The 533,531-nt window shown below is 38.2% G+C and overlaps 38 protein-coding genes and 1 long non-coding RNA gene across 67 annotated transcripts; 18 read left to right on the plus strand and 21 right to left on the minus strand.

The window, feature by feature from the left end:
* Positions 1 to 13,081: 13,081 nt before the first annotated feature.
* LOC122400249 (broad-complex core protein isoforms 1/2/3/4/5-like) lies at positions 13,082 to 15,121 on the minus strand. Its single transcript, XM_043401603.1, has 2 exons — positions 15,115 to 15,121; positions 13,082 to 13,467 (listed from the first exon to the last, which is right to left on the minus strand). The coding sequence occupies exons 1-2, from the start codon at positions 15,119 to 15,121 to the stop codon at positions 13,082 to 13,084; spliced, it is 393 nt and encodes a 130-aa protein (XP_043257538.1).
* A 1,926-nt stretch (positions 15,122 to 17,047) lies between these two features.
* On the minus strand, positions 17,048 to 55,302 carry LOC122400286 (protein tramtrack, alpha isoform). Its single transcript, XM_043401664.1, has 6 exons — positions 54,598 to 55,302; positions 34,818 to 35,017; positions 34,429 to 34,620; positions 31,584 to 32,169; positions 29,419 to 29,478; positions 17,048 to 18,032 (listed from the first exon to the last, which is right to left on the minus strand). The coding sequence occupies exons 2-6, from the start codon at positions 35,001 to 35,003 to the stop codon at positions 17,362 to 17,364; spliced, it is 1,695 nt and encodes a 564-aa protein (XP_043257599.1). The 5' UTR covers positions 35,004 to 35,017; positions 54,598 to 55,302; the 3' UTR covers positions 17,048 to 17,361.
* Positions 55,303 to 121,835: 66,533 nt separating this feature from the next.
* On the minus strand, positions 121,836 to 186,146 carry LOC122400105. The gene is made up of 7 exons (XM_043401346.1): positions 185,403 to 186,146; positions 179,393 to 179,492; positions 177,154 to 177,316; positions 133,522 to 133,710; positions 123,490 to 123,679; positions 122,986 to 123,278; positions 121,836 to 122,384 (listed from the first exon to the last, which is right to left on the minus strand). The coding sequence occupies exons 1-7, from the start codon at positions 185,641 to 185,643 to the stop codon at positions 121,836 to 121,838; spliced, it is 1,725 nt and encodes a 574-aa protein (XP_043257281.1). The 5' UTR covers positions 185,644 to 186,146.
* On the plus strand, positions 179,750 to 183,060 carry LOC122400106. The gene is made up of 2 exons (XM_043401347.1): positions 179,750 to 180,290; positions 182,031 to 183,060. The coding sequence occupies exons 1-2, from the start codon at positions 179,916 to 179,918 to the stop codon at positions 182,259 to 182,261; spliced, it is 606 nt and encodes a 201-aa protein (XP_043257282.1). The 5' UTR covers positions 179,750 to 179,915; the 3' UTR covers positions 182,262 to 183,060.
* Positions 186,147 to 200,334: 14,188 nt separating the features above from the next.
* Positions 200,335 to 219,752, minus strand: LOC122400103. Its single transcript, XM_043401345.1, has 15 exons — positions 219,617 to 219,752; positions 218,877 to 219,010; positions 218,493 to 218,740; positions 218,048 to 218,173; positions 216,850 to 217,048; positions 215,263 to 215,472; positions 213,787 to 214,030; positions 212,994 to 213,268; positions 212,595 to 212,922; positions 211,916 to 212,386; positions 210,246 to 210,376; positions 203,681 to 203,832; positions 203,310 to 203,569; positions 202,298 to 202,631; positions 200,335 to 200,451 (listed from the first exon to the last, which is right to left on the minus strand). Exons 1-14 carry the CDS (start codon positions 219,750 to 219,752, stop codon positions 202,348 to 202,350), a joined length of 3,198 nt encoding a protein of 1,065 aa, XP_043257280.1. The 3' UTR covers positions 200,335 to 200,451; positions 202,298 to 202,347.
* Positions 219,753 to 222,501: 2,749 nt separating this feature from the next.
* Positions 222,502 to 224,566, minus strand: LOC122400107. The gene is made up of 5 exons (XR_006259336.1): positions 223,916 to 224,566; positions 223,700 to 223,835; positions 223,382 to 223,405; positions 223,025 to 223,075; positions 222,502 to 222,949 (listed from the first exon to the last, which is right to left on the minus strand). It is a non-coding gene; the product is annotated as an uncharacterized LOC122400107 (long non-coding RNA).
* Positions 224,567 to 224,881: 315 nt separating this feature from the next.
* Positions 224,882 to 226,631, plus strand: LOC122400111 (LDLR chaperone boca). The gene is made up of 5 exons (XM_043401355.1): positions 224,882 to 225,304; positions 225,410 to 225,484; positions 225,542 to 225,702; positions 225,908 to 226,046; positions 226,117 to 226,631. The coding sequence occupies exons 1-5, from the start codon at positions 225,152 to 225,154 to the stop codon at positions 226,192 to 226,194; spliced, it is 606 nt and encodes a 201-aa protein (XP_043257290.1). The 5' UTR covers positions 224,882 to 225,151; the 3' UTR covers positions 226,195 to 226,631.
* A 945-nt stretch (positions 226,632 to 227,576) lies between these two features.
* On the plus strand, positions 227,577 to 234,514 carry LOC122400112 (2-amino-3-ketobutyrate coenzyme A ligase, mitochondrial). 3 transcript variants are annotated; one of them, XM_043401356.1, is made up of 9 exons: positions 227,577 to 227,841; positions 227,949 to 228,136; positions 228,450 to 228,966; positions 232,025 to 232,149; positions 232,231 to 232,517; positions 232,876 to 233,082; positions 233,465 to 233,657; positions 233,922 to 234,099; positions 234,214 to 234,514. In XM_043401356.1, exons 1-9 carry the CDS (start codon positions 227,667 to 227,669, stop codon positions 234,369 to 234,371), a joined length of 2,028 nt encoding a protein of 675 aa, XP_043257291.1. In that variant the 5' UTR covers positions 227,577 to 227,666; the 3' UTR covers positions 234,372 to 234,514. The 3 variants fall into 3 exon arrangements, with proteins under 3 accessions (XP_043257291.1, XP_043257292.1, XP_043257293.1); XM_043401358.1 differs by lacking the exons at positions 227,577 to 227,841; positions 227,949 to 228,136; positions 228,450 to 228,966 and adding an exon at positions 231,608 to 231,862 and having other exon boundaries at positions 231,944 to 232,149; XM_043401357.1 differs by lacking the exons at positions 232,025 to 232,149; positions 232,231 to 232,517; positions 232,876 to 233,082; ... (1 more) ...; positions 233,922 to 234,099; positions 234,214 to 234,514 and adding an exon at positions 229,687 to 230,830 and having other exon boundaries at positions 228,450 to 229,615.
* On the minus strand, positions 232,948 to 236,917 carry LOC122400114 (ATPase ASNA1 homolog). 4 transcript variants are annotated; one of them, XM_043401360.1, is made up of 7 exons: positions 236,601 to 236,917; positions 236,321 to 236,529; positions 236,138 to 236,240; positions 235,486 to 235,648; positions 234,828 to 235,133; positions 234,521 to 234,746; positions 232,948 to 233,075 (listed from the first exon to the last, which is right to left on the minus strand). In XM_043401360.1, exons 1-6 carry the CDS (start codon positions 236,720 to 236,722, stop codon positions 234,627 to 234,629), a joined length of 1,023 nt encoding a protein of 340 aa, XP_043257295.1. In that variant the 5' UTR covers positions 236,723 to 236,917; the 3' UTR covers positions 232,948 to 233,075; positions 234,521 to 234,626. The 4 variants fall into 4 exon arrangements, with proteins under 4 accessions (XP_043257295.1, XP_043257296.1, XP_043257294.1 ...); XM_043401361.1 differs by lacking the exon at positions 232,948 to 233,075 and adding an exon at positions 233,146 to 233,646; XM_043401359.1 differs by lacking the exon at positions 232,948 to 233,075 and adding an exon at positions 233,147 to 233,662.
* A 343-nt stretch (positions 236,918 to 237,260) lies between these two features.
* LOC122400271 (mitogen-activated protein kinase p38b-like) lies at positions 237,261 to 243,839 on the plus strand. Of its 3 annotated transcripts, none has more exons than XM_043401636.1 (10): positions 237,261 to 237,546; positions 237,962 to 238,091; positions 238,320 to 238,378; positions 239,154 to 239,295; positions 239,373 to 239,535; positions 239,626 to 239,697; positions 240,609 to 240,688; positions 241,101 to 241,179; positions 242,839 to 243,012; positions 243,083 to 243,839. In XM_043401636.1, exons 1-10 carry the CDS (start codon positions 237,443 to 237,445, stop codon positions 243,160 to 243,162), a joined length of 1,083 nt encoding a protein of 360 aa, XP_043257571.1. In that variant the 5' UTR covers positions 237,261 to 237,442; the 3' UTR covers positions 243,163 to 243,839. The 3 variants fall into 3 exon arrangements, with proteins under 3 accessions (XP_043257571.1, XP_043257570.1, XP_043257572.1); XM_043401635.1 differs by lacking the exon at positions 240,609 to 240,688 and adding an exon at positions 240,127 to 240,206 and having other exon boundaries at positions 237,262 to 237,546; XM_043401637.1 differs by lacking the exon at positions 240,609 to 240,688 and adding an exon at positions 240,127 to 240,206 and having other exon boundaries at positions 237,263 to 237,546; positions 237,967 to 238,091.
* Positions 243,840 to 244,211: 372 nt separating this feature from the next.
* LOC122400250 lies at positions 244,212 to 246,567 on the plus strand. Its single transcript, XM_043401604.1, has 5 exons — positions 244,212 to 244,605; positions 244,792 to 244,937; positions 245,536 to 245,799; positions 245,834 to 245,964; positions 246,250 to 246,567. Exons 1-5 carry the CDS (start codon positions 244,261 to 244,263, stop codon positions 246,465 to 246,467), a joined length of 1,104 nt encoding a protein of 367 aa, XP_043257539.1. The 5' UTR covers positions 244,212 to 244,260; the 3' UTR covers positions 246,468 to 246,567.
* A 459-nt stretch (positions 246,568 to 247,026) lies between these two features.
* LOC122400131 lies at positions 247,027 to 250,900 on the plus strand. The gene is made up of 5 exons (XM_043401396.1): positions 247,027 to 247,413; positions 247,679 to 248,136; positions 248,322 to 248,570; positions 248,835 to 249,884; positions 249,988 to 250,900. Coding segments are annotated over exons 1-5 (2,613 nt in total). The 5' UTR covers positions 247,027 to 247,411; the 3' UTR covers positions 250,842 to 250,900.
* A 183-nt stretch (positions 250,901 to 251,083) lies between these two features.
* Positions 251,084 to 256,232, minus strand: LOC122400067 (trimeric intracellular cation channel type 1B.1). Its single transcript, XM_043401272.1, has 8 exons — positions 255,950 to 256,232; positions 253,962 to 254,118; positions 253,677 to 253,772; positions 253,513 to 253,601; positions 253,342 to 253,429; positions 253,158 to 253,278; positions 252,855 to 253,013; positions 251,084 to 252,730 (listed from the first exon to the last, which is right to left on the minus strand). Exons 1-7 carry the CDS (start codon positions 256,068 to 256,070, stop codon positions 252,858 to 252,860), a joined length of 828 nt encoding a protein of 275 aa, XP_043257207.1. The 5' UTR covers positions 256,071 to 256,232; the 3' UTR covers positions 251,084 to 252,730; positions 252,855 to 252,857.
* A 1,119-nt stretch (positions 256,233 to 257,351) lies between these two features.
* LOC122400155 (endoplasmic reticulum metallopeptidase 1-like) lies at positions 257,352 to 265,738 on the plus strand. The gene is made up of 14 exons (XM_043401449.1): positions 257,352 to 258,118; positions 258,194 to 258,740; positions 258,834 to 258,961; positions 259,051 to 259,182; positions 259,262 to 259,382; positions 259,477 to 259,782; positions 260,346 to 260,575; positions 260,698 to 260,878; positions 261,016 to 261,200; positions 261,284 to 261,439; positions 261,519 to 261,724; positions 262,442 to 262,554; positions 262,624 to 262,799; positions 263,214 to 265,738. Exons 1-14 carry the CDS (start codon positions 258,116 to 258,118, stop codon positions 263,376 to 263,378), a joined length of 2,649 nt encoding a protein of 882 aa, XP_043257384.1. The 5' UTR covers positions 257,352 to 258,115; the 3' UTR covers positions 263,379 to 265,738.
* A 6,861-nt stretch (positions 265,739 to 272,599) lies between these two features.
* Positions 272,600 to 290,805, plus strand: LOC122400116. Of its 6 annotated transcripts, none has more exons than XM_043401365.1 (9): positions 274,252 to 275,088; positions 282,688 to 283,162; positions 285,132 to 285,354; positions 286,669 to 286,805; positions 287,667 to 287,891; positions 287,978 to 288,160; positions 288,284 to 288,400; positions 288,472 to 288,673; positions 290,289 to 290,805. In XM_043401365.1, the coding sequence occupies exons 2-9, from the start codon at positions 283,034 to 283,036 to the stop codon at positions 290,357 to 290,359; spliced, it is 1,287 nt and encodes a 428-aa protein (XP_043257300.1). In that variant the 5' UTR covers positions 274,252 to 275,088; positions 282,688 to 283,033; the 3' UTR covers positions 290,360 to 290,805. The 6 variants fall into 6 exon arrangements, with proteins under 6 accessions (XP_043257305.1, XP_043257300.1, XP_043257301.1 ...); XM_043401366.1 differs by having other exon boundaries at positions 274,252 to 274,990; XM_043401367.1 differs by having other exon boundaries at positions 274,252 to 274,856.
* A 12,812-nt stretch (positions 290,806 to 303,617) lies between these two features.
* Positions 303,618 to 305,483, plus strand: LOC122400251. The gene is made up of 3 exons (XM_043401605.1): positions 303,618 to 303,838; positions 304,903 to 305,079; positions 305,321 to 305,483. The coding sequence occupies exons 1-3, from the start codon at positions 303,618 to 303,620 to the stop codon at positions 305,481 to 305,483; spliced, it is 561 nt and encodes a 186-aa protein (XP_043257540.1).
* A 2,428-nt stretch (positions 305,484 to 307,911) lies between these two features.
* On the minus strand, positions 307,912 to 310,452 carry LOC122400110 (E3 ubiquitin-protein ligase RING1). 3 transcript variants are annotated; one of them, XM_043401353.1, is made up of 4 exons: positions 310,200 to 310,452; positions 309,228 to 309,663; positions 308,850 to 309,152; positions 307,912 to 308,772 (listed from the first exon to the last, which is right to left on the minus strand). In XM_043401353.1, exons 1-4 carry the CDS (start codon positions 310,440 to 310,442, stop codon positions 308,555 to 308,557), a joined length of 1,200 nt encoding a protein of 399 aa, XP_043257288.1. In that variant the 5' UTR covers positions 310,443 to 310,452; the 3' UTR covers positions 307,912 to 308,554. The 3 variants fall into 3 exon arrangements, with proteins under 3 accessions (XP_043257288.1, XP_043257289.1, XP_043257287.1); XM_043401354.1 differs by having other exon boundaries at positions 308,850 to 309,066; positions 309,184 to 309,663; XM_043401352.1 differs by having other exon boundaries at positions 308,850 to 309,663.
* Positions 310,453 to 311,726: 1,274 nt separating this feature from the next.
* LOC122400074 (coiled-coil domain-containing protein 137) lies at positions 311,727 to 314,169 on the plus strand. 4 transcript variants are annotated; one of them, XM_043401283.1, is made up of 5 exons: positions 311,753 to 311,834; positions 312,204 to 312,324; positions 312,393 to 313,032; positions 313,110 to 313,320; positions 314,044 to 314,169. In XM_043401283.1, the coding sequence occupies exons 2-4, from the start codon at positions 312,248 to 312,250 to the stop codon at positions 313,317 to 313,319; spliced, it is 927 nt and encodes a 308-aa protein (XP_043257218.1). In that variant the 5' UTR covers positions 311,753 to 311,834; positions 312,204 to 312,247; the 3' UTR covers position 313,320; positions 314,044 to 314,169. The 4 variants fall into 4 exon arrangements, with proteins under 4 accessions (XP_043257220.1, XP_043257221.1, XP_043257222.1 ...); XM_043401285.1 differs by having other exon boundaries at positions 311,727 to 312,324; positions 313,119 to 313,320; XM_043401286.1 differs by having other exon boundaries at positions 311,727 to 312,324; positions 313,122 to 313,320.
* Positions 313,344 to 314,884, minus strand: LOC122400075 (BLOC-1-related complex subunit 5). The gene is made up of 2 exons (XM_043401288.1): positions 314,292 to 314,884; positions 313,344 to 314,212 (listed from the first exon to the last, which is right to left on the minus strand). The coding sequence occupies exons 1-2, from the start codon at positions 314,603 to 314,605 to the stop codon at positions 313,717 to 313,719; spliced, it is 810 nt and encodes a 269-aa protein (XP_043257223.1). The 5' UTR covers positions 314,606 to 314,884; the 3' UTR covers positions 313,344 to 313,716.
* A 1,837-nt stretch (positions 314,885 to 316,721) lies between these two features.
* Positions 316,722 to 330,911, minus strand: LOC122400134 (muscarinic acetylcholine receptor DM1). 2 transcript variants are annotated; one of them, XM_043401404.1, is made up of 8 exons: positions 330,792 to 330,911; positions 327,850 to 328,096; positions 326,673 to 326,816; positions 324,411 to 325,872; positions 323,293 to 323,572; positions 323,098 to 323,188; positions 322,685 to 323,026; positions 316,722 to 322,296 (listed from the first exon to the last, which is right to left on the minus strand). In XM_043401404.1, exons 4-8 carry the CDS (start codon positions 324,877 to 324,879, stop codon positions 321,670 to 321,672), a joined length of 1,809 nt encoding a protein of 602 aa, XP_043257339.1. In that variant the 5' UTR covers positions 324,880 to 325,872; positions 326,673 to 326,816; positions 327,850 to 328,096; positions 330,792 to 330,911; the 3' UTR covers positions 316,722 to 321,669. The 2 variants fall into 2 exon arrangements, with proteins under 2 accessions (XP_043257339.1, XP_043257338.1); XM_043401403.1 differs by having other exon boundaries at positions 323,098 to 323,215.
* A 3,446-nt stretch (positions 330,912 to 334,357) lies between these two features.
* On the plus strand, positions 334,358 to 336,074 carry LOC122400253 (rRNA methyltransferase 3, mitochondrial). The gene is made up of 4 exons (XM_043401606.1): positions 334,358 to 334,796; positions 334,882 to 335,120; positions 335,188 to 335,340; positions 335,509 to 336,074. Exons 1-4 carry the CDS (start codon positions 334,456 to 334,458, stop codon positions 336,072 to 336,074), a joined length of 1,299 nt encoding a protein of 432 aa, XP_043257541.1. The 5' UTR covers positions 334,358 to 334,455.
* LOC122400139 (MAM and LDL-receptor class A domain-containing protein 1-like) lies at positions 335,889 to 339,892 on the minus strand. The gene is made up of 11 exons (XM_043401419.1): positions 339,495 to 339,892; positions 339,187 to 339,384; positions 338,764 to 339,121; positions 338,481 to 338,657; positions 337,975 to 338,401; positions 337,515 to 337,859; positions 337,107 to 337,328; positions 336,525 to 336,913; positions 336,284 to 336,449; positions 336,173 to 336,214; positions 335,889 to 336,028 (listed from the first exon to the last, which is right to left on the minus strand). Exons 1-10 carry the CDS (start codon positions 339,890 to 339,892, stop codon positions 336,174 to 336,176), a joined length of 2,721 nt encoding a protein of 906 aa, XP_043257354.1. The 3' UTR covers positions 335,889 to 336,028; position 336,173.
* A 267-nt stretch (positions 339,893 to 340,159) lies between these two features.
* On the minus strand, positions 340,160 to 343,836 carry LOC122400254 (serine/threonine-protein kinase Nek5-like). Its single transcript, XM_043401607.1, has 7 exons — positions 343,680 to 343,836; positions 343,526 to 343,619; positions 342,066 to 342,233; positions 341,828 to 341,988; positions 340,967 to 341,123; positions 340,611 to 340,881; positions 340,160 to 340,434 (listed from the first exon to the last, which is right to left on the minus strand). The coding sequence occupies exons 1-7, from the start codon at positions 343,736 to 343,738 to the stop codon at positions 340,160 to 340,162; spliced, it is 1,185 nt and encodes a 394-aa protein (XP_043257542.1). The 5' UTR covers positions 343,739 to 343,836.
* A 756-nt stretch (positions 343,837 to 344,592) lies between these two features.
* Positions 344,593 to 349,385, minus strand: LOC122400289 (OTU domain-containing protein 5-A). Of its 3 annotated transcripts, none has more exons than XM_043401667.1 (12): positions 348,891 to 349,385; positions 348,698 to 348,790; positions 348,277 to 348,368; positions 347,984 to 348,117; positions 347,676 to 347,812; positions 347,424 to 347,579; positions 347,191 to 347,347; positions 346,889 to 347,100; positions 346,704 to 346,823; positions 346,241 to 346,396; positions 345,989 to 346,175; positions 344,593 to 345,841 (listed from the first exon to the last, which is right to left on the minus strand). In XM_043401667.1, exons 1-12 carry the CDS (start codon positions 349,026 to 349,028, stop codon positions 345,696 to 345,698), a joined length of 1,728 nt encoding a protein of 575 aa, XP_043257602.1. In that variant the 5' UTR covers positions 349,029 to 349,385; the 3' UTR covers positions 344,593 to 345,695. The 3 variants fall into 3 exon arrangements, with proteins under 3 accessions (XP_043257602.1, XP_043257601.1, XP_043257603.1); XM_043401666.1 differs by having other exon boundaries at positions 347,676 to 347,818; XM_043401668.1 differs by lacking the exon at positions 346,241 to 346,396 and having other exon boundaries at positions 347,676 to 347,818.
* An 885-nt stretch (positions 349,386 to 350,270) lies between these two features.
* LOC122400121 lies at positions 350,271 to 359,011 on the plus strand. Its single transcript, XM_043401380.1, has 5 exons — positions 350,271 to 350,499; positions 350,690 to 353,373; positions 353,444 to 353,517; positions 353,668 to 353,825; positions 358,905 to 359,011. Exons 1-4 carry the CDS (start codon positions 350,415 to 350,417, stop codon positions 353,783 to 353,785), a joined length of 2,961 nt encoding a protein of 986 aa, XP_043257315.1. The 5' UTR covers positions 350,271 to 350,414; the 3' UTR covers positions 353,786 to 353,825; positions 358,905 to 359,011.
* LOC122400123 lies at positions 354,183 to 356,139 on the minus strand. The gene is made up of 4 exons (XM_043401382.1): positions 356,043 to 356,139; positions 355,337 to 355,822; positions 354,564 to 355,233; positions 354,183 to 354,465 (listed from the first exon to the last, which is right to left on the minus strand). The coding sequence occupies exons 2-4, from the start codon at positions 355,806 to 355,808 to the stop codon at positions 354,255 to 354,257; spliced, it is 1,353 nt and encodes a 450-aa protein (XP_043257317.1). The 5' UTR covers positions 355,809 to 355,822; positions 356,043 to 356,139; the 3' UTR covers positions 354,183 to 354,254.
* LOC122400122 (glutamate receptor ionotropic, kainate 2-like) lies at positions 356,537 to 361,564 on the minus strand. The gene is made up of 11 exons (XM_043401381.1): positions 361,496 to 361,564; positions 360,749 to 361,044; positions 360,550 to 360,663; positions 359,896 to 359,969; positions 359,611 to 359,787; positions 358,909 to 359,135; positions 358,723 to 358,832; positions 358,416 to 358,609; positions 358,228 to 358,333; positions 357,504 to 357,693; positions 356,537 to 357,150 (listed from the first exon to the last, which is right to left on the minus strand). The coding sequence occupies exons 3-11, from the start codon at positions 360,623 to 360,625 to the stop codon at positions 356,664 to 356,666; spliced, it is 1,641 nt and encodes a 546-aa protein (XP_043257316.1). The 5' UTR covers positions 360,626 to 360,663; positions 360,749 to 361,044; positions 361,496 to 361,564; the 3' UTR covers positions 356,537 to 356,663.
* A 276-nt stretch (positions 361,565 to 361,840) lies between these two features.
* LOC122400129 lies at positions 361,841 to 364,641 on the plus strand. The gene is made up of 6 exons (XM_043401392.1): positions 361,841 to 361,955; positions 362,063 to 362,221; positions 362,384 to 362,484; positions 362,648 to 363,631; positions 363,732 to 363,857; positions 363,991 to 364,641. Exons 2-6 carry the CDS (start codon positions 362,120 to 362,122, stop codon positions 364,277 to 364,279), a joined length of 1,602 nt encoding a protein of 533 aa, XP_043257327.1. The 5' UTR covers positions 361,841 to 361,955; positions 362,063 to 362,119; the 3' UTR covers positions 364,280 to 364,641.
* Positions 364,642 to 365,665: 1,024 nt separating this feature from the next.
* On the plus strand, positions 365,666 to 368,092 carry LOC122400255 (iduronate 2-sulfatase). Its single transcript, XM_043401608.1, has 8 exons — positions 365,666 to 365,957; positions 366,038 to 366,215; positions 366,276 to 366,406; positions 366,497 to 366,668; positions 366,748 to 366,897; positions 366,960 to 367,097; positions 367,226 to 367,599; positions 367,748 to 368,092. Exons 1-8 carry the CDS (start codon positions 365,772 to 365,774, stop codon positions 368,090 to 368,092), a joined length of 1,674 nt encoding a protein of 557 aa, XP_043257543.1. The 5' UTR covers positions 365,666 to 365,771.
* On the minus strand, positions 367,550 to 380,532 carry LOC122400128 (transcriptional regulator ATRX-like). Of its 3 annotated transcripts, none has more exons than XM_043401391.1 (20): positions 380,316 to 380,532; positions 377,634 to 380,171; positions 374,539 to 374,831; positions 374,321 to 374,424; positions 374,083 to 374,228; positions 373,777 to 374,010; positions 373,273 to 373,489; positions 372,766 to 373,181; positions 372,303 to 372,601; positions 371,914 to 372,208; positions 371,473 to 371,744; positions 371,106 to 371,262; positions 370,667 to 371,014; positions 370,300 to 370,600; positions 370,026 to 370,223; positions 369,808 to 369,927; positions 369,577 to 369,747; positions 368,423 to 368,515; positions 367,746 to 367,910; positions 367,550 to 367,603 (listed from the first exon to the last, which is right to left on the minus strand). In XM_043401391.1, exons 1-18 carry the CDS (start codon positions 380,330 to 380,332, stop codon positions 368,468 to 368,470), a joined length of 6,174 nt encoding a protein of 2,057 aa, XP_043257326.1. In that variant the 5' UTR covers positions 380,333 to 380,532; the 3' UTR covers positions 367,550 to 367,603; positions 367,746 to 367,910; positions 368,423 to 368,467. The 3 variants fall into 3 exon arrangements, with proteins under 3 accessions (XP_043257326.1, XP_043257324.1, XP_043257325.1); XM_043401389.1 differs by having other exon boundaries at positions 377,634 to 380,183; XM_043401390.1 differs by lacking the exon at positions 367,550 to 367,603 and having other exon boundaries at positions 367,741 to 367,910; positions 377,634 to 380,183.
* A 782-nt stretch (positions 380,533 to 381,314) lies between these two features.
* Positions 381,315 to 384,613, minus strand: LOC122400143. The gene is made up of 3 exons (XM_043401424.1): positions 384,026 to 384,613; positions 382,565 to 383,486; positions 381,315 to 382,493 (listed from the first exon to the last, which is right to left on the minus strand). The coding sequence occupies exons 1-3, from the start codon at positions 384,143 to 384,145 to the stop codon at positions 381,448 to 381,450; spliced, it is 2,088 nt and encodes a 695-aa protein (XP_043257359.1). The 5' UTR covers positions 384,146 to 384,613; the 3' UTR covers positions 381,315 to 381,447.
* Positions 384,614 to 384,959: 346 nt separating this feature from the next.
* Positions 384,960 to 387,094, minus strand: LOC122400164 (LIRP-like). The gene is made up of 3 exons (XM_043401478.1): positions 386,989 to 387,094; positions 385,256 to 385,472; positions 384,960 to 385,126 (listed from the first exon to the last, which is right to left on the minus strand). Exons 2-3 carry the CDS (start codon positions 385,470 to 385,472, stop codon positions 384,960 to 384,962), a joined length of 384 nt encoding a protein of 127 aa, XP_043257413.1. The 5' UTR covers positions 386,989 to 387,094.
* Positions 387,095 to 389,042: 1,948 nt separating this feature from the next.
* Positions 389,043 to 394,606, minus strand: LOC122400147 (protein O-mannosyl-transferase Tmtc3-like). Of its 3 annotated transcripts, none has more exons than XM_043401436.1 (13): positions 393,900 to 394,606; positions 393,127 to 393,263; positions 392,885 to 392,966; positions 392,577 to 392,661; positions 392,341 to 392,456; positions 392,076 to 392,248; positions 391,725 to 391,980; positions 391,504 to 391,640; positions 391,091 to 391,403; positions 390,714 to 391,004; positions 390,464 to 390,646; positions 390,104 to 390,388; positions 389,043 to 390,020 (listed from the first exon to the last, which is right to left on the minus strand). In XM_043401436.1, exons 1-13 carry the CDS (start codon positions 394,089 to 394,091, stop codon positions 389,271 to 389,273), a joined length of 3,000 nt encoding a protein of 999 aa, XP_043257371.1. In that variant the 5' UTR covers positions 394,092 to 394,606; the 3' UTR covers positions 389,043 to 389,270. The 3 variants fall into 3 exon arrangements, with proteins under 3 accessions (XP_043257371.1, XP_043257370.1, XP_043257372.1); XM_043401435.1 differs by having other exon boundaries at positions 391,492 to 391,640; positions 392,562 to 392,661; XM_043401437.1 differs by lacking the exon at positions 393,127 to 393,263 and having other exon boundaries at positions 391,492 to 391,640; positions 392,562 to 392,661; positions 393,900 to 394,074.
* Positions 394,607 to 395,221: 615 nt separating this feature from the next.
* On the plus strand, positions 395,222 to 401,336 carry LOC122400149 (neurotactin). 2 transcript variants are annotated; one of them, XM_043401440.1, is made up of 7 exons: positions 395,222 to 395,439; positions 395,920 to 396,018; positions 397,153 to 397,374; positions 398,405 to 398,599; positions 399,013 to 399,226; positions 399,311 to 399,806; positions 399,916 to 401,336. In XM_043401440.1, exons 3-7 carry the CDS (start codon positions 397,162 to 397,164, stop codon positions 400,970 to 400,972), a joined length of 2,175 nt encoding a protein of 724 aa, XP_043257375.1. In that variant the 5' UTR covers positions 395,222 to 395,439; positions 395,920 to 396,018; positions 397,153 to 397,161; the 3' UTR covers positions 400,973 to 401,336. The 2 variants fall into 2 exon arrangements, with proteins under 2 accessions (XP_043257375.1, XP_043257374.1); XM_043401439.1 differs by lacking the exon at positions 395,920 to 396,018.
* Positions 401,337 to 404,118: 2,782 nt separating this feature from the next.
* LOC122400130 lies at positions 404,119 to 409,234 on the plus strand. 3 transcript variants are annotated; one of them, XM_043401394.1, is made up of 10 exons: positions 404,119 to 404,212; positions 404,934 to 405,226; positions 405,305 to 405,508; positions 405,612 to 406,169; positions 406,236 to 406,411; positions 406,491 to 406,569; positions 406,673 to 406,999; positions 407,091 to 407,596; positions 407,858 to 408,090; positions 408,594 to 409,234. In XM_043401394.1, exons 2-10 carry the CDS (start codon positions 405,020 to 405,022, stop codon positions 408,878 to 408,880), a joined length of 2,577 nt encoding a protein of 858 aa, XP_043257329.1. In that variant the 5' UTR covers positions 404,119 to 404,212; positions 404,934 to 405,019; the 3' UTR covers positions 408,881 to 409,234. The 3 variants fall into 3 exon arrangements, with proteins under 3 accessions (XP_043257329.1, XP_043257328.1, XP_043257330.1); XM_043401393.1 differs by lacking the exon at positions 404,119 to 404,212 and adding an exon at positions 404,681 to 404,811; XM_043401395.1 differs by lacking the exons at positions 404,119 to 404,212; positions 405,612 to 406,169 and adding an exon at positions 404,681 to 404,811.
* Positions 409,235 to 410,009: 775 nt separating this feature from the next.
* Positions 410,010 to 411,741, minus strand: LOC122400151 (mannose-1-phosphate guanyltransferase alpha-A). The gene is made up of 5 exons (XM_043401446.1): positions 411,607 to 411,741; positions 410,890 to 411,466; positions 410,545 to 410,821; positions 410,211 to 410,475; positions 410,010 to 410,140 (listed from the first exon to the last, which is right to left on the minus strand). Exons 1-5 carry the CDS (start codon positions 411,647 to 411,649, stop codon positions 410,040 to 410,042), a joined length of 1,263 nt encoding a protein of 420 aa, XP_043257381.1. The 5' UTR covers positions 411,650 to 411,741; the 3' UTR covers positions 410,010 to 410,039.
* Positions 411,742 to 412,811: 1,070 nt separating this feature from the next.
* On the minus strand, positions 412,812 to 418,463 carry LOC122400089 (congested-like trachea protein). Of its 2 annotated transcripts, XM_043401319.1 has the most exons (6): positions 418,246 to 418,380; positions 417,667 to 417,757; positions 417,078 to 417,192; positions 416,378 to 416,692; positions 413,219 to 413,392; positions 412,812 to 413,137 (listed from the first exon to the last, which is right to left on the minus strand). In XM_043401319.1, the coding sequence occupies exons 3-6, from the start codon at positions 417,175 to 417,177 to the stop codon at positions 412,950 to 412,952; spliced, it is 777 nt and encodes a 258-aa protein (XP_043257254.1). In that variant the 5' UTR covers positions 417,178 to 417,192; positions 417,667 to 417,757; positions 418,246 to 418,380; the 3' UTR covers positions 412,812 to 412,949. The 2 variants fall into 2 exon arrangements, with proteins under 2 accessions (XP_043257254.1, XP_043257253.1); XM_043401318.1 differs by lacking the exon at positions 417,667 to 417,757 and having other exon boundaries at positions 418,246 to 418,463.
* Positions 413,463 to 416,064, plus strand: LOC122400088 (carboxypeptidase N subunit 2-like). The gene is made up of 6 exons (XM_043401317.1): positions 413,463 to 413,752; positions 413,966 to 414,097; positions 414,154 to 414,291; positions 414,373 to 415,184; positions 415,248 to 415,797; positions 415,888 to 416,064. Exons 1-6 carry the CDS (start codon positions 413,714 to 413,716, stop codon positions 416,062 to 416,064), a joined length of 1,848 nt encoding a protein of 615 aa, XP_043257252.1. The 5' UTR covers positions 413,463 to 413,713.
* A 14,538-nt stretch (positions 418,464 to 433,001) lies between the features above and the next one.
* LOC122400172 (ras-specific guanine nucleotide-releasing factor 1-like) lies at positions 433,002 to 497,103 on the plus strand. Its single transcript, XM_043401485.1, has 26 exons — positions 433,002 to 433,072; positions 445,319 to 445,511; positions 446,900 to 447,030; positions 447,843 to 447,959; positions 477,616 to 477,722; positions 478,275 to 478,422; positions 479,602 to 479,852; positions 480,121 to 480,350; positions 480,921 to 481,114; positions 481,320 to 481,445; positions 481,529 to 481,631; positions 484,533 to 484,784; positions 485,456 to 485,616; positions 487,024 to 487,409; positions 487,480 to 487,580; positions 488,007 to 488,117; positions 488,506 to 488,715; positions 489,041 to 489,220; positions 490,107 to 490,429; positions 490,726 to 490,853; positions 491,788 to 491,808; positions 494,116 to 494,494; positions 495,149 to 495,246; positions 495,377 to 495,659; positions 496,023 to 496,220; positions 496,568 to 497,103. The coding sequence occupies exons 2-26, from the start codon at positions 445,484 to 445,486 to the stop codon at positions 496,784 to 496,786; spliced, it is 4,485 nt and encodes a 1,494-aa protein (XP_043257420.1). The 5' UTR covers positions 433,002 to 433,072; positions 445,319 to 445,483; the 3' UTR covers positions 496,787 to 497,103.
* Positions 497,104 to 533,531: the final 36,428 nt, after the last annotated feature.

Raw genomic sequence — 533,531 nt, forward strand, 5'->3', positions numbered from 1 at the left:
GGCGTGACGCGTCGGCTTATAACTCCAACGAGCCGTCGACAATAATTATAAATTATCTTTAAGAAAAAAGGAAAAAAAAAAAAAAAAAAAAACCCCGCGGCTTCGCGAGATCGCGTAATTTCATTAACGCATTAACAAAGAGCGAAATTAATAGTAACATATATAAAAAGAAGAAAAAAAAAAAAGAAGAAACGAACGTCAAAACAAATAAAAAGAAAATACTCGAATAAACCTCTACTAATATATAATTTGCAGTTAAATATTCATTCAATTTATATTAATTTCATTAATAATTTATTATTCTCATAATATAGCGCCGACCGCGGATCGGAGGGCGAATATATATTCCGCAATTAATATTTGGCCATTTTTACAGTAGTCACAAATCAATTTCTTTGAATAAACCTACTAGTTTAAATATTATCAATATCAGTTCTTTCTCCAGTCCTGACTACTATAAAATTGTGTTCGTTACTCTCTATCTCTCTCTCTCTCTCTCACTCTGCCTTTTTCTCCCTCTTTCGTAATTTAAAGCTTCGTTCTTCTTCGTTTCCTCTTTCCAACCGAACAAAGAAACACCACACTCTTTCCCGACATCGTTCCTTTTATCCCCCACTCATTTCTTTATTTGCATAATAATGTTCGGCGTCGGGCGTACTTTCGAAATGCTAAATAAAAATCTGCTAAACGATCTCTTTCTCTCTCTCTCTCTCTCTTTCTCTCCCTCTCTATCTTTCTCTCTCTCTCTCTCTGTCAATCCTTTTCCTATCGATCGAAACAACGTTCGCGGAGAAAATCCTCTTCGAAAATACGAGCGACGCGGATCACTTGAAACGGAATATAACCTAATTTAAATTATCATAGCCTATCTAACGATGCACAAGTGTGTTTTTGAGTCGACTTGCTCCGTGTTCGTCGATAAATATCGTATCGAGCTGCTCGTGTCAGTCCTGTGTGTGTGTTGTACGCTCTGCGGCGTGTGCGTGTGTACGTGTGTCTGTGTATGCCTGGCTGAGTTCACCGTTTGTACAATGACGCACAGTGTGTGCTATCCCCGGTACGCTGTAAAATATATATCGTATGTGTCGTCTATGTGTGCTCTGCGAATTACTTTGCGAATCGATCTTCTACGAATGTCGACGCACGACGGGACCTAGTCTGTCTATATGTTTATCGTTTCGGGGACCTTCGAAGTCTTCCTGACGCGCGCCATTTTGTTCGACAGTGGTCCTGGTTTTAGCGTCCCGGAATTTTCCCCGCTTAGAATGATCGGAAATTGGGACCTCTCGGAGCTTTCCACGCGATCGAGTGAGAATTTTTTAGCAACAGACGAAACACGTGTCCCTCCTTTTGAACTTGATAAAAAAAGGGGACACACGTTCCAAGACATTTCGTGCAACGTCCTAAAGCGAGGACCACTGCGTTATATCGCAAGCTGCTGGTAAGTTGCCACAAGAAACGGGAGTTTTATCGGTTGGTAACGGATCAGACACGCCTAGTCGCTTCTGTTTGTTAGCTTGGACCGGTCGCGCGTATTCCCTCTGTGCCAACTCGCCAGTAACGCGCGATACTTTTCCCTGGGACGCGACGCGAACGAAAAGCCTGAACGGAAAAAAGGATCTCGCGATCGTCAGGAAGTCCTCGCGTGGTTGCTTATCAAAGTTCTACTAAAATATAGGTATATGCTATGTAGTCGGTTATATGCATTATATGGCTATTATCGTTTAGTATATAAGTAACCTGTCAGTGTTAATGGACCGTGTTTCCTCTTCTATCGCCCCTTGCCCCTTTTCGAACACGTTTTAATTCGCGACGCGGTTTCCGTCGCGTTGACAAACTCTTCGCCGTGAAACGGACGTAGTCTTGGTAACGCGCGCGCGAGCGCGGCAGAAAAAAGAAAATTGAAAAGCCGCGAAGAAAGTATAGACGGCGTGTGGTTACGTACGCGCGGAGAGGCGGCGAAGAATGGAAGTGTATGGAAATGAACGCGCCAAGGCCAAATCGTGTCGAGGGTTGAAACGCGCCTTCCTTCCTCTGCTGTTCTCACGCTTGAGTATTTCTGACGGACTTTCAGTGACAACGACGGTACGAAACAGAACGATCGGTGGTGGAAACGGACGAATTAGAAAGTAAAAAGAAAAAAAAATTATACGTAAAGAAACGAAAACACGAACGAGCGGTTATCACGCACGGCGATGAGGAAGGTGTATAGATAGATCATTCGATAATAGTAAACAGAGATGCAAGTGCAGGTCAGAGTTCCCCGGAGAATGTATCCCGTAAAATCGGTATCGTTTCCTTGTTAAACGTTATAGTACGAACAGAACTTTTTGTACTATAAGGGCTGGGAAAAAAAATCGATCGATCGCGCACATTTCCCCTAACGTGGTCCAGTGAAACATCCCTGTGCATCTCGTTCGTACGTTAATAATAGCGATAGTAATAATAAAAAATAATAATAAGATAAGGTACTTTACGTAAAGCCCGGTATATACCAATAAATGAATATGTGTCTGTGTGCAAGGTACCCCGCTAAAGCATTTAATATGGAATGAATATATTAAGATAAAATATATATGTATATATTATATTATATTATATCAATGTGTACGTCCTTTCCCGCGATCCGTCGCGAAACGACAACCATAATCGTCACGGAGGAACCGTCGGGTTTCCCTCCGGCGCCGCGGCTCTACCCTGACTTCTTTTGACCTAACTTTTTGTAACTTTTTTGTTATTTACTTTTTACAAGCGCGTCGCCGCGTCACCGATCGTTGTCGATCCGCGACGGACAGAGGTTCCCCATTTTGCTTCTCCCGCGCGTACTTTTCAGCCCCGTTTCATCCGAAATTCGCCCCCCTCCCCCACCCACCCTCCCGTACCCCCCATCGAACATCGAAACAATTAAAAATTCTCGAGTCTTCTGTTAATCAATATTCGTTTTACAGTCTTTTCGAAACGTTTCGGACGTTTCCGCCTAAAGTTAGTTGGACGATGGTGTCTCCGACACCTGGAAGTATTCGTTTCCTTTCATTTCCTTTCTTTCGTCGAAATACGTAAATCTAACTACCGTGTATAGCCTGCGGTTAAGCCGTGTGTCCTATCGATACGCGACTGGATCGACCGGACGCGTCTCGTACGCGATTCGACTCGAGAGGACGTGTTTCGTGCGAACAAAAATCGTGGCTGCAAGATATTCGACGATTCGCGATCCCTCGACGCGACGACGATCACGGACGAGCAACATTTTCATCCGTACGATGATCCCCAACGACGTACAAACGACAAGCTTTCGCCCGTTACTCCGTTCGACGGAAATCTCGATTCGACATCGAACAAAAATTTCCGCCGAACGAATCTTGTTCGTCGACTACGAGACTGGGCCGGAAAGTCTTCGTGGAAATAAATTTACGTGCTACAAGAAGAATTTTGAAAAAGTAAAACAAAACGTGACACGTGTTATGACAACGGAGACAGACGAACGTGTTACTTTCCATAACACGTGTGGGTCAAGGCTGAATTTTTTGTTAAAATTTTAGATTAAGCTCTCGATGAGAATATTTGAGAGTATTTTTTGTACAATTATATCAATTTGGTATTTCGATTCAACGAGGAGCAAAAGGAAACGTAGTAAAATGTATCCAGAACTCGATCGAATAAATTAGAAATTACACGTAACGAGGGAAATGAATTTCCAAAAGAACTTGCTTTCCATCCTCGTATCGTTCGAACGAAATGTTGCTCGTTTTGCTTCGCACACGAAGGACATTTGTCTCGCGAATGATCCTCGAAACTCTGGGATCAGGTAAGGACAGTCGAATCGTCGAGAGTCGTATAGTCTTCGTCGGCAAGTATCGCGTAAAGACCGAGAGAACGACGGTATAAAAGTAGACGAAAATAACTATACCCTAGATGTTTTCCCCCCTCGAAGAACGCAAATTGCGCGGGACCCGAAGAGACATCGCGTTGGATCGGTAGAGAGTTTCGTCGGTCGCGAGACGCGTCGAGGGTGACGCTTGAACCGATGGAAACCGAACGTTCGTGACGTCGAAGCAACGAGCAGGCCTCGACCGAAGGGACACGTCCGGAAGATCGGTTGATTCCTACAGACTTCAGCCGACGCGGGGATCGAGGAACGTCCTCGATCCGTCGTACGAGGATATACAAGAAACCCCTTTTGTTCGTGGAGAATCGCCTGTGGCGGACGAGCCCCGTTCGTCTCGCTGTTTTTCTCTTTTTTAGCGCACGATTCGCGATTAATCTCATTTTGTATCGCTTAGTCCTAACAATTGATAACATTAGTCCGGCTGTAAAGACCGAAGAGGCCGAATCGTTAAACGTCGGAACACGATGAAAATATACAGATTCGGAAACGTAGCGTGACGAAAGATCCGAGACAGATCTTGGAATAAAAATCACCACGTGTCCGTGAAATTCTTCGTCTGGAAGCACTGATTTCGTTTTCTCTAAGCCAGTCCCTTTCGATTTCCAGGATCGCTTCTTTCTTCGCTACGGACGTGCACGTTTTTTTTCTCGCTCCTTCGTCGACGGAATGAGATTCTCGTCGCGAACAGCATGCTCCACGCTTCGCGTCGGTTATTTCTACTATACTTTCGGCATCTCGTCGACCATAATCTCCCCTCTCCACCCACCCCCGCCCCTCGCCCCTCGTTTCACGACAGGGAATAAAAACTATCAAACGCGAGAATTCTCGTTACTGCAACTGGTCCCATGGTATCGCAAAAAACGTCAACAGAGTGAATCGTGGAACCAACGAACGAACGCGAGGCGTCTCGCCGCTGTCGCGACGCAACCGAATTCTAATAACTAACAGTAACAACAATATTCCGTTATCCGCGCGGCCATCGACACACGGGGCCTGTGTCGTGATTGGGACAACGAGAAACGCAAAACGTGTCGCGGGCCGCGTAACGCGCGTCGGGCACGTCGAAAAATTGGAAAGAAAATGAGAAGAACTCAGCGCGATCCGTCCCTCGAGCGGCCATTGCTGTCGACGAAGTCGGTCGTTCTCGTCCCTCCAGAGCCCGTCCCCCGTCCGTCGTCCATTGGCACCGTTTTCTTTTTTTTTTTGTTTGTTTTACTTTGTTTTTTTTTCCGTTTTCGTTATTTATTTTTTATTTTTTTTTTATTTTCATTCTTGTCTACTAAGCTCGTTTCACAGTGTTCCTCGGCACGGTGCGAGCGTAACGCGACGATAACCGGCTCTATTTCTGTCTACGATGGTAGATGCTCTTGTGATTGTTCAGGCTGTTCAGCGTCCTGAACACCTTGTGGCAGAGTGCGCAGACCGCGCTGTTCAGGGGCTGGAAGTGCTGCTGCTCTTTGTGCCGTTTGAGGGTGAGCTTCGTGGAAAGGGTTTTACCGCAAACGTCGCAGGTATAGCAAACGCCCGGGGGTAGCAAGCTGCCGTGCAACGGGTGCGACAATCTCATCGCGAGGATCGCGGACGGTGGACCTGCTGCACCGCCACCGACTGAATTGGTTGTTTTTTTTTTTTTTTTAATTTTTTTTTTATACGGAAAGCGAAAGGAGACGACCGCACGGTTATCGTTACGTGAAAGTGAAACGCGGCCGGTAGAGGTTAGGCGGAAACGAAAGAGCAAGAAAGTGACGCGTATACGAACGAGTTAGATGAATGAGAGAGTTTTAAAGCAGCGAGAAATATAGAGACATAAGCAATGAAAGAAATAAAAGAATACAAAATAGTAACCAAGAGTTTAGGAAATTATGTGAAAGACAGAGAGAAAGTGAGAGAGAGAGAGAGAGAGAGAGAGAGAGAAAGAGAGAGAGACCAAGCACCAATATGTCCGTTATAAATATCGACACCCAATTAAAAAGAAAAGATATTTTCCGTTACGAACCAATATTTGTGGCGTAGGAGGAGGCACACGGAGAGCCACGTGTGTGGATGGACCCCCAGCGCAAATCCGTGTTCGTGAAGGTAGCGGGTAGGTACACACAGAACAATGACGAACCAGAGCCGAACGTATAGCCGAGCGAGCGGGACCGGGAACAAACAAGAACAAAGATACGACTGCCATTAATATCACTGGACAAGATTAGTGTACGCTGGTGGTATTCTTCGATGCGCAGGGCCAGGGGTTGTATGATGTGATACTCGGGTTGGGGGTGGGGGCATTAATGGTCGGTAAACGGGGAACTGGTGGGCGTTCGTACAAGGGGGGGAAAATCAAGGAAGACAGCGAAGGAAACGAAAGGGTTCGACGGAGAGGGTGTAAAAATAGGTTGATAAGGAGATACATGCGTCGATAGGCCGCCGATCGCCGCCATGGTGGCAGCCATTCTCCGGGATCGTTTCAACCCCCGGAGCTCGAAATTCTTTTTTTCTATTTTTTTTTATTTCATTATTTCGATTTGTTTAATCGTTTCGATCGCAGAGAGAAAGGTGGCTCGGGGCTCTGGTTTGTCATTGACCATAGGTAACGCAACGATCGGCGATCGTCGCCACCGGAAGTCCGGGATTCTCTACGAATCTCGAGGTATGGTTATCGATGCACGCGCGTGCGCGTTCCAGCGCGGCCCTGAGCCGTGACTGAGTCGAGGTCTCCGCTGCATTCTCCGAATTTCTTCCTTTCCTGTGTGTTAACGCGTTCGCTACCACCATTCGGTACTCGTCGGGTCGACATCGAATCGAATACTGTCTATCGAAGGTATCGATACCAGTTCGATACCTCGCGCTCGGTACTCGTCGGATCGATATCGGAATCGATAGTTATCGATGTCAGCTAATTATCGTGTCGAATCGAAAGCATCGATACCTGTTCAGTACCTCACAAAACTACTTACTAATAAAACTACGACCTGGGAGATAGTTATATTATTTTTATTTAAATTTATTCGTACAAGTATTTACCACGAAAATGAATAAATTTGTTTTACTAATACTTCGTGAATGGAAAAATTTGTTGATTTTAGAATATAAGACTTGATGACCAGTGAATAGCTTCATGATTGTGTAAACTTGACATCAGAAACTTGTAACGAGTCAGACTGGCCATTGTATGGCATGGGGCTAAGATTTGAAACGAGTATTGAAACTCTCATCGAAGGATCAAACAGGTATCGATACATTCGTACGAGTATCAATTGATAAAGTATCGTAAGTGGTACTTGAAATTTGATACATATCAATACTTTGGTATCGAATCGATCGAATATTATCGATAGTATCGATATCGATCCGATCGCTACCATACGATTGGAAAACCGTCTGCCACAGACCACGCCTACGTTTCTAATAATCTTATTCGTTGCAGTGCATGCTTTCGATTAGGTACAAATAAAATATATATTTAACACGTTCAGTGCCAGACAAAACTTGTTTTTAACCTGATTAGCAAGAATCCTATTTCGATTTATTTATTTTGTTTAACATTTTATTTTGAGAACTAATGCTTCTTAGCTGTTCAATGACAGTTCTGATATTCAATTTTGGGCGACGCGTGGTAGCGAATGTGTTAAACGCTCGACAAAATCTGGGAATGCAATGGAAGCCCCGAGGCGTCGCGCAATATGTTCAACAATGGATAAAAGATCTATAATACTCTACTCGTACCTTAAAATACTAATAAAGGAACGCGTGGATTTCAATACGATCCATCATTTTTACCGTATTTTTTAAACTGTTGTAATAATCGATGCCCAGGAATCGAATTGGATTTTATATACATAATGCCTGAAGAAGCCATGGACTTGGTAAATTTAGCGTTAAAAAAAAGGATTAGTAGCATGATGTCGAGAATGAATTAGTCAACAAGTGAAGATTTTCGTTGCGAACGTTCCCATAGAAGCGACACACAGTGTTCGAAAACGGCGATTTAGACGCGAGAAACTCCAATTTTTAAGTTTCTAAATCCTTGAGGATCTTCATTCGAAGCATTATTTATCCCTAGAAATTGTTTAAATAGGTTAATTTTTACGCGGAAACTCAACGTTTCTATTTTTCTTGGAAATATTGATATTACAATGATTTCATTCAGTAGTACATATATGAATCTTGCACAGGAAGGTACACATTTTATTTTAGAATAAAAACAATTGATCAAAAGTTTATTACAATTTTAAATGCAGGCTATCAAAGAGAACCAATTTTAGTATTTATCGTTGTTTGAATTTTGAATCATTAAAATCCTTCAATCCGATCGGAAGTTATGATTTTTTAAACATATGCATGCAGGGAAACATTTCTGACCACACAGTATATTTTCGGTAAAGAATTTTTTTCTCAAAGGTGCGTAGGATTTCGAGGTTATGTCTATTGACCAAAAATGATTGCAATCGACCCCCGCAACCAAAAATAATTTTTTCAGAATGATTTAAAATTTTTGTTTTTCAGGGTAACCAGACAGTTATGATCAGACATTATATTTTCGGTAAGGAATTTTTTTCTCGAAACTGCGTAGGAATTCGGGGGTATGCCCATTGACCAAGAATGATTGTATTTGACCCCCACAACCAAAAATAATTTTTTCAGAATGATTTAAAATTTTTGTTTTTCAGGATAACCAGACAGTTATGATCAGACATTATATTTTCGGTAAGGAATTTTTTTCTCGAAACTGCGTAGGAATTCGGGGGTATGTCCATTGACCAAGAATGATTGTATTTGACCCCCGCAACCAAAAATAATTTTTTCAGAATGATTTAAAATGTTACAATTTAATTTTTTAATAATTCTCGATTTCTTAAATATTCTTGATTTTCATCTTATTTTGGCCCCTAGAATCTCTCATTAAAATCTATCTCAGAGGTGGTCGAACACCCTGTTATATGGGTGACGTAGCAACCAAATTGTTCAGGTGAAATATTAGTTTTCGCGTCTAACATCACCCTTTTCGAACACTGTGCGTCGACGAGGAGAAAGCGAGAGCGGTTGTCGCTTTCGTCGAACCTGACCCGTTGAACACGAAAGCTCTCCGGGTTTCTCTCGTCCTAGGCCGCGAAAGAGCTTCCGTTCCGTGGGATAAAAAGAAAAGAGAGGCGACCGGCGCGGGCGTGTGTCCTCGGGGCTTGCGAATATAACGGCGCGGCGCGACGCGACGCATTCTCGATGGTGGCTGGCCTGACCCTCGGCCGCTGTCAAGCGTGAACTCGCACCCATTGACTCTGGGGATGAACACGAGAGGGACGAGGAGGCATCTCGGGCAAATATACGTGTCACGGGGTCTGGGGCTTACGTGCTATACGGTGGGGTACGCGTGTATGTGGGTCGACCGGAAGCGCACGCAGGGCAACGAGGTGTAACGCAGCAAAAGAGAACAAAACGGAACGGAACGGAAAAAGAAAATACAAAACTACCTCCAACCAGAAGGTTGCGTAATCAGCTCGCGAAGGTTAACGAGCGTGCACCGACGTTGCCCGCGCGTACACCTTTCTCCGATCCACGCTGCCGGCCATAAGCGGAGGAAGAGGTAACCCGTACGGTTATGAGACAGGGTAGAAATATGGGACATCAAGGTTTTCTACTATCGACCAAATTAACTGTACCAAAACTTCGTTTATTCCCTAAATATATATTATTAACGCGATGATACCTTACGGGCCGGTATCATTATCGTGAAACGGCGTGTTCTCGCTTTCGAAACAGAAATGTCGAAGTTGAAACGATATCCGTGTAAGAACAGTGAGAGTTCCTCAAGAGAAAATAAAAACAGACGTATACCAGAACGCAGGTTCCTCTATTTGAGATACACACTGCGTGCCATAACTATAAAATCACCCAAGAACTTTCAATTTTATGTATATTCTTGTTGAAATTCGAAGAAACGGAATATACCATATTTGAGATTATATTTATTTTTAAAAAACGAACTACAGAAAACTGGTTTCTTACTGTTTCATAACTATAGAACCAAGCATTCTAGAACAAGCAGTTTTATTTTGCCTAGTGTGATAATATTAATTTGGTTAATAATGCCACGTGGAAGTTATTTAAGTGAGCAAGAAAAAGGCAAAATTTTAGCTTTTCGCGAAAGTAATGTGAAAATACCTGAAATTGTACATAGACTTAATCTATCTCACAATGTTGTGATGAATTTTTTTGAAAATCCCAATTAATATGGGCAAAATAAAAAAGGGGGACCAAAAAAGTAGCTTTCTCTCAGATCTCAACGTTTAATACTTAACACAGTGAGCAATTCTAGTAAAACAATTACTGAAATTAAGTCGAAACTTCAATTAAATGTGTCTCATTCGACGATACATCGAATTATCACAAGTAGTTCTTACATAAGAAGACAAAATTTTATTAAAACTCCTTGACTATTAAGTCGGGACAAAGAAGCTACACGAGAGTTAAAAATTGAAAATTTCAGAGTGGTTTTATAGTTACGACACGCGGTGTATGTAAGGAACAACAAAACATAGATTAAACATAGTAGAATCGTCGCAAATTTTCTAAATTGATATGTTCTGTTAGGTCCAGGCTATTCATTCTCATACATTATATTTGTTATGAGTTTCTCTAAAGAATACAGTGAGTATTTCATGTTCCTACCTCTTCCTCTATCAGGACATCAGTAACATCGGGGAAAAAATCGTACACTGATCTTCCTGGAGTGATTTTAAAGGAACCGTCTACTTTCACGCGCCCGTGTCGAATTTCCTCAAAGATCATTTCACGCAAGGAAGAACGAGAAAGCGAAAATTAAATACGATTGATAAATCTTTTGGAAGTCGTTTGAATTTCAAACACTTTTAACGTGAAAGCACTTTTGTTCTTTCGTGCTCTTCCTATTGCAAGAATATCTCAAAACGAGTTCGTCTCAGGGACACGAAAGCGCACGATTTAACTTTCGAAATCGCTCCCAGGAATCGACATTTATACATACGACTTTCTTTTTTAAAGTTACAATATCCCTGACAATGGAAACGTTTCCAAACATTTTTAATACTTATAACCGGCAATATATGTGAAAAGTAAGGGGGTGGTGGGGGTGGAAGGGGCCGCTCTCTCTCAGCGTGCAAAAAGAAAAAAAACATTTTATTCATAAATAATAATAATAATAAATCATAGTAATAATATTGGTATAATAATGACAATAGTAATCGTAAAATGGACAAATCCATCGTCGATAATTTTGAGAACCCGATTAATAATAATACCGAAACGGGGGAACAAGGATACGATATGCACCATTGGACGTACGCTAACCCCGAAAAAACCGATAACGAAAAAAAAAAAAAAATAATAAAAAGGAACAATGATAGAGATTAAAAAAAAAAAAAAAAAATATATACGTATATACGCTTGCGAATACAATGTATAATGTGATTGCGTTCGTATCGATAAATTCCAATATAAAAGAGACATTCTTATTTACACGAAATACGTACACACCGCGCGTTCTACGCCGTTTATTCTCGATCGGACTTTTTTTTTTTTTTTTTTATTTACATTCTACGTGCAGACAAACGTCCTACTCGCATCGAAGTCGGTGTTTTTTTTATTGTTTCGCGCGAGCGTAGAGGTGTTCGAAGACGGCGCACGGCGTTTATCACAATTTCGCATCTCGATATAGTAATTTAGTCGTCGAAACGTCGAAAATCATCGATTGCTCGCTCGAGAGTGTACCGAACATCGTAGAAATAAACAGAGGATGAGTAACGAAAGATACGAGGGAACGTGTTCCCGCGTCGAACCGGTCGTAATCGATCGCGCTGAATGTAACTAATTTTGCAATCGACGTTGATTGTCACGGGCGAAAATTGTTCTCGCGGTTGTACGAAAATTCTGAAATCGTTTCGATCACGCATTGCACCATTTCCCGCGAGAATCAGGATCGAGAGGTTTCCGTTGGTCGCGTCTTTGGGGCGGCAACGCGCGTTTTAAGTACCCCTAAGCGCGTATGTACCTCGAGCTCGAGAGAAAGGTTCGGAAACAGGACGAGAAAAGATCCCTCGTGTTGCACGGTTTAGGAAACGGAGAGCACCGCGAGACGTTAACTTAGATACATTAACTTATACTTTACTTTAAGGTTTGTACTGCGACTATCCTCGTGACACCCGATAAACCACCCATCCGTAAATTAAGTAATACAAAAATAACAAGTTTTCCTATTTCTCGGACAGAATTAAATAAAAAAAACGTCTTCTAAGTAAGTTCAGCCGCGAGTGGAAGTACCGATGCTTCGGCTCGACTATTTACATACAATGCAACGTATATACAGACCGAGTCGTAAATTCGTGACGCGCGCTGGACCGGCTGGACTCCCGTGATTCGAAACGGGACGAGAATCGAGAGCAACGAAATTGACCGATGTTTTCGGAATAAATTATTTTCCACGCGGACAGGAATCCAATAGGTGTTGGGTCGTTAATTAAGTACAGGTTCTCGTCTTATTTCGAGCGATGAAATCTACCCGAGCCCAATTTGCATCGCGAATTTACGACCCGCTTCTCTATATGTATATATATTTCTCTCTTTATAACCTTAGTAGAAAAATTAAATTTCCAGCGCAGACTCGGAGCGCCTCGTTTGTTTCATTTTTTTTTCTTTAAATACGAGATTTGTCTGCTCGAACGGAGACTCCTTCACAGTATCACATAGCGTTTCCCGCGATTCGAATTCGAACACGCCTCTTTCTCCGGGTGTGGTATCGAAAAGTAACTGGACACTCATCGCGGAATCGATTATCAACGAAGATTCCGCGAAGAGGGTATTCTCGATGCCGCCTCGTAAATGCTAGAGAACGCATGGAAAAACCGACAACCACGCGTGACGTCTACATAACCCAACGATACTGCCGAGAAACCAACGTTTGAATCGACCATCGGCGTTACAAAGGAGATTCTTTAACGACTCGTCGATCACGTGTACATTAAACGATTAAAAAATGGTTCGCCAACCAACGCTGTAACTCTGAACGGAAACGGACAACGAACGCGTGGAACACCGGCATCGTTCTCGATCCCTAGATCTCAGATCCATCCGGAGACACACACGCGTGAAATCGTTCTACGGAAACTGGTCGCGCGTTCCACAGAGTCGAGGACGCGGAGGTCCCGCGAAATCTAATCAAGATTCCAACGGACGTTCCGTCTATCCCAATCTCGATTGTTGATGATGTTGTTGATCCTGGTGCTGTTGTTGCTGCTGCTGTTGTTGCTGCTGCTGCTGCTGCTGCTGTTGTTGCTGAGAGCTTACTCTCTCGGAATGTTCTCTCTGCTCTCTCTCCCGTTCTCGCATCTGTTCCATCTCCTTGCGTTGCTGCTCGTTCTTGCTGTGTTGCCGATGATAGATGCTCTTGTGGTTCCGGAGGCTGTTCAGGCTCGAGTAAACCCGCTTGCAGATGTTACAGATCGGTTCCTTGCTGGGCCTGGTGTGCACGTTCTGTATGTGCCGCCTCAACCGCGTTAAGGAGGTCAGGATTTTGTTGCAAGGCTCGCATCGAAACTCATCGGACGCGCCGCTGCCAGCCAACTGACCTGGCGGCAGAACCAGACACAGGGGTTACTTTTGGTTTGTTTCTGCTCGAAACTGTCAGATTCGGACGCGTGGGTCCGGGCACGCACGGGAAAACTCGTTTCTAGAGTCCTCTCTCTAGTCACGTGCATCGCGTGTACCGTGACACGTGGTCATTTACTTTATCCATTCTCAACACCACCATCTACCACCTTTTTTTATTTTTTTATCCGAGAGAGAGAAATATTCGTGCGCCCTTCTCGCTTAGTTCGCGCACAACGTTGCACCGTCACCCGACCAAGCCGTGCTCAAACTGTCTTTGTCTTTTGCATCTTCATCGTATCGCCCATTCTAGTTTCCGCTTTTTCTTTACGCGCGCGTGCTATTCGACGGGAAACCCCAGTCTTCCGCCAGCCATCGTGTCCGCGCCATTGTCATCGTTCCGTTTCTCGATCGTCTCACCGTCTCTAAAACTGATTCGCTTTGTCTCTCTTTTTTTTATAAATTACTTTGTTCCATGATGAAACTCAACGATCGCGAGCATAGCGAGAGAACTTTGCGAAATTGAAATTTATGTAAAATTAACTATACGACAGATCGATTTATCGTTGCAACGATAACACTGGTCGACTGTGTTCTTCTAAATAGATCGAAAGAATTTAATTGCCTCAAGAGCGGGCCGAGGAATTTAATAAGGTAGTTCGAAGAAGGCCATCGGCATTTTGATACAACAAAGTATTGTTCGTGGATGGAGATACTGTAGTTCGAATCGGGAATCCATTTATCGCGATACGATGACAATGGCGACGACCGTTTGGCAGAAGAATTCCTCCGATTCGAAAGGCAGCGGCGTGCAGAAGTACCTTTACTTTTCACGATTCATCGTTGTGCTCTTTTTGTTTTTTTGTTTTTTTAGCGCATTACGATAGTAGAGTGCAAGCAATTCCAAGATTCCAGTGAACGATCGTGAGCGATGACGTTAGTGTTTTCAGAGCACCAGAGATGGATCCATGTCGATGCGTATTATTTACAGCAAGACAGAGCAGAGTAGATTCTTGTAGGTATACGTGTGTGGATATATATATATGTAAATATATATATAAATATATGTATATACAAGAGTGTGATATAATTGGTCTAACGGAATGATGCGATGAAGCGAACGGTTGATTTGTTGGTTTTATTTTACGATCGCGAAATTGCCTATCAGGGATCTGAGAGTTCCACGGTTCCGCGGGTTTGGCGTTTAACAGCGAAACAACAGATTTCCTTACTTCAGAAACGTATTTTTATTTTCTCATTCGGCTCTAACGACAAACACGGTACACGCTAGTAACAGTTACGCTCGATCCTTGTCGATTCGACGATGCTGGATCGCGAAGAACGAGACATGAAAACGAGGGACGGACGGAACGATACGAGAAACGAGAGACGCGAGGTCCGTACACGAAAAATTATTTTCAAAGGTTCGCAGATACATGGGTCACGGTCCAATCTAACGATAAATTAGACGCGTCGTTGGTGCGAATAAGCACACCCGAGATATTCACCTCGAAACGGTGACCAAAGCTACTTCGATACTCGTTCGATCTTCAAACTTTGTTAAAAATTTATTCAAATTGAATGAAACGATCGAGCTACAACTAAACAATTCCTTGGTAAATACTTACTTCGCATCGCTTCTTCGTAAACCGAATATAAAACGCAAAGTTCAATTTTTATCGTATCTTAATGTATCTTAAGTTTTATTAATTATTTTCAAATATAACTAACGATACAAATATACAGAGAAAATGAAGAAGATGCAGAGTAGGTACCTATTTGAAAAGTTTCTCGATTACGATTTACGGTGCTTTCGGTGATTACACAGCTTTCTTTAATTAATTAATTTTTATTTTTATTTGACGCAAAATAATATAAAAATTGTTAATCAAAATTAATGTTAACAGTGTGAATGATCCATAAACTTGTTTCCAAGGATTTATGTACTTTTAAATATCATTTTTCGTTTCTAAGTCGCCGTTCTCGAACACTGTGCGACGCGTCTGTTCGTTACTCACTGTTTCTACTTCTATGTCCAACTCGAATCTATCAAACGCGTACCCATATATCTTGAAAAAATGTTATTCTTTCCTTTCGACAAAGACTAATCGAATACCGTGTCTTGTAATCGCTAATAAACTTTTAGAAATTTTAGATGATCGACGTTTGGCCAGCTTTTCGAGGCAAATATCGCGCTACGCGGAGATGGCCGTTCCTCCATCGATTGTTCGCAGAGCTGGCGATCAACGGAGGAAGGAATGACTACAAAGTCGACTTTATCGTGGGTGAAGTACCCTCGGTTAACCCTCGAGGGTGGATGAGGAAGAGCACAATCGTACCGAACGAGACAGATATCGATTTCGCCGCGGACTTGGCACGAGACTGGTTCAGATGGCGGAACACATTTATTTCCGAACATATTATACAGTCGTACCCCGAACTTGCGTGCTAATTGGCTCCGGAATAGCCAACGCGAGTCGAGAAAGGGACCCGAATATACAAAGAAATGAAAATAAAAAAAATTCAGGACTCGTTTTCCACTCTTCGGTAAAGGCGAGGGAGATAAAGATTAGCGTACGGTTATATTTATAATTCTAAAATATGTAAAACGAAGCACGCGAGCACGAAACGTGTATCGCTGCTAGAAACGACATAAGTGAGAAACAGGGTACGACTGTATATGTTAACGCTGTATTAGATTAGCTTTTTCCCCGTTCATTAGTAAACGCGATGAGGGAGGTGAAGTTTAGCGTACGGTTATATTAATAATTATAAGATACGCAAAATCTGAAGAAACGTCGCTGCTATGGAAACTGGGATACACGCGTTCTTCTCTTTTCAATTTTCGTAATTTTTATTCGAGTTAATTGCTTCGTTCTTCCTTAACGTATACTACGATCGTCGAAGAAAAATTCTAAAAAGAAAACGAAACCATATAAATAGTCAACACTAAATTGTAGGTACGTATTTTTATTGAAATTCGTCTTTTTTAAAATCATTATACATATTTGTCGTTACATTGATCGAATTCAACATAAATTGGTAACAAGTAAGTTCTGCAACTTTAAGTATGAAGCGTTATCTTCGAACAACGTAACAAGAAATCAAAACGATTCGGTGCGTTCGAACGAGTTGGATAATTACTGAACACTGGTCAACAACAAATGCAGGGTGTTGGATCACCTTTGGGAAAAATTGTAATGGGAGATTCTTGGTGGCAAAATAAGACGGAAATCAAGAATACCAATTCGTTGATCGAGGCTTCGTTAAAAAGTTATTAACGGTTAAAGTTCCGTCTGTAGAATGGTAATGCGATAGTGGCGCACGCAACTTTAAACGTTAATAACTTTTCAACGAAGCCTCGATCAACAAATTGGTATTCTTGATTTTCGTCTTATTTTGCCCCCAAGAATCTCCCATTACAATTCTTCCCAGAAGTGGCCACCATGCATGTACTCTTCGTTCGAGTAGACAATCCTCTGCGACTCTAATACTAATGTCTCCGATACAGAATGTAAAACCGAAAGTTCTGTCTTTTCCCGTAACGCGATGGAAACGACGCGGGGGTACGACTGTACAACAGAACCGTGGGGGAACGTCCGCGCGAAACTTAAGCTAACGCGAGTCATTAAACTCTCTTTGGCGTGTGTAACGAGGTAACGCTTCGTCGCGATCCGAGGACTAGGAAGGAATGGCCGTCTGGCGGACGAGCTCGAACGGAATCGGAATCTGTGCCTGGTGAACATCCACGCGAGCGCTTGAAACTCCTGATTTCAGCCTGAACGCGTCCCCTGGGCGGTCGATGTGTTCTCGATTTCGAGACGCGAGACGGGACCACCGACGCAATTCGGTCAGTAAACCGCGTGGAAGGTCGTTCAATACGTGACCTCGCACTGTTCCTCGTGCTCCTTGCGGTCCTTCCTCGCGTGGTACTGGCTCTTGTGGCTGACGAGGCTGTTCCTGGACTTGTAACTCCTGCCGCACTGGTCGCACGACAGTGACTGCGGCACGTAGAAGTGCGTGTCCGCCAGGTGCCTCTGAAGGGACCAGGCTCGCGAGAACGTCTTCTGGCAGAAGCTGCAGTACGTGGCGCTGTTCGATCGGTTCGCGGAGCTCTTGTGGTCCGCGTCGCGATACTTGGACGCTGTCTGCAGGTTACCGTTCTGCGCGAGCCATCGTAGATCGGCGAACGGGCCGGTCTCGGTGGTCCTCGCTTGCTGTTGCTGTCTGTTGCCGATCTGCTGGCGAATCTGATGGTGGGCGGTCGACAGCGGATCCGCCTGCAGATCGATCTGCTCCGAGAGCAGACAGGACTCGAGCTCGTCGATCTTCGGCGACAGAGGCTCCGACTTGAGCACGATCTGCATCTGATCGTTAATGTCGTCTAAGAGATCGATAATGGGCAGTTCCTGGTGCTGCTGGTGGCCATGCTGCGCCACCTCGCACTGACTAGTTCCTGTACTTTGGCCCGATTCGCCGGTTTCCCGTTGACCGTCTCCGTTGGTAGCGGACTGCCAACCCCCGTCCTCCTCGGCGACCTCCCGGTCTGCAACCAAAGAGGAGGGGGCTGAGTCCAACCGAGAATCGCGCGAATTAATAACCGCGTCGCGATTTTACTCGTCTTTTCCGGGCGTTCTGTCGTCGTCCCGGCGCGTCGAATGGCTCGCAGGCGGCCACGACGACCGGGATGGGGTCGAAAACGAGGTGGAAAAGAGAGAAAAGAACAGAGAATCGAGAGAAACGCGAGCCGCTTTCCGGCTAAACGGGCACCGGTATGTTGTTAATCGTCCGCGAGAGGTTCAGGAAGGGTGAGAGAGAGAGAGAGGAGGATCTCGAAAGGTGGATGGGGCTAGGGGAGCTGAGCAAGGTAGGGCGTGCGTACATTCATCGTCTCATAAAAGCGAGTATAACGTCCGCGAGGATGAGATGTCGATACAACGAGAGAGCGGCAGTAGTAATGGGAGTATAAGAGCAAGAGCAACAGCGGGAACGTAACGGCGATGCTTCTTCTTTGCGGGATTTTACCCAGCCGGTTACCCTAGCAACGGAACCCCCTACGAGCAACGTTTCTTCCCCCGATTTTCCGTGGTGCCTTGCTGCTTGGCCAGGAACAAGGGGGGGGGGTAGAGAGGGGGGATATATACGTAGGATGCGTATTATTCTTAATAACCCCCGTATGCCGTTGCGCTGTATTATGACTGATGTTGACTCTAAGCGCGGAGAGCCACGGCGATCGATAACTCGACTACCGCCGTGACTACGAAACCAACGACGAAGGGAGGGCCAACGGGGTTGCAAAGAGTCGAGGGCCGGAGGGATCGGCGGGGAGAGAAAAATCTAAGTAGCTTCCGGATTGGTTACGCGAGTCTTACCAACTTTTTGAAAGAGTTACGCGAACGGTGGTGGGGACGAGCCAAGACAGGGGGTTGCGAAGCAAGGAGGACGAGTGGAACAACTACCCTCCCTTCGGCCCTCCCAGGCCCTCTTTCCCTCCGATATGCGGTTGCGCGTTTCGCGAAATCACCGCGATTACAGGATTCGAGTCTTCTCGAACCTTCTACACTCCCAGCCAAAAAGATACACTCGCTTCCAACGGAAATATCTCTCATTGCGTGCAACCCTAAATAATTAGTCGCTTCTGTCGGGCAATTCCCTTCTTGCGGGTGCGTATTTTCGTTGTCAGCCACGAAAGCTTTCGTCGTTCTATGTAATTCAATGTAATTAAATTCTTCTATATAATTGATATAACTCAAATGCATGATTTACAATACAGCCCAACTTCGATAACTTGAAAACCTCTGTAAGTCGAAACAACATTTACTTCAACCCGAATTATCTGCCACATGCGTTATATGCATTATTTGATCTCTATAACTTGAATTTAGAATCCTTGAACCTCTATAAATCGAACTTTTATCATGGCTACCTAACTGGGAACAAAATAACGCTGGGAAACGTAAGATGATGTTTTATAGAAAAGTGTAATGACATTGAAAACAATATATTTTCTGCTTTAGTTATCGTTGAAAATGCCATTGATCAGCAATCTATTAACCCTTAAAATTGGGCCCGCTGCGGCCCTCCTCAAGTTTAAACTAATAATTATTTAATATATGTCAATGTAACTATTTGAAAATCTTTGCAATTCTCCATTAGTTCATTATTTTTTAAATGCTTGAAAGGAAAGTTACTTTACATTTACCAATTTGGTAAAACTTAACATTAAATAAAATAATTCAGTTTAGATCGATGGGTCCACTTAAGGGTTAAATCTTTAACACTGTTGAATTTCCTAACCGTCTCACGATGTTACAAAAATCATTTCCAGTGACCACTGTACATGTCTAAAGTTTCTTCCCTGTTTTCTACGAACTCATGGTGTTTATTAAACAAAGATAAGAGTACGTCGCGAGGGCGAACTGCTTGTTACTCTCGCCTTTCTTCCGCGGGTGAACCGCCCAGTTTAAAACCCGATTTCAGAACATCTTCGCGTTACGAATAAAGACTAAATATTCTACAGTGAAATAGTGTTGTTTAATTCAATCATACAACCCATAGCCCTACAATTCCAATAAACACAAAGTAAAATTACGGGACTCTTTTAGTAATAATCAGTAATAGCAGCCTTTCGTCTGTAATAGAACTTGCTTATGATTATGATTATGTTCTGCATATGTAAAATAAAAAATTGAACTTTAACTATCATACAAAGCCTCCGTAAGTCTCCTCTTGAGAACCTCTCTTGGTCGAAGACTTCGATAACTCGAAGATTCTGGCTCTTCCCCCGAGATCGAATCATCGAAGTTCGACTGTACGGATATTCCTCTTCGAGACGTTTCAAGCGCGTAAAAAGAAATGGAAATAAAAGCGTACCGCGATGGAAAACGTTAGTTTCGTCGCGTATCCGTAACACGACGCGGGACCGCGAAGGGTTAATCGCAGAACAAGCGAGGAGAGCCTAGCAGAGTATAGCGCGAAACTAAAGTGTCTCGATGAATTAAGTACCGGCGCAACCGACTAGACCTTCACCTTGTCTCTCGACATAAACAGCCTTTATCGATTTCCGATTGCTACGCGCAAAATCCCGCGATAACGCGGAACGCGCGCGTAAGGAAAATTCGCGTCGCTCCGCGGGAACGGACGACGATCGTCGATGCGTTTTCTTTCTTTTTTTTCCTGTTTATTTCCCCCCCTTGTCCACGGATCCGTACGCAACGCGCTCGAATTTGTGCAAACGACGCACAGTCTTCGGAATCGATTGGGCGGGGAGGAAACGCGCCGCGGTCGTTCGGGACGCCAGGCACTAACTCCTGCCGCTCGCGTTACGCACACGGTGCGCCTCCAGATGAAATGTAAATATATTTTCGTGCGAATTTTTCGAGCTAATTTTAACCGATAAATGTTGCGTCGACTGATTTCTTTATTGTCTTCGAGATAGGAGAGTCTTAACGCGCTCGTTGCGGAACACCAGATATACAGTAACGGACAAAAGTTTCGGGCGGCCTCGTTATCGCCGAATAACGGACACCAGGCAGGGGTATTAAATTTTTATTAGGAGGGCAACCACGTTCGACTAAGTTTCGTCGTATCGCGCGAAAGAATAAAATATATATTCGTAGAAAGATACCGGAAAGTATTGCATGAAAAAAAAATACAGATCGAATCGTGACAGCGAACGACTATGGAACGAAAGTATAAACGCCCCTGTCTCCCTCGCACGTTCTTGCTCTCTCTCTTGCTCTACAGCCCCTCCCTGGCTCCTTCCTAGCCCCACGCCCCCCTCCGTCCCCCTCTGCAGTCGGTTCTCTCTGTCTGACGCCCGCGCTCACTGTTGCGCAGTTTTCGAGGTCACCTCAAGTTCATCATCGATAATAGCGCAAGCAAGGCGAAAACAAGCAGCTAGACCTGGGCGTCCCCGATAAGTACACATACTACAGATAAAAAATTCCGTCGGATTTGGTTCAGAACGAACTTTCGTTTGGCCTTGGCAGGCGCCGCGTCCGCGCCCGCGCCCGCACCCGCGCCCGCGACCTACGAAAGTAAATTGCCAGCCGCGCGGATCGTCGGCTACCGAAACGAACCAACGACAAAACCGTCGGAGAAGAGACTGGTAGGGTCGCGGGACGAAGAAAAAAAATTGAGAGAGAGAGAGAGAGAGAGGAGAGATGAGTAAGTATCGAGTAAATAGACGTATGCACAAGGAGAAGACTCATGGACGTCGTGTAAGCAAGAGGCAGAAGAGAGCTCCGGGGGCACTTGCACACAGACAAACGTATGCACACGCCATCGAAATCGCCAACGACGACAGATGGCAGCATGAATTCCGCGTTTCGCAAACAGGCCATTAGCAAACGGGTTACGCAACTCTGCGAATTTCTTTACCTCGACTAGTCGCGCGAGCCCCGATATATATATATATATTGGATCGGCCAAAACGATAAGACGCTCGATATTCGTCAATGTTTCCTGTTAGAAAACGATCCATATGTTTTGCACACCCCGCCAGCGTTTAAACTTTCGAGTAGAGAAACGAACTTACGGTTACAGAGTCGAGGAAGAAAGAGTAACATTTTTCCTGTTATAAAACGATCCATACATTTTGTCTCCCCGCGTATCGAGCGTTAAAACTTTCGAGTAGAGAATTTACGGTTACGGAGTCGAAGAAGAAAGGGTAAACAGTTTTTCGTAAGAAAAATATAGGAGATCGCGCGTAACGGTTGGACAGGGCTGGAAGTGGAAACGGCGAGTAATGAACAGACGCTACGCGCTCGGACGCGCCAAGTATAATCATATTTGAAATTTTATTTCACATTCCAATATGTTCGTGCCGTGTTCTGTACTACAACTTAAGGCGACATTTTAAACATATAATGGAGTTTACGAAAAACAGTAAACCTCTTCTCGTTCGACAACTCCCTATCCTTTGGCAAAGTTGTTATATCGTTGATGCAAAACTCGTTTGATTTTTTATTAAAATGTAGTTAAACGCTTTTCGTTAAAACGTTTGACATTTTTAAATTGTTTGCCCACTTGTAAACCTGGAGGCTGTTGTATTTTATTTTGTTGAGAATAAGCATTGCATGCATGTATTTTCAATGAAAATTTGTATCCATTGGTGCAGTCCCCTTGCAAAGTTCAGTACTGTCCGAGGACACTCGTTTATTGCACCCCTTGAGCGTCTTTTTTTCCAGGCGTCAAGCTCAGTTTGCAGAAAACCGTCAAAGAACAGCATTTTCGTTTTGTAAAACTACATTAATTAAACTCTGTTGTGTTTATTTAGCAAATAAATAATCAACATATTCCTTGTAAGGCCAGGTTTTCTTATATGCTAACAAAAATATTGGTGCGATTAGGCTCAAGTACAATCAAGAAAATTTGTATGAATCGTTGATGTTGGTATGTTTAAAATTTCATAAATCTTCCGAACTGACAAATTTTATTTGTTTTTTATTAACACGTTGGCTGCCAGACCAAACCCCTCAAATTGGCCACGAAAACAAAACTTTGTTTTCAGACAACTGAAAACTACCATAACTCATCATTTGTTATTGACCTTATTTTTACAAGCTCGTTAAAATTGAAGAGTCCTATTTAGATTTATTTTTTTTTAACATCTAATCTTGACAATTAATTGTTTTAGTTCTTTAGTGAAAAATCGTGTCAGCCATATGTGGGTGACGTGGCAGTCAATGTGTTGAATTATACATTTTATCAATTTCGGAATATCGAACAGAGCTTATGGGACGACCTAATAATTTACCACGAAGAATCGAGAGCACGCGTTCGTTAAAAATTACCAAATTACTTTGTCGCGTATCGTCGAGAGGGGTCGGATCGTTCGAGAGAAGAATATCGATCGCGCGGTCGTTGCAGCGTCCCAAGAATCGAGAGGAAACGCGGGATCGATTCTCGAACGGGACGCGAAACTGGACCGCGCGAAGCCGTGGAGCGCTTTCGTCGTAGGAATTCGGCCAGCCATTAAAAAGAGCACGCCGGAGTAAAAACGAGAAGAAGAGTTACAGTAGACGTTGGTGTACGTTACGCGCGCGCGTATGTGTGTGCGTTATAGGCGGCAGGGAACGTCCCGTGAAATAAATATTTGCTCGATGCGCTGCAACGGTGCCCTCCGATACAAAGAGAAAGAGGATAAAGTGCTCGACGACTCCGGGAGGAGCTCGCCACCCGCTATTTTTATGCAGCCGGGTTTTACAACAGGTCACCACCGCGGGTGCAGTCGTTTGACGGGAAAAAGAGGTGAAACGCGGAGGGGGGACGGGGGGTGTAGAGGAAAAATAATAACGACGAGTAAGAGAAGGAAAAAGGGAATCGTCGAGAGAGAGAGAGAAAGCGTGCGCGCGGGGGAGGAGGGTTTATTCGTACGCGCGGCGCGTATCGGTTTTTGCAAAGCAATTTTCGGTGCTCGGCCGTGGAAACGGAGCTAAGAATATCTAGGCCCGGGCAAAAAGAATTTTCTCCTCTCTTTGCGATAATGACATCGAAACCGGCCGCGAACCGCCTGGCATAGACACGAGCGCGCGGAGAGAAAGGGGGCCGGAATGAATAGATTTAAAATTAGACCGCGATAAACGCATCTTTCTCCCGAGTGTGTCGGCTCTATGCGAAACTTCTCTCTCTTGGGCACGCTCAATAAACAACGAGGAGGCCGCGAGACCGCCGCTTGTCTCCGCGTCGCGGAAAGAATACGCGTAAAACGTCGACACGGTGCGCAAAACCACCCAAAATGCGGGGCAAATTATACCTAAATAGGACGGTTCCCTCGTAGGGGTCCGTGACTCGAATAGTTCGATAAAGAATCGGGGAAAAATTAACGATAAAGTAAATGCAAGCGAAGAAAAAAAAACAAAAGAATCGTTCGATTATTTTAATTTCAAATGTCGACCGCGTTACGGGGAGAAAAATAACAATTCCGAGTGCAAAAGGTTAACTTAATCGATCGTATAATTCCCATTGTTTGGAACCTCTGGCCCATCTATAAAACCGCGTATCGAGTAGCAATAAAAAACTTTGCGAATCGACAGAGTCCCACGGTCGTGCCAGGGATCCTCCTCTCTTTTTCGCGAAATCGATCGTTCCGAGGCGATTAACGAGTTCTTTTTTTTTACGGTTCTTCTGTATTCGATTTTCAAACCAATCGATCTTCCCCCGTTAAGAACCGTCCGGCGAGTTCGTTTTATATTTCACAAGGATCTCAATCTTCTTTTCGCGATAAAAGCAAGCATTATCGCCGGACATTACCAAAGAATTACTGGAAAGTACATATACGCGAGATTATTTGTCCCTCGTTAAGCGTCCTTGTCGGACAGTATTTGCTAATTATCGAAGACATCCATTCCAGGAGAACGCTCTCCATGAATTGCTAATAAACAGTAGTATTCGCCGTTCTGAATTTCTTTCGCGATGTTTAAAAACGAAAGCAATTTTCCAAATTGAAATTTCAGAATTTTACAGGGTCCGCGGTGAAATATCAATTGTTATGCAAGGATTGGACATCGTTGGAGGCGATAAAGATTTTCCAAATTAAAATTTTAGAATTTTACAGGGTTCACGATGAGAAATCAATTGTCTTGCATCGTTGGTGGCGGAAAAGTGGTGAGAGAGAGGGAAAGAGAGACGAATAGAAATGTTGTAAGAGAAAAATGTTGGGCAAATCCCGTTGGCGAGGTCGAAAATTTTTCGACGTCGCAACGAATCCGCCTAGAAACGCGCAGACTGTGGAGCATATGCTCGCAGCCGGCTGCTGGAATAAAAAGATCTTAACGGAGCGGGCAGAAGTGGCGTACGAACAAAGAAGCTCCGCGCGTTTAAGTCTGATCGCGCGACAAGTGGTCGTACGTTGTACTTTCTATCTGGCACGATTGTTTTTTACGTAACCACAGCCATTACGAATTAAAGACGATTAAAGAACGCGCGGTGCTGCGAGAGAACGATCCAACGACGCGAATAAAATTTCACTTTATCGGGCCCGATGATAACGCGCTTTCTAAATTTGATCTACGTAACTTTTAGACCTTGCTCTTTTCTTTCGATACGCCCGATAAGAATCGACGCGCCACTACCACTATTATCGACCATAATATTGTAATCCACGAAACGTACGACTCGACGTATCCGCATTGGCCGAAACTCTCTCGATTCGCCTAACCTTCTTGCGCGTATAATTGAATCGTTTTTTACACAAGGTCGCGCCAACAATTATTACCAGTGCAAAAATTTCGCGTATCCGTAATTTCGAAAGCAAAAATCACTGTCTTTTGAACACATTGTCTCGAGGAAGCCTCTTAACCCTTTGTAATTAAAGAAACGAGTTTGTGATTTTTAAAAAATTTCTCATTGTCGTTTAGTCGTGCTGGGGGAAAAAAAATGATTGGAGAGTTTTGCAAAGACCGACGACCCTGCAACTGTCTCGCGTTCGACGTTTGAAACGTTGCCAAAAAGTCACGGGCGTTGCAATTGGCCGCGCAGGAAGCGAAAAATGCCTGTCGCGAGTATCCACAGGGCGCGGCGCGCGACACCCCGGCGATAAGCGAAGGTCTTACCAGGAAAAAAAATTGCGAAAAACAAACACCTCGGTCGGAGCAAATGACCGATTAGAGATCGGCACCGTGGTCGATGGAATTTTTAAACGGTTCGAAATTTTCGAACCGAGAGCGAATAATGCGCCGTTATCGTTTTTAACGGCCCGTCCAAACAACCGTCTATTTTTGCGTCGCGAAAACGCCGCAACGTCCTCTGCCCGTTCGCTGCGTTTTCTTCTTTCTCGCGACCAGATAAACCGGAGAAGAGAACCGACAACAAAAGTCGACCTTCGAAACTATTGAAATTCGAAGATAATTCAACCAAATCAAAAAATTTATTAACGCGATATAATACGTTTATTGTTTGTTCTTTGAACATAATTTTCGAATAATCGACGTTTCGCTGTATATACATATATTTAGTGGTACCGCGCGTCGAATTTTTCTTCGACGCTTGAATTTGTATTTTAATTCAGACGATAACGAAAAGGAAAAAAAAAAGTTGTTTGTCTTTTATTTGTTGCTCGAGATCGTTATCTAGATAAGAATTTTGGCCATCTGCGGGTAGAGGTCGCGAGAAAATACGACGGTCGAGACGGTACGGGTCGAACGACGAGCCGCGTATAATTTAATGTGTCTAATGATTCGCAACGCGCCGCGGGAACGTGAGTGGCGTACCAAGGTCGTCGTATTTTTAGTTAGGCCAATGTTTAGCTGGCCACGTTCGACGGAGATAGAGGGACCTTGAAATTCGCGGATAACATCTGCGGCCTTATCGACGGCCCCTGATAACTTTTTCAGTACTAACCTAGTATAAGCCAGCCGTTCAAATATTAATCGAGAAAACGACGAGAGGCCACACCTGAATTTACTCAACGACGCTGCTGGTGCTGCTGCTGGTGATGGTTGCTGGTGATGCTAGGCGCTGTCAGGACGCGTTTATATTAAAGGCCTTCTCTTTTCGCCCAGGATCGCGTCGAAAACAATGTCGGGAATATTACGGAGGCCGAAGTTTCGCGCGAAATCGCGAAACCAGCTCGCCGAACCGCGGTTAAAAATTCAAACGAATCCCCTGGTGGAACGTAACGAATGTATAAAATATGTACGCTGGTAATATCGTGGAAAATACGCGACAGCGGGTACGCGATCCTCCTCTCCTCTTCGGCGAAGAAACAAAAAAAAAAAATATTATATTTGCCAAAAGTTGGGCAAACTTTATTTCACCGGATCCCTCGATAAATTCTAATAAAATTTTACCAACGATGGTATTCGTCGACTGGTGAGTGATTTCTAAGCATGGAAACTGAGAACACCTTCCATTCTGTCTGTAGAGACCGAATGTTGAAATCTGTACCGATAATAATCGTGTTTACAGCTAACGCCCCCCACCCTGCGCTGCGAGAGCAGACATTTCGCGGTTGCGCGAATTAAATAATCGTCAATAAGTCAAGATATACACCGTAGCAACGTCGTTGCCGTATGGTATCCGCGTCAGGGTCAAATGTCGCTCGAACGTAACGCATTAAGGAGCGTGACAAACTTGGGCCTGACCTATCACATCCTCTTTCGTAATTGAAAACGAGCAAGCTGCAAAGTGGTGCCTCGTAACGAAACATTTCGCGATTATAATTACGTACAATTACGGTGTGCACTGTAAACTTTCGAATTAAGTAGATAACGTTAACGTCTGCAAAGTACATACAATAAAAAGTAACGTAGTAACATACGTTGATACATACTTGCTATACGTATGCCTATACAGAGAGCGTTTGGTCGAAAACTTTACGTCCAAATTTTAAATACGAAACTCTCTCGGTTCTCTGATCTTCAAGGTTATTTGAAGGTCAACTTCCATTTTCTCCCACGAAGAAAATGAAAAGACTTTCGTATCAAATTCGTTCTATCAACATTTACATTGCTAGCCTTTAGAACTTTTCTACGACGGTATTCCCAGCATCCTCGATGCGCCGTCTTAACTTTAGAAACGTTGAACGAATAAAAGATACGCAAGTCGATCGACGCTACACCTTGAAACCGAGCAAAAGTTTTATATTTAATATTCGTTACGTAATCGATATTTCGATGCAAAAGTTTTTAAACGGTCCGCTCTGTATATAAATGTGTATAGTCGTAAATACGAGTCCGGTAAGCAATGTCATAATGTTGTCCTATCGGCGATATCGCGGCAGCGTCGTGTATATTCCGTTACCAAACGTTAATGGGACAACAACACTGATACAAAAAAATACTTCAACGACGAATTGGACAATACGAGCACGGCACGTATAAATACACATATGCATATGGTCGACGAGCGATCGTCGATCGACGCTCGACGCGGTTTCGCGTATACTCGAAAAGCGTCAAGTGTTAATAAATCGGCGACAATTTTACCCGAGAATTCTAGGTGTACACAAAGAAAACAGTCTGTCGCTGCATCCGTTACTTGTCGACTTCTTCTGTCCCTTTTTGTTCTTTTTTTTTTTTGTTCGGGCGTGGGGGGAGGCTGGGGTCGGGGGGAGAGAAATTCTCGTTTCCCTTAGATCACGGGTAGAGATTACAGCGGATATTTTGTACAGTGATTCCAAACTGATGGTTTCATCGATCGTTTTTCTGCCAATTAGAATGATCGCAGCGAACTCGACGGCCGATCGACGGGAACGTATCTGCCGAACGCTCGATTTTTAACGGTTCCCGTGGACACCGGGCGCGTGTCTCGAATCGACCGTACATTCGTTTCGAACGGCTATTCTTATCCTTCGAAGAGCGAAAACCTCGAAAATTCGGGGTAAGAAAAGAAAGGAACGTCCGCGCGATCGGCAGATAAATTCCTTCGAACGACGGGAATTCGTTGGTAAACGCGAAACGTAATGACATCATGAAATGCGAATGCAGGCGAATTTGTAAATGGTAAACCAAATAAGGAATGATGATATCGATGATTTTTTTAACGCATGCCAATTAGAAGAAGTTTTAATCGTCCAAGCAGACAGTAGTGCTCTTTCACCGCAACCAAATAAATAAATTATATATATATGTATATATGTGTATATAAATATATATATAATGAAAAAAAAAAGAAATATTTATTCTTGTAATTCGTGATTTGTTAGTTTGATATAACTGCACAAGTCTTTTTTAGTTACTTTTATTAGAGCGAACCGCTACACCGCAGACGATTGCGGCCACGATGTATCGACTGTCGGTGGAAAATAATGGAATAGCATAGAGTGCGCCCTTGGCAAAATCAAGAGAACAAAGGATCGAATCGATCGGATATCACCTCCCGTTAACATCGTTCGACTACGGATCAATCGTCAAAAAGCATACGACGCGAGCGCTCGAGCATCGATTCTAATGATTTTACAGGGCAGAGCTGATTGTAAATATTCTTACCTTGCGAGGTTCCTGCCAAGTCCGGTGGTTGCAACCCGTGGCCCAATCCTGGAAATTTCACTATCGTTACACGTAGTAACGAACGTTCTACCGCGACGTGGGATCGAACGACGGCCTGTACGCAACTTCGCAATTACCAGAGAACCCGAGCAGAACAATCTTTCTAATCGTCTTCGATCCGTTTATTAACACGTTTCGCTATCAACGACGCAGATCGTACATGATCAACCCCGTCGACGTACGATTTAATTGCAAATCTTTTTTCAAACGTATACTATTTCATTTTGTTTAAATTTGATCGTACAAGGAATGATAAAAAGGATAGATCTGTTTTTAAATGGATAATGTGTTGATTTTAATTTATAAGACTCGAAAGTACTATTTAATTTTGTTTAAATTTGTTCTTACAAGGAATGATAAAAAAGGATGGATTTATTATACGAATACCTCATGAATGGAAAAATGTGTTGATTTTAATACATAAAACTTGATGACGAGTTCATGATTGCCAAAGTTGACATCAATAATTTGTATGAGCAAAGGGTTAAACTTGCAACGAGCAGATCAAAAGGAAAAACTTTACCCTCGAATGCACGAATAAAATGGGCAGCTAATATGGAATCGTTGTACAATTGATAAAGGAACGTCAGTCGAGTGTCCATTAGAGAAAATAAAGCATATTTTTTTTCACAGTGTATAAAAATTGTTCGAAAATAATCGAAAGGATTAAATACTTTAACCGTAGAATTAGGTGTTTCAAGAGTGATTCGATGAAAGAAAAGGGTAGAGTCTCGATGATCGCAATCGGTGTCTCGTTTAATTCGATCCCTGGTTGTACCCTTATTTGCTGCTGGATACCAGGTCATATTCTGAATTTAATTCTGTATTTAGAATATCTATATTTCTGTAACGTCGTCATCTTGGTATCGATTATCAAAATGAATAATAAAAGAAAGCATCATTCGGTATTCTTAAAGGAATATATAGAACAATGGGGGAAAAATACCGCGACTAAATCAGGTGGAATAGAAGCGATCGGAATGATGACAGAATATTGGAAATTGAGCAGACTTTTTTTAAACCGAACACGTTCAACGAACAGATATATTTCCTTTCGTTTCTAGTACTCTAAATTCTGTGTACAGTGGGTTAATTATGCGCGAAAAACTATGTAAAAAATCGAAAACGAGGATAACAATTTTGTTAAATACCGCTTTGATTTCCGTATAATTGAATTTAGGTATATCTCCACCATCATGGTTTCTACTTATGGTAATATCCAAGTCTTACTCCATTGCACGCATACATCATGAATCGTTGACCCTTTATGGGCCGAATTTTTATCTCAAATATAAACTTGCAAAGCATTTACGTTAATATTTCAGGTTGTTACCAACCGTCATCAATATTGTTATTGGTTATCTCAAAGGCATTACATAATTAATACGTATACTGCCTGTCGAAAATGTCCTTATGACTTTGTGAAATTTGAAGAAACGGAATATACCATATATTTGAGATTACGTCAGCAACCTATGTTTTATTAGAAACAGTTGAATTATATTTATTCTAAATAAATTAACTACAAGACACTGATTCGTTGTTGTTTCATAATTATAGAACCAAGCATTTGAATGTTGTTTTCTGTCGATACTTCGTCAGTTTTGTTTTGTCTGGTGTGTTAGAAGTGTGATAATATTAATTTTGTTAATAACGCCACGTGTAAGTTATTTAAGCGAGCAAGAAAAAAATGCAAAATTTAACCTTTTCACGAAAGTAATAATAATAGACTTAATCCTTTTCATAATGTTGCGATGAATTGTTTTTTTAAATCCCGGATCAATACGGGCAAATAGAGGGTTAAAGTCGATCTCTTGTAAACGGACTCTTCATTTTCGATATTCTTTCGCGAACAATCACCAGAATTACCAAGATTTCTAAATTGAAAAAGGTTTCTAATCGCGCAATAGGTTATTTCACTTTACGAAGTTCGGTTGAATCGTTGACCCGAATGTCTCGAGTCTCATTGCCCATAGACAGATAAGAGAAAAGAGCACCGAGAGTTCGTGTTACCGTTGTACCTGAGACAATCGAGACTCCGTTGAAACGATAAAAATTGGTCAATGCGTACAGGCCTACGTGCAAGCGGAATTTAGTTGGCGTACCTGACAACGGCATGTGGTCCGTGGAGAGCGCCGCCATACTGAAATTATAGCCCCCAGGCGTCGGCGGGAAGATTTTCGACTCTGACGAAAAATTCAGCGTGGACGTGTGTTCGGACTCGACCTCGTGCTCGTTACTGCTCGCAGACGCTGGTGGTCGGTCCGACGCAGCCGCTGCAGAATCCGACGAGTCCTCGTTGTTGCCTCCGTTTCCGCCGTTACCACCTGTCAGCTCCAACGGCTCGCACTTAATGTTGTCCTCCAGAGGGCTGGCCTCCTCGTGCACGCCGTTACCCTCGACCTTGCTCGAAAGATGGTTGTTCTTCACCATCGAGAAGTCCGTGGGCGTCGCGTCGTTGTTGTTCAACGGCGGCGACAGCAGCCTCGTCTTCCTGGTGGGCTCCTCGTGCGGATCCGGCGTTCGTCTTTCGTTCTTACGTATCGGCGGCCTGCGTATCAATTGCTGCACGGTGGGTGGTATCGGGGTCACTGGCGTGGGCGGGGAACCACCTCGGAGAAAGCTTTCGTCCAATTTCTCGTGGAAAGGAAGATGATTGCCACCGGCGGCCAACGCGCGGACGTGGGACAGCTGAAGAGAAACAATTGCAATTGCAACAGAGGCACAAAACCATCGGTCGAATGCCGCTTAATCGACGACCAGGAGCGTGTGCCCGCTGTCTCGTCTTCCGGGACGTTCCAGTTAACGGGAAAAGCGGAAAAGGGGAAAGGATCGGACGAATCATCGGGCAGACAAATTCGACACCGATTTTCAGAATCGTGATCGACATAGAGGATGTTTGACTACCTCTGGGAACAATTTTAACGGGCGATACCAATTTGTTGGTTTTAAAATATTTCAATGGACGATTCTAGAGGCCAAAATAAGACAAAAATCAAGAATGCCAATTTGTTCATTGAGGCTTTGTTAAAAAGATATTAACACACTATCGCGCGCACGTAGCTGTTCGCAGATCGCCGTTGTACAAGCGGTACTTTAAGCATTAATAACTTTTTAACAAAGCCTCAATGAACAAATTGGTATTCATGATTTTCGTTTTATTTTGGGCTCTAGAATCTCCCATTAATATTTTTCCCCGACCATAATCGGATCAAGTCATGAACAATCGAATTTTTGCATCACATGGACATCTCATTTTTCCCAACGATGACCCAATAATAAACTAGGTAACGAATCAATAATTTTCCAATAATATTAGATCGTCTCATATGTTCGTGTCGAGTTTTCTACTACAACTTGAGGGGGAAGACTACATGTAAAATGGTAAAACGAGTAGTGCTATTCGACAATTTTTTTACAGCATTAGGGTTTGATGAAACTTTTCGCCACTTTTCTTCAAGATAGAAATATTTTTTTTAAATGTTATTCCTTGTATCGTCGCTACAAAACTTGTTCGATTTTTTATTAAAATGTAGTTCAACGTTTGAGAGAATTTCAAGCGACACTTTCACGTTCAATCGTCATGAAAAAGATAAATAAAAAGACAAATATAAACCATTGACTTAATACACTATTAACTTTACTCTCTCGGTAAAACAAGCATGACTGTACAAACTTCTCTTATCGTCAAGGCGAAGTACTATGACCGTGGGCGAAGCTTATTGCCCAAAATTCTACAACGCGACAGGATGCTTTTTCTGATCTAATTCAATAATTCACGTTGTTTGCTCTTTAAATTAATTTCTAACGAAACACGTATCAGTATTTTCGTCCAAACACGAAAGCGGGACAATTTTTGATCGAATTAAGTATTAACCGCGATAGAAATAACGTTGAAAATGTGTTCAAAGGCAGACAGATCGACGCTATTTTGTTATTCCATAGGTTCATGGTTGGGTCAGAGACTAAATGGGATTGTGACATAAACCATACACCCTCACAGACTCCGAGTCACGTAGCTATCAGGTATCGTAGGATTGATTGTTTAGATTAGGCTTGGTTGTGTTGAGAGAAGCAAACAGCTCGGCGTTACATCGCCTAGAGAACCAAGATATTGTTTCGAAGAGCATTTTTAACGATGAGACGACTACGTTCCCAGAATTCGAAAGACCTCTCCGATCGGAATCGTGCCACCAATGAAATTACATAATTCATAAAGCTGCGAAACTTCGTGTAAAATTACAGACATTAATTCCCGTTTTGTCCAAGTTTCGCTGACTGGCCGAGCAAACATCGCCATAGTCGCGCCTAACAATAAAATGCGATAGATCCCGACTTTAGAGTATTTCAAATCAAATCTTTAACAATGAGCATAACAATCTTATCAGCAGACACACGATGACGAAATAAAATAATTTTGCTCAATCTCGCGACAAGAGTGTAATAAATAATCAAAAATTAGATCAGTTCGGTGATTCATTGTTCGATAACTATAATGTAATTGACTTTTTCAATCAAGAAACTATCATGGAAATTTTCTATAGATTCGTTAAAAAAAACAAACTATTGATCGACTAGCGGAAAATGGATCCGCGAACGATTACGATTGTTCGGCTCACTATTTGTAACATGGTCGGTTATCTTTGTTTGCTTGACCTATGGCAATTATGGATCGAAATCAAGATGGATATACATTGTGCAGCGAGATAAGGTGGTACTTTAGTCGAAAGTCACGTCTCTGTCAGAGATAACATGCAAAGCATAATCAATTTGCGGGTTGGCTGGCGTAGTTAGAATTTTTCAATTTTTCGAAACCAGGTGCTCCTTTCAAGCAGGGCTTGTAGCAACTTTAGGTCCTCGAAACGGTTACCAAGAATTTTTATTTCGAGAACTGGATCGAAACGTTTCCAAGCTCTGCTCGCGAGGTTGAAGGGTAAAAGTCGAGCTCACCTCGTCCCTGTCCGTTTGGTCCGCCTGTTGCGTGAGCCCCGATACCCTGAGGACCTCTGCGGTCTTCAGGAAACTGCTAAGGGAACGCTGATGCACGTTCACTTCCCCGTGATAGATGAACTCCACCAAAGCGTGCAAGTCGCTGAACGCTACGTCCTGAAGTACTATCACCGGGTGTTTGCACGGTGTGCTCTGCAAAAGGGGAAGGTTGGCGGGAAAGAGAAGAAGGGACATTTTCTCGGATTAGTTAAACATTGACGTTGCGCTCGACGATGCATCGAGTCGCGGTTAAGGCAGGGATATGAAAAAAAAAAGAAGAAACAAACAAAAAGAAACGAAAATAAAGGGGGGGGGGGGATAGGAAACGGACGGAGCCGCGTGTATCTTACCTTGAGCAATTCTCTAAAGTAGGGACTGCAGGCGGAAAGTACGACGCGATGCGCTTTGAGGCTCTTGCCATCGCAGGCCAATGTGACGTCCACGAAATCCTCATCGTCCCTCAAGTTTTCAAACGCCGACGTTATACTGCTTTGGTAATTGTTCCATCGCAGGCAAAAGTGTTGCGTATCTACCATCGTTGTCTATTCACCTATAATCAGAAATAATATGTGCGCTATTTAAACCGACGCAAGACTTATCTTATCGCTTAATAAAACATTATGCCCCGCTACGAGTCAATTAAGGTTCGATAGACTGGCTCGGATCGGTTCGAACGTTCGCGGGCACCCGAAGGGACCGGAACACGAGATCGTCGAGTTGCAATTTCTAGTCGCGCGGTGAACCTCGTCGATAAACGTTCCGAAAACCCGATAATGATCGATGAAAAAACATTTCGAAACGAAGAGCGCTGTTGCAAATCGATAAAAAAGAAGAAAATGATCCAATAAACAACGAAATTATATAACGATTCGATGTGTCGACCGGTATTTAACCAGCGCGCGTTACCCGTAGGTGTGGCGTTAGAACAGATGTCGATTCGTTTTTGTTCACGTTCTCTCTGTACCCGCGAAAAAATAACTTATATAACGAATTAATACGCAGATTCGGTTCGGCTGCGGTTCGAACCGGACCGAAGGTGTCGCGCGCGGAACATATGTCGTTAATTCCGACGGAATAAAAATACGGTGGCGCAAAACGACACTTCTGAGTCGGCGGTATTTTTACGTGGCATCGAATCGTGGGCCGCGGGGATCCTTCGAGGAATCTTCGCCGTGGGCAGCCAAAGAACCGCGACGCCCGCGCCGGGGTACAACCGTTACGAACGAAAATCGGCTACGGGACGCAGAGTTCTCTCGCGAGCTCACGAAGAATAAAAATTGAAGAGTGCATGGCGTAAAAATAGTCGCCGAGGAATTACATACACTACTTTTTATTTGCACCATACGAGAAAATTAGGTCGCCAGGCTGGAGCGAAGCCAGAACGTACGATTAAATAATTCTCTCCGCCACTTATAAAAGCGCAGGCATTAAATGTATGCTGATAGTGTTATCTTAGCAAAATGATAAAAAAAAAAAAGAGGAAAGATCTTAAAACAAATTTACAGTGCTCGCCTGGCTACGCGTCCGTATGTGTTGGTATTGCTATGACAAAAGCTTCGATGTAGAGAATGGAATTAATGATCGTCGATTGTATAGTTTCTTTTTTTTTTTTGTCTTTTTTATAACGCGTTTATTTACGATAACAAGCACCACAGACACCGTGTACACTATTTTATAACGTTTCCGTTGATAATCGTCGTATCGCTGATTCGTAAGGTATTTTTACGCTCGTATATTTTTCAGGCCCGTCCGCCGCGAAGAAAATAGTCATTAACGCAACGCGATCCGCGACACAAGAGACCAAACACGCAACGGTCATTTCGGTAAATATATTTACTTCAACATTTTGGTTACGTGCGAACGATTATCGTGTGGCCACTGTTAGCGACGTACGAGGAGGAAAAAAAGAAATTTCTTTCTCGATACTCGTTTATCATAAGCCGGCGGTGCGATTCGGAAACTGTTTTCAGACTCTTTTTTAACTTGGCTATCGCGCACTGCTAAATTTATATGTGACCAATTCGCGATAAGTTTCGCAGTCTCGTGAAAATTCTGACCAGCGAAACGCTTTCATAATAGTACACGTTCAAACTATCCACTGTTTCTAACCGTTTCCAATCGTCCGCTCCCCCTTTTCAAAATTAATTCGCCCCCCCTCTCCCCCCGACGTCAAACGCGTGATTATCCAAAACAGGGTATCCATATTACACGAATGCAACATCGAACCCTTTCCTTCTTATTCCACCGATGCTTTTCTTCGCGAACCTTCCAGATCCGCGTCAAGTATTATTTAAAAATTTCGTAACACCAAATTGCACGCATTTTTATCGAAACGATTACATTCAAATGCACCGTTTCTCTCAATTGCTGAATCACTAACGATAAAGAAAATTCAGCGTTAAAAAGCGCTATATTTTTAACCAGACGAATTTTTTACTTTCTCCAAACGTTAATGGTAACTAATTTTCGCGAATTAATTCCGGGGCGTAATTTATACTAGACACGCTCCTAGGACGTTAAAATTGTGTATTTGTCATATTATTGTTTACATCCGTATGCTGCGTGTCAGCGTGGCCCCATAAGAAACCCGAATAACACAAAAGTCAACTTTATTTACCATGCACGATCCTAAGCGAGCGTGAACACGATAGTCGAACGAACGGGGAAAAAAGGTACACGGCGAATCCGTCTTTCGATTTGTCTCTGTCTCGCGAAAGAGAGTCGCAGTGCGGGGAAATACGCGGATGATTATTTCGTGCACGCGTTTCGAAAATGGAGAATGACAGAGAAAGAGAGAGAGTGTGTGTGTGTGTGTGACCGGTCTGACCACTGATTACCTTTTCCTTTGCGATCGCGGCTAAATGGCTGTTTACGATATTTGCGTAATTTCTAAGGCACATTCACCACCACACTATCCAGAGAGGAATCACAGTTGGAAAAATGCGGATGCGTTATCGCGAAAGCACACCTATCACTCGTCATGCCGCGTAAGCTAATGACCGTAACAATGAACTGAATCGAAACTGGTTTACGTTTTATCTCCACAACGCCACCTCGCAAAAAAGTGCGCACTTCACAAGTTCGCGAACGAGTCCCCTACATTCGACCAGTAGTGCTTCGTGCCGGAAAGTCATTCTCGATCGCGGAATATCTGCAAGCTGGTCGTGTACGACCAACGATGATGGTACGAGACGCGGCAGAAACGATTCAGCAGGAAGGAAATCCGCGTGCGGTTTGATCGCGTGACCGACGTTTACGCGTACGCGCGAGGGAGAAAACCGTAAAGGTGTCCAGAGGGAGCGTGTAAGGCAGATAAAGCGCGTTTGTTTCCCGCTTTCCGTGGACACGGGGGCACGGGGGCACGGGGGCACCGGGGCACCGGGACTCGCGATTCGTCGACTCCGGCCAACAAGGATCACATGTCGCGAGCGGGGACCCAAGGCGCCGCGCGAAGCAGTTGGAAAAACCGGAAACGCACTACGACCAGAGCAGTCCACCGGTGGCCTCTTTCTCCGTCACATACCGTGCGAACTAACCCCCGAAACGTCACGTCACGACTGTGCAGCTGTGCCTTCGTCGACGACGCGGGCGTACGTCGCGGCGAGGCAGCACGAAAACGTACGAAAAGCCGGCGATCGCCGGTACGACGAGAGAGAACGACCGAGAACGACCGAGAGGAGAGAGAAGCCGGTTCGAGGGGAAGACGGAGCGTCGTAGGGAGAGAGAGAGAGATAGAACGAGACGTACCACGGGGACGCAGCAGACGAACGCGAGGAGTCTGGCCGCGAGGGAGGCAGCAAGCGGGAGGGAAAAAAGCGAGCGAGAGAACGAAGACGGGACAGAGAAAGCGAATAAGTAGATTTCGACAAGGATCGAGAAGAACGGGGCAGCCGCGCGCGGCCGTCTCGAATTTTCACAATTTTTTTCAGATCCGACGAGAGCTTTTCCTCCCAGCACCTGTCAGACCGCTCACGTGCGTTTCGTTCCTTCTATCCCTCCAACCCCTAAAGCCTCCGCCACCATCGCCCCCACCCAGCCCTGCCCCCGCCTTCTACCCCCTCTAACGGCGTGCGCGAGAGAAAGAGAGAAAAAGACGATACAACGCCCAAGCGAGCGCGCACGGGAGAGTGGAGCTTTCTTTGAATCCTCTTTGTCGCGGTTCCCGCGAAATACGGAAGCATCGGTTCCCGGCCAGCGAGAGGAGACCCGTACGCGCGGGAATTTCAAACCGCGCTTGGTCGCACGCACACACGCACGCACGAGCTACCCACCTAGCCACGTGTTCGTTCTGTTCGGGATGCGAGCAGCCACCGTGACGCAAATTGCCGCGCGCTCCACGCTCCACACTCTCCGGAATGCGAAGGATCTCTCTCGACCGGCCTGTTTAGCGCACTCGGACACCACCACCGCACCACCACCACCACCACCACCATCGACCACCACCACCACCACCAACGCCGCCGCCGCCGTCGCCACACCACCGAAGCGCGAGAGTTTATCTCCTCGCGTGGACACGACGGGATCGCGTTAGCGGAGCGGACACACCAGTCAGCCAGTCAGCCAGCCAGCCGTTGACACGTCGTGGAACAAAGTCACTGTCACGGCGGCGCAACACGTTCCGAGCGCATAAGAGAGGGGGGAGAGAGGTGGAGCCCTCGCTCCAGGCGAGGGTGGCAAACGAGAGAGAGAAAGAGAGAGGGGGGGAAGACAAAAAAGGTGTGCGTAACGTAAGGTAACGTAACCGTGTCGCGTCGCGACGTGTCACGACGACACCACGAGAGCCACGAGAAGCGCCGAGAGTACGGGCTGCAGCTCTCGAGCCTGGATAGGACTAGCACGGTACACGCGGGGGGGGGGGGAGATCGGCGACCGCCGTTATTCTTTATCGGAGCATGAGACATCTGTCGTAATAAGTGCGGACTAAAAAATAGTGCGTACGCAGGGAGAGAGGAGAGTGAGAGAGAAGAACGGAGAAAAGAGAGTCGATGGTGGGGAAGAGCTTTATGCCTGTGGCCGCATCGGCCGTGGCCTCCCCTTTCACCCCACCTCACTCTTTGCTTCTCCTCGCGCCCTCTTCCCGAATCCCTCTCCCTCCCACTCCACCTCCCCCCTCCGTACGCCCTCCGCGAAACCGTTTCCATCTCTTTCTCGCGCCCTCGTCGAGGCCCACCCCGCTTCATCCGTTGGCCCGCGAGACGAAAATGCACAAAGCTAACGACTTCCAATTAAAAGCGCTGGACTCGGGAATTTTTAAGGCGACGAGTCGCGTCACGGACAACGCGTGCCCCGATCCCGATGACGGTACCACCGGGGATTATCGCGCGCGGATAGGCCGCGCAACGCTTCTCGAGTATATCCGGTTCGGTTTAGATACCGTTTCGCTTTTTCGTCGACGGTTAGCCAGAAGCTACTACTTGTCCAACAGCGGCGTGAACGCGTTACACCGTTCCCAGGAGCCTCGAGGAAACGGTACAGGGGCCACGGAACGTCTAATTACTAGATCAAGGGAAGATATAGGTGGAACACCCTTATAGAGATTCGATCTTTTAAAGAATTAAATTTTAATCGATCTTCGAATTAGACGGATCACTCGAGGTGCACGTGACGTTGTATCGCATCTTTGGGTTTTCTGCCATGTTCCCTCGGCGAGCCATTAATTTTTCAGCCCGTAGCCTCGATTCTGCAAACACGGAGGTGTACGGGAAGCGGCGCGAAGCATCCTGAATATACACGTTCAAGGGCAACTGACTCATAAGAGTCACCGTGGCGTGTTCCATAGGAAACGGTGGCCAAGGTATTCGTCCATCGATAGCCAGGGGTGGGGAATAAAAAGGCCGTCGCGTTTGTTTCTGTCTCAATGGCGTACCGTTGAATGAGAATAGCGACGTAGACAACGATGTCGAACGCGCCTGGTGGTTCGTTTCTAGATCATTTGATCGCTAATCGGCGCACGGGCCCAGAGATATATTGAAAAAGCAGTCTTGCAAGCTTCCTTTTCCTGCGTGTCTCGCTACTTTATCAACAATTTATCAATTGATATTTGCAGATTCGCTCCTTTTAGACTTGTTAATTAACGAGAGAAAAGTTTTCTTTGATATTTACCCGAATGGCGTAACTGTATTTCCCGTTGATATTGAATTTCAAAGCAGTACTTTAAATTAATGATCGTAAGTCGGATAAAATTTTTATTCGCGTAAGATAAGGATCAACTATCGTCAAACGATGAAAAAGGGAAAGGAATAAACAGACGCGAATAAATGATTTACCCCATACGAGGATTAGGCTTCCAACGCAGCCTTACTTTCCGAAAACTCCGTTTACCCTGTGAAATGCAATGTTTCGTCCACGCGTGTTGTCTTCATTTTTAATACAGCAAATACAGACGTTAAGTAAATAGAGGAAAAATAAAAAAATTTACGGTTTTCGCGCTGCACAGTTGGTCTAACGGGGTAAAAATGGAGTGCGAACCGTGTGATTCATCGCGCAAACACTCGATTTTTCTGTTTTCAGACTCGGTTGCGCCCGCGAAGCGATAAACGTTTTATTTAGAAATATTTTGCCGCTGAATTAATTCCGACATAAAAGGATTAATTCCTGTACGCGATGTTTTTTTTCTCTCTCTCTCTCTCTCTCTCTCTCTCTCCTACCCCTACCACGACGAGTCAACGATCGCGAACGCATCAGGGTATTTTCACCGGGAACGTTATTTCGCACCTATCGTCCCGTTGGCGGGTCGCGTGACGGCGATTGCTCGACCCAAGGTCAACGGAAACGTTCCTCCGTCGAGGACTCGGACGTCCAAAGAAATCTCCCAAGACCCAGGATTAGGATTGCTCGGCGGGAAACGTTTCTAGGCGATCTAGACGAAGTATAGGTGCCACAGCCCTCAGCTTCGGCTCCTAGGAATCCAATCAATAAATATTACAATGGAACCCCTAGAGAAGTAGGGGAGCATCCTCCTCTCGCCCTCGAGTCCCTCCGTCACCGCGCCACGTCCTCTTTCTCTCTCCCGGTGCTCCTCCGGCTGTCGCGTCGGTGGAAAAAGGATCTGTCCTACGTCGCGCTCTTGCAGTCGTCGCGTTCCTCGTCCTTCCACGCCTCTCGTCCGCGAAACTCTTCTTCTTTCTCTCTTGCTCACTTTTTTCCATCGCTTTACCCTACTCCTTTTACCCTACTGCAGCCCCTCCGCCTTTCTCGCCCCGTTCCACGGTCTCCCTTGTTCCCTTGCCCTTCCTAAACCCGCGCCAACCCTCCTCCCCTACTCAACGCGCGCGCACACACGCACACGCACACTCACACACGCACACGTACACACGCATACGTACACACACACGCACACGTGCAACCCACAGCCCACACCTCTTCGTCCCTCTCATCCAGCGGCGTTTACATTTTACTTTTCTAGTAGCGAATTAAAACCGCGTTCATGCGCAGCCCGCGGAAGGGCGTAATGATTTTTTGAGGGGCGAATCGAGTGGGGTCGCCTACAGCACCGTCGGAGGGGGTAGTAGCTGCGGGCGCGAGCTTAGCAGGAGCAGGACGGCAGAAGGGATCGCGAGACAGGCCGACTGTCGAATAGATGGATGGAAGCTAGACTCTGCCCGAGAGGAGGGGAATAACCAGATGAATAGAGAAAGAGAACCCGGTCCGTGATAAAATAGCAACGATCATGGGAATTCGACTCCTGTCTGTCAGAAATTTCGGCGACGGGGCGCCGGCCGGTATCTAGCGGCGCAGACAGAAAGGGATCCTTGGACAACCCTGCCCTACGAGCTACAGACAGCCTCCGGAGTCCTTTCGTACGCGAAAAGAAACGCCACCCTTAACTACCAACTAAACGTGCAAACGTTTTAGGATACAATGTTTTCTGAAAATGTGATACCCATTGGTAATAATTATTTTGTTTTACCACGTCACAGGACTTTGAACTGTGAAACCAGAAAGAAACGAATTGGAAATGTAGTCTAGAAAGAAAGAAATGGACTCTCATTTGAAGTCGAGACGAAGGACAAAAATTTGGGTAGGACCTGTGAATATTAACGAGGTCCTAGACCAGGCTGGACCCGACATACTGTTACGAGACAACGTATTTTATCGTTTCTATAACTCACAGGCAAGGGATGACACTGTACCATCGAAAATATTTCAATGAATTACCGATTGCTTAAGGGTTCCTGCGAACGCACGTGGAGTTTTTACACACACGATATGAGCGTGTAGTATACGCGGAAGGCAGGGGTTTGACCTGAGAAAAAACCCTAAATCGAATTACGTAAAGCAGTCCAGAATTTATAGAATTCGATTCCCGTCGATCGGCGAGAAACAAATCGTAGGATAAGGAGAACGATGTGACACGATTTACAGCAAAGTTGCAGATGTTTCGATCGATCTTGGTCCGTCGCGGCTGCGTACAGTTTCGCAGCTCCACCTGCGTTTAGATTAGATCTACGCGATACGTCTCGATCCTCGTTTTCGCGATTCGCGAGGCGCATGCGAGCCGAGTTACAAAAATGATTATTCCGTTTGGAGAAATTTCGAGTTGTACAATTTACGATTGTCTGAAATCAAAGTTTTGGCCTCGCATAGAATTTTATGGCAGTTGATGTGTTAAATCGCGGGGCAGAGCGTCGTTCCCACGCTTTCCTCGCGATCTATATTTTCTAAACGGGTCGAGAGCCATCGGGACTCCCCGAGATACGGGTCCTCTCGACGCGTTAGCCGAAACTACGGGAACGGAGGATCGGAAAAACTCCGATATCATCGAAAATACCTTTAAAACAAAAGTTGGACGAAGAATGGAACAACGTAAACGCGGATTATTTGAAGAGTATAATTGGAAACATGCCTCGATGCGTAAAAATGAATAAAATTACGTCTGGTCTCGCCATTTTAGAAATAAGAAGAAAGTGAAAAATCGTAGGTGATGTAAACTAACTCGAAATATTCACACAGTGACAAGATTAACAAATACGTAATTACTTGCAATCCAAGACTTTGATTTCTTAGTATCGTGTAAGTTGGTCAATTGTTCGTTCAAAATTTGCTTTTACAGAATTGAGAACATTAGTTTCGTTTCTATTATCGTCAATGAACGTTTAAATTGGCTCGAATGTGTGGTATCATCTATAAAACGTATGCTTTTTAATTTTTCATAGCAGCCTGTAGTATTTTCGTATCCCGAAGGTCTAAATTAGATTTGTAATTGTCCCGACGTTTCGACCTTGTTTCGGGTCCACTTCGTGAACAATTTAAATTGAGGTTAAAGCAACCGCGAATATGTATATATACATATGCATGGATTGTTTTAGCTATTTTTATGGATAATATAAAACGTAAAGTAGTCGATCGATTAAAGAGGTTATAAAAAATGGAAACTGCAAGTTTGTTTCAACCTTTGTAATTTATTGGCCATTTTCGAGTTTGTGCTATCCGGGACAAATTCGACGCTCGTACTAGTTTATTTTCATTTCATTGAAATAAAATTAACTCCGACAATCCATGTACACGCGGCCGGTTTGACCTGAATCTGAACTGTTGGCGAAGCGAATCTGAAACAGGACCGAAACGTCGAGACAATTGCAAATGTAATTTAGATCTTCGAAATACGAAAGCATACGCGTTGCTCTGAAATTCCAAAGAATATTTTCGAAAAATCTACAGTCAGACATTTAAAGGAAGTATTATTTAAACATTTCTATTTGTAACGAGTGTCGCAAGGAAATGCTATAATTCTGTAAATAAACGTAAGTTGTTCTCCATATAACCCATAAACACACTGCGTTTCGTCTATAATCGAAAGATTCAAAGTTGTGATCGTTTTCGTTGGAAACCCCGTCAGATTCCTTAATTATTATCATCGTTGTCAGCTGTGGAAGGTGGCAAATGGCGTGATTTTGCGCCACAGTGTATAGAAACTAGATTCGAAGGGAATAAATTGAACCGCGAGAGAGGAGACGTTGCGTGGAGCGTTCGAATGGGACGCGACGCTGTGCTCCTGTCCGCCTAGCAATAGACGTGGACTACTTGCATCGGCGGCTAGTGCGTGTCTAGTCCTATAGAGTCTTGTTCCACTGCAACTATCGCTGTACTCGTACTACTGCAGCCGGCGTCGCGTCTCTTCTTCACGCTACTACTCGAACGACGCGTCCGAGCGCGTGCTTTCGCGAATCGAATTCTTAACGCGTTCAGCGCCGGGGGAAAAACGATAAAAAAGCTTGTAACGTACGATGAAAGAATTTCTCCGACGCGTAGCACGGTAACATCTCCATTATTCGAGCCACCAGGCGGTCACGACCGTTCGATTAATGCGATTCCTTTATGCCTACGGTGAAATAAATTTATCCTTTCTTTTACCGTTCCGTTAACACTATTCCCACCTGCGTCAGCATTCAGCAATTTATTATTTATTTTATTCTTTTCTTTTCTTTATTCTTAATTGTTGAATCTTCCTTGGTTGTCCACGCGTTAATATATTTCGATGAAAGTAACCGTGCCTTTTAACACGTTGAGCGCCACGCGTAATTCTAAGACAATCCCGTTCAGGCCACGCAATTTCGGAAATTAGCAGTCCATCTTACAAGTTGTGACAAAGAAAACATTCCACCGAGCAGAATTGCAAGAAGATCCAAAAAAGAACACAAACTCCAAAGAAAATCGGGAAAAGTCTCTGAAGTTCGAAAGTACTGTAAATTATGTTATGACAAAAATGTAAGAAAAGATGGTAGAGAGATGGCAAGGAGAAAGACCAAGCGTGTTGTAACATTTTGTAATACTTGTGAAGGAGAACCATTTTTATGTTTGCCATGTTACAATGAATCCCATTAATCCTGTAATGATACCAAATTAAGTAAATTTTCTGTAATTCCGTAATAGTGTAAATTTTATAGTTCTCATGTTACACGCTGTCAGCCACCGATGGGTGACGCGGCCTAAACGGAAAGTCTAGTGTCAGCCACCGATGGCTGACATGGCGCTCAACGTGTTAATGTATGAAAAGTGTTAACGAAGAGTAGTGTTCTGATAGTTCTAGCGGACTGATCTTTTCTTTATTCTTAATTGTTGAATCTTTCTTGGTTGTCAACGCGTTCATATTTCGATGAAAGTAATTGTGTCTTTTGATGTATGATAAGTGTTAACGAAGAGTAGTGTTCTGTTACTGCCCGAGAGTGAGTATTGTTCATTGGCTAAGCATCGATGATATCGTTTTGGCTGCGAGTGTATAGCCATGATATGTCTATTTCAGGGAAGGACGGGATAGTGAATCGGTAAAAATCCGTGGTTCGAACCGTTTTACTTTTCCCAGCGTGTCCCCGAGTCTCGCGCCGACCCAGTTTTCCATCGGTACTCGCGCGATTAATTGAGACACGATGATCCGCCGAATATATTTGCGTCGAATATACGTATTCTCCGACCTAAAAATACGGAAAATAGGTCGCGGCGGCTGTATTTTTAATTGCGCTGCAGACATCCACGTAGACGGGTGCATCTGTCACCGGCTGCCCGCGATCGGGACGTACGAAACCGCGCGGGTTCGATTACGATCTGCCAAAAACGCTGGATCAAACCGCGAATCTAGGTGGGGGGAAAAAAGTCGAGACTCCCAAGGTTTCCAGAACCAAGAAATTTCACTCTCGAATCTGCTCGGTGACCAGCTGCGCGAACAAAAATGACACGACGTCGTAGCGTTTCCTTAAAATATTTTTCCTCGATTCATTTTTTCACTTTATCAGACATTGTTTGCATCCAAGTACAAAGACTAGGTGTACGTATAAAACCGCGGTAGAAATGGCGTTAAGATATCTGATGCTCTTATCAGCTGCACAAAAAAAGTGACACGAAGTCGAAGCATTTCCCTAGAATATTTTTCCTCGATTCATTTCTTCACTTTATAAACAATTGCATCCAATTACAAAGGTGTAAAAAAGGCCTAGGTATATGTATAAAACCGTGGTAGAAATGGTGTTAAGAAATCTGAAGCTCTGATGAACTGCACAATAAAAATGACACGAAGTCGAAGCGTTTCCTTAAAATATTTTTCCTCGATTCATCTTTTCACTTTATAAACAATTGCATCCAAGTACAAAGGTGTAAAAAAGAGTAGGTATACGTATAAAATCGCGATAGAAATGACGTCTGAGGCTCTAAACGAGTTTACAAACGAAACGTAAACCTGTGTAAAATTTTGAATTCGATATTCAGAAATAACGTTTGCCCTGGCGATCTGCAAATGGAGCGCGGGGCTCGAGTTGGCGAAACGCAGACGGCCGTAGACATGGGCCAACGAGCGAGGCGACATTTTTTTCAGCCGTACGGTGGTTGTGGGTGCGAGCATATGCACGCGTGCACATGTGCATGTGCATGTGCGTGACACACGACGAGAAACAAAGAAGCGACGAAAGAACCGCGCGACCGCTCGCTCGCATAAATACCAGAGGCCGACTCACGCCTCTAGCGATGAGATCGAGTACATAACGCTGCAGTTCGTAAGAAATTCCAAAATAGCGGTTACTATAGTGAGAGAAAAAAATTTAAGCAGGTAACGAGACGGAGATCGCGAGAAAAAGCATAGATCGACAAGACGGATCGATCCGAAAAGGAACGAAATAATGGTCGCGTAGAAAGTTTGCAAAGTTGGAAATTCTGGTAATTAGATACGGAGAAAGTAAAATTTGTTCGGAATTTACGCGTACGATAATGTGGCATATTATGGGAGCGACCGAGGACACGCGTTGGATTTAATTGACTCACGTAGTTCGGAACAGGTAATGGAATGGCTAACGATTTTAAATATAAAGAGGACTCGAGGTGTAAACAGCCAATATATGCGACGCTACGCTGTTTTACAAAATACTACGTTTATTTTCTTGCTCTTTATATCGTGGCTGAACTCCTCAAATTGTGTTTTGCCCGTTTAATACCCTGGTTCGTGTGTCGACGTAGGTATGAATTGGTCCGTTCGCGGGACGCGATTCGTCATAATCAGCTGTGTCAGTCGAATTTTAAGGAGCGCGAAAACCCCGGCCCATTGTTTCTCTCTAATTCGGCGGCGGTCGGTTGCAATACGCCGTGGATACTGTTACCTTAACGATATGCGCGCGCTACTAATTAATCGGGATTCCATGCGACATCCGGCCGCCTTTACGCGGAAAGAATTTCTACCGGCAGAACGTGGAACCTTGACGCCTCCTCGTTCGCCAAACATCGTGACAGCGTGTCGCTTACACGGCAATTCGGAGGAAAAATTATTCGACGGTTTGAACGGTACCAAATGTAACCTTGAATAAATCAAATTGAAAACACAAATGACGCGAATTTGAAAAGAATGCAGTTGAAGTTCTTGAAATGTGCGTTCCTTTATTAGTATCTTAAGAAATAGTGTTGAGAAAATTTGTGCAGTACTACCTGAGGAGTCTCGAGCTCAGTTATTCAGAAAACCATCAAAGAACAGCGTTTTCGTTTTGTAAAGCTACGTTAATTAAATACGTACTTAGGTCGAGACTCCGTCGTATTTACTTAGCAAATAAATATTCAAAAAATAGGAATTTGTAGAACAGACATGCATGTTCGTTGCAATTTTCGAGCGATAATAACGTTTGAACATTTTTGCAGATTCAGCTTTCTCCGTCCTTGGACGGCTCTGTAATACACTCGGATATTTTTCGCGTTTATATTTTGGCGCGCGCACGTTTCAGATACGCATTCTGTTTAGTCTAAGCACCCTATGTAAATATTTTTCGATCGCCGCGGGGCAGTCCCAAGTATTTCCAGAACCGATACCGAAACCGACCACGCCGTCGACAAATCGCTGTCTAAAACCTATCGAATATCAATTTTTCTACGTATTTGTTCGAAACGTTGCACATGCTTTTACTGGAGCGTTCGAATACCGTTCTGGGAAGCGTTTCGATCAATAATATTCAGGTTAACAATGCCATCCGACGCGAGACGTTATGTTTGTCAGGCCACGATTTCGAAAGTGAATTCCATCGTATTCTTTAATATAATAATAGTAATATAAAAATCAGATTCTACGGCTGGAAAATTTTTTAAAACTGTTTTAGAGAATGTGCAAATAATAAAAGTATTAATTTGACTGTTAAAGCACTGTAGGCGAAGTGTGTTCGAGAAGGAATCATCGGCGCCTCGATAAGAGCCCGAAAGCGAGCTGGTTTCGAGTCCGGGGCACAAAGCTCGTTCTTTGCCAGATCAACGCGTACATTCAAATGCATGCATATTCGCGAACGACGTCTCGCCAGTGCTTCTCATAATGGGCAGTGTTTCTCTGTAACACGCGCTCGCTAGGAGACTGGCCGGAGCCTGGCGATGAATTTCAATGAACGTCCACGCGAAATGCATATTTGCCTAGCAGCGGGCAGACCCGATCGCGATAAGATACCGGCCGCGACGCGGCGAGATCGCGTTTCGACGATCGGAGGCGATCGCGAATTTTCAATACCGAGCCGCGCGGTTGAACGGCACGACGATCGCAGAAGGAAACCGAGGCCAAACGCAAAAATCACGAAACTGCGCGCCATTTCGTATTCGCCAATAATCGAAACGATCCACGGGCGACGATCGTAAATCACGAGCCAAAGGCCAGTCGTGTTAAATCCTCGCCGAGGTTACTCTAACATCCGTCTCGCCTAAATAACGTATTCAAGCCGGGGCTCTAATTTCACAGATAACGCGGACGTCGCGTAATCTAGTTGCTAGGCGTCTAATCTAATCGGTCGATTCGGATTATGTGCATGCATACCTGCGGCGCAGACCGAAAAATCCGACCGAATAGAATCGACGACGAAACGAACGAGCGAGCGTGACTCGTCGAACGCTTCGCGACAACCGGCTGCCGCTCATTAAATTTAATTAGGCCCCCCTTTATTTTTAAAAACGCCGCTTAACTGGGTCGATCCTGTCCTGGAAGCTCGTTCTCTTTCGGCCCCGCAGCCACGACCATTTCTTTGCTAATTCCGCCATCGACCAATTGGAATTTTACCAAGGAAACGATCCTCGCTTCCATTCGGACTCTTTTCGCGCGCTGAACGATAGATTTACGGAAACCGCCATTTTCGTACGAAATTCACGCTCCGTGTAATCGTGTAACACGTTACGAGCAACTTGCCGTTTCTTGCCGCATATATCGATTCGTGGAATCGATTTGAAAGTTTCGAGCACTCGTTAGTGCGAATAATAATAAATTTATATCGAGACTCGACGATAGTAGATAAATGTACACGTGTCGTTGATTAGACCGAAACTATCGTTCCTTCGAGCGTAACAATTTTGCTTATTGGTATCTCTGTTTCAAGCCACTCTTTTCGACGAGAGAACATAAAATTGGCCATTTGGTTTAATACTGTTTCTACCAAATACGTCGAATGACATTTTTATATACCATGCAATTTTTATGCTTCAATCAACTGTCATTTATACTTAGTATTAATCTACATTATTTTTAAATGTTCTTTGCAATCTCATTACATATGCAACAAAACAGATTGTTGCACGTTACTGAAGGAAAAAAAAGGACCAGGTTAAAAGTTTCTTTATCCGAATCTCCGTTACCCAAGTACTCCATCATCGGAACACTGCGTTATTTGAACGTTTTATTATACGAACATAACACGTCCTTGTAGAATATCTCACCTCCTATCGAAACATTCGTCATACTTTAGCACGAAACTGACAAAGTATTCGGATAAGTACTCCTAATTTCGACATTAACTCGATTCAACAGAGTCCATTTCATTTCTATCTTTGTCTTCAATACCGAGATTACAAATTCCATCTCTAGGTTATAAAGTGATACGTAGATGGGAAATTTTTATTCTCAAAACGCTACAGAATGCACGTAATATGCAAAAATATAAAAACCAGTACTCTAAAAAGCTTCCATTTCATTAGTTCTATTAATAAAAATATAAGCTTTGTCCTCAATACCGAAATTACAAATTCCATCTTTCGGTTATAAAGTGATACGTAGACTTGGGACTTTTATGCATTTATGGGAAATTTTTATTCTCAAAAAGCTACAGAATGCACGTAATATGCAAAAATATAAAAACCAGTACTCTAAAAAGCTTCCATTTCATTAGTTCTATTAATAAAAATATAAGCTTTGTCCTCAATACCGAAATTACAAATTCCATCTTTCGGTTATAAAGTGATACGTAGACTGGGGACTTTTATGCATTTATGGGAAATTTTTATTCTCAAAAAGCTACAGAATGCACGTAATATGCAAAAATATAAAAACCAGTACTCTAAAAAGCTTCCATTTCATTAGTTCTGTTAATAAAAATATAAGTTTTGTCCTCAATACCAAAATTACAAATTCCATCTTTCGGTTATAAAGTGATATGGGGACTTTTATGCATTTATGGGATATTTTTATTCTCAAAAAGCTACAGAATGCACTTAATATGCAAAAATATAAGAAACGAGTACTCTAAAAAGCTTCCATTTCATTAGTTCTATTAATAAAAATATAAGCTTTGTCTTCAATACCGAAATTACAAATTCCATCTTTCGGTTATAAAGTGATATGTAGACTGGGGGACTTTTATGCGTTTATGGGAAATTTTTATTCTCAAAAAGCTACAGAATGCACTTCATATGCAAAAATATAAGAAATGCGTACTCTACAAAGCTTCTAGCTAATTCTATTAATAAAATAATAAGTTTAATATGCACCCTTCTTTACAAAGTTTTCGAAATGTACAATAGTTAACCCATTAATATAAAAGGAAACTACTAGCAGAACTGTTGGACTTCGGTACGTCTATTACGGTGTTCGAATAATTTTTCTACGTAAATGATAGCGGAAGTAGCGAATCTTGGAGATTTCTGGGCACAGAAAAATGCAAAGTTACGTAACGTGATGGAGTAATTGCGAGTTTTCGACGGTCAGACACGCGTTTAAAAAGACTGCGAGACGGCGGACGCGACGGGCCTTCCGCGACACGCAGTTCCTGCGGAACTCGAAGAAAGGAAACGGGAGGGCGGAGAAGAGAATGGGAGAAATAACGGGTGCGAGAAGCAGTGCCCTCCGCCGTTCAAGGAGAACAAACCGTTATCGGAGGATGTATACCCCTTTCCAGGTGCAGGTGCCAAGCGGGAAGACCGAGAACGCGTTAATGCCAGAGATCGGCTGGAAATTCGACGACATTGTAATTTCATCCCGTACGAATCGGGCTTCGAGACACCTGTTCCGCGCGCAGATTCTCGCCGTTGCGTTGCCTGAAAAAAAATTTCCAGCCACGTTCGTCCCCCGTCGATGTGAATCTAACCCTTCGCGGTCGCGCGGAGAGATTCGGAATTAAATTAACGGATAAAAAATTGGTTATTTCAACCCCCATAATTTTCAATCGGGTTTACGTCCGCTGGGCGGTTCGACCGGAACAAGATACGAGTCCAGCTCGAACGGGAAAAACGAACCGACAGATTCCAAAATATTTATTCGCGAGCGATCGAGATTCTTTCCTGCCTCGATCGTCCTGACGCGAAACGAAAACGAGGCCAATTGGAATTTGCAGCGCGGTGGAGGGGGAGGGGGGCTGGCGAAAATATCGCGGCGCATTTTGCAACGACGACAGATTGCTTTCTCCACGTGTTATTGTTTTACGAAAACACGAACCGCGCCGCGGCGCACACGATCGCGCGCGAGCACGACGAAAGTGTATCGTTAGATGTCGAAACGACGCGATCGAAGTGGTTCCACGGTAAACGAACCGTTTCGCCAACTCATCGAACCGCGGGTTGCTTAAAAATGGCACCTCGATCGTGCAAAAATCCGTCGACGCTCGTTGAAAAGGCGGGTTTTCGTCGACGAGAGTGCGACGTCGAATCTCTCGGTTTTGCGTCGCACGAGCTTGCACACACTGGTGCTCGCGCGTACGCGAGGTACGTGTGTATGCAGGCAGGAGCACCTGGGCATCTATGCGTCATTGTGGACGATAAAAAAAAAAAAGTCGTAAGGCTGCCATAACGCAAGGAGAACGTCGACAAAACAGTGGCCCCGACTAGTAAAGCTGGTTTGTCTTTTCCCTCTTTTCTACGGTCGTTCACGGTGTTGCCCGATAGAGATCATCGACGCTCCAAAGCGTTCTTTTTCCCCCAAAATCCGGCCGCGATTTTAACGATATTTACGCAACCGCCCGGGACGACATCTTTATTCTCGCGTTTAAGTCATCCACGGCTTCGCGAGTGCTATTGTTCCGCGAACCGCGAGGAACTATTGTTTCCCTACCGTATTATACCTTCGTTACGTTTCCAATTTGCTAACTCTGCTCGACGATCGCCGAGAACGCAACGAAAGGTAAACAAAATGAATAAAAAAAAAAATCCGCGTATCCTTCTAGCGAGGACAGAATCAACGGCTTCGTAGGCGAGCGTCGAAGCCTCAAGGCTCCTGGGATCTCGCTTCCAAACTCACGTTCAAGGATCGGCTTTGTACAGAGGAATTTTTATTGGCCGCAGCGCTGCGTCTGACGCGCGCATAATATACGCGCGCAGGCGGTCGAGTGAATTTTTTTGAGAAGTCACGCGCGCGCCAGCCAGCCACACACACACACACACACAAAGAGAGAAAGAGAGAAAGAGAGAGAGAGAGAGAGGCTTTTTATTTTTTACCGTTGCTTCCCCCTCGCTTTTCCTTCTTCTTTATCCGGGCGTTCGGTATCGCGAGATCTATTTATACCTAGTCGGACGGTGTTTTCAACTTGCAGCGGCATCGTGTAACAAACGCCGCGTCCATCGTAAAAATAAGGGATCTGCACGGATACGTTGCACGTCCCGCGGCAAGAGAGGGGGAGAGGATTCGCGAAACGGGCGAAGTGACGCGGCACGTAGGGTAAAAACGACGCTGTAGGTTCCTCGGTGCGAAGGAAAAGAGGAATCGTAAAGTCGGATCGGCACCGGTGACCTTGGCGAGTAACAGGCGATTTCCTCGTACGGCTATTTTCGTCGGTTTTTCCTAATTCGACGGTGCAAATACAAGCCCGTGAAAAAACAAACGATCGCCCCGGCGCGATCGCCAGCGACCAGAGAGGCTGGGTTTAATTGAATCTCGTCGGGGCGGGAGGCGGGCGAGGGACGGGGGTTCTCTCTGTCTCTGTTTCTCCGGGGCAGCGAGAGCACGTCGGGTTTTACGAGACGCGAATTTTTGGTGAATGAACCAGGGGGGGCGAAGCGAAAAAAAAAAAGGAGAGAAGGGAAAAACGTGACGACGAGCGGGGGTGTGTGAAAGAGAGACGGACGACCGAGGGAAAAAGCGAGAGGAGGCGCGGAGCGCTTGGTACGCAGGAGCGACTAGGAAAAACCGGGCAAAAAACACGGAGAAAACGAGAGTGAACGAGGAAAGCCAGGGTCGAGCTTAACCGTACGTGGAACGTACACACGGTACTCGTAACACGCGGCCCGGAGCGATGCGCGGCGCGCGACAAAAGGATCGGAACGCTCGCTCGCTCTCACAGAGAGATTACGTCATTTCCAGCCAGCCTCTAACGTCTGGCATTACGTTCGTCTAGCGGTCGTCTAGCCGGCTCGGCGTGGCGCGGCTATCCCTGTTCGGACTAACACACTAACTATCGGGGCCGGTTACGCGTTTCTCTGCTACCTTTCGCGCGTAGCTACTCTAGCGCGACGCGTCTCGACTAGGTGCCACCAGACCAAACGCACACACCGAGATGATGCGGTGGCGCGGCGCGTCGCGGCGTGGCCGTGTGGAGGCCGTGCGTATGCGTCGCGTCGCGTCGCGCCGCGCCACGAATAAATGCACACGTAGTCGCGTCGCGTCGACAGGCGATAGCAAGCGAGATCGCGCGCGGTGTGCGTGCACGCTTAGCTAGCGCGACACCACACGACACAGCATACGACGCGGCGGCCGACACACACGTTTCGTTTCGTTTCGTTTCATCTCTCTTTCTCTCGCGGGTTGCTCTCGCCGCTGCCCGCGGGACGCAGACGATCGGTCGTTTCCTTTCTGCCACGCATATACACACGACGCGCTCTCCCGCTCCTCCTTTCTCTCTTACGGGCGTCCCGCGCGCGTACTCTCTGTCGGCGGTCTCTCGCTTTCGAAGCCGACAGAGACGGGCGGCCGAAGGCCACCGCTGTCAGCTGTGAACGTACCTTGATCGTCGAGCGCGAAGTAAAGTGTGGGGCTCCTTTGCCCGGTGTCCTTGTCGTCGGTGCTAAACCCACCGTTTGAGACTGTCGGATGCGACGACGATCGCGAGCAAGCCTTCTTTCCTTGTCCTCCGCGACTCCGGGCGGCCGGCTCCTCGTCGATTCGTCGGTCTGACCTATGCTCGCTCGACCGTCTCTCCTCCGAGCCGTCGATGAAACGCACAGAGACAGCAGACCGGGAAGCGTATGGATTTACTCGAGTTTCCTTAAGCCACGCAATCGTTTCTCGCGGTCTCGTGCGTTCCGGAGGGTCCCGAGGACTCTCGTGGGTCCATCCTCGTGAGAAACGACGCACGATGCACGAATTCTCGACGTACAAAGAACAATCGGATCCACCGAAGGTGTAACACTTCCTTCCGCGATCGCAACAATCCCTTGTTCCTTTTCCTTCGTAACCACGTTTATTCGACGCGAATGCGCGTACAGTTACGGTCACACTGTTATACCCCCGTTAGGCCTTTTCTCGCTGCTTTGCACTGCGTTTCTTCGAGCCCTCGGTTACGGGGGGGTTGTCACTCGCGCCTCCGAGGACGAAGAGGACGAAGAAGATACGCGTAAACGGAAATGGATCCTCTGCGTAACGTGGCCGGCGATGATTCCCATACGTTTCGACGGTGCTCGGCTTCACACGGTCGCTGTTCTTCCTTGTTCCGTCCTCGCGGCGACGAACAGAATCGAGGCGCGAAAAAGTAAAAAAATAAAGAAAACGACGCACGCGATACGCACTCCCGTGTGTCTTGTCTCCCGATGGCGCAGAGGACACGAACGCGAGAAACGTTATCGGCGATCGACGATCGAGGGGGGGATCGCACGATCGAAGTTTCTTGAAACGATCTAAAACGTTTGATCTCGCGTCGATGAGTAAGAAGGATCCCGCGTCAAAGTATCCGGTATTATCTTGCGGGACGACACCATCGAGCGAAGGACCAGCTCCCTGCCGCTTCTTTGGGACACACCGGGGGACTACCTAGTCGTAGAGTGATTGGGAACGCGACTGGCCAAAGCACTTGATTCGCGCGCGGTTCGGTTTGCCCGTTGCTGCGCCTCTCCCGTGCAGTTTTTTCGGCGGTCCCGTGGTATGCGTGCATGCGCGTGCATGTATGCGTGCGCCCGCCCGCGCGCTCCTCTGTGTCCGTGCGTGCGTGTCCCTCGGACTTTTTCTCTGTCTCTCCTGCCTCCACGCTCTTCCTCTCCCTCTCTCCCTCTCTCGCTCTCGTTGCTTTTACACACCACCGTGTTTCTCTCCCTGCACGCGTTTACACACCGGCTTAGCTCCCGCTCGGCCGTGTGTGTTGTCCGTCGTCGCGTCGTCCACACGGCTCAATTTCCTCCTCGTGTTGGTGCGCACGGGGCCTCCTCTACGCGCGCGTCTCTTCGCCTCCGTGTCTGCGTATTTACGCGTCCTCCGTTCGCCGCGATCGCGTATATGCGTGTCGTATACGTCTTCGTCTTCGTCTTCGTCTACGTCTACGTCTTCGTCTACGTCTTCGTCGTCGTGGTCGTGGTCGTCGTTGGTCGTCGTTGGTCGTCGTCGTCGGCGTCGTCGCGTAGTCGTCCTCCCGATCCGCTCCTCGGTTCTGCGTGCGTGCGCGGCCTGGGTAGGCAAGGGTATAGTTACCGAAATGTTAACCTCGTGGAACCACTTTTTATTGAGTGTCGCAAAATTCATAGGAACCTCGCGGAAGGAGGAGAGGGGCAACGGCCCCCGCTCTCTCGCTCTATCTCCGTCCGTCTCACGATTCTCTCCACGCTGGCGGGGTTAACGCGTGAGAGGGGCGGCAACCCCCACCTATCCTCTCGCTCCTGCCCCACGACACCCCTCCGTACGCTCGACTACCCTCCTCCTCCACGCCACCTCCTCCTCCTCCTCCGCCACCTCCTTCTCCTCCTCCTGCTACGAGCAGCCTGGTCCTCGCCAATTCTTTGGCCCCACCACTTCCTCGCTAGTGCTCCCCCAACCCTCCCTTTTCCTCCCTCTCTCTCCCTCCCGCCCTCTCCCCGTCCTGCCATCCTCCACGGCCGTCCCGCTCCTCGTTCCTTCCCCTCGACCGTCTCTGCTATCCACGGTTCGTCTGCCCTCCCGCTCTGCCACCTCGTCACTGCGTTTCTCTCTTCGTCACCCCACACCCCGAACCTCGACCCCTGGCCCTCCTTTCTACGTCTCCTTCTCGCAACCGCCTTTCGCGTGCTCTTCCCTCTGTACTCGCTCCACGCGCTCTGCCTGCACCCTTCCTAACCCTCTCGCTGTTCCGTTCCGTTCCATTCCGTTCCGTCCTCATCCTCCCTTACCCCCTTACCCTTCGTACTCCTCGTTGCACACCCTTCTCTCTAACTTCCTTCTCTTTTCGTCCAACGTGCTCGCTCGCTCGCACCCTTCCTTCTTTCCGTGCCTCCGCGCACCACCTCAGACCGTACACCATGCCATTTAGCCGTGCATAGCCGAACTTGTGTACAGTTAGCTGCGCATCAAATAGTCGTGTCGATCTTCCTGCCGGCCGGCCGGCCGGCGACTCGTGGATCTCGCGATGCCCGACGATCCACGATCTATCTTCCTTCCTATCCTTTTTGATCCTTCTTAAAAATACTTTTCAGATTCTCAGCCAAACCAAATAGCAACTTCCTAAAATCAATTAGTCAATGTGGAACAAACAACAAGTGTAACGCCCAACACTTTCTCCAAACACAGAAGACATTGTCGCGTCGAATCGGACAAGCGTTTCCGCCGATCGATCATTTTCACAGACGCGTATTATTCGTTTGTAATTTCGCTGCATCTGTGTAAACGAGTTGCAAGGTGCTTGCCATTGCCTGGCTCCGCGTGCGTGTCTCCAGATTAGACTAGAATCGCGTCCTTCGTCGAGTCGATCGTTCGTGGTCGACGATTCGCGATCTAATTGCGCTATTGATCGTAAGAACGCGACGAAGTATTCGATATTTCGTACGCCTTGGAATTACGCGGGTTCCGATTATCTGCCACGAGGACGCGCGAGCGTCAAACGGTTCCAAGAAAACTGTACTAAACCAGATCGACGTCGACCTCGATTACAAGCTCGTTTACAGATACAGCGAGGTCAACGAAGATAGCTGCTTTTAAAATACTAATGCAACGATCGAGTCGCGGGTCGATCGACAAAAATTAACCGCGAAACCGAGTTCCTGCATCTTCGCGCAACGTTGTCGACAAATACACCGAGAATGCGGAAAATATCCGAAAAAAAAACCAGGAAGTAACCATCCTTGTTTTCTCGAGAACATAAGAACGATTAATGAATAATTAAATTTGTATTAGCAGCGAAACATTGTATACCTGAAATTTTAAGGATAAACATTTGTTTATCTTGCACTCGATTTTCTTCAGATAAGAGTTTCGAGAGCGAGCGAGAAACAATGCGAAGATAAGTTAATGACATAACGGAAGGCAGGAATCGTGACATTACGCGAGACAGTATTACACCGTGTAATTATTCTTATCGGATTGGTTACCAGGGGACTCGCAACAACGTTGATCCTCGTTTAGCCGCCAACCATCGTGGTTCGAGCGTGTTTGCGTTCCGAGGCTGAGAAGCTCACGGGAGCACGCGTCGTATTTTCGCAAACCCGAATGAAGACGTTCCCTAATGTCGTGGTCTCTTTGTCCTCCGGAGCGTCGACGGAATCGCTGGCAGGTGTTCCACGCGAGCCCACCGACTATCTCGAGTTTCGTTTATGTGTCGATCCGCCTTCGAACGCCGCGTCCAGTCGAGTCCCAGGGCCAATTAATATCTTGCGGGTCATTAGCGAACTCCCGTTCGTTCGCCCTTAATTGACCGTCTTCTTCGATCAGCCCGTACTTTGCTGCGAGCACGTACTTGCGAATCTAATTGGCGGGTAAGACGCGTTCGACCGACTCGAGGTCGGGTGTTACGTGTACACCCGTTCGCGAAAAGTGCCTTCCCTTTTTCGTCGTATCGCCGCCTCGCATCGACCATCCACGCTGTCGTTCATAAACTCTTCGACAACCGACATCTTCTTGTCCCGTGAATAGCTAATCTGATCGTTTCACCTCGACCCTTACTTCACTATTTTATTACATTTACTCGAGACATTTTAATATAAATATGCAAAGTAAACACTCGCTTCCTATCTTCCCATGTTTATATAACCACGTGTAACCAAATCATTTTTTTTATTTTAACTTTATAGTCCGGATTAGGTTGGGGTTTTTATTGGTACATTTTTATCGCGGCAACGATTTAACGATTTACCGACGGTGCGCTTTCGCGTGGACTCTGGTAGATTACGACACTTTCTTGCATCACCTGCGTGCATCGACAGCATTGAATCTTTCGAGCTCGTTACGCCGTCGATCGGCGTTTTCCGCGTATCGAAGACGTCGAGGAATGCGGTGATTCGTCGGTGCTCGCGTACATGCGACCTGAAAAAGAATACGGCGCGTCGTCGATAAAAAGTTACCTCTGCATCGGGTAGATATGTATGCCATTTCTAAAAATACCATTTCTGAAATAGCGTTTTCGCGCGCGTGCACGCAAGTACACGCACGCAGGAATCGCGCGGCGCGGACCCCGGTATATATTTCGTGTCGCAGAACAATCGACGTGGTTCGCGAGCTCGCGCGAATTTATCGCGACGACGCGCATAATGCATCGACCGATCCGAAGGAACAACAATCTACGCGCGAACCTTCGGCAAAGCCAGCCATTTCCTAACTACCGAACACGCCGAGTCATCGAATTATTCCCACTACGAAACGGATATTTCGGTAAGAAAACGTTCGTTCTTTCTGCAGACCTAGTTTCCTCGTACGCGTTTGCTAAATTGCAAATTGTTTCGACAATTTGAAACGTTGCAAATTTTTCGTCGAACGCGAATTTTCAGTGACGAAACACTGTGACCGATTATAGACGATAATTATCAAACGCAACATATGGAATATCGATCACTGTCTTCGCTTAAAACATTTTTAAACAACCGTCGATGGTACAGGGATAGATTTCGACTAAACTAAAATGATTTTCCAAGAGAATAATTTTATTAGTCAATCGCCACACAGTGCATCGTCGAAATGTGCACGTCTAGCGTTTAGTTCGCAGTAGGATTTCGTCAGGTCTGTTGCGTTATCGCGAGAAACTGTCGTCGAAGTACGTACACGGTGAGTCAGAGAATTATTGGCACAGATATTGTATGTTTGAAAAATAAAGCAAACGACATCGCGAATCGAAATGTTTGAATTACCCATTGCTTTAAACGTTGCAGATTTAGGATCTTGGTTTACATCTATTTATAAAAGTCCTGCCTTTAATGGAACTCGATTTCGGTACAAAATCTATCCGATACAAATTTAATTCCCGTCTTTTCAACGATATAACGATTTTAGCGAGAGACTAACTGGGAATTGTTGGTCTCGAGATCTTCAGCTTTTTACGAAAGAGCGTCGTCGAGCTTCCCCCGTCCGAGAAACCGGCATTTCAGCCCGAGTACCGATGGATGTAATGGAACGTGTAATACAAAGTGTAATGCAAGCAATTCATACACCCGGACGTGTTACATGCAATGATCGTCGAACGTTTCGCGGCAATCCATCCTCGGCCAGTTTTTTTACTGGGAACGTACAACCATTCGCGGATCCCGTCTGGACACGTTTATTGCAACTTTGCCTCGCGTGGGCGTCTGACTGAACGGGTGGAGCGAAATTATTGATTTTAACGAGAAAAATATGTGTTGGCGTCGGTGCATTTTTCAGCAAACTCTATTTTTCGAAACGCGTATGCTTTTGCGTACGTTTTCGAGACACGGATTAAACAATAAATGCAAAGATCATCCCAGCACGAATGGGCATAAGAGAACGCTGAAACCCGAGGATCAAAAGAACCGAATTCCCAGTACGATGACTCCTAATCTGCAACTCTCTTCCACGTTCCTTATCGACTTTCGACCGCGTGCACGAATCTTCGCAGCCATCGATTTTTCTTGCGGTCTCGACAAAGTAAATCGAGCCGGATCCCTGGCCGCGACGAGTTCTCGAACGCCTTCTGCCCGTTCTCGTATTACCTCTGACCGAAATTCGCTGGACAAAAAAGAATTACAACATCCAGCGAGAATCCCGAATTCGGTTCGTACGATTCACCGCCCGAAACCCTGGAAACGAGTCTTTTATTTATTTATTTGTCTAGACGGGAAGAACCCATTAACCCCTTGTCGTACAACGACATACCTTACTCGTTATAAATTCTTTACGTCGAGTTTCACTATTACTACGCTTGCACGTGTATCGAAATCAACGTATTTTTAATAATTTCATAATTTTTTATTCTAGTTTAGCTGTATGAATTTGTAAAAAAGGGCACTGCCCGTTGAAATGTATTGTTCAATAAAAATAATAAAACAAATATCAAAGGTCATATTTCGTGTTCAACAATTATTCAACCCTTTGTATGTACCATCTAGATATTTAAGAAATCACTTTCTAATTTACTCTGAAAGTTACCGCACATCGTTTGGATCTCAGAATTGTGTAAATAGAATGATAAAATTAATTTATTTTGTTACATTCACTAAATCCACATCTGTAGTTCCTTACATATTACATCTTTGTACTAAAGGGTTAATACCCGTTAATAAACGAATAATAAATAATAAATAACAAAAACAAATCTGTCTCCTTTCTCGATATCGCATCTACGATCAAACTTAAACAAAATGAAATGTACGTTTGAAAAATTACTTTTAATTAAATCGTGGACGTCGTGGGATTTATTAATCTTACGCTGGATTCCATGCGTCAACGATATCGTTTATAACGAGACGAGGAAAGTTAATGTAGTCGCTGAGAAGATTAGTATTCTTTAAACATTAGTCGCTAGAAGTCGTCTATCATCGCGACGGTGTAGAATTAAACCTATCGCTTTCCTGTGTACAAGCATATTTATAGCGTGACTAACGCGCGTGCAAGATAAGATTATAAATTCACACTCGCCGAGATCTCGGTTGCCTAATGTCCCCTGTCGCGGTTAGAGCAAATTATTTTTATTATTTCCCAAAACGATCGTTCCTCCTTTGTCTATCGATTCCTTTCAAATGAAAATAAATGAAAGTCGGATGTTCTTTAGATTATCTCAATGGCGTGCATACTCTTCCTCTAAATGACAATAGGTTACAAAAAAAATTCATTTTTCATCATACTGTAACAGAGTTCCTGTATTTTTCGATTCCTTTAAAGTATCTTTATATCATGACTGTGAAGAAGACAGCTATTTGTGTCAATTATTGTAAATTTTCAATGTGCAATTTCTATTTCGAGTTAAACTATTTAAATCACACTTCCATCGAATGAGTAAAAAAAGTATGCAATAAAGTTTCATAGTGCCTGTACTGTAAAATTAAACACGACAGAAACTTCATACACTGTCGTTATTGAAATTATCAAGCAAAATAATGATATACTAATCTTATAGAAATTTCGTCCTGTATAATAACGAGCCCAGATGTGGTTTACGTAGTTCGTTAAATCCTGTATCGAACTTTACTCCAAAAATTATTCCCGGATGAACGATCCTTGACCTGACTCATCCGATCGGTCGAGCGAAACAAACTTCGTATCGTTTCGCGCGAGCAAAAACGACCGTTTTCCCAACGCGAATCAATTCTAAATTATAACCACTTCGGCATCGCGTTATATCCTGTCCAGTAAATAAATCTCCCCCGAACAGTATGACGGAACAGCCAGAGAATTCGTAGCTGAGGAACCGCGGCGTTGGTACGGTCAGAAAACTGGTTCCTGTTAGACCGTTCCCCCTTACTTTCTCGTCTTTTCGCTTTTCTCCTCGTCGATGATTCTTTCGCACGAAAAAAAAAGAAAACCAAGACTCGGAAGAAACATCGAGGTACGAGTTAATCGCTGAGAAAGAACAGAAGCGACTCGGTTTCGCCCAGAATCGCGTGTCTCTACGGGGCCCAACGGGCCCTACGAACATTCCACGCTCGCTGCATCCTAGATGTGCATCCCGGAGGCGTCCTTGAACGTCGACCGTCTATTCCACGAGCTTATTCGCGAAGGCCCCGCGTCTCGTTGGGCCAGGACGCCGCGGTTCTTCGCACGGGCCGCGCTAGCGGATTGGGCAGGATGGCTTCCTGCGAGTTTGCTAGTCGACAGAGGGCCATGAACCCCGAACAGGTTGCCCCCTTGGACGTTCACCTCCTGTGCCGCCTCGACACCCGTCCCTCTGGCCCTTGTTCTTGCTCTATCTCGCTCGGAAGGGTCCGTTCGCCTCGTACCCCCTCCCTTTCGCCCCTTCTCACTCTTTCTCTCTCACTCGCTGCTCCTCTACCACCATTTTTCTGGTCAGCTTCAAAAGCTAGCCACCCTGGCCCCAGGGACCTGCGATCCCCCTCCTGCCCGTCGTTCGGGCCCCTCTCTCTCTCTCTCTCTCTCTGCACGAGAGGACTCGCACGTTTCGCTTCTTACTGAATCCACGCTATATTCACGCCACTTTGCCGCTGTTAGATAATCTCTCGTGTTAAAAATCTCACACTGGGCCCTCGGGGCCTGCGCAAAAATTCCTCTCCCGTTCAGAAGTGGCCGCGCTACGATTCGGATTCCGGTCGGGGGCCTCTCTTCGCACGGTCATTCTCTCTTTTCCTTTGACTGCCATATTTTTTTTTTCTCTCTCTCTCTTCCTTCGCTCCCGTTTCCGTGTTTTCGTTTTTCTGTTTACAGTAAAGCCTCGTTAATGCGGATTAATTTCGGCGGAGTGGTGGGGGAGGGGGGTGTCAACCGGATTAAGAGATGATCCGAATTAGCGGAGCGAAAGATGGCTTTGGATTTTTCAAATACCGAATAACCGAAATATTACTTTCCCTCCTATCGGGACTCAATCAGCTGTCGCGCCCGACAGCGACGATCGTTCGATGTTCGCATTTTTTTATCAATTTTCTTTACAAAAAAAACTGATTGTTTTACTCCGCGTGCTACCTTTTCATCCCCCGGAGCGTATGATAGATTTAATTTAAGTACGGCAATCAATATTTCGTTTATATTGTTACCGTATTCTTTTTTTTTTCCACGACGGGGGGAGGGGGATAAATCGCTCGTTTCCATCGCAGCCCGGAGTGGCGCGTAATGACGCGAATTTGCATCCGCGCCCTTTTCACCAGCGGAATCGAGATGATAGTATGTGCCGGGTAATTGTGGAAATTAATTGGCTAGCGTCGGGCATTTTCGGGTGTCTAGCGATCGTTGACGAGCGGAAAGACAAACGTGTCACGTTTTCTTTATTCCCGTGGACGATCGTTCGGGATGCAACGTTTTCGAAATCGTTTGCTATGCTCACAGGCTGTGAATCGGCTGAAAACGTTCTCCTCCATTTGTCAATGTTGACACTCTATTTATAATCCAATAAAACTGACAGCAACATCGTGGATAATTAGCGATCCACCGTCGTAGAGTTTTTCTAATCGTACGATAGGGGATGCAAAGACAAATTCAGAACGCATGTTGCGCTCGGTATAATTCAACAATATTCATGCTATAGATTGGTCATATTTTATGTATGATAGTTATACCACAGGTGGGTAGCATACGACCCGCGGGCCATTTGTGACACGTGAGGTGTTTTCTCATGGACCGTCGCTCATTTGAGAATAGTGTTACGTATCGTCGTGCTGTCGATGACAATTGCTTCGACGATAGTTCGTATCGATTTAAATACAAAGAAATTCACCAGAAATTTTGATCCTCTTGGGGACACTGTTGCAAAATCGCCAAAAAGTAAAAGCTTTTCTAGGCGATATAGCAATGTCAATTTTGCGACAGTCTTCGAGAGATCAGTAGAACCCTGTGAGGATGATTGGCTGCGCTATCGCGAGTGACCGGTTACGGGCGATTTGTAGCTTGCTCGTGTTTCCCGTCGATGTATCTCGCGTCTAACGTTACCACGATCGATCGCACGCGACCGCCATTCATCCGTGAACCAGTCGGCTGATCTACGACCGCGTGGTGGTTGTTCGATCGATTTAAATCGACTGTTGCTGTCCCGAGTCACAGTGCTCGACTTGAGGGGGTCTTCTACTGTAAAACGCGTTTTTCTATGTCCTCTTTGCTATTTTTTTTTATAAAGTAACTATGCAACTTCCTGCACCGGCGTTTCACACATATATTTATTATATCGGTAATATTCAAAAATTTTTACAACGAGAAATAGTCAAGCGGCAGTACAAAGCAGAGAATAATTGATAATTAAAAACATGGCAGCATCGAACAAGAGACTTTCGAGACGTAGTTAATTTTACGTGACGTTTCCGTATCGAACGTTTAACAAACAGCAACGAGTCTGCCAGCGATATACTAGAAAAATTCACGCAACAAAGTGTCAAAGGACTCGGAAGGGAAAGAAAGGCGAAACGTTGAACAGTCGATTTGAGTTCCCCGGTCGATTCGTGAACGAGGGAACTATTTTTAATATCGATACGCATAAGCGCTCGGGCGAAAAGGGCTCGTCCCAAATACACGAACCAGGTTCAGTGACCGGCTACTTCCCTGAATGGCCAAGGGTCAGGAAGCAAGAAGTTGTTGGACCAAGCGGATCGAGGCGAAGCGACAGCGACAGCGACAGCGACAGTGACAGTGACAGTGACAGTGACAGTTACAGTGATGCATCGTTCGACGGAACCGCAATTGCCAAATCCGACGAGCCGGTAATAAAGCTTTTAAAATGGCGACAACCGAGGTCCAGTTCCAGTTCCTTGAACGCCTATTTCGTCATTGAACGTTTCGCCATTCTCCTCTAAGTGACGACGTTGCACCCACTACCGTGCCGCGACTTCTATCGTAACGTCTGTGTGTACGTGTGTGTGCAGTCGCGCGCATAATCGCATAAAAATAATTTATATCGCTTGGCCGTGATACGTATTCCTTTTGTAACGTCCTATCCGTGTAGCCAGCGAAGCCGCGACATAGTCAGCGTAATTGAAGCTCTAGGAAAGGCGCGCGCGATTGCCTAAGAGTTCTATGTGCATATTTAGACGAGTCGTTGCATTCTAGTTCAGCGGTTCCCAAACTATTTCACTAGTCCTTCAGTCCACGTACGATTTAATTCCAAATAATTTGTTTTACGAATACCTTGTGAACGCAAAAATGATTTTTAGCCTCAACAAGATTGTCTCAAAGAACTTGTCAACATTATACTAAAATAATATGAATATCGTGGAATTTACCTACTATCAAATATCACGATTGCTATATAATTTATTTATCCAATTGCAAGCATCGACAAGCTCAAAATTTGCGAATCCAAACTTGGAAATAATCTTCTATTTATCCTTCGCGACACTTGATCGAGACATTGCACACTTTTCAGATATTTTACAAGTCGAAAGTCCTTTCTCAAACAGGAATTTGTGCTACTATACAAATGGATGCTATTTAAATGAGTAGAATCTTGCTGTGTATCCTACGAAAAACTGGTTTGCACCGTTTCCAGCTGCAGGATCTCTTCTGCATCTAGCCTAGAACTTGCTCTCTCGCGGTGCATCGTAATTTCGCGTCAGCAGCCCTGACGGACTGTAGGTCTTCCCGAAATCAGGAACATGTGCAACGATCCTGCATTGCATAAATGCATGCTGCGTGCACCTGGGTTTCGACGGTGCTCATGCAAAATTCAGGAAACCGCAGGGAAGAAAAAAAGAGACACGGTATCGATTATCTCGTGCAATCAGCCGCGTTCGCAGTTGTCCAGGAACGTCTCGGGAGGAGAGAACACGGTTTCATTAAGTATCGAGGCTCCGGGCGGGATTAGAACGGGTTTGGATTAGAGTTAGAAATCAATACTTGGGTCCAGAACGCAGTCGGAACGGGAACTGGAACTTTTCGAACAGCTCAGCGGACTTGGCGTTACACCGATGAATCCAGAAACGCTCGACAAACTTTTCTAATAGAAATAGAAACTTTAGATATTTGGGGCTCCAATTTCCGTCTGCTGAACACTGGGCTTCGAGACCCTGAAGACGCCAACTAGATTCGTTGTACCTTTGTTTACGTTCATTATTCGTCGCGAATTCGATCAAAGAAATCTTTCCAAACTATTTTATCCATTCGATCCGATGTTACTATATCCTTATCCTTCAAAATTTTCATTACGAAGTAATTTTTTAGCGACGACTTGGTGTTAGGTTCATTTCTTCTAATGTGGTTATATTTTGTGGTAGGTGTTGATTTCTTTTAGATATTTCAGGGTATTTTCCATATGTTTCTGTGACATCAAGGTTATAGGTGATGTTATCTTGTATTTTTGTCTTTGAATGTTGTATCTTCTGCATTCATATAGTAAATGGTTGGTCGTTATGATTTTGTTGCATAGGTTACAGGTTGGTGGTTGAGTTTACAGTGTCCTGTTCGTAGCCTTGTCATGATTATTTGGTCTTTCCTCTTCACATTATTCGAGGGTAATGGTTGACAATAATCTTGTGTTATTTCGTGCCATTTTGTTTTTGTGGACCAGATCCATAATGTGTTCCATTCTTGTTTCGTGGCGTGATTTATTGCAACAGCAAGGTCTTGATATGAGATTTGCCTTGGAGTTCTATTCCATGGGAGCAGTGAAGTAACTTTCTTATTTTTGTAAAGTCCTTAACACTTTCAGAACTATATTTTTCAAACGTGATTCTCTTTCATTCGAGTTTTGACACCTTCGAAGCACCGTTTGCTCGCGTTAGGTGTTGCCATGGTCGAATTCACCGAGATGCATCGCGATGGCACGCAGACATATCGAAGAGACAGTCCTTCGACGCGAGAAAGCAGGAAACGCTGCTGACGTTTCTGCAATTTTACCGGGAGGGGGGAAGAGAAATAAAGAGGATACCGGGACCCTAATTCACCACGCGGCTCCCAATTACACGCGTGTGCATTCTAACGCATAATGAAGAACCGGAAGCGTCTTCCCCTCCTGGCTCGTGATTCCAGCGAATTTTTGTGCGCACGATGGACGAGCTCGGTCGCTTTGGCCGCACACGTTCGAGCTAATAAATGAAATTTCACCGGCGTAACGAGCGCCGGATGTTCGATCAGCTTAAGCGCCCCTGATATTAGGACTATGCAAATGTTTTCATCGTTTGCACGTACCCGATTTCTGTTCGAACATTTCATTCTTCTACGTTAGTTTTCGTATAGTAAAAAGCATTTCTATTCGAGCAATCGCTTCTTTAACTCTTAAGTGGATTATTAGTGCTGCTGTGGCTCATATATAATAACTAACTGTTTAATATAAACTTGTCTTCTTTCGTGGAAGGAACTTCTCTTGACTTTTTTCGATTCATTTTGCAAAAATTCGATTTTAACCTCTTAGACCAATTGTGTATGAACTGAGCAATGTTTGTTTACATTCGTCATTAGCTGGAAATATTATTAATACGATGGTTGCCCTTACAGTTCGAATACTTTTGTGACCTACTATATGCTATTTTTAACTATATGCAGTTACATGAAAATACAGTTTTTCTTTTAATTTGGTGTGAGATCCAAATTAGCCCCCATGATTTCAGCCCCTTTCGATGGTCTGAGAAAAAAATATTTCCTATCGAAGTTAATCAGTATTCAACCGACAAGAAATTGCAGTTGCTTAAATTTAAGCACAAATTAATTTTCGATCAAAAATTAAGACCACTATTATAATTTAAAATGAAACTAGGTATTTTCAACTTCATAGTATTGTCACGTATTTTTAACCTCCTACTATATGCTATTAAATCTAATAAAGACTTCTATTCTCACATATTCCCCATATTTACAACAAAATATTTACTATACTGTACGATTTGTGCCAATTCAAGGGTTAAACTCTGATCGAAGCACCCAAAGCGAACCATCCATGGCGCCGCTGTATATTTAGTTTCCTCGTCTACTATCGGTTGTTAAATTCAAGACGAAACGTTTAGTATCTCGCGAACGATAACCCAAAAACCGGGGACCGTTAGTTTCGGCTCCTCGTCGCATCTACGACTACTTTTTACACCGTAAAAATAGCGAGCGCGTCTCTGCGGGCCCCGTTTCAGCGATTTCATAACCAGTCTTGCGTCATCCTGCTTCGGGGAATGTTCATGCTTATCCGACGAATGTTTGGCTGATTGTGTTGCTCGACTAGTTGCTTTGTAGTGCATGAGCTCGTGCTTAATGCCGTGTGCATTCGACCAATCGCGCGCAATATGCCCGATACGCACTTGCAGATACTTCCATCGCCGCTTTCAAGGTGCACACAGCCGTAGGACTTTTTGCACCTTCGTGAATAAACTACAGGGCAGCCGTCACCTGGCCGACTAAACCAGCCGAGAGAGCCCCGATCGAACAGGGCCGGAGAAGTCGTTCTACCTGCTTCGATCCACCCTAGGATCTTTATTATAGACTGTCGCGCGCGATGCGTTTATAGCATGCACGGGGGTGATCTCTATTTCGCGAGAAATCTATTTCAAAACGTTCGAACGATCGCTCCGCCGGAGCTGTTAATAAAAATAATGAGAGGAGTTAATTTTCGAAAGTTCCTTCCCGCGACCCCGTTGGGGCGTCCGGGTCCATCGGCAAAAGTAGATCGGACGTTTGTTCCACGGCACGCGATCAACGCACGCACGGTCTCAGATTAAATCGTAAAACGAGGTGTTAAAATTCCCCGTCGTTCGACATTGCTACTGGTTTTTCTCGCGACTCGATTTCCAATGTCACTGGTTCCGGAGCGGATGAATCGACGGTGAAATGAAAACACCAAAACAAAACAAAACAGAAAAAAAAAACGAGAGGAATGCACCGATGGAAAGCGAACATCGTGTCACGGTATAAGTTAATCGGCCAAATCGCGTACAGCTTGTTAAATTCGCAGAACGGTGAAAATCTGGCTTCTATATCGCGCATAAAAATCGATGTTCACGGTTAAGCGTTTTATATTTGTTTCACGGCCGGCGCTTTTAATCCGGTCAAGTTTTTCGTGGCCGTGTTTTTATTTTCGCGTTGGTTGGGGTTTATCTTCGTTTCCCTCGCCCCCCCTGCCCCTCGCGCCCGTTGATCGACGGCCGAACGGGTCGGTGAAAACGTTTCCCAGCGTGGACGAATCTCGTGCCGAAGTCGATCGCGAATCGATCGTCGACGACGAGCGCGCGTACCCGCGATTACGTGTGATTGAACGGTGCGTGGGAACCCCTCTTCCCGGACGTAAGTGACTGCATAATGGCCGATTATTATGCGCATCCTTGCAAATTTCGTCAGAAACGTTTGTTGAACGTGCCCGTAACGGCGTATCGCGGACGGCCTACGCGCGGCGCAAACAGACTGACGGATACATTTCGGCTTAATAATACGATGCGGTAGATGTAAGATAGTTATAATTAGGTGTGTACCCGGTCTAGCAACCGCGCGTCGTTACCCATGTGAACTTCCTTTTTCCCAGTTTTCGGCAGTTGCCGGGACCGGTCAACTATTTCCCCGCTCTGCTGACCGTTTTCTGCCGCACGGCTGCCGTGCATCCACACCGAATCAAATTACGAGGGCGGATTTGACAAGTTTCCCCCGGAACGACTATCGAAAGGAAACAAAATTTCACCGATAGGCCGATTTTGGACCATGCTGGCGACGAAAAATTTCATCAGAAATTTGGAATACACTATTATTTATCCGGGGAGCGATGGTGAAGCTATTAAAAATAAACGTAAACTTTGAAATATTGCCGACTGTAATATTCACTAAATACTTTGATATTTTCTTGTTTGCAAGGTGATTTATCAGAAAATTAATTATTTTAAATAGTGGAAGGTATTTTCTTCGTAATTTAGTGTCAAGTATATCATAGAAATGATACAATTTGGTTACGTAAGGGTAAGAATTGTCAACCATGCACCGACATTATGTTCACAATAAGGTGGAATGTTTAGATGCAGAAATTTTTCGACTAAATTAAAAAATTTCAAATGGTTCTAAAAAAATTATTTTTAGTTGCAGGGGTTAATTGTAATCAGTTTTGGTCAGTAGATATACCCCCGAAATCCTACGCAGTATCGAGAAAAAAATTCGAGTAGATGCAATTTTTCGGCGAAATTAAAAAATTTCAAATGGTTCTAAAAAAATTATTTTTGGTTGTGGGGGTCAATTGCAATCATTTTTTGTGAATACACATACCCTCGAAATCCTACGCAGTTTTGAGAAAAAAATTCCTCAACGAAAATATAATGTCTGATCAGAAATGATCTATTGCATGCGCAACTTTGATACATCATAACTTCTGAACGGATTGGAGGATTTTAATGTTTCAAAATGCAAACAACGCGTATTTTAATGGACAATATGTAGACATTATAAAAATATTTGAAAAATTTTTCCTTAACCCCGTAAAGTGACAAACCCCCATAAAAATGGTCCAATTTTCAAACAGCCATAATTCCTACAATAGTGAATATATTTGAATGAAATTTTTTTCTGAAGTAGTGCCCATGGGTACCTACAAAAAAGTATTAGACAACATTTCCGTACAGCGTCAAACAAATTGATTAAAAATGAAAAACAAATCATTATGAAAAACCGGCAGGGGGTTGCGTAAATTTTTCGACGGAAAAACAAAATTTCAAATCATTCTAAAAAAATTATTTTTGGCTGCGGGAGTTAAGTACAATCATTTTTGGTGAATAGACATACCCTCGAATTCCTACGCAGTTTCGAAAAAAAAATTTCTAAATGCAGAAATTTTTCGACGAAATTAAAAAATTTCAAAGGGTTCTAAAAAAATTATTTTTAGCTAGGAGGGTCAATTACAATCATTTTTGGTCAATAGACGTACCCTCGAAATCCAAACTATTTTCGAGAAAAAAATTCCTTACCGAAAATATGATGTGAGGCCAGAAATGATGCCTCGAAATTTAATTCATAGCTTTAAAATATTATAACTCCCGAACGGATTGGAGGATTTTAATGTTTCAAAATGCAAACTACGCGTATTTTGGTGCAGAATATGTAGACATTCCAATAATATTCGAAACATTCTTCCTTAACCCCGTAAAGTGACAAAAACCCCATAAAAATGGTCCAATTTTCAAACGGCCATAACTCCTATAGTAGTGAATATATTTCAATGAAATTGTAGGGGGAAGTAGTGCTATTGGGCATCTACAAAAAAGTGATAAACAACTTTTCCATAGCGCGTCAAACAAATTTATTAAAAATCAAAAACGAATTTCTAAGAAAAATCGACATTTTTCGTCGAAAATGAAAAGTTTGCAATCGTTCTGAAAAAATTATTTTTGGTTGCAGAGTTCAATTAGAATCATTTTCGGTGAATAGACATACCCCCGAAATCCTACGCACTTTCGAGAAAAAAAATTCTTCACCGAAAATACATATTATATTATTAGGTAAGAATAAAAATATATTAGAAAGTATTATTCGACATACGTATGTAGAGTTGGTGCAGAGGTTGTTGCCTGTTGGAAACTAGTATGTGAATCTACAATAGAAAATACGGACTATATCACCTTCAAGTATCCAAGTATCATCTGCGCATTTAAATAAAATTAAATTACAAACGTTCGTCCATGTATTTAACATTTTATCGTCTGAAATAACTCTGTCGCTTTGAATTCTGTTATCCTTACGCAACCAGCCTGAGAAATCCGATCGTGATTATGTAAAAGACTGATCCACTCGAGTTCTTGAATCGAAAATCTTCTTGTGTATTCTACCAATCAATTCCTACGCACTCTTCGCTTACAGCCCGATACTATGGTCTAAACATTCGTTCGATTCCGCCCCTTCTGTTTCAAACATTTGTCATTAACACTCACAATAGCTACACAATTCGCAGTACAGAAATATCTCCCGCAGCTACGCTCGGATAATAAAAAAATTGAAAGGAATAAACCTTATTGTACGAGGGTCGTTCGACGAGTAAAAAACGAACGACTTTCTATGTATAATTTTCGAAAACCTCCAGATCGGTACAAAGTAATCGCAGCCAGGAGTAATCTGTGAACACCCAACGAGAAAATTAGAAAGTGTGCAAAATATTTGAGTGAAAATTATTAATAAATAAAAACAATATGGTGAAAGTATTAAATAAAGATTTCTTTTGAGATTTATCACGTAAAAAGTACAATTGCTAACAGAAAGAGTTAATCACTCGTTACGACTCCGATCAACGAAACTGCATATACTAATTACTTATGTAATTGTGTAAAATGCATTATTAAGTCCGCCCTATATACACAGCGGAATAAATAAGACAAATAAAACGAGAATTAAATATTAATAATAGCTGCACAATGAAGAAAAGAAAGAAGAAATGGCGGGTAGTTAGAATCGTTATCGGATAATTGCGAGTATTGAAAATTCACGAACCAGGTAAATGCAAGAAAATTTGGTAATAATGAGAAGGAACGGTTCAGAAGGACATATCAAATTTGTTGGATTAATTGCTTGTTTTGCCTCGAACAAATCGTACTGTGCGAAAATAACGAAGATTTTTCTAAATTAATGAATCGAACTGTATGTACATTTTAGACAGATTACCTACGAAGTTAGGTTCTTCGACGACGATTCTAGGTTTCTTTGTAGTTTTGGTTAACCACTTCAGGCCAGACTGATGCTAAACTGCTTTGTGACAGAGGTTATAAGAATCGAGACCAACTCTTGTGGCGTACTAATGCGAACTAAAACTCAATCACGATCGTCCACGAGCCTGGCTCGTGATGTTTACGTTTGGGCCGACTTTCTGTTCGCGAGTCTGGCTCGTGACATTCATGTTTGGGCCAAAATCTTCGTCACGAGTCGGACTCGTTAAAGTACGGGAAGGGGTTAACTCGTAACCGATATCTGACCAGTCGATGTTAGAATAAATTGCCATATCGATAAACATTATCTGAAAATTAAATAGAAATTTGATCATTTTCATCCTTAATGTAACGTGGAGTTCATTAACATTCAAAGTACTGTTATCGTATTCTGCTAAATTAACAAATTGATAACAGTAATCGAGATTCTAAACTTGATGTACATTCTTGGTACATTCTATTGCGAGCGTAGAAGTATTTCTATTACAATATCGTCCTCGTCATATATAATAGCGAGACTCAGCTGCTCTACAGTGAAGCTTAATCCATTATGATCGGTCAGAAAATATTGCTCTGCTCAAGTCACTTTACTTTCTACTGTTTTCAGACCGTCTATTAAAACAAAATATGCCTCTCGATAGATATTGTTAAAAAATTCTGTTTCCACCACAGATTATCGTACCTACTTAAAATCGTTATTGTTACGACAGAAATAAATATTACAAAATGCGCGATACTTTCTCCAGCAAGGTAATACTAAATATTTTTATAACTTCTCGGAGCAAAAGGAGGAAAAAGTTCGTCTCTGCGTAGAGTCTGTAAAGAAGGTTCGGTTCAACTAAAAAGAGTTGGTTTCGGGATGAAGGTTTTATCCGCATGTATAAAGGAAAGAATAATGGCGAGTGAGCGGATATGAGCAGATAAGAGATTGAAATAGTAAGGTGTAGCATACGAGAAGGAACTAGAAAATTTTGACGAAGCAAAAGGCGAGAATAGACGAAAGAAATTCAGCTTTTGCAGAGTAAGAGTAATTATAAAGACCGTTGGAAACGTAAATAACGATGAAGACCGTTGGATCATCAGGTTATTATTACGTTCCTCGAAGTAATAATTTAATCAAGTGCAGACAAATTAAGTTAGTAATAATCTAGAACGTTGTTACTTTGGATTATTAATTCGTGTAGTGAAACATGCCCACATATTCATTGCCATTTCTATTATAAAATTTTATTTACTAACCGTATCAATCTCAACTTGATACTTTGATTATTTATGTACAATTTATTTATTTCTGAGATTCCATATAACGCGGTACGAATTCATTCAATTGTATTATTTCTGAGTTTCTTATAGCGCGGTTTCCATATAACAAAGTAAAAATTAATCTGATTTGTCTTATTGCTGTGCTTCTCATAACGCGGTTTCCACAGAACGCGTTTCCTGATTTCAATTAATTCTGATTTTCTTACAAAACGGTTTCCATATAACGCAATACGAATTAATCGCGTTATCGCGATTCGTCTAGTCGAATCGTACCGATGTGGACTGCGTTTGGGGCGAACCCGCCATCTTGTTTGGCGCGACGCTCGGTCGTTCCGTTCGCGGACCGATCAGCGTCGAGGATGAGGGCAGTTTCTAAGGAGGCTCGGTCCGGAAACTCTAGGACCGGAAGCCGAGGGTATTTTAGGCGTACCCGGTATCGCAATTAAATTCGCGACGCGATACACGGCCGAAGGGAAACGCGTCGGTCAAGGTAAACAGGGGCGTTTTATTATTTGCGCGGCTACTTTGTTTGCGAAAATTACGTATTCGCGCGACGATCATTGTGCCTCGGTTACGTAGACCCCCGGAGGGTGGTGTGGGGGGTTGGAGCGCGGAGGTAGGGGGCGAGAGAAGGCGGGGTTACGGGGCAAGAGATGAGGCCGGGCTGCGGTGCTGGTGGGTGGTTGCGCGCGAGATCTCTGTTATTTTAACGTTTTTGCGAGGTCGAATGGACAGGTACCGGCGCTAACCGATTCGTTTGCTGGCACAACGTTATAGTTTTGTTCGAGTGGGGCCGTAGATGGGAAACCTGGAGGGGGGTGGGTTCGTGTGGGATGGGGTGGTCCGGGGGCAGGTCGAAGTGTTATTAATGCTGGTACGCGCGGCGGGAGGCAAACAAAAATAATTAATATTTATCATTCACGATTTCCGCGTGCACGTCCAATCGGAACGCAATATTCCCTCGAGCGGACGCGCTAATGCAAACGCGCCCGCGGTACCATCGAAAATTTCGTTCCCGTAGACCGTCCGCGCTAATTCGATAATGCTGATCACGCTCGACGGCGGATGGCTTGCGCATTTATTTCGACGCTCGCCCCTCTTTTTTGATAAAATTGCAAAAATATAATGCGCCCGGCTCGTCGATAACGCGGCCGCGCCACCCGCCGAAACGAGATACAGATCCGCCGCGCCTACCGCGTCTCCTCCCCTGCACGCTCCGCTGATCCCATAATCACCCGCCGGTTTAAGCGATTGGCTTTTCGAAAAATTAAAAAAAAAATGAACTTCTCTTTCTCTCTCTCTGGTGCTTGGATTTCGTTGGACAGTCACGTCTCTTAATTTTTACGGGCGTTGCACGAGCTGTTCAACGTCCCTCTCTTCCGGTCGTTCCTTAACTCTTTGAGAGTTGAGTTGTAAGCTAACTCAGAAATTTCATTGCAAAATACGTTGCTTGTAACTGAAATATTTTGAGCAGCAGTGAATGGTTGTGTGAGAATCCACATATGCCTTCATAGCACATGGTGAACGATTTTACCGAACACATCTCCATGTTCATAGCGCTCGAAAGGTTAATATTGCCGCTAAAACAAAGTCTCCGTTGTTGGAAACAGCAGCTATCAAAAAAATTACGGCTTTCCAACGAGATTATAGTGGAACCATACGAGCTGTCGAACGACTCTCTGTTCCGATGATTCCTTAACCCTTTGAGCGCTGGGTCGTGGGCTAACTCTGAAATTTCATTGCAAAATACGTTGCTTGTAACTGAAATAATTTGAGCAGCAGTGAATGGTTGTGTGAGGACCCACATATACGTTCATAGTACATTTTACCGAACATATCTATGTATTTATAGCGCTCAAAAGGTTAATCTTGCCGCTAAAACAAAGTTTAAAAAATAATTACCTCCTTCCAAACGAGATTATAATTGAACCATACGTCGAACGACCCTCTGTTCCAGGTGGTTCCCCAACCTTTCGAGCTCCGAATCTAGCTAAAACGAAGTCTCGGTCGTCGAGGACACTGTCCATCGAAAAAATTACCGCATTCCAGACCATACTGTAGCCTCGATAGGGGGAGAAACTGCAATTAGTACCGGCTAGAGTTTACAAGGTGGTCCGTCGCCGGTGCAGAACATACGGGTGCGAGTTTCGGGACCCCCTCCTCGCCACCCTTTCTCCTCGACTGCTCGTTCGTTTCGCGGAGACGGGCGCAAAATATATTTCACAAAGCATAGATACGAATCGGCGAAACGACGTGCGGCAGTCTGATTCCCAAAGCTTGTGGGAGAGTGCGAGCGGGCAGGATGCAACGAAACAATCGTGTCCGCAGGAAGAATGGAAAAAATTTTTAGCTGGTTCACGGGGCCGTGACCGCGCCCGGCCAAAATTCAGCTCCGCAGGACGCCGTTGCTAACGTTTCTCGTTAATATTTCCAATTCCCCCGCGAACGATGCTCGGCTCGTCTGCGTCTTGACCGCGTTTCGACGGCTCTGCACACTGTCCGACCCGAAACGTTCGCGAAACAACATCGAGACCGCATCTTCCGCGAATTTCGCGCCGACGGGGCGGACGAGATTAGGAGAGGACCTGCGTTTTCTCGTAACGCGAGTGGCCTATTTTTAACGGGGGCCTCGGCGTAAACTTTCGCCGCGCCAACTTTTCCGCTGCAACCGGCCCGCTCTAATAATACGCTAGCGGTGCAAGTAACATCGTCCGTTACTATTTTTTCGCTCCCTCGCGGACCGAGCATCGAGAACCCGTTAAATTCGACGCCGGTTTACAACACCGCCGCGGTCCTCGGCTATTTCTTTCGCGGAATCAAACATTCCCGATGCAAAGTTTGGCCGTTTCATGCGCGGACCGGTGCCCCCGGGTCTCACGTGCACGCAAACTCACGCACGAGGAACGGCTACACGCGCGCTATAGTCACGCACGCTGCAGGGAGTTTGGCCCTAGAAAGATTAAGGCCGTTGCACCGGAACCCTCGAAACACTCGACTTACACGATCACGCTACCTACTCGCTACTGGTTCAAGGCATGAGCCAACGTTCGATTCCTTGCTGCTCCATTTTATCACCGTCTTTCGATAATTAACGCGCTGTCTAACATATTTTTTCATATTTCGTTGTATCTACTCCATTCAACTATTTTACACAGCTTAGGAGCATGATTAAAAATTTTCCATGAAAATTGATAATTATTTGTGTAAGAAGAATATGTTTGTTTGCAATTCTAATTCTAAAAAAACTATAGAATGCACTTCATATGCAGAAATATAAGAAATACTTAATTTAAGATATAAATTATATTTAGGGGTTGATGTTAGTTTTTTAGTGGGAAGACACACCTCTTATAATAATAAGTATTTATAGAGGGTAAGTATTGTAATGTGACGATTTCAAATAACTCATAAATTATTTATTGTATCGTATAAAAAGGTATATAGTAAGGTCATCGGTTTTATCAAGATATGAAGGACACTTTTAATTTTTTAAATGGAATAGTATTCTCGAATTTATATAAAAAAGTATTATACCAAATGGAGCCTGAAAAAAAATAGTTACCGAGATACTAGCAAAAATAAATTATCTTGTATTAGAAAATGTCACGTGTAATCAACATGACTGTTAGCACAACGTAGTAAAGCAACTTTGTTTGCAACTTCTCATTCATACAGTTTGTAAAAAAAAAGTTATTGAAGCTTATCCTCAACAGTTGAGACAGCCCTCTGCAAAGCCACCATTTCGTTAATTCTATTAATAAAAATACGCAGTTCAGTTGTAATACAACAAAATGTAAAGGGGAGTCTTTGTTTTGTAAACTCTGGGCGAGATGGTCCACTTTTTTTTCAAGTATCATTATATGATAAATATGATACAAAATATTTGTGAAACTAAATACGTACACAATTATAATACTGGACTGCGGAGCTGTATGCAAACTAATATTTTTGTTAATAGAATTAACGAAATAGAAGCTTTGTATAGGGTTATCTCAACTCCTAATAATAATTTTTGTCTTACGTATTTTTTGTATTCTTGAACATTGAGGGGGTCTTCTAGTGTAAAACGCGTTTCGTTTGTTTTCTTATAAAGAACCTATGCAACTTCTTGCATCTGCGTTTTTTGTATTTGTCACTGTCTCGACAATATTTTCAAATTTTTACAACGAGAAATAGTCAAAATTGGTGGTAGATACGAAATATTATATTTAGGGATTGAGACAATCCTCTACAAAGCTCCCATTTCATTAATTCAGTCTATCGATAATGGCGAAGCAAATACGTCTACTCTGTTCGTGAAAAATGGATTAGGATACCGATTTGATTCGACTCCTCGCCGTTCGATACAATTTCGTGCAGAACGAAAAAGGATTAAGTGGTATCGAGGCGGTATTTATCTCCGTCGCGAGGACGAAACGCAAACAGCGCAATTGAGATTCCCGTGCGTGTTTCCCGGGTGGATCGGTGGACCAGCGTCGCTTCTAAGTGGCTAAGTCAAGTGAAGTGAAGCGAACACCGAAGGACGAGGGCAATGCACCAGAGTCGATGCACGCGGGGCGGGTCTCTCGCGGGCAGGTGGTCCTCGGCTCAAAGAACTTTTGTCGGGGCGTTGATCTTGCCGAGCACGGGCTAACAGAGTCTCTCTCTTGGGAAAGACACCTCTACGCGAGGATGTTGGCGCGAGTACCGACGACAGTTTCCCTTTTTTTTACGAGCCAAAGGGAAGGAAGAAAGGAAGGAACGGGCTGCTTTCAAATATTCTCGGCGCGCGGGCCCCGTCGTCAAAATCGGCCGATTTTCGCATGAAATTCGAAAGCGTGCAGCGCGGCTCGCCGGTCCCCGGAAGGCCCTCGGTTCCCGGAGGGGCCGTTTTATCGAAAGTTGCACACGCTGGCGGGGAGAAGCATCTTACGGATACGCGTCTTGTGCAACGATGTTACGCCTTCTCCTCTCGGGACGCCATAGAACCAGTCACGGCGAAACCATCGGGTCCGCGTAACGAGGTATTTGGCGTATTTACATTTCGTGAATCCTGTTCGAACGAGAATTTCGATTCCCGACGGTGGTTTCGGAACGTTGTTGTTGTTCTGGCCCGATGGCGGGTCGTCGATCCGCGAGAAGAATGCAAAGTCGGTTGAAAAGCTCGTGGTTCTCAGGAGGAACCGGGTACCCCGTCGAAGCCGAGGAAGGCGCAGAGGACGAGGCCAAGGGCTTCGTGCTAGCCGTAGTACACGGAGCGGGCATCGTATTGCATGCACGACTCGCTGCTAGTAAGCCGAGACGATTGCACGGAAGGGAAGAAAAAGAAGACGACGTCGACGCGGAGCCGTGGAGAGCGGATGGAAGCGGAACGCGGCGCGGAGGGGCGAGGCAACGCTGCCGAAAACCGACTAGCGATTGCATTAAATAGAAGAAGCACGATGATTCTTCGAGCCGGCCGCCACGAGGAACGTCTGAGCTCCTCGTGGACGAGCAAAGGGCGCGCGGGGCCAGGGGCTAACGGCGAACAGGGTCGCGAGGGACGCACGGGGGCCATCGGGAGGATGAAAACGGAGGCGGCGGCGGAGGCGGAGGAGGAGGAGGAGACCGTGCAAAACGGCTGCTCGAGGGGAGTGGGGGGGCCTCTAGAAATTAGGTTGTTGCACCGTGCCACGGGTGGGAGAAGCCCAAGGCCCTTGTTACCTTCCCCTACGTGAATTTAGGCCGTTGCACTTTTCGGCCCCGGTATGGTGGGGGGCCCAAATAGGAGGAATGCGCTTGGTGGGGCACCGAGGCGCAACGACGAGCCACAGAGGGATAGCGCATTTAGGTGCAGCCTCGGACTCGGTAGAGGGGACTCTAGCAAAGAGACAGGGCCGCATCTGGCTTGCAATTTTTTTACACGGCCCGATTTCTTACCGAGCCTCGCTCTCCTTTCTTCCCAGCGAGCCGCTTTTCCCTCGAAATTCTTCCAACCACCACTATTACGTCCAACAAACCAAACCCGTACAGAGACTTTTATAATATCGTGTCGTAGACCATTAGAAAATATTCATTACCAACATAAATAAAATTATGTTGGCCTTAACCCTTAAGTGGACTCTCTATCTCGACTGAATTATTTTACTTAATGTTGATCTTTACCAAATTGGTAAATGAAAATCAACTTAAAAGCATTTAAAAAATAATGAACTAATGGAGGATTACATTTACATATATTATACCATATTAGTTTAAACTTGTGGAGGCCCCAATAATCCATTTAAGGGTTAAGGGGGCAGACTCGTGTAAAATGGTAAAACGAGAAATGATATTTGACGATTTTCCTACAGCATAAGGGTTTGATGAGACTTTTGGCCACTTTCCACATATGTTCTTTGACATTTCAAGATACACGAATTTTTTTTTCGTTACGTTTTATCGACTTTGGATGAAATAATAAATGTTACTCCTTATGTGTAGTCTAGCATTTGTTTCCTTTGATCTAGAATAAAAAATCCAACGATATTTTGTTCATCATAGTACTACACGTAGTATGAACTAACATCCTTCATAATAAGAATTATTTAACTAATATAAACTACGTTTATTCCATAATTAAATTAGAAGTTTATTGCAAGAATCATTTTTTTGTGTTCAGACCCGTGTATCTTCGACAATTTTGCATTTTTTAAGGAGGATTTTAGTTTTATTAGGGTTTTAGATTTTAAGATTGGCGTTCCTAGGTCTGTCTTGGGTTTTTTCAATTGTAAGACAAGGAAAAACATAAAAATGGACGTCGTTTCGACACTCGTGTGACCCTGGTCTTAACTAACATAACTTCACAGGCTTTATTAAATACGTTTGTTTCGATAGAAATTACATGGTAAAATGGAGAATCAAAAAAGTTATTGAACTTTGACTGGGATGTTCTGATTTCCACCCGTTTCTTTCACTAAAAAATTAAAAATCACCTGGATTTATTTTGAAAGCAAAGGTATTATACAGTTACTCAAAAAATGAGTCAAGATCATAAAACAAAACGGTGCATAGTTGGTTCAATACAGTTGTACAATAAACAAAATATTGTGTTTTGAATTCACGTACAAGATTTGAAACAAATTTTCCGAATAACCTAATAGTTTCGAAGCTTTCGTTTAAATCCAAGTGTCTCGAGAATAGCACATTTATGACAAATATTTGTCGAAAAGAGACGCTTTTTCTCTGGAAAAGACTAAATCGTACTAAATTTCGTAGGTCCAAGAGTTAACGTTTAAGAATTTACACGATTCAGCAAAGTTTCCCAGCAATCTTGATAGAATCGAGAGCAGGGTGATTCTTCATGCAAAAACAAATCGAAAATGTTGAATAAACTGTTTGTGTACGACCTTCCATTATCGAGGAAAATAACTTTCAAGGTTTGTCAGGTAAGCACGCACTTGACTATTTCTAATACAGCAACTTTGACTCCGTGTATAGTAACATGGAAGGCGTTTTCTGACTTTGTCGTTTCATATTTAAGACGACATTAAAAGAATATTTCACTCACAGGAATGGGAAAATAATATAAACGAACGATTCTTTTAAAAGTTTTCGAACCTGCAATCTTATTCTTCGTGACCGGGGCTAGAAATTCCGGGGGTAAGTTGTTCCGACGATTATATTTTAAAGATGGAAAAACATAGCGTTGTACTTTCAATTATTATATAAGTTCTGTCGTTATATATCAAATAACATTTAAGAACATGTTGTAATAGTATTTATTAGAATATTTGAATATATAAATAAAATATATTTGTAAACATTGCCACATATGTCAATTAGGGGCCAATTATTCCCAGGACTCAGGTCATGTTGTCACCGTAACAACTTACCCTAAATGTATCTTTTACAAATGTAAAAATAATCCCTGTTGCGTTGTAGCATGCGACATATAAACGGAAAACGGAAAGAGGCATTAATCCGTGTTGCAAAAAGATCGAATTGTTAGTTAGTTGAAAATTTTAAATAATATGAAACGAATTACAAGACAAAGGATTGGTCGCCCGAGGGGATCCGAAAGAAATAGCCCACGAATAATTTCCGATCATGTTGTTTCTCCGACATATATGTATATTTGTGTTAGTCCGAAATTAATAAACTAACCTTATTAATAAAATTGTGTTTTACTTCATTAGAGAATGAAACGTCTCATTAGAATATAACACTTATTTCTTAGTAACAACTTACACCAGAGTGACGACAATTTTCTCCACGATGGGGTAAGAAGTTCCGTTTCGACCAACCACAAAAAAATATTCTATGAACACCTTATTGCAATCTATTAAATTTGAGCTGAAAATCTTAAAATATACTAAATTTAACAATAAATTAGTCAGGTGTGAAGAAAGTAACAACGTTATTTCCTTCGAGCCCCAATCTCCCCTACGTTCGATAAAATAATTTGTAATTAAATCGTACGTCGACGGGGTTGAGGATACGATCGCAGATGAATCTAATGCCGCTTAAAGGAGAAAGCCTTTGAACAGCAGCAGCGGCAGCAGGAGTAGCAAACGGGGCCCGGGCCGAAGAAACGTAGCCCGGGGAACAACTTGCATTTAGGCCGTTGCACCTAAGGTGGGGTTTGCCCACGCCGTTCCCCCGATACCCACCGATCGTCCAAGTGGGTATAAGTTATATACCTACATGTCTATTCCTGAAGAAAGCGGGTAAGTGGACCTAGCAACTAGAGGGGAGTGCTCGGTGAAGGCTGGGTAGCTGCATTACGTGGATGAAAGGGTAGGGGTGAGAGGAGGGCCCAGGGCCCAGGCCGAGCAGCGGCTTAAAAGTTAAAGCTGTAGAGAAGGTGATCGCGGGCTCTGCGATCGTGGTGGTAGAGGCTGTGTTCGGCCACGACGACGTCGTATTGGTGTAGAAGCCGTTGCACTTGGAGCCCCTCCGTCTCGGTCCCTCGCATCGGCGCGGGCGGTTAGAGGGACGAGGAACGGGGCACCGATGCATTTTGGGACTATTTGCCAGCGTCCAACCGACGCGACTGTACGAGCTGCACCGCGAAGGGGGGATCGTCGATGCTGGGAAAGGATAGCGATAGGCGGTCGGGGGCCTCTGTTCCTACGTAGCTTGCACCTCCGTGCAACTTTGTCGTGCGACCGTTTCAAATCCTCCAAGGGCAACGCTAATAAATGTACAAGTTCAGTTTCTTGGAAGCCTTCGGGTGTTACGACCCGACACGCAACGGTATTGAATTATCAGGTCCTGTCCGGGAATTATGGCCCGCCCGGAGCCACGTTCCCGTAACGCTCCAAGTCTCTTTCGTTTCTCCCTCGAACCCTACTTTTTCTCTCGAAATTTCCAGTACCTCTGATCCACCGAACGAAATTTATAAATCTTAAGCAATAGGTTGATCTTCGGGGGAAGTAAACGAAAAGATATTTCACGGGACAGCTTGTACGCAGCTTTCGCGATGGGTTCGATGCAATTCGAGGCGCGCTGGTCCCCGTCGCTAGGTTGGGGACTGATCGTCAGAGGGAAAGGAGGTTCGAGTGCATGGGGCCGTGGCAACCAGAGGAAGATACCTAGCAACGCTCTTGGTGGGGAGAAATTTTGGTGGGCGGGGGCGCGAGCGAGCCCGGGGGGAAAGCCTAGCATGCATTTTAGGTGCACGGCGAGGCCCGGTCGGCGGGGAGTGGGCCCAACGAGACGAAAGAAAGGAGCCTGGACCGATGGTGGGGGGTACGTAGGGTTCACGGGAGGTTTTCGACTTCTTTGGCCGCAAGAACGCCAACTAGTTTCCTCAGTGGTTCGCAAATTTTTCTCCAGCGACGTTTTGCCGCGACGTGCGTTTGCTAGACGCGTCGCGTCGCGGTTTCACGTCCCCCATGCTATTTTCAATTTGTTTCGAACGGGACACGAGGCTCGAACGTATCCCCGTACGAACGATCGTCGCTCGGTTGCGCAACCTTCGTCAAAGAGAAAGTTTCGCGTATCATTTTCACGAGCGTCCCTCTTACGGTTTCGCGAGTTCTATCGCAAGGTCGATTTCTCCTCCGCGATGGGAGACGATCGTTTTCTCAAACGAACCGGCTGGCTCCGGCCGCGCAATAAAGCAGAATCGAAGGTGTTGTCAGACAAGCTGTTCCAATGTTCCCCGTCACTCGATACGCATAACCCCTGTCCTGTAGGTACTGCACGATAAACCAGCGACGGTTACGCGATTTTCGTGAAGCTGTCGGCGCAGCTGTCGGCGTCACGCTTCGAGAACGTGTCGCCAAAGAAGATGGAGAAGGAGGGAAGCAAATTCTTTTCGTATCTCTTACCGCACTCCGTAAAACCCACGGACGCTCGTCGGGACGCGGCCAACTCCAATCTCGTCGCTTCCTATTATCCTCGACAATTTTTTCGACGCTTTGCAACCGCGTGCAAAACGGTAACTAGATCTCTAAAACGATTACAGGCGTGAACGAACGTCGTAAAGCGACGATTAAACTGCATCTGTACCATTCTTTTTAAACGAAAGTACGTAATCTTTGTTGCATTATTTCATATAGGTATCTTAACGCTGGAACAATCGACAATTGTGGTGTATTTTGAACATTTTGAACCACTTCCGGTAGTTCTAGCGTTAATGTATCGCTTAATGTATAATGCAATGGAAATAAGTGTTTGCTCGTTCTTTTATAGAAAATCATAGTAAATTTGTAAAAATCCAGTGGAGTATACTTTTTACAATTTTTATTAGAAATTACGACTCATTTTGAACCACTTCTGGTAGTTCTACCGTTAATGTACGAGTCTTACGAGTGACGGAGATTTAATATATGTCGATATTTATATTTACATGTATTATATTTCTAAATTTTGTATTATTTTAATATTTCCCAGTTTGTTTCAGTTGTATAAGTTTGTGAAAAGGGCATTGCCCGTCAAAATGTATTATTTCAATAATAATAATAAAACTCGACAGATGTATGTTCACAGGGTGTCCCTCGGACCATAGACGATCGATTTGTTCGATCGACAATGCGACTATTTATTCATTTGACGGACAAACACTCTTTATGAAGAAGTGTAGGAATAAAAAGTAGCACGATTACATAGAAACTTACACAGGAGGATACATTATTACATCAGTTTTATTAGAAATTACGAATTGGTCATTTTGACTGCTTTGGCAGTTCTAGTGTTGACAAGAAAATATTACGTAACATTAACGTACGATAGTTTAATTATTGTTTTAGTAAATATGGAATATATTGTAGTATACTAATTTTGACAATCTATGTTTCGTACTAGTCTTCTGTTTCCTATAATAGAGCACTTCTTAACTACCTTGTTATGGCAGGGGATAGCGGTATATTTTGCTCCGTCATCTTTACTTAATTATTTTAATAAACATTGAATATATTATAGTATACTTTTGTCAATTTTGATAATCAATGTTTCATATTAATCTTCTGTTTCATATAATAGGACACTTCTTTACACTAGGTTTACGGATACTCGAGTATATATTTGTTGTAATTCGCTGCGTTGACAGTTACATTAAAATGCGCTTTTTCTTCTAATTAGGGTATATATTCCTATCATTACATCAATTAAATTCAACATAAATTGCTAAGAAATAAATTTTATGAGTTGTAATTTAGGTTTAAGATCCGAATGCGTAAAATTGACGAGTTCCGCAAAGCTAGTGTTGACTACCTTGTTATGGCAAGGGACATCTGTATATTTTAATTCGATTTCTGTCTATTTTACGCGCAAGTTCGCAACACGTGAACAGTTGCTCGCCGCCATGCTGGCCGACGGTGACGGCGGTGGCGCGAAAAAAATGGCGAATTTCGATCCTTCGACGGCGCGCGTATTTGCATAAAATATGTAACTATTCGCGGCTCGGTGAATTTAAAATAGGAACCGCGACGCGTTGACTATCGATGCGAAATCGTCGCATCGGCATTTTCGAAAATCATGCGCATCGAATATTTCCGTTCCCAACGGCGGATTTATTGCCTCGCGCCTCCGGGACGAAGAGTCCCCGATAAAGTGACACGAGAAGACCCGCTTGCTGGTAAGCTAATTGCCGCACACACGCTACCGACGACGAACGTGCACGAGCCCGAAAACCAGCCTTTACTTACACGCGAGCCAGGCGTTATCCGCGATTCGGACGCGGATATAATTCAAGATAACCAGCCGTTGAAGAGCTATAAAATCGCTACGCTGGAGGGGGAAAGGTCGCTTCGTGGCCGCTCTGGTCGTCGATACAATACAGTTTGCAAGCTTCTCGTTACTACCAAACCAGTCAAAATTACCCACTCGTAATTTCTAATAAAAATTGTAAAAAGTATCCTGAAATGTTTGCAAAACCTTGATTTTCTATACAAGGATGAGTAAATATTCATTCCCAATGTATTATACATTTCTTCATTTATCGTTAAAATCAACTTACGTTAACTATGAATCGAACGAGCGCGCCTGGTAGAAAAAAGACAGGTGGGAAGGGATCGAGAACGAGATTCTGCATTAATCAACGAACAATGCAAATAATCAATGGAAATAAAATTCCTAAATAGGAGTTAGTTTTAGAGTCGAACGAGAATCCTCTAATTAGAGTGCCGTTCCCGGGTCCCGGGTACGTCCGGGATAGCTATCGGAAGCTATCGCGAATGACTTTGACGCACGACAGAAACGTTTCTAACGAGAGCATCGAACGGAGCAATTACGGTTGGCACTCCGGGTATCGGGGCGAGTGTGGGAAAAGTGCTCTTTTCGAGGGTGGATAAAGCGTGAGGTGGGGGGGGGGGCCCTTAACTTTGCAAAATCCTTTCGAGCCTCGATGACAGCCGGGACGGGTTCGATCCCGGGGCAAGGAATCGAGCTCTTCGATAAATATCCACCGCGCCCGCTGAGTGATAGACAAACTTCTGTCCCCCTGCTTTTTCCTTTTGTCTGGCCTTCGAAAGGGCGGGTTTCTCATTTCCTCTGTCCGGTATCCCCGACGTCCGCGTTGCTCTTACGCTCGTCTCCCCGTTCTATCGACCGACTTGTTCGATTGTACGTCGCTACTCGAGCTCGTTGTATCGTCGACCTACCCCCCGCAGCTTCCACCCCGTTCGGTCGGCTTTGCTCGGAGAACCGATACCGACGTAGGTGTTCCGTTTCCAGCTCGAGCCACAAGTGGGGTGCACCTTGTTGCTCGCCGTCTCTTGTCTACCGGCGAACAATGCTGGCGCAGATACCGTTGGAATAATAATGCGTTGCTTAACGACGCGACGCCTTCTTCTCTTCTCGGCGCTAAGCGTTCCCAGTCTTCGGATTAGAGACCTCCGGAGACTCGACGAGCCGCCTAAACGTTAACCGAGTGCAGATCGATGGATAACGCCTCTAAACAGATTACTTCGCGCGCGTGATTTAACGTCGCACCCGGCGCGCGACTCCTGGCAAAATTTTTTCGCAAATGATCGAAGCGCCCGTTGCGGGCTGGCACGATCAAACGGTGCATCATCGTCCAAAAGATTGACGCATTTTAAATTTTAGTGCGGCTGTTGCACGGTTGATTGGCGCCGATCGTCTAAAAGATTGACGCACTCGCTGTGGACTGGCGCGATCAAACGGTGCATCATCGTTTAAAACAGTGTTTCTCAAACTTTTTGACAAAGGAACGCTTTCTTGTTGGACCAAGGACACCGATATTAATCACTTTTTTTTTTATGTAATTTACAGTCCGAAACATTATTTCTATAAGAAATTTACAAGAAAAAGTTGTACAAATCTGATGTGTCAAACAGAAAAGGTGATACTTTTTCATGCACGAGACTTGAGAAGCCAATTTGTTTTCATCCATGGCACATCGAAACTAATTAATGTACAATGCATAATAGGTAGTATTTGTGATAAGTAGACTGCGGATCTTTATGCAAATTCATATTTTTATTAATGGAATTAATTAAATGGGAGCTTTGTAGAGGGTTCACTCGATCTTACTTTAAGTACTTGTTATATTTTTGCATATTAAGTGCATTCTGCAGTTTTTTGAGAATTCAAATTTCCCATAAATGCATAAATATCTGCCAGTGTAGTGATAAGAATGCAATTTTTTAAAGAGACGTCCGACCAAAAGATTCGCAAAGAAACCCTAATTTTGTTAATACCCTGGATTAAAAGGTTCTTTTAATGAGAATAAAATCGAGAAGCCACCGCGTCGAGATCGCGGTTTGAGAAACGCTGATCTAAAAGATTAACATACGCTCGTTACGGACCGGCTCGATCGAGCGAACGGTACATCACGTTGGAGAAAAAGATTCAGCGCGGCGATTAATAAATTACGTCTACTTCTGGTAATATACAAATAATCGCGTAGATTAATACCTACTTTCTTTCGCTGATAAATATACCTTAAAATAATCTTTGAAACGTTTCACCCTTAAGTGGACTCTCGATCACGACTGAATTATTTCACTTAATGTTGATATTTACCAAATTGGTAAATGGAAATCACCTTTCCTTTAAAGCATTTAAAAAGTAATGAACCAATGAATTTTCAAATCATTACATTGACATGTATTAAAAATTTGTTGGTTTAAACTTGCCCCAATAATCCACTTAAGGGTTGAATTCGAGGTTCGATTCACGTGTCTGACAGGTTCTAAATTCTTTACAACTTTCGGGTTAACTGAGTTTCGTGTCGGAAATCAAAGTGTCCCTATACGAATTTCGTCTACTTCTAGAAATATACAAATAATCGCGTAAAGTACTGATAAATATATCTCAAAATAACGTTTGAAACGTTTAAAGTCTTAACGAATTGTGGCTCAACCCCACGACGAGTCTGACTGGTTCTAAATTCTTTACAACTTTCGCAATGACTACGTTTCGTGTCGCAAATTATGGTGCACCTATACAAGTTTCATCTACTTCACAATAATACACAAATAATCGCGTAAACTAATACTGATAAATATATCTTGAAATGATCTTTGAAATGTTTAAATTCTTTACGAATCGAGGTTCAACCCCAAGAGTCTGACTGGTTCTATTCTATGACTATATTTCGTGTCGCAAATCATGATGTGCCTATACAAATTTCGTCTCCTTTTCGTAATATACAAATAATCATGTAAATTAATACTGATAAATATATGTGAAAATAATCTTTGAAATGTTTAAATTCTTTACGAATCGAGGTTGAACCCTAAGAGTCTGGCTGGTTCTATTCTCTGACTATATTTTGTGTTGCAAATCATCATGTGCCTATACAAATTTAGTCTACTTCTCGTAATATACAAATAATCATGTAAATTAATACTGATAAATATATGTGAAAATAATCTTTGAAATGTTTAAATTCTTTACGAATCGAGGTTGAACCCTAAGAGTCTGACTGGTTCTATTCTATGACTATATTTCGTGTCGCAAATCATGGTGTCCCTATACAAATTTCGTGTACTTTAATACTGATAAATATATCTTAAAATAGTCTTTAAAACGTTTAAATTCGAGGTGCAACCCCCCACGACGAGTCTGACTGGTTCAAAATTCTTCGGAACTTTCGCAATGACTGCGTTTCGTGTCGCAAATCATGGTGTCCCTATACAAATTTCGTCGACCGTCTGGTCTGAATGCCGACGAAAGGTACGGTCCTGCGGCAAGACACCCCGTAGATTCATCGTAGACTATAGCTCAGGTAATACGGCAAGTTTCTTCCCTTTATCTCTCTCCCATCGACTTTTGCGTTCGGTGTTCTCTCTCCGTATCCCCTCGCGGCCGCTCCCTAGCCCAGGAACGCGAGTACAGACTCCTTGGTAAGGAGGCCATATTTCATAAGACTCGCTGCTTTCCTCCGGCTGCTTTCCTTTCCTCCTTCCTTCTTCGCCGCCTCCTCCAGCCGCTGGTGTTCCAGCTCCTCCGGTTCTTCTTTCCCTTTCCTTTTTCCTCTTTCGATGGTCGAACGGCCGAGAGCCACCGGAGCCCCGTGCCGCTGTCAGAGTTTCTAGCAACGCTTGCGCGACCCATTCCCATCTCGTTTTCCCCATCCAATCCCATGGCCCCTGCCAAGCTCAGTACTGCCAGCCGCCGATGTAATGTTTCTTTTATTGATTTTGCGGCGACCCGCGGAAATTATACGGCCCATGGATGTATGCACGCCCTAGCTCGTCTCGTCTCGTCTCGTCTCGTCTCGTCTCGACTCGTCTCGTATCCTCTCCTCTGGGCTCTGGATGCCCGGTTGACTGACTGCTGGCTCGGCAAACCCGCCATCATCCCTGACAACGATAACGATAACCTCGCCTCCCGAACGCTTCTTCTGCTACGCCCCTTCGCGTGCTTCCGGTATGCCGAGACCCGCGTGGGTACCCGTGGCCTCGAGGATTCAGAACAGACGTCATGGAAATTATAAGCTTTCTCCTCCGCGTGGATCCACCGTTCTCCCTCGAGCTCCTTCGAAAGATCAGTTTAGGAGAACCGGCTCTCGCGTGCCGCGAAACTCTTACAATACCGTCCACCGAACATCTAGTACCCACAGTACCACCACATCAAATATTCCTTTATTTCCAACAAGACCAGTTGAATGCAATTGAAATTATATTCCAAATGCAATTACATTCATTCCTCTGTTTCTAACCAATTTAGAAGTATGGCCTGAAACTCCAAATTTATAACCCTGTTGCACCAACGTTCGACATCCGGATCCTCGATATCTCTTCAAATATTCGTTTCTTTCTAACAAGCTTTAGATAAGTGTATTGCAATTGAAATTATATTCCAAATACAATTAAATTCATTCCTCTGTTTCTAACCAATTTAGAAGTATGGCCTGAACGTCCTGAATTTACAACCCTGTTGCACCAACAACACGTTTGATATCTTTTTAAATATTCGTTTCTTTCTAACAAGCTTTAGACATGTCGATTGCAATTGAAATTATATCCTATTTCAAAAAATATCTATGGATAAAAATGGATACAATTAAATTCATTTCTCTATTTCTGACCAATTCAAAAGTACAGCCTGAACATCTTGAATCTACAACCCTGTTGCACCAACGACGTGCTCGATATCTTTTCAGATATTCGTTTCTTTCTAACAAATTTTAGACAATCTCGAATGCAATTGAAATTATATTCCATTAAAAAAATATTTATGCATAAAAACGAATACGATTACATTCAGTACCACATTTTTTCTATTTCCAAACAGTCTAAAAGTACAGCCTGAACACCTTGAATTTACAACGACTTGACATTCGGTCTGCTGGAAAATGAGATCCGTGGACCTAGTCGAACGACCAAAGGGATTACGATCGACTATTTTCACGAGCCAAAGAGTAAAATTAGATTCTTTACCGATCACTGGGCGTCCCTATAAGCATCTCAGATATAATTTACATCGGGAACTTTTGTTTGCGTAAATTCGATTATATCCTTCGACGATTTGTTTGCGAACGAGGGAGCAAATACGTCTCCTTCCGGTGATCGACGTTGCGCGTCGACGTCGATAGGTCAAGGACGCTCTCACGGTTCTCGAGGTCAGGTCGACAAATCACCCTTTCCGGACCGAACATCCGTAGAAGCGAGGATAGGGAGAGCGGATCCAACGCCCTTCGAGTTTCCTCGCCCATGGCCGCCTCCCTTTGACCCCGAAAAAAAAAAAGAAAATACAAATGGCGCGACCGATCCGGGCGCAGCCACCCTCCGTCGTTCGCCTCATCGGCCACAAAATTACGTGACTCGCCTACAATGCTCGGATAAACCTTCGAAACATATGCTGGAAACGATCGGTGTGTCCCGAGGGCGACGACGCTTCTGCGTGGGAGGTGGAAAACGCTGATGGACGGCCGGCGTTTTAACCCTCTCGTCGGCGAAGAGTTCGATGGACCAGACTTGATTTCGCTTTAATTAATTGAAACGAATTTATCGAACCGATCGCTTACACGAATTGGCGGCGGCAACAATCAGTGATTTTTCGGTCGGTGGGCTCGTGTCCCTTGAACCGACGCGGATACATAGAATATCGATGAAACGCGACTGTTTTCAGGCCCAGCGCATCATTGTTGTTTTTATCGCGGCGCGAAACCAGTTACGCGAAACGCCATTCTTCTGTATCGAACTGTGAATACACGCGTGAACGTTGCTCGACGGCCGTTCATTTCGAGAGAATTGGTCAGATTAAGAGCCAGCTTGATTGCTAATTGTCTGCTAACGACGCACGGACGGACGTCGCCCGATCAATCGTTCCGGGGGATGTAAATACATCCCCCGGTTTGTAAGACCTCTGTCGTTTCCCGCAGGACGCCAATCTCCCAGCTGCGAACGTTTCGAACATCGAACGTGTTTCTCGTTGACAAATTATCCGGGTCATCGATCGGTTTCAACCAGGCTTCGAAAAAGTTTTGAAACTTTGAAGTATAAGTGACACGAGCTGAGAAAACAGTGAAATTTCGTGAATAATAACTCTACAACGATATCGAGAAAAGGATTTTTAAGTTTATACTGACCTTACGTTATACTAAGTCGATAAGATTCGGACATACATACAGAATTCGAGATAATATTTCATAAATTGCGTTTAAGTCTAATTAGAATTGAGTTCACTAATACTTTAATATTGGCAAAAGGAAAGTCGAAGAACTTTTATTTTAACTCTTAGGCTTAATGGCAAACTACATGAAGATTGTTCTGTATGTTCAAACAAAAATATTAAGGGCAGAAGATGCCAAACTAATTATTTTTGCGACACGAGGAACTATAAAATGTAGTTTTTACATATAATTTAAACATATTATTGTATTACACGTAACTAAAGTTTAAAAAAGAGTTAATAAATTTTGTTTTTCCTTCGTAATCTTGCATATTATAATCCCGACCAGCATGGCGTCCAAGTATAAACTTAATACGACCGCAAAGAGTTAAAGCTTTGGTTTTTTAAATGCTGTAAAACGATTTTCTCGGTGATGTTTCTCCAAGCACCGTGTCAAATCGTTTAAAATTCCTCAACTTTGGTACCGTGCACGCGGTTTGGACAATTTTTTTTTAACTTTTATGAACGAGACATTAAACATTACAGTCTCCGCTTTAGGTCTGTCTTTTTTAATGGAGCGATTTATTTTCGCGGAATCACGAGCGTTTGAAACGAACCCTGTATTTTGAATCTGCCACGAGAATTGTATGGTTCAGCTCGCGCAACTATTAATTACTATATATTTTCAATTATTACTAGTATTTAAGGCTAATTTTTCAAAAGGTTAAACCTACAGAGTGTTACCAAACTGGTATAGAGTATAGAGTGACATTTTTTTGTGCGAAGTTTCATTTTCGAATAAATTGATGTTGAATACTTGACTGTATTATAAACTAATCCTCGTTGCATTTGAGTTTATAAACAGTGCCAGTATCGTGGCTCGTTATCATACCTCATTCAGACATTTAAAAATGCATTTGAACATTCAAATACCTTGAAAAACGTTCATGAAAGTGTAATACGTACGATACAATTATTTTGGCAAAAAAAACAAATATTTTCAACAATTTTTGTATTTATTAAAAACTTCTTGATCGAACAGTAATTTAATTTCAATGTTTATCCTTCAAAATCTCAGCTAAACAATAGAAACAGCAATTCGAAGGACATAGTATTTATTTTGGCAAAAGAAAGAAACATTTACAAAAATTTTTGAATTTATAACTTTCAGCAATTCGAATGACATAGTGATACTTTATCATCATTCTACCTTCATCATTCACACGTAAACGTAAGTAAGTGAAATCATATGCAAGTGTACAGGTACTCTACGAACATTTAACATTGGTTTATTCGAAAAAGAAACTCTCCCCGTACGAAAAATGTCGCTCCAAATTTTCGACTTATTTTTCCCCCGTAGATTCACCCACTTTTCGCTCGTATCGTCAGTCCTGTAACGCCCCGTGCGTCCTAACAGTTTTCGAGGCCATCCAGAACGAATCGGCAATTATTTTTGTAATAGTATCGGTCTCGAGAGACAAACGCGCACGCGAGCCTTCTTTTTCGAATTCCAACGAGCCGCGAATGCAAAATGCAACGGAAGCGATCGCTCGTTCGTCCAACAACGAAAGGGTTAATAGAAAAGCAACTAGATAATCGACTGGACGGCGGACAGGTTGTCGAAGAGGGGTGTGGGAGGAGGGAAAGGTGAGAGGTCGGTCGACCACGTGTATCGGTGCGTGATGGTACCGGCGTCGCGTCGGTGCTCCGGAGCGTACGTGACTCTCGTTTTCGCCGGGTGTCGTATAGAAAGCGAAAACGGGTTTCCTACCTACATTTTCGCCCATTCACGCGGAGAGCCCGAGAACGAGGCTGGAGGGTGGCCACCGAGGGGCGCGGGGGAGGAGGCGCCTGCCAACGAACGAGGGGAGGGGTAGGGTAGGCGAAAAAAAAAGGAGAAAAAAAGAAACGGAAAAAAAAGGAAAAGTAAAACGACGAAGGAGGAAGGAAAAAGCACGGTAGAAAGGGGGAAAAAGCAGGACGCTCGTGGTACAGGCAGCGACGCGGCGAAAAAGGGTGTTTTGCGGCGAACGGCGGGAAAAGGAGGGAGAGGAGAAAAAAAAAATAGAGAGAGAGATAGACGAAAGAGAGCGTACGGTGAACCGTGCACGCTAATAGCTACGCGTACGGAGGTTCGTGCGTAGGTTACGTTTGCAAACGGATACGCGTACGCTCGGGGACGGGGGGGCGAGCGACGCGCGAGGGGGATCGCGAAAAAGGGTGTAGTTTCGTCGCGGATGGTTCGCGGGGTGGAAACGGGACGGTGGAAGAAAGAGGGAAGTAGAGCGGCGAGCGGCGGAAAAGAGAGAAGGGCAAAGAGGGGCAAAGAGAACGTAAAAGAGAGAAAGAGGGAAGTTGAACGCGGGGTAAAAAGGGTGACCAGGGGGTCGGAGCGAGCGGGAGCGGGATGGGTTCGTTGCCAGGGATGAAGTACGTAGGTATTGATCTATTTAAAGCCTAGAGTTCCAAACGAGGTCCTTATTAAAAAGCGGAATGAAACAAGGGGCGCTTCGTTCCCCGCCGTGGCCGCGACCCTCGCTCCGTCCTGTTCCCGCCCGAGCGGGCACGCCTTTTAGCTTCTTTCTCTTGCTTTCTTGCCGCGTTCGCCTCGCTCGGTGTGGCTCTAGGGTTCGTCAACGAGGGAGAGAAAAAGTTGCGTACCCAGACGTTAGGTGGGCTCTTCGGGCCGATCTCTCTCTCTCTCTCTTTCGGCCGAGAGCCCGAACCCACCCACGAGTCGAGGACCTTCGTGGCTCTCCCTTCGTTATAAAAAAAAAAAGAAGAAGAAGAAGAAAAAAAGGAAAATAGAAACCATCGTCGCAAAAAGTCTCGGCTCGATCGGGGCCCAGGAAAAATCGTGGATCGCGGTCGTCGTCGGGCGATCGAGGCTGCATCGGGCGAGGCGCGTGTCGGTTGTCCTTGAACCGAGCGAAGGAAAGGGTCGGGCATAAAATTCAGGACTTTAAAGCATTTTAGTATCGATCCTACCGTTTTTAGTACTAGACGCGAAACTCCCTCATCGGCGGTCGGCTGGTGGGGATGTACCTGGACCGCGATGGTGGGAGACTCAACATCCCTCTGGCAGCCAGCCCCTGTCGCGGGTTGGCTTGCCATCGCGGAGAGAGCGATGCGTAGTTACACTGGCTGGTATATAAGTGTGTAAATGCATAATAAAACTCGCGCGCCGAGCATCGGAGGGACTGTAATTCCTGCGCCCCTGATTTTACTAAAGCGGCAAAAAACATGCATTTCCATTTGACGCGTTTCAAACCCCTCCCTCCCCCTCCCGTACGCCCGCCGTTCGCCCCCCGATCCAGCCCCGGCGTTCGTCGCGTAATTCGATGAATTTCGTTTATAAATTAACACGACCATTTATAATAATTAGTCGCGTTACCGTACGAAAGTATATACCTATCGTTATTTTCCCGTAGCAACGAAATGCATTTCATAATTATCCCGACAGTTAAACAAACACGAAGTAGAGCTCTTTCTGTTCCCTATGATCATTGTGTCCCCACCTCGCTCTCGCCCCCCTCCTACCCCTCCCCCTCGTCGCTCCACCCCTTGTCTGCTGTCGGCCGTCGGGCTTGTCGTAAATGTTCGATTAATAAATTAAACGAAGGAAAACGACTATCAATTGCGCTCGGCCGGTATCGACGCAATATTTGCGCGATAAACGGCAGCCAGATGTATATCGGCGCACCGGGTATCTGAAATATCCAGTTAATTCGTTGTGTTCGTCAAACGGTTCACCGGATCCGATTTACACCGGCAACGGGATATCTTCCGCGCTCTAACGAGGTTTAAAACCAACGCTGTGTCGCTAAAAAAAAAAAGACTCGCGGGGGGGGGCTTGGTCAGCGAAAGCTTCCGAGCGTCCTTCTTAAATTATTCAAACGATAACGCTCTAACCCTTAAGCGGACTCTCAATCTCTGATTTATTTCACTTAACGTTGATTTTTAGCAAATTTGTAAATGGAAATCACCTTTTTTTTAACCTTCCACCGTATAGTAGACTTTTTCACTCATTTTTGTTTTTAAAGCGATAAAAGTAGATGAAACAATAGTTTAGAATTATTATTTTTGCAGCTTTTGAAAACCAAATAAAAAATATTCACAGAAAACTATTAAAATAACACAAACGTATATATAGTCTCTTACACTCTTGTATACGTTTGTATTATTTTTATAATTTTTTCTGAATATTTTTTATTTCGTAGTACTATGACATTTTTAGAATAAAATTTTTCGGGGAACTTGAAGAAACATCTTGTTTCATAATTACATTTTCTTTTTAGCCCAATTACTTCAAGACAAAATAAAGAATTAAGTAAAGAGGAAATTCACCGCAAATTCTGAAGACTCTTGTATACATTTGTGTTATAAAAGTATACTATTCCGTTAAGGGTTAAACATAATGGAGGATTACATAAATTTTCAAATAACTACATTTACATATATTAAACAGTTATTAGTTTAATCTTGTCCCAAGAATCCACTCAAGGGTTAATATCTAACGTATCTTTTATCGGAAATATCGAGATCTCGACGTTTCAGACGAGACCTCGATACTATCTTGTCAATCAATAATTCCATGAATTTCGAAAATTTTCGGGTTCCCCAAAGTTCAAGGAGTTTAATTGAACAGGAATATAAGAAATACATGGTATGTAATTAACTGTACAATATTTTATTTAGAATGTACACGTAAAAGTGCTAATTTTTAATGATTCAGTCAGGGATAAGGAGAAGACCAGCTATAAATGGTAAACGATGATACTCTCATTGTACATTCGAGATTGTCGATATTCTCGATCAACAAGATACTTTCGAGGCCTTTCGAGACCCCGTACACCCCTAATGAAAATATATCGCAACGTTGCACCTCTAATATATTAACTGAATTTGCAAAAGGGATGAAACGAACTTTAGTTGCGTTGGATAGACGGGGTTGCAGCCGAGCATAGAACAACCCCGTGGTAAACGCGTCGCAGGATGTTGACAAGCGACCGACCCGTGGACTTAGCCGGAGTCGATGACACGGTCGGACAAGATTTTCGCGCGTTTCTTTACGCGATTGGATACACGCACGTCGCACGCAACCCTTCCCGATATCGTAAGCAGTGCGCCGCGTTTCCACCCTTACGTTCTTGCACGCGCCGCTGATCGTTGCGTTCTCCCCTGGCCTGGATTTTTCTATTAATAGCGGAACCTCGAGCTTTCCTTTCCTGCGTGCACGAAGGAGACCGTGCGTTTCGACGGGGACGCTCGCCTAGGGGGAGAAAAAAATCCCGGGATCGAACCACTTTCAGGAAGAAAAAAATATTTTCTAAGTCACGTCTCGGTCCCGTGCACCGTTTCCCATGGAAACGTCCAAGCTTCCTTCGCGTTTCCTTTTCGCGAAACGAAACAGATTCTCGACTATTTAAACTTTGTAGTCCAGCAACGTCTTAACAATTAAGACGGTTTGGAGGTATTCAAACATTTGCGTTTGACTCTATTGAAAAATACTCCTCCAACGTTGTGAAAATTTACCAAAAGTTATATGTATATGTTCTCCTAATGTGAAAACTGTGTTGAAAATATTACTTTTTCTGTCACAACACGTAGAAATGAAGTTGTAATAGGTAATAATGAAAATGACTTGGCAAAATATCTCACCTAATAATAAAATATAGTTGATATGACATGATACTAAATGAAAATCTCAATTAGTTTGGCCACTTTGAGCAGGGTCACTTCCGACCCACAGAGTGAACATGGACAGATTTCTGTTTTCAAGTAGCTGACGATGTAAGTACATTTAATTTGTGAAATTTTGTGAATATTGAAGAAGCTCGTGGTTCAAGATGGGGGAAAGGATGGCTCGATAGAAGCGCTAGAGTCATTTTGGAACGAAAGTGGCTGTCTTCGCGAGATACTGAGCAAGAACAGCGCGGCGTGGCGTTCCGGCAAATTAGTCAGGGAAACGTTGGAAAAAAACGTGTTACCCGAGGCTTCCACGGTTGGAAAGGACACCGAAGGGGTGGCACACGCAAGCGACCACGTTGCCAAGGGTAGCTAAGAGGTCTCGACTCGTTCAACTCGCGCCGCGCGTGCATCTATATTCGTCGGTTGCTCATATCGCCGCGGTTTTTCCCTCTAGCGTTCGCTAAAGACACGCGTCGTGACGCGCAGTGGGCCAAACGAGCGTTACAACTGAATAAAAACAACCAAACGAGCGCCCCCGGGAATCGTAAAATGTCGATAGAATAATTCTTTTGTCGTCGCTATCTTTTTTGCTATTCTTACAAATTTGTCTTCTGAATATGCAATTGACACGGACAAGAAATTTCTATTATCGTATCCGTGATGTTACGTGTCAGTTTACATAAAGGCTTTTCAAGGGTTAACGAAAACTGTCGTAATCGAGCAATTGGTCTGTTAGAAATATACCGAAGACCGATTGTAACTGAAGTTCTGGGGTGAGTCAGGACAAACACAGAAGACACCCTCCTGTCCTTCCTACTCCGTGGTCCTCATCAGTCCTTGTTCTTAAGATTACCTAAACATAGTTTCTTTGTAGAAACATACCTGCAACTAAAGAATAGCATAATTAATATAATAAGTATAGGAAGAAAAACGAACAAGTATCGAGCAATGTGATTCTTTACAAATAAAATTGTCATTGTCGAAATATTATCAAAATAGAATTAAAGGATAGTGCGATAGGTCTACGAATGCCAAAGCATAATAAAGCAAAATAAAGATAGAAGTGGGTAAACCTGGCGATAAGTAGAAATAGAAAATATTTTCATTTAATATTATACACATTATATTTTTGTACTTTTGTATTTTTGTATTTAATTATTTTTGTTTTTTATAGAAATGCTAAAGAAATACGTTATGTTGTATTATGTAATGTAAGACAAATGTAAAACCGGATAAGTGGTGTAAAAGTACCGAATGTAAAGTTACTAACCGGATAAATAAAAAACTGAAACTAAAACTTTGTAGAAATATAAGCAATTTAAAATTGTGATCGTACAAAATAGTATACAAATGAGAAGAATAGGACAAGAGGGCGAGGAGAAAGAACGTGTATCAAATAGTACAATAAATTAACGAATGCCAAAGTAAATTATAAGATAGAGATAGGAAAACTTAGCAATAAGTAGGAATGAGAAATATTTTTTATAATACGCTTATACACAAGTTTATAGAAATGTTGAAATGTTTGTTATACAATGTAAGAAAAATGTAAACCTGACGAGTGATGTGAAAGTCTTGTATGTAAGCTAAAACTAGAACTTTGTAGAAACAATCAGTCCCAAAGACAGTTGATAGCTGGAAGACCCAACGCTCGTTCGCTCTTCGGGCTACACTCACCCCTGGATCATAAATCTATCAAAGAAACGATCAGCTTCGGGAAATTCTAAATTCTAAATTATATGAGTCAGCTGTTAGAATAATCGATAACGCTTCACTGTAATTCCTCTGACAATGTAAACCAACATTACCTAACATCTAATTATGTAATTGATAATCCGTATAGCTATCGTTTAATTGTAAAACGGAGCTCCATACGCTAAGTCGTTGTTTCAGTATTTCTATATTAACCCCTTGCCATACAATGACGTGTTTGACTCGTCACGAGTTCTTGATGTCAAGTTTCACAATTATGAGACCTCTCACTCGTCATCGAGTCTTATAAATTAAAATTAACACATTTTTACATTCACTAGACTATTTTTTTCGTGACCATTCCTTCTACGAACAAATTTAAATATATTTGTTTGAAAAATTATTTGGAATTAAATCGTGAGTCAAGGAGTTAACAAAGTTATAAATAAAAATAATGGTGTTCTGGCCCTCAACACCAGCGAATTAAGTTGTAAGCTAAATTTCAGGAGCGATCAACTGCGTTTGATTGGATTGGAATATAATTGGATAAAAATGGTAGTTGGCGTAGGATTGATGTCTAATAAATATGCGTGTACGTGGTCCCGTGGACGTTTTCACATTCACGAGTCTATTTTTTTTTCGTGACCATTTCTTGTACGAACAAATTTAAACAAAATCAAATAGTGTGTGTTTGAGAAATGATTTGTAATTAAATCGTAAGTCAAGGGGTTAATAAAGTTCTAAGTAAAAATAATGGCGTTGGGCTCTGCCAATGATCCTTAACACCATCGAATTAAGTTGTAAGCTAGATTTCATGGGCGATCAAGTGCGTTTGATTGGGTTGCAATATAATTGGATAAAAATGGTAGTGGCCGTAGGATTGATTTCTAATAAATAACCGTGGTCCCGTGTACGTTGTATAGGCGCGAGGCGATAACGGCTGAAGGCGTTTTGTCTATTTCCGTGATTATGACGCGCGGCTGGCGACACTCGAACCCCTGTTTTCTAGATGGTCGTGCGGCGTGGCGTGGCGTGGCGTGGCGCGGCACGGCGCGAGGTATGCGTGCACTATATTTACGCACGCAGGGAGGAAAATTATGCGCGCGGGGTGGAAAAGAGAAGGGCAGCTCTCGGCATCTCCGGTGTGCTCATGCATAATTCAATCAGAGTTAGACTAGAAACGTCAATACAGCTCGCAGATTATTTCTTTTCCCGGGCTGCTGCGCTCTCCCGCCTAGTCTTGTTCTTTCTCTTTCTCTCCGGCGCTTTCCACCCTCGCCCCGTCCCCGTCCCCGTCCCCGTCCCCATCCCCGTACCCTGCTCTCCTGTCCGTAGAGAAGAGGAGCAAAACCGAGAGGGGAAAAGAGATTTCTCCTTCTGGCGCCTATCCCGCCCCCGCGCCGTCACCGGCCCGTCGCCCGCGCCACACCTCGCCCCTGCCCGAACCCTCCTCCATCCCCACCGCTCTTCTTTTATATTTTAATCAACTAATTCTGCGCAATGCGTACATTTATTGCGCCCTTTCGGTCGTCGGTATCCGCCTACCCCTTCCCGCTTAACAGCAGCCCCACGGCCCTCCTCCACCCTCGCCGCGCACCCTTCGCCGCCACCCCGCGGTATACCATCCCGCGTTTTAATTGCAAATCTCACCTCGTCCGCTGATTCGATGGGATTTTTTCGCTGCCGGCCAATGAGAACGATCACGACCGATGCCGGCTTTTGGCAAAGTCAATTTTTTGCCGCTCTTCTTTCCCTCCCTCTCGACACGCTGGTTATACCACCGTATCCACTCCCCCTCCTCCCACACCCCTCTCGATCATACCTGACTCGCCTATCGCCAGGAAAAACACATCGTTGTTTCTCTTTATATATTTCCCCCGTTCGCCCGAACCGGCGCACCGCCACCCTCCGCTCACCTCTCTGCCACCCCCCCCCCCCCTCCCCCCCGTCGCCCCCCCGAGCCGATTCGTAATATTGTTAATTAAATGTCGTAACTCCGCTCTTTGTGTTTCGCAGGACGTAATGATATTAATTATCCACCGCGACTCGTTCGTTCGTTCGAACGAGTTCCGATGCGTAACGCCGTTATTAATCGGACATTAATAATAAATAGCCATCGGCGGACGGACGGACCAACGGACGCCAATATACTTGGCTATACTTACGGGGCTCTTCGTCGTCGTCGACGTCGTCGTCGTTTCTCTCCTCGAGAGAGCAGAGAGCGTCTCTACCCTCGCGGAGAGAAATCCTGGCTGCGGGGAGGGAAAAAATATTGCATTACCTTCTACGCTAATAGTTTCCTTTGACGGCCCATCAGCGTCTGCCTTTAATCTAGGCGGCCACAAAGGAACTCATCCTTCACCCTCTCTCGCTCTCGACGCGTGGAGGCGCGTACGCGCGTGCACCCGTGATCGAAAAAACCGAGGAGGAGAGACCCTACCCCGTCCGGTGGAAGAAAGAAAAGTCGTGCGAGGGACGACGGGAGAGAGGAGTCGGGCGAGAATTATCGCGGAGGTCGTCCTCGGTTGCTGACGAATGGAGCCGCGTGGGACGAAAAGGGGTAACGGGTACCCGAACAAGACACGACGAGGACCGCGATCCGTGAGCCAGAGAGAGAGAGCCACCACCGTTTTTTAAACGCGAAACTCGCTACGGCACCGCGAACCTCTGTGTTTTACACAGTCGAGGGTATGTTCTCCTCTTTTTCGCGAGCCCTGCCCCCCGTTCCACGCTCTCATTCAATAGTACCACCCTCCTTTTACCCTCCCCCGTGGTATCTCTCTTTTTCTAACCGACTCACGCGGTGTCTTTCCACCGGATCGTTCTCTCCCTCGCTCTCAAACTATCTCGTCCTCCCCCTCGTGATACGATTTCACCCTCTTGCTTTGCCTTGCCTTCCTTGGCTCGCCTTGGCTCGGCTCGCCTTGCCATGCCTGTGCCTTGGCTCGCCTTCCCTCGGGCACCGGGATCCCTCCCACCCACCCTCGGCAACGACTACCTTTGCCTTCGGCTAAAGAGGGAAATGAAAGCGAAACGGTTCAGCGGTGCTCTCACCCGATCTTCGCGTCTCCCTCTGGCTCTCTTTCGGTCTCTCACGCGGGTACGCGTCCTTCTTCTTCCACCCTCGCGTTTCGCTCGTCTCTTCCTTCCTCTCCCTCTGGCTCGCCGCGACTCGCTTCAGCCCTCCCTTTTCTTTCCTACCGTGTGTCAGCCCTCCTCGTGCCACCCTTCTAATTTTTCCACCTCTTTCGCTAAAATTAAAATCAATAGTAGCACCACGTGCCCGGGGACCCTGCCAGGAACATCACCACCCTCATCAGCCCCTACAGCCCATGAAAAGTAACCCGGAATAGTTGTCGTGCCGATACAATTTCTGATTTCCACCGTTCGCGGACCCGATTGCTCTTGCCCCCTTTTGCTTTTCACTTTCGCGTCCCGTTCGCATTCCTTTCGACGGTACTTTGCCAACCGGATTGCTCATCGTTGCGGTTTACGCGCCAACGTTATCCTACGTGCGATCCAACCGATGGCGAGCCGTCTCGATTCGGGAAACGGCGCCGCGACGCGATCACGGAAGGATAATCGGCGTACCTGTTGTTCCCGCGCAACGACGACCCGTTCGTTAAATCGAACCGTTTTCCGTGGTCACGCTCGGTGATCCGATTTGTTAGTCAAATTATTCCTCTCGACCGAGAGTGTTCTCTATTCGATACCAACGACCTCGTTCTCCTTCGCCCATAGCTCCATAGCAAACCTTCTCCTTCGTTCTTTACTTATTAAGAAATATATTACAGTCCATCGATAATTTATTTCAGATTTTTATGTTTTCAAATATTTTCAGATATGTTCAGAGTGTTCTCTATACAATCGCAATGAGCTCTTTCTACTTGGTCCCATAGGATACCTTCCTCTTCGTCCCACTTTTATTAAAAAAAATATTATAGTCCATCGATAATTAATTTCATATTTTTATGTTTTCAAATATTTTCAGATATGTTCAGAGTGTTCTCCATTCCCTTTTCCCTTTGTCTCTTACTTATTAAGAAAAATATTATAGTCCATCTATAATTAATTTCGTATTTTTATGTTTTCAAATATCTTCAGATACGTTGAACAGAGAAATTAAAACGATAGATACTCGAAATTTATAATGTAATGGAAATAAGTGTTTATTAATCCTCTTATAGAAAATGGCAGTAAATCTTTAAAACTTTACTGTTGAACTATTGCAACTCAACTGTGGTCTTTTTAAAGGCTAAATCTCTACTTTCATGTCCCTAGATCGAATTTCTTTCAAAAGTTTTTTACATTCAGTTTGCGAGGAAACGTAAGTAGTTTTGTTTTAAAAAAAATGTTTCAAATTCAAACGAGCCCCAGGAATTTTAAAAATTTGCTACGTATCTGAGATTAAAATAGAAAATAGAGAGTTCGTGTTTTAAACTGACCCCGTGAAGATTATTGTAGGGCTTCCTTTCGCGCTGTTGGAATAATTAAAACTGTATGCAATCTAACGTTGAATATAAATTAAGAGAACCCAGAGACACAGGATCCTTCCGAAAATGAGTAGATAAATATTTCATTTACGCGATAATGCAATGTTTTTTTTCTAGAATGTAAATTAAACGGATTAAAACTATTTCTATGAATTTTAATGGGCCAAACGCGTTGAAAAGCAATGGGATTATATTCAAATAAAATTGATAGCAACGTTGGCTCACTCTCGTACAGTTTAAAAACGCCGAATTTATTGAATATATATATACATATATATCCTTCGATAAACCGTCGAGAGAAAACTATTGACGCCAATGGTGTGTATTTTGATTCGATGCAATTTAACCTCCCGTAGGCAACCTGGCTCGCCGAAGGCACACCAAAAATTTCCATTTCTCCTGGACTGACCTCCGTGTTTCTATTTTTATCGAGTAAACTTTTAACCCTTAAGTAGGCTCTCAGTCTCAACTGAATTATTTTACTTAATGTTGATTTTTACCAAATTGGTAAATGGAAATCAACCTTCATTTAAAGCATTTAATACGTAATGAACTAATGGAGGATTACATAAATTTTCAAATAATTACATTGTCATGTATTAAATAGACAGACTTAAACAAATCTCAAATATAAAGAATAGATCCAAAGGAAGGATTGCTAAACAGCAACGTACAGATACTGAAGAAGCTCTGGAAACATCGTATTATTCTGCTGGAAGTTTTTAAAAGAGATATGTAATGGTTACAGCAATAGAAAGCTTCTCTAAACTTTAAACGCGTTTTTCTCGAAAACTTGTTTTCGTTTCATTTTGCAGTGATTGGAAGAAAACAGAGGTTCAGATTGACATGAAATTTTGTTTACCTACGTAAAAAATGTTCCTTTATGCACTGAACCACAGTATGAACCTCTAAAATCTTTTAACTTCCAGAAAAAGAATTTATAAGACAAGTTTTCTAACGAAGAGAAATCACCGCAAAATAAAACTAATTCGTATTTGTTTAAGTACTCGCCACATGGTTGCTTGACAAAATTGTGCAATAACAAATTTTTATTCGTACACATTTTAATCTACCAAAACATCGTGTAAAAGGGAAATTATTTATTCCTAACAGTCTTCTTTTACTAAGCCCTTATAATAAGGCTCAATACATTCGTCTACACTTTAAGCTACCAAAACATCGTGTAGAAGGGAAATTATTACACCAAACCATTCTTTTTTATGGCTCGATCTGATTGCCTGGTCCCCTTAAGGGAAGAAAAGAGTCGACTCGGTGCCGTATGAAATTTAATCGAAGCGCGAACCCGTCACCGTGGCCGAGATTCGAAAGACACCTGATCGGAATCGAACAAAACCATCCCCGTTTCACCATCCCCTCCTCGTCGATCCCCTTGTTTACAAACAGGACACACAAGGTCGGGGATCTTGAGGGAACGGAATGACTGTCGTTCAGCGGCTGCCCTCTCCGCCCCTCGGCCAAATTCCTTCGCCACGGTCGTCGGTAGAAGGGTGCAGCCTGTTCGCCGGATGTGTCGACCGGGGGTGGGTTTTCCGATACGTAACCGCCGACGGTGGCATCGGTGGCAACCCCATCGTTCGTCGGCTGTCCTCTCGCAGCTTCTTATCCGATATCGTACCGTTCCCTCTCCTCGTCTTCGTGCTCGTAAACATATGTACGCCCGAGCGCCACGCACACACGCACCGCCAGGGACACCTACGTGCATCTACACGCTCGCACACACGCACACACAGACACGGGGGACACATACACCGGCACGTGGGAAGGATGATGAAAGCGTGCTCGGCCACCTGTATGCTTTAACCGTGGATCGAACCTTACCTGTTACTCGTCCGGCGCGGCGAGGTAGTCGGCCCGAGGCCCTCGACCGGGGGATTTCCGTTTCCGGTTAAAGACATCGCTAACCCCGATTATTCTCTCCTCCGCGGATCCATTTTCCCGCCTCTCGCGACACAGACCCCGGAATGGACAATGGTCTAGCGACGTTGCAAAACTTTAACGCTCTTTCCACCCCCGGGCTTATGATGCTTATCTATTCCCCCAGAAAACTGACTTCTCGTACCTTTGGGAAGCAATTTTTATTCGAAGCTATTTCATCGACACGGGTCTCTCGGTGTCGCCAATGTTGCGAGTTCAACGTGGCAAAATTTAAAAGGCTAGCAAATTAGAAATAAAGTATTTAAAAAATGTTCTTAGTTGATTATGAATCTAAATTATATTTCGATTGGCAGCGATGCAAATTTTGTCACTGGGGTGACTTCAATGTGGCAAAATTTAGAAGGCCACCGAAATAGAAATAAAGTATTTAAAAAATGTATATATAAAATTACCAGCTTGTATGTGCAAAAAATAATATTTCTTGGCCAGTGCACCAATTTTCTCTTTACTTTCAGACAAATTATATGTAAAAATATGAATAATGCTTTGCTTGCCAACGATTAAAATTTTGTCACTGGGATGATTTCAATGTGGCAAAATTTAGAAGCTTACCGAAATAGAAATAAAGCATTTAATCCTGAAGATTATTGGGGCCGCAGCAGCCCTCCACTAGTTTAAACTAATAATTATTTAATATATGCCAATATAATTGTTTGGAAATTTATGTAATCCTCCATTTGTTCGTTATTTATTAAATGCTTTTGAGGAAAGTTTACCAATTTGGTAAAAATCCACATTAAGTAAAATAATTCAGTTGAAATTTGGAATCCACTTAGGGGTTAGAAAATGTTTTGAGTAATATATACACGACTAAATATATAAAATTACCGACTCATATGTACACCAAATAATCAATATTTCTTGGCCAGTGCAATAATTTTCTCTTCACTTCGGGACAAATTATACGTAAAATTATGAATTATATATCGATCGACAGCAATTAAAATTTTGCTAGACCATATTAGACAGTTCCGGATGGTATTTGCGCCGGCCCGCGTAAAATAACGCGCGGAAGTTTGTTTGGTCGCGTTCTTCTTGCGTTTCTAATCAACGTAATTAACCGGCGACGAGACCGGCCGTTCGCCAGAACTCGTCACGGGGCGTCCCAATCGACTACGATAATGTGTTTAGCAAATAATATGTCCGTTTTGCTATCATTGTCTGGTCCTGCTGGTAATGGCCGCGCTTAATTAGCAAAACCAATTAAAATAATTAACGTAAACTCTAATTTCCCAGTGGGTATAAATTGGCCGGTCGTCGATGCATTAAAACGGCCACGAAAGGGTACATCGGGAGTCGCGGGCACATCGATATTATTGAAAATAAATATTCCTCTATCGACGAATTTATTCGCGTTTGGCCCCGTTCGCGGAGCGAAAAGCAACCTTCGCTCTTTATTTCTCTATTTTTTTTTCCTCTCGTTTCTTTTTTTTTTCGTTTTTTTTTTTACACCGTTTTTCCACCCGTCCATTTTTCAATCATCTCTCCCCGGTGGTACTTTCTCTGTCGCGCATCGATCAAAATTCAGCTGACCGGATTAATCGATTCTAGCATCGCGGCATCCGTCCCAATTACTTCGTTTCGGTCGACGGCCGTCGCCTGGTCCCAGGACGAAGGACGCCGCGTCGATTAACGACGCTCCGGCCGTGTCCCGCGGAGCGTCGCGTCGCCTCGACGAGGACGGATCGAGCTGTCAAAAGCCATTCTCCACGGCGGGTGCAGCGCGTTGGTTGTCGTCGCGAGGCTGAGCAGCGACGGTAACCGGTGTTCATACTTTTCACCAGGCTGAATCGTTCCAAACGGCACCCTCACGGCCACCACCGCCACCCCCTGTGGCAACCCTGTGCCCATGCACATCTCCTCTTACGGCTCCTCTACCGCCCCCGTGTCCCGACGACCTCCCTCTCGCTCCTTCCTTTTCTCTTTCGCTCTCTTCTCCTGTATTCCGGGATGCGAGCGTTCCGCCCCCACCAGCTCGCTCCCCACAATGCGATGGTGGTATTGATTTAAAAGTACATTCGTGTTTTCATAATGCCGTATCTGTACCGACGCTCAAGCGCACCCTCTTCTCTACCGCCCCCGCCGTCCCCCGAAACGCTCGGCAGGTTCTCCGATTCGCTTCCACCCTCTGCTCTCGGTGGTCGTTTCTCTCTCTCACTCGCTCCTCTCTCTCTCTCTCTCTCTCTCCGTCCCTGCCGTTCTCACCCTTAACCTGCTCTTCAGCCTCGCTCTCTTGTCACCCACGCGTAGGTATGACGCTACCGCCCTTCGCCGCCCCCTCTCTTTTTCCCTTCTATTTTCGTATCTCCGCCGGTCGGCTTCTTTCCGTCCTCGTCCTTCCAACGGCGTTAAATTCGCGTTAATCGCCGCGGCCCGATAATTCGATTCCACCGGTAAAAATAATTGGCCAAGAGCGCGGTGCCGCGCGTCGGTGGGCAGTCCCGGTTCGCTCCATTCGCGGATGGTGGGACGTCGCGTCGCGTCGCGTCGTGTCGCGTCGGCCGACGAACTCGCGACGAGCCGCTCGTTAGCCCCAGAATCATACTGCTTCCTTTTATTACGGTGTCCTTGTCCTTCCTTTTCCCTTTCTTCACCTATCTTAGGTCAACAATCACGCTCACGACTATCCGTGACATCTGGAAATCCGACGAAACGATACTCTTGCAAAAATTCGCCTCAAATCTTCAACCACTATCACTGTACAGCAGGGTGGACCTTATTTTGCAATTTTCGAATTTTTTTTGGGGCTCACATTTTGCATAGGCTATTTTTTCATTTAGTGACACAATTTCAGAGGGTGTCCCAAAGAGAATTCGAAAATTGAGAAATAAGGTCTACTCTATTGTACAGGCCCAAGAGTGTGTATAGGTGTCACCAGGTGTAATTCGGTAACTTCTTTATCTGTTGCATCGACAAATAATGTATAGAAATATGAGTGTAAGGATGACTGTTGCGTTACATTTAAGTGTCCTCTAGTCTGTAAAGAGATACAGTTAACACGTGGTAAGTAAGGTCGTCTATTATGTGTACGAAAGTCGTAATAAATTAAATGAAAACTTATCACATACAGGTTTGTGTTACTAATTCATGATTCCCTACTGTCTACGAATCTGAAAATCTGATGAAACAATACTGTTGCAAAATTTCGAAACAAATCTTTAACTACTATCACTGTATAGGTTCCTACTGTAAAGTGAGTGATGCCACCACATGTAATGCTTATCTGTTGCATCGACAAATCATGTATAGAAATATGAGTAACATTAGTACATTCAATAAACACGTGATAAGTGAGATCGTCTATTATGTGCACTAAATTCCTAATAAATTAAATGTAAAACTTATCACATACTAGTTTTGCAAAGCTAGCAGAATCCACGCCGAAAAACTTATTTTTCAATCGAATTTCTGCAAGATCCCTTTAAGGGGGGAGACTCATGTGAAATGGTAAAACGAGAAGTGATATTTGATCGCTATTATGAACTAAAATCCTCTTTAAAATGTGCAAAACTGTCGAAGATACGCTGCTCTCACACAAAAAAATGATTCTTACAATAAATTTCTAATTTAATTATGCAATGAACATAGTTTAGATAATTATTATTACAAAGTATGGTAGTTCATACTACACGTAGTACTATTATGAACAAAATGGAGTAACGGAGTAACATTTATAATTTCATCCAAAGTCGATAAAACGTAACGAAACAAAAAAATATTTCTATCTTGAGGCGTTAAAGAATATATGTAGAGAGTGGCGAAAAGTTTCATCAAACCTTTATGCTATAAAAAAATCGTCAAATATCGCTTCTCGTTTTACCATTTTACATGAGTCTCCCCCATTAAGAGATTGTTACATGTGTTTCATTTCGATAGAAATTCTCGGAAGTAGAACCTTGTTTACACCGTGAATGCATGCTTGTTTACCCCGTATCGTTTTCCACGCAAAAATATTGAGGCACGAGCATCGAATACCTTCTAAGAAAATTTCATACTGCGCGTAACAAACTTACTTTGTTCCATCAGATGTTCAAACGTTTCACCATCAGCGCTTAAACGCTTAATTACTCGCTTCTTCGAATTTTTCATTACATTCCGGAGGCAGCATACTCGTGCTCAATTAATTTTAATTCTACCTTTTATGTTACCGATTTAAACTAAAGGCAGCGAGTACGCTTTACCTTTTAATAAACCTCGCAAGAAAAGATCGAGCCGATTCAAATCGAGCGAACGTGGCAGCCAAAGTGTGCCAAACCACTTTATTCGATACGTTACCGTTATCTACATATTGTGTCTTAATTGGGGCGTTACGAGCTGCCCGATAGCCCTGTTGGACCTTTCTTCAAAGACATAGTCTTTTAGCAACCTTTTGTCTCGATCGACGACACTGAAGTCAAGATTAAAACCTCGTGGTCAGAAACTACGTGTATTTATTTGTACCAGAGAAATTAAAACGATAGAAAAGAAAATGTATAATACAATGGAAATAAGCGTTTGTTCATTCTCTTATAGAAAATTACGGTAAATTTTCAAAAATCCAGTCGTGTAAATTTGTAACAATTTTTATTAGAAATTACAAATCATTTTGAACCACTTCAGTTCTAGTGTCAACAATCTAATAAAATATTTAACCTATCGAACGAAAAGGGGCTTGGACCAAAACGATGAAACTTAGTCAGATAAAATATTAAATAAGAATACACGAGTATAGTTAAAAGTCTATAGGTGATTGTTTCACGAATATTTTCTTTTGGCCTGCTCGATAAAATAAAGTTACTCGTTTAAGATTATTATTTTCTGTCAAGCATCAAGATCGTTTGTTAATAAAGCTATTCCATCAAATTTCACGGTTTTAAATATTGCCTCGAATAGTTATAGAAAATCTTCTTTTGGCCTGCTCGATAAAGTAAAGTTACTCGTTTAAGATTATTATTTTCTGTCAAGCATCAAGATCGTTTGCTAATAAAGCTATTTTCCATCAAATTTCACGGTTTGAAATATTGCCTAGTCGTGATAGAAACCCCGTCACGAAGATGACCTAATATTTACGGCAAAAAGCGAGCGTGACTGTAATGTTTAAGAGTAACGTGAAGAATAATGCATACGTCTGAACAGCTGAACAGCGGCTGGGAGTGTGCGTGTTTGTACGTCCGAGGGTGAGTGTCCTTAAGAATGGTCAATGCGCTGCAAGAAGGGTGCAAGTTGTTCCAGAGGGTTTAAACGAAAGACTAGGAGAATAGGGAGCCGGTACGAGTGCATAGATTTGTAGAGAGCACGTAGTAATGGAGGTTTTCGTTGGCCCTAGCCTCTGTGCCTAACGAACAATGCGTGCCTGCATCCAGCTTCTCGAGGAGTCGTCTTAGCGAAAACGAAATCGCAAAGAGGCAAGGAATTTAGCGCGAGGGCCCTGAACGGGGTTACAATAAAACCGTCGAGAACTCGCGTCGAACAGGTATACACAGTGTTTCGAGGGTTTAACCGACGGTCTCTCTCGCTCTCTGGACGGAGCACCTGCCCGGTTTTTGCAATCGTCTTTAATAAACAGTAATTATGGTCGAGCAAACGTTCGTTCGGGTGACGTGCGTGCCTCTACGGGCCGTTCCCCTCCTCACGTTCACTCTTTGCTTCGCGTCTTTCACGGCGTAATAGGCTTTGCCTTGGAAAAATTATCGAATAAAAGCCCGCTGTTCATGCTTTGTCGCCCGACGATTTCACTATCCTCCGAATCTTCGTGGCATCTTTTTGCCTTTCAAACGCTCGTAAGAGTCCGCTGCAAGGAGACCACGGTCAACGATATTAAAAAATATATTTCCAGCAACGGGAATTAATCAAACACAAGCACTATTCACACCCATGATTCACAGGTTCGCTTGGTCCTTCCGACGCGAATCCTAAGTGTCCTTTCGAACGTTTCACACGAAGTCTCTGGGTACGTCTTTCGATTACCCTTCTTTAGACAACACTGACTCTTAGATCTCTTCAAAATCAAGACCCTTCGATGAGGCCCTACCAGGCATACCTCTTTGCGCTGCTTATAAACATTCCCAACGTAAATTATTCGATGGTCCTTAAGCAGGGCTATTTCTCTAAATATACAAAACTCGTAGCGCCTAACAGTTTTGTAACTTAATCCTAAACAGATGTTTCTTATAAATTCTGTCGACCATAAGTTACACGTTAGTCGTTGTCATCGTATACTTGTTTTTAATCGCAATTTTTTCGTTGCAAACATTTGCACCTATCGTTTTTTGTAATTTTATAATATTTCAACGCTTGTTTTCAAACTATGTATAAGCGTATAATCATCTTTCTACTTTATTTCATAAATGATTTCGATAGGATCCAAGTCGGGAATATACATGTGCTTGGTAGCATTGTCCAAGATAAAACTAACAATTACTTGGTAAATTCGATTTTGTTACGGTCTCTTCTATCGTCCAAAAAATTATGTTTTATAGGAGATCGATTAAATTTGTCCATTACTTTAAACGATACGAAATCGAGACAACAGCTACAATAGCGAATAAATATTTATAATTACGTTTTCCAATGGCGACGTCGTCATAAAATCGATACCTGACGTGTGTCGATTTTAGTTAAACTTGTACAAAACGGTTCCTGAATAGATTGAAGGACGAAAGAAAAGTACATTCCTACAATTATTGATGCAACTTGGAAACGTTTCTGCTAATTACAACCAGCAGCGAATGATTCTTTGTCTTTTAGTTACAGCCAGTTCTGGACATTTTCTTTTCGCTTCTTCGAATAAGAAATCTGACGATATGCAATGGAAAATATAAGGCGTAAGCGATAAAATGTTTTACCGGTTTCGAGCGATGATTTTTGCGATACGTGGACAAGAAGTGTCTCGAAAAAGGTGCTCTTTTTCTCATATTTTAGACAATAATACACTGTTCTTCGAAAAAGACACAGAAAATTGAGCCTATTAATGGAAGGTTTCGAAACCGGAGTTGATAAAATTGATCTCTCACGCACGTGAAACATCGACAACACTTGTCCATCCCACTTTCGAACGATAATAAAGAGCGTTAGCGTGGCTCGTGCGTTTCGTTTTGTGTTCCGATAATCGACGTTCTACTGCATTTAATTTCGTAAATTGTACTCCGGTTCGACGTACGGAAAACAGGGGGAAAAAAGAAGTCCTCCCTTTCAAAATCCCGCCCGGGTCGATCGCGGTAATAGTACAGAGCCAGTGTTTGGCGGCTCCACCCACGCGAGATCGTAAAGGGTTGCCCGGTAGTTGGGCATTGGCGAATCCGGAATAGCGGAAAAATGGTGGGGATATATATTAGCGGTTTTTACTATTGATTACCGAATTAAAAACGCGCATGTATAATTCAGCGATATTTCGCGTTTACTCGGGTTCGCCGTTGGCACCGCCAGTCTCGCGCCCTTATTTTCCACCACCCCCTCGAACTCTATACCGATCGAGCCATCCCTCGGACACCTCTTTCCAGATGGCGCGTCGCGTCGAGGTCGATTCAACCCCTAAAAAAGAAATCGATGGTTCTCACGGGCTCTGGGGGGTGTGTACCCTCTGTGATCAAGCTCGAAACGATACTAATCGAGCCGCCTTACCGACACGGTACATTATCCACCGTGGTTAATCGCAAACGAACTTTCCGTCGGAGTTGTCAAACCAAAGAGGAGTACACCTTTCAACCAATGTATCTTTTCGACCAATTTTTATGGGGGTTTTCCCACTTTATGGGGTTAACGAACAACATATCGAACATTGTTAGAATTTCAAAACTTTCTTCATCAAAATACGCGTTATTTGCCGTTTCAAACTTTAAAATCCTCCAATCCGGTCAGGAGTTATGGCGTTTTAAAGATACGCATGGAATTTCCTGGGAATCCAGACATTGGTATCATTGTATCTTCGGTAAAGAATTTTTTTCTCGAAACTGCGTAGGATTTCGTGGGTATGTCTATTCATCAAGAATGATTGTAATTGAGCTCTGCAAGCAAAAATAATTTTTTCAAAATGATTGGCAATTTTTTAATTTCGCCGAAAAGTATCAGCACCTAATGAAATTTTTTCTGGAAACTACGTAGGATTTTGGGGATATGTCTATTCACCAAAAATGATTGTAATTGACTCCTACAATCGAAAATAATTTTTTCAGAACGATTTGAAATGTTTTAATTTCGTCGACAAATTTCACATTTTCTCGAATTTTTTTCTCAAAAGTGGATAGGATTTCGAGGGTATGTCTATTCACCAAAAATGGTTGTAATTAACCCATGCAATCAAAAATAATTTTTTCAAAACGATTTGAAATTTTTTTTTCGCCGAAAAATTTAGATTTTTAGTAATTTTGTTTGACGATCCATAGAAAAGTTGTCTAATACTGTTTTGTAGGTACCTATGAGCTCTACTTCAGAAAAAAGTTTCATTAAAATATATTCACTATTGTAGGAGTTATGGCTGTCTGAAAACTGGACCATTTTTATTTAGTTTTTCTCACTTTACGGGGTCAAGGAACAAGTTTTTCAATATTGTTAGAATTTCTAGATATTCCTCATTAAAATACGCCTTATTTGCCGTTTGAAACATTAAAATCCTCCAATCCGTTCGGGAGTTATAACATTTTAAAGATATGAATTAAATTTCGAGGCACCATTTCTGGTCTCACATCATCTTTTCGGTAAAGAATTTTTTTCTCGAAAATGCGCAGTATTTCGGGGGTATGTCTATTCACCAAAAATGATTGTAATTGACCCCCGCAACCGAAAATAATTTTTTCAGAACGATTTGAAATTTTTTTTCCGTCGCAAAATTTCACATTTTCTCGAATTTTTTTCTCGAAAGTGGATAAAATTTCGGGGTTACGACTATTCACAAAAAATGATTCTAATTGACCCCTGCAACCGAAAATAATTTTTCCAGAACGATTTTAAATTTTTTTTTCGCCGAAAAGTTTCAGGACCTACCTGTAGGTTACGAAATAATTTCGATCTCCCCCTTTTTGGCGAAAAATTTAAAGCAAGAAGTTCCTTTTTGTAATCAATTGAATTTTCATCAGACATTTTATATGGATTTTGTACGTTCTATATGGCATTAATTTCTTCAACCCATTATAGTAACAATGTTATTATTGAAAAATTTATCAGTATCGATATTTACTCTAATTATGTATTTTTGTTATTGGTCGCGTCGCCGGTCACCGGTGACCCCCACGGCAGCCAACGTGTTAATTTTCACAGGGGTAGGGGACTCACGATCACTCACAGCTCGTGTCCAATGGTTTATTTTGCAAAATAAATTGACATATACAACGTGGTACCTTAGCGAAAATGAATGTCCACCACGCGTTCCTTCTAAAATGAGTCGCGCGTGTGCTTCGAGCGTACAACTATGCAGCGCGATGGGCAACGTTGCCTCGTTCGGCCTGTGTGATTCATCACGATTTTCCCCTAGGCGGGGCTGTGCTGGAGGAGATAAACGAAGAGTGGGAGAGGGGGGGTGTCATGCCGGAAGATAGCCGAAGGTGAGTGAACGTAATCGGTGCGAATCGAAAGCTCAATATTCATCCGAGCCCCAAGTTTAAACTGACTTGCTCTCTGTCCACCATTCGCTTAACAACTACGATTCGAATTTAATTGATCATATGGAACGGTTGTGTGCCGGGATCCCCGTCGGGGGATCCGCGTCTCGCTTAATCGTTAATCGAGTCTTTGACGAGTCTCTACGAGTAATTATCTCTAAAGTGTCCTTACGAGCTCGTGACGCGCGTTGCGATAGAATACCAGAGCGTGTTGCGTCAAAGAACCAGAGATAGAATCTCCACTTACAAACTGTAACGCGGCCTCTCGCGTCGAACTCGAATCGCCTGAACTCGGATCACGTTCATCCATTTTTAATAATAACGTTCTGCTTCTCGTTACGTTCAGACTATTGAAGATCGACGGGTAGGTCGGACTAAATGGTCGCGCGATCGACCGCTACGCGATCAGCTACTTGTGTGAGAGTTATTTTCTAGAAATACGCGAGACATTCAGGTGTTATATAAAATTTATGCTTGCCCACAGTTAGACCTCTAACACCATTGACAGCCACACGAGAATCGCTATACCTGGAAACTAGACTTACCCGTTAGCGGTGTAAAAGCGGGGAAGGGGGAAATGAATAATCGATTCTGCCCCGGGGTATCGAGATTACGGCTAACTTCTTACGTATGGGTGTGCTTAATTCCTAGACGCGCTATAGTCTATCATCTTACGCCGACGATCCGCCATTACATTTTCGATGAGTTACGCGAAACGTGGAACCGCGGTCCGGAAACGGTGACGAGTTTCGTTCGTTTCCGGAACGCGGCCGGAAGGATCTGGGATCCTCCCCAGACTTGGGCACATTTTATTTTCGAATAACGAACGAGAATTTTTAGATTCGCAAACGATAAATCTAGATCAATTTTAATGCACAAAATTATGATTCAAGAATGAGAAATTATACGTTTATACATTTAGTAAAATACTCAATAGTGGTTTTCATGCTCACAATATGGAAACATTCACAAATTAAAACAAGTTATATAGAGTAATTTATATTAAAGAAAAACTTTATAAATCGAGTGATTAAGATAATAGAAAATAAAGGATCTACTAATTATTAAATAGTTAATGTTATACAGGATAAGGCACGAACTAGTCCCCACGGTCATAGTGTAGCAGGTCGTTGAATTCGTCTATAATACTATGGAGTTAGAAATACCTAGTTCCATTTAAAAATATAACAGTGACCTCAATTTTGTATCGAAAATCAATTTGTTTTTAAATTCAAGCAACTGCAATTTCTTGTCGATTAAATACTGATTAACGTTCGATAAAAAGCATTTATTTGTCAGACCATCGAAAGGGGTTGAAAAATTGTGAGGAACTGATTCGTGTCTCACCTTGTATATTTTGATCACTTTATAGATGTGTTTTGGCATTGATGCAGTTATCGTTTTGACAATCGATATTATTTTTGCCAAATAAACAAGAACTCGATTTGTCGTAGAGTAAATCGAAAGGGGTGTGTTATCGAACCGATTAAGACCCTTCGTTGTTCGCAAAATCTAATATCGTGAACATTTCCAGCCCCTAATGTCACCATATTATCTGTACTGGGGGTATAGTTTACGAATGAAACGTAAACGGAAGTCGGAAGCTTTTATTCGTTATTTGAAAATAAAATTTGACAAACTCTGAATCGTCGCGAGAACGCGAACCTGGTCCACGTCCCGTGGATTCGCACGCAAATAGCACCGTATCAATAACAAACGTTCGCACTAATCAACGGAAGCGTATAAAATCTGGAATATTGGTAACGCAGCATCTGCTCGAAACGTACAAGTAATAAATAAGATCATCAAGAGTATAGTCGTTCGGCATACGTTCGTCGAGTTGCTCTCGAGAAACCTTAAGGAACTATTTTGGCACTAGAATCCACTTTGGTAGCGTTAATTTAAAGCCTCTGTGTGTACGTATGTGTGCGTGTGTGTGTGTGCGCGCGCGCGTGTACGTGTACGTGTGCGTGTTCGACTTAATCGAGTCGCGAGTCCCGCGTTTAACGTATGGTTTATGGATACTGTATACCTAGTTTACTGGTTCTGATTATCTCTGAAGTGAAATCTTAGATCGAGAAGTTTCAGGCGTACAGAACCTGCTAAAACGACCGTGGCCCTCGATGTTTCGAACTGATCCACGAAATGTTATCTGGACTCCGCGATCGTTCGAACGATCGACAGCCACGATCCGTGTCTTAAATTCTACCGGTCTGGACACTTAGTAGCGTTTTTCAATTACGATGCTTAATTATCTGCTATTTCGTACCTACGGTCTAGGACAATAGAAAATTCTTAGTAAATCTGATTCGTTTTGTAAAACTGTGTCGATCGAGCGGAACCTGTCGCCACGATTACAAAATTCGGCATACGTGTCCGCGCTAAAGACGTACGCGCTAAAAAGATTACGAATTCGCTCGAAGACGCTTTACGATCGGCGTGTTCGGAGAAATTTCTTCGAACGAACCGAATTTACCATATCGGGTGCACTGTTTCATCTCGTACGTGGAAAAACTACGCGAGGAAATCTCAGTTCTCCCTGCGAACGTTCCGTCGAGGAAAGAGCCTGCAGCCTTTGACGCAGAAGGTGACGGTGCAAACAGGACAGAGGGGGAAAAAAAATATAACACTCGTTCGTACGGAGCGTCACAAATTGCATGGTCAAACTCGAAAAGGGATGGGACCATCCTTCTTTTTTTTCGAACAGTGTCATTTATTTTTGCAACACTCTGTATTCGTCTCCCGTGTACGAAACGGGCTTCACCGGTTCAGTTTTCAGATGCAAATCGCGCAGGTCGCTGGCAACCAGGACGGCTTTGTTTTCAACGATATTCAGCGTTACAACGAATCGGCCACCATTGTGCGGACTCCCTTTCCCTGAAACCTCGCGTTCAAAATATCTGATCGACCGTAACGCTTCGACCCATACTATCGACTTTCCGTCGACTGGCTTGGACGATTATATTTAAAAATAACTAATTTGTAATCGAGTGTGTTGGTTTAATCAAAATTCTGGTTAAAATCGATAATATTTCCATTGTAAATGCGAGAAAGTTCATCGCTACTAGGGAAATCAGCTTTGGAACCAGTACGAGGCAATACTCGAGGCAAAATGTTTCTATTTAATTCGTGTCTTGTCTCGTTTTAATCAGGAAAATACCCAAATATATTAAACAGAATTTTGAAAATGAAAAATAAAAAGGTTTTGCCTTTTTCCACGTTGTTGATTGGAGACCTCAACCAGATTCTCGGTGCTTGTGTGCCTTTGATGTGTGATGACCCACAGTGTTCGAAAACGGCGATTTAGACGCGAAAAAGGATATTTCAAGTGCATAACGATTATTAACACTGATGACATCAATTTTGCTCAATAATTTTTATATTATTTTATGTTAAATGAAAATTAAATTATTTAATTAAAGAAAAAAACGAAATGTATTTATTACGAAAGTTTCACTGCTGCATAACATTTTGAATTCTATAATGTATGTAAATAATGAAGAAATAATAAGAATAAGATTCGCTAACTTTAAAGTTATATTATTAAAAAAGTAGTAAAAAGTAGCAGTCGTGATGGAATTTTTTAAAACGTACGATAACTGCATACTAAAATTGGTTCTTTTTGATTACCTGTATTTAAAATTATAATAAATTTTAATGAATTGTTTTTATTCTAAAATAAAATGTGTATCTTCCTGTGCAAGATTCATACAGTACAAAATGAAATCATTGCAATATCATTATTTCCTAGAAGGAGAGATATGAACTGCAAAAACTGATTTCCAAGAAGAATAGAAACGTCGAGTTCCGGAGTAAAAATTAACCGATTTAAACAATCTCAAGGATTTACAAACTTAATGACACCCAAAGTAGAATGATTGGAGACAGTCAACAATTTGACTTTTTGACGTCTAAATCGTCGTTTTCGAACACCCTTTCGATGATTGCATCCCTTCGATCTCGAAGAAAGCACATAGATCGTCAAGCACGACAGATGGTAAAGAAATAATCTTCGATCTGGCGTTTGGCTTTGTTCCTACTTCGATTGCTTTTCTGTTCCGGTTATCTAACCAGTCTCGATGTTTCCCTGCGGGTTTTTCTCGCGAAACGGTCCCTCTTGGCAAACAGACGCGGACTCGCGTGTCGTTTCGCGCGATATTCGAGCACTGGTTGCGGTCTAAGCTTGCACACAGAGCCACGAACGCGGAATCCGCGGCGCCGCGTCAAGTTCGTTAGCCGACAATTGTTCTCCGCGGTTCGTGTATCCTCGCTTTGGTAAATTTGCCGTGGCGTGAGAACGAACAGAGGAGGAACGGAGAGGGAGCGCGAGAGTTAAGGGCTGGGAACTGCGGAGAGTCATTAGGATATATTGTCAAATCCGACGCTTTGAAACACGCTTTCCACCGGATACGACCAACTTGCCCTTGGTCACCTTCTGCCTCCCGAATCGATCCGGCCCGCCATTCTCTCCCTCGATCGTTCCATTCTGGACAAACCCGAGCCATTTTCTTCTTCTTATCTTTCCTTTTCATCCCCCATTCTTCGAGCGAGGCTGCAACGCCGACGACGCACAGCGTGGCGAAATACATTTAGTTGCATTAAATACTCGAATAATACGACTCAACTATCCAAAGACGAGGATAGTTGAACCGATTTCAACTATTTATGAACGGAGACGTTGTCATTTTAATAGAAAAAAAATTACCCTAAATATCTTGAGAAATATTGAACTTACAAAAACATGTTTCGAAAAAAGTTGTGTCATTTTTTTACTGAGAATATGATTCCGAAATAAAAAATATGGGTTTATGGTGAGAAAAGTCAACATGACTTAAGTGGATTATTGGGGCTGCAACGGTCCTCCGAAAGTTTAAAATATATAATCCTCAAAGTTGAAACATTAAGTAAAAAAATTCAGTCGAGGTTGAGAGTCCAGTTAAGGGTTAAATCGTCTTCGACACCCTGTCTGCGATAATAACGTTAGTATTACTTTTTCGATCCCGCACAAAAAATCTGCAGAAACCAAATAGACTTCTTTTATATCAAAAGATCAATTCCAAATTCAAAGTCCGTGTTACGAAATGTCGCAGCGTATCAATTTTCGTAAAAATCAAATATTTCGTTAGCTTTTGCACGCCGTGCGACGTCGACGGATGAAAATGGCCGTTCCGCCCCCTCGTCGCGTAAGTTCCCCGAAATGGGTCGCGAGACGCGCGAAACGGCGTTGATGAGATATCTACAATGAGTTCGGGCTGCGCGTTTAAATAAAAACCGTTCCCCACCGGTTGCATTCATTTTGATTTCGCTCCGTGCGGGCAAATCCGAGGAACCGCGATTCCCCGATGAGTTTGTCGATAATCGGCACGCGCAAAGCGACCCTGTCCGGCCAGGGCCGGCGAGGCGACCCTCGATGCTCGATTCGATCGTTCGATGTCGTGCTATCACCTGAGACGGAACACGATGGGACGACTGGCCGTACCCATTAACTCTCTTTTTCCTCGATGGGACTCACTTCGTTCTGCAGAAGCTCGAACTTCGGGCTCAGTCCCGGAAGTATGCTCTTGGTGCTGGTCTTGATCTGACTGTAAATGTCCAACGACTTCTTCCGGTCCAGTTCCAGGCTCTCCTCGATCAGTCGCGGCGGGATGCTTCCGCTACGCTTGTGACTGGGCACGAACGCGCTACCTTCCGGTTTCTGATCCTTCGGTCTGTCGCCTTTGTGCTCCGGCGTAAGGGTCCCGTTGCCCAGCTTTCGCTGCTGTTCCTGGAACGTGTCTTCCTGTACGTCGTCCTTCAGCAACGCCCCGGTTATCACGGGCTTGTTGCTCGCCTCCGATTTCCCAAACTCGTTGCTCACCGCCTTCTGTTCCGTCGTCTCCAGCTTATTGGGGGTGGCGCCGTTCGCTTGGAGGTTGGGGTTCGACCGTACCGTCTCCGTCGAGATGCTCGCGTCCGTCGAGTCCTGCTGGTCCATCGATCCCCCGGATCCCTGCGACGCGTCCAGGTTGTTCTGCTTCTCCGCCATCGACGGCTGAAACAATTTACGGTAACATGAAACGAGAAAGAAAGATGAAAGAATCGAGTTTTACGTTTCGACGTTGTTCAACTTCTTCGAGGATACTGGCTCGCGCAGTCAGGGACAAAAGTAAGTGGATGAAAAAGGATATAGGATTTTATTGCATGTATATTGGAGTAAATATCGATACTGATAAATTTTTCAATGATACCATTGTTACTATAATGGTTTGAAGAAATTGATGTCAAATAGAACATATAAAAATAATTTTATCAATATTGCGATGAGTTTGATTGATCAGTATGTCACCACTTTTCTACTACGATTCTTTGCTTCTATTCTTCCTAGCTGCTTTGAATTTTTCTTGCAGCATACTTTGAAAAATTGCCTTACATTTCGAGAATTTTTCTGTATGTGAACGCTTAGTATTTAAGTTATTTTGAATATCACTAGAGTCAAATTTTCCAACGATGTCACATCGTCAGAAAATTGTTGGACGTCGCAGGTGAATGCCAATTTGTATTTATTAGGAACAAAATAATTTTGTCCTGAAGAAGTTATAGCTTTCGAGATCTCGTTTGGTCGCAGAGAGCGTAACGTATGTGTGTTTACTTACGCTTTCATCAGCGTCCTTCTCGATGCTGGACGTTTTCGAGACGTTCAAGAGCGTCTTCTCGGTGTCCGGCGACTTATCGAACTCCACCCATTTCGAGCCACCCTCGAGTTTCCGGGACAGCGTATCGGACTCGTAATTACCACCGTACATCGGATACCCCAGATGGCCCGCATCGTACTCTAGTTGATTTCCATAACGATAGCTGGGATTAACCGAGCCTTGGCTAGAGATCGAGAGATCCGACTGCGACAGTCCCGTGTTTGTGCTCCCGAATAGCCTCGTGTTCTCGAAACCTGCATACCGTCAAACACACAGTTTCAGCCAAACATTACCTGCGACCCGACGAAACAGAGCCTGCGATTTCTTCGACGCGTCCTTTGGTTAATTTCGTTCGAAAAGTACAGCCAAAAGCAAAAATGAAAAGACGATAATTTTCTAAAAAACGGTGTTTCAGAAGTAGCAGCTTCTGACCCAATGTTTCTAGGGTTAAAATTGTTTCTGTACCCGGCGATCGATCCTCTGGAATTTCTTCTCTGTGAACCAGGGCCTGTTGATCGGTGACGCCAGCAGTCATGTCGTCGGAGGATCCTTTGTTAGCCTCCGTGTCGTCGTTCTGGTAGCTGGGCTGCACCTCCACCACGAACGAGCATCCGTTGTCTTGGTACTTGCGAGTTTTAGTATCCTCCATCGTCACCTGAAACACGAAACGACCAGAGTTCGTTAACTTCTTTCCAAAAATATCGCACACGATGAAAGGGGTAGGTAAATTACAATGTGAATAAGTGAAACTTTTATCTCTATCTACCGCCTCTTACTAACCTCGATATTTATAAAAATCTTTCTGACTGCGTTCTAAACATTTTAAATAGTTATCTAAATTGCGATTTTAATCTATTCCATATATGTTGGTCTGATTAAAATAACACCATTCAATTCTCTTTGCGTCAATCAGCTTCACAGACTGAAATTGCCACTGCTGAGTTTTTTACTGAAACCTTTAATTTTCATAATGCATTACGGATAAATCCAGTAACAATAATTACGAATGGGTCATTTTGACCACTTCGGTAGTTCTAATGTTAATGTATCGCTCGTCACCCTCAAAAGAAATAACGAGTTTTACAAAGTGTAATTGTATTATATTTCTAAATTTAGTATTATTTTAATATTTTCTATTCTGCTTTAACTATATAAGTTTGTAAAAAAGGCAATGTCCGTTAAAATGTATTATTTCAATAATAATAATAATAATAAAACTCGACAGATATATATACAATATGACTATTTATTTGACAAGTAAACACCCTTTATGAAAAAATGAAAAAATAAAAAGGAGCACAATTACATATATATAGTAGGATACATTGTTCTATATCGTAAGTATGCAAAAAGGGACTACGAAGTTACTGCTTATAACTAAATAAACTAACTAAAGCCTTAAAACTATGCAAGGACGAATTGAAAAGGTTCAAGTGCTATTACCTAATTAAAATAATCAAACGACAATATGAGAAATGTTTGTATCTGCGAAGGGTTAAGATTCCTCGCGAGGTTGGGGAGGCCAAAGCAGTCCAACGCCCGGCGACAGCGAACAAACCGCCACGCTTCATCGAAACTGGGAAATTAATTTCCACCCTATGGATTTCCTGACCGATGTTTCTAGTTTACCCGTAACCAACCCCCACCGCGGGCGTGTATAAATGCGACCACGATGGAAGTTGCTCGACTCGACGGACCGCAGAATTAGTTCTCGCTATTGTCCCTTACCTTCCCCATTCTCCCGTTTCGAGGAACTGAAAACCAAACAAATTCTATTCTATTACCAAACAGTTAGATATTAGTACTTCTCTATTACCTATTACTTTCATTATTTGGCTTTTCATTCTCAAAATTAACTTCGTCTCTTCGGTCCAGTGAAAACTCGATAATTACTGTACTTTTCAGCTATTTTTCGTCTCAAACTTTATGATATATACAGGGTGAGGCATTTTAAACAGGTCACCTGAATAACTCGCTTGTTTTTGAAGATAGGAGAAAATGCATTAGACCAAACTTATTTGGTATCGGGGGGCTCATAATCTGGTATTACCAATTTTTTTGTAGGTGGAGGCGTCAAGGAGATATGAAGGTCAACTTTGTTTTTTTAAATGGAACAGTATATTTTATTACTTACATTCTGATAGAGTGTTTCAAGGCGAATACAATGACCTATTATTAAGGTCATTCAAGGTCACCCAAAGTCAACTGCAATAGAAAATAAATTGTGTCAAAGCACTCTTCGAACACTTGGATACTTTGATACTGCTATTACAAGTGTTCAAAATGGCGACCTTGAACATGGATACATAGTCTAAATCGTTGCAATACTGATGACACTGCCTGGCAAATTTCATTTGTATCTATTACAGAGCAAGCTCTTCTTATACGTTCTTGCATGTCAAGTTTGGTAGTTGGTTTTTCGCGGTACACTTCTGCCTTTAATTTTCCCCCACAAATAAAAATCGAGAGGTGTCAGGTCTGGGGATCGTGCCGGCCATTTGTTACTTCCTGATCGACCTACCCAAGAATCTCCAAATTTTCTATTTAGAAATTCTGTAACATTGCGTGCTGAATGAGCAGGGCATCCGTCTTGCTGGAACCACATGGATTGTCGTATGTCCAGTGAAGTGTCTTCTAACAATTCTGGCAAAACGTCTTCTAAGATTCTCAGGTACTTACTACTATTTAGCGTGCCATCAATAAAATATGGACCAATTATTTTATTATGAAGAAGACCGCACCAGACGTTTACAGACCAAGGTCTCTGTTTGTCGACTTCTCTCAACCATCGTGGATTATCTACCGACCAGTAGTGCATGTTGTGACGGTTAATTGCTCCATGGTTTGTAAATGTGGCCTCATCGGTAAATAACAATTTACTCAAGAACATTTCATCGTCTTGTAGTTTTTGTAAGCCCCATTCACAAAATTGTAAACGTTTTGTATAATCATTTTCAGTTAATTGTTGATGAAGTGATATGTGGAACGGATGAAATTTGTTAATGTGTAATATTCGTAAAATACTTCGTTGACTGATGCCACTTTCGCGTTCCAGTTGTCTTGTACTAACATGTGGATCTTGTATTACAGCTGCTACAATATTTATCGAGTTTCCATCATCAGTTGCTCGTTTGGCAAGATTACGTGTTTTGTTATCCACAGTTCCAGTTTCTTGGAACTTTTTTATAATGTTTGTAAAGACAGAAAGTGAAGGTCTATTATTACGATCGGGAAATCTTTCACTATACACACGTACCGCTTCCCTCATAATTCTATGACATTCACCATAAATAAGAACCATTTCTACTTTCTCTGCTATCGTGTAACGCATTTTAGAAAACTAAACACTTAGACTGAATAAATGTTACGAAGCTGTGCTCTAGTCGGTAGTAAAATTACCAATAATGTTTGAGGATACGGATAAGCGTACAATGTGATTGAATGTTTGTTTATCTTTTGTGACCCGTGTCACGCAATACACACACGTGATACACAAGTATTCGAAATGTACTCTGACACAATTTATTTTCTATTGCAGTTGACTTTGGGTGACCTTGAATGACCTTAATAATAGGTCATTGTATTCGCCTTGAAACACTCTATCAGAATGTAAGTAATAAAATATACTGTTCCATTTAAAAAAACAAAGTTGACCTTCATATCTCCTTGACGCCTCCACCTACAAAAAAATTGGTAATACCAGATTATGAGCCCCCCGATACCAAATAAGTTTGGTCTAATGCATTTTCTCCTATCTTCAAAAACAAGCGAGTTATTCAGGTGACCTGTTTAAAATGCCTCACCCTGTATATTTACATATATTCCTCGCGATGTTTGAAAAAAAGCTGACATATCTATATTAGGTTGGCTTTCATTATTTGGCTTCCCATTCCCAAAATTAACTTCGTCTCTCCGGCCCAGCGAAATTCTACTCGATAATTGCTCTACTTTCCAGCTATTTTTCGTCTCGACCTTTACGACATGTGTATATATATGTACAAGATTTGTATTAAATATTTGTGCCGCGCTGCAGTTTAGTCGAATATTAATTTATATGCAAAAGGGTTGAAGGTGTTTCGTTCATGAGAAAATGGGTAATCATGATTGTGAAGAACAGACGTGATTCTTATATAATATTAATTTGTGTAAAAAGATTGTGTGCTTGGTGTGTTTTAAATTCGTTTATATAATTCTATCGTTTGTACATTTGTTCCAAATACGAATTCTCTTTGTTACATGCGATGGAAATACCTGTCGTAAGATTATGTACGTAAAAGCATGGTTCAGTGGATGCATTTTTTTGACGGGGTTGTTCGAAAAAGAGAGTCGATTCGTCGTTGGGGCAAAGAGGATCGTTCGAGAACGTCTCCGTCCATCCTCGTCGGAAAGAGGAGGAAACGACGAGGGTAAAACGACGGTGGCTTCTATTTCTCGGTTCCTCGAAGAAACTGTATCCCCGAGGCGTCGTATAAACGCGGCCCGAGTATGGCAGTTTTTCACCAGCCGTCGCAAAGTGCCGACTCTGGTCGGAAATCGGAGGCGATCGCGTCGATTCTTCCACGGATCGAGAAACGAATGGTTCGCAGGAGACATTTCCCTGGGTCGCGCGACGCTCCAAGTGTCGGTGTGCCGAGATAAGCAGAAGAGAACGCACACGTAGGGGGTGGAAGTGTTCGAGGACGCGCGAAAAAGGAAAATGGGACAGCACCGCCATTCGTTCCACTTTAGAGATCTCGCTCGACGTCTCAGGTAGGAAACTCCCGGTGGCCGTTTTCGAAAAGTCGCTGAGAGACAGTCCATAATTCTGGAACTTTGTTCGCCATCATGATCGACCGCCGTCCATGCAACTATGCTATAGGCGAATATGATTCCGAAATAAAAAATATGGGTTTATGGTAAGAAAAAACAAGATGAAATAATCTTGAAAACGATCACGTGTTAAAACATTAGCAGTGCCATTTGACTCCCCAATCGAAACACTAAAGGGCACATATCAGTTTGTTTCTTTTAACTCTGAAGTGGATTATTAGTTTGCAAGTTTAAAATATATAATCCTCCATTAGTTCATTGTTTTTTAAATTCTTTAAAATTGATTTCCATTTACCAATTTGATAAGAATCAACATCAAGTAAAATAATTCAATCGAGATTGAGAGTCCACTTAAGCGTTAGTATTACTAACTGTCGATCCCTTGCAAAAATCTGCAAAAACTAAAATTATTAATTGTTTCTCAATATTTGCAAACTTTCTATCTCGTTGTTTGCCACGTTTAACGCAAAATATCCCAACCAATCTTTCTTTCTCCAGCCGAATCATTTATTTACGCGATCGACGCTGCAAACACGCCCGTACGCTCGCGATCGATAATTGCACGGATGCCATTTTAAACAATCAAGAGCCGACCCATCAATCACCATCGTTCCCCGATAACAAACTACTCACCCTGGCTATTAGTTTGCATCGCTCGGAATTGTTGTTTACGATGGTAGAACGTTCTGACAATTTAATACTTTCACGCGTGTTTATGTCGCGGGGAACGTTCCCGCGTGACGGCAAATAATTAAACGCATTGATATTCCGTGTCTACGACCGTTTAGGGTCGTCGGTGTTTGCAACGGCACAGAATTAGAAAGTGTTGCGTCGCGGGTACAGCGTCGAGGATATTGTACCTTATTACCATATTACACGTATAAATATGTTTGCCTATCGAGATCAGAGAGGGAACGCTTCGCTGAGAATTTAATCTTCCGCGTAATAAATTAATCGATGCATAATAGGGTGCGAGATTACCGATCACGCGTTACTGATCCCGGATGCTCTACTAAACGGATGACGCGTTCTCCGTACCCCGTTCTTGTTGCTATTTATACAGTTTGCTAGTTAATAACCTATTACAATCAACATTTCTCTAACTTCCGATCAACACGAAGAAACTCGGGAATCGTAAAATGGAATTTCTTTTTTTCTTTTTACCTTGACTTTACCATCGTGGTTATTCTTTATATCTGTCGTAAAATGGGCGCGTTCGATAACGAAAACGAGGAATAAAGTTGAGAAACGTTTGTTCAATATTAACTAGTTCACGTTTTTTATTTGTGCGTTGAAATTCCCGGAGGGGGCCGCGCACGCATCGTATCGCCGAAACGTCGATTGATTAATTAAACCATCGAACGAGAATCTGCTGTTTCCCATTAATCGTACTAGTTTATAAACTGGATTCAATTAGCGAAATTCGGCAATATTCCAGGCCAAGCGATCGAACGCGGTTGCTGAAAAGGTTTCGATGATCGCTATTGAAACTTTAAACGATAAAAATATGGTGGGTTTATTTGGGGGGAGACTCAAATAACGGATCAGAGGATATATTTTTACAAGGCTCTTACATCTCGAGAATGCTGAGAAAAAGCCAGCAGGAGCTAATAGTTGGTACCAGTGGCTAGACAAAACAAAACTGCTTGGTTCTATAATTATTCTTTTTAAATAAATATAATTCAACTGTTTCTAAAGAAACATAGATTGCTAATCTCAAATATGGTATATTCTGTTTCTTAAAATTTGAGCAAGAATATATATAAAATTGAAAATTTTTGGGTGATTCTATAGTTAGGACACGCAGTGTATTACATCTTGTGTACTAGAGGGGTTTTCTTCTCGTTAATAAATGAATGGTAATAACGTGAAATGCGCTGATTCCGCGTTAGTTTCGTCGAGAGCAAGGAAAACACTCGGAACAGCGACAGGTTAATTTCTCCGTTTTATCTGTTTCGACGGCAAAGCAAGCGTCGCGACGCCTACGGTAGAAAGCGCGGCGTTGGATGGCCTTCAACGAAGCGCACTTCATTCGAAAGAAGCACTCGTGGCCCCGATAGTGTGAATATTTCTCGAATTCTGAGGGTATTCCACGCGACCAAGGGTGAACACCGCGACTTGGCGTCGGGCCAGGTATTACGTCCAAGCATCCCGAGCATCCACCCCTTCAACTCCGTCCCGTTCCTTGTCTCATTTCCGTCTCTTCTCCTCTTGGGCGAGCGTAACGCACGGTTTTTGCATTCCGTTACGAGGAAAGTGGCCCGCGACACTTGTCCTGCCCGGGACCCGACTACGAGAAGGCATCTTCTCGATCTATTTACCTACCCTGCTTGGAATTTCCCGCCACCCTTCGTATTTCCTCAACGTTTCGCTGCGGCAGCCAATTCTCTCAAACTATCGCTGGTTCTCGATCTATGACGCAACGCGTTACAGAGAGTCTCAAACCATTACAACGCTCGTTTACTTATTAATTCTTTAACGATAAAAAAAAGTAACGAAAGTAACTTTGTAATTATTGCACGGTACAAGTATCGAATTATGAAGAAATAAAATTTGAAATAAATGTACATTCGTTAGGAAATAGTGAATAGAAATTAAATAGGCGATTTTCTAAATGCTTGCAAACGTTGCGTTTAAAAATCTTTTCCCAAAAATGTTGTAATAATAACTGGAATATTCACTGCTCCCAATTGTTGGAGTTAATGCATTTCTATGCTCCCATAGGGACGTTTAGATTCTCCCATTTCTTCCTGATGTCGATAGATCCACTCAATCGTCTCTGTCTGATCGCAAACTCTTATTCTACTTGGATTTCTTTATAAGGACTATTGCACCTTTCAGAAACTGTGTATTTAAACTTTCTCAACAGTTTGTCCTTATATTGTTTACCCATTTGGCGTTAAAATTACCTTATTTTGACTATCATGTTCTACTATTTTGTATACTAATGGGGCTTCTTATTTATCGAATGAATAAAAATAAATAAAATAAAATAATACGTATATTATTAGGTATTGAAAAAAGTTCATGGAGATTTATACATGGGGCTCATTATACACTTATTGAATAAATAAGTAAATAGTGATAGTCAGATAAGATACAGGAGTTGGACGAAATATAATAAATAATAATATATTTAGACGTACAGTTCAAAGGTCGAGCCTCGTGTTTCTTGACTGGCGTTCGTAACTTTGAGAAAAGGGGTTGGAAATCTCCCAGTTTCGACACCTATGCAGGTGTTTAACCTACTTTGGTTCCCAGTTATTTCCGAAGAATTATTTCAATGAAATTTTGTCGAGATCCGTTCGCGAGGAAGGAAGGTGTATTCGGAGCGGTAATTCGGCGGATTTCGAGAATCCCTGGCAAGATGAGTTTCCACGGATAAGCCTCGACCGGTAAGTAGGACGATAGGCGGAGGCGAAATTGCCTGGTAACCTTCGACCTTACAGGGCCGTACGAGCACCGATAATTGCGAACCTGTTATCCTTGTCAAAGGGGGAGCCAATGGATGACCCAGCTGCGCAAATCTCCGGGCATCGTGGATCGATTTCGCGTTGTCGAATGCCACGAACAAAGGGAGATATTAATCCGACGCAGCGGCTAATCTATTTCACCCGCGGACGCGCGGCAGAAAATACGAAAAGGAACCAGAAGGGTCCGCGCGAACCACGAACGCCAATCGTGACGACCCTTAAGAGAGGCCAGACCTAACAAGAACAGAGAAATCTCGATGGAAACGAAACCGTCGCGCCGTGCACAGCGAACCGATTAATTAGTCACCCGTCGACTTTTCTCGACCCGATTCTCGTCGATTCGACGACCTTTCAGCACCTGTTGCGCCTTTATTGTACTCGGCATGCCGATTATTCCGACGTCACGCCGACAAGAAATCAAACTTCCGCTCGATTCGACGCACCCCGTGATTCGAAAATTCCTGGCAACGAGGACGATCGACGGACGTTCGGTTCTCGCTCAGCGATTCAGAATTAAGGGGCCTTTCTACCTTGTGGGATTAAAAAAATCGATATTTTTTTTTTTGCATTTTCCTTTAGTATGATGTCTCGAAAATATATCTACCAAATATTAAATTGAAATTTGAAAAACTAACGAAGTTATAACCTGCTGAAATGTACCGCGCGCAGGTATAACAACTGGACGTGAAACTTTAAAGCTGTTTTTCTCGAAACTACATTTTTCGGCACTGCGTGCGTGATAACTAAAAAACTATTCAAGATATCAACATCAAATTTATACAGTATCTTCAGAACTGGTCTCCCTATAGCATGAACTAGGATAATTGCGATATATGCAATACTTTTTCTTTTATTAACAAAAAAGCAACCAAATATATGAAAATATTCAGTATTTTTTCGTAAAATAGCTGCCATTTTGCCATTTTTTGTTTTTTTGAAAAGATCCTAGTTCATGCTATAACCACACTCATCTATATTAAGAATATCGTTGGTTTTAGGATTTCGAATAACTTGTTCGCAAGATATCACGTACGCAGTCGGGTGCCGTTCGTAAAAACTGTTGTTTGATGATCAACAAAAACAGCGTAATCAATAGATATTATGCGTTGCAAAAATTCGTAAATATAGCTAAATATATAATAAATGTATCTACAAAATCCGGAATTAATCGCTCTTTAATAACCCGCAAAAAAAAATCACAAAGAAACACGTATTTTTCATGCCTACAAGGTAGAATGGCCCCTTAAGGGGACCAGGCAGTCAGAAAATCGATTTTTCATTAATTTTTTTGTTTCGAAAGTAATACCATTCAGAACTATTAAAAGTAGGACATATTAATAATTGTGGGAGTTATAATCATATAATAATATAAGCAGACCGATTAACTTCAAATTTGGAGAGAATATTTAGCAGACAAAATAAAATAAATAAATTTTTCCTGTGGATGTTTGCTCGTAAATGCTTCCTTCAAGAGATACTTACTACTATAATGAATGTAACTGTTAATAAATGTAAATTAACCGTGTATAACGCGTTAGAGATCGAACGTTGATGAGTCGAACTATTATATTTGGTAAAAACTTCCGTCGTAGCCCTCGTTAACGTCGTATGGTTCTCTTTCCAAATTTTTAGGAAATATCAAATGGTACCATTGTCGACCGTGGCTAGAGTTTGAAGCTTTATAAAACGTCAGTCTTCTCCAACCTAATTAATGGCTCTTTTTTTACCTTCACCGCGACGTGACTCCGCCTTCTATGCAGAATAATCGACATTTCAGTTATTACGCGAGTGACGAAACGCTCCGTACCCGTCTACCCCTTCTTCCAATTTCACGGATCGCTAATGAAACGGGCTTCCAATTATCGACAAATCTCATTTAATTGGTTCCGCGGAAGCACGCCTCTTGTACGTCAACAAAGTCGAGGCTCGAATCCTTGACGAACACTCGAGTCAATCGAGTCCTAGTTGACGCTTACTCTAACGACTCCTCGACGCGTGTTTTCTAGTATTGTTTCGTGTAGAATTTTAATTTGAAAATTCGTGAAAAAACTGCTGGTCTTGTTGGGTGGTAGAAGTAACAGGGAAAAGGGTCGTTTCACGCAAAATTTGACACTCTTTGCATGTTCAAACGTATTTCAAAACTTAATTGAAAACTTATTGAAAAAAGTGTTCGATTTCGAAAAGTAAGCAGGAAAATGATTGGTAATATACTCACTGCCCGTTCCTCGGATTCCACGATAAGCTGGTTGTTCTTGAGGGTGAGAGTGATGATGTTCCCATTGGCGTTCTTGCTAGTATGATTCCCTGGTGGAGTATACTCCATCGGGACCGCGTTGGCTACGTTCGCTTCTTCCATGACCTCGGTCTCGCAAATGTACCTGGGTCCATCGAGGCCGTTCACCAGCTGAAACCAGAAAGAAAGAAGAGAATCGATTGCTTCTTTCACTGGTGCCTCGACTTCATCTATGACTAATAATAACAAAACCGTCGTTTCTTGGACGATCAATGATAGATTGTAGATCTATGTTAAAAAACATTCGCTTTCTTCTATTAAATATATTTGTGTAATTTGGATTTTTTTATTAAGGGGGGAAACCACTGTGACGACTGAAAATAAAAGCAATTTTCAAGAATTTTTTGGGGGTAACTCTGAAACTTTTTTTAGTAAATGTTTAATATTTTCGAAAGTACATCTGTTGAACTGCTTCTTGCAAAAATTTTGTATAAAAATATTAATTATTATAGCATGTCCTATTTGCGTCGATACGCGTCCGCCTGTGGTCCAATTTTAATATCGAGGACCTTTGTTATTTGCAATAATCCTGAATAGCTATCGTCAAATTGGATTACAGTTAAATAAGATGCCAGTTGGAGCACTTTAGCTGTGCATCGGTACATTTTATTCGCACCACTCATCGCTCTAGACTAAATACTCTTGATTCACATAGCTATCTCGATCAAAACACTTCCCACTCGTACGAAACCTTCATCACAGTAGAAATAATAAAACAATTTCAAATGAATGTCCCGTAGTGAAGAGCAGTCAGTTTCAAGCGTTACGTATATTACATTTTCTACGCCTACTAAATCTTCTGTAACCTTGTCATTTTTGCGAATTTTACTTTAATATTTTGTAAGCATTGAAAAGAGCTAAAAAAAATTTCGATTTTTTTAGTCCGTCACAGTGGTTTTCTCCCTTAAAAGAATACACGTTTCGAGTCGCGAAGGGTTGAAGCACCCAGGGACCGATTTCCTGGCGACGAGATGTGCACCCAGTGGCCCCGAATATTTAGTCGGGACGCAACAGAGTGCGTTTCTGCTTTCGAACGAGTCGAGAACGATTCCCTCGCCGGTCCTCCGGCGCGAGAACTTTTCTCCGTCTCGTTGGCGAGAGGAAAAGTGGGTCAATGTCTGCGAGAGATCCAATCTATGCCCGAGGAAACGGTTGCTACCGTGCGCGATGGATGGTGCACGCGCGCGCGCCGCGATCTCGCGTATCACCGGGGCTCGAAATTCCCGGGGGAGATGCTGAATAACGGAAGAGGAGAGTTATCTGTCAAGGAAATTGACAGCGAAACGGAAGAGGCCGCGCCTCGTTCCAAAGTTCGTTTCCTCCGGGGCAATTCCCAATGCAGAAATTCATCCCTTTCTCGCGTAGCTGCGCGCAAATCAACCGGAAACGCGTGAAAGCCGTGAAACCCCCATCGAACGGTTCGCGTTTTATTCGTTCGACGCGCAGATGATGGCCGTCGCGGTCGACGAGTGACGCGGCAACTACGATACCCGATAAGAACGGAGATAAACGAAGAATGAAATGTCAGAAAACACGCGAGACGACTTTGTCGCGTTATCGGCGAATCGAAGGTAACGCCAAAGCAACGTTATCTTGCCTAATCTTTACGCAAAGGACAGTCGCGTTAGACTTTGTTACGTGCATTGTCAAGATTGCTAAATTTTAGCGAAATTTTAAAAAGTAAATTTACCGTAAATTGGACCATAAATCGTTTGAGGAAGAAAATTGTTCCCAATGTAGGTACTTCCCTTAATTGATTTGTTTAAAGTTGAACCGATGAAGACTTGAAACAAGTAAATACTATATAAACCATGCAACTTTTTTGTACAAAATTTTTTCGTGCAACGCATATTTTGGAAGTTATAAAGCCGCACAAGCAGCGTGGATCACCCTAAATGTTCATCTGAAAGAATATCCTCGATTCTGCTTTTCTATTTCTGATCAGTTTTATCTAATTCATGAATTCAACGTGCTCTGGAGAATTGCAATTTATGTGAACAATGCTATAGAGTTTTAAGACTCTGTTCAACATATCGGACGACGTAAAAGGTTTCAACCCCAGAGTATCCTTATGGGATCCAATCTACTCCAATCTATCTTCTACAATTTAATCTTTAATTTTTCTAGTTTCATTTAGCCAAGTATCGTGCTAAGGATGAAAGCCCCTCGGTGGATTTCCATCAATTTAATGTTACAATTAGTATATGCTGTATAGCTGCGAGAGCTCGTGTACCGTAAGAGAAAAAGAGTACCAATTACGTTCGTAATGAACTAATCTCTGGAATGCTTTCATATGCAAATACTACCACTGTGTAGATCTTTTCATGGGCTTACCTCGTTTATTCAAATTTAAACTAAACTCGATCTCGTTAGCGCGGTTTAATCTAATAATCTAATATTAATTCACTCCCTCCGCATAATTTGATTTGTATACATATTTCTCCTCCTTTTCTTGATTTGCTTTATATGTATAACTTTACATAAAAATGTCGACAGACATTTATTTAAATTCTCGCTTGAAATCACTTTCAAACTTCTAACCGTATTTCCTCGACGCCATAAATTGCCAAAAAACAATGCACGATATATTGTTATTTTTGTAAATTTCTTTAGCTTTCCTTTCGCGGAGTTAATCGATTCGAGAGCTACCGTATTTTTATTTTCGTTTCCGGTGGCATAAACCTTTTTCCAGACACCTCCAAGACGAAAGATGCATTTTTTTACGTTCGCCAGCAGTCTGGAAGGCCGCCATTGTCTCCGCGGTCGTCGCACGGAGGTGGCTGCGACCCCGTTCTCAACCCTCTCGATCGAAGGCCTGATTGGTTCATTGCCTCCTCCGCTTCTCGATGATCGTCTCTCACCGATTTAGAAAGGGTGAACGCGGGGGCACGTTCGCGAGCGTTCATTAAAGGAGCGACATCGAGAGGAAAATAATTTCCGGCTTTCTCGGTCCGCTCTTAACGACTCCTTTATTCCGATTACGACGTCCACGGGCACCGAAAGCTGCGACCAACACCACTGCACGAAACACGAAACACCAAACGATACAACAACTCGATCGGGGACATTTTAAAACGAAATACGACGCAACTATTCTCGAAAGACAGCTCTTTCTACTCAAATAATTTATATGCACGGTATTCGTCGAAAGAGAACTCGTTGATGCATCGATCCTATGGAAACAATGTCGTGTTTTATGAAAGACTAGTTCAGTTTCAATGCTGCTTTATTTCAGGTGCTCAGAATCCCATATCAGATTCTTTTACATCGATTTTTCCATTTTCCATTTTTTTTATTCTCACTTCCATTCTCATTCTTCCACTTCGCCCAGCTCTCCTGTTCCTCTTTCCTTTTATTTCCTTTGAAAGAATAGTTCAGAATTTCAGAATGTTTTTATTCGGTGCTCGGATACATTATATTTTGTTCCTTTACACCACTTATCCGGTTTTTATATTGTTCTCATTTTACTTTCTTTATTTTACTTTTTACTTGGTCGCAAATGGCCTCGAAAACTTGCATTTCATCGATGGAATAGCAGACCAACATAAATATTTAGAAATATTTTAAAATCAAATTTGAAAGACAGCACACAGAAATTAAGTCTTTCGGTCAATTACTATTTTCAGCAAGATAACGCTCCCCATCCACAAGACTCGTTTAATGAAAGTTCTGGAAGCTCGACAATCGAGCATATATGACAAGAATTGAAACATCGTTTGCAAAAATATAAAATTACAAAAAATGCTTTACAAGAAGAATGGCAAAAAATGGAGGGAAATGTAATAAATAATTCAATTGAATCTATGCCCAGGCGATTTCAACTAACTATTAATAATAACCGATACCCCATAAAACAAAATTCTGTATGGATACTTTTTTCTCGCTGATTTTCTTACATCCTTCGTCATTTGAGATTTGTCTGTTGTATTTTTATTTAAGTTATAACAAAATTCATACTATTTGAAAGCTGAGTTAATTTCCTGGCTGCTTATGTGCTTTTCATGGCGAACTAGCCTTCTATAATCAAAGTGTTGCGGTGTATAGATACTTCTTTCGGTAGCTGTATGCTACTAATTGTAAGATTTTATCCTTTGAGCAAATGCAAAAAAAGATCGAATTTTTTGGCAATTTACAATGGAAGACCCTCTTGAGCGTATCGCTGGTGTACGAAAGGCATTAGATTCATTGAGATATCCAAATGGTTAGAAAGAGAGTGGATGGAGCGTATTCCATCGATTGCAATACCACGGATAGAATCGTTCAATACGTTCCGCGTTTCTGCTGTCCGGAACACTATTGTCGGGTCAAAATCAATCGGCCGCTCAAGGCCATCAAAGCTTTTATCCCCTACTATAGCGTTTACTCACTCGACCGTTCTATGTAAGCACGTTCTTACGCGTTACCTACACTAATACTCTAGGCACATATATTGCGCGTTAAATTGCCAAAGCATTTACCGTCCCGTGCAGGCTGAGCCTCTCCACCGACCAATCGAACGCGAGCCAGAGAGATTCACGGTGCACAGTGATCGATTACGATTATCTGATCCCGGCAGGATCGACGCGGGGTCCCGATCTCGCGAAGATCGGGATGAGGACGAAAGGGAATCCCTCGTTACAAGTAATCGCTGCCTTCCTAATTACCCGAATCGAAACCATCTGTCGGTCGACGCGACGTTTAGCTTACCAAAAGTTACCTCTGTTATGAGCCAGATACGCACCGGTAATTACCTTCTGCAACAGAGTAACCAACCGGTCATTTGCACCGCGAATTTTACCTACAATTTTAGTTACGCGCATCTGCGCTTCGAAAAGGAAATCTGAAAATCTAGAGAGTTTGTATACAAAACATTGAACGCAGTTACGAGTTATTATCTTTAGGAGCTGAGACAATCCTTTGCAAAGGTCCCATTTTGTTAATTTTATTAATAACAATATGAATTTGCATAAAGATCCGCAGTCTATTTGTAATACTTCCAATGTTACTTGATACTAAAACTATATTTAACGTTACAATAATGTTATATTTATTTGTACCAAAGGGATAAAAACCACAGTTTATTCGTTCTCGTATGGAAAACGACGGTAAATTTGCAAGCATTCGAGTAAATTTTTTACAATTTACAAAGCATTCAAACGAGAAGTGATCTATGCTGGTAATAAACAGTATCAAAATATATCCGAACTAAGGAATGACAAAATTTAATAAGAAGTATGAACAATGGACTAATAGAAATTCTTGGAAATAAGGAATATCCTACGCGTTGCTAAATTATTGTTACAACTTAATTCAATTGTATTCTCAGCTCAATATTTGTATGATTTGTTTAAGAAGAATACCCTTATACAGGGTGTTCGGCCACCCCTGGGAAAAATTTTAATGGGAGATTCTGAAGGCCGAAATAAGACGAAGATCAAGAATATCAATTTGTTTATTGAGGCTTCATTAAAATGTTAATAAAAAATTAAATATAAAAGTTTGAAATCATTCACGGAAAAATTATATTCGATTGCGGGGGTCAATTACAATCATTTTTTGTAAATAGACTTACCCCCGAATTCCTATCCACTTTCGAGAAAAAAATTGAAACAGGTGTGAAATTTTTCGACAAAATTAAAACATTTCAAATCGTTCTAAAAAAATTACTTTTAGTTGTAGGGGTCAATTACAATCATTTTTGGTCAATACTCATACCCTCGAAATCCTAACCATTTTCGAGAAAAAAATTCCTTACCCAGGAACAAATTTCAGGCCAGAAAAGTCACTCAAACATTTCGTACGTGTCTTTAAAACGTCATAACTTCTGAACGGATTGGAGGATTTTAATGTTTCAAAAGGCAAACAACGCGTATTTTAATGGAGAATATGTAGGAATTCTAAAAATATTGGAAAAATTGTTTCTTAATCCCGTAAAGTTAAAAAAAACCCATAAAAATGGTCCAATTTTCAAACGGGCATAACTCTTACAGTAGTGAATATATTTCAACGAAACTTTTTTCTGAAGTAGAGCTCATCGATAGTTACAAAAAACTATTAGAGAACTTTTCTGTAGGGCATCAAACAAAATTACTAAAAATCAAAAACGAATTTTTAAGAAAAATCGCCAAAAAAAAAAATTTCAAATCGTTCTGGAAAAATTATTTCCGGTTACCTTATTCCGGTTACTAATACTTTCGAGAAAAAAATTCTTTACCGAAAATATACCGTGTGGCAGGAAATGTTTCTATAACTTTTTAACGAAGCCTCAATCAACAAATTAGTATCCTTGATTTTCGTCTTATTTTGGTCTCTAGAATCTCCCATTAAAAATTTTCCCAGGGGTAGCCGAACACCCTATATAGCTTTCAGTAATTTTTCCTTTTTCTAGTGGATACAATTTATCCTTATCCAGAATATCGTTTCTTAACAGAATTTCAAATACAGTACACTTTGCTTTTCATTATTTTAACAGCAACATATAAAAATTGCAAATTTTATTGTGATTTTATAGTTATGATACGTGAGGAAATTACTGGTGAAAATAATTAAGAATGTCGAACGGAGGTTTTCTATAATGTTTAGAGGAATTATTTTCGAGCACCGGTTTAAAATGGTTCGGAATCGATTTGATCGCGGTAGCGTCCTCCGGAGTCCGATCGCTTCCTCGCTCCGAAGCTGATCCGGACTCGAGCGGATTTACCCAGAGCGACTAGTTGTTTCCGACGCTCACCGTTCCAGAATCTATGCAAAAAAGATTCCCGATGATGGCCCGGACATCGTTACTAAGCCGTCGCTACGCCGGTGTGAGCGATCTAACAGAAAAGGAACGGAGAAACGCACCGTAGGAGCAATGCCCCTTGGGTCAGGGTCAGTACCCTTTGGCACAAGCCACTCGAACCAGAGCCACGCACGTACACGCACACGCACACGCACACACAGCCAGGCTGGATCGCTCGCGCGTCTGCGCACTCACACCTGCACGACCCACAGTGGGCCAAACCGCGAATCTAGCTGGAAAAATGGCGGAACTTCGAAGCTCTTGGGACCAAGAAATCTCAACTTTACTCCATACTTGACGACCAATCGATTTTAAACTCTGCTTTATCGAACCTAAAAAGTTGCCCAATACTTCGCTTAGCGCGTCAGTATTTACATTTTTCGATCTTTTTCTAATTTCACCCTATAATTTTCGATCGTTCATCACAAACATGAAATCCTACGTGCACTGTCGAGGAATTAGCGCGCCTGGTTTCCTATTCCGCTGGAAACAAATAACAGTTCCGACGAGTTATTCGGTATTCCAGAGCTACGAATATAATATCCCTACTCATCGTTCCCCCGTTTTAGACTCGGTAGTGGAATTTCGCGAAAAGTTGGCTCGTTTCGCTGGACAAGGCGATGGCCGCCGCCTCCTCGTCGAGGACCAAAGTCGTTACGTTCCACTTAGAGACGGTCGAGCGGCTCCGTGCGATCTTGTTATGCAAAGAAGTGCTTAGGTTTCGTTTCTTTTTCGGCCAGCTGTAGCCGAGACGCGATCTGAAATTGTAATCGTAACGCAAGTCGGAACGTATTACCGTTTCCCGCGGTCCCTTTGACGTTGTCGTTCCCTCGATCGTGATTCAGAGACCGACTAGACGCGAGCAGGTACACCTGAATAGACTCTTGTTAGACAACCTTGGCCCGACCGGTCTAGGAATTCGCGTCTAGCATGCGTCTAGCCAAGCCGAGCGTGACTAACGACTATCGCTCTTTCTATCGTTCTTCTCGAGGTCGCGCGCCAGCGAAACCACTTCCTATTCGCACGATACGCGCCTCGTATTTCTTCACGGTTTCCTTTTCATTCAGGAATCCACCAGGCATCGGGCAAACAACGTCGCCTAATGGAGATTATTTTCTAACACCGGCCGGTTAATACCTTTTATTCGCCGAGCATACTATTCTATTATAGCCACCGTCGCGACTCTAATTACGAACAATTAATTATCATTCTGTTTCGAACAATTAATTTTATCCGACGGATTTCTACAGCGGCGTATAAACTTTCCTATGTTCGTTAAAATTAAATCCGTAAATCCAATTAGCGGAGTCGGTCGCTTAACGCGGATCGATATTGTTTATTTGTTGGAAATTATCGGGGAAAAAGTTACATCATACGTATACTTATTCGCGGCGAGGATAATTAAATAAATTACTTAGATCGCGTGTGTTCGTGCTTGTTGCATATAATTATTAATTAGTCTGCATAAGCGTGATATCGTGGTCGACCTTAAATCGAGTTCTTGAAACAATCTACAATAAAAGATACGTGAAAATTCTTATCGAGCCTGTATGTGCAGAATTTATTTAGCGTTTGCAATTAATAATACGCCAACTTGTTAAATTTAAATAAGTAAGATCCTTGTATCGAACTTTCAGTTTTGTTAACATATAAGACGAAGAAGAAAGGGAATCATTGTATGTTTAGAAAAAAGATTGAATCGAATATCCTCCAGGTAGATTTCGAAAATCGATCGATTGTCTTCAGAGCATCGACGAAACATGTACGCGAATCGATATCGAGAATGCGTTTATCGCGTTGAACCGTTTCTCGTCCAATTATCCGACGCCGCGTTTGCGTTCCCAATTAATTATTATCGGAACGACAATTACGGGTACGCGCAACCTGCAATTTAATACAGCTCGACACCTATTACATAATTACGATTTAAATCTAATTCCGGTATCGTAGAATACACAACCCGACTGTGTGCCACCGACCAGCTCTACGAATCGATAACTATTTGGTACCAATTAAAACAGAGACGAAGAATTCCCGGCAAACCGCACATAGAAATATGTAAATTAACATGCTGGGACCTGGCCTTCTGCCTCTATCTGGTCCACCCAATATTCGTTTCTTAAAATCGAATTATTAAATCTGTCTAAACATTTCCAAAGATTCGATCTGACGATCGGGGGTCTCGGTTTACCGTTGAACGATAAAACTCTTTTTACCAGATTAACCCATTTGCATCATTAAGCGGAATAATCCGCACACAATAACGGTTGCTTATCATCAAGAGAGGAATATTCAAAGACTATAAAGAAGATAAACAAAATTGGAGAGGAAAATTATTGAATAATATTGTACAAACCAAAAGACTAGAGAGACTTCATCTACCAATAGCTCAATAGTGAAATATACTGGTTGCTAAATAAAAAATGGTATTTAAACAATTCACTGTATGTAAATCAGTGAATAAAATAATTTAATTAATTGAATGTTATAAGTGGATTTATCGCTCCAAACTTGGATCTATCGACATCAGGGAGAAATGTGAGTGAGTATAAAATAATTTAAATAATTGAATGTTATGAATCTATCGCTCCAAACCTGGATCTATCGACATCAGGGAGAAATGTGCATGAGAATAAAATAATCTAATTAATTGAATGTTATAAATGGATCTATCGCTACAAACCTGAATTTATCGACTTCAGGGATAAATTTGCGTGAGTATAAAATAATTTAAATAATTGAATGTTATGAATCTATCGCTCCAAACCTGAATCTATCGACATCAGGGAGAAATGTGCATGAGAATAAAATAATCTAATTAATTGAATGTTATAAGTGGATCTATCACTCCAAACTTGGATCTATCGACATCAGGGAGAAATGTGAGTGAGTATAAAATAATTTAAATAATTGAATGTTATTGATCTATCGCTCAAAATCTGAATCTATCGACCTCAGAGAGAAATGTACATGAGAATAAAATAATTTAATTAATTGAATGTTATAAGTGGATCTATCACTCCAAACTTGGATCTATCGACATCAGGGAGAAATGTGAGTGAGTATAAAATAATTTAAATAATTGAATGTTATGAATCTATCGCTCCAAACCTGGATCTATCGACATCAGGGAGAAATGTACATGAGAATAAAATAATCTAATTAATTGAATGGTATAAGTGGATCTATGGCTCTAAACTTGGATCTATCGATATCAGGGAGAAATGTGAGTGAGTATAAAATAATTTAAATAATTGAATGTTATGAATCTATCGCTCCAAACCGGAATCTATCGACATCAGGGAGAAATGTGCATGAGAATAAAATAATCTAATTAATTGAATGTTATAAATGGATCTATCGCTCCAAACCTGAATTTATCGACTTCAGGGATAAATTTGCGTGAGTATAAAATAATTTAAATAATTGAATGTTATGAATCTGTCGCTCCAAACCGGAATCTATCGACATCAGGGAGAAATGTGCATGAGAATAAAATAATCTAATTAATTGAATGTTATAAATGGATCTATCGCTCCAAACCTGAATTTATCGACTTCAGGGATAAATTTGCGTGAGTATAAAATAATTTAAATAATTGAATGTTATGAATCTGTCGCTCCAAACCTGAATCTATCGACTTCAGGGATAAATGTACATGTAAATAAATGAATAAAATAATATAATTAATGGAATGTTACAAATGTAAGCGTTCGAAATACTTTCGTGGTTGAGCGTATGCGGAAACGTTTCGAAATCGTCGATCTTGTCGCGGGGAATCGAGGACGCGAGAATCGTCCTCCGCGATGAATCGGTCCCATCCCATCTTCGTTAGAGTACTCGAGTCGAAAAAAGAGCATAGTCAAGCGATTCGCGTTCCGATTTCTCGGTGGTCGTTCGCCTTCCCCATAAAAGGTTCGGCTAAGATCGTTCCCCGGGCCCCACGGGCCCCCCCGGCCCGTTCATCTGCCCCCTCCATCACGACGTGCGGACGTACCGTCAAGAAAAGGATACCACGTAGACGAGTTTTGGCCAGCCGGTGTCCCATATACCGGGCCTTTCACCTTTGGCGCGAATCGTCGACTCGCGCGAGCCATGCCACGATCTCTTGGGGCCTTCGACTGCGCGATTTTTTGCCAGCATGCTCGCAAGGAGAAATTGCCCAGCCGGAAATCGCACGACCAGGCTTCTTCTTTCTCTCTCTCGCGCGTCGAATTTGCACCTCCACGCCGTGGACGATTCTTCGCGTTCGACAATACAAACATTCCTCTCGTACGAATCGAGTATCGAGAGTGAACACAACTTCATTTTTAAACGAACATCTCGCGTTGGCTACGGATCGATCATCGCGCGGTAAATTCGACTTCGAGAGGAGAAGAAAGGCGAGGCCGGGCCACGTTTCCAGGATTCAAACTCGCCCGGCCATTTCTGTCCGGTCGAATTCCGGGGAATCGAAGCGTCGCTCTTCGCCCCGTCGCCATTTCTTTTTAAATGCCCATCGCGCCAGACCACCCAGGATATATTTCGCGACGTTCAACAGAACCGCGGGTTCGCGGAATAAAAATAGTCCAACAACGGAGTTTCGATGGATGAATGAAGCCACGCGATAAACACGATCGCCGTAAACTGTAAACACCGTGCTCGATGAGTATTCGGAAATCCTGCGGTTTCGCGTTACGCAACCGATCGATCCATCGATCGTTTGTCGCGCGTCACTCTCGGTAAACGTTCAATCGATGCTGATACCCGAGCGTGAAAGTAATTCCGCGAAATTGTTTCTCGTTTGTACCTCGATGCACAATAGCGACAATTTTTTGGGGGCATCAAGCAGTCAGAAAATCGATTTTAATTTTATTTTTTATTTTCGAAACTAATACTATTCAAATATTAAATGCCAAAGTTTCATGACGTTGTGGTGGAAAATAAGGATTTGGGAGATAAAAATATCAAGCATCGGAAGTCAATACTTCGCGATTATATTTTTAAAGTAATCTTACATATTTATGAAGACTGGAACAACGAAAAGCTACTTGAGCGATGTATTGGTAGCTATACACAGAATGCAAAGGAAAGTTTTAATAATTTAATCTGGAAAATTGCTCCAAGAATATTATTCAGTGGGGCAGAAATTGTTGAAATTGCTTATTTATCGATATTATTACAATTTTTGCAAAATTTGTATACATTTTAAGCTACCAAAACATCGCGTCAAAACCTTCATGCAGTTTTCCGATCTTTTTAGAACGCAATTCAATTATTAGTTCGTAACATTACATCGAAAGCAGAGATTTTCGGGGATCGAGTAATTAACACTCGTAGTAAGTTCGTTCCGAAACGGCGAACAAAATTCAGCAAATTGAAGAATCCGAGTCGTCTTGGCGGTGGCTTTCGAGCAGCTCGTTGCGCGGGTCGAGTTTTTCAGCCGAGTCGAATGAGAATTATTTGCAACGGACGTTAGCCGGGGTCTGTGACCAGCGGTCAACGACGAGGATTAGACTCAAGGCCGAATTAGAGCGAGCGTGTGGCCCATCCGTCCAGCCTTCGAACGAAAACCAAGACTATCCAACCGTTCTTGTTCGTTTAAAAAGCGATACTTTTCATGCAGCGATCTATTGTTTCCAATTGAATAAATAAATCGCTTTTCCCTCGTCCTTTCTCCGCTAGGTGCTCGTACCTTTTTCATAAAACGCGCTTGTTCGCGCTGGAAAAATCAACAATTGGTTTCAGTTTCGAACAATACGGGCCGACCATAAAATACGCTCTCGTTGGTTTCGTGATTTTCGCGTTGCACGGCGTCCAATTATGGCCTTAACGGACCTTTCGATGTCGTGTACACATGCTGGTAAAACGAGTAAGTGTAAAATTGGTATTTGTCGGCCGCGAATAAAATTTCCTCGGATTCCGGGGTGAGGTTAAATAATTTCGTTGCACGCCTCGTCGTGAATCTATTCATAGGACAAGTGGTTTCCGAGTACGCAGACACGCCTCGAGGTTGTCGATGCTAGTTCAAGGCTAACAGATTTCAAGCGGAAGTCTGGCACCCGGTGTGTTTAGAATACATTACGAACTAACGTGCTCGAAGTCGTTTTATTCTTGGAATCGTTTCAATCGTAACGAACGATGTACAAATAATAATATTTTTAATTTAGTTGGCGTTTTCTAAGGTCCGTCCCGACGACTCGCGCGGTAACATAGGTTAGTGACACCGTGAAGGTCGTGCCTAGCACGGCCAGACCAGGCTCTGAGTCAAACAGAGAAGCCGGAGGAGGAATTGAGTCATAGATCGTGACGCGATCTAATGGCGTTTACGCCAGCCGTTTAAAAATATGCACCCAGTCACTCCATAATCATGCGTCCGCTTAAAACTGCGACTGCAGCCAACGCTGACGTCTTTTTATATCAATCAACAAGCGACTGCTACGTTTCTTCGTACGTCTACGACCCTCTTTGTTTCAACGTTCTTCTAGATAGCCACTGATAACGTTACCGTTACTGTCACCAGTCAACGACATTCAATTTCACGCAAACGAATCGTGTGTAATTTTGATCGTTGTTGAGCGTAAATCCTAGCATTTTGCTTGAATTCGTAATAATTTAAATTATATTTATTGTACATTGAAATTAGAAATTTTTTGAGGTTCAGAGCCACGTATCTTGGACAATTTTGCATCTTTTAAGGAGGATTTTATATTATTATGAACAAAATGTTGTTCGATTTTTTATTCATTATTTCATCCAAAGTCGATAAAACGTAACGAAAACTAAATATTTCTATCTTGAAACGTTAAAGAATGTATGTGGAAAGTGGCGAAAAGTTTCACCAAACACTTACGCTGTAAAAAAATTGTCGAATATCGCTTCTCGTTTCGCCATTTTACATGAGTCTCTCCCCTCAAGTGGAATTTTCCACTGTTCGGTCAAATTCGTTGCACGATGCTTCGTGGGATACCTTTTGCAATTCTAGAATCCGTCGAAAATTCTCGCCTCGAAATTCTATTTAATTGGCCCGCGTATCGAGAGTATCAAACGTTTAGCCGATCAAACGTTCGCGTGATTTCGCGAGGTTCGTAAATTCGGTGACCCGGATTCGCTCGATCGCCGCAATTTCTCGCGCGCTTGATATTGTCTGTCCCCGACAATGATTCAATTGTATCCGGAGACAAAATAGATCGTATGCTCGAGCGCTGTACAAAGCGTCCCCGTTGCAATCGGGGGAAAAGCTGGTGGATTCTAAATACGGTGATTTATTCATTTTTTGTTTATTCGTGCGTCGAAGAGCGTTATCGGGCGTCGCGACTAAAACCGCGTTTCCGGTTTTCGCAGAAATGGCGGAGGTCGTGCAAAGTGGCCGCAAGATTAGACGCGGTCCGATTGCTTAGTCTACGAACGAGTGTTTACGTTGCGCCGATGGAGAGCCTCGTACACTGCACATGGCTACCGACTCTCTAACCATGAACGACCACCTCCCGATACATCATTCTGCTTTCGAATTTCTCCACTCCTAACGGTGTTCGCGGCCCACGAGAACCGACTCGTTGCCAGAATCTCAGCAAATATTTTGATCCGTCTAAAAAATACCTCTCGAATCGCTGAATACAGAAAACGACGAGGGCGAACCATTCCTGTAAATATTTATTTCACTTCGCATTTTCAACTTACAGTTGCTCCCAAAAATATTCGAAAACGACTCAAATCGAAATAAATCTTGAAAATATTGTGGCAATAAGTATGGTGAAGTGTCTACTATCGATTGATATCGCACACTCGAGAGTTAAACCGCAGTTGGTTGCTATTTAGACTGCAAAATGACAAATATTGTCAGAAATTGCACAAATTTTCTGGCCAATCTAATATTTTGTAATATGTATATCTTTTGAAAGACTTTCAGTCGAGTATTTCTGATTTGTAAAGCAAGCTTCACGTTTAGAACGAAGATGCAAATGGGTTAAGTTGTTGCATCTGGGAGGACTTGGAAACTGTTATAATCTATCGATAGTTAATCCCAAAAGTATTCGAACACTACCTTTTGATTTTAAAGTGCTGTCATTTATTACTCTTTAAAATTATATCATATACACTATTGTAACATAAATAAGATAGAATCATGTTCAATAATTGCGTAACAAAAGTATTCGGGCACCTTGGATTTCTATACGCGAACCTCCTCGTTGCCAAGTTCATTTATATTTTGTATGTGACTGGACAATATTTTGGTTACCCATCAGTTTGGAATTTTCAACGAAAGCGTAAACACCACGTATTAATAATGGGATGTGGATGAAGAAATACTAATTTTGACGAACGTAAATTAGTCATATTTCATAGAGAAAAAAGCCCCTCCGCAATTACAGAGAATCTATGGGGTGAACTTGATTCTCCACAATCCGCAGTAAGACAGAATTAATAACAAGATCACTAGAAGAGAAAAAATAAATAATTTCAAATATGCTCAAAAGACTGAAATACAAGATCCAGCAAAATGGGCAGCTAACCAAAAATAATTAATATTGCATTTATTCCATTCGATATGTACAAAAACAGTTTTTTTCATAAATGTCCGAATAATTTTGTTATGCAATAATTGAACATGATTTCTACTTATTTATGTTACATGAAATGATAATGCATAATTTTAAAGAGTAATAAATGACGTTCAGAGTCTAATCTAGAAATATTCTATACTGAAAAATGTTAGTCCCTCAAATTCCATACGTACGTTCCTAGATCGAACCACCAAAAAGAAACGAACGTTTGTTCGGAACGAGCGAAAGAACGACCGATTCGTCCGCTAACGACGAGCTAAATCGTAGAAAATGGTTATATTCCAGAGGAATAGAAGATCGTAGGAAGTACGTGGGTGGATGTGTACACATGTATGCCGTGTCTATCGCGCGCGCATTAGCAGGCTCGTAGAAAGTCGCCGCTCCCTTCCAAAGTGCTAGACACTCAAGGATAAGGATCCTTATTTAACGACTGGCTTTTTCGCCAGCGCCGTTAGAGGTCGTAGACGGTCAAACAAGCTTTAGAGGACACTTACAATTAGACAAAAACGCTGTAAACGCCAAGGTTACACGGACGAGGATCCTTCCTATGACGATTCTAAATTGCGCGTGCAAAGAAATCGAAATCAACGACAAACGACGAATTTAGAATGTGCAAAATATACGTAGACGTATATTTTTCGAATGCTCCAATGAAAAGGACAAATTTCTGTTCGATTTTCCTAACTTTATATTTTCTTATGGAAACGTGCATTCTTGCAAACGTACGCGACCTAATCAGATTACGTTTCGTCCAGCTCTGGTCGCAGGCGACAGGAGAAACCCGAGACTTCTCTGCTTGTAATTTCTAATCGGAATCACGAGCGCGTCATCGCCAATTAAATAATTGACCTGTCGTTAAAACGCGCTCGAGGTGGGGCGGCGAGCAGCCAATCCTATCGCGTCAGCAAACGTCGGACGTATTAATATAATTAGCAACGCGGTAACAACGCGAAGGCGGGCCTTTGCTAATATTTTCAAGCGACTTGACGAGAGATTTTGTTCCCCCTTCGAACAACACCACAATCTAATATTTTTCGAGATTAATCAGCAGCTCCTCTCTGCGCGCGAGAGGATGCACTCCATTTTTACGCGTTCGAAATTTTGTTTTTAATCTTCGAGACGACGGGAAGTCCTATTGCAGCGTGCATTCTAACCGAGACTCGGTAACATTTTAATCAAGTAAAATCTCCTATAAAAACGAAAGTTTTGCCCCGACTAATCTCATCAAGTTTCCAAGGTATTGGAAAGACGCTGGGCCGTTTCCAATCAAAGGAGCATCGAAGATCTCGTTCGTTTTCTCGCGTCGCTAGGAAGACGAGCCGCTGGTTTCGCTAACGTAGTTCATGGTAATAGGCTGGCAGAAAAGAGAATCAAGGCCGTCTCGGGAGGAAATAATCTTGATTGACTAGAATGAGTCGGCAGCCTTAACTTTTGCTTTCTAATGGTAGGGTCGCAGACGGTCGCTCGGAGCTAGGCTCGTTAGAACGATCAAGGTTCCTTATTATTCCGGCTCGGTTGCGCAACTTTGCCGTAACGTTCGCTCTCACACCGGTTCTCGGCATTACGTAACTATCTAAGCGAGAACCTAAGCGAACGCGACTCCGCAATAGCAAACTTTGAATGCCAATTCGTTTCTTCCTTTTCTATACGAGGCTCGTACGCTACCTCGAAATACCCGGCTTTACCGTGAAAAAGTGATTCACGGTCGCGAAATGTAGCGAACAAACGCAACATGACTAACACAACCAAATCCAATTAATTAATAGTAGCCTACAATAATGGATCTTTGGGTCTTACTTACAGAACTAAGATTACTTTACTGCACACTGGTTAGGCCAATTTTGAAGGACCACGTTGCAAATTTTTACGCTTGGCTGCTTAGACATTCTCATAATTACGATTATGTTCTAGCCAAATGAAATTTGACCACGCTTCAACACCGCGGAATAGTAGCTGACTTACTCTTTGTTAACAGGGTACTTAACCCTTTGCACTCCGAATTATATTTCAATTTTGTTGCCAGCAGCTCCCAAACGATTTTAAGTGTTTTATTTGAAATTTACGTTAGCTAAAAAATAGAACAATTTGAACGAATAGAGGGGCAAACAAATTCAATTAAATATCTTTTTGAAATGTATGAAATGTTTAGATTTATTTATTTATTTTTTAGAATTATTTCACACAGAACGCCATCAAACACTTCATGGCTTCTATAACCCTTTAATCGCTTGTTCTTTCAAACGAATACTGCTTGATCGATGTTTTTAACCATTCAATTCTATCATTTAAATTTTTCTATACTTGGCCTCTCCTTGTAATTATTCACAGTCAATCTCACCACATTCAATTTTGTATTTCTGTTTAGTTTTGTTGTATAACTATCTGCTATGCTTGTATCTCTTTCTGTATTAATGGGTATTTAATCCCGTGAATAAATAAATAAATAAATATCCTGACCGCTGTGGTATGGCTGGCGACACTAAAACTATGATGTTAAAATATCTTCTAAGCGAATTATCTTTTGCTACAAGTAGTTTTGTCGAAACGAGCGACGAATTGCACCGATCGACGCATCGTTATTCGTTTAGATCACGCATGACCTCGAAGACCAATTTATGTCACCGTTTCGCGAAATAATGGCACCTTCAAAGTGGCAAGTAGCACCATCTTCCTGAAACCAGTCATTGGTTCTAACTGTACCATCTAAAAACGTCTAAAAATACTCGGTTATCATCATTCGATATCTTTAGTCGCTAACAGAAAATGCATCGCTCGTTTTTAAATAAATAAGGACCAACGATATCGCCTTCGCCAAACAGTGATTCTTTCGATGCTGTTGAATCTTTTGCAAATTTCCTTATTTACGAAACCAATTAACCAAAAATCTGCCTCGTCGCTAAAGATAACGTTTCTCGACCATAAATCTCGCGTAAAGCACGAAACGTTACATCGATCATATAACGATTAAACGACAAACAATACAAAATAGAAATTCTTCGAAATGACAATCTATTGCCAAATTTTTATTGTCTCGTTAAAAATTCGAATAAATGACGGGCAATTTCTGTTAATTTTTATATAGTTATTTTATAGAATTGTTAATAATCTATTTGCTTCACGAACTTTGTGGGAGGATCCAAATAACCAAATTACGTGCCATTAAATGATTCCACGGATTTTAAGTGCTATTACTTAATATTCGAAAAATGAAGAACTACGATAACCCATGTTTTTTAATTCCAAGCAAATCATTTATAATTAATAGACTGCGGATGTTTATGCATTTATGGGAAATTTTAATCCTCAAAAAACTACAGAATGCATTTAATATGCAAAAATATAAGAAATACTTAAAGTAAGATACGAATTATTATATTTAGGGGTTGAGACAGCCCTCTGCGAAGCTTCCGTTCATTAATTTTATTAATAAAAATGTGAATTTGCATAAAGATTCGCAGTCTAATAATTAAAAACAGTGACAAGCTGTAGCTCGGTGTTTCTAGGATGTACACGAGCTGCTTTCGCGAGGTTTCGTCGGGATTTTTACATGCAAATTTGGAAAATGTAACGTGGCGCAGCAACTAGACGACACAGAGAAACAAAGGCCCTCGGTTCAGGCCTGGCTTTGAATTTTAAAACGCGGAGAAACGTCCGGCCGACCGGTTTGCAGTCAGAAATAAAGAGGTAAACAAACGGACGGAAATAGCGGGCCAGGCTGTTCCCATTACCATTATTGCGAGAACGTAATTATTCATTTGGACGTTTCAAAGGCCGACTTATCGTCCCGCGCGAAACTAAAATCGCCGATTAAAATCGAATTTAATCAGCGCGCGAGCGTGTTTCGTGCTAATTACTATCGCCGCGGAGTTCGACCGCGATCCGCAATAAACTTGCACGCCTCGTCGAACCAGATGCTGGCCACTTTGTCTTCGAACCATTCTCTGTCATCGTGATACAAGAATAATTATTCCTATAATAAATTTGGAGGGCCTAAACCGTATGCACGGTTGGTGTAATAAATTATTTCTATTTTTATCTGAATGCCTGATAATGCATTTTTCACACAAACACGATATCGCTTTACACAACCTGTGATATACTTCTCAACATAAGTTAAAAAACACGTTGTATAGTCCGGGCCACGATATAGCGAGGTCATGAACTCGAGTAGGTGTCAAAGTTTACACGTTTCAGCTCCCGAAACAAATGAATTGATAGAAATACGAGCAGCTAAGGGCCTTAGACCATAGTCAGGGCTAATACTTGTAACTTGTAATACGAGTATTTACTTGTATTGTACTTTAGTAGATTTTAAACTGGAATATCCCTGATTTGGTCGCCCTATTATCTTTATCAAACAAACATTATTGAAAGGGTTGAACACAGATTTTTACAACTAACTTCTAGATATTCGGAAACTTCTATGGCAGCGATAGATCATTAATATTTATCAACCTAATGTAAATATTTGGCCGCTTGAAAATCGTCAAGACACCATAGGATTATATATCAAGAATTCTACGTTATATGGAAAGTTTAACTGCATTAATCGTCAAATAATCAATGCCAATAAGTTCTGCGAACATATAAACTTCTTATCCTCTTACACCTCATTCAGAAATTAGATAATACAGCAAGATTAACACAACTTACATGAATTTTCTATGTGGTATAACTAAGTGTGGCGTCTGTTATGTTTACGTTTAATTGCAATTTGTTATGTAGTTTATGTGATTTTATAATCACATATATTTTATACTTACGACTCTCTATCTTTGTATACAAGAGGATTTGTACCCGTGAATAATAATAAAAACTATCCCGCGAATTTACTCGAAAGAATTCGAGCATCGACTCGACTCTACGTCAGGGAATCGCCAAGACTCGTCCTTTCGTTGATCTTGGCCGACTTGTAAGGTACGTTGCCGTCTGGCAAGACGGTTCTATTCCGGTTCTAACTGGCGTTGGTATTAGAAACGCGTCGATCGAGGCCGTCGCGCGAACTTGACCAAATTTTCTGGCCGTGTTCGCCAGAGACGAAGGACGTTTAATGGTCCCGCAGCCAACGACCGCGGTTTTCGAGGTCCTTTTCTAATGCCATTTCATCGCCAACGCTTCCGCGAATCTCGATGAAAATAATTGTAGAAAGAATCGTTGAGAAAAAAGTAGAAGTCGATCGAGAAAATTTCGAAGCTGATTTTAAGTGCAAATTTAATAATGCATTCTTTCACGCTAAAAATAGTTTCGATAGAGTTTATTTGATCATCGAACGAAGCTATCGACGGTACGAAAACTGGGCTCAGTCTCGTGGCTGTTCATTACCAAGGTTCGAACCGAGACAATGACCTCGGCTCCAGAACAGCCAAGGTTCTCCGGTGGCTTGGCCGGGACACGAATGCTTTTCTCGTACCCACTCAACCGCCATTATCGTCTAACCTAAATTCCAACGGGAACTCGGGATATTGTGGGACGTGCCTTTGACGTATTTGCGATCGCTGAGCTATTTATTTCCCCGACGAAACCGACGCGACGCGACGTTAAGTTGCACGCGCATAAGAGAAACACTCGTTGAAAATGGCGAGAAACCACGCGAGGAACGCTCCCCGTCGAGCAGCTTCCTTATTCGTCCAAGGGCCACGGAATTTCGGGTGGAAAGAAGCAATCGCAAATTGCTAGCATTACGACGCGTTGGGGAAGGTCGAAAAAAGTCAAAGGGAACACGGTGATGGAAACAGGTAGAAAGAGTTTTGACACTAGAACTAGCAAAACGGTTCAAAATGATTTGTAATTTCTGACAAAAATTGTAAAAAATTTACTCGACTGGATTTTTGCAAATTTACCGTAGTTCTTTTTATGAGAAAATGAATAAACATTTATTTCCATTGCGTTATACGTTTCTTCAAATATCTATCATTTTAATTTCTTAAAATTTATATTAGATCGTCCCGTAAGTTTTGTTCGATGTTCTAAAATTGATAGTAATTTAATAGAAAAGAAACAAAATTTGTCAGTTCGGAGCATTTTTGAAATTTTAAACTAACATCAAGAATGCATAAAAATTAAAAATAAATAGATATTGTGTAAAAACTTGAAGTTTGAACCAAACTGTTTGTACTAAAACTTTGAGTTTAGAAACATAAAATTTGCTTCAGTACTTATTTTTGTAACCTTGCTGAAATTCACAAATCCTATCCAGATTTATTTATAAAACCGAACCTTCTAAGAAATAAAATACAACAATCTTATTAGTGTGTAAATAATTTGAAAATGTTAACGTTTTAATGAAAAGCGTTGAACTACGTTTCAATAAGAAAATCAAACAAGTTTTTTTATCAACGATATAACAGCTTTGTCAAAGGAAAGAGATGTATTGTTTCTCATAAAATTTCATTACATGTTTAAAATATTGCTACAAGTCGTAATACAAAACATATAGGACGACCTAATAATAAAGAAATCTTGTATTAAAACATAAAACAATGGGTTCTGATGAATGGACTCGTTCGATAAAATCTAGCGGGGGCATAAATAATTAAACCACGACCTTATGCTAAAATAAAATAAATCGCGGAGGATCCACGAAGTGTCCTTTTTTCTTACTCTCCGAGCAATGTATCAAATCGCGATCCTGGTATCTCGTAGGCCTCCGAGACGTAACCATAGTCTCCGCTAGAGACGAACTAAGTTTTCTCTCAGTGGGCCACCATAAACCAGTCGCCCGTTATGCGAGTTCGCGTTTCGCCGTATACCGTTAGTACAGGAATAGTGTAGTGGCCGAGTATTATGCCCACGTTTCTCGTATAATACCCGAAAGCAATCTGCGTCGGAGAGGTCACCGAGACAAAGACCAAAGATGGCCCGGCGCGATACTCAGCCGCCAGCTTTGCACCGTCCACGCCATTATTATCCTACTCCCAGCTCGAGTCTCCGATTCCTACCTCGACAAACTGTTGTTAACCCCCCTTTAATATCGGCCATCCCCTTGACGTCTTCCTTATTGTCTTCTGTCCGGTCCACCCACTCCCCTAATCGCCGACTTCCTCCGCGGATAGAAAATCTTCAGAAAATAGAGCAAAGTTCGTATCGCTCGAACCATCTAGCCTGTAAGTTCGTTCCAACCCCCGGGCTCGAATTTGTCGTTTCAGTTTGCGACTAACGAGTCGCGTGGAAAAGTTTCTTCGACCTACGCTACAGAAATTTATGCTAGAATTCGATCAAATGATACAGTGTGTTAGCAAACTGGCGGTACGAGCGGAAAGGGGGCGAATCTAAATGAAAAAATAAGTCAAAATGTGGAGTGACTGAACTGTGATTTAATGTTTCCAAAAATTTTCGTCGAATAGTAGTTTTAGTTCAATGTTTATTCCATAGAATTTTAACCGAGCAATGAGAATATTTTTCGCAATTCGAATGACAGAGTGATATCTTTCGTCATTCAGACATAAACGTAAGTGAGATCGTATACAAATGTACACATACTCTACGAACACTTAATATTAATTTATTTATAAATGAAATCTCGCACGAAACAATGTCACTCCACATTTTTAACTTATTTTTTCATGTAGATTCACCCACTTTCCACTTGTACCACCAGTTCGATAACACTTTGCAGAAGAACCAGCATCTTGGCTCGTAACGTTGTCGAATTCGGTATAATCTAAATCGTGGTTAATCGAGCGCCGAGTAAACCGAAATACCAAGTATTATTATTTAGCGTAAAACTTGTAGCACGTAGGTACAAGTAGAACACTTGTAGCCTCTTCTGGAGTAGCGTCCCCTGGGGATGATGTACACTTGCTCCAATGTACCCACCACACCTGAAAACACCTATGGTTTCAGTTTCATTTTCTTGATCGTACCGGTGAATAAAAATGTCTATTCGATCAAAAGTAAACCAATCAAGTAGATAAATAAATACGTATATTTCAAGTATAATAAATTTAGTTTATACACCACAAAATGATTTAACATTATCATACGAATATTGTATTTCAGTGTCAATACTTGCTCGTAGTGAGATGAGATCGATGTTACTTCTATGAACGACGAACTAAAACTGGGGAATACTGTCCTTATACAAATTTCGTCATTGCTCCTATCACCGTATTACTATTTCTGTTTACCAAGCGTTGAGCGCTCGAGTTTGTTTACATTCAATATACTCTAGTAACGATGGTTGGGAAATGATTTTCTCGTACCAGTACCAGATGTTTATAAAATGAAGGAATATTTCATAGAAAATCGTAGTATTTTTGTAGAAATTTTGTCCACTGTATATGTGCGGAATCCCAATATAAAATTGCCTGTGTTCTTTTTAAAAAATGACAATACTGCAAACCTAGATCGGAATAACCCCGAACGAAAATTTGATTAAGTAGAAATTTCGTCCGCTGCATTAACCCAATTGACATAACGAACGCATCGCCTATCCGGGTTGACGCGTTCATGGAAAGAGAATAAGAATCGTATCGTCGAACTATAATGAGCGGCACTCGCTGTATCCGCTACTAGATTTATTTCGGGCCGCTTTTATTATAAAGGTCAAGCGAATTCGCTCAGGGCGAATCGGCGAATCTCTCGGCCGTGTTTCCTCGAAACGCCGCCTCCCATAAATGTTACATGAGTGCCCAAAGCAGCTGACATTAATAATTTAAGTCTCACGGCGAAAGGAACGCGGACGCGCTCGTTTGAAGCGCCGTGAATGAAGCCGCTCGCGTTCGCGCGCTCCTCGGACCATCGCGAGAGCTCTGCCCTCCTTATATTCTCGCGACAAATTATTTCAACCCCTCCCCTCCCACGCTTCATCCCCCACGGACGGTCGGAATTAAATTTCGACGACCCTTAGCGATACCTGACCCAAGTTTCGTATTCCGCAGCATGCAAATGAACTCGTTTCCAGGAATCTTCGCGACTCTCCGCCGCTCGAAATACATATTGGGTCGAGTCGTAAATAATTGCCGTCTTTTCCTACCAATTTTGCTTCTCTTTCGTCGGAGTCACGGAACAACTTACACGCGAGGAAAGAACAACACTTTCGTACACCGATTTAAGATGGTATTGTTGTTTAAACTGTCATAGACCTCTTTTGTGATTTTTTTTTAATGATAGGGATTTTGCAGATATATTTATTCGTCTTATAAGTGTGTACAGTATTTTTTTCATTTAAAAATATTAAAAATTGTGGGAGTTATAATTTCCTGTTTAAATGCGTTTTTTTTTAAACTGTCTTCTGTGATATTTCATGATTTTTCAGAACGATTAATTTCTAATTTGCAGAGAATATTCAGCAGACACGCCTTCATCGCTGGAACTACAGATTTTTAAAAATATTAAGTTTTACTACTTTTTTTTTAATATGCTAATGACAGAAGATTAAAATTCCTTTATTTATCGAGATTTTAACTTCTCTCCAGTTCCTGCTATAATTACACCCTTCCTAATGAAGGTACTTTAGCTCTCTTTGTTTCAGATTAGGCCAGTGAAGTACCCTTTTCAGAAGACCCATTAAACAAGAAGTTGTAACTCCCATAATATTTAATATTTCTTGATGAAAAAAATACTGAGCATGCTCGTAAGATGAGTAAATATATCTGCAGAATCTCAGTACAAAACAGCTTAACTAGCATTGAAAACAAAATCACAAAATGAACCTAGTTAGCAATAGCCCCTTAACCGTAACTTTTTTTAGAAATATACACGTGTTTATGAAAACATCCATTCGAAAATGTTTTGACTTGGAATTACTTTACAACCGAAATCATTTTTCCTGAGAGAAATATTGTTAAATTGAATGTATTGACGGCGTATGGATATTTTTGTCGGTAACTACAGTTCAAAGAAACGCGTTGAAACGTCTTCATCGACGGATGTGTCGCAGTTCCGAAGCATCGCGACGCTGTTTGCACGACGACGGTCACTGAAATAATATTGACATAGTACCAGAGCGACTGTACAGAGACTTCCTTGTGGCTCGTAGTCGAGATAAGCTATCATAGTCTGGAACGCACGGGTAAACAAGCAGCCTTATCGTGTCCGTGACTGCTACGTCACCCGATAACCAGACCGCGCGCGCCATTTCGTGCTAAAAACCTAAATCCGCCAGCGAATAGTTCGTGGATCCGTTAGGTTTCCAGCATCCCGGAGCGGGCGGTGTGCGGATCGATACCAAACAAGTTCCCCATTTCCCGCTAGAGAAATAATTTACAGCGCAACGCGGTTTATAGTACACGTTATTCGTTCGCGTACGGTGTGTGGGGCATTTATGACGTTTCTTATTGTTATATAAAAATGATTAAAACGACACGCGGGGCACCGATGCGTGCAAAAACGCTTTGCAGAATTTCAAACGGGATATATTCCAATAATTGATTCGATTCGGTTCTTAAACTGTATAATATTACCCATAATACTGGCCGATCAAACGTTAATTATTTGCGCCGAAACGTTAATGCTACATCGATGTCGATGCCTCGATTATGCAATGGTGCGAAAATTTTCATTGGTCTATTATTAGGTATTTGTAAATTCGATATACCGTTACTAATTAATTGGTATTTGCCAGCAAATAATATCCAGCGCAGAAAGATCCGATTTAGAATAGAAAGCTGCGATAAACGTGTGCGGAATATCACCCGTACGATTCATAGAATCGTTAAAGGTTCGCGATCCGCTCGATTCTCGCGATCGTGTCTCTTTAACCGTGCGTTAGAGTGTTACTGATCGAGACGGTGTACGCGTCTAATTCGCGCGCGAGTCGCCAGGAGCGCGTGAAATGGGAATCGCGATGAGGCACCGGGAGGACCGCAATAAAACACGAGAGGGCTATAATCAGGATTGCACGAGGATAGCTAACCTCCTCCGACTCCTCGCGACTCCTCCGGAGCGGTAGAACGTGCGGCGAGGAACTTTTTCTCCCCCTTTCCCTCGGCTCCGTCAGTGTTGTAGGCCAATGGCCCCCTTCGACCAGGCAGATTTCTTCCCTCTCTCGTCTCCATTCTATGCGCTTCCTCCTTTCTCTTCCTCCCCTGCGGAGAGGACTTTTTGTCTTGGGCCAGGTTTCGTGCCACCGCTGCACGACCGCGCTGCATTTCCGTCATGCACGCTTCGTGAATCCCGTCGAAACAGCGTGATTTCCTTGGGCCTCTTTTTCCCTTCCCCGGCGCCCCCCGTCCCACCTCGCCGCCCCTCGACGCTCCACGATGCTCCGCGTGCCGCCGAAAAGGCATTGACTCCTGCGGAGTGGATCGCGGGACCGAACGAATCGCGATCTAAAGGGCCCCTCGATAGAAGCGTCGACGAACTCGACAATAGATCGCAACCGTCTTCGTAAATCATCGATTTTCCACTCGAAATTCACCATTTCGCAGACCATAGCCATCATTTTGATAATCGAATCCGCCCTTTTGTAAATTAATCACCTCGTCGATTAGTGGAAAACGAGCTAGATCGAATATTAACCCCTTGCACTCGGAGACTTTTCTTCGACCACCTACTCAAACACACTTTCTTACGAAATAGATAGTAAATATCCAAGCAAAGTACATTCTCTCAATATTTTGTTATATATGTATAATCACTTTAAAACAATAATGTCGTTGTATTCCCTTAGAGGGGGGCATACTACTCAAATATTTGAATACTCGAAATTTGAAAGTACCTAATACAGGTTAAGTTACATAATTTTAAGATTTTAACGAATCTTACTAATATAAAAATTTATGGAACGTTATTTAAGTTTAAATATCTATACGAAAGACCGTTTAGGAGTATCGCCTTTATCGCGTTCGATTCGCGAGTTAGCAAAAGGTTCCTCCGGCGATCGTTACTGCCTCGCGATGAGAAGCGGAGGAAGAGAATCGGCGAGTCGAGCGTCGCGTTGCTCGTCGCTCCAGGGAATCATAATTTTCACGAGATCGCGCGACGAGATAGGCGAAACGCATGCGATGGTTATCGCGGGTCCCTTGTCAAAGAAAAAAGGAAAGGGCGAACGGAAGGATTTCTCGTTCCTCGACATCGACGATGCGAACGGCAGCAACATCACCGGCATTACCAGCCCTCGTCCACTCGGATCTCTCCTCCTCGACTCCCCTCCAACGGTCGTCCATCCGTCTCCGTCCGACTCGTTCTATCGTGGCTCTCATCCCTTCGTTTTGGGCCGAGCAAAGAAGTTGTCTCTTGGTTCCCAAGTCGAGTTATGCCTACAAGAGAGGGAACAACTACCGCGAAATAACCGACTATCCGAAAGGGCCGACGGTAAATAACTATAATTTCTTTTGGTGCTGGCCACGGGTACACCGAGGGTTGAGTAGGTTGGCCAACACGCGCACGACGCGACGGATAGAAGCGAGAGGGGGATCGAAGAAGCGGGCATCCGCGTCGAACGGCGCAAGAAGAGGAGGAAGAAAGGAAGGAAGAAACGGGCCGAAAGTAGACGGAGAGGAGAAGAAGAGCGGTTAGGTCCGCGAGGCTGACCAGAAGAACCAGGAGGACGATTGGAGGGGATGAAAGCGGGCCCAACCGAGTGCAACGACCCCTTCCGTTAGGTCAGCTACCCCACGGACCAAGCAACGCGACCGGACCGGACCGGACCGGACCAACGGACGGACGGGTGGTCGGACGGACATACGGATGGACAGATGTACAGACGAATGGACAGTCCCGATGGACGAACTTGGGGAATCGTGTAATCGTGCATCGAGAGCAACCAACACGCGCTCAACAGAAAACGCCGCGACGCAACGTCACGCGTCACGATCCTCTTCCGATTACACTCATCTTCGTTTAAACTATTCGCTATTTAATTACTATCTCGAACTACACAGCTGTGGACAAAATTTAGTGGACAGGTAAGGAAAATAGATATACTATAACTATCATGCACTTACGTTTTATATATTGTACAACTTTATGGGGCATAGATCATTTAGCGAATAATTGAAATTAATATTTACAAGTATACTTAACGAAAACGTTGGTTGATTGTCGAGGGACAAAAATTAGTGAACACTTGTTCAAGAGGTTATTACAACGCGAAAAATATATAGAAGCGCGAAGTATCCACAAACCATTTGGTTGACGTGTAAGTTTTGCACGAAACAAATTATTTGTAAGGAAACAGCAGAATGTCAGTAAGAAAAAAATTTTCAAATCAAATTCGTAATTTGGTTATAGCGAATTGACCAAATAAGTTAAGTTACTGTATAGTAGCAAAAAAGTATAATTTTTCTGAAAGTGCAGTCAACAAAGTTTATAAAAAAGATTTACTACATAGTACCGTCGAAAATTTAAGAAAATTACTCGTAAATATCGACAAAACCCAAGAATCTCAGCGCGAAATATCATTGAAATGTTAAAATTATGTGGGTCATTGAAAATAGTATGACGAAAGTTGCAGGAAACGAGGTTAAGATACTATGAATCCAAACGTAAGCTGCACATTAACAACATCAATACGAGGAAACGTTTAGCTTTTGCTAAAAAATATATAAACATACCAGTATCATTCTAAAGAAAAATAATATGGAGCCATGAAAAGAAATTTAAACTGTGGCAACTAAAAAAGAAGCATCATGTATGGAGAAGAAGAAATGAAGCATACAAAATGCTGTTTTTGGAGGGTCATTAATGTTGTGGGGGTGTTTCTCGTGAAATGAAGTTGGCAATGTGGTACAAATTGACGGGATAATGAATGCAAGCAAGTATATTGAAATAATAAAGGAAAATATGGAAGAGGCAGTTGGAAAAATGAGATTCAAAGAAGAATTCATTTTGCAATAGGATAACGACACAAAGCCCAGCCATTCCGATAAATAAATTTCTGTAAATATTTACGATTGGCATTGGAAAATATTCATAAAAATTCCATTGAAAGTCTGATAAATAGAATTTCACGATGTTTAAAAGTAATTATTCCAACAAAGGATGGTCATACTACATATTGATTTTATATTCTTGCATATTTTATTACCTGTCCATTTATATTTATTCCTCGGCAAGCAACCAACATTTTCGTTAAATATATCCTATTTCAACACAAATGTAAATTTTAATTTCAATTTTATGTTAAACAATCTACGTACCATAAAGATATATAATACATAAAACTTGAACTCATAATAGTAAATACTAGTTTAGATAAATTTAATTTATACTCATTTCCTTCACCTGTCCACTTCATTCTCTAAGAACACTATAATTTTCTGCAAAATAGAAAAGATAAATCAAAAATCATAGTGCTCTTAGAGAAATTTCGTCCTCTGTATATGTCATATTTCAATTATTTGCAAAATATTCTAAAATAGAAGGATATCTCGTAGACGTAAGTCCCATTTCCATGGAAGCACGTACTTCTAACCAACAGTAAACCTCCCTTCAGCATGTACATATGTAGCGTAAGCTAGCACTTTCAGGGAGCGTTGTTAAAGCTTTCGAGGCAATGTATGCAAATCTGAGAGATCAAGATTCATTACATCGTTCTATAGGTAGCTTTACACGAAACAATGCCGGTGATCCGAACGCAACGATTTGGAAAGGACTAATAATTGTTAAAAATTATTTAGCGTGGTATCGTTTTGTCGCAGAGCGTAGACGGATCGAGTTGGTCGGGGAACGTGTGGCCCGCTTTTAATTTTAGAGTTTCACGACGCGGAGGCACCGGTGGATCTTCCCTGTCGACTTTCCAGTCGAAAGTGTAACTGGAAAACTCGTTTCGCTTTTGCGAACGAGTACCGTTCCGAAAGTACACATCAGCGGCGAGCCCCGATGGAGGTGGCTGGTATCGAGTTTCCACGAATCCATGTTTTAAGATCGAAATGGAATTTCGGCGCGCGAGTAGAACAAAGAGACCGACGAGAGTCTCCGGCAGCCGATGCACTTATTGGTTTTCACTCGACAGAAGTCAGAGTCACAAAGCTCGCCTATGATATTGGAAACGAAGGAGAAACCTACCGAGAAGAGGAAATACAATAACAGAGTCGCGACGAGCACGTGGTATGTATCGGGAAACGCGACTCCGACACGATCTAAGGATCGATCGCGTCGCATTTGCCTACGCTTCGAGAACCAAATGAAGTCGATCTTTTGGGCATACAACTTTCAATCGAAACGAAATGAAAACTAGAAAAAATAATCTCGTGCTTCTTATTCTTCTTCATTTTATTATTTAATATTATTTAATCCTTAAGTGGATTATTGGGGCAAGTTTAAACTAATAATTATTTAATATATGTCAATGTAATTATTTGAAATATATGAGTGTTGATTTCCATTTACCAGATTTTAGGGTGTCATTGGAAAGATCTGTATTTCCGGTTTGCCGTTCGAACAAAACGCGTCGAGAACGGATTCACCTAAATTCGCGGTCAAGGGCAACGCTCGCATCGAATCATCAACCGTTTCCATGGGATTTTGTATTCTAATTACGCGGAACGAACAATGAGCGAACCGTATGGAATTTTGCCGCGCCTCGCATAAATTTCCTCGCGAATCACGACGACATATTGGCGCGTGCTTTGAAAGATGCAAGGCCGCGCATGCCACTTTCCTCCCGACAACATGGACGCGAGCGAGCGTGTCGTGTTATTTAACCAATTCGCACGCCGAGAATAGTTTTTAGAGATCCAAAATAATCCATAATTGTTTAATCAATAACTCTTATACGAATTGATTAACGCCAATATTCATATTCACTGCTCCCACAAGGACGTTTAGATTCTCACATTTCTTCCTGATGTCGATAAATCCACTCAATCGTCTCTGTCTGATCGCAAACTCTTATTCTACTTGGATTTCTTTATGGGGACTATTACACCGTTCAGAAACTGTGTATTTAAACTTTTTCAACATTTTGTCCTTATGTTGTTTACCCATTTAGCGCTAAAATTACCTTTGTAACCTTATTTTTACTATCATGTTCTACAATTTTTAATAAATCGTAGTAAAAAACTCTGTCGAATTTATAGAATTACCTAATAGAATCCTTGCTTATCCTACCGTTAAAATTACACACTCGTGTGTTAAGAGCATTTTTTTCAGACGAGCTCGACGAACAACCATCTATCTACATTGTTCTTTATTATAATAAAGCTGTTATCTAGAAATTATGCAACAGCCTTTATTAATCTCGCGAGTTCATTACAGCTTCGTTCATCAGCCGGTGTCCGTCAGGGTTGAGACATTATCGGAAAAGGTGTCAGCAGTCAGCTACAAATGCGACAGCGACGTTTCCGTGATCGCTGGCTGCACGCTCCGAAATGGCGATGCATCGATGCATCGAAAAGAAAGGCGAGGGGAACGGTACGAGCGCGAGCGTGTCGATTCCTACGGGGAATACCCGCCCTTTCGACGTAACTCTCGCCGCTCGACGCACGCCATGTTAAATCCTTTTAATATCAACGCGGCCGTGTAAACAGGTGTACCGAACGGCAACTCGAGCGAGTTGCATCCTTCCGAGAGAGACCAGTGCAACCTGCACCGGCAATGTGCACGCCAATTTGCACGGTTCTACCATGTGCAACGTTTCAACTCGCGCGACTAACCGCCGGGCTCCATCGTGTTCTAGCAGCGTGAGAATTTAATTCGGATACAACCGATACAAATTTCGACAAAAATACTATGTACATGTACTCGCAACATCGGTGAACACAGTGGACGAAATTTCTATAAGAGCACTATGATTTTTAATAATCAGGCTTACGGTTTTATTCTTTCTTTAATTGTGATTCGAGATTCAACTTTTTTTATCATTTTTTATTAGCGAGATGAGATCGTATGATGAAGTAAAAATGAGAAATACTTACTCTTCTTATAGAAATTTCGACATTGCCTCTATCAGCATATTTGTTTACATTTATTGCACCTCAGTAATGATGCAGTGGATGGCGAAAGATTACCTCGTACCAGTACAAAATATTTGTAAAATAATGGAATATTTTACAGAAAATCATAGCGTTATATAGAAATTTTGTCCAATAAAATTGCCCAAGGTTTTCTTTTTAAAAAGTGACAATGCCTAAATACTGGGAACTTGGATCGGAATAACCCCGAACGAGAAAACAATATTTCTTCAGATCGCGTTTCTCTAACGTTTTTTGCTGCACAGTTGCAACGAGTGGGAGCTATGAAAAGAGAGATAGAGTGGCAAAATGGTGGGAGGTAGCCCGATGGCAAGACGCCAGATAAGAGAGCTCGTCGGATGAAAAAGTTATAAATAAGCGTTGCGTTAGACGACGTGTTGGTTGCTATTGCAAACATAGAGTCACGGATCTCTCGACACCGATCACTCCCCAATTAACGCTTCTTCTATCTACCGGGATTCTCGAGTGTCTTGCTCGCATTTGGTAATCAAATCGAGCGTTCAGTGATTGCTTTCGCCGAGAATCCAAATTGATATGCCTCCCACAATTTGATTCGCGTTTCGAGCGAACGACCTAAACGAGAGAGCTAAGCGAATCTGAAAATTCGACCATTCTCCGATGGAATACGATTACAATCTGTTATTTTTCATTTCTAAATCAATTTAGAAAAAATACGACTACATCCTCTATCATTTTGATCAATCGAAACAGTGTTTTAAAAGTTCTTATTTCTATCCTCTCCGTTCCGAGAACTTTTTAATCCACCCTCATAGCAACGAGCCGAGAACACGATGCTGCAGTTTTATTTCTGGGGAAGTTTATGCGGTGCTCGGGGATTTTAATAATAGGCAGCGCTACTATGGGCGGGGTCGAGCTAAATAGTGCAGTCCGCTGTACACGAAGCACACGCTTCTCGCTCGAAATAGCGGTCCGCGAAACGCGGCCGATGCAGCGTTATCGCCGATTAAACACACGCCTGCAATCCTCGTCACTGATAATGGAATTGCGTTTCAACGTAACGTGGAAAGTTTTCGGTTAGCCAGACAAGTTGACGCAGATTTCTGCCACTTTGGAATCGTGACAATATTTTCGATTTAGGCTCCGTCCCGATAACGCCCGTCACCTATCGAATATAACCGTACCGTTTACTTTTTCGCCTTCTCGAAATAGAACCGATTCGATAATCCCATTTCAGCCGGCGATAAACAAGCGAAACTAAAGAAACTCGCTGCTGCCAGTGGATAAAACTTTTACCCGACTGCCATTTGCACGATGCGTGGATTCTCGTTGCACGGGGCCGGACGGGAACCCGAGTATTCTGCAAACGCTCCGAGCAATTTAAAATACCGACGAAACAATAATAAAAACGAGTAACCAGTCACGGTGATTCGCAAACGGAAATAACTTTCCAGCATTCGATCCAAAAACAGTTACCGCGAATTCTATATTCGTCGCGGTGGAACGTTCGCCTATCGATCGCGATCGATTCCCGCTCTTTCCAAATATTTCTCGTACCGAAATACCATATGTCAATTCGCCAGAATGTTCAAACGTCTGACGCAGAAATTGCAATTGGAGCCTCCCGTAAAAAATATTTTCTAACAGCGTTGATGAAAAATTGCTCGTTACGATAGAGAGATAAAGAAAATTCTCGAAATTTCTTTCGCGTGGTTGGAACCTATCAAAGTTGAAAACTGAGATTCGATTGGTAGCTATCGAAGATAATCGATGCCAAGAGTCGAAGTCAGAGTCGAAGACGAAGTTCCCTAGCAGGGACTAAGCGGACCGAACGAGTGGTTCAAGCGGGGACAAAAGGGGGAGGGGAGGGGGCAAGAAACTGTCGGTGGGCGGCGTGGCAGCGGGCGACGAAGACTGCCCGGGCTCGCGAGGGGCAAGAGGGGGCCAATGACGGCAGTATAGGGGCAATGGAGGGCAACGCACCCAGTCAGCCTTGGCATGAATTGAGTCTAGCAATGCGAAAGTAAGGTTAGCAGGCGCATTAGCGCCGCGTCCAGCTAGTTCTCCCCGCTTGCAACCAAGTGCATCTCTCCCGGCCCCGGCCCCGGCCCCGGCCCCAGTCCCGGCCCCAGCCACGATCCGGCCCGGCCCGGCCGCCACGTTTCTCCTCTGTAGGATTTTATCTCTCACTGGGCTGTCGAATGGCCGCGTTCTTCGGGCCCCGCGGTTCTCCATATCGACGCCACACAGTGTCCCCAACAACGAACAAAACCAACAAAATTGAAATCTACGTTTCCCAAATTCCTACGTCCTCAAATACCGAAAAAGAAACGTACGTTTCAATGGTATCCATCAATTTCAGCAACGATTACCGTGCAAACGTGTTCCATACACATCTGTGCACTTAAATTCGTTCTATTAGAATCGAAGAAATCGTGCCTTATATTTCTGAAACTGGAGCTAAATTTCCTATTTCGGTATATGCAAATGAACGAGACGAAAGACTTATTTGTGAAAAATATAATTGTAAAAAGCAAACTGTAAATAATCTATGTCGATATATTGTGTATTGACCGACTGGTTTTCGAAAGTGGGGAAATCAGCCTTGCGATTCGTCGCAGATCGAGCGTATTGTAAATTTCCCCGAATGCGGGTCATGGAGACTCGGATTGCATAGGAAAGGATTCGAGGCTGGAGCATCGATGGGATCGGTATCGATACTATCGAGGATACCGAACGAAAGTGTTCGATAAGAAGTATCGATTCGGATCGAGAGCTTAATGCTTCTCGATGCTACGGTATCGATCCCATCGCTAACCCTCGCTAGTCGTCGAGGAGGACGCAAAGGTCGAGATTCGCGACGAGCCGGTGCAGGCGATCAGCGCGAGCGTCGGAAAAAGAGGCATGCTAGAGGCGTGCAACGGTTGGGGGGAGGAGGAGGAGGGAGGGTTCGGTAAGAGGGGGCGTAAAACGTCAGGCTTAGAGAGAGGCGACGGAACAGAGAAAGAGGAAACCGTAGAGGGAGATAAGAGGAGAGAAAGAGAGACAGAAGGAACGAGAACCGCGGTGGAAAAGAGACGCGACTATAGGTGGTGAGGGAACCAGTCGGTAGGAGTGGGGGCGACGCGGCGCTTTTGAAAAAACCGCAAAGCTTTAAGAAGGCGCGCGCCAACCCCCCACCCTCGAGTACTACGCGAGCAACTAGCGGTCGACATAGACAAGCCTCGCGCGTACTATTGCTGGAAAATAGTTGCATCGTCGTGGCCGAGGTTCGCGGCGGAAAATCGATGGAAGTGCGGCCGATCGGGCCGGTTTTTTTAAACTCTGCGAGATCGCGTCCGGGAAATGCGACTGAAAAAAGTAATCGCGAGGATCTCCCACGCGTCGGAGCGCGGATCGACGCGACGAGCAAACACTCGACGCCTCGTCCGGAAAATTTACTATTTACCGGCAAAGCGACGCCCCGTCGAGCTGGAATTTCGACGGTACAACGACGAACGGAACCGAGGACATTCGATTAAACCCGATCGAAAGTGGCGATCGAAAAGGGCTCCACGACTGCGGATCGGATTTCGTGAAAATTCGATTACCGTCTCCGGAATCGGCCACGCGTCATTGGCGTCCCGAAAACGCGGGGGAAGTCATACCCGGTGGCCAACCACCAGGAGGAAATTGAATTGGACGTATCACAGCCGGATCCTCTCGTCGATCTTCGCGACGTATCGCTTCGGAAAAATTACTACTGGCACCAACGACGGATAAACTGTGTTCGGTGACAAAGTGCGCGTCGGCGATCATGCCACTTCCTCGATACCGTAATTCGTAATTCATCGCGCGAATATCTTCCACATAGGTCTTTACGTAAATACTAGCAAAAATTCTTAATAATTATGCATATCCGATTGCTCTCAAGTTGGCAAGCAACCACAAAATTTCAAAGGAACTATGGACGCTTTATATTATAACGATTTATCAGGCAGCCATCGCTCACGATGAAATTTTCAGAGTATCGATCTCGATAGAAGTATTTACAAGTCCGACAGAACCGTATGATTTATCGCGAAACCCTCGTCTCTGTCCTATTACAATTTTAGGGGTTGAAAGGAATGGCACGCCCTGTCGACGGGTAATTTATAACTCGCACAAATTCTTTTTTATCGAATTCTTTTATCAATGGTTTTCTTTTATAAATCTACCACTCAGGTTATTAGCAACTAACATGTAACTTAAATTTCCAAGACGGGTTTTATCGATGGATCAAAACTGTCTGGCATTTTTAGATTTTTCTAGTAACGAATATACAATAAATATTATTCAACGATAAAATTCAGAAATTAGAAGGTCTTCTAAGGTTCTTTTATCTGCCTTTAAATTAGTAAAAGAATGAATGAGAAACAAAAGAATATTAATTATCATACACGAAAGAGGAATTTCCTTACGATTATTGTACTTGACGTTATTTAGTTTCCAAGACTATATTTTCTCTGGCACGATGAGCGGAAAAATATTCATGTATATGCTTTTGACGAGGACATTACAGCGTATGAAGAATAAACGATCGTCCAATAAAATCACCCTTTTTCTACGAGCCATTCCTTCAACATTATTATTCGACCCTTTCGATCAGGTCATCCCGTAAATCGTGATACATGCATTATTTTCTATCAGCCTCGAATATTTATCGCGTACGCGTAATAAACGCTCCCCGGTATCGACTCACGCGGAAATTTATTTATTTATTCATTTATACTGGGATATAGCCATTAATATGTACATAAAATACATTTGCAAGAAAATAAATACGATACGTTCTATCTGGTAAAATTGCAGCGAATTACTATATTTAAAAATTGAGAAAATTCGGTTAGAAACCCGAAGCTCGTTCTTGACTTCCTCGAAAAAGGAAACACAAACAAGGAAGACAAACGAAGACACGGTGGCAATGTACCACGATATCAAAGTGAGCATCGGTGCTTCGTAATAGTGATGAAACGTGTGATTATGTGATTGTTGCAAGCATTACGTTATAGTTTTCAGCAAAAGGGATATACGTTCTTTCGAGTTGTTAAGGTGTTATCGAACGGAATTATATGTATATCGAAAGGTACATTTTATAATCACTAAAATTTTATTTCATCTTGCTTAAATGTATACCCCATATGTTATGTCACGATCGCCACACGCGAATCCCATAAAGAATCGATGTTATTACCTATAATGGCTGCATGTCCTCAGTCGCAACGCGTTTTCCTCAATAACGTCTGGCGACGAGGAAGCGAGAAATTTTTGATTTCTAATCCGCAAGCATTCTGGGCCATTGTGACCCAGACGTCGTGCCGCGTCTTCCATCTTCTCCGGAATTCAATCCGTTTGGAGCATCGTTTCAAGCTCGGGGGCTTCAATTTCCTTCCACATACGAGAAATCGTTCCGTCTAGAGCGGTGTTGCAATAAACAAGTCGAAAAGCGCCGTGATCCTCGCCAGTCGGTATTCTTTATCCAGAATCCTCGAGCTTCCCAGGGTAGCGAACCGTGTCCTCGCATCGTTTGCGAGATTAAAGTGCAGTCCCGAACACCTACCGACCTGAACCCCTCCTCTACGGCACTCCATGTGCCGTGCACGTCCAGGAGATCTAATCTTTTATCGCGGCACGTCCTGAAATCTCGATAATCGCGTCGTTTCCGACGCTGAAACACCGAACGACTCGCCCTGTCGTCCAACGTCTCGCGGCAATTTTCACATCGAACAGACTACTACGAAACTACGTTAACTATATTGATTCTATTCGTCAAGAAATTATGAACAATTTGTACTCTTCGCGATCAATCCCTCGTTGTACAGTTCTAGATTAAAATCAACACGTTTTTACATTCATGAAGTACTCGTGAAACAAATCTATTCTTATTCGTGACCATTGCACGAACAAATTTAATCATTAACGACATGTTTTCGACGGAAGTCTGTCGACCGATATTAAAAGTAACCAAAAAAATATCTTTTCCGATAAATAGTTCTCAACACCTTGACATTTTTAAATGGTATTATTAGCAGTCCGTCGTCGAGGATCTATTCTCGTGTCAATTTTTTAACAGCGGACGCGGAAAGGTGAAAAACAATTCGGGGTGCATCGAGATATAAAGCGTTTCATCGTTTACCGTGATTTGCATTTAGAGCGCGATTGACGTAAACGTCCGTCGAGTAATGAATTTTTCAATTGTGTCTATTAATAATGACCCCCTTTCGGTGGCGAATGAACCGCGTTTCGAGTAATGTTAGCCGGTAACGGCGACAAGAGGGTAAAAGGAGTTGAAATAAAGTCGATCAGATAAAAGGGGATCGAGTCGAGTACATAGACGGACGACGCGATATGTGCACATAGGATTCCCGTATGCTTCGTGAAAACGTTGTACAGGGTGATTCGTTGATGGTGGTACAATCGGGAAATTCATTGACGAAATAAATATTTATCGAAGCGTTTCACGCGTTTGTCCAAGTTTGCGTGCGATCGAATGGGATCTCGTCTAACCTCGAACCGCAAGTTTCGGATTACAAAAAAATAAGCACCGACTAGATAATGAGCGTACAAGCTGGTTACTTGGTAACTCGAGCACTTGGCTGGTGCAGAGGACCGGGAAAAGGGTGGGTGCAGCCCTAGCCATCTGGCGCTCATTGTCCGCGATCCTGTGTGTCATTCGTCGCGATGCACTTGCCGCAAAGCGTCGCGTCGCGTCGCGTCGGTTCGTTTCGCTGTTCCCGAATGCCGCACGTTACGAAACCTGCGCTTGCGGTCGCAGCCCCGTTTTCTGCCAGTCGTTTGCCCCTTTGGTACGCCGCACGCTGGCCAAATTCGTCCAATTCATGGTCGTAACATTAAAAAACTCAATTTCTACGTCAAATTCGGCATTTATATTTACTAATACGGTAGACTTTCGTAGGAATTTTATGTATTTTACTTTTTATTAACAAATTGTATTATCACATTATCCATGGTTGAGTTTACTAAAAATCAAAAACAAATTTAAAAAAAAAAATCGAGAAGGGGTGCGGAAAATCGGTGAAATTAAAAAATTTCAAAACAATTTGGAAAAATTATTTTTAGTTTCAGGGGTTAACTACAATAATTTTTGGTGAATAGACATACCCTCGAAATCCTACGTACTTCCGAGAAAAAAATTCAAGAGTTGGACAAATTTTTCGGCGAAATTAAGAAATTTCAAATCGTACTAAAAAAATTATTTTTAATTGCAGGGTTCAATTATAATCACTTTTGATGAATAGACATAACTCCGAATTCCTACGCTCTTTCGAGAAAAAAATTCTTTACCGAAAATACAATGTCTGATCCTGAAATTCCGATTCCTCTGAAAGAGGTGTGTTTATACCTCGTCTATGATTATATTCCTCGTTTTTATCACTTCATATGTTGGTATAGTCCAATTATCCGGTATATTTGATGTTCTGGCATCGCCCCAGACCCGAGTATGCCGTATAGTCGGGATTTTACTGTGCGTTGGTATAAAAACAACACGAATACACACCGCAGCCCTAAAGAACAAACAAAGTCTACTTGTCCATTTTTCATTCAACTGATACATAGGTATAAAATTATCGTTTTAAACGCGGATATGTATTTTTTACGTGAAAGTTTAAATAAGAAGAGAAATGAAAACAGTTGTATCGAAGGTACAGAAAGATATCGCGTTGTGGTTTCGACCATGGAATCGCCGATTTTTCCCCGCAGTCGCGATAACGCGTTCGTACTTCCAAACGCGATGGCGGGTTTGTTCGACTCGGCGGGCTTAGGAAGAGCAAATTCTGATCGTTTAGCGAACGAGCGCCAAGTGGCGGAGCAAATATTGGCACGGACCGTACCGACAAAGAGACTTCGACGAAGACTTGCTCGGCCGACCAGTTAAGATCACAGAAATCGCGGCCAACTGCTCCGACGTTGCAGCCGGGCACCCTTATGCCCTACGGGTTTCTGTTGGGCGGGCAAACGGTGGCAAAAGGGGCGTACAAAGTACCTTCGCTCTGCCGCTTCAACTTTTGCGGTCCGGTGGCGGTCGCATAGAAACGAACTTGTCCTTTCGTTCCACCTTTACAACCCTCTTCATTTTTTTTCAGATAAAAACTTTAGTCTTTTTTACACCACCGCAAACGAATTATTCATCCAAACTTTTAACCTCCCCTTCGAGATACTGCCCCCTTTCCTAACTACTCGTTCTTTTCCTACCTTTCCCTGTTTTCGAAGACTTCTAGCGTTGCTTAATTTTCACGTAACACCACAATTTCGCTTCCTGGATTCGTGTTTAATTTCTCGTCAAGATCAATATTTAGACATTTTAGAAGTTGGAAGTTCCTAATTAGAGCTTCTTAACTCGCGGATAGTCTCGATTCGGGATCCGCGCTTGGTCGAAGCTATTCGGATCGTCTCGGAGGAGAAAAGACACGGAGCGTGGGTATGAATGTTTGAAACCGTGGGAGGAAAGGTGGGAGGCGTCGCGAGTATGAAAAGTCGTCGTAAAAGGGCGGAACGCGGTCGTAAAGTTGAATTCGCGCCGGGTGTTCATCGACGCGCGAGGTCTGTGCCTGCGAGTAGAGTCGAGTCAAGTCGTTTGACCTACATTGTTCGGCTTCGAGTCGATCAGGGCTTGAAAACTGTTGCAATATATTGTATATGTGAGTCATGATCCACCAAGGTCCGCTTGGAACGTAAAAAACACAGAGTTATGGCATTTTCCATCGCCAGACATCGGCTTCCGACGATTTCACGTCCCCCAAAATTCAACTTTCTTTTCCGATCCCTAATATTGTATCATAACTATACATTAGTATCATAGTATTTTCGTTCCTTTTCGGTATAATCAACACTGGTAAAAATAATATACTGTCAAAGTATATTATTAAAGGATCTAGTGTGTAAAAAGAAATTGCCCCATTGCAAGTTTAAGAAAATACACATATGGATGAAATAGATCTCTTTAATGCTAGAATTACCGACAATTAGAATGTACATATTTACTGTACCATAGAAATTAAAACGATAGCTTCTCGAAGAAATGTTTAACACAATAGAAATAAATGTTAGAAAACCACGGTTTGGAAAAATTCAGTGGAGTATACTTTTTGCAATTTTTATTAGAAATTACGAATCATTTTGAATCATCCAACAAGTCTTACGAGTGGCGGAGGTATAATTTATATTTACATGTATTATATTTCTAAATTTTGTATTATTCTAATATTTTCTATTTTGTTTTAGCTATGTAAGTTTGTAAAAAGGGCATTGCTCATTAAAATGTATTATTTCAATAATAATGTTATTCAATTTCCCACGTATTTAAGATCTATTTTGATAAATGTTACCCTGGATAGAGACTCGCAATCCTTGCTTTCGGATAGTTTCTTGTTACTGTACAACGACTACTTTTCCAAATACGTCGGCCCGAAACTAACGAGGAGGGTGTTGGGCCACGAACGGAGAACGAACAAAGGGGAAAAAAGATAATGGACAATCCCCGCGAATCGGTTGTCCGACGGATGGGAGCGACACACAGCAACAATGCAGCCATACACTGTTTTTCCATTATACGGCATTAACCGCCTCCACGGACCTCCCTTTCCTTCTAACAGCTTTTCCAATAACAACGATAGAACTCCAAATCGAATAGAATAAAATGGAAAGTACAAATATAAACGATACTCGTTGCTTCAAAAGTTGTTTGAATTTCAACAAGAATCTCTATAATAAATTTCAACGCGTTCAATGACCGTCTGTCTCGTCACAATCACTAGTAAACCTAGAGAATACAAACGTCATGGAACTCGAACGAGCGAACAACAAGAAATATGGCGACGTGAAATCGTTTTCCCGGATTTTGTCCTTTTCTTTTGGACCAGCTCGATCGATGGTTGAGAGGCGCGAGAACTATTCTTACGGACACCTCGGGATCCCTTCCGGTTTCTACCTATTATTCCGGATGAATGCGCGCGGGGAACGGGCACACGATTATGCCAAAAGTTTGCAACGGCCACGCAATTATCCTCGATTTAGCCTGCGGCCTGGTATCTCGAAGAAAACACTCGCTCGAGAAAGGAAGCATAGGTCGTCGGTCAGAGTAAATCCCTCTCCGGGGCCGGGATCTCGGCATTCTGTGCATTCTTCGGCATTACGAAAGCCATGATACTTTAAGCGCGCGTCGACGAGACGAATCTAGCCTCGCATTCATTTGCCGAGTTCCGCGCTTGGCTACAGCCCTTCCGAGTTCAGAGACCATCGATCTTTCCGAAAACTATGGTCTCCAAGAGCAACGCAAAACTTGGTCGACTGTTCTTTGACCACATCACGCCTCCACACATACCTTCACGACTAGAAAATTGTCACCTTTTCAGAAGAACTTTTATAGCTTCTGGAATAACTGTAAATCATGCTGATAAAGTAATATGCGATCTACGAACATAATATGTACACGTGTAGACAGACGCGTGACATCTATTGTCTCGGGACTAACGCACTTACCTCGTACGTATGTATATAAAGGGTGTTACAGAACTGGTGGTACAAGTGGAAAGTGGGTAAATCTAGATGACAAAATAAGAAGAAAATGTGAATAAAACATCCTTTTGTCTGCAGGATGAAGGATATGTGTTATTCGAATTGTTGTTCCGATTGCTTAGCTTAGATACTAGGGGATAAACATTGAAGTAATGAAGCTACATTTTGATCGAGAAGTTTAAGCCATGACGTTGGTACCGTCTATGAATTGAAACACAACGAAGACTAGCAACACAGTCAAGTGTACGCTTACTCTACGAATCATTAACATCGATTTATTTGGAAATAAAGCTTATTCTTTAATGTAGATTCACCCACTTTCCGTTTGTACCATCAGTTATACCCTGTATATGTATATGAAAGCGAAAAGCGAAAGCCATTGTAACGAAACGACGTAGACAATAGTTGTTTTCCTAAAATAGTACCAAATTAACAGATACTTGTTGATACCTATGATACAATTTGGTATAGAGTAAAAAATTATAAAGTGGCGTAACGGACGCGCGTTTTATTGCAAAAGCACGTCGAGAAGAATGGGCGCAGAGTCAGAGACCAAGTTGAACCGAGATCCGTGACAACTGGGGCGCGAGAATTTCGTTTTCCACGCTCGAGAGGGTGGCTCGGTTTTCGAGCCGGGCGAACGTTTTATTTATGCACGATGCCCAGTCAAACTTAGCATCGTAGGCCACCGAATTATCGACGGGAAATCGATTTCCGAACTCGTCAGGGACACTCGTCGTCCATGCCATGTGTGCAGCGACCTAAACCCTGACGATGACGATCCATCGCGACGCGCGCTCTCGTCTCCCGTTTATCCCCCTCCGACAAGGGGGGAGAAAAAACCTCGTTAATCGTCCGCGTTTCAGATAACGGAAAATGTACTCACGTTTTGCGCGGAGAGAATTCTCGTGGCCGACTGAATGGTCGTGCTTCCCGAGTGGGGCCGATGACGCAAGGATTCGGCCGTATTGTCTCGAGAGCAGACACTCCTGTACCAGGGCAATCCACTCGAGCTGTCTCGTCTGTTCCGATATTTCCTCCACACGTGTCTGCGAAACAGAACAAAACGCGTTTTTCAATACTCGATAAACGATCCCTCCCGTTGAAAACCCGACGATCTTTAATCCGCTGGCTCCGTTTCACGGGCACCGAGCGTTTCGGGAACAAATCTTTTTTCCATCGGCCGTAAAAAGTTGAAAAAAACAGTCGCGATCCCAAGTAGCCGAGCATTTTTACAATTTTCTCCGGGCAGATTTATGAAACCGATCGCCCCGCGATCGCGACGCCACAGTTTCTGCAATAACGTGGGATTACTTGGCTTAGCATCGGTTACCGCGAAAATTTCCGAGCTCCCAGCGGCGCACGGACGCGTAGAACACGGGGGCTATCGGTTTTTATCGCGGAGGCCGGAGTTAATTTCTCGGGATCAAAGGATCGCGCGAAATCAGAATTTTACGAGGCCGTATCCGGAAAGTAAGTTTCGTTTGCGAATGCAACCGCTGCAACGTTGCAATCCCAATTATGCGTACGCCTGCTGATACTGTATATTGCCAAGCCACGCGTGCTGAAACAATCAGTTGCGTGCTTTTGAACTAAACCTAATAGTTGAAGAGTTCTACGCTTGAAACTTTACTGAATCATGTTCCTGTTAACCTTTTGAGTGCTGTGAACACATATATGGGCATTCACTCAAATTATTTCAGTTACAATCAACATATTAGCCCACGACTCAGCGCTCAAAGGGTTAATCGATACATTTTCCGCCGACAAAAGCCTCTGTTTGAGTCGCGAACGTTTCAACGTGTCTCTGTTTCGCGAGAAGGAAGAAAATTCGAGACTCCGCGATGGAAATTTCAAGCTGGACGATGGAAACCGAAATCCTTGGTGGGTTTTAGTCCCTCGTTAACGTCGGGGGAGGCGAAGCAAGGGGCGAGCCAGGATTTAGCCGTCGATACGACGCGGGGGGATGAGAGATTACGATCAGCGGGGAACAATCGATCACGTCACGAATATCCGGCGAGAGTGGGCGTTATGGCAGCAAGTAAGTTCGACAGTGATCGAGTCGCGCTCGTCGCGCTGCCTGACTTATTGTTACCCTTTAATTGCTCCATTAATCAACGTCGAAGCTTTCGCTTTCGCGAGCCGACCGCCGCGCTTTTCGTCCTCCTCGCTGTTGTAACGCGACTGTTACTGTACCGTTAACTTATTCGCTGACTTAACGGTCTCTCGTGCTGCTCTTTCCACGGTTGCAAACGAATCTCGTTTCTGCGCTTTAACGCGCTCGAATTACTGCAATTCACCGGAGGCGAACGTTATGTTTTTAGACAATCGAGAACTACGGTCAGGCACCACATTGGGTGAACTCCTGTTTGTGATAGAAAACAATGCAGCAAGTCAAGAATTTTTAATGAAAACGTTAATACCATACTTTGAAGCATTGTAACAAACTTTTCTACAGAATTCTACAGAATTTTTTTAAGGTTTCAGCCATGGAACTTTTGGAATGGTCACCACAAAGTCCATATTTGAATCCTGTTAAAAACCTATGAACCTTATTGAATAAAGAAATATCAAGTACCAGCAGAATGGACAAAAGTTCGTTTTTCACCGGTTACAACATTCATGGGAATGTATAACGTAAAAAGTATTCCAAAACATTTAGAAACAGTCATTAAGACTAAATGAGGAAATAAAAATATTAAAAGAACGTAAATAGAGTAAAATATAGAAAAAATAAAAATTTCCACACAATTCTGTCCACACTGTTCTGTTTCTCTCGGGCTTGTAAATATTCCCATTCAAAATAAACTACTTTATTTCATAAAAAGGCGTACGAAATATCTTTGTAAACGTGTAAACTATATCAAAGAATTAAATAAGTGGCAATTAATTAAAAAAAAATCTTGGCTTACTGCATTTTTTTCTAGCGCAAACGAGAGTTCACTCAGTTTTCAAAAGTTTCCGCTGTTTCAATATTTTATAATATTATTCGCCTGGCTAAGAGAAAAAAAAAAATTCTCACGGTAATGAGACGCGAGCGGTTTGTTTAAAGCGGAGGCAAAAGCAAAAGTTTCCGACAGCTTTTGAGGCGCACGGGGCAAAGAAACAGTATGCATATATCTTACCTAACGCCGAAGGCAATTCCCAGCGCAACGATCAGAGGCAACAGCGTCGAGATGCACGCAAGGAATACTGTCTGTATATCTGAGAAACCAGCGAGTATACCTGTAAAACACCAACATTTTAATTTCAAAATGTCTTAATTATTACACGGGACATTTACACATTTAATTGACTGGACTCGTAGGACCAGGAAATAAATTATTCGACCAGTGTCTAATAAACAAATAAACGGGTTTCGTGGCCACTCCGATTTTGCAAGTCGAAATATACGAGCAACGCGACGCGAACGTGCGTTTTTCATTCGCGTTGAACCGATTTCGACGACAGCTGCCAGGGACCGCAAGATGACATCCGTTTAAAAGTAATGGACGAAGTTGCAATTTCTGGTTTGAAACGCTTCGTTTTCGCTGACGAACGAATCGATGAAAAGTTTCAGGTTACACAATTTCCAAGACCCGCGTCGACGATGCATCGAGGCGCATCGAAATCTACGATAAGCAGACGGGCCCGAGCAACGGGCGCAAAATGAACGAGTGTCGCGCGGGGGAGTCGAAATGGATCGACTGTCATTTCCGGAAGCTGATCCCGCTTTACAGGAAATCGTCGTGCCTATGGAAGAGGGACTCGAGGCATTATCTCGACAACGAGCGCAGATACCGCGCGTACAGGTATATTCGCGACAACCTGGCTATACCGGGGGTGAGTTTGATCGAGATCCTGCTGAGGATTCGCGAGATGCGCAGGCTCTACGTGCTGGAGCTGAAAAAGCTGCTGGAGGCCGAGTCTAGCGGCGACCATCGCGCGAACACGTACCCATGGTTTTACGATTTGCATCGATTTCTCTATCCGTACCTGGACTACGAGGAGGCGGTCGAGCTGCACGTACGTATCGATAAATTCGTTACGCCATTAGCAACGACAGTGCTCGACGGTTTTGCCAATAATAACATCGCTGTAGCTTCTCGTTAGGCAGACTACCCATCGGGGACGATTTATGAAACGCGTTTGATACTACGATTACCACGGCGCCTCCGATAATCCAACGCGGGCGAAACTGATGTCGTTGTTTTTAATGGAACGCTCCGACTCGGGCGAAACCGGAAAGCCGGTCGAGCTAACGGGCGACATTTTTTTGTTCTACTTCAATTTTTTCGTCCTAGTTCGCGGCTCGCGAACTGCGCTCGCAAAACTGCTCGAACGGTTACGTTTAGAACATCCAAGCAATTAATTATGCATGTTAAACAGAAGCATTTTATGCAGTTGCGGGCAGAATTAAGTGGACAGGTAATGGGAATAAGTATAAATTAAATTTAACTAAAGCAGTATAACTACAGTAGAGGTACGATTATACGGCATCCGGTTATTAATGTTACGCATTATATTTCACACAAACAAAGAAGTCGCTGGCGCATGCATCCAGCAGTGACATCAATACCAAACAGTTGACGAATAAACAAGAAATTTCATATATTTTATTTTTTATTAATATATTGCACTACTACATTACCCATGGTTGTGTTTATTACAAATGAAAAACAAATTTTAAAGAAAAATCGAAAGGGGTAGGTGCAGAAATTAAAAAATTTCAAATCGTTCTGAAAAAATTATTTTTGTTTGAAGGGGTCAATTACAATCATTTTTGGTGAATAGACATACCCCTGATATCCTACGCACTTTCGAGAAAAAAATTCTTTACCGAAAATCCGATGTCTGATCCTGAAATTCCGATTTCCCTGTTTCATGCGTATGTTTAAGAGATCATAACTCCTTTACGGATTGAAGGATTTTAATGTTTCAGAATGCAAACAACGCGTATTTTGGTGAAGAATATATAGAAATTCTAACAATGTTTGAAAAGTTGTTCCTTGACCCCGTAAAGTTACCTAACTCCCTTAAAAATGATCCAATTCCTCGTTTTTATCGCTTCAGATGTAGGTATAGTCCAATTATCCGCCATATTTGATTTTCCAGCACAGCCCCATTTTACTGTATTCTGCACTTCAGTTTTATACAATAAAGTTTTGTACAATAAAACTTAAGTTCATAATAGTTACAGCACGTTGATTAATTCATACCTATTTTTCGTACCTGTCCACTTAATTTTGTCCGCAACTGTATATCCTGAAACTACATAAAATATAACTGCGTCTCTTACTGTTAGCCTGTGCTTTTTCAAGATGTAGTTTTATACTCCAGTTTAAATATTACTACGTAAAAGCTACTTAGATAGCTAAAGCTGCTATCCAGTGACATTTGTCGCAATGAAAATCCACAGGACGTGGGTCAAACAATCTGTGAGCTAGAAGAAACGGACGGAGAAGATGGCCGTCGGAATCCTTCAGATCGTCGGTGCCTCGACGGTTCTATCAAATGTTTTTCACTAACCCGACGAGCTTTCGGCGCCCTGGGTTCGACTAGTTCCCCGACCGTTTCAATGCCAGAGGTCGATACTCGTCCTCGAACTTGTCCTCGATCCTGCAGCAGGATTACTCGCCCAACAAAACAGCTGGACGACGATTTATCGGTAACGATATAACGAGATTGATCGTTGCAGAGGCATAAATCGAGCAGTAACGAGTCGATTGAATCGATACCGCAATTTCATCCACGCGTAATTAAATCGTCCCGTTGCAGCGTAAGAAGCATCATGAATTTGTAATCTGTGGATTGCATAGCGCGTCGTCGAACAGTGACTCTTTCGAGACCGATTCGGATAACTATGACGCGTTCTCGACGACCGTCACGCGTCTCTTGAGGAAATTGGACAGACCGTTCGCGATCAAAGCGCAAAGGAAAATTCAGAAGATCTTGTCGATCTTCCTGGCCGAATCGAACGTAACTATCAGAAACTTTCGATCGAGTTATTTATGATCGCATCGATACCGTGTTATTTTTAGACCGAGAAGAATCGAACGATTTGAAATCTGCGGACGCGTGTGCTCGACAAAATCTTCACGCCATCTTTTATTTTTCAAATGAATATTTCTCGTGTACAAGCACGTTTAATTGGTAAGTGTGAATTGAAAAAAAAAGAACATTAAACCGAGGTGAGAATCGAAATTCACACTGTATAAATGTATACGAAACGGTTAAATAATTCCGTGGGTTCCGAGCTGAGAATGTTTCGCTCGATTCCTCAGATTACCAACGTCGGAGCGTCCAACTATTCTCGAACTGTGCCACGCGGGAATGTTTAAAAGAAGCCGATGGCCGATCGCGAGTTTCTACCGTCGTTGAAAATGCTTCGATCGGAAACTGAATTTCGTCGTACATCGCGGTTGTAGCGCGCGGGTGGTATCGATCCGACTTTGGTAGACCGCAGCGTTGCGATTAGTATTCCGCCTGTGTTGCAGTCGGACAAGGACAACGATGGTAAGATTTGCTCTGATAACGGATTATCCTCGGATCGAGACGTACGCCAGACCTTTCTTCTATACGTTGAAACCGTATCGCGCGATAGGAGTCACGGAAATGTTTGTTAATAGAATAGAAAACTAGAACTCTAACTACACTGGCTTTTAAAATCTAATATTTTCAAGATTGTTGTTTCCTAACAGTTGTTTTCCGTATCGAGTACAATTTTATTAACTAGTCTGTACTAGTCGCGCAAAATGCCACGATAAGACGTTACGACAGTATGGAAAATACCGCTAGTAACTAAGGGTAGAAACAGGAGTCTCGCGCAAACTTGGAATAGCAGACGACGGAGCTTAAAACTTCTTGAATCTCCAATATCCAGCGAAAACTTCCCGGGGATCGTCGCGAACGAGGACACAACGCCGTGGAAGATATTTTTCCAATAGGAAAACACGACGGTGTAATAAATTCAGGGAACGGGATGCTAGGGGCATAAGTGGAAATCCACGTACAGGTACACGGATTAAACAACGTTTAGGCCAATTCGAAAAATCCTCCCGTTGCTCGATGAAACGAGATTCGAACGCTCCGCGGAGTGTGGTTCGACCTTCGAACGGGACCAACGGGAACACGGAGGTCGTCGACATTTTTCCGAATGAAAAATTGTCGAGTGGAAAGAATAACGCCGAGGGGGGAAAAAACTGAACAGCGCCGATTGGAGTTTCGCGCGGCGTTCGGTTAATTCAATGGAAACGCTTTCGAACGAACAAAACGACTTCGTCGCGTTGCGTCGCGTCGCGTCGACGAAAGCTGGATCGAAGTCCCGACGAGTGCCGCGCCCTCTGTGACCTACAACCCTGCTACATATTGGAAACGCAATTTGTATCGAAAGGGCATCGAAGCTGCCTCGACTCTTCGACGAGATACGCCGAAAAAGGAGAAAGGACGATGGGAACACTCGATAAGAATGACGTGAGACGTTTCCGAACGATACGCAGCGCCATCTTGAAAATGTTCCGAAAATAGATCGTTTAGAACCAGGGTGGTTAAAAAACTATTACGAACCTATGAGTCGAACTGTGTATATCGATTTAAGTTGTTGGATCTCGAATAGGCAGTTCTCGGAAACTGTTTTGATCTATGTAGGATTAGAAATTTTTCGACGAAATTTAAAAATTTCAAATCATTTTGGAAAAATTATTTTTGGTTGCAGGGGTCAATTACAATCATTTTTGGTGAATACACATACCCCCGAAATCCTACGCACTTTCGAGAAAAAAATTCATTACCGTAAATTTCATGTCTGACCATACCGTTGATATGTTTCACTGAAATTTCAAGAGTATCTTTAAAAAATCATAACTCCTGAACGGATTGAAGGATTTTAATGTTTCAAACGGCAAACAACGCGTATTTTGGCGAAGAATATGTAGAAATTCCAAAAATATTCAAAAAGTTGATACTTGACCCGGAAAATGAGAAAAACCCCATAAAACTGGTCCAATTTTCAAACGGCCATAACTCTTACAATAGTGAATGGATTTCAATGAAACTTTTTTCTGCAGTAGAGCTCATAGGTACCTACAAAAAAGTATTAAACAACTGTTCCATGCAGCGCCAACCAAAGTAATTAAAAATGAAAAACGAATTTTTAAGAATAATCGACAGGGGGTAGGTGCCTGCGAAAAAAAATTTTTTCAAATCATTCTCAAAAAATTATTTCTAGCTGTGGAGGTCAATTACAATCATGTTTGGTAAGTAAACATACCCCCGAAATCCTACGCATTTTTGAGAAAAAAATTCAGTAAGGGGACAAATTTTTCGGCGAAATTAGAAAATTTCAAATCGTTCTGAAAAAATTATTTTCGGTTGCGGGGGTCAATTACAATCATTTTTGGTGAATAGACACACATCCAAATTCCTACGAACTTTCGAGAAAAAAATTCAGTAAGGGGACAAATTTTTCGGCGAAATTAAAAAATTTCGAATCGTTCTGAAAAAATTATTTTCGGTTGCGGGGGTCAATTACAATCATTTTTGGTGAATAGACACACATCCGAATTCCTACGAACTTTCGAGAAAAAATTCAGTAAGGGGACAAATTTTTCGGCGAAATTAAAAAATTTCAAATCGTTCTAAAAAAATTATTTTCCGGCGTGGAGGTCAATTACAATCATTTTTGGTCATTACATATACCTCAGAAATTCTACGCAGTTTCGAGAAAAAAATTCATTACCGAAAGTACAATGTCTGACCCTGAAATTCCGATTCCCCTGAAATGTCACGTGTATGATAAAGAAATCATAACTCCTGAATGGATTGAAGGATGTTAATGTTTCAAAATGGTCGCTAATTTTAGTGAAGAATATTTCGAAGTTAGACCATATTTAATGATTTTATATTCCCAATTTTCAGTTTAATTCTTGAGTGTGCGATATCAATTGATACTTTCAAGCAGATTTTCAAGATTTATTTTAATTTCTTTATGCAATTCCTTCGTAATTATCCCAGATACAGTACTTTAAAGTAAAATTTAGGTAGTGTCCGAATACTTTTAGGAGCAACTATAAGTGGAAAATGTAAACTATGGTTGTACGAGTGTGTCAGGTTGGTCTAAAACAAATGGTACAAGTAAGCAGCCCTCTTGTTACTCACTGTGATCGAGCTCGTCATGTTCCACGAGGTTCCCGGTCGTGTTATAGACTTGATGGTCGGGTTTGGCGGTGCTGGTGACCGCATCTCCAGCCGTTACCGTCGTGGACGGATTAGTCGGGATCGCTGTGCCGGCGCTAATCGCGGCTGCGACCACCGCGCTAGGTGGCGACGAGGATATCGTCGATACGAGATTCATCGTGCCGGTCGGGGTCTCGACCTTCGTCGCATTCAGCTCTGTCATCGTCGTTTCCCTACGCTCGCATATCGCCTCTTGCAACCTCGTTATTGCACGAAATTCCACGGACCGGGACTAGTCCCTGTTCATCGATCCGATCGGCTGGCTCCGTCGTGTCGGCGAGACACGATCCGCAACGTTCCGATTCGCAATTACGATTCAATTTAGACTTACGCCGCACCGATTAGGCCCGTTTGAAATCGCGTTTCTCGCAAAGGCCACGGGGATATCACGGTACGCGTTTCTCATCTCTCACCGAATTCGACGCGTCAAAGACGGTCAATTCGATCCACCGATACCCAATCGGACAGCCAACGTACAAATCTCGCCCACCGGACACACCTTCGCCACGACGAACGTTCCCCCTTGTCTTGTCCTGTTCGCGGGTGACCCGTGGGCAAGATTTACCGGTCGTTTCCCGAGGGACAATCTCGGTTCGTTTTCCGTATCGCGTTCCGTCAGAGAAACGATACAGACTCCCAGGCAGAGACGAACGAATCATTCACAGTTGCTGGGTTCAGGCTGCCGGCGGTTTCTGACCCACGCCGCGGCAGCGGAGCGGTTTTCGCGAGTGGATTAAGCGAAGAAATTCCTACGAGGGGATAGAGAACCTCGTTTACCGTTTCTCGGTTCAATTTCACAGGCGCAGACGATGATCCTGTTGGTGTTCGTTACCCACTGAGCGAGCGTCGCTCATTCTCGCTACTGCGCTCCCGGGAGAATCGTTTCTGTAACAGAAAAAGGAACCCCCCGTTACTGGATTGTCCGTGTAATTTCATTTCCCGCCCAAGGTACCACCATTTTTAGCGACATTATTCCCGATGCGTCAGCCTTTTAAAACCGCCGTCTAACCAAAAACTATTAATAACGCTACTTCGTTTAGAAATTTCAAAACGTTTAGTCTGCGATATTGTACTAATAATATGCGACAACTCCTGCACACGCTTAAAATATAGTTATTATTAACCCCTTCACAACCATGAGGCTACTCACTCGTCATCAAGTCTTACACGTTAAAATCAACACATTGTTACATTCACGAGGTAATCGTAAAAGAAATCTATTCTTTTTCGTGGCCATTCTTTCTACGAACAAATTTAAATGAAGTTAAATAGTATACGTTTAAAAAATTATTTGAAATGAAGTTGTATGTCAAGGGGTTAACACGTACCGTACCACGTGTACCATAAATGGTTCACGCAGACATATTTATTTAATACCCTGAAAACGTACATTTTATGACAAATTTAATTCTGTAAAATATATTTCCACCAAAAGAATGAGGCATTATAAAAAATGCAGTATAGAGCAAAGCATACGTTTAATTGTTACACAGAGTGTGGCACGTAACCGTAGCTACGATTTTTAAATATAAAAAGTGGCAAAGAAAATTCTTTTATTATACAAAGTTAAAGTCATTTATACATATTGTAACTCGTGTCAAGAGGAATTCAACGACCTGGTACACCATGACCTTCGGATGACCTTGTACTTCAGAAATTTGTTTACAATTTGCTGCTCTATCGTTGAGCTTCCGTCTTCCTTTTCGGTGCTATTTTCCATCGAAAATAACCCAATTATCAATATTTCACTAACGAGTTGTTGCTCGTCACTGTTCTGAACACACGCAGACGGCGAATCTGCCGTTTGACGATACAGCGATTAACCTAAGGATAGGACTGATTTCCCGATTTGCACGGACCGTCCATCGGCGATGCGTGCGACACTAATTAGTAATAGATCTAGTTCGATTTCGGAGCACCTACGAACAACCAATTTCGGAATAGACAGTCCCGTGCCACCTCCCAACAACGGTTTGCAGCCCGGCGCGTGCTCGATAATTAAACTTGGCTGTTAGTTAGCGCGGCATTGTTCGGCTAACAGTTTTCCGGGCACAGAGTAATTATTCATAAGCGCAAGTTCGTAACGAACGTGTACTGCACGCGTACTGGGAGGCGGGCTTGAAAATCTGGCCCCGGTGACCCCGCCGGTTTAAATTATCCACCAACGTTCCTTTCCGTTCCGTCCTCCTTTCCGTTAGTCTAAGTCAATTATTAAATTAAAAATAAGTCAAAGATACATGTTATTTTAACCCACCAACAACGGAGCATTTTTATTAAAATACCACGGTTGATTTTAATGACACAGGTCCCCTTCAACGTGTGTATTTTTGTAATTAATTATTTTACTGAAATTTTGAGGAGCTATATGTGGATAATATTGGAACTTTTTTTCTTGTGCTATCAGAGAAATTACTAGAAAAACACACACTTGTCGTGAAACGAGAATACTTGTTTCCCAATAGGTAATGCATATTTATTCTGACTTGCATCGACAATTCTGGAACCAATTGCAAGTAAGTCCGAAGTACGATGAAAGAACGATCGCAGAAAGGATTTGGGTCGATTCAACGAGCAAAGAAATGTTACATTTTTAAAAAATAATGATCCAGCTTGTGTAGCAAACGTAGCGGTAGGAAATAAAGAAAACCGTGGAAACAGCGAAAGGTCGATAGTGGAGTGTAAACGTTCCAACGCTGGAAGCGCGCGTTTACGTTCAACTATTAATTAGTTCCCCGGGAGGCCAATTACTAGTTGAAATCATTTCTCGAGCCATGGAACGCGCGGTCGTGCCTCAGAAGGAAAATAGCATTCGAAATGGCGTTACTTCCCGAGTGGTCAGCACTGGTTCGTAATATGGCAAACGAGGTCGATCGAATCGGACTTCGCGGACCAATGGAAGCTTAAAAGTCGTGAAAAACCTTCTTCGCGACGCGTCGTTTCACTCGACGATTATGCTGGAACGTTGTTAACTCGAACCATCGACAGTTTCAATTAGAATTCGCATTAACTACGTCTACTTAAATTTTCTTTGATATTGGCGATCGTGACGAGTGGTGGACAATTAAACATTGTTAAATTTAACCCTTTGAGACTTCTCTTCCACCATCCTCCACTGACTCAAACACACTTTCTTACGAATAGTATAACACGATAGTAAATACTCCAAACAAACACGTCTTCTTTTTTTAATTTTTCGCTTATGTATTTTATTGTAAGGCTATTTGTCTTATTTTGACCTCCAGAATCTCCCACCGAAAATTTTTCCCAGGGATAGTCGAACACAAAATTCTATGTCAGATATCCTTTCAAAAGGTACAACCAAGTGTCTTGAAATGATATTTAAAATTGTACAATATTCTCAACACATTATACCTATATTCTCTGTACCTTTGTTTACTTATCGTAGCTCTATGTACTCGTATCATAAAAGGTGCTCTAAGAGCGCAATGTATTAAAATATGTATGAATGAAAAATGAAAATTAGATTTTTGCCCCGAAGTTCCCCTCTATTCAAGGTATTGTGCATTGAAATTGCAACTGCGGTCGCCTCGAGGACGGTCGGTCGTCGTCGAAGGATAAATCCACCCTGAGCCGCGGCTGACGTCGTATAATGAGCTCGAACGAACTCGACGCTACGGTAACGTAACAAGCGACACACTCAAAATTATTAATCGGATTGAAAAGCGATCCAGCGAGTTTCGACGGAACGCGTCGCTGATGGTGGTTCTTTCTCGAGGGCGGAACACGCCCGGAACGCGGCAGCCCGTTATTTTATTAGAGCTAGGAAAGTTCGCCGATTCAACGGGAACAAGAGAGTAACGGTGATTACGCGGCTCTCGTGCTCCTTTGCAACCTGTTTTACCGCCATCTCTCATTTACGTCGCGGAAATTCCCGGCTGTGTCCAACGAGCGTGACGTATCCGACTCGGAGAGACATCCCCCAGGCAACATCTACTCCCATCGCGCTCGTATCGTATAACGATCATCCGCGATGCTCGAGTGTTCCTCCTGACTCGCTCAAACTCTAACGAGAAACCATCGATGCACAGCTGGCTGGTCGGACGTAAATTTAAACGACGATATCCACGGCAGAATTTCGATTATTCTTTGGCACGACATTGCCAATTCTCTATTTCACGGATCAATGACGCCCAAAATATTCGCCCGGTCGACGAACGCAGCGAAACAAAGATTCTACGAGTTACCGCGTCCGCGTAATCAACGAAACGCCACCCAACTCGCAATCAGAGCCGCAGAGAACATGGCTCTGCTCGTGAGCCGTGATTTTAATGAAAATTTACATTCTTCCCAGTGCCTATATTACCCGGAATATCTGTCAGACCCTCGTACGTTCGTGGATCTTCGCGAGAACATTGCCTCCATTCGACTGGCTCGTCTACAATTAGGCGCGTACCATCGACGTAAATTCTTTGGTCGAACTGGTTTTTTTTTTTACGAACCTCCCACGGGATTACTGTCAGCGTTCTGGTTAATTAAACTTGAGAAATAATTAATAACATTTAACGTTCAGAAATGTAAAAATATGTTTGCACGTCGTTGTAAATGTTGTTCGAATTGAACAAGAATTTTTATGATAAATTTTAATAATTCCAACGCGTTAAGAGACACTACCAAAAACATTGTCAAGTCTGCGGCGATCGAAAGTTGGAAAAGTTTATGGATGTTAAGCCATGCGATCGCGTATAAGCGGATACAAAGTGTGCTTCGAAACCGATTCTTTCGACCTAGGCGTGGCTCCTCCGTTATGGTTTTCGTAATCGTTACGCAACTTGGCGAAGGATCGCGGCGGTGATTTGCATAATCGAACTCGGCTGTTCAGTCTCCCGAGTTACTAACTGCTGCGCCAGCTAAACGCAATTGCGGCATCTGCGGCGTTAATAAGAAACTTTCTTGACATTAATTCCGTTAGGTTCGTTAAACAGGCGCCGTGGCAGCCGCCTTACGTGGCTCTTCGTTTTAATGGTTCGGTCAAAAATGGCCGTCGGCCACGACAGTGGCGGGGGAATCGAAAGATAAGCCTGAAAAATGGCCAGTTTTGGCACTCGCTTAAAAATATTGAGTCGTCCCATGCGTTCGTATCCAGTTTTCTACTACAACTTAAAGCAATATATTAAACATATAATGGCATTTTATGAAGTGTAGTAAACCTCTTCTCGTTCGACAACTCCCTATCCTTTGGCAAAGTTATTATATCGTTCATACAAAATTTCTTGAATTTTGTATTCAAATCTGGTTCAACGCTTTTCATTAAAATGTTTACAAATTGTTTACCCACTAATAAACCTGGAAATTGTTGTATTTTATCTCTTATAAGGCTCGGTTTTATTACATGCTAACAAAAATATTCATGCAATCAGGCTCAAGCACGATCAAAATACATAGTTGAATTGTTTTCTATTGTATTATAAATTTTATCCTCGTCAATTTCAGAATATCGAACGACTCGAACTTATGGAACGATCTAATAAAAATATCTTACCCGCGTATCTTACAAAATCAGGGCACAATAACAGTTCAATCGTTAAAAGAATTGTTAAACTTCCTACTGAATTCATTATGCTTTGAAATTGTTTTCCTACGATATATTTTGCAGAAAATCATAGTGTTCTTAGAGAATTAAGTGGGCAGGTAAAGGAAATCAGTATACATTAAATTTAATAATTGAAATTAATTGAAAATGTTGGTTAGTTGCCGAGGGACAAAAATAAGTGAAAATATAAAATCGATATGTAGTATGACCACCCTCTGCTGGAACGATTGTTTTTAAACATCGTGGAATTCTATTTATCAGACTTTCAATGGAATTTTTATCAATATTTTCAAATGCCAATCGTAAATATCTAAAGCAATTTATTTATCGAAATGGCCGGACTTTTTGTCGGCCATTCCAATAATTTAATATTGGAATCATTAAAAATTTGCTTGTTTTACTTTTAGCAGTGTTCCTCGGGTCGTTGCCCTATTGCAAAATAAATTCTGGACGTCCCATTTTCGTAACTATTTCTTTTAGACGTTCGTTTATTATTTTAATTTTGCATTCATTATTCCGTCAATCTGAACCAAATTGCCAACTCCATTCCACAAAAAAAAAACAACATTAATGACCTTCCACCAAATTTAACAGTTGACGTTACAATAAAAAACAATTTTTTGTATGCTTCATCTCCTTTTCTTTAAATTTGTTTTCATCCCTCCATATTATTTTTCTTTAAAATTATTCGCTAAATAATCTATGTACCACAAGGATATATAATATACAAAACTTAAGTGCATAACAGTACTTTGATTAAATTTAATTCATACCTATTTTCCCTACCTGTCCACTTAGTTTTGCCCGCGAATGTAGGGGGCAGAATTAAAGAAGATTTAAAGAGAAAATTGTGGAAAACGCACAGAGAATATGACGATAGAGGAAAATAAAATTAGCTTGGTACATTACAAGGAGGGACAAAAAATTGTATGCACCTTAGGATTTTTGTACAGATTTTATGACACGCGAAATCAACGACACGTCGCTGTTTATTAGTTTATTAAACGGTTAATTAATTTGTACGAGTGTCCACCGTTTCGCGATATAAATTTCACGAGGGCATCGCGACGACCGGAAGCGTCGCTAGGACGTTTTGGACTTTGATACTCGATAGTAGCCAGCGGGATCGCGCTTTATAATTAACTTTGGCCGGGTGCACCTTTCGCCTCTCTCGACTTTCAGCGAACAGCGGACGGTACTGAACCTGATTAACTATTTCCTCGCCGCTACCAATCGCTGATTCCATTTGCGAGTGGATCGCGAATGAAATTCGAGCCGGCGCGTCGCGTACGAAAAATCAAAATTCGCTGGGAGAGAGAACCCGGCGAACGGATCGATCGAGGAACGGAGACGTTTTGCAATCCTGTCGGCGGACGATCGAACCGAGGCGAGCGCCATTAATTTATCGGGAATCTCTGATCGATCGCTGGCGGTACGCGCGAGCCATCAGCGAAATAATGAATGACCAATTCAATTATGCGACCTTTTCGGGTTTAATAGCGTTAATTACAAAGCCAACGGGCTCGTTCTGTTCGCCTTGTATAACACGAATTATGCTGTTTTCGCTCGTGATAAAGGATGCCTCTCGTATATTCCGGGCAGCGTTCTACAATATAATCATACCTATTTACGAAGGCCGTCTAAATCATTATACGTCGTCCTGTATGATATTTTTTATCACGATCCTATATTTTTACTCGCAATTTAGGGTTACTTCGAGTTAAAGAGCAACCTTTCATGATGGAATGTCAAAACTGTTTTTGTTCGTTCTTAAATATTTTTATAAACTTTCCTAGATTTTTCGTTGTTGCAAGCGCAATTTTATCAGACCTAACTCGCCCATGAAAAGCTAACTGTTTGGACGGAACTCGACGGATTGCTAAACTTATGATCGCGCGTTTGTCGTTCTATACTAAAACTGCTTTGTCTACGATACCTGCACGGGAAACAATCGGTATTCGCGTTCAAAGCGAACGCGATAGAATAGAATGTCAGACACAATGTATAACACGTGTACCACGTGTCAGACATACCAACGTAGTCCGAGTTTGTCGGACGTGCACGCAGGCCACAAAGTGCATGCGGTGCAATTGGATGCAACGTCTTGGCGAGCAACGGCCATAAAGAGAACGTGACATTCAGAGTTGCAATTTAACCGAGCGTTAAACATTTACAACGAACGCCGCGCGCAAAACTGTCGCGGGATAAGTAATTTACAGGAAGAAACGGATTTACAAACAAGAGAAAGGATTCGGGATACGCGATCTAAGCACGTGGTCTTGCTTTGGAATATTCAAAAACAGTAAAAGGTTGTACCACGTTATGTAATTTTGGTCATTTTCGTAAATGTCATTGAATAATAACGGTTCAAAGCTACAAATTAATTTTTAATCGACAACAGACTGCACGTTAATGTTACGGTTAATACTGTGTTGGAATAAAATAATTCTCCATAGAACTAACCCTCTATGTAACTTTTAATTTTACCAAATAATTTTAGTTTTTTCACAAGATGTCGACAGCACCATCAACCTGAGATATCAAAGTTACAAATTAATCGACAACAGACTACACGTTAATGTTACGGTTAATACTGTGTTGGAATAAAATAATTCTCCATAGAACTAACCCTCTATGTAACTTTTAATTTTACCAAATAATTTTAGTTTTTTCACAAGATGTCGACAGCACCATCAACCTGAGATATCAAAGTTACAAATTAATCGACAACAGACTACACGTTAATGTTACGGTTAATACTGTGTTGGAATAAAATAATTCTCCATAGAATTAACCCTCTATGTAACTTTTAATTTTACCAAATAATTTTAGTTTTTTCACAAGATGTCGACAGCACCATCAACCTGAGATATCAGAGTTAGAAATTAATCGACAATAGACTGCACGTTAATTTTACGGTTAATACTGTGTTGGAATAAAATAATTCTCCATAGAACTAACCCTCTATGTAACTTTTAATTTTACCAAATAATTTTAGTTTTTTCACAAGATGTCGACAGCACCATCAACCTGAGATATCAAAGTTACAAATTAATCGACAACAGACTACACGTTAATGTTACGGTTAATACTGTGTTGGAATAAAATAATTCTCCATAGAATTAACCCTCTATGTAACTTTTAATTTTACCAAATAATTTTAGTTTTTTCACAAGATGTCGACAGCACCATCAACCTGAGATATCAGAGTTAGAAATTAATCGACAACAGACTGCACGTTAATGTTATGGTTAATACTGTGTTGGAATAAAATAATTCTCCATAGAACTAACCCTCTATGTAACTTTTAATTTTACCAAATAATTTTAGTTTTTTCACAAGATGTCGACAGCACCATCAACCTGAGATATCAGAGTTAGAAATTAATCGACAATAGACTGCACGTTAATTTTACGGTTAATACTGTGTTGGAATAAAATAATTCTCCATAGAACTAACCCTCTATGTAACTTTTAATTTTACCAAATAATTTTAGTTTTTTCACAAGATGACGGTCGACAACACCATCAATCTGAGATATCAGTTTATATTTAAGAAAAAAATTCGGCCCATAACAAATCTGATCAAAATGTTTTTTCCCCAAAGTGTCTACCGATCGAAAACTCTTTAATAAAATGTCGTATCTCCTCCCTAATAAATAAAAGTTTGTATGACGTCAGTTTCCCACGATATTTAACCGAGTATAGTAAATTTCGTGTTACTGTGTCGGATCGGAACCACTCTGCCAGGGGTTGTATTTTCCGGAAACCTTCGATCCCCTGAGAAGGTTAAGACCTTCCCAGCCTCGGACGAGGAAGTTTTCATTAATTACTCGAGTCGGTTAATTACGGAATTCCTTTCCGGTGTACATCGGCGCGGAGCTTCTCCGACGCGCCGTTTCCGACGATCCAGACTGCAGTGATTTCCCCCGACTAAATTTTTCCCTCGTGCCGACACCATTAAACACTGTGAAAATAAATCAACCCCGCTAGTAAATCTCCACGGTTTACCGCGTCCTCTTTTAGCTACGTTATTAAAATGCCGCTAGTATTTCTTTTCGTCGGAAAAATAAACAGCTAACTCGGGCGAGAGAGCGAAAAACTCGTACAATGCGCGTTGCAGATCGAGCAACCGCGGTCGGACAAAAGTCAACGACCGCGTCGGATTACTTCCCGAATTGGCAATCGCAACGGGGTACGATACCAAATAATTTTATTAAAATTTCAATTAGCGTCGAATCTACAGGGTGTCGCTGGGATTTTTCTCCGCTACGGTTGGAAAATTGCTCGTCGACGCGACGGGGCCGAAAAAGGAACGGACGAGAGTACGTTAAACACGAGACGACCACTTCGGAATGATCGTACAGCGAGAAAATGGTTAGAAGGGGTCAAGGGGCACTCGGCGCAGCTTGTTCCAGTTAAAGTAAAATGTGCTGACTGCGCCGGGTGACGATCCGACAGATCTTTCGCCGTTCCACGGGAACATTCATCGCCGGGAAAGAATCTGTCTCGGGAACCCTCGATTCCGAGAAGAAGGAGGTGCGTCGTTTGAGAACAGTAAACGTTTAGCTGCACTTGGGGGTGCAGCGAGTGATAATAGAGAGGAAGTGCAGGTCAAGGAGTACTCGTCTCGAGAGCGGAATACGACTTGCCCTGCCGAAACCACCCGTCTGATCCTATTTCCTCGACCAACCGCCGACTCCGAGTTTCACCAAGCGTCTCGATAATTCCTTGACCAATGTCTGTTTGCGCCGTGCCGCACAGAAATTTCGAGAACGATACCCGTGGCCCGTTAGTTGGTACGTTTTCGACGATAGTTTCAAGCTGTGCTATGATTTCGCGAGAGGACAGGTCTGATAGACGAACACACTCTATTTTTCGTCAGAGACGAATTAATATTCAGAGTCGGTTGATCGTAATCGATTGGAATAATTTATGAATAGCGTCGGGGAAGCGAGAATAGCAGAAGGGAAAACGGAGACTAGACAAGACAGCTCGTTATTCTCCGCCGTAGACAGCCAACAAAATTCCTGTACAGTTTCGCGTATTCTGTAGCCGAAACGCGAGCAGACGCCCAACGTGTAAAGCCATTATTATTATTGACGTTGCCGTTGTTCCATCGCATTGTTCGAATAAATTCTGCTATAAATCTCCACGAATCTTACGGACGGAATGGCTTCACGCCACGACCGACTCTAATATTGTAATCGTTCGTAGCGAAAAATTAAGTGGATAGAATTTGCCCGAGTCCGCGACACCGCGGTTGATTTATTCGCCCGGTAGAAATCGCGAACGAAAATTGCACCGAGGCCAATTCATTCTCGAGACCCCTATTCGGGTCACCTATTCGCCCGGCAAATGAATGGCTGAAATATTCAAAGGTAATCGACACGCGTACGCCATTAACATGCGCACATTAATCGCGAGGCGATCTGTGGATCGAGACGATCGGCGTTGCGAATATTTATGGTTACGGACCGTTTCCATGTCTGTACGCGTAGCCTAAACATCTAGGTGGCTCGTATTCCTAGCTGCACGAAGACAAACGTTCCTTCATAGGTTGTTGGAAACTTTGCTTCCAAGAGTCATTAGTCCCGGGGATATTGGCACGAGCTGTTGCGACTAGTTTCCAACTTTCCATCGGGTCGGTGTTATAAATAAAACCAGGGATCGATCGACCAACGAGATTGTTTACCGACTTAACGACGCGTATTTTTGTTTTAAAACGCATCGGTTCTCGTACGGTTGTAGGAATTATTAAAACGTTCGATTCCAATTTCGTCAACGAAACTTTGATTCGTTGTTCGTGAATAAAATATACTCGATTACGCACCTTTGGACGCGTGCTTGTGTCTTGCGCCCCGTTCTCGATGGAAATGGCACTCGATTCGCATGCACGCGAATTCGATTGTCTCCTATCGGCCATCTAGTAATTGCGATTGCACGTAGATCGACGCACAGCGGAAACGGACGCTCGAAAATCAACCGGCCGGCCGATTATTTCAAACGAGCGGACGTTTGTCGATGCATCGTTTAATGGAACCCGCTTTTGGTCCGGTTAAATTAGATGGAAAATACCCTGGACTCGAAATTAAACGCGAGTACGATACCTCGTTAACTTTCATGTCGGTTACCGAAGCTTGTAACGTTCTAATGTGTTTTTTTCCTGCAAAAAGAACCGCAAATTAATATTCAAACATTGTCAACAAACTCTTGGCAATGCTTGGTTCGTATTATTTACGATTATCTTCCTATTCGATTCGAAACAAAAAAGTCATCTATGGCTAAAGAACGAAGTTATATTTTAACTATGAATACAAATAGACCAGGACCAAGAAACCTGTATCGTACTAGATACTTTCCTTAATCAAATTTGTGATTTCACAACGAAGAATCGAAAAGTTTCAGCGTCGCGAATGGTCGCCGATATTCCTCGATCGTTGTTCGCGGATGTCGGATAACTGCAATATCTAGCGGGGAAGAAAATAGCAGCCACTGAATAGTAAAGCAGCTCCCAGCGCGGCGCGCGCGAGAAAACTCGTTTGAAACTCGTAAAATGATTTCGAGTTCAAGTTTGACACAATTTGCATGTGCAATATACAGTGTCGTGCATACACTTACGAACCCTCCTTGCATGTTAAACTCTATCGTTGTTAATATCGCGTAGAAAGAACATAAATTAATTTCCATTAGAATTTTATAAAACTACGCGTACGCGTATATTATATTCCAACATCCCCATCTTTGTTCTCTGGTATAGCAGGAGCTGTACGCCCTGTGCATCCTGACTTCCGCTCTCGGATCCAGTTGTCCTGCCGTGCTGCGCCGGTCTCCACGGCGACCGATTTCCCAACGATTAGGCACATTACGCGTAATGACGGAGCAAGGGTTCAAAGGGTGCTTTACCGTCCCAACCATTGGCTAGAACTTCAGAATGCGCTATTCTCTCGGGAGCACAAAGCGATTCTCGCGGTATTCAACACTGCGTGGCGCAATACCAGCGGCGGTTAACATCGTCCGAGCAACCCTAAACGACGATCGGGAACGAAGCAAAGATCGAAAACATGGACATACACCGTACTCTTTAACCGAATCTACAGAATTTTCGACTTTATATCAATCGACTACGTGTTTTATATTTTACATGAAACTTTCTCAAATTTCTTTTATTCCAATTTCTCTTCGCTATTAATTTCCAACGCTGTTCGTAAACTGACCAATGTTTGTTTACATTCTGTCATCTTTCGGAATTCTCAGGGAGAGTTCAAATACTTCGTAACCCACTTCTGGTACGTGTTTACGATAAACGTACAATATTGTTGAATTATTTTCTAATTTCGTTTGTGTAGTTTTAAAGCTCATCCCTTGCTATACATATCATAAATCAATAAGTTGTTCGTTATAAATATAAGCGTTTGAATAATTTCGTCTACCGGTGTACGTATTTTTAAATTATATTTATAAGTTTAAGGATAGAAATTAGATCTCACGCGAGCCTATATTTCTTTAGTTTGACGCGGGGATTGAAAACGTTTCGAAAATACCTGTCACGGGAAACCTAACAATCGGAATATAGTTTAATTTGGTGTCAGTTTCTGTAAACTTATACGCCCTCGAGCAACGATGATATTAATCAAGAATGAAACGTATTAAAAAATCATCGTGACTGTTATATATCCGACTAAGGAAAACGAGATAATAAAACATACCTAGATTGAAAAAATCGATTAATGATCCCATTATTATATGCTATTATTAATACGTGGCAGTTTGGAACAAATACCATATTGTTAGATTCAATATTTTGAACAGCTTTTCCGATACATATGTATAACCCACGTTTAGTTTGCGAATGCATCGATATCTGATCTGGTCTCCGAAAACGACCAGCGACAAATATTTACACTATATACATTCGAAACCGTTTCAAAGCCTGTACAGAACCTATATACATGGAAGCTGATGCAACAACCTTAACTTAAACCGATATAGTACCAAATCTCGGTTCTTCGTAACAGTTGCTCGGAATAAAAGTTCTTCGTGACCAAATGTACAACAATTCTCAAGCTTTGAATATCGAGGCATAGTATATTACGTTACGGTCCACGTAACGTTGCGAGCGCATATATACGCTGCCCGAGAAAGAAAAAAGAGGTTGAGCATGGCTGCTTTATCGTACAAGTTGAGATTGAAAGCTACGTCGTAGCCGTGGGGTTGAGCCCAGGAGGAGATCGTCACGTAAACGGATACGTGTTCTTACCAAGTGACTCGCGCGGGTAGCTCCTGGTCGCGCACCATAGTCCTCGGGAATCGACGCTGAATCACCTATGGCACAGATAACATACTCCGAGAGAGAGAGAACGGTGCGCGCGGAAGTCGAACGTCGTAGCCGATTTCCACTCTGTTCCCCGATCTTTCGCGACTTTACGATCGGATCTGCCGTGCGCAGGGGATCGTCCAAAACACGAGCGACCGTACAGATGCGTCGACGATACTGTCGGTGACGAAACACGACGAAAGAAACGCGAATAAAACGACACACCTCTGTATCAGCGAGCCAGAGTTGATGCGGACCGCGGAAGGGAGGCTGCGAAACTGAGATGAAACCACGGCGCAACCCCGGTGCGCGCGCGCACCAAAACCACCCCCGGAATACACGGAAGCAGCCCGGCCAACCGAACACTACCCCTCCTTCTGCTCTGCTTACTTCTCCCCAGGACTACCACGACGACGACGACGACGACGACGACGACGGCGATGCCCCCGCTTCCATTTTTCCTCTCTTCTTTCCTTTGTCGTTTCGCTCCTTCTTTCGACGTTCGTCCTGCTGTCCGACCGCGGAACATCCTCTGCGCGAATCAAAGTCTCGAGACTTTCGCGACCAGCGTTCCTAACGTTATCGGTGAATGCTTCCGGGTCGGTAACCCGAACGTCCACGATCGTTCGTTACTTTTTCGCTGGCGCGTTTTTGACTGGTCGATCGGACGATTTCCTGCTGACCGTTTCGAGCATCGAGCATTAGAATGCAACATAACGTCTTTGTCCGCCGCATTCTAAATTGCACAAGCTTAACTTAATCTCCTACAGTCCGCGTCAAAACTACGAGACACCCCTTTGCGTTTAATGTTTATCGGAACCAAGGATTTTGTACAAGGATCTATAAACAGCATCCCAAAACCTAACGTCAGTGGTACCAGGATCGACCCTTTCATCACCGAACTCACCAACTTTTATTTACAATGTGCTAATACTAATGGTAAAATATATAATTAAACATTTATTATAAAATTTTCGGTAATTATTATATTGGGACCCACCTCAGACTTCGATCGCCTTGAAATATTTTATCAATACATTTGTACGAATTTTTCTTCTCAGTTTAGCGTGCTGACCATGCGTGACCTCCGCCTTAGAACTGTTCCTAAAAGGAAAAACACAAACGTTCTCTTAAAGTTATTTTTGAAAAGGTTGATATATGTGTATTTTGACAAAGACAAGTTTTCCTAACATCGAAGCACTGTGAAAAACTGTTTAGATGTCAGAATTCAATGAAAAAACTTCGCTTCGGTTCGCGTTTTGACGATTTCCAACCACCGTGCGTCGTAATCTTTTAAGCCCCGTAACAGACTGTAGGGGAAAATAAGAAGAAACGGAGATTCCGGATAAATTTTCGAGTGTCTCGTGGATGGAACGCAAGGGATTAAAACGAGAACTAATACTATCAGGACGGAACTCGACGTTCGCGCGACGAAAGAACCAACGTGACTCGCATCGCGGAACGGGTTGCAGTTGCAGTTTAATGCGGCAAATGCAACGTTCCGTAGCAAAGAAGTAAAAAAGAAAAAATGGAAAAAAATAATGGAACGAATTCGAGGTTTTCCGAGCCAGTGGAATTCACGCGATTAGAGCTCGCACGAGTGAGGCTCAATGACTCATCGATAGAGAGCTTGAACAATGTTGCTCATTCCGGCGACTTTAATTGCCAATTATTGGCCCGTTGGCAACACTCGTGCTATTTTAAATTCGATTAATCGAATCGCGCGCTCATAGAAACTCCGTTTCCAATTACGCAAGCTTTTCGCGTTTCCCGAATTCGCGGTAAATCGCCGAATAGATCGTCGCCCGGATAATGTTTGGATCGACGGAAGTTACAGTGGACGATGTTTAGAAACGGAGAACCAAATTCATATAAGAACAGTACGTTCTTTCCTCGTCAATAAAAATTATAAAGTTTCAAAAACGAATACAATTACATTCAATTTACGACACCCTGTACATCGACTCTCGACGCTGATTTACTTTGGAACAGATTATGCGAACTTGACCGACTGCTTGGCCCTCGACAACTAACGATCGAAAATGGTTATTATTTCTTGGGAAAGTGGATTCGTTCAACAGTTTTACAACTTGTATTTGTTAAATTGCAACATTAGTCAAGGTTCCGTGTAAAAATTAATTTATAGTACCGTTATAAACTACTCTTAAAAACTGATCACCTTCCTTAGCTTTCGAAAACAATTAACACGCGAATAATCACCGGTTAATTTCAGAAAGCGTGAGTCATTGGCAATTACACGTAATATATTTCGTGACGTGGCAAAGTGTACGGTTTCTTCTTTGCTTAATTACCATCCACCGTAGCTTCCAGTGCCTGAAAGGCAAACGATTGCCTTCCGAGCGAACGTTATTTTATATTCCGCGTCCCATACAGGTCGCCGCGGATCGAAATAATTTCAACCGCTAAAGTAGCCTTACATCTTTTCGCAATTTAAGGTACGTTGAACGTTACGCGGAAACCAAGGAAGACTCCATGTACATAGAAAGGCTTCTCCGAGAGGAAACCTTGCCGGGGCTCTGCCGAGGATCCTTAATAAAAATGTACGGTCACGGAGTAGCCTTAGGTGGTAAAGATTGATGAGAACATGGTACAATACAGCCAACAGTCAGCCGAAACCCGGAAAACTTGGCCGCGCGTTAGAAACATTAGAAAACTGTTGGATTACAAACCTTGGATCAGGATAGACAACAAATATCTACCATTTATATTAAAAAAAATTAATTGGTTTAGGGGGTGTAAAACTTAAAACTTAAGAATCTTTTTAAAAACGCTTCGATCGAGAACAGAATAATTTCTAATAAAACCGTATAAAAATAACGAACACACTATCCACGCGTTAATGGTTCAAACTGGTATTGTTCCATGCACGTAGTTTAGAAGCGTTATTAATTAATTCGAGCTACTCGGTTCTTCCGAGTCTCGCACTTACCCAGTCGATCAACAGCACTACCTCGAACCACCTACTGTTCCGTGCTACGATCATTCTCGTGATATTGCCGCGCAGCTTCCTCCGACACTTTCGTCTATCTCGAAGGATTCCTTTAGGGCGTTGCCGTAATTACACAGCCTTCTATTCAACGTAGCCTCGAGCGTCTCCCAAGATGGCAATTCGTCTCCATTCTTCGAGCCGGAGTCGTCGAAGATTCGTCGCGAGTCCAGCGTGCTCCAGATCGGCGACTCCTCGCGGCTGATCATCTCGTCGAATTTATTTTCCGCGATATTACGATCCGCGGCGGGGTGACCGGCCCGCGCCGGCGAGCTTCCTGAAAATTGAAAAATCGATTGCAGTATTGTTTGCACACCGTTTACTAGGCGCGCTCGTTCGTGAAAAAAAATTAGTCGCCGTGCTCTCCGAATAAATTGTCGCTGCGCCCGTATTAAACTGAACGGTAGCTTCGAATCTAGGCGAATGCAAATACAATCCCAAACGCCGGATTCAGAGTCGCGGCGAGTAAAAATTTCTTGGATTTCGGTTGACGCTATTTTTCAAAAGTTTCACGATATTTTCGTTCGTTCTTTGTTATCCTGTACTAATATTATTTGTTCCATTAGTAATTTGTAGAAAAATTCTGGCTATTAATGAACAGCTATATGCTTTCTTGGCTATCCTATTCTATTTTATTCTGAATACCAACGCACAACATTTGGATCTCAGAATTGTGTAAATAGAATGATTACTCGTGCAAACTCTGTACACACACAAATAGATATAATTAAACAATCATCAGAAAGTCTAAAATTATCGTTGCAGCGTATTGTAAATTAATTATTATAATATCTACTATGTACAATCCACATTTGTTGTTCTTTGCATGTTACATCTTTTGTACTAAAGGGTTTTCTTCTCGTTAATAAATGAATAATAATAATAATAAAAAGAAACGACACCGTAAGTAACTAAGAATAGAGAAATTTGAGCGATTCGAATAAGCAAACTAAACCTTTGATGGCGTCCCATATCGGCGCGCGATATTTCCTGAGCGTTATTGTCCCCGCGATAGAATCGATCGAGGAGCTCCAGGAAGACACGGAGTACGTGTCCCAAACGGAAGGACGGTGTCTCGTCAGCGCATTGCGTCTCAAAGTGTCGTGCATTTCCTGCATCTCTTTCTCGAGCTGTTTCTGATGCTCCGCTACGATTCGCCGTTCGCTACCGCCGGGCGATAATCGCAGCGATGAATCCAGGAGATCCGAATCCGGTCTAAGGCGGAGAAAGACGGATCTATTATGCATCCGGAGGCAACCGAGTGGAACCGTGGCCATTAACGACTCTTTAAAGGCGACGATTTTCTTCAACGCGAAACCGTAGTACCTCGGTCTATAGATTTCTCTGGGCAAATTCGTCGCGTCCAGGCTGCTGGTCTTCCTACACCGGCGAGACGATTCCCTGGCGACTCGCTGCACCATATCCAACATGGCCGCCTGCTCCTCCCGCGGCAAAACGCTCGTCAGCTCTTGCAAAATCTGCGGACAACAATTATTCTCGATTCGATAGTTTGATATCACCGGGTAATCCTAACTTACGCTATAAGCGATATCCGTTTTCGATAGCTACAGATACTTGAACGTATCGTCCTCGTCAAACGTAATCGTGCTGATTATTTAAAGGATATTGTATTTTATCTACAGTATTATACAGTATTACTTTTGCTTGTAGTAAAAACTGTAACACCCTGTATTTATGTATAAGAATTGGCTGATAAGTATAATGTCATAGAATGTAGATACAAACATGAAAATAAACACCAGATTATCTTCTGTAGTTTTCATTTCATTTCAAGTAAAAGTTCCGATCTTGTTGAAAACCCCTATACGTAAGGCTAATATTCGAGTATTTATAAAATGTTAAATTACAAAATTTCAGATGATGGAAGAAACAAGTAGCGAGTTATCATCGAGTTGAAACTGTTACGAAAATTGCGTTAATTCCTAATCTCGCGATACGAATAGAAAGATTTCACCAAGCTTGGACGAAAAAGTGACAGAACCGTCCCCCGCTCCATTTAGTTCGCGATATTACAACTGCTTTACAAGAATCGCCAATGAAAGTAGTCGCGTCGTTACGCGAGCAGTTTCGAACGCTTGTCGAGCCGTGGACGATGGAACGAATACGTTCCCATAAATTTCCCTCGAAACTCGTTCTTTATTCAAGGACCAAACGGGAGACGGGGCAGTATGTATGTATCGTTGTGCAGGTTCGACGGTAGCCGGGATTAAACTTAGTTTCGAAGCGCAAAACGCATTTTCCATAAGCATAAGGAGGCCTGGCCTCCTGGCCTCCCGATTCTCGGGCTGTCGCTCTTTAAGTAGAAAGTTAGTTGGCACACGGAGGACGGAGACGAGGAGCAGGAGCCAAGAGCTCCTCGGCGAGTATAGCTCGCGAGGGCGCTTCGGGAAAGTAAATACGTGTCCACTTTTTCCCTTTTTATTCGCCGACGGTGGCGCTGGAAATACATACATCCAGAGTACCGGGAACACGGCCGAGTTTTCTTTTTATTCCGCGTTCGAGAGACAGTTTCGTAGCTCGACTATCGACCGAGATTCCCTCGAGGGGGGGAGGGGACTGGTGCAAAGGAGGCTGAGGGGGGTTTCCGGACGGCGAAATCGTCGGGAAATACGAAAAAGAATCGCTGATGCCTTGGGGGGGTGTAATTTAATCGAGGGAACCTCGCAAACACCTTCACGATTCGCGAGCGGAATTAAGCACTCCGATCTTCGTTTCTGATTGATTGGCAGAACGAACATTTTTCTCGACAGCTGGACGAACATGTAAAACTAATTAAAATAGGCATTTGTTCGTTAATTCGTTGTACCTTCGAGATGACAAAGTTGTCGAGAGAAATGAGAATTATTCGTCGCGATAATTGAGCGAGACGCGACGAAGAGCCATCGATCCCGGGCTTTGATCGTTATATCGTACGATGAAAACCCTTCGTCGCGGAGTCCTGTTGCTTCGTAAACTCCGGAAAGGTTCGAGGACGTGTCGGACCCGGTTATCTCGCGGGAGATTCGAGCAGAGAAAGAAACGAGCGTCGCGTCGCGTCGTTTAATTTGTTCGGAGAGAATGGCTCGAGACGCCAATGGCTCGATCGATGGGACCGTTAATCGGGTAAGTAGCAACCACCTCGGAACCCTTGTATGAGAATTCCGTTCTAACTGCACCGTTCTGCGCGGAACGAGGGAATCAGGCAGAGTTTTATTGATCCCGCACGGAAGTCTCGTCGGATGGCGTAGATCTGGCCACTTTTCAGGCACAAGCGTCCGACAAATTGTTCCAACGTCCCACCTTGAAACCTACTTTGTACCCAACACTCGGCGTTTATGTCTTCTTATATTTCTCCGGCAAGTAAACGATAAAATTTTTATAAAAATGAAACATTGTATAATTTGTCGAGGAGGAGAGCATCTCTGGGTATGAAACTGTCAATTCGATCAAAGTTAATTAAGAGAGGTCCGAGTCGAAGGGTATGCTCAAGAATTTTATCATCGACAGTTTAAGGATATCGACGCAAGGGCTACGTATTGGCTAAAGAGAACTTGCTGACGCCCATTACGTCTGGTTTAACTCGATACTTGGGCTCCCCAAATGCTGATACGAAGTCTCGGTAACCTTTAAAGAAGTCCCTTTTGATCGCAGGGCGGAATTACTGCGGAGGCGACTCGTTGGAAGAAGGTAAGTCCAGATTCCAGTAGACGGGGGCGATATTCCTAACGGGCCGTAAAAAAGTTTCGGTCCTCCAGAGTGCAGGATCGTGTCCCGTCGTTTGCATGACTTCCGTTCGTCCGTTTCTCGCGGCACGGTGGCTTCCGTCTAATTATCCGCAGGGTTAATCGACTACTACCGAAAGCCCTGTGGGATCTCCAAGAAAATTAGACTGTCGAAACCGTATTAAATTGCCAGAGCTTGATGGATTGATATATCGCAAAGAAGCTTCCCCGAAATTACGATCCGCCATTATATCTATAGGTTCGCGTAGCCTCGTAATCATGAACTTAAAACTCGCCCCTTATCCAAACGTTAATCTTCCTCTCGGTTCTCTATTTTCACGAGGATGCAACGCAATATTTTTCACCGAATGTTTTCATTGCTACCTTCCTGTTCGCTGTATCGGTAAAACACGGAGCTTCCGAAAGTAGCTCTTGGGAACGATTCCTTTATCCTTAGAAGAACCAATCTGTCTAACCTTCGATAAACTCTCCATGGAATCTAGTTGGAAATATTATACAGTGGGTATCATAAATATACCAACTCCTTAAAATGTATGGAATTTGATCTTTTTGAAATAAATTAAGCTATAACAATACTTTCTATTCTTAGATACAAATAAATATTCAAAAGCAGTTTCGTTAGATTATTGTAATTAATAATACTAAACTATTACAATACTTTCGTTTTATTCACTGGAATAATATTATACTGACGCACCACCAAGGCAAAATCGATCTTTCTTTCTCATTCTTTCACGATTCTTTTACTGCAACTTTTTACACCGATTTCGCATTCCTTATTTTTAATTAATAAAAATAGTATTTTCTAAAAGTTAAAAAGAAATTTAACCAACCGAGTAAAAAAACAAAAGATAACGTGGGAGATTTACCCCTGTTACGTCGGCCAGTAATGCGTTAACGCCTACGCAAGTAGAAATGCCAAGTAATAGTCAGACGCGCTAGTCAAGTAAGTAGTATACACATATACGCTTTCCCACGTTCAATGACCGTGTTATAAATGAATAAACACGCAAAGATTCAAAAGCTATTATCAACGATATCTGAGCGAAAGATTCATAAAAAAAAAACGTATTATTCTCTATAGGAAACCAGAAGAATCTCTCACATACGCAAGGGTGACCACGTGAAATGTCTATGCTTCTAAAAGTTTTTACTATCGCGAGACGTCTAGCTTTGGCTTTTCCCCCCTTGCAAGAAGAAGAAAAGAATAATGTTAATCGCGGTCAAACATTTCATTCACGGTACCGGTTTGATAGAAACAACAATTCAATATGCTCGTCGCATTAACGCTCATTTACGGCCCGATTAAAAGTAAATTTATATTCCCTCGGAGATTTATGCGAAGGGGGAACAGCAACGATGCAGTGTCGGAGCCGGTTTCTTCACGGCGACGTGTGAGCGACGTTTAATTCGCGTTGTCAAGGAAGAAGCCTCCTGGAGGGAGATAAACGTTCCTTCGTTACACATATATCATGCATGCATGTGCATGAGATGCAGATACCAACGCCGCGCAAATACTCCTCGTCGCTTCGTTCAATTTTTCCCGTTGTTTCTACGGTCGCAACCGAGATTCGACTTTGATTCGCTGCCTAGCATCATCTTTCGTTCTTGGTTTTCCCACGCGAATCAGTTTTCAATTCAAATCGAGACTGTTCGTAGATACTTTGAGGCTGTATAGATGTCGATCTCGAAAGACATTAACAACGATGCATTTTTATTAAAACTTTCCCACACAACGGGTGATGTGTTTAGACCAAAAATATGCTTTTAAATTAACTACTGTCATGTGTTTAACTGTTAGAAAAACACTAATAAATATATGTTACAATGCGTAGAATAAATGTAAAAATGGACCACTGTCATAAATAATACCGTAATCGGAGAAATTACTAGGAAAACACACACTTGACATAAAACGAGAATACTTTTTCCTGCTAGCAACATAAATTTCAATAAAACGAGAATTCACGTTTTCGGTAATAAAATTTTTTCTCGAAAGTGCGTAGGATTTCGGAGGTATGTCTATTCATAAAAAATGATTGTAAATGACCCCCGCAACCGAAAATAATTTTTATAGAACGATTTGAAAATTTTTTTTTTGACGAAACTTTCAGCACCTATTCGAATTTTTTTCTCGAAAGTGGATAGGATTTCGGGGGTATGTCTATTCATCTAAAATTATTGTAATTAATCCCCGCAACTGAAAATAATTTTTTCAGAACGATTTGAAATTTTTTAATTTCGCCGAAAAATTTGTCCCCTTACTGAATTTTTTTCTCAAAAGTGCGTAGGATTTCGGGGGTATGTTTATTTACCAAAAATGATTGTAATTGACCTCCACAGCTAGAAATAATTGTTTGAGAATGATTTGAAAAAATTTTTTTTTACCAAAAAATTTAGGCACCTACCCCCTGTCGATTTTTCTTAAAAATTTGTTTTTCATTTTTAATAAATTTACAGAAAAGTTGTCAAAAACTTTTTCGTAGCTACATATGAGCTCCACTTCAGAACAAAATTTTAATGAGATACATTCACTATTATAGGAGTTATGATCCTTTGAAAATTGGACCATTTTTAAGGTGTTTTTCTCAGTTTACGGGGTCAAGGAACAAGTTTTCTAATATTGTTAGAATTTCAACATATTCTTTGCCAAAATACGCATTTTTTGTCGTTTGAAACATTAAAATCCTCCAATCCGTTCAGAAGTTATGACGTTTTAAAGATTCGCTTGAAATTTTCGGGCTACCCCCTGTCGATTTTTCTTTAAAATTTGTTTTTCATTTTTAATAAATCAATCATGGGTAATGTAGTTATACAACAGTCAAATATTTAGGATGCATGTGGGTGTGGCTTCTCTCTTTGTGTGACATATAATCCGTAACATTTACCCTAAAATAATCGGTGTAAATATGCCGGTTATTCGGACATTTCAGATAACCGAGTGAAGAATAATCGGAATTATACTGTATACCTTAAAAAGCCTATGTTTATATCATTAATAGCTTTCTAGAAAGAAATTATACAAAAGTCACAAGTTTATACTGCCATTTCATGCGAGGCCTCCCCTAACGGCCAGTTCGAAGGCATTCGATCGAGGCAAAATTGGTAAAGATCGATTTTCAACCGGGCAGTCGTAACAGGGTTATCGTCGACGCTATCGAATCGACTGCGAGCCGATTATATAAGCGCAGGATAATTCGAAGGAAGAAGCGGATCGCCGGAAACAACGGTGCTCGAGCACCGAAGTCTACACAAGTTTCCTTCCTTCGAGTCTGTCGCATCGATATTATTGTCGTAGAATCTAGCGTCGTTTTCGACGACGTCCCCGCCGCGGCGCTCGTTTCCTACGCGGACGCTCTCCTGCGAAATTACTGTCCTGGAATTGCCTTCTCCGCTCGCGTCGGAAATCTGTGCTCGTCTAATCTAATGAAATTGCACGAACTGTGTGCGTGTAATTAAGCTGGCTCGCGTCTGCTGCACGGAACGAAAACCACGGCCGAAACTCCGACGGACAAACGGCGGAACGCGTACGACCGAGGATGAGAGTTTCACCGCAGAAATTACTTTCACAAATAATCGATCATCGAAGCTGGACCGCGTGCAACCACATACACCGAACAAGACGTTCGAAATTGTAACACGCGACTCGTTTAATCACATACGTCACCGGACACTTAACTAACGTGAAATGAAAACGAGATTTACCATTGGAAAATAAAATAATATTTGTAAATAATCGAACCAAACTATTTATTAGATTACAAAGGAAATGAAATCAGCCTCGTTTGAAAATGGTCGTCAAAGTCAATACTGTTAATCTTTGGTGTTTTTTACTATTTTTTCATTAATTTCATGTAATATTTTTCATCAGTAAGTGTAGTATTAAGGACTAATTTAGCTTACTTTGCAAGATATCATATTACGAGAGGCCATATTAGAAACTTCTTAGGTACTTTTGCCCTGCTCTGTATGTTACCATTGCGCGTGAGTTCGCAAGTTGCCTCTGGCATAGTGTTTCACGGCTGGAAAAATGGCTACAAACTGTGGAAGCGGAATCGAGCAGGGCACGAAACATTGGATGGATGGCGAACCAAAGTAAAACTTATTTTAACAAAGTAAGAATTACGTGTAAAAATAAAGGAACTCACCCGGAATTTGCCGAGCGAGATCATGGCCGAGATCAAATCTCCCGGTCCGCGTTGTCGAGCCTGCAACCTGCTCATCGACGCGACGTATGTCAAAGGGCTGACATCCCTCAGCTCTATGTGTCCTGCAATGCCTAGCGAAAATATTGATTTTGCGCCACATCCCGCGTACACTTCACTTACCTAAACGTTCTACATACTAGATCTAGTTTTACACAACCCCCGTGAAATACGAAAAATCTGTTGCTTCGTTCTAAAATCAATTTCGATAGTTCCTCTTATTTCAAACATATTTTATACGGTCCAAGAATTATCTTAATCGTCGAACAATCCCGACATTTCACATCACATTGAACAAATTTTTGATAATCTATTAAGACAGTCAAGACTTTCAGGACTACTGAAACATTTAACTCTTGTAAGAGACTTGTAAATATCCAAGACTTTCGAGACTTTTAAAATATTCATCGCTCTCAAAACTTTCAGGACTATTGAAATATTCAACGGTTCCAAAACTTCCAAGATTTTCAGGATTTTCAATCTTGTTTCAGTCGCAAGACAGTCTCAACGTGTTCTGAACTTGCTCGAAAACTCGGAACCAGGAGTACTGACGCCGGCAGACGCGACCAAATTAATGCGATTACGTAAGAAAAATCATAGTCCTTCGGTTCATAAATATAGATTATAGTAATGTAATTAATATTTGGTACCGTTATCCTCAGCCCTAATCGGAATGAAAACTAGAAAATAAGAGAATATAAGGCACTATAAGACTATAAGAGAATTACCATGAAACAAAACCAATCAAATTTTTTCGTAGATTAAATAAAGAGTCAACGTTGCATCTCCCGCCATCTTACAAACAGTTATAAACGTAAACGTTGGAATACTTTCACGTACGAGTGCATACCACATCTGGCTTTAAAATGTAAATAAATATCTCGGTACACGGAGATTGATCTTCTCTGCGACTTTACGAGCACCGAGATCGCGTGCACAGTCGACAAGCAATTAACCTCTTTCACGCGTGAAGTAGAATATAAAAATCTCACTGGAGGTCTGGAGGGACTGAAGGGTGGATTTTTACACCTCGGTTTTTTTTTCTTGTTCGATCATCGAAAGCTTAGATTACGATCGGTGGTGTTGGTAGCGGGGCCGATGTTTCTCTCTCTCTAGATTGCCGTGAAAACGGGAAACGACGAATCTAATTAATTCTCTAAACTCGAACCCGAACGACCGATCCCGTTGCCCGAAGCACGCTTATTACGTCGCGACAAGTTTCTCTCGAGTACAACGGAACCGAGGGCCACCGGAAGCTCCGCGATCCTTGCTTAAGTTTCTATCTTAATACCTGATTTAGTGGAGCTATTGCTGTAATTACTCGCGTGCCGCTTCGTCTCGCCTCTGCAAACTATCGAACGAGCTACCATTCTAAGATTCTTATTCTCTTAAACTCGATCCAATGATAGAGGCTAAGAATCATAATTTTTTCAAAAGAAAAATGTAGATAGATCATCGTATTATATATAAAAAAAATTTTTCCCCTAGTTACATGCTCGCCAGTGATCGATAATCTATTTCTCCAGACTATCCGTAATCCTAGTACCCCTAAACAGGTAAAAACGAATCGCATAGGAGCGAGAAATGCTGTGTTTCAGGGTTTCATCGCTCACCGTTCTTTCCTCCAGACGTTCCGTGGGACTCCGTCAGATACTCGATTATCTCGCTGGCCCTCGAATTCATTCTTCTTCTCCTGGCAATCGTGCTGACTCTCCTCGCCTTGCTCCACTCGGAGAAAGCACCGAGTCCCTTGTTTTCGGCGAACGTCAAATTATACCTCAACACTTTGTCCCGGGAGAGGAGGACCAATTTCAAAGAATTTCCCGAACGTTCGATCATCTTAGTCATACTTTCCGCCCATCGCCAGCCCTTGGACAAATAGTCGACGATCCCGACGGCCGGCGATACTTGCTCGGTTATCACGGATTTACAAAACGCGGATAACGACTGCATTTCGGAAGTGTAAATCTCTTGTCGACACTTCCAAGGGTTCGCAAACCAACCGTTCTCGCGAAGGCTGTTAAAGAGGTTGTTCAGGTACGGGCGCAGAACTGGCTCTAAATATTTTCTGTCGTAGTCCATTGCTGGAACAGTTTACGCGAAAGTGAAATTAAACGATTGAAGTACTCATTGTTGTAAATTGATCAAAATTCATTTTTTTTTAGTTCCTCTGTGGAAAATCCTTGTTATCTATATATGAGTTATATTAATCTACTTTAATCTACAGCACTTGAATCGAATAAATCATTCCTTATATTTTTCACACCAGAGGCAAATAATCTATCTACGTACCAAAGTGTAACCATTGTAGTAGCATTTTCGCCATTATGAGGTAACCTTCTAGATCCGTATTGGCGGTTTCTCTGTCCGTTCTGACTGCGTCGATCAACAGCCCGACCGAGTAATCAAACTGACTGGTCGTGTTGTAATTCTTCCTCTTTCTGAATACCTTACGGTGATCGCGAACAAACGTCCTATGGTTCCTCATCGCGCGGATCTGATCCCTGGCTTGAGTCGTAACTAATTTCAGCAGGAACACAAGGTTCTCCAGCTGTTTCGTTGTGTGACGCGATATATCCGGGAAATTCAGGTACGTACAGTTATCCGAGTGCCACCAGTCCTGCGAACGCAACAAAACTAATACGGAGAGGGACTCGTCCCGATGATCGATCTATTATGCTGCTGTTATACCTGTAAAGAGGCGTCTTTTGCTCGTAACACTTGCTCCAAGATCAGGTTTAAATACTCCAGTTGCCTCCAGCTGTATCCGTAATTCGCGTCAGTCGTTCCCCTAGGCAAAGAAGCCAAGACGTCGCGCCACCGGACAATGAGCTCGCTCTCCATAACTTCTAGAGGTCTGGGTACTCCTTCCGTCATTGAAACGGAACGATGATGAAGGGTTTCTAGATAAGATTCCAACAGCCTCGAGTCCGAGACGTAAGAGCCCTCGTGATGCACTATTCCACCTTGAAATGCAACAACGTAATCGATCAAATTTTTCATCGGTAAAATAATAAATCATCCGTGAATAATAACTGTACATTGTCCGTAGGTGGAGTAACTTTTTGACAAACTAATGGTTAACAAATGGCGGGGGATGTTCAATATGGCCGACAGCAATTTCTCAAGTTCGCGCGATGCGATGAAATTGCGAACGCTGGTCGTGTCGCGGATTGAACGGACGATTGTCGAGGGAATCCCAACGTTCTGAAAAACGTTGATGAGTTCGAAGTGTATCGTCGAATGGCTTATGGATGCATACAAATTGCCGGTACGCGTTCGTCGGCCGCGATAATGGTACGCGTCGTTATCGTTACCAATTAAGATTTCCATGGAAACCGGAGGATCGTGCCGCGAGCGCGTCACCGCAATATTGCTTGTCACACGAACAAAATAACGGGGAAAAATAAAGACGGGGCGCGAAGAAGAGCCAGGCCCCGAGGCTCTGGCGGTCCTTTTATTTCCATCGACCGAATTACTTTACCTCTCGCGCATTGTAGCATCACGTTGCACCGCGGCTGAAAGTAACACCTTAGGTTCTGGCATCTCAGAGCACCGACCAACTCGTCCAGCGCTGAAAGAACATGACGCGAGAGAGTATCGGGCGACCAACTCGTCAGAGGATCTACTCCTGCTCTTTCCAGAGACCACCGGTGCACCGTCCTCACGATATGCCTGGAAATCACTCGTGGCTGATCTTGCGAGTGGGAGCCGCCTTTCCGTCCTGCCTGAGAAAACGTTTCGATCGTATTCTTCACCCTTTCAACCTCAACGTAGATACTACTTTACTACAGAAAAACTGATGAACATACTTTCTTTGCGTCGTATAAATTCTTCGTTCTCTATTTAACTCGTATTGGAGTAATATATAACGACTTATAAATAAATAATCAACTAAAACAAAACGTTTCGATCGTATTCTTCACCCTTCAACTTCAACATAGGTTATACTTTATTATACTTTGTTATAGACTTATAAATAAATAATCAACTAAAACACTTTGCAGATAGGTACCCATTCGTTACTAAATGAAAGGAAAGTTAAAGTTTCTCTTTTATGTGTAAATATCGATGGAATTATGGAAGTAAATAAGAGTCGAATTATGTTGAGCAGGCGATGAATATCTCGAGTGGATAATCTCTCGGATGTTTCACGATAACAACATCTACTTAGATTTCAGGCAAAGATTGCAGAATAGATTTATTTATATACTCGACCGACGCGTAGAAAATCCTTGCTCGTTTACGATCCGTGGAGCAGGACGCAGCTAAACAGGAAGCAGAGGAAGGGGTGAAGCGAGATGGAAATTTTTAAAATCGATTCAACTTTTCTCATTACGTATTCGCCGGGGCTGCATGTTCGGTTACCGTGGCTGGGACGGATAAATTATTGCCGAGTCGCATCCAACAGCGTTTTTATTAAACATCCAGGACGCAACGGCGCGTCAGGGAGAATAGCGTTTTCAGCCGCGACGCCGTGCCGGTATAGGGTGTATCTGAAATACGGGAGAAAGGGCCAAGAAAAAAGGAGGAAGTTCGGTCCGTGTGTTTCGAGAAACACAGCCCACAGAATCGAGAATGCGCGAACGCGAGCAATGGCCGCGTCGAACGAAATGCAACGACCGGATACGCGGGGGTTAAATTATTATCGAGCCACCCCGTCGCGTCGCAAAGGTGTCAAACTCGTCTAATATACACCGTAGATGAAAATGTCAAAGGAAACAGCCTGAATACCTGTAAAAAAAATCTGATTTTGACGTTACCTTTTTTCCTACCAGACAATAACTTTTTGAATGAATGTCTACAAAAAAAATTATGAGTTAGAAGTTGTTTTCATCCCTGTTACTCGCACAATTACGTTCTTGAAGAGCACAGTTATCGATCACCGTGTGCAAGCGAAAGACAGCATTATTCAGGGTGTAGAGGATATTAATAGTCCGTGAAAAGGAGAAAATGTCACCTTCGATTTGACCGGTGGATTCAAGGGGCGTCCCTCGCGCAGCTGGTGCAAGATTTCTATGAGCAGAGATTCCGTCAGGGCGGGTACACTGTCGGTGGCATAGTGTTGACTCATAATTTTCTCCGCTGCTGGAACACGTACTCCCCAGAGAGTTACTCGATCCTCGCAGCGTGCACCAGTGTATGGTCCAACAGCCACGGCATACATACCCTGAAATAGTCACAGGTAAAACGAGGTTGTGAAACAAAACAAGTCTGTTCATTTAAGCAACGACCTATAGGAATTTCCTAGCTAAAGTTGAATCCTGGACTCGGTCAAGAATCTCACCGAACACGTGTCAAAATGATTTTAATAATCATACACTGCTGATCAGACGTAAGTAAATACTAGAGCACTCGTGGGCTCATTTTAAAGGTCGAACCATTTACTGAAGCGAAAATGGTTTTAATTTAAGAAATAGTCCAACTAAAACTTGCATGAGTTTAGAGATTAAAACCTTCCGACGAGAAACGTGGATTTTTTTTTAACGCTCCTAATGAAACATCGATCGCGTAAAATGGTGGATAGGGCGTGCTATTTGGTCAATACGTTTAAAAAGTCGGTGGCTCTGCGACACGTTTGCGGAATGAAAAGAGGCTTGGTTCGCGCAATCGTGTACCGGCACTCGCATTCATTAATTAAACTCGCCGGCGATTCGGTCGAATCGCTGATAACTGCGACCAACCAAGGGTTTACCTTGCGGGTCTCGCGCGTATCGATATTTCAAACAGTTTGCGTTACCGCGAGGAACAAGCTTACACTGTTTTTGCTTGATTATCGCTATGCTTGTACATCGATAGATCGTTAAAGCACAAATAACAAAAGAGTACCCCCACGGCCGTGATTATATCGATACCGTTCCGAGCCGCGTATTTAATTTCTAAAGTCGCATTTCGCCCGACATTCCCACGAGACGTTCACGTCAATCTTTTGTGTTTCGTATCTGTACTCAGAGAACCAATTACGCTACCTACAATAGAACCTTTATTCGGTTATTGATCGCGGCGAGCAAACTCGATAACAGTATCGATTTATTTTTATACCATTTCGACTCCTCGCGCGATATTGATCTTTTTAGCAGATAATCGCTTACCTACAACGCGTACAAACGATGAAATAGAAATAATCAATGCTCTAATTGCACGACGCATGCGTAGACCGCGAGTCAATAAACTTCGCTTTTCGATAATTTTGTTCCCGCGAACTAGAGCGGAACAGAAATATCGAACGCTCGACAACGGGCCCCAAAAGTCGACAAACAAATTGCGCAGCTAGAAATCCATAGAATACCAGCACAATTCGTTTTTTCATTGTTCTTTATTTTGTCGAACTCGCGGGTCTCCTCGATAAACTAATTCGTTGAATGATAATTATTAAAAATCTTGAGAAATAGGTCGCCAAACTTTCGTGCCGCATTCTACTCGTTCTAAGAATGGTACCGTAATAGAGGTCTTTTATTACTTTTTATTTACTACGTGGGGAAAGTATTGGCAGTTGCCTTAGATGCGCGACATCATTTTAACGTCCAATCGAATGAAACGTACTCACACTTTGCGCCGCGGTATAATGAAGAATAGCGTCGCAGTGATGAAGGGGCACTCTTCTAGGATAGTCCGACAAACTGGGCCAGCACGACACACCGATGCCGATTAATAGCCTGACCTCTGCCTCGCGAGTCTTGCATCCATCCAATCCAATTCTGAGTAGTATTCCTCCAGCGTCTTCTATTAGAGCCACACGGTGATCCCTGGGTTCCGGTAATGGTCCGTTCGAAGCAGCTGCAAACAGTTTCGCGAAACTTCGCTGGTATCTATAGTCGAAACAAAATCAACTTGTTCATCGACTGTGAATCACCGCCAGGCTAACTCCCGTTAGCGATTCAAAACTTGTTTCGATGCCATCGATACATTGACGTTTGCTATTCATACGCGTACATCAAACTAGAAAATTATCTCTAAAGTGTGGAATACCAGGGATTTCGTGTACACAGCTAAAAAAATCAGTTGATCGTTGCATCTAGTTAGAAGCTATTTTACAAAAAATATTAACAATCTATTATTAACAGCAACTTCGATCTCTGGAAAACAAACTGCGCTCTCGTACCAAGTTGAGCAACCCCGATGTTGGAGAAAAACAACCTCTCGGCGACCAGTTGATTTTGTTCGGACTATAGTTCGCGTTTGTTAAAAATCGCGTCGTTAGCCGAGCCTGTTGTTCCGCGAGACGCGGCGCGGCTTGATTTACGAGGCGTTCCTTAATCCAGTTACACGGAAACCGGGCATATTTCGCGGCGCTCGTTATTCTAAATCCCCAGCAGTCGTTATTAAACAACTTTGCCCGAACGTCCTATTCTGATTTATACAACACCCGGTGTATATCGAATTACCGAGTCGCCTCGCGCATCGGTTATTTAATACAAAGCGCGAATAGCGATCTTAAACGAACAAGGGTTAAAAGCGATGGACGAGAAGAAGAAGGAAACTGGGGGAAGCCGAGTACCCGAAATCCTACAAGCTTTCTCATAACATAAACATGCTAGCTTTCTCGTTCGAATTTCCAAATACTATCATGTTCTATAATACATAACGAAGCTGCCAGTGTTTTCTTGGAATCGGGTTCTTTTCGTTAGCTACGCGCCGTAATATCTCAGGATAGAGAAACGCATCGTGGCTACCGCGTAATCCACCTACAGAAATTTATCGCGTACTTTTATCCTCCTTAATTAACGCCAGCATTTATGTTTCACGATAATTTAAGATCGTTACCTGGCCCGTAAAATATCCTACAGTGGATCGGTTGCTTCAGTATTTTGTCCAGCACCTCGGCGTCGACGACTTGGCCCGGCGAAACGGGAATCTCGTCGTCCATTGAACTCGTCGTGTCTGAAAACATTTGTTCGATATTAATGTCCAGCGTTTCGTATCCTCGAGCGATCCTAATGAATGAACAGACGCTTCCGACCGACATCGGAAGCATTTAATTATAGAACGGTTTCACTAGAAAGACAATACACGTTACCGATAAGCATTAGAACAGAGCATCAATATTTCAATTAATCTAACTTCGTGAAAATTCCTAATACCCTATCATTTGTGGTTGGTAGTCTACAGTCTATAAATATAAATTGAAATTCGTAGGTTGCGAATGGCGACTAAGAACATCCAGCAAAGGCCAACAGACCTGTCGGGCACGAGGTAGCTAGTTTAATGGCCGTGGCTAACAAATTTGCTAATTTCGCTTTCACTAGATCCCTCCTCAATCTTCCTGCAGCATCCGTGTACTCTCGCCAGTGGTCCGCCCCAGCGCCGAGTATCTTTAACCGAATAAAGCCTGGCAGAGCCGCATCCTCCTCCACGCTTACCCTCGAGACCTCTAGCTCGGAACTTGCGGCTGGCTCGGATAGAGCGTCTATTCGCAGTAGGTACTCGAACCTGAGACACTGACCAAACAAACAAAAAACGGAGTAGCTTACGCGAGGATCTTTTGCGCCCCGTTCACGCAGCATCTTTTCTAAACTTCACGAGGGTCGTTACGGTAACGGCACACGGGGTTCCCGGACCTCTCAGCCTGTTTACCTTTATCCGTCGAGGCTCGTTCAACGAAACGAGAAACACGGATGAAAATTTTCGATCGAGATCCCCAACAGCCAGCATCAAACGTTGAACCAATCCTTCTACGGTGGCTTCGATCGTGGAATCACCCCAAGAATCTGTAAAACATTCGTTCAACGTTGGCTCCGTAAAATAATCGTACAAGGCTTTCCATCGCTGGACATTTTAAGGGGGTATTACTGTGTACTATTTTTTGTCATCTTTTTTTAACGATAGGTAGGTTTATACTGCTTTGTACTGAGATTTTATAGATGTATTTATTCATCTTGTAAGTAAAAAAATATTAAAAATTGTGGGAGTTCAAATGCGTTTTTTTTCTTTTTAACTAACTCCCATGATATTTCAAGATCTGGCAGACCGATTGATTTTAAATTTGGAGGGAATATTCAGCAGACACGCCTTCATCGCTGGAACTAGAGATTTAAAAAAATCTACAGGCGGTACTTTAAATGTTAATTACCTCGATCAACAAATTGGTATTCTTAATTTTCTCAGTACAAAGGCTGAAAAATAGCAGTCTAGGCAGCAATACCCTTTTAATTGCAGAGTGCGTTAAAAATAGCGACCGACCAATCTCTCTATTCCCGGCGACGTCCGACGAAATACATCGATTAACAAAATTGATTTTGCTCGCGGCCAACAACCCACAAACTTTCCGCTCGGGCCAATACATATATCGAGATAATTCTCGGTTAAACATTCACCGTTTTGAGCCTCGTCGAGCAGTTTGCGGAAATATACGTTCAGGTTATGCAGCTGACCCTTGGTGAAAGCAAGCTTCGTGGCCATTAATCGAGTACCGCCCTTCGTATACGAAGGCCCGCTAGGTGCACAGCCCATCCTCCTCCGAAAGAAAAAGACGGAAACAAACAAGGATTGTTAATTGAATTCCGTGCGCATGGTCTGGCGCATACATATGCATGTATGCGCTGAGCTATCAACATTTCCCGGTTAAAGGGTTAGCGAGATGGATAAATTTCAAACGGTTCCTAATTCTGCCGGAAACGCGTCGGCACAATCTATGTATTGCCACGAATCGCTCAGAACAGTGGCAAGAAACGGGTTACCTTCCGGTTACCAAACGCTTTTTCATCGACAGTCAGTATCTACCAACGAATTACAACTTACAACCTCGATCCGTGATAAATGACACCGTTATGTAATTGAGCTACACAGGAAACTGAAAGTTTGTATATTTAAATTAAACACTTGAGATTACAATTTCTTTATATCACCGTTTTACTGGCACAATGGCGTTGTTGGGGGCTTTAGTTATTAATCAACCCTTGTAAATAACGCTAATCAATTGACTGCCTATCCTTATGCATAAAAATACGAAATAAATATTCGTATTTCCTGCATATATAAAAACGCTTTACGATCGATCTATTTTACTAAATCGTACCTTGACGAACTTTACTTAATTTTTTAATATCGTCACTTTTTTTGTGTAATCCTTTTCTGCTACTTAGACGTTCTGTGGTCACTGTTAGCGCGTCACTTATTTCTTCTTTCCATACTCTTCGTGTTTTAATAAATCGAATTAAATTCGAGTGAAACTTGACGCGTCGATCTGGCGTACATAGTTGTCGATTTAGCTCGCGACGAAATATACATATGTACAATTTGTTAATAAGTACAATAGAACTGCTTTTCGGTATTGATCCTAGCTCGGTATAATATGTGTTCTCGGTTTCGATATAATTTTCTAACTGTCCTTCTTGTACAAGTTGCCGTCGTAAATACTGTTTGGAGAAGCTAGCTACCAATCGGAAAAGTCTTTTTTCAAGATGGTGAGCACGTTCCAGGTAGAAATGCTTAGCCTAAAAGTAAGGTCAGGCCTCGCGGGACCCTTTATGACGGACCATTCTGACGCCTCGTTTAATCAAAGGTATCCTAAACCGACTCTGGTAATAGCTTTTTACTTCAATAGTAAAGCTAAGCAGATTTTAAATTACTGCCTCGGGTAAACTGAACAAATCTTTAAAATTAATATTTCGCGACAAAACTTAAAGAAGTTTAAACTCCAAGGCTGATCGATGCGCACAAAACTATCAAACGCAACGAATTTCGATCGCTAATAGAAAATAACTAGGCTCGATTTACTTTTGATACGTACATACGTAGCGAGCGACGATCGAGTCACAGGTATAGATCCACAACGACTGAACGAACGCTATATCGTGGAGCAAAACTGCCAGGTGACGTTTCTGTTCCATCCGGAAAGATATTGACGCTTCACGATCCTGACCATGTGAATGTACCGAACGCCAATTATTATTCAGCGGATCGGCTAACAATGCCATCGCGGCGACCACGGCCACCGGAATTACTTCCGATCCTGATTGTGCGCGCTCGACTTCCGCTCCCGTGAACGCGTACCCGTCCGTCTACCTATGTGCATATATGTTTACGTCACAATTACGACGTTCCAGACCGTTTCGCCTGCGCGCATACAAGACCCTTTTAACCCTTTGCGGTTCGAGACATTTTTAATATTTCGCTCCAGCAGACCCGTACGCGATTCATTTTCACTCATGTCCACGACTTACGGCTGACATATACATATTTATGTATTTACGAATATACGAACAATTACATTTTTGCCCTATTATGTTTCACTCCGCGAAACGAGAAACAACAAATTTTTACAGGACATAGGGTAAAAGTTGTTAACCAGTAAATGAAACCTATCTGAATTTTTACCATTGTTACATATCATTCGTGTATGGGACCGAAACGTTTGGTAGCTTGGGCGTTGGCCCGATGATCTAGCGCGCAACCCCCCTGGACGGGGTTGACTCATGTCGTATATGAGCAACCGGCACAATTTTCATTTTTAACTGAGCACAAGCTCAGTTGCTTACAGAGCAATTTCGAGTATAAGGACCGCGTTTTCTCACTCGAGGAACTCAGCTTTTCTGAAACTCTCGATGCAACGTTACTTTGACACTCGAGGCAAGATCGGGCTACATCCCCATCAAACGACGTATCTACCTTAGCGGCTTTATTAGTGAGTGCCCATTAGACTAATCGAGAAGTACGCCGTCAAGACAACCTAGCAATAGTGCTAGTTCTGTTAATTGACTATTCTACTTGAGCATCGACTAGAATATATTCAAATAGTTATCCTCACTTAATACAACCCTGAACCATATTAACAGTAAGACTAGGGGTATCTCACGAACCCGGTACACCTTTACCGCTCGAGGTGACAGAGCAAGATCCTAAAAACATCCTAAAAACCTACGTTTTTGAAACCATACATTTTCCTTATAAATCTAACCCCGTGGCTCTCAGGGAATCGAACCCCTAATTCATCCACGTAACCTCCTCCTACGGCTCCCAGGGTATAGAGCCCCTGGTTCGTCCGGAACTCCTTTCTCTTTCCTAACCATACCTAAAACCACCGGTCCATTAAATTTGTGCATCCATCAAAATTGTGCAATTTGTCCATCTTATGAACACCTATTGCATCTTCTATCGATGTAACGAGGAGAGGTTCCGAGGTGCGCTGTTGACTAATCAACGTTTGCATAGTCGTAGATGTTAAGAAACTAAAACTTAAAATATTACACTTTGAGTTGTTATTGATGTTTATTTGATAAAGTATAATTACATGTTTAAAAAATCAATGTACTACAGCCTGATCAGTAAGACGTTCGCCTTGTGGTAATATGATGACGCGGTGTAGGTTTTTGAGTCTTACTGAATCAATCTGTACAGGATTTTTTTTTCATTTTTACAATTTTTTTTCAATCACACGCTTGAATACGATATTCTATACTTTTCACCGATATTCAGATGTATGTCTTTAAGAATTGAATTTAATTGCTATTTTAAATTTATGAAGTGCACGAACTTGCGTGGTACTTTTTCATAAAAAATAATCGAAATATTTAAATTTTAGTAATCGCGTGTATCTAACGAAAGCTCTATTTTTGCACATACAAGACTTTGCGTATTCAATTCCATTGGGAAGGCCGCCTCATTCACATTGATCAAATGTGAACGATTTCCCGATAACCCAAGCATATCTATAATAAGGATAAATATTTTAAAATTCATTGTAAAAACAAGTATAACTACAAAATGAATGTAGTCATATTTACCTTATTGTGTCGTAAATTGGTTCTTGTAATTGATTGTGGCCGAGCATTTAACTTTTACGACTAATACGTTGCAAGAAATATATTTTTTAAATATCATTTTTCGAAATTTGACCTCTGAGGACACAGAGGCCTAGCCATTTTCAAGCAATTTATTAGTTTATCAATCTATCGTTCACGTTAAGTTACTCAAAGCAAGAGAAGATTGATATAATTTTACTTTAAGATAAGTGATCAATAATTAAGAAAAACAGTTTTTAATTTTCAGAGTCAAAAGTCATATCAAGGTCATATCATATACATATCTGAACATATTTCAATTTCAGTTACACAATACAGTAAAAACAAATATGTACTTACACGCATAAAACATCCATAAGTGACCTTAGAAAAAATATTTGCAATATATTGATCTTTCAATAACACTTAAATTACACATAAAATAGATTCTGTGTTGCCACAATTGGAGAAGATGTTTAAACAAGATGCTATTTAACTAGTCTTATTAGCCTGTGCTGGTACAAAATAGCACCGTATTTGGACCAAATTACAAACCCACATAATTCTATCACTTAATTGCTCACAAAAATTCTCACAGTTTGCAACTATTGATTGTAACTTCACTGTACAACACATGCAAAATTCAACTAATCTTAATTATCATGTTAAATTACTTACAGCTTCTCACCATCCAGAGCATATTTGTACCCAGAGTTGGTTCCATTTCCATGGGGGCTTCCATAGCCATAAATCTAGCAAAATTGGACGAAAGAAATTCATATTTTTTCTCATCAGCTCAGACTTCCTTGGTACTCTACAATCAATCAATGAGAAAATGAACACACTAATAATTATAATATTCGAAAAATTGTGTTTCCACAATCAAAACCTTACCAGGTACAGAACCCCTTGAGTTTCTAGGTACAGGAGCAATCTTATAACCTTGGTGCCTGCTTATCCAGAGTAGAATAGAAAACAACTTCGTTTCATGTGAAATTTTCATTGCAAAACATTTGGTGCCAATTTTTCCAAATTAATTTCTTTGCTATGGCAACATTTCTTTTTTCTAATTGAGATGCGAAAATTCTACAGTGCCTACGTTTCATATTGGGCGCCATCGTACCCACTACTATCTTTTGAGGTTATGTCAATTGCAAAGTGTAGTAATCTTAGATCATATACAGGGATGTTCGCCAACCCTGGGAAAATTTTTAATGGGAGATTCTAGAGGCCGCAATAAGAATACAATTGTTCACTGGATTCACAGAAAGACACAAATATTACGCACTTAGCACGCATTGAATAGGTACGGAGTCCCAACTACGGACAAGTTATAGGTTAAAGCAGATAATTTAAGTGGACAATGCTAGCAAATATATATATTTAGAGAAAAACTATCGAATTAATCGAAAAACGGTTGCTTGTCAGAGTGACACAGTAAACCCGTAAAGATAATAAACCATTAGGGAACGAAATGTTCTCGAATCTTATTGTATTTCTTTTACAACCGCGGTTACTATCTAGGATGCTGTGACAATTGAGCTGCCGCTCTCGTCAAAAGCAGTAGCGCCTATGGCAAGTATCACCAAAAAGCGAACGGTGCTGCCATCTGTCGGGAGAGCGGCAACTCAACCAGTGTGGCCAGATCTACCGCACGAGCCACGTGTACGTGTGCTCGGTACTTCGCACAACTTCGGGAAATCGATAAAGAAAGCTAGTGTGTGCCCTTCTTTCTTTCTCTTGTACAGCTGAAATACGATCTCGCGATAATCGACATACGATTCGAAGTCTCGACTGCCCCACACATATACATATACGACCCTTGCGGTAGAGTATGTTGCTTTCTCCATCATTCGGTTAGATGCTAAGGAAATTCGTCGTTACTAGTGTTACTGTCGATTCACTGAATTGTGCCAATGTGGCCACACTGGTGGGTACAGAATAAAGTTCGATAAGAATAAATTCTCGCCTTCAGTTTTACTATCGAATTAAACTTTACATATAAATGTATATGCGCACATTACATTCTAAATAGATTCCTCAAAAAACACATACATACTGACTTTTGCCTATCAGAGAGTCAAAAACCAGAGGTTTCTCTTTCGAAATAATTTCTAATAAATTTTAAATATGAAAAAAGAAATTATCATCTGTGGCATATTCTTATTATTCTACGTCGAAGCAACCAATAACGCAAAATCAAGCAAACAGAAATCATGGCGAGACAAAGATATACGAGATATGACTGATGCAGATTTAGAGCATTTATTAGACCAGTGGGAGGTACACTATATTTCTTTTTATATCTCTTCAATTTTGAAAGAAAAAGTAGATGTAACCGATGGAAACAATAAATAAAAATATATTTTAATATGTAATATATTGTAGGAAAATGATGAACCTTTGGAACCAGATGAACTTCCAGAACACCTTAGACCCAGTCCACAAATTGACATATCAAAGGTAATATTTTGGCAATGTAATTTAAATGTCATTTATGTATTTTGTTTATTTATATAGCTGGATATGTCAAATCCTGATAATATACTCAAAATGACTAAGAAAGGTAAAGGTGTTATGATGTTTGTTGACGCTAATGAGGACATGTCATCAGAAGAAGCAGCTGTAATAATGAAGATCTGGCAAACTAGTCTTCAAAATAATCATATTATTGCAGAAAGGTACCTTATTTTCTTGATACAAGCTATTAAGTAATAATGAACTTCAATATTAAATTTTAAACCCTTTAATCAAATAGAATATTGTATTCTATCCATAGTAAAACATTTGGACTTCCTTATTTTCTTGCGAAGGAATGTAAAATTGTTTTTAATTCAGGTATTAGTTAACATAGTTTCTGTATCAAATTGTTGGATTTCTTTTCAGATATCCAATTGATCCAAAGAGATCTGTATTCTTGTTTCGTGAAGGTTCTCAAGCTGTTGATGCAAAAAATTTTTTACTGCAACAACCAGAATTATCTCATGTTACCCTTGAAGGGCAAACTTATTATCCACAAAAACAGGTAAACCTTTAGACTATATTCAAAACAGAAGTATCCCTTTCTAAATAATTAAATTTACGGCTTGTTACAGAGAGGTACTGCAGCAAAAATTAACAATTTAAACACACGAAATAAGACAAACAAGGAGAGGAAGAAAACCGAATTATAATTTACTATGAACAAACATTGTTTAAAGATACTAAATATTTTTTTTGTATATTTTTATAACTTGTATATATTTATACAAAAGCTACTATGTATAGAACCGTTTTTTATACAAGTATTTTTTTGTTTAATTTACAAAAGTAAATTTATAATATAAATTACCTGTATATATATTTTTTATAATTCCATTTAATACTTTGTAGAGGTAAGAATATAAATCATAAATACTAATCTAACCTGTGAAATATCTGAAAACTATGAAACCAGATAAAGAAGTATAACGAAGACTTTATTTTGGTCATTTTACAATACCAATTACATTTTTAACATTATTAAAGCAGCAGCAATTGAAATAACGATTAATAGTAATATTAGTTCTGTTAAAAATAATGTAACATATGCAAAACAGAATGTTAATGGATATGTTTTGATTAATAAATTATAATACAACGTGTAACTACTCATTTGTTCAAACTTGATCTGCTACTCTGAGAATCTAACTGATTAGGGACATTCATTGCTCGTACTTCTCTTTGCAACTCTTTCACCACAGTTGCAAGCGCATATGGATTAACTCCATTCTCACATAACCTAATGCATATACTTAAGGTTGTTGGATCCAGGTTTGTGTTCAACAATTTTGAAATTTGGTACAGTGTTTGGAACGTTTTCCGAGCAGCGTTGATCTGGTGATGCACAGCCTCTGGCATGCTGGCTCGAGTTCGTTCCTTTCTATAAATAAAAAATGAAAAATAATAATGAGCACAGCTATATATAGGTTCTTAATTGCAAAAATTGCGTCTTTAAACGGATGAAATCAAGAAAGGTTAAGCGTTGTATAGAACAGATTATTTTATGAAATACATACTCTCCGTTGTGAGACAGTTTTGCGGAGATATTAATCCACAATATCGAAATAAAAAAAAGATCACGGTTCGTAGAGCAATCTTATTCAATGTCACATCGTTAGAATATTCGTAATATCGTTTACTTCAACATTAAAACATGACAACAGACTACAAACGAAACTGAAAGGAGCTTTTGAATTTGACGAGATAGATTGAGTCACAGATGCAGTATAGAATAGATGAAACATTCAATATGAGTTTATGCTTCGTTTGACCTTGTAAGAAATTACGTCGCGACCTCTATACGAACATATAAAATGTCCATTAAGGAATATTTCGATTTAGATGTGTATATAATTTTTTGCAAATGAATAGGCAGGCAAAATGTTAATTCACAAGTAAATCTAATATTTTTATTCGTTATTCGTGAATAAAATTTGCACAACTTTGCTGCCAAGATACTAGAAATCGCGGAATGAAAGATACGTTTGGATGGTCGGTCTATTCTTTACGTTATTTGTGGCCAGAGCAAGAATCGTCGAGCTGATCGTGCACAGTTTGTCGCATGGTAATACCTAGGTCGATGAAAATAATTAGGAGCCTATTTTTCTGAGTGGAATCTGAAAGAATGTGGCTAGAAGAATGCGACAGTTTTGCGGAATTATGTCGAGGATATCTGCCATACTATTTATTAATCATTTTACCAATCTTTATCATTATCTCCCCGGTTAACCCAGTTGCGGCATCGCACGAATTTCCTGTATATCGGATGCATCAGTATGACTTGCACGGCGAACCTCACGGTAATAAAATTCGTGCATTTTGATTGATGAACGATTAATTGATACAATCAAATACACGAAAATGTTATCTCGTCAAATCCACAATAAGATTGAATTTTTTCATTCAGGTTGCCGTAGTGCCCCTGTTTCTTTGGAAGCAAGATCTCTCACTGGATGGAGCACCTCTAGACACTGTGTTGTTGCTAAAGCCTTGGACCTTACACCAAATCACTTTTACTCGATTAAGAACAAGGCAGGAGCCCTGATAGTAGTTTTGCCAGAGAAAATTGCAGAATTGACGATAGAAGAAAAACAGGTTAACAAGTCTATATACATATTTACGAGAGTTCCAGCTTCTAATAGATATTATACCGACATGGTGACAGTTGCTTAACACTTTGAAGGCCGCTGTCACGTATACGTGACTTTGCAAGCTAGCAGACGTTGGCCACTGTCACGTGTGCGTGATCTACTGTATCGGTCACCATTTATGGTGTTAGAATTGTTGCATTGTTGCATGGAATGTTCCATTTTGCGATTGCAAATGGATCGAATAGACCAATCAAATATTCTAAATAACCGTGATGTTGATAAAAAAAATTATTGTATACATAATTTGTTTGTTTCAGCATATTATGAGCTTAGAAGATTGTATGATGTTTGGACCAGAAACAATGATACCAGTGTATTTCGCTTCCTGGCATCCAGATCTTCAAACTATTTTGGACGACCTTGCCAGTGGATTTATCATGGATGAAAAAACAGGTTCTGCCGCCGAAGCGATGTTTAATTTTATATCCGCCAGTGGTTATCAAGTGGTGGTACCAACTGGGCAAGCGCTCGCCAAGACGGACGTTAAAGTAGCTACTTTGCACGGAAAGTTAACCGGTACCAGAGCGGAGGAAAAATTACCCACAATTGCCTTGGTAACGCATTACGATAGCACGGGAGTTGCGCCCGAATTGTCGTTTGGAGCAGACAGCAATGCATCTGGAATGGCTATGTTATTAGAAATAGCACGATTATTCTCCACTTTGTATTCTACCAGCAGATCAAGGCCACAGTACAACCTTGTCTTCATCATAACTGGTGCTGGAAAGCTAAATTACCAAGGCAGTAAAAAATGGTTAGAAGATCAGCTGGATGGTCTCGAGGGCTCCATAATACAAGACGCAGCTTACGTCATCTGCCTCGATACAGTATCTACTAGCGATAATATTTATGTGCACGTTTCAAAACCGCCGAAAGAAAATTCCACGGGCGGTCTTTTTTACAAAGAACTTAAAGCAGTGTCCGACTCATTGAACGGCACTACCGTGGAAGGTGTGCACAAGAAAATAAATTTAGCCGACAAATCGCTAGCTTGGGAACACGAGAGATACAGTATGCGAAGATTACCGGCAACAACTTTATCCACCTTAAAGAGTCACGAAGATCCAATCAGAACGACAATCTTAGATTTAATGAAAGCAGGACAAATAGATAAGTTGTACAAACATACTCAAGTAGTCGCGGAAGCGTTAGCAAGACATATATATAATTTGAGCTCTAGTCAAATTTTCATGGATCCACTGGAAGTTTCGAAGGAATCATTAACTTTATGGTTTAGTTACTTAGCATCGCAACCAAGAGCTGCCCCCTTATTGGCAGACAAGCATAATACGTTAGTTGGCACACTGGAAGAAGCAATGGCTAGATATCTTGGGGATGTCAAAGTTACCTTGCACAGTCCTGACAAACAAGATCCAGAATTCGTATTTTACGATGTTACAAAAGCTACGCTGAACGTATACAGGTAAGTTTATTGACTACTTCGATTAGTATAGATAGAGATCCCTGTAGATAATGTAATTTATTACGTTTCAGTGTAAAACCCGCTGTATTTGATCTCTTTCTCACAATTGCCATCATTGTATACCTGGGGATACTTTATGTAATCATACACAATTTCCCACGTGCATATTCGTTAGCGACTCGTTTTTCAGTTAAGAACAAAGCATCGTGAAATTGTTATTAAACATTAAAACTTCATTAACTGCATTGTAAAATAAGAAACTTGCTGCAGATTTTCTTAACGAATCTTAATATATAACAAGCATTGTAGGTTCAAATTGAAGATCAAACAAAGTTATATGTACATTAATTTTGCTCGCATAAATCCTGAATTAAAGACTATCTATCGTTCTACGTCTTATCCAGATCTCTAATCGTAGATATCTGTATTACTATATAGTTACGAATTTAAATTTAAATTTCCATCCTCCTATTGCTTCCAATAATAATTATACGAACAAATGTATGAACATTTGAGAAAATTGGCAAAAATCTATATTAGAAATTACCATCCTGATAATGTATTATTCGTGGCTTAATACAAATTATTGTGTAAGATTACGTGATAATTAAGACCAAGTTATGACAGACCAAATAGTGAGATTTCAGAATGCAATTTGTGACAAAAAAGACTGGCAGATTTAAGCATAAATGCAAAACAAATACAGAACTTTAATGTTACAATGTATTTAGTAATAAAAGTAATAATTCCAAACCTTATATAGGATAATAGTATGCTAATTTTATTCAGATGCATTATAACGAATTCATTTAATGTATTTGCTAAACAATTGTTGCTATGTTTCTAACATCATATACAATATTCGTATTATAAATATTACATTGCTGCACAAGTTCTGACTACTGACTTCTAGTTGAATAAAAAATAATAAATGTTAGATACAAACCTTATTGTTTCTAATGTGGTACTCTTATAAATGTTATCTAAACCAGCTATAAAGGTATTGCTCAAAATAATCAAAGGGCCTTGCGTTTGGAGAATGAACTATACATATATTGGGAATCGATTTTTACATTTTCACGAATTTTAGGATACTATACCTACTTCCTCTTTTGATTAATATTGCCAGCGTTTAAAAATCTCGAAGATTCTCGGAAATATGAAGCTTTTTATAGAAGTTAATCTCGATTCTTTATGTTTGTATTATATAAAAATAATTACCCTTTAAACAATTTCTATTACAAAAGTAGAGAAAAAACAATGAAAATTAGTAATTTTAAGTGAAAAATTATTTTCTTTCTATTAAATTGTATAAAAACAATTATTATTAGGCTAAGACTTTTGTCAAGCGACTAGTTTTGTATAATGTACTTATATTTAAATAGTTTAAAAAATATTGGTTACTTCATTCGTGTGGTAATTTGAAAAAATTGCACAATTGTGTCTAAAATAACAAAAAACACAAAAAGTGTGAGGTACTGTCCGAAGTACGAGTTTTCTTTTAACAGTAAATTAACTGAAGAATTCAATTCCAGTTTAATTTTTACTGACAACATAGAATTTTTGCAGTAAACTAATAATATAGCTCTGAATAATATTACATTACATCGCGTACGAATTACTAGTATAAAATGTTAATATACGTAGCAATATTGTATAATGGAAACAAATTTTAAAAAGCAAATCTCCTCCGCTAGGAAATGTGAACAATTTAATTGTCAAATACTATCATAATGTTACAAAAAATATGCTTGTAATTAATATATTTACCAGATGGGACAAGGAAAATTTAGGAAATAATTTATGTTTATAAGTCATTATAATAGGTATTTACTGATAATAATATTATTTAAATAAAATTACAAAAGAGAAATGTAAGAAGAGTGTAAAATAAATGTCATGGAAATTAAGTATTCAACTTCTAACAAAGGTATCCTTTAATTCTACCTAACTATTAAACACATACTAGCAGTCACTAATATCATTGTTATTGTTCCTACGATTTGGTAAAATATTTTTTATGTGTTACCGCGCGATATGAACATTATTTAATTTGAAAGGTCAGATACAAACCATCATTAGCAACATAAGAACAGGTCCAGGTCCTTGGGAATGAATTAACTACTAAACAGGTTTGACTAGTTTACCACCTTCTATTTTCTACATAAGCAGATATCATCCAACATATGTTGAGGTATACTACATACTGTGAAGTGCTTCAAGATATGAACTCCATTTTTCATAAAAGTATCTATGTAACTTTAATGTAAACGCTTTGAGAATATTTGTCGGAAAAACACTGTATTTGATTACTTAATTTTTTAACAGGTTCGAAAGTTAAACAGAAAAGATGGACGTTACAAAAATGTATGAGCTCCTTGGTAGAATGTATAAAGCCAGAATTGAAAGCAATAAAAGAAGCTGGTACATGGAAAAATGAACGACTAATAGCTTCGTCTCAACGGACACGAATTGTACTGGCAAACGGGAAAGAAGTTCTTAATTTCTGTGCAAATAATTATTTGGGCTTATCCGTGAGTATGATAATTTGAAAAAGGGCTGTTAATTTTATATAAATTGTTTTACCTCGTGGTTAATTGGTCTTTTACATTTAGGATAATAAAGAAGTCGTTTCAGCAGCAAAGATTGGTCTAGATAAATACGGGGCTGGTTTGAGCTCTGTAAGATTTATATGTGGTACTCAGGACATTCACGTAGAATTAGAGAAGAAGATTGCCAGATTTCATGGCAGAGAAGACGCTATACTTTACGCATCTTGTTTCGATGCGAACGCTGGCCTCTTTGAAACCTTGCTAACGCCCGAAGACACGGTATTAAGCGACGAACTTAATCATGCCTCTATTATCGACGGTATTAGGCTATGCAAGGCAAAGAAACACAGGTGAGTGACATAAATAAATGTAAATAAATATTATATATCTTGCTCTGAACTGCCAGTCGTTTAAAAATATTTTGTTTGCTTATTTTTAGTTTTAAAGAATAACACTGATTTACAATCAAAATTACTTTTAATTCAACATATTGACCCTGATTTGGGTGTTGAGTAAGTATAATCAAAATTATAGTTTCATTTAGGGAAAGGATGCAGTTGCATTTTTCGAGCAAAAGTTAGGGTTGAAATGTTGGATTAGAAATAATTTTGATTGCAAACCGATATTCCTCTTCGAGACTAAATATAAGGAAACAAACCTTGTTACATAAATAAATATAATTGTTTACTTTATAACTTACTACTAAAGGTACAAACACAGAGACGTAACAGATATAGAAAATAAACTGCAAGACAGTATGTCTTCGCGTTTACGTCTTATTGCGACCGATGGTGTTTTTTCTATGGATGGTACTGTGGCGCCATTACCAAAAATACTTGAGCTTGCACAAAAATATAATGCCATCACTTTTGTGGACGATTGTCACGCGACTGGTTTCTTCGGAAAATCTGGAAGGTGATTATTTTATTATAATTTGTACTCAATTTGTACTTTCTTACTAGTACTATTAATGGAAAATAATTACAACGTTTAAACATATTCGAGACTGATGTATTATTACAAGATTGTTCCTAGTAGTCATCAAGAGTTTTGTAAATCTATTCTGATCCATGTGTTACATCTTCGAATACATTAACAATAGCATTAGCGTAAGAACTGTGTTTATTGCTTACGGGTTACGATTCAAAGAAATTGTAGAATTAAAAAATGTTTAGGGACTATAAATTATAGAACATTTTTCGATAACATAGAAAAAATAAATAAATACAATATGTGATATATCAGTTTACAGTAATGCTTCTTTTTTTTTTATATCGATGAAATTATTCTATTGCAGAGGAATAGAAGATTATTTCGGTCTGTCGGGAAGCATCGATATAATTAATTCGACATTAGGTAAAGCTCTTGGCGGGGCAGCAGGTGGTTACACGACCAGTAACAAGGAACTGGTTAATTTGTTAAGGCAACGCAGCAGGCCATATTTATTTTCAAATTCATTGCCTCCTCCTGTAGTCGCATCTGCAAGTAAGGTATGCTATAAAAGAAACGTTTAAACCGCTGATTAATGATAACAAACGACAAATATGCAAAATTGGAATATGTTTTTACAGAGTAGTGTTACATTTTCTAATTCGCATTAACGATTTTGTCTTTTATAATAGTTGTTATTTCCAGTTGAAAATATTAACTGAAAAATCACAATTCACTCGAACGACCAAATTTTTAATCGCGTCGCACAATAGATCGATTAGCTCAGAAGAAATAATCGATTAATGTCTAATTTTGTTATGTAGGTGATGGATCTGATAACAAATTCCACAGAATTTCTGGATAAACTAAGAAACAACACCGATCTGTTTAGAAACGGTATGAAAGCAGCAGGATTCACGATCACTGGTGACAATCATCCTATCTGTCCTATCATGATAGGCGATGCAAGATTAGCCACTGAATTTGCCGACAAGATGATTGGTGCGTTTATTTTACAATATACTTAAACATAAAAATTTGTACGTCTTATAAATAAGAAAATACGAGATATTTAAAAAAATTCGAACCTATGAAATGATTGTCTTTCTTTTACAGAAAAAGGAATTTATGTAATTGGTTTTAGCTATCCCGTAGTACCGAAAGATAAAGCTAGAATACGTGTACAGATTAGCGCTGCGCATACAGTGGACGATATACAACATGCTACAAGTGCGTTTATACAAATTGGAAAAGAACTAGGAATTATTACCTGATATCCTTTTTAATTTACATCTTTAAAAAACAGAAAGCGAAAGTGTGATTAAAATGTAATGCTAAATTAAGTTTTATAGACGAACACCAAGGCTAAGATCTTGCATGCAAAAAAAAAAAATGTTCCAACTAAATATTACGAAGATATTACCTTTTATACAAATTTCACAGAGTACAGGATTTTTTGTTTAGTTTACAAAAGCTTTTGATTACATGTAAAGTTTATATATTCTTATTAAACATTAATTAAATAAACATTAAGGTTTGTATGGTTTAACAAGATTTTCAGAGAACTCTTTGATTTGTTGGACTCCACGAACTTCTGTTTCTAACAAAGGAAGTCGTGTCACATGGAAATCTTCGTACAAATCCACTATCTGGAAGAACGTTTCGCTAATTAATTTATAATGTTTTTGGATTTATATGATATTACGATTAAAATATACTTCAATGTGTACCTGTTCTAAGTATTTATTTTGTAGTTTATGCCTTGCGAGACAAAGTTTGCAAGGTGAATCTTCCTTCAAATATATTAGCTGGTTTAATATGATGTTGTGAGTGTCGATACCACATTTTGTCAATTCCTGTACAAGCCTCTCGGTTTCATAAAGCGACAAAAATTCTGCTATGCATACGCAAACAAACGTTGTTTGATCAGGGTTTTTGAATTGTTCGTTTACTTGCCGCATCACCACGAGCATATCCTCTATTTTAGTAGAAAATGTATCTACATTGAAATCTGTCACACCCAACAAAGAGCTTATCTGTAATTCAATGCGTTTGAAATTAGAGTTCTTCGTTTGAACGTCAATAACGATTGGCGCGTATCTTTCATAGAAAAGTCAACATTGGGCAAAAAATTAATCGGCAACTGACCATTAAATTACTGCTGTTAATCGTTAATCGCAATTAATGATTACATTATTTTTAATCATTAACTCCAAAGGCATGACGCGACTTTTGATCTCAAATGATAGGGTACAGCTTTCTGTCTAAATGTTGCTCATTCTTAGAAAAGTGATGTCATAAAAAAGATGTAAAAGAAGATACATAACACGACAAATATGAATTTTATCCATAAGTGTTATTTGCTACTCGAATAAAAATGCACCCAACTCTATATTCTACCTGTGTGATGAAAGGACTGATCTTTGTCTTTAAACGCATTAGTTTCCCCAGGCTCTTTTCTACAATTTGTGGAAACGATAGTAGCCTTAATGTATGCCCGGTAGGTGCAGTATCGAAGACAACAACCGAAAAATTCATTCCTTTAACAAGCCTGAAAATATATAAATATCAGGTAAGAGTAATGCTTTTTGTCAACATAAGGAGCCTTTCTAACTTGTGGGTAGAAACCAAATATATGAAAATATTCAGTATTTTTTCGTAAAATAGCTGCCATTTTGCCATTTTTCATTTTTTTGAAAAGATCCTAGTTCATGCTATAACCACACTCATCTATATTAAGAATATCGTTGGTTTTAGGATTTCGAATAACTTGTTCGCAAGATATCACGTACGCAGTCGGGTGCCGTTCGTAAAAACTGTTGTTTGATGATCAACAAAAACAGCGTAATCAATAGATATTATGCGTTGCAAAAATTCGTAAATATAGCTAAATATATAATAAATGTATCTACAAAATCCGGAATTAATCGCTCTTTAATAACCCGCAAAAAAAAATCACAAAGAAACACGTATTTTTCATGCCTACAAGGTAGAATGGCCCCTTAAAAGCAGACAATATGCTAAATAGTTCAACACTAACTTCATAACTTCTACGTAACTCATCGCCTCGTCGATACCAGGAAAAGTACCCACAATTTCTTGCGTTACAGTCCTACTCAATCTCATTGCTTCTCTACCTGAAACTATAGTACGAAGCTATAAATTTCATATTCGTTCGTTAAAAGATAAGTGAAAATAAAATATCAGTGTCGATTGACCTTACCTGCTTCGCTTTCGAAATATTCCTCGGGCAGTTCGGTGATGCCAACATTTGGATCTATTTCCATAGCGAATAAATTATCAAAACCTTTCACTTTCGTCGGAATTCTGCTAAATTTCTGATCGAAGGCATCGGAGATATTATGCGCGGGATCCGTCGAAATGATGAGTACATTTTCTCTCACTTTCGACAATTGCACAGCTAACGAACAACTAAAGAAAATGGGTGTCAATGATGATCGAACAGTCATAAAGAGGAAACTATATTCGTAAATTCTAATTACCAGCATGTCGTTTTACCAACTCCACCTTTACCGCCGACGAATATCCATCGTAAAGATTGTTGTTCGATTACGTTTCTAATGGAAGGCTCGTATTCGGTCGGTTCGCTGTTATTTGTGTTCATGTTTTATCGAAACGCAACGTTACGCGTTTTGAAAAATTTTAACAAGTCATCTACTATTGTCACTGTTACGGATGAAGAAACGTAGAGAAAGCGGAACAGAAAAATCACACCACGTCAACTACGTAAGTACATATCATCGAACGCATAAAAACAAAATGGAATAGACGAACTATATGTGAGATGGGAGATGGGAGAGAGAAGCCATCGATGTTACACTATCGATATGTCGCGAGTTTCGCTACAAGTAGCTACATATGATCGCATTCGTTGAAAACGATAAGAATACTTAAAGAAGATATGTCCAAGCATAAGTAAAGATTGCAAATATTCGAAACAGAAATAGGGGTTTCACTATAGAAAACAGATTTTCTTTGTCTGTTTTACCTAAGAACATAATAGGGCACGTTAAAAAGAAAATATATATATTTAATAATCATTTTTATCATAGATGTTTGATTTTAAAATAAAACGTCACATTGGTAAAGGAAAAAGCAAATCGATTGTACGGTATCGATTACTCGCTGGCGACTATCCATTCGATATCGACTGCAGGGTACCTACACACAATGAATGTAGTGGTTTTTAATAGTAGGCTAATTTGGAAATGTTCGAAGTGTCTCTAAATTGCGATCTGAAACATTAGTTCAGAGTTGTTTGTTAGTTTTACAGTGATATCGTGGATTCCAGAGACTGGTCGGAGCGAAAGAGCTCGCACGTATTATGCCGCAATTTCACAAAATCGAAATAAATAGGACCGAATGGGAGGTTCCGGAACGATATCAGATGCTCACTCCAGTGGGATCAGGAGCTTACGGTCAAGTGTGGTAAGAAAGACAGCAATTATTTATCAACGATCGGTCAGTTGCCGAGGATTATTAAGATTACTATGAATTTCGTGAATTGTCTGGAAGGTTTAAACAATCCCGCTTCAGAGTTCACGAGTAACCCAATATTGTGTTACGACCATGAACTAATCATAACCTTGACATTTCTGGCGTTTCTATTGCTTACTCTTTATACCGCTCGAAGATGTACAAAAATTTCTCTCCCGATTTAAACACTCGTACGGTTATTAAATTGTACAAGTTACGATTATAAACACTTGTGTAAATACACGAAGCGATCTCGTTTCGATGTCGCGGGACGAATTAAAATCAGACCATTTGAAAGAAGAAACTCTTAAATTGTACGATTCGGTTTCATTAATTTTTATAAAAGAGTGTGCATACATTGTTTCAGTTCAGCAGTTGACACGACTACTGGTCACAAAGTAGCAATAAAAAAATTAGCCAGACCATTCCAGTCAGCCGTACACGCGAAGCGCACGTACAGAGAACTTCGAATGTTGAAACACATGAATCATGAAAATGTAAGTGAAGTTGGGTGTGCACATAATGTATGCATGTTTGTGTAAACATTCTCAAAGTTGGCACTGCAGAAATTAGAAGTATTTGTCTTGGCATCTAAAATTAAGAACTATGACATTCTGCACCAAATTTTATTTTTACTTTCTAAAGTCCTGGGCTATAAAAGTAATTATTCAATCATTAAAATTTTCTACAATTGCCTTTACATATACAATTGATATTTATTTCAGGTAATTGGTCTTCTAGATGTATTTCATCCGTCTTCCTCGTTGGAAGATTTTCAGCAAGTGTAAGTGTTTCTATACAGGGTGTTTTGCCTACCCTGGGAAAAATTTTAATGGGATATTCTAGAGGCCAAAATAAGACGAAAATCAAGAATACCAATTTGTTGATGGAGGCTTTGTTAAAAAGTTATTAACGTTTAAAGTTCCACCCGTATTGAATTTTTTTCTCGAAAATGCGCAGGATTTCGGGGGTATGTTTATTCACCAAAAATAATTGTAATTGGCCTCTGCAACCGAAAATAATTTTTCCAGGACGATTTGAAATTTCTTTTTTCGTCGTAAAATTTCACACCTTCTCGAATTTTTTCCTCGAAAGTGGGTAGGATTTCGGGGGTATATGTAATGGCCAAAAATGATTGTAACTAACCCGTGCAACTAAAAATAATTTTTTTAGAACGATTTGAAATTTGTTAATTTTGTCGAAAAATTTTACACCTTCTCGAATTTTTTTCTCGAAAGTGGGTAGGATTTCGAGGATGTCTCTAATGACCGAAAATAACTGTAATTGACCCCCGCAATCGAAAATAATTTTTCCAGAACGATTTGAAACTTTTTAATTCAATTGTTAATAACTTTTTAACGAAGGCTCAGTCAAGAAATTGATAGTCTTGATGTTCGTCTTATTTCGGCCTCTAGAATGTCCCATTATAAGTTTTCCCAGGGTTGGCCGAACACCCTGTATGCTCTGTGATACAATTGTTTTCTTCATTGCTGTTTGATGTACAAGAAAGTTTAAAATTTTGTTCATCATGGTTTAGCAACATTATGTTCTTTTAATAGATATTTAGTTACACATCTAATGGGCGCGGACCTTAATAATATTGTAAGGACGCAAAAACTTTCGGACGATCATGTACAGTTTCTTATTTATCAAATTCTTCGTGGTCTCAAATACATTCATTCTGCGGGTATAATACATAGGGTAAAGTATTACGTATCATAGTATGATCATAGGAACTCAGAATAGTTGAAATATTAAGAATTACTTATCATATTCAGGATTTGAAACCATCCAATATAGCTGTAAATGAGGATTGTGAGCTGAAGATTTTAGATTTCGGATTGGCCCGACCTACAGAAAATGAAATGACCGGATATGTTGCCACAAGGTGGTATAGAGCTCCAGAAATTATGCTTAATTGGATGCACTATAATCAAACAGGTGTTTATTGTGTATTTTTATTTTTCATCTTTATGAAAACTTCCTTATCTTACTTCTAACACATTAAAACGTACTTTTCATACTTTTTAGTCGATATTTGGTCAGTTGGATGTATAATGGCTGAGTTATTAACAGGGCGAACATTATTTCCTGGAATAGATCGTATCCTTTTTATAATTACGCTTTCCGAGCTCATTGAATATCAATAACTAACAACTGTAATCATTGTTTGCATTTTTCTGTTTACTTATGTATCGTACTAACACGTGTACGAACTTTATTTCATGATTGTATATGAAAAGTCACGAATCTTTAACTGTCTCAGAATTGAAAGATGTGCTTTTTGCTAAGGCTCTACATATGGCTTCTTTTTTGCTTTAACATCCTTCTGCGCTAATATATCAATACTGTTTAGTTTGTTCGTCTTGTGACACGCGTCGCTTCGATCTGGTAACAAGGAAAATATACGAGCACAATATATTATTTTTAATACGCTTCGTTGCACAAGGTCGTATTAACCGTTTCATTGTGTAATAATTAAAGTATTCAGTGAAAGTAGAGAAAGGTGTGGTGGAACCTTAGCAAGAGCAGATATACATCAACTGAACTTAATAATGGAGATACTGGGTACTCCACGAGACGAATTTATGCAAAAAATATCATCGGAATCGGTAAGTAATTTCCATAATCATTAAATAACGATTCGTTTTATATAAAAAAGTCAACCGGTGCATGCTAGTTGTTTGTAATGTGTTGCATCTTAAATGCCTCGCATGTTAGACGTTTTTTTTATGGCAACAGCGTATACAAGTCCTTACTCGTTTCCTCGATTAATAAGCTTACCTTAAATGTTAACTAAAATAAGCATTTAGCGTTTCTAAAGTTCGCGAATTCGCTTGGTGAGTACGTATTAATTTCTCTACAAATATTTCGTTTGTTTGTTATTAATGTTTTGGAATGACAACAAGAAATGCTTTAAATAGGTGCAGTTCTAATACAATTTTGTAACAATTAAAATTTTTTCTATCAACATATAATGAATTATGCTTTAAACGTACCTTAACTTTAAGCAGACATTGATCATCTAACACGAGTCTTAGTACTCTGTGGTACACCCACAGAAGAAACTTTAAGCAAAATTACCAGCCAAGAGGTAATTTTTTTTAAATAAATATTTTTTTTTTTATAAATCCCTGTCCAACGATGATGGAATTTCTTTTTTATTTTTTACACAGTCTCAAGTTATTTTTATATAACTTATCGGCTCACCGGTTTTGCGATCCGAGAAATCGAATAAAATAATCTTATGCCTGATAATACGATTTTGCTTTGAGTTTATATTGCGTTGTACGAATAAAACAATAAGGAATATTTGTTGTGAGCGAAATACATTAAAAATATGCTGAGTGTGAGGCAAATTAATAACTTCGTAAACAATTTATACTTTTGTTTGTTCTAGAAAAACTATTATATATAATTTGTACATATATACATACTTATATAAACGTAAAGTTATACAAGTTATTTAAAAGTTGTATAGATAACAAGCTTAAATGTTGTTTTAGGCAAGAAATTATATACAAAGTTTACCTCCTTTAAAGAAAAAGAATTTCAAAGATGTTTTTCGTGGGGCTAATCCTTTAGGTACACTTGCATTATATATTCAGTACTAGGACTGGGACTATTCAAATTCTTTATATGTATTTAAATAGCGACAAGCGAAGGTCGAAAATTCAAGTATTTGAATATTATCATTCAAATAAGAAAATATTTATACATCCAAGCTACATAAATAATGAGGATTGTAGATGATGCGATTCTTAGAAGATGTTAAATAATCCGAGAACAATTTTAATGGGAGATTCTAGAGGCCAAAATAAGACGAAAATCAGGACTATCGATTTCTTGACTGAGGCTTCATTAAAAAGTTATTAACAATTAAATTCAAAAATTTCAAATCGTTCTGAAAAAATTACTTTCGGTTGCGGGGGTCAGTTACAATCATTTTTGGTGAATAGACATACCCCCGAAATCCTACCCACTTTCGAGAAAAAAAATCGAGTAGATGCTGAAATTTTTCGACAAAAAAAAATTTTTCAAATCATTCTAAAAAAATTATTTCCGGTTGTGGGGGTCAATTACAATCATTTTTGGTCATAACATATACTCTCGAAATCCTACGCACTTTCGAGAAAAAAATTCGAGAAGGTGTGAAATTTTACGACGAAAAAAAAAATTTCAAATCGTTCTGGAAAAATTATTTTCGGTTTCAGGGATCAATTACAATCATTTTTTGTGAATACACATACCCCCGAAATCCTACGCATTTTCGAGAAAAAAATTCATTACCGAAAATTTCATGTCTGACCATACCATTGATATGTTTCACTGAAATTTCATGCATATCTTTAAAAAATCATAACTCCTGAACGGATTGGAGAATTTTAAAGTTTCAACAGGCAAACAACGCGTATTTTGGCGAAGAATATGTAGAAATTCCAAAAATATTCGAAAAGTTGATACTTGACCCCGAAAAATAAGAAAAACCCCATGAAACTGGTCCAATTTTCAAACGACCATAACTCTTACAATAGTGAATGGATTTCAATGAAACTTTTTTCTGAAGTAGAGCTCATGGGCACCTACAAAAAAGTATTAGACAACTTTTCCATACAGGGCCAACCAAAGTAATTAAAAATAAAAAACGAATTTTTAAGAATAATCGACAGGGGGTAGGTGGCGAAAAAAAAATTTTTCAAATCATTCTCAAAAAATTATTTCTAGTTGTGGAGGTCAATTACAATAATTTTCGGTGAATAGACATACCTCCGAATTCCTACGCACTTTTGAGAAAAAAATTCAGTACGGGTGTAATTTTAAACGTTAGTAACTTTTTAACGAAGCCTCCATCAACAAATTGGTATTCTTGATTTTTGTCGTATTTTGGCCTCTAGAATACCCCATTAAAATTTAAAATTTAGTTAAAATATAGTGCAATTAATTATTAACAGTTTAGTTTGCATTTTGGTCGAAAAATGCAAACACATTATTTTTTTCTTTATAAAACTAGTAAATGTTGTATAAAATATCGAGCTAATATATTTTAAACGAAAATAAAGTTTAAAGATGAATATCAAACTTAAAGAGCTTAATTTACAGTAAACAATTTTGCACTTTTTTGTATCGAACCTGTGTAATATTTAAATACAAAATAATTCAATAAGAAGTCCCAGTCCTACTCGGTACATTTATTTGAATTTAATAAAAATCAAAAAGATTGATATACTTTCTATTGCTTTTTAGCCATAGATTTACTTGAATTAATGTTGGAGTTAGACGCAGAGAAACGAATTACAGCCGAGCAAGCTTTAGCTCATCCGTATCTCGGACAGTATGCGGATCCAACTGACGAACCAGTATCGTTACCATACGATCAGAGTTTCGAAGATATGGATTTACCTGTCGAAAAATGGAAAGGTACAGATAACAGGTTGATTTTTAATTACCTGTCGAGGGAAATTAATTTTTATACAGATGTTATTTTCAGAACTTGTTTATCACGAAGTAATAAACTTTGTACCTCAACAGTTACCTTCGTCGTCTTCAACAATTGAATCTGCTTCGTAAATTCATGTCAGTAGCTCAAATAATATAGATATAAGCGCAGTAAGATAACATTAACAAGGAAGAATTTTAAAAGAAAGTATATAAAATTGTTATATACAAAAATGTCATTGTATATAATGTTACGTAAGTAACAAAGTTAATCATACAAAATTTATGCATACTAAAGACAAAATGTATATTTTTGTTAATGACGTATGGATACGAGAAGAGTTATTATTCTTCATATTACACGTAAATTATTTTAAAATGTAAATTTACCAAACAAGCAACAATTATTCATATTTATAGTTATACATGAACGTTTCATTATGTATCCATGTATTTAAATGCTTTGAAGTTGCAATCATATTACGATGAATTCATAATGTATTTAACGAATATATTAAAAGTACGATTGAATAATCAAAATGTCATTTGCAATTGAAAGTGATGTCTTTTGTAAAATAAAATTTTCTGATGCGAAAAAGTAACAGTTCAATGACAAATATTTATTATAAAAATGCTAGCTTCAAAGCATTCAATTGTATTTCATTCAATGCTGGTTCTAGTCTGTAACAAAAAGAAAACATATTAGTTCAAATTTATCATTAAAAATAATTCTATTATTTCATACACAATATAATTTAAGATCATTTCATCTATTTGATAGTATTAGATTAATGCTTTTAACAACGAAACTGGCTAAATAAAATTTTTGATCTTTGTATATTGTGAAATTCTTACAATTAAAAAAATTAATTTCATTGTTCTTGGCGATTAATTGTTTAAATATATTGGATACATAAATTATCCTTGTAAGAGAATATTTAATAACTAAAAGGACTTTGTGTATACTTCATGTATTCTTTCACTTTTTTTTCCATGTATATTTTTCTAAATTCTAGTAATATTTAAAAACTTGTGTAAGTATAATGAGTGATCCAAATATAATTTGTTCATTGCATTCTTTAAGAAAAAAAAAAAGAATTTCTTGCAACAGATTCTAGTATGAATTTAACAGTCATAAATACGATATTTTAATAATATGTAAGTAATGGCATCTATGTAAATAGAAGGTTAAATAACCTAATTATATCAAAACAATTGGAGCAATTTATCATGCCAATTGTATGGACTGAAAGTCAAACTTTGGAATTAGTAATTCTTTATAGTCGGCATGAATGTTTAAGGAATCCTTTTCATCCTGATTTTAAGAACAAACTCTGCCGCTACAAAGCATATAAACAAATCGTGGATTGCATAAATATCTGCGGTTTAACCGTTTGCGATTGTATCAAACGGATTACTTACATCAAGGCACAATATTGTTACGAGTTATCGAAAATCAGTGCAGCAATATCTTGCGAGAAAACTTATAAACCGAAAGCAAGCTGGTTTCCAATAATGCACGAAATACTTTTTCCGTTTATTGAAACGTACGGTTGCACGAACAATTCTTGGAAGGTATAATAAAAAAAGCTGATACATTTATTAACAAGTACACGTGTATATACAAGGCGTCTCATTTTAATCTTTTCACGCCATTGTTGCTAAATTCGACGATAATGAAGTGGAAAAATTAAAGAGTAAAACGTGTATCGTGCAATTTCATAAATTTTTATTTATTTAATCGGTGTTTTGGAATTACAGATAAGCAAAAATAAAAACAACAATTTCAAAAATTATTATAGTAGCGAAAACAATGATCAAACAGCGTATTTTAATGCAGTGGAATTATCGAAACCGCGGAGCAAAGATTGCAGTTGTCCCTATGAAAATTGTTGCTGCTGCGAACCGTATAAGAAAAAGCTGCTTAGACAGGGTGTTCAACCACCCCTGGGAAAAATTTTAATGGCCGATTCTAGAGACCAAAATAAGACGAATATCAAGAATATCAATTTCTTGACTGAGCCTTCGTTAAAAAGTTAATAATTAAATTCAAAAATTTCAAATCGTTCTGGAAAAATTATTTTCAGCTACAGGGGTCAATTACAATCATTTTTGGTCAGTACACATACCCCCGAAATCCTACGCACTTTCGCGAAAAAAATTCCTTACCGAAAATCTAATTAGGTACCTAAATGTTTCGACGAAAAAAAAAATTTCAAATCATTCTGGAAAAAATTATTTTCGGTTTCGGGGGTCAATTACAATCATTTTTGGTGAATAGACATACCCCCGAAATCCTGCGCATTTTCAAGAAATAAATTCAGTACGGGTGGAACTTTAAACATTAATAACTTTTTAACGAAGCCTCCATCAACAAATTGGTATTCTTGATTTTCGTCTTATTTTAGCCTTTAAAATCTCCCATTAAAATTTTTCCCAGGAATAGCCGAACACCCCATACATACATCGTTAAAAAGACTGATTATCCTGTTCTTCTTTATTTAGGAAACATTGGACTCGACCAGAAAGTGATAAAGTCATAGATTCAGTTATTACAAATTATTCGCCTTTGCATTCACAACAAATAACCAGAGGCAATAATGGAAACACCACCAGGAAACATATTACCGCCGAACGTGAAATGCAAACCGACGCCTCCTTCTTCAAAACTGAATGCAAGACGTGTGAAACACGTGTGGAAAATAGTATAGTCCTTACAAGTGATTTGGTACATAATAAAATTATTAAGGCGTGGAAATTTGGTATTCAGCGAAAATTAATTTAATATTTATTGGAGGGCGAGAATACACTTGGGAAATATTTTACAGAAAGATATCGTCCCGACGGTCGAAGAGAAAGAAAAAAGAAAGGCTCACGATGAGTTCGACATGTTTGGAAAGAGTATCGCGTTTCAGTTACGAAATATAAATTTCGGTGAATATTTAACGGTGCGTTGTGCGCGTAGGGCTGAGATTATTCGAATATTATACAATTATTCAAATAATTCGTATAAACTTCAAATATCATTATCAGAGAGTCCTTATTGCACTGTTCTATACTTGGCCAGTGGACAAACTTTTTAAATGGTATTTCGATTTATACTTACTTCGACCTATTCAAGTTCTCGAATATTTGAATACAGAACAATTTTGACAAGTAATCCCAACCCTAATTGCGTGTCGCGGGAACTATTGTTAATGCAGTGCTGTTTGTTTCTAGAAATTGCGATTAAGTTGGAAAAACGTATACAGGATCTGATTGCGCAAGAACGTCTTAATAATATAAAATTGAAATGCGTATCGCACAGTGTCCCTATGGAATGTTGTAGCTCTAGCTGTAACGATTGTAAAGTCAAGCCCAAGGAAATGATTTGTAGCTGTGGTTTACCGGTGATAATGATCAAAACCGATCAGTCTTGCGAATTCGGTCGCAAATAATAGACGCAATATACATTTTATACAATTTTCGTTAATTTATTGTAGTTCACTAGTATGTAGAATCCTATACAGGTCGTTCGGCCACCTCTGGGAAAAATTTAAAAAATTTTTAGAATCTTGAGGGCAAAATAAGACGAAAATCAAGAATACCAATTTGTTGATTGAAGCTTCTTTAAGAAGTTATTAACGTTTAAAGTTTCGCCCGTAGAACGGTAACCTGCGAACAGCTACATGCGCGTGAGAGCGGTTCTCACTCACTGACGCATCGACAGCCTTACAGTTTTCTAAATGAGAGTCACTATCGCGCGTGCGCAGCTGTTCTCAAGTCGCCGTTCTACAGGCGGAACTTTAAACTTTAATAACTTTTTAACAGAGCCTCAATCAACAAATTGCTATTCTTGATTTTCGTCTTATTTTGGTCTCTAGAATCTTCCATTAAAATTTTTGCCAGCGATGGCCGAATTGTTTGTCAACATTTTTTTTATTAAAATGAATTGACGATGAAAACTAAGTGAAATGATGTAATTAACGCTGTTAATTTTACAAATTCAAACAAACTCTTGTAAATCAGAATCAATTTGACAAATGCACTCGTTCGATGTATCGCGCGATCAAGTTCACTCGTGTTTTTCAATTAGTATCAACTTTTATGTCATTGCGTATAAAATTTTAAACGTGTAAAGTATCATATCTGCTATTCTCGCAACGAACACTATCGACGTTGAAAAACATTCGATAATGTCGTCCAAATGGAACGAAAGATTAGTGACCAATTTCTTGAAAGTATATAAGCAGTATCCGTGCTTATGGAATCCTTACCACAAGGATTATCACAATTGCAGAGAAAAGAACGAAGCGTTGCAGAAAATTAACGACGAGTTCGGAACACATGGCTTCACCGTAACCGACTATTTGGAACAAATCAAGATAATAAGAGAAAAGTAATGTACGACAAAAGAACAAAACAATTATAGGTTATAATTAGATTTAATAGTATCGATGGCGGCGTATTTTGTATAATTTATTTAATTTTGATGTTACAAGTTGCTTCGTCGACGTTTTAAAGAGCATGATCGTAATTGCCATAATTGATAGAATTAAATAATTTGAGCGATTTTAATTTCAGTTCTTAAAAATGTTAGGATACGCTATGTAAACATTTCTTATATCAGTAATGTCGATGTTGAAACGAATGATTTTCATTGTCGTAGGTACAAGCAGGAGCAAACCCGAACGATCAAAGGATTGCAATCGCAGAGGCAATATAAATCACCGTTCCCCTGGTACAATCTAGTCACCGAAATGTTAGCAAAAGTGATCGACGATGAAAAAAAAACGAGTTCCGAGATGATTTTGAAAACCAAGCATCCGGGCGTGTCTGTATTGAAATCATTGAGCAGCGACAGCGTACGAGTCTCGCTGAGAAAAAAAACGAAACCCCTAAGAGTTCGTCCGTGCACAGCCGCGACTTGCGACGAGATCGTTAGGAGAAACAAATTACCTCGTTCCGATGGAAAAAGTAATCCAATACCGGACAAAGTTAACGAAGCAGGAACGAAATACGTACCCTGTCCAAGAGCAAGGACGTTGAGAAGTATTTCCAAAGACCCAGAAGAGGATAGACTTTCGAATCACAGGCCTACGAGAGACACCGAGTCGAAAGCAACGGGTAAAGAATTTATGGAAAATTTGGTAAATATGGCCAGTATTAAAAACAACCTTGCAATGTTCTTTCGTGTTTTTTCAGGCACTAAAATAAAAAGTGAACAATATTGTCAACTTAAAAATTGCATCTATAAATTCGAATAATTCAGACTGTTGATCTAACGTTTAATTTTTTGTTTTTTTTCGCAGGACATCCGGTGACCGTTCCATACACATCGATTGATTCGACACCCGACGATATAATAGGAGGATCCAATAAAAATTACGAACCACAATTTCTGCAGTGTCCTTTGTGCGGTTGGGAAGACGCAAAATATAAACAAACCGAAAGAAACACAGCGATACCTGTACTGGCGCAAAGAAATTTTATTCCCTGTTCCGATTACTATACTGATTATTCTCAAGGACGGTATACAGCATGCACCGGCTGCGATAGAAGTATGTGTCGTCTTTCCGCGAGAAGAAGGCACAGCGTGTTTCCATCCCCACTCTTGCTGCAGTCCGCTGATTGGCTGTCACCGATCTTCGTCGCCGTTTTCGACCAATACCTTGCAGTTACAGTCAGCGGACAGCAACAGGAGTGGGGATACAAACACGTTGTACCTTCTTGTGGAAGAATGGTAAATGAACGTCTAATACATTTTTACGTTTTTGAAAAAATGTCAAATCGAGTGGATATATAAATAGAATTCTATTTGCTAGAGACGATATCACGTTCCGATTATTCGACCAATTATGCGGATAATTCCGGAGATTTTGAGATTCTGAGAGGCCTGTTGAAACAAGTACCTGTTAGATCAATCATGAAGTCGGTAAAGGACGTTGATGTTGAAGTACAATGCGACAAAGAAGCCGAGAAAGTGATTAAGGATGGAATTTTTGTACGTGGACCCGTTCAGTCACAAATCGTACAATTCGATCCTGCGTTAACAAATAAATTTCAAGGTGCCACCATAGAGGCGTGCACTCGATTGGAAATTGTCCTGTCGAACTCGAAGGAAACTGAGAAACAGAACAGGTTCCCGGCTCAGAGCGTCTGTCAAAGTACACAGGGAATTCAATGTATGAGATTGAAATCATCTACGAAAGAGACGCAATTCTCTCCTGAAATAGTTACTCCCGTGGACAAGACAAAGGAGACAGGTGTCAACACCGTGAATTACGTCGAACGAGAGACACAAGACACAATTTGCGTGTCAGATAGAACGAGACGTTGCGTCTCCCTTCAAACCTTGAGTCAACATTGCGTTAAAGATCCGGTCCGTACGATGGAATCAAAGGAAGTAACAGTGAATATAATAGATAAAGCATCGAAAGGGATTCAGAGCACAATGTGCGTGTCGCGTGGAAGTTTGGCCCGCTCTTCGTCCTTCGGAAGAGCGAAGGCCACTGAAACTACACCGTTTGTTCATAAAATTCGTAGCGGCCTTTGCGTCGCTACTAATTGTCCTGACGAACATAACTCGAACTTTGATCGACACGTTGGTACTAACGCGCAATGTTCATCCGTGACTCGAGCCAAGTCCCATGAATCTATAACATGTTGCATTCAACGTACGGATTCGAAGGAATCACAACAATTCGAGGCTCCGTGTAAACTGGACACATGTCCACGCAACATAAGCGAAATTATTAAGGATCCTACCGTAGCATTCATGTTGCAACAATTACTTTACAAGATGTTGTCATCCAGGATTGAATCCAGCACACAGAATACAAAATCATTGAAAACGTCGGACGCTCAGACTGATCGTAAGTTAATATAATTCTTAATAGAGAAAATTATAGAGTCTCGTCGCTGATTCTCAATCCTTGCAGGAATTTCAAAGACTTACGTAACAAGTGTTGATTTCAGACAGACCTAAATGCAACGAGAGAAGGAATTGCAAGGTCGACGTAACCGAAATGGTAGGGAAAATTAAAGAATTCGCAACGAAGGCATTAGGGTCGAAACAAATATTTGCAGAAGCCGAGGCACCTAACGCTGTCGTGCATAAACCGACAATGATCGAGAGAAGTGATTTTGATCCATTGTTCGAGTCTACCGGGATTATTGAGGATAAGGTTCAGCGTTTCTCTGCGGACGAAACGGGATTATTGAAAGAAGGAAACAAATTTCCAGCTGAGAACAAAGAGGTTTCGGTTTGTTCAGAGTGTCGAGATATTGGAACCAGTAGGTCGTCGTCGCAATTGCCTGTTTACGACGTCGGAATTCAATATAGATCGCGATCGTTAGAGGATTCCGCATTTACGAACAAATATGAAATGAACGAACGAAGGAGGATAAGCGTCGGTACTCAGAAGCGAGATCCTATATTGGTTCGAGTGATAAAGTGCAACGAGAGCCAAACGATTATGAAATTTGATAAAGAGACGCTAACCACGGCCAGCGATGTTGATCTTGGAAAAAGATACATCGACAAGCATGTAGAAACGTGTGGTCGATCAACTTGTCTGTCTTCTGCAGTTTATCGGAAATTGAAAGGATTAAACTTAGAATCCGCTTATGAGAAAAAATACAATTATCAATTAGAAAGCGATGATCGTCAGCGGTCGTATAAGAATTACATATGTGATGAGAATTGCAAGGATAATCACGATCAGGATTGGACGGACGTTACGAATATCGAGTCGTTTCGCAATCCCAATAATTCCAAAATCCCATTATGCGTGAGGCCGCGTAAATGTACTTTCGCGAACTGCAAATAATTGGAAATCGACGATGCAATAAAATGTTAACAAAATGAGAATATGCACATAATTTTATATTAAAATACTTTTAACCCCTTCCCGTGGCATTTAGCTGGACGAAATCCGTAACAGAGATTATAAGAATCGTGACCGACTCTTGTGGCGTACCGATAGGAACTAAAACTCAATCACGATCGTCATTTGCTGTCCGCGAGCCTGGCTCGTGATGTTTACGTTTGGACCAAAAATCTTCATCACGAGTCAGACTCGTTAAAGTACGGGAAGGGGTTAAACAATACCGGTTTTCATTTTCAGTTACATAAATTAAGGAGATGGTAAAATAGGCCAAGAACGTAGAAGAACAAACTTCGTTTTATTACCTGAAAATGTACAACGTTCTGACAAATGGAACATTATATGAAAATTGAACAAATTTAATTTTCGTGGTAAATTATGTTCACATTGTTGAGTCGAAGGCAAACACTTGATACATGCAAGTACGTGTGGTAAGTACCAAACATTGGCATCTAATTGTAATAAAATAGTATAAAAGAGGTCTACGTCTCCTCGTTGTTTACTTATTTTTTTTTTTACATATTTTATAATAATACCTTACGCGGGCGATTTTGATTTACGTATTTTATTATCGGAATCTTATCACTGAAATATGTATCGAAATTATGTAACGTTCAACTTCGTCAACCTGAGTATGTTTATTCATCTCTTTGTAGTAAATACCACACGATAAATTCGACGATTATTTGTCGTTGCTAGCTGTATGCCAGTATTAGGATATTTTTAACTGGCCTTAATAAGTTCTAACATGCACTTATATTATAAGAGAATTTTCATTTCCCTCTATAAACTGTCGTATCAACAACTTTTAAATTCGGTCGCTAGAACATGGAGAGGTACTTGCACTCTCGTCCATAAGTCATAATACATTACACGAGTTAACAATTATGAAATAAAATAATGGTCATAAATTATAAAATGAAACTGACAATTATTTGTTCGTTATACGTATAATTTTTACTCGTTGCATATTTATTCTGATTTTATACACGTTTTATAAAATGTTAAATAAAGTTGCAATTTAAAATGAATAAATGTAATAAAGCAAGATAATAAGGTCGCTTCGGAAAATTGTACTTGTACCTTAATTTGCATTTTCCAAGACTTATGGACGGTAGCGTGTAAAAGATATTTCCCCTAACACGAGAATCTAGTATCATACTCGCGTTAAATATAATATTTATGAAAAATAACGCATTTATAAATTAATTGTTGTCACTGAAAATGACATTAAAGATACGTTCGTTAAAAAACAAAATTGGATTATTTGCGGCGAGCGTGTGCTTAAATTACATCCTTAGTTACGTCACCAAGGTATTGTTAACAGCTATAATACTGTTGATTCGCCCAGTTGATTAACCCCTCGACGACCTAACCCATATCTCATACGGACCCTATGTTTTTCACACGACTCCCGAGTCCGTATCGGATACGGATCTATAAAATAGATCGCATCTGCAGTTCCCTTGTTTACAGTCCAATCCATTATAATCCAGTTGATATTATGTATTGCGTAGATTAAAATTCAAATATTTTCGTTATTCGTCTAATTTTGTTAAAACTTGGTACGAGTAGTCTTTATACGTTTATCAAATCAAATTACGGAACACCCCTATAGTGATTGAAATCACACTCCCCTATACGCATATCGCTCGTCGTTATTAAAATATGTATAGTAATAAATTATTGTACTTCTGATATTTAATGATTTGTCGATGGTCACACTTTAACATGCGAGTATCGTACGACTAGTTTAAATTGAATCCATTCATTGCTTCCAATAGCAAATCGTTGCTAATATTAAAATCAATTTCTTAGATGGCTTTGCGTACCTATCGAGAGGACAAGAGAAAACGAAATATATGTTTCCAAGTATTCTGTCTCGTTTTCCCCAGGTAAACTTACGTAATATGCGTGTAGTATTATTAAAGGGTGTACGTAAAAAAATATACGAACATTTTAGTCCTTCTTCTTGGCATCTGCTTTCTCGTCTTTAGCTTGGCCGCGGCCCAGCAATTTGGCTAACGAATCCCAAATTCCTCCGAGGAATAATGCGCAACAGAGATTTTCGAAAGGTACAAACGGATCGTGAATACCTAGCAAAATGGACGATAGCTGAAACAAAGTTGATGCTTAATTAATATAAGCAAATGATCCATTTGAGCTGATATTTAAAACAAGCTGAACACAAAATTTCAAGGGTAACAATTAGTACAAGAGAAATAATAGTGCTTAAAATTGAATAAAAAATTTCTGTACCTTGAAGTACACAAAGAAGATAACAATACCAAAGTAAACCAATGCATGAGGTGCCGAAATGAGATCAGTCTTTTTATCCAGGACGAAGATGATAGATGCAACCATCGATGCTTTTGTAGGGCTGGATAAACAAATTTTTATGTAAAATACCTGCTTTTCATAAAAAAAAACGAACTGCACTTACAAGCTGGGTTGCATAAGTTCCATAGCTGTTGGAGTCCATACCCCTCGTATAAGACGCTCGAACAATTTTGTAAAGCCTGCACCGTTTCCTGCAAACGAACACAATTATGTTAATCTCATGATTATCATAGATATCTCTTCAGTTTTAATTTTTTCCAATGCTGAAACTAACCCTTGAGTGTTCCAATTAAAATCATTATAAGATATGCATTCGGATACAGTTTTCCTGCATGAGTTACCCCATCGTACACTTTTTTACACCTATGAACAGTTAAACCAAAATCGGAAGTATAAATTTGAATAATAGGAACGACAAAATGGATAAAAAATATTTACCTATATATTTCTTTCAGAGTAGCGCATACAAGTTTTACCGGTAGAAATTTGGCTACCTTGTATCCAATATCAAACGGTGTATAAAATATCACATACCTGTATAATTAACAAACTAATTTAAATTAAAAGCCACGCAAACACTTATCTCTGTTTCGATGCTTTTGATTTAAGAATAGATCAAGTGTATAAAATGTATTAACAAAACATGTTAAAGCAATTCTCAAACAGAATGTTTGCAAGTATATAACAAACTATTATCCTTGCTGCGATTAAGCATATACTGACCAAACGATGGTTGCAACTATCACTTGTGGTGTATTTTTCAGAGGCGCAAGGATCGGTTCCCCTAAAAGACCATTGCATAGCATACCGCTAGCAAATACTACCAACATCGTTGAAAGCCAACATGACAGGGGATGTTTCCGAGAAAATGCTTGAGCACCTATACGATAAAATTGTAAAATGATATAAAATCAGACTACTTTCTGGAAATTTGAATCAGAGGTATTTTAACAAATTGGTGCAAGTTATGATTTCTGAATTTTGTTTGCCATATTACTAGTACAGTTCCTATATGCGAATAAGAAATTTAAATATTACAAAAATATTGGTGAACAAAAGTAGAACAGAATATGAAACAAGGGATAACGAACGTTTTCAAATAAATTATTCATAATATGTATATGGAAAAGACAAAAATAAAATTAGTGTATATGATAATACATTTCAACTTACGTTAATTAAACGGACGAATCGACAAATAAATACATTCTTTTTCCTTTGGGGGGAGGGAGGAAATTAATTTTTATTGAAAAAACGTTAATTTTTCGTTTTGTCAATAAATGGAATATATTCCTTGTTCGACCACGGCGCATATTTTGTGTAAACATTCAAATATTCGTATATACACGGGGTTGTATAAAGATGACATTATAAAGAAAGTTGACAGAAAAACTGTCTGCAAAGTTTATGAACATTTATGATACAATGAAATATCAAGGGGTCGTGCTGTTTCAAGTAGGTCGGTTAGAATCCCCACAAGTAACACTATATTTCACAGATACGGGCAAACATGAACATGTTTTCCTAACAAGTATTAAAAAATAACCTTTTAATCGGTGGTAGGAAAAGCTCCTATACCGAATTAATTTTACAATTTATACAAGTTATACTTTTAAACATAAGGGCAGAAAATTCTATAAAGTTAATCACAATGGTCAAAAAGTTTATACGTCTGGTGTCTTGTTTTTAACTCGAGCCTTTAAAATAATATTATTACCCGCGCTCGATTATACTCGAATGCACCAATTAAAAAGGTTAAAATCATTAACGTATACATTAAAATATATAAGAATTTTCAAGCAATAGATTTGACATCACAAAGTAGTTTCATATACGGAATTTAGCAACACGAATTTTTAATAACAAAGTATAAAATGCAATGTAAATGTTACAGAAAGTCGATGAGACGACTCTGATTGTCGAATGATTTGTCCTTCGTGCTTCGTTGCATAAGGAAGTCATTGAAAGAGAAAAATTCGTAACCGAATGTAAAAACATTTTATATTATAAATTTTCTCTTCGACGAATGTTTAGAAACAAATTGTCAAATATTCGTAGACAGTGAAGCCACGGAGCAAATTTTGAATAAATCTGGCCTATCTACAAGGGTGTATACTGAAATAGATTAGCTGGGTTGTTTCAGTGAATGCCACAAAATAAGATTATTATAATTGTGCCAAAAACGATATAAGAACGAACGTCCGATATCGTACGATATTCGCATATCTCTCAGGCATCGAATGTCACGAAAGGAACAAAATTACGTTGTCATTCTTCAGGAAATTTCCTCGATGTCAACAGTATTTAATTAACATATTCGGAGATGTTTGCTGTTCGCGATACGAAGGCCTAAAATTAAACGAATCTTCGATTTGCAAATAGTGTGGTGTAAAAATAGTTAAAAGCTTAGAGGCGTACGAAAATACAACCGATATATCGATAATCTGATAAAATTAAACGATTCTCGTTCCTTAAAAATAAGGGAGAGGAGACCGCGATATTTTGCCCGGTAGAGCGAAAATGGAAAAATGATATCGAATCAAAGAGATGGTAAAACGATTACTGAAACGTTTAGAAAATACAAGAAACACCACTGTGCGTGGAGAAAATAAGGACAGAGGTTTTTTAGGAGCGAAACATAATTGTAGAAAAGGCATAAGCTAGCTCTGGGCGGATTAAATTTAGAATCGGTCGGGTGGGCTTGGGCTTACCGGGTCCTAAATCTTCTCTGACGTGTAGTGCACAGAGAACACAGTGCGCGATGTCGAAGTACGGGAACATTTTCAATTTAATGACCTGATTGGCCATGTCCAGGAATGCTTCAGGATCCATTTTGATTAGATTTTACACAATTTTCGAAACACCAGCGGCTTTTGTTCACGAGAAACGTGTCTTTCGGCGTTCGACGATGTTCGATTTAAAACACAGTCTCGAGCGCCCGCGAACGACGCTAGCTATGCGCCGTCTGCTAGACTTGGTCGTCTGCTAGTTATGGAACCCAGCCACCTACCATTATAATACAAAAAAAGAAACCTTATCATCGAACGAGCAAATTTTCCAACCTCTTTGAAACTCTTCTCTACAGATGTCAGTAAATGATCATATACCCCGGCGACATCGCTATCTTCTTCCTTATCGACGAAGAAGCAGCGCCATCTAGCATCGAAACCACATCGATTTTTGCAGAATACACCGTGTATTCTGCAAAATCATTAGATCTAACAATCTGAACGTGTATCACGTGTATTCAATACACGTGATACACGTTCAGATTGTTAGATCTAATGATTTTTTATTTCAATATAAAATAAGGTTTTTGTTATACAATATACACGTTATATCGATTATAATGGACAACGGTTCCTGTTAATATAAGAAATTATCGAAGTATACGATAACTTACTGTCATTTGTAAGGCCAAATTTTAGAAAGACCAAAATTTATTCGTTTGACGATAATTTTTTGCGCTGTAATGGCAGATGGCCGTGTTTCATATCTAATCTAATCTAGTTGTTTACCACATAATAAATACGTATTTTTCCAATTATTAAAAAATAAGGTTATGTAACGAGCCCATAGATTCAATAGCTATGTATAGTAGAATAGAGTATGCTTTAGAGCACCCATTTTAACACTATTTTTACCCCGATTTTATTTATACCTATTTGATAATTGTTAATGTGTACTATGTTATTTTTAATATTATATGTAGAAGCGTCTTTCGATGCTTTTAGTAGAAATAATGTTAATTATGTTTAAAATAATTCACGAACATTCAATTGTAATTATCTAGTCTGTGCTTTTGAATAAGGCTCTAAACGACATATGTATGTTTATATAACATTCTTTTGCTTAAAACGCTGTTAAAATTTGTGTTGGTCCTTAGCAATGGAATATAACAATTATAAATAAATTCTTTAACGCATCGAATGGAAATTTTCATTTGCCTGACAAAGCAAAGTGGCTAATGTTTTTATTCGTTACGAATTTCACTTTCGTTCGTATTGTTCTTTGGGGGCAATGGAATTTATGTCATTAATAATTAAATATCTTCGGCAGAAACTAATCGACCGATCACCCACGTTTGTGATATAACCGCTGACCAAGTATAGAACCTATATCGCGTCGGTGACATAACGTTGCGTTGTTTTCCGAAGATATACGACGATAATATTGATAGTGTAAATGCGCACATGATCGCAATATAGCACTTTTCATTCATGGAGCTGGAATATCCTGATATTTTTCGGTCATTTTGATTACATTTTTTAATGATCCTCTAGCCCGCAATCTTATCGCAATAAATAGCTTGTTTCTACTAACTCCCCTCCAAAGGCTATATTCAAATCGTACGGGGGTCTCAAAGTTCGCGTTATCTAGCATCAGGTGAATGAACATCTACACGAATCTTTATTAAAAAAAAATATGATGCACATATTTGATCAGCGTGACACACAAGTACAACGTGAAATTATGTAAACGAAAACACGACCATAGTTTGGTGAATTATCGTGACTATTAAGTAAAAAGAATAACGAAAGGTGGACGTATCGTTCTCGTTTGAATATTGCATTCATCAAACTATTATTCCATGTGAAATCGTTACCAAAACGATCCGCCGTTACCTTAATTTCTTCAAGGAACACAAGTATTAGCTTTGACCATAAATGCTTTCGGAAGACAATTAAAAAAACAGCGTGTTGTTTTGTTCGATTCGTGCAAGAAACTGAACATCGGAAATTTCGTTATTACAAAGTGTATATTTAACTGTCCACGTCTCGATGTACAGAACAAAATTAAGCAACTTGTCTTTCGCTTAATCCTAATCTAAACGTTTCATTATTTATTGAAGTGCCTTTTATCTTCCAACTTGGACAATGGTAACATTCTCTTTTGATTATTATGATTTCTACTGGTTCTTTCTGTTTTTTACAAATCGAATAATTTACTTTCAGAGAGATGGAGTTAGATTACGTCAACATGTTACAAAAAGATCCTCCAGCGATATACTATACGAGGACAAAACTTCTGCTAAAAAGAAAGACACACTGCCAAACGAAACGCAACACTTACTTTTCCTGTTCACATTTTTCCTTTTCATATCCCTTGCCATAATTGCGTTTGAAAAAAAGTTACCTGAACCACTGACGATAAGCAAAGAGGGGCTGTATCAAGGAAGGTTTATAGCAGAAAGAGCGCACAATCATCTTGTGAATCTTACATCCATTGGTCCACGAATCGTTGGAAGTTACGAGAATGAAGTGTTGGCCATTAAATATTTAACAAGCATCATTAATAATATAGTTAAGGAGGCCAATGAGAATCACAAGATTCAGATCAATGTGACTAAACACAGTGGAGCGTTTCCCTTAAAGTTTCTTGACGGAATGACAAATGTTTATAAAAACGTTCAAAATGTTATTGTTAAGATCAGTCCACACAGGCCCACACAGAACAGTTTGCTATTGAATTGTCATTTCGATACTTTTCCTGATAGTCCTGGTAAGGATCGAATGTCATTTGCATCGCATCGATACTTCTCAATCTAAATGTCGTTTACATAAACAAATTTGTTATAATGACTTTTCGTTATAGGTGGGTCGGATGATGGAGCAGGTTGTGCTGTGATGTTAGAAATTATACGCGTGATTGCTCATAGTTCAAAATTGTTGAAGCATAGTGTTATATTTTTGTTTAACGGCGCCGAAGAAAATTTATTACAGGTATCATTATGTTAAACGTGCAGAAATGAATAAGGAACAATGATTTACTGTATTCTTTTAAGTGCACAGTCTGTAATTGCATTTTATAGGCTTCCCATGGCTTTATTACTCAACATCCTTGGGCCAAGGAAGTCCGCGCTTTTATAAACTTAGAAGCTTGTGGCGCAGGCGGCCGTGAATTATTATTTCAGGCTGGACCTGATAGTTCTTGGATGCTTCAGGTAATATTTAATTATCTGTTTCTCTTCATTAGATAATTTTACCATTTGTGCCATTCTATGTTGCCTTTTTTTTTTATAGGTATATTCCAAGTTTGTTCCCTATCCCTATGCATCGTCGCTAGCTCAAGAAATATTTGAAAGTGGTATTGTACCTGGTGACACCGATTTTCGAATATTCAGAGATTTTGGAAATGTTTCTGGTACTCCATCAATATCTTACTTGGTTCAATCAACTGCTTCTCCGTATAATTGAAAAATTCGTTTATAACTGTATTCTTTTCTTTTAAATTACAGGTCTCGACTTTGCTTGGGCAACCAATGGTTACGTATACCATACGAAATTTGATAATATCGATCAAATACCGTTAGGATCTTTACAAAGAACCGGGGACAATATCCTTGCTTTATTGCAAGGAATAGTGTTAGATAATTATTTATCCGAAGTGGCGATTCAAGAGAATGCAGGGAATCTTGTATTCTTTGATTTCTTAGGCACATTTGTTATTAGATGGCCACAGTACGTGGCAAGTACAATTAATATCGTTAGCATAATTTCTGGTGTATATTCTATATATCTGAACACACATAGTGCTCGGAAAGGTATGTATGCGCTATTAATAACTCATTTACATATGATATTTATTGAAACTTTCTTACGTACGAACAGTGTTATACAGAGTGTTGGGCCACCCCTGGGAAAAATTTTAATGGGAGGCTTCGTTAAAAAGTTATTAACATTTAAAGTTCCGCCTGTAGAACCTTACTATTGTTTGCATTTTAAATCATTAAAATCCTTTACTCCGTCCGAAAGTTATGATTTTTTAAACATACACATGAAATTTGGGGGATACATTTCTGGCCACACGGTATATTTTCAGTAAAGAATTTTTTTCTCGAAAGTGGGTAGGATTTTGAGAGTATGTTTAATGACAAAAAATGATTGTAATTAACCCCCGCAACCAAAAATAATTTTTTTAGAATGATTTGAAATTTTTTAATTTAATTTTCTAATAACTTTTTAATGAAGCAGACAAGAAATTGATATTCTAGATTTTCTTCTTATTTTGGCCTCTAGAATCTCCCATTAAAGTTTTCCCCAGGGATGGCCGAACACCCTGTATATAATTGTAATAAAAGTTAAATTTTACGAATCTCTAATTTAGATGTAAAAAGGTCAATATACTTAAAGCATTTATTACTGTGTCTTGGAGCAATAACTGTTTCGTGGCTGGTATGTATAATTTCGTGCACGCTGATTGCTCTTGTCCTTACCAAGCTCGGAAAAGTTATGAGTTGGTACGCAAGACCGGCATGGTTGTTTTTCCTTTACGTATGCCCAACCATTTTTGTGTCGATGATGTTCTTCTTGTTCATGGGATCGCGTCAGAGGAAGGCGAGTAGTATTTTAATTTATTCAACGAACAATTCAAATATTGGTGGCAACTCCATATGGTAGGAAGTTGACCAAACTATATTACAACATTATTTATTGAATTCCATATCGATACTTTGCAGGAAGTTAAGTCTACATGGATTTTATATCAAATATACTGTGATGCATATTCCACGATATGGATGTCGATTCTATTCTGTTGTGTTCTATTTGAAATACGATCTGGTTTTATCCCGTTACATTGGGTCGTATTTCCTACGCTTGGAAATTTACTTCGATACAATTTCTTTAATAAATGGAGAGGTACAATTACTATTTATCATATTTAAAAAGAAACCGTAAGATTTGAAAAAGGATTAAAAACAAATCGATCTTTTTAAACTTCTGGATCGGAATATCTCCTTAGTGTACTAATATTTCTAATTCATTTTTGCTTTCAGGCTGGAAATGGCTCTTCTATTATTTAATTACGATGTTTTTACCCTATATGCTGTCGTTTTATCTAGTAATCGGAGCGTTGTATCTTTTCATTCCTATAATGGGACGATCTGGTAGTAGTATAAATTCGGAAGTTGTCATGGCTAATACGTTATCGATAATATTTTGCCTGCTTCTTAGTTTCACGGTAAGCTATGGAAGTTACCGTGAAAAAAGAACACACAAAGGAGAATTGTCGTGTATATTTTTGTAGTATACGTTTCTTTTTAGTTACCAGTTGTGCTTCTAATTAAAAATGCCGAACGAGTTCTAAGTGTATTACTCGGGATATTCTTAATAACTATAGCCGTGTTAATTTTAACACCGCTCGGTTTTCCGTACAGTGGCGATTTGACATCGTTGGCGCCGGAACGTTTCATGATCGCGGTAATCGATATTAGAAATTAAATACAATTATCTTTTACAAAATACAAAGTATTCCATAATATTAATGTTTAATTTGTAGCACACACAAAGACAATATTACGATGTTAATGGCAACTTACGGTATTCTGGAACTGGATATTGGATAGCAGATTTAGATATGAATAGTCCACATAGTGTGGAAGCTATGGTACCTGAAATAGGTGCTGCAACGCCAACAGTCAAAGATTGCGAACAAGAGCTGTATTGTGGCTTACCATACTTTATGCCAGTTACGACCTTTTTATGGTGAGCACAGTCAGTATTAAAATGTTTTAAAAACTGAAACAAAATTTAATTAAAATATCTTTAATATCAAAATATTAGGTCGTCCCATAAGTTCGTGCCGTTCAATATTCTGAAATTGATGAGGATAAAATTTGTAATCTAATAAAAAACAAAGAAAATTTGTCAGTTGAGGTGATTTCTGAAATTTCAAACATAGTGACATCAACAATTCATAGAAATTTGAAACAAATAGATATTGTGTCAAAGTTCGAAGTTTGGAATTCACACTAGCTTATGGAACAAAATTCTTTTAATCGTGGTAGAGCCTGGTTGCGTAAATATTTCTGTTAGCATATAATAAAACCGAATCTTATAAGATATAAAATATAACAATCTCCAGGCTTATTAGTGGATAAACAATTTGAAAATGGCAACGTTTTAATGAAAAGCGTTAAACTAAATTTGAATAAAATATCCAGCAAGTTTTGGAGCGACGATACAATGGCTTTGCCAAAAGAAGGGGAAGGAGTTGTTCAACGAGAAGAGGTTTACTATTTTTCATAAAATTCCATCATATGTTTAAAATATTACTTCAAGTTGCAGTAGAAAACTCGGCACGAACATATTGGACGACCTAATATTAACGTAATATTAATCGTAACCAGAATTGAGTTACGTCTAATGTCATTTAATGATAAAAGTTTTATTTTCTAATAATTTAAAAAATATTTCCAACAGGAAAACAAGTTGGATTCCAGGCCCTGCGCCACTTATCTCTACTCCAACGAAGCTCGACCTTATTTCAAAATCAATAAGGCAAAACATTGTCAGCTTCACGTTCAATGTTACAGGTAAATTTGTGACGAGCACGTGTATTCTTAAACGATGATTGAAAATTGCATTAAAATTTTTTTACACAGGACCCGATCACATCAGTATAATTTTGTCACCGTACAAAGGGGTTTATTTACAAAGATGGTCTATTTTAGAAGGTAAAGCATTACAAGGACCTAAATGGAACGATAGAGAAACATACTTCGTTTATTATTCCTGCGCATCTTACTGTGCTCCGTATACGTTTTCTCTGGAACTGAATGTAAGTGTAACGAAGAAAACAATTAATTATATTTTGTATACAGGGTGTTTGGTCATCCCTCGGAAAAATTTTAATGGGAGATTCTGTTATAATTGTTAAAAGTTATTAACAATTAAATTCAAAAAATTCAAATCGTTCTGGAAAAATTATTTTCATTTGCGGGGGTCAATTACAATCATTTTTGGTGAGTAGACATACCCCCGAAATCCTGCGCATTTTCGAGAAAAAAATTCAGTACAGACGGAACTTTAAATATTAATAAGTTTTTAACCAAGCCTCCATCAACAAATTAGTATTCTTGATTTTCGTCTTATTTTGGCCTCTAGAATCCCCCATTAAAATTTTTCCCATGAATGGCCGAACACCCAGTATAATGTATATATGTAATGTATATATATTTTTCTACTTAAATAGGTGACGACTATGCAAAAGACTCCGTGCCTATCAGTAGCATTGGGCGGTCATTTTCTGCACGGTGAACACAAAAAATCTCTAAGATTTAAACGTTTTTTGTCTCAATTTCCATCTTGGACGGTAGTCACATCGTGGACTGCGACGTATACTTCTTGGCAATTTTAATATGCGATATCGAACGATTATTCTAGATTGAAATAGTCAGTGGGGCCTAACGAAAACTGCGCTGTACGGAGCGTATTACTTGATACGTTTCGGAGCCATGCAAAAATAACATTGCAATCTATAAGCTTAAGACTTAGGGTAAACGCAGATTATACGCTAATTTCTTGCAACTGCAATACAATAAGATACATCGATCAACGTTAAATGAGTATTGAAGAATGAGATGTTTGTCATTCTATTTATATAAATTTTTTACTAGTACAGTATTGGTATAGATAACATTTTTGGAGTAGTAAGACGTTGCTTTCAACGCGAAAGGTGCAAGAGTACTTGGAGTAACATTTATCTTATACAGTTGAGATTTCACTAATTACAGTTAATCTATTTGTAGAGATTCAGTATGATGGAGCATATCAACTCTATGCCTTAGAATAATTACCGCTACGTTTAATTTTTAAACGCTAGAGAAAATATTGTTACAGACCAATTAATCTGTAATAGCGAACTAGAGGATTATAAAAATTCATAGGTTCGATATCTATCGCCGTACGACGGTTGTCTTTTTATCTTGTTATCTTCGTATTAGGAAGTACAATTTTAAATAATCATTCAAAATTTTACAAACCGATGTAAAGAACAGTAATACAACAAACAAAAGTTTCAAAGCACAAATGCAACAGTCTGCTTCACAAACGTATTAAAATAATTGTAACGATTGTTTAATATCGTATTAATTATTAATTTTAGTATAAATTACCGAGCATAATAATTTTAACATCGCAATAGAATTGTCTGGTTATTGCATACACATATTTTTTTTACGAATTTCGTTCGTTCATTTCCTTTATTTATTCTGTTACATAGTTGTACATTATCTCTTTGTTTACGATATGTAAAACGACAATTTTATAATGAAAGAATAGCTTTAATTGTTAGCATTTATACAAGCGATACGATTTGTTTGAGTCATTTTAGTTTATATCTGTTGTTGTTTAGGAGACTGAACTTTATTTATGTTTTATCGTTCTTTATGGTTGTTTATTTAATGATGTTAATGAATGTATGCAATAATTACTACAATTTAGTAACTAACGTTATACGTTTTAATTCTCTTGGTGCATCGATAACGGGCAGTCTACCGAATTAAGATGTTTCTAATTAAAATACAATTTCGAAGAAAATGTAATTTAATTCAAGTATTTATCGAAACGCTACACGTTTAAATCTAATTCTAAGAAAGTTTTGCCAATATCGATAGCCAATTATGTAACCACAAGTAAGTCCAAAGTATTAATAGAGCATAATAACAAATAATTTACCAAATTTGGTAGACCCGAATTCATATTTCGCTACAAATTTGATCAGTTACCGATGTTGAATTCTTCATTCCTACGTTTGATCCTTTGCGATTTACTTGTAAGTACGATTCTTTGTTGACTGACTTCTTTTAAAAAAAACTACTACGTGTTCAATGTGTATTGCCAAACATGCTAAGTACGCAACTTTCATTGCACAAATGTTATTGCGATTCTACTTAATAATGTTGCACAATGTTAAGCGTCTAAATATGAATTAATTTTTTCTATTGTACGATCTTCGTTTATGGTATTTTAATTATACACGCACGGAGACGGATTTATAATGATTAAAATGTTATGTTATTTTAATTTATAAACATAGATCTCTGTTACTTGAGACGACGATTTTAACTGATTTACCGTTATTAAGTCGCGTCGTGAAAATTAATAATGGTATCTCGATAATTTTGTTGTTCCCAAGTTTTTATTTTTACTAGTTTATTCAGTTACCTACATGTTCCTGCTTGTATGTTATTCTTATTTAGTGATTGTTATAAAACGAGTAAAGGTTAATAGGAATGATCAATAAAAAAAGTTGAGAATTGATTTTTTTCTTTCACGATGATCACACCTCCTGTTAACTAAAATTATACTATATGTATAGTTATACTATATGTATTAGTCGCTGTAATCGTTTGCTGCTGTTCATTGATCGATCGAATCAATTTCCTGTTTCCGAAGCGCTGTCGATTACGTAAATAATCGAGTTCTATTACCGAATGGAATCAGTATGACACACATTGCAAAAAAAAAAATAGAAGAATTATCGAACCGTGACCATTTTAAAAAAATATAAGGTAAAGGTACCCAGTTTTCGATACTCTAAACTGCTTTTGTCAGAGTTCAAATACTTTTGTGGGCCACTTCCAGTACCTGCGTACAACAAATCTGTTGTAAAAATGATATACATGGTACTCAGCCACCCCTGGGAAAAATTTTAATAGGAGATTCTAGAGGCCAAAATAAGACGAAAATCAAAAATATTAATTTGTCGATGGAGGTTTCGTTAAAAAGTTATTAACGTTTAAAGTTCCGCCCGTACTGAATTTTTTTCTAGAAAGTGGGTAGGATTTCGGGGTTAGGTCTATTCACCAAAAATTATTGTAATTGACCCCCCGCAATCGAAAATAATTTTTCCAGATCGATTTGAAATTTTTTTTTTTTTCCATCGAAAAATTTCACACCTCGAATTTTTTTCTAGAAAATGGGTAGGATTTCGAGGGTATGTCTAATGACCAAAAATGATTGTAATTGACCCCCGCAACCGAAAATAATTTTTCCAGAACGATTTGAAATTTTTTAATTTAATTTTTTAATAACTGTTTAATAAGGCCTCAGCCAAGAAATTAATATTCTTGATTTTCGTCTTATTTTGGCCTCTGGAATCTCCCATTAAAATTTATCTCAGGGGTGGCCGAACACCCTGTATATTGTTACATTATTTTCTAATTTTACTTGTGTAATCTTAGGACCTGTCCGTTGTTACGTATATCATGTTGTTTCAAACGCTTGAACGTTATAAATGTAAGCGTTCGAATACTCTCGTGTAATTCTGGAGTCCGTCAGTCGCGGACGATAAATTCTTTTGTGGACTCGATGGTGCACTAACATCCAGGTTTCGAACGATCAAGGATAGGTCGAATATCCGATTGTTCCCTCTCTTTCTCTCGTGTTTCGTAAGAAATGTGTCAATATTGACGCGCCGGTATCCTGTAAGACGAGACCGATTTCCTGGTTAAAGCGAGCCCGTGGCTTTCGTGTCGTGACACTGATCTGCAAACGGGTCGTGGCCCCCGACGTTCGAGGTACGGTTCCTCGAACGTTTTGTCGTTCGCGAACGAAAGAAAAAAAAAGGAAAAAAAAGAAAAAAGAGTGTCGATTTTGGAACGCATAGCGATAAATCGCGAATACGCGATCGAGGAAGATATCGGTCACGGTTACGCGATAAGCGATACACTGCGCTGATATCCAGATAAGAAGTCTCGAGCGCCTAACTGAAATAATATACCATTTTTCGTGTTAGTCTCATTAGGCGTCGCGCTTTTACAATTACCGTAATGGAGATTACCGTTTGAAAAATTATAGTCGACAATAAAGGTTCGATGTAAACGGATCGATGTAGTGTCGAACTGTGCGATATCGGACTGATTGGCGGGAAATCACGGATGTCAGCGATCGTTGGGGAATCGATAGTGATTGGACCTCGTCGACTATTTAGTTGTTCGAGTCCTCGACGAAAGGAACAAGGTAACAATATTTTTTACATCTGTGATAATGTTGGTTGTTATTAGTTGAGAGTATATACTTGAAAAGAGTTTAGAAACCACTACTCTTACAAAGTGGTTCGAGTCTAATCTTCTAATCAGTTCGAGCAGAGTATCGAAGGTTTGTATTAGCGCGACAGTTTCAACATACCTAATCATCGTTAATTGTATCGGGGTCTTGTAAATTAAGGTATCGTGCAATTATGAATCGACTGTAAAATGGCTTGTTGGCCGAGCGGCCGACAGGTGCGACTCGTTATCGTCTGCCTCTCAACTGAAGTTAATTATTATTTTTAATGATCGCTATATTTAGGATGCAACGAACGCTGCTCGCATGGCAAGCCCCGTAAAAGGCAATTAACAATCAATTATTTGTCATGATTAATCTTCCTCCTGACATAGCAACAAGATACAACGAAATCCTAATGAATTATATTTACGAGAAAGCCTTGTCCTAACATTTAAGATGATATCGATCGATTCCTTAAAAATGCCTATCTAATTAAAAGCCCTGAAAATTATTCGACATTTGAGGTTAATTCTTTTTTTACCTCCTTCCACTGTCCACGAGTTTCTTCCGACAGATATTTTCGAATAACGTTTTACGGTTACGGTATCGCGATATCGAATATTGTCGCGGCCTGAGATTCTTTTGGGCTAATCTTCGCGATGAACTGTACCTGTTTGTTCTTCGATTAGCACAGACTCCTATCGTTGCAGAATTGCTCGACAGACTAACTCATTTGCACGGCCTACTTCTCGCGAGATTCCTGCTTCGTTACGCCTTTCGTTCCCCTCTTCCCTTTGCTCGAAGGGTGGCAAGCGTGACTTTCTTTCATACGATAGCATTTTTAGGAAAAGTTCATTGGCCATCGAACACGTACACTTTCGAACGGCGTAATAAAAACGTTATTACGAGATGACTCACCCTCGAAGCCACTAGCTGCAAAAGAAACATTTGACCGTTGGCGAGTAACAGGCGCTTCCGTCGGTCCATTTTTCACAACAGAACGAAATTAGGCATCCAAAATATCCAGAACCGGATGGACGGTACGCGCGCTCATGCATAACGTTTCTTTCGTTTCGTTCGTGTAAGTACTACGCCGTTCCACGGTCTTCTATATGCATCCTCGCGGTACGTGTTTCGCTTACCGATCGATTATTCCTCCATGGGTTTTTTTCTCTCCTTCCTTCGGCGATGGCTTGTCACGTGAACGCGTCGTCGAAGAACAGAAGGAAAACGGTAGCTCGCGGATCACCAAACACTGCGAGGACTTTCTCCGCGATCGTTCGTCGTTCTGCCTACTAATCCTTCGCATTTTGCTTTTCCTTTTCCTTTGCGTCTATCTCCGCGTCTTCTTTACGTTCCCCAGGTTCGATCCTGTATTTGTCCTTCGCAGGGCAGATTCACGATCGTACGAACTCGATAAACTTTGGTCTTTCCTGGGTTAACCTAAACTTGCGGACAGTTCGCGTAAGAATTATCGATCGATTCTGTAACTCGCGGAGGGTCAAGAAGTCGAAGATCGAGACGGATGAGCCTGCAAGCAACGAGGGAACGACAGTCGATAATATCGATTGCAGTTCACGGAGGCGTTATCAATATGCAGATCGATAGTATTCGTACCGATGCAATTCTTAACCTCTTTAGACTATTTTCCAATGAAATAAATTTGCAAATATCGAAACAAGTAGTAATTGTATGATGCTATAGTTGGTGAGTAGGGAGGATGAAGTAAAAGATCTCAGCCAAATTAATTTTTATATGTTAAAATAAAACAGTTCCGCTAACTTTTTATGTGCAGGTTCAATGACACTAAAACTGATGAAATTGTTTGGATATTAGTGTTCCAATTAACCCGTTATAGGTTATAAAATCATGACACTAAAAATACTATATTTATAAAATAAAAATTGCTGATCAGGATGTCAATTAGGGTCATGATAGAGACTAGATCCATAGTTATTGTTGACCAATGTTATCAACGATAGCTTATAGTTAATATCTCTTTCGATGTGTTATTCAATCAAGCTTACGGCTTGTATAATCGAATCACATCGAAGCGTCAATCTATCGAATCGGTAACAAAACCTTCGAGCGGACACCCGAAGAATCGACTCGTTACGGTGTCATCGATAACCGTTCTATCGATCAGTGGAAACGCTGGAAAGGGTCGGGCGTAGAAAACAACGACGGGGCCGGGTAAAGCGTGTCCAACGTTTGCCTGCGTGCACGTACGAGCATGTATGCGTACAACGACGAGAGTATGATGTCACCGGTCCGAGGTTGGTATTTGGTACAGGGGAACGCGTGATCTGCATGAAAAAACCGCGACACGAAGCGGCGGCTTGCCGAGCGATTTGGTCAGTCGGTTCTTCGCCATATCCGGTCACCGTCGGGCACACGCGCGCGCTACCGAGAACCGGAAGTCACGGAGACCACGGGGGATCCACCGAGCGTGCCCCAAGACTCCTCGCCTCGGACGCTTTCTACATCTCTGCGAGTAAGTTTTCGTCCAACCTTAGGACACTTGCCACGAATTTTTCGGACGCGCTTCCGGCAGCTCGGTCGCGCGATTCCTCGTGGAACTTCTTGCGCGCGAGCGCGCGTAGCCTTGCTTCTCGAAGATTCCGAGAACGTTGCCGTTGCACACAGCGATCGGATTTTAAACAGTTTTAATTTATACACACTCGTGTACGAGTCCTGAAATTACATTAGTAAAATTAGAAAATGATTCTACAATTTGTACCGCTTTTATTGTAAATATGTACAAGTAATTTATATTCTATTATTAGTTCGGCGGAGTTCCGGTGTTCGTTTTGGCCACGTTTTAAAGGGTAGGATCTTACCATTTTTTAAACAAAAATTGGCTGTTACTACCTGTTTTGGATGTGTCCGGAAAAAACAACCACCATTGCGCTACCTTCGCCATGCTTTACAGTAGGAAATTGGTAAACCAAATCTTTTTTTCTTTTTCACAACTTCCTTTTGTCGCTAAAAACTATTTTTGCCCAATCAGGTGCGGTTCAATGGTCATCTCGTAATTTTGGCAAACAGTGATTCTCTTTACGAGATCCTAAGAATTATTTACAAACTTTAATGTTTGATTAAAGAACAATTGAATTTTTATTCGCTGGAATCGCTGTTTGGCCCACCGTGCATCGTACCGGAAGATGGTAATGCTTTAAAAATGGGCAATACGCGGATCGGAAACAACGGAAAGCAAAGCAAGAAGAGGAAGGACCGGTGAACGCCGTCGGGTATTTCCCCCCGACCAATGGAACAAGAAGGGAGCCATCATCCCCTCTCGAGTGGCTAAGGCTTTGCTCTTCTCCACATCCGGCGTCGTTCCTCGACGTCTTCGATGCCGCGACGCCCACGCTATCAGTTATTTGGCTAGCCTCCAGCCTCGTGCAGGTGTCTCTCGAATTTACGCGTCGATCACGCGCGACTTTCTATCCGCTGTTGTGTCCTCTTCGTCCCCTCGGAGACGTTCGTTGGCGCCGACGAGGACGTTGGAGCATTTCGAGTATTCGATCTCCCTTATCGGAGATATTATTCAAACGCGATCGTACGATCATCGATACCGATCGATATCAGCGATTTATCTTGTGAAGAACTTCGCCGATCGCCGCGAACGACACTGGATAGATCAAGTGAGTAATTATCATTATCATTATTTGAAAAAAAAAACTATTATTATAAATCAGAGTGGTAATTTTGTTTATTCTTGTTTGGTCGAGAATGTCTACTATGAAAGCGCAGGAAGAAAACAAACTTAAAATTGTATTTCTATAAAAGTTAAAGGGATTGTTATTTTTAAACAAATTATTTTTTACCGTTTTAATAAATTTAATTTTGTTGTAATTTCAAGGCAATCGATAAATTGTCAATTGCAAGTAACAATTTCTCGTGAACGGGCTTCTTCTTGCGTACTTTTGATCACCATTATTATCGCTATCATTACGATTAATTATTTTCAGAATTTGGATTGTTCCAACTGGACGCCTCGAAGGCAAGATGTCGGCATAGCTGATGTTTTCCAAAATTCGGCTGTGTCACATCCAGCCAGCCGAACGTCTGGACATCGACGCGAACCTCGTTTGGTAATATGTTTAAAACAATAACGACGACGGTCTTTGCTCGATGGCCCTCAAATAATGTACACCAAGGTGTTTTATTCGCGTAATATTTACAGTTATGACGAAATCAAATATCTCGACGGGTTTTATACGCCTAGTAAGTAAAATATCCGGCAAAACAAATTTTTCACACCGTGTATATGTATAACGTTCGTTTCTTAACCACTAAATCTTTGCAATTACGATAGCAAAGCTTGTTCTACAGGACGTAAGCGATAGGATCTTCCGCTTCTAACGATACAAGTTTAAAATAGCTTGAATAAATGAATTATTTTCTTTGAAATCCCTAGACAGTATTGACGTTTCAAACCAAGTGTTCATCTACATTTACAGTGTAATATCGAAAAGTCGTTCAAAGATAATACAAGATCATTGAAATCACTAATGACCATATTTACTATAGCTTTATAAATATGGATGTTATTTTATAAAAAATGGATAACCTGTTGAAATAGTTAATTTAACAATGTTTTACTTTTAAGGACGTCTGTCTACGCCCTCGTAACATGGTATCCAGGGGCACGTGCCCCTTTGGCCCCCGATCTTGGCATGCTCCTGGTTTTCAGAACAATTTGCTATTTAGTGGTCGTTTAATTTATTTTCGATTTATATCGAAATCCAGGGACGTTGCGATCGTTTCACGGTGGAAGCAGCGACGTTCACCGGCTGAGATTAAAACGGAGATTAACGACACGGATTTTTATAAATATCCAACGTGTCATATGCGATACACGTAAATCGTTTTTGACCGAACTTCTACCGGATGCGATGCCGTCTTCAATGGAAAGCGTTGTAACGTGCTGTGCACGCTAATTAATACATTAGAAGGACTATTCTTTCGATTCGCCGAGCCTGAAGTCTCTGGTTTAACCCTAAACGTCCTCCACAGGACGTACAGCCATTTAATATGGTACGAAGAAGGCCCAACAAAGCATTCATGTAACGTTAATGACAATTTTTACAAACATTAATATTTCTATGTACATTTTTCGTGACATAGTAATTTATATTTTGGTGCAAAAAGTAATTGTTGCTTGACAACAGTACCATTTCAGATCATTATGAGCGACTAGCAATGATCTGATTCTGTTTAAATAACAACGATAGTGAATAAACAATTCCAAGTTCGAAATAAATTATAATTATAATTGTATAGTGACGCTCCTAACAGTAGGCAACTCGATGCTTTGTAACCGTCGGAACCTCGACTGTGGAGCATGAATTCGTGCTGTAGTTGGATGCAATATTATTCGTATGCTAAATAACCAATCAAACCAACGTATAGTAATTTATTTGATCGAATGGTCAAATTTTTATATACGAATAGTCCTAATATCGACAACGGCCAATACTTATGATCAGCAATGCATTCATTGTTCTGCCGTTTCTTCGGTAGATGTCAGGAGAAGCTAGAAAAATGCATGTCAGCGGCCAGTAAGCGCAAGGATGCGCAAATGCAGGTTTTGTTACGGGATGTATGTGAAGAGGAAGATCATTTTGTCGCAACCGTACTAAATTAATAACATGTGAGAATTAGACAGAACGTTTAGTCGGTACATGTAATATGTTGTCGAAGAAATTAGAGCTTGAATATTAGACAGTTATCGCTAATTAGTTCCTTTAATGATCGAGGAGTCAAACAGTGAGGTTATGTTATTAAATCGGTGGTGGACACGATTTATCGTCAGTTTATTAACTTCGTGACCCGTACTATGAGCTTCGAACAAAAATGAACAATTCGAATAACAAAGAAACTATAAATCTTCTCGATTTGCTGTCGGACAGCGATACCGACGTGTCAGACTTAGTGCCTACACCCAAGAAGAAAAAAGTTAAACGGTAAGACGAATTGTATTATTCACCGTTCGCGTAACAGAGTCATTAGTATCCACATTTCTAAAGAGATTTCTTTTACGTTTGCAGGAAACACAGAAGAGGCAATGCAGTCAAAATGAAGCAGACCTACTCTTGCGGATGCGGCAAGTCAGATATGAGAATTATATCCCTGTGGTTGACTGCAATCTTAATCGTGTTCTGGTTAATTGCTTTGTCATGGCTGGCCGTAATTCTATATGGGGAAATTAAAAAAATGGATATTTCTATAAAATCAGGTAAATAGATTGTTACTCTACGCATAATATTAAGATAAATTGTTATTTTTCCTTCGCTTGTGGCAATGAATATTAACACATTGTACACCAACCGCTTAATATTGTGTGTTTTAAATGTTAACAGGCACCTATTAAACCTTTGCATTTTTCTTTAAATACGTACTATTTTGTGAAAATGTAAAAGGACTCCATTATTTTTAGAAAGTTCATTCCCTGTAGATAATGTCGGCAACGACATTTAGACGATCAGCAGCCGCTATTTAGCCAGAGTACAATGTGTTAAAAATTCTAATAATATTTATTATCGATTCGCGGGAAAGAAATACATCGTAAATGTATCTTGAAAGTTGCTTAAAAGTTGTTTTACGCCGCTTTTATTCTGGAACTAATAACGAAACATGTTTAAATGGTAAAGAATATTCGTTTCATCCATTGTTGTTAAATAATCTCACAAACAGTTCTTTACTTTATACACTTATTTTTCTTACTTTTACTTTACACGCTTTATGCTTTTTCAAAGTATCAATAGTTATTTATTATTGTTGTCGATAATACAGTCGATCGAGTGCAATAGAAAGTGAGCTATGTTGTGTATTTTTCTTAGTTCTTTTATAGTAATTTTCTTAGAAATATTTTAAATTCTCAATTATCCGTCGTGTTTAATTCCGATTTGTGATACTAGGCCGTGCAGTCATGCGAATATTAGGTATATGTATAGTTGAATATTCTACACGCTACTGTAATACATTATTGTATAAAATAAGGGACAAGTACTTCGCTAAGAAGAACTCGATGCGTTCGCGTTTATACATAGCACGATCAAATCAAAATAGTCGTTATATCCTTGAATCTTCGATATGCAAATATCTATTTTCGTTCTTTCCGACAGAGCGCTATAAATTTAGATCGTATTCCGTTACAAAATAATTCGAATCCTTCGAGGTGTAAATACGGAAATGCAGTTCGAACAACTCGATACGCAAATCCTCGTAAACACGGCCGCTTTAAATTTGATCAGACACAGAAGTGCTGCTAACGTATATCGATTGGAAGACGCCAACGTATCGATAATTGTGGTTACACATATCGAGGTTATAATTAGTGATCATATTACTTCGGGATCTTTGTAATTAGTTTGCGAACCGAGATCGATGTTATTCTCAATCTGTGCTTGGTTTCAATTTGTCGTGGCGTATCGATTCGAAATTCCCTATGTACGGTGAATTGTTATCGTTAAGAGCCCCTAGCAAGCAGGCTCGAGAGTTGCAGTCGCGTACCAACCCCCGTTCAGTCGATATCTGGCGCGCGTCGCGTGTGTCACGCAGTTACAGCGGAGGCGGTGTCTGCGCCGTTCGTCGTTAGTTTCTCTTGCTGATAATTCGAACGGATAAACGTGTCACACCGATCGAACGTCCCCGCGAGTGGAATTCTGCCCGTTGTGCCGCCGTTAACGAATCCAAAACGTCGACCATACGTCGTTCGCGTTGCCCTCGAAACGAACCCATCGATCGCCAATCGCTTCATAATTTATCCCCCGCGTAGGTCAAGTTCCGCGTGCACGAAGACCCGTCGCTGGTGGTGAAACCGTTCGACGACCGACAGGTGTGCACGGTTTTCATTCGAACCGTCCCCATCGATTCCCAATCGTTCGTGTCTCGCGACGGAGCACATAAAAGTGTCCCTAATGCAGTGACGTACGAAAACGACACGACGTGACCGGTGCGAAAAGGGTGGAGGTACGAAAGGGGTTGCTGTCGTGAGTCCGTGCAGCTTCGTTCTTGATTCTTTTCCCCGTCAGCATCTTCGCCGACGTTGCACAGTGATCTGGAAAGCGGTATTTCTTAATCAAAATTTCAAACACGTTTATATCGATCACATGTTTCCTGTAATACAACATGGTTATTTACAGTAATTTCTTTTTTCGAAAAGAACCTTACATAATGAAAACAAAAGTTTCACAAGCATTACACATCGTCCCTAACCTTGATACTCGTGTCTTATAGTAGTTATATTAATTTTAGAACTTAAGTTTAGCACCCATATTTTTATCGTTTCAAATTTTCGTAGCGTTCGAACACTTTTGTGGGTCACTGTACGCGTGTGTGTTCCTTTTGTTTAAATTCGAGGACAATGCATACACGTACGTATACGGAAGCATCGATCATCTACGGAGTGAGTTTTCGGTGCGATTTATAACCTAGAATTAATGTATTGATATACAGCTCGTAAGAATTGATTGATTTCTATTGTTTCAGTTTAGAAATAAATGCTGTGTCCTTCGTTGAATTCGGATAGCGAGCAATGCCATTCTTCTTTAGGCTCATTTCTAATTAAAATATATCGACGGTCGCGTGGTCAGAGTTACTTCGAATGATGGAAGGCTGAATGTAAAAAATTCATGGTTTACTTACAGTTTGAACGGTTAAGGTTATGTTTATATACAAAAAGGCCGCGCCAGCAATGTACATAAAGGCTTATGAAACGACTTTGGTGTATTCTTAGACTTTCTGTATAGCTACAGGCTTAATTCTTATAATCTTGTTCCTTCTGGTTGCTCATTAAGGGGTAAGACCATTGTGAAAACCTGAAGTAAAGCGTTTTTCTTTCAAGAGGATAATAATATTCAAGAATGTTATTAACCACGTCGTTAAGTGTTAAAAAAAAAATATTTATTCATAAATAGTGCAAAGTGACGGTGCTGGAGCCATTTGTTATGAATTTAAGGCGCTCTATGGCACACAGTGTAACTGACGCAAATTTGTATCTGGAAAAAAACAAAAAATTTTCTCTTAATCTACATGAGTATAGCTAGAGAAATAAGGGATTTTTGAAACATTAATTTTTGTGTGATTGGCGACCATTTGAAGTAGAAAGTTCAATTTTGTACAAAAAATGGGGCAATCATTTGTCAATAAATAACGTTAAAATTAACTTATCGAAGATCCCCTACGTATTTCTCTAGCTGTACTCATGTAGATTAAAATTTTTCGTTTTTTTTCTCAGATACAAATTTGCGTCAGAGCGCCTCAAATTCAACGCGCCTCGTGAGAATGGTTCCACCGTCGTCTTTTGTATTATTTCTTTTTTAACGCTTAACGACATAGTTAATAACATTCTTGAATATTATTATCCTCTTACTATTCCATCCATCCAAAAAAATTGCAAAAATACGCATATATGGTACGAATACGCGCGAAAAAAAATATTTTCCTTGAATATTGTCGGTTATGTAAGAAATTTACGAATTTGAAAACGCTTTGCATACAGTGTAATTGCCAGCCATACTTTCGAGGCCATTTTGAGGACAGATATTGATACTTGTCGTTTAACCGTATTTACCGTTAAGTAAATTGCCTGCATAATTTGTCAACACAACACTCTAATATTCGTTTCTCGGCATAATGTATTTCTCCGCGTCTATACTTATGCAAGTCAGACTTTAAACCGAAAGAAGCGCAAATAAGAACCGTGAATCGGAGATTTTAAAACCTAGGCAATCGCGTCAGAATTTCAAAATATAAATTAAGGCGACAAACAATTTATCAGAAGGTATTAAGCGATTACCAAGCTAACAGAACATATTTCTGAAGTAGGCGTGGGCTTGTAAGAAAACTTGAACCGATTATTCAAGAATGACTAACGTGTCACGATTACGCAAATAAGATACAGTAAAAAGCGGGCAAAAAATATTTTATACGAAGACCTTTGAAAGAAGAGTAACTTAAAATAGAATCCATGAATGTAGAACGATTTTCGAAGAAAGAGAAAAATCGTGGAAGTCTTTTTTTTAATGAAAAGATCGAATCCTCGACGATAGATCCTCTTTCAACGAAGCGAATACAGTCTCCGGGAATAGAAGTGTCTTCATTGAGAAAAACATAAAAGTAAAAATAACTTTGTCTTGAATTTATGGTTTACAGCGTGGTGCGAGTCTTCTTATGGTTTCTGGCTCGTAATTTCCTGAAGGTCGAGCGCGCATGAACTCGCGTCGCGACAGGCAACTTGGTCATTTTGAAAGTTGCAATTAATGGCGATCAACGTGGTAATTCTGCTATCGTTTCCGTCACGAATTACGTTACGACTACGAAAACATCGTTCGTGCTCGCCGGCGAGTACAATGGAAAAATGCCGCATCGTTGTTGTTTTTTCTCTGCGACGCCTTTACATGTTTATTCCGCGAGTTTGCATCGAAAAGGTTAACACCGTTGACTGTTTTGCATGTTAGGAATGTCCTCGACGTTTCCTCGAATTTTAGTGCGAAAAAACGTTCTTATAATTTCTTACGGTATCTCTGACCGTCACATTTTCTTCGTTCAACGAGAACTTTTATCAGGCTTGCTCGACGACACGCGATGTTCTAACGGATTTCGCACTGTTTTCAGAGGCGATACGTTATCAGCCCTTAGTCCGCCATATTGGTCCCGACGCCAGAAATTTTTTTTCTTAGCTGTTCTGTTATCCTTGCTTCGTTCGACAAGTGTCGCGGCTCAAGCGATCGTTTATCTTATCTTCTTCAATGGTATTTTGTAAATATTGGGTTCTGCTCTAGGTCAAATTAAATGTTTTTTAATAGAAATAATAACATAATCAACTGACGCATAATTAGCGATTCCGTTTGCTTTCTTTGTTTCCAAATGCACCGTGTGAATAGTGCAAACAGCTGAAATTAATATAATTCTTTATTGTCATCGCATTCTGCATTTTCTCTGCATTTTGTTTTATGCGTGGTATTTGTATGTACTATTTATGAGTTATCTACACAGGGTGTTTGGTCATCCCTGGGGGAAATTTTAATGGGAGATTTTAGAGGCCAAAACAAGACGAAAATCAAGAATACCAATTTATTGATGGAGGCTTCGTTAAAAAGTTATTAACGTTTAAAGTTCCGTCTGTATTGAATTTTTTTCTCGAAAATGCGCAGGATTTCGAGGGTATGTCTATTCACCAAAAATGATTTTAATTGACCTCCGCAATCAGAAATAATTTTTTCAGGACGATTTCAAATTTTCCAATTTTGTCGAAAAATTTTACACCTGGAATTTTTTTCTCGAAAGTAGGTTGGATTTGGAGGTTGTGTTTAATGACCAAAAATGATTGTAATTAATCCCCGCAACTGAAAATAATTTTTCAAAACAGTTTGCAATTTTTTTTTTCGCCGAAAAATTTAAGTACTCTCCCTGTCGATTTTCCTTAAAAATTTGTTTTTCATTTTTAATAAATTTGTTTGACTCCCTACAGAAAAGTTGTCTAATACTTTTTTGTAGCTACCTATGAGCTCTATCTCAGACCAAAATTTTAATGAGATACATTCACTATTATAGGAGTTATAGTCGTTTGAAAATTGAACCATTTTTATGGTGTTTTTCTCATTTTACGGCGTCAAGGAATAAGTTCTCTAATATTGTTAGAATTTCTACATATTCTTCACCAAAATACGCATTATTTGTCGTTTGAAACATTAAAATCCTCCAATCGGTTCAGAAGTTACGACATTTTAAAGATTCGCATGAAATGTTCGAGCAACATTTCTGGCCATAAATTACATTTTTCATCAGGAATTTTTTTCTCGAAACTACGTAGGATTTCGAGGTTATGTATATTGACCACAAATGATTATAATTGATCCCTGCAACTAAATATAATTTTTTTAGTATGATTTGAAATTTTTTAATTTCATCTAAAAATTTCACTACCTACTCGAATTTTTTTCTCGAAAGTGAGAAGGATATCAGGGATAGGTCTATTTACCAAAAATTATTATCAGTGACGTCCTCAAACGAAAATAATTTTTCCAGAACGATTGGAAATTTTTTAATTTTGTCGAAAAATTTTACACCTCGAATTTTTTTCTCGAAAGGGGGTTGGATTTCGAGGGTGTCTCTAATGACCAAAAATGATTGTAATTGACCCCCGCAACCGAAAATAATTTTTCCAGAACGATTTGAAACTTTTTAATTTAATTGTTAATAACTTTTAAACGAAGTCTCAGTCAAGAAATTTATATACTTGATTTTCGTCTTATTTTGGCCTCCAGAATCTCCCATTAAAATTTTTCCCTAGGGTGACCGAACACCCTGTATAATGTTTGTATGTATGTACGTGTATGATGTCTATGTGATATTTGTGTTAAATTTACTTGTTATTATAAATTTAATTCGTTTGGAGCATCATCGTATGTAAGTGTCTATCCGATACTAATCTCATATTCCCAAGTACTATTAATGTTTTGAAAGTTGTTGGGCCGATTATAAATAGAGTATACGTGTAGATGTGATTGTAAGACCAACTACAAATTGTTCGCTATATAGTATCTGTAATATTGCGCGATTATCTATCAAAAGGATTGACGTCTTAAACTCTTGTCCGTCACGAATCGAGTCTCCTCCAGCGAGCGATCTTCCAACACGCTACGTGTAATCCGCTGCCAAGTGGCATCACAGACGAAAATGACGAAATCAAACATTCGTATTGGAGGAATTTCCGTATCGTCTGATCTTCGAATAAAGGTTATCCATGGTCGTTCCGGATCTCTGTATTCTCGCGTTGTAATATTGTTTACCATGAGTACACCCGTCGGGCTCGGCCAGCCATACAGTCACACGTGTTCAATTTATATCTTTTGAATCGCGGGCGTAGGTAGTCACAAAAGCGCCATTCGTGCGGGGAGGCGCTCGCGCGATGTCAGGTATTCCAGCAGACGATGATAAGGGGCCTCCAGTGCGTAGCGTTTCGTGGCGATGTTAGGTTCGCGACGAACGTGACTTGCGTCGACGTGTGACCTTTGTCTCTTGACCGTGTACTGTGATCCACCTAGTGATACCGACCGTCGCCAAAATGATATGATATGTATATGATCGTTCGAATCTGGACCCTCCGAAAGTTTCGAAAAATTTTAACACTTTAATGGCCGCACATATCACGCGAAGACCCGTTGTCCGTCGTCACTGATATTGTAGACCAAAGTGAGATACACGAAAATGCTAGGAATTGTATTATAAGGAATTATGAATGTAACCTCAACAAATGTGATAAGTTGAATGTATGATGAAATGGTGACTGATACAGTAGATCACGCACACGTGACAGTGGCCAAAGTCTGCTAGCTCGCAAAGTCACGTATACGTGACAGCGGCCGTCAAAGTGGTCAGGGGGTACTATGGTCTAGAAGACCAATTTTTAATCCTTCGAGAATTCTTTGCAACAAAACCGTGAGACTTAGTCGCATGATTTTATTTGTTACCATATTATGCATATACAGGGGTGTTCGGCCAACCCTGGGGAAATTTTAACAATAGAACTGCCGACAATTATAGTGTGTTGATTTGTACCAAGGAAATTGAAACCATAGGTGCGTGAAGAAATGAATAATGCTATGGAAATAAGTGTTTATTCATTCTCTTATAGAAAATTACGGTAAATTTCCAAAAATTCAGTCGAGTAAATTTTTTACAAGTTTTACTAAAAATTACGAATGGGTCATTTTGACTGGTTGGTAGTTCTGGTGTTAATGGGAGATTCTAGAGGCTGAAATAACATGAAAATCAAGAACATCAATTTCTTGACTGAGGCTTCGTTAAAAAGTTATTAACAATTAAATGCAAAAATTTCAAATCGTTCTGGAAAAATTATTTTCGGTTGTGGGGATCAATGATAATAATTTTTGCTGAATAGACCTATCCCTGAAATCCTACCCACTTTCGAGAAAAAAATTCGAGTAGGTACTGAAACTTTTAGACGAAATTAAAAAATTTCAAATCCTACTAAAGAAATTATATCTAGTTACAGGGGACAGTTACAAGCATTTTTGGTGAATAGACATACCCTCGAAATCCTACCCACTTTCGAGACAAAAATTCGAGTAGGTACTGAAACTTATAGACGAAATTAAAAAATTTCAAATCATACTAAAAAAATTATATCTAGTTACAGGGGTCAGTTACAAGCATTTTTGGTGAATAGACATACCCTCGAAATCCTACCCACTTTCTAGAAAAAAATTCAGTACGGTCAACACTATAAACGTTAATAACTTGTTAACGAAGTCTCAATCAACAAATTAGTATTCTTGATTTTCGTCTTATTTTGGCCCCTAGAATCTCCCATTAAAATTTTTCCTAGTGGTGACCGAACATCCTGCATATTGTTTATTTTAACTAAAAATGATGATGATTAGGTATGCCACGTGTGATTGAATGTAGATGTATAAAAAAAAAGTGGTCTGACGGTGTTCAAGATTCCAGCCGTTCTGTTAACGAGGAAGCAAATTAGCATCTTGGTTAGCATGAATACATGGCTGTCGTGTGAACCGCGATAAACAGATAATCTGAATAGTTAAAAAAGTGTTGGTGCATTGAAGTTCGTGCATCGATTTTTTTCTTAAACTTCTAGACCAGAATACCCCTTTAAGACCCTTATTTCGAGTCCAGACGATGCGGGAAGTCTTGATCGGTCTTGAATTCACGGTTTTCCGAAATTTTCAATCAGTATTCAATATTCTGCGATAATAAATATAGATTCATAAATCTTTACAAAGAATTACAGATTTATTAGACACAAAAACAATGAGAAAAGGTTCTGTAAACACCGTGTCCTATTTTATCTTCTTCGTATTTGACTTGGAAGTGATTAAAATGGCCACCAAAAATTTCGGGCCAAATAAAAGCCTGCAGGTGTGTCACAATCTTCCAAATATGCCAGGTATTGTGTAGGATTCATCAGCAGCTTTCTCGCCATGTACACGTTACCAAAGTATTTCAACATTAGCAATGAGTGTTGAGTAAACAAATGGTCTTGTGTGGCTCTAAAAATAAAAATTCAACGAATATAAATTCTAAGAAACGTTGATGACATTTTTAACATGGGAAATTGACGTGACTACTGCTGCGGTCCACCTGTTAATCGCTTCTTTATATAAACGCATATTAAAATTTTGTTTATACAGCTTACTCTAAAATGAATAATACATTTTTTAAAGATAACTTGTGGGGGGTGGTCACCGCCACTGTCCCTCTTCTGGATCCGCCCACTGCTTAATCGACCGCTTATGTAGGTCCCACGTGTTCGAATCTACCATGTATAGTGAAATTTAGTACTTCGTCCGACCTCCCTTATCTTCGCTCAGCCTTGAACGGCTCGAATTGAGATACACTTAAATCGTTACAATTGTACTGGCCCCGTTATCTATCTGTCTTGCTGTGTTGTGTCGGCCAGGATGATTGCAGTTGTCACCGCTTATCTACCCCCTTTGTTTTCTACGGCCTCTTTTTCGCGACATTGGCAGACACGTTTCGAACGAACGCGAACAAATTCTATGTAAAACGAAAACCAGAAACAAGATTTCAATCGTTATGTGATTCCCCTTGCCTGAGAATCGCGGACGTTTTGCCGTCCCGGTCGGTTCGCGAAATCTTGAAGAATCGAAAATTGTTTTCAGAAGCAAGGCGCGTTCGCGCGAAACGACGCCATCGAATGGTCGCGATAGAAGGTGCCCGGTCCGATAGGGACGGAAACATGTGAAGGAAAGGAAACGATGAAGTGTGGTCGGGGTAATCGTTGACGGGCGCCGGAGCCCACGACGACGTCGCGACGCGATACTGTACGGAGTGCCTACGGTGACGCGGATGAACGAGAAGCGGTCGTTTCTCGACCGCGGAAATGAACGGTAGGCGACACAGTGCGTCGTGCTGGGGGGGTTGAAGACCACGTGACCGTAACAAAGTTTCGGGCGCAAGCAAGAAGCGGCACCGTTCGCGAAAATAGGCGGCTCGGTGTTGCTTGAGATGGACTCTGTGGCGGTGACGGTGCCGCTTCGTCAGCCGACGAAGAAAATGAAGAAACGGAAGGAACTCGATGCCCTAGCGCCCCCGCACATTGTCTCCAGACGGAGTTCCGGGAAACGTAGCTCCCAAGTACGTATCCGTATCAGGGATGTCTCGATACTTGTGGAAAATTTCCAGAAATGAATACGGCGGAAGAAATACCTTTAAGGACTATAATATTTTCAATCGAAATGACAAGAATTTCGATAATATTTTTTAAACGCTAAGAAATAGGAACGATAGAAATAACTGATATACAGGGTGTTCGGCCACCCATGGGGAAAATTTTAATGGGGGCTTCTAGAGGCCAAAATAAGACGAAAATCAAGAATACCAATTTGTTGATGGAGGCTTTGTTAAAAAGTTATTAACGTTTAAAGTTCCGACCGTACTGAATTTTTTTCTCGAAAATGCGCAGGATTTCGGGAGTATGTCTATTCACCAAAAATGATTGCAATTGACCCCCATAACCGAAAATAATTTTTCCAGAACGATTTGAAATTTTTTTTTTCCATCAAAAAATTTCACACCTCGAATTTTTTTCTAGAAAGTGGATAGGATTTCGGGGGTATGTCTATTCACCAAAAATGATTGTAATTGACCCCCGCAACCGAAAATAATTTTTCCAGAACGATTTAGGCACATAATTAGATTTTCGGTAAGGAATTTTTTTCTCAAAAGTGCGTAAGATTTCGGGGGTACATGTAATGACCAAAAGTGATTGTAATTGACCCCCGCAACTGAAAATAATTTTTTTAGAAGGATTTGAAAAAAATTTTTCGCCGAAAAATTTCAGCACCTGCCCGATTTTTTTTCTCGAAAGTGGATAGGATTTCGTAGATATGTCTATTCACCAAAAATGATTGTAATTGACCACCGCAACCGAAAATATTTTTTCCAGAACGATTTGAAATTTTTGAATTCAATTGTTAATAACTTTTTAACGAAGCCTCCATCAACAAATTGGGGTTCTTAATTTTTGTTTTATTTTGACCTCTAGAATCCCTCATTAATATTTTTCCCAGGTGTGGCCGAACACCCTGTATAGAATTTGAGGAATTTAAAGGAAGCAAAATAGTTGACTATATTTGTATAAGAACTTTTAAATTTGTTTCGAAAAGCCTTGCCAATGGATTGGTGAGGCTTTCTCGGTGAAAACGAGTCCAAACACGACTATATTCGGACTACGTTTAATTAAACATTATTTGAATAATTTATAATTGAAAATGTTCCGAACGTGGTCGTGTTTATACTCATTTTAAACGGCAGAATCACGCCAATCCATCAACGATACTCGGGATATAATGATAAATATAAGAAATATTATTTTTGAAAGATTCGAGCCCAGAGATATCGGTTGCGTATCTTATCGCTCTCTTATCGAGGTGTAGACAGTAGGGAAGGATGGTTCCATTACTTGAATATAGTGTAAAAATATTATCAGTTGAATGCGGAAATCGCAGCACAGTGTATATTAAAGTGGTGTATAAAAATAAAATAATACTTTACTAGGAGTACAAGGAATGTTGATCATCAAGCATCGTGATACTGTGTTGGAAAAAAATTTTTCTTGTATTTCTTCAATGAATTTCAATTAGTTCGGCAAAAAACAATTAATATCAACGCTCCATTTACGAGATTAAATGTCAACTGCTAGGTTATATACACGCGCGTGAAGTTAAACACCATCTATCGATAAGAACGTGCACATTTTATCTCCGATCCAATAATTTTTCAAATCGCCTCATTCTTTTTAATCCTTTTATCATAAAATTTTTCCATACTCCTAATTCTTTCTCAGATTTCAATCGTGCAATTAAACGAATAAAGATACACGACTCTCGTAAAATTTATTTCTTAAGGAAGGGTGTTTTAATATCGACTCGAAGGACCGTTCGATACGCGACGATCGGAATAAAATTTCCTAAATCGGGGGAATGCCCAGGGAAAATTTGGTAAATCGACAGAACGATCGAGACGCGTCCATTTTTTAAATTAAACTAACCGACGTAATGATATTTACATAAGAGCCCGGTATTTATTTTACCTACATTTCTAGGAATTACTAACCGATAGCAGCGACGAACGATCGGAATACTGGAATATATCGACTAGAAATGGCCGCAAATGCAGAGGCAGACGAAGTCGAGCTTGTCCCGGATTTTTTAAAGCTTGTAGTGCCTTTCTGGCTTGTGCCTCTGTATTAGCAACTGCTAGTTTAATTTGGCTGTTCATCGATGTTCGTCAGCAACTCACTGCTCTCCGGACCGAGCTGGACCAAGGTATTGACATCGTGAAACGTATTCCTGGCACGATCTGACAAAAAAAAACAAAAAAATTAGACACAATTTAATTACGTTCCAAAAAAAAAAAATAATCGAATAGCTCGTTATGAGTTCCAGAATAGAAACGTCGCGCGTAAAACGAGCTTTGTCCCTTTAGCCGGTTATGCTACATTATGGCTCATAAATATGTACAAAGATCGCTATGATAACACGATGCTAAGTAATCTGCTTACGATGCAACGATTACCGCGTTGTAATACGCTTATCCACTAAGATCGTGAGCCAGACCCGTTAACAAATATTAGATTATGTATGTTCTTTGCTGGTTGAGTAGATCGACATCTTAAGTCGCTCAATTACTATTAACTGAACCACTGATAACGGTAATGGTGAAAGTGAAATTTACAGCGACGGTCAATTACTTAAGAACATTCTTAAGAAAGATGTTGCAACGAGTGTTAATTAGTATTACTTGCGCATTCCTCTGCCGAAGTCCTACAAAATACGATTACATTGTATATGTTTATTAGTTTTGATAAGATATCGGACCCTAATAACAGTTACATAAACGTGATATTATAATAGTATAATAGTGTTTATTCTAGAATATACAGGGTGTTCGGCCATCCCTGGGAAAAATTTTAATGGGAGATTCTCGGGGCCAAAATAAGACGAAAATCAAGAATACCAATTTGTCGATTGAGGCTTTGTTAAAAAGTTATTAACGTTTAAAGTTCCGTCTGTAGAACGGTGATCTGCGAACAGCTGCGTGCGCATGATAGTGGTTCCCTACTCACTGACGCATCGACAGTAGAACTTTAAACGTTAATAATTCTTTAACGAACACTCGATCGACAAATTGGTATTCTTGATTTTCGTCTTATTTTGTCTTATTTCTCCCATTAAAATTTTTCCCAGGGGTGGCCGAACATCCCGTAAAGTTGCACAGTTGTAGTATAGCAACATATATGTGATTATTCAATTGTGGTATTGTAGTATAACATGTTACACAACTGTAACACAAATATATGATAAAAACATTACTACACTGGCATTATATAGTTTTGCTACTGTATTATACTAAGCACAGTATTGCTGTGTAGGTGTGGTATGGTCACGTCGGTCACTGTAATATAAAAGCATGATTAGTCGTGCAGCGACAGCACAGCAACATACTAACAAAATTTAGACAATGCACAGTAGTGTAGTATAGTAGCACAACCTTGGATCGTCATACTGTGCCTATTTTTGATTAAATCGAAATAAGGATGAAGTCTTGTGTCGTAAACGAAATTCTTTTTTACGTTGCAGCGATCGCCGGCAACGAAGGTGTTTCAGATTCCCTGCAAAAATGCTACTCTGTGTCGAGAGACCTAAAGAACAACCAAACAATTATTTTCTCCCGTTTGTCAGATTTCAAGCTTCAGATCAGTAATTTCACGACGCAGGTAAAATTCTATAGATAATCTAGCTTTTACGATGGGGCTTCCGGTTTTAACAATTATCGAGGCTATATAGAGGCATAAATATTAACATACAGTTCGGTTTCCGAGGTGCATTGATGTCGAATTAACTGGCACTGTCTTTGTATATCGGTATTCAACGTCAAAACAAGTGGTTTTATCAGTATTTTTAGCTCCAACCCACTTAAATGTTTTCTATCATTTTTGTGTACAGGATGTTTGGCCTTTCCTGGGAAAAATTTTGATGGTAGATTCTGGAGGCCAAAATAAGACCAAAATCAAGAATGCTAATTTGTTGATTGAGACTTCGTTAAAAAGTTATTAACGTTTAAAGTTCCGCCTGTAGAACAGCATAAGAAACACTACTTACTGACTCATCGACAGCTTTACAGTTTTCTGAGTGAGAACCACTATCGCGTGTACGCAGCTATCCATTTTCAAGAAAAAAATTCGAATAGGTGCTAAAAGTTTCGGCAAAAAAAAAAAATTTCAAATCGCCTTGAAAAAATTATTCTCGGTTGCAGGAGTCAATTACAATCATTTTTTATGAATAGACATACCCCCGAAATACTACGTACTTTTCAGACAAAAATTCTTTACCGAAAATGTGGCCAGAAATATTTCCATAATTTTTTAACGGAGCCTCAATCAACAAATTAGTATCCTTGATTTTCGTCCTCTTTTGGCCTCTAGAATCTCCCATTAAAATTTCCCCCAGGGATGGCCGAACACCCTGTATATGCTATGTATATGGTCTCATAGGTTGTCCAGAAAAGCAGGATGCATCTTGTAAAATAATTCCAAGAATATATGATGCATTCTTTAGAACGTAAATTCGATTTCCAGCTAGCCGTTATCCAACGTGATCTCCATAGAGTCGAGGAGTGGTTTAAAGCTGACCCAGAATTGGCCAACGTACCGACGAACATGTTGAAAGCGCTCTCGAGTAGCGTGGTATCGTTTGGCAGCCAAATACAAGACTTGAGTGCCACGGTGAAGGCTCTGAAGGAGTCGAACGCGAGGGTCCAAGATGCCCAGACCACTATGCAGCAGAATATCAGCAGTATCAAGGTCTGATGAACGAAACGGTTACCTAATATCGCTTCCACGACGAACGTGAATTGCGGGATAATAATTTCTATTTTACTGGGTTGCAGAATACCGTATCGGAGTTGTCTGACGTCTCGCAGAAGCCCCAAACGGTGGCCACCAACGAGACGAAAATAAAGACTGATGAGCTGGACGCAGCGATATTACGTTTAACGAATAATCTGACGCGAATCAATGAGACGCTCTCGAGAGCGGTGCAATGGGTCGCTGAGGATCAGAAGAAAGACCATGTAAATGTCGTGCACTATAATTTTTGACGCTTTGCTTGTTTTCTGACCGACAAAATACGAAACTAACGTGCAAGGTTCAAGTTAAAAGTGAATGGCGGCTAACCGTTTAATATTCATTTGCAGGAAACGTTGGTGTTGCTTCAAGAGTCGTCGCAGAACGTTAGTATGAAAGTGATATCTTTGCAGAGGGAGTGCGTGAAGACTACTGTGTTAACGTCTGTTAAAAAGTTGAACGACCAAGTACGTGTACACGCTACGTGGCGCATGAAATTTTTATTTAGCACGGCATCCGCTGACTGTAAATGTTCCAGGTGAGCGAGATCCACGCGGTGAACGCGGAGCTGAACGATAGGATGAAGCAGCTGGAAAAGTCGTATGGCAATTTAAAGAATTCCACGAGCGTGATGCTGGCCGCGATACCAGAGATTCAGGGTCAGAAGTTGAACAAAGCGAAGGGTTTGGAAGAATCGATCGACGGAGACGTGACTACCGAACAGGATCGCAGTGGAGTAGGTGAGTCGATACCTTTGAGCTTTCCGTTGGTTTTAAAGGTGAACGTTTGTTTGGACAGACTATACAGGGTGTTCAGCCATCCCTGGGAAAAATTTTAATGACAGACTCTAGAGGCCAAAATAAGACGAAAATCAAGAATACTAATTTGTTGATGGAGGCTTCGTTACAAAGTTATTAACGTTTAAAGTTCCGCCCATACTGAAATCTTTTCTAGAAAGTGGGTAGGATTTCGGGGGTAGGTCTATTCACCAAAAATTATTATCATTGACCCCCGCAACAGAAAATAATTTTTCCAGAACGATTTGAAATTTTTGAATTTTGTCCAAAAATTTTACACCTCGAATTTTTTTCTCGAAAGTGGGTTGGATTTTGTGGGTGTGTCTAATGACAAAAATTGATTGTAATTGACCACCGCGACTGAAAATAATTTTTTCAGAACGATTTGAAATTTTTGAATTTTGTCCAAAAATTTTAAACCTAGAATTTTTTTCTCGAAAGTGGGTTGGATTTTGTGGGTGTGTCTAATGACCTAAATTGATTGTAATTGACCACCGCAACCGAAAATAATTTTTCCAGAACGATTTGAAATTTTTGAATTTTGTCCAAAAATTTTACACCTCGAATTTTTTTCTCGAAAGTCGGTTGGATTTGGAGGGTGTGTCTAATGACTAAAAATGTTTGTAATTAATCCCCGCAACTGAAAATAATTTTTTTTAAATAATTTGCAATTTTTTTATCGTCGAAAAATTCCCTGTCGATTTTTCTTAAAAATTCGTTTATTGATTTTTAGTAATTTTGTTTGACGCTCTACAGGAAAGTTGTATAATACTTTTTTGTAGGTACCCATGAGCTCTAGTTCAATACTAAATTTTAATGAGATACATTCTCTATTGTAGGAGTTATGGTTGTTTGAAAATTGGACCATTTTGATGGTGTTTTTCTCAGTTTAGGGGGTCAAGGAACAAGTTTACTAATATTGTTAGAATTTCTACATATTCTTCACCAAAATACGCATTATTTGTCGTTTGAAACATTAAAATCCCCCTATCCGTTCAGAAGTTATGACATTTTAAAGATTCGCATGAAATGTCGGGGGTGCATTTCTGGCCTCACATTTGATTTTCGGTCAGGAATTTTTTTCTCGAAACGACGTAGAATTTCGAGATTATGTGTACCGACCAAAAATGATTGTAGTTGACCACTGCAACTAAATAGAATTTTTTTAATATGATTTGAAATTTTTTAATTTCGTCTAAAAATTTGTGTCTACTCGAATTTTTTTCTCGTAAGTGGGTTGAATTTCGAGGGTGTGTCTAACGACCAAAAATGATTGTAATTGACCCCCGCAACCGAAAATAATTTTTCCAGAATAATATGAAATTTTTTAATTTAATTTTTTAATAACTTTTTAACGAAGCCTCAGTCAATTTTCGTCTTATTTTGACCTCTAGAATCTCCCATTAAAATTTTTCCCAGGGCTGGTCGAGCACCCTGTATAGCTGACACAATTCCAGTCGTTCAGTTAATGTCGAAAGAAAAGGGAGAAAAAGAATATCCTCGTTGGAAAGTGTGTAGTTTTAGAACAGGGGAAAACATGTCTTTTCTTATTTTACAGTCCCGGACGACGAGGTTTCTATAAAAAACTCTTCGACGGATAAACCGAAACGATCGAGGACGACCCCGTAATATATTTTAGGCGATATATTGCAGAAATACTCGGGCGAGGAACTCGCTTTATTCTGAAAAGCAAGTCTGTCCCCGAATACGAACACGTGTGTATTTGTAAATACTATTGAATTAAGTGTGTTTAAATTCCATGTATATAGAAAGGTTAAATATTGATACCATGGATAGTGTCATTCCGATGCATAGAATAATCAGCAAAACTTTATTGCTCGATCATTTATGCTGAAACGGGTGTTCCGCGTGGCCGAACACGACCAAGCTATTTATAACGAGCAATAACGTATACGTTTAATCTAGTATCGTCGAAATCGAATACCGTGTATTTTGAATCGTATTTCGAGTATCACGGAACGCCAATCTTTAGAGGATGCTGTATGTAATTACTTGAGTATTTGAGATATACCATCGAAAAGTACAAAGAGCGTTTACACTTGTTCTTGCGTTAATGAAAGAAAACAAAAAAAAATTTAGAAACGTTTAAACCCTTGAATATCCATGTATAATTGCAATAAATTTTTCTACTCTTCTACCGTTTGTAGCGCAGTGTTAGTCCACGAGTTTGCCAAACGTTTGGTGACGCTAGAGGGTACACCCAGATTTCTGCAGAATACAAAACTTTAGGTCCTGTTATTCCCTCCTTCGTTTGTAGAAAACCGACCGGTTTAGTACTCCGTAGTGTACAGCGTATCATTAAAAAAAAAAAACAAGGAAAGCTATTGCAAGTACGTCGTCCATATCGCACCAAATGGATTATTTGAGGTTTAAATAACGAATAAGAGAAACAGGGAGCAAGAAATTTTGTGAATTCTTTTTGCCGAACTTAAATAAAATGTTAAAGAGAGTAATATGGTGTGTCTTGATCGATTCGATGTTATACTCTTGTTACTGGATACATAATATTTCAATCATCGCAAGAGAATCTGTTTATCTGTATACAAGGGTGGTCCATTTTAATCTGAATCGAATAAATGACCGTGGAAAATCGATGAAACGTATAACAAATACAAGAACAATACCTTTTATTTTTAATACTAGAACGCCTGTACCTGCTTTATTTCAAATTCTGATAAAATGCAATTCAAAAGATTCCCTAGAGAAAAACAAAATGTTAACGTCTTCTATCTCTCCTTATTATTTATTTAATAAACTCTCGATTTCTTCTAACGGTCGTACATTCAGTTTTTTTTTTTTAAATCAAATGTGTTTGCTGCGGTACCTTGATTCATGGAAACAAAATGGGACATCCTGTGCGTAATTGAAGTTAACTATACTGTATTTCGTAAACGGTCGATAATTAGCGTCATTATCTTTTAGATGCGCTTCAATATCAGTTGCATTATGTAAGAGAGAAATGCACGTTTATTTGTCTGTCTTATACTTGAATATGTTATGCAACGTTTTTGCGTATAGACGTCGAGTGGATTGTAGTAATTGCGAATATATTTAAACGACTGTACGTCCATTCTAGCGGGGAACGAGATTGTATTTACAGGGAAAAGAACAAGAGCGAACCGATCGCAGTTATTAATAACGGATTATACGCGAGGAATACATGAAAATTTATGAATTTATAAAGAAGAATACAAAGCGAAACAAACGAGACAACATTGTCGAAATAAAGAACCGATTATTCAAATTTCACTGTTCGACTATTATTTTATTTCCTGTTGTTAATAGTAATTTAAAAACAAGACAAAGCATCGTGGTTCTAGACATGACACGTGCAATATTAGCGAACTCGCATCCAGCTGCTATTTCGATTTTTCGAATATGCAGTTGTTCAACATTACTATCTACGTTAAAATATTGTGGAACACTTGATAGTCAGGGGCCATTTTGTAAAAAGGCAGGAACGTTGGAAAAGATTGTGGTTCGCCAATAATGTGATTAAGAAATACTAATTTCATACTTCATAGAACGAATGTCTGTGACAATGAGTTGTATATTAGTCTGTTACGTTACTCATCTTTGAAAGTTTAGAAATTTATTATATCGTAGACGATGATTGAAGGGTATCGATGATTGTAATACAGAAAATAAAATAAATAGCCTGTACTACCACAGACGAGGTACACGAGTAGACCATTAACACAGACGAGGTATATGAATAGACCTTTCACCAAATGTAATTTTTCGGCCCGAGTTTCTGGGGTCCCGGGACCCCATTACCATTTTCGTGTCACTCGCAACGTTATCAACAGATTCAGAAATTAACACAAGAGGAAGTGAGACAGAAAATGAAATTACATAAATTTTATTATTTTTTAACGGAATCAAAGCTGTACGGTCCATCATTGGACATTAATCGATTAATTTCATTGGAGTAATCAATCGATTAAGAGTATTTAAAAATTTCAAGATTATTAAAATTCCTAAGGATGTATTTCGTTGATACGTACACCGCAAATTCTCTATTTTTTATTTTAAATTGTAATACATCATTTATTAAAAAAATAACATGGCAGAAAACGTATTTGCGATTCGAAATCGGTGTTATCAGACCGCACACCGGGGCGAAGAACATATGTGAAACTATAAGAAAAACGCAGCCATTAGCTCATATTATTTGCTATGTAATTGATAATTATATTAATTATATAGTAAATAGTATGACCCAGGTCTCACCGCGTGGAGGTTGCTGCGAATGGAGACCCACCCTAGCCTCGCCCCAACCACCCTTCCTTTGGCGAGGAATTCGAATACCTATCTAAGGAAGAAGCTATCGAAAAGTTAGAAATGAGCTACAAAGATCGAGTTCCTAAAAGAACTGCCCAATCAAGAGATGAAGAACCTAACAAAATGTCAATACATGTGAGATGATACACATGTTTTCTAGAAACGGAACTGAAATGTGCAACTGCACGTACGAACTCTGACTGATGAAGAGATCGAAAACCTAACAAAATGTTGATACATACGACATAATCCATCATATGTTTTTTAGAAACGAAATTGGAATGTGCAACCGCACGTACGAACTCTGATGAAGAGATCAAAAACCTAAGAAAATGTTGATACATGTCAGATAATCCATCTTATGTTTTTTAGACACAAAATTGGAATGTGCAACTGCACGTACGAATCCTGATTATTAAAGTACCAACATGTACTTTATTATTAATTGTTTCTCCTTAAATTGATCCTTATATTATGATAGTGTCTAATAAGACACTTAGAATCCAACCAGAAATGTGCAACTGCACGTATGGACCTTGCATATTAGAATACTAATATGTACCTTAATATTAATCATTCCCACTTAAATTTACGCACACGTTTCGGTAGTATTTAATAAAACGCTGGAGAACGCTTCTTTATCTTATAATCTATACATTTGTACTTATATTCTAACGCAATCTGTGGAAACGAAGAAATACGAGGAAATATTTTTTTCTTGGTGTCTTCATCAATCCCACGATGGTTTTCTAAAACATACACTCATATACAATAAATATAATCGATATAAAACGAAGATATGACAAGATATTTTCTTCTTGTCGTCTTCGACAATCCCACGATGTTTCCCTGAAACAAAAATTCATATCCAATAAATATAACTCATATAAAACAAATAAATATGAAAAGATACTTTCTTCTTGGTGTCTTGGTAAATCCCACGATGTTTCCCTGAAACATAAACTCAGACAATAAATAGAATTGTATGAAATATTTCTCTAAGAACACACAAGATGGAATCCCTGTACCATTTCCAATTCCATTTTTCAATGATTATATATCCTGTAACAAGAACTTGTTCAAAGAATTAATAGCTGAAATGAAAGTGTATTAATGGACACAGAAAAAAATAATTATGTACCGTCAAGATAGACTCATGGTAATCGATCATAGTAAAAATGACATAATGAAAATAATATTTTAACTGAAGCTTCCACGAGTAAAAATTGATATTAAAAAGTTTAAAAACATAAATATTGCGTGAAATTAAATGAAAAGTTAAATTCGTCTCAGTGTTAAGATAAATACGAAATAGATCGAAAATTTTATTCATTCGTTACCGTAGATTTTATTATTCGTTTCGTTTATCAAATAAAAAATTTTTCAAGACGTATACATTGCAATAATTATATTTTACTATATTGAAAACAAAATTAGGTTCGTATGGAAAAAGCAATAACGAACGAAAATGTCGATACTGCGCGGAAATGAACTCTCAACATGAAATATCAAATTGCAATTTGCATACGCTTTTCATGCAAGCATTCTATTTTCCATCAATTAAAACAATAATCGCGAACAAACTTTGATTTATGCAAAGAATACAGAATATTTATAAAAAATTCACTATTTATAAATAACAATTGGGTTGCAAAGGTTATTATATCCCGTAAAAATTACCAACTCTAATAATGAATAATTGGTGATATAGATATATATATATTGGAATCATAAATTCAATCTATGACACAATTAATCACAATACAGCATTTTTAAATGCATCACAAATCTGTGATAAAAATATATTCATAAAAATTACAGGTTTTAACACGTTCTGAAAAAGGAAATCATTAGTCTATTTACCCCAGAATTTTCAAGCAGTATTTTCATTGACAAACATATAAAGAAAAGGATATATTTCACATAGTTAGGGTCAATTTTCCACTCATAAATTCAAAAAACAACCCGTGAGTGGATTTCCTTCGCAACGCTAATTTATAAAATAAAAAACTATACGCGAATGGTGCTCGTTATTCGTAAAATGAACCACACAGGGTTCCTTTATTAATTAAATCGCGTGCACCCATATTCAATCATGCGCAACGCTAATTTTAATAACGATGTTGAGCCATTCGAGGCTTTGCAGAGGCTTCTTGATGATCCTGGTGCAGTGGCCAGCGTTTTGGCCAGCTTTTGGGCATTGAATCGCAACTCTGATTAATAAAAAACGCGACAAATCAAGATCGCAACGCTAATTTATAATATGAAAATTCCAAACGCGATTTAAAACAATAAAAGCAATCGCGAATGGTGATTATTCGCAACGCTACCCTGAAAAGTAAACGCGAAAAATAGTAATTCGCAACGCTAAGAACAAACCGATCGGTTCATTCGCAACACTATTTTTAAATAACGATAAAAGCAATCGCGTATGGAATTCGCAACTCTACGAGCAAACGCGATTATTGTATATTAGCAACTCTATCTTTAATGGAAATATATTTATGTTTCGCAACGCTAATGCAAATCGCGTTTTGCCCAAAAACGCTGAATCAGGTGCTGGCGTCTTCAGTTGTAGCTATAAACATATATCCACAAAATAAACTAACTACATCAAGCTACTTCAAACTACAATAGAGTGGCACATATGGGGATGAATTTAGACGTTTTAAATATCGCAACACTACGGGGCAACAACGCGATAAATCAACAATCGCAACGCTAATTTATAATAGAATAAATTCCAAACGCGACTTGTAACAATAAAAGCAATCGCGAACGGTAATTGTTCGCAACACTACCCTGAAAAGCAAACGCGAAAAATAGTAATTCGCTACTCTAACAGCAATCGCGTTTACTAATAATTCGAGACGCTATTTTTAAAGCAAACGCCCGGTTCCTAGGTTTGCATAAAGACAATCGCGAATCGTATTTATTCGCAACACTGATATATCAAACGCGATAAATATTTGTTCGCAACTCTACGAGCAAACGCGAACATTGTATATTATTCGCAACTCTAACTTTAATCAGGGGCTATCGGTACATGTACATACACATGTACTGGCCACAAAATAAACTAACTACTTCTATTACTACAGTTAGGGTAGAATTTTGGCATTGAAAATATCGCAACTCTAAAGAAAAAATCGCACGATCGATCAAGATCGCAACGCTAATTTATAGTATGAAAATTGCAAACGCGGTTGATGTCCATTATATGTATAAAAGAGTAAAAAAGCAACGCGAATCGTGATTGTTCGCAACACTACCCTGAAAAGGAAACGCGAAAAATGGTAATTCGCAACTCTACGAGCAATCGCGTTTATCAATAATTCGCAACGCTACTTTTAAAGCAAACTCCCGGTACCTCAGTTTGCATGAAAACAATCGCGAATGGTAATTATTCGTAACACTACCCTGAAAAGGAAACGCGAAAAGTAACAAATCGCGACTCTAAAAGCAAACGCGATTATTGCATATTCGCAACTCTATGTATATCATAACCGCGAGTTATGGGGAGGAATGGCTGGTATGTATGATGCAATCATGTACCAGGTACATGCATACGTGAGCCAGTCAGAAAAATAAACTAACTACAACTACAGACGAGTTAAGTGACAAAGTAGTAACAGGAATGACTTTCCATTCTCATCCGAGGATGAAGATGAAAAGCCATTTGTTGCAGCCCACTCTTGAGACAGTTTGTCAGGGCCTCTTCGGCTCATTGAGAGCCTTTTCTTTCTTCGGCGGTCCTGCCGATGCCTGAAACTTACTTAAGACCGGGCTCGAGATTTTGTGCAATACGTAGTCTTCCAACAATATACGAATTGTTGCAAGAGCATACGTGGTGAATCTCGAGCGGGACGAACGTTTCGAAAGGGACCTGATCACGACCGCGAGCGCGAGAGAGCAACTTTAAGAGTCGCGCGATTCGAGGAGTCGAAAATAAAGCCGAAACAAACAGCATACACCGTTTGAATCAGCATGATTTCTACCCTCGAAATCGTAACTACAGGAACAGAACTGCCACGCGAAAACGCGCCTACCCGAATTACTAATGTGGACAGTCCTGCCCTGACCCTACCTACTTAGGTTTAAACACACACGCCAAAGAATAAGTTACCTACCTACCTAACCCTATATTTAAAAAATTGCAAAACTCAGTCTCTCAAACAAACACTCCACGGTTCTCATTCTAAATGTCCGGGCGCGACCTAAACTAGAGAGGACTCCCCGGGGTTCCTCCGACACCCGGACACAACCTCATTCATACTCTAATTGTGTACGTACCAGTTTTTGCAGTGGACTGACAAAGCTGGTGCCCATTGCGTACTTTTATTATTTATGTAAAACATTTTAATATATCTGATATAGTCTTTATTAAAATATACTCTATACATATATGATTATATAAGATTGAAAAGCTAACTCATTATGCATTTTACAATATTATCGACGTGTATGCAATACGAACAATTTCCAAATAAATAATAACTATAAGTTTAATATTACTATTGTGATTGTTATGAATCTAATGTAAAAAAATTCTGTATCTGAATTGTAATAAACTTTTGAAACGATGCACTTCCACATCCTAACCACTAACACACATATGTGGACAGTACATCGTGCACGATACACTAGCATTGTCAGTCGCACGGATAAATTATTATTATAAATGTTACAAACTAAGTCATCGTGCCCCGTTGCCTTCGCTCGTGCAAATAACACTTGGGCATGTGCATGAACTTAGGCAACGAACACGGAAAAGTATCCTGAAAATCCTGACTAGAAAAACTGGTTATTAATAATTAACTAAACGGTATCTATTCTCAATTAAAATGACTCGACTCGTTATATGTAATATATCAACAACAGAGTACGTTAATATCGAAAGATATTATTCAAGAAAAATTTGTGATTGAAATTTAATTGTTTAAAATGTAAGACTTTAATAAAGATTTCATGATAAAATAATTTACTTTGCAAATTGAAATAAATTTATTAAATTATTATTCAAAATATTCAATTAACCTTGGTCGATTCTGTCGTCAAAGTAAATTTTTTAAGAAATAAAATTAACATGCATGTTCCTTTGAGTTGAAAATCGACCAGTCGCGAAACGCCTTCTTGCACGTAAAATACATCATATGATGGATTAATTATTAAAACGAATATTTAATAATTATATTAATAATGTAAGATATTTTACTCAATCGTATGATTAATATAATGTTTTCACATTATATTAATTCATATTCTACTCAATTATATAATTCATATAAAGTTAATAAACATATTTCATATATTTTATCAAAATTGTGTAATAATCATATTGTGTAATATTTATTGATAACATTAAAAAACGCGAGTGCAAGAAGACCCTAGCCTGCACTAAAAAAATATAACTCATGGGTATTTTTCATACCCGCGGTCACTTAACTCGTCAAAAATACTAAGTATACAACTGGTCACCCGTGTTGATTCGGATCTTTCATCCTACAACATGGTTGGGAACCAGAGGAACACAAATAGCATGCGACTTACGAATGATGAACTTGTACCTCTGGGATGACTGCATAATCATGCTGCTGCTGCCCAGTGGAAGTCATAAAAGCCCCTTACATAGTCCTGCTATAAAGAATAAGAAAGCAATTATAATCTATTGTAAAAATTATAGAGATTTTTAATTAAAAATGTCAAAGTATAAATTTATACTTACGTTGTTCGCTCGTGGTCCACCGCCCGATACCCCCCGGGTACTGCTGCTGGATACCAAGATCAGGTTCAGAGACTGTAAGAAAACTGTAAGAAAACAGTTAGAATCTATTGTTAAAACTACAGAGATTTTTAATTAAAAATTTTCAAAGTATAAATTTGTACTTACATTGTTTGCTCGTGGAGCATCGGCCAATAGTCCTCTTCGGTGATGCACTGACTCTAATTCCGGTAACGGGGAGTTTAAATTTCAAATTGAAAAAATAATTAATTTGATTGAAAAGTATTAAATTAGATTACCGCGACCGAAGATTGAAATCGGCGAATAAATGATTCTATTATCGCGATTCAGAAAACAGAAAGAGCCACGATGCTCTGGAAGTAATTTAATATTGCGTAGAAAACACTGCTTCTATTCTCGCGTTTGCCTAACACCGTAAACGACAACGTGCTTGGGGTCACTTTGCCCCGCGAAACAAACTTGTTGCTACGCACAAACACTGAATCTACCGGCCGCATTGCGCGCGGCCAACAAATTTCCTGGAAAGAAAATAGCTGAAAAGAAAAGGACAGGAGACAAAAAACACAACAAGCACGCCTGTGCTTAGCCTACTGGTTTTCTTTTTTCATCTTCTTACAAGAGTTCGTCAACAGAAATACTGCTTTACTTAGTTCTATGGCATACATAGTTTGCCACGTAAAAGTTCAATGCGACAAAGGCGAAATATTCTCGATCAATGAGAATTTCAACGATAAAATATTATCTACAATTTATAAATATTATATCACCAAGTTTCATAGTTAGAGTTGTAAGCATGATCATGTTTACTTTATCGGATGTTAGAATATGCCGTAATTTTTATAAATATTCCGAAATTTGCAAGAATTAAAATTCGTTGGTTATTTATGCTTCAATATTCCAACTCCGCAGTTACTACGTTTACTGAAACTTGTATCGAAATATATATGGAAATTGCAATTACAACAATTCATAAAGAAAGAAATATAAACAATCAATTAAATAAATAACGCTCGGAAATATTCAATCGCGATCAGAATACAGTTGAATATAAATTATTCCAATTTATCGTTTATATCTACCGACGCCATTTCTGTATACTTCGATATACATCGAAGTGGAGAACAAGTGTAACGATTTTCATATTTTATCTTAACGATGGCCGATTAGAAAATTATAATCATGCTGGCAACGAATGATTTAATAAAGAAATAAAAATATATAAATATCAATATGCCTGTTAATTTTTGTTATAGTTGTTTAAACGTTACCAATATTCCCACCAAAATTTGTCGAGTTGCCTGCCATCTGTTATGGTGTCGTTTACGCGCCAATAAAAGTTTCCATGGCGTCGAATTTAAATCAGAGACTGCAACAGAACTAAAATACAAATTAAATCATAATTAAACAATAATTGATAACAATGAGGAAATATCAAAAGGTTAGAAATACGTACTTCGTTGGTCGCGATACACCGACACGTCTTGACATGTTTCAACACGTCTCGTATATTCGAAAAGGAATTTCTTGACTTCGAATTCCAATAAGAGACTGCAACAGAAACGAAATAAAGATCCATTAAAGTACATGCACGATTATTGTAATTAAGTAATGATTAAATCGAAACCGTATTGCAAGAGATCGTAATTAAAACGCGAGTTGTAATTAGTGACGAAGTATGAATAGGTTAGAATTACGCACCTCGGTCGCGAAACACCGACACGTCTTGACGCGTCTTACTAGGTCAATCGTCAGAGTACAAATGGCGACACCTCGGCAACGCTCGCGAATTAAGCGGCGGGGTGGGGGAAGGGCCGATGTCCCGCGAAACTTGTTATTACGAATCCGAGAGATGCCTCAGGTAGAACCGCAGATACAAAACAAATGAACGAAGACGAGAATAGAATTCACAACTTTGTAGGAAAAAGGACAAAATTTCTAGGTTACTTACTAGAACAACGTATGATACCTTGATTTTAGAATTATATTGATGGATGGCGATATAATGTACAAATTAAATATAACTCACACTTTTGTCGATTTACAATAGCAGATGACAAGATTCTTGAATTTGTTACCATTATTCGAGAAAATTTCCTAGTAACCGCTGTAATTCGATTAACGGGATAATATTTATCGGGGACGAGAAGTTTGAATCGACGAAGAAAATGTTCAAAGAATCGAAGGGGAAATCGACGACTAAGATCGTCGGGGATCGTCGAAAAAAATCCATAGTGTCGAATAACCTGTACGCGTCGCCTTCTGTCGTCGAAAAATTTCACAAGTGAGTTGTATTATATGAGTAAGTATTTTATGGGTAAGTTATTCGATAGAAATGTACGAGAGAAGGTCCAAGAAAATTATTAATATACTAATAACTGAGGCCTAACCTACATCGATCAGGGATAATATACAGGGTGAGGCATTTTAAACAGGTCACCTGAATAACTCGCTTGTTTTTGAAGATAGGAGAAAATGCATTAGACCAAACTTATTTGGTATCGGGGGGCTCATAATCTGGTATTACCAATTTTTTTGTAGGTGGAGGCGTCAAGGAGATATGAAGGTCAACTTTGTTTTTTTAAATGGAACAGTATATTTTATTACTTACATTCTGATAGAGTGTTTCAAGGCGAATACAATGACCTATTATTAAGGTCATTCAAGGTCACCCAAAGTCAACTGCAATAGAAAATAAATTGTGTCAGAGTACATTTCGAATACTTGTGTATCACGTGTGTGTATTGCGTGACACGGGTCACAAAAGATAAACAAACATTCAATCACATTGTACGCTTATCCGTATCCTCAAACATTATTGGTAATTTTACTACCGACTAGAGCACAGCTTCGTAACATTTATTCAGTCTAAGTGTTTAGTTTTCTAAAATGCGTTACACGATAGCAGAGAAAGTAGAAATGGTTCTTATTTATGGTGAATGTCATAGAATTATGAGGGAAGCGGTACGTGTGTATAGTGAAAGATTTCCCGATCGTAATAATAGACCTTCACTTTCTGTCTTTACAAACATTATAAAAAAGTTCCAAGAAACTGGAACTGTGGATAACAAAACACGTAATCTTGCCAAACGAGCAACTGATGATGGAAACTCGATAAATATTGTAGCAGCTGTAATACAAGATCCACATGTTAGTACAAGACAACTGGAACGCGAAAGTGGCATCAGTCAACGAAGTATTTTACGAATATTACACATTAACAAATTTCATCCGTTCCACATATCACTTCATCAACAATTAACTGAAAATGATTATACAAAACGTTTACAATTTTGTGAATGGGGCTTACAAAAACTACAAGACGATGAAATGTTCTTGAGTAAATTGTTATTTACCGATGAGGCCACATTTACAAACCATGGAGCAATTAACCGTCACAACATGCACTACTGGTCGGTAGATAATCCACGATGGTTGAGAGAAGTCGACAAACAGAGACCTTGGTCTGTAAACGTCTGGTGCGGTCTTCTTCATAATAAAATAATTGGTCCATATTTTATTGATGGCACGCTAAATAGTAGTAAGTACCTGAGAATCTTAGAAGACGTTTTGCCAGAATTGTTAGAAGACACTTCACTGGACATACGACAATCCATGTGGTTCCAGCAAGACGGATGCCCTGCTCATTCAGCACGCAATGTTACAGAATTTCTAAATAGAAAATTTGGAGATTCTTGGGTAGGTCGATCAGGAAGTAACAAATGGCCGGCACGATCCCCAGACCTGACACCTCTCGATTTTTATTTGTGGGGGAAAATTAAAGGCAGAAGTGTACCGCGAAAAACCAACTACCAAACTTGACATGCAAGAACGTATAAGAAGAGCTTGCTCTGTAATAGATACAAATGAAATTTGCCAGGCAGTGTCATCAGTATTGCAACGATTTAGACTATGTATCCATGTTCAAGGTCGCCATTTTGAACACTTGTAATAGCAGTATCAAAGTATCCAAGTGTTCGAAGAGTGCTTTGACACAATTTATTTTCTATTGCAGTTGACTTTGGGTGACCTTGAATGACCTTAATAATAGGTCATTGTATTCGCCTTGAAACACTCTATCAGAATGTAAGTAATAAAATATACTGTTCCATTTAAAAAAACAAAGTTGACCTTCATATCTCCTTGACGCCTCCACCTACAAAAAAATTGGTAATACCAGATTATGAGCCCCCCGATACCAAATAAGTTTGGTCTAATGCATTTTCTCCTATCTTCAAAAACAAGCGAGTTATTCAGGTGACCTGTTTAAAATGCCTCACCCTGTAGAAGCCACCGGAAGTAGAGGAAATTCAAGATGGAGGAGTACGGTTAACGAATGTGGAATTGTCTCCAATGTATAATAAGTGGTTTGTTATAAATATAAACGTTTATTGTCACGCATGGATCTCGCTGTAAAGATGAATCGATCGATAAGACACCCATAGTCTTATTGCTAATAGGTTTCAGGGTTTCTTTAACCAAACAAAATATAAATATGCACCCCTTACAACTAGAACTACCGAATGTGGTCGAAATGATTCGTAATTTTTTATAAGAGAACAAATAGACATTTATTTATTTAAAAATTATTTTTTTTTAAACAAATACACCACAATCGTCGGTAGCTCCAGCGTTGAAATCATTTTACTTTCGAAGAATTTTTAATACCGTCGACGATTTAAAAAATATTCGACTAGATTTAAATCGGTCCAGATTAAAATTCGATCGAATCTAAGGTATCGAGATACTCGTGTATCCAGCCATCGTTACTTTTGATATACGGTTATCGTCGTTTCAAGGTCCGCGGCGAGGAAACAGAAGTCTCACTTTTCGAGAAGCACGATGAACGCGACGGAGAACGATACCGGAACGTGCAAACTTCCCAGAGGCTTTGAACTGGCCTCGAACGTTCCGAAAGACGCGGCCGTCCACTTTGGAAATTTCTACGGCGTCCAAAAAGGATCGATACCGCAAACCGGTAAAACGAAAAATTCTTTCGAATCTGCTTTTTCGTCGCTGAGAACCGCGCCGAGGCTCGAGTTCACCAGACAGATGGTTCACAAGTAAATACAATAGTACTCCAGGATGTCACAGAGTTATTTTCACAAGTATACTTTACTTAAACATAAATGTAAATATTAATTTCAATTATACATGAAATAATCTATAAAGGTATACAGGGTGTTCAGCCATCCCTGGGAAACATTTTAATGACAGACTCTAGAGGCCAAAATAAGACGAAAATCAAGAATACTAATTTGTAGATGGAGGATTCGTTAAAAAATTATTAACAATTAAAGTTTCGCCCGTGCTGAATTTTTTTCTAGAAAGTGGGTAGAATTTCGGGGGTAGGTCTATTCACCAAAAATGATTGCAATTGACCCCTGCAAACAAAAATAATTTTTTTAGAACTATTTGAAATTTGTTAATTTCGTCGAAAAATTTCAGTATCTACACAAATTTTTTTCTCGAAAGTGAGTAGGATTTCGAGGGTATATCAAATGACTAAAAATTATTGCAACTGACCCCTGCAACAGAAAATAATTTTTCCAGAACGATCTGAAATTTTTTAATTTTGTCGAAAAATTTCACACCTCGAATTTTTTTCTCGAAAGTGGGTAGGATTTCGAGGGTATGTCTAATGACTAAAAATGATGGTAATTGATCCCTGCAAATAAAAATAATTTTCTCAGAACTATTTGAAATTTGTTAATTTCGTCGGAAAATTTCAGTATCTACACAAATTTTTTTCTCGAAAGTGAGTAGGATTTCGAGGGTATATCAAATGACTAAAAATTATTGCAACTGACCCCTGCAACAGAAAATAATTTTTCCAGAACGATCTGAAATTTTTTAATTTTATTTTTTAATAACTTTTTAACGAAGCCAAAGTCAAGAAATTGATATTCTTGATATTCTAGAATCTTCCATTAAAATTTTTCCCATGGGTGACCGAGCACCCTGTATAAAGCTCGAGTGCATTTGTACTACTTTGGTTAAATTTCATTTATACTTATTTCCTTTACCTTTGCCTACAGTTTTGTTCGTAACTGTGTGCGTATAACGGACAACGGTGGAAATAAGCTGGTCGAACGAGACGTTTGAACGTCGTTCTCCAATGTTTCAGATTAGAACGAACAGCCGGCACCGAGGAATACGCGCGACAAGTGTCGGCTTTGTTGGAGGAGACGGTGGAACCGCCGCATTTCAAGCTGCATTCGGTACCGGCCGAGAATTCAATTCCCGATGGGAGACAGAACCCATCGGGGTATCCGTTGTGGTACAAGGAGCCTTTTAAGACGCCGTTAGTATTCCCCGGTTAATTGCGTAATTCGATTCGTTGTCGATGGGATTGTTCGCGTTACCAGAAAATGAGATAGACCGGGCCCGGGGACCCGGTGTAATGGGTCCCTCCCCTGCTGTTCGCGTAGAATAACTCAAGGGCACCCCTGTCGACGGCGTGATAACGAATAACAGGATTTAAAAGGAGCTCCCCTGCAGGGATCGACCACTTCCGGTGTTCTGACGGAACGACCAACTTTCAGGTACGCGTCCGACGAGATTTACAAACTTCTGATGGAGCACGATAATACTTCGGGAAACGAGAAAGACATTTTCGGGGAGGAATCTTCGGGGAAAGAATCTTCCGAGGAATTCAGCGACGACGAGGAAATTAGTAAGAAAGTTCACGGGATCTACGCTCCATAAGTCACCCTGGACACTCGACGAACGTAGAGTAAAAAAAAACGAATTAACGCGATGTAAATTATAAAATGGAACTAATATTTATCCGTCATATTGGAAAAGATTTTTACCAAAATAACAGCGAAAAATTCGAGATTTTCTAGCAAGTGAACTCTAGCGACAATTGTTTCTTTTTAGTATTTTTTTCATCGATATCATGCCAAATTTTCCACGAGACCTACCTCGATTTTACTTATCTTACGCACTTATACACTTATCTTCATTTGCTTCCTCTTATAGAGGGTTAACAAATTTATAGTAAAGTCGCAACTCGAAATGACCAAATGTAAGAAATCGAGGTGAATTATGGACGGGTAGTGTAAATGCTAATGGTACAGCCAGGAAAGAAGAATCTACGTTGAACGCATTGATCAGTGGATAAACTTTTGTTACAGAGGCAGACGATAGGGATTCGAAGGAAAACGACGATATTTCGAACGAAAGTGTAAAGACTACGTCTCCTGAACAATAAATGACTCTTTAACGCGTTCGCTGTCACACCAGCTTCCCCTGTTTAGAGATATCCTCGAAATTTTGTCAAATTATACCATAAATAGAAATATTTAATAGTTGCAAGTTAACTGTTTAAAACATCAAGGCTCATTTATTAGAAGTATTTTAAAGATACGTTTATACGTCAACAAATTTAAAGGGTGATTCTAGAAGCCAAAATAAGACGAAAATCAAGAATTTGTTAATCGAGTTAAAGATACGCCTGTAAGACGGCAACCTGCGAACAGCTGCGTGCGGCAGAAACCCTACTTATCGACGTTTACACGTGTACACGTATCTACGAAACACCATTCGAAAGTGCACTCGCTATTATTTATAACGTCAACGATCATACTAGACTGAAAACACCGGTTCTCGTCCTTTTAAGTATATCGTACCTGATAGAAATTAGGATACCGCAATCTGTATACTCTTAACAGGATATTATATTATACAATATAATACACCATAGAGAATAAAACTAGACATAATAGTAGGTAAGCTTCTAGTAAGTAGGCACTACTGAAGACTGCAGGCAAAAGTATTAAATGTTTTCATATTAGTATGTTTATATTTTTGTATATAATTGTTATGTAAATAGAAATGTTTAGAAAGAAGGTTCTCGTCCGATCACCGAAGTTAAGAAGCGTTGGGCACGGTTAGAGTACTTGGATGGGTGACCGTTTGGGAACACCGCGTATTGTTGACAATTTATTTTCTCTTTTTTACTGTTTTTTTCATTTGGTAATAAAAGGTGAAATTTGTTGTCCCAAAAGATTGCTTTTCGCGTCAAAGGAAAGTCAAGATGTGTACATATATTATACAACATCTCCAAAACAATTTAAAGAACGAAAACGGTTATTTTTTATGAAACTGCTATCTTTGAAATTCCAACTTTAAAAAAGCAACGTGTCAACGATGGAAAATCTGTAAAGACAAACACGTGGCCTGGAACATAAATTAAATTTATATGAATGTTCTGGGTATTAATGATCGTAATTACGAAACACAAAGCGAGATTCCTAGTTCAGTGGAGAATCGCAAGTCCTCTCCTTGGGAATCTAGCAATTAGCATCGCGCTACTAATGGATCGGCCATTATCAGAAGGTCCGTACCACGATGCAAAATTCAACGTAAGGTTCTTTTCGAGCGTTAATTAAGAGCGTTGATGATTACTTCGTTGCGTATCCTCCTAATTAAGCGCTGAGATTGCTTCGAATCTAATATTGCATCTGAATTAATTAATTAATGTACCGTACTTCCGGCACATTTTTACTCCATCGATTTCAACATTTGCGTATCGTAAAAATGCTAGCTCCAAATTTTCGCAACTAGATTTTTATATAAATTCGTCACACTATAAAATAAACAAAGATACGTCAAAATAAGTCTACAAAATTATGAAAAACTACGGAGGTTCATTTTAAATATTTTACAAAACTCAAAGGTACCTAGCAGAAATAGTAAAAAATTAATTGTTAAGTGAACAACTTTCGTTCGAAACAATTTTTTATACAATATGTAATGTACGAAAAAAAAAAAATTAAAATGAGAAAGTTAAATAACTCGCCCAGTATGTGATGCACGACGCGCCAAAGATTTAATGCGGTTTTCCGTTTGCTAAAAGGGGGTAGCATCATCCAAACTGGAATGTTCGCATTGTTTTCGGTTCCGTGGAAATGCAAGAGGGCGCAGGATGGGGTCGGCTCTTATCGATTACTCTGTCCGCCACCCCAAAGACGCTTTTCGTGTATCTTCGATGTAATCGAAAATTAGATTCTTGTATCAAAGAGCACTTTGAGGTGGACAGAGGTAGGTAGCGAGCCAATAAATTGAGTCGAATATGTTAAAAGGGAAAAGCGCACCAAGCTCTTTCGCGAATGATTTCTACAGTTTTCGTGGCGAATAATTATATACATTGATTTATTTCTTCGTGAAACTATACAGAATGGTCCACAGCGAATCGGAGCTTATTCAAATAAGTTAGTTCAACCATCGAGGCCATCAGTTCGTGAAAACATATACGTGCGTATATGTATTTCACGAACGCACCGGATTAAATTACGCCTGTCAAATGAGGGCATAGTTTGATATACATGCGAGTGAATCACTGTTCGTCAATACATTTCCCCGAATGGATACCATCGATCCATTCATAATGCAATGTCTGGTGAATGGCAGTTTAACTTGTATTCGAGACTAAACTCTGTTCCTTTGGAATCAATTGCTCTACGAAGCTTTAATTAAAAATCTATCCGCTTCTATTGTTTTTTCCCGAGCGAGGAAATTCCAGCAACCTGTCGCGAGGATAAAAAAAAAAAAGAAATTGCACCGCCGTCGATAAGTACGAGGAATTCCTTCCGCGTACATCTCCCCGACCTTGAAACTAATATCAAGGCTATTGAAGTACAATAAAATATATCGATCGTTTCTGATATAAAGAGTGCAATCGTTGCTCTGTACTCCACGTAGTACGAATTGTTTATAAATTTCGGAGCCCCGTGCGACTAGCTCCCGTCGGATTGATACTTCCTAGGCCTTCCCTAGGTCTTCTTCCATGAATAATACATTTCCAATGGTCGATTGACGCGCCAGAATTTATCGTTGACCTGTCTCAACGTTTGAGATCCGCTGAGCACCACCAACTGACCCGGCGAAGGTGCTATATAGATACAGAAATTTAATAGCCTATCCGATTCCGACAATTCTGTATCCAGATCCAACGTTAACCTCATAGCCAAGTATTTACTTAAATGGTCCACTAGAAAAATAATCACGAGCATCATTATTTGGGAACTTTTTGTTACTTAAATTCACGAAATTTGATCGAATGGCTACCTGTCGCGTTTGCCGTGGTTTTAATATATCTAATGCTATTTTCTTTCAACGCCTTTATCAACGAATTGTCACCAGCCATTTCCGTGGGATGTGGTTTGAAAACAAGTTCGATTTCGTTGAGCATTAACGGCTCGCTAGGACCCTCGCCTTCCGTATCTACCATGGAATCACCACCGCCGGTCTCGGCTTCAGCACTGGACGAGTCATTCTCTGAATTCTGTAAACTTTTCTGCCGTTTAGGTGGTTTAGGGATCTGATTTGCTGGATTTGGCGATGGCGTAGTAGAGTTTCTGGATGTTGTGCCTGAAGCATACAAACGATCAATTTCACTCACGTTGGATATAGTTGCTGAACTACTCTCTTGTTTAATGATGTTACCAGAAACGGCTGGGCTACTGGAAGGTTGGGAGACATTATTGGAATTTTGGGAATTACCCCCATTACTATTATTTAGAGGTCCGGTCGCGCTCTGTGAAGAGTCACTTTGATTCGCTGAATTAGCAGCATTTGGTGTAGCTGGCGCACTAGCGTTCTGAGAATTGGTGTAAGGCGTCGCGTTGCTCGCATTTTCGGACTCGTTAGCAGTTTTCCTAGACCGTTGAGGACGATTCTGGCTTTGTAACTTAATTCCCTCTGTAATAGAATTTACTAGCGCAGCCTGGGAATGCGATTTATTCAATTTTGCCAGAACCCTCTCTTGATGCGCCTCGTACTCATCACGACTTGGATATATCTTAGATATCAATAAGTCAAAATTGGGATCCGGTCTGAGGGATCTCTTAGATACCAATTTCTTTCTACACGTTGGGCATTCCTACAAACAGCATTAAAATTTTTTCGGAACCATTCTAACCTATAACGATACCAAAAACTTATCGAATACAATCGTTTATCGTCGATAAACTTTACTGCATTGTCAGGATATGCTCACATGGAATACAAATTAAAACATCTGAACGATTAGACTAACTAAACGCAACAATGGAAACGCAAAAAACAATATATCGTACTACGTGTAATTCGGTTCAAAAAGGGCGCTAAAATCGCAGTGTCTGACAGAGACATGTATCCAGTACGGTTTCGTTTTTATATACTCGTTCGCAAAATCTAAAAGTTTCCTATTTCAATAATTGTTGATTCGTTCTACAAACTTTTGTATCCGTATTTTTTAGACAGTGCAATATATGTACATTTCAAACACGAAAAAAAGAACTAGTGGGTCAAAGTACTCGACACGTACACTGTTTACCTCTGGCGAAATAGAAAGGCTTTCAAAAGTATCACACGACAAACACCAGCACGGAATTAGAAATCACTGTGCCGTACGACAGTTTCGTTATAGTCACGTACCTTATTACCGCTTCGAAGTGCCGTAATGATACAATCGGAACAGAAGCGATGCAGACACTCCTTCGTAGTCATGGTCTTTTTAAGCATGTCCAAGCAAATGGGACACATGAGCTCACTGTGCAAACTCCGCGGACTAACCGCGATTTCGGTATTGTCGGTAATTGCATCTTGAGGAGTCCGGTGAAGCTCGTATAACGATAATTCCCATGATTTGTTCAGACCGACCTGTTCCGCGGAAGCCATCTTGACTACATACAAGCCGTCAGCTGAACACTGTACACAGACAACCTTCTGTAGGGAATATAGCACCAGGATCGCCATTTCCCCTAGGGCGATCGGACACCATGCAGTTGGCAGCGCTGCCGCTAACGGTGGCGCCAGGGGGAAGTGCGCGAATCGCTGGTCTTGGCTTCGCCGCTCTCATTGGAGACGGACTCGTGTACATTTTGTAAAATAAATTGTTCTTTCTTTAACGTTCGTATTGGACAATAAACGCAGTGTTCTTTTTAATTGAGCCATACTCTCCGCTCGACTCCCTACAATTGGTGACCCCGACGTGATCCTGTTGTTGCTGTTTACCGCCGGCACGTGGTTTTCACCATCCCCGTGCAGGCGTGCATCCTGACCGACTCAAGTCTCAATTGTAGGGACGTAACCTACTGTGTTGTCGAGTGGAGAGTATGACTCAATTAAAAAGAACACTGCGTTTATTGTCCAATACGGACATTAAACAAAGAACACTTTATTTTACAAAATGTACACGAGAGCGGCGAAGGCGAAGCCAAGACCAGCGATTCGCGCACTTCCCCGGCGCCACCGTTAGCGGCAGCGCTGCCAACTTCATGGTGTCCGATCACCCTAGGCGCGACTAGAGCACGGCTAGAGTCATCTTGCGGCAAATACGACAATTCCTGTACATACCGCGGCCAACAACAATAAACAAGATGAGTCAAAAAATAGACTATTAAAACATTTTAAAACCGTGTAAGGGACATATGTAAGTAACATTGTGCAATCATAAGAATAACAGAGAAACAGCACTTTTAAATTGCGTGTTTTACATACGGTACTGAACTTTCGACTTATACTTTAAGAATGAGAATTCGATTACGTCTGCACATATAATATATTATTTACATGATCATTATTTACATTGTCATTACAAAATCCTTTGTCACTTAATGATATTTCTACATCTGAGCTCCATCGAAAGAAACGCTCTCATGTTGGGATCTTGTATTTTTTCCATAATCAGTTTTTGCAGGTCCACGTCGCTTTTTTCTAAGGTAGAGCTTAATTTTTCCGCGTATTGAATCCACACGCAATTCGCGCAACCGGACATGCAACAATTCGTAGGTTCTGACATATCATCTATCGAAAGCAAACCCTCTGTTTCATTTTTTTCAATATCGTTTTCCTCGGACGATAACATTTGTTGCGTGCCATGAACACATTGTTTAAACGTAGAATATATGTGTCGACAATTACACGGTTGTTTTTTTGTAATTAAGGACAATCGCGCTAGATTCATCACAGTTCCCTCGGTAGATACACCTGATTGTAAATAAACGATGATTAACCCGTGATCATGGTGCTGAGTTATTTGTACGATTAGTATTCGTGATATGCAGTAAGGTATATCAAAACAATGAATAATCGAACGAATGCACAACTTGTTGACACAAATGTTTCACAAAATGAATGACATTGTCCTCTAACCTCTTTGACCACTACAAATCTGTTGCAAATATGTCTCGATACGTCATGAACAAAACAAATTTTAGATGCATCTACATTGATACGATGTGCATAATATGTATAGCAATCTTTATTTTGAGATTCTGCGTATGCATTTCAGTTAGAGCGAGTCAAAAATGGACAAAATTTTTATCTAGATAAAATTGTTGAAAACTGATAAAAAATAAATTGTTTATAATATTCTTTGACTTTTATTTGATTCTTATTTCGTTTTGACCATGCGACACCTAATATGCATTTCAGCAGATAACATTATCGACCACGTGTATGTCATTGTTTATTGAAGTAAAATGGGTCGGAAAATTCCTGGAAAAAAGCATCGAGGTGTGAAAGATCCTTTTAAACAGCAAGCGAAACGACAAATAGAGTGAGTTCGATGTTAAATAAGTTTTAACCTCGAGTTATTTAAATAAATTAGAAACCTCCGTTTTATAGGTTAGAAACAAAAATAAATGCACCGCCGAAAGACGCGGACGAACAAACAATACCAAAAAGTTTGGAACGTGTAATAAAACTAAAAGAGGCAGTAAAGTTGGGAAAAATAAAAAAAATAAAAAAACGAAAAAAGAAAAAGGACAAACTTATATCCGTCGGCGGTCAGTATTCCAAATCCTTGCATCCAAACGCAAAACCAGACAAGGTTGTTCCGTTGTTTCAACAGAGGCCCGGTGAAACCACAGAACGATTCTTGCATCGAGTCCAAAGAGAGACGCATGCTTTTCTTAACGAAACTGCGTTCGAGAAAAAGTACGACGTTCAGGTGACTCGAAATCCGGAAACTGGAAGAATAGAGGGGCTCACAAAATGCAATTTGACCGAATTGGATATAATTGAGAGATTAAGAGCGAAACATAAAAATATTAAAAAGAAGAAAAAAAAAGATAACGATGAGATTAAGTTGACAAAAAGTCAGAAAAAGAAAGAGAAGTTGCAATTAAAGAAAGAGAGAAAAAAGGCGGAAGGTACAGATGAGTTTGAGAATTTCAAAGATCAAGTAAAATTCGGCGAAGTTAATCATGAACCGCCTCGATTAAAAGTTAAACCAAAGGCAGCTGACTCTACAAGTGGCTTGAAGGTGTATATTCATAAATATATGTATTTTCTTGCCCTTTCGTATGTATAAATAAAAGAATATTCATTTTTTTTTTATAGCCTGGCAAGAAGGATCTTCTGCTACATTCGTTGTTAAGGAAAACCGCGACACCAAAAACAGATTTTAAAAAGGCAGTTTCCATAAATAGATCGGGCAAGCGTAAAAATTTGCCAGTCGGGGAAAGAAGGCAGCTGGAAAAAGATCAAAATGATGTTGTAGTAGCATACAGGAAAATGAAAGTACAACGTTCTACCGGCTTTAACAACTAGGGTATGTACATACCCTGTCCTTCGACGCGGATGTTAAAAATTATTGTCTTGTAATTGTGAAGTTGAATATTTTTATTTAATAAAATGTACAAGATTTTCGTCATAGGAAATTGTATGCATTTTTGAAACTAAACATCACTTTTTTTTTTACCGTATAATTATAGAGTTAACACGAAAATAAATATATAGTACAGAATTTTCTGTGCAATATAAATATGTACTACTAGATGTCTTTGGATAGAGATTAATAGTAGAAACTTGGTACAAACAATAAAAGGAAAGAAAAATTTTAACAGTTTTTGTATCAAGTTCATTCAAATTTTTAGCACAAGTGCAATATACTTTAGACATAATTTAGTTTTTAAAGCTATTCGTTTGATACCTTTGATGTTAAATTCTATCCTGTAGTCCATACAAACGGTTCCAACCTCTCTTCTATAGGTAAAAGATTATTTAGTGTTTCTAGACTCTCCAAAGTTTTATTAAGAAGTGAATGACATTTAGTCAGCTGTTTACTAAGCTCGTGTACTTTGTTCAGTTGTTCTGCAAATCTGGCAAATTTCTTTTGCCTTTCCAACGCCAAATTAAGGATCTTTGTAACTTCTGGTTCAATATTGATACAGAGTGCAGCTTGTTCCCCAGCAATCATTTGAGCATTGGTATTGAGGTGATGCTGATAGCGCGCGCATAAATTGAACAAACCGATTGGATCTAATCTTTCCAGGACTTCCGGATCCCTCACCCCTGGTGGTAAATTGAGAGTACCACGCATGATAGGTAAAAACATTGGAATGCTTTGAAGTTTAACCAAATCAGGATCTTTATCGGTCGTCGGATCAGCAGCAGCCGGTTTTACTACCACTATATTGTGAATTTTATCAGAGGTAGTTTTTCTGTGATTAATAATTGCATATCGATTATATAAAGAAAATAAATTATTGGTAAAGATAAACAGACATGTGTATATATTACCTATGACTGCTAGTATTTAAGCTATTTTTACGTCTAGATATATCTTGTGCACCCAAACTTTTGCCTCTGTATAATTGTGATTGTTTATTAGTCATTTTCGGTGAATCGCCGATTGGTCTATTTACCGTATACGATATATAAGGTAGATCAGAGTCCGAACAAATGCTAGCACCAGGACTCGTGCATCTTGGCGGCGTATCCTCTGGTACTCTTTCCCGATTTGGTACACTTTTGCCACGCCGTAATGGCATCATTCTTGTCCTACTGGCATTTGCATTTTGCGTACCACCCTGTGAACTTTGTTCCGAACCCATTTTGTTAATTTTTTTTTTTTCGAAAATTCTGGTACCTTCTCCGCAAGAATTACATAAAATATATACACAAATTTAACTCTATCGGAAATACAGACAATCCAATTTGTGTTACAACGAGAAATATTAACACCATCGAAAAATTTCGTACAATTCTATGATTAATTCTACGACTGTTTTACAATAAATATAGTCGTGACAATAACCGTCATGTTAGATTCAAGGCAAACTGATGTTGCCTCTTTGTGCAGAACGTCTTAACTGACGGTTCCTTCATTTCTATTCATTCTGCAATTAAAGGAATTTAGGATAATCGATAACATTAAAGCAAGCTGGTTTTATGTGTTATGGTACTTGCTTTCTTGCTCGATCACGTCACAACAATGCCGCTCAAAGACTAATTACATCAGCGTGCCAATCATCCAATAATGGGCTTTTTACGAAATCGGTGTCTCGTTTCTGTTGTCAAGAATTCATTTTTTTCTTTTCGTCTTTGATTGTTCACGGTGTCAGATCGTATTCATGCGTCGCAGCTGTTCCCACGATGGAAACACCATCTATCGAACGCAATTTCGAACTTTGACATACACGTTTTCGCTCGATAACGTGAAAAATATAAGGTATACTGTGCACGCCCCCAAAGGGGAGTTCCCTGTTTGAGTCTACCTCGATCTAATCCACAGAAGACTCCCCCACCTTTGACAAAATCGAAACGCAGGTACAGAAATCTTGTACCGCGCAACAGTTCCTTTTTTGAAAAACGATAGCACTCAACGTTACGCGTTTGTAACTCCAACAATTTTCAAAATTTTTGAAAATCAATCGAGATATGTTTAACACTAGATTTACGGGCATTGATCGCACGTATATTTATCGATACCTTTCACGTTGACGATTACCTTAAAATACGATTTTTCTTTTTATTATATTGCACCAACAAATTCAATATAAGTCGTTAAAAAATAATATTTTAAATATGGAATCTGACATCCGTCAAATTGACGGCTCCCGTAAATCTAGTGTTAAATATCATTAAAGACTATAACATATAAAAAATTAAAAAGTAATACGATACTATACGATTAATAAAAGAAACAATGAAAAAATATTTATATATGTGTGAAATATAAGTATAGGGTCGTCGGTATTATAATGATCACAAAAAGTATAAAGAAACAAACTATAATTTATCGAAAATTAAACACGTATGCGTTATAGATAATATGGTATATTTTTCCAAGTTTTATTGGTATCATTACATACAGATTTCCTATACGTTTTGCCCAATTATGTAACTTTCATCGCCTTATATACTCTTCGTTAATATAAAACACGTATATAAACATAGATTGAGTGTATTGGTGTTTACAATAATGTATAGTTAAAAAAAGTCACACACCACGTCGTTATTTTAATATACCTACGCTTACGCGAAGACATCGTTTCTTAAAATGAAGTGATACACAATTCTTTTATTTAGTGTGCTCTACTACGTACAAGTTTTGCAGTGTTATATACCTTTGTATTTAAACGTTTGTAAATCATACCTTAGTATTTAACAATAACTCGAAGTAAAGTACAATATCGTTATTAGACAAACTGAAAGCTCGATTCAAATTCGATCGGATCGAAGAAGTAAAAATTGGAATCGAAGTTAAAAATTTTACACTCGTTGATTAATTATACCAATTGTTTGTATCAATAGCAAGGGTGGGCGGATATCCGAAATCTCGAAATTTTATACATATGAATTATGGATTCGTAGCAAATTGCAAAATTATTTTAACTTATGCACTTTGACATTTTCACAAACTTCATACACGTTTGTTATAAACTCACAAAGACTTATAAATTTACACATTTCCACAACTTCCTCGTCGTACATTTGTTAAATATTTATAAAATTTGTGAATTTATAAACTCTTATAACATGTTCGTACGTTTGTTATAAAAGTATAAAGTTTCTCGATTCGAAAACTAAATTTATGCAAATTTATAAATTGTATATATTTATAAGAAACATGTACACTTCTGTGAATATTTGAATTTCATAATGTAAAATGAATTCGTAGTTTGCTACGAATCGAAAACTTTCACGTGAAATATAAAGGTACGGGTGCAGATATAAATGGCGTTTAAAAATGTAGATGAGTAGCTTTTCAAACGGGAACAAGATAAAGAAGTTTTGAATAAAATTACTTCTTAAAGTTTTGCAAGATTTCCAATTTCTTGCAGCCCGAATCCGTGACTTCGATTATTCGCGTGCCCTTAATTATCAGTAATTGAAATTAAATAACATGGCGGTAACAAGTTGATGCAAAAATCGTTCGTAAAAAAAATTTGATTTCAATTTACAAAAACTGTGATTCGATGAGTCCTTGCAAAATTACGAAGGCTATGGCGTTTGCTCGTAAGCAAAGTAAATGTAATTAGAATAGTTTTATGAAATCATAAGGTCACTGTAAAATTTCACGTATATTTAATAGCGAAAATTGAAAAACCTTTGTACAAAAGTTAAGTAGACATTTAATATAAACAAGAGAACACCTATATGCAGAAAATAGAAAAGTTAGACACTGCAGTTTTATAGGGAATGTACAAACGTTCTATCCAAGTTGAACCGATGGAAACTGAAGAAATTGGCACACCTTACGGTACATATTCGTTCTACGTATCGTACGTGCAAGTACACGCACGAATATGCACGCGTAATATATTAAATTATCCATCATGTTTATGTGCGTAACTTTTCTCTTTTTTTTTTGGAAAATTCATTTTCGCCTTTGGAAGAAGACTGTATAAATCCGCTACGCGAAACGAGAATGTACGTTTTTCCGACTTATACGATTATCCCGTTCGCGTGCAAAACGTTTTCGCGAGATTTTCTTTGTACGATAAGATTATAAAATTTATGGTGTTTTTCTTTCGACGCAAGAAAAAATTCTCAATCAGTTTTTTTTTTTTGTTAATTGTAAAGAGGAATATCTTCGTTTTTAAAGAAACTGTACGCCTCGATAATCAATAAATGTAATCAATTTGTATGAAATTTTAATATACGATTCTATTTACAGAGAAAAATTTTTAAAGAACATCTTACGATCAGACTTTTCTGTACATAAAATTGTACGCAATTCGTTTGCGCGGTAATTTTTCTCTGCAAGAATCCTGCGTTTCGACGGGCAACAATTGCCCACATTTACATACATGTACAAGTGTCTTATATAGGACAACTCTTCAGCAGTCGTGACAATGAACGTATCACGATTAGTATGTCACATATGTATTTATAAATATATATTGAGCATGTTACATAAGTATTTATAAATATACACATTAGAAATAATGGTTGAAAACAAAGAAAGTGAACTTAAAAAGTTCTACGAAATAGTTGAATTCATTATGACTTTAGAATAACGTTATTCTTCTTCGAGAATCTAGATAATTAATGCGTTCTTTACAACAACGCGACTGCTGGGAAGTTGATCGTATGCTTTAATAATAAGTGTGTACTTTCAAAAGTTTTGTCACTTAAATGATCATGTTCATATACATCGACGTAGTAACTTAAAAATTTGGTAAACTTCGGTGTTACTTTTGTAAAAAAGGATTTACGTAGAATCGACACCGAGTGTATTATTTATAAATGAAGCATAAAGGTATATCGAATGAACGAGAGGTTTTTTTTTTTTTGCCAATTTTTCTGTAATTCGAGATCGTTTTTATTAATTTTAGATGGTGTATAAGTGTATGAAATTACTGAGACGGTATTGTTTAATGACATTTTTTTAGCACATTCCGTGCAATTTAATGATAAACAGTTTCCAATATTTAATATACACGCATTATAGTTACGAATAGTAATTTCATTTCCATTCAATTCCTTTCGACGAAACATCCACCTTACGATTTTGTGCTTAACAGTTTGTGGAATTATTGTCAGCTAGAAAATAAGTACAGTTACAAAAATTGTAAAAAAATTATGCAATATAAATTAAAGTATCTTCCAGCACATTAAGAATGCTGTTACGATGCTGTTGAAATCAAAATTTGAATATAAGTGAAATTATTTCATTGAAATATTTGATATCACGGAACCAGTTTCAAGTATTTAGCGGTAAAACTATCTATAGTCTTATTAAAATTATGCTGTTAATAAACATGACCGTGCAAACATATTTGCGAAGTACGCGTTTCTTGGCTACTAGCTTTTAATTATCAAAATTTCATGTAGCCGTTCGATCGTGTACAAAATAATTACCTAAACGATGATTTAGGTAAATTTATATTTAATATTAATCACTTTGTTAATTATTGAGCAATTAATTATAACGTACTATTCTCTAGATACATACAAACGTATGTAGTGTTTGGAAAAGATAATAAATTAAACGTAACAGTAACATTATTACTATTTATATGTTTTATAATCAATAACTTATTGTTCCCTTGATGCGACGATGGCAGGGTTAAAACTGTTTGAATAAAAGTAATGACTAGTCGTAGATGACTATACATTTTTGTAGAATATAAAACTAATGGTTGAGAATTTCATTTTACATGCAGAGTGTTTCGTAATTCATGATAAAAATTGGGTCATCGTTATCCTTGATTTTTGTTTTATTTCGAGCCGTAGAATCTGGTTCAATTTACACCATGAATTATGGAACAGTTTGTTGTATCAGCGATTCTTAATTTGTGATAAATATCTGGGGGTTCCCGAAATTCCACAGAAAAATTTTAAATATTATAAAGTTACGTATTATTTCAGCGAAGAATGCAATAGAAAATAAAATAGAGAGATCCAAAACAACGAGCGTATTAACGACAATTGAACTTAATTTCAGAATGCAATGTTTTATTAATGGATTTGGTAATGTTTCTAAAAATTTTGATTTCCTTTCATTCTTAGAACTTTTTCTGACATTCGAAATACAAATGATCATTTCTTTGTATTAAATTCAATGTAAAACAGTCAAAGATTCTATAATACACTTTTGTAATTTAAAAAGGAAACCTACTAAATTCCGTGTTATTTTAAAACCCTGCTTATATATTGGCAGGCACTTTAATCGATTTAATACAATGCAGCAAGTAAACGTTTGAAAGGACACATTTATTAAATTAACTCCTTAAATTCATCGATACCTTAAAGCTTCATTTGGCACGTGTGATTACAATGTTACTTAATACGAAAAAATTGATGTGGCGCTTGTCACTCAGTTTGTTGCCTTTATACTGCGACATCTTCTATTTGTAATAGCGCTTGTTTGGTTCGCCATGTCTAATAACACTTAAAACACTCATTTACAATCTGGGCTACTATTTAAAATGTACATCGAGTGCGTTATATCTTTTTTTTTTTCTTTTCTTTTTAATAAAACGCACAAAAAATGCTTGTCATTACTTTTCTTTAGACTTCGAATAGATTTCTTTTTGTGCGGTGTAGCTTTATAGACTGTTCACGGGACCGAGTCAGTTTTTTTTATTTTCCATAGACAACAAGGAATTGTTATCAGTTTTATTCACGAAAGTAAACGATAACGATATCAAACTCCTGAAAAAAATCGAATTACTCTATTTTCTAATTTTTTTTATCAGAAGGTTCGAATAAATCGAATAAATTCACAGAGTATCGCAGTAGCAAATAATTTGAAAATGGTAAATTTATATTTGTTATATTAACTTCTTGCAATTTGCCTAATTCGTCTGATATTTGATTATGAGTACACGTAATTGTTTATCCAATCGATTCGTGAATTATTCAATGATTTCAGCTGACTTTATCCCGCGAACCGTGGAAAGACGTTCATTTCACGGTAAAACGACGCGATCTCATACTGTCGCACAATCACCGTCGCAGTCGAACCATAATAATTCAGTACGGTTGAGAACGTTTTGAATATCTTTCCCTTTTTTTTTTTTTTTTTTTTTTTAATCTTTCCTTTGTACGGTTCAGAAGTATATTTATAAAGGTTATTTTCATGGCAGTATTCGTGTTGCATTGCCTCAAATATGAAAATCCGAGCTGTCGTAATTGCAAATGTTTTTTTTTTTTTCAGAACTTCCATCGATCCCTCCGGCGATTTAGAATAAAAATTCCTTTTGCTTTTAAGTTGCTCTCGTCAGTCGTTATTAAGTTTCATCTCAGCGACGTAAAAATAAATATCTATTATTATTCAAGGAATATTCTTCGTCGAACACAATCATATACACACGTATTCGTGTAGTCGCGTTCACTTAAAAAAAAAATAAAATTAATTTCAAATCGAAAGAATGATGTTCTTCTAATGATTTAATAATATATAGTATGTAACACGATATATGGGATTCGGATTCGTAGATTTAATTTTGTTACGTTGAAATAGTAAAATCGCTTCGTATAAACGTGTGTCCGATTTCGTCTTGTGTCCAATGAGAGCTTTGTATTCTGTTAATACGTTTACACGGATGAAATCATTAAACTTATTGTTAGTAATGCTTTTTGATTGCAAATTCACACATTTGCAAATTAAATTCATTCCTTTGTTTCGGAGTACGTGGTCTTGTTGATCAGATAACGGATAGTTTATTTTTTCTACCACCGTTTCTCAAAAATCAAATTGTGCAGCGATTACGATAAAGTTTGCTCTCTTTTTTGGTACAAAATGGAGGCAGCTCCAGTCTTATAATAAAATAAACAGGATACAGATTTCAAGCTCGGTGTAAAAGTTTCTCCAAAGGGTTTCTTAAAGAGGTATTTGATTAAATAAAATTAAACAGTGATTTTACACGGCCCCCTCTTCGTTGTTTTACTGGAACAAATTCACATCTCCTTATTACAGCAGACCCTTCAATTTAAATTTCGAGCTGACATAAACAGTAGAACTATTATATTCCTGAAACGCGAAGTTACAATTTGAAAACAGCGCGAAACCAGGCACTCGTTCATAGGAACTTATTGTACCGTATCAATCAGATGTCCATGTCTGAATCGGTTCCCACATATTATGTTACACCCTGTACAAAGTGCACGTATCGTGCGTAAAATGTGTTTTATCAAGTTTCTCTTTTTTCCCCTTTTTCTCTTTTTAAATTGAATTGTTTTTTAAATTGTGTTGCTTGAACACTCCAGTCCTGTTCCTGTTATGCCACTTACACTTCAGGATTCTCACGTAGGTTCTTCGGAAAGCCGCGTTACAGAGAGCGTAACACATCGGGTTCACAGTACTGTTAATGTAACAAAGGTAATAGAAAAAGTCCCAGAGTTCCTGCGGAATGTACCACGAGCATTGCGTGATCGATTTTATCAGGACAAGAATGTTGTACGGCGCCCAAGTGATGATGAACGCCAACAAGATGGCTGACAAAGTCTTTGCGGCTTTTCGTTCACTTTTCTTCTCCTGGATCTTGTTTTTCTTGTTGTCGTCGGTCTTGCTGGCCGTTTCCTTACTCGCTACTGGTTTCGGTATGTACTTCGTGTTCAATGGTATTTTTATGTCGGGCATTTGCGACGGCCTCCTGATTATCGAGGGCGGGCTCGACAGCGTGCTCTCGAGCCGAAATATTTTACCGTTCTTCTCGTCTACGTCCTCTATCATGCTGTGAAGCTGGCTGGGCACGATGTCGTCGTGATACATCTTTATGCTCAGCCCCTCCGTGTACTTCCCTATACCGCTGCTGTCCCTTTTCGGAAGCTGAATCAGAATTGTGTAGACCTACGACGAGATTCTTATTACACCAACAAACTACGAAACAAACGCGACGGTTACATTTAATTTCTTTCGAGCAACTTCGAGGGAAGTCCCTGAACGCGCGGGAAAACGCCACTGGGCAGTTAATTTCATTTTCTCAAATGAGAATAATAATGCTAAGGTTTGATATATGAATAAAACGTGATGGCTAGGCACAGGCTACCGGGTTACTGGGCTACCGGGCCGCCATTTGCAAAGTTCTGATGCAGATAATTCAGGCTGAATGGAAGCGAACAAACGATTCTTAAAAAGCATAGAATAATAACGAAAAATATTTTCACAATAACGAAACACACAACAGATTCAATAGCATGCAAACAGCCTCAGAAATTCTTTTAAAATACGAACGTACAGTATCGCTGGAGATACTTGTTGTTGACAATTCACCGATTTTCTCAGACTTTCTGTATTCGTGGTTGTCGGCGATACTGATGCTTTTGTCAGTAGTTAGTGTTGTGGATTGAATTCCGCTTATGGAAGCAGATCGAGACACCGTACCAGTTAGAGGAGTTTCTGCTGATAATGGTGTTATAGTTTCGTCGTAGCCTTGTCCCGTACGACTGCTCTCTGCGCCTTCGATATCGTCCTCGTCGTCGTCGTCATCGTCGTCGTCGTCGTCGTCGTCGTCACGGCCGCTCAGCCACCATGCAATGCACCACATTTTAAGCCACATCCACGAGAAGGGTCTGTATTTCTGTGAACAATTTTAAAGAGGAATTTGCAAGGCCAAGATGTGTGCCCATAAATATCGTTTCGAATACATACTGTTTTATATTGAGGATAATGTTTCTCAAGGTACGAGGCTGCGATATGTGTCGAATTCATGTCATCGGCTGTGCTGGACTCGCTTCTGGGCCTTTTATAGTCGTCCATATTTAATGCGCTGTTAGTAAAGGAGCAAACGTACAATCGATAATAATTTAAATTCTCATTTTGTGTTAAAAATATTTGGAAAACCACCTAGATGGGTTATGTTTGATGGCGTCCTGTTTTCCTGCCTGCAAATACGGTAAAATCTTCTGGCGGTTCGTGGTCTTTTTCCATATCCTCCAGTATAGAATACACATCACGGAAACGGGGACATAAAATGCGGCAATTGCTGTACCAAACGTGATGTAATGATTTGTCTCGATGAATTGTATGTAGCAGGCATTATCGGGTACTGTTCTTTGTCCCTCGATATATGGCCAAGCATAAATCCATGGTGGCCACAGCAGTAACGATATTCCCCATGCAGAAGCTAGAATAAAAATTATCTATTCACTCTTCCCTCCGTTACAACGTTTTTCTATATTATTATTATTTGGTACAGTAAAGTTCCGATTATCCGGAATGTCCGACTATTCTTAAATAAATGTTACGAATTTTATTTTTTATTAACAAATTGTATTACTACATTACCCATGGTTGTGTTTATTAAAAATAAAAAATGAATTTTTAAGAAAAATCGACAGTAGGTAAGCGCGGACATTTTTCGACGTAATTAAAAAATTTCAAATCGTTCTAAAAAAATTATTTTTAGTTCCGGGGGTCAATTACAATCATTTTTGGTGAGTAGACATACCCCCGAATTCCTAGCCAGTTTCGAGAAAAAAATTCAATAAGTGGATAAATTTTTCGACAAAACTAAAACATTTCAAATCGTTCTAAAAAAATTATTTTTACTTCCGGGGTTCAGTTACAATCACTTTTGGTGAATAGACATACCCAAAAATTCCTACGCACTTTCAAGAAAAAAATTCGTTACCCAAAATATATAATGAGTGGCCAGAAATGGTTCCCCGCATGCGTATGTTTAAAAAGTCATAACTCCTGAACGGATTGGAGGATTTTAATGTTTCAAAATGCAAACAACGCGTATTCTGGTGAAGAATATTTAGAAATTCCAAGAATGTTCGAAAAGTTATTCTTTGACCCTGTACAGAGAGAAAGCCTCCATAAAAATGGCGCAATTCCTCGTCTTTATCACTTCGTATGTTGGTGTAGTCCAACTATTCGGCATATTAGATTTTCTGGCATTGCCCCATTCTCGAGTATGCCGGATAATCGGAACTTTACTGTACGAAGAACCAGTTTACCGATCATAATGGCTGCCTTGGAAGTTGTTCTCTTGGCACGATAGGTAAGAGGCCACATTATAGAGAAATATCTGTCGAAACTGATGATCAGTAGATTTAAAACCGATGCGTTGCTTGCCAAATAATCTAACGCTAACCATGTGTCGCAGACATGCGACCCCAATGGCCAATAACCAAGCACAGTGTACACCGTGAAAAGGGGCATTGAAATTAGACCGATTGCAAAATCTGCAATTGCTAAACTGAACAGGAAATAATTGGAGGTAGTTTGCAACTGTTTGTCGATTTTGAACGAAATCATCACCATGACGTTTCCAACGACAGTCATCACGCTGAGAATAACTGCAACGATCACAATAAGCACGCGCTCCCATAGTCCGTAAGAATGTGGTTCGCCACCACAGTCAAGACCATTGGTCGCATTGTAACTCTCGTTTCCGGAAATATCCACAATTGAAGTTACATTCATGTCTGAAGAGTTCACCTTCTCGAAACAATGTTTTTATTCGTCCTGAATTTTGTTCCCTTCCAAAAAACTCAAATGAACCTTCCCGTTTCTTCGTTCCTGTTCTCCTTTAATACTCTCGATTAAAAACTTCGTCTTTGGTTTTCAATGGTTTTCTTTTAACCCATTTTCATTTCAACTATAGATTCTTCCATTACGTTGACATTTATCATTCCTATTTTTTCTCTTCGAACCACTTCGAGTTTTAGTAAAATCCGTCCGTTTGTTGAGATTGTATAATTCTCCTGTTACTTAAAACAATCTGTTTTACATACAAAAGTTTCTTATTTATCTTTCATTTTTTTTTTTTTATCGTTTAGAATTCATTTGTTTCGCTTCCAACTAATTTCCGTAAAAATTTTTCCTTCCATCTCTCGCTATTCAAAACGTTTCGCATTCGTCGTTGTAATAGAAATATTTTGCAACTATATCCACGTTTTTATTTCATTATTCGGGTATGTCTATTTTGTTGCTCGAAAGTATTTACTTGCGATTCGATGAGAATACTCTTAATGAAAGTTCTCCCCTTTGTGATTCCCCTCTTCTGTCGCGTTCGTTCTCTCTCTCCCTCCCTCTTCCTTCTCCCTCTCTCTCTCTCCCTCTCTCTCTTTCTCTCTCTCTCTCTCTCTCTCTCTCCCTTTCCCTCCAACTACTATTTCTTTTTCGCATATATTTAGAAATATTGTTATTCTTGTATGTATTTTTTTTTTTTTATGTGTCACGTATTGAGCCAAAGCATCCTCCTCTGAGTTTCAATCTCTTCGTAAACTGTTCTTCTTGTCCTTCATGTGCAACCAACGTAGATACATGCGGCACGGACGTACGCACACGCGATTATAAACTTGCTTTCCTGCGCAGAAACTGCCACGGAAATTTATGTACGAACTTCTCATTTACGGAATTAAGGGATGCGTCAACTGTAAAGCTTCCTCGATGTTTGTGTCGATGTTGCGCAATCTATAAAGAAAAAAACACATTTAATTCTTGATCTTAGCTCAAAACGTTCGTGTATTGAATTATGGTACACGAATTAAGGGGGGAGTCCCAATGTGAATGATAGAAAATCGAACCATTTTTCTTAATTTTTTTTAAGGAAACGTTATATCTGACGTTATGATTCTTTTTTGCAGTTTACTTAGCTATCCTTTGGGAATACGAGATAATTTTTTTATTAATTTTTATTAACTTTTAATGTTGTCACCTGGCGTAGGTGATTGCAGCTCTCAAGGTTGGCTAAATCAAAAAAATCAAAAAGATTTTTATTTGGTAGGTTTACAGTTATCGCCCGTACAAAAATAATTAATTTATGTTGCGAATTGACAAAATGGTGAAAGCTTGAAGTAAAAATTGCAAAATTTCGTCGTTTCTTTTGCAACTTTTTAATAAAAAAGGTATGATAAACTCGTTATAACAGTTTGATTTTGGTACGGGCGAGAAGTGTTAGTATGTGGAACAACGTGTAAAAATTTCAAAGCAATCGAACGTATAGTTTTTGAGATTTTATCTACGCCAGTTAAGAAACTAACGTTTCGAGAGAAAAAATGTTCTACAATCCATAATACTTGACATTCGTCTCTCAAAATTTAACAGTACATTCTTAAATATATATACTTTCAAAAAATGAGGGAAAAAAACAATTGATATTTTTAGGGTCTCGCGTGAGACTCCCCCCTTAAAAAACTATAGGCTGACAAAGTAAAATCAAATATAAATCAATCGAAGAGCGAAGATAAACGAGCTTGATTCATATTCATTACCAACTAAGTAATCCATACTAGTATCCAGGTTAACGTTGCCACCATCAATGCGAATATGTCCTGGAATGTGCAAGCTACCATTCTCAAATACGCCGCAATGTACTGGTGAATGGAGGGAAGTCATTTTGTACATTTATGGTGACCCTGTAAATTGATGTTCGAAAATAAATAATAAATGTTTTGAAATCCCAACGCCAGGATGTAAACGTAATAAACATCGCGTGACTGTTCTTTCACGTTCGAATGCATCAGGTAGCCGCAAATTGCAGATTTTATAAATTGGTGAACGCAAAAAACCTCGAAGTATTGCGAATAATATTTTTGAATGGTCGAAAACGTGTATCGAGTATTAAATAGAGGCAATTAGAAAATGGGGAAAGACAAAATGTCCTTCCATTGATGCAACCAATAGGTATCAATGTCTACGTTTTAGAAACAAAGTCAAGGAAGCCAAACATTCGTGTGGACGTTCCTCATTGTTTTTCGTGCGCCGAATTCATTCTTGATGTTACGTTCGCGTGCTTTGATGCCTCGTATAACGCGGTTTATTATTAAGTGGCACGGTTGTACGTCAATAGCTTTGCATTAGTTCTCCTTATTCAAGCTATAAATAATTTTCCAATATTGTTTCATCCTCGCACGCATAAGCACCCGTAAACCGTGTCAAGCGATAGTTCTATTAAAATACATCTTTGCATATATTAAAAATATCATCCTAGGAAAGGATTAGTCTGCCGAAAGGAAAACTGCCGCATAATACTTTCGTCGGTGGCTTCGTCGAAATCGGCTCTAACTCAAACGAGTATTAAAAGATAACGTTACGTGTTTCGCGTTCTGCTTGCAATGTTTGCAAACTAATTATAAACTAATTATAGTATCGTTGGAACGATTATCGTGCGGTCAAAAATAAACTTTACAAGCAGTTTTCTCAAAAAGGAAGACCAAGAGAGCCCCGCTATTGGCAAAATCGAAACGCAGACAATGGCACAGAAATGTTTCCAATAACCAGTGCCATCGACAAAGGTTGAGTCCTCGGCATCTATTGCATTAACCGTATTGAAGCAGTGATCGCATACTCTCTAGAACAATGGCAGATATAGACGCCTCGTCGACGGAAGCCCTTTTGAAAACGATGCAGCGCTCGACGTTACACGGGTGTTAATTTAATTTTACTTACTTCTTGCAGACGTGCACTCTCTGCCATTTATAGCTGTTTATTGATAACATGTCGCTTTCTCTTTTATATCCGTGAATTTTGTTTCAGGATCGCGTAGCGTCGAGGTTTAATGAGCGCGGCGCCATTTGCCACTGACATGTTGAAATTAGTGATCATAACAGCAATTCCAGTCCCATTATTCACCATTTCACACAACACGGTATCACGATATCTTTTCCATCGAATCTCAGACCGGCAGATATAATTACTGCGCATTGAAAACATGTGTAAAGCGTATAAATAACAATACATAGTATACGAATGTGCATATATACATAGGATCTTACGTAAGATTAAGTTTACAATTTTTTTTTAAATTAATAACAAAATGTAGAATCAAATTTGTTCGTGTGAAGCTTATCGAAACGATTGAATTGGAAGATTTGTCGTCTGTCCAATACGCACTATTTCTACTAGTATCATACTTGCATCGTATATTAACACTTTAATGGCCGCACGTATCACGCGAAGACCGTTGTTCGTCACTACTGATATTGTAGACCAAAGTGAGATACATGAAGATGTTAAGAATATTATTATAAGGAATTATAAATGTAACTTCAACAAACGTAATAAGTTGAATGTATGCAAAGTCACGTATACGTGACAGCGGCCGTCAAAGTGTCAAAAATAGACAAATTTCTAACAGTTAAAATTGTCAATCACGATCACAGCCTGAGAAATTAAAGACGACACGCGTATCTTTTTATTTAGGAAAGTAGCATAAGAGCGTTATGGTCAACCAGTTGTAGCGGCCGGGCGCGTGGGTCGTTTACCTGAAACGGACCGCACTGTGGCTTTTAACAGTTCATTATGATCCAATTATAAAACGACCATCCTAGAAGTGACCTTATTTTATAACGGGCGCTTTAAATAATGCGCTAATATTTATCTTGTTTTATTTTTAATTAGTTAATTAGGCTCGAGATTTGTAAAACAGCACGCTTATAATTTTCGTAGCGCAAACACGAGTTTGTCGGAGTGAAAGAAAATGTCTGAAACGCCTTAATAAACGAAGAAATAGCAGCTTTATGCAGTTGATAGTTTCGGAGACAAAAATTGATTTGCACAACATGTTTCCTCTCAGCCTCTCAACGAGCACACTCGAATTAACTCGAGCGAACGATACTGTCAGAAATGTGCACCCTTAAGTTAACTCGAGCAGCGTTACATTTTATGTTACTATAATGTGCATGCTCGAATAAATACGGGCTATGAAAAATAATCCCAAGAAAGTCGTAATTGTTTTTAATTCTCCTGTGATACCTCGTGATTGTCCAATATCGTACATTTTTTTAAAAAATTATGTCCTATCTTCGAGACCAAAAAAGCGTGGACGTCGAAACGTAGAGAAAACGTTTTCATTTTTTGGACAACGGTATTGTAAGCGAGTAAAAAAATTAAATACAATTAAGAATCAGCGCACTGTACGCGCAATTAAAATTTAGTCGATTAATTATCGTCCACTAATTATATAATTTATTAAATAATACTGGCGGTTAATCAAAATGAATTGCAATTAAGGTTTTATCTATTGCGGAAATGAAGGGTTCACGACGATTGACAGTTAAATTAATCGTTAATCACTCTGAACAAGTAGATAACGGTTAAATTAATCGTTACTCGCTTGCGATCGTTGATTAATTAAATTACTGATCGACCCACGGTGAAGTCGTGACGAAAATATCGAACATTTTTTTTTTTCTGCATATTTAACCGTTTAACAATCACTTTTTTGCGGTTGACGGATACAAATATTTACATGTACAATAACAATGTATAGTAGCGTATAATAGTAAGTTGATAATTTGTCGAATACACATGCGATTGAATATGATTTGGCTGATGCGTCTGACCATTAATTACTTCTTCCACTTGCACTTAAATCTAACAATAAGTAGCACTCTAATCAACGCATATCTGTAGGAATACTGTTTTTAAATAAAATTGACGGCACGAACAATAGAGAAATAGTTGAAATTATTACTATATTACATAGAACACCAGGATGTAGTAACTGTGCTGATAATGATATCATAAAGTAGTTTCATGCAGCAAAGATAATGATAGTATCGTCAAATTAATATGTATGCAAATAAATTATCATTTTCCAAAATAGTACTGTTATCGGTTTAATGTTGAATATGAAAATTATAATTAGAGAGTGCATATAAATATCATACATAACATTCGATTAACAAGCTATAAAATATTTAGAAGTAATTGATCACATTACCGTAACAATAATTAAAATTTACTTACTTCGGGGTAAAATATATTTACAAAGTCTAGAATAAAATTAAGATTAGAGAATAAAGGCATGCAAAATAACTCGTACGTATAATGAATTAGATATAATGCAGAGTAAATTAAAAGTGTTCTTTATACGAATCAAGGCACATAAAATCTCTCATAAAAAAAGTGTTCTTAGAATGTTTGAAAGAGCACAACATGCAGAATGAAACGTCTAAAAGGGCAAATTAGAACATTAATCGCAAAATTAAACTGTAAACGAATTTGTAAGTTTGTAATGTCGGTCACCCGTGACCACCATGGCAGTCAACGTGCTACAATCGAACTCAAATCCGTTTTATTGGCACAACAACACTTTGATGTGTTAAACAGTCCATAACAATGAAAGTTATTATAATTAAAGCGTGGAAACAGAAACAAAAATGACGAGGGATTTATATCATACATTTGTATTAATACTAACAGTGATAATAATTGTTGCTATCGCTGCTAGTATTGTAATTATAACAATTATATTACACAGCTCTCCTGTAAATCGATCGATTCTTCTAACATATTAAACAAATTATACCATGAACGAAGTATTAACTATAATGTATAAATATAATAATAACGATCGCTATAAAGTGCAATCTTTTGAAGCTATTTACCTTTTTCCATGTGTTCACGCATACCACATAACCACTTGGATAAAATTCATCGATTCCTTAATCGTACAACACATATTACATCTTGTTCCTTTCTCATGCTTTTCCCTGCATCGAGGCATTTACTACAAAACGCAGGAAACAAAAACACTGAATTAAAGACACTAAAATACAACGTGGAATGTTTACTTATTTTAATATTAGAACTAGAACGGCGAACTATTAGGCGTGGTAGGAAACTAACTTATGGTAGGAAACTAATGATCAGGGTTGGGGTGAAACGCAAAAATAATTTCAATACTTTTCGAATAAGAAACAAGGATTAACGAACGTTTCTCGTGGTACTTGACGAGCTTGGATTGTACCAAAGTCTCGGGCGTTTAAAGGCGAAATAGAAAATCTTCGAAATTGTCATCGAGCAATTTGGACGAAAACACAGCGTACCGATCGAACGATAATATTTACGATAAACCGGGTCAAAGTGGACAACGAAAATCCATAGAAAAATCGTCCGTGGCTTCTACGGTGTTGTTGATGTTAAAAACATCACTGGCAATAAACTCAAAATACGCAGCTCGGTGTACACAAAAGATCCGTATAATGTTTTCAGTTGTTTCACCAAATTCAAGTCACTCGAAGACCAACGTTAAAAGCCGTGGGGATACGTAGAATAAACTGGATTCCAAATATCGCGTGCATCGGGCGCACAAAAATATTCTGAACCAATTATTGACCACCAAAGATTCCGAAGTTGAATAAGTACCGCCCTTTTCTCATCAATCATCAACGACACATTCTCGTCATTTTGATTCACTCGAATTCGAATCCAAACCCAAGGGGGATAGACAACACAACAAGTAGACACACGGATCAAGGGAGGACGAACCGCGTGTATGTTATATAATGTACCCCGCGTACGTGTAGATGTGTGACAGAGTAAGTGAGCGAATAAGTGAGAAAGAGAGAAATCGAGAGAAACACAAAATGAGAGAGAAATAGAGAGAGAGAGAGTGTGTGTGTGTTATGTGTACATGAGAGAGAGAGAGAGAGAGAGAAAAGCAGAGTGAGGGAGAGAGGAGAACGCAAAGCAACGATGATTGCACGAAGGATGCGTTCGCGACGGAAGTACGAGGCACACTAAGGGCGTGGGCAACCAGAGCAAGGCCGGTGTGGAGTTCCGAGGGGAGGACCACATTGATTTTGATTTTCGAAGCGCGCGCATGAGTCTTCGCGTTCAGCTCTGCCCATTCATACGTATGGGACGTTGGTCCTTAGCTAGTGGATACTACATATTCTCTTGATCATTCACACTTAACATCAGAATTTGTTTACAGACTGATTTGCGCTCGGTTCCCTTGAGAAAAATATATTGCACGACGTCGGAACGGATCCCAGCCGCAAAGAGAACGGATTAACGCGGCACAGTTGCTTATTGTTTTTCACAATCGATACGCGGTATCGGGGTACAATTTCCATCCTAAATCATAACGTATAACAAGAAATGGTTCCTGGGACTACATACGCGAAATTAGAAAATAATTTAACAATACGTACCATCGTTATGATAGATTTATTGTAAATATCAGAAGTGACTTACGAAACATTTGATGGTTATTGAAATTAAATAATTGTACATTTTAATAGAAAATGGGCCCATCGTTTGCTTTTACAACGGCACTAGGTCTGTGATTATTTAGTAAATTCAATTCTGATACACTGTCTTTTACGTTTTTAAGTAAAATATTGGACTTACAAACTTTTCGGGGAAAACAGTTAAGCTTTCATCGAGTTGAAACTCTCGTGAAAATCACCGGTGGTAGACACAGGAGTCCTTACGCGAAACGTGCGGCCATCAAAGTCGCTGCAAAAATATACCGAAACAGAATCACAAAAGTATTCGAGCGCCCAGAGATTAAGCGAATAAACAATTATTTGCAAAAGAAAATGAAAATAAAAATAATGCTTTCTGGAAAAATACAGGGTGTCCGGCCAACCATGGGAAAAATTTTAATGGGGGATTCTAGAGACCAAAATAAGACGAAAATCAAGAATACCAATTTGTTGATCGAGGCTTCGTTAAAAAGTTATTAACGTTCAAAGTTTCGCCCGAACTGAATTTTTTTCTCGAAAACGCAGAGGATTTCGGGGGTATGTCTATTCACCAAAAGTGATTGTAATTGATCCCCGCAACCGAAAATAATTTTTCCATAACGATTTGAAATTTTTTTTCCCGTCGAAAAATTTCACACCTTCTCGAATTTTTTTCTAGAAAGTGGGTAGGTATTCGGGGGTATGTCTAATGACCAAAAATTATTGTAATTGACCCTCGCAATCGAAAATAATTTTTTCAGAACGATTTGAAATTTTTGAATATAATTGTTAATAACTTTTTAACGAAGCCTCCATCAACAAATTGGTATTCTTGATTTTCGTCTTATTTTGGCCCCTAGAATCCCTCATTAAAATTTTTCCCAGGGGTGGCCGAACACCCTGTATATTTTGGTCGGACGGATATCGTTGTATCTCCGAACGCCTAATTTAGAAACGAATTCTAGACGCCCTACTGTAAAGCACGGCGGTGGTTTCGTGATATTATGAAGTTGTATAATTGTGAATAATAAAGGAATTTTTCATAATTTTTATTTAGAAAATGAATTATTTAGTTTCTAAAATAATAAACCAATGAAACAGAACAACAATATTATTATTTGTTCAAATTGTTCAATATAAATTGAAAAATCCTTTACCATTTTGCAATCTGGAGCTTTGTTTGCGAGATGTCAGCAGTCAAAATTTATAAATCCGACTTTCGGGCGCACTGTTTATATTTAAATCGGCTGAGCACGTGGTCACACATCACACACGTTCACATACGTATACTGTTAATACTAATGCTCTGAACGTATCTCTGTGAAATTTAACATACTGCTACACAGGTTTAAACAATTGTTCACGCATCAAAACCTGATGCTATAATAATAGCAGTTTCTGCTGCATCTAAAAAAATGAACATTTGCATACTTTTATTTTTATCACGTCATTACTCTATTGTTATAACACGGAACATAATATGTATACTAGCGATTACTTTGTAAAAAAAATAATAAAAATTATGAATTATTCATATGAATAGCAATAGTATTGTCATTAAAGAATTATACCAGCCTTATGTTGCTACCACAAAAGTAGCCATTAAATTCTTATTTATACCGCCATGTGTTTATTATCTATCCTTTTCTGTACTCCTTTACTATTGTATTCAATAGTAAGATACTGTTATTTAATTATTGACTATGAACATTACTGCCATATGTTAATTTATATATTTCACAGATGTAATTGAATGTAATGATTACATTTCGGCAGTGGTTTTAATAGAAATGATGAATAAAAGTATGAAAAGACAACTTTCCACCCACCGTCCCAACAGTCTATTTAGTTCCGAGGCTTCTCGCCTGTAGCGCTGTATTGAGACCAATAAAACCTTGAAAGTTGCTTATCTTTAGCTTGGACCCCCTGGTTTCAAGCATTTCAAGTAAAGAAGCATGTGTTTATTGTTTAACTAATACTTATTATTATTAACGTAATGATAGTCGTTTAAATTACAATTTTATAAGAGATATTTTACGTAAAAACATACGTATTATTATATTAAAACGTAACAAAAATGATCTTCATTAATATCATGCAAAGTACTCTTCGTCCGCTTCGAAGTTTAAAAAATCTTCAAACAATTAACACACAGTCAAATGTAACGAGGACATACGCAAAGTGGATGAGTCGAAGACCAACTAAAATTGTTAACGAAGATGAACTGTTCGAAGCCCAGGATACTACCGAGGTTAGTACCAAAAAAAAATTCGTTCGAAACAGAGCGATTTCTAATAGAAAATCGAACAGAAGGAAGACAACAGAAGAAACACCGGTAGAGTCTAAAAAAACTTCTACAACCAAGGAAACAAAAAGCTCACCGCTCACAGTTCTTAAATTAAACGAGAAAGTTGTATCGTAAGTCCTTTAATTATATTACCAATGCATTGCAAATAAAATCATCCATAAATGTCACAGGTATACATTTATCATTTTGGTTTAGATCTTTAATGACTAACATTAAGTCTCGAAAGAAAAGGGAAAAGAATAACGAGATAGTTTTGGAAGGACGTAGATTAATTGAAGAGGGGCTCAGAGCCGGTGGAAAACCAATTGCAATATTATATAATAATCCAGCAGATATAGATTCATTCAAATTTCCTGGAGATGTAAAATTGTATAAAGTTCCATATAACACGATTCAACTCTGGTCTAGTTTAACTTCTTCTCCTGGACTAATAGGTATTACTGCACTATTGTAATATATAATATGATTTTCTTTTTATCATTATTTGTATTTTCGGTGCAGGAATTTTTCAAACTCCAGATACAAATAAAGATCCTGCGAACAACGCATTGCCGCTTACTATTATATGTGACAATGTGAGAGAACCAGGAAATTTAGGATCTATTATGAGAGCTGCAGCAGGTGTAGGTTGCGAGAGATTAATATTAATGAAAGGTACAGTATTACAGAATTGTATTGACTAGGGATGCGCGGGATCTCGCGAGAACTCGTCTCGTCTCGAACATCGAGATTTCGCAACATTCCTAATATTTACCTTAACAAATTGCTCGTATAAATGATTAATTGCATATTACATATTAGTTCTATTATCTGTCTGCCTAGGTTGTGTAGATCTGTGGGATCCAAAAGTTCTTAGAAGCGCAGCTGGAGCTCATTTTCGATTGCCTATTAATGCGTTTCCGATGTGGGACGAGATTCCATCGTTGATCGGCGAAGGCTCGAATATTATTTTGGCAGATAGTAACTTTGGTGACGAATTTATATCAAAATATAGCGAGGATGTACTTGAAATGAGTCTAGGGGTATTCGGAACTGATCCAGAAGAACTCAGAGCAAGTGTTATCATCGACGATAATATCACGGATAAAAGCACAAACTCACCACCAACAATTCCAACTAATAAGCAAATGATGAAAAATTTTTTGTTGAAACTACCTATCGTACCATACTATGCTCTGGATTATACAAGAAACGAAACTGTACTTGTCTTGAGCGGAGAAACCGAGGGTTTTAGTTTAGATTCATATAAATTATTAAAGGAACGAAAGGGCATTCGTATTAACATACCTTTAGTAAACGGAGTTGATAGTTTAAATACAGGAGTGGCTCTTGGTATTGTCACCTTCGAAATAAAAAGACAATTTGTAAAAAAAAGAAGTGAACCTTAATAAAGCTTTTTCTTAATATACTATGCGTTCTCATGAACAAATCTTTATTTTTCGTTTCCCAAAAAGCATTAAAATTTTTAACGTTTGTAATACAATACCTTAATTTTCATTATTGACGGGTTGTGCCGCAATTGGTCGAACTATAAAATTTAAGAAAAAGAGTATTTATCATTGATGTTTATGTAATACGTTTACCAAGAGAATCTTACTTGTGCAACTTTGGGGCTGAAATTTTATATCATCGATTGCGAAACCTCCATTACTAGCGCTTCCTCTTAAAATAAGATGATAGGGTACGCGAGCATCTATGGTCACTTGTGCAGCTGTCCATACAGGTCTTGGATTATTAAATCCTTTCGCTGTTAGCGACCATAACTAAAATAAAGAAGTTTTAGACTACAATTCCGTATTCAATGACATAAGCTTCTAGAATTTTTGTACAAATCTTACGGGTTGTTCCTGTTTCCCAGCGCCTTCGTCGTCGTTCTGGTCGTCTTCGGTATTCGCCTTAATGATTTGCAAAGTCGTGGATTCCTCGACTCCGAAAGCGGCAAACCAAAACGTAAAACACACGGATTCTTCGTCGGGTGACGTTTGTATAACCGGTGATCGTAACCGTACGTCGGTAGATTTTTTATTCGTTGTAAAAATGTCGAAAAAAACGAAGTCGCCTGTCGCACCGAAGGTTTTGTCCAACAATTGTGCTGGACGATGAGCAAGAAATGCGCGCTGCCAGGTGACCGCACGCTCGTTATCCGAGGAAGTAATATTTTCCCAGCCGCACAATCCTTTCTCAAAGCTACAATCCTCTGCTCTTACCGATGCACTAATCGGTTTCACTGATACGATATTGAGAAATTTATCAATTAGTGTTGGGGATTGAAAACGGTTCCGATATCGATTCCGATTACTGAACAATTATAAGAACCGAAACCATAGTGTAACGGTAGATCCTAGTGTACGGCAGTGGCCATTTATCCGGTTGTGTAATAAGTCCATTAATATTTTAAGTAGATAAGAAGAACAACTTACCGGTACAATTGCCAGTATAAAATGAAATATCGTCGATACCGATGCTGCCGCTGGCACGATTAGGACCCCAAGTACCTTCGAACACTACGCTAAAGTCTTTCCTCTCGTTTATATTAATCTGTGCATAATTCCAGGTTGGTCCTTGGTTATTGTACAACTGCCAGATTGGTCTAGATTCCGACGAAGATTCCCCGCTTGTTTGAATAGACACGCGAAGCACTCCTTTAAAGGTAACGGGTCGTTAAAGAACTTAAAACGTTTAAAAGTAATTACATAAAGCGTGTCACGCAACATGACAACTCAAAATAAACTCGTTTCGAACAAAAATTACGAGCAGCTCAGTAAATAATTTTAGACCTTGCTTTCTAGAATATTTTTGTATATAAAACTTGATGGCGATGTACGAACCTAAACTTGGCCCGGTTGAATCGATGAATGATTCGAACATGAAGTACCAAAAAGTGACACAAAGTGGCTCGTCGGTGCCTTTCATCTCTCGGCTGACAAGTTGCGCTGTCCCACCGCCGGATGATCGCGGTCCTCCTCTTGGACGACCCAGACCAAGGAAATGCTCGTTTCTTCGGTTGATCGTATATCCATTACTGTACGGTTTTCGTTGATTCCTCGGACTCAATGCTTGAATGGACACTCTCTCCCATTCAACTCGATCCGGATCGCGAGAATTGATCCAGTCACATTCGTCCACTTCGAAAGTACAGTCACGCGGTGTTGGCGCGGCAACTTGAGGCGAGACTGTTAATGAACATATTTTTTAAAGACAGGATAGCAGTGCTTACTGTGATACCTGTATCCAATACTGAATTGTATTGAAGTCAAGAGAATTAAAAGAGCGAGAAGCAATTTTCACCAGGACAGGAGCCTTGCGTGAAAGAGATGTCGTCGATAGCAATGTCTCCCATTCCTGTGTTCCCCACGGAAGCTTCGAAGACAAGTTGAAAGTCATCGAGAGAGCTGATCGTAATTTGAGCGACAAACCACGTGTTTCCAGCGTTCCCGTTTAAGCTCCAAATCTCTCGTAGCGGCGCGTCCATGCTACGGAAGTAACGCAGAAAGAGCTTCAGGGTACCAATTCCAGCGCCAAACATATGGAACCAGAAGTGCATACACATGGGTGTATTAGCACTTGGCGCGGGGAAACTCGTACTGAGGAGCCTGGCTCTATCTCCTGGTCTACGTGGAAACGAAGAGTCTATGTAGGCGTATCCTCCAGACGCTGAACGATCGCTGGAACTGTCGGTTGCTGGTCCGGTCGTTGGATTTCCACTACCCCGACTCTGCAACATTTAACATTATCGAAGTCTACAGATGTTTATTAGGATGGTTTAAATGGCACTCAAGGCACACGTAACTTACAATCGTCCAGTCAAAGTCATCCTCTGCATCGTTGCTCCAGTCGCAAAATCCGCTAGCAAAATTACAGAAGCCAACGCACGAAGCACCCGGCTGCAAATCTATATCGTCCACAGCTAGGTATCCTCTGTACAGACGCGCTGGATCAGTAGGATCTACAGGAATCCCCTCGATGATCACCTAATGACAAATACTCGATGTAACGCTGTTCCGTTCATAATCAAACAGACCCGAACAGAACAGATGAATTAAATCAATTATCGGGGAAAGAAAATTACCCAATTACCGAATGCAACAGAGGATAAGTATAGAGCAATTGCGCTTGTTGCCAAACGCCTAGGGTGTAATACTGTGCGTTCCAAATAACACGCTCGTTAGGAACTTCCACCGATTTACAGGTTGATATCGTCACGTTCTCCGGTGTGATCTCCTCGGTTTGTGCTTTCTTGATAGAGTATTCGTCCGTACCCATGTGAAGCAAAATCCTTAGACCAGCGATGCTCAGGCCATCCATGGTATATTTGAACATGACGCAAGTCCCGGTTACCTCTGTACTACCTAACTGAGGACTGTGCAACAATCCTCCCAAGATTTTCAGTTTGCCATCTTTCAATGGTAATTGCGATGTTTCTAGAAAGGCGTACCTAGATCCAAGGGGCAACAAAAATATATTTATTCGATGCAGCGTGGAAAGTCTTGAATGGCATACCCTCCCTCCATGGTACCAGTGGTATAGTCACTTGGGGGACCACCCATCCAGTTCGTGCCCATGCCGGTACCGGCTGTCCATTCCAACGCGTCGTCGCCATTTTGCCACTCGCAAAGTGTCTGCGCCGGAAATGATCCAAAGTCGCAGAAGACCTCATCGACGGATGCTGTGGGTGGTGGTGCTGTCACGGAGGGGTATCTAGATTTTTATATAAAACAAATGAAAAAGTGAGATTTGGATGAAAGTTTGCAGCAACGGATTAAACGATAAGGGTGAAGAATTGTATCGAAAAGTCGAAAACTTTTTACCTTTGCGTCGACGGGTCTCTTTGAGCAAGAGTGGGAGGATTAAGCGGATTCCGCGGTAACGAGATCTCTGTAGTGGATGGAACAGCTCTTCGTGTGTACAATATATCTGGTCTGACTGGCCAATGTCTGGGCTCGATGCGTTCCACCTCGTCCAAGGGTTCACGATCACGATCGATTGAATTGAAGGGGATCTGCGTCGAATTGAACGCATCGTTCGAGTCGGGACTATCGATCGTACCTCTGGTCTCGTCGTTCTCGATGTTCCAATTAGGAACGAAACTCTGGTTTATCGGTCCAACTAGGTCTATTTGCTCACCGAGCATTGGGTTCAGAGGACGCCATGGGGTAGCGTATGATAGATAGTACAAACAATAACAGATCCATAAAATCAACCACATCTTTCGAGTCTGCAAGCCCTTTTATAGACATCAAATTCTTAAATTCAATACAACTTGAAGACATTCGTAAAATACGCAATATCTTCTCGAAGATCTAAGTAAAAGACTTCACCGATCGATTCAACCGTGTGCAAGATGAGCCAATAAAATGTATTATTTAAAGTAACTCTTACCGATAAGCGTTTTAAAATATAATAAAATTCATTAAAAATGTACCCGATACAATAAACAGGCAATGAATTGTTTTAAATAATGATTCTTACTGACTCACTCCGTATATTCTAAATAATTAGTGCGCCTCGCTCCACGTTCGATGAACCTCTGTAACGTTCCAGAAGTTCGCAACACGGTTATTGTTGGCTTCGTCACGCGCGGAAGGGCGATATTCTTCTGACTAAAATACAGACTGAACGGTTTTCGAGTGGTATGCACGTGATGAAATAAAACGAGCATTCCGCAGTTCCGGTCTTTACTTCCTGTCGTTACGCTTTTGATCCTGACACAGAGGCCGAGTTCGATAACCGTTCGTTCGACAATTCCATCGATATACGGAGAATAGTAATAATTGCATCGTTGCGTCGTTTCCTTTATACTACATATATACATTTTTTTTTTTACACGTGATTTGTTCCGCGTCGAACCGGACACCAGTAATAAATCAAATATCCAAGGAACGCAAAGTTCACCGACGACCAATCGCATTAAAATTATTTAGATCTCTCACGAGGTTTGAGGAACTTTAAAAACATTTTCGGACCGAAGTTACTATTATTTTGTTTCGCTGTACAATGAACTCGGCCCAAGTTTAAATGCATCAGAGTAATGAGAGGCATCAGATAAGGACAAAGGACCAATTGATCTGTCTTTGGCCGAAATGACGGTTGTTTCCTCAGCATTTTTGATATTAAACTGACGGTAGCCTCCGATGTATGTTTAAGAAGAGGCCGTGGTTGTTCGTTGCACGCCCTTTCCATGATTTCTGCCAACGTCTGAAAATTATGCAACGCGTATGACTTTGCTTAGAAACACATTGATCTTCATTACATTGTTACAAGAGAATAAAAATATCTTTACCGTGCCAGGAAACGGGAGCCTTTTTGTAACCATCTCGTAAAGAATAACTCCCATGCTCCACACGTCGCATTTAAAATCATAAGACTGTCCATTCAACATTTCAGGGGCCATGTAATAAAATGATCCGGCCCGACACGTGATCGATGGATCTTTCGAGCTACAATAATTGTCCCATTAAAAGTTACATACAGGGTGTTCGGCCACCCATGGGAAAAATTTTAATAGGTGATTCTAGTGGCCAAAATAAAACGAAAATCAAGAATACCAATTTGCTGATAGAGGCTTCATTAAAAAGTTATTAACGTTTAAAGTTCCGTCCGTACTGAATTTTTTTCTCGAAAATGCGCAGGATTTCGGGAGTATGTCTATTTATAAAAAATGATTGCAATTGACCCCCGCAACCGAAAATAATTTTTTCAAAACGATTTGAAATTTTTTTTTCCCGTCGAAAAATTTCACACTTTCTCGAATTTTTTTCTAAAAAGTGGGTAGGATTTCGGGGGTATGACTGTTCACCAAAAATGATTATAATCGACCCCCGCAGCCGAAACTAATTTTTCCAGAACGATTTGAAATTTTTTTTTCTCGTCGAAAAATATAGGCAACTAATTAGATTTTAAGGAATTTTTTTCTCGAAAGTGCGTACGATTTCGAAGGTATGTGTAATGACCAAAAATGATTGTAATTGACCCCCGTAACAGAAAATAATTTTTCCAAAACGATTTGAAATTGTTGAATTTAATTGTTAATTACTTTTTAACGAAGCCTCCGTCAACAAATTGGTATTCTTGATTTTCGTCTTATTTTGGCTTCTAGAATCTCCCCTTAAAATTTTTTCCAGGTCCTTATACTGAACCGTACTCTTGAAAATTCTTCGAAACGCCGAAATCGCCGATTTTGACGATGTTACCGTAATTTCCGGTTAGCATAATGTTCTCTGGCTTTAAATCCCGATGCAGGATCTTCTTAAAATGTATGTGACGGACGCCGAGTACGACTTGCGAGAACAAGTACAGCGCATCCTGTAGAATAAATTCAACTTGACTTTTGATGTTCGAATGTATTTTGTTCTTGGGAACATGTACATATTTAAACCTACGTCTTCTTTGAGCGGTTCTTGCCGTTTCTCTAACAAATCTTTCAATGTGCACCGCGTGGCGAATTCCATAAGAATGTAACTGTGATTGTTTTCCATCCAGGCTCCGTAATAAGCCACTATATTAGGATGTCTCAGCGTATGCAAACATTCTATTTCTTCTAATATATTCTATACACCAATATACGTACATTTTGTCGTGTAAATAAACCGCAAAAAATTTTAAATAACTGTCGATTCGAACGATTTTAATGCAACGCAAAACTGATTCCGCGAGGAAACTAATTAATCGTGAAAATCCAATTGTTTTACGTTCTATACTCAAACGATGAATAAAATATTATTCATGTTAAAGATCCATGCGTTCAGTTTTGTTCCCCGCTGTATAGATTCTTAATGAAAAAAGTTTTTTAAATAAACCAAATATACGAGGGTAGAAGACATTACTGTTAAACAACAAATATATTAAATCGCTACGCACTTTACGATGCTCGCTATTTTATTAAAAAAAATATACTGTTTTCGTATGCAAAAATCGTAACAATAATCTCAAACTTCTTCAAGCCGCATATATGTACATTTATAAATAAAAACTGATTATTTTATATAAAGAATTACTATTTAATAACAAACTGACTAACAATAACTTGTGTCGATTTCTCGCAAATTGTTGCAAGTTGTTTCCTTTGAATGTTAATGATCGCGATGAAATTCTTTCCGTATTTTCTAGTTCAATCGAATCTTTTATATGACAAAAATCTGTAAGCATGGAAAGCCAAGTATTTCAAATAAGTACCATATATAATAATGGAAACATTCGTATATGTACAATGCCAATAAAATTTAGATAAACGCTACCATTCCGCCATCTTCTTCGACCCTTAAGCACCATAATGATATCGTATTTATCACACAAAAGACCCCATAGAACTCTAAAATCCAAGACACTATTAACAGAATTGTAATACGTAACACTCTGTACAATTGATATCCATAATCATTCGAAACCTGCTGAATTGTTAATAGAAATAATAATATAAGAACAGGTAATAAAATAACGCCTTATCGTTAACCGACAACGAGAATATCGTATGGTAAAAGATTCACGTGTAAACAAAGGAAACGAACACAAAAATGGTATCCCGTAACGGAATATAAATCGTTTAACCCTTTCAGTACCCAAAACCCGAAAAATCGGTTCCACGGACATTGGCAAAAATGCCCAAAGTTGAGCCATTTTTGACATGGTTCGATTTACGGAAAATAAATTTTTTGTTTACAATGAACTTTACTAAAAAGTGCAAAGTTTATATTTGTTTCTAGGAAAAATGGATCAATTTGATAAATATCTTCAAAAATGTATATTTTCTAAGGTATTTCTAGACAGTACACACAAAGACTGTAAGGTACTAAAAGGGTTAAACTAATAACACGAATTGCACGGTTTTATTATATCTTCTCACCTTGAAGGGCAAAGCATTTATGGTATTATTAAGAACCTGTTCTTTCACGACAAACGGCTTAGAGTCTCTCTTTCTTCGTACTATATAAACGGATCTAGAAACAACGAATAATAAAAAAAAAAACGAAAACATAAAACTTAATCTAAATACGCACCCGAAAGTGCCACGTCCTAACAATGCTTCGAATACATAATCGTTTATATGCATTGACATTTTCCACAAAAATTCCTGCACATGATAGACGCACAACGTAAACTCGCGAACGAAAACAATGATCGGATACCAACGGACGTTATGATACAACGATACAAATATCCTGATCTATGACATTGTTGATATTCAATACTTTCGATACACCAAAAGTATATATTTACTCGTTAATTGTATCACTAAAATTTAGCAATCCAATTAAATAAAAACGATCGATCGATTCTCCTTTAATTTTCGCAAACGACAACATAAAAATAATCAAATGTTAATTTGACCAATTTTGCCAAATGGCGCGCTATTACAAATAAGCAATTAACAAAATACAAATGGTTGTAAAAATTTTATAAATGTTTCCAGCAGCGATTACAAACAGTTCTCTTCATTCATTATTCTACTATATTGAATTTGATAGTTACTATACTAAACAAATAAAAATGTAGAAAAATCATTCGGGATTACTGTCAAAGATCAAACGATATATTAAGACTGGGCAGTTTTCTTTAAAATTAGTGAACAATCACTACCTATTCTTATATTCTCATGACATTAATGTCACTTTAAGTTATTTAGCAATTGAAACTCACAAATTCAATCTGAGCACATTTTGGGAATGTGTTGTGCACGAATCGTGGATTTATTACTCATAAAAGGTGTTTACAAAACACATCATTCTAGTTTATAATTTATAAAGTATTATTTTAATACTACTTAATGCTCGTAGATTTGATATCTTATTAAACACCCTATACATATCGTTTAGTTCGCATTTTAAGGGATCTTGTAACATTGCATAATAACGTATAACCTCAATTTTGACCTAACAAAGGACTAATGCGAAAGGGGAGGGAAAATTCGGGTTTTAACTTACGGCGTAGTAGTTTTATTTGTATTTTTTTACAAATAACGCAATAAAGATTTTCCCTAAAGCGTTTAGACGAATCATATCGTATGACGAAAAAAAATTTTACAATTACGCAGTTAACCCAACTGGATTGTATAGTTCGCGATGGTGAACATTGCATCCGAGAACACTCAGAGGATTTAATATAGATGAATAATAATATCCATGACAATGAGGAAAAGGGGGACTGCTTCTCGTTGAGTCACAATCGATTGCACAAAACATTTCGATCATGATGAAGTGAAACGCTACGGACAAAAAAAATATAGCTACTCTGGTGTTCGAAAGGTGCGACGGGAGCGATGTATGTACTATTTTAGAGTACCAGTGCACACATCGATAATCCCGAAATGGAATCGAACGATGATTATGCTCATTGCATAACATCTACTCCAATGGAAAAAGCAAATCACCTTATACCCTAGTGCAATGCAGAATTAGATGATACTGCAATATATACAGAGTGTCCCATAAGATGCACTTTATGTATTCGTCAAACGACAAACGTTTTAACTAAAAATAAAACAATTCTCGATGCTTTTACGTGATCATCGTCGTTAATGATATTTCGACTTGTTAAAGCTATAACAAATGCACCCTTAATATACTTTCGTATCTGTTTTTGCAAACAAAAATCTTGATTCTCTCTCTATCTCACACTTTTATAAAACAGTTAGATTTCTTAACATCTTTATTAAACAGGATTCTAAACATTGCAACCGTTTCGTAACATTTCATGGAGTTACGATCGAACCATCCTTTTGGGCACTCGGTACATAGCCTAAATTCAAATCTAACTTGACGTATACAATGGTAGTAGAAACCGGTGTAGTATGATCTGTCGACGATAAATAAGTCTATTAGGCATACATTCGATATAATCATCAATGACTTTTAGTAATTAACGATCATGCGTTGACACTAAGAATTGCTTCATTTTTTACTTCCAACTATCCTATTTTCCGGATATATCACATCCTATGAAAAACACTGCATATAAATGCATATATACTTTTGCTTCAGTATTTCTTTGAACATTATCAATAACGATTTTAAGAATTAACTGTTACTGGAATCTAATATATTGTTAGTATCATTTCCGGATGATGCGGAACTTCGTGATTGTTTTAAGCTGTCCAGATATTCCTGTTGCGATGTTGCCAACACTTTTGAGAGTATATCACTGTCCTCCCAATCGGTTAAACCTAATCACAAACAAATGTACTTGTTTCAGTTTTCTCGTAAAACAAATACGATTTTCATTTAATAGGTACTATTTTTAGATTTCACTATCTCTGCTCAAAAAATTATTATATTTCTTGATTCAGTAAAAGTGTTCGTTAAATAATTACCGAATACTTCAGGGGGAAGACGATTGAACAACGAAATATCTGGCGAGGCGTGAACTTCCTTACTACTGCCTGGCATTGGCTCCTGAGGAATTTTAGATTCGAAGTCTGAGGCTAGGTGAGATATATTAGAACCTTGGGTTGACTGATGCTGAGGCGACCTTTTATTGTACCTTACCGCATCATTTACCTGAAATTATTCATACAACACAAAATTCATAACATTTATTGTTAAAGCATCAGTACGAAACGGACCTTCGGAGAATTACGTAAAGTGTCTTGGCTAGTTTGGGTCGTGGTCGGAGAAGAAGTGTGACTACGTTGTTGCCCACGACCTCCATGAGGATGAAAATGAGTATGACTGTGCTGCGCACTCGTCACCGTACTTGTACTGCTACTACTGGCTGATCGCTTTATTCGAAAGGCACGAATCAGTGTTTTAGTATTACCAACGAGGGAAACCTCGGCACTGGCCTAATTTTTTAATTATATTCTTGTCGATCTTCATCAGATGGTCTTTAATTTGGTTTGTGCAGACACATATATGGGGGTGATCGTTCGCAAAGGGTTAATGAAAATTCGTGCGCAATTGCTTCATAACTCAATCAAAGAACACCTTACAAACATCTGAATAAAATTTGATCAAAAAATTCGGAAGACAGTATCGAGATTGCCCTCGTAAGCGTAGCAGAGCAGAATAAAATTATTCACAACTTACCGCTTTTCGCATTTCATTGTCCCTTAACCATTGCAGGTAACTTTCTCTGGCAACTTGTTCCTCTATGGCTTCGTTTGTTGCTTCCCAATCTGTTGCTTTTATTTTGTCTTCCAGCATCGTCTGTACAGAAAAAGTTTCCCCGTTCATAAAATATATTGAATTTATTTAAATCTTAATTCGTATACCTGTTCAATGTGTAACTCTTCGCTCTGACGAACTGCGTCGGATATAAGTTGTCGATCTGCGGCACCAGGATTGTACGATGGTAAACCAAGTCCAACGCCGACGGTAGCTTTATATGGATCTACTATGCTATTATAATGACTGCCACGTTGATAAGATAATCGTATTGGTTCATTATCACTTTTAACCATTGTATGGAAGATATTGATAGGTTCTGTGTAAAATTACAAAAACTAATATTATTGAACGCCCGAATAGATTGATTTCATGTGTGGAAACGAAGTAATAATAGAGTAACACGTACCATTACTATAGCAATACAATTGAATGCTGCGATTATACATTTCAGACATTGCTTGCATTTCTATATGATTTCCATGGACATACTCCTGCCGTTTCCTATCTACATACGTGCTGAAATCTTCTGCTACGAAGTGAGAAAAAAACTCTTGATTGGAAGCCTAGAAAGTTAATCCATACAAGTAATGGATTTGTTTCGAAGCGCCGGCTCGAATCTCACTTGTATTAAATACTTACAATATAATCCATGCAATGCTTCCGCACAACGCCATGCATTTCTTGATCGCCGTAAACTTGATCTGCAACAGCTCTGAATAAACATGCTCCATCTTCACCCATTTTTTTCACAATAAATCCCATCTTGCGCATTCGTTTTTCGAACCACCTATCCCGCTAAATTAAAAAGAACCGTATATATTTAGATTATTAAATTTTTTTATAATCAAATACCTGATTCTGAATCTTCCAACAATGTAATTTTAAACCAACCTCTTGCCACTCGGCTAATGTAAGGTTGTTACCAGTTCTACCAGTATATTCATCGCCGCTATTGTAACCATTGGCTAATTCGTGTTCTAAATTTGCAGCAGCAATAGCCATCCGATTGTTGGTTATTACACCAGCATCTGTAGCTAAATAAGTTATTGTATATTGATTTTTTCGAAAGATATTTTTTATTTTTTATTAAAACACACCTCTTCCAGCAAAAATTCAGACTATAAAAATTTCAATTTTTATACTATACAATTATATATTACAAGATACAATTTGTTATGCAAAGCATTAAAAATGTTAACCTTGTAAACCACTGCCAGATGCAGTCGGAGGTGTAGCCTGTCTTTCACGTTCTCTTTCCCTCTCTCTGTCTCTATCACGACCCCTGTCTCGTTCTCTTTCGCGTTTAGAACGCGAATTTCTTCCAATGCATCCACTGGAAAGCAATAATCTCACTTGCAATATACAAAACATAACTTTATCAATGTTAGTTAACAATCTTTTATCAACGGAAACTACAACTTTTATCAACAGAAGTACTATATATTTGCTATGTAACTAAGCAATAACTTGGCATTTTACATGAACTATATACCTATGTGGACTTGCTCGTTGTCTATGACGCTTGCCATGACTTGGACCGCTTCCTTCTTCAAAGTGTTTATCTTCCCTTCGATCAACACTAGCCTATAAGTACATACGAATCAAGCTATATAAATACTACAATGCATACTTATGAGTCATAGTAACCTACAAGTATTTAATTTAATTTTATTTCTACCGCTGTAACAAATTTTGTTGGTAATAAGGAATGGTAACCTTCTGTGGGAAAGAAGATATATCTAAAATTTCAGTACTATTTTATTATATTTATAGAAAAAAAAACACAAAGCTATTTTTTACAAAACTATTTTTTAATCGTACAACGCGAGAAACGGAGCATAGTTAACATGAAACTTTAGGGTTGGGGAAAAGAACCAAACATGAGGAAAAACAATATTTTTCAAATTTCTTACCTCGTACGAACTACCCGTAAGAACGATAGAACCAGATCCATGATCGGTCTGAACCCCGTGGAGATCGACCGCGAAACCGTTCGCTGCACGTACCTGTCACGGTTCGCAAAAGGTCGTTTAAGGTTCACTCTTGCAAGTACTATGCAAATATCGTGCGAGTACCATAGTTGCAAAGAGGAGATTATTCATTCACCTGATATGGGCTATTAGGTAGTGCGATGGATCCAGAGCCATGCTCGTTTTGCACTCCGTGAACATCGACTTCGGAAGTGCTGCCTCCTTCTCGTCTATCTTTCGAGGCGTTCGTCTTCTTCTTCGACAGAATGGTCATCTTGCGTAATCGATCGTCGGTGGTCGTTAGACGCGACGCTCGTTCGACAAGATTTCAGAAGAGAACTTCACAGGCTCTCACTCACCGCACCTTGAACCCCGTACTTCCTTCCTCGCTGCAATCGCTATCTGCTTATTTATTATTATTCTCTACTACGTCCACGAAGTGCGTTGATGTACATGAACTTGAATGAAATTTCAGGGCCACTATGTTGCCAATAAACTCTTCGAAATTTGAATCAAGACAACGTTGCACTTTGTAAGAAACACGACATGATACTTTCGATAACCAACTACTACATTAATTCTTGTTATTTCGAATGTTTTGTCAGACAGCCATGACTACACTTGCACACACTGCCAGGCTGCTCATGGTGCCAATCTATCGCATGGTATTGTCCCTATTCATATCGATAAAGTCCCTACGCCATAAGATATACTAAAGTAACCAAACTGCATCAAACTATACGGATGCGTAGGGATATACGGGATTACCACTGGTAATTTACCAGTAACGACACGCGTTCCTTGTACAGTTGTACCAGAGCTTTATTCCGGCTGTCGTGGCGTGGCGCCCTATACGGTTGCCACCCCAACTTTATCTAGGGGTTTTCCCTAGGGCACTAGGAAAATGTCTTTAATCCAGAAAAATTACTAAAAATATCATAACACCTTTGATAACTTCAGATAGTAAATACATACTTATTAGCTTAGATAAAGATAAACTAAGTGTAAATATTATTGGTACATTCTCATGTAGTATTGCAGTTTTGCTACTTCACCTTTGTATCATAATTTTTTAATAAAACTCTAAACAATATGAGTTTAAATACTTTTTAAACAAATTTTTTCATTTAAACCCAAAAAATACGCTAAAAAAATTTGGACGTTAAAATCTGATACACCCTGTATAAAGTGTGTCCATATAGTATGCTGTATACATACTTTCTGAAACACCATTTCGTAAAATTTTGTACGAGACACCCTGTATTTATTTACCATTCATAACTGTAGTACTATATGTGTAGTAAATCCATATATGACAGGACATTCGTAACATTTAACGAGTTTTGTGCTTTTGATGAAATATTCTGTTGCTGAAATATTTTTTAGCGAGAAATATAACTTCTAATATTGTTTTATAATAATTTATAAGGAATCATATGGAAATATAGAACTACAACCCTCTGCTTGAAGCGTGTTCTAAAACAAAGTATGGAGCACATGTTCGTTATTTAAACAGTGACAAGTATTTAATGCAAAAACTTTGATATTTTTAACGATGAAAATAAACTTTTCAAATATACACAAGACGTGGTCTCTTAACACCGAAATACTTTTATAACACTATTTCATTGAATTATACGTTCGAAATTAAGTATGGTAAATGAGTGCCTTAAAAGATCAAGATCCCGACTACGGGCCGTCCGTTGCAAATAATGAAAAGCATCAACGAATTTACGAAGAAAACGGTAATATTAAGATTGTAACAAATATTTATACAATGTTTCATTTAAAACTAATATATCTAACCTATTACTATACCATTAACCAAAGTCAGTAGATATAAAATTTTTTTGTTTCCGTTATTTAGTGAAATATTGTATAATCAAGGATTGAAAACAGTTATGATATTGATTTCATGCTAATTTATATTTTTAGCACGAAGCAACACTGCAAAGAAGATAACGACTATCATAGAAAGGGAATTTTCTCAAGAAATAAACACAAAGGAGAAAGAAGTTTTAGAAATTCAGGAAAGATTGCACAGAGCATCAAAAGCTCTACATCTTTTACGTTACGTCATAGTCGCAGACTTTTATAATCGCAAACAATGTCAGAATTTACAAAGCGCAGAGGCAAAGCAAACCCAAATTCATCCTGCGATTAAACAGTTAATTGGTAAATCGCCAAAAGTATGCAATAGTTCGTTAATTTCCACGTCAGTGGCAACATCAAGCAACGAAAATTATTTCATGGTGTCGCAAACATTTTCAACGTCTCCTACGAACGCGATCAACTACGCTGCATTAAAATCGGAAAAGTTAGAGGAAGATACCTCTGAGCATTGTTATTCGGGAAAACGTAGCAACGAAACGGACGATGAATCGCGTCCAAAAAAGATACCTCGATATATTCCTCCAAAAAGTGGAGTCCCGGAATCTCCGTGCCCGTCAAGAGGCATCAGACATAAAGTCAGAAAACGTGTAATCATTGGTAATATATCAAAATGGATACCTCCGGAATGGAGAGAGGACGCAGCTAGTCACAAGTGGACGATGTACGTTCGAGGAAATAAAGAGAATCCTGGTATCGATGATTTCGTTAGTAAAGTCAGATTTTTTTTGCATCCCAGTTACAGACCTAACGATGTTGTGGAAGTTACGACACCTCCATTTTGCCTCTCAAGACGCGGTTGGGGTGAATTCCCTCTAAGAGTACAATTACACTTTAAAAGCGCATTTAATAAACCAATGGATATAATTCATCATTTGAAGTTAGATCGCACTTATACTGGTCTACAGACCTTAGGATCCGAGACACTCGTTGATATATGGATCTATGCGGATCCACGAAATTTGAAACGAAATATTGAGAAAAGCGTCGTTCAGTCTATTAACGAGAATGGATCGCAAATAGAAACACATTTCGACGATAGCTGCAAGATAAAAGTAGAAAACAATGAACATTTTAATTCCACCTTTGATTTCACGAACGCTGAAAACGAATCAACGGACTCGACAAATAAAAATTTCAACCTAAGTATCAAACCAGAACTTCCACAGGATAGTGAGATCGATGAAAATTCAATAAGTACCAAGCAAATACGATTTTACATCGACCTTGATCATGATTATTGTTCTTCAAAATACTCGAACAATTTCAAAGGAAATTTAACTATCAATCACTCGTCGATCTCAGCGAGATTAACAGATTCATCGATAAATAAGGTTTTTAAAGAAATTGAGCAGGAAAAAACTGTAGAGACAACAGTTGAAAATAGTATTTTAGCAATTACTGAATCTTCCATAAATGGAGATTCGAGTAACATGAAAATTAAAGAAGAAATTAATCCAATCGCACTGTCGTTAAACGAACTTAATACGAGTAAACCAAAAGCGCTTCCGTTATCAGGTTCCAAAGTGCAATCGAATCTCCGTCCTCTAGAAATTACCATTCCACCATTGTTCGAATCGTCGAGCAAACATGTTTTGGTTCTCCAAAATAAGAAAACTATCTCCGTAGATATCGCGATGCAACGCACCGACGAACATAAACCTAATAATAATTCAACAAAATCGAAAGTAAATTTGTCTGCTTGTCGCGGTATTAGTTTGTTGAAAAAGCCTCCAAATTCGAACCATCACGGAACGGAAACGCAACTTTGCAGAAGCATCCTTCTAAACGTAAATTCCAATATACCGGCGTTGAAGATAGCCGAAAGAAGAACTTTGCAAAATAACCACCCTCTTGACGCGCAAGACGAGGTAGGATCCGATGAGTTCGCGGCGAATGCCAACAATCTGGAAGAATTGAAAGAATCGAGGCTGCAATCGCGTCAGAAGATCACATTAGGCAAGGACAAACACAAGCTTCAAAGTAAAAAAGAATTTTGCGACGATGTCTTCCGAGCGATTAAGACTGCAAAAATTACGAATATTCAGGGCTTACTGCGATTTATTATTAGAAGAATGCCTATGGTGACTCGAGACGCCACTGACTCGGATTACAGACAACTCCATCCTTATGCCTGCGCCAGCGAAGAAGAGTTTTTTGAGTATAGCGTTGCAAAACGCACCGCTTGCGAATGGGGTCGTGCGAAGATGGTACGATGTCTTTTGAAAAAAAAATTGTTCCCTGAGGAGGAATTATGGACCATTAAAGAGATAATGATTTGGGCGCGGTTACATGGCTACGCGCCTTTGTGTTCCGACATCGCCGTTCAGTCGTTAAAGCAACAAAAGAATTTATTTGACTCCGCGATTACCAAAAGTGTTTCTACGTGCACCGAACCGGACAATTTCTGTAAATGGCTTCAAATCTGTCCAGATCGACCGAACGATCAATTATTTGATTTTAATTTGCGGCAATCTAACATGTTGGACGAGGAGGTCGATATCGTCAATGATGAAATTCCACTGAAAAATCAGAACATAGGCACAAAGAAAGGCACAAATGATAAAGGATTTCCAAATGCAAAGCTCGCGGTACTGGAAATAGAGGAAAAATTGGCGCCACTTCACGACTTTGTTTGCGAAACTGCACGTGAGATCGGCATTAAACTGACTTCTGAAGAGATTCTACCCAATGTGATAGATTGCACGGCTGGTCGAATGATAATGCGGGTAAAACATGTTACCGAGTTTAGTATCAAATTCCCTGGTAAATTTCTTAAACGTATGTGTACTTTTTCAGGCTGTCGAGTGTCTTGTCGATGATCTGATCAGAATGTCTTTAGCAAAAGCTTGGGAAAGATGTAATGACAATGGGTAAATATTCCTTTCTTAACCGAAATACTTATACGTGTATATATATTTTGTATAAAATTCACAATTATTTATCATGCTGCAAATGTTAATATAAATGTTATATCACGGAAACGAATCGTGACAGTACTTTTTTTTTCATTTAATTTGTAGATATCCGAAGATAATCGTTTTGGACGATGTACGTGGAGCTCTCTTAAATCGCGAAGAATTCGATATCTTTACGAATCAAGGATTAGGATCGAAGTATCGACTAACGACAATGGATTAATTAAAAAATATATACAAAAAAATAGGAACTTTAGTTACAAGTAAGAAAATATTTTAATTGAAAAGAAATTGCTGCCATATTTAAAGCTCGAGCAATATACTTCTTTTTTACTAATATGCTCCAGTACCATTCCGAAAACGCAAAGCCTCGCACATGTACAAATCTGTAAGTTTGAATAAAGTATATAAAATTTTGTACGCATAAACATTAAGCATTTCTTAATACTGAACTATCAACCTCTTTTCTGTCATCTCCGCGTGTAGTTAAATTAATTTCAATTATATTTCGTCTTTTTCTTTTTTGCATATTTAAATTTAAAAATGAAAAATGATATTCTTTTTGAATACATACGAGTGTATTAAACAAAATAATATGAATGAGAAAAGAGGTCAAACATTAGATACTAAATGTCAGTTAATTTTTTCTTTTTTTTTTCAGAAAAACATGCTCACTGCTTTTGTTGAACTGCTCATCGCATGATAACATAGTCATTTTCTTGCAGAGATGCCTGTGTCTGTAGTTGATGTAGGGTGATATCTTTTAATCGAGGCGACATTGGAACATAATTACAAGTGTCCATTATTTTTTCTATTGCAAAAGCGTTTCCTTCGCCTAGCACGGAGCTTCGAGTAGACGTTACAGACATAATGTTGCGTTCACAAATTAAAATATCTTGCGACCTTTAAATCATTAAACAAATACATCGTACATATTTGACGTCGATATATGTAAAGTAAAATTGTAAAAATATTAATCATTGTTAGTTGCAAGTACGAACCTAGTACCCTTCATGGATTCTGAGGCACATCTTTGTCGTGGAGGTAAAGGCGGCGGTTCTTCTGATTGATGATTATAAAATAATCGATCCATATAGAAATGCGAAGTAGTTGCTTTACTACTGTCCATCTCATCTGCAATTTCCTCATAAATTCCAGACGCTATTGAGATATCTGAAATCCTTCTATTATATGGAAAGTTGGGCACATCTAAATTGTCACTAATATTTGGAACACTAGCTGGTTCTGGTTGATAGACGTTTTCCGTCATTTTGCTATGTATCTTAGAACTTATATCTTCGTTTGCTATGTTACTGTCTCTATTTTTGCTTATCTTTCGCGGCAGTTCCTCGCGTATCGAAATTCTAAGATCACCTTCGCTTAGGCTCAGTGGTCTTCGATTGATTTTATTTTTCGGACCACGACCCTGAGTCACTAAATCTTGCAATAATCTACTAGCTTCTAAACAAAATATATGAAGCTCGCCAACCCCTCCACAGAATTCTTTAGTCGTATGAATCACACAAATACATTTAACATCCTCTGGTCGACCTACCGTAATTAGATGAAAATGATTAACTTCTTGCCACTGAAGATTTTGTATTACTTCACCCGTATAAACATCTTTTACAAAGATTCCTATCGTACTAGCTATCAAATCACCATATAGCCCTGCATGATTATAACAACAATTAGAAATATAGTTAAAACATACATCAGGTACTAACAAATAGACTTAAATGTATGGTGTTTGAATAATCAGAAATTCAAATACCAGTCAATCCTGATGCTTTTGAATGCACATTATCTATTACAGATATACTATGAGATCCTGGCACAAACAGATGCCTTCTGGGTCTTAATAGCTGTCTAATATTTGCTATCCAACGTTGTGACTCTGTCTCTGAATTACCAGCCAGGTACAACAATGGCTTTCTTTCTTTGACAGGGAATATACCAAAGGCAAACTGTTTCGATCTAGATTGTGTACGACAAATAATAGCATCCGACGGTATTATTACTGAATTGTCTCTGCCATTCGGTGATGTAGTACCACCGTTGCTAATGCCATAATCAAGTTGTACTTTGACACCCAAACCAGGGCCTAGTTTTTTAATAGAACACCAATGTCTCTCCCAAACCTTCCAAGGAGCTAATGTCCTCTTTCTCACCTTATGAACTTTATATTTACCACCAAGATATTTAACGTCTAAAAATCCAGAGATTTCAGCGTTCTCTTCAGCCATTATAATATATTTTTCTGGAAGACATTATAAAGTTAACGCTTATAAAACAATAACGATCGGTACTTTTTTTCAAGAACAAAAGTTCTATGATACAAACATCACTTACTCCGCTATTTAAATAATAAAAGAAGACTCAGACTATTTTTGCGAACGAATTACTTTCAATTTATCAATAGATACAATTACGAGATTTCTCGCGAAACAAAATTCAATTCAACAAATATCGTGGTTTACCTTTCAGAAGACGAGCAGGTTCAGCAAACAGCTACATTTCCATTCAAATACTAACAGCGAAACTTCTTAATGCGAACATTCACACGTTTTTATAAAATCGCCCGGTCGTTTGACTTAAAGTTCGATGTTTGTATTATTGTTTACTAACTGGTCAACTCCTTAATCTTAAACTCAATACTGCCAACAAAATAAAACTTTGAACGTTGACAGCTAGTGACAAACTACAATTCCCTAAGAAAGTCTATTCAATATAATTTGAGATTATGATCGGTATTACATTTAAATATAAATAGTAAACAATAACGCTATGTATAAGGCAACGCAAATGTATTGTTACTTTAATTTCATCGTTTTCAAAGTAGTTATTTTATTGTTTACATTATTTTTTGTTATTAATATTATTTTTAAAATAGGTAATAGCGTTATATGATAAGAAATATTAAGTTCGATTAACACACTGACTGTCATATCAATGTTCCATATTTAAGAATATCCTAATTCTTTATTCCACTTACTGAGGGAAAGTTGGAAATATTTAATAGTTCAATGATTCGTTTTTTGTTTTGTAACAACGTAAGTTTGAAACGACTGCCACCAATGACAACCATGCCAATCAATGTGTTAAACCGTATACTGAAACAGAAAAGCAGAAGGAGTCCTAATTGGAATTAATCTTCGATCGCCATCTTTGTCAGTGACTACATAGTAACTTCTTCCATTAATAAATTGTTGCTTTCTTTGCATCAGGATATTTCCAGCATCATGGCAAATATTCGCCGTGTTTCCCTTTATGAAGTTTATCCGTTTTTCAAGCGGAGAATTTTTAATCGGACGATTCTGCAACGTTACCCTCGGGAAAAGAGAATTACGTGTTTTCTTTTGTTTACTGTTTTTCACTCGAATCAATACGAACGCGTAAATTGTTTCGAACAGAAAAATAAACGCAGCGATCGCGTATCCTGCCACGATGACTTTGTACGTTAGAAGAAGATCGGCGTTTCGCAGTTGTCTCTCGGTTGAACGGAGATCAACTGGACAAATTTCCGCTAATGGAAGATCCTCTTCTTGCCTATGATGTATAATACCTGTCTCTACTAGTCTAAGCAACCTGCGATTAGACAAGAAACTTTTTAAATGACCGAGTTTTCTCGTTGTTTTTAAAATTCGGGGGTGCTCGTGTCTTGGTAACCTGACGCTATCATTGTAAACGCACAATACAGGGTGTCTCACCTGAACCAGGTCACCTAAATATCTACATCATTTGTGACGATACAGCAAATATTTGATGTGCAATTTAAATGTTATCAATAGACCAATATATTACAAAGAATGAACTATAAAAAATCAACTAAATATTCAAGTTTCTCCGAATATTTTTTACACTAATCGTAGATATCTTTGTACAACGATCGAGTTAAATTTAAATTACAATTAAGGAATAAAAGTGTAACGGTTACTTACATCTTATTAACATGCTTCTTAATGACGGAATCGTGAGGAAAACCGAACGCACGACTTGTTACCAAAATGCTTCCGGGCATAATAACGTACGTACACCGCAGATTATGGTCCAAACGATTGCGAGTTTTATTCATGTAATCTTGAAATATTAAAGTTTGCAGATAATGGGCTTCCGCTAGAAACAGCTTTCCTAGACATAGGTAAAAGAGACAAAGGAAAATGTTAGTTCATTCATAAACGTAACTTATACAGGGTGTTCGGCCAAACCTGGGAAAAATTTTAATGCAAGATTCTAGAGGCCAAAATAAGACGAAAATCAAGAATGCCAATTTGTTGATTGAGGCATCGTTAAAAAGTTATTAACGTTTAAAGTTCCGCCTGTAGAACGGCAACTTGAGGACAGCTGCGCACGCGTGATAGTGATTCTCACTCAGAAAACTGTAAAGCTGTCGATACGTCACTCAGTAGAGTTTCTCATGCTGAATGAGAACCACTATCGCGCGCACGCAGCTGTACGCAGGTTGCCTATCTACAGGCGGAACTTTAAACGTTAATAACTTTTTAACGAAGCCTCGATCAACAAATTGGTATTCTTGATTTTCGTCTTATTTTGGCCTCTAGAATCTTCCATTAAAATTTCTCCCTGTATAGATAAGTTACTTGTATTTTTATTCATTAACATTTAAGTTTCATTCCATTTTATCGATCAGTATTTAGTACGTACTCTTGCTCACAGATTCTAGAATGGCTTTCGACGGCTCGTAATATTTAAAAACTCCTTTCCCTTGTCGTTGGCTCACTTTTAACAAGCTCAAATCGTTGTAACTATTCTGAAAATTATTTATTTCAATTTAAAATACGTCTCCGCTGATATGTGTATCGAACAGAGATAGCCATTGTCTGAAATCCTACTTGGGAAAGAAGGAAATCAACTGTACGGCCCTTGTAGGTGACCCAACTGTAGCCTTTCTGGACTATGTCCTGTACAGAACTAATGGACAGAGTAAATTGAGGCTTTGTGAGGAACGCCGTGAGGTTCGCTGTATAGAAGGACGTCAGTATCAATATAAAAATCCACCAAGTAGCAAAAAGCATTCGCGTCGAATCTAGAGTTTCGGTTAAAAAATCTTACAATGTTTATTACCTGTTTATGACCAATGTCGGACAAATTTTATTCATGACCGACGAACACAAATTTTAAATTCAAATTGTATTTTACCTGCTGTAGCGACAATGTTCGTTCCCTGTTTCAAAAGTGAACTATAAACGAACCAGAAACAAGAGGTCAAACTAAATCTCTCAGAGTCTAAGTCGTGCCATAATTTTGCTCTACAACGAGAAATCAAATACAATTGTCAGTGATTATTTAATTACACAAGAAGACAATTCTGTTTGTTTCAGGCACCTGATACTGGCGAATAGGTAAATGACCGGTCCTACGAAGATCAAAGATGCCAGAACTAAAATCCAAACGGTCCTTTCGAACGGTGCTAAGAGACCAGAGCCAGTGGCTGATTCGTGAGGTCTTTTCATCACGGCTGTTAATCTCATTTCGTCCAGGGAAATGCTGAACGTGCAGAATTGTCGCATTTCCGGTAACACCGGAAGAAACGCGACAGCCATGTCTACTTTCTGCTTCAATGTAATAAATGTTTTACCAGGCTCCTTCTACGACCTCTTCGTATCCCGAATTGTAAATCATTGTTTTCTGCGCCCCAAACTCGTTTATATCAATAAGAACTCAATATGTTTATTAATGAACTTATTCGATCTATGTTTTTTTTTATACATACAGGGTGTTCGGTAAGGAATTTTTTTCTCGAAAGTGCGTAGGATTTCGGGGGTAATTGTGATGACCAAAAATTATTATAATTGACCCCCGCAAACGAAAATAATTTTTTTAGAACGATTTGAAATTTTTGAATTTAATTGTTAATAACTTTTTAACGAAGCCTCTATCAACAAATTGGTATTTTTGATTTTCGTCGTATTTTGGCCTCTAGAATCCCCCATTAAAATTTTTCCCAAGTGTGGCCGAACACCCTGTATATCAGCAGAAGTAAACTGACGATTTACACTTCGAGATGTTTCTTCTCAAGTCTGTTACCTTTCCGTAAAGTAAACCAAGAATACCCTTATTCTTATTGCCAAGGATATGCTCCTCTGGCGGAATAATAGTGTACGAGAAGTTCAACTTCGAGCTGATCATATTGAAAATATAAAATGCGTATCCTTTACCGACCCATATCCCATTCTCCTGCACTATTCCAGAAAACGGCATATCCTGCATATGTTACAAGGGAACATATTGAACGTTTAAGGGAGTTATTGTAAAAGGAAAGTTTTAATCTTTAAATTTATGATAATTTTAATTGCGTACAATGAAACTTACATTCCAGGATGTAACTGTAATATGCGACGGTATCGAAGTCTCTGCCTCGCTGTTCGTCTTGTTTTCAAAATTATCTAAAAATTTTAAAACACACGTTAAAATAAAAAAAAAAATACAACCGTATCGTTATCTTCGATCGTTTCAGAAAATGGATTCCGCAAGATCTATCGGTGATATATGAATTGTAAATTGTCCAGTAAATGAAATGTTTTACGATTAATTTAGTACCGGAGATAAAAAATGTAAAGAATACGTTATTCTACGGCGATTAGACGACATATAGGGAAAATAAAATTACAATAAATTAAAAGCTACAATTGTAAGATTATATCTCGCAAAATATTTTTGTGAGCCACCTCTGCTACGTGTTTATAATAAATGTATTGTAAAAATGGTATAAATCGTTGTATTATTTTCTAATTCCTCTTGCATAGTCTTAGAACCTATTTGTTGTTATATGTGTCACATTGTATAAAATGCTTCAGTTTAACATACATATATATTTTAATAGTTAAATGTCATAAATTTAAGCGTTTGAATACTTTCACGTACGAGTAGTATATTTTAAAATAAAAAGGTACGTTATTTACTTTAAAAGTTAGACGTTATTCGTTGGTCAATCTAATTTTCGATCGAATTTAAGGAACCTCATACCTTGACTATCAACGTAACGAGTGCAATGTTGCGACCAGATGACCGTTGCAACAAGCAAAGCGCGGGAGATGTGCATCCTTTGACAAGAATTTAAGTTACATGCGTATCCCTTCACTGCAATTCGATAGAAACTATTTTAAATAGATAGATAGGATCTAACAACACAACAGACCTTGCATTAGGGTAAATCGATACTGACGTGGTCACATCCTTGCTGACAGCAACCCGGCTGACATCCACGCAGTGACAGTTGACGCATTAGCACCTTATACAGAGTGTCCCGTAATTTGTAATCTTGCCGCGTAGAAAGCCATTTCAAGAATAAACTATAAAAATTTGAAAGTCGAATTCGCAAAAATAACGAAGTTACAAGGAATTGTTTTAAACGCGTAAAAGTGTGAAATGGCAAGCGATAAGTATATCTTGAAACTTTGTTAAAAACTTTAAACACGTTTTTTCTCGAAACCACATACTTCGAATTGGTGTCCGGGACAACTGAAAAAGTAATTGACTGGTCAATATCAAATATAGCTGAATCTAAAATTTAAATTTTAGTTTTCATTTATAATATCTTTTTCCATCAGTATACAGTTAACATCATTTTTCTTTCAAATACCACGTACTTTTCAATTTTCAACAATTGTGACGGTTGTACAAAAAACATAAACAGAACAAGAGCGCGAAGATTTGTTAGACTAACAATTTCCAACTAACAATCGGAATATCGAAATAATACAGATATTTATTTCAGTTTTCGATTATATATCGGATTCGATATTATAACAATATCGGTATTTTGATATTATAGCGATTTTGGTATAGCTTTCCTGACACAATACCAGTATCAAAATCATATCGGTGTTAAGTTTCTGCTGACATCCTCCAAAAAAAATTTCAATCGAAATTAACATTAAAAAAAAGTAATGTATAAATATGAAATACGTACATACTTTTAAAGTTGTTACACGATAGTCCCTTCTTAAAACGAGGATTTACTGTATTCCTGTATTTACGCACGCGCCTAATCTAGGGAAAATATATTTTCGTTGCATTTTCGAAATGATCAAAATTTAGAAGCATATTATAATACACAACAAATTTAGAAGCATGATGAACACCTTACGGTATTTAACAATATTTGAAACGATAGATGCATCGTGAACGTTGATAATCGGCACATCAATCAAAATAGATGCGATCGTTGCGATACATTCAATTCCAAGGGCGCATCCTCTAACAGTGGTTCCCAACCATTGGTTGAGATGCAGCCAGCGTCAATGGTGGATAGAAGAGCGACGATAGCTCGTACACTGAAATGACAACAAGTGATTGATATTATTGACGACGGTAGAATGTGAGTTACGAGAGGGAAGATATTTCGGCGCGAACGGGAGCGCACTTTGTTGGTAAGTAACCCGACAAAGCATCCCGTTCGTGGAAATGATCGTGCATTCGGGACTTTCATTCAAGGTGTATGAAAAATTCCCTACCAAATTACCGTCTGTGAGTGCAGGTTATGTGAGCTACGAAACGCGTCGTCATTAGCCGTTTCTCTCAAATACTGGCCAGGATGGGCCAGGGTACGGACACCTGCACTGACAGGCCTACCGAAGTCAGCGTCATTAGATTTGTATCGAGGAATCGCACCATTGAGGAAATCGCCCCAAAAAAGGTAAAACCGCCGGAGCCATTTAACAGGTTCAATGACCCCTTACTCAAAACAAATCGCGAGACGTTTATCCGCTTTTTTTCGAGTTATTCCAGTTCTATTGTTACTTGTTTATACATATTGGCAATCAACGAATCCCTTTAAATAACGAACTATATTTTTCAGGAAATATATACATGCAAACAACGCGGTTGTGGCAAAATATTCACCAATCAAGATGAATACAAAACACACGAAGCTCTTGAAGCTTTAAAAATTAGGTTTATGTAAGTTAACTTTTTATTTTCAGGATATAACATTAGAAAACTTTTTTCATATTAATTTTATTCGATATCCTAATATTCTTAAAAATGTTAACCCTTTGCACTCGAGAGGTGACTCTTATATTGTGATTTTGAGAATAATTGTAACTTTTTCTTGTTTATACAGCTGTCGGGAACCCGGATGCGGAGAAGAATTGTCTGATCCTGGAAGCATGTGGCGTCATTACCAAGAATGGCATAATAATGAAACAAATGTATTTATATGTCCCTATACAAATTGCGGGTCTTTACATACAACCAGTAGTAATTTAGAAGAACATATCGAAAGCTGTCACAGACAACCACCAACACTGCCAACCGAACCAGAAGTAATATGTTTCGAAGACCTTGAAAGTGCAATGGATGAAGAAATTGTACAAAGCACCGACGATTGCTACGAGAAAAGGACGAATGAAATTTTTGCAATAAAAGGACATCAGTACGATGATAATAATAAGCAAGGTATTCTTAGAAATGACATTATGCAACAACAAGAAAAAGAGGTTTCACATGATCGGAATACTCCAAATGATAACTCAATTAAGGAAGATTATTCTTCTACTAGCGAATCCTTAAAAGAAACTGGTGGATTTCCTATAACTGAAAATCTAATCCTAAGTACAGAGAATTTTCTATCCAAGTATGAAGGCAATACGAACAAATGTTCAGAACTGCAAATAGAACATTCCCAAGAAAAAAGTAACGTAGTTTACGTGAACGGTGATATTACCATTACAAAGAATTCAAAGAATGAGATGTGTAATATGAATTCGAGAAATCAAGAACATAGAATAGAATTGGATAATCTTGAGAGAATCTTCAGAAGCGATCATGATCGTGATACTTCGAAAAGCGAAGAGAATACTGTGGAAACAAACAGTAATTGTTCGGACGACGAAGAATATACTCCAAAGAAGCAACGTATGTCTAGATACAAGCAAGAAATCTACAAGTGTGCCACTAATGGCTGCGGGAGAAAATATAAATACATATCCCATTATCGTCATCATCAAGACAGTCACAAATTAGTAGCCAATACAATTAGTTCAAATTCTAATAAATCGATAGTAAAACTAAAACAAGGGAAAGCTACGACGGTCAGTTTTTTCTTGTAAGTGTACAATATATTTTAAGTTTTAATATCCTTCGAATTTCAAGTAATTATTGTTGCTTTAAATTTTATTATTGTTAATTTATTGTTCGTCGATTAGGTGTAAAATTCCTGGCTGTGGAGCACAAGTGAGCAATGTAACTGGTCTATGGAAACATTACCAGGACAATCATGCTAATTCAAAACTGCCAGTAGTACAAGGAACTAAGAATAATGAAGTATTTCGGTAAGATCATAATTAATATTAAAACGATAGTAACTGCTATTCTATATTATGTCACCGATCGTAAACATGCTTAATCTCGTTAGTATAAAACTTGTTTCTTTTTTCTACATTTTTAAAAGAGAACATGTTCCAGATGCAAAATTCCAGGATGCGAAACAGAGTTCAATACGACAGTAATGCTATATAAACACTTCAGTGAAGTGCACTCAAATGGTTCTGGCAATAATGCTAGCACAAATACAAAGACTGGAAATGGGAGTAGTTTTCATTATACTGAAATATTCAAAGATGATACTACTAGCCCGCAAACAAACTTCAAGACTGACTTTAAGGCAAAACATAATATTAATGTAAATGATTGTACGAAAAATACCGACGAACAAAGATTATCGTCAATAGTTAAAACGGAAACTCGAGATTGATTCGAGATAAACTAGTGTCTTTAATCGCGATAAATAATTGTAGCAGTATAAAGTAGAGTATTTTACCAGGGCCATATGTATTTGACTTACGAAACGAATTATTGTTCCTTCCTCTTTACGAGCTATTCTATTCCTCTTTTATTATACTTTATCTCTTTGACTAGTCACTCTTTATTACGCTTGTATTATTATTTTGAATGCTACGGCCCTTGTTAAATACTCGCGTTTTTATGATTCTAACTCTGAATAATAGAAGCATGAGACTGGAGATCAAACTTGAGAACTATCTAAGTTGTTTTTCTATGACTTCTAATTATCCAAAGAAATAATAACATTATATAATAAAAGTTTCCTAATTTAACGTGGTGGCAATGCTTGAAAAAGCATTAAATTTCTTTCTGTATCTTGCATTTAAAGATTTTGATTGTCTGTACTTCGATGCTTACTTATATTTTGAATAATAGTAAAAGAAATACTAGATTGTTAAGAAAACAATTTATGTAAGTTTCCATGTTTTTAAAAATACTTCAATTTAAAAAATGACTCCCAGTTACCTTAAAAATGTAACAAGTAATTCGATCAATTTCGCGAAATAAGGTCTTGTTTAAATACTCAGTGATTGCAATCATAAATGCAAAGTAAAAGTACAGTTTCATAGATTGATGGGCCCGGTTTGGGCAAACTTAAGAATAAAGTGCAAAGAAAAGAAACGACTTGCTGCAGTAATTTGTGCGCATGTTATATAAAACTCTTGACTTTCCATACTGATTTTTACTATTTTATATTATTGTATCATTTTGATGTAATTTATATTACACATGTAATTGTAGTTACTATACTAGATATTGTAGAATTGTAAGTATTACACAGCATTTTTATTTGTATGTCTGTACGTTGAGAAATAAAGTGCAATAGTGAGTTAAAAATAATTCATGTAAATCTTTATTTCGCAACTAATTATTTCCTTTTCTGTTCAAGATGTAACAAGATTTTTAAAAGAAAAATTAAATGATTTTATAAGACAAATGTAATGCAAAGATAATATTCTCATAAATCGTTTCCATTCTTTTTTTTTTTATTCGAAATAATCAAGGTTGTCAAGGTCAATATTTTTTCAAGTACATAGAACTAAAATAAAATATAATACATTGCATTTTCTATTTTTAATTAAACTTAACGCTTAGCCAACCGTGTAACTTAGTTTAAAGCGGGAAAATGGGAAGATCTTCCCATTCAGTTGGTTAAGTATTAATTAGCCAAGATGTACCGTTTCATCTAAGTTCTTCATTAAATTCAAATGAAAATATCTTTCATATAATCACAATTACTGATGTGCTGGTAGTTTAAAGCTTGCGTTCGGTTCGTCATAAAATGGCGAATGTCCCGAAGCAATTTCCCCGAGATGTAATCGGTTTTTGCCATAATTTGACCGTACTCTGAAATAAAGCTTCGAAGCCACCCACGCATCTCTAATTGTAATCATATTGAAAAGATGTTTTTCACATTATGCTTGATGGCTTCGATTGCATGGTGCACTGCACAGAAAGAAAATTTTCTTCTGATAATCGTTGACGATTTGAGAACAACTTTAGGATGTTACGGTGACGCGAAAGCTTATACACCGAATATAGACCGATTAGCAAGCCAATCTGCTATTTTTTCGCGAGCATTTGCTCAGGTTAGTTATAAATTAAATATCTTTGGAACGCACTTGTATCACTTAAATCTGAAAAGCGATATAACGATAAATTGTTTCAGCAAGCTTTATGCGCGCCAAGTAGAAATTCGTTTTTAACGAGCAGAAGACCAGACACACTTCAACTTTATGACTTTTATAGCTATTGGCGGAAAAATGTTGGCAATTTTACGACATTACCTCAGCATCTTAAAAATAATGGATATATTACCAAATCTATAGGAAAAGTTTTCCATCCAGGTCTCTGATTCATATTTTATATTACGATTATTGCACTAAATTTGTCTTAATCTTTTACAGGAGTTAGTTCAAACAATTGTGATGATAGCCCTTACTCGTGGACAGAAATACCTTTTCATCCTCATACAGAAATATACAAAGATGCTCCAGTTTGCCAAGCAAATTCGCGATTATTACCTGCACAAAATCTTGTAATTCTTAACGATTATTTGATAAAACAATAAAATGCAATAGGATGTCAATTTTGATATCACTTAAAAAAATTTGGAACCTACTTTTAGATATGCCCTGTAAAAATTTCATCAATGCAGAATAAAACATTGCCAGACATAGAAATATTGAAAGAGGCTAAACGTTTTCTACAAGATCAAACAAGCAATATCAATCCTTTCTTTTTGGCAGTTGGTTTTCAAAAACCACATATACCCTTTAAATATCCTGAAAAATATCTAAGTAAATTTAATTTGTATTATGATGATGCAATATCAAAGTAATAAATATGTAGGTCATGCTTATGGAAAAGATTTTACAGAATATCATCCACTGCACAAATTTGATGTGCCCGATCCATATAAATGGCCAGAGAATGTTAGTAGCATTGCTTATAATCCATGGATAGATTTGAGGAGAAGAAAGGACATTGAAGCTTTGAATCTTAAATTTCCATGGGAAAAAATACCAAGTACAATCAAAATCTACACAACAACTAAAGGTGATACACTTCTATCCTTTTTCAATTTCTAGGATCTTTTGGAAAATTAATTATACAATCCTACTATGCGGCTGTAACTTACATCGATGATCTGATTGGTAAATTAATATATCAACTGGAAATGTTGTCCTTTCGGAAAAATACTACTATAATATTGATGTCTGATCATGGTAAGCCAAGAGATGTTAAAACTAAAAAAATAACAGTCTATTCTGAATATTTAAAAATTGTTAAATTATTAACCGATATGTTATTATATTATTATTATCCAATACCTATCGAATTAACATTCTAACAGGATGGTCGTTAGGAGAACATGCAGTGTGGGCAAAATACAGTAATTTCGACGTTGCTCTAAGAGTACCCTTAATAGTATCGATCCCAGGACTTACATTGAATTTAAAAAAAAACAATTTTTTTAAACAACAATATTTCATGTACCTTAGGAGAAAATTAAAATTGCATCAAAAAGATGATACCCTTAATTTATTTAAAAACCGAATAATTATAGATTCAATAGTGGAATTGGTTGATATTTTTCCAACCATCGCAGATTTAGCAAACATTTCAATACCTATTTGTTCGAGCGAGAAGAATGTTCCTCGCACAGAAATCACCTGCAGTGAAGGAATTTCTCTTATGCCGCTAGTGAAAACCGCTTTAAAAGAACAGGTAACTGTAATTAAGGCTCAATGTTCAGTCACGTTAATCTTCTGTAGTGATGTGTATTTAAATAATTCGAATAATATATCGATAATTATAAATATCGAAAACTCGTATTTAAAAATTCGAATAATATATTTATAATTATCACTTACAGAACCTATCATGGAAAAAAGCGGCCTTTGCACAGTATCCAAGACCGAGTGTTGAACCTTCGATAAATCCAAATAGCGACGAACCACGATTAAAACAGATCAAAGCTATGGGATATACTGTCAGATCAAATAGATACCGTTATACTGCTTGGCTACCGTTTAAACCTGAAACGAAAGCATCAGATTGGAATAACATTATTGCAGAGGAATTGTACGACCACGAGAATGACGAAACTGAAACTCGAAATTTGGTAAATTTGCAGAAGTATGCAGATATAAAAGAGAAACTGAAAATTTTATTACAACGTGGCTGGAGAAATGGTTTACCTGAAAAGTTCAACATTTAAATAATTTCTCAATTTATATCGAATATTTTCACACTTATGATTACGTACTTTTAAATATAAAACTATTAAACTACGTATAATCATTAGAAATAGACAGTTTTATTAAGCAAAGACTATTCAAATATCAGTAATAATATTGCAATAATAATATTACATTACATTAATACTGATACTACTTAATATATATTAAAAATTACTACTATTCTTAGTAATCATTAAGTTTATTAATACTTATAATATGTATATAAAAAGGAAAATTATAATAATAATTCTCTTAATTCGAGTAACAAAAATCCTGTTTTCAATGAATATAAAACAATGCAGAATTACCATTGCAATTATCTAATCTACTGACATTCATTTTTTTCATGCTGTTCACTCTTCTTGGGTCTTGTTTTTCTTACTAACTGTAGGTGAAGTAATCTGAAATCGTAGAGTAATTCTTGTAATTGTTATAAATTCAGAGATATCGTAAATCTAACAAACAACTCGAATGCCCCTTTTAAGGGATTGCAAGAAGATTATGCAGGACAAAATTACGTAAGCAAAAAATTATAAAAAATTCCTTGAAATTCTATGCTCGAGCCATCGAGATGAATCAGTGAAGAAAGACAAAGTATTCGACGTGGTCGATGCTGTGGCCGCAATCATTGGTTGCCAAAGGACACTCACGAGTCACATTCAGGGACGTTTGTTTTCGTTTCCTGACTCGTCTCGTTGGCCCGAATATATTCACATTAGATGAAAGAGCAAATAAAGAAACGAACAATATATTCAAGCAAACGTAACAGAATATCAGCCGGCGATGTCGTTATCAGGGAGACCAAGTAAACATTCGAACTTTTCTTCACTACTCATTCCTCGTCCTGATTCGGCAAGGCTACCTCTTTGCTTGCATCACTCACAACGACTCTACTCCGACTGATGCGCGATGTTGCACGAAACCTAACCCCTACCAGCGCAACACGAGGAATATTGCGAAGTGGGGGAAGGTGTCAATCTCTACCTGATCTCTCTAGCCGGCACTTCTTTGTAACACGAGACAACAATAAAGAGTAATTCTATATGAAGGGTAGTTAACTTTTTAAATTGAGCATACCGTTTGTACATTTGTATCATACGATATTGCATGATACTTGAGTGGTCAAATAGAAAGACGACAAATTACTGTTACTTGCTCGAACGATCCTGTATTTCACATCGGTGATCGTTTCAAACGTTATCACACATTAGAAAAATATAAGATGTGAAAGTTTGATTTTCTTTTTCGCATAAATAAGTTTTATAACATCACACGGCAAATATCAATCTAGTAAAATCATTGGTTCTAATGATTCCTTTTCTACTATGTCGTAAGAAAATTTGTTTGAGCTGGTGGTAGATGATCGGATGAAAGTCTCCAAGTGCAAAGGGTTAAAATAAGCATGGCCAAGTATTGAAATTTCACAATTTGAAAGAAATGATTATTGATGCATAAATGTTACCTCTACAATGTCGTCATCGTCACCCGTAGATTTTGCATCATTATTTTTATTATTATGTGGAATCTCATCTCTGTTTTCGCTGTTACTGTTCATACTAAGATTCCGCACATATGACATTTGAGCCAAATTCGGTACTTGTGTTCTCAGCAATGTTTGCAGTGGACCTGTGTTCTGTCGTTTATAAAACTTTGATTAAATTTTAATCAAAAGATGATTTGATCATTCAAGTACCTGATTAGTAAATTGATGTGCAGATGCACTATGGTAAGTCTGTTGCTCCCAATAAGTATACATGTCTTTTAACACTCGATTTGTCATCATTTGTTGACACTCGGGTGTCACATTGGGATACTGCAATGTAAATTGTAATAGGATTATTTAACAGTTCGAAAAATGTTTCGAATATAAGTTATTCAATACTTTGTGATAAACAATAATAATATGCTTACATCTTTCCGAATTAGTTCTTGGAATTTTTCATAATCTGTACCAAAGTGTAGTGGCGTTGGTAAGTTATAATGATTTAAAAATTCACTATTTGAAATAGATGCCATTGTTGGATACATCGGCATTAATTTGCCTTCCTTCTCTTCCTCGTACTCTAACCAGGCTTGCTTTCTCTCTTCTTCGTCCAATTCTTCCTCAGCCTGCGTAAAATTAATTTATATTAAAAATTTTAATAGTTTCATTCGACTCCTGTTCTTAAATGTCTTCCAATTTTACTTTATTTTCCAACAGAGAATCATGCTCGTGATAGTTTTCCACAAAATGTTTATATTTCAAAAATATTTCCGCTAATAATCTATCTTTTGGTAAATTCAAAGTCGGCTTTTCTCCGGTTGTATTTGGTTCGAACTTGTACAACTCGCTTAAAACATGATTGCTGTAATGACGTTCTATTTGTTGTTCATCAACAACTCTGCAGGAAAGCGATAACTTTGTCACTTGTCGATTATATATTTTTTCTTCCATTGTTCCAGCCGCCAAAAACCGATAAATATAGCACGGTTTTTTCTGACCAAATCTATAAATCATATGGATTTTAGAAAATGATTATAAAACACTTTCTCAATAAGTCAATGAATCGTACCTATATACACGAAATATACTTTGAACGTCATGGGAAGGATTCCAACTTGCGTCAAATATAATGACGCGATTGGCAGCAGTTAAATTGATTCCTAATCCACCTGCTCGTGTCGATATTAAGAATAATCTTGCTCTCGTGTTCGATGGTTTATTGAATATTTTGCACCATCTATTTCTGTTGTCGGCAGAGGTTTGACCATCCAGTCGAAAATAATCCAAACCGAATGACCAAGAGCCACTGTGTCCATCAATGGATTCCGTTGACGTACCGTTTTGTGTCGCGTCATCGATTATTTCAAGAAATTGCTCAATTAAAGTTAACGAGTACAAAGACTGTGAAAATACCAATCTAAAAGATATTTTTTAAATTAAATGTAGTCACTAAAAGCTTCAAAAACCAAAAATTGTTAGACCGTTGATGCGACACATGAAAGACATACATTTTATCGCCTATTTGCCCGCACTCCTTTAAAATACCAAATAGGAGCGTCAATTTAGCGGAAATTTTCATGTCGTTGTAATGTTCGGGTTGAATGAACTGTGACCACCACTCTTCTTCTTTTTCACATTCTTCTGGTTCCGAAATTATATCAACCTCTAAATATAATAATAGTTCATTCGTTATGCAATTTAAAACTGAGATTATTTTTATAACAAATTGACATTGTTGGTTATTAAATGATGAGGCCGTAACAGAGTGACAAACAATTATATTAAGCACGTAAAAAAGAACAAAAATGTATATGGCTGCATGCGTGAGACAACAAAATTATGGCAGGGCACATAAATCTTCAATAAATATCATACCTTCGGTGTTACTTCTTGTATTTTTTGTATTCTTTGACTTATCATTATCATCATCATCTTCGGTAGAACTCTCTGTAGTAGTATCAGACTGACAATCAGAGTTGTCAACAACGAAATCTTTTAAAGAACCTTCAGTGTCAGTTGAGGAGTATTTTCTTTCAAGCATCTTTCCCGTCTTTTCCGAATGTAAACGTAAAATTACGGGATGTGTCCATATTCTCTGGAGTACTTGAAAATCTGCAAAAAGAGATCCACCCGCAGCACGGTGTTGTCTAAAAAAAAAATAATACATATTAAAAACTTCAAATAAAATATTATAATTACTATGAAATCTATACCCTTTGTAACAAAAGAAACAGTTATACATTTCATAAATTTATTTTGCTTATGAAGTTTCATAAAGAACGAAATATTAAGAATACAAAAATTTATCTCTTATACCTTGCAAAGTTATCCAAATAATGCCGATATAGTTTAATTTGTACATCTGTTAGGCTCACAAATATTACATATTCCTGTTTTGGTGGTAAAAAAGGCATTAACACAGAGTAATCAAACCTCTGTACACTCCCTTTTAACATTTTGTGCAACACATAAGCGCGTTTTTTCATTAGTTTAACATCATTTTCAGTAGAATCGTCGAACTGTCCATTGGTTATTGGATTCGCAAATCTATTTAAAAATTCCTTCTTTGTTCCTAGAAGGTTTGGTTTTATAAATTGTACCATGCAATGATCTGTAAAATCAGAGTTTAAAATATTTAAATACCTAAATATCGGGCATCCTCTTATTTTACAGGTTCTTATTATTCAATATTATTAGATATTTACATTCTATTAAATTATTTTGAAGTGGCGTTCCAGTAAGGATAATTCTCCGTAACGTTTTAATACGTTTTATAGATTTACTAATAGCGCTATCTTCGTTTTTCAATAAATGACCCTCATCGCAAACTATCATATCTGGACCAGGATCAACCAAGCACTGTAGGATTTCTTCTTTCATAGCTTTTCGCATTCTATTATTAGTATTGCTGAGATTTCTGAACATCTCGTAACCGATAAGGAGCACGCCACCAGTCCTTTGCCAACATTGAAGCTGAGTTTTTCGCTCTATGTTTTTCTTATATCTTTAACAAATTTATGAATAAAAATTGTAAAAGTGGAAATGTCGTCCGAATGCTTGTGAATTGGCGTGGTTAAGGAATGTTTTGAATGAAACGATTGCAAAGTTGTTTCATTAAAAGTGGCCGGGGTGTAAAAGAAGAATGTTTGGGATATAAAAATTACTTACTTAGTCAATTCATAAATATCAATGTCACTATTATCGATGTCCTTCAACCATAAATTAAATTCATTGTACCAGTTAAGTACCGTACTTAAAGGACAAACAATCATAATGGTTCTGATGTTAGTTTCTTCTTCATGCGCCAAAAGTGTATGCGTTAGAGCAATTACTTGAAGAGATTTTCCAAGTCCCATACAATGCGCGATTATACATCCAGATCCAGAAGAAGATTTTATCCTTTCAAGGGACTCAAAACAAGCATCCCACATGAATTTTATTCCTTTAGCTTGATGCGGTTTCAGGCGCTTCACCAAATTTTTGTCAACGCTTAAAAGTTCTTCTTTTGTTTCAGGATTAAAATCTAATACCAAATTTTCTACCCTTTCTTCGCTAGCCAATCTTGCTTCGTACATTTCATTATACTAGATCACATGAGATATTGAAAATTGATAATCATTTTTATAGATTTTTACGGAACATTTAATTAATTCTTTATCTATTACAAATACATACCAATTTTTGTCGCTCAGAAATGCGTTTAAGTCTCTCTTCCTCTTGCTTTGCAGCTTGCTTCGTATCATCTGCAATATGTTTGTCCTTTAGTACTTTCCGAATATTTTTGCGACCTTTTGTGCCAGGTACTTTTGGAGAACTTTTAGTTCCATCACTATTGGAACTATCATCGCTATCGGAGTCCATCATTTTAATTCGTTTTCGTTTTACCTTTGATCTAAATATGTAAAGGCGTAATATCAATACAAATTTTTGCATAAAAAAAATTCCATTCTTAATGTCTTGTTTCTTTCAGGGAGTCTTCTGATTTTCAGGGTAAAAAGAAGAATCTACTTTCGTACATATATTTCAATAACTCCTACATGTTCTCAAAACACATATTAACGCGTGACAAAATCACTGCATTAAAAAGTTTTATGGATTTCTTCGGAAAAAATGATAAAAAAAGTTCTTTTTTTCGACCTTAAAACCAAAAGATTCCTTAAGTAACAGTTAAAAACATACCTCTTTTCAGAAAGTGAGGAACCCGAATCAGAAGATTTATTTGTCTTACGTTTACGTGTTTTCTTTTTTTTCATTCCTATGCTAGAATCAGTATTTGATGATGTATCTTCCAATCCTAAAGACTTACTGGAATCTGAGTCAGAATCATTTAATTGTATCTCTGAATCGGAATCAGTAATTTTACGATTTCTTCTTTTACGTTTAACAATTTTTTTTTGGTAATCTGAAGAATCTCTGTTTAAAAAAAAATGTATAATTTATTTGATACATTATTTATTTAACACAGAATTATATTAAGTAACCCACGAGTGACTATCTTCCGCTTCTTCGCGTAATTTTTGTCGGTGTTTTTCCAATTTTTCCCTCGCAATGTCCGAATCCGAATCTGAGAACTTTAATGTCAATATTTTATTTTGTCTCCATTTACTTTTATTTCGTTCATCTTCGTTATCCTGATTGCAGAGAAACGAAAATTAATATTTCTTTTTATAAATTATGAATGATTATTTCAGATCACAAATTTTGTTTGCATTCTAATCTTTACCATTTCGCTGGTCAAACTCTTTTTCTCAGTATTTTTCAATGATTTTGTTTTAACTTTTTTTCCCTCCTGGTCACTATTATTATTTTCCGACTCGTTCTTATATTCTTTTAAATTAAAATAAACCATGTATAAATTTTACACAACGTATAATACAGCTGAATATGTAGTGTTTTTCAATCTAATACAAATTAACATTAAAGAGTAATTAATTTAAATACCCTTATCCGAATCAGAAGAATTTAAAAGCATCTTCTTTGAGGCCATATCTGCTTCCTTTATTAACTCTTCGGTAGTTGGAAACTTAGATTGTACTTCTGTGATTGGATTCATGCCTTCTGAATCAGAATGTTCTTCAGAATTGCCAATGAATTCTCCATTTGACACTTTCATTAAATGATCCAAAAGAGTGTCTTCTGTTTCTTTTTCTTTTTGAGCTTTTATCGCGGATGTGGAATATCGCGTCGAATTTGTCTTTTTACAGTCTCTTTCAAGTCTGTCCAAATTAGTGAGACTGCAAAAAGGAATTAAAGACTCGTTAAAAAATAATAAAAAAGAAAGATATATAGAGTATTTATTTTATGTGCATTTTCTGGAATACCTCAGAAGAAACTGAGAATAATGAAAAAATATTTGTACAAAAATTGTTTAGTATAAAGAGGGGCATAATATGATATAAACATTTTTTTCTTGTGCGTAGAACCATATAGGAGATTTCAAGGTCAAGTTAATTTTTAACAAATCCAACAAAGTGCTATCATAGACATTTCCTGTTATGTGAATTTGGTAAAATTATGAAAAACCTTGGTATCTGATCAACATATGTTGCATACCTTCAACCAGCTGAATCTTATTTGACTGTGCTACTAATACGAACTAGATGCCTCAATTCTCCTCAATGAAGAAGCAACTAACAAATGAAAAAGTGTAAAGTAGTTCTAAGACAGATAAAATTCAGAAAAACTATAAATTAATTATGTTTATTCCCATTTACCAATCTTTAATTGAGAGTTAATCATTATTTTCTTTTGGATCTCCCTTTAATGTATATCCTGTCATTGTAAATATAGTTTTCTAGTTGTGTTCAAGATTTTTGTTGAACACTTTGCAATATTCCTTCCATTATTTGAACACATGCATTTGTAATAATTATTTTAGTCATTAATATCTTGAACAGATGCTTGGAAGATAATGTTTTTTAAATAGTCCCAAAAGAAGAAATCACATGTTGGCAAATCAGGTGATCGTGGAGGCTATGGAATAGGTCCACCATGTTCAATCCACTTATTGTTAAATTTTTTATTTAACCAAGTACGTACTGGTAGAGTGTATCAAAGAGGGGCACCATCTTGCTGAAATCATAAATACTGCCTTAAATGTAGTGACATATCATTAACACTGGACAAATATGCTTGCAACAATTGTAGGTAAATTTAGCCATTAATAGTTTCTTAAGAACATGTAAAAGAAATATGGCATATCATATCATACCATGCTATAACAGATTAACAATATTGATTATTATTTTTATGAATCCATTCAGGATTCTTTACGTCCAATAATCTGAAATTTTTAAGACAAACTAGTTCATCCGTATAAATATATTCAGCTATTATCACTAAGTTTTAGATAAAATTTGAGTTATCCATAATTTTCTCAGGCACCTACAAAGTAAATTCAACACAGAGTTAAAAATCTCATGGAAAAGGTTTATTTATAATAACCCATTTAAAAGCTTCATATCCATTCTTTTTTAATATATTATATACAATCCATGTAAAGATATGTTAGCTGTCAATATCCAGACAGATATCTTAGCGTTGTATGCAATTGTTGCCAATACATTTATTTCATATGCATCCAATGTAATAGGAGACAGTTTCTCTTTTTTAATAACACTTCCAATAGTCTTAAATAATATACCTATATTTCTTAACATCAACAGTACGGGTTTAGATCTATTCAAATGTCTTTTATGAAATTCATCACTAACTTCAAGGTACAATAAACAATCATCACCACGTAGGATTAATTCCATTTTTTCTTTAGTAGTCCAGAACTTTTTTTTTTACAAAATATTATTACAGCACCAAAATCATCCTGTAGTAACAAACTTACAAACTTCACTAAACTAATACACGACACTCTGAACACTTGTGCTAAACTGACACTTCGTAAAAATTTCATAAACTACAGTATCGTTGCAATAAACATAAAAACATGGACTCGACACGCGATATTCAACACCTTCGTCAGCACTTCGCCGTTAGCGACAATTGTAGATCGAAGATTGAAAAACAAAAAAGAATCGAGCGTCGAGGCATTCTTTGAAGTTTAAAAATCATCTTACCGCTTTCCGATGGAATACAATGTTTGATAAGTGACACCAAAGGACCAGAGAGGCCAGATAAAGACTCGCACCTTCCCCCACTCCTTAATATTCTTCGTGCTGTGCCGGCAGGGGTACCCCTTCGCTTACGTCACTCAGACCGACTCTGCTCTGACGACTTCTGCCGATGCTGCCCGAAACTGAATGGCGGAACCCATGGAATACTGAGAAATAGGGGAAGGTGCAAACCATCCGGCCTTTCTAGAAAGGAATCATATACCGACAAAATTTGTTCATGACACTTATTCATTCAATTTCATTCCATTTTTAGAATTACTTAACAATCTTTCACTTGTTAACTACTTCTTCATAGAGAATTGAGGCGACTCATTCGTATTAGTAGCATGGTCAAGTAAGACTCAGCTGGTCAAAGGCATACGATGTGTGTTGACCAGATATGTATCATGGTTTTTAATGATTTTTACAAATTTCCAACAACACGAAATACCTATGATAGCACCTCGTTGGATTTGTCTTAACAAGCACCATCAAACTATAAATAAAAAAGTATAGCATTCCATTAAAAAAAAATTAACTTGACCTTGAAATCTCCTATATGGTTCTACACACAAGAAAAAAATGTTTATACCATATTATGCCCCTCTCTGTACCAAACAATTTTTGTAAAAACATTTTTTTAATATTCTCAGTTTCTTCCAAGGTATTCCAGAAAATCCAGATAAAACAAAATCCTGTATATTTATTAGAAATAATTCGATTCAATAATCATTCAAACGTTTCTTTTAAAATCACACAAAGATAATGGTACTTATGAATTTTAAAAAACTTAGTTACTAAAACACAGTCATACTACATCTTCTTAATTTCGCATACTTGACAAAAGTAATCCTACGTTTTACAGTTAACTTTTAATTTCTTTTAACAGAAAAAATAACAAATTTTTAAGTATTTACATGTACTTTATACCTTTTAATATTTTTAGCATCCAAATAATGTCGCGATTTGTGCAATGCATCCGCATGATTTTTTAAAATTTCTTCGGATAATTTTTCAATGGCGACATAACAATTCATCATTAGTTTTTTATCAGATTCTAAGTCACTGTTTTTCTTAACACCAGTTCGTCTTCTCTTTACCCTTTCGCTAATGCTAGTATCAAACTCTGACAACGTTACATCTAAAGAATTCTCTTTGCTCTCTTCCTCTTGTTTGTTCAATGAGGGGTTTACTTTTGTAACTTGCAAATTACACTCGCTATCAGAATTTGAACTTTCACTGTTCGACGACGCCAATAGTGTTGCTTTTGCGTGTATGTTCTCGCTATTAACACCAGATTTGTGTGTTTTACACGACGGTTTTCTCGAATAAGAAGAAATCATAGAATCGTCTGAATTTGAGTCAAGAAGAGCACGTTTGGCACAGATCTCATCAATAATTGTATCCTTCTCATCTGACGAACTGCCTTCGTCAAAGAGATTAGTTTCTGGATTATTTACTTTTTTCTTGCTATCGGAGTTTATTTTTTCAAATTCTACTGTGTCATTTTTTTTTGGACTATTATCCATAAAATCTTTTTTTGAGTTTTTAGATGAACACTCTTCATTAGGAAACATTTCTGAATCAGATTCCAGCATTGCTTTTTTAGCTTGTTCTTCCGCATTAAGTTCATTTAAAATATTATGTATCTCTTTTTCAATTATAACTGTTGCAATTGATTCATTATCATCTATCTTTGATGTTACTGTTTCCTCAGAAGAAAAGGTCTTAAATGCAGTATTTCTCTTTTCGTTTGTATTCGTGTGTTTATTATCAGGTTTCCCACTTGTTTCTCTAGATTTTGTCAACGCGTTATCTTTATCAAAATCAGCTTTTATAGGTAGTATTTTATCCTTATTTGTTTTTGATACTAAACTAGCTTCTTCCTTAAGTCCATTTTTCATTTGTTTCTGAGTATCAACAGCTTCAACGTTCACAATTGATTCTTCAAATATATCTTGCAAAGAATTATTCATATTGTCATTTTCCTGTTCATGGCATTCTTTATAAGTTTCGTTATCTTCATCAATCGCTTTTGATGTATCTTTTACATGTAATTCATCAGATATTGCTTTTTTCTTGACATTGCCTAAAATAGGAGAAACAGCCCGATTATCTTCTGAGGGTACCATGTTTTCACTACTATCAACCACAGACTCTTTTGATATTTGAGTGGATGCTGATTTTTCTCCTGTTTCCTCATTTTTGTCAGAAAAAAATATTTCTTCGCTATCGCATTCTGAAACTAAGTTTTCTTCCTGTGAAGAGGAATTATTCTTTGACAGACTAGAGTTTTTTTTAGAATCTGCTGCTTGCAATACTTCGTTTTCATTTAAGTGACTATCTTCGTAATTTCTATTTTGTAAAATGTAGTTTTTACTCCATTCTTCATAAAAACTTGTTAAATCTTTTTCTTGCGTGTCAAGTTCCATTTTAAATTTGTTAATTACATTTTTCACTTTATTTACTAAATTGTTTGCAGATTCCATATATGTTAATTCTTTTTTAAAATGTTTCCATTTTACGCTCTCTATACATAATTCATATTCAGAGCAACTTTCTCTAAATTTATTTAAAATTTTAATAACATTAGATTTCAAATACAAACTGTTTTCTTTATCAATCACAGTTTTGTTTTTTGTCTGTTTTCTGGATATTGAATGTGACTTACAAGATTGACCGCAAACCGTTTTGACCCCATGTAACTTTCTTATCTTCTTATAACTAGTGCTAGCATGAGAAAATTTTGATTTCTGAAATTCTTCACCAGAACTAGAGACAATATCATCGGTATGTAAATTAACAAAACTTTGTTTATTTGATTTCAAAGCAACGCATTGTCTTTCCTTTTTCTCAGTGTACTTTTCATGCATCTCAACATTCGAGTCACTCGAATCTGATTCTTCATCCTTGTTTTTTTGTTTCCTCATATTGTTGTCAACTATTTTACTTTTTCTAGATTTTCTATTTTCGTTGAATTTTAAATGTTTTCTGTCTGATATCTTCTGCTTGTAATTGTCACTATCACTATCTTCACTAACTACCGGTAACAAAGGTTTTGTCCTATTTTGTGATTTTTTGGTCACATTGTTGTCAGACAACATAAAAGAGTTTTGTATTTCTTTTACATTATCGTCGGATGACTTAGATGTTTTTCTTTTCTTTGATTTTGAGTTATCATCTGAAAGTAATTTAGGAGAATATTCTGTTGAACTACTACAACACTCACTGTTGTGTTTTGATCTTCTTTCATTGTGCTTGGTGTTTTCTCTCGCTGTTTTGCCCAAATGTTTTATATGATTCTCAGAATTAAGCCCAACAGAAGGCTGTGTATCTTCTGCAGAACTAGAATCATCACATAACGTACGTATTGATTTTAGAATATTATTAATTTTTTCATGCTTATTCCTCCCATAATTTCGATTAAAATTAAGAGTTGATTGTAAACATTTCTTTTTATTATTCCTTCTGAAAAGAAATCTATTAAACATAATACATGACAGTTGAATAAATTATACATATATTTTATCGAATGCATTGAAATTAATATTTTCTTTTTGAATATCTTTTAAAACTCTAACAAAGAACATAGTTTTTAGAATAATTACTTACTTGGAAGAAGAAGACATGGCGACTGCGCAAGTGTTTTCGAAGTTGAAAACAGATTTTATATTAAATATAAAACATTTTTACGCTTTGACTTAAAAGCCAAAGGTAACAGAATTACATTATTTATCGTATACTGTTAGAAACAAAGTCGTGTTCTAATAATATTTACATAACTTCTACGTTACAGTGTAACTGTTACACTACAGAGAACTTGTACCGACTTATACCGCTGATCTTTATATACTACACTAGACATGGTTCTGGTAGTTGGTATTAGTGTGGCCAGTATGGCCAGATTTGGCATAATTGAGTGCATCGACATTAGTAACGACGAACATCCTTAGCGTTTAACAGAGTGGTGGGGAAAGCCGACATATAGCTATATGTAATTCTTTTTTTATTTCTTTTAATTTTAAAATTTAATTTAAAAATTTGTCCACCTACCGATTTCGTAAAAAATTTTTTTCTCGAAAGTGCGTTGGATTTCGGGGGTATATGTATTCACCAAAAATGACTGCAATTGAACTCCGCAACCGAAAATAATTTTTTTAGAATGATTTGAAATTTTTTAATTCAACAAAATACAAAATTCAACATATAAATAAAATACAAAACAGACTTATCGTTTACCAACACTTCGTGACCGTCTACCGTTTGATACATGGGAAACAATAAAATTTTTCTTATAAAATACGAAAGGCGCGAACTGTAATTCAGTCACACAAATTTCGAAGGACTGAAACGAATACATATCATATAAAGTATGTATAGGTATACTATTGAAAAAAAGAATAGATTTTGTATGTACTATGTATATGTATGGGATAATTATTAGCTTGTACAATTTTCTGTTGGTTTAAAATTACATTAAATTGTACATAAAAAAATTTACCTGCCAAGAAAATATCATTGTAAAATGGATTATTTTATCAAACTTTTGTATATTCAACAAGTAAAATGAAAGTAATGAAAATATAGAATCTTCTTAATCTAGGACTAGTTAATACAAAATGTATTCTATCTTAAAAATTTCCTGATACTTTTAAGTTAAATATCAGTTTCAAATGTTTGAATTCATATCTCAAATTGTACTTCAAGTACATGTATTTCAAGATTCTTCGGTTATTACCTTTATTTATTGATCTTCTGCTGGTTCTGAAGTATAATTCTGTTGTCTAGATAAACTTTTCTCTATAGAGATGTAAGACTTTGAGTTTAATACTCTATTTTCCTGGATCGCGGGTACATCACAAAAAAGACACCTTGTTTCTTGAAACACATGGTCCAAACATGGATGAAAAATTAAACCACATATTTGGCACATTCTGTAGTGCACAGTAGTTATTTGTAAAAGAGTAATAGCGCATCTAGGCAGTATATGACCCTGTGTACATTTAGTCACTTTCCAAGAAAGATCATTTATCATTTCTCCACACAAATTGCAAGACTCAACGATATTTGAACTGAATTTTAATACTTTCTGTAAAATATCTTTAACACGCTTGGAAAGCGGAGTTACTTCTTCATTTTCTTCTCCTGCAAGATATACTTCCAAATACATTCTTAATAAGTTTATAGAGACCTTGTGTTCTTCGAGCAAAGAAAATTTATTTTCAAGTTGCTCGAGATAATTACAAGCAGAATGGACGAAAATTAAAGGCTGCACTTCCGATATCTCTCCAGCTATACTTCCTATCCCTTGAATTATTTTTTTTTTCTCACAAATTTCCATTATCACCGATATCCACATTGCTATTCGTAATTCATGTAAAGACAAATATTCCAAGTTGGATGATACTTTTGGCAATACAGATGCGGGTTCCGCTGCTTTAGTCGCTTTCATCCTAATTATTTCTAAACAGTCCCATAGCTGTTCAAATCTTACTTTTTTATTTTTATGCAATACAAACAATGGATCCCAATCCTCGCTTTTCAAGCAAAACATATGTATTTTGCTTGGTTCTTTTATTACTAAATGATCATATAGAGTATTTGGAGAAGTTATATTTACAAATATCACATAACTTGAAGAATGAGCAAGACCCAGATATCGTACATGAGCTTGTTGCAATCCATTCTTGACTTCAATTTTTAAGAAATTATTTTCTCGTGTATCAATTGCAAACATAGAACTATTCTCTGTTGTAACTAGTGCATAATCTGCACTGACACAAATTACTCCTAAAAGTTATCAATGTACTTATATTTGTAACATGTCTTTATTGTGTATAAAAGAATAGCATTTCATTTACCTGAAACCATGAATCCTTCTAATTGCAAGTGTTGTATACTCTTTAGTATTCCTTTTATTGTAAAAGTCAATAAAAAAAGAAATGTTCCTTTTGAAACAAGAACTTTTGTAATCGAATCAACTTGTGGAAACATTCTTATAGCACTAATAGGAATACGATCTGTATAATCATAATATTTAATAAGGGATTCAAGTTCAATTGCCTGGTCATGTTCTTTAATTTTAAGACCGTAAATACGTCCGTCAAAATATCCAACCATAATTATATGTTCTTTTATATCAATTGTAATCCAATGTAGAACATTTATTTTAACATTTTCATTTAATCGTATTGTACCTGCAATCTTCAGATCAGATATTTGATCATAATCTGACATCTTTGGAAATTTATAAATAACTATGTCTCCATTGTAATAAGCAACAGCAAGGTACGCATAATCTACAAGGAGTGTGCTCCAAGTCATACAAGAAGCTTGTAGGGCTTTAATGCAATTTTTTAACATTAGAAACGAAATATTGTTGCTCCTAATATCTTCTAACTTTGTATTAATTTCGTCCTTTATAGCCCTATAGCGTATAGAGCACAAGTCATATGCAGGGTACCAATCTGTAGAAATTTTGTGGACAATTGTAATAGCACCTGTCGATGTTAAAATTGCAAGAAAGCATTTGCTTGGATGTATTAGATTTTGTGGTGACCACTCTAAATCAGCTATTTTTGGAATCATCTCCCTAACATTAGATATTTTTGGAGTCAGACTTTCTTCCATTAAAAGTGAATAAACTGCTTCATGGTGCATGTTGTACATTCTAGATTCTATTTTATTCATTATTATTTCTGTTGGAAAACTCGATGGCACGTAAATGAAAGATCGAGAAAATTTTATAGTTGAGTGAGGAGACATTGGAGTAGGTATTAATTCCTAAATAAAAAATAATATAATTATTATTGGTAGTCTTATTACTAATAACATTTATAATTAAGATTTAAAAACAATCTGGTATATTATACAGGGTGTTCTGCCACCCCTGGGAAAAATTTTAATGAGAGATTCTAGAGGCCAAAATAAGACGAAAATCAAGGATACTGATTTGTTGATTGAGGCTTTGTTAAAAAGTTGTAAAAACATTTCCAACCACACAGTATATTTACGGTAAAAAATTTTTTTCTCGAAAGTACGTAGGATTTCGGGGGTATGTGTATTCACCAAAAATGATTGTAATTGACCCCCGCAACCGAAAATAATTTTTCCGTGAATGATTTGAAATTTTTAAATTTAATTTTTTAATAACTTTTTAACAAAGTCTTAATCAACAAATTAATATTCTTGATTTTCGTCTTATTTTGACTTCTAAAATCTCCCATTAAAATTTTTCCCAGGGGTGGCTGAACATCCTGTATATTTTGTATTCATATTGTATATACGTGGAATAAATAAAAAATAATTTACATTAAACTTACAAATATATGAATTCCCTTCTCACTAATGATCGATATATGATTGTCTTGAGACCATTGAACTGCAAATCTTGATACAATGGGTGGTGTAATTGTAAAACTATAAATTTCTTCTGTTTCCATTATTCATAAAATATTTGTATAGTACAGTACAATTATTCACAATATTTTTCTAGCATTCAACTATAAAAGCTTTATATTCTTAAACCAGAATTTTGCTGAACAATATCTTTGATCGTATAAACCTTTATATATTCTTGCTTTACTCGTATTTAAATGTAAGCTTATAAAACTTATCAGATTATATAAAAGCTTTATAAATGTTGTCCTCTTGTTATTCTTGATATTTTTATAACTTATGTACATACTTAAATATGTGTAATTCACCTGGTAACAACAATCTAAATAAAACAATGTATACGTAATCTTATAACAGAAATGATAACGAAAACTTATTTTATGAAAATATATTTAAAATTTACAGGTAATATCTTATTAAAACAGACTATATTTTCACATATGAGCACTGAAAATAATATATTCTATCGTGTACGAAGTGAAATTTTAAGAAACCTAACCTATAAACTTCAACTACACACTTCTTGACTGCTTTCATGCTCATCGAAAAAGTAACAATGCTAAAGCAATACATGTATAATTGACAACATAGAATCATAGAATATATTATGCAATATATATCGGTTAAGTACAAATGAGATCAAATTTTATAGAGAATTTTAGTACATATAATAGACTAAAATCGATCACTATTACAGTTAATTCTGTTCACAAAATAATATTTAACAATATTTCAGTACTTTTTAAGGCTGTAATTTTCAGCGTGAACTATCACGACAAGTATGTATTTAGAAGGTTTTCTTAAACAATAAGCTAATTCTTTTTTTTTTCATGTTTAAAAGGTTAACAAAATAATTCGTCAACGACTACCGCAGTAGGAGCGCAGCTCTTGTGTTGAACACGTTTTTAGGCAGCACTCTTGGTAGATACCCAATGAATTTCTCCGAAATCTTAACATTTTTCTAGCGCTCTCGATGGATTTATAAGGATGCATATCTTTATTAAATCCATAGTCCATTTCCATTTCTGAAAAAAATATCTCTTACATATACAGTGCTGGATAAAATGTATCAGAATCATACAAAATTTTAGAAAAGAGTTATTGCGTTTACTACATTAAACGAAATTGTAGTGGTCATTCAAATGATAATGTACCTGGAATATTTTTTTTGAACCGGGAATTGTAAACGCTACCACAGATCATTCGCAGAGTGCTTGCAAGATTACTGCCGCAATATTTGCGCCCTTCGTTTTCAGCCTGTCGCTTTAATCTGTACTGAAATACAACCGATTGCGCGTGTTCCGTTTCTGGCATTAGAATCGCTATTACGAGTATCAAACTCACGATCACGTGTAATTGGTACGCGAACATCTAGAAACAAAACAATACTTTTAAAATGTCAATTGTTGTTCAATGAAACTTGCAATAATTTTATCGATAAAACGAAACAGGACTTGATCCTAAAAAATTCAACGAAAATCATTAAAGAAGTAATTATTTATTGAATTATACCTAAAAAGAGGAAAACACTTAATAATGCTCGTGGGCTTTAAATAATTTTACACTGGATAAATAAAACGGAACGTTTAATAATACAAATTTTAATGGGAGATTCTAAAGGCCAAAATAAGACGAAAATCAAGAATACCAATTTGTTGATGGTGGCTTCGTTAAAAAGTTATTAACGTTTAAAGATCCGCCTGTAGAACGGCAACTTGAGAACAGCTGCGCATGCGTGATAGTGATTCTCACTCAGAAAACTGTAAGGCTGTCGATACGTCACTCAGTAGAGTTTCTCATGCTGAATGAGAACCACTATCGCGCGCACGCAGCTGTACGCAGGTTGCCTATCTACAGGCGCAACTTTAAACGTTAATAACTTTTTAACGAAGCCTCAATCAACAAATTGGTATTCTTGATTTTCGTCTTATTTTGGCTTCTGGAATCCCCCATTAAAATTTTTCCCGGGGTGGCCGAACACCCTGTATATTGCCTGTAGAGAATCCTTTTACTAAAAAACATACAAACAGTCAAATAAAATTTAGTGCCAATGTGCAGTGTGGAATCCTCGATACACATTTTTTCACTGATAATATCTGAAATGCCTTGTCTGATCCTCAATTGTGTCTATTTAAATTACTTTCGTTAAACTTTATCAGACTTATCAATAATGCTGCCCCATGCTGTTGCTGTCGTGTACCAGACAACCTATTTTTAGTTATCGTTCATGCAAATATAAATCTCGAGCTGTAAATCTTCCCTCGGTGCAAACGATTTACAAATATCTTACGAATTTCATGCGATTTCTATTCCTGTTAGTAGTGGTTAATTCGAAAAGATTTTCAGAGAAAATTATTTAATAACATGTATTAATACCGTAAATCGTTATCTTCTGTTTTTCTTTAATTAAATTTACTTTTATTTTATTCATCGCAGAATTTTATATACCGTACATTGATAAGCATCGACAAAGAAGAAAACATTTTAATTTGCCACGTTTGAAAGATAAGGGGCATTAGTTGTCAGTACTTTTAGTACAAGTTTATAAATAGAGATCTAGGTGGAAAAACTCATACGTGATATGAATGATACGTTCTGCTTTTATAACATTAACAGAATTATCATTCCGTTGAGTGATTCATAGCGATTGATAACGAATTGCCTCGATATAAATTTCCTTTGCCAATACGGATATTGTTTAACCAGCATTTTCCGAGGATAAGCTGTTGTTTCACCCTTCCCAAAACATCGGTTAGTCGAATTATGTCTCAATTAATCACATAATTCTTAAGGTCTATTTCCATAAAGTGCTTATAATATAATCGAAAATAGATGAATAATGAAATAACTATTGTAATAAAAAATATATGTAAAAAAAATCACTTACTTATTATACATCGATAAAACAGAGATCAGCAAACTATATATTCATATACATATGCATATATTTTGTGTGCGCGCGCGCGTATGTATGTCTGTATTATGCTGGCTATCACAGTTTGGTACTTTCCTTTCTTGTTTTATATATTGATCGTTACATTAACCGAAGAATAACTTCCAATCTAATTTTCGTTGTTGACATTGACATATCCGGTAAAGAAAAGAACGATAATACTTAAACAAACGGAAATATATATTTTCAATGTGTGTAGTATATTTCGAAGTGTTATATAAAACGAACAAGAATCTGTTCGATAAGTACGGTATGTAAAAGAGCACGTTATTATAAATATTAATTTTGTCGTTCTTTTTATTTTGATAAATTTTTAAATTATGTTTCAACACTGAAAACAAATGCAATATGAATGATAAGAAAGCTGTAAAAACACTGATAAAATGAAGTTAATATTGTAAACGGCAGAAAAAACATAAACTTGTTTCTACTTTACACGAATTTACAAAACCGAAAGTCTCGATATATCGAATAAATCGTTGGTAAAGTTTCTCTTACGGGCTACAATATCTGTAAAGAAAAGAAAAATAATTTGCCTAGTTTTGGAAAGTTACCCCTCAATTAATGTTAACGGTGATTGAAAAACTCCTCGGTATATTCTGACATTTGCATTCTCTCGTGTACATCAGTATTTTCTTCGTAGTTTTTTCCTTTATCCTTGAATGTTTTCTTACAAATTGCAACGTTTCACAGCATGAAGAATTAACCGTTCGTATCTACAATCGTCCACATTGTTTATCGATTTCTTTGATTCGAGAAAGACAATCGATTAATAACACCTTCCATTCAGTTATTCGATATATGATCCACAGTGACAAGTTATTCCTCGTCAACATCAGGCATAAAACGATCTTCCTGTATCGGTAATTTTCTTCAAATTGTGGACGTTCCTCGGACGAGTTCTGTTTTCTGTTTTCGTGCAAAAACATTTACGTAAGAAACGAAAAAGAGTTTGTAACAATTCATCGAACTTTTTTCCTTTTATTCGTCATCATTTCATTCGCTCTACCGACTCGATTGAAAACGTTCGTACAGTCATGATTCATAAATCGCGAGAAGGTAAGACACAGTAAAAAAACACGTTATCGTATCGTTACAATTTAAATATATAAAACATATCACGTATTACGTCCCGTTATTGTAATTAAATGTCCTGAATATAATTTATGGGAACATTTTTCATTCACCGTGTAAGCACTTGTAACACTCGTTTCGATTATACTTCGTTAATTTTTCGCGGTAGAATGATAGAGAGAACGATATTAGAGGCACGGAGAAAATGAAATGGCAAAATATAGGAAGGAAAATAAAAGACAGAACATGCGTTCGACACTTAATTCTTTGGCAACTAAAGTTATTCTGTTCTGTTTAAAATCGTTAACTCGCATAATACCCGTTTGCTCAATCCCTACTTAACACGAATCAGTCGCAGAGAGTAAACGCACGAACAGTTCGCGCACATCAGCTTTACTCATTTTTCTTTTCCTCTCTTACTGAGCTACAGTCGTATTTCTGACATTATCGCACTACTTTAATATCTATTATTACTGCTTCTTACTATTATCGGTATACATGCCATTAGCAAGGATTCCACTTTTAGCTATAAAAACGTAAGTTAATCTGAACACTAAACGATGAATCGTGTCGACTGTATTTTTGCATTTTGTAATTTACTTTTTGTCTTCTTATTACTTAATAATTAATTCATTTTAATTTTTTTTACGTTTATTAATTTAATAGAGAACAATACAAAATTTAATCCTCCAAGGAATATGATTAGAAAAAACAAAAAGAATAAAGTGTGCGATTACGCCACTGAAAATACCTTTTAAAATAATGATAAATTATTTCTTAAAAAGGCTATAATAACATTAAATACTATTTTGTGATGTATCATTTTTGTTAACTAGCATATTCTACTCCTTTCATATAACATATAAAACAATTAAATTTAAAATATGGATCTCCATTAAATTATTATTTACGAATAGGGATGGATGACTATTTCACATAGGGAAACCTTAAAGAACAAGAAGGAGGGAGATACACATTTTTTAAATATATTTTACAAAACGTTCTATTCGTACAGCATATAAAACAATACTCTGTATTTATTTTATATTCACATATTAGCTCTATACGGCTGTACCACCATTCTCTTTCGTTATACGTAGAATATAACTTTATACAATATTCGGCGGATTTTAACGTCATCATTAAGAGAGAGCAGTGTCCTTTCTTTGACGTGTGGTGCCAGCATGATTCCCGCCAGTCGAAATAATTGGCGCGACTTGATCAAATTTCTCGGAATTAATTGTTTTGGTTGCACGTTCCGGATCGATTGTCAATTCCGTCGCGTCCGTGTTTATGTCCTTGTTAAAATCTCTTCCAGAGGAAAATTCTTCCATGTCTTTCGAATTTGAGCTCGGGCTCAAATACCTTTCGTTATCATCGAACACTTCCTTCACTTCCGCGCTTACTTCGTTCAGTGGTATTCTTCCAGGTTTCGACGGGCTCTTCAAATGTATTACGTTATTATTCAATGAGTCCGTATTGCTTTTCTTATTTCCTATGTGATTGTGGTGATTAGAAAAAACAGAGTCCGTTTGTCCTAAATACTGGTTACCACTATTAACCATGTTTCCAGGACCACCTGTGGCAGCAGCGCCGCCAGCGCCGTTACTACCGGAAATGTCTTCCATGTTGAAATTTCTTTCCTTTGGGCTAGCTTGCCAGAAAGAATCATCGAATACTTCCGTGTCGCGTTGTTCCGGTGGTAATCGATTGATACGAGCCTTCACAATGGCAAGATGCCTATGCACGTAATCTTGATGGGGCGCTAATGCTGCTACACGTTCTAAACATTGAGCAGCAAGACCTAACTTACCACGTTCCACCATTACAACACACAGATTATGTAGACCTTGAATATCTGTTGGATCCAATTGCAATATTCTACGGAAACACTAGAAAGATTTCAGTGTTCCCATTAATATTTGTACCATCTACCAAATATATGAAACAATTTCGTTGATTAATTTTTACTTACATTTTCAGCGGCATCCAAGTCTTTTATATTGTTAATATAGATATCGCCTAAAAGGATTAAACCTTTAACGTGGTCCGGGTGAAATCTAACTAACTGATTTAAAAAAGGTGCTGCTTCGAGAGGACGTTGTTCGTCTGCCAATAAAAGTGCCAAGTTGAATAACGCAGATCGAAAATCTTCCTTTAAAGCGACTGCGTTACGGAACCAACGTTCCGCACTTGCGCTATCGTGGTCATCCATCGCTAGCATTCCAAGATTAAAATGAACTCGTTCATTATTGGAATCCTGAAAATGAAATCGCTTCATGGTGTCATTCCATTTTTGGATTAACTGCGAATGATAAGTACGGGAAAAATGTACTTTTCTCAAAAGTTTTAGAAGCCTTTCTCTGGCTACTTTCCGCAATTCTGCGCGTCCCAATTCCTGAAGCAACATGGCTGAATTTAATAATGCTTGCTCGTGCTCTGGGTCGAATTCTAATGCTTTATCCAAATATGCCAGAGCCTGTGATGCTTTTCCTTGTTCCAAAAATACGACTCCCAGCTTAAGAGATAAGGTCATTATAAAATTAACAAATGAAATTTTAGCGCAATCTATTTTTAATACTCACGTTGTAGTAGATATCCGGATTGTTGCTATCGTAAAAAAGAGCTCGCTCATAAACTTCCTGAGCTTCTTTAGTACGATTAAGTTTAACTAAGACATCGCCTCGATTAATATATGCTTGCGTGTAATCAGCACGCATACTAATGGCTTGTCTATAAAGCAAATCAGCTTCCTCTAACCTAGTTGCGTTCTTTGCTATTAAATTTGCTAAATTTACGAAAACATTTAAGTGATTCGGTGCTATTCGCGCCTGGTAAGATTCTCCGGGTTTTGCTTTAGGCAGCAAAGATTTTGCCTAAATAAAAAGGATTCTTATTAACTTCAGTATTATTTTATGATTTACTAATTCGATAAATACGTATTTTAAATTATGGTACTCGCTTTCAGGTATGCATCTTCGGCTTCCTTAAACATTTTAAGATGATTGTACGTTCTGCCAACATTGATGTGCGCCCCAATATCGTCGCCTTGAACTTGTACAGCCATATTAAAGAAATTCAATGCTTCTTTAAATCGACCTTGACTTTCCAAAGCATGTCCCACGTTATTAAACAATTTGGCATTGCGATCGTTTACTTTTAATCCTGACATAAATATAGAATATTCATCCAACCAATCATAGTTCCTCATAAAAGTCTTTGTTGTGTGGGCAGCCAGAAGTGTTACTAATAAAAATAGTGTAAGTTTCTTGAACCTATAAATTAAAATATTTCGACGATTATAAAAATTATCGAAATATATCTAGATAAGATTTCAGAAATTTAAGTATATGGGAAATTTACTTTTTGTCACACAAAATGCTCCATCCATAACCAACAAGCATACAAAATCCCATAGACGGAGCATACAATACTCTTTCGGCAATGACGAATCCAACCGGGAAGAAGAGGTTCGAGGCAGGTAAGAATGGGAGTATCATCATAGCCAAACTCTATAAATTTTTACAGAATATAAATATTCGAATACAATGCTGTACAAAAAAAAAACAAGTTACTAATACATGTTTAATTCTAACCATTATGAGAATGATGGAGGTTTGTCTATTAGGTGTTAAAATTGCTGTTGCCAGTAATCCTAATACCGTCATATGAGTCGCCACAGTAACCAGATTACGGGGGTCTGTGAAACTGTCCAGCAACGGTATAGTTCCCATAGTCCAATCACAACATAAATCGCTCGGAAGAAATAGTAGCCTTAAATTAACTGCTGCGAGGTAATTATATGTAAGCTGCCTTACAGGCGTTGGTGCCACAGACGCGGGATTGTCGAATCTGAAATGCATTTATGGTATTATTATTTATTATCTTGAAGATTATAAACATTGTATGCATATAGCATTGTTATATATGTAATCTTTCGTAGGTACCTGGTGAATACAGGTAACTTTGAGCCCATTACATGTAACCGAAGAATGAGTAAACTGAATGTAACAAGTGTAAGAGCAGTCAATCGTTTTGTACCTTCGCTGGTCCAGGCAAGGGATATTTTCTTCCCACCAAAAACTGCCTTTAATGTCAGGAAAATATCCATCGCTCTTACCTAACCAAGTGATATAACATGTAAGTTTAAACAAATATTTAATAGTAAACAATTAATATGTTACTTAAGCACAGTTTTACATCTTCATTTACCTTTTGTATGACAAAAATTTCATACAATACGCAAACTGCCGTAGCCGTTATTCCTTGTTCTTTGCACAACATAGCAGTAAAAACAAAAAACATAGATAATATCAAGGATCTCCATCCTAAAAAAAATTGTAATGACTTAATATCTGTTTGTATAGAATGTAAAAATAATGCTATATCAAGTAGAAAGCAAATTAGATATTATACAAGAAGAAGTATCTCACCTGTTGACCGTCTACTTCTGCAACATTTAGTATATGTGATTAAAGCTGCTAGGTAAAATAAAGAAGACAATGTTTCTGCTCTTCCAACCACTCCTGTAACCTTAATACACGATTATCCACTGATAATGTATCTAAACTCGAACTAGGAACTACGACGCGATCGATCGCTCGACGTCGACCCTTTGAACCTGGATATAGTTTTGAGACATTGTCGCCGAAGGGAAGAACAATGACTAGAAATAATTACGAAATAGTATTCTCGTACAATTTCAAGGTAACGTCGATCGATTCGATCGATGAGAATACCAATTTGTACAACTTACTGCTTCTGTATGTATAGGATGAACTGCAAACAGGAGAGAAGATATAAAAGTTGCAGAATCGGATAGAAACATTAAACAAATCCTGCAACAAACATTAAACCTTATACCTTTCCAATAACTAAATTCTTAACTTTTCTAATCCAATTTTCATTTTTTATAGAAGAACAACAAAATGTGAATTTTATTACTAATACCATAACAAAAGAGGAAAAAGTCACTCTATTAAAAATAAAGAGACACACCTGAAATATAATAAGCATACTCCAACATGTAGGATAACATTTAGCAGATGATATCCCATAGGATCCAGTTGATGAATCAGATAATTCCATCGAAATGTGAGAACGCACAATGGCCTATATGATTTGTGTGATTGCTCCTGTACAAAAGGGTATGATATTTGTATTGCTTCAAATATGATTATTACAAATGTATCTATAACATATAATTATAGATTGCACAAGAACTTTGCAATGAACAACCAAAGATGTTTAAAAGAATTTTCATTCTGCATGTAATTATTAAATGAAAATTGTATGGAACTCAATGTTTGAACTCATACAGGTAACAACTGAAAAAAATTATTTATTCAAGTAACATTAATGTGCATCATTATCTAATATAATAGTCTTTTTATTAATTTCTAAGTATAGTTACATTACAATATAACAAAAAGGAGTATTAAAACGGGTTTAAAATAAAGAAGTCATCTTAATAAATCAATTTAATCGAAGATTGTAATAAAATCAAAGCTTGATGCATTTTACCAATAAAGTACAACAGATATAATCAATTAGCGGCAAAATGAAATTAAAGAGATACTGATGGACGCATAAATAAAATTAAATAAATACAATTCGGACGAGATTAACTTAAATTTGATAAGATTGAATTGGATCGAACCAAATCGAAAGGGAGGGAAAGGAGGAGAAGAGTTCAACGGATCAATACACAAGAAGGTAGACAAGAGTGAAAGGGAAGGGGAAATCGAAAGCGCCTCTATCGTATTACCCACCTTGTGCATAGGAGTACCCCAAAAATCATTGTAAAAGACATTTTTCAGAGGTGTATGAGGCCTCAAATCCCGATTATCCTTAATCGCTGAAATATCATCGAAAACGAAGCCACAGTTAAGGCTGTTTAGATAGACGACGAAAGCGCTTATGGCGACGATCGCCGCGAGTGCTCCCCTCGCAGGCACTCCCATCACAAATAAGACATCAATCGACTGTTTTTTTGTTTTCGCGATTTTCGATTTAGAAAGTCTGTCGAAAACTCTCTTTTTATCTTCTTCCTCGCCGTCTCTTTCGCCCCCTTGATCTCCTTCTTGCGCTACCTACTTATCTACCGTGTCTGTTTAACTATTCGTCTGTTGAGTCGAGCTTAACCCCGCGACGTCCAGAATCTCTAAGCACGTAGACGCGAATTCGTTACTATCGAAGCACATTGTGGCACCTACGTGCCCAACGCTTCCAGATACAAGCGCGCATTTCCACAGACCGATCCCCGGAACTCGATTAAATACATATTAACGGAGGGCAAGGTTTTGTTTTCGAAAAACCTTTTCACTCCGAGCAGACGCCCGGCAAACAAATTAAGCGATCACCTTATTGCGTCCGTAGGATCAAACTGTCAAACGATAGATGTGTATATAAAATCTAACAGCAGTACACGCTACGTATCGTGATTCGAGGCACAACGCAAATATGACACTACGACGGCGACGACGCGGATTCACTTTAGGCCGAATCCGCATGCGCAATGTTAGACTGAGCGCGAAGTACACGCTACATATGTACTTCTTATACCGGTGTCCACTTCGAAAATTCGTTTTATTCCGTTGAATTTCAAGTTTCGCACGATATTTGCCACCACATGTTTATAACAAGGATTCTATTTAAAGAATATTACATTTTTTTCCAAGTACTTTGTTTAATTTCTAATTTCTAAATAATCTTGGTGTACATTTAATTAACGTAACGTTCCTTGCATAAAAACACAAGTGACATATTTATTTGAAATAAAACCATATTTCTACTTTTATCCGTGATCCAAACAAGTTACTATTTCCGAATGTGTATTATTTAAGAAACTAGATGTACATTAAATGTCTTTTGTTTTGTATCAGGCTAGAAAATCAAACTAATTCGCTTATTATTTATTATTTAAACAGTGTATTTTATCATATCTGTTATGTCGTATGTGCAACGTTCAAAATGAAGCGATTGCGCACGGTAGGGGGGAGGGGTAACCAATAGGAGCTTCGCATCGTGTTTAAACTGTGGTGGGAGAAGGCTCGTAGTGGAATCGTAGAACGACAGTCGAGGTAAGCACGCGCTTGGCGTCGTCTTCGTTGACATTTGCGCTGTTTCAAACTGTTTTCTTCTAAAGTCTAGAATTGTATTTGTGTATCACGATCGATGAAGTAATCGTTGCCGACAACGTGAACACACTTGGCCCCAACGCCGGTAAACCTTTCGAGGAGTTCTTAGTACGCGAAAGAAGAAATTTCTCCAGAAAATTCAATAGCGTCCTTCTTCGACACACCGAAAAGCGTGAGTGTTTACAAATTCTTATTTATCTGTTAATTATTACTACACAATTCATACGATTCGTATAACAATGAAACAAATTGTACCGAATTGTTAGTAAACCGTCCACTTAACAGGAAAGCGAAACAAATGACTAGAAATTTCTGAGGGAATGTTTAAGGTAGCGGTTACTGATCGTAACCGACAGAAATTGTGCAGTACAATGTAGCGATGGAACAATGCATGAAATCTCATAAAATACGAATGATGTATCCCTCAAATTCTATAAACATTATACGTAGAAGAAAGTAACTTTTCAAACAATTTTATAATTTGGATATCTTCCGACAATGAAATTATGGAATATTTTATCTAATGAAATTTAAGATAGTTAAATTAGATTAAGGAGTATATTAAGTTAAGGAAGTAACAAAAAGAACGTATCACGCTGTGTACGAACTCTCTGTGCCTCTCAAAAGAGAAAGTTGAACACATTTGTTTCAGAACTGCACCGTAGTACCGATGCGTGAGACATAATTATAAAGGGATTGAAAGCTAGGGGAGGAGAGATAAACAAAAACGGATCGTTTTACATTTTGAGCGGTAAAATTTGGTCGATTAAATTTTTACGCGTAAGCTTACTGTTGCCATCCGATGCGTTTTACCATAACATTTCTTTTTAATACAATTCTATATAAAAAAAATCATTAATGCATGTACGTTATTGTAGTTGAGTCACAGACGAATAATACTTCGAAAAAATAATTAATTATCTAATATACTTTAAAAAATCATTTATAAAATGAAATCATATAAATTATGTTATATTATACGTCCGTATAATTTGCATCCTGTGATAAACAAAGCATTTAAGTACAAAGTAACAATAAAACAATTCGAAGTTATTTTAATATATAGAATTTCTTTATTTTCACGATATGTAACGGTCTTCAAGATCTGAAGATCGGTTACATTTTTAAGCATTGTATATTTATATTTATGCATTTATTATTTTATTTACCATATGTTTGTTATGCTCGTATATGTTGTTTGTAAATACACATATTTTGGTTCTATTCAGTGTTGAAATTTATATGCGTCAATAATGCGTAACAATTTGGCAAAGGAGGGAATATTTCTGCTATTGGGGAAATGTAAGCCAGGTAGCTATGTACGACTAGACTTCTGAAGGCAATAGGCTCAGAGAGCAATGCCATCCGATCGATCGGTTTACGTCTGGGCGTCCCGACGCCAGCTGCACCGCTTATACGTACAGGGCGATCCACATTGCGGTTTCCGCGCGTTTTCTCTACGATGCGATTGTTTGAGCTATCCTGTGATACATCTATAGTCCATGTTTTCTTTAAAAAAAAATCTCCCAATTTACCGTACAGAAAATCGCCAAAAGTAAAATGTACATCGCTACGATAAAATCAGTATAATACTTCCTATTGTAATGTTCTCACTCCTATGGAAAGGTAACTGTTCTATACATTTTAAGCAGAATTAAGCAAATTTTATTTCCTAATAGCAATTGAAAAGTTTGACTCGTTAAGGGTGTAAACTAAAACTACAAAGAATTTTCTTCTACCGATAGAAGTTATTTATAGTAGTGATTGTATTTATCCATAAACAATTTTGTAAATATTTTTATTGAATTGTTCGTTCCAAAATTATTCTCACAGAATTCGACAGAACAAATTTAATTCAACTTAAATCGGATTGGTCGATTTTTAGCAATAAATCATGAGCCAGGGGGATCAAGAGAAGAGCATGGATAAGAAGGAAATTGCTGAGGAGGAAAGGGAGAAGATGCTGAACGCTGAAAATACGAAGCATACGGTGGCATCGCCCGCGCCAGACTCGGAATCCGAAGAACAGAAGCCCAGAAAGAAAATCCCAATTGGTGGTATTAAAATGCCTGGCTTTTGCCGCACGAAGAGCAAGGAACCCTGCAAAGTAATTGTCAACGATTTTATATTCCCGTCCAATAGTTAACGATGCTTAATTTGAAAATAATTGCGAAGCAGGATGATCATTAATTTAAAAACATCCTGTACGCGATTAAAATTTATGTGGAACATGTTTTCTACGCGAGATTTCGTTTCTTTTAGATAATCAGTTTTCTATGTCGAAAGTCAGGTATGCGCACACGCGTCGAAACCCCGAATTCGATTTTCACGCAAAAATTCCATCGTTCGTTATCGATTCATTTTCAAAACTACGTTTACCATTGTACTGTAAGAACTACCGGGCAGCCTGCATATGAATATTAATGCAAGGCGTGTATTAATAATTTATGTAAAGTGTGCATCAATGTTAACAGACAGATATGTTTCAGTAAACATAGATTTAATGGGTAAATATCATTCGTTGCATTTTGTCTGTATAAAGGTTGGTACAACCTCTGCATATTACGGATACGTATAGTACGTGAAATAATAAAAGTTCGTAAAAATATCGTTCGATGCACGTGTTATTGGTCACGCGATCTTTCCCAGGGACAATGCACCGAGTTAATCTGAACGGAACACGGTGCAATACGTTTAATTATTTCGGCTACGTTTAAACTGCTTAATCTGAACGGATGCGAATAAACAAGGGCGGTTTAGATACGCAGTTTCATTTTGGTTGATTAACATCTGTTTACGACGAGGCGACTTCGCTCAAAGAGCACAAGTTCCTGGAGCACCATAGCGTGTTCACGAGGGGTGACCATAGCCCCGTAACGATTTTTTTTTCCAACATTAAACCAATGGATGACGTCAGCGGAACAGTACACCTGGCATTATTGATTACGCGCTTTTAAATAATAATAAGCATCGATACAGTAATGACGAGGGTGATGCTTTCGATATCAATGACAATATTCGTTAGAAATAGGCGTCCTTTATATTTTTGATACACATTTTTTACCCTAACACGTACGCATAGACGTGTAACGTAGGTATCGCTATGTTTTCTTTTTCTGTATTATTATTATTTTTAGGACGATGAAAGTAAACCCGTCGAATCGAGCGATGGCGAAGCGACCGAGAAAAATGCTAAAGAAAATGAGCAAAATGTTTCGTCAGAAAAAACGAACACGCCTAGCAAAGACGCAAAGGAGAAAGAAGGACGAAAGGGAATCCTTGATGCCATAAAGTTACCCTTGGTCTCTGTTTTTCCTCGAAAAAAGAACAAGGTGACGCAATGTTTATCAATATTATCGATATAAAAATTCTATCAATGTTGAATTCGACGGTTTTTAGTCGAGTATCGAAAAGATTGCTCGACGGTAGAGTCACGATTTTTACCGAGCGAAACCCTATAGAAACTCTCAAGACGGAATTTACAGGCACTTGAACACGTACGATCTTTTGTTGAAGTATTCTCCTATCGTTGATTGGCGTTTTTCTCTTTTTTACGTCTCCGCTAGTCACTTTTTAACACGTGAAAGCGTAATATGAATTTATACTCAACAGTCCAACGCGTGAAACAATAATTAATTAATTATTTCTAAAACACATATACATATATGTATTAAGTATACCTGTATGCATATGTATTAAAGTGTAACAAAACAAATTGCTTGAATCATAAAAATAATTCTTTTAGGAGGGTGAAGTAGAACTAGGTACAACTGGAACCGCCGGATTAGCCAGTGTCGAAACGCTCAACGATGGAGCGGGTGAGAAAAATCCCATTGGCAACGAAGACGGTATGGAAACCGTTCGGCTCGATGGAGATGCACCAGATGGTATTGAATCTCCGAAGCAACACTTTCTTGTTGCTTGCATATCCGCTGCAAGGAGGAATTTGTTCGCGCTAGGTACGCAGTAATCAAAATTGACTAAATATAATTTAAAAAATGTTATATAAAACAATTAAATACGAGTAATATATCTTTCAACAGTGGCAACGCTATGTATTTTGATATCTGTCATCATCATCATCTGCGTTGCCTCCGTCGGCCCAAGAAAGGGTTCTACGCAGTTGGTGAAAGATGGAAATTACGTCGAAGCCGTTACTTCTTGCGGTCCTGTGCAAGGGATATCAGAAGACGGTGCATTTGCATTTCGTGGCATTCCTTTTGCAATTTCGCCGCTAGAGAATCGTCGTTGGCAACCTGCAGAACCCTTACGAAGAATCGAGCACTGCTGGACGGGTACTTACCTGGCGCACAATTCTTCGGATGTCTGTTTGCAGCGTGACTCTTCCGGCGGTATGATTGGTACCGAAAATTGCTTGCACCTCGACGTTTTCACGCCTGACGTTAGATACGATTCACCTTTGCCGGTGGTCGTTATGATCGGCGCAGAGACGCTTAGCGGCGGCTCTCCAGGTGTAATGCAACCTTCTGCAAAGCTGGCGCGTGTTCGTGACATGGTCTTTGTCAGACCAAACTTCCGGTAAGCCTAAATTTTGCGGAACAAAATTTGTTTTGAACAATGTACTTGAATGTAGTCAAGATACTGCTCAAAGTAATCAAGACATCATAGTTATCTTTTCATATTTCAGATTAGGAATCTTTGGCTTCTTGGCTGCTGAACCACTCTCAAGAGCAACGCATCCTCCCACATCCGGAAATTATGGGCTCTCTGACATTATAGCAGCGCTTCAGTGGGTTCAACTCAATATTGAAAATTTCGGTGGTAACAAGAAATCTGTAACTGTGTGGGGTCATCGAGCTGGAGGAACCCTCGTCACGACATTAGTCGGCACTCGGCGAGCAAGAGATCTATTTTCGAAAGTTTGGATATCCAGCGGAAGCGCGATATTTCCAGGAAGAGAGTTAGAGGTTTCAGAGAAACTTAGCGAACAATTTCTGAATTCTATAAGGTGCAGCGACGCCGCCTGTTTGAGAGGTAAGAGCGCCGAAGAATTAATGGACTCTATTCCAGAGACTTGGCATTTGGGTAATGTCGGGCTTCCTGAGACCAGAGAAGCAACATCGAAAGACAGGAGACACGAGTGGCTTGTCCTTGATCGCGCCATTCTTCAAGAACCTGTTGGTCAAATTTGGGCAGGGGATGACTTTTCAGTGAAAATCGTGATGGGCACTACAGCTCATGCTGGAGCTCCGCTAAAGTACCTGAATTCAAACACCACTCTCAATTCCACGCAAGTCGAAAAAATTGTACGAGAGTCCCTGCTGGGGACCACGGGTTTAGCCGATGAAGCTCTCAAACGTTACAATGCAACATTAAAGGGTTTGCTGAGCATGATTTCCGACATTCGTGTAGTATGCCCATTGCTGACAGTCGCTCGAATGAAAACTAACATTCCATTCTACGTGGCAATACAACCGCGAGGCCAAATTGCAGACCCTGACAGCGACGCTGCAGCGATACTTGGATCATTTGCTGCACGTACGCCCGAAGAAAAAAGGCATGTCTCTGCGATGCAGCAACTTTTCAATCACTATGTCTGGCATGGCGAAGTAGCTCAGGCAGATTCTAACGGTGTGAAACGAGTTCTCATCGTTGGGCAAGACACGCTTCCCGAGCGTGACTATCCGAATTGCGACGTTTGGATAGGAAAAGATATCGTACCGTCTTACGGCCGAGTGGATTGAATTGTTTTTCGCGTTACATGTCTGATGGAGATTTCAAGATTTCGACCAAACTCGAGATATCCTCCACGAAGACAATTTTGCTTTCGAGCTTTTTAAATCTGATGAGTTGTTGCCGAGACACTCGAGACACAAGAAATGAAACGAAGATGATTTAAAAGATCGCACTGATCGTTGAATCGAACCGACAAAAAGGGGAGGGAAGTTTTTTTATACGTATTGTTTATTCTTAAAACAGATTGTTTCGGTTTTAATCTTTCGTTTGAACTGATTTTCTCGTTCTTCAGACTGTAATAATTATATTTTAGCTACTTTCTTCCGAGTAATCAAGGAAAAGCGTAACGATGTTTTATTGCAATTAACTGCTCGTTTCTACCATACAAATTTTGTAAAATAACGGTAAAATCACTTACAAGATACGTATTACTTATTCCCCTCATTAAATATTAATGCAAAACGAGCAGTAGTTAATCAAAGAAAAAATAATTTCAAAATTCTTAGTAGTTATATGGCGGATAATTGAAACAATTTCCTTTTTTTCAACAGTGTTTTATTTTATAACTTTGTAATTTCGTGCCGTTTTCAAAGAAATTGATATTATTTATTCTATAAAATATTAGTTATACTCTATACGTATATAATGGCTAAATGAAGGATAATTTTCACACTTTAAGGTAGCAAAGCTCTGTGCTTGATACGAAAAAAATATTTATTAACAGAATTTTGAAAAATTATAGCTTAGATTACGTGGTAAGATTTGCCCTCCCCTGAGTGTGTCTTTCCATAAAACTCGAACTCAGGCACGAGTTATTCAAGTTTATCGAACATCAGGAAACGAAAGCACGTTTAATTATTTCGCTTTGATGTGTTGTTTTGTGCACACAGACGAAATAAGTATCGTCATTTTTAACAAACTGCCAGATATTCACGTAATAAGTATTCAGATGTCTGTATTGACGGTACTTATTAATTTTGCCTCTGTACATTGCCGTTCCACTCTGTTGTTTTTTTTCTTTCTTATATATATATATATGTACTTAAATGTATTCCTGCTCCCATAATGTTACGAGCACGGACGAAAGATCTGATTTCTAAACTGTAAGACTGATTTTACAGATTGGCATTTCATTTGCGTAGGAATGTCTTTTATATTAGTTTTAATCGAATAGCTTTACGGTATACGAAACCTGTTCTATAAGCAGAATTTGTTGTACTGTAAATTAAGATATGTGCAAAGAATACTTTAATCTCATTATTTCGACATTGATGTACACTCATAAAATTTGTGATCACGATCACATTTTTATAACAGAAAATTGCACCGTAGCACGTACGCATCTATTCTATCTTAAAATTTTGCTAGATTTGGAGAAAAACCATTTATATATTTGTACAATTACTATTAAGGAATTAAGAAGGAATACATTTCTGATTAATTTTAGTGGAAATTGCAGTTCTAGAAGTCAATTATTTATTGATGAAAGGTGACATTTACGACCATTTTAAATCTGGTAAAATTTTAAGAGTTGAAATCGTTTTTTATTCACTATGCATTCGGATGATTGTATACAGTATTTGAAGAAAAAAAAAATAAAATGTCATTCATTTTTTTAAATTAACAAGCAAAAAGATTGTCATCTATCACAATGAAGTATGTGATAAGTATTATTTATTAATATAATTGTAACAATCAATGGTCTCTAATAATTTAATTACACTGTCTTATTTTTTGGTACTATAGGGTAAATTTAAATATTGATATATTTAATGTTCTTAAACATATCTGATCGTACGTACGTATTTATTTATAAAAAGTTAGAATTAAACTAACAAATTTAAAAGAATTCATTTTTTGTATTAAATTTATTATCGACAAAAACATTGCATAATAATATAATTGTGCAATTTCATTTAAAAAGGCAAAATGTTTCATACAAATTACATAAAATATAATATTTTTTATTAATCCGTTATTTGTACAAACGGATTTGACCAAATTAAAAATATAAAGGTATTAGGACATTTGTAAAATATACTAATATTTATATTAAACAAATGCTATCAGCTGTAATCGTGTAGAACCAATAATATTCGTAGAATCTTTTGACATTAATACAATTTTTAATTGGCCTCACAATTACATTAAGCACGTATTTACATTAATTAGCAAAACTATTCAAATAAATGTAGACGTTGCTTCGCGTAAAGTACAACGAATTCATGACAATAAATTGTTATTAACATTTGTATTAATATTTTTGAATACGCGTATTTATGTTTAATCTTGTCACGTGATTAAGCATTAATAAGAATTTCTTCATCGATAATCCTATAATTTACATTTTCTTTCCTGAAATAAGACAAATAATATTGATTCGCTATGTGTATCGTTATTTTCTTAAATTTTACTTTTAAACGCAACTTGGTAGGCTTTTATTTTTTACGTTTGACTACAACATTGCTTTTTGAGCACCACTGACGAAGAATGCGAAAGATTGATTAATCGTTTTTATACATAGACACAGAGTACATACAGAGACGACACTTCTCAGTTTTTGCGAAACTAAATTTGAGGACGCATGCGCGTAAATTGACCAATAGGAGTCATAAGTGACCACGTGCTCTCTCTAATGCGCAAGTCCAGCAACGTTGCCACATTTATACAATAGAAATATATATACGTTAACGTAGCGCGGGCTCGATTATATTTGGTGTTTGATTTATTAACGACGCTATTTATATGTGAAAAGACACATCGGTCGAAAAGTTTTGCCTACCCTGTATCTATAAGGAGTATTAACATCGGCAACATTGCCTCTAAGAGATACGTTCAAGGTCCCCGAAATTGGGGTATCGAACATCAAAGGTTCCGACAGAAGTGTCGTCTCTGTATGTTATTCTGTGACATAGATATTACTGAGAACCACTGTTCGGAATTCCTTGGCTACTTGGTCGACAATCTTACGTTTTAGAGTTAGTGGAGTAACGATAAGTAGAATGTTATATAGTGTTGTATAGTTATCCTCTGAATCAACAAGTATCTTATACAGTATTTCTTTAAAATTAAATAAACCGTTTTCTTTGAACGTGTACTTGTGACAAATATACCAACACGATTTGAGAGGAATCCAAAGTACGATTAACCGGTGAAAAAAAGTTCTATTTTCGAAAGCCTTCGCGAAGTATACGGATAAATTCCTTACATTCCAACAGTGGTCCAGACTCTCGCAGAGCAGCATCTAGGTGAGAATGTACTTTTATGATTACTTATTTAGTGACATCCGTGGAATGTGGTAAGCAAATTCGTTTCCACCTACGCTTCGCAATATCTTTTCTTTTTTTACGTTACTATTCTACAATAATGCTCTTTCCGGTTTGGGCTATTATGATTTTTATTTGTCTACTTCTGATTAAAATATCGACAGATTTTAAGTGACAATCTATTTTCACCACGTAGAAAAATAATTTTTTATTTTAAAATTCGTGGACATTATTTCTAACTTATCGTAAAAACGTTATTATATTCTGTTTATCTTAATATCTCACCTTTATATTTTTCAACGTTGTCATCTATTGAATATTAAAATAAAAAGAATCAATGACATGCGGGGACGCGGATTAGAATCGGTTTATTTGAATTCATATCTATCGATTGCGACCACCTGTTAATTAAATGCTAACTTCACGAGAAACTTAAAAATGATTGTCATAGAAAAAATGAAAAGTAGTGTTCATTTTTTTTTAAATAAATTTAATAACTTTAAGTTATATTCGTTTGACAGAATGTCGTTATTACAGCTTCACCTTCTTTTATTAAATGCAATTATGATTTTTTCACGAAAGTAATATATTTTCATTTTCTCGTATCCTCGAGTAATAAAAATTATTTAAACGCCAATTTAAATAATGTAAAATGAATGTGGATGAAAACAGTTTAATACATTATGTGTTTATAATTTTACAGAAAACCTTTAATATTGTGGAATGTGTGGCATAGGTTGACAGAAAGAAAAGGTGCTGGATAATCCAAATGGATAACAAAAGCCCATTATGGCCCAGCATCTGCAGACACAACATCAGCACGAATTCTTACCATTGTGTGATGTATTGTTTAACATAATTTCTTTAGCATCATACTTCTGCGACGTTGTCTTTGATTTTGCAATGGTATATGCTCTCGCGCATCATTCTGTAGCTCCTCCAATTCTTTTTCCTTTGAGCATTGTTCTTATAGGAACGTCGTTAATTATTTCTCAGGTTAGCATTTAAATTATAACAAGAAATCTTGATTAGTTTCTATATAATTCATTTATGTTTATTCTTTCTTAATTTCAGATTATTAGCGTACGATGGTATTTATGGGGTGCCAGAGGCAGACTAACTGGTAAAAATATTACAGACTGTAACATAAATGAGAAGAAGGAAAATGGAAATTGGGCAATATGGTGTGTTTTATTATTGCATTCAACTCAAGTCGGTGTATTGTGGAGATACTTTAAACTATTTATTCCAGTTAATTTAACTTATGTTAAACACGAGGTAAGCTAGATTTTCCAAATTTTAAAAATCTATAATTATTTTTTTCTATGTTTTGTTACTTCGATGTTTTATTAATAAAACGCACAACATTATATGTTATTAGGTGAGAGAACTCTGTGTATTACGCCTTATTCATGCATTCTGTGAAGCTGCCCCAATGTTACTTTTGCAATTGTATTTATTGTCAATTGGAGTTAACAACGAGTCAAATGCAGATGTTGGAAAAGGAAAAGAAAATGAAAACAGAGACAGTGACAAGTTAGCAAAGCTAACTGCAGTATCTGCTGGACTTTCTCTGTGGAGTGTGTGTTGGGCAGTGGCTAGTTTTAGCAAAGGTGCAGCGCGTTTGCGTAACTTAGAACGTTTGGTGTTGACATGGCTAGGTGTGCTGGCACAACTAGCATGGCGGCTAGGGACTGTAAGTGCTAGAGTAGGAGTATTGGTGGCTTATGCTTCACTCTATGGTGGGCAATGGCTGTTAATCGTAATGGCTCTCCACTGGTTGTCGATGTTGATGTGGTTACTACTTACACCTGATGGTCTTTTTCATGGTGGTGAACATTTGCCTGTATTAAGAAAAACATCTTTAGCTTCGCTTCTTGCATTTGTTTACATATTTGCATATGTAAATTTACATGAAACAAATCATCGTCAAAAAATGGTAAGTGTAAGTGTATGCATCTTAAGTAATGCCATTCTTATGAATAATCTCATTCTGTCTGCATAGGTAATTTTTTATACAGTAATGTTTTTGGAAAACAGTCTGCTCATCGGTGTGTGGATAGTAGGAGTTAATAGAAGCGATCTTCTTCCACATCAACATCATCCAAACCCTGTAACTTTAGTACTGACACTTTTAGCTTTATTTTTCGGCGGTATGTTTTTCATGGGCCTTTATTACAGGTAATTATAAAAAGATACAATTTCGTCCATTCATTTTGTAAAAATTTTTCTTGAACTGCAGTTTTTTGTTTATCTTTAGGTTTTTTCATGTAAGAAGATTAAGGTATGAAGCTGGTGGCAGAATGACAGCTTCGAATCTCACAACGTTACCAAATCAGGTATATAATTTGAAATCAAGAAACACAATAAATAAAGCTAATGTAACGATTCTCATAGAAAAATGAGAAATTGGTTTTTAAAATAAGAAAATAATATTTGTAGGACAATTTGGAGGAGAAGCAAATAGAGTATATGGAAGACAAAAAAGTAAACATAAGTGTAGGGATGAGAAGAGTTAAATTGAGCAATGGAGGAATACCAGGGGTGTTTAATTGTCGTTTTGCCAATCCAACTGTAGTGAATCCAAATCGAAAAAAGAAAAAGCCAACTACGTTTGTACCACCTCCGCCACCGCAATCTCAAACAGGAACAGTATCAGCTTCTATGAACACGGTAGGAGATGCGAAACAGTGGCTTGGCATGAACAGTAGCTCGCGTCAGTTAATACCATTCTGGAAAAAATCCATAATATCTTCTAACGTAATACAGGTAGCGAATTATTATATCGATTGTTATTAAAAAACTTTAAATTCATACACCTTTGTTTAACTCATACTAAATAATTTATTATTTGAGACAGAATGATCATGACAATGAGCAAAAAATCGGAGCGGACGCTGGAACAGGTGGTGGTTCTCTGAGCGTTAATCTGATAAGAGAGAAACTTCAAGAGAAAAAACAACAGCAGCTACGAGAATTACGGGCTATACAAGAAGAAATAAAAGAAGGAAAGCTGTTCCCTCCGCCTTCTGCATCGGCATCGTCATTCTCGTCATCGCCTGCGTCGAATCAGCAACCGCCGCCTAACACAAAATTACACACTTCTCCTAGTTCTCCTTTATTTACATCTGCGCCATCTGTACTTGATCAAAATGGAGGAGTAACGTTATCTTCGTGGCCGCCCGTAAAAATGCATTGCCTTTTACCGCCACCACCATCCTCTTCTTATTATCCGAACGTTCATCCTTCGAATTCGTGGAGGACGACGCAAAGGGAAAGAGCGGATACGCCGGAAATTTTACTTGCACCGCGATGTCTTCCTCATCATTATTCTTATTGGGCACCATCCGCTCACGTTAATCACAGGTAATGAAAAATCAAAACATAATATAACGGTGACCGGCACTACACTTTCCGTTCAGGCGGCGTCGGTCCCTAGAGGCCAACAGTATCAAATTAAAACATTAAAGTTGTCTTTTGTTTAAGTAAACGTTTTATATTTACACGCCGCCTAAGTGGAAAGTGAAAAAAAATTAGTTCGGTGTTTAACGTGTTAATACCTGAATTTTATTACATTTACAAGATTGTTGACGACAAAATATACATTTGAATAAAAATAAATCGCAGATTACGTTCAAGTCAAAATGGGGGAGAAGACAGTTCTAAAGGCGAAGGAGAAGTAGAAGGAGAGATTAGCGATATGGAAGGTAGTCAAGTATCGTTGCCTCGAAGTTACACGCTTCCTCGTGAATTTAAGTATAATCATCCAAATAATACTGCGAGAGAACGGGAACGACGCGTAGGAAGCAGTAAGGTCACAGCCTCGCGTTTCTACTTACCTTCTACCAATAGCTCTGACGGTAGGCATATTTTAAAATTTTTATTATTATTAAAACTTGAATAAATTATTCTTTAAAATTATTCTCTGTTAACACGTTAAACGCTATGTCGGTTCTTGAGAACCGACACTAAACCAAATGTTTAGGTAGCGTCGTACAATGGGCCATTCGCCCCGAAAATGCAGTAATCTAACCTTCTTTTTCCTTCTCAAATCTTGCGATTGATTTCTTAAGCACTTTTAGTCCGCTTGGAACTGTGAAATTTTTTAGAAACGAGTATTCTAAATGACAATATAGCATTATAGAAGAATTATTTGTTATTTTACCTTTTGTAAATATTTTACAAATTATTATACAGTACAATATTACATTTCTGCGTGCGCACGCATGTTACAGTGTGCTCAAGGTTACTACAAAGTTAGTTTACTCTTGCTAATGAAAGTGAAAGTGTTAAAATCTACAACTTTTAACGATTTAATATTCAGTTTTACAAATTGTGTATGTATACGTTAATATTTGCCCAGGAGATGTAGATAGTGCAGATAACGAAGATGAGACGGATTCTGAAGTACAGTTTCGTATGAAAAACAATTACGGATACAATAATCATTGTGGAATACAACAGCAACAACAGCAACAGCAGCAAAGATATGCGTTTGAAGACAATGATAAAAACGAGTTTTTACATTCCAATCCGGATTCTACGGCAGCTGCTATAATTTCCGGGAATTCTTATCTAAATAATTCGCAAGGGCTGCTACGACCAAGTCAATTCTTCAGAAACAGGGTTAAACACGAAACAAAGCTGTAAAGCTTTTGTTTTTTAATAATATGCCTTGAGAGATTGTATAATAGTTAATTGAAGACTTGAGATAAAAAAGACTGTACATGTTCTATTTTTATAAAATAATTTCTTTTTTATGTGCGTGAGATGTCTTGTAATATACTATATTCAGATAGATTTCTGAGACACAAAGCAGAAGCGAACATGGATTTTAGAATTTTGACAAATAATTTGTCGTTACTTTTCAAATTTAATAAGAAAGTTTCACTTGTTCCTTGTAAAGAACGGATGATGATAATACTCTATTTTATGTACAAACTTAATGCACGACGGATAACCAAGAACGTGTTTATTTAAATAATTGAGTTTTAGAAAGTAAGTACTTAGGATTTTATACGAATTTAATATTCTACACCTACAAATTTTTCAATAAATTATTGATTTTCTTAATTGTACTTTATTATAAAATATACAATTTATAAATCAAAAAATGTATTGTTGTTTTTACACGATATAAAGTATTTGGATCAATCAATTTATTTCATATTGAAAAAATAAATATTAAACCTCTTCTTACAATGGTTAAAAGTATTCAAAATCTTTCAGTCTCTTTATCGTATTTAGTGTGCGTATGTACATTTTTGTCAATGTATACATCTTTTTTCATATTACAATTTAATACATGTATTATATACATATATATATTTTTATACAATATTGTGTAAATTTTCTTATCTTCGATTAACGATAAGTATTTCAATCAATATTAGAATAATTCTTCTTGGTTATAACACAAATATTTATCATAAATCTTTTAACTTATTGATCATACAATTAAATCTGTATTTAATTTACAAATGCAAGTTGTATAGATATAAATATAGAAAAATACATAATACAAACTTCAAAAAACTTTACGCGTGTATACTTCGTTTAATATACAAAGTATATTTTTGTTATATATCAATAATTTACAAACGAATAGTTGAATGTACAATAAAATCATTAGAAAATATCTATATCCATATAAATATTTTATGGATTCATATATTGTGCGTTAATACTAATTTCAACAAATAATAAAAGTTAACAAGAAATGAACGGTATATAAAAAATTATTAAACAGAAATGCATTGTTTTAGATATTTCAACAAATTTCAATTTGGACGCGTCAGATCCAAATATTTTAAAGAATAATTTCGTTCTTAAAGTTTTTTGTAAGTTCTTTGTGTGGTAAGACAATGGAATTCAGTACAATTTTTTCAGCCGCCAAACGTACACTTGTGCCTGTAACATAAGTGGTGGAAATGCATAATTGTTTTTTTTTTTTAAAATCGCCAAATAATAAGTTAATTACCGAGAATCGTTATAGAGGGGTTTAGCTTCCCATTGGTATTAAACAAGGGCAAGTTTTCCATTTTTGCAAATGGTTTGTCAGGATTGGGATCACACGGCGTCCCCTCTATACGCGCCCATTCTCCAATATAACTACTTCTTCCTACTATACTATGCAAGACAATGGAATGTGCTTGAATGTGAACATTAGCTAATATAATCGACTCTCTGATCCTAACTCCAGGTGCAATAATAGCATTTGGACCTATGCTCACATTCGGACCCAACTACAAATAAAGTAGTATTACGTAATTGAATTTGTGTTTTATAAAAAAACAATACAAAAGTTTCATTACCACTGCTGTTGGATGTACAGTAGCTGAAGGATGAATATAAACATCGCCAATGATATGATGAAATTCATTAGTTGTAGGAGAGAGACGATTAGAGTGATTTTTCTTGTAAAGAGTTAAATAATGACGGTTGGCATATATAGCAGAACTGGCCGTTTTAACTTGCGACCACCATCTCAAAACAGGCAATGCAAATAAGCGTCCAGTTCCTGCTAATCGTGTTAATATATCTTGCTCGAAAGATATGTGAGCTGGATCTCTACCATTATCATTAAACTGTCTGTAAAGTAATTGTTAAACTAGTTCATGAGATACTAAGGCAAGTAATAATTTTTAAAAATATCTTACATAAAATTCTCCTGTTGCTGTTTGGCATAAAAAGCATCTGCCATAGTTTGGAAAATTTCTGGAGAAGCAAGATAGACACCACAGTTGATCAATGTTGACACAAATGTTGATGGTTTCTCTACATAATGAGCAACCTCTCCTTCTTTACCAAGGACCATACAACCGTAATTCAAGGACTGTTGTCTCGTTGCTTCTGTAGCCATGATAGTGAGCAATGCCTGTTTCTTTGTATGAAATTCAACTATCTCTTGCAAGGGAAAATCAGCACATACATCGCCATTCATCACAAAGAAATATGTAGGGTTACCAGATCGTATTTGATCACGGAAATGATACATGCCCCCTGCAGTTCCCAGTTGCGTAAATTCTTGAAGATACCTAATGATTATACCATACATATTCGTCATTTCTTGAATAAATTGAGACATGTCACTCGCAAGATAAGACCCAATAATCAATATTTCGCTAAGATTTTCCACCTTTGAACATGCTTCTATATGATGCTGTATTACAGGCAATCCAGCGACTGGAAACAATGGCTTCGGTATATCTAAAGAAAGGGGTCTAAATCTGGTTCCTGAAAAACATAAATCAATTTGATCGTATAATTATTACTCAAATAAAATTCAGTCTAAAAAATTTTAAATTATAGTCAAGGTTATATTTCGTATAGTATAAAGTGCATATTAGGAATAAATATATTATAAGAAAACAAACCTTTTAAAGGACCTCCAATTAGTATAATAGATTTTAGTATCATTTTTATGATCTATATAAAAGTTCCTTCAAACTCCAACAATTGTTTTGCCACGACGATAAAAGTACCGATCTCTATATGCTGGATCAGTGCTGGATGCGGTACGGTAGGGGCCCCCTCCTAAGCACTTCTCAGAAAAAAGTTCCTTACCGAAAATATAACGTGTGACCAGAAAATTTTCCCCAAAATTTTATGCGAATGTTTAAAACATCATAACTTCTAAACGGATTGGAGGATTTTAATGTTTCAAAATTAGGGGTGTGCGAGATCCCGATTGGGACAGGAATTTTTCTCGAGATCGGGATGGAATCCCGAAAACATCCGTGATTCCCGCGAATTTTCAGGATTCCCGAGAATTTCAAAATCCCGAAAATGTTCGGGATTCCCGACATTTTAAGTTTCTCCATACTTCCAACAATTACCAGAATCCGAAAGCCATTGTGTTCTCGAAGATTACATATCTTATTAATCGGGAATGTTAATGTTAGTAATATTGTAGAAAATAATTACAAACTTCGATAATTCTGACAATGCAGAATTTTAATATCGGTAGATATTTCTGAATGGATAGTCAATCACACAATTGTGTTCCGAGAATCCCAGATATTATTCTATATCCCGTACATTGCCGGGAATCCCGCACACCCCTATTTAAAATTCATCTAACACACTAATTTGCAAATAATTTGGATATTAGGTGGAATGAAAATGAAAATTCTCTAGCAAAGTCAGAATGACGAATTTGTGTGGATTTGGAATAAATTTTGAAGATTATTAAACAATTATAAACAGTTGTAAAAATATATATTTATTTATGAAAATAATTATAAGAATATATGTTTATTTATGAAGAAATTATTATTTTGGGCTTCTTTAATTCTTTATACAATCTAGATAAAAAAAAAACATGCACAATTGAAAATAAAGTTCCGAATTTAATTTTTATTTGCAGTTATAAAAAATTTATATAAAATATTAACAAAATAAAGAGATTACGGCAGGAACAAAATACATTAAACAGCTCCATTACAAATAGACAAAAAGTAAAAATCAATTAATATAATAGTACTAATTATTACAATAAAATAAGGTGTGTACGTTCATTTAATTTTTGTTAATAATAGTGCTATTATATAAACTTTTGAGTCATATTTTATATCTGTGAATATTACTGTTTATAGTATCTTTGATTAAACAATGTAAAATACTTTACAAATATACTGTCAATATGAAATTTAAAATAACGTCGATATATACTAATAGTGTTTCTGTTTAAAAAAATTATTATACACAAAAATTTCTATTACAAATTAGGTGCCACCAAATTCAAAAAATTCATAGCAATTTCGAATCCGAGGAAACATGCTGCATTTGCTGGGAATGCACGAAGCATCACAGGTGTACATCCTTTGTATAAAGCTTTTGGTCCCTCTTCTTTCATTAAAGCTATGAACACGTCTCGAATTCCACGTTTGTAAGTACCGTCTGGAGCTAAAAGAAATAGACTAGCAATGAACAATACATTGTATGATATTAGTAAATATTAAATAAAGAATTTCAAACAATGCATACCACTTTGTAAACGGCTCTTTAGCACATCGGGTGGCATTCCAACAACCCAATTTGCAATACCAGCTAAACCACCAGCTAAAATTGTAGGAACTATACCGAGTGTTTCTCCATCTGAAGTCATCCACTTTTTCAAACATTCATATGTCATAAAATACATTCCACTGGCAGGAATATCTGAAAAAAATTTATAAAAAAACAGAAATTTTTATGTTTGTATAAACAAATAATGTATTGTAGGGTAGATTTAACGTAATAACTCCAAAAGAGGATTAAATTCTATATGGATCTGCATAATCCAGGCATTTTGTGAAAACGTTATTTATAATTATAAAGCAGGAATAGTGTATGTGGGTTGCTAGATAGGAAGCATCCTGTTTGATAGGGAACATCAAGGCAGATAGATAATGGTTAACAAAATTCAGTTTCCTTTGAACCAGCGTACCATCACTGGTTTTAAGATCAATTTTTCTTCGTTCCTCGAGTTTCAAACGGATAATGATGACGGTTACACTACTTTTTCTTGTCACTTTACTGGTATATAACTCTTTCTCCTACTTGAAACAAGTTTTACACATTTGAGCATAATACCACTTCACATAAATCTGAGACTATTTCTTCTGTAGTTGTTTTTAAACTTGCTTCTTTACAATACAGATTTTCCTACAAGCGATATCACGTTTAATCAACATGAGAACACGCGCGTAGAGTTAATTGAACAATGAATTAATGAATAAATATGTCATTTAGAACGAGTGCTTTGGGCAAATAATCGATATCGGCAGTGTTTGGGAAGTAAAATGTCCACAAGGATGTTCTTGTGAGGTTCAGAGATTTGCCGATTTGCCTTTACATCGATGGATTCGAACGAGTCAAGATCAGGTATGAAGATTACCTGTTCATCGCTCTTCAAGATTTAATCAATTGGTTCCTCACAGAACTTATCCAATGATGCTGATTTTGAACTTGGTTTAAACATGGATCATACTATGATTACGGAATTTTTGAAAGTAGCAATCTGCGTTGTTGCTGAAGATTATGAAGAACTTTTAGATAAACTTCCCTCAGACATACAGGTCGATATTATTAAATAAAACATTATAATTATAATTCAGTATCAGAAGTACTCAAAATTAATATATACTTTTGTATTTCAGATTTTTACAATACTCGAGTCTGGCATTGGAGATTTTGAGATTCTTTTACAATCTACAACATTTCAACGTTTTACAGACCTGATATCCTTAGATATACAAGGCATTGATTACAATGAACCAGGGCGAAAGAATCTAAGCAATGAGCAAAGAAAACAAGGTGGAATTATATTATCCGTCGATTCTTTGTATTCGTTAGGTTTAAATCTCCTTTACTTGAATTTGGAACGAGTGAAATTAACCAGTCTGAGTCCAACAAAAAAAAACAAAGCCAACCTCGTAATTAAACCAATGAATACAATGACCGATGATGAGAACAGGAATGAACAATTGTTAAATACAGGACACAGATTAATATTTTTAAGTCAACAAAATAGTGGAGAAAATTATGACAAGGAAATACTTCCTTACGACATTTATAAACAAGAAATGGAGGGTTACAAAGAAACTGTTGGGCTTTTTACTGGTTTAGGAGCTTTAACCCATTTAAGAGTTTATGATTGTGCTTTGAAAGATATATCCTGGCACATGTTTGATGGTTTGGATAGCCTTGTCCATCTCTCATTACAAAAAAATAGCCTAAAGTTTATTCCAGAATTTTGTTTTTATGGCACACCTAATTTGAAAGTGCTTTCGCTTGCAAGCAATCAGTTGTTAACGCTTAAAAGTATCGACTTAGCTGGTTTACTAATGCTCAAAGATCTTGATTTAAGAGGGAATAATTTAACATTCTTGTCAGAATTATCTTTCCCACCCTTTCCAATGCTGAAGTCTGCAGATTTTCGAGAAAATCCTCTGGATTCCGTATTCCCAAGGTATTTTATAAACTATAATATATCGAACAAACAGAACATTGAACAAATACTTTTTGATTTTAGTACTTTTGAAATTATGAACACAACACTGAGGCTATATCTGGGTGGTGAGGATTCAAAACTATATTTGCAAAAGAATTCTTTTCTTGGATTACGTCAACTTCAAATCCTACATTTATACAATGTAGAAATACCCGTTTTGGAGCGTTTTGTGTTTCAAGGAATGCCAGAGTTGCTAGAATTAAAAACATGCGGGAATATTTCAAGTATAGAATTTGATGCATTTGTAGATTTAATCAAGTTGCTAGATCTTGATCTGAGTTATTGTCATATTCGTAAGATATCTATGGATGCTTTTTATGGATTAGAAAATATTAAGCGCATAGATTTGTCCAATAATGAACTGGAATTTATTCCACCTGGTTTATTTGGGGTGCAACAACAAAAGGAGCTTAAAGAGATCATCCTTTCGAAAAATAAATTGACCTCGTTACCTCTGGATTTTTTCAAAACGTTGCGCGTTCCAAATAAACAATCGCAATTAACAATTGTAAGACTAGATGGAAATCCATGGGACTGCACTTGTTCTATGACTACATGGAATCCTCAATTGGTAAGTCCAATGAAATATTTTTATTCCGGTTCACGTACAGTTTTTAAAACATAACTAAAGTCAAAGCAATTGTAATCTGTCTAAAAACAGGTAAATAGATTGCGAGAAACAGCACCACGATGCTCGACACCAAAAAGGTTGAAAAATTGGGGAATTTTTCATGCATTGCGCAAAGGTGGTTTACAATGCAGAACTTTAAAAAGAAAACATTTAAAAAAATCTTTAATGGGAAGAAACTATTACGAAGATAACAATATCATCAGTTAGCTAATTCACAAGTAATTAATGTATATGTATAAAAAGAAAATTAAAGTGTAAAGAAGTCTATTACTGTTTAGCTTTTATGCAGTGATTTTATTTTCTTGGTCATGCGAGTTTTAATAATTATATACCGTAAGGAAATTTTATTAATTCTGTATTATAAATTCGTACATAGATAGATATATAATATACAAATATAAACAAATATAAAATAAAAGCGGAAATAATTTGATAAATGTTAATAAAAATATAAATGTACTAAATTTTGTTCGTAACAAAAATAAATTAGAAAGATACGTGATAAGTTGATTCTACATACCTCTTAAAAGGGTAGCACAGGTACCTTTATAAATACTTCTTAATCCTCCCTCTTTATAAAGTTGTTTTATGCAATCAGTGGGCCCTTTGTACTTTGGTTTTGCGTCACCTTGTTGTATCTGAAGAAGACATTTTATTCTTTCACCAGGAGCCATTATAAAGGTTGTAAAGATGCCACTGAATGCACCAGCATAAAATAATTGTAAAGGTGTCAATTGTTCGTCGTCAGTCTTCCTTATCAGTTGTTTGCCCAGCCCATATCCATAAAAACTTATAGCAAATATTGGAGCCACGCCACACAGTGGTACAGCCATACCTAAAGAAAGAAATATTCTACGTGATCTGGTAAATATAATTTTATATAAGAATCTTTTCTATACGTTAAATCTATTTTATACTTTATATTTACAATTGCGGTACATTTTCTCAAATAAAGCAAGATTTGTGTAACAATAACATTCACAAAATATCATTTTGTCAAGTGAAACATAATAGTCAAACTTGTCCCATGCATGAATTATAAAAACTTGATTGAAGAATGAGGAATACCATACAAATTTTACACTTCCAATTCAAAATGGAGGTATAAGATAATTTTATAAAGTGTTTTGACTTATTTTATGTTCTATTAAAACAGTGTAATTGTAGACTGGAATGTTTCATAGATTAAGGATTATATAATATTAAAGTATTATATACACCTTTATATAAACCACGTAATCCTTCACTTGCTATTGTTTTCTTAGCACAGTCCAGTGTTCCACTATATAAAGCTGCTTCATTTGGACCTGGCAAAGGCATAGTTTGAAGACGTACCTGTTAAAATAATTTCTCTTTTTCATACATTTATATAATACAAAAAGTTTTTTATTTTAACATAATAACATTTTTCAAAGAAAAGTATACTTCAATATAAAATATACTGAAAAAATTTTGGAAAAATAACAAAGGAAAAAGGAAATTTAAGAATTGTAATTCATTCTTATCTCAGTTTCAAAATAAATTCATTTTTGTAGTTTATTGCAATATAAAAATATACAAGTTATAAATATTCGTGTAATTTAAATATAAGATTCCAATTAATATACCTCATTGTAAAAAGGAAGCTTTATTTATCTACAAAACAAAATGTTTGGTGTTCTTGCATAATAAAAGTTAAATCTAATTCTATATTTATAGATAATACAAATTAATTACATATTTAATAATTAAAAGTACAAATAAAACATTTTCAACTATAGATTTATGTACAAAATTTAATGTTGTCAGCATACACAATGCTTCCTTTACCTAACATTTCCATTATGAGAGCCAGTCCTCTTCAAGGAAAAGGAGCTCAATCCTAAGTAGGATTTAATAATCTTACTTGGATTAGGTACAGCTGAAAAATGGGGGATGATCTTTTACATTGAACCTTACAGAAACTTTCATTCTATCCTACATATATATCTGTTTATTTTTTACAACAGGGCTGGCAAACTTTTCTGTGTTACCATAATGTCAATTTTATTATGTTTACAATGTTCTATTTTGTTTATAGTGTACAGTGGAAGAATCAAATGGATATGATGGGAACAAACAAAGTGGAAAAGGAATTGCATGAGGCTCAGATTGCAAGTTCATCAGCCCTGCTTTTTAACTTAAAAAAATGTTTTTCTCTTCTAATGATTTACTAGAAACGATTTTCTTTTGATTCTCTATCTATTAAGTATTTAATAAGTAATAATGGACAACTAAATTCCTTATAGAAGAGACGAATAAAATAAATTTTTAGTTTCGTCTACCGATGTTACGTGTGGTTTAGAAGACTTTTTTTTTATATTAATCCATTATTAATTCATTTACTCAATTACAATAATACAACCTTACTTTTATCGTGTCTAAAGGATGTCCTGCGATTACGGTACAAATTCCACCGAATCCTCCGCTCAAGAAATATTTTATTGGACTTTCTTTATCCGACATTTTAGTAACAATTTATGTAGAACAAGGTTCGGAAAGAACTCATAAAACAAACAATCGATGATTACTAATTGTCAGAAGTAACAAGTCACAAACTCTGCTGCCTATCACACTAATTCAGTGAGTTTCTCAACTGACCGCCATCCATAAGAAGAGGCCGTTAAAATCACCTCTGAATTTTCAGGTCGGTATGGCAGTCAGATTGGGCCACGAAAGTCCATAAGGTGAAAGCACAGACGAGGTATACGACGATATCGTATACCTCGTCTTAGCTTTCACCCAATGTATTTTTTCGGCCCATTTTTCTGGGGCTCTAGAGTCCCATTACCATTTTCGTGTCATTTGCAACATTACCAACAGATTTAGACACGTTGCAACTGTTTGACCATCAATACTAATTCAGTGAATTGTTTCTCAACTTACGAGGGCGCTAAAATCACCTCTGAATTTTTCGCTCGGTATGGCAATTGTTCGAACTGACGTACAAAAAGACAAAAATTAACGAGATACACTCTTCCAAAGTGGAACAAAATGTTAAAAAGATCATGCATCAAATTGTAAGGCGATCCTCGTAAGAAGGCTTTAATCTTCGTAATGGTTTTAATGGGTCGATGATCAACAATGACGAGGTTATGGTCACTGGTGGTCAACAGTGAGGTTGACATCAAGGTCAGCGGTCCAGTGAAGATCTAGAAATGGTCAAGAGGTGGGACCAATCGAAATAGTTTCTTTGTAGACAAGACAGTCTTAACTGTTAACTTCAACCTTGGCTCTGACTGGTCTCCCCACCCTTTCATCACTTTAATCATATAAGCAGGGTCTCTGTGAAGAATTCTTCAGTCTCGTCGCGGATTCGGGAGTGGGCAAGTAGCCAGAAGTGAACGGGGGACCGCTGATGACCTCTGCTGGCAGCTGCTGACCATGGCTGACCATGGCTGACCAGTGCTGACCACTACTGACCAGTGCTGACTCACGTTCCTGCCACTACTGACCACTACTGACCACTGCTGACCAGTGCCGGACGGTGATGACTACGGTAAGAACTGTTTAAAAATTCTCTCCCCTCCTTTATTCTATCGTTTGATACCAATTTCGCTTCACTAAACTGATTTTGCCTTGGTTGTCTAACTGACGTTGCTATAATATGAATATTTTCTTACTTTACAGCTGACCCACTGGTAAACTACCCTATGTACTGACAGCAAGTAGTAAGTCCACTCCACTTATTTATATTTTATTATTTTTATTTGTTTGTTCGATGTGAATTCAACTTCATTTATCTATCTGATTTTATTTGGTTACTATGAATGTTCCTTTTCTCGGTTTCCACTTTTACATTGTTCTTCGAATTTATGTGATTGCTTCGATATGTATAATATTGCAGGATATATTAATGTAACATTGTTTTCGATCATATACTATATTTGTTTCTATACAATATCATGAATTTTTATTTTTGAGCTAGGTGATAGGTTGATAGGTCATTTTTAAGTGTTTAAAAACCTCCTTTTTAACCTCTTAGCTTAATGATGTTTCAGAGACGTGATGAGTCTACCAGGCCAAACATGAACAAGACGTCTCAGAGAAATGATAAGTCTACCGGGCCAAACCTTGCTGACGCTTTTGGCACAGTTGGAAATTAAATCGTAAGGCAAAGGGGTAAAACAACTGGTTGTATATGTGCTTTCTTTGGCAAGTGTAGTTAGTACCTTTTGCTTAAAATTATAATCTTCTTGCACACCGCGATTTTTAAGATGACAAATGTCATAGTAGATTCATTTTTAATTTGACACTAATTTTAAAATGAATATATAATGAGTACATATACATATATGAATAGTTCACTTTCTCTCGTCCGTTCGTTCTCTGGTTCTCGCTTTCCGAGATTATGTCTCGACCGAAAGGACCGGAGAGTTTTGCTCGATCACCTCTGTTTGATAGAATGAAACATGTGACACCTGTGTAGTAGGTGTGATAGCTCTTACCGCTTCAACCCCGGTGCAGCTTGGTTCAGCTTAAGTGGGGCCTCACCGAGCGCATATATTCTCCTCTTTATACGGAAAAGAGAATGACCTCCGGTGAGAGTTCTTGACCCATATCCGTTCTCGAGTACTAAGCGGGTCCTGTTGTGACCGTGTGTCCTCCAGGGCCCGGCGGTTGTACGTAGAGAGGTCCGATAGACGTGGGTCAGGGGCGCGACTTGCTTTTCTGATAATCAAGGCCGGGGGGGATCAATCTGATACCCACACTCACTGCACGCTATGAGCACGCGTCGCGTCGCGTTTTATTTAAGCGTGCGATGTTTTTACACGCCGCAATTTTTAATATGACAAATATCGTAATATCGATCGAAAGTAGAGTCATGATTTTAATATCTTTTATAATACTTATAATTATATTAATTTTAGACTGAGTGTCAAATTAGTAGCTTCCGATTGTTCTTTACATTCTTCAATAATAAAATTCACTTTCATAATTGAGTCGACGACTTTGGGTATCTTCGATATCGAGGATACCCAAAGTCTTTCTTTACTTATTAAAAGTATATCATTAGATTGACGTGCAAGAAGATATTTCGCGACGAATACATTTTAGAGTCAAAGTAACCTCGTATATTATGTACTATTTTTACTTTCTCACTGCACTTGCCTGTAGTTGTAGTATTTGTAGTTTTACTTGTTTTGTTTTGTTTGTTCTCTTACTAATCTATTAAACACGTTTCTGTTACAGAGCATATTCCTATGGAAGTTTTAGGTTTATAAAGGTAACAATTAAGAATTGCTACAATTTTGTTTAATATTGCTTTGGTTGTGTTTCAGGAAATCATCGTGGGATAAATAGAAGATAGAAGAAAGAAGAATGTATTTCATGTATTTTGTTTCAGATTGCTTAGTTTATGTTTTAATAATTTAGATTTATAGTTAGGTAGAATGTAACAGTATGTTTCAGGAAATCTTCGTCAAAGGATCAACAAGGAAGAATATATTTTCTATGTATTTTGTTAGATGATTAGATAGGTAGGATGTAAACGAATTTAGATTTATAGTTAGGTAGGAATTTGATTCTCTATATTAATCATTATATCAGGCAGGCAATATCTTTGGTCCATTTCTCTGTTTTGTTGATGAGAATTTAGAGGCAAATTCTTTCTCAAAAAACTCTTTCGTTGGTTGTTTCTTTCGTTGGTTGCACTTTCGTTTATTGCTTCTTCGACCAACGATTGTTGGTCACAGGTCTTTATTAATGGAGGGTGGTTGGGAATCGGTTAGGGCGGGTCTCCATTCGCAGCAACCTCCACGTGGTGAGACCTGGGTAATATTATTTAGCGTTTAATTAATAATCGTATCACTTTTAGCTGGGTAATGCAATTATTAATTAAAAACTAAATAATATTAGCAAATTGGCTGCGATCCGCTTTGCATAGGTCATCATAAATATAGAGCTTCTTCGCTAGGTTAGTTTTGATTCTCATTGATTCGTCAAAGATTCTAGAGTATTGTCAGAGAAGACGAGGTATACGAGTAGAACTTTCACCCAATGGATTTTTTCGGCCCATTTTTATGAGGTCTCGAAACCCCATTACCATTTTCGTGTCATTCGTAACGTTACCAACAGATTCAGAAATGAATTTTATGAACAGTTTCTCAACTGACCGTCATCCATGTGAAGAGGACGCTAAAATCACCTACGAATTTTCAGGTCGGTATGGCAGTCAGATTGGGCCACGAAAGTCCATAGCACAGATGAGGTATACGAGTAGATCTCGTCTTTGGTGACACGAAAATGCATTGGATGGTAAATCTATTCTTTACCAGTCTATGGTTATATATCACTGGGTCGGTATACCTACTTTATCCTGCATTTCAACAGAGACATTATCACAGGCCAGGTATGCCATCGTATACCTCGTCTATGACATTATTGTTAATAGTAGAAAGTAAAATAAAATAAATGTTTAGGCGTCACATTTTATCTCGCTTCAAAGATAAAAACAATAGTTAGCTTTTATCTCTTCTATTATTTTTACTATTCATTTTTCTTATTTTTAAAATACTAGGAATACAAATGTTTTGGCGCACGTCTGACTTTGGGTTTAAATTTCGCTCTTTTAATGATGGAAATAAGGTATTATCATAAATGGTCCGAATTAGGTCGTGTTTGAGTTCATTTTTATCAGGGAAACCTCATTGATCCGTTATAAACGTTCTTGAAGTATAATAATAAAATATTATTTACGTTTTCGAAATGAAAGTATAGTCAATTTATTTATCACATTCACATTTAGAATACATTTTTATTCACTTACCTTTTCCAGCAATACTCGATTGTTATTCGTGCGAAGTTTTCAATCGAGAAAACTTTATTCAAAAATTAATTCGAGTCGCGTATTTACTTTCAATTCCGAATTTTATTCCACCGTTTTAATTTTAAATTATTCAAGTAAAATCCGACTCCATCGGCCCGAAAGAAGATCGTGTCCTTCACCCTCGGGTGTCGTTCGTAAAAAAAATTATTAATAGAAGTTAATAATAAGTGACCCAAACGATTCCATTTAGTAACGCCATTCGTTCAAAGCTGTAGCAACGTTCCAGTATTGATATTCGATGTTATGTACCGCTTTCTATTTATAGAGCGTGAATCGAAATTTGGTACACGGGTGCTGTCGACCAAGGATACCACCCTTGGACGTCAAGCCTGAAAAAACTTTCTATCATTGTAGGAATTTTCGCGGTCATTCGGAACTAGCTACATAGAAATTACTAAAACATCAGCTCCATATATTACTAATTACACGCGCTACAGGTGCTTTCTGATCAATTTCAAGCTTGCTTTCAACGAGGTTCGAAAGTACACATATATGTCACCACCCTCTCTAAAGTAAATCTTCCGGTTCCCCTGGTGGGGTCAGTAGTGAATACAATGAAGAAGGATGATCGATAAAAAAAATCTATTATCTCACTTTTTTATTCCCTGACAAATCTTGAACGATCGAAACATCAAATCTCTATTTCTCTTTATAATTCCCAGGGTTGGGATTTTTCAATCAAAATTTTTTGTTAACCCTGAACAGGCCACGTGTCCACGAATTTTTCACAATCCCCTTATGTACATTTACGCGTGATATTGTGTGTCAGGTTACATCATTCCTCAATTTGGCTCCGCATTGAGTTCAGATCGGGGGAGGAACGGTCTATACTTCCGGTAGTGCCACGATAAATCCTCGAGATCTCCTCTGATCCCCATAGATTCAATTTTTTTCCATAAAACGTCCTCTCGTGCGGCGGTTGGACGCATTAATGGCCACCGGGATGGGAAATTAGCTCGGGGGTTTCCAAAATTCGTGCCTCGCTGTCTCGTGGCGTGCCGAATTTACCAAACTCGCGATCCTGGCGGCGATCCAGACCGTACAGAATGGCCGTGCTCGAAGGCTCGTAGAGGATCGTTCGATTGATACGTGGCATGGAATTTCGAACACGGCTGTCCGGCCGGAATGGAACGAATTTCTGCGCCCGGTTGGACCGACGAGGATCTCCCGGCGGCCATGTTTTCGCAATCTCGGCACCTGGGACACGCAGGCAATGCCCGCTACCACGACATTCAAAGGAATCGGTGATGCTACGCGCTCGAGGAATCCCCTTTTTGATGTTATTGGCCCGCAGCCATTTAACCCCTTCGACTACGAAAAGCCGCACAGTAAAACGAATTCGCGATACACGAAGTTTCGCATCCCTCTAACAAGACTCGTTATATATTTCGAACTCCTGCAATTTCGTTTCTTTTTTTATTTAGTATTTGATTTTAATATAAAATCGTGACACGATCATTGAATTTTTGGTGGCTTCAAAATTTCTTTCGTCTCCGTGCTCCATTTCGATCGTTTTGCCGGAAAAGGAAATTGTGTAGACAAATACCGTGTGCAAACTACTAGAAAAAATTATTAATAAAAGACTCCGATGGCATCTAGAAGCAAACAGCATTCTAACGCCAACCCAGTATGGTTTTCGACAGTATCGTTCCACAATAGACAATAGTAAAAAGTATTCGTACACTAGTCAATTTGAACAAAAACTTTGCAGAACTTTGTTTATTGCAAAAGTATGTTAACAAAAACATGCATACATACTCTTAGAAATCTCTGGAACAAATGTCATTAACAACAAATTATTTATTTATATTTATTATGAAAATATTAACAAATTTCCAGAAATTGGCGTGAAATGTACGTGTAATAAGTATTCGTACACTTCTAATTTTACAACAAAAACTATAAATTTTGGTACATAAACGTAACAAAAATCAGTCTATTTGCTATTTTAGTATCTAGTGGGATTTCCTTTAGATTGTATAATCGCTTCAAGCTGTTGCGGCATTGAATTTACTAAATTTTTGGTTATAGTACTAGAAATTTTGTTCCATTCTTCTAAAAGTGCATTTTTTAAATCTTGTTTCGAAGAAATGTGATGGTCTCGAATTTTTTCTTCAAGATGACTCCATAAGTGCTCTATCACATTTACGTCTGGAGACTGTGGAGGGATTTTTAATTGCTGCGGCACATTATATAGGATCCACTGACGTGTATTATAAGCATTATGCTTTGGATCATTATCTTGCAAAAATATATAATTGCCCTGTAACTGCATTTTATTTGCACTGACCTGAAGATGCTCTTTTAGAATATCGATGTACATTTTCTGATCCATGATACCATCGATAAAATGGAGGGATCCAACCCCGCTCGCACTCATAGAGCCTAACTGCCAAACTGTGACTGGTCCTCCTCCATGCTTTACGGTCGGCTTCAAATTTCCTTTTTCGTACTTGGTATTTTTTTTCCCGCCATACTGTACATCGACCATCTGACCCAAATATGTTAAATTTACTCTCATCAGTAAATATAATACGGTTCCAGTGCTCCATAGGAACATTAACGTACTCTTTCGCGAATTGCAATCGTTTCTTTCTATTAATTTCATTTACGAAATATTTCTTACGAGCTACTCTGCCGTGATATCCTCTATCCCGTAAAAAATTACGCACTGTGCTACTGCATACATTAATGTCCAGATCATTTTTAAGTTCAGCTGTGATTTTCACCGCACTTATCTTTGGATTTTGCTTTATTTTTCGAATTATCCATCGGCCGGTATACTCGTTTATTATTCGTTTACGTCCGTTTCTTGGATTATTTTTTACAGTTTTTCGATCGCCATATCTGTCAATGATTCCTTGAATCGTGGACCTCGGTCTACACACTGTTTTACTCAACATGGAAATGTTTAAAACCACAGAATATAGTTATCTATTAAAGGAAATACAAAAATTCAAAGTATAAGTTGCTTTTTCACGCGAAAAACGCCGAAAAAATCGGTTTTTCATTTTTGCTACTACGGCGCACCCTGCCAAAAAATCTGAAAAAATTCAGGGACATAACCAATGACAATATGCATTTACAGTAATTATATAAATCTAGTGTCTCGAAAGCTTCAATACGAAATCGGTATTTTTCTGCGTTTTTTTGCGTTTTTAATTTTTCACACCTAGGATTTGAAATCGAAAAATCGGAAAAAATTCTCAAACACGTATCTCAATAGTCGCAATGCACCAGATTTTTTTCATAATTTTCATACTCGATTAAATAGGGGAAATAGGCACAAATTCGCTAATCCGAATTTTCCCAATAACTACCCTTCCGAACATGATAGAGGGTTCAAATTTGGTACAGAATGTTTTTTTCTGATGCTCTATCGATGGATCCATCGTATGTCAAATTTGGTTCAAGGGCACATTTGACCCCCTTATTCGGCTATACCCTTTCACTCAGTGTTTTACACTTATTATGTAAATTTATAACAATTTTCCTTTCTTCTTCAGAGGTTTCCTTGCGTTTTCGTCCCATTTTACTGATTAATTTCGTTGATAATGTTTGAATTCAGGATACTACCTATACCGACAGCGTCTCCAGACATGCTGATGTTAAGTATGTTTACATATCATGGATTATCTTGTAACCGTTCTACGTGGAATGTTACGAATCAAAGACTGTACGAATACTTATTACGCGTATATTTTAGGTCAATTTCTGGAAATTTGTTAATATTTTCATAATAAATATAAATAAATAATTTGTTGTTAATGACATTTGTTCCAGAGATTTCTAACAATATGTATGTATGATTTTGTTAACATACTTTTGTAATAAACAAAGTTCTGCAAGCTCAGGCCCACATAAGTGATACTTTAAAATTTCTCAAAGAAACAAACATGTATAATCAAATATAAGAAAGGAGAAGAAAACTAAAATAAAGAAGAAGAAGAAGAAATTGTGTAGAAATATTCTGTAATTTCGTTAACTTTCGTTTCCCGTTTATCTTTTTGTAGTATAAAATCGTAACACGATCATAGAATTTTCGTGGCTTCAAAATTTCTTTCGTGTTCGTGCTCCATTTCGATTGTTTTGTTAGGAAAGAAAAAAACTGTAGAAATATTCTGTAATTTCGTTAACGTTACTCTTTCGTTTATTTTTTTTTTATAGCATAAAATCGTAGGTTTTGATATGTATAACACAGTGTCGATGCATATACCATATTTGTTCCGATGACATTGATGAATAGAAGAATGTTCCTTTTGATATGTAAAACATGGCGTCGATGCATATACCATATTAAGCTTAAATTCTAAACACGTTAACCGTTTCTTTTTAAACAAAATTTTTGTTGAATATCCGCGATTTCACAAGTTCTATGTTCGCCATTTGATTCTCGGGGAATTAATCTTGTTAAAAGCAGGAAATAAACAACTAATGGAACACGGATCGTCGATAAACGTGACTTTCTAGCAGAGCAAGTAGGTCTATCGGAAACTTCACTGATATTTCTCTACAAATATTTTCCCGTCATTTCGAGCCACTCAAACACTTTATTAACAAGTACGTCATCGGAAAACTTCGGATCAAACAGGGAATGTAAATTCTGGTAAAAAATTTGTTCAAACGTACGTCGAGAAATAATTTCTTGAGGAGTAATTAGAAACTAAAAATTGACGCGCAGTTATTTTTAAAACAGGTCGCTCGTTGGACCTAGTTGATATTATTAAATTGTTCTCTAACGCAACACAGCAATTTGTAAACTCTGCGCCTTGAAAGATGAGAAAATTTTTATATAATACAGAGGCAACAAACAAGTTACAAAAATTAGTAACAAAATTCATAGAAACTATTTCCACTCGTTGAAGACTAGATTGTATTCGGTGAATATTATACTTTATAATAGTGTTAATATTAGGCACAGTAATTGAAGATATAACTAAATTACGATTATTTAGAAAACATTGTTTAAAATTCTGCTTGTGTATTTGCCCCGATGAAACATGGAATACAATTTCGAAACAATGAATATTTAAATAATGCTGGTTCTAGTTTATTCCATTTGTGTGGCCAGAAACTGATTAACAACAAACGTACTCTTCACAATTTTAAGCTAACGCAATTATCTTACTTACGTCTGTTAGAGTACTTTCTATAATTCTATTTCTTCATATGCAATTAACATCTTAATGAATTATATCATACTACGAGGTCAATATATGTTTATGGAAACCTATTTTTATTTTTGAAACACAAATAATCCATTTATTTTACACTACTCATTTCCAATAGAATTTGAAGACTATTGGGAAATATTTTTATTTATTCTTGTATTTTTAACTGTACTATTTAAAATATTTAAATAAAATTGTCCACAATTATTTAGAAATAGAATATAGAAATAAAAGAACGCTCTGTATAATTTTGCAAGCTGAAGTTAATTCTTTGTCTATATTTTTATCTATTTTTATTTATTCTTGTATTTTTAACTGTACTATTTAAAATATTTAAATAAAATTGTACACAATTATTTAGAAATAGAATATAGAAATAAAGAAATGTTCTGTATAATTTTGCAAGCTGAAATTAACAGTTGCTTCACTCTCTTCTTACAATCAGACAAATTCCACATAAATGTGTAGAAATATTCTGTAATTAAGTTAACTTTCGTTTTTCGTTTATTTTTTTTTTTTTTTGTAATATAAAATCGCGACACGTTTCTTCTTTCGTGTTCGTGCTACATTTCGATTGTTTTGCTAGAAAAGAAAGAAGTGTAGAAATATTATGGGAACTATTGCACGTTGAATGCAGTGCTTGAAAATAGAGGAAGAGGTGCACGCACATCGTCCGTTTGCTGAAAATTCTGTTCCGTGAGATGGTTTGTCTTGTTCCGAGCAAACGGATCCGCGGATTGCACGCGAACAATATTTTATCTATTTACCAATTCGACGTGTTTCTATTATTTTCGTGCGGTAACGGTTGTTAATTGCTTCGACGCGAAGCCACGAAGAAATGCAGTTATTTTAATATTCGGTCGTCACAGTATTTATAGATTTATTGGTTCACGTATTAACCAATTATTGGAATATCGAATTACCTTTCATGTATTATGTGAAACTGATTATTCGATTTCGCAACGAAGAATTCTTTTGCAACCGCGGACACGCGTGCAATCAATTTTTAAGTGAATTCCGTAGAATTTTTGCATTTTGGATATTTTCGTTGAAACGTAGATTTTGTTTGTAACCAAATTGAATAAATTTAAACTTTCAAACGAATATAGTTTTCGTTTCGTTTCACGTTTCGAACGATATTCGTTTCACTTCAAGTTGAGCTTTCAGCAGTCTCCCAGAGTCTCTCAAAATGATTCAAAGAATTAGAAAAATACAATAAGATTAGCGAAAGGTATATTTGAACTTTCTGGTCAGTTTACAATTCAACGTGATAAGAATAAATATAAATTTCCTTATTTTATATTATTAGAAATTGTTACGCGATTTTGAGAAATTTATTCTACGTAAAAATACATGTTTCAATTAAGCGATGGAATCTAATAACAAGGGAATTATAAGGTGAAGTGAGATGAAAAATCACAGTAAACAGTTTCATACAATCGAATCATTTAAGTTATAATTAATTTGATTCCAAGTACCTCGGAAAATTCAGTTATCTGAACCGTAATTAATTTAATTGTAATTACATCGTTGAGGAAACATTCTATCGAACAATATCGATGCACGTGTTTATATTAAAACCGGTATTTCTCTGAAAATTTACTCAGTTTTGACAAAAATATTTCTAATCTTCGTTTTCTAAAGTGGAATTCTTGTTTCATTATTTTTACGTAACAAATTATTCTAATTTAACTGTTTTTTTCTTTTCCTCGAACTCGTCTCAAGATCATCATAGGTTGTTGAATTCATCTTGATTTTAGCTATAATACAGCACTATAAAAAATATGGAAAAGTTGGAATAACTTCGAAGACTATTTTAACAGTAGAACTACCAAACCAGTCAAAATGGCCCATTCGTAATTTCTAATAAAACTTGTAAAAAATGTACTCGACTGTATTTTTGAAAATTTATCGTAATTTTCTATAAGAAAATATATAAACGCTTATTTTCATTCCATTATATATTTCTTCTCTTATCTATCGTTTCAATTTTTTTGATACAAATAAACACACTATAATTGTCGGTAGTTCTAGTGTTAAAGAGAGGCTTCCTTTTTTCTACTTTCAATAATAGCAGAACAAATTTATATATTCGGTTTAAACATGACACCCTGCGTGTAGCTAGATGCGGTAATTTAGGTGTCTCCGCTTAAATGCTTTGCGTGTAATGCTCATTGAAAAGACATTAAGCAACATCCTACGGAGTCTCGAGAGATCGAAATCCTTATAAAATAAATATTCAGTATTTCTGCCCCCCCCCACACACAGTATATCGCCCAGCCAAGACGTCTATATTCATAAGGTCAACACTTCGCAACATAAATCTCTCTTCGCACCTTCCTATGCATAATTCAAATAAAAGAGCCTGTTGCCTGGAATGGGATCATGTACTTATATCTCGGGGAATATCAATATCTTATAGGGTGGCAGGCTATAGTATAGCACTCCAAGTCCATCGGGATAAATAAAAATATCGTTTCTTGGTACAATTCATATTTTACAAAGTGTAATTGTAAGTTAACCCTTCATTATACGTGTTCGTTACTGTCACTTTGACAAGCTATTTTTATTTCAATGTCAGTTCGACGTTGTAGCACTACACCGAATAATATTTTGATAATATCGAGGAATATGTTTATTAATATATTATAGTGCAATCTAAAATTATGTGGAATTTGAATGGGAGATTCTGGAGGCCAAAGTAAAACGAAAATCGAGAATACCAGTTTGTTGATTGAGGCTTCGTTAAAAAGTTATTAAAAAATTTCAAATCATACTGAAAAAATTATTTTTGGTTGCGGGGGTCAATTATAATCATTTTTGGTCGATACACATATTCCCGAAATCCTACGTACTTTCGAGAAAAAAATTCTTTACCGAAAATCTAATGAGGCCTGCAATTTCATGCGTATCTTTAAAACATCATAACTTCTGAACGGATTGAAGGATATTAATGTTTCAAAATGCAAACGACGCGTATTTTAGTGGAGAATATGTAGAAATTCTAAAAATATTGGAAAAGTTGTTCCTTGACCCCCGTAAAGTGAGAAAATCCCCATAAAAGTCGTCCAATTTTCAGACGTTCATAACTCCTACAATAGTGAATATATTTCAATGAAACTTTTTTTTTGAAGTAGAGCTCATGGGTACCTATGAAAAAGTATTGAACAACTTTTCTATACAGCGCGAACCAAATTTATTAAAAATGAAAGACGAATTTGTAAGTATAATCGACAAGGGGGTAGGTGCCTAAATTTTTCGATGAAAAAAAAAATTGCAAATCGTTCTGCAAAAATTATTTTCGGTTGCGGGGATCACTTACAAACATTTTTGATGAATTGACATACTCCCGAAATCCTACGCATACTCGAGAAAAAAATTTAATAAGTACAGAAATTTTACGGCAAAATTAAAAAATTTCTAATCATTCTGAAAAAATTATTTTTGGTTGCGGGGGTCAATTATAATCATTTTTGGTCAATAGACATACCCCCGAAATCCTACGCACTTTCGAGAAAAAAAATTCTTACCGAAAATGTAATGTCTGACCATACATTGACAGGTTTCACTGAAATTTTTCAGCAAAATTGAAAAATTTCAAGTCATTCAGAAAAAATTATTTTTGATTGCGGGGGTCAATTATAATCATTTTTGGTCAATACACATATCCCAAAAATCCTACGTACTTTCGAGAAAAAAATTCTTTACCGAAAATCTAATGAGGCCTGCAATTTCATGAGTATCTTTAAAACATCATAACTTCTGAACGGATTGAAGGATATTAATGTTTCAAAATGCAAATGACGCGTATTTTAGTAGAGAATATGTAGAAATTCTAAAAATATTGGAAAAGTTGTTCCTTGACCCCCGTAAAGTGAGAAAATCCCCATAGAAGTCGTCCAATTTTCAGACGTTCATAACTCCTACAATAGTTGATATATTTCAATGAAATTTTTTTCTGAACTAGAGCTCATACCTACAAAAAAGTATTAAACAACATTTTCGTAGAGCATCAAACAAAATTACACCCTGTGTTTTCATCCAATTTGAGTTCCTCTTCTCTATAACTATCGCGACACTTAGAGACGATTCAGTATGTGATTGCAGTACGTGAGCGTCGTTAGAGCCTGGGAGAAGGCAATTCTCGAAATTGCAACAGTATTGCAACATCAATTGAGACTTACTTGGTACATATTTTATTCCATTACAAAAAATACACAAAATCTTACGAACCGAATTAATATTTTGGGGTGGTACAAAACTCGAAATCTGAAAAACTGAATTATCACGCGGGCTTATAAAACTATAGCTTCTGCTAAAATAAAATTACTTAAATTACTATAACCATGGAAGTCCAGCAATATTACTATGAAAATTAGAAAAATTAACTGCAGAAATTTATTTGAAATTTTTGTGTTTTTATTGCACCAATCTTGTAAATATTAAGAAACCCCCCCGTTTAAATAATTCATATCTCAGAAACTATTCGCTATCGACGCTTAACATTTTACGTACGGCAAAAGGGGATCGTTAAAATCGAAGTCCTCGTAAGAGGAGTATAGTGAAACTATCCGTGGGTGAACCGTCGAGACGGAAGTCGAGAATCGCGCCCGAGCGGTCCCGTTGCCCTCGACGGTTCCGCGCATCGATTCACGGATTCGTATTGAACTTGATCCCATTCCTCGTAGCCCAATTAGCCCACATATAGATCCGCCCATGCTGTCGCGTGGGGTGGTTTTCACCGGGAGTGTGCGCAGTGACAGGTAAGCGCAGCTTCTGGGGTTGGAGGAAAGACAGAGCAGAGGAGGCAGCCCCGTGAACCCGTGGCGACGCGTCGGGTAGGCACGTCGCGACCCCCGACGCCGAAACATCCTCGACCACGAGACTGTCGGGCGCCGGTAAACGGGCCAAACAGTATCTCCCAACGATCGCGGTTCAGTCCGCCACACGGTGCTTACGTTTTTTTTCCACTCTCGAGCCGTTCGATTAATCATCCCCCTTTTTGATCCCCGGGGGTTGTCTCCCAGGTGGAGACTCGCGTTTGGCACTCGAAGCCTCCGGCGTCGGCATAGTTAAACGTCTGCGGACGAGGACAGCTGCAGTGGAGGGGGGTGGGGGACGGAGAATCTGGAGCACGAACAGGTGGTGCGGCATCGGAGGAACACCGGGGGAAGAGATATATCGGGAGAAGTAACAGGTACTGTGACGAAAATGCTTTTACTCGTTTCGGTTTGATGTTCTCCGGCGCGCGGCACGAACTGCTTCTTATGCAAACCGCCGGGAAAGGGTCGTGATTGTTCTGTACCGAGTGGTGCTTGGAAATGTAAATGTTTCGGTTGACGGAACCGTTGTCGAGGCGCGGGGACGCTGGCGGATGATGTGTGTTGCGGGTGGCTGTTCCGATCGAGCAGTCGTTGAAGAGCGTGAATCAGCTCTGTTTGATTCATACCCTGATACGAGAGTTTGTAATGTTGGGTATTTCGAAGTTAGTGGAAGTCGAGTTTTGGGAAAATTGCTGAATTTTTGTTTTGTTTGGCCTTATTTTTAGTAACGAATTATAGTAACGTTACCTTGGTATCTGTAAAAGGAATTGATACCGAGATATGGAAATTAAGGATTTTTGATAAATTATATATTTTTATTTTATCCTGCCTGAATTCACATTTTCACAATTATCCGAATGTTTATAATAATGAGTATTTTGAAATTAGTGAAAGTCGAATTTTGGAAAAATTATAGAGTTTCATTTCAGTATGCATGGAGTCTGATTTTCAGGAAAATTGTAGTAATATTGCCTTGGTATCTGTGAAATGTGTTTTGCAGTAGATAATATCGTAATATTGATACCGAAACGAGGAATTTACCAATTTTTGATAAATTATACATTTTTATCTTATCCTGTGTGAATATTATATTCTTACAATTTGGGGGTGAACTATGGTGAAATCTATTACGTATAAAAAGATTTCGACTCGAGCGATTCTGCAATATTTTACATTGAAAAATTATTATCGAGACATACGAGTCTGCAGTTTAAATATTTATGTTTAGAAAACATTGGATTATTGACGTTTTCTCTTGTACGTATTAAGATATTCACGTTTCATAAGTACTATCAAAATGTGCAAATGCTTTACTCTGCTTTACAAGATTGATAGTGAAGCATAACAAAAAATAGGGGTGTTTTAAATTTGATAAATATTGAATTTCGTACGAATTAATAATTTCTCCATTGAATTTAGATCCAGTGTTGCGAATTAGGGTGTACAAATTTCGAGTGGTCGAACAAGAAATATTTTTTGCGTACTGAAACTCTTCATAGAATTTCAAACTTCCATGGAACCCTCATTTCGCCACCCTGCGCTAAAATGTTTCGTAATAAAATTAAATATTTTATCGATTAAAACTAATTTCCCTACTCTGGTGCTCGAAATGCAGTCCCAGATTTAATTCTGTATTTCGTTTGAGCGATCGAACTTCGTCAGGGATTTTATTTATAATGAAAACAGGTGATGGAACGATGCCATTTTCGCGGACAGAAATAAATTAAAAATATTTCATTTAAACAGATATGTCGCGGTGTGTTGTAATACCAAATGCTTTTGTCTTGTTAGGTATAAAAAAATTTCGATGGTTAAAAAATGAATGCTTGTTGGAGAGTTGCAAAAGAGGAATTGTACCCTCCTCAATGTTCCAACACTACCACCCACTCTTCCAGGCTCAGGCTGCACCCCCAGGGATCTTATTAAACTTGTACACATATGTATTCTGCATTCCCTTTGACCCTTTATGCCACAATTTAATTGTAAGTAATTATGCACGTGCGTACTATGCAATTTCACTTCGCATTTCCACATACACAACTGTCACCTGGACGAAAAAATATCAACATATTTCAATTTCAAAAATTTAACAAAATTAGTAGAAACTTTGTTTCCTTTGGAAAAGAAAAAGAACAAAAGATTATAGGCATGCTGATTGCATTAAAATTATATTTTGAAGTATTAAAAATAACGTACGTTTTAAACTAATGAAACGAAATTTTTTAAAAACATTTTGGCGTTTATATAATTAATTTATATATGCAATTTGTTTGCATCTGATGATAACCTATATTTGGTCGATGTTTTTTGCTTGCGAAATGTAGTTTTCAGTGAAAATATGGATGCTTGTAAAACCTTTGGCTCTTTTGTTATTTCATCCGGATTTATTTTCGTATTTAACAATGCAAGAAAAATATAAACGTATTTAAATTCTTCTTCTTTTACGAAAATATCGTCCCTTGTATCGAGGCAATCCGGTGCCCCACAAATTGTCAAACCCGTTTTTCTTGAAAACAAAGCCTCGAATGGAGAAATTTTATTCTACATTTTTGATTCACTTTTTGATGTAGAATTACCACGGTACTGTCGCTTATTAGATACCCTGCATATACAGGGTGTTCCATACTTCATCAGTGTGTTCTAAATCCAAAGTGTTATACAACAAAAAGTTCATAAATGCTTTGTTAAGAAGTTATGACAAAAATACAACCTGATGCTCTTTCATTTATTAAACAAACAGATTTACTAAAATATTGTTTAAAGAGAGCAACTACTAACCGAGGCACGAAGAACAATTATTTGTCAGAGTTTAGTTTGGATGTTGAAGTATTCTTTTTTCGCCGATAACTTTTCATTGCCATAAAATTTCGAACTATTGTTCAAGTTCATGTTCAAAAGATCGATTTTATTTTATTATAAATTTTTTTTCTCATTTTAATGTCTCGAATCTTAAACGAGTTTCACAGCTCATATTTTTCTTGTAACTTCTCAAAAAAGCATTTATGGACTTTTTGTTATATAACATTTTAGTCTTAGTTTTACTTGTAGAACACACTGCTGAAGCGTGTGTACGGAAAAATGCGTGACATCCTGTATTTTGAGACGATCGATGCTTTGAAATTTTCCTAACAAACAAACATGGCTACTCGACCAAAATCTCTCGCAGTGTTCGAATACATATTGTTAAAATTTTGTATTATTCGCGGTACGTCGAGCCATATACCTAATTGAGAGCAACCTATGAGGTTCCAGAGACTCGAACGCACGCTGCCACGGATTGCGCTTCCTTCTTTTCTTCTCGTGTTTCACCCCTTGGCTTTATCGGATCTCGTATCGGTATTTTTACCGTTCACCGCTCAATTTTCTTCTTCGTTGCCATTCGATGCCACGTATTTGCCGCTCGGATCGAGTAGCTGTTTCTCATTTCCCAAGGACGAGCTGCTGATTCGTTGCTCGCCACGCGATTGGAAGATACGAATTATGCGGGCTTATGGCTCGCCATTTTTTTCTTTTTTTTTTTTTAACGACGATCAGGTGTGTCGGAACGTATATATTTGGACGCGACAAGTCGAGCACAAGGGACGACCAAGGTTTAAAAAAAACTTGCACCGTCGTTTATTAATAGAATTTCCTTCTAAACTACATTCCGAGGAGAAATTCTATTATTTTTAAAAAGGTTTCCTCGCTGCCTTCTAATACTTTTATTTGTTCCTTGAACGGGATGCTTATATTTTCATCAAAAACAGTACGAGTTGCAGGGACGATCACAAACACACAGATTTTCAATTTTAACAATACACCCTTGATGTCTTATATTTTTGTTTCTGAAAATATTACGGTATTGCTCGATATACGAGTATAAAAGCACTTTATTTTCAAACATGGTTGTGTATCGTTGGATTCCGTGCTACCCTGGCAGCTACAATATAGTATTTTGGTGCGCCTTTAGAATGTCTAAAGCACCATTTCCTTCACGCTAAACCCGCTGCAGAATATTCGAACGAAGACGTCGAATAAAAATACACGTGAATAACTTTACTCTGTGAAGCGAAAACCTAAAGTGAAATACAGTGGAAATAAGATTTTGCAAAAATACAAAGTTTCCCGTTGGCTTGGAGTATTCGAAAGGATCTATATAAATCGTGAAAATTGCCTCACTTTTCTATTTTCTTGGGCAAACTTTATTAAGACGTCTTTAATTGTTCGAAAGTTACGAATTTAGTTTGATTTTCGCAGAGCTGCTCCTTCATCCCCATAACCCCACCCCTGTAGACCCAGGGGAGGATTGGCATCAGGATTACGACCCCATAGATCTACGAATATGCAAAATTTTTAAGCGAATTCGCACAGGGAAGTGGATCTCGTCGATCCTGAATAATTTTGTCGCCCTTTCGTAATTTTTTAAACAGATTAAAACAGGCGGTTTTGTTTTTTTTTTTAGAAAATTTCCTCCCCGACAATCTAAATTACAAAAATTAAATTTAATTTAAATAGTATTCTTAGAATTTAAGCTTCTTAAGGGACCCTAAAGCCCTAAAACTGTTATAAAATAATAATAATTTGAATTATTAAAATTTCTTCCCCGATAATCTAAATTATAAAAATAAAATTTAATTTACATGGTATTCTTACAATTTAAGCTTCTTACGGGATCTTAAAGCCATAACAAAACGTCGAATTAACGTAACTTTGATAAAATAATAATAATTTGAATTATTATTCGCTCTTTATGATCTCGAATAAATACACCTCTTACGCAATAATCGATTATCGACTTAACAACAAACGATTAAATCAAATTAATTTCGGTAATATAACAACCTAAATATCTGTATATTTCGGATAGCTTAAACATCCTCTCGTATTTTATAAAGGAAATTACATTATTCGAATTTGACGATCATTTTTTTCTTTTTACTCTTTACTATTTGTATTACATCTTTAATTAGCTTTCATTCCGTAATTAGCAACTGGAAGACTAGAAATACGTTTCCTTCTATCTCCTCAAACCCGAGTATTTATTCTTTTCTTTCGTATTTTCGTGACAAACACAGTTTATTCATTCTTGGCCATTTTTCTTCCCCCTTTCTCAATATATTCTGGCACTTTTCCTCCTTGATATACACTATGGTTTAAAACAGTCTGTGGCCTATCAGATTCCACTGCTAATAGCTGCCAAACATTTAATTTAAGGCAATTTTAAATAAATCTCCACGCCCTCTAATCGACTTTTCCATGGAAACTTTCTTTCTTTTCCCCTCTTTGCCGGCAAAATTTTATGTGGTATTAAACGATTAAGGGGATGTTGATTATAATTACTCGTTTATTTATTGTTATTATTATTCAAAGCTTTTTATATGCGTACGCGAAAGCATGCAGATAAATATACAAGGGGTAGTTCAAGATCATCATTCTGTACGGTTAAAATGCAAATTCTTGAATCGTAACTTTCTTGGAAATTAAATATTCTAATTATCTGTTAGAAGATTAATAAAAAATATAATTGAAACGTTCTTGGCACTTTCATTTCTAGCACAAAGCATCGAAATATTTTACTTAATTTTTTTTTATACGAAAAATGATTATTTCCTTAAAAGAACAAATAATATTCTTCGAGATTTCGAGATCATCGACTTTAACTCAACTTTAAAAGCAAAAAATTCTAAAATATATGGAAATAAGCTATATTAAAATAAGAAATTACTTGTAACAACGCAAGCTGGTTTCCTTCGTTTTCGTTGCAACAATCAACGGATCGTTTGATTCGAATAGCGAAAGGTGTGCAAATTTTTGATGAGAAAAAAATCTCGAAGTTGGAAGAAACTGAGTCTGGTATCAACGCGGGGCCAGCTTGCATTATTAAAAGTCTGCGAAGTATTAAATGGAAAGTGTTGTCAATATTGGATCAGACAGTGTGCAAATACTCGATGGCCTGCACGTTCGCCTGACCTTAAGCCACCGGATTTCTTTCTGCGAAGAGCTGATAAAGCAACCATTTCTGACGATATTCCCACAACGTACGTGTTAATATTAGCCCAAGCTCTGATTAGAACAAGCAGAGATTCGTCAATTTATTATCCAAACAATTTTAATCGAAGTTCGTGGACGTAGTTTTGGCCACTCGTTGAAATTAATTTCTTGCTTTAGCTTCTCATAGTTGTAAATAAAATATTTTCTTTCCCTGCATCTTTTACTATTATACAATCTCCGGTCATCTATATTCATAGTTTGTTTTGCGCGCAGAGGAGCATTGTAGGAAATTCTGTTGATGTATGCGTAAATATAAGGGGCAGTTAAAATTTGATCGTATTGTTTGCTTTGCAGTGTTGTTCATTATGTGGGAAATAAATTAGGTTCTTCTTAAAATAACAAGTTGTGATTCGTAGGGAACGGTATCGAAAAATTATTGTTAGAACGTCCTTACTTTCGTTCGTTCGAATAGAGAAAATGTCAACAATGCTAACAAATTGTTAACAAATTTCACGAGGAACTGGAATATGTTTATTTCGTATTTCCATTGTTACGAAGAACGTGCACCAAAGATATCAATTAATGAGTAAACAAATAACACGAGCCCACCTTCATTAGCCTTGTTCTTCTTTCATTAATTCCCTTTTAGATTTCATAGAACTCTGAAACGAAGAGGAACGAAGCCAAGGACAGTGTCTTTAGAATTACACGCCGATGTAAACGTGCGAGTATCGGGACATTTTACTGCAGTGAATTTTTCTTTCATTCTGTTATGACATAGTGATAACAGTGTGCATAGTCTATTTAAACGTCGTGGCTTGTAATTCCCATTGCTTGTTTCATCGATAAATTCAGTGGTAAATCTAAATCATTCCACGAGTGCAAAGGATAGCTTACGAGGACAGAAATTATTAACAATTTTAATCCCATTAGTGTTTTTCGTAATGGAAAAGAGATTAATTTTAATGTAACGTTAAAGTAGTTTAAATATAACCATTGAGACAGTGAAGGGAGTATTAGAACAGATAAAATATTCAAGATTATGATAATGAAACAGGAAATGGCCACCAACAGCCACTATGAACGAACGCATATTTTACAAACAGATGATAAATGGTATTTTACAACATGTTTTTTTTAGAATATCTATATAAATGACAAGTAAGCAGTGTTTTTCAATTACTGAGTACGTAGTATAAAAATAAATACAAGATTAAATATACAGCGTGGTCAGTCGAACGTGTGAATGTTAAGTTATAAAGGTTAGAAGTAGGTTCTAGTCATAATGTTAAAAGTAAAGCACAGACTCGTTTATTTAAAAAAAGGAAATTGCAACAAGTTGTTCGTGTATCAATTAATGTGAAAGCAATTTCACGCCAGTAATATTTTTCTTTATATGTAGATATGCGCGTCCAGAAATAGTTTTAGTCAATTACACAAGGTTCATTGAAATTGTTGGTCATGGAGACTACAATTTGTTGAACATTAATCAATAGTATCTATATCATGATAATAAAATTTAAAAATTGCATAAAAATATTCCTGGATATTGGTGACATTACAAAGACCTTGTTACTAATTGTATTTAAGGGATGAAAGAGTTAAAAGTTAAGTATTCAAGAGAATGTATGATTTTTCATACTTTTTGGAATGCTGCGTTCTTATTAGTCAATGAAGTTACAAGAATTCCCTTTGATGTTCAAATCATTTTATTCTGATCCGTTTCAGAAACAATTTACAAGATCACATAACCTAAAGGGTACTGGGGTATAACAGGAAAAGCGTTGTTCTTGGGAAGGATCAATATAAAATGGCTGTTTAGTCAAAGAAAATACTTGGAATGATTTTACATTATTTTTTATATAGTTATAGCTCAGTTCTAGGCAAGGATAAATCAAACAGGTAAATCTTGTATCATTTAATAACCTCTATTATAACCATAATTTCAAGTGAAACTATTTTATAAAACAACTTCAACGTCTATTCATAATTAATTTATTAAACATTTATTTCACTATAACACAATCTTTATTTCGAATGAAAATATTTCATAAATCAATTACACCTCCAAATAAAAGTGCAATTACATTTTTTGTACACGGTCCTTAAATGGAACCGTCTGATATTTTTGCATAAATCGATCCCTTGGGTCATTCTCGATATAAAGGGTGTAAGATAAGGTCATCGAGAGTTTAATACTTTAGGAACATTTCATTTTTACTCGACAAATTAACGTGTTCGAACATCACACTGCAAACATTTCCTTATATTTTTTTTCGATAGTTTATCATCAAAATTTAAACAATTCTCCTTTCTTTTATATCATTCACAATATTTCATTTTATTGTTCGTCGTTTATGACACTCTAACGACGTTCGATCGTCGAAGGATACAAAAATTCATGCGTTTCACGAGGTCCGAAACATTCACTTTCGATTCAAACGGATTCAAAGGGAAGAATCGAGTTAGTGATTGGTATCGTCGAGGCAATAGAATTTTTTCTCGATCGATGTTTTCTTTGTGCATCTTATCCGACAATTTGGCGCGAACGGTGATCGATGTTCCCGTATTATCAGGCTCGAGCACTGATTGGCTATTGTCCGGTGGTCGCCGCGATAAAGCGGACCGTATTTCCGGTGATCAGATCCTAATTGTTCCAACGTTCCCGAACTTTCGCTGGTATTCGCGAACAGACACGATATTCCTGACATTTTTCTTTCAACGACGATTCACTGGCGGATAAACGAATCGGCGCTCCGATTTATTTCTCCTCTTATAAAAGCTCCTATTATAAAAGGAGACGGAACGTTCTCGATAAAAGAATTCTCCGACGTTGAAACAAAATTGGGGAATTTGTACCAGAACGCGAGAAATTCGTTGGACGATGCTATATTTTATTTCAGATTGACAAAATTATTTTATTATCACTGTCATTGGACAAAAAATTGTACGATTTATAAAGAACTTAAAAACACTCAGATTTCTTATTTTATATTAATAACACACGCGAGAGCAATGCAGTTTTCTTTTATCCGATCTTCTGTAGTAATTCGAAACATGCTATTGGATCTATGTAATTACCGTACATTGTCGTTTACAGGATAATTAGAAGCTGCTGGCTGTGAGTAAATACAGCTTGGATTACGAAAACGATGTAATATTATGTATTACATAACATGAACCAAAGTTTAATTTAAAAGTTGCTTTCTAATATAATTTTAGTTAAAAAAATAGTCGAAACTCTCCGGGTAGACCTAACGATAAAAGATAACGTATCCGTTTAAAAATAAAAATTCGTCTCGACGTCGAGGGGTAATAAATAATAATGCGCGTTTAATGAAATTCTGCGAGATACAGGCGCAGCGCGGGCACGGGGATTTGTCGGCAAATAAATGAATATTCTAATAAATAAAAATCCGTTAATCGGTCTCCGTGCTCGTTGGAAATATTCCGACCAGCGACGGGGTTCATTTTATCTCGTATCGAGCGACGAACGACGACGAAAGGAAAAAAGATGGCGACGGCAAACAGAAAGTTCGATCCTTAAAATAAATATTCCCTTATTTCAATGATTTGTTTCATTACGCGCGTCGGGTGGCCCCGCGGATTGGAAGTTTTACGATACCCGCGAAACAAACGGCGGAATAAATAGCGATCGAACGCTTCGACGACCGTTTGTTGGAATTCTGTTTTATGCTTACGGGTTCGAACGGACCGTTGCAACCCTTTGCGATCGTGCATGTACACGAAGTGATTGAAAAGCGTGCGTTGGAACCGTGGAAACGAAAAATGTATACATTTTTGCGTAAATTTTATTTTCGAAAATAACAAGAATCTTGCAAGGGATTCCTTTCGTTGATTCTTACAATATTTTTGTTTTCGTACTGAGCTATTAGCCCCAAAAAAGATTAAGAATTCTCCCAGACGGTGCTGCGAGCTTAAAAGGATTAAGAATCGCTGTCTTAGAGAATTTGGAACATTTCAGTTGGGGAGGAAACGATCGTTGACGACCAAGAACCGTGTCTATTCGCCTCGACTGGAAGATATAATTCTTAACGAGGTTCCTGCAAACCCCGAGGGAACCATTAAGAGAACATCCATCTGTAAAATTTTGTAAATTACAATGTGGCGATTGTTACATACAGAAGTACTGTTTGTTGTCATTTAAAAAAAAAAATATTCTTTAAATGGATTCTGGACCAATAAATTTTACTCTAAAATTATAAAAATTATACCTTATAGTAAATTTAGTATCGTTGGATGTAGTGGTAACAAGCTATCTACTATTGTAGAATTTATGTTAATTACTGATGAATCAAAATTTACAAAATAAGGACTAATGAGTCTACATAATAATAATAATAATAATAATTATTATTAATTATCTTTATTGCGTAAACGTAGAATATGTATATGATTATTTAGTAATACTGTGTAATGTGATCTGATATAAATTCATATTTTTGCCCAAAATATGCCTTTTCGTGATTAACTAATGTTATTAATTATTAATACATGCAATACACAATTTAGATTAATCGCGAAATAATTTTTGCCCAAAATTCTAATCACTGAATCTGAATTCCATTCATGACCGACCTACTTTCTTCAGTATACAGCCGGAGGCTGTTTTCGGAACATAACCTCAACAATTTACGTGCATGGGCAGTGGTTCATATACAAATTTGCAATCCAGATATCAATGACAATTTTATAGTAATAACATTTTAATATTTTAATAAATGCATCCTAGACGTGAATAAATTAATTACCCAATTACTTAATATTTTCCAACGGATTGCTTTAACACTGTTGTACAGACTATTTCTACAATAGAGAGTGTGTCGTTATCAAAAGTACGGCGACTGAAGTATCAGAATTTTATTAATAGAAAATTATCGCCGATATCGGTATTGCAAATTTTAATATTCTGCTCGTAGATGTCAATTGCGTGTAAATAATTTCTTTTTAGTAGTAAAAAAAATGGTCAGTAAATAGTAATAGTAAAACGATGCTCCCTTTTCATATATGTAGATCGAAAAGTAGAAATGAAGATTTTCGAATAAATTTTTTTTAATGGAATTAGAAAATGTCTAGTGGAAACGTTATTTTATTGGGTTGCTAGTGAACTCGTCACGAAGGATAATCCAGAGCAAATCTAGCCATAAACGCATTTATGCAAGTCCAGAAAGGACTCTTACGTAGGAGACAACTGTTTAACGAGCCTGTGGGACCTGGTATTAAGCGACTAGTCTCGGTATTATCTGGCGGTTTAACTCGATCTGTCGGCAGTTAAAATATATCAGAATGCTTCGACCTCCAGAGATTATAACAACTTACGAACAACTACGTGTGCTGGTGTGTTTCTTCTTTTAAGAAAAGTTCGCGAGTTGCTCGATTAGCCTTACTGATGAGTACACCGACAGAACGAAACGCCTTTCTGCTGGTAACAATCTGTTTCTGCTAAGCAACTTTTTTTAAACTTTTCTTAAAAGAAGAAACGCAACGATAAGCTTTGTTATGTTTTAACTCCTCTGTTGTATAATGCAACCAATCAGGAATCCAACAGAAAGAATCCCTATATAGTTGAGCAAAGAAATTTATTATTTAATTTGAATATGAATTATTCGTAAGCGTATAAAGATTCAAGGATTAATTTCTTTTAATAATTTTTGAAAAGTAAAATAAAATTCGTGCAATAGTTGGTTTATTATCACGTAAAACGTGGAGGCTGAAGCCTCAGAATTTTATCAATAGAAAATTGTCGTCTTTCAGTTTAGAATCTCAATCGAGCACGAATTTTAAGCAATGGCAATTTTGAACGAATGAATTTGTCTTGATTTTAACTGTTACACCACGAGAATAAACATACGCAGTCCAAGATATTGATTACACTTGAGGCTAATCGCCTGGACCTCCAATGTGTTTTCATATTTTTGTTTTCATTTTCTTTTTATATTATTTTTTAACATAGAATCGAAGCTCTCTGGGTTGAAGTAAAATAGCCTTGCACCACTAATAAAAACAGACGCTGACGGCAGCTATTTCTGTCAGTCTTAAATACGCTTGTAACAGAAAGTTCGCACCCTTTAGCTCTCTAATGGTCTCACAGAAGACCTGCTTCCCAGTTTATAGCTTTTTCGTCATGATTTCTTGCGAAGCATACTTTGAACGTTGTTGAAAGATGCCTCATTAAATGTCAAGCTACGTGTTTTTAAACGGAAGACAGTAAAGACGATAACAATGGTAAACGTTAATTGCCTGTAGAAAGACAGAAACAAGAAACCTTCTCCTATCAATCTATACAACTAAAATAAGTCGTATATTTAATTTTTTTAAACCTGCTTAAAGTAATGTACCTACAAAATGTAGTAAAACAGGATGTTCCCTAATGGGGGTGTACTAAATCTCTCAGACCTCATTCCCGAGTTAATCACGTCTTTTGTTTCTGAGGATGTGAAAAATGTGAAATTTGTATTTATTATTAATTTAGAAGAATTTAATACGTTGTTAGTATTTCTTAAATTAGTTTGTTTAGAAGCCTGTTCGAGAGGAAGGTTACGAAACGAAAGTCGAGCGTCGTGGAAATCATTTTACGGTTTTCATCGATAAAAAAACGTAAAAGAGTTATTTTCTGGTTGTCTTATTAGATCCATGGAAGGACTTGCTCGAAGAGACCGAAGAAATTGGAGTTCCTAAGGCACTCTTGCGACGCGATAAACGTCCTCAGCGTACACGACAGCACGGTGTTATTTTCTACGCTATCCCATCGCATGTAAGAAATATCGGACAACTAACATTACTTACCGGTGATCATGCTCAGCCCGAAGATGCAAAGAACCGGTGAGTTATTAAATAGTGATTAAATTACAGTCACACAAATATTTATATCCATTTTACACAAATAGTTTCATCAATTTAATGTAGTAATTTTCATCGAAATTTCATTCCGTATTTTTACATTTTTAAATTTATTTTCTAATTTACATTAAAAAGAATATTTAAGTCTGCAACACAGTTTGTAGAAGATGATTCTCGTATTAATAGCCGGGAACAGTTATTTTAAATCGATTCGACGTTCTAATTATAATGCAGCGTCTGTCATACGTATTGATTAGGGGTGAAATTCAGGTGTTTAAATTTTCCGCTTAATTTAACGGCTAAAACTTCGAAACCCTGGCTACCGCGTAAACCAACAGATTCTCAAATCAATTTACAATTTAATAATTAAGTAATTCATGATTGTTTCGTTAAATACTGCCATTTAACGAAATTCTAACAGTTTAAAAATGTTATTTGTATTTGTATTCTTTCAGCTGGCGATGCGTTGCCAAAAACTTTCGATATCGTTTTGAGAATGATATATTTGTAATTTTTTAGTGAAAATCATTCGTAACGCGAGTCTGTTATCGATTTGTTTATACGTAGTTATGTGGAAACACGCGCGACAGATGTTTACACTTACTTTCTCGAAAACAGAATTTGTAATGGAGAGGATTTTTATTCCATGTTTTTTATTTGATATCTCGTGGAGAGTACACCTCTCTACTGCACGGAGATATTGGATATTCTGTATAGTAGTTCCGTGAAACCATATTCAACTATATTTCCCGTCGAGTTCCGAAAACATAACACAAAAATGCTGTTTCAAAACACACAAAACGATACGTTCTTACGAGACAATTGATCGTACCTTTTCAATATTTATTCCCTTCTTACGTAGCAGAATATGCAAAATTAAAAGAAAATTTCAAGTTTCATTTTTATTAAATACAAATCTCGAAAGCAATGTAACGTTTTGTCGGAGAGTGTACAGACTAATACTTTGCTATAGTAACCTATATCAAGTTTCTAAGCAAACACAACGTTATTTACTTTAAAACGAAAACATCTTGAACAAAGTCAGGCATTACACGTGGCTTACGAATATGGGTGGTTATAAACCGTTTTCCAAACATCAATATTTCCATTTTGTCCTCTATAAATTCATAAAATTCGCCACTGTGGTGTGTGGGTCGAATTTAAGAACACAAATACTTATAAATTGGGCAGTAATACCACTGTGGGGACCAATACTCTATGAGTCAACACCAAAATGGCGGACAGATAACTGAAAAGTTTTGGTTAGGTTGAAAATACCAACATAATGGCGGATAGTTTGAATAAAAGATTCTGGATTCGATGACGATGAACGTATATTTCACGCAGAATATCCGTCGGTATGTTCGCAGTGAGGGTGAACGATTCTCAGCTCATCATGATCTCTGAGAAGGCGCAGCACGATCATTCCATGACTGGATATTTGCACAAGCGGACCGCCGACTTGGCAAAGTGGCAATTACGATGGTTCGTTTTATATCAGGTGAGTTGGCTGATACTTGACCTCTTTTAATTTCGTTTATAGAGCGGGAATCCTCGCAGCTTTTAAACGCATTAACCGCAGTTAAATATACAGTAAAATGTATGAAATATTTTTCGTCGCCTGTCCGAAACTAACGATCAAAGAAATCTTCCCAGCGACGCAAGAATTAATTAAAAGTTCCATAAAACTCCAGTTAAAATTAGTCGTTACATACACATAATACCATCATCTCGCGATTCGAGGCAAAACATTTTACGCGTTATCGAGCAAACTGTGATTTCCCTGGGGAACTAAAAAAAGTTGCAAACTCTGTAGTTTCTTCAATTCATTCGAAAGTTTCTTGAGAACGCGTTCGAGCCACGTCGTAAAGTTCGCGGAGGATGAAGCTTCGATTAACACCGTTTTTTCGCGAGTTACCCGCGAAAGTCGCGAAGTAAAGTTTGTACTGAGAGCTCGTAACAGTTTCCATCTGCCACTTCTCGATTTTCCATTTCCAACCTCTCCTTAAAACTGGAATTGTAATCAATTCTCTGTTCCTGCTGTTATTAATGCAGTTTGCAAATATTTGTCAAAGCTCCCCTTTAAAACGTAACTAACGATAATTAACGAACAGGATAGTTACCAAACTCAAAGCTTAGAGTAAGACGAGCTAGGTAATTTGCTGGAGGACAATTTATATTTCAGCAGAATAACAGACGTACAGTAGTGCCTCGCTTTAAGACAATTTTGTACACTTTCCTTATATAAATTATTAGAATGTTGGGCTGTCTTTGTTGTTTCTTCCACAAGCTTGTCGTATTGGTGTGTTTTAGAATTTGTTGTTTTACTACGAGAACGAGCACTGTTCGAGACCCAACGGCGTCATTATGTTGGAAGGATGCTATTGCGATCGTCTGATCACCGTCAAAGGCAAGGAGCCCGACAAACAGGTAGGTGCTCGCAGCTTTTAGTTTTCGTGCAGTGTCAGATCTGTGTACGCGATGAACCTGTTCGACAAACGTGTAAATACCTCTCGGTGTAAAGCGAGGTTGTATTCTTCAAAGAGCGATTTACAACGCGCAGAGTAATTAATTGCGATAGCACGAACAGTTAGAAACCATTTTCGAACAGTGAATTTGTTTCGACGCATTGGCTGCCGTGCACGTTGCAGAGAAAACGATTTGTTACGTAACAAGAGATGCGCCAACGTTCTAGGAAAACCCCATCCTAGTCGTATAATTAACCAACTGAATTATTTACTAATGCGCAGCGGCGTAGACGTCGACAAATTTCCCACCACGATGGAAATTATTCATTCCCAATTTATCGAGTCATTAACATGGAGATTACTTTATAACTTTCGTGCACAACCGGGTCGGGCTACAGGGATAAAACAGCAGAAGAAAGAAATTACATTAGAAAAAGTTAAATGGTTATCTCTATTTATAGAAGTGGAACTATGTATTATTTCGTAATTAATGTTTCATTCTTTATAAAGGAGCGTTATAGTACTAAGACGATAAATGTTTAATTTAAAACACTTTTTTAGACTAGGTAAAATGAAAATCAGGAAGTTAAAAATATTCCTGCGAATAGTTAATGGTAAAAGTCCGTTAGGTCTTAAAAGTCGTTCCATTGTATGCTTTTTAAGAAAAATTTTTTTTTTTTAGTTTGATCGTCTAAAATAATGATTGTTGCCAATATCGATAAATTTATAGTATATAATTTGATAATAATATCGACGACATTCGTTGAATGTGCTCGTGGTTAGGTCAACATTGGAATCAGGTATGCTTACCTGGCCCAAAGATAGGTCAGAGCGTAAAAATTTAATTCGCCAGCCTTGACCGCCCGACTGGTGCATTATTTCATGACCCCGCGAACTAGATCTGCAGAGAATGTAACTTTGCGAATTTTTCAACATAATAGGCGTTGCTTGGTTGTCTGGGTGATTATGCAAGAACGTTTTATTACTACAGCAGTTCGGTAAAATCATTTCTTCGAGTTGCTCGAATGCCCCGGGCGACAGTACTTCTTTGTACTCTGCTCCTTGAAACTTGGTGCATTCGTTTGGCTAATCAGATTTAACTGTCAAACGTAGAAAGGAGGAAATTTATGGGTTACTAGTCTTAGAATATGCACGAAAGCAATCGTCGAGGTGATGTTATATTAAAGTTCCACGTTGAAATTTCCAACGAACGCCTCTCCCTCGCAAATGAAAACACCCTCTGACTTATGTTATCGAAAGAGGTTACCGTTAAGTTTTCACGAATAGGTCAGGAATTTAACGCAACTGGGTTGTAAAGTACTTCTGTTCTATTAAAGTAGCTCGTTAACTATATCTATATAGACTATAATCCTTGGGATTCCAGATTGGAACGCATCCAATCAATGCATTTGCACGGAGTATGAATCGCCATTATGCTTCTCCAAGATAGAGTGACATTTAAACAGTATCTGCCTGGAGACACCCACTATTGCAAACAAAAGTTTTTTTGCGATTGCGTTAAAAGAAATAAATCTAATTATTCAATAAAGTCTCTTTAAATGATTATAAATTATCGAGATTCTGAACTCAATGACTCGCAAATAATCTTACCTTGTATCATGAAAAGGTAATATTTAAAGAATAATTTTCGGTGGATTATTTTTAATCAAATTTTATTATTTTTGTCCATTTCATTAGTTGGCTATTTCCCATATATTTCTGATACACTCTGTATATTTGGCGAGATACCTGGGAATGCGAGAGTCCAGGTGCATTACGCAGGTATAAATGGAACAAATATCGACGCGATTACGCAAACAAATAGGGGTCCCTGGAATATTAGCATGCAATGGCAAACATTTTCCAACGAGCGTTTCCGTGTAACTTGTTATTCATAAAGTTACGCGCACGGCACAAAAAAAATCAGTCCGACCGAAACACGTATTTGAAATTGATGGATAGAGCTCGTTTCGTTTTATTCTATGTTTCTTTTTCGTTGCTCCTTTTAAACGAAGAGATATTTGAAAATATTTTTCAAGTACCTTTATCACGAAAGAATGTATGTAAAAAGATGCAGTGAAAATTCTGTTACTCAAACCTAACCTCACTTTTTATATTATACAAAAACATAATCTACAATAAAAACAAAAAATACAGAGCATTTATTTGCATAATTGGAAAGAAGATAAAATAAAAACAAACACTTAATCAAACATTAAACTTATTTCTAATGTCTGGTATAATTTACAATAAAATGAATCGGGATTCGAGTATTTTTGTTTAATAAATACATTCAAGTATATATTAAATATTCCTACATAGATGTATAGTATATTTGTATATTTGAGCAATCAATATTTGGGTATTAATTGCAAGAGTACGTTCGTTCGTTTTAAACATGATATCATCTGTAAACATTAACGTTCGCTATCGAGAGTCAGTGTATAAAAAAAAAAATTGTTGCACCAACCTTCGAAAATGGTACAATAAATTTACACATTAATGACACGGCATCGCGACATTTAATTTGCTCGAAGTCGCGTTTATCGTTGCAGCTGAGAATTTTATTACGAATCGTGTACCGCGTAACGACGTATAAAATTCACGCGAGACAGAACGCTGATTGTCCGGCTGTGTTCGAATTCATTTAATCGTTAATGCAGTAAGAGAATGAATATTTTCCGTCGCGATATGCATCAAGTCGTAACACGTAAAGTGTTAACGCGTAAGCTGTTCTATCGATTTCTTCAAAGGTCGCCTGACAGGTCAACTCCTTTTTTAATTTTTTCTTTTTTTTTTTCTCCTCTGCGCGTTGCTCCCGCCATGGCGCTCTCTCATCTTCAAAAGAGGATTATAAATCGTTTAGGCACTGCGGGAAACGTGTTGCACTTCGGAGGCTGCTTTGAGGAAATTGATATTTTTCAGACGGTGTTTTGAAAATGTCCACCGTCAACGAACGGTGCGAGACTTCGTTAGACGCGAAAATAATTTATCAGCAATAAACGTATCGTTTCACACTCTGTATAGAATTAAAAAATGAACTATACCCTGCGCAACGATTGTTTTTAATTAAACGAATTTACTTGTCGGGTCCACGATCGCGCCGGGCACTGTAATTGAAACAGGAACGTGATAATAATTTGTTAAAAGTAATTAAACGGTACCAAGAAAATGTGTTGTTTCCACGTTTATGCGAGCGAAATATTTCATGCGCTTTAACAACGAACTTCAACAATGGGTTCCAACACTGTTACGTAATTGTTATTTCGTGAATTCTAAAATAATCGTTGAAGTTCAATATTTATTTAAAGATATTGTTTCTTGTTTATAACAAGACAATTTTGCTTGAATTTGTTTTTTTTTTTTATCGCAACGCTTTGGGACGTTTTAACGTTATCTTTGATTTACATCTTTAATGTTTTATTCTGCACAAGCACCGAAACGTTATTCCGCGTGTTAGCGAATAATTACGTTTACAGTATGCAACTTCGTTTCACGGTTCGTCACAACCTCAAATAACATCTTCGCATTTTCCATGAATAAATTGTTCGCTTATTTATTCAAAAATAGAATAATCCAACAGTGGATTATTTTGTGCGCCTTCTGTACTCGGTATATAAACAAAGATTAATAACAATATTGTGATATAGTTCTACAAAGATTGGGACTTTAAATTTTGTGATTTTGCAAGGAAATTTGTTTAAAAAAATTACCCAAAATTACTACGATTCCGGATCACTATTGTTCGTATTCAGGGATTATTTTGATTAACACGTTGAATGCCAGAGCAAAACTGTAAAACTTTTTGTGAGATCAAAACTGTGATTTTAGATAATTGTAAATTACATATTAAAATTTCTCTTACCGCATTAAAATTCATGAATCCTATTCAATTTATTTTCTTTAACGTAAAAAGTGTTATCATCCATATATGGATGACGTAAGTAATGTTAAAAAAAAAAAAATTGTCTTGACACCTTAGTATGGAGATTCTACAGATTCAAAGAAACTCCAGGTGGAGATGTCAATTTACTCTTCCTTTGAGGTTGAAAACCGTCACACGAAAACTTAGATACAAGAAATCGTGGGTGGTAAACAAAGGCTGCTAGGGGGAAAAGCATACACACAGTTTTAGGAGAAAGGAAACGTGTAAACGGCGCCGGCTCCCAGAGAGCGAACACACCGGTCACCCATCTCGAAGCGCACGCGGCTAGAGCCCCGCTTTACGTGAAACAGCGGTTGGAGTCGACTCCAACCCATGAGACCGACTTCGCTGTAGTAACAACTAATTTTAATTTTTTTATTCTTGTACACTTCATCAATTCAAATAATCGAATAAAAATGTTTATTGAGGATTCGAGTATTATTAATTAATCGTTTATCCTTTACGTATTAAAAACAATTTTGTTAAAATTATTTGGAAAAAATTTGAAATTTATCCGATGCGATCAACTTTATTCGATATTCTTGATTGTAAAGAAATTATTATATTTCTCATAGAATTATTTTAAAAATATACGAATGGCGATATAGTTAGGAATATCCTGCGGCTGAGACTCTTAGTTACAAGTTCCTTTTGCTCGAAACAAAGTGAGGTTAGGTCAGAAAGCTGTGTGGTTAGACGCATACCGATCACAGTTCTAAACAACTGTTGCATGTTTCTGACTGTAGCTCCTCCAGCATTTCCTTTTGTGTCCTAACTTAGAAATTGTATGTCGAGAAGTTTGAAGTCAACATTAGTTGATACAAATACTCTTAGAAGGTCTCGTTTAATCGTACGCGTTACAAAGGTCAATTAAAACGTTCTCCATTCCTTTACATTTCTCAAAATAACTTCCTTGGAACCCATAATTTTAAATTCATTTGGATTTTTTAAGTAATAAAGTTTAAGTAATGAATGGAATGCCAATAATGAAAAAACTCTAAACGATTAAATCCAGAAAACAAAGAACAATTTTTAAATTTTAAATTGCCTGTTTTATACAAAAATTGGAATATATTGTTCTGCAGCTACCACTAACACAGTGTGTATTCGTCCCAATCAAATTTTGCGAAAACCAATATTTACAGATTTAGAGACAGAAAACAATTCAATAGATTTCAACAATATGAAATAGAATCCATTTGAAGTTTTCCAAATAGAGCACACAGTGTATGTTATAGAAACCTGATACGATTTTAAACATTCATTTATACAAGACCGGTTTAACATTAACAAACCTTTGATATCTTATTAGGATTTATAATACTGAACATGTAAATTTGAAAAAGTTTAAGTTTCTTAATTGTTCTGCTTTTATTTTACGTCTCATGCGTCATTTCTCTTCCTTGAGATCATTTAAATTTCCAGCTTGCAAACTTTGTTACTTCGTTCAGTACGTCGGGAAGAGAATAAAAAATTTTATAATCGCGAGGTGGTTAAATCAGTTTTAATGAACTTCTACGCAATGGAAAACTTTCTAAAATCGACTGGCGCTTATAATAAATTTTTGCAGAGGACAATATGGCTAAGCTTCGTTTAGCACTTTGGCTTCAGGTTATAAAAGATATTATAAAAAATGACAGTAGTAATTAATTAGATCTTTCAAACTACTAACCCATAAAAAGTGACTAATGATTTATAAAATTGTTGAGATTACATTTTCAATTGTGCACCGAGTAAATGTATCTACGTTTATATTTATATTTATGATATTAAATTGTATTAAATTATAAAATAAAATATAAGAAAACAACATCCTAGATTCGTCTTCGAAAATGTTCTTGGATGAGTGAACGAGGTTTGACGACACCAGAGGGAATTCTTCGAGCCAGTTCCTGAATTTTTCGCATTTCTCAACCTACAAAACCCCACTGCACGTGCATAAAATTTCTTTATCAGCCAATAAAATTCAAAGAAAGTCGGAACTTTCTTCTTCGTAAGTTCTAGAATATACAAGGCGAAACATCGAATCTAATACGTTATATTTTATGCAATGTTAACTAAAACTCACAATCGTCGTTTTGATTTAGTCCTACAAGTCACGTTGTCCTTATTATTTATAAAAATTACAAAACCCTCTTAACGACAGTATAATGGTTTCGTCGACAAAATGGCGGTAAATTGTTGCATAGAAAGGCGTAATTTTTCATTAAACTTTCTTTTTTAACGCGGAACAATTTTATCGAATTCCAAACGTCTTCGTTCTACGATCAAGCTTAATCTTACGTGTGAAAACCTTGTTCGCGTGATAGCTTCTGAAAGAAAGGAATCACATCTTCCGGGGAAGAAATCGATTGCAGCCCGTCAGCCTTGGCGTGCCGCGTGTTCTCGAAACAATGACTATTGCGAACCTCGGCGGTCTTCTTACATCGAAGTACGCGTCTCGTTTTACCGGTCCATTGTCTGACGACCAGCATTGTCCCCGCTTTGCATAGCCCGCGAGAGGCGGTGAAGCAACCTTCTATAGGTCTCTACTTTCAATCGAGACAATCGCCCTTCTCCGATGCACGTGACGCCATTGATGGGGTCAAGTTGGACGCGTAAACAGAACTCGGAATCGATTCGATGCTTAAATTGGAAAATGAGACGTCCCGCTTAATAGTCAAGCGTGTAATAGCGTAATCGGATTTCGAGGATGGCGTTCGAAAATTGTAATATAGCGGAACGCAAATTGCCCGAACGAAGTGAAACTTAATAGTTTGATTAGGCTGTTATTGGTACCAGCCCCACGCACCGCGCGCGACCTTTCGAACCGTTGACCGGTCTGGAACTTTGGCATTCGATATATACCGGAACATTCGAAACGATCGATCGTATAGAAAATTGTTTCGAATAAATGTTATGTAGCAAATAATTTGGTGCAATGAGAATTTTAATTGAAATCAAAGTTGCACAAAATTGTATCGCTGGACAAATAATAATTTTTCAAAGGCGTCGTACGATTTTATTTTAACTTATTCAATATTAATATTATATTTCCCGGTCCTTTTAACCGTTTGGGAATTGCCCGTGTTGTTCGTTGTTCCTTTTTCTGAAACGAATAGTTATTTCCCGGTATACTTACCGCGAAGTAAGACAAAGCTTGTGCAAGAGGAAGAATACTTTCTTTTAAATTGGAATTCTTACTAAAGTTTACGAACGCTACCTTATTGTCCTTATCGTCTAGAACCATCTGACGTGAAAGCAACTTTCTGTAATTCTTCTTTATTGTTTCAGTAACACTTGGATCCCATTTGTTGGATAGTAGGGCTCGCGTTACGCGGAGGGAAGAAGATTTAATATTTTTACTACCTTGACACGAAACGCGAAACATTCCATCGGTAGCAATATAGGTCCATTTGTCTCGCATTACCAGTTATCGAACACTCCGCCATCTTGTACAATTTCGTTTCGAGCAATTATATTACTAGAAAATTCTGATTGCCAGAGTATTTGCACAAAGGCAGTTCCAATTTTAATTTTAGGTAAATTATTCAATTTTAATTTCTGTATAATTACGTTACAGTTTCACATGTTGCACGAATAATTACTAACTTAATTCGACTGCTCTTAGCAATGCGTAGCAATATTTATTCTATATTTAAAGTTACTAAACATTCTCACAAAATACGCAAATGTAACGTAATTATAAAGGAAGTAATTATATATGAAAATAAAATTAAAATTAATATCAAAATTAAAATCACTGAAGTCACTAAATTAAAATTAAAATCTCGTTGAAAAGAAAGATCGACGGTCCTGAAATTTCGAAAAATATGACACTCAGACTTTGTTGCTATTAAGTCACCCTTTGTGTGGCTCAATTTTTCGAATTTCAATTTGTTGTACGTTTCGCGATTCTTTAAGCCCCCAGCATCCGCGCGGCGTAGGAAAACGTGCTGGTTTCATGCAGCGTGAATTAATTAAAGATGAGGTCCGGAAGCGATTCGCGTAGAATGCGCGAGGCTCGAGGGAAAAATTGCGAAACAACGACGTTGCGTACTACCTTCCGATGCAGTTTTCCCGTTTTCCTCTTTTCCCGTTTCTCCGCGACTCCAATTAGCAACTTGTTCTTTATCCCGTACATCCAATGTATCCGAAGTTGGTCCTTTATCGAGGTTTGTTCGCTTTGTGAGTTCTTTCGGATGGGAATTCAGGCATGTCGGTGTTGCCTTTGTTGAAATATGCAAAATGCGAGTAATATGCAGCGCGGAGGTCAAACGATATTACCTTCGGCGAAGGTAGCTTCCCCTATCAGTATCAAATTACAGCTTAACAACCGCCAATTGGAACAATACTTGGGAATTAAGCTACTCGGAGTAATATTTGATTCTCGGATATTATGGAAACCACATATTAACGAAGTCAGAATAGTCAAAGCCTCATTATCCTCGAAATTATTTCTGCTAAAACTTGAGGAGCGGATTTAATCAGTTTGTTATTAGCATTCTCGTGTATTTCGAAGCACGATGCAAGTCAGAATTTTTAAATTGCATCCTTTGTACTTTTATTCGTTTAGAGAGTTTCCTTATATATTGTACGTTAGATTGTAAAACGTGTTTAGAAATGAATAATTATATAACGTACTGTTTATTTTTTATACCGAGAAAAAATTGTTAAAAAATTCTGTCAATGGCTATCGATACAAAAGAGTCTGTTTCCTTGAGTGAGCTTTTTACTTTGAACCAGAGTACTCGTTTTTCATTTACAAGACGTTTATAGTTCGAGCACGTTAGTTCGTTTAGCTTGAAAGTAATGATGATGGATTGAATTACTAACGAAGTCAATACTCGTCTTTACTACGAGCGAACTTAATTTATTAGGGAAAGTATAATCATGCCATTAATTGAAAATTCGTCGAGCTTCTTAGGTTCATTTTGATCTCGTTTATTGAACTGTAAAATAACTGGTACGAAAACGAGTCGATCCTTTTTTCTAAAAAATTTCTTACGTTACTTTCGACTGTGAGAAAAATAACAATAATATTTATTTTTTAATTCTTAGCAACAAAAAGTGATAAAAATTGTGAATTTACAGACATGGTATTTTGTTAAAATTCATATTAAAATCGTTCAATCGTTTTTTGGGGTTTCCGAATAATATTTTTGTCAGCTTGTGGTGACTACTTGGCGAAAATTGTACGGTACTTTAACTATTCCCTTGTTCTACCAAGCATCAAATATGTACTGTCTCTGGGCCATACTAAATGCAAAATTCAGCCAGGAAGGGTACAACACAAATACCAACAATAAGTTCAACTTTTTCGTCTGCGACCATGACTGTAAATTCCCACTCGATTTACTTATACTTAAGACGCTATAAAAGGATCGTCTTTGACATATCATTTCTAATCGAAGTTTAATGGCCATGTAATGGCAATTAGTTACTCTCCAGGAAATCTGTCTATGTACTCGCGCTGTCAAAGACGCTTTGAAGGTTCCCCCTCTTCAATTTCAGACTAACAATGCTAAGTACGACCGCGTGGAATCGATAGACATGATTGTTACCATAGTAAACATGTATTCTGATCAAGTGATCTCTTAACCAACCCAACTTGCTCAAAGAGAAGTATTAGAGAAGCCTTTTAGAGAAGTTTTTGGAAATATGTCTATGCTTCTAGAATTTTCTCGCGGTTTTTTGGAACCATAAACGGGTCCTTCCTTCTTCCATTGACGTCAATGGGAAACAGCGTGGTTTGAAACTAACTTCACTTTGATATTTTGATGCTGGAACCGCGTAACTGGCAGAATTATTCTGGTAAAAATGGGAATTCAAAGCACACGCAATTGAAACGGACGAGCGTGATAATTAAGAAATGATTTTTAGAAACTATTTCCTTTTGTTCATTTGTTCAGTTGCATTCTCCATCGGACTTAACGAAGCCCCTGCGGTTTAAAATAAAATTCCAATTTGAAATCGCGCACGAAATCATTTTCACGGGGTTTAAAATTCTCAATGACAAAACAGTTCATAAATACGGGTTTGAAAACTGACGTATATCAAGTATTTATTCAATGAAATGCACGTTCTACGAAAATTTATTTCATCCACCATGTATCTTTTTTCCGAAAAATTCAAAATCAATATTTCTCGAACGAAGGGTTTCGTATTCTGTTTTGTTTTAGCGGGCGTCAAAATATTTAGACACGACCCTGAGCCAATCCCTTTCAATGTTGAGAAAAATGAGCGCAATGAATAAAATATAACCAGAACACGCGTGTAAAAATACTGCTACGGAAACCTAACGCACAGTGAAACAAATTTGATACTGTTTCATGCAGTCATTATGTCACAGCGAGTTTATGCGAAAAAGTTGCTCGTTTTCGACGTGTATGAAAAATTACATCCAACGTAACATCGATTATTTAACGTAAATCGAGTGTCTGCGCCATAATGCGAAAGTGTATTAAAATTGGAGGAGAACAGACGAGGTTCTTCCTTTTTACGCTTAGACTACCCACTGTCGTAACCCAGTCACGTACACGTGATCTGGTAGTCCCCCCTCCTTTGTCAGCTGCATCCCATTATTTGTTTAAAAGTCAATAAGAAAGTAAATAGAAGCACTACAAGGAAATGTACGCAGGTTTCCTCAACGCTTTCCACTCGAGAATGGTAAGAAACGAACGATCAATTTCGTTGGATTAATAGACTATTTCTTCCACGAAAATTCTATTTTCGAGAATTTATTAAAGAATTTATCCAGTGCAAAGGGTTAACTATGGAAACAGCTTTCAAGCGAACCTTGAAGCGTTATATTCTTGCTCGAGGAGCAAGGGTCATGGCGGACGAGCGTTTCATTGGCGTTTTGCGGTCGAGCGTATCGACAGTGCCATTGAAGGCCGCCAGCGGATCCCGAACAGATGATGGTTTTCTTCTATAAGTCTCGAAACAGAAGGTCTCGATGGCTCGCTGGAAAACGGTGGGAAAACGAGCCGTCAAGATCCTTCGTTTAACACTCGTGGCTCGAGAACCACGTCCTTTGAACATAGCAACATCGGAAACGATCGTCTACCACGACCCTAACTCTATTAAGAAAATAGATAGACACCCACCTTGATGTTCCAAGCCAGAAAGGAGTGTCTCGAGTGCCTTGTTCTTAAAATTTAACATCTAAAACGTCCATTAAAATACGTTTATTTGATTATGGGACCATGTAAAAGTACGCAAAGTCTTTCAAGTTGGCTGATAGTTCTTTGCCAACGACGATCTTTCATCCTTTGAAGTTCTCAGGCACGTAATGTGTTCGAGAAAGAAAAGAATGTAGGAGGAATAGAAATGGAAAATTTAGGATAATCTCGCAGATCCAAATACGACCACGTTAAGGTTACATAATTTAACAGGTATCAGAAACTTTAAGGGGCGATTCTACGTGAAAAAATCGAATGGTAATTAAGAATGATGAAACTCGTTTAGGGGTTTGCGTTATGAGTTATTTACTCTTGAAAATGCAAGTGAAAGGTGTCATGGCGGACGCAGTGACGCAGCGACATCAGCTGATGTCAGCGCGATGGCGGCAGTGCAAGTTCCACTGAATAATGATACTTAAGAACTCGGATACAAACCCTCCAACGCAATTTCGTTATCGATATTTACTTTTTCGTCTTATTTTGGTATGCAGAATAGCCCCTTAAAGTTTCAGACACCTGTTGCTGAGTCTGTATAATCACAGTACAGAAACGACGAGATTCACGTATAATTAAAAGTAATTCGAACGAACCGGCGCTTCGACGCAATAAAGAATTAAAATTTTTATTAGCTCCCGGCCGGAGGTAGGTCAACGGAACTCCGTGTTGTTCTTTTTCGCACGTTCAACGTTCATTTTTCTCGTCGAATGTTATATGCCGTGCCCCGCCCAGTTCAGAGATATTTTATAACAATTACAGCAATAAAAATTGTATCCTCGCTGAACCGTTTCCGCTGCGAGCTGACCTAATTCAGCATCTTGCAAAAGATCAATTTATAAAACGTATTAAACCCGCGAGGAAACACGGAATCGAACGTTTCGCAATAAATAAATATTTTATTATTCGATCGAGTAAATCTCATGAATTTCAACATGTTGGTTGTATCGATTATTCGAATGAAAGTTATACGAATAAAATTCAGTTTTAAAAGTCATTTTTCCAAGAGGACGTCTCGACAATAATTTCAGATTTTGCTGAACGTTTAAAGTTGTTAAATACCTCTTTGAAACAGCTTGAATGTATGAACTCCAGCAGATAACAACTCGTGAAAGATTAGACCGTTAAACAGCGTGAAGTAATTGCTTACTTGAACTACTTGGCTTGGGGCACTTGTTGAATTTGTGTACTTAGGGATTATCGAATTTTCGATGTGGAATATACATATGGTTGAGAATTTGAACTCGTCGAGCTTGCACGATTCAACGAACATATAAAATTATCACGAGCGAACGTTAATAAAATATAACCTCGACTTACTTTTGCTCCTTCTAAATAGTAGATTACACCTGTGAATACTAAAGGAAATGTAAAGTGAACATTAGCACGATAAAACGAAGAGTACAAACCTAATCTGATCAACCTCCAGCTCTTATGAAAATTATTTCTTGATAAATTTCCCTTTCATTCGGATGCTTTCGTAGAAATTATAGCTAAGTGAATACACGTTGTGGGTGTTTCTAATAAATAATGTGCCTCGATGGCAAACGTAGGATGAGTAAGCTATTTTCCTGTAATCATGTCGCGAGGTTGAGAATACGAAAATACGTGAAGTTTCATTAAGGCAGGCATTTTCACTGTCACAAACGCATAATTGTTATTATCTTAGACAGAATCTCGAGTGAAATAGTTTATTCCATTAATAATGTAATTTCTGAATTATTATAGCGAGCGTTGCATTTATGAAAATTAACAAAATTCCCCAGCCACGACTTTTTGCAGGCTTCTTGCCGCTTACTTGTTTGTTTAATTTCTCAAAGTTTCGCGTACTTCTTAACTACATCCTCGAACCTGATATTTTCCGTTTCAGGAGTTCGGTCTCAGGCATATTTCCTACTTACTCTCATTTTGCGAACTCCACTTTGTTCAGTGTGCACGCGTAAGGTGGAAAATCTTGTTCGCTTGGCCATCCTTGATGAAGAAATGTAAACCCTTGAGAGCACTACTTTATTTTTACCCTCTTAGAAGTATACAGGATGTTCCTAAGCTGCTAGGCCGAACTTCCGTCGTATTCCGCTGCTGCTGGGAATTGTCATGGCGGAAAGTAACCCAACCCTTGTTTCGTCCAGATGCTGGAATAAATATTGGATAAATATTTAACGATATCGAGAAAGCGTTGTTTCGTGTGAAATGTGTTTACATTCTTATTTTTCTAAATTATGTGTTTTCCGTCATGCCAAGGTGACCTTGAGTGTTTTAAATAGCAGAGTGTTGTAACCGATACAAAACAAATTTAGTGACCTGTAACATAGTGACCTTGAAGTGCCCTTTACTCAAGTTACTTCAAGGTCACTTTCGTGATTACAGTGTATACAAGAAAAACAAAGTAACATACTTCCTACTGATCAAATGATTACACGAATGATATTATTCAATTTTTAATGGTACAGAACTGTTATGCAATTTATGGAGCACACTGTATAAAAAATGTCACGAAGTATGATATACTATTTCCATTATATCCATTCATTGGTCTATACAGTTATTATTAATAAAAATAACAGTAGACACACTCGATGTTAAGGATACAAAAATATTGAATTATTAATTCCGAGTAAACTTATCATGATTAATTTACACATTTCTGAGTGTCTGTAACTGTATGGTATAGTATATTAAATTTATGTTCGGATAGTAATTTCGACGCAATAATAAAAAACTGATAAATGAAAACGTGCCTGATATTTCTCTCGGAAAAATGAAATTTTAATTTTGTGTATATTTCCCGATACACTTTAAAGTAATGAAATTCTTTGAAAGGGCCGTTGTTATTGCAAATCCCGTTGATTCTGTGCCAGATATATTAAAAAATCGATATTATCCTTGCTTTTACACCATTTGTCATATTGCATGCCATTTTTTAAATTTTACCCATTTATATTTCTTTCGAACACTTTATTTAATTCATAACTACCTCAATGATTGCAATTAGTTTATTGTTAGTATTCAGTTTTAACTAGCTCCTTGATTATCACTTTGTAAGTAGTTTTAACCGCCTTCTAGTTCACCATCCCCAAAGTAATGTTAACAGGGCCTCTTGGCCATCAAATCTGAGGTATCTTTAATCGTCTGCTAGGCCAGCATATCTAAATATTGTTAACTAGCTCCTTGGGTACAATATCAGATGTAGATTTAATTAGTTTCTTTTTCACCATCCCCAAAAGTAGCTTTAACGAAGCTTCATGGCCAACATTCCAGGATAGCTTAAGAGTCTTTTTGACTATCATCTCTGAAGGAGCTTCAGTAGCTTTCTAAGGTAGCTTTCACAGTCTCATTGGCCAACTCTCTAAAGTAGCTTTGACTAGCTCTTTGACCAGTACTCAAAGATAGCTTCCAACCGTCTCCGAGGTAGCTTTAATTACCTCCTATGCCATTACTGCAATATAGTTTTGACACGTTGGTCGCCACGCTATACATCAAAATTCATTGTTTTGCTTAAATCCGAGCAACGCTTCCGCAATTGCCTCGTGAATTTCATCTCCGTTGCAGGTCGAGCTGTTGTTTGCTTATGCAAGCGTTGCGTGGCTAACAGCGTTAATAAATATTATGTCATTAATAGTGCAGCGTGTTGAATCGGTAGCGGTAGGAAATATTATGACGCACGACGGCATGATCGATAACACCATAAACTCGCCGGAAGCCAACGCAGAGGCTCTTTTAATGAGACACTGATGTACACCGTTTGCTCCGCGTACCAAGATACACTGTCGTCCATAAGTTTTGCGTTACCGGGTTTCAACACATTTTCTCGCGTATTCCTCGATATTCGCGAGCAGAGACAAATTTTCCAGGATACTAATTCGAACCTAAATGAAAAACTTATTCACCCCTTGACGCTCGTATCTTTTCGTTCTGGGCCTGCTTCAGAGGTCAGTCGAGCACTTGCGAGAAAGAGAAAGGTCGAGCGTTTCCCTCTAGCGGAGAACGTGGAAAGTGTCGTCGCAGATTCAAATTTCATTTACTTCCAACAATTTCAACGCTGTAAAAAACATTGGAATAGTCGAACGGAACGTATTCGAACAGAAAGGCTGCTTTAAATCGTATTAAAAGCGAGCAACGAGAACCGGAACGAGATGACCAAAAATATGACAAACGAGCGGAATTTCATTTGCAAAACGATACTTTGGAAGCTCGGACGAATTTGTGGAAATGACCAGCTCTTGTACCGCACCGTTTGACGTTGGTTGTAATTAAAATAGCGGAACTGTGACTTGTCATCGCGGTCGTTTGAAAGCTTTCACGAGTCGAAAGGCGCAGTTATCAAACGAGAAACTCGACCGAGTACCGGCAGTTTTGAGAGAAGGTTAAACAGACACGAAGAGCTACTGACGGTTAAAAAATAAGCGAAAATGTTCTATCGTACGCGAATTCCCGGACACACGTACGACCAACTTTTAGCGGAATAATGTTCAAAACAGAGGCCAACTTACGTTTGAATATTTTACTCCGACAAGTATTCGTTAGAGGAAATACTCCTTTTATTGTTTCGTAACTCTCTGTTACTCACAATTATAATTTATTTAAGAAACTAATCATATTCTTGTATTCCGTTTCGTTCGATAATTTGGAGCTTCAGGCTAACCTTATCAACGCCATGGATTCCTTCTTGCGTGAATTGTTAAAGTAAATCGCTCTATATGGTAACGAACGTACTTGTAAACGCAAATTATCCCTTTATATCGGTAATAACATTCATTTCACGCGTTAGCGACGCCGGGACAACAAGTAGGTAATTAAACACGTTCAGGATTACGTTATTATCCCAAAACGAAGTGCCTAGCACGAGTTGGTATTCAGGGATATCAAGATGTCAGCGTAGAATCGCTTATAACGAAGTCAGACTCTGTTTATCATAGAACGAATTACGATATAACAAATTGATGAACATTTATAAACGTACAACTACGTACAACTACTAAAACAGACAACCGGGAATTAATTTCAACGAAAAGTGCACGGCAAGCTTTCTACCACAGTATAAAATAATTTACTCTAGCGTGTATATTACTAATTACTCTACAACTTTTGCTTTGTCGAGTACGACACAGTAAGCCCCTTTCCAGATGCGGAATTAATTACCTGGCGTGCAACAAAAGTATTTCCATATACAGTCGGGGACAAAAGTAAGTGGATAGATGATGAAAAAAATTGTAATGGGAAATTTTAGAGGCCAAAATACGACGGAAATCAAGAATACCAATTTGTTGATGGAAGCTTCGTTAAAAAGAATTTTTTTTCTGGAAAATGTGCAGGATATCGGGGGTATGTCTATTGACCAAAGATGATTGTAATTGACCCCTGCAACTAAAAATAATTTTTTTTTAACGATTTGAAATTTTTTTTTCGCCGAAAAATTTAGGCACCACCCTTGTCGATTTTCCATAAAAATTCGTTTTTGATTTTTAGTAATTTTGTTTAACGCCCTACAGAAAAGTTGTCAAATACTTTTTCGTAGGTACCTATGAGCTTTACTTCAGAAAAAAGTTTCATTAAAATATATTCACTATTGTAGGAGTTATGGTTGTTTGAAAATTGGACCATTTTTATGGGGTTTTCCTAACTTTACGGGGTTAAGGGACAACTTTTCGAATATTTTTGGAATTTCTACATATTCTTCATCAAAATACGCGTCGTTTGCCGTTTGAAACATTAAAATTGTCCAATCCGTTCAAAAGTTATGACGTTTTAAAGATATTCATGAAACTTCAAGGTAGCATTTCTGGCCAGTATTCATATTTTCGATGAGGAATTTTTTTCTCCAAAGTGAGTAGGAATTCAGGGGTATATCTAATCACCAAAAATAATTGTTATTGGCCCCTGCAACCGAAAATAATTTTTTTAGAACGATTTGAAACACATGAAATTTCGGTGAAACATATCGATGTATGGTCAGACATTATATTTTCGGTAAGGAATTTTTTTCTCGAAAATGCGTAGGAATTCGGAGGTACGTGTAATGACCAAAAATGATTATTATCGGCCCCAACAACCAGAATAATTTTTTTAGAACGATTTGAAATTTTTTAATTTAATTTTGTAATAACTTAAGAAATTGATATTCTTGATTTTCGTCTTATTTTGGCTTCTAGAATCTCCCATTGCAATTTAAAGCTTAAACTTGCAATTACGATGCTACAGTAATTAAATTTCATTTATATTCATTTTCATCGTCCATCTACTTAATTTTGTCCTTAACTATAGGCAATTTCCGGCAACTCTGCATTCTTCGTGAGCGCTAAAACGTACTCGTATAAACTTTTTCGATTGTTTTTGCGGGCGCCACCCACGTGCCACGGAACAATCTGTACATCGAGATATCGTTTTCTCGGCGTACAATGCGCATCGGGACGGCATTTTATTTTGTATCGCTTGTCAAACAACAACACGGGAATCAGTTCCATTTAATCCGATACTGAATTCACGTTCTCGTAACGTTTTTCAATTAAATTTATACATTTCGCTACGTTCGAATATTGCGCTGAGAATCGCCTATCCTGTTCAACATCTGTCCGTCGCCAGCGCGGCGATATTTATTTGTGTACAGTTTCAATTTCCGTTCACTTGGTATATTCTGGTCCATTGTATTTTAATATTCAATGCCGGATGAACGCAACCTGTGGATTGCATTATGAGCGGACGATTCCGCGGCTGTTAATCCGATTTGTTCCTATAACGAAGCCGACACACCGCGAAATAAACACTGTTCGTTAAAGGTATCGGTGTCTGGTTTCTGGGGAATTTTTGAAAATTCCGAATCTCTCCACCATTCAAATAAGTATTATTTTCTTTGTTGTTCGATGGTATCTTTGGTAATGGCGTAGCGCGGGAGTAGCAGCTTCGATGACCTTGACCTTGACTTCTGATTAATTTTCGAAAGGTTTCAGCTGTTTCCTATCATTTGTTAAACAGTCGTTAAAAAGCATTGTTTGTTACAAAATTATTAATGACTATAACATAGTAATTTTATTTACTAAATATAATAATATGTTGTAAGGCTTCATTTTTTACCAACAAAATCCATTCTTTTTACTGTGGCACACAGTTACAGAGTCGAAGTGAAAAATATAAATCTAACCTACAAATACACACGTCTAGGGACAAATATTCTAAGCTATTTCGATTCTGTTTATAAACTTGTGTAACTGCACGCAATAAAAAATTATTTAGTTCGATGACTGATGTCGAAATAACGAACAAAGATCTAGAAGGCTGCCATTTTTCCTCCCAACAGCCGCGCCAAAAGTCCCTAAATGATTTAATTAAAACAGAAACTGAAAAACTATAGCTTCTAACGCTTTATTTGAAGCATATCGTGTTTCCTAAGTGTTATACGTTAATTCGAGCAATCTTTTGTTGAAACAGTGATAACGACGCAGTGATAATTTGCAAGAAAATCCGGTAGAAGGAAGTCAATCGGTTTGTAGAGGATCAGGAGGCGGGGATAAGTATTCCAGTGGCTTGATACGGCTAAAGTCCTCGCGTAACGTTATTAAAGATGCTAACTAGCGACACGTGTTCCCGTTGCGTTTATGACTTAATGCTAAACACGCAAAAGACGGTCTCTGGTTGCGGCAGTAAACTAAATTAGAGTGGAAATGGAACAGAGGCATTAAGTCTACTTGACAGAGTTATTACTAGACTTAATGGCTCGAAGTATATGTATATAGTTCAAGTTCGATGATCATGAACGTTGCCATTTAGTTGCATTTTGACTGGTATTATACTAAGTGCACCAGGGCGAAGTGGACAAACGTGAGATGCGAATTGAAAACCTCGAAACAAAGAAAAGTTTCCACTGAAACGTCGAGTTTTAAAGTTATGTGATTATAGAGACGCGCTACGTCGCAGTACCTCGTTTGCTTTGAAAATCAAAGTTTAAAGACACTTTGGACAAAACTTCTTTCGTTCGCGAGTAAATGTTAGCTTGTTAAATTCGTTTTAATAGACACTGGCTATAAATATTTCCTACGAGGTACCGGTTGAGGATTTTACATTATTAAAATGCACAATAGTGCGATATTTTGATTCAGTAAATGAATTTGAAAATATATTTTTAACGAAATTTAATGAAATTTATTAAAGGGACTTGTAGGAAGGTATGTTATAATATTAATGACAAATATTAAAATATAAATAATTGTCATAGATACTTGGCTAGTTGCAGTGAATTTGTATTATATAAAATTTTAGAAATAAGTTCGGTTTTTAACATCCACGTGCCGTGGGTACGACAAACATTTTCCATACTCATTTTTAACGCTGAAATATTTTAGTAATAATCAATAAACATGTCGAAAGTATACAAAGTATGAAAATTTATTTGGGTCAAAAAGTTGCCACCCTACCATGCTACTTCACCACGTCAGGGTTTCGTAACCAAAACGGGGAATGCAGAAGGAAACTTTTAATTTAAAAAGATGCAAATAATACAAACTTTATATCAATGCAATTATCGTCGAAGCTTAATAACTTGGTGTATACTTTTGATGTATCATTTTTAATCTTTCGCTAAACTTGGACGCCAAGCCACTTTGTTTCACAATTAGAGGGGTGTTTTCCAGAGTATTTAAAGGCCACGGTTCTATACAGAGTGTTCGAAAACGTTAGGACAAGTCGAAACGTAGAATATTTGTTTCAGTTCCAACGTGAATAAAAAGACACGAAGTCAAAAGATTCTCAAAATCTCAGTTTCTGTACTTTGTTAAAAGTCGACACTTCGCGAGCATTCGATGAAAGTTAAAATATATATTATTATTAATTCTAAGCCCAACATAGTTTCTGGATAACGTTCTTTTTTTACGATAGACCGGATTCTGTTGAATTTAGCTCGTGAAACTGCTGATTAGATTTCATTTTGCCCGTTTCCGTAACTTTTATTCTTTATTTTCCGGCGATTCTCCGGTTTCCCGTAGCCTTTTCCTGCTCTCGTTTTCCACGCGCTGGCTCCTCTCGGTTTCTGTTTCCCTCTGCCCTCTATTTTCCTTCTATCCCTCTCCCGCGGTCGCTCCGGAGGCCGCAGTGGCACAGCATCAGCCGGCATCAGAAGGGATAAATCGATTCTGTTTCGAGCTAAGAATAAGCTCCTCGTGGGAGCTTACGCCGCGAAAGCGCGCAATATTCCTCGCTGATGCTTGTCTCTTATCGCGACAGACGCCTACCGATATCAGCGATCGTCGCTCGGGCAAAAGTCGCTCTTTAATTCCTCTCCTTTCGTGGAATAAGTCGACTGATCATCCAGGGAAATCACGGAACATTCGGATCACGGTTTCATACGATAGAGGAGAAGCTTGGATTATGCGATCAGGTAGAAATATGAGACACTGAGACTTTGAGACACACGTAGTACTGATACACATAACAGCGAATGAAAGCAAAGTATGAAGATCATATAGTGATATCGTATAGCAGCAGCCATCGTTGTTTATCGCTATTTCACATTGTAAAACTTCTATTGACATATTTTAGACTTGTATTTTATTAAAAGTTTTCTATAAATCTTTTAATACAGTTTCAGAACATATTTCCAAGAAAAATAATGCTGTCTTATATTACCACCCCATTTTCTAGATACCCAATTTGCATCAAGAGAACACGAAAAATTCATAGGTTTTTCAAGGCCCACAATATTTGTACTCGTGGAGTCTATTTTGTGTGAAATTCTCTAAATTTATTCATCAAAATTTTTCAATTTTGACTGTTTTGAGAGTTTCTAGATTAAAAAATAAAAAGGGTATCTCGCTTTAGAGAAAACGAAAAATTCATAGGTTTTTCAAGGCCCACAATATTTGTACTCGTGGAGTCTATTTTGTGTGAAATTCTCTAAATTTATTCATCAAAATTTTTCAATTTTGACTGTTTTTAGAGTTTCTAGATTAAAAAATAAAAAGGGTATCTCACTTTAGAGAAAACGAAAAATTCATAGGTTTTTCAAGGCCCACAATATTTGTACTCGTGGAGTCTATTTTGTGTGAAATTCTCTAAATTTATTCATCAAAATTTTTTAATTTTCACTGCTTTGAGAGTTTCTAGATTAAAAAATAAAAAGGGTATCTCGCTTTAGAGAAAACGAAAAATTCATAGGTTTTTCAAGGCCCACAATATTTGTACTCGTGGAGTCTATTTTGTGTGAAATTCTCTAAATTTTTAAATTTTTACTATTTTCAAAGTTCCTAGATTAAAAAATAAAAAGTGCATCTCACATTCTTACTACTTCTTTTATTGACCACTTGATATCGAAAATTAACCGTTTATTAATTCTTGACATAACCCAATTTGCTTTTCTCATCATGCAGTATGTTTTCGAAATTTAAAAAGAATAGAAACTTTTTAAAAAATGCATAAAAAATAACGGTAAGAGTTTGACTTTAACAAATTAATTTAACAATTAACTTTAACAATTAACAGTTATAACTAGCTGATTTAACAGGTTCGAATAAACAATTAACTATTTCCCTTTGGAGGTAATAATTATTTTAAGGAAACGGCATTTTCACAAACATATTAATTATAACATTTACAGTGCACGTTATTAATGTAATTTAATTGTAATAAAATATTTAAAATATTTTTCACATTATAAATATTCGTGCTATTTCACGAAACCAGATATGCAGCGAATGAGATTTCAAAAAAATGTATATGGAAAATGAATTTTATAGAGGAAAAATAATAAGTATTTTATTTATTTTTTTATATCAATTCAATTATTAAAATTTGCATATATTTTGTTGAAATGAATTCCAAGTGACGATCGATGAAAAACAATATTATTTTGCAAAAGAAACATTGCAGTTGACAAAGTCTCGTGACTGGTCGGATATTTCTAGCACTCGATAGGGTTGTTTTGTACAAAAAAAAAGGTAGCATAACACCACGGTATATTATTATCGATTCACCTTGACGTACAACATTGTGAATATTCATAGAAAATGCGAGAAAAACGAAAATTTCGTTTCACCGTGTTCATCGATTCTCGTCAAAGGTATATTAAACTACTCTAAAAATGATTTCATAGTTGTTGCTTCATTCTGTTTGTCCACTCTCTTCGCGTTACACAAATTAATTCACATAGCATTAAAATTACAAACAAAGCACGTGCTTTTCGAGTTCACGGTTGAAGGAACTCGAAATCATAACAAGGCGAAAAATAAATAATAAAACATTCGTATTATTAAATAGTATTTAAAAACAATTCAAAGTTATCGCTTTAGTCGAACAACATTTATTGATTTACCATCTACGCGATAACACATGAAATAATTTATGATGGTTGCAGCTTACGCACACATCAATTAGAATAATTGAAAATACCAGGCTAAAACAGGAATTAAACGTATTTGTATAATGAAGTAATATTGTTAATTATGTTTCATTCTTCGGATTGAAGTAATTAAAAATTGCACTCGACTCGCTCGGACCGAATATATTCACAGACGTAGAAAATCACAGTTTATATTTTTATTAATTAGATAGAAAATTTCCATTTTTGTTCAACCACTTATGATTCAATAATTCCATATTTCTAGATTTCTATTTATTTAAATTTTCTTTTTTTTTTACAAATTTATTGTTGCTTGAGCAGACAAAATTAATGGCAATGAAATATTAATGTAAAAATTTTATTTTAACCGTTTTTGTATTTAGATAATATTATTGTCAAAGGAAGTATTATTTCTTTCGCCATGCAATATTCATGAATTCGATACGCGAAAGTCTCGATTATTAAAATTTCATCGATTCGACTTCCTTATGAATTGTTAAAGATATTGAAATTTACTCCTTTAAAGTTTAAACGTTATAAAGCTCTTTGTCAGCTGAATTTGAAAGGCAATTCTCTTTGTTCTTTTTCATCTTTCTGTGAATTAATAGCTGTAAGAAATTGGCTCAAACATTTCTCCAACAATAGCGTTATGCCGGTGATATATTGCGAAAATACGGAAGTTATGGTCAAGGTTTCTCGAAAGCACTTTGCAACATTAACTAAAAAACCATTGTGTTTTCAAAAAATCAAAATTTAACTGGAATAAATTCCCAATTTAGGTCCTCACGAGTCATCGATCGATCAGATTAATAATTAATAATCCACATTGTACAAATTACGAATCTGAAAGCACCAAACTGTTCAAAATTCGTGAAACAAATGAAATCGAATGATTACTCTGCGAAATAAACATTTTAATTTCCAGCAACATTGAAAGTTTACATTTTGTTCAAGTGTAGTAATAATAATAATAAAAGTCATACTATTAATTGGATATCATAAAGTAAGTATTTGAGAATATAATGAAATTTCTGCAACGTTATTATCACCTTACAAATTCGCGATTTTTAAGCGTTCATAAAAATCAACGTTTTCTAAGATCACTCGTTTCTGGTACAAGAGTTTCTACAAGAAACAGTGCTTATTTTTCAACTTGTATTTTTCATAGCCACTGCTTATTTCACAAGACGATTCATTCGATTCGATTCAATTGTGGAATATTTTTTCTATTAATTTAATTGCAAGAGAAACAAGAAATAAATTATCCGCCATAAAATGTTTTCACCTTAAAAGCAACGTTTGCAAGGTCCGTGATTATTCTATAAAAATAGATCCGACGAATCGATTTCTCGATGTTCCCAATGAAAGACAGAACGTCAAGGATGAATTGATACAATTTTAATAAGCACGCCCAATTAACTGGCTGCCGGACGCCCCTTGGACAAAGATTCTTCTTCAAATCCGAAGTTTTATCGCGCAGAAACGGAAACGCTTTCTCCGAAATGCACTTCTGAAGCTTTTGTTGTTAATCTCCGTTCCGATTCCCTTTGCGTGTTATGTCAGGCGAATTACAGCTATACACGGTGGTAATCCCATATTCAGCCTCAATAATGACGAGTGGCACTGGTAATCCTGCGCAAACGTCACGAGATTCCCGTAGTATCATAACGTCGATTACCTTATTCTCTTATGGCTGTCTTGACTTTTAACAAGCAACGGAAACCATCGTCGTTAATCCTTTCGACTCCCTTTCTGGGAGCTTTTTTTCATCGTTTTCGACTAAACAGAAAGTCGTGGAACTCTGGACCAGTGTCGTTTTTAACCAAATTAAAAAATAAACCACGTTTCTGTATCAACGTATTCAATAAAAAAAATGTACAAATTCATTATCCATGGAATTCAATAATTTTACTGAAATTAAATATATGCGTTACATTGTTACGAGGTAATTTTTCAGACAAAATTTTCAATACGTTCTTCTATGTTTCCACTTTGATAATTTCTAGCTATATTTAAACTAATTTTTATATACTGAAGAGGATCCTAACTGGAGGTAAAAGCAGTGTCTATAATATTTCTCTTTAATATGTACAGAATCGTGTACACGTTTTCAAAAAGTTTACCTGTCAGCTTACAGGAATACTGTTTTGTTTTTTTTTCTTTTCGAGACTTGCTCCCGGGCGGTCTACTCTTTATGTTGTTGACATAAATGATATCCCTACGAGACTTTGCTCTCCACCAGCTGGGTTAACTATTTTCCCCCTGGCCTTGGTTAAACATTTACACTGGCCATTTTGCTCCAATTTCTTCGCCCGTCGGGGAGCCGTCGACTGTTCGTGGACGTTCGACCTTCTCTATTGGTTCTGCAGGATTCGGCCATCTGAGCAGCTCTGATTCGTCCATCGACCCAGAAATATGTTTTTATCCAAGGGTGATCGTTTTTAATCGATGTACGCGTGCATCGTTCAAGTCAACGACGACAGAGAAGGTTTCACATAAAAATGAAAGGGTTCCGAGATAAGAAATTCTATATTTGGAGATTGAGAAATTACACTAGAATAATACGTGAAAAATATGTCAGAACATTTAATACATGTACGCGAGGATCGTTCAAGTTAGCGACGACAGAGAAGGTTTCACATAAAAATGAAAGGGTTCCGAGATAAGAAATTATATATTTGGAGATTGAGAAATTACATTCGAATAATACGTGATAAATATGTCAGAACGTTTAATACATGTTTCGTCGATTATAATTCGTGGCCCTTTAAAGGATATGTGTCGCTTTAAAATATTGAGCACACCTAATGTTTTACGTGGACCAAAAGGGATCTCTATCGTTCCCCAAACGCACATTACGATCGAAGTCGGACAGCTCGTGTCCTTCCTTTGTAGATTGGATCCGGGGAAAGTGGCTCGCTGAAAGTACAAAGCAATTTCGCCGACTCCCATATGCACTCTGAAGAACGCAATATTATACTTACTGCAATCCTTTGTGGACCGTGCAACAGAGTATGAACGACAAGTGTTTGAGAACAGAACGTGCAGGATCAAGCGAATGTTTATTCTGGGCCATCGATCGCCGTGGAAAATAGCGATGCCGGCGAACGGATTCTAAGAGTGGATATTTTGACGTTTAACGACACGTGGCATCCGCACGACGTGTGCACGCGAGAGATTTAATCCTTTGGAGCTCGCGGAGCATCTGACAAATCCGTAGAAAATTCTTTCACAAACATTTTCAAACACGCTTTGGCCACTCGACGGATATGGAATTAAAAATTGTCATTCTGAAATGAAATCAACACCTATTTATTCGTTATATTACAAAGGAAATAACCGAACGATTAAAAATTTTAGTTTTGCGTCAGTTTCGTTTGAAATCGACTGTTCGAATTCAAACTTTATGTATCTCCGTGTTATGAATTATTTGTTTGCAAATGTCGTAGAACATCGTTCGCAATATCCACTTGGAGATAATAAATGGAGAATTTGTTATGGTTTTCTGCTTCCTTTGGTATTTAAATGGAAGTCAGAAATGTCGTGAAACACATTTTGGCCTCGCGAAGAATTTTGCGTTATGATAAGTAGAACGGAAGAAGTGTATCGATAAAAATAAATTTTAAAATGATCGATAGTCGTATTACATCGTCGATGTACCGATATGATAGAAATCATGCAGCTGACGGAGTTCTCGCAACCCAATTTTCCTTAAAAATCAGAAGTTTTTCCACGCGTTTGATGGCCGCGCGACGGTACCGGAAACGAAAGACGATTGGCAATTTTCTGCCCTTCATTGGCTGTAAAAATCTCGTTTACGTCGAACTGGACATATTAAAAAGCAATGTGCTATTCTTATTTTTCCAATAAAATATTAGATAATTTTTAAAGTTATTTATTTGTATTTTTTAACAAACAAAAGTGCATTCCCAAGGACAGTGATTTTAAATTGTAATCTTAAATGTGCATTTAAAGATACTTTGAAACAATTTCATTAATTTCTAGTGAAATATGAGTTGGACAGGATACGTCACAATGCTTTTCAACAATTTTCAAAATCTTATTGCAAGAATGTTTGTATTATGGAGAACTATTCGAAAGATAAATCGAATATTTCAAATAACATCCAGCCAAGATGACATATCATTTTAATGATCATTTTTCAAATGCTTGGCAAGCTTATGGTCGACCAAAATGCATAATTATTGTAAAATATAAATGTGGACGTGTACGAAAAATACTGTGCTCCGCCGAATTCCGTGCAAACTCAGGAAATTGAACAGAATTGTTCAGTAATTTGATTCAGAGGCACCGAAGGCCGATAAAACTTGATTGCACCTTTAATTAATTAAAGTCTAAGTGGTTGCAGGATTGATACAGCAGCTAGAGTGCTTCTGTGAATAATTAAATTCTGTGACTATTGTTAATTGGCAGCCTGAGTGCTCCTGGCGATTCTTATAAACTGTTGATACCTAACTGGGTAATAAAATCATAATACTGTGGCATAATCTTAACAACTGTTCAATAACATTTGGTAATAAAGGATCAATCGATTGCTTGGTTAAATAAATTATAATAATATAATGAACAATTAATGTAAAAGAACAGTATTAACATCTAGTCAAACAAGATAATAGATTATTTTAACATTTCTCTTTCAAACAATTTAAACAAATTTTTTAAACATCGTTATGGAGAAAATAGAGGACGATACGATTTTCCATAAACGTTATGGTTGCAGATTTGATAAGTAAATAAATAAAGCGGGGAATTTTAACACTTTTGCTTTTCCCTGTGCGTCATTACTGCGCCCGCGGAATATCTTGCGACGACGAAGAGGATTACGGTGACAGGGGATCGTTACTCTTTCAAAAGTGGTAAAAAGAAGTCTTCGCGGAGGCACATTCATCGATTATCTTCTTTAGCTTTTTGCAAGACGCTCGTGGGATTCTGGCCGTATTACTCTCGACCCTTCATTTCCGACTCCGTGACTTGCTATATTCTCCAGTAATGCTTCGATCGCATTACCTGTCTACAGAGAAAATAGATATCTATCATACGAGCGACAGCAACAGTTTAATTTAACGTTTCCGTCAAGTTTTCTAATCTAATGCCAAGTCTCGAGTCCTGACAATTAGGCGATACTCGAGATTCTTTACATCGAACATGTCAATTTCGAAACCTTGTGTGTTCCATTGAAATTTTACAATATTATTTAATTATTTTCAATGGAAAACTATTCATTTTGTCGAAGAGGTTTCATAATATGAAGGGTGTTCGACCAAATCTGAGCAAAAATTTAAATGGGAGATTCCGGAGGCCAAAATAAGACGAATATCAAGAATACCAATTTATTGATCGAGGCTTTGTTAAAAAGTTATTAACGTTTAAAGTTCCGTCTGTACTGAATTTTTTTCTCGAAAATGCGCATGATTTCGGGGGTATGTCTATTCACCAAAAATAATTGTAATTGGCCCCCACTACCGAAAATAATTTTTCCAGAACGATTTGAAATTTCTTTTTTCCGCCGAAAAATTTTACAAAAAAAATTTCAAATCGTTCCGAAAAAAATATTCTTGGCTGCGGGGGTCAATGGCAATCATTTTTGGTGAATAGACGTATCCCCGAAATCCTACGCGGTTTCGAGAAAAAAAATTCTATACTTAAAATACAATGTCTGACCATTAATGAAATTTCATGAGTATGTTTAAAACATCATAACTCCTGAACGGATTGGACAATCAGAACAAGCAAAATACAACGTTGAATTGCGTTTGACGTTATCAATTGTCCGTAAAATCACACTAAAGGACACGCGTTGGATGACAGCAGTGATTATAGTCTAATCTTGATTCGTAAATGTGTTTTAAAATATGTTATTAATTGAATAGGATACCCCAAAGAGATATGATATGATAACATTTTTCCATACGATGCTTGAATATGATTTGGCTGTCTCGTCCGACCAATGCTCGATATTTCTACTTCCTCCGAGCGTCCAAGTCTGACCATCGCTCGATATTTCCACTTTCACTTTCAAATTCAATTTTCTCGAAAACAAAGCTTCGCGCGAAAAGATTTCGTTCTTCCTTTTCGACTCATTTTGTTATTAACAAACCATTTCTCGATAGTTATCTTCATGGCCAGCGTGGACGTCTTCGAACGAAATATTCCCCGATCGAGTATCAGCGATCGAAACATTCGAACAATTTACACAATTCGAAACCGTGTTATGTTTCCATTTCCATGTTAATAAAGTTCGATAAACGCGGAATGTTTCGTTTAATATTCCGTTGGGGGGAAAACTGTCGGTGCAAATGGCTTCGATGGAATAATTTGTTGAGCTCTGGATAAAATTTACTTCTGACGTACGAATCTGATAAATACGGGCGGTTTCCTGTTTATTTTTTCTGCAATTAGGTCAAACGTTCCACGCGTTAGAGGGTATCGGGGGATTCCTGGAGTCCTGATACGTTGTTTGTGGACGTTAAAGGGGAATTGATAAAAGGTATCGTCCGGTTATTCTGATTGATTGGACAGCAGGTACCTTTTAAGGGCGACTAGTCACGAATTCCTGAAATTGTCGGTGGTAAATTCTGGGAATAGCGACTGGGTCTGCTCTCGTCGTCCATGGCTGACGGTTTATGAGGTTGTCAACCTAAGCCCGGGGCACGTGAATCGTGCTTGCAACGACGTTTGCTGGCAATTTCATTACACCGTTTATTCTCGTGTACAGCCACGATACCAGGAACTAATTACGTCCACCAGTTTACAATTACAAAATTCCTTTCATTTTATTTTATAATTTATTATTTTGTTTCTCCAATTTAAGCTTAAACACCATTGTTCACTTTTTTATTTTTGCTACTCAAATATCACTGTTTACTATTTTATTATTCCTAGGTTTAAAATATTTTACTTATAAATACAACAGTATACAGAAATTGTTTATTCTTTCTTTAATAATTTACAATTTTTCTTGAGATCATTAAAACTGGACGTCCAAGGAAAAAATAACAACTCATTGCGTTGTGAGTTTTCTGCTTTTTCTGCAAGTTTGTTCGATCGTTTCTTACAATATTTTTGTTATTTTGGAAGATCGTGCTTGAAATAAAAAGTTTGTGAAATGTCAACGGGGTCGCCAGTAACCGCGAACGGATTGAAATTTATTCTCTGATATTCAGCATTACTAATTCAGGTCGTTTTATCGTTTCAGAATTGTTTCGCGATATCCTATAGGCGGGAAAATCAAAGGCAATACGAGCTGAAAGCAACCACGGAGTCCGACTGCACAACCTGGATCGATGCCATACGAGAAGCCAGGTAACCGTACCGTACATAATTCAGGGTTCAAAAGTGGAATAATTTAAATGACGGTATCGCGAACGAATCATGGTTGTACCGCGAGATCGACTTCGTCCACCTGGGGCGGAACGTTCGTAACGCGATCCAAGCCGCGACAAAAATTAATTGCACGAAGCGATTTCATTCCCGCGGAACAATTTTTAGGCAATTTTTTCTCCCACGAAATTGCTATTCATTATTCCCTCTGTGAAATTCCCAGTCTCGTGAACGATATTGGGTGTTCGGTATTTTATATACTATGTCTCGAATACTAAATTTAAATGGAATATTCCGTGCACGTAATTGCGTACGATCGGCAGAAGCGAACGTTGGATCAATATTTACGAAGATCTAATAAATAAAGATTTTCTTACGAATAAATGGAGGTACAGAAATGTTTTTTCGAACACCCTCGAGACGTAACCGACGAAAACCGTAAAGAATAATTGGATTTACTTGAATGTTTCGTTCAATAATCGTTTCGTTTCACTTTTTTATTTATCTCAACGACTATTTAATTGCTGGTTACAGTTTCAACAAGTTGCTGCTGCAGAAGGAGAAGCTCGAGCAGAAACATTTGCACCTGTTGCAGATCATCGAGAGCGAGAAGACGGAGAAATCTCAATATGTACAGCAGTGCGAAGATCTAGCGTCGGAAGTGAAGAAGCTTCGAACGGAAGTAAGTAAGAAAATAAGATTTCTGACTTGTCAACACAGTGAAAATTATGAAACGATATACAGGGCGTTGAGAGATTCTAGACATCAAAACAGGACGAAAATCAAGAATATAAATTTCTTGATTGGGGCTTCGTTGAAAGGTTGTTAAAAAATTAAATTAAAAAATTTCAAATCATTCTGAAAAAATTATTTTCGGTCGCAGGAGACAATTACAATAATTTTTGGTGAAGAGACATACCACCGAAATCCTACGCACTTTCGAGAAAAATATTCCTCACCGAAAATAAAATGTCTGACCATACATTGATATGTTTCACTGAAATTTCATGTGTTTCAAATCGTTCTAAAAAAATTATTTTCAGTTGCAGGGGCCACTAACAATTATTTTTGGTGATTAGACATACCCCTGAATTCCTACTCACTTTGGAGAAAAAAATTCCTCATCGAAAATATAAATTCTGGCCAGAAAAGTTTGCCTGAAATGTCATGAAAATTTTTAAAACATCATAACTCCTGAACCGATTGGACGATTTTAATGTTTAAAAATGCAAACGACGTGTATTTTAGCGAAGAATATGTAGAAATTTCAAAAATATTCGATAAATTGTTCCTTAACCCCGTAAAATTAGAAAAACCCCATAAAAATGGTCCAATTTTCAAACTGCCATAACTCGTACAATAATGAATATATTTCAATGAAACTTTTTTTTAAAGTAGATTGCATGGGTACCTATGAAAAAGTATTAAACAACTTTTCTATACAGCGCGAACCAAATTTATTAAAAATGAAAGACGAATTTTTAAGTAAAATCGACAGGCGAAAAAAAAATTTTCAAATCGTTCTGGAAAAATTATTTTCTGTCGAGGGGGTCAATTACAATCATTTTTGGTGAATACACATACTTCCGAAATCCTTCGCACTTTCGAGAAAAAAAATTCAGAAAGTTTAAAACTTGTCAAAGAAAAAAATGAACAATTTCATTTTATATCTCAGACTTGCTTTTGCATTACTCCTGCGACCATTTTGGTTGTTGAATTATAAAGTAAAATTCTGGATTATCCTAAACATAGGGTGATGTTTTCAGTCTCTGTTATTTTCAATATTTAGTCACGAACAGAATTTTTAGAACAGGTTCGATCTAAGTTTCCGTGCTCGAATCGCGGTGCTTTGTTTCCACAGTTGTTCTCCGTGACGAAAAAGAGTAGACGCACGTCCGTAACGCACGTCACGAGATGGGAGTTTCAGACGTCCACTGACATTCAGACGTCAGAACTGATTTCGCAAGATATGACCGAGAGATCGTTGAAGATCGAGCAAGTTAAAAAGGTACAAAGCTTCATCCGGGGCTGGGTGTGCCGTAGACGTTGGAAACAAATCGTCGAGGAGTACATCAAAAGCCCTCACGCGGAAAGTATGCGAAAGCGAAACAGGTGAGAATAAGTTTCATTCCTGGAATTTGATTTAGAATTTATTTTAGAAACAATTCGTAACGATCGCCTTCGATCTCTAAGCATACATCGAATTAAAAAATGGACCGTATTGCGGGCAATAAAAGCACGAATTCAACAATTTTGTAATTAACCGTAACTGCAGATATTCACGAAAAGCAATTGTTTCGTTTTGCAGTTATTTAGAGGTTATATTGAGAAATGAAGTACAAGAGGGTTCGTTACATTCGGAATATTCATTGTATTTCAGTTTGGTGTTTAAAATGGTGGAGGCTGAGGAGGAATACGGGGAACAAATGGAGATTTTAGTGACTTGTTTCCTGAGGCCTTTCAAGATGGCTGCGAGCTCGAAGAAACCACCTTGTAGCCACGAGGATGTGAACAGTATATTCCTGAATAGCGAAACGTTGTTGTTTCTCCATCAAATCTTCCTGAAGGGTCTCATATCTCGTATGGAGAATTGGCCCACGTTAGTTTTAGGTAAGCCATCGTTAATTGCACAAAGCAAAAACACAGCTGATTTACGAAAAACACATAACAAAATTCAGCTAACCATGAAATGCTGCAACTTCTATGGAATTAGGAGCATACGAATGCATTTGTTTTCATTGCATAACAGTTACGATTCATAATTAACTACGAATATTATTCATGAACTCGTTTCATTGATTTTCAAAAAAATATATTTGCAATAATTTTACTGTAAACATTTACATTTAAGAATATTGTAACAGTCAAACAATTCCTATGAAGTTAATTTTGCTTCTCATAGTATAAAAGTATCGATTTCTGGAAGTAATCCGTAAATATAGACTCACCTCGTTAAAAGTCTAGATTTGTACCTTTATAAAAGTCTTAATAGGGTACAGAGGCCGTGTCGGACTTTGGACTTAAATAAAAATTGAAATTATTATATTTACACTCTCTGGTACTTGAAGGAGCGACAAGAAAACGTAGACAAGCGTTTGTTATGAATAAATAATTATTGACAAATATGGAAAAGTGATTTGCAGTTTAAAGATTATTCTCGATTATTCTCGATTATTTCAGGCGATTTGTTCGACATGTTGCTACCAATGTTGTCAATTTATCAAGAATTTGTCCGCAATCACCACTACAGTCTTCAAGTGTTGACCAGGTGCAAGCAGCTACCTTCGTTCGCAAAATTGCTCACTAGATTGGAGAACAAGCCTGCTTGCGGAGGACGTTCTCTGGAGACCTTTCTAACATATCCTATGAATCAGGTACGCTCGCCCAATTCACGGTTTTCTAATATTCAAAACAGCTTCTAAACGTATGTATCTTTATTTCTAACAAAATTGTACGATAATCAATTCCACACACAAAATGAAAAATCTAATGAAACAATAGTTACAATCACAGAAACGAAGTTTTTAAAATTCCAACAATTGTCGTTAGGCATTTTAAAAATTATAAACATCTAATCAGGTTCCAAGGTACATTATTACGCTGCACGAGATTTTGGCGCATACTCCATTCGAGCACGTGGAACGTATAAGCTTGCAAGAAGCGAGGCAACAGTTGGAAAATTTGTCGAAGCAAATGAACGACGAGGTATCGATCAAAAGTATTAACTGTTCTAAAGAGAAAACATTAATTTGTTGTTCTTTCGGTTCACGTGTACCGTGCTTTTTCAGGTCAGCGAAACCGAAAATTTACGGAAAAATTTGGCCGTGGAAAGGATGATCGTCGAGGGCTGTGACATTTTACTGGACGTAAATCAAGTTTTCGTCAGACAGGGTGAGCAATCTTGTTACTTTCGGCGTATACAGGGTGTTCCAACCGAGCCTGACCACGTTATTAAAATATTAATATAATGCGTTTCAAGTTCATCTCTGCTTTTTTGTTATAAATGAAAAATGATGAACTTTTATCATTCTAACTTGAATGTTCCTTCCGTACCTATTCACTCGTGTTCAGTATTAATTTTTAGCGTAAAATATCTTTTCACTTACGGAGACGACCCACGTTACACTGTCTTAAACTATTTCTGCTGAAATTTTTTATTATTCTAACGTCTTGACCCAGTTTTGTGGGATCCCCTGTATATTTTGTGTTCTAAGGTGTACCATGCAAGCGCAGAAGACGATTAGCAGAATGTATTGGTAAAGTTCTTGGGCGTATAGTGAATATTCATAAAGGGGAGTAAAAAGTTCTTATAAACTGGCAAAGTGGGTAAAGTTTGCAACGAACGCGACGTTAGCATTTAAATTAAGGGACTGCGGAGAGGCGACATAAGTAACGTAACCCAAAACTTGCTTACGATGACCTATTCTACGTTTCTATAAATGTTATTTCACGAGAATTGGGGGTGCATTTAAATCAGAGCTGCGATTTAAATATTTAACAGGTATTCAGCTACTACTAATATTCAGGTATTTGATTAGTGTACAAGACATTCAGAATTACAAAAAAATTTGACAAAAGAAACGTTCTCGATTCAAATTGCACGATTACAATATTTCTATAACTTCGTTTTTGAAATTTAATAGAAAACATTTTCGGTTCCTCATTTGTGTCTATTCTCAGAACAGACTCAGAATTTATTTTTCATACATAGAATTTCATACTATTTCTCTATTTTTTTTTTTTATATCGAATCGAAGTGCAAGCACATACGCACCGATTGATTTTATTTTACATTCCATGTATTTATTTTCAATACTGATTTCATGGTTTTTTTAATTCCGTTGTCGCCAAGTTTCTTCTTTCCTTCAATCAGAAACGTGCATTTCCCTTTTACCGTGAACATCGGTAAAAAATTTTCATCGATTTGAAATCGATGAGAGACTTTACAGTCGATAATATCTCGGTCGAGCTGGTCGCTGTTGCCTCGATGGTCCGGCAGGAAGTTGACGAAAAGCGGAAATTCGTGGCCAGGGGCGCAAGCGCGCCCTTGGATTTCTCAGAATCGATGGGGTTCTATTTCGCGCACATGTAAATTACGCCGAATCCGTTTGATCATGCGCGGGAACAATTATCAGGGATGTGGCAGAGGCGCGACACGCATAATAATTTTTCAAAAATTTTATTAGAATTCACAACGAACGATTACCTGCGAATTATTAAAAACGTTGAACAATTACAGAAAACACAAAATACGAGCGCTACTTTTTCAGTCGCTCTTGACCAAGTCGAATCGAATATTATATCAATTGCAAACTAAATTTACAATTTAATTTGATTATCTATGCTCGAGAAATATCCATTGACAGATCGGTACGTTGGAAAATATATAAAATTCGAGTGTAAATTTTTGAATAAAGATGCTAAAGTCTCGTGTTTGAAAACGCTTCTTGACACGGCCCTGGGTCCCTCATGTTTGGTCCCGTATCACATGGCTGCCATGCAAACATACTTTCGCCGCTCGTAGTGTGCAGGAAAAGTCCTACCAGTAAAAAGTTTTTCCTTGCTTCGTTGGTTAAGATTTTGAATTCTTTAATTTCTCGGAATTTTCTGTCCGCGTTTGTCCCGTTACGAGGCTGGAAGGCCAACGAGTGGATAAACGGAAACTCAAGCTCCATTTTGGAGTTCGATCGGTGAAAATTGAGCGTGCTTGGAAAATGTAATACGGGTGACTTCGGTTCCAAACCAATTACATTTCTTAAACACTATATCGAAGAGATCGGGGACCATAAAGACGAAGAAAGTGCATTGTTAGGGATCAAAGAAATTTAGGTACTTTGGTGTTGTATTTCCCCTGTGTTGTTGTTGTTGTTTTGGTTGTTAAACGAGTTTCTATCTTTCGTTAATTAAGACGCAGAAATATTTCAGTATTTTATTGTTGTAAAATTTTATTACATTCTATTAGGTCGTCCCATATGTTCGTGCCTAGTTTTCCACTGCAACTTGAAGTAATATTTTAAACATATGATGGAATTTTATGAAAAATAGTAAACCTCTTCTCGTTCAACAACTCCTTCTTTTGGCAAAGCCATTGTATCGTCGCTCCAAAACTTGCTGGATATTTCATTAAAATTTAGTTTAACGCTTTTCATTAAAACGTTGACATTTTCAAATTGTTTATCCACCAATAAGCCTGGAGATTGTTAGATTTTATATCTTATAAGATTCAGTTTTATTATACGCTAACAGACGATACCACGATTAAGAAAATTTTGTTCCATAAGCTAGCGTGAATTTCCAAACTTTGACACAATATCTATTCGTTTCAAATTTCTATGAATTGTTATGTTACTATGTTTGAAATTTCAGAAATCACCTCAACTGACAAATTTTCTTTGGTTTTTATTAGATTACAAATTTTATCCTCATCAATTTCAGAATATCGAACGGCACGAACTTATGGGACGACCTAATATATTAAAAATTAAATTCTTTTTTTAAGTGTCAACGTATCTAAAAATTATTTTTATTTCGTAGGTAATTCATACTTTCTTAAATTTAAAAATGTAAATCGAACAGTTTGGAAATTCACAATTATTTTCTAAGTTAATAATAATATGAAGGTTCGAGTATCATTGTTGTTTAATACGAGTAACTGGAAAATGGATTATTTTTCAAAGTCTTGATTTCTACGGAAAATCTTCTGAGTCGTTTATTGTTACTATTAATTTTCTCAGCGCCATTGTGAATTTATTTTCGGTATTTATCGAGTTAATGTATCCTTGTTTCTTTCAGGTACGCTTATCCAGATCATAGACAAGCCAAAAGGTGCACGAAGTAGATTGAGCGCGACGTTCGGAGGCAAAAGTAGCAGCGATAAAGAAGCAATCAGACAGTGCTTCCTGTTTTCCAAACATTTGTTATTGACTACGCGCCAGTCGGACGACGACGGTCGTTTGAATCTTATCCCACAAATCGGAAAAATACCTCTTTGCAATGCTGTGTTAGTGGAAGACCCCAACGATCAGGGAACCGCGGATGATGACGGTATTTTGACAATATTATTATTAAACTAAGCCTTATAGACTAACGTAGTTGCAGCTTTAAATAGTTCTTTGGCGCTACTGCAGCTAGCATGCATGACTTTCGGCCTTAACACGTCGAAGTAAATAGTTTCCAACAATAATCGAACACAGATTCCTAGGAGATTCTAACAGCTTCGAAGACAACAAATTTTATTTTACTCGCATCGTTTCTTTATCGTATTTTGAAAAATGAACTGAATCCAATTTTTTATTTATATCTTCGTGAAAGTGGTGTCGATAGATTGGTGAGATTGTCTCGAGAAAAATAAGTCCAAACACGACCTTGTTCAGACTACATATAGTAATACTGTATTTTAATCATTTTTGAACAGAATTTCCAAAAATGTTAAATTAAAAAAAAACGTCTAAGAGTGGTCGTGTTTGGACTCATTTTTCACGACGAGTCCTGACCAATTCACTGACAACACTCTCGCAAATAAATTCTGAAAAAATTTCGAATCTTTTTTTACGTTTGAGCGTTTAATTCAATCGCATCCACCTCCTATTTCCCAAGCTTATTTTATTTAGGAAACTGCGCTGGCTTTCTACGCATTGGCTGGCCTGTTGTGAAAAGGTGTACAATAATTTCTATATAATTAACGTAGTATTGCCGCGACCGCGAACTGATTTTAGAACTGTCAGTATGTTCGATGTCCAGCGGAATCAGCGAGAGCAGCGGAAGTGGTAGCGGAAGTACGACTACTCAGCTGCAGAACCGTGATTTTAAGATACTAATCGACCTGAAACCAGGCGAACCTAAAGCAACGGTCCTCCTTGTAGCTCCTACTATACAGGTATGGTTAAAACAAATCGTCTTCAACCTAAAATTTTTAATCTGTGCGTTTCTGATTTCTCCAAAACTTTCACTATTTCTGTCCAATCCAGACGAAACTTTATTTACTTGTTCCCTATATTCCAATCGGAAATTATCGACTACTTTATGGAATCATGAGCCTCAATTATTATTAAATCAATATAAAATCTACTGAACTTGAATCAAAATTCATACTTGGTACGATCCTTAACCACGTTTCTAAGGAAAAAAACGATTATTATAAGCTTACGTGAAAGCTTCGAAAGACACTGTAGGTTAGGGTGGTCCTTAGCTACAGGGGTAAAAATTTCTTTTTAGTTTTTTGTTTGTCAGTTACAATCATTTTTGGTGAATAGACTTACCCCCGAAATCCTATGCACTTTCGAGAAAAAAATTCCTCACCGAAAATAAAATGTCTGACCATACATTGATATGTTTCACTGAAATTTCATGTGTTTCAAATCGTTCTAAAAAAATTATTTTCAGTCGCAGGGGCCAATAACAATTATTTTTGGTCATTGGACATACCCCCGAATTCCTACTTACTTTGGAGAAAAAAATTCCTCATCGAAAATATAAATTCTGGCCAGAAATGTTTGCCTAAAGTTTCATGAAAATTTTTAAAACATCATAACTCCTGAACGGATCGGACGATTTTAATGTTTAAAAGTGCAAACGACGCGTATTTTAGCGAAGAATATGTAGAAATTTCAAAAATATTCGAAAAATTGTTCCTTAACCCCGTAAAGTTAGAAAAACCCCATAAAAATGGTCCAATTTTCAAACAACCATAATTCTTACAATAGTGAATACATTTCAATGAAACTTTTTTTTTAAGTAGATTGCATGGGTACCTATGAAAAAGTATTAAACAACTTTTCTATACAGCGCGAACCAAATTTATTAAAAATGAAAGACGAATTTTTAAGTAAAATCGACAGGCGAAAAAAAAATTTTCAAATCGTTCTAAAAAAATTATTTTCAGTCCCTGGGGCCAATAACAATTATTTTTGGTCATTGGACATACCCCCGAATTCCTACTTGCTTTGGAGAAAAAAAATGCTAAAAAATCCTACTCTAGTACATTTTAACCACAAAGTTAAAACGTAACGTGACCTTCAAATAACCTTGACTATTTTTCGTATACAAAGTCGTGTGAAGGTTACGTCCTATTGCATTATCGAATAATAAACTTTAACTTAAGGTTTCTCGTGTAACAGCAGTATAAACACATGTTCTTCTTGTCTAATCTCACTCCAATTTTGCACAGATCTTTTTTTCCACTGTCACAATCTGGGGTCAAAAAGTAATGTCGAAAAATAAGGACCACCCTACTGTTGTTTGCTAACAAAGAACGTAAATCTGACGAGAACTGTGACCGATGTAGGAAAAGGCTGCCTGGATCAGCGACATCAGCCAATGTATGGATAACGTACACGCCAACGATTACTTGCACTGTGGCTCGTTGTCGGACACCAGTTCCGTCACAATGCCACAGTCCATGAAGAACGACCCGAAGCTGTTCAAGGACGACGTCGACATTAAATTCAGCGGCACATTGAACTCTTGCAAGGTCCCGCACATTCGATCAGCCACGCCTGAACGTTTACTTCAACGTTTGACCGATCTGCGATTCCTCAGCATCGACTTCCTCAACACGTTTCTACTGACGTATCGAGTGTTCACCGACGGCGTCACGGTCCTCGAGGCCCTGAAGAACGTATATTACGAGGCTGAGCCACCGGATGCTGAGACGTCCACCGGTTCACTCGAGCAAGCATAATTATTCAAAATTACTTCGAGCATTTCGGCGCCCGTGTCGAAAGTGTAATTTTATTTTCAGGTCTTTGGACGTGCTGGGTAGCAACGCGGCGGAGACTCAGTCGCATAACGCGAGATACAGCAGCTCGCCGCGAAGAATAAGCGGTGCTAGTTCCGTTTCCGGTATAATATATCTAAAAATACTTACGGAGTATTTATGCACTAAACTTCTTTCATCGAGAGCATGTTTCACTTTATAATCGTTTCCGTTCGATTTGTAACGATATTTATATTTGAACAGATAAAGTTATTTCACTTGGAAATTATAATTTCTTGAACGATTTTTTAGCATTGCCAAAGTTATTGTTCTGGACATTCGAAAAGTATCTGTGTTATTTCGAAAAAAGTGTTATCGTAAATAGGAAGGGGAGGTAAATGGTTTCCAAAAGTGATCAAATAGAAATTTTGATGTCAGTCTTGAGACGACTGTAAAATTCTCAGTGTCTACTTTGAAGTAGTGCTCGTTGTAAATTATTGATGTACCCCAAATGTTGAATTGTGGTGATATTAATAAAATTATTAATCATTAATATTCTGGTACACATATAGGTTACGGATCCGAAATAAGCGACTGCCGCGATGTAAAAAGTTCCTGTGATTTCACTGCAGGTGGATATACACTCAACCCAAAGGGTTACTGGCGAATTGGATCTAAAAAGAGTGCGTTTCTCTTCATTACTGATAAAAGAGTGGAATGTCGTTCAATGAATTTCACAAACGAGTCAACAGCAATTGTAATCGACAATAATTTAAAGAAAAGTGACCAACTAATAAGACACATGTACATTGAATTCATGGTGACCCTGATATCCCTGAAAATATAAGGGTTCTGTTAAATGTATTTTTTACCTGAGAACAATCTCTCCCAAAAGTAATAAACAACCAGTTATTTTCGATGACATTTACTATTGACTCGCACTGTACAGAATGTTCGATTTTAATCTGAACCACGCGCAGCGAGTAGTAATTCGGGTTTATGAGATAAAATCGAACACTCTCTGCGTATAGAATTTATATGTTATTTTAGACGATCGTTGATTCGTTTCAGCGGACGAGGAAAAGCAATCACGCGTGGAAGCTCTGCCAATAATAAAACGCAGTCCGACTGTACAGTCGTCGATCGCGTCTGTCGGGTCTCCAGCTACGCCACGGAAGAATAGCGCTCAAGTGGATTCGAACACCAAGGAAGGGGATGACGGGTTTCATCTGACTATACCAAAAGTCATCGCTGTCTCGTCGAGTTCTGAAACGCTTACGGGTAAGAAAATAGCCTGACCAGGTGCACCAGAAGAGAGAAAAATTCAATGAGTACAGTTGCGGACAAAATTAAGTGAACAGGTAGGGAAAATAGGTATGAATTAAATTTAATTAAAGTAGTTCAACTATTATTCTCTTACGTTTCATATATTATATATCTCAATGTTACATAGATTATTTAGCGAATATTTGAAATTAATATTTACATTTCTGTTGATAGGTTTAGTGTTAATTCTGACCGCAACTGTAGTTACAGCTCCAAGACAAAAGTAACATGGTATGACTGTACCCAGTGTAAAAAGTATAAACGCTATTCACGATTTCAGATACTACAGTAATAAGTGCTCCCTCCTCTCCGAGCAACTTGAGCTCCCTCACGCTGGTAGGATCGACAGAATCTGGATCAGGTTCAGGATCTGATCGAAGCCCTCAAGATGGCGGCACTTATTCCCGCGGAGTTTCCGAGGAGACTGTCACGCCTGTGGCATCAGAAGCCTCGAAAGACGGTAAACTCGTATTATTAATCCCAATAATAGTTTTACGATTTTTATTCCCCTGTATAAACTACGTAATATCATACAAATTTACATAGATACAGTGAATTTTGAACAATAGAAAATTAAAGTATACCTTACTTCATAGAATATTATTATTATAACTTATATCTTTAACTTATTTCAAAGAATATTATTGTTATAATTCATATTTGTAACTTACTTCAAGGAATATTATTATTATTACTTATATATACAGCTTTCTTCAAAGGATATTATTATTATAACTTATATTTTTAACTCAGTTCATAGAATAACAGTATTATAGCTTACATTTCATAGAATATTATTATTAGAAGTTATATTTTTAACACACTTCATAGAATATTATTATTATTACTTATATTTTCAGCTTTCTTCAAAGAATATTATTATTATAACTTATATCTTTAACTTATTTCAAAGAATATTATTATTATAACTTATATTTTCAGCTTTCTTCAAAGAATATCAGTATTATAACTTATATTTTTAACTCACATCATAGAATATCGGTATTATAGCTTATATTTTTAACTCATTTCATAGAATATTATTATTATAACTTATATTTTTAACTTACTTCAAAGACTATTATTATTATAATTCATATTTGTAACTTATTTCAAAGAATATTATTCTTATAACTTATATTTTCAACTTACTTCAAAGAATATTATTATTATTATTGTACTAGCTAATTGATATATAAAGAATTCTCGTATCAGCCATCTTTTGTACACATGTACTTTTTACAGTAGAATCGACAAGATTATTTGCAATAATATATTACCAATGTTGACATAACATTAATTCTAAAATAAATGGTACGATTTAAAAAGTTGTACAATATTTTCAGACGTTCAGTTTACCTACGACGAGTCGGATCCTGAAACGCCGAAATTATCGAAGGAAGACAGCCCCCCGAAAATGCCATCAACGCCGCTGAAGAGGGTGCCTGAAACGACGGAAAGGGAAGCAGAATTCAGCAAGCAATGGAAAGAGAGGGAGAAGAAAGCCTCGGCTGAGGGCAGCGACGTTGCTGGGTCGACCGCGCTACCCCAATCTCCGTTCAAAAACCAACAGAAACAACAAATTTCGCATTACGCCGAGCACAGAGCATCGATCGTTTCCGCCCCCGCGACCACCGCAAGGAGAAGTTCGTTTTCTGCCATAACCGGAGTATGTAAATCGAAGCACTTTTACGTATAAATTTTTGTAACGTTATTTTATACGCTGGCCCTGGGAGAGGAGTGATTCTGGACGCCGAAACGAAAATCAAGAATAACGAAACAGACGACAGAACTGTAGAGTTTCATTTAAGAAAGCAACGATGATCTTTGAATCACAAAAAAAATATATATTACAGAAGTTTTCCTTAAAAAATAAATATGTTCGGGACACTGCCCTTGTGTACAGAAAATGGCAGCAACATTTTCTCGCGTTTCTTTCTTAAACGTACCGTTCTCCTTTTGCAGAATTATTGGGCCAGCAGACGGTCGATCCACGAAACCGAAATGTCATCGAAGCAGGGGAACTTCCAGCACGACCAAGTTATCAGCAAAGTCGGGGTAGTGATAACCAGTTTTCGACAAAGTCAACGAAGGTTCGTTCGTGCATTCCTGACGTGTTTAAGTGTTTACATCAGTATGTTGTTGTACTCGTCACGAGAAGTGCGCATGTCGATCGGTTCGAGGGTTTTTATTTTGTCTGGTGATCACGTACGATGTCTGGGTAAAAAAGAAAAAGGAAATTTTATGATCACGTGTCTGTATTCGCTAAAACTGAAAACAGTGAAGTACAATATTTCGAGGACAATAGGACGTACACGTTAAGCTGAACCGATGGAGCAATATTAACATAACGATTGACATTCTTTATCGAACGCTTCACCTCGAACATTGTTTAAGATTACCGATCTGTATAGGCGTTTGTATCTATCTAACAAAAAAAAAAAAGAAAGAAATTATCTCTATTTCGTTTCTCGGTATCGCTGTTGGATGTTTATCGCAATAAAGGTATTTTTCACTTTCTTACGCATGAGTGCTTTGTCTCGGCGATTTACGTGTTTTCTTCCGCCTATGATCTTCCTTTTTGTTCGTAAACAGAAATTATTCGTATCTTTACTGTACAAAATACTGTATGCATAAAAATTGAGAACTTTATTTCTACATCAGTCTGTCTTTCATTCGATATGTATTTCTCATTCTTACGCTCCATTTGTATGTAAAATATTCGGATGTATGTAGAAACCATTTTAATTAACGAACAATCGGGTCGTGATATAATTTCAAAGTATTTTTTTATTGAAATTTTTAATCGAAATTCCATTGGAATTTATATTTGTGTGGTTAACGAAATGAATTTTTCCAGGGTTCCGTTTAATTCTTTGCAATACCGTGCAATACTCTGTTTAATAACCGTATTTGCAAACCAAGTGCATTTTAAATAAATTCGTCGAATTAATTTCGTTACTCAAGATACTATTTTCGTTGTTTCAATGCAATTATATTTGACATGACGTTTTGTGTCATTCATAGCGTTGGACCTGAACCCATCTGGTAAGTGTCATCCTCTCTGCTTTCTGGAAAACAAAATGGTGTTACCACTTCTGCGTGCCGCATGACCAGCTGTGTATCACTAATTCACTTGTACGCTATGCTCTTTATTAACTGTTTACGCCCACTGAACGCGCACCGCCAGAATTGCAATTAACATCCATTGAATTCTACACTGTTTCTTTTTTGGTACGTATATAATTAATTTCTGTCACTTGAAGGAGCCAGAAATTTATTGCTGACGCGGGGAACTCCTTTTAACGAGCCTCTGCACAATGATAGTGCTTGAAACACTAAAGTCACTGACATATGGTTAATAATTTTTTAGATATTCGATATTGAAATTTACTCATTCTTCCCCAAAGTATGGCTGTAATTTACGACTGAGGATGCTGCGTGTGTTAAGACACTAACCTAATGACCCGATACTATTTTTGGCCCATACCTCCATTTGGAATTTTTCTCAAAATTATAACTTTTTTCGTTCCTTATGTTCTGCTTTAAATCATATAATATTAATCAATTTTGTTTCGATTAATTTTTGTTACTTCTTCTTAATGTATTTACTAAATTAACGAGTAGCGGAAAATGTATGTACATACAATATAAACGTAATCATAAATTTTTTAATCGACCAAAAGTACCAAGTAGATATTAACACGAAAGATTAACACATTAACAAAATTCCCACTATTTGAATGCCTAAGAAGTAATTCATTGCGAATAAATATTATTTCTATCACAAGAACAAATTTAAAAAAAAAATTATTCTCATGGAAATAGATATTTCAGTAATTGTTTCCTAAATTAGAGAAAGTTTACCATAATAAATAAAACTCTATATAATATTTATATTATACGAAGTAATTAATAGTTCCATAACAGATATTATTACTATACAAACACAAATTTTTATTAGTAAAAATTATTATTTATTTATTGCGTTGCTGTTACAAAAATTTACAGAATTGTTTCGACCCCAATTTTTGAGCCTTTTCAATTACACTTTCATTGAATTTTATATTTCCTCAAAATTGGATCTTACTAAAACGTTTTTTTTAAAGCTCGATGACAAGATTTCTTGATGGTCAATTAATTTCCTGCGTCGTGTCGAATAATTTTTAAGTACACGATATTTGTCACATGATTTGACTTCGCTGCAAGCTGCACTGCATCAAGATCACGAACGAGCTAAACGAAATAGAAATAGTTTTAACCTACTAGACGCCTTCTGTCACTTGATGTCCGCGTTTAGAATATTCACCACTTATACTTACAGTTTGTATGACAAGCTGTCGAATGTATAATTTGGATTGTTGGTATTTGTTAGTTTATTAGACGCTCAGGTGTACATTAGTTGGGATGTACATTAGTTGCACATTAGATTAGAAGAATCATTCGTAATAGGCTGATTGTCCGTTACAACTGTTTCCCTAAAGTTTGGAAAAATTGATCTTACATCGTATTAAATATCACAAGATTACGTAAATGTGCTGAAAAAAATAATTTACATATAATAAGAAACATAGAAGGATTTAATCTTAATTATTAATCGATGATACAATTTAATTGTAATTTAATTATTTCCGAAAATTAAAGTAGGAAATGGAAGTTGCATCAATGGAAAATTAATTATATCATTATATTGTTAAAACTATCATAATGGTTGAAGCTACGAACGAAAATGTTATCAATTTATTGTACAATTATCCGTACTCACTTTTGAGTTGAAAATGTTGAAAGTTTCAGCATATTTCGAATGATTTGTAGACAAAGCTAGAATAAATTCTTTCACTGTGTATGGAGCAGTTTTGTAGATTGCATTGGAGAGAATATTGTGCAATTTTTTTAACATAATTATTCACTATTCTCGAGCATATGTTGTGAAATCAAACAGAAAGTTGTAGTAGCATCGAAACTTTAAAAAACTAACAGGGCCCCTTCGAAGTTCTGTTAACGCATAAGAATGTTATCGAACGTCGTAAAAATTTCGTATTATTAATACTCCCTTTCAGCGTACAAGCTATAGTTTCCTTGAACCTTACGTGTGTGATGTCAATATGGTAGAACAAAGTCGTTAAATGTTTAAAGGTATCTTAGAAAATGCAAAGGTAACGTTTAGAAAATATTGACGATTTGCTCGTGAATTATCCGTTGGCTGGTGCATTTTCAATGTGTCACGTGTTGTTCTCAAAAATAGTCGCGACGACGAAAGTGCAGATGATAGTGCAAAATGATCTTCGTCCCGCGATAAATATTTCCATCGAAGACCGAAGCTGACGAAATTAATGTTCGCTTTTAAATATTTAGGAGCAGCACGTCGAAGGCTGCGACTGCGTTCGCGATCGCGACGTCCGCGTCCAGCAATCCTCCGGACAAAGAGATCAATGGGAACAATCGCATCGATTCCTGCCGCGATAGAACCAGACGGAAAGAGTCTGGCATGTCCACCGCAGCCACGATGCGAGTACTGAACGTCCTCAGGCATTGGATCTCGAAACACGGCCACGATTTCGAGTCCGATCAGAAACTGAAGAACCTGACGATCGAGTTCCTGGAGGACATTGTCTATTGCCCCAAGTTGCTGCCAGCCGAGCACAAAGCTGCCGGTCAGCTGCTCAGGCTGATCACCAAGGAAGAACCAGAGATCAACAAAGTGGATCTGATGAAGCTGTTGGCCCCCCCAACGGTATATATCCCGAAAATAGTTACTTAAACATTATAAAAATGTAAGTTATAGGCTGCCTTTGTTTTATCAAAGCCAGGAGGAACCAGAAGTTTTAAATTATAGCCTCGATGATATTTACTTCATTCTTTTTTTATACGTTGCTTCTTAGAAGCCAGTGAAGATATTCAATTTTGTTTTTGGTTATGTAAATAGTAATTAATGTGGTTACATAATTGAGATGAGAAAGTCTGCACTTGTACTGTTGCGAGACGAGATGTTGGCAAGCTAAACAACGCAGGGGGGGGAGTTTGTATGCTCCGCCCAATCCCCTCCACTGTGTAGGCTCTTACCCAATAATAACCAAGAACCCAAGAAAGGTATTAGCTTGTGAATAGTGTGCCAACATCTTCTCTTCCAACAGTCCATAACTATGCACGATTAAAGAAATAGTTTGAGCGAATGTTATGACATAAAGGGTACAGCTGAGTAGGGGGGGGGGGGTGAAATGTACCCTTCAACCGGATTTTTTACATAGTTTTCGTACTCGATTGAATACAGAAAATAGGATAATCCGAATTTTCCCTTCTCAAATTTTGTTCAAGGGCACATTTGACCCCCTCATTCAGATAAATTTCGAAATGTTTTAAATATTCGACGAAACATCTGTGATTCCAGGTTCAAAGCAAAGAGAGCATCGAGACACTGTCTGCGCTGGAAATCGCGGAACAGATGACGTATTTGGATCACAAGATCTTCATATCGATATCTAGCGAGTAAGTAAATAAAACGATTAAATGTTCAATGATCGAACCGATCGTTCGGAAGAATTTAAGATTTAATTAAACTTTATTTAATATAAAAAAATGTACGAAAGACGCTTGAATCGTTGAAATTCTTGTACAGAGAACTTCTTGGTCAAGCGTGGATGAAATCCGATAAGGCGAGTCGTGCTCCTCATATAATCCTGATGACGAAAAGATTCAACGAAGTCTCTCAGCTGGTTGTCTCCGAAATCATTCAACGTTCGAACCTGTTGGCGAGGGTCGCGGCGATCGAGAAATGGGCGACCGTAGCGGACATCAGCAGAGTTCTGCACAATTACAATGGCGTGCTGCAAATTTGCGCAGCCTTCACGAACAGCAGTGTCTTCAGGCTGAAAAAGACTTGGGAAAAGGTTTCGAAAACGGTGAGCAGTAGAAACTATCGATTGAAAATGGCGCCAAGTTCGAAGCTAAACGATTCTTTGTCTACGACCTTGATTCACTATTGAATTTGTCAAAATTGCGACCTATACTGTTGCAAATTGAAAAATATACAGTTCCTTGTAAAAGAAATGCTTCAACTTTGTGAATCTTTATGCAAATGCATAGAATTAATTAAATGGGAGCTTCGTAGAGGGTTGTCTCGACCCCTAAATATAATAATTCGTATTTCTTATATTTTTGCATATTAAATGCATAAAAATGCGCAGTTTAGCGGTAACGTTTATTCGTATAATCGAAAGCTTCAAACACGAAGTATACAATATATTTATTTTGTACGTTTACAGACGAAACAGACTATCGAGAGACTCCAAAACATCGTTTCCTCGGACGGTCGGTTCAGAAACTTAAGAGAGGCGTTGCACCGTTGTGATCCACCCTGTATTCCTTATTTAGGATTGTACCTGACCGATTTGTCTTTCATTGAAGAGGGTACACCAACCAAGACCGAGGACGGCCTTTTGAATTTTTCAAAAATGCGAATGGTACGTGACACGTTCGATCGGCGTGAAAGCACTGGTATACGAGTAGACTTTACGCCTTATGGACCTTCGTGTTCCAATCTGATGATCCCCTACAATAGTAAATGTATTTCATCGAAATTTCTTTCTAAAGTAGAGCTCATGGATACCCACAAAAAAGTATTAAACAACATTTTCGTAGAGCGCTAAACAAATTTATTAAAAAATAAAAACGAATTTTTAAGAAACATCGACAGGAGGTAGGTGTGTTATTTTTGTACGGCCACTTCTTAATCTGTTGTTCACTGACACGAAGAAGTCCTGTGTGATGTTGTGTACGTTTAACCAACATCGTTCCTTAAATGTTCCAGCTTGCTCACGTGATCCGTGAAATACGGCATTTCCAGCAAACGCCGTACAAGATCGAACTGATACCAAAAGTGACGAACTATCTGCTGGATCCTTCGTTGCTACTGAACGAGAAGGACCTGTATCGCATATCGCTGGAGATCGAGCCGAGGACGTCCAGGCTAAGTAATTCGACCTTAATTAATCTGCCACCCTCCGTGAGCAACACGCCCACGAAATGAAGACGAGCACCGGTGAATTACACGTAAATTATCCCCATTGTCCTCGAGCTATTTTCTAGAGTAAGACACCCGGCCGCGAAGAGATCCATATTGAATGTTGAATTATAAATCGTCGATGCAACAAGTCGACGAGTCGATGCTTTTCCAGTTATTAACGCGAGAATCGGGGATTAATGTTACGCTAATGTTGTAATCCAGAGCCTAACCTGCAAGTGTATCCAGTTCCTCGAGTTTCTTTCAATACGTAGATGTCAGATGTTATCGCGATTTTGCGTAGACGACGAAGAATTGCGTTTTCGACCCCGTCCACTTCTGCATGTCGTCACAGTAACGTCCACGTTTTCTATGCTTGGACTCGTGAATGTCGATCGAATTCAAAACGGTACAGATTTAGGGGGGTATGGGGGATGGGGAGGTGGGAAGAGAACGTTTACGGATCCGTCGATCGATCAGACTGCACTACCTTCGAGGATCGATTTCGAGGTTTTGACGATTTCTGTTGTAACGCAGGATTATTTTGAGTACCTGCAACCGAAGAACGTGTACAAAACGATACCACGGGATATTCTTACTTATTTTGTTATACTGTACTTATTACTGTTACCGAGAATATATAGTTCGTCGAGAGAGGACGTTAAACGGATGGACGCTATCGTCGAAGTTGGATGGATTTTTCTGATGATTTTCAGTTAACTAAATACGAGCAGTATTAACTACACGACGAGTTCAAATGGAAATTTATATTAAAACGGGGGATGAGGTTGGAAATTGTATTTGACAATCAGTAGAGTAACGACGCAATGCCAGACCTTATTCGTGGACCTTCAGTTACCTATCAATTCGGCCATTTTTCGTTACGTCGGGATTCGTTGATGATTTGAACGGATTGCATATATTTGGTTCATAAATCGTTGTGTGTTCTCGAGAAAGAGTGTATTTCCAATCGTGCTGTCATGTATCTGTGTACAAATTTTATCGGTAACGGGATTAATGTAAAATAATATAGCTTAAGATTGTACAGCTTCCGGCATAATTTCGTTTCTCCGTTTTGGCGTGCAGAGTTGAACTTCGCAATGGAAATTTCCGTATCGCCGCGAACGCGATCGGGGCGATTCCGAGGAACGTTCGTTTAAAATTTTTCTCGGTGACACTTTCGATGTTACTATCTGGTAATTGTATTATCGAAGCCATTGTTGTGCGTATCGGCGCGTTAAAATAAGAGAATTATTTATCAAGCTGAATTGATTATGTACGTTTCGTCGCGTTATGTTACGAGACAAAAATACAAATTATCACTTTCAATCCGAATTTCTCTATATATGGTGATAAATTTAATGACGAATTACTTGCCAAATTGAACTGTACTTGCACAATCGAGGATAGGTGATTGTGTACCTTTAAGCAAAAGTCATTCACCGAGGATGTAGAGTAACGTTCCTTAAAAATCTTTTCCTTTTTAGATAATACTATAATAAGATTCAATCAGCTAAGATAATGTACTTCCTTCTTCGTAGTTTTTTTAAATCTAATCATAGGACCGACAGGTGGGGAATAGTTTATGTTCTTATTTTCGAAATTAAAGTCTTCCGTGCGTCTTTATTTACGTAAGTTTTACGTATTCTTATTATTTGATGAGATTAGAACATTACAACGTGCATAATAGTTATATTCCGTTTACATATTGAGTCATATATTCTGAAATGTTCCCTGTGACTGTTCCATGCGAACGAGAATCCTATCAAATTAATCAACGAGCCACTTTTCGACAATCGATGTAAATCTCGAACTGTAGTCGGATCGAACTCCAACTGGCACCTCCGCCATATTGTTTGGCAGCGCCCTCTATGTTAGGTCACGTGTCCCTTCCGCGCAGTCGCGTTGCATTGGCCGCCAACGCAACGGTTGGTTGAATTTGGTCCAACTACAGTCGTAATTCTAGTTCGAATTCATCTTCTACAAATATCTGCGACGCAGAAGAACTATTTACAGTAAATAAAACGTGTATTGCTCGTAAATGTTATCGAGAATCGAATTGACTGTAACCTACGTGATCCGCAAACGTACATGAATTTTAATATTAATGCTTCGTGCAGAAATGAATATATATTAGACGTACGCTCGGTTCAAACTATTCTAGCCATACTACCATAGTTAAACGTAAGAACTGGTAGAATAGAGGTTATCAATTTTATTCTACTGTTATCAATAGTACGGATAGAATTGTTTCGCTCGAGTGTACAAAATCGTGGGGGAGTACACAAATGCTGTCTTCGATCGATTTGATTTAAAATTGATTAACAGTAAACAATATGGTACATTGCGTTGCGTTCAATGACTCTCGAGTAACGAAATTTATTTTTTATTTATACCTGATGCTATGTTCAAATACGATGGTGTTTGTGTGCTTTATCATAAATTATCATTTCCACAATGTTTAAAATTTCGAACGTGAAATATCCTCACGAGTCAGGATTAGAGTACCTGAATATGATGTTCCAACTTTGTTATTAATCTCTTAAATAATTCAAATATGACGTGTTTACGAATACAGCCAGAAAAGAAACGATATTCTGCTATTGCTTCTAACAATAAGAATGTTAACTATTCTGATAATCTCGGAACAAGTACACAATTATTTTGTGGAGCATACCCCTATCGCAATCAATAAATTTAATAATAAAATTAGAGGAAATTATTGTTCGAGGTTTCTTCTAAAGTAATTTTACATTCGTGGACATTTCTCTTTACGACATTAAAAATATCAAATATAGATTTGTGTACAATCAACGTAATTCTTTCGAGGCTTCGAATATCAGGCGATCATGATTGCCCAAATGTCTTTTATCCCTCTAATTGTTCCCAATCATTGATATCAATGACAATCTTTCAAGTTAACAATTGAAATCACGTGCCAAGTTGTTATCAAGACCTAAAACGACTTAAACGGTTGAAATAATCTAAGATATCGCATATCTTGAAACGTATCAATCGTGTTAAGATTCGTACAATCAAATAGAAGAATATTTTCTAGTAAGGTGTGTATGAAATTTAAATTTAAAACGCGACGATTGGTTACATTTAATGGAAATTTTCTCTTCTTTCGAAAAAGAGTTTAATTCGAATGCGTGTAATTTCGACGAACTTTTTCAATTGATTCTGAATACAACTTTCACTTAATCTTCCATAAAACGTAAGAATGTAGAGAAATTTTACAGTCTGTACAGATATAACGTATAGTACGACTTAGACAAGATCCCTGGGGTGGGGGAATATTGGCCAAGTCTTCATTTTAACCAGATGAATCAGTGAATTCTATGAAACAATGTATCGAATTAACAATTTTCAATATATTCAGCTCTTGCAGCAGATTTTACTTTTTTTTTAAAGATTAACAATTATTAAAATTTTGTAAAATTCTTTGCGTTACGTTAGTGTACATTTTTAAGTAATGGAGATATTTCAGAAAGGCAGGATAATCGTTTCATTTAATACGTTTACACGTGTACAAATGTACGAATACGTAATAATTAGACCATGATAGGTGAGAATTCCTGTTGTAAATAAATCCTAATTTTAATTTGCAATGGATAAGATTTACGTGTTACATGTAATTGCAAATATTATATAGAGACGTAATGCTCTTTTGTAATTCATAGAGATATGAAATTAAACTGGAAGATAGAAGATATCTTCTATAGTTTCGTACCTCTATGTTACACAAACGGAGCAGAAAAATAATATTCTTGTCGCTAACAAAAAATTCTCAAAATATTCATAAGTGACCGTATTTAGATAAGCAGATGATTAATTAACCGTCTATTTAATATCCACGACCATAAGTCAGATGTGTACAGAATAAAAACTGTCACATATTATTTATAAAAATCTCAGATTAAAAATATTGCACTTTAAATCGTAAAGACTAGTATAAGTTTGAAAATAGTTTTCCAAACTATGAATTACTTTTTCAGTTCATCATACTTTCGATATTTATTAACTTTATTTGATAACACAGTATTAGTGATGGGGCGTAAAAATTTAACGAAAGCGAAGGAGAGACGACGTTCCGATTTTACTAAAAGGGGCATAAAATTTCTGAAACACAGATGTCGAATAATTTTATTGCCAGGAACTCGCGCGAGTTACATTACTCGCACCGGCGAATTTCCGGTGGCTTGGTGCCGTACAAAAGTTTCGGAGGCAATCAAAACTTGCTGGTGTACGTGTTCTGTACTGTAACGAAAAACACCTGACGCAGCTCAGACCTTTCCGTACACGTGCACACGCGTGCACAAATAAAGTAGGTCATGTTTAAAGTTACAGGCAATCATTTTTAAGCGATGGCAAACGGGCACTTTGAAAATGTTACGTCAACGAAAATAATAGTATAGAAACTTACTATTTCCTTTCACATCCGACAATCAAATTTAATCGCTTATAAGATGCTTCGACTTATTATACTAAAATTTATACTCGTATCGTTCGAGATAAATTAAATATCTCCAAGTAATTCTAATTAGAAGTCGATCAAGTTTCAGGAAGAATTTAAATAATATTTTCGATCGAGTTTCATTGGAAATTGACGTCTGTTATTTCTTAAATATTTCACTATTTACTTCCGTGATTGGAGGCTCTTGTAATCATAATCCTAATCATAGTCCAAGTAATTATAATTAGAAGTGGATCGAGTTTCAGGAAGAATTTAGATAATATTTTCCATCGAGTTTCATTGGAATCTCGTAATTATTATTGTATCATTGACGTCTGTTAATTTTTAAATATTTCACTATTTACTTCCGTGATTGGAGGCTCTTGTAATCATAATCCTAATCATAGTCCAAGTAATTATAATTAGAAGTGGATCGAGTTTCAGGAAGAATTTAGATAATATTTTCCATCGAGTTTCATTGGAATCTTATAATTATTATTGTATCATTGACGTCTGTTATTTTTTAAATATTTCGCTATTTATTTCCGTGATTAGAGGTTCTTGTAATCATAATCCTAATCATAGTCCAAGTAATTATAATTAGAAGTGGATCGAGTTTCAGGAAGAATTTAGATAATATTTTCCATCGAGTTTCATTGGAAATTGACGTCTGTTATTTTTTAAATATTTCACTATTTACTTTCGTGATTGGAGGCTCTTGTAATCATAATCCTAATCATAGTCCAAGTAATTATAATTAGAAGCGGATCGAGTTTGAGGAAGAATTTAGATAATATTTTCCATCGAGTTTCATTGGAATCTCGTAATTATTATTGTATCATTGACGTCTGTTAATTTTTAAATATTTCACTATTTACTTCCGTGATTGGAGGCTCTTGTAATCATAATCCTAATCATAGTCCAAGTAATTATAATTAGAAGTGGATCGAGTTTCAGGAAGAATTTAGATAATATTTTCGATCGAGTTTCATTGGAAATTGACGTCTGTTATTTTTTAAATATTTCACTATTTACTTCCGTGATTGGAGGCTCTTGTAATCATAATCCTAATCATAGTCCAAGTAATTATAATTAGAAGTGGATCGAGTTTCAGGAAGAATTTAGATAATATTTTCGATCGAGTTTCATTGGAAATTGACGTCTGTTATTTTTTAAATATTTCGCTATTTACTTCCGTGATTAGAGGTTCTTGTAATCATAATCCTAATCATAGTCCAAGTAATTATAATTAGAAGCGGATCGAGTTTGAGGAAGAATTTAGATAATATTTTTGATCGAGTTTCATTGGAAATTGACGTCTGTTATTTTTTAAATATTTCACTATTTACTTCCGTGATTGGAGGCTCTTGTAATCATAATCCTAATCATAGTCCAAGTAATTATAATTAGAAGTGGATCGAGTTTCAGGAAGAATTTAGATAATATTTTCCATCGAGTTTCATTGGAATCTTATAATTATTATTGTATCATTGACGTCTGTTATTTTTTAAATATTTCGCTATTTACTTCCGTGATTAGAGGTTCTTGTAATCATAATCCTAATCATAGTCCAAGTAATTATAATTAGAAGTGGATCGAGTTTGAGGAAGAATTTAGATAATATTTTCCATCGAGTTTCATTGGAAATTGACGTCTGTTATTTTTTAAATATTTCACTATTTACTTCCGTGATTGGAGGCTCTTGTAATCATAATCCTAATCATAGTCCAAGTAATTATAATTAGAAGCGGATCGAGTTTGAGGAAGAATTTAGATAATATTTTCGATCGAGTTTCATTGGAAATTGACGTCTGTTATTTTTTAAATATTTCACTATTTACTTCCGTGATTAGAGGCTCTTGTAATCATAATCCTAATCATAGTCCAAGTAATTATAATTAGAAGTGGATCGAGTTTCAGGAAGAATTTAGATAATATTTTCCATCGAGTGTCATTGGAATCTCGTAATTATTATTGTATCATTGACGTCTGTTATTTTTTAAATATTTCGCTATTTACTTCCGTGATTAGAGGCTCTTGTAATCATAATCCTAATCATAGTCCAAGTAATTATAATTAGAAGTTGATCAAGTTTGAGGAAGAATTTAGATAATATTTTCCATCGAGTTTCATTGGAAATTGACGTCTGTTATTTCTTAAATATTTCACTATTTACTTCCGTGATTGAAGGTTCTTGTAATCATAATCCTAATCATAGTCCAAGTAATTATAATTAGAAGCGGATCGAGTTTGAGGAAGAATTTAGATAATATTTTCGATCGAGATTCATTGGAAATTGACGTCTGTTATTTCTTAAATATTTCACTATTTACTTCCGGGATTGAAGGTTCTTGTAATCATAATCCTAATCATAGTCCAAGTAATTATAATTAGAAGTGGATCGAGTTTCAGGAAGAATTTAGATAATATTTTCCATCGAGTTTCATTGGAATCTCGTAATTATTATTGACGTCTATTATTTTTTAAATATTTCACTATTCTTTTCCGTTATTTGACGATCTATAAAATATTCTCTAAAAATGACGTAATAAAATTGTTATTTGCAACAATCATAATTCTTCCAAAGTATTTATCAATAATTAAATAAATTACACTTTCCCTACAATATTTGCCAATTACATACTGAAATCAAACACACAATTCCACAATTTTAAAAACGTCTATAATATCAACTCATTCCTAAAAAAGATTTTCCTTTCTTTGAAATAAATTTGAAAGCTTTGTTTTGCGCTTTCCCAGTCGGTACACTTTTTTTTTTTACACAAAATGGTTACGATCGTTTGCTATTATTTATGAATAAGTTTCTATGAAAAATATTCGCATCAAGCCTTTACGTTACGCATCGTTAAACCTTCAAACACTCGGCTGCGGCTGCAGTTTCGCGAAAAAGTCCAAACTGATGCTAACAGGTACAAAAGGTACAAACAGATCCACGTTTCGCTACGTCAATAGAAATTGCAAAACACATGGCGGCTGAATAGGCAACACACACTTCACAGAATATAGAAGGGCTGAAAATCTGCGCAACACGCGGTTCACTTTTAATGTTCTCGAATTGCTGTAAACTTTAGAATATTTCATCGAGATGATGTTTCAATTTAGGCCGTTGAATTTCGAACGATTTTCAGTGCAGGTTTCGCTGAACTCGAAAGAAAGTTTAAAGAGTTTATTGCGTGCGTTACGTTTATTAAAATTACAGAATGTTTGAAAAACAATTTTCTTTTTTAAACGAAACGAGAATATGGGCTAGAAGAATCAAATAAATTATAGCTGAATATATTTTTTTTATTCATAATGTATTATATAAATAATTAGAAAAAAGTTGCAGTGCAATTTTGATCAAGGTATTACCTTCGTTTTTTAAAAATTACATGATATTCGAGTAAATTTTAATCCCAGTCGAAAAATGTTTCTCTGAATGTTCGTTAAACTGGAATCTGGTACCTAAATGGTTGAATATTAGTTTTTAAATTACGGACACATAATTCCTACTTGTTAATTAGTAAAAATATATCCGGAATATACAGTTATATTTTTAACATTTTACATACTTATAAATATCACAGTATAAAAAATAATGATGCCAATAATACTCTATAACCGCATTCGATTCAACGCGAGAAGCGTTTAAAAATTTGGAAATTAGGTAGTTAATTAAATAAATATTTATTCTTAAAAATACGTAGATTTATTTTTCATAAAATGGAACATGAAAATCCTTCTGTCCAAACCAATATCAAACCGATGGAAACTTTCAAACGAAATATATTCTTGATAAGAATTAATCCTTGTATTGATATAATAATTTTGTAAATCGCTGGTCGGTTCGAATTTCCAGTATTTTTCTTCAAAGAACCTCACTTTACTAACACTGTGTTATATTAAACAAAATACTGTAAAATAAATTTTAGGATTTTCAATTAATAGCGAATAAACCAGCTAGCAATCTACGAAAATACGCTCCTGTTTAATCTTTAATTACCAAAACGACTTATATGATATTATAAATAGAGCGATTTTCAAAAAGTACTATTTATTATCGAACACTGAACACTTATGTACACGTTCTAAGAGCAAATCTCTAGTTATAACATATAAATGGGAATACTTATTGTACTTGAGTACCCTGTGAATTATAACTCAGCGTAAGAATCTCGATTTGCGAGTGTATGAGTGTGTGAACGTACGAGCTTGTGCATAATTGTACATTAATCAAGTACAATGACGTTCCTTTAACATAGTTAACTTAAGCATAATAATAACGATCACAAATCATCAGCTGGTTGTGAATAAATGTTAACTAAATATCCACCATCAATATAGAGACTTAAATGAATGGTGTTGATAATTCTATGCTTTTCGCTAACGCGAAAATTACAATCATTTCCAGTTACGGGTTCGCTATTGCCAGGAGAAATTTTTAAATAAAATGGAGGAACAGAAGCAACATATTCGCTGTAATTATAGCCTAAGGTGTTCGAAATTATCTTAATATTGCGTCTGGCGATTAAACGGCAAGTTTAAAACATTTTCCAACACGATGAAAGGTAACTGGATCACAATTTTTATGTTCCTTGTGATTTCATACAGAGAATTTATTATCTGATATTATAAACAATAGAATATCGTTGTTAGATAAAATAATTTTATTCTGTTGCAAAAATTATCACAGTTTCAAAGCTAATACAAAACTAATATTATTTCTAGTCAATTATTTCGATGCATTATTGTTATAAGGTGATTGTAAATATAACGTATGGCCCAGTTACTCGAATCTTTAATTATAACGCTATATGCAATTACTGTACATTAGAAATTGTACAAAAGTTACAGTGGAACCTCGATAATTTGAAAAAAAACGGAGCTGAAAATAGTAACTCCTCGATAAAAGTCCTGCCAATGGATAGGCGAGATTTTTATGGTTAAAATGAATACAAACACGATATCATTGTAATTATTTTTAATTATACGTTATACAAATCATTTCTGTAAAATTTTCGAATTGGAAATAATATTTTCCATCGGTGAAGTTTTGTAATCTCAACAAAATTCGATGATAGATATAATAATTTCGATTTTTATGATGATATGAAGTAGGAATGGTTCCGACACTTTTATCGAGGTAAAAATTCGAACTTTTAACAAGGAAAGGGTTACATTTATCGAGGTTCTATTGTTTGCCCCAAGTACTATCCAGAAAATGATTTTACATATCGCTATTTTACTTTGATCTCGCGTTTCGATGTACAGTATAATTATTATCGACTACCGCGACTGCGAAAAGTGGCTCGTAATGTTGAAATAAAGAATAAAAAGAGCGACAGTATCTTCGTTAAAGTGTATCTGTAAACTCCCTTGTTATACTGTGTGTTATCTTTGATTCAATCAAGAACATCAATGTTGCATATGTTTGTAAGCCGCTGCGAAGCGAATAGGGTCAAGCGCAGGATACTTTCCTTCAAGAATAATTGAAAAAGAAGGCCAACGTCTATTCAAATATAAATTTGAATACTATACCTTAATCGTTAATTCTGTCTATTGTCTATCAAACATTTTATATCTTCGATCTGTATACATTAAATAGAAAATATTCTTCTGTAATCCGTTACTACGCTCTCATTGTAACGTACCTGCTTTCTTTAATTCCTCTGTATGCAGTTTCAGGAACCACGGCATGCTATAGTACAGACCGTCAAGTTGTTTCTGTCCTTTAATTTGCAAGCCTGTAGAAGGCGACTTTAAAAGTCGCGCGAGGCCACGGGACACTAGCGCCGCCAATGGACAAACACCCAAGCGCTGCGCAAGGTAGCTGCGCAAGGTAGGTGCGCAAACGACCGTTCGACGTCCATTGCTGCGACAGGTGAGTAAATCGAGACTAGAAGCTTTCTTCTTCAAAAATTTTAGGCTTAACGAACGAACAAATTTTGTTTCGCTTTCTCTGGGCAAAGTTTTATCGTTTTATTAACAATTCTCGATATATACAGCGGGTTATTAAGCAATATTTTTTAGACAAACTATAATATTTCTTTTGTTTATTTGATATTGTTGTTCTACAGATTCTGGAGCATACATATTTGTTTAAAAAATATTGTTTAATAAACATTATTATTCAGCATTCTAATCGTAATTAGTCACTGTACGTCTGTAAATCGGAGACTTCGGCGAAGAAACTTGCTTTCTTGTTCCGTTAAAATCCATCGAGCTTTAAAACTATTATATTCGTGGCATCCATGCTCGTGTTTCAGAGGGTGACTCGTTAATGCTTTCCAGAGAGGAAACGTTCGGTTGTAGTGAACAGACACAATACGTAAAATTTGTTTGCGGGTGTTTCGTAAATTGTTCCGTCCAGAGAGGAAACGGTCGTTATTTCTCTATGGATTCCTCAACTTTTCCGTGGCTGTATCAGAAAACTTACACTCCCGCGGCGTCGTCGTCATTGTAAACGTCAAGCAGAAAACCGTCCAAGACCGACGAAAATAAAAGAACGGATTTCTTTCGCGCTCGCGTTTAAACGAGCCTGACAACAATGGAGGTGGATGCCCGGTTATTTGAAGAGAGCCCGTCGGATTATTGCACGGCCGTCCGTTTTCTTTCGTTCTCCCATGTGAACCCGCTGTCAACCGATGGTGACGGCGTCGCGTTGCTTTCAAAGTTATTATAACAATCCATTTACCAGCGGCTGCTAGCTCGCCGGTATTTTCTTTTAACGATTTCGCGACAGACCGATTCCTTTCATTTCCCGCGGTTTCACACTAGCGCGGAATCACGAGCGTCGCGAAACAGCAATCTCGGCCGGCATATTCAAATTGTCGACATTTTAAAAGAATCCAATAAAAACTATACTTATACTAAGAAACGTTCTTAGAGGAAATTGTAAGCAAGTTGACAAGAAAAAATTCTATTCTATATATAGACAATATTTAGACCAAATAGATTTGGTAAAAAAAAAAAATTTAAATGGATTATGCACCTCTTAAAACAATTTAATTTTTATCTCAAACGTTTTGTGACATTTTGAAAGACATTTTTTAAGACATTTGAATGGACAGTACTTTGGTAGAAAGAGTGGTAAAAAGAAAAAATTAAAATAAATTATGCACCCCTTAAAACAATTTAATTTTTATCTCAAACATTTTATGACATTTTGAAAGACATTTTTTAAGACATTTGAATGGACAGTATTTTGGTATAAAGATTGGTAAAAAGAAAAAATTAAAATCGATTATGCACCCTTTAAAACAATTTAATTTTTGTCTGAAACATTTTCTTACATCATCGACGCTATTGAAGACATTTCAATAGACAGTATTTTGGTAAAAAGATTGGTAAAAAGAAAAAATTTAAATAGATTATGCATCCCTTAAAACAATTTAATTTTTGTTTTAAACATTTTCTTACATCATCGACGCTATTGAAGACATTTCAATAGACAGTATTTTGGTAGAAAGATTGGTAAAAAGAAAAAATTAAAATCGATTATGCACCCTTTAAAACAATTTAATTTTTGTCTGAAACATTTTCTTACATCATCGACGCTATTGAAGACATTTGAATGGACAGTACTCGCGAGACACACTGTACATGGTGCCAGAAGGGTATGAAAAATCGTTTTGTCAATTCTTCCAATAAACTTTGATTGTTTAAATTCTGGCTAACCCCGATAACAATGTTTCGATAAAGTCAAATAAAAGAAATCGTTATGTAATTTGTGTTTGTTGGAACTTCATATCCGATACATTGGAATCATCGTGGAATATAGAATATTGAAATATTTGTTCATTAGTAAAGGGAGACTTTTTTATATCGGTATTTTTATCCTATTCCATTACCGATGGTGAAATTCAATGCCCATATTGAAATGGAAACCATACGCAACAGAAAACGAGAAAAATGTTTTCAAATCCCAGTGATATTACATTAAACCAATAATGCACTTTCATCACCGACGCGACGTCTGAGTTTTCGCGAAATAAATACGTTCGAACGAGGAGAGATCACGGGAACGGGGACATAATGTTTTTAAAATTATTTAAATATTAACTTGCTGATCGAATTTCTAAAACAAAATAATTTTATTTCTTATTCAAGTATTTAATTCATTTAAGCCATTTAATTCATTCAAATAAAATAACAGATAATATTACAATAACAACTCCTGCCAAATTCTTTGTTATTTTATTTCAGCGAATTAACTCAAGTAAGAAACGATGATTCTATTAAAAAAATTATTATTTATCCGTAAATTTCCCCTACTTTATTTTTCATTCGAATAACTGAAAAAGTTTCAAAACCATAAGTTCAATAATGTATCGTGGTCGATTGAAATTTAATTCATTCAAATAAAATAACAGATAATATTACAATAACAACTCCTGCCAAATTGTTTGTTATTTTATTTCAGCGAATTAACTCAAGTAAGAAACGATGATTCTATTAAAAAAATTATTATTTATCCGTAAATTTCCCCTACTTTATTTTTCATTCGAATAACTGAAAAAGTTTCGAAACCATAAGTTCAATAATGTATCGTGGTCGATTGAAATTTAATTCATTCAAATAAAATAACAGATAATATTACAATAACAACTCCTGCCAAATTGTTTGTTATTTTATTTCAGCGAATTAACTCAAGTAAGAAACGATGATTCTATTAAAAAAATTATTATTTATCCGTAAATTTCCCCTACTTTATTTTTCATTCGAATAACTGAAAAAGTTTCGAAACCATAAGTTCAATAATGTATCGTGGTCGATTGAAATTTAATTCATTCAAATAAAATAACAGATAATATTACAATAACAACTCCTGCCAAATTGTTTGTTATTTTATTTCAGCGAATTAACTCAAGTAAGAAACGATGATTCTATTAAAAATATTATTATTTATCTGTAAATTTCCTCTACGTGTCGACGCCATTTAATGCTAGTGCGAAACATTTTTCAGTATCGTCAACAATTTTGAGGTTACGTTTGCAGAGTTCGTGAGACACACGGTATGACGGCGCGATTTATGGCGATTAGGGTAGGCAGCAGGTAAGATCACCGCTCGCGAAATGGAAGAAGAGGCTCATTTCGTAAACCAGTATAACACCAAACTCTGTAGAGGACTATTTGTTATCTATATTAATTTCGACAATGAACAGTCTAAAATCGAAATGGAGTAACCCTTTGAGAGATTAAACATCAAAGTTCTTCTCATTCCATATATTTTTATAACAGTCCATTTTACACTGCTTCTCAAACGAATTTCAATTTATAAATTCAAATTTACGCCTTTTTAATCGTTGAAAAAGCTTACATCCCCCCCCAGTGTGCATTTGTTAAAGTGCGTTTACTAGATTTAAACGAAAGCGGTTCATGATTATGGATTATGAAAACAAGGTGCTCGCGAGTGTTTCGCGTATGTATAAACATTCTATTCTCATTACGATACTGCTGAATACCATATCCGTTAACAGAAATAAATATGTCAGCCATGTTTAAATTTCAAATAAGTTTTAATTTCCGTTTAATTAAAATAAATTTACTTTCCGCGAGTTAATTTTTAACTATTCTACTCAATTCAGTTTATTCGGTATTAACCAACGTTATTAAAGTGTTATCGACAGTCTATAGCCTACGAGGATAATAAAGTGTTTCTCTCGTTAAAAGTTGTATCGTTTTGAACAACCATAAAGATTTAACATCTTTTCGTTACAACATCTCGTTTATGCAACTCTCTGTTTTCACAAGTGTTTTACTGTCCCACTCGAGTCAATGAGTTCTTATACCGTACATTATGTTTAATTCACCATTTTCTAAATGCTTAAAATATTAAATGAAAGTTACGTCGTTTCTAGAAACTCCATAATATCGAAATTCCTTTCAGCAAATTTTTAATTTAATTTTCATAAAAGAAACGATTCCCTCGAAGAAACTTTCGGTTCGGATTTATTTTTAAATTAACTGACAGTCCAGAAATAATTCATTTCCGCGCGAAAAACAAGCCTGAGCGCTGCGGGGGTTGAAGAAAAGAAGAGAAACGTTAACGAATAGTTTAGTTCGATCATCCAAACGGGAAACACCCTTCCGACTACCGATACTTAAAATCAACAGAAAAAACTTTCAGCTTTAATACAAGCCAACTTTGGAAAATCGTATAACAACTTGAGAAGTTTGCGTTTTATGGGGAGTTAGTCTTCGCGGAAAGATACCGTAAAGAAACCCGTGTCTTAAAAGAGATAAAAACGGGGATTACCGATGAAAACTTTCCACTTAATTAGGCTGTTGTTATCGCTTTGATGGCAAGCGATGAGAATTTTCACGATCGATCCTGTTAAACAAACCGTCGAATTAGTAAATAGATTATGGAATATCCGGAACTCCTGATTTAAACGATTGCTGACTTTACAATAGGTGTCACGTATTTGGAACGAACGTAATCACTGCCCGGCGAGCGTTATTCATTCGAACTATTTAATTAGTCGCATTTGTAAATGTTGATGATTGCCGTGAAATATGTCCGTTGGTTTCGATGTAGACATATTACGTGATACTGTGTCTCATTTTGTACATAGCACACGTAACTCCCATATTTCGTACGCTTGCAATTCCGAAAAAGATGATTATTCTTCCGAGTTTTAAATGCCACGCAACGAATGCACGGTTTGCTTGCGATTGGTTCTTCCTCCGTGCAACATTTTGTGTCAGACAGCATATAAAAATCACTGATCCAGTATTTATTGTAATTTTCGTAGCATTCGTAGAGTTAAATGAACGTAAGGCTTCGTTACAAAAGTTATTAAAAAATTTCAAATCATTCTGAAAAAATTATTTTCGGTTGCAGGAGGCAATTACGATCATTTTCGATGAAGAGACATACCCCCGAAATCCTAACCACTTTCGAGAAAAAAACTCCTTACTGAAAATATAATGTCCGACCATACGTTGATATGTTTCACTGAAATTTCATGTGTTTCAAATCGTTCTAAAAAAATTATTTTCAGTTTCAGGGGTCAATTATAATTATTATTGGCCATTACACGTATACCCGAAATCCTACGCATTTTCGAGAAAAAAATTTCTTACTGAAAATACAATGTCTGACCATACGTTGATATGCTTCACTGAAATTTCATGTGTTTCAAATCGTTCTAAAAAAATTATTTTCAATTTCAGGGGTCAATTATAATTATTATTGGCCATTACACGTATACCCGAATTCCTACGCATTTTCGAGATAAAAATTCCTAACTGAAAATCTAATGTGAGGTCAGAAATATCTCTCCGAAATTTCATGCGCATCTTTAAAACGTCATAACTTCTGAACGGATTGTACAATTTTAATGTTTCAAAAGGCAAATGACGCGTATTTTAGTGAAGAATATGTATACATTCTAACAATATTGAAAAAGTTGTTTCTTGACCCCGCAAAATGAGAAAAACCCTATAGAAATGGTCTAATTTTCAAACTGCCATAATTCCTACAATAGTGAATATATTTCAATGAAACTTTTTTCTGAACTAGAGCTCACGAGTATCTACAAAAAAGTATTAGACAAAATTTCCATACGACGTCAAACAAATTTATTAAAAATGAAAAACGAATTTTTCGACCAAAAAAAAGAAATTTCAAATCGTTCTGAAAAAAGTATTGTTGTTTACGGGGGTCAATTACAATCATTTTCTGTCAATAAACATACCCCCGAAATCTTACCCACTTTCTAGAAAAAAATTCGATGATGTGTGAAATTTTTCGACAGAATTAAAAAATTTCAATGTGAATAAACAAAATTTATTATGTAAATAAACGTTTCAGTATTGGATTTCAATCTCAAATAAACGTAACTTCGATCGGAATAAACGAAATTTTAATTAAATACCATCTGTCTACAATATGTTTTGCCTAAGGTAAATGCAAACACGAAATTTAGCGTTTTAAAAATTTACGAAGCGTATAAATTCTCGTTTCCTCTTATTTATAAATAGCTTTTCCATCGAACGGTATTTCAAATGTTAAACTAAATAAATAATTCCACGTTTGCGAAAATGATTTCTGTCGCGCGGTGGCTAAACTGTCATCGGTGTACGAAGCCATTCTTAACGATCCATTATTTACGATTTCCTTTTCTCCAGATAGAATAATATAAAATGTTCCGCGCCGTTTTTATAATTTATAAAGATGAATGGAACGCACTCAGTTTACTTAATAAAGCTGGTAAAATACTTTAAGCTACCGGCTATAACGCGCTTTGCACGAGCACATTAAACCGAATCTATTATGAATAGTACAGTCAGAAACATTTTCTCTCCTCGCTAAACAGGGATTTTAAGATTTAATTGGAAGGTTTCACAAAAAAAACTCCGACTTTCGTGCGAAAGTTTTATCGTGAAGCACCACTACTAAATGTCACGAGTGAAAGTTAAAAACGAATTTTATTTCAAGCCAGTAAAAAATGGTAGCTAATAATTATGCAAATATCCTGTAAACAAATTTAAACTCTTAGAATGAACAATCCGAATGATCCGTTGCAAGTTGCTTTAGTTCTAGAATAAAACTATTATTTACGAAAAAATGGTAGCTAGTAATTATGTATTCGTTCATAATTTAAATTCATTATCAATTGAATAAACCATTTATTATCCAGTTTTATCGCACACCAGTCGTATAATCAATCGAAATTGCTGAAACTACTTTGAGCGCTTAGAGTCGAAGTAAATATAAAAATAAATATAGAAGACAGCATATATTATAATAGTTGATATATTCGTCGGATGGAGGATGAAGAGCCCTTCGAAATGAGTGTTCATTCAAGTGGATAGCATAATTAGTTTCTTAGATATAAAGGTTCGAAGCGTTTGTTTACGTTTCGCGAGGTGAATGACCTTGCCCGTAAATAGTAAACAGCGCGTGGTAAATTCTTGGAAATACTACGACTTTCTGCTCACGGCTGTCTCTTACGTAAATTATGATATCTTGAAAACGGAAAGTCGAATCGCCATGAAACGGAAATTTTAAGTTTATTAATAAAGTTTATTTTTAATACGCGTTGTACACACTTTGCCTTTCAATCAGAACGTTATTAAGCACTTCCACGAAACGTTTCAATCGGTGCAACGTTATTTAATCCGGCGAATCCTCTTCCCATCTACGTTAAATGGTCAAAATTATACAAATTCCTTGTGAAGCGAACTGCCTGTGTTATTCGAAGACATTCCATTAGAGACGCGTGGTGAAACGTTCTACATGCATGACACAGCCCCGGAACTGCTTTAACGAAAGTTATCCTAGTCGTTGGATTAGTAGAGAGTGTTCACTGTACCAAGGTATTCGCTGTGGGCGATTGTCACGCCATTGGGAATACGCCTCGAATTTTCGAACGTGCACGACAATTAAATCAACCAGACGATGCAGCGAAGCTTGTCTCCTTGCTCAAGGAACTATCCGATCAGTGGATTACAACTGGAAAAGAAAACTTCGACAGACTCGTTGGGTCGAAAAGCAATGGTCTGTACGTTGGCTGTAGCGATATAAAAACGTTTAATAATTATAATATAAATTTCATTTAAATTAGATCATTATATCTAGAAATTCAACCGTGGCTTATATCCAAAGATAACCAATTTGATAGTCTAATACGTTCATGTTTGCAGTTAATGTTATTTGTTTGTCGATAAATATTTAGCCGCTTGTACGATCGAATCAGGATGTTTATTGAGAATTATTGACTAGCAGAATGATACCCAATTTGATTTTCTAGTCGTTGGACCAGGATTAATAATTTTATCGCGTTTTACGGGCACCGTCTTTTTGCTCGTTTAATTAATTAACATTGACGATGCGTCACTGTCTGTGCCCCCCAAAACTGACAATAACAATTACTAGATATTGCGCCGAAACGCAATTATTATCAGTGTCAGTCCTTTGATAACACGCTCGACGATCGGGTCTGCGAAGCAGATTCCAGGATTACAATGCTTTTCGGACATCAAAGAGGGAGTTTCGATGCAATGAACATGGAAATCTGTATCGTTATACAGCGGTGTAGGGTTTCATTATTATCGTAATAATGAAACCAGGTAATGATGGTTGCTTGTGAATCACTCTGAATCAAAATAGCAGTTGTTCGTAAACAGATGACAAATTATCGAAGAAAATTAGGATACGGGGGGATTCGACTTTTTTCAAATGACTCTGAACGTCAATTGTAAAATAATGCATTTCGAAAATTTCTCGAAACTCTTGGGTTTGCTCGAAATCTGTCGTGGGGCACTCGAAATTTATCGTGGGTCACTCTAAACTTATCGTGGGGCACCTAGAACTTGCCGTGGGTCATTTGTAATTTACCGTGGGTCAGTAGTGTAGTTTTAATACACTGTTCCTCTGCAAACATGGACTTTATATTAGTACTATTTTATGAAGAAAAACGCGAGCAAAGAGAAATTAATGCAGCAATGTAATAATTGACGCACAGTAAGCGTCGTAAAATCTAATTCGGAGTAGGTCCATCTATTACGGGGCCGTCTGGAGCATAATTCGTGTTGGTGTGTAAAAAAAATCTGATTAACAGTAGAGGAGGATGGAAATTCTTTTTCCATACGTTCGGCACATCATTGTAGATCCCCCAGTTCGTAAATGTCTTTGTGCCCGCGCCTACGCCCGAGTAACGAGAACAAGTTGGACCGTTATTAATTGTAGACGTGACAGTGTAGGCTTTTAATTAATGCTCAAAAGAGCCTTAATTAAAAAATTAAGGCCATAATTATGACTCGCGTACCATGGCTGGCCCGTTCTATGTTCACACAGCTTCGTACAAGAATCTCCAGGATCGCCTCTGTCCTGCTTTTTTCTGCTTTTTCCAGGCTACCCTTTTCACGTTCTGTAATCGCCTTCAGGCATACGGACGTACCGAAACTACCATTTTTTTTTTTTTTCAACAGCTATACACGGAAACTGGAGAACGCTACCAGAGACGCCTGACGTTTCGAGTGTCTAACGATATTTGTATTCGTGACACGTTTACTATTATTCTGAAAGAATTGTTTCAATTTGGAGAATGATAAAATGATGAGCGTTGATTTAATTTTTTTCGAGGAAAATGGTGACTCTTACCTCGACGTTTCCACTACGGTTATTCCGGCGTAACGATTTGAGTGAAGTACGATACGTTAACGAATTCGGTCACTCCACTAAATTTGCATAATCGTGTACACACGAGGATTTGATAAGCGAAAGTATATCTCGTTCGTGACGTCCTCGCGTGGCTAGATTTTTTCACGTATCCGAATAATTCCGTATTCCCCCGCAAAAAACGATGCTCGCGGAGGAATTTTAAGGAGATTCCGAGCCGAAAGAAGTCGTGTTGTGCAAGGACGCATTATTCACGTATCCTCGTTTCACGATTCCTGCTATGAATTGAAGACAAAGAGCAGGGGAAAAAAAGTATTATATTCTGCATCAGTCTAGGTACGCTTGGGAGGCTGGCAATTTAGCTTCTCTACCCGCTCTGCCGTAGAAACTACGGGAAAAACGACTAGGAACGCGGAGAAGGGAAGAGAAATTTTCCGCGAGCGGCCAAAAACGAAATAAAACATAGTTCGCAGAAAATTTTTTGGGAATATTCTTCCTGTGCGTAGCGTATGCGCCATTGTTCGTACGTTCGGCTGTCCAATAAAGTCGTGGTTTATTTGAGGAACAGATATTTGCATTCTTCTACAAACATTTCTTTTTTTCATATAAGCGCGTCCGGTTGTGTTACAAATTTTGTCTATCGCGGCGAAAAGAAAACAACACTTTCGACTAATCAGAATTTCAACAGAAAAATCAAATCAAATAAAGAATTAATGAGAATCAAATTTTATGTTTTCCCTCCTTTCGATAGACGAATCGGTTGTAAGTAATTACAGTTTACGTTTGTGTTGGTGACAAAGTACATTCGGAGTAATTTTTATTCTATAAAATTAACAACAATAGAATTTTAATTGTTTATTTCTCGATAAACGTGCTTTCAATATATTTCTCTCGTTCCTTTACCTTTGTATAAAATATTGCATTTCAAACATTTTATTTTAAAATCACTAAAGATGTCTAATTAAAAAGTTTTTAGGTTTTCTCTGTTATACTATATTTTGAGTAAATGGATAGCCGCGCGATAAAGGGCGAAGAAATTAAATTCTAATATTGAGCTTGTTTTAATAACAATCTGATCGAAATAACGTACGAGTCAGCGAATAAAACAAATTAAATTCACTCTGAGAAAACCGTCGCGTGTAGAGTAAATTTTCCCATCGTCACGCAATAATCGATAAAATTTCACGCGCAGATAAACAAAGGTGAAACAACGTCATATGTTTTGGTCGTAGATACTACAGCACGTTGAATAAAAATGGTGTAAACGAATTCGTGTCCGTTGACGCGTAACAATTTTATTTTTGGTAGGTTCAAAAGCTATTTGCATTGTACATAGCTGACGGATAAAAATCGCGCAGAAATTGGAACGGTTACACTTCAATATCCGTTTTTGTTGCAAGAAAGAGTGTCGTGATTAGAGGACGACAATCATACCGCCCATATTCAATAAAGTGAAAAGATTGTTACAGTGAAACAAAACGTCGATCGTCTGTTGTTTGATTTTAACGTTTCTCTTGTGCAGCATATGCACTATTCTCTTCGAAGTTGCACGTTATAACGTTTAAAGGGAACCTTTTAATAATCTCTGTTTTGGCAGAACATTCTGTGACTGCTTATGCAAATTCGTCGAGCAAAAATAAATCGAAAATTCTTTTACCATTTTGCGATCCGAGGCTTCGTTATCGAAATATGAGCAATTAAAGTTTTTGCGCGTGTGGGCACGCGTTTCTTGTGCGCATGCGCGATCGGTTGAGTGGGACGCAAATGGCGCGCGCGATATACATAAACTTTAACTCCTCGAATCTCGAAAACGAAACACCCGATTGCAAAACGGTAAAGGACTTTTCGATTCCTTTTCGCTCAAGGAGTCTGTATGTTTTGTGCATCGAATCAAAGTAAATTGTTTCTATGCAAAATTTGGTGTACAAAGGTGTTTCAAAACTGTCTTAATCAGTATCGATATACGTAAATTTCAGTAAAACCGAAATCCAAAGTGTGACAGGTTACCGTGGCCCTCGTATAACGATATCGTTTAATGGCCAAAGTCGCGGACAATCGAAACGAAAAGTCGTGGGTTCACTGTTGAATTATGCGACGTCGGGGCGTATTAATCGTCCCTTTTTGCAACACCATCGTCCCGTTGACCTTTCGACCCTATTTCCATCATAGCTTACGCGAAAAATGTTACAGTCGTTGCGCTCTTTATACCGAATTATACTGAACGGAACTACACGTTATTACGAATGTACCATAAACTGGCTGGCTGCCAATAAAATACAGCCAGCCGGAATAAATCAAAGTTCATCGTGCTGAAGTTTGTGAGGATCCATTTGCAAATCAAACATAATAAAGGCTACGTCGACGTTACCGTACACCGTGGCGTTTTTGAATTTCTGGGGATTCGATTCTTCCCGTTTCCTTTCGCGATTTCCCTTCGTATCAGAAAACCCAGAAATTTCTTGTCGAGCGGCTTTGAGGGCAGCGTTTAAATGCTCGACAGTGCTTATGATGCCCTAGTTTCCATCATGCGATACAGGGAGTATGAAAATATTTTTCTGGGTAACCGCCAACGAAAGTTAGTCTTGCCTTCGATATGTAAATATTACTGGTAACCGTACTTGCATATTTATTGTAAAATTCTTGGGAAAAATATTGTTGTTTATCACAAAAGAACGATGGAGATGTATAAATTTTCAAAACATGTGAGACATAAAATTTTGTCGGATCGTGTTCTTGTTATTCAAAATAGAAGAAATTCTTTTCTATAAAAATGTTTTTCTTTAAGGAGAATCACAGCTTTTATGCAAAATGCACGAACGAATGTTTAAACGTGCTTAGAATTAACGAGGAAATGTTCAGCAAAATTGGTGTTTATAAATTTTCGGTGGCAGTTTAGAAACTGTGATTATACATCGTTTGGATATTTTTAATTACTGACAGATTTCAGTTTGAAATAAATCGTTGCAACGAATTTATATTGCAAACGTCGACGGGAATAAATTCACGCAACAAATGACTCGTCAGGTTTCGCGAAAATTCTTCAAATCGGAATGACCAGAATTCCGATTATAAAAATTTGTTAAACGATCGGAAAGATCAATATTCGGATATTCATTTCCCCGCCGCGTACATTTATAAACGCGTCATAAAATATCAGCGAAGGGAAACCTTGCTTGCTAATTGTCGAAAATCGGCTGTTATAAATAAAATATATCGTACGAAATAAGCAAGCAATATCTGTTTATTATCTACGAAATTACGAATTTGCAAATTAGGTTTTAAAATTCGAGACAATATTGGAACGATGTTTTATTTCATAGCAAGTAGAATATAAAAAGGGTCTTGAATTAAAAACTGTTTAATAAAATATTTGTTAGAGTAAAATCTACATTAGTGCATTAGTAAATAATTGACTTTTTAAAAAAAAAAAAATAAATAATACAAAATGTATATATTTGAAACCCACCCTTATTATTCTAGTTTCAATTTGCGAACCTCTGCTTTAACTTCCATTTTCTAAATCATCGAAACTGTAAATTACTGGCTTTAAAATGTTAGAAAGTTCATTTCAACGTGAAGAACGCGCCCCATTCATTGCGAGAGACCGATTAATAAATCTTCGAGGCGAAAATTTGTGCGTCCGCAGACTGAACAACATCCACGATTGAACCACACATGGGCTGATTACGAAATCCTCAGGAGGGCGTTAAATTTCATTTTCACAGCGAGAAATAACGTGAGGTTTAACGTGTATCGTAACAGTTCACGTTGCATAAATTTGGCAACTTCCGCCACGGGATACGTGAAAATTTCACAAAGCTTGCGCATTTCGATTTGGCTATTGATTCAGAAAAATATGAACGCGTCAACGTCGCGCTGAGAAAGGGTGAATTTTATCGCAAAAAATTTGTAATCACGGTGAAATATATTTTTAACGAACGTCGCGCGTGGAACCAATCGCTTAGAAATTCTTAAATTCAATAATGTTGAAAGTGATTAATATTCAGTCTTATTTGCACAGAAACCGAGTAACATTTCACGTAACGTAATATTGGTCAATAAAATAATAATAGATACTGTCATTTATTAAATACGAATAGTTCATGTAGATCGTGAAAACACTCTGCACCCATTACTACACGATTATTCTAATTAGCTATAAATGACAAGGATTAGTGAAAATGATGAATTTCAATGTGCACTTCCGCCGTACATTTACATATTCTCATTAAACTAGCTAGAAGCGTATACAGTGGAATTGTATTTGAGGACGCTAAATAAAAATTTTCTTGGATAGATAGTAAGTGTAAATCCTATTTTACACAATCGATCGGTAAACTTTTCTATTATTATTATTTTTGCTTCGCGTTTCCAAGTATTTTTAATTATAATTATATTTACCCTGAAAGTGGATTGAAACGTACGAGTTAAAATTATATAATGAAAATGGCTCGTACAAGTCCTCGTTTGTTTAATCTATGAAATAAATATTATCTCACAAATCCTGAAATGAAAAAAATAAAACAAGTTACATTTTATGAAAGATTCGACGATTGGATTTACGTTAATCGTCGATCCATGAATTTATATATTAGGGAAGCAATTTCTCTTCCTTCGATTAATTCCTATACTTTGTTCCATATTCCTGAATATGCGATTCAATTAATTCTACATCATGTTCAGTCGATTCATTCCGCGTTACACGATGCAGGTCACGTTGGCATTGCGTCTACTGGCAATTCACGGCGAAGTACGACGATTTCAATCAATCAGACACGGTTCAACGGATTATACCATACATTAGCGTTAAACGACACATCCCGCCGATGACAAACGCAATTCTATTAAAATTGAAATTATTTCTTACGTGAAACAAGGTTTTATTCGTAGCTCTATTCCGAGGCCAGGTTTACAACAACACCTCTATAGTTGCACCTAGTCCCTTACAAATTTATTTAATTTCTGTTTACTTTTTTGCATTCCTATATTTAAATCAAAGGAAAAGAAGATACTTCTGATAGCAGCTTTTTCTAATTCATTCTGTATTAAATGCATTAAAAGATTTCTTCAATATTACATTCGTAGTTCTATTTTGAGGTTAGGTTTCAATATCTCTATAGTTGCATCTCGTCTCTGATTCATCCTGTATTAAATACATGAAATCTCCAATATTATATTCGTAGCTGTATTTTGAGGTTAGGTTTCAACAGCACGACATAACGAATTTATTTAATTCTTGTTTTCCTTTTTACATTTTAATATTTAAATCAAAGGAAAACAAGCTATTCCTGATAGCAGCTTTTTCTAATTTATTCTGTATTAAATGCATTAAAAGATCTCCCCAATATTACATTCGTAGTTCTATTTTGAGGTTAGGTTTCAATATCTCTATAGTTGCATCTGGTCTCTAATTCATCCTGTATTCAATACATGAAATCTCCAATATTATATTCGTAGCTGTATTTTGAGGTTAGGTTTCAACAGCACGACTTAATGAATTTATTTAATTCTTGTTTTCCTTTTCACATTTTAATATTTAAATCAAAGGAAAACAAGCTATTCCTGATAGCAGCCTTTTCTAATTTATTCTGTATTAAATGCATTAAAAGATCTCCCCAATATTACATTCGTAGCTCTATTTTGAGGTTAGGTTTCAACACCTCGTCTCGTACAAATTTATTTAATGGAAATCATATTCACAATAAAGAATGAGGAATACTAAATAATGAATACATTCCAATATTTATTCGCGATTATAAAATAACGATTTTATTAGAACCCAGAAAATATAAAACATTACATATTAAAATAGATATTCTGGCTCTTATAGATGTTATTTGTCAGTAATTTACATTGAGTTCGTTTAATACAACGATATAAATATATAAACTGTCAACAGAATGGGTTTAACTAAAAATATGTGCAACAATCCGTTAACCTAACATCGAGAAATCGGTTAGAATCGTCGTTCTTTCGCTTAATTCCAACGCTACGGTTCAGCATTCCTGGATATACGATTCAATTACTCCTAAATCATGTTCCGTTGATCAATTCCGCGTTACATGATGCGGGTCACGTTGACATCGTGTCTACTATCCAGTAGTTCGCAACGAAGTATGCCATTCCCGATCAATCGGACACGGTCCAACGGATAATGGCAAACATTATCGTCAAACGGGCGTCCATTTTTTATTTTTCTTGCTCGGTAAATTCTCCAAGAGCTGGTTCGATGAATATATTAATTGAATAATCCTTACGTTTCGGCTACTCAAAGACGACAGCCACTTATCCGTGCCTCTCTCCTGTCTCTCCTCCCCCGCCAGGTCTCTGCTTGTGTTATATATGCAAATTCCTCGGCGAATTCGATGTAATAGTCCTCCCCCTTCCCTCCCCCCCGCCGCTGTGCCTTCTCTTTCTCTCGTGGGAGCAACCGGGGCTAATGCGAGAGCGCAGTTAGACGAGCCGAAATTCACCGTGCACTCCCCGCAAATTCATTAAGCAATTGTGATTTCATCCGCCGCCACTTTTACGGGCTTGGCCCCCCCTACTTTTACGTTCCCTCGTAAAGCGCCTTCTCGATGGCTGTGTAAGCACCGCTTTCATCAGCGATACGGGACGCCAAAAGTCTCTAACGATAGTCCCCTTTCCTCGGTCTTCATCGTCGCCATTTGCCATCCTGTCGAACAACGTTTTCAAACAGTTAACAGCAATACAAGACTCTTTATTTAACACTGTGGAACCTTGGATTGGGGAGTTTCTTTCAAGGGTAGGTGTGGCTATGAAGTAGGTCGATGAAGTAGGTTAGGTTACACATGAAAAATGGAAAATTATAGGGGAAGATTTTATTTGGAGGATACAATAGAGTGACTCCATTCTTTTTTTTTAAATTATATCTTCTTGTGGTTTTTACATTTTTTGTATTTAGTGTGTCACGTTCTTTTGGTGTATGTTGGAATGTTATTTTTCGTTTAATATATATATGAAGTTTGCTATAATAGAAGAAGTGAGTAAGGTAACAGGAGGAAAGGAAAAGAGGGGGGATAGTGAAAGTTCGGTTGAGTACTTGTGAGAGACACAAGAGCGTAGCCCTCTGTTGGCGAGCGCGAGAAGCTGTCGCCACAATATCTTGTGCACCACCAAACTCAGGACAATCACGAGTTGGATTTTCACAAATGTTCGATGCAAAACACATTTACAATCAAATAAATGATCAATGTTGTCGCTAGATCCAACAGAGTTCATTGCACGTACTAACAACTTATATTTTGTAAGTAAATAAAAATTTTCCGTCATCGAATTTGCAAAATGAAAATATTTTCGTAATAATAACTTAACGAACATAAGAAAATTTTATAAAGTTGAAAATTGTTGATATGGGGTGTCTATATTTTTTTAAACAGTTTACAAAACAGCAAAACGATGACTTAAACTGTACAGATTTTCGCGCGGACTGCAACATATTTCAATTTGAACAAATTCTCTGGCATACAGTACAAAAGTGATCGATTTAGGGTGGAATGGCCCGTTTACGGTACGTCAATTTCCACTGAAAGCATCTGGACTTTTTCCCGGGAAAAGCTAGCTGATATCTACCAGCTGCATCCGTGTCCTTTGAAAGCATTATACAAAACATAACTGTGTTAGCGACATTCTGAAATATAGTATTGTTTACAGCTCGTGCATCCACCGATTTTTTAAACTTTTACATACTTTATGGGTGCGCCAGATACACAAAGTTCACGGTTTTTTAATATTAACCACGTGTCCCCAAAAAATAAAATAACTAGAATAATAGAAAATTTATTCAAAAGTTCAACCACAAAAGTTTAATTTGTTAAGTAAAACACATAAAGTTTAATCAAAAATAAATTTTTCAATTTAATTTTTTTACGAACATAAAATCAATTGATAATAATTATGAACTGTACGTGGAAACATTTTTGTAATGTACTGGAGTACCTTGTGACTAATTTTTATTACTTCGATTGATTTGTGCAAAGAATTAAGTTGTTCGAGAAGTGTACCATTACTCAAAGCAATGGTTTGTGCATATAATACTACTCCAGCTTTGATAGCTTTAAATAGACCATGATGGTTTGCATTCTGTTATCGTAACACACTCGTGGCCAGTGCTGTGAAATTCTACGCTGAATGCAGGAAGTGGATTTACTGAAAATATCGAGATTTATTGAGCGGTCGAGATAACCATTTCATTGAAAAATCCTATTTACACGGTGTATCTCAGCTATCTGTGACCACTAATAACTTATCCACCTGAATTCAACCAGACGTAGACAAATTTGAAATAACATGTTATCTTATTTCGATGTTATTTTATTTTTCAAACGCATTTACATTATCCTACATCATGAAATAATTTTATAGTTGAAAATAACTGACGTATGCGTTTCGAAAATGCACCATTTATTGTGAAATTTCTCAACAGACGAAATTACACTCTTCTAGTTTTATATTAAAAAGTTAAAAAGCTTCGTTAATAAGTTATTAACGTTTAAAGTTCCATACCGAAAAAAAATTTCAAATCGTTCTGGAAAAATTATTTTTGGTTGTGGGGGTCCATTATAATCATTTTTGGTCGATAGACATACCACCGAAATCCTACGCACTTTCGAGAAAAAAATTCTTACCGAAACTGTCTGACCATACGTTGACAGGTTTCACTGAAATTTTTCGGCAAAAAAAAAAATTTCAAATCGTTCTGAAAAAATTATTTTTGGTTGCAAGGGTCAATAACAATCATGATTGGTTAATAGACATATCTCCGAAATCCTACGCACTTTCGAGAAAAAAATTCTTACCGAAACTGTCTGACCATACGTTTCACTGAAATTTTTCGGCAAAAAAAAAAATTTCAAATCGTTCTGAAAAAATTATTTTTGGTTGCAAGGGTCAATAACAATCATGATTGGCCAATAGACATACCCCCTAAATCCTACTCACTTTCGAGAAAAAAATTCGTGTAGGTGGACAAATTTGATTAATAATTTTGTTAATAACTTCTTAACGAAGCTTCAATTAACAAATTGGTATTCTTGATTTTCGTCTTACTTTGGCCTCTGGAATCTCTCATTAAAATTTTTCTGAAACAGAAAAATCATTATTCAAAAATAATATTTATTGCTGGAAATAGTCAAGTTACAATTGTTCATTGATGTTGAAAGTTCCATTCATGCAATTAATAAGTTCATAATCTTCGCGATTTCTGGCTTCTGACTGTAGGAATACGTTTCAATCGATAAATCACTATTTTCGTTGGTATAAACGATATTTATACTCTCCTCTGTGATGGAACTTGTCTGATCATTGTTGCGTGTGTCTTATAACGAGGCCAACTTGATAAAAATAAATCCTATATCGTTCCGAGAGGGACTGACATGTTTCATTAACACTTCATCACCCGTGACCTAGTCGTTGGTACTTTAACCTATCGGTTCCAGACTCGCATAAATACTAATCCAGACATTCTAGCAGTTTTTATTTTATTTTAATCTAATTAACCCTTAACTGGTATCCTGGGGCAATTCTATATCCCAAAATATACTATTGAAAAATAAAAAGTAGCCAACTTTAAGGCCCAATTATCTCTATTTTATGGAGTTTATTACACAGAATAACAGAGCACGTATTTGATTACAAATGAAATAAATTTCTCTCGTCAAATTACCCCAATATATACTATTGAAAAATAAAAAGTAACAACTTTCAGGCCCAATTGCCTTTATTTTATGGAGTTTGTTATACAGAGTAACAGAACACGTATTTGATTACAAATAAAATAAATTTCTCGCGTTAAATTACCCCAATATACCCCAATATATACTATTGAAAAATAAAAAGTAGCCAACTTTAAGGCCCAATTATCTCTATTTTATGGAGTTTATTACACAGAATAACAGAGCACGTATTTGATTACAAATGAAATAAATTTCTCGCGTTAAATTACCCCAATACACCCCAATATATACTATTGAAAAATAAAAAGTAGCCAATTTCCAGGCCCAATTATCTTTATTTTATGGAGTTTGTTACACAAAATAACAGAACACGTATTTGATTACAAATGAAATAAATTTCTCGCGTTAAATTACCCCAATACACCCCAATATATACTATTGAAAAATAAAAAGTAGCCAACTTTCAGGCCCAATTATCTCTATTTTATGGAGTTTATTACACAGAATAACAGAGCACGTATTTGATTACAAATGAAATAAATTTCTCGCGTTAAATTACCCCAATACACCCCAATATATACTATTGAAAAATAAAAAGTAGCCAATTTCCAGGCCCAATTATCTTTATTTTATGGAGTTTGTTACACAAAATAACAGAACACGTATTTGATTACAAATGAAATAAATTTCTCGCGTTAAATTACCCCAATACACCCCAATATATACTATTGAAAAATAAAAAGTAGCCAACTTTCAGGCCCAATTATCTCTATTTTATGGAGTTTATTACACAGAATAACAGAGCACGTATTTGATTACGAATAAAGTAAATTTTTCTCGTCAAATTACTTCACGATACCAGTTAAGGGTTGAAGCAAATGGCTTCCTCCGCGTCTGATATTTAGGTTCCCTCGAATTATCAAAAATATAATTATTCGATTATTTCTATCACGTGATAATAAAGGGGTATCGAATAAAGTATCGATCTAAACAGCGGAATGACGGAGATTTTTAAGCCCGCCACGTATTTACACTCACGTGCGTCGCATTAACCTGCGGTCACGGCGGATAACCACTGAAATTCTACCAGGCGAATAAATGTCATGATATAGCATTCGGAAGCGTACTATGAATGCCACAGCAGTTGTGTGCGTACCCAATCGTTTTGCAAATATATTGATCGACCAAAAACAAAATGAATAAAAAGCTGGCAATTTTATTTTTACGCCATAAAAGAAAGTACAGGTGCAAAGTAATAATAATTTTGTATTCCATGTTTATTTTTGAGACACTCAAACTGTAATTATTTAATGTACATTTTTTTATTGCAGCAAGAACAATTATCAAAGAATTTTTCAAAATTGGATGACATTTATTCCAAACTTCTATATGGGGAAAAATTTTTAAATTGGGATGAAGTAATAATGAAATTATAATGAAATAGTTTCCTTGTTCTTTCGATACGTATTTGTAAAAACTAATTAATTATTCCATTGTCTAGCCCAGAACGTAAATTATTACGTATGAATGTTATACGATACCTGAAAATTAAATTGGTTTTTATGTTATAAAAGACAAAAATAAAAAGTCTTGACACTAATAGTGTTTATTGATAATTTTTCACACGTTGGATATATTTCTTGTTACGAGTATTATAGTAAATTTTATATTTGTCATTGCACTTTGTTAGAATAATCCAAACACTACTGCATTTGGACTATTTTTAATTATATGTAATTGATACATTAATCAAAAATTATTTTAATAATGTACAGTAAATGGAAAATACTATTATGAATATACAAAAGAAAATTTGAAAAAATGTACAATCAACACTTCGAGTGCCAAACAATGGGGCATGAAACTATTGATAAATGTCAACAGTTCCTCCGATATGTTGATAATTCGAGGATGCTTCTGCTCCGTAGGCCCGTTTTCGTATTTCAAAAACGCTGACACGATAGAAAAAAATGAACACCATTCATCATCGCGAGCAGTAAAAAAGGAAAAAAATACAGCCTCGTCGTGCGATAAAAGCTTTTATTCTTCGAAATAAATAAAATAAAGGCTGCGAGCGTTAGGCGCGCGAACTGCTCGACGCGAAAAATGTTCATGAAATGGGACTAAAAAGAAGTTGCGATAACTTGCACGCTTTCCAAAATGAAATTAGAATTAAAATAGAAGATTATAATTGAAAGCGTGGTATATTTCGTAACAATGCAAGAACAAATCATTCGTATTTATTTTATGAATAATTCTATAACACAAACTCTCTGGAAAATTAGTGAAACGATAAAAAAAAAATGTAATCGAATTGTTTCATTGAAAAAGACTTATATGTACGACAAAAATTTAATTATAGATAATTAAGAACCATTAGTCTTGTTTTAAGGTTAGGAATCATTGTAGAAAGTAGTTTGGATGACTAAACGATCATGCAAATTGGATAACGAACGTTGTGTGATTAAAGAGTTATACTCAACTCGTATTTAATCGTTGTTAATATTATTGAAAAATTAACTAGGGAATGTACACAGGATAAACACTATAAATATGGGATGTGGACCACGGTACCACGAGTGATATTTTATAGAAGGCAGAAACTAACAGCATGATTAAGGTAACCAGGAAATCTGGTAATCAGGTTAGCGTTCCATTCGTTAGATTCCTAAATATTTAAAGATTCCATTACGTGCTGTGGAGTACATACGCCATGCTTTACAGCTCAGTTTGCCATATTGGTTATGTACCATGTTGTTCACGTACACCTGTATTTATTATTAACAAACACCTTGCCCACGGTAATTTTCAACGTTCACGACGGAAACGTCACTAGCGTTACAATAATGAAAATTTCATTACAACGGTTATTCTCGAGCCACTCATCTGTAAACACATTTTAGCAAAATTTAGTATAACCTAAAATTATAATTTCATTTTATTCAATTTTACTTTATAACAAATATAAGAAGGATATATATTTTAAAAACATTACATTAAGTGTTAATTCTAGACCCCCACATTAAATCACCGATAACATTTATTCACATTGATCATTTTGATTTATGTTAAAAATCGAAGTCTTGCAAGCTTCTAAGCGAAATTGTAACCTTAAATAAACACAATTATCGCGATGAAGAAACGAATAGAAACGGAAATATCGTACGTTGAGGGTGGAAATAATTTTTACGTGTTTATTCGTAGCATCGCTCGAGCATAAAAAAGAGAGACTATAATCCAAGGCACGAAAAGTAATGAAATTATCAGGGAAAATGGGATCAAATTAAGGGGGATTCCATGTTATTATTTATATATTCATTCCAGATTCTCTCGCGTAACATAAAATTAATTAATGCTGTGCAGATTTTAAGCAAAAGAACGCTTCGCGTTGATTTGGTTAAAAAAAAAAGAAAAATAGGTGCATAAAATTCTTTTCTCTTGCGCTCGCGTTTCGTATTATCAAACGAAATATTTTATAATGATACGAACTGTAAATACTGTTGCGCAGAAAAATACTGACGAATCTTGTTTTTTTCGTGAAATCGACGTCAACCGTGGTAGTTTTGGCGCTAATGCTCTTATCGTTCGTATAGCAGGCAACCTATAGTACTTCTTATAGTATGAACTTATACAATGACGCTCGAAATAGTATGTGTGATTTCATAAAAGAAGAAAGCTTATACAGGATGATTTTTATACGAGAAGAACTTTTTTACGTTTAATAGAAATTAGTATAAAATTCATAGAAATCAATTATTTATGAAATGGCAATTAACGATTATTTTTATGTTCGAAATCAATTTGGCCCAGTCGTGACGTAACATTTGCTCGCTGGCGATAACAACGAACCTTTTATAAATCATTCGAGTAACCAGGGATAAAAAATAGATTTTATACGACAATCCTCGGAGAAAATGTTCCTGGACTGATAAAGAGGAACCACCACAACGATGACCAAAAGCCAGATTTACACCCTCGTAAAGTTCTTCTGTGCAGTTGGTGAGATCGCCAAGGTATTTTGTATTTTGAACTTCGGCCAAGTCGTGAAACTATTTCTAATATTATGTTTACCGTGACACCGAATCGAGCAAACATTATTCGAAATAATTATTACAATGTACAGTCAGGATAACTTAATCATTTAAAATAACAAACACTATCGAGAGTTATTCGAAACGATGAAAGAGCGATAGTTTAATTCGATAATGTTACATTTGTATTTTTAAATACGTACCAAAGGCTCGTTGATTTCGGGCAACAATTTATAATGTACCGTCACGCATCGAGCATACGGTTAATTAATAATTCATGCGTTAAGTGATAGAACAGAAATGATATTTTAAATATTATGCCTGGAGAGTTTCGGGATTACACGGAACGCATAAAATATTCATACGGTGCTCTGCGTAATTTCATCTCCCTTAAAAATTTACTAAATGCAGTGTCGTTCGTAGTACGACTCGAAATAAATTTCCAAGGTATTACATTTTCACATTTTTTTTAACATTCGGATGAAATTATACATTTTCTATCGGTGTTTTCACTTTGTGGAACGTTTCTCTGAATTCTCGCAGATTTCGTTTTCATCTGCCTCGAAATTTTTTAACAAACAACTATCAAAGCTCTCTGCTACGTCGACTAATTATTTTAGCTTCCCCGGAAACTATGCAAAATTATTACTGGGATTATTTTCTTACGAGTTTCAATGATAGAAATTACTTTCTCCGACCAAATAATAAAATTATTACTTTCTTTTTAATAATGTGTTTAAGAATTAATTGTATATAACCCTAAGGTTGAAATAATTACATCAAATTTTTTAACGAACAACTCGAGTACCTATAGTAATTATTTTCTATTCTTTTTTTTTCCAATAGGAAATAACATTTGAATAACCCCTCGAAAGGTGCTTTACGCTCGTACGATCGCTAATAACAGCTTGTTAAGCCGAAGCTTACGCAGTAACTGTCTTCCCGTATTTTAGCTTAGGTCAGAGTTAGGTCAGGGGTTATGTACCAGTTAATCAGAACAAACGTTTGAGCAAAAAAAAGTGGGATCACAATGCAAAGGGCGCAGTGTTTAAACGCTTTGCGCGTATGAAATAATGCAGCCGCTGCACTGACTTTCTTGCCACGGCTAATTAGCATCGTCCAGGAGGATCTTTTTGTATTTAGCGGAAGGTAATGAAACTAACCCGCATTTCTGACCGAATGTAATATTCAACTTGCACCCTAATTGGCGCGTAGCTCTAAGCTTAAACGAGGCCTGAAATGTGGCGGGTGTAGGATTGAAATTAGCACTGTGATATAGTGGAGGTTAACTGCGAATTCAATTAAAGGAACATTAGAATTTTGGCATGATTAAATCGCCATCAGACTTAAATTAACCGTTACATTTGCGCGCACGAGATTCTCCAGTTTAACGATAATCGTCGGTGTTAGTTGTAATCGCGATTTCATTTATCCAAACATTCGCGAGTAATACGATAAAACGGCGTTGCTCAAATTGCGTTACACCGACTCTGGAAAAATAAAGAGAGGCATATCATTTGCCCGTTTCTATTTTCTATTAATGGATCGATCAGAATTGGTTTATTTTATTTAATTTGGATAGTTAAAGAAGTAGCATAGAAGAAGCATAGTTCCAGAATGTGGGGTGCTTCAAATCTATAGGATAAGTCGAAACATACGCGTTCCTCGAGCAAAAAGAAATCGAAAAGTCCTTTACCATTTTACGATCGGAGGCTTCGTTTTCGAGATATAGACAATTAAACTTCCACTGGTGTAATTCATGGGGTCCGCCATTTATAACCGAGTCGGCTGATCGCGCGCCTGCGCAAGAAACGCGTAGACTTACAACTGCCAATATCTCGATAACGAAGCATCGAATTGCAAAATGGTAAAGGACTTTTCGATTGCTTTTTGTACGTAGAATCTGCATGCTTCGTTTTATCCCATTATTTTCAAGCATTGAGTCTACCAGTTTCGACTTTAGTTTACATGAATTTTAGTGTGTTCTGTGCACACGATGACATCATTTTACCAGTTCTGTCGCGATCGGAGAAAGAGAATGTTTCTAAAACAGACGAGCATAAGCAAACGTTTACCTTCTAAGGACGGCGTCTGTAAGATGCTATCGTCTCGAAAGGGTTAAACCCATCCTAACGCAACGGCGTTAAGCCAAAGCTTTCGTCAAAACTGTTCTCGTCGGCGGTACGGGGCTGTTTAGCGACGCCGTGCAAGAACCGGGGAATTTGCTTAAGTGCCACTAAATAGACGCGTAAGGTGTGAGGAATGACCGTCTACAATGCATCGACGACCAAGGTGAATGGGCGATACGACGATATGGTTATACAGCTATTCAAGATACTGTTTATCGACAACGAAGTGGGGCTAGATCATGACTCCTGGGACTAACAGAGATGCAAATGACTGCCCTATATCACATCGAGGGCACGTTCATAGACAAAGGGCGGATATTCAGATATGGCTGTTCCAAGACGGTTACGTGGGTACTTAGATATACAGCTGATCACGAAAATATTTGGACACCAGTACAGTGTTGACAATATACTATCTGAAGTATGCACACAACGAACAGAAATATAATTATCTAAATTTTCCAGCTGAAGTAGATTTCAATATTATAAGTGTGAAACTTTATATAAATTAGCTTGTGCACGATTAGAAATTATGTAGCTAAATGATAATTATCCTGATTATTTTTTACATTGATTTAAGGTTATGTTTAGAAACAGCATACCGGTTGCACCCCGCCTTTTTACAAAATTTCTCATTTTTTTATATTAATACTTACATTTATAATGCTGGTAGTTTGTGCAATATATAAATTATTAATTTAACTTTATCTGTCGAGAGAATGATGCCACTCGGGATAAATTTTGCAAAATTGAAACTAATATCTAAAATTATCTACTTTCCGTAAACTTCCTATAAAAATTGTCGGTAGACAAAAATTTAGGGCCAGATTATTGATTTTCATTAAAATCGGATTGCATATACACGGCAGAGAGCGTTTTTGAAAAAAATTCGTGGCTCGTGATGGGACATCGATTTTATGTGACAATCGTAAACGATCAGAACAATGGATGGATGGAACAATGGATAACGAGGAATGACAAAACACATGCCCCAATTATCACTTCATCGGAAAAGGATAATGGTTACTGTCAAGGCTGGCTCTATGTGAATGCAAACGACGCCCTCTATTTATCTCGTCTTTTGCTAGAGGCAACCCAACAAGAAGGGACGAGGGTGAACATTTTTTAAATAAACACAGAGACAGAAGAATACTAAAGCAGAGACTCATTAAATTAGTTTACACTTTATCATAGTTTTCTAGATTGAAAATAAAAATTAAATTAAATAGCCTATACTCTCCATTTGAACATGAAGAGCAACCAAACAACAATTTCGTCTGGATTGGACAAAAATGACAGGAGTTGCAAGAAACTCACAAATCCACAGATTT

The sequence above is a fragment of the Colletes gigas genome, unplaced genomic scaffold (assembly GCF_013123115.1).
Source record: "Colletes gigas isolate AHSC1104 unplaced genomic scaffold, ASM1312311v1 Colletes_gigas_Sc00016, whole genome shotgun sequence".
In the NCBI taxonomy this organism is placed as follows: domain Eukaryota; kingdom Metazoa; phylum Arthropoda; class Insecta; order Hymenoptera; family Colletidae; genus Colletes; species Colletes gigas.

Coding starts and splice junctions, on each gene's coding strand:
- LOC122400286 (XM_043401664.1), bottom strand. CDS start 35,003: ATGGTAGATACGCAACACTTTTGCCTGCGATGGAACAATTACCAAAGC. Junction 29,479..31,583: donor GGACCACATGCCGTTGTCAG/GTACGCCAACTA, acceptor GTGTAACGATAG/TGAAATTTCCAGGATTGGGC. Junction 18,033..29,418: donor CTTGGCAGGAACCTCGCAAG/GTAAGAATATTT, acceptor CTTTGGTTGCAG/ACCGGGAGGTCGCCGAGGAG.
- LOC122400106 (XM_043401347.1), top strand. CDS start 179,916: ATGAACGAGTGTCGCGCGGGGGAGTCGAAATGGATCGACTGTCATTTC. Junction 180,291..182,030: donor ACGTACGTATCGATAAATTC/GTTACGCCATTA, acceptor TTGCAGCGTAAG/AAGCATCATGAATTTGTAAT.
- LOC122400105 (XM_043401346.1), bottom strand. CDS start 185,643: ATGACAGAGCTGAATGCGACGAAGGTCGAGACCCCGACCGGCACGATG. Junction 177,317..179,392: donor GGAATTGCCTTCGGCGTTAG/GTAAGATATATG, acceptor TCTGTTTCGCAG/ACACGTGTGGAGGAAATATC. Junction 123,680..133,521: donor TGGAATCCGAGGAACGGGCA/GTGAGTATATTA, acceptor TTCGTGTTTCAG/GTGACGATGGAGGATACTAA.
- LOC122400103 (XM_043401345.1), bottom strand. CDS start 219,752: ATGGGCTGTGCACCTAGCGGGCCTTCGTATACGAAGGGCGGTACTCGA. Junction 217,049..218,047: donor GGTAACGATCTTAAATTATC/GTGAAACATAAA, acceptor ACCGGAACCCAG/GGATCACCGTGTGGCTCTAA. Junction 203,570..203,680: donor AGAGAAATCTATAGACCGAG/GTACTACGGTTT, acceptor TCTCCGCCTTAG/ACCGGATTCGGATCTCCTGG.
- LOC122400111 (XM_043401355.1), top strand. CDS start 225,152: ATGAAAAAAGAAATTATCATCTGTGGCATATTCTTATTATTCTACGTC. Junction 225,485..225,541: donor CACAAATTGACATATCAAAG/GTAATATTTTGG, acceptor TTATTTATATAG/CTGGATATGTCAAATCCTGA. Junction 226,047..226,116: donor CTTATTATCCACAAAAACAG/GTAAACCTTTAG, acceptor GGCTTGTTACAG/AGAGGTACTGCAGCAAAAAT.
- LOC122400112 (XM_043401356.1), top strand. CDS start 227,667: ATGTGGCTAGAAGAATGCGACAGTTTTGCGGAATTATGTCGAGGATAT. Junction 228,967..232,024: donor GTTAGAAGATCAGCTGGATG/GTCTCGAGGGCT, acceptor CAGAATTGAAAG/CAATAAAAGAAGCTGGTACA. Junction 233,658..233,921: donor TAGTCGCATCTGCAAGTAAG/GTATGCTATAAA, acceptor TTTGTTATGTAG/GTGATGGATCTGATAACAAA.
- LOC122400114 (XM_043401360.1), bottom strand. CDS start 236,722: ATGAACACAAATAACAGCGAACCGACCGAATACGAGCCTTCCATTAGA. Junction 236,241..236,320: donor ATATTTCGAAAGCGAAGCAG/GTAAGGTCAATC, acceptor TTCGTACTATAG/TTTCAGGTAGAGAAGCAATG. Junction 235,134..235,485: donor TCACACAGGTAGAATATAGA/GTTGGGTGCATT, acceptor ATTGAATTACAG/ATAAGCTCTTTGTTGGGTGT.
- LOC122400271 (XM_043401636.1), top strand. CDS start 237,443: ATGCCGCAATTTCACAAAATCGAAATAAATAGGACCGAATGGGAGGTT. Junction 238,092..238,319: donor AACACATGAATCATGAAAAT/GTAAGTGAAGTT, acceptor TATTTATTTCAG/GTAATTGGTCTTCTAGATGT. Junction 240,689..241,100: donor GCAAAATTACCAGCCAAGAG/GTAATTTTTTTT, acceptor ATGTTGTTTTAG/GCAAGAAATTATATACAAAG.
- LOC122400250 (XM_043401604.1), top strand. CDS start 244,261: ATGCCAATTGTATGGACTGAAAGTCAAACTTTGGAATTAGTAATTCTT. Junction 244,606..244,791: donor GCACGAACAATTCTTGGAAG/GTATAATAAAAA, acceptor TTGGAATTACAG/ATAAGCAAAAATAAAAACAA. Junction 245,800..245,833: donor GCGTGGAAATTTGGTATTCA/GCGAAAATTAAT, acceptor TTGGAGGGCGAG/AATACACTTGGGAAATATTT.
- LOC122400131 (XM_043401396.1), top strand. Junction 248,137..248,321: donor CACCGAGTCGAAAGCAACGG/GTAAAGAATTTA, acceptor TTTTTTTCGCAG/GACATCCGGTGACCGTTCCA. Junction 249,885..249,987: donor GTCGGACGCTCAGACTGATC/GTAAGTTAATAT, acceptor TGTTGATTTCAG/ACAGACCTAAATGCAACGAG.
- LOC122400067 (XM_043401272.1), bottom strand. CDS start 256,070: ATGGATCCTGAAGCATTCCTGGACATGGCCAATCAGGTCATTAAATTG. Junction 253,430..253,512: donor TTTAATTGGAACACTCAAGG/GTTAGTTTCAGC, acceptor GTTCGTTTGCAG/GAAACGGTGCAGGCTTTACA. Junction 253,014..253,157: donor TCTTCTTTGTGTACTTCAAG/GTACAGAAATTT, acceptor ACTTTGTTTCAG/CTATCGTCCATTTTGCTAGG.
- LOC122400155 (XM_043401449.1), top strand. Junction 260,576..260,697: donor TGGGATCGCGTCAGAGGAAG/GCGAGTAGTATT, acceptor GATACTTTGCAG/GAAGTTAAGTCTACATGGAT. Junction 260,879..261,015: donor TTTCTTTAATAAATGGAGAG/GTACAATTACTA, acceptor TTTTGCTTTCAG/GCTGGAAATGGCTCTTCTAT.
- LOC122400116 (XM_043401365.1), top strand. CDS start 283,034: ATGGACTCTGTGGCGGTGACGGTGCCGCTTCGTCAGCCGACGAAGAAA. Junction 288,161..288,283: donor AGGATCAGAAGAAAGACCAT/GTAAATGTCGTG, acceptor ATTCATTTGCAG/GAAACGTTGGTGTTGCTTCA. Junction 288,674..290,288: donor ACAGGATCGCAGTGGAGTAG/GTGAGTCGATAC, acceptor CTTATTTTACAG/TCCCGGACGACGAGGTTTCT.
- LOC122400251 (XM_043401605.1), top strand. CDS start 303,618: ATGAACGCGACGGAGAACGATACCGGAACGTGCAAACTTCCCAGAGGC. Junction 303,839..304,902: donor ACCAGACAGATGGTTCACAA/GTAAATACAATA, acceptor CCAATGTTTCAG/ATTAGAACGAACAGCCGGCA. Junction 305,080..305,320: donor AAGGAGCCTTTTAAGACGCC/GTTAGTATTCCC, acceptor ACCAACTTTCAG/GTACGCGTCCGACGAGATTT.
- LOC122400110 (XM_043401352.1), bottom strand. CDS start 310,442: ATGGCTTCCGCGGAACAGGTCGGTCTGAACAAATCATGGGAATTATCG. Junction 309,664..310,199: donor CACTTCGAAGCGGTAATAAG/GTACGTGACTAT, acceptor TGCTGTTTGTAG/GAATGCCCAACGTGTAGAAA. Junction 308,773..308,849: donor AACCACGGCAAACGCGACAG/GTAGCCATTCGA, acceptor TTATTTTTCTAG/TGGACCATTTAAGTAAATAC.
- LOC122400074 (XM_043401283.1), top strand. CDS start 312,248: ATGGGTCGGAAAATTCCTGGAAAAAAGCATCGAGGTGTGAAAGATCCT. Junction 312,325..312,392: donor CAAGCGAAACGACAAATAGA/GTGAGTTCGATG, acceptor TCCGTTTTATAG/GTTAGAAACAAAAATAAATG. Junction 313,033..313,109: donor ACTCTACAAGTGGCTTGAAG/GTGTATATTCAT, acceptor TTTTTTTTATAG/CCTGGCAAGAAGGATCTTCT.
- LOC122400075 (XM_043401288.1), bottom strand. CDS start 314,605: ATGGGTTCGGAACAAAGTTCACAGGGTGGTACGCAAAATGCAAATGCC. Junction 314,213..314,291: donor TTAAATACTAGCAGTCATAG/GTAATATATACA, acceptor TATTAATCACAG/AAAAACTACCTCTGATAAAA.
- LOC122400134 (XM_043401403.1), bottom strand. CDS start 324,879: ATGAATGTAACTTCAATTGTGGATATTTCCGGAAACGAGAGTTACAAT. Junction 323,573..324,410: donor CAAGGCAGCCATTATGATCG/GTAAACTGGTTC, acceptor TTTTTATTCTAG/CTTCTGCATGGGGAATATCG. Junction 323,027..323,097: donor ATTATCCTCAATATAAAACA/GTATGTATTCGA, acceptor AATTGTTCACAG/AAATACAGACCCTTCTCGTG.
- LOC122400253 (XM_043401606.1), top strand. CDS start 334,456: ATGATCTTCATTAATATCATGCAAAGTACTCTTCGTCCGCTTCGAAGT. Junction 334,797..334,881: donor TTAAACGAGAAAGTTGTATC/GTAAGTCCTTTA, acceptor ATTTTGGTTTAG/ATCTTTAATGACTAACATTA. Junction 335,341..335,508: donor GAGATTAATATTAATGAAAG/GTACAGTATTAC, acceptor CTGTCTGCCTAG/GTTGTGTAGATCTGTGGGAT.
- LOC122400139 (XM_043401419.1), bottom strand. CDS start 339,892: ATGTGGTTGATTTTATGGATCTGTTATTGTTTGTACTATCTATCATAC. Junction 339,122..339,186: donor ACTGGTACCATGGAGGGAGG/GTATGCCATTCA, acceptor CCTTGGATCTAG/GTACGCCTTTCTAGAAACAT. Junction 336,215..336,283: donor TCAGCCCCAAAGTTGCACAA/GTAAGATTCTCT, acceptor TAAATTTTATAG/TTCGACCAATTGCGGCACAA.
- LOC122400254 (XM_043401607.1), bottom strand. CDS start 343,738: ATGTCAATGCATATAAACGATTATGTATTCGAAGCATTGTTAGGACGT. Junction 342,234..343,525: donor TAAATGCTTTGCCCTTCAAG/GTGAGAAGATAT, acceptor ATTGGTGTATAG/AATATATTAGAAGAAATAGA. Junction 340,882..340,966: donor GGCTCCCGTTTCCTGGCACG/GTAAAGATATTT, acceptor CATAATTTTCAG/ACGTTGGCAGAAATCATGGA.
- LOC122400289 (XM_043401666.1), bottom strand. CDS start 349,028: ATGACCATTCTGTCGAAGAAGAAGACGAACGCCTCGAAAGATAGACGA. Junction 347,580..347,675: donor CATTAGCCGAGTGGCAAGAG/GTTGGTTTAAAA, acceptor TTTTTAATTTAG/CGGGATAGGTGGTTCGAAAA. Junction 345,842..345,988: donor TCTTCCCCCTGAAGTATTCG/GTAATTATTTAA, acceptor GTTTGTGATTAG/GTTTAACCGATTGGGAGGAC.
- LOC122400121 (XM_043401380.1), top strand. CDS start 350,415: ATGAGTGCCTTAAAAGATCAAGATCCCGACTACGGGCCGTCCGTTGCA. Junction 353,374..353,443: donor CTGGTCGAATGATAATGCGG/GTAAAACATGTT, acceptor GTACTTTTTCAG/GCTGTCGAGTGTCTTGTCGA. Junction 353,518..353,667: donor GAAAGATGTAATGACAATGG/GTAAATATTCCT, acceptor TTTAATTTGTAG/ATATCCGAAGATAATCGTTT.
- LOC122400123 (XM_043401382.1), bottom strand. CDS start 355,808: ATGGCTGAAGAGAACGCTGAAATCTCTGGATTTTTAGACGTTAAATAT. Junction 355,234..355,336: donor AAAAGCATCAGGATTGACTG/GTATTTGAATTT, acceptor ATAATCATGCAG/GGCTATATGGTGATTTGATA. Junction 354,466..354,563: donor GAATCCATGAAGGGTACTAG/GTTCGTACTTGC, acceptor AATGATTTAAAG/GTCGCAAGATATTTTAATTT.
- LOC122400122 (XM_043401381.1), bottom strand. CDS start 360,625: ATGCACATCTCCCGCGCTTTGCTTGTTGCAACGGTCATCTGGTCGCAA. Junction 359,970..360,549: donor TCGTTACGTTGATAGTCAAG/GTATGAGGTTCC, acceptor TAAAATTTTTAG/ATAATTTTGAAAACAAGACG. Junction 358,334..358,415: donor TTGATTTCCTTCTTTCCCAA/GTAGGATTTCAG, acceptor AATAATTTTCAG/AATAGTTACAACGATTTGAG.
- LOC122400129 (XM_043401392.1), top strand. CDS start 362,120: ATGGGCCAGGGTACGGACACCTGCACTGACAGGCCTACCGAAGTCAGC. Junction 362,222..362,383: donor AGGAAATCGCCCCAAAAAAG/GTAAAACCGCCG, acceptor TATATTTTTCAG/GAAATATATACATGCAAACA. Junction 363,858..363,990: donor AAGAATAATGAAGTATTTCG/GTAAGATCATAA, acceptor AACATGTTCCAG/ATGCAAAATTCCAGGATGCG.
- LOC122400255 (XM_043401608.1), top strand. CDS start 365,772: ATGTTTTTCACATTATGCTTGATGGCTTCGATTGCATGGTGCACTGCA. Junction 367,098..367,225: donor AATATTGATGTCTGATCATG/GTAAGCCAAGAG, acceptor ACATTCTAACAG/GATGGTCGTTAGGAGAACAT. Junction 367,600..367,747: donor AAACCGCTTTAAAAGAACAG/GTAACTGTAATT, acceptor TATCACTTACAG/AACCTATCATGGAAAAAAGC.
- LOC122400128 (XM_043401389.1), bottom strand. Junction 371,263..371,472: donor TACAAGAAGTAACACCGAAG/GTATGATATTTA, acceptor TATTATATTTAG/AGGTTGATATAATTTCGGAA. Junction 370,224..370,299: donor ATTCTCTGTTGGAAAATAAA/GTAAAATTGGAA, acceptor AATTTTACGCAG/GCTGAGGAAGAATTGGACGA.
- LOC122400143 (XM_043401424.1), bottom strand. CDS start 384,145: ATGGAAACAGAAGAAATTTATAGTTTTACAATTACACCACCCATTGTA. Junction 383,487..384,025: donor AGAAGGGAATTCATATATTT/GTAAGTTTAATG, acceptor TTTTTTATTTAG/GAATTAATACCTACTCCAAT. Junction 382,494..382,564: donor AGAAGGATTCATGGTTTCAG/GTAAATGAAATG, acceptor GATAACTTTTAG/GAGTAATTTGTGTCAGTGCA.
- LOC122400164 (XM_043401478.1), bottom strand. CDS start 385,472: ATGTTCGCGTACCAATTACACGTGATCGTGAGTTTGATACTCGTAATA. Junction 385,127..385,255: donor GTTCAAAAAAAATATTCCAG/GTACATTATCAT, acceptor TATTTTTTTCAG/AAATGGAAATGGACTATGGA.
- LOC122400147 (XM_043401435.1), bottom strand. CDS start 394,091: ATGGGAGTGCCTGCGAGGGGAGCACTCGCGGCGATCGTCGCCATAAGC. Junction 393,264..393,899: donor GGGGTACTCCTATGCACAAG/GTGGGTAATACG, acceptor CCTTTTGTACAG/GAGCAATCACACAAATCATA. Junction 390,389..390,463: donor TTCTAAAACTTTTGAGAAAA/GTACATTTTTCC, acceptor TTTCATTTTCAG/GATTCCAATAATGAACGAGT.
- LOC122400149 (XM_043401440.1), top strand. CDS start 397,162: ATGAGCCAGGGGGATCAAGAGAAGAGCATGGATAAGAAGGAAATTGCT. Junction 398,600..399,012: donor TTCCTCGAAAAAAGAACAAG/GTGACGCAATGT, acceptor TAATTCTTTTAG/GAGGGTGAAGTAGAACTAGG. Junction 399,807..399,915: donor TTTGTCAGACCAAACTTCCG/GTAAGCCTAAAT, acceptor TTCATATTTCAG/ATTAGGAATCTTTGGCTTCT.
- LOC122400130 (XM_043401394.1), top strand. CDS start 405,020: ATGGCCCAGCATCTGCAGACACAACATCAGCACGAATTCTTACCATTG. Junction 406,170..406,235: donor CAAATCATCGTCAAAAAATG/GTAAGTGTAAGT, acceptor CTGTCTGCATAG/GTAATTTTTTATACAGTAAT. Junction 407,000..407,090: donor TATCTTCTAACGTAATACAG/GTAGCGAATTAT, acceptor TATTTGAGACAG/AATGATCATGACAATGAGCA.
- LOC122400151 (XM_043401446.1), bottom strand. CDS start 411,649: ATGATACTAAAATCTATTATACTAATTGGAGGTCCTTTAAAAG. Junction 411,467..411,606: donor AATTGGAGGTCCTTTAAAAG/GTTTGTTTTCTT, acceptor TATGTTTTTCAG/GAACCAGATTTAGACCCCTT. Junction 410,476..410,544: donor CTGTACATCCAACAGCAGTG/GTAATGAAACTT, acceptor CTTTATTTGTAG/TTGGGTCCGAATGTGAGCAT.
- LOC122400088 (XM_043401317.1), top strand. CDS start 413,714: ATGATGACGGTTACACTACTTTTTCTTGTCACTTTACTG. Junction 415,185..415,247: donor CTGGATTCCGTATTCCCAAG/GTATTTTATAAA, acceptor TTTTGATTTTAG/TACTTTTGAAATTATGAACA. Junction 415,798..415,887: donor CTACATGGAATCCTCAATTG/GTAAGTCCAATG, acceptor GTCTAAAAACAG/GTAAATAGATTGCGAGAAAC.
- LOC122400089 (XM_043401318.1), bottom strand. CDS start 418,341: ATGTCGGATAAAGAAAGTCCAATAAAATATTTCTTGAGCGGAGGATTC. Junction 416,693..417,077: donor ATTACGTGGTTTATATAAAG/GTGTATATAATA, acceptor TTCTTTCTTTAG/GTATGGCTGTACCACTGTGT. Junction 413,138..413,218: donor AAAGAGCCGTTTACAAAGTG/GTATGCATTGTT, acceptor TATTTCTTTTAG/CTCCAGACGGTACTTACAAA.
- LOC122400172 (XM_043401485.1), top strand. CDS start 445,484: ATGCTCAGCCCGAAGATGCAAAGAACCG. Junction 485,617..487,023: donor TTGTAGCTCCTACTATACAG/GTATGGTTAAAA, acceptor TGACCGATGTAG/GAAAAGGCTGCCTGGATCAG. Junction 491,809..494,115: donor GTTGGACCTGAACCCATCTG/GTAAGTGTCATC, acceptor TTAAATATTTAG/GAGCAGCACGTCGAAGGCTG.